Below are 455338 nucleotides of genomic sequence, written 5' to 3' on the forward strand. Positions count from 1 at the left end.
TCTAACTGTGAGCCCCTGAAACATTAAAAATTTACAAAGTTATAAAGTTCCAATGCATTATGCCATGGAGTGAGCATTCATGCTCTAAAATGAAGAGATGGGGTATAACAGGGAGAGTTAGGCAAAACAAGAGCAAAAGCCAGCAGGGAAAACACCAAGTTCTGCATCTAGCATCCTGGATTTATGCTAAAATCATCTGAGTTCTAAAGGGTTGGGTGGCTTTTCCCCTCAACCCTGTCATCTACAGCCTCCCTCTCAGACAAACTCAACTCTGTGCTTACAGCTTTCCTGGACAGGTGACTCATGATTCTGTACTGTTCTGGCACTCTGTTGCAACTCTATCATTCTGGTAACTCTGTTGCAACCTCATCTTGTCTTTTCCAGCTTTACCCCAGTGGGTCTCAGGGAGTCCTTTTAGGGGTCAGACACTGACAGACTGCGGATACTCGGATACTCGCAGGAACTGTGGAGGAAGCATCCACTCCCCCCCAATCATGTGTCATTCATGCCAGAAAAACCAGTACCAAAGTTCTCTTTCTAGCTTGGGACCGAACCTAGCCCCTTGAACTACTGCCGTAGGGGTCTCTGTATGCCTCGTTGGCTGGCTCTTCAAGGTTGCCTTTCCTAGGCGGTTGGTTTTGAGCTGGGCACACTTACACCTGCATTCTCAGTTCAGGCTCTGTTGTTTTCGATAAAATGAATTCTCACAAGGTGAAGGGGTTTCTTACAGGAGCAGAATGACCCACCAAACTCTGCTCACAGACTTCTAGAGTTTTTCTTACCCAAAGTTCCACATTCCTCCAATTCCTTCAGCGAGTCAGTTCCAAACGCCTAAGAACCACAGGGTCAAGTCCATCCCAGCACTGGGCCCATTTCTTGCTTCCAAATGTCTGCATTAGTTACTTTTCTTGTTGCAAAACGCTTCACAAGAAGCCTAAGAGCAGAAGGGTTTATTTTGGCTTAGTTCAAGGGTATACAGTCCCTCAAGGAGGGTATGGCAGCAAGAGCAGGGAGCCGCTGGTCACACTATCTCCACCATCAGGCAACAGAAAGACCAGGAGATGGGTTTAGGCTAAAAAACCTTACCACCCACTTCCAGTGACCCGTGTCCTCCAGTCCCTACTAAGGTCTATGGCTTTCTCAGACAGTGCCACCAGCTCCAGACCAAGTGTTCAAACACATCTGCCTGTGGGAGACATTTCACATTCAGACCACACAGATAGCTTGATAGCATTCCGCCACCTTTCCAGCCCTTCTTTTTCTATTTCAATTGCTTATTTGGGAATCTGACATCATGCAGCCAGATCATGCTCACCTCCCAGTCTTCCCATGTCTGCCCCACCTCCCCTCTGACCTCCTCCCCCAACAACAACAACAACAAATGAAGTCCAGTTTGCATTATCCATATACTCAATGGAGCATGGTCAAATTTCCGGTGGCTAATCCCACATGGGAGGATGAGTCTTTCTCTGTCTTCATCCATGCCAGAAGCCATCAGCTGAAAAAAGCTGTGAGGAGGCTGGGAAGGAGCGGACTGCATCCGTGGACTTGAATGTGTTTTCAGGAAGCAGCCTAGACCAGTGACATCCACATGTGCTTAGGCAGCAACACGGACCACAGACAGCAACCTGGCCCCTGGCTGTATCAGGACCAGCGACCCACTCCTGGCTCTCAGAGGCTGCACAGATCATGGGCCTCAACATGACCTCAGGTGGTGACACATGCCACTTACATCAGCATGGCCCCAAGGCAGCAAAGCCCAAGGCCATCACTAAGGTATCGGTCATCGACTGCATACCTCCACATGGATCTCAGGCTTCATCGGGGCCTGGAGCAGCAGCATGGACCACAGACACCAACATGGCCCCCAGTGGTATGGAGAACCATGGTGATCCTCCAAGGAGGTCCAGTCCAGAAAGCGAACCTTTCCTTATCTGGGCCTTCACTGTTGCCCAGAGCCAGGAGAAACCCTCAGCAGGGCAGAAGGTTCATAGGCTGAGTTCATTTGCATAAGCTCCAGGCTGTGCTGCACACCAACCTGCCAACCCTACCCGGCCACCACAGCCCTCGCTCTCACCTGTCACCGCCCTCACAGCTCCAGTTCTGCCTCTCTCCACAGCGCATGCCCCGCTCTATTTTTCTATCTTTCCCACCTCTCCATCACCATATTTCCTCATCATGGTGGTGCACACAACCCCCGCACCATGAGTCAGGGTTTGGTATTACTCCTCCCTAGATTACCTAACAAGATGACAGAAACACTGGACAGGCCTCACACAGGAAAGACACCGTGTCTGCCAGTACCCTAGTCAGAGATTTCCTAGACTTCCTAGTGTCCAGAACTGTGAAAAGGAATTAATATTTATGAAATACTAAATCCTCAGTATAGTCTCTCTCTCTCTCTCTCTCTCTCTCTCTCTCTCTCATTTTCCCTCTTTTCTTTCCTCACTCCCCTAGGGATCAGACTCTGAGCCTCACACTGTAGTATCTGTATCATACACAGACTGAAGTAGTCAACTTTTTTGCCCCCCGCCCCATCTTCACCATTTTCAGGTATATAATTTAACTTTGTTGTTACATAATCTGTTGATCTCCAGAACCTTTTCATCCTATAAAACTGAAACTCTTTGTACTGCCTGATTTTGTGTGTCACAAAATCACAAGCTAGTATCATCAGAGAGGAAGGAGCTACAGTTGAGAAAATGCCTCCATGAGATCCAGCTGTGAGAAAATGCCTCCATGAGATCCAGCTGTAAGGCATTTTCTCAATTAGTGATCAAGAGAGACAAGCTCATTGTGGGTGGAGCCATCCCTGAGCGGGTGGTCCCGGGTTCTATAAAAAAGCAGGCTGAGCAAGCCATGAGGGGCAAGTCAGTAAGCAGCGCTCCTCCGTGGCCTCTGCATCAGCTCCTGCCTCCAGGTTCCTGCTCTGCTTGAGTTCCTGTCCTGACTTCAAATGATGATGAACAATGATAAAGAAATGTAAGCTGAATAAATCCTTTCCTCCCCAACTTGCTTTTTGGTCATGGTGTTTTGTTGAAGCAATAGAAACCCTAACGAAGACACTCTATGGCCATGTAAATAGTCCCATTTCGTGCCTAACAGTTAGTTATTCCGTCAGTTTGACTATTTTGTATGTGTTATGAATCAGGCCCCTTCACTATCTATGTTGAAGCCCTAATCGCTAGAGCTTCAGAATGGGACTGTGTTTGGAGAAAGGGCTTTAAGAGATAAGGTTCTTTTTCGTTTGTTTGTTTTGCTGTTTGTTTTAAAGATGCTATCTCATGTATCCTAGGCTGGCACCCAACTTGTGGTAGAGCTTCGGGAAACCTGGGACTTCTGAATCTCTTGTCTCTGTCTCCTGAGTGCTGACATTTTGGGCAGACACTGTCACACTTTGCTTATTCAGTGCTAGACACGGAGCATAGGGCGCCACGCAGGCTAGGCAAACACCAGCAATGGGGCTTGTTAGTTTCCAAGCCCACGCTCTAGCCCGCTCCTGGGTTGCCTAGCACCCCGACGTCATCGCCTGCCACCGCCAGGTGTGTGGCAGGCTGGCTTCAGCTGCGCACCAGCTATAAAGGACTGACTGGTCACTGCATGCTCTCTCTGCCTCAGTTTCTCTCCCCTTCCCTGTGTCTGGGGTGGCCCCCTCCTCCCATATCTCTTCTCTCTCCACTTCCATACAATAAATCAATAAATCTCTTCATACCAGATCTGTTGTGTGTGGGCAGTTTAAAATAAATTATTACAGGGCTACTATGGTGTGACACCATTCTTAGGGAGATGTGAACACACATCCCTAAAAAAAAAAAAAAAATGTTTTATTCCCCTTAGATCATCCCGTGTCTTGAGGAGCTTCCTTCCAAGATGGAATGTTTTATTTCTGAGGAAACTGCCACACAAGAGCCACACCTATTAGTTATATCTTCATATAGCCAGGACAACTATAAAAGTCATACAAGGTGAGCTACAATCCAAGCTGACTGGGATCCTTAAACAATGAAGAAGCTTGAACATGGTAAAGAAACCAGGATGTGCATGTAGCAGAAAGATCATGGGAGGGTACAGTGAGGGTAGAGAGGTAGCCATCTTTATAAGCCAAGGAAAAAGGTTTTGAAGAAACCAAACCAATCAACATCTTGATTTAACTTTTTTTTTTAAGGGATTTAAACCATCTATTTGGTATTTTGCTAAGGTAGCTCTCTGAATGAAAACAAGTGAGCCTATTTTTTTCTTTGTTAACTGGATTATCTTTCTTAATATTATATCCTACGTAATCACCTATGTTGAGGCATGTGATGGGGTTCCTTTTGTTTTGAAGGCTGAGTGTTATCTCACTGACATGCTTTTATCATACTTCATAATCATCCATTCATGGGACAATCGGGATTATTTGTAGCTCTTCGCTTTTGTGAGTAATTGTATTATGAGCATGATTGTGGAAATAATTGAGATTCTCCTTTCAGCAGTAGATAGGATGGTAGCTTTATGTTTAATTCTTTAATTAATTAATTTTGCACTTGGGCATTTTGTCTATACCACATGGGTGACAGATACCAAGACTACAGCTATGATTGTGAGCCACCATGTGGATGCTGGGAATTGAACCCAGGTCCTAGGAAGAGTAGACAGTACTCTTAACCCCACTGAACCATCACTCTCCAGTACCAATATGTTTAGTTTTGTGAGGAACTACCAAACTGTTTTCTATAACAAATACACAATTTATGATCAAGAGTGAAAAATAATTCTAATTTTTCCTATCTCACCAACATTTGTTTTGTTCTGTTTGTCCATCTTAATGTGGTTTTCAACTGCATTTCTCTAGTAATCATATGATGTTTGAAACTAAATAAGGGGAGGGGGTGGTACACGCCTATAATCCCAGCACACAAGGAAGCAGAGGCAGGCAGAACTCTGTGAGTTCAAGGCCAGCCTGGTCTACAAAGCAAATCCAGGATAGCCAAGGCTAAAAAGAAGTTAGGGCTGAAGATCAGTGGGTAAAGTGTTTGCTGTGACAGCATTATGTTGTTTCAGATACACATAGTGGAAGGAAATACATAGCAGAAATGACTAAAATTGGGAATGTATATGGCAAGTAGATGAAATGAAGAAAAATGAGACAATCATATTAACATTTTTCTATTCATTGTATTAATATGCATCAATTTAAAGTTACACTAAATAGCTTAAGAACATGATTAGGGAAGACATATATAACAACGCTCACATTTGCTAAAATGCTCAAAATGTGTACCGCTTTTCTCCCACAGCAGTGAGTCAACACTCCCAAACAAAAACTGGATTTCCTGAAAAACAGGTTAAGTCAATTCACAGGGGGAATGCTTGTCAGCATGCCAAAGGCCAGCACTTGCATGAAAGCAAAATCTATATATACCTTTCTTTCGGCTTCCAGAAACAAGCTTATACACAAAAATGTCACTTCTACCTTAAGTACGAAAATGAACTGTGTGCTTTTATTCTTTGATCACAGGGAGAAGAAAAAACAAAACAAAACTTCAGAAAACTTTCTTGATGTGCTTGCTCATCCGGTATAATACTGATTTATATACAGATCCTCTAGTCACCGCTGAGCTAATAATTTACTATGGGAAATGTTGCTAACCAGAGTCACCCCCGTCCTTCAATTGTTGCTTTGGAATTGAGATTAACTTTCACCGCTTTCTTGGTTCATCTTGGGGCTGTTCATCCAAACTTCTCAGTAAGAGCAACGGGTTCATTTCTGAGAAGAGACTTATAAGAAAAACAAAAGCAGATGCGGAGGTTTATGTGAAGAGACACTGTAAAGAAAGCGGGCGGGGGAGGTGGAGCAGCAATCTCCCAGGGGAAGGTATGGAAGCAGAAATGCAGGACATTTCCACACAAAACCTTGCAAGAGAAAATGCACAATCAGAACACAACCGGCAAAGGTTCGTTTACGGTGTCTGAGCAATGAAACTCATCTCGGGAAGTCTACGCTTGGAGAAAAAGAAAAGGCTGCAAGCCCTCTCGCTTTCAGCAGAGGCCCCGCAAAGATGGCGGTGGGCAGAAGCCCCTTCTCCTCCCGCAACCAAGGGCTCTGGCGGCACATTTCCCACAAGCCCCTCCGCGCGGCCCGGCTGGCCCAGCCCGGGCAGCCACTGCGCACGCGCGGGCCGACGTCACGCGCGCTCCCAAGCCCCGGCGGAGCTGGCAGGCGGTCTCCGCAGCTTCCGCCGCAGCGTCGCTCCGGGGCTCGGCGGGCGGGGTCGCGCTGCCTCCGCCGCGGTGGGGCCGCCGGGGGTCACGGAGCCGAGCAGGGGGCGCGCGGCGGCGCGGCCATGGCACTGCGCCGGGCCTGGTGACAGCGGGGCGGCGAGCGGCCCGGGCCCTGAGCGCGTCTCCCGCGGGGGGCCTCGCCCTCCTGCTCGCGGGGCCGGGGCTCCTGCTGCCTTTGCTGGCGCTGCTGCTGGCGGCGGTGGCCAGGATCATGTCTGGTCGCCGCTGCGCCGGCGGGGGCGCGGCCTGCGCGAGCGCGGTGCCCGAGGCCGTGGAGCCGTCCGCCCGCGAGCTGTTCGAGGCTTGCCGCAACGGGGACGTGGAGCGAGTCAAGAGGCTGGTGACGCCCGAGAAGGTGAACAGCCGCGACACGGCGGGCAGGAAGTCCACGCCGCTGCACTTCGCCGCAGGTAACCGGCGTCGCCTCCCGCACATGCCCCGCCTGCGGGCTCGGGCTTGCAGGCCCTGAGCCACGCAGCGCTGCCCTGCCTCCGACCTCTCCCCTCCCCGGGACTCTCACCCTGGCTCTCCTTCCTCGGGGCTTGTGATCGGGGTGGGGTGAGCGTGCTCTCGGGAAGTTGTTTTTGTGGTGTGGGGTTTTTTGTGTGTGTGTGCGCGCGGTTGATGGGTTGGGGGGGGGGAAGAGCTTTGTTTTGTTTTACTGTATCAACAATACCTGCGCCGACTTCCGGTCTTGCTACCCTGAAGGGCCTCTGCACACAAGAAAGGCTTAGTAGAACTTGTGATTTGAAAGAGTAATTGTCTCAAAAAATTGGCCCTTCTTTGCAAGTTTCGTCCTAACTCTTACCAATCCCTTCAGTTCTAGCGGCCGTCGTAAACTGTGAAAATGCAATTTAGGAGTTGTTTTATTGGCTATTGGCTCATTAGAGTTAATTGGTTTGGGTTTCTGGAGAGACTAAAACCGGAAATAGCTTTGGGAGACCTGAGATCTACTTAGGCTGAGTGTGGGTGGCCTCTGCCACACACATGCACAAGTTGGGGTGGAAAGTAACGTGAGAGGCAAGATGGGACAAGCACTTGAGCTTGGATCTGGGATTTTGGAACTCGTTTTGAGTCATCCTGAGATGTATTTAGATGTTTTAAAATTAATTTTTTTTAACTACTGGGTTCTCTTTATGATACCAGAGTGCTAAAGTTTGTTGAGGTATTTAAAGTAGCCAGGGATGGGGATCAGCTTATTGACATAAACCTTTTATATTTCTCATGTTAAGGACAGTTTGTAACTTTTTAACCTCATGAGCCTCAGGTTATCTAAAAAGGTCCTTGTAGCTTGGTGATATTTGATAAAGTGCATATCGGGATTGTTAGAAGTTACTTATAAAAAGAAACGGTTTAAGCTTCTCTTGTTTCTTTGGGACAGGAGTAGTGGAAATATGAGCATGAAAAGATTTCCTTGTTCTAGATGCCGCTTTTACAGTTCTACCAATTGTATGTAGGTCTGTTTGCTCTTCCTGTCCCCATTTTAAAATGTACAGGTTGTCATGAACCGTGAGTCCTTAATTGATTGCCCCTTTGGGATCCTTTCTAAGAGGGAAATGTGTGGGGAAATCACAGTTGGGAGAACTAGAAATGGCCTGTGGGCACTGGGAAGAAAGGTGAAAGCACAGAAGCCGAATCTCTGTTAGCGGTGTTGCCTTTCTTCAGCTAATTTGAATTGTTCTGCTTGACCATTTAGCCAACCTATTTGGCAAATGGTCCCAACCAACTGCTACATAATCCAAAGGGGTAACGTTACTTAGATTATGTTCACTTGATAAAAATAGCTAAGGACGATCGTCGTTGCCACCTTTCAAGAATTTGATGTATTAGTGAGTTCATGTCTGAAAATAGTCTTTAGAGGTATGGGTTTATGGTCTGACCTTGTTGCCCCTACGCCATCCCACCCTTGGCTCTGCCCTGTCATGCCTGTCCTCCACTCCAAGGGATGGAATCTAAGACCTTGCACATGCTGGACAGGTGTTCACCCCCAAATGGGTAGATTATACCGTGCCCTGTCTCAACATATCAAAGCATGTTTTACATGTATCTTACATTGTTTGTCCAGCTTGCAATGGGAATTTAAATATCATAGGGACCAACTCACCACTCATAATTCACCTATATTGTCAGTTATAGGTTTTAAAATTAAGATATAGTCTGGCAGTGGTGGTGAACCCCTTTAATCCCAACACTTGGGAGGCAGAAGCAGGCTGATCTCTGAATTCAAGGCCAGCCTGGTCTACAAAGTGAGTCCAGGACAGCCAGAGGTCTGTTACACATAGAAACCCTATCGAAAAAGACTTAAAAAAAAAAAAAAAAAAGATGGAAAGGCATAGATGAAGATGCCTGACCTGCCACCTGCACACACACCTTATACACAGAATAATAAAAATCACTAAATATTTGATTGGTATTTGATTAGTTTTTAAAGTCCTACATTTAAATGTATTTATTTATATGAGAATTCTATCTGCATGCACACCTGCATGCCAGGAGAGGGCATCAGATCACATTATAGATGGCTGTGAGCCACCATGTCATTGCTGGGAATTGAACTCAGGACTTCTGGAAGAACAGACAGTGCTCTTAACCACTGAGCCATATCTCCAGCCCTTAAGTCCTGCATTTAAATCCTGCACAAAAAATAAGGAGCTTTTTAAATGATGGCTTGGTAAATGTTTAAGTCCGAGTTATTAGATTAATGAAGCTCTGATTAAGTAAGTATGCCCACCAGCATTTTCTTTGTGGTAGAGTTACCGTTTGTGTTTATGTAAGCATATTGTTGGATGCTCAGTCTGTAGGTGGTGGCGCTTGGTAATTGCCTGACAAAGCAGTTCCTGTGTTTGTATTTTATAGGGCTAGAGAAGCAACCTTAGTATTTTTTTTTTTTTTTAGAAAAAAAAATTAAAATAACCGATTAAAGTTTAGGAGTTTAATTGAGGAGGGAAGGCATGCTTTGTCAGTAGGAATGAGGTGCGTGAATGCTACAGAAAATGGAAAAGGGCTTTGTCTTTCTGCCCTTGTCGAAAGAAGGAAGGAAGGAAACCCCCCCCAAGAAACAAACCCTTAATTCAGTTAATCAGTTGTTAGCCCTTATGCGAATTAAGCTTCATTAGTGAGTAAGATAATTACATAAACAGGTACTTCTGTTAGCTGTTTTTTATTGTTGAACTAGATTATATACTTTTAGATAAATATGATTTTTAAGAAGTCATTTCTAAGGAAATAATTACACAGAAATTATTTCCTTTTCCATCTATTCTTTCCCTGCCCCCAACTACACAGATACAGGATATGAGCTGATTCCTTTTTTTTTTTTCCATCAAGCTGTTTTCGTGAAAGTTCGCCTTTATGTTGCCATCTTTATTAATGCTTGTTACTAAAGAAGAAAGAGCGATCCTTCTTCTAAAAGTGGATATTTAAATATTTTTACAATGAAGAGTGATACTTGACTATTTTTTCTTTATTCTGATTCTTTCTCTTTTACTTTCCAGTTTAGGAAGCCTTTTCTGGAAGCATTTCTTCCCTGTGGGCAATGAGTGAATGGGAGAGGGGCAACAGCAGAAGACAGTATCCATAGTACAGAAAGTGGTGAAAGAGGGGCAGGCCCGATAGCAGTAAATTTACTGTCTCCTTGAAATTTTCCTCCTTGGCTTCTCAGGACTATTCCTAGTTTTCACTGTTAACTTTCTTTCTCATGCGATGGTATATTAATTAAACAAACATCAACAAACTATTAAACACTTTATCCTCTGAAGGACTCCAGGAAAAAAAAAATTATGAACTAAGACATTCACAGCTCTTGTCCTGTATGGAATTAGCATCCAGGAGCTGGATTTGGTAGTACATGTTGGTAATCTCAGCCCTTGGGGGCTTGGGTAGGAGGAGCTTGAATTTAAAGCTAGCCAGACATTGAGACATTGTAGAGACAGAAAAATGAGTGATGCAGACTAGGAAATTAATAGACTGTATATTCATTTACAAATTTTAGTAAGTGCCAAAACTGCTGTGGACAGCAAAGACGATCCCTGCTCTCATGGAGCCTTTCATCCTGGCAAAGAAAAGGAGACAACAACATAGTGTTAGGTGAGCAGAGCAGAGGCTGATTAGAGGTGCCTTGTTTGGGTGGTGACTTTTAAATAGACAACAATAAATGAGGGGTGTACATTCAAAATGAGTATTCTGAGTGGAAAGGCAGCGCTTAGCAAATCCCTGATATGCGTGACAAATTCAAAGGAAGCTGGATTACAATTAGGAGAGGAAGAGGGTGTGAAATAGTGCCAAAGGCCAGTTCATCCAGGACTCTAACTCACTGTGAGGTATTTGAGTGTTAGTCTGCGTGTCCATGGGAAGCAAGTGAATTATTTTAAGTAGTAATGTATGATGGAGTTACCTTTTGTGTTTTGGTTTTGTTTGCTTTTGTGGGTGATGGTGTTTGTGGTGTGGGGTTTTTGTTGTTGCTTGCAGAATCTCACTAAGCACAGGCTACCTTCTGCCTTGACTTCCAAAGTCTGAAGACTGTTGATATGCGACACGCACTGAGAGCCGGGGCTCTCGATTCTCTGAAGTGGAAGAATCCTGATATCTTTGTTCATCACTATGTCTCCAGTGTTCTGGTTTGCTTCCCATTGCTGTGATGAAACATGACCAAAAGCAACTTGGGGAAGAAAGGATTCATTTGGCTTGCACTTCCACATCCCTGTCACTCGGGAAGTGAGGTGAGGGCAGGGACTGAGGCGGAATCTGTGGAGGACCGCTGTTCCTAGTTTGCTCTACACAGTTCCCTTAGCTAGCTTTCTTACACCACCAGAACCAGCTACCCAGAAATGGCACTACCCAAAAGAGCTGGGCCCTTCCACATCAATCAAGAAAATGCTCTTACAGCACTCAGGAGGCAGAGGCAGGTGGATCTCTGAGTTTGAGGCCAGCCTGGTCTAGAGTTAGTTCCAGGACAGCCAGGGCTACACTGAGAAACCCTGTCAGGAGGGGTTGGGGTGGTAGGAGGAGAAAAGAAGATGGTGATTATCATCATCATCATCATCTACACGCTCTACAGACCAATCTGATGGAGACATTTTCCCAGTCGGTTCCCAGGAGACTCCTTGTCAAGTTGACGAAAGAAAAACCTACCAGCATACTAAGTGCCCTTCACACTTTGTTGACATTTGCTGAATTATTATATAATAGTATTAGAAAATTGACAGAAGAAAAATTACAAAAGAATAGCTCTGTGTGTGCTGCCACATGTGGCCTAGGATGTTTGTTCTTTAAAGATTGTTGGAAGTTGAAATGAGTAACCATTTCCAAAAAAGAAACTGTTGAGGGCTGGAGGTTGGGATGGTTGGATTAGGCAGAGTCAGTAAAGTGTAGAAAAGCTGAGAACATGTTGAGTTCAAGATAGGTGTGTCTTTAAGGATCAAGTTGAAACAATCTAGAATTTAGGGGACAAGTGTAGACTTGAAATTTCGATTTGAGGGCTCTATATAATATCATGGATAGATTGAATCATCAGAAACAGGGACAGAAACTTGAGTCTTACAGATTCCCAGCATTTAGATATTGAGAGAGAACAAACCCCTGGGAAATAAAGATCTGTCCAAAAAAAATGACTCTTTGCCTAAGTGTGTGTCTGTGCAATAGGTACACTGCAGAGGGTGTCACATTGCTTGCCACTGAAGTTACAGGTGTTTGTAAGCCACCAACCGTGTGGGGTCTGGGAATTGAACCCAGGTCCTCTGGAAGAGCAGCCAATGCTCCTAACTGCTGAGCCCTCTCTCTAGCTCCCAGAACTTCAGTTGTTTTTTTTTGTTGTTGTTGTTTGATTTTTGTTTCTTTGTGTGTTTTTGTTTCTTTGATTGGTTGGTTTTGGCTTTGGTTTTTTTGTTTTGTTCTGGAACCATCTCTGTAGACCAGGCTGACCTCAAACTCAGAAGTCTGAGTTGAACTTCAACTCTTATCTGTGTCACACCTCTAGCTTTCACACATCTTAGCTGATGGACCCCTGTTACTCAGGCCAAACCTCAAGTCAAACCCCATGACTCCTCACTCAGAGCTACTGAGGTTTGCTCTTTCTCACCACTTTGCCATTTTCACCCCACATCTAACCCATTAGGAAGCTGTGCTGCCACTCTCTACCTCACCATATAATACAAGCCCTCATAATCTCTCATCCACTCTACCTACGTAGCCCCCAACACAGCTGCCAGTATGTCATATCGTGTAACCTAACAGCTCAAAACCCTGTAGTGACTCCCATTTTACACAGTATTTAAAAACAACACCAACAACAAAAAGCCAAACTTGTGTGGTCTTCAAGTCTTCACCCTGCTCTGTAGACCAGGCTGGCCTCAAACTCAGAGATCTGCCTGCCTCTGTCTCCTGCATGCTAGGCTATGCCACCATCACTCTGCCATTCACTTGGTGTTTTTATCTGTCCTTCCTGCTGCCTTTCCTCCAATTATATTACTCCTTTCTCACTGCTGCACTCACTGTTAACCACTAAGTATGAGTGTTTGTCAACATCTTAGTGACAGCTACAGAAACCATCATACTTAACTTCACAGTCTTCTTCCACAGGCATACTTTAAGTACTACCCATCCATTCATTTTTTCATTACCCCTTACCATACTTATTTTATATGTTTATTGTGTTTCCCCCATACCTAAAAAAAAAAAAAAAGTTCCTCAAAAGCAGAAGGCAGTGAGCCAGAGAGATGGTTTTGCAGAGGCCCGATGAGGTGGCTCACAGCCATGTCTAGTTGTAGGGAATCCAATATGCTCTTCTAGTTTCCAGGGGCTGCTGTGTGCACATGGTGTGCATTCATACATACTCAGGCACACACGTACACAGAAAGTGTTTTTTTAAGCAGAAATTTAGTTTATTTTAAATTGGTTTATTTTATACACCAGAAAAGTATCTGGCACATAGTTGATATTTTCTTACAATTACTTAAATGAATGCGTGGGATAGGAAGACCAGGATCATGACTTCTTGAACTCTTTGGAGAAAGTATCACAGGAGAAAGGAGTAGTGAGCTGTTGAATACTGCTGGCATGCCTAGCCACATAAGATGAATGTGGTCATTGTAAGTAACTTTTCCAAGGCAGCTATTAGAAAGAGGCAGAAGATGGCCAAATTTGAGAGAAGACAGGGATGTAAACCTAACAGAGTGGGTTGTGCAGGAGCAGAGATGAGGGTGTAAGTTCAGGAAGAAGACTGAGTGGAAGAAATGGGTGTGTTGGTAAGCTCTAAGCAGCTGCCCAGTACAGAGGTTAGAGATTGGTGGAGAAAGTGAGGAAGGCCTTAGGTACAGTTCCCACAGTATAACAAAATATCAGTTCTCCAGTTACTTTCATGCCTGGCTTTATGGCCAGTACTCCAAAATAACTGTCTCCAGCTTGGGCCAGTTTCCTGAGGTTAGGATCCACAGAACCTACCACTTACTGGGCATTTGTCCCATGCGCACTTCTAACTCAGCATTTCCAGAACCAAATCTTACCTACTGCTTCAGTTGGGCTTTTATTACTGAGATAAAATACCATGACCAAAAGCAACTTGGGGAGGAAGGGCTTTATTTTTTTTATACTTCCACATCACAGTTCATTACTGAAGGAAGTCAGGACAGAAATTCAAATAGGGCAGGAGCCTAGAGGCAAAGGCTCCATAAAAGAGAGTGTGCTTACTGGCTTCATAGCTTGCTTTGTTAGTGCGGCCAGGACCAGGAGCTCAGGGGTATGGCACTACCTACAGTGGGCTGGGCACTCCCTCGTAAATCACTGAGAAAATGCCCTGCAGCCAGATCTTACAGTTTCTCAATTGAAGTTTCCTTCTTTTAGATGATTTTAGCTTGTGTCAAGTTAATAACAAAAAACCTAGCTAGCACACCAATAAATACTGTGTCTCAGATGAAAATCTCTTTATCATAATAGCCGCTGGATTCTATCGATTTTTCTTTTCTTTCTTTAGTTATTTATAGTGCAATAGTAAAAGGATTGAGAAATGACTGGTGTGTGCATTCAGAGAGGCAGAGGCAGGCAGATTGCTGTGAGCTCGAGTCCTGTCAGGTCTACAAAGCAAGTCCAGGACAGCCAAGGCCGCACAGAGAAATCCTGTCTCAAACCAAAACGACGACAAAAAATTGAGAGATTACCGAACTGTCCAGATCAGAATATGAGTAGTTAAGTTATGATATTCCAGTAAAGAAAGTTTACTAATAGAAGGTAATTTCTAAGATATTAATAGGCTTTTAAATAAAAGAAAAAAGGAATATGCAAATAGTAGCTTTTAAAACTATTGGTGGGATATGTAATTGGAAATATGTGCAAAAAGGAATATGTGGAAGTCTGGGGATAGGAATGGAAGGAAAGTCTCACAGTATTGTGAAAGCAACCGAGCTGTGGGTGCTCAGCATATGTCGTGTGGATTGGGACAGTAGCTATGTTGTTCTTGACTTGCCTATCTTCTGTCTCTGTAGTCCTTCCATTTATCTACATAGCACCAAAGTGATCTTCCTAAACAAACTTTCAGGGCTATTGATGTGCTGTAGTAGTGTTCAAACGTTCTCAGGTGGCTTAAAAATACAATAATAATTTCTTTTGAGTCTCTGTAAAAAGAGAAGATGGGGGCTGCTCTGAGTGCCAGCTATGTGTCAGCATTGGGCATTTGACAGTAACCATGGCATAGACTTATTGGAGTCACAGATAAGATTTCATTGAAATCTGCTGCCTGGAAAATACAAGCCTGTAGGACAGAGTCCAAACCCTGCCTTGTCAATCGTGTAGGTCTTTCCAGACTGCCCTCTAATACTTAGGTGGTGTGTATTCTGGGTGTTGTGAAGGATTTGCTTTTTCATTTCTAAACACAGATACTTTTGGTTTCTTTTTGCACTACAGTTTTTGAGCAAGAGGAGAATCTAGCTACAAAGAAAAGGCTAAGACTTTGGCTTAGTTGGGAGAGTGTTTAGCATTCAGGAAGCTCCTGGTTTGATTCCCAGCACTACACAAACAGGGCATGGTGGTTGTGCTAGGGAGAAGGAAGTTTAAGGTCATGCTTGGTTACATAGCACATTCAAGGGTAGCCTGAGCTATAAAAACCAAAGGAGTTGGGGAGCCTAGGGAGATAGCTCAGTGGTAGAAATACTTGCTATGTAAACATGAGGAGCCAGCACTCATGTTTATAAAGTAAAGCAAACATGCACAATTGTGCTTGCCCTGAGAACCTCAGTGCTGCAGGAAAGCAGAGGAGGATCTGGGACTGGCTGGTCACTAGCTTAGTGCCAGGGCCAGGGCCAGGGCCAGGTCCTGCCTCATGGAAATAAGGAGAGAAGTGCTAGAGTAGGAGATTCAGTGACTTGAACCCCAAGAATGGCACTTGTGCTCTCTCACGCGAGTGTGAGTATACTTATACATACACACAAAAACTACCCCCCCATAAACATCTCACCAACTCAGCACTATTGTCTCTTTCATTTGCAGTCAGTTTCCTATCAACCTGGAGAGACCGTGCCATTATTTTATCTATATCCATCTTAAAAGTATTACATTCAGAATTAATGATTCTAAGAATATGGAAAAATTTCAGAAGACTGAGGAGATGAGGGTGTTCTTCCTGTCTCAACACACACATCGTATACACTTCCTCACCTGCCTTAGCATATGCCCTAAATCCTTTCATTTCATAATTAATTTGTAAAGGTGTTGAGTATTAATAGTATAAGAATAAGAGACAGTACTTCATGGTACTAACTCTGTAAACCAGTATAATTGTGACCAGACCTTTTGCTGCATTTGATTGAGGATGCTTGAGCAGACTGGTACCTATCTAAAGAAGGACCCCCTACCTAGAAAGAAATTTGTGTTTCACAGATAGCAAAATAAAGACATACATTTCACCTCTGTCTCACCATGTAGACAAGTACAAGCTGTAAACTGGTTTTGCTTTGTTGTTACCTCATGATCCCTCACTGGAGCAGAAAGGGGTTCTACAAGGCTTAAGTTTGTCAGTATTTATTAGGGACTCATTTACATACTTAAGTTACATACATGAAGTGTCTGAAAACGTGTGCAGAACTTGGTATTTACAGTTAGAAATGTCATTATGTAGTTGGAATCATTTGGGGTTTGAGCTTTTGGCTCCTTTGGAATCTTCTCTGAAGTTAGTAGCAGCAGCAACTAAGGACCCTACCACTAAGATGTTGTGGGCTAGTTAGCGGAGAGAAACCTTTAGTTTAAACATTGAGGTTAGTTGTATATATGTCAGGTCACCTTTTCAACAGCTCTTGAATTGTTAAACTTGTTATTTTCCTTAGTAAATTTAAATGTGGGCATTTTTTTTCTTCTAGGTTTTGGACGGAAGGATGTAGTTGAGTATCTGCTTCAGAATGGTGCAAATGTGCAAGCGCGTGATGATGGGGGTCTTATTCCTCTTCATAATGCATGCTCTTTTGGTCACGCTGAAGTAGTCAATCTTCTTTTGCAACATGGTGCAGACCCAAATGCTCGTGATAATTGGAATTATACTCCTCTCCATGAAGCTGCAATTAAAGGAAAAATTGATGTTTGCATTGGTAAGCTTGTGTTTCTTTTTCTCAGGATTTTCTAGAAATAGTAACTATTCTGAATGTTGATTAAGTTGTTAGAATCATCTTTCTACCAGGCTGAAATTACATTTAAATTTGTTCATGATTTACTCTAACTTTTTTTTCCTCTAGCCCTCAGTCTAACCATTCTTTATTGAATATATGTTCTTTAAAATCTTAAAATTCTTTGGGAAATAGAAAAAAAATTTTCTAGAAGCTTGTGTTCTCTTAAAAGCTGAGATGCATAAAGAGTAAAATAAAGACAGCTGGGCATGAGGCACACGCCTTTAGTCTGAGCACTCAGGAAGAAGCAGAGGCATGTGGATCTGCCCGGGCTACACAGAGAAACCCTGTCTCCAAAAATCAAAGCAGAATAAAAGAACCAAATAAAGACATGTCAGAAATGAACATTTAGTGTTGGAGGTTAATGGCTAAGGCATTAGTTAGTATGTTGGTTGGTTGGTTGGTTTTTTTTTTTTTTTTTTGTGTGTGTGTGTGTGTGTGTGTGTGTGTGTTTTCACTTTGCTACCAAGTAGAATCATTTGGCAAGACTGAACTCCAATTGAGGATTGCCTCCATTAGATTGGCCTGTAGACATGTTCTTAATTGTTGATTGAGGTGAGCCTGGGCTTTGTAAGAAAAGTAGCTAAGCTAGACAATAAGCAAGAGTTCCTCTGTTATCTCTGCTTCAGTTCCTGCCTCAGCTTTTCTTGATGATAGAGTGTAACCTGTAAGCCAGATAATTCCTTTCCTCTCCAAGTTTCTTTTGATCACGGTTTTATCCCAGTAACAAAACCCTAACTAGAACATTTAGCCAGATTCAGGTCTCCAGGCTCAGCTTTCTGGCATCTTTTTACTGGAGAAAGGTTAGGAAAACTCAAAGGAACTTTATGAAGAGCTCCAGTTATGGTTTGAAGGTCTTGTTACTATTTAGGCACTGTACAGTAGGTTGCCCATTGACCTTGCCATTCTGCCTCTACCTCCCAAAGGAGCTGAAATTACAAGGCCTGAATGACCAGGTCCAACTGAGAGTAATATTGATAATGGATTAGGTCGGATAGGTAGGTCAGGAAGTCTGTTAAGAAGATAGAAAATAACCTGGTAAGACAACCCAGGAAAGAAGCATTTAGTGGAAAACTGACAGTCACTTAGAATACTTAGACCTAACGAACGAGTCAAACGTGATTTGCTCCACAAGTCAGTCACTAGAAGAGAATTATTATGTAAGAAAGTGGTTGGAGCATTCTTATTTACTTGGTGGTTACTTTTCCTGAGCCCCGCACAGTTGGGTTTTGAGGGCATACCTTAGCATTATTGTATTTTCATGATGCAAAACAGGAACACTTGAAGTCCATCCTAGCTGGAAAGCCATGTTTGAGCACTATGAACAACCTGGTGGATCTATATGGAACTTAAATTAGCATTCCTGTACCCAAGTCCCCATTCATTACATCAGAGTCACCGGCTTTGGTCTAAGGAGATGGCAGGCAGAGATGGCCAACTGGGTTACTTAATTTCCTCTCTGCCCAGTTCAGCTTTGTTTGGTGTCACTTTAGGCTGTTACTGTCCAATGCATAGTCTGTTCTTTCAACTACATCACTGGTACTTCAGTCTCAGACTTAGAAATATTTAGTTTTAATTTTGCAATATATAGTTTCCAAATACAGTTTATAGAGTCCAGTACAATAGCTGAGTACTTACAGTGTAGCTAGTTCAAATTGAGGCCTGCTATAAGAAGAAAATACACACCTTTTTCAAAGTCTTAGTATAAAAATATGTCAAATGTTTAGATTTTATGCTGATTATAATGAAGATACTGAAGATTTTGGATATATTGTGTTAAGTATGGTAAAACTAAATTTTTCAGTGTAGCTTCTAGAAAATTTAAAGTTATGTGTTGATATTTCTGTTGAACAGCAGAGTTATAGAGCAGCAAGAAGTAGAAACTAACCTTATTAAAGAGCAGGAGTGAGAGTGGAAGGGTGGGGTGGGTAACAGTTCAGTGGTAGAGTGTCCCAGGAGTCAGTCACCACTCTACACAAGTAAGTACATGGTCCTACATACTAACAGGAATGGAGGGATTCCTCATAGATTTGCCTGTTTTCCCCCCACTCCTTATTTATGGATGGAAGACATGGTTTATCTTTATATACAGGTAACAGTGGAGTGCACTAGCATGAGGCTCTTTTATGTGCCTTCATTGTAATGAGATGGTTTAGCTTAAAATTTGTTAACCTTAGAGTGTTTGTAGCCAGTCATGAAGTAGGAAGATGGTAACTCATAGTGTTAGGGAATCAATTGGAAGAATAACACAGCCATTCCATTTTCTTTCTTTGAAAAAACAAACACGGAAATAAGAAAAACTTGGGATTCTCTATGTAGCCTGGGCTGCTCTGGAACTCACTGTGTAGACCAGGCTGGCTTCCACCTCCTTCTGCCTCTTTAGTGTTGCTATTAAAGGTGTGTGCCACCATACCCAGCAAACTTTTTTTTCTTCTTCCTCTGTGTGTACTCACATAGGTTTGTATGTGAGTATTCACATAGGTTTTAAATCCCACAGCTCTCTGCCTGGTCTGCGCTCAGTGTTAGGGATTTCATGATAGAAGTGTCTTTCTAGAATAGACAGGGCTCCTTTACAATTAGAAAAACTTTCAAGACGGCGTTCCCTTTTTCCCCTGCATACTTCTTATCCTTCACCACCTATCACCAGCAATACAAATAGTCAAGAAAAGCCTTATACATGCTTTTACTGCATTAAATAATTGTTAATATGAAAATAAAAATTTAATTAAAAAAGCAAAGTAGGAAAAGCATTGGGAAGAACAAACAGAAAATGTATTCTTTGTCTTGATTAGGTTGCATTAAATGATTTTGATGCATTGAGTATTTTCTATTTTCTTAGATGTAATCCTTTACCATATTAAGATACAGAAAGTCTTTAAATAACTTTGAAAATTCTGTACTGGAACTTTTATTATTATTGTGTGTGCCTACATGATGTGGAGGGCATGTATGCTGGGACACGTATGGAGGTCAAACAACCCTGTGGACTTGGTTCCCTTCCACCTTTAGATGGATTCTAGGGATTGAACTTGGATTGTGAGGTTTGCATAACAAATGCCTTTACCCACTGAGACATCCTACTGGTTCTTGTACCAGAACTATTAAGAAGCTGATTTATCAACGTGGATTGCCATGATTGCCATTTTGAAAGGTAGTGCTGTTGTGTTTTGCAGTGCTTTTACAGCATGGAGCTGAGCCAACCATTCGAAATACAGATGGAAGGACGGCATTGGATTTAGCAGACCCATCTGCCAAAGCTGTTCTGACTGGTAAGCTCTGTGTGTTCTTTGGTTATTCCAGGAAGAAAACCTAGATGGGCTAGGTAAATGGACTGCCTCTTACAGTTAGTGACCTCAAGTAGAATTTGTAAACATTGTCAGTTCACTTACTATTTTGCTGTCTCTCAACAGTTGAATTTGAGTCTTGTCTAAAAAAGATAAAAATTTTTTTCTTCCTTTCAGATTTTTGTTTAAATTTGTCATTGTTTTGGCAGCAAGGTGTGATAATCATATGTTGCTTCAGGTATTCAGGATACTTACTAAAAATATCCCTAAGTTTTTCAGACAATTAATATATATTCTTCTATATACTGTTATATTTTTAGTGTCATGATTTTATTGGAATCCTTTCAAAAAGCACCAATTTTCTTCTGATCATTTCAAATCAAGATTTGAGATACATTTCAGTACCATGAGTTTGACTGTGATATCGATAATTTATTTCCTTGGAATCTGTTGACATGGGTACAGCCCTAGTTTAAGCTAGCAGGCTAGGTTTGAATTGCCCTACTTTGTGTGTTTTGCATTTACCCAACATGCTATCAGATTGTTTTTATAAATATTCATTTAATTTGTGTATATATGTGGGGGGCGGGAACATACATGTGCCTGTGTGTATGCAGTACCGGAGGAGATGAGAATGGGTATCGGAGCCTGGGACTATAGTTCTCTAACAGCTGTGAGCCTGAGAAATCAAACTTGAGTCCTCCACTAGAGCAGAAGGCATTCTTAACCACTGAGCCATCCCTCCAGTCATACTTCCTGGATTCTTATCTGTTGTATACCTGTTAGAATTACGTTTGATCTAAAAGGCCAAAACCTGAGGGGTTCTACTGTGAGTGTTTGTGCTTAGACTTTGTGCTGTTTCTTCTGGCACTGCTAAGAAAATTTAGACTAGGCCCTATTCTGAGATGTGAGTTGTCATTGTAACTATCAGTTCTGTGTTTGTTTCCTCCTTTACTAGTCTATGATCCTGTGTCTTCAGCAATCAGTATAAATTCTGTGTAGTCTTCAATCTGGATATTCTTTGAGCAAATCTTTACATTTATAGTTTTGTTTGTATTCGTTTGTAAATATAAAAACTATTCTCATTGAGTATTATATAATTAATCTTTTAATATTAAACAAAAATCCTAATATAAATCTAGATTTGTAAATGTTAGTGATTATGTTCAATTAGGGATGCTGTAGAAGCTTTTATCAGTTTTACAATGTTGCTGTGTGAGGTTTTTATGTGTATGTGGTGGTGGTTTGTTGGTTGGTTTGGACTGGGTTTTTCACTGGTGCTGGGAATTGAACTCAGACCCTTAAGTGTGCCAGGCAAGTGCTCTGGCATTCTGCTGTCGAGTTATATTTCCCCATTTGGGCTTTGAATAAAGTGGTGGGCTGCATTCCCTCCCCTGCTCCCTTACATTTATAAAGTGCTTATTTTAGGAGAAAAGCAAAGTCTACTGGTAGTTTAACTCAATGTCAGCTTTTTTAATACTTCCTTTTAGACCTTGCTTTATCTGTGCACATTGTTTTTATAGTTGTTGTGGTCATAAAACTTTCCTGAATTTTTTTTTTTTTTTTAATTTCTGATCTTCCTTTTCTCCTCCAATTCACAGGTGACTATAAGAAAGATGAACTCTTGGAAAGTGCCAGGTATGCACTATTGTTACATATATGCGCCATGAAAACTTCACATGAGGGGATGGAGAGATGGCTCAGTGATTAGGAGCACTGATGTTTTTGCAAAGGATCCAAGTTCAATTCCTAGCACCCACATCAGAGAGTTTAAACTATCCCTAACTTCAGCTCCAGCAACATCTGATGACTGATCTCCATGACACACACCGACTTAGAATAAAAAGAGATTTAAAAAGAAAGCTGATTTTACTATTGGAGGCCCACACTTGTAATCTCCACACATGGGAGGCAGAATCAGTCAGCCTGCTATGAGTTCAGGGTAGCTTGGGCCACGTAGAGAGTTTGAGAGTTCCAGGGCAGTATATGCTACAGAATGTAACAGCCCCTCATCTTTAAAAATTTTAATATATCGTGAGCATACTTTAAGAGAAGATTTTGTTTTACTGGTCACAATACAAAGTGTAAACTACTGATACATTTTTTTAAATGTGTTTCTAGGAGTGGCAATGAGGAAAAAATGATGGCGCTGCTTACACCATTGAATGTCAACTGCCATGCAAGTGATGGCAGAAAGGTATTACTTTTGTGATTGATTTTTTTGTCACCTGATAATGAGAATATATATTTAAGTTAAAACTTTTGAAGACAGTTCTGCTGTTTTCTTCTTAACGAGTAATTAAGAGTGGTAAACTTAATAAAACGTCATTGATAATATTTTTGTATGCAGTCATGAACTTTAAACTTTTGTGCTATGCTTTCTATATATTAATTTTATAAAACCAAATTGATTGTTTATTAGCAATGAAGTCATAGTTAGATTTTCTTGTTTTATATTTGGGTTTTACCTTATCAGACATTTTATACAGCCCTTATGTGAATTTCATCAGTGTATTTGGTTACTGTTTCAGTCAACTCCATTGCATTTGGCGGCAGGATACAACAGAGTGAAAATTGTACAGCTGTTACTGCAACATGGAGCTGATGTCCATGCTAAAGATAAAGGGTAAGCTTTGAACAAAAGTGAGGCCACCTTGCTAGGGTCCTTGCAGCACACTATCTTTATAAAGTATTTTTCTGTTGCTGATTAAACAAGTTGTTCTTGTTTATTGAGCTTTTGTAAGATGCAGATTGTGGCTGAGGGCCATAGGGAATTATAAAGCAGTTAGCCTATCACTCATACTGTACAATTCATAGCTCGTGAAGGATGCCTGATAAAGTTGAGTGATAAGTAGAGATTGATGTATGTATGGAGTTATTGGAAAATCCTTTTGAAGGATAGGCTTGACTCGTATCTTCAGGCAGTGTTGACTTGAAGAAAGCAGAGTTCAGGCCAGGTTGTGATATCCCATGTCTATAATCCTATAACTTTGAACTCAGGAGTTCAAGGCCATCTTCAACTATGTAGCAATTCTGGGCTATACTATATGGAACCTAGACTTAAAAATAAACAGAAAGCTGAGTTTAGGAAACATTGTTCTATAGCAGAATGGAGATGATACATTTAAGTGTAGTATCTAAGCCAACTTTATTGACATGGGCTTCAAGTCCTGGCTCCCTGAGAGGACAAGAGAGGAAGATAACAAGTTGAGGCCAGCCCAGGCAACTTAGTAAGTTATTCATATCCCTTTCTCCCTCTTGTGAAAGGAGGGGAAAGTAGCTCAGTGGTAGGACAGTTGCCTATCGTACACAAAGGCCTGAGTTCAGTCACCAGTAATACACACATACAAGCCAAATTAAATTGGATAAAGCAGATGATTCACATGGGACAAATATCAGAATTGGAGAAACAGTTAAAACAACAGCAAAACCACAACTTTTAGAAGTTTTGATGTATGAACATAAAGTCAACCTTATTCTGCAGTCTTAAGCATTTTATGATCTGAAATGAGAAATAGCTGTTTTATACTCAGAGGAGCTTAAGGAGAGGTGCATTCTGGGATAATACATGTTAGATGAATTGGGGCAGAATGAGACTATGGCAGGAAGATCTAAGAGTGAGCCCCATGAGATCTGTAACAGGCTTACAGGAGAAGTAAAGGAAGGGATAGGCGACACTACAGTGAAGAGGAGGAATAGTGAGAATCTGTGTGTGGATCACAAGAGAGGAGTAGAAAGAAAGCTTTTATGTCCTGAAACTAAGTCAGTTAGACCCACAGTACACAAATTGAAATATAGGAAGGGAAATGGTTTGGCAAAAAACCATTTGTGCTGACTTTGAGAGCTCTTGGTTTTATGAGAGTATGTGGAAATTCAAACAGAAGTATTTAGTGAGTAGCAGTGAAATTGGTCTCCAGTCAAGGAATGAGCTGTGTATTACCAGAGACTGCTCTGGCAGTTAATGCTGATCCCCAGGGACAGAAAGAGGCTTAAAGGTGGAAGCCAGAAAGGTTCTACTATTTAGGAGTTCCATTACATTACAAAAGAATTGGACCTCAGTTTTTACTGGGGACTATAGTATTTACCTTACACAATTTTAACAGATGTTTCAAGAGAGACCTAGCTTGTATTTAGAATACTAGGCAGGCCAATGGAAGGAAGGAAATTATACCTGGGAGCAGTACACAAGGAATTGAAGGCCAGAGAAGAGCTCAGATCCTTGTGTGTGTTGTGTTAACTTAGAACCAGCACACACTTTTGATCCCGTCACTGGGGAAGCGGAAGCAGATGGATGTCTTTGAGTTCAATACCACCCTGGTCTACATAGTTTCAGGCCAGCCAAGGCTGCCCACTGAGAAACCATCTAAGGAAAAAATAAAAGTTAGAACCATTTCTTCAGAGCAAGAAAGAAAATGCTATTAAATAGGAGTACCTATAAGGAATTTGCCTTTATAAAAGTCTGCCTAGAGCTTAGAGAATAAATTGGTTTAGAGGTACAGAGTTTAGAAATACGTAAGCACAAACAAGTAACCAGTAGTAGTAGTCGGGGGAAAAGGAGTATAAATTTGAAAGAAACTCGGGAATTACAATTTGTAGATTGCCTTAGATTTAGGGACTCTGTAATAACAAACTTTTTTTTGTCACTCTCATCGTAGTGATCTGGTACCATTACACAATGCCTGTTCTTATGGTCATTATGAAGTAACTGAACTTCTGGTCAAGGTTAGTTCTTTTATGCCTTACTATTTTCTGTAATTACCCAAAATTATCTGAAATGCATAGTGTGTCTATGGGTACTTGGTAGAGAGTGGGAATAATTATAATAATTACATGCAGATTATTAATAAGCTAGCATTTGACTTCATATTTTTGAAATAACATGCAATGTAAAGTAGTAGCACTAAAGAGAGCATACTAAAGGTGTTACCTAAGATTGGTGGTGCATGCTTTTAACCCCAGAACTCAGGAGGCAGAGGCAGGTGGATCTCTGAGCTTGGAGCCAAGCCTGATCTACAGAGTGAGTTCCAGGACAGCCAGGACTACACAGAGAAACTCTTGTCTCAATAAACCAAAAACTAAAAAAAAAAGGGGGGGGTGTTATCTATGGTGAGGGATCAAGGACTTATCAGATCCTAGACGAAGGTCCTGGGCAAGCACCAGCTTGACAACCTTTGCTAAAGTTTTTGGCTAAAAGACATTCATTGTGACCAAAATATTCAGTATACCTAGGAACAAAGGGTACCAAATCACATCCCTAAGTTAAATAATGAAGCATGACACCAGCAAACACAGAAATAGCAAGGAGGGCTTGCAAGATCTCTCAGTGGTCAAAGCCCCTTGCTTCCAAGCTTGATGACCTCAGTTCAGTCTCTAGGGTCTACATGGTAGGAGAAAACCAACTCCTAGTTGTCTTCTGACTTCTACATGTGTACTGTGACACATGCATGTGGTATGCACACAACAAATAATTGTTAAAAATTTTTAAAGAATAAGGTTGTCAACTGCCTTTAATCCCAGCACTCCTGAGGCAGAGAGGCAGGTGGATCTTTAAGTTTGAAACCAGCCTGGTTTGTATCTAAGCCAGCTAGGTATACATAAGTGGGATCTTGTATCAAAGTATCACAAATAAACGAATAATTTTTTTTTTATTTTGAAGAATAGCAAATCAGTTTCTCACCTTTCATCTTCATAGCCTTTAAGTGCAAGAAAGCAAGTAGTCTAATCTGAGAAAGGAGAAAATTCTGTCAGATTGATAATTAAACAGCTCTTTTGAGCATTGACTACTTTTTCTTTGCTTGGGAGAAAATGTCAGAAAGTCTAATGGACTGCCAGAATGTTCTGTCTTTAACTTTATTGTGATCCAGATTTTAATGCTGGCTTGATACAGAATTAGAGGAAATGAAGCCAATTGGTTCTCTGTTTTTAACTCTTTTGTTTGTTTTCTTTATTCGTGTAGAGGGAATGGTTAAGTGGATAATAATATAATGGATAGTGAAAGTATAAAGTCCTGTGTGAAGCTCAATGGCTTCAGAATGGTCACTTTACCTGTATAGTTCATCACAACTATACAGTATTAAGGCTTTGGGTCTACCTAAAATCATTGAGTAATGTTTTTATTTGTGATTTATTTACAGTGTAGTCGACCATAAAAACTTAGAATATATTAAAAAATTGGCAGGTTGACAAAAACCTCTTAAGAATAAATGTGAGCAAGCTTCATTTGAAGCCAGTATGATCAGATATAATAAGCAAAGAGACCTAAGTTCTTTTTACAAAAGTAGTGCAAAAGATATGATGTCTACTTTATGTTTTTAAAAATTCTAGAGTTTAGGGGCTGGAGAGATGGTTGGGGTTAAGAGTGTACACAGCCTTGCAGAAGACCACATTGGACGCCACCAACAGCCTTTTAACTCTAGCTCCAGGAGATCTGATTACCTCTTCTCGCCTTGAGGCACCTTGCACTCACACCCATACCCACACATAGGCATATGCAGATAAATGTAATTACAATAGATTTTTTTTAATTTAACACCCCCTCCAAAAAAAACCAGAGCTTTTAATTTGCCAAGTATAATGTGTGATGTTAACTGTTTAAAAGCTCTCTTAATTCTGTGCTAATGGAAGTATAGTATCAACGAGTCAAACCACGTTTAGGAATCTTGTTTCAGGCTCCTCCTCCCTGCTGTCTTACCCTTGTCAATCTCTCTCCTAGCTGGCTAAGTAAATTACAGTGTAATGAAAAGCTCCTAAGCAGTTTAAACTAGTGATACAGCATGAGTCTTGAGGACATTAATAAGCTATATGTGGACAGTGTACTCTGTAATTTTTATAAAATCCATGAACACATAAATGAGGCAGTAAAAGAATGGGACAAAAAATGCCAATGAAAGAAACATAGGAAACACTCTGTGGTAAGAGAGTCTTGTTTCTTGTGTGATAGAATGGGTTTATATCTGCCAGTATTCATTAAGCTACACTTAGTAAGAGTTGTGTTTCTCTGTATATAAATTACACCTCCAAAAGGGAAGAGAGATTTTGAAAACCTTGTTTCCAGTTTGCATGTTGAACTACACAACATTAAATAAGTTTAAATTCTTTTAAGAACTGAACACTAACTATATACCTTCTCTTCCCCAGCATGGCGCTTGCGTAAATGCAATGGACTTGTGGCAATTTACTCCTCTTCATGAGGCAGCTTCTAAGAATAGAGTTGAAGTGTGTTCTCTTCTCCTAAGTTATGGGGCAGACCCAACACTGCTAAATTGTCACAATAAAAGTGCTATAGACTTGGCTCCCACACCACAATTGAAGGAAAGACTATCGTGTAAGTATAAAAGTGATGTTCCAGATGAGTGTATTGTTGAAATCCTTTAATCCCAGCACTTAGGAGGCAGATGCAGATGAAGCTCTTGACTTCAAGGGCAACCTGGGCTATATAGTAAGATCTTGTCTCAAAAATAAACCAGATTAATGTTCAAGATGACTTCAATGAACTGATGTTTTTTTTTTTATTTTTGCCTTTCTGATTTTACTTTTGGGAATGTTTAAATAGTAAAATATTTTCTTTATGGATGAGAATCTTTTTAGCATAGTTAATAATTTAGATACTGTGTGAAAATATATTTGGGCTGGTTTTTCAGTTTAAGAACTATAGATAATAGTCCTTAGTTTGTACTCATTTTTGGAACTTCCTAGTTAATGTTAAATGAATTTGTTTGTTATCTTGTAAATATGGTCTCTGACTTGTGGCATATAATACTGTTTACTACTTTGACAAAATTCTATGGTTTTCTGTGTAGCTAAAGTAAATATAGTAAGAAATAAGCACTTGATTCAGATACAGTATTATTACATGTGAATGAACCAAACTTACACTATTCTAGAACAGTAAATGGTAATGAGTAATTTCACAAGTCTGATAAGTAAAAGAGAAACATTGAGGAAATGCTTTCTTTAATTTTGTTCATCCCAAGAATCCCTTGACAAGCCAGTGTGTTTGATCTGCAGTTATCTGATAAGTATGAACAGGACTGTCTTCTGCTGCTGTATACTAGCATGGGATTATGGTCACCCTTTGCACAGTCTCAGAACACTCTGGGACTAGATTGTAATAGTGTAGCTGTCTCTAATCCAGGTAGAAAATATGGACAGTGAATCTGCTATGGCCAAAATTTATGCTTATACTTGAGAATGAATTAAACCATAACTAAAGGGAGCTAGATGCCATTGTGTCTGTTATTAATTATTATTATCAGCAACAATATTTTGAGACTCTAGAGCCTTAATCTGACTATTTGGAGATTATTTTGAAAATAATTACAAGAAAAATAATAGTGTTGTGCAGGCAAGCCTCATTACTATGACAGTTTTCATGTAGATGTAAATGCTTCTTTGTTCAGATGAATTTAAAGGCCACTCACTGCTGCAAGCTGCGCGGGAAGCTGATGTCACTAGAATCAAAAAGCATCTTTCTCTGGAAATGGTGAATTTCAAACATCCTCAAACACATGAAACAGCACTGGTAACGTTTCAAACTTAAGCTTTTAAAATACAATAATCAAAAACTAATCATAATGTCTGGTTTTAGTGATGGCATTGTTTCTAAAGCACTTGTTTGTTTGTTGATATTTTCTGTTTTGAATCTCTGAGTCTAGTATCTTGCGATATCAGCCAGATTGGCCTCAGGTGTGTGCTCAAATGTTGAAATAGGCATTTGCTACCATGCTGAATTAAAGTCAGTTACCCATCTATATATATATATAAAATTTTAATACTGTAGAAAAATAGACAACCTCACCTCCCAAAACATAATACTAGTAGAACCCATCTGGAGAACAATTTTTCCTTTGTTCTTGCATGCTTTATGTAACTTTTTATTATGGGTGTAACGTACAATTAATCATTTGTGGTTTTCCATAAGCTTGAAGAAAATATCTTAAGAGTTACTTCCATTAACAAACTGAACATGATAGTGTACACCTATAATCCCAGGATCAGGAGGCTAAGGTAGGAGGGCCACATGTTTGAGGCTAGCCTGAACCACACCAGCAGGACTATCTCAAAAAAATCAAGTGGAGGCAGGGCATGGGGAGGAGATTTCTGTGAAACTGGACTAAAGCAGTTGTGAGCAGTGAAGTCCAAAGCCAGTAGAGGTCAGTGGTGACATGCGGAAGCATGGCCAGCACTCCCTTAAAAGTAGAAATTCCTAAAGGAAATAGTAAATTCTTAATAAACCTCGGATGTTCCTTACATAGAAGGAAGTAAGCAAAGTAGGTTGTCGGATAGATATCTTTTTTCTTCCTTATGCCTTAATATAAACAGAAATTTGCCACTTTGTTTAAATACAACTTAAAAGAAAATAAAGCTCTAGACTAATAAAAATTGTTTTGGGGCACGATGGCATACGCCTTTAATCCCAGCATTCAGGAGGCAGAGGCAGGGAGATCTCTGTGAGTTTGAGGCCAGCCTGGTCTACAGAGTGAGTCCAGGACAGCCAGGGCTACACAGAGAAACCCTTTCTCAAAAAGCCAAAAAAACAAACAAACCAAAAACTGTTAAGTCAAAAATTAAAACCGTAGTGACATTAAAACTGATAGGGGGAAGCTTGGAAAGACAAACATCTTAGAAAATTCTATCGTGTGAAAATCATTTAATACATTTGTACTCACTTATCTGAGGATGGTCTCTTGCAACTCCCCACTCACTGCACAAAAATCACAGGTAGTACTGCACCCTACTTATGGTTTCTTCTACCCCATACCTGTGATAGTTTAATTTATACTTTACTCACAGGGAGATTAACCACCTTACCGCTAACGCCTGGTAAACCGCAGCACGCACTGTCTCTTCTACTCTTAGTCAAAACTTTCCAGCTAACTAAAAAGCGCTTTGTAGCTTCTTGGCGTCTCATTGTTGCCACCACACTACCCCGCACTTTAGAGCCATTGAGTAGAATAGCCATTTCTTGTACACTTAAGTTGACCCGGTAACACAGCTGGAAAGTTACTGAGGCGTCGGCAGCATATGCAGCCTGCATGCTCTGACAGAGATGCAGCTCCCATCTCACTGCAGCAGCACAGGGTTTCTTTACCCTTCTCAGAGCCATGTATAATATCAGATCATAGTTGGTCTCAGGTAATGAAAGCAAGACAGCACAGATGAAAAAATGTGCTATATACTGTTCTTCTCCAAGTACCCTGCTCTAAGCGTGATGTCTTTAACCTTAAAACTTGCTAGGACATAAGCATTCACGGGTGGTTATTGTGCAGGGTAGTTTCTTGGTTTCCAGAGATTGCAGGCCCTTCCCTAGGATGTAGAGAAGAGTGAGGCTCTAATTCATGATGGATGTAATAAAAATTTCTTGGAAATTAACTATGGTTATTTGTACTCAGAATAAATGTTCTAGGGTTATTTATTTCCCTTAGAATGTCAAAAGAATTATGTGTACCAGTTAGACTTGATTTTATTGAGGGTAAAGGAATGATTTTGGTGACCACAGCAATATCAAAAAAATGAATCAGGAACACAATTGTGAGGAACTGACAAAATTTATGACTAGTAACAGGAGAACAGATTTCATGATAACTGTATATTTTGATATGTAGAGCATCTTTGCTTTAAAGTTTTAACCAGAATTTTTAGCTCACAATTTTCAGATTTTGGTTTTAACAAATACACACATTGATTTGGTCAATTATCAGTAAGATATTGAATATCTGTTATACTCGAGTATTATCCTGGATGTTGAGATTGTAAAGGTTTGTGTTGTATTTGAGATTGTAAAGATAATGTATTTATAAAAGGCGAATCCCTACTTCCTGTCTCTTTCCCTCTTTGATACTCAGAACAGCTGTAGCCACAAACAATACAGGTTGTGCAAAACAGATAATTGAAGGTCCTTCTGCTATAGCAACTAGTTGAGGAAGATCCTCAACTTAGCAGCCATCCCATCGGTGCTGTTAAACCAGCAGAATTAAGAACAGAACAGATGGGTACGCTTTCTTCATGTAACAGTGCAAACTCAGGGCTGAGGGTAAATAACCCAGTTGTAGAGCGCTTGTCTACCATCTGTGAAGTGATAGATTTGATCTTTAGCACAGGGAAAAGAGACGCCAGCATTTGAATTTTTTTTTTAACCTTCTAAATGTAACATTTTTCATCCTATCAGTAGTGGCTTTTTCAAAAATACAGGACAAAGTTTAACCATGATGTTTAGTAACTTATTATTAATTTGTGGGATTTGCCTGCCATGTCAGAATTTTCTCTCCAATAGAAGATCTTTCAAGAGCAAATTCAGGTAAAATAAAACAAAGAAGTTATATTGCGTTTATTATCCTTGATTGGAAACACAAGTGTTCTTAAGTAAAAATGGTTCTGTATGGTCCTTGATTAATGCTGCAATTTAAATTATTTAGCATTGTGCTGCTGCATCTCCATATCCCAAAAGAAAGCAAATATGTGAACTGCTGCTAAGAAAGGGAGCGAACACCAACGAAAAGACTAAAGAGTGAGTATGCTTCTAATTAGTAGATGTTAATGACATTTTTTTTTGTATGGAAAATATACTTATTGTGGGGCTGGCTTTTTCTCTTTAAGATTCCTGACTCCTCTGCACGTGGCTTCTGAGAAAGCTCACAATGATGTTGTTGAAGTCGTGGTGAAGCATGAAGCAAAGGTATACACCGTTTCTGGTAATCTTTGGTAACCCAGTGAGTCACTTTTTGTATAATGGATGTCTAGCTCATTAAACTATTCACTCTATCAAAAAGGTTTGTTTCTGTTCAAAACAGTCCCAGGCTGTTTGAAAGTACTTACCACACTGTTTTGAGGGCCTGAGTTCAGATCGCCAGAACCCAAGAAGCAGGGGTAGTAGTGCTCCTGTGGCAGAGATGAAAAAAGCTAAATGCTTGCAGGCCAGCCAGCCTGAAGCTGTCTCAAACAAGGTAGAGGGTGAGGAGCCACAGCCAGGCTGTACTCTTGATCTTCACACGCACGCACACACACACTTCCCAAATCTAGTTTTTTGTTTTTGTTAGGAAATTTATGCATTTATTCATGCATACATTTCTGTTATGTTCTTCCTTCTCCATTTCACTTCTAATCCACTGACCAAAGTTATCTTTGACTTTTCTTAACAGTACACACTCAGGCACCTTTTACCTCAGCAGGAGACCAATATAACTCTAATTTTCTTTTCTGACCCACATCTGAAATTCCTTGGTTAATATAACTCCTCTTACTTAGCAGTATAGAGTTTGTACTTAGACCATTTCTCTAACACAAAGAACTTGATTAGAAGCAAAGAAATAATTGGACTAAAGGCAACATATATATCCTTGTGGATAAACTGACATTGTTCAGTTGCCATTTGAATGCAGAGCATTTTACCCCTTGAACTTCCATCAAAGCTGTAAATCATTTTCTTACTGAGTAATTAGTACTGAAGCCCAGGAAAAGGCTTAGTGTGTGAAGCGTGTGCCATTGGAGCCTAACCACCTGAATTGGATCTCGAATCCATGTGGAAAGCCAGGTGTGGTGGTACACACCTGTTCTCTCTGTTCCTTCTGATACATGGGAAACACAGGAAAATTGGCCGGTTCACCCGCCAGCTAACAGTATCAGAAACTGAAGTCGTGCCTCAGTACAGTGGAAGGTGAGAGGGAACTGAGACCCAAAATATGTCCTCTGTCTCACACATGCTCCCACCCACCCACCCGTACACTCACACACAGATACCAAATTTAAAATCTTTTCATTTAAAAAATACTGAATAGAAGGTGTACATAGCAGAAATGATAGTTAATGGTTTCCAAGTTTTTTAAAAGATTTATATGAACATATAAGTACTCTATTTGCATGTATGCCTGCATGACAGAAGAGGGCATCAGTTCCTATTATAGGTGGTTGTGAGCCACCATGTGGTTGCTGGGAATTGAACTCAGGACCTCTGGAAGAGTAGCCAGTGCTCTTAACTGCTGAATGATCTCTAGCCTTTAGTTTCCAGTTTTTAATCCAAAGATCTTTGCCTTCCTCAAAGAAAAATTTTACTGAAAATTCAATATATGTACAGAAATGGAGCTGCTGTGAGTGAAAGGAAAAGAAAGAACAGAGGCCCTGAGTGGCCCTGAGACCTTATCCTCACTGGGTTCTGAAGGTCAGTTTTCTTACTTGTCTTTCTTTGGATTTCTACACTCAAGGGATCACTTAAAATTTTCAGTTTCTTTTTCTGTTGCCTTTAATGTCCTAATCTTTGACTTTGGGAAGTTCTTGATAATGTAAACTGTGATTTTTCCTACTGTAAATTACTGAATAAAATAAAGTTCATTTCTGCTTGACTGCTTGGCATCCTCATTTGTCTCTGCTCTGTGCCTTCCTGTTGATTGCTTTTTTTTTTTCCTACATATGGCACATTACTTTTGAAGAGTATACAGACACACATTGAATTTGAGCTGTGAAACTTAGTGAGATAGTTGTGATTAGAGACCACTCATTGACTTTTATCCAGAATTGGGGGTTTCAAAAAACCCCTATCATAGTCTGAAGACTGAGATAGGCCTAGGCAAACCAGCAAAGTTGTTCACCCTAATATATGTTACTCACTCAATGCTTTCACTGGATGTTTTTCAAAAAAATATGTTTGGGTATGTGAGTAAAAATTGTCCTAAACAAGTTTTTTTTGGGGGGTTACTTTTATTTTTTATGTGCATTGGTAGGGGGGTGTTAGATTTGCTAAAACTGGAGTTACAGACAATTGTAAGCTGCCATGTGGGTGCTGGGAATCGAACCTGTGTCCTCTGGAAAAGCAGCCAGTGCTCTTAACCACTGAGCCGTCTCTTCAGCCATCCCCCCTCCCTTTTTTTAAAGCCCTCAGCATTTTAAATAGGTTTTCAGTTCTGTAATCATGGACACTCATTCTAGTTCTGTGCTCATTGAGATCTTGCTATATCCATCTTTAAATATTCTGATTTTGACTATTAATTGGCCAGTGTCTCAAAAGACATTGGTGTACCTAGGCTTGGTTATTTATTGAAGAATTACTTTCATAGTAAGGCAGAATGGAAATGAGATGGTCTCAGAGGTGATCTTAGTTTCTTGTGAAGAGTTTTAAAGACAGAACCAAATTGAAAAAATTTTACAAAAAAGTTAAGTACCCACTACGTGGATGTGATCACTAGCTATGCTATGTTACATATCCATCAACATGTCTACATTAGCAGATTACTGTGTACACACTAAATACTCTGTGTACATACATCAGCTAGACCTGGATGTTTCTATACAGTTTTTCTTTAGGTACAAAAATTTATATGGGGTGAAATGTGCAAATCTTCATTGTATATTTGCTGAATTCTAACATACTTATCTGTGCAGCCAGACATATTAAGGAACTTGGGCTAAGACAGACATGGGTGGTGGATAGCTGAACGGTAGGTAGACTGTCTCAATGTAGAAGGTCCTGAATTCAATCCGTAACAGTGCGTCATCTCAGGCCATCTCTATACCTAACAATAACAGCCATTTTGAGGTTTATCTGTCATAAACTTGAGTCTTTAGGGTAAGGTTTTTCCATTTAATATAATGTTTTGGAGAGTGATCAACATGTCAATAGTGCCATTGTATTGCTGGTGAGTGTTCCGTTGTCGACATACAGTATGCTGGTCACATTATATTCTACATGGTACATGGTGTAGAAGATCAATTAAATAGGAATGGGTATTTAACCCGAACTCACCTCTAGTCTTGTTTGTCCTTGACTGTTGTGTATCTTGGAGTCAATCATAAGAATTCAGTACCCATAAAATTTCATAGATGCAAGCTTTTTTGGTCAATGTCTAGGTCTAATAGGATGAACTTAAAATAAATGCTGTAATGCTAAATATAGCTTAAATGTTTAACTTACTATACTTAGCAGCCCACATCTAAAGTTGGATTTTCATTCTGACTTTTATCAGTCTTCATGGACTGGTGAATTTGTACTCTAGTTCTGAAGAAAAAATGCCTGCTTTGGCACTGGACGGTTGATTTCTTTAAAAAATAATAATAGAGGCTTTCAGTAGTGAGAAGTACATAACTGGATGATTTTAGGTGATGAACCAATGCTAATTCAGTGTTCTGTGCGTTGTTAAGGTTAATGCTTTGGACAGTCTTGGACAGACGTCACTACACAGAGCTGCACACTGTGGTCATCTACAGACCTGCCGCCTGCTGCTGAGCTATGGGTGCGATCCGAACATCATATCCCTCCAGGGTTTCACCGCTTTGCAGATGGGGAATGAAAATGTACAGCAGCTGCTTCAAGGTATTCGGTGCTTCTGTGGCATTCTGTTTTAAAGATTAACCTTTAGGATTTTTCACATAATCAGGTGTGGTATGTAGGAGTTGGTAATAAATAGAAGATTTTTGAGAAATGCTGACTTACTTAACTTATTCTTAGCTCATTATATTTGATACTTAAATGCCATTAAATTATAATTATAACTTGTTCAGTAGCATATTCTGTCTGGTTTCTCTGAGGAAATTCGGGGCACTCAAGTTTTAAAGTTTATGAAGCTGATTTGCCAGGCATGGTGGTCACATCTTTAATTCCAGTCCTTGGGTCACAGAGACTGGCACATCTCTTGAAGTCCAAGACAGATAGGGATACATAGACCCTGTCTTTGTTCTTCCTTTTCCTTTTTTAAGTTTTAAGAAGCTGGACATTGAGACACTGTCAATGCCAACATTGGAGAAGCTGAGCACAAGGGTCATAAGTTCAGTGCTCCCTTGACTATATAATGAGATACCCCAAACCAAAGGTGGGGATGCTTTAAAAGCTCTTATTAATCAAGTAAAATATAGTAATTGCTGTTTTTTAGAGCAAGGAAAACATTAAAAGATAGGGGTTTAGCAATCCTGGTGATACTTCCCTAAACACGGGCTGCTTCATTCTTTGTAGAGCTTGGGTGTGAGCTTCTTCTGGTACCAAGCTACAGTGTCAGTCTGTCCATCTTGTCCCTGGCTTTGTTACTCTGTTGCAGGAGATTTGCCCCGGTATTTTTCCACATCAGTTTTAGTTTGGCTCTTTTTTGATATGCTACTCTTCATGTCTATCCTAAGATAAATATATATCTTTTCTTTTAGTTATTTCAGGGTTTAATTTTTAAAACTTAAATCTTGATTTGGAACTTCCTTTGTTGTACATACTTTTCAGAAATTTTAATTGAGTTGTGAGACACAATTTTAAACTGAAAATGACTAGCTACTTTCTAATCCAACTTCACTCTTTAAAACTGAAAAAACTTGAGTCTTAGGATATTAAAGTGATTTGTGCTAGTTCAGATAACAAGGGCAGAACCATGTTTAGATTTCTGTCAGCGCTCACCTATGGCTTGGTTATAAAGCAGGCAGGCTTTCACTTTGGTTATGTTTCTTTACACTGCTTAAATGGCATTTTATTGTTAGCACACGTATATATTTTGCTCAGTATATAATCTCAAAAGTTTTAGTAGCCTTAGTATTTTTCCCTTTGATGATACTGTATAAACTAGCAAATTCAGAAACTGCGTTTTTAAGAGGTGACCATTGAAGCAGTGGCACATACCTGTACTCCCAGCACTTTGGGAGGCAGATCTACAAGATGAGTCCAGGACAGCCAAGGCTGCACAGAGAAATCCTGTCTTCGAAAACAACAAAAACTTTATAAAGTTTGATCTTATTTTCTACATGGAAATTAACCATTCTTCTGCCCCTCTCAGAGGGCATCTCACTAGGTCACTCAGAAGCAGACAGACAGTTGCTGGAGGCTGCAAAGGCTGGTGATGTAGAAACTGTAAAGGTAAGATACAATAAGTTTTGTTAATCTTTGGTTTATATTTTGGCATTGTTTAATAAATCAGTACTGTTATGGCAAAGAGCCTTATTAAAAGGATAAAAATACCAATTCCTCTGCAGTAAGAAACACTGAGAAATGTTCTTCATGTAGTATCAAATGCAATTGTCTTAAAGAACTCACTTGTCCCTATAATAGAAGAATGAGGGGCTAAAGAAATGGTTCAGAGGGCTGGAGAGATGGCTCATAGGTTAAGAGCACTGACTGCTCCTCCAAAGGTCCTGAGTTCAATTTACAGCAACCACATGGTGGCTCCCAACCATCTATAGTGAGCTCTGGTGCCCTCTTCTGACATGTAGACAGAGCACTGTATATATAATAAATAAATAAAACTTAAAGAAATGGTTCAGAAATTAAAAGCACTTACAGCTCTTGCAGAGGCCCTATGTCAAGTTCCCAGCATGTTGGCTTACAACTACCCATAACTCTGGTTCCAGGGATACAACGCCCTCCCTCTTCTGACATCCATGGGCACCAGGCATGTATGTGGAGCACAGACATACATGCAGGCAAAATATTCATGCACATAAAATAATCTTTTTTTTTCAATTAAATTTTTAAGGAGAAATGTGTATTCCGCATAATAGTGCACACCTATTATCCAAACATTAGGGAGGTAGAGACAGGAGGTTTAAGGGTTAAAAGACAGCCTGAGCTACTTAGGAAGACTGTCTAAAAGCAATACCAATTAAAAGAGGAAGTTTTGTGTGATGTTTTGCAGTCTTGTTACTGTTTATATTTGATACACAAAAGGAACCCAGTGTCCCTTCTGAGTACAGGTTTCTTCTGGTCATTCCTTTACCCCCTTCTGCCTGCGAAGCCACTGTCTGTGCTGTGTGCGCACAGTGTCGCCACTGCTTGGACCCATTCAGTCGTGCTCAGGTGGCTGACAGTCTCTTCTCCCACAGAGCACCGATTTCCTACCTGCCCCATCCCAGCAGCAGTCTCCCTGAGTCACCTTCCTTCAAATTCTGTTTTCACTGGTGCTATACACACTTTGATGTCTTAGCTGTCTTTACTGTGGGTTCCTATTATATACAGAAATGTCTGTCTAGATAAATAACCCAAAAGCCTGATGTTTTTAAAAGACCAGGACTTAAAATTCAAGTAATATAAACCAGAATTTAATTCATTTGTTTTGTGTTTGGGGTTTTTGTGGTTTTGTTTTGTTTTATTTTTTAGAGTCCGGGTTTCTCTGTATAGCCTTGGCTTTCCTGAACTTGCTTTGTAGACCTGGCTGGCCTCAAACTCACAGAGATCCATCTGCCTCTTTATCTCTGAGTGTTGGGATTACAGGTGTGTGCCATTGCACCCGCCTTGTAAATGATCCTTTAATGCTGCAGTAATGTTATTTCAGTTTTCAAAACTAACCAGGGAGAAAAGCCTTCCCCCCGCTCCTCAAAGACTTTTCAACTAAGAAGTTTCACATTCCCTAATTTGTGGTAGAAGCAGCTGTTTGAAATAATGCTGTTGAATGTCTGTGTAGTAGATTTTCTATAAATTTATATAGATTTTCTTAAAAAATATATACGAGCTAGACATGGTGGTACATTCCTTTAATCCCAGCACCCAGGATGCAGAGAAAGCTAAATCCAGCCTGGTTCATATAGTGAGTTCAAGGACTGTCAGGGTTACGCAGTCAGACTCTGTCTCAAAAATAGTAAAAGAAGACTTACAAAGGTTGGTCTCGTTCTAGAGCTCTTGAGAGTTTCTACATTGACCTTTTAAATGGGCTCAGTGTTGGGAGGATCATGGCATGCTTTCTCTCCTTCCAGCTTTCCAGGGGGTCTAGTGATCACACTCTGTTTCCAGACTTACACCTGTGCCGGCAGAGGCATCTTGCCAGCCCTGAATTTATTTACTTTTTGGAATTTCTTTTAAGAGTGCACATGATCCTCTTTCTGTGCTATGCCAGTGCAAATAATATAAACATCAGATGTAACAAGGGTTTCTGATTTGTTTTTCATGAGTCAAGTGATTTGTGTTTTATTAACTTTAAGACTTGTTTGTTCTTTTGTTTTTTGTTTGTTGTTATTTTTTGTTTTGTTTTGTTTTTGAGACAGGGTGTCTCTGGGTAGCCTTGGCTGTCCTAGACTCACTTTTGTAAACCAGGCTGGCCTCAAACTCAGAGCAATCCGCCTGCCTCTGCCTCCCTGACTGCTGGGATTACAGGCGTGAGCCACAGAGCTCAGCTTTAAAGACATTCATTTTAAACTAGATGATTTTATGTGTGTGTGAGTAAGGAGAGTGATGAGTTTTATATGTTCATTTACTTTCAGAACAAAGTGTTTAATAAACATAAGACTAAACATTACCAGAAATGGTGTCATACTCTTGCGATCCTAGCACTTGGGGGGCTGAGGGAGAGATCATTAGTTTGAGACCAGCTTGTGTTACCACCTTTTTTTGTTGTTGTTGGTAGTTTTGGTTTTAGTTTAGGATTTGTTGTTGTTGTTGTATTTTTTAAAGTATAAACTTGGTTTTCAGAGGAATAGAAGGAGTCTAGAGGATGACATGAATTTAAAATACTAATTGGATTTAGAAAACAAAATTATGCTGTTGGATTAAATAAGACATCCATTTCTCTCTGTGATAAGCATTAGACTAGCTTCCTTGCCCTCTGACTCTAAAATCGCTTGGAAATTTATCTCCATGAGCTTTCTATCTTTGCACATGTGACTCGGTATGAATTCTTAGGACAGAGCGTTCTCTATACTGCCCAGTGAATATTTGCATTTTTACTTGTATTTGTTTACTATTGGTCTAACAGGTCATACCATTTTCTGGATACCTGTAATACCTCATAAAACAACTGGAAGGATTTATTTGGGCTTAAAGTCCAGTGTGGCAATAGTAGCTTGAGGTAGCTTCTTCCATTGCATCTGCAATCAAAAAGCAGAGATCAATGAATGAGGATTTTAGCTCATCCCCCCCCACCCTTTTATTCAGCCCAGGATGCCAGCCCATGGAATTGTATCATCCGCAGATAACATGGGTCTTAACTTAGTTAACATAATCTAATGGTTCCTGGAAGGCATGCCCAGAGGCTAACCTAATTCATAAAATCCTTTGGAGTCATGCCAGAGGTTTGTCTCCTAGGTGATTCTAAGGCATGCAACCTGACTGTATTAACTGTCATAATACCTAATATCAGAATGAACAAAAACATTAAAAAGATATTAAAATGATCTTTGGTGACTACCACATGTGCCAACAGCTGGTTGGTTCACATTCATTCCTAGATTGTTTTTCAGACCCCACTGAAACATGGCTCTGCAACTGGAACCTCATCCATCAATTCTAACAACTGTGTTTCATGAGCTTTACCAGTTCAGTGGCTTCCTTTGAGATAAACCCACTGATGAGGCGTACTAAACTTATTTCTGATGATGGTGGTGGTGATTAATGCTGATATTTTTTTGACTCTTTTATTCCCCCATATTCTCTGCATAATCCTCAAGAATATTTGGGGTGTAGCTTTTGAGCTAGACTTACTCATCTGAACCAAAGAGCACAGGAAAATAGTTCTAGTGATCATATTTTTAGTTCTTCAAGGATCATGTATCACCAGCAACATTTGCTTAGTTCATTATATATAGAGCAGTTTAAGTTATTGTCTTAAATGTGATTCCTTGGCCACTGGATAGCCTAGAAACTTGGTAAGAGTGCAAATTTACAAATCCAGACACTGACTTACAAAATTTGAAAATAAGACCAGTATATATCAATATTAAGAATCACTGGTGTGCAGCATTACTTCTCAAACTTGGAATATGCTTGTAAATAGAGGCCTTATTAAAATGTAGACTCACTGTGTGTTATTTGTTGTTCATTGGAAAGTCTTACCATGGAGTCCAGGCAGGCTCTGAACTCATAACCCTTCTGCTTTCATCTTCCAATGCTGCCATAACTGCCATATACTATCATGCTGGCTTAAAATGCAGATTCTGATTGTAGGTACCAGATTTGGGACTCTGCATTTTTCTCTAAGTGCTGCTGTGATCTAGTATGCGTTTACTACTAAGAGTTATAGAAGTTAGGTTACAATATGTAAATAGTAATTTTTATTGTATTTCTTGTGCAGCCTTTGCCTGCATATATATCTGTGTGCCGTGTATGTTCACATATATGGTGCCTGTGGAGGCCAGAAGTGAGGGTCAGATCCCCTGGGACTAGATTTACAGATGGTTGTGAGCCACCATGTGGGGCCTGGGCATTGGGCCTGGCTCTGGAAGGCAGCCAGTGCTCTTAACCATGGAGCAATCGCTCCAACCTGTAAACAGTAAATTTTACTACCTTTCAGAAAAGTAAAATATGTAATCATAGATGAGAGGACCAGAAGAGTTGGTAAATGAAAAGCTGAAATAAGAAGTGTCTGAGCTGGGTGTGGTGGCACACGCCTTTAATCCCAGCACTCAGGAGGCAGAGGCAGGTGGATCTTTGTGAGTTCACGGCCAGACTGGTCTACAAAGTGAGTCCAGGACAGCTAAGGCTATACAGAGAAACCGTGTCTTGGGGGAAAAATAGTCTCTGAAATATTTATTTAATGAAATAAGAAAATAAGGCAAACATTTGAAATATCTGTTGTGTTAAAACAAGGCAAGAAAATATGTAGCATCATGTGTGTGCTGTGTTCAATCTACAGAAACTCTGTACTGTTCAGAGTGTCAACTGTAGAGACATTGAAGGACGCCAGTCAACTCCCCTCCATTTTGCAGCTGGGTACAACAGAGTGTCTGTGGTGGAGTATCTGCTGCAGCACGGAGCTGATGTGCACGCTAAAGATAAAGGGTAAGATAACTGCCATGTCTCTACCGTATCTTTACACGACCTTTTTGGAAACTACAAGACTTACACGCTAAGTTGTAAAAATACTTCTATTTATATATTTATTTATTTACATAGTTCGATTGTTTACATTGGTTCATTGATAGCTTATTAACCTTAGTTAATAGTTTATGCTGAGCATGGTGGTGTGCACCTGGACACCAAGCCTTAGGAGCTTTGAGACTAATATGGGCTATAGTATTCAACCATTTCTTTTTTCTTTCTTTTTTTAATGTACATTGATGTTTTGTCTGCATGTGTAAGGGGATCAGGTCCCCTGGAACAGGAGTTATAGGAGTTACAGACAGATGTGAGCTGCTCTGTGGGTGCTGGGAATTGAACCCAGGTCCTTTGGAAAAGCAGACAGTGCTCTTAACCACCGAGCTAACTCTCCAGCTCATGACCATTTCTTTTACAAAGAAAGAAAAAAAAAAAAAAACTAGCAGCCAGACACAGTGGTACATGCCTGTAATCCTAGCACTCAGGGAGGCAAAGGTAGTTGGATCCCTATGAGTTCAAGGCCAGCCTAGTCAGCCTGGTCTACAAAGCTAGTCCAGGACAGCTAAGGCTGCACAAAGAAACCATGTATCAAAAAATGAAAAATTTTAAAAATAAATGTAAATGGCTCCATTTACACTTAATGCTTTGTCATTCGATTGCCAAGGAAATTTTATTTTTGTGATTTTGATACTGATTAATAAGGTTTTCGGTGTTCATTGAGGATATGCTAAAAATATTTTTATCTTGAAATTATTTTTGTTAAAAATACATGATACTAGATGTTTGTTAAGTCTATATGTAAATGTTTATCATATTCTCGTAAATATTCTTAAATTCTTCCCCTCAGAAGGTCTTCCTGATTTCCCTAGATTTGAGTTCTACAGAGTATGACCAGTATACTCCTGTAGGCAGTTGAAGAAATGTCTATGGTTGGTTATAAATAATTGCTGAGATTATGCCCCTTGTTTAACTTTTCAGAGGCCTTGTTCCTTTGCACAATGCATGTTCTTATGGACACTATGAAGTTGCAGAGCTTCTTGTCAAGCATGGAGCAGTGGTTAATGTAGCTGACTTGTGGAAGTTCACACCTTTACATGAAGCTGCAGCAAAAGGAAAATATGAAATTTGCAAACTTCTGCTCCAGGTATGCTTAAGTACTTGATATAGCGGGGATCACTAAGTACTCAGATTGTCCTTCCCATAATGCTGATTCAGAATTTACACCAGTGAAAGCACAGACGCACAGTTATCTAGTACTAAAACTAGATTTCAAAGGAAAATGATATGAACATTTGTGTCTACATGTATATATACCAGCATAGGGATTTTATTTCTATAGCCACTCATCACGTGATGGTTCTGGTTGCCATCCGACTTTCCTGTTTGGTAATCTAACCTCAAATTACTCCTGTGGTTTATAAGCCCCGTTTGTTTAATAGTCTATAAATTGATGGTGCTGTTCTAGCATAGATACAGATACTTTACTGTAAAATATTACAGCCTAGATTCATACATACAGTGTTTATATAAAGGAAAAGTGTAGCTAGGTATGGTAGTGCATGCCTTAAACCCCAGCACTGGGAGGCACAGGCAGGTGGATCTTTATAAGCTCAAGTCCAGCCTGGTCAACAGAGTTGTTTCCAGGTGGCTAACCAAGGCTGCACAGTTGAGAGCCAATTTTTTAAAAAAGGAAAAAATTCAGTCAACAGTGGGCTCCATATTTGGCAGTGGTCTATAAGACTATAATGTAAGAACTGCAGATGTAGCTGAATTAGTAGAGTGCCTATCTAGCAGCACAAGGCCCTGGGACTTATTCCCACATAAACCTGGCATAGTGGTACATACCTATATTCTCATTGTGTGCGAGATAGAGACAGGAAGGTGATTGGGTCAAGGTCATCTTCAACTATAGAGCAAATTTCAAATCAACCTGGGCTACATGAGACTGTCTAAAATGATAAAACTAAACTTAAAATTACATAGCCAAAAACTTTTACTCTAAGTTTTCTGTTCTTACATACATACTTACTAATGTGTTACAGTTGCCTATGGTATGTAAGCATTAATAACAATAACAATCAGGTTAGATTTAGTATTAAATGATTTCCTTTACTCTGGTTATTTTTCTCAATGACAACACACACTAAGCCACTTCCTACTATCATCCCCCCCTTTTTTTTTCTCATGAATAGCATGGTGCAGACCCTACAAAGAAAAACAGAGATGGTAATACTCCTCTGGATCTCGTCAAAGATGGAGATACAGATATCCAAGATCTACTTAGAGGTGATGCAGCTCTCCTAGATGCTGCCAAGAAGGGTTGTTTAGCCAGAGTGAAGAAATTGTCTTCCCCTGATAATGTAAATTGCCGTGATACCCAAGGTCGCCATTCTACACCTTTACATTTGGCAGGTAAACGAGTGAAACTAGATGTAGGCAGGTGACATCTAAAATTATTTTTGTTATTGATTTATTTTTGGTGGGGTCCAGTCATGGGAGGTCAGAGAACAGCTTCTCGAGTCTGTTCTTTGCATTGTGGGTTCCAGCCGTCAAACTCAGGTTGGCAGCCTTGGCAGCAAGTACAATGACAGGCTGAGCCATCCTACCAGGCCTAAGATTCATCTTTACTCTTGAATAAAATACTTCTAAGTAAATTTGGAAGATGCAAGTCAGATTATCTGTTAACCCTGTCACTCTGACCTAGTATGTGTGTTTATGTATTAAGTGGTTAGCTGAATTTCACTTCCTTTAGTACTGATTACATTCAATAAGAATAGTTGTTAGGCGTGGTAGCGCGTGCCTTTAATTCCAATATTTGGAAGGCAGAAGCAGGTAGATCTCTGAAGCAGGGGCCAGCTTATATATATATATATATATATATATATATATATATATATATATATATATATATATAGTGAGTTCCTGGAGAACCAGAGCTACATAGTGAGAGACAAGCTCAAAAAAAATTTTTTTTCAGGTAACAGTTGAAATTGGCTCTGCCAATCACTGAGCTTTGAAATGCGTTCTTTGAGATCACTACATAGATTCATATTTGAAGAGAGTTATGAAAAACTTGCCTGCATAAGCCACCCTTCTTGATAGGAAGCTAAAATTTTCATTTTCTCTAGTGATAACTAAGTATAAGCAAAAATCAGGCAGACTTAAAAGACCTGCAGAGTTTCATAGACCTCTTGCCAATCGTGGTTTCCTAAATGTGTTTGTTCAGTGTGTGTACATGTTTGGGTCCTTATGCCATAGCATGTGTGTGGAAGTCAGAATAACTCTCCAGAATCAGTTATCCTTCTAGGGATCAAACTTACATCAGCTTTTCACCAAGCCATGTCATAGCCTCAACTTTTCAGTGTTTTTGTGATCTATTAATGTGATTTGCCTGCATCCATGTCTGTGTACCACCGGTGAGGTCAAAATAGGGCATTGGATCTATTAGAACTACTCTTGAGTTGTGAACTACTCTGTGAGTTCTGGGAACTAAACTCAGATCCTCTGCAAGAATAACTGCTCTTAACTGCTGAACCATCTCTCTAGCCCCTCATTTAGAACATTTGACATCACTATTTTAAGTCCACATTTTCTTTGTAAGTTGCAAACACATTGTGTACACAAAATGTGTCTGCTCACTTCTGACAAGGAAGAAATGTATTCATAAACTGTTTGCCATGCAAGTATGAAAACTTGTAAGAATGAGAACTTGAGTTCACATTCCTAGCAGCGGGGTGGGCGGGGAATTGCATCCCTAGAGCTCGGTGGCCAAACTCAGTGAGAGGCCACCTCATTGCGAGGTCAATCTCGAATGACCAGGTCCGGGAATCTTTAAGATGCCTCGGGTAAAGGCACTTAGCCACAGAATTCAGCATCCGGGACCCACATCGTAAAAGGAGAGTCAATCCCACAAGCTATTTTCTGACCACAAGCATGCACAGATACTAAATAAGTAATGATACAAAATTTTTAAAAATGGAAAGCAGCTGGGCGGCCTGATGGCACAAGCCTTTAATCCCAGCACTTGGGAGGCAGAGGCAGGCGGATCTGTAGAATTCCGGAATAGCCAGAGCTACACTGAGAAGCCCTGTCTCAAAACAAAACAACAACAACAAAAGAGAAGAGCAATAGGAGAAAAAAAACACTGTCTTCACCTCTGACTTTCACAGTCACCCACATGTATACACATCCTGCACCTTGTAACAGTTTAGATCCTTTATATCCTTCAAAGGGATGATGTGCATTAAGATTAACATGATAAAACTTTTAAAACCATTATCATTTCAATATTGAAAAAATTTACAAACTTACTTTCTGTCTGTGATTATGTGTCTAGAGATATTTTGCCATAAGAGAGTTTACTGATCTGGCTGACAAGGTAATAGATTGAGTCATGCTTCCAGAGCAGTAAGCTTATTCTTTGGTGTTAGCAATACTAAGCTTACTCTACTGACCTGCAGAGATCGCTCCTAAGCTCTGTCTTCAGACTGAAGCATGATTCTACAACTGCCTGAGAATGGGTGCTTTGTGTTTGCAACTAGATGATTGGTGCCTGTGTTTTCGTCTTTGGTGTCATACACCTATCTTTAGGGTGTTACATGTGACAACCAAGAAGACAAGGCCTTTGGTAGGGAAATTTTAAATAGAAAGATACACGAAATCTTCTATAAATATATAGCTATATGGTTAAGATGTGATTTTTCTAATGTGTAAGTGAAAGTAATGTTGCTTTCTTCCTGAATTAGCTGGGTACAATAATTTGGAAGTTGCAGAGTATTTGTTACAACATGGAGCTGATGTGAATGCCCAGGACAAAGGAGGACTCATCCCTTTACATAATGCAGCGTCATATGGGGTAAGTTCTGTGCTGTATTGAAAACCTGTGTGATTTTCAAAGTGGATGTCAGGGTCACAGCTCAGCTTCTTGTTTCACAAAGAATTGAGTAAGACATTAAATAACAGAAGTTTTAGTTGTTAATCTGTTATAAACATGCTGTATGATGTGACAACATATTTCTGACATTTGTTTTAGTATCCTTGGCACCTGTCTCTTATTTTGATGAAATACTGAAAGAGTGTATGTGTGTGTGTGTAAAAAATCAGTAAGTTTCATAGGAATCTTTAGAGATTCAAATATATTACCAATTTCCAACAACCCTAAAGATTCTGGTCAACATTGGCCATTGTCAGTGGTATAGTTTGAATAACTGAGGAATGCTGCCAGTTTGTAAATTATATTCACCAGTTATAATTCAAAAATTAGTTGGAAATCATTGAGTTGTATTAGTTTAGTTTATGGAAGTCTGAACTGTAATTTTTAAGCAACTACCCATAAGTTACAGTGCTAGGAAGAAAGAACTTTCCTTTTCATTTCCAATATAAGGGGATAGGTATAGAGCCAGGTTTGGTTTTGTGTTTTGTTTTGTTTGAGACACGGTCTCTTTATGTAGCCCTGGCTGTTCTGGAACTCAGTATAGACCAGTCTACCTTTGAACTCTTATTTTCTGAGTGTATGCTCAGCTCAGAACATTTCTTTTTTGTTTTTCTTTTGTTTTTGTTTGGTTGGTTTGGTTTGCTTTCTGGTTTTTCAAGACAGGGTTTCTCTGTGTAGCCTTGGCTGTCCTGGACTCACTTTGTAGACCTGGTTGGCCTTGACCTCACAGAAATCCATTTGCCTCTGCCTCCCCAAGTCCTGGGATTACAGGCATGTACCACCGCACTGGGCCAGAACCAGTTTCTTAAGTTCCGTAAAGTATTTCCAACTGTAACAGGAATATTTTCTTTTACAGCATGTAGACGTAGCAGCTTTACTGATAAAGTACAATGCGTGTGTCAATGCCACGGACAAGTGGGCTTTCACACCGTTACATGAAGCAGCCCAAAAGGGACGGACACAGCTTTGTGCTTTATTGTTGGCCCATGGAGCTGATCCTACTCTTAAAAATCAAGAAGGACAAACACCTTTAGATTTAGTTTCAGTAAGTGATGAGCTCTTTGAAAACTCAGAAAGTACACATGACATGTATAAAATGTCTGCATAGTGAGTATGGTTTTAGCCTAGATTTAAATTTAGGAATCCTTTTGTGTTATACTAAGTATATAATAGAGATATTATTCAGTTATTGTATACTAAGGACTTTGGATATGGGGAAAAGAACAGTGGTTGGGAAGCAAAACAGGCCCAGGCCCTCTGTGAATGCTGTTACAATGCATGATCCTAGGCTGAAGGTCTTACCCACTTTCCCCAGTTAAGTGCATCCCCAGTTAAGTGCATCCGATGCTTTCAAGGTGTAGTTGCAAAGCTGCTATTAGCAGAGACTCTGTTGTTCCTCACTGCTTCTTCCCACTGTTGTTCTTACCCTAGAAGAGCTGTCTGTGAGAGCCTGCTAGTACAGCTCAGCTGGTAAAGGCATTTGCTGTCAAGCCTAACAGCCTGACTTTAATCCCAGGACCTACCTGAGAGAAAAGAGAACTGCCTCCTACAAGTTGTCTTCTGACTTCCACTTGTGCATCTTGGCACAAACGCACCTGTGCACATACATGCACACAAAATGAATAAAGTTAATACTTAAAATATTTTTTAAGTTTGTGTAGTAAGTTGTAGGTTTTTCTTTCTTAGTCTATGACTGCTCCTTTGTAGTTCCCAAATCTGGATCAGTCACTGGAACAGGGGTACTCCCTTGCCTCTGCCACTGAGGTCGTTGACCTGAACAGTAATGTAGAAGGAAGGAAGGAAAATTTAGTCCTTCCTGGATCTTTGAGACAGTATCTTACTATGCAGTTCTGGGTCACCAGGAACTTGCTGTTTATCAGGCTGGCCTGGAATTTCACACCCACCTTTTTTTCCCCTAAGATTTGTTTATTTTTATGTGTATGTATGTATGTTTGTATGCATTTATGTACACCACTTTCGTGCTGGTGCTAGCAGAGGCCAGAGAGTATCAGATCCTCTGGAACTGGAGTCAGGAGATTATAAGCCATTTGATGTGGTTCCTGGAAACTGAATCTGAGTCCTCTGTAAGAAAAGCAGGTGTTCTTAACTTCTGAGCCATCTCCAGCCCCTAGCTTCTATCTTTTGCTGAGTGTGCTGAGATTACAGGCATGTGCCACACACCCTGCAAGAGACATTTTGAGATGAGAAAGATAGTGTCATCTATGGAGAAAATTTGCATTATCTCAGCCCATTGACCAAGTAACTGATTTAGTTGGGCTACATTCCGATTTAAAGAGTTGTTCCCTGGCAGGCTCACTACCAAACCGTATTTGCATGAAAGCTTCTTAGAATTGTCTCTTTGGTTCCAAGCTGATTTTTGAAGAATTTAGAGTTCATTTCTCCCAAATGTTGATGCACCAGCTCAGCACAGGGCCTGAGGATACCGACCACTGAGTAAAGCATTTGTTACACAAGTGCAAGGCCCTGAGTTTGAATTCACAGAACCTGCATAAATTCTGGATACATAGTATGAGCATGTGTGGGAGAAAGGAGGCAGAGATAGGAGTCCCCTGGAATCCCCGGGGCCAGGTAGCCTGGCGTCACAGTGATGATCAGACCATCTCTGACAAGGTCAGAAGTGAGGACCAACACTTAAGCTTCCTCTAATCGCCACATGCACTGATTTGTACGCTCATAAAAACATACAAAATAAAATTTAAAGATGTTTGAGAGAGTGAAAGCATATGTGAGACAGGCCTGACTACTGCTCCAGGTCCACCACTAAGTAAAGGGGCAATCTCTAGTTGCCTAGTTTAAAGCTTAGAAGAAGTGTTAACTATAAGCGATAAAATATAACTGGTTAATAGAGACTCAAGCATTGTAATAATACCTAAAGCCTTTAGATAGTTTTAGGTACCCGATCATACTTAATAAATGGTCTTTTTTATAGATAAGTAAATACTGTTTTCAAACTGTAAGGGTCAAAAGATGAACAAATTGAGGAGGAAGAGAAAGCTAAGGGTGTAGACACTAAATGACTTACCCAGAAAGCATCCCTGTTTATGATTACTTAGCTTCTTTTTTGTATGTTACTTTGTAATTGATTATTGGGGAGAGGAGGCTGGAATGTGCTTCAGTACACCGTAGAAGTCAAAGGGTAACTTGTGGGAGTCTGTTCTCATTAGACCATGTGGGAACCAGGATCAAACTCAGGTCATCAGACTTAGTAGCAGCCACCTTTCCACTGAGCCATCTCCCTAGCCCATTAGTTAATTATTTCAGTGTTATAAATGATTGCATGTCATTAGTGAAATGGATATAATACTGAATTTATTCAGTATTTCTCATCCTGGCAATTTGATTAAAATTGTCTTTTATAAAAACAAACAAAAAAACAGGATTTTTTTTTTGGTTTTGAATAATCACTGTTTTCTAAAAAAAAAATGGAAACAGTTTTGTTTGCTAAAGGTCTGTATAAGGTTAAATTGTTAATGTCAGAGTTCATTGTAATAGGGTTGAAAGCTCTTTACAGATTAGTTCTGTAATTAAGTTCAGCCCTTTCAGCTTTGTGATCTCAAATTAGCATTTTTTTTTCATTACACTTTGCAACGTTAGCAGGTTTGTTTGTTTGTTTGTTTGTTTAATTAAATGTGATCTGGAAAGGGTGTTCTGAATTGTTTTCTATTTAGTGACAATTTAGCTGACAGCATGTTTACTTCACTCTTAAATTTTCTAGTATTTCTCAGTGTCCTATGATAACAACTGATATGAATTTGCTAGGTTTTGTCTTGTTTTTATTGCATTTTATCAGGCATAGAAGAACTGTAAACCTTGTTTATGACAGATTCCATCTCCTTGAAATGTATCCTAGGCAGATGATGTCAGCGCTCTCTTGACAGCAGCCATGCCCCCCTCTGCTCTCCCCTCGTGCTATAAACCTCAAGTGCTCAACGGCGTGAGGAGCCCTGGAGCCACTGCAGATGCTCTGGCTTCAGGGCCGCCCAGTCCATCCAGTCTTTCTGCAGCCAGCAGTCTGGACAACTTGTCTGGGAGTTTTTCTGAACTGTCTTCAGTAGTTAGTTCAAGTACAACAGAAGGTGCTGCCAGTTTGGAAAGAAAAGAGGGTGAGAAATTTTGTGAAAATAACCATAACTCATATTGTAACTTCATGTTTTTCTTTTTTTTTTTTTTTTCTTTTTTTCTTTTTTTTTTTTAAACAGGGCTTCTCTGTGTAGCCCTGGCTGACCTGGAACTCTGGAGATCAGGCTCTGGAGACCAGGCTGGCTTTAAACTCACAAAGAAATCTTAATTCTTTATATGAAATAAATTAATATAGCCTAAGAGTATTCACCTTTTATTTTCTTCTATTATTAATGTAAATAGGATTTCTATGGTAATTCCTTACAATTCAAAAATTGAGTGTGGTACTACTGACCTATTTATTTACTTATTTATTGCTTACTATTGTGTGTGTGTGCAAACTTGTGTTATGGATTATGTGTAGAGATCAGAGAACATCTTTGTAAAGTAGGTTCTTTGGTTGGGGGGGTTGTTTTGTTTTCTGAGACAGGGTTTCTCTTGTGTAACCCTAACTATCCTGAACTTGCTCTGTTCTTCCCCTTCTGTGGGTTCCAGGAATTAAACTCAGGTAGCCAGGTTTGCAGAGCAAGTGCCTCACCCACTAAGCCATCTCAACAGCCCTGCTCCATTCCTTGGATGTCAGCCTTTACTGTCAAATTCCTTACTCTGTACATAGCATTGTGAAACTTTTTTTCATAAATTTTGTTGTAAAATAACCTGAAAGAAGACTGATTTTAAAGATGGGGCTAAAAGTAAAATCTAAAATGAAAATAAGATGAGAAATGTTTAAATATAAGAAAACCCCCTGGTTAACTGTTTGAGCTGAGCTTGATGGCACACATCCAGGTCAGCCTGGTCTGCATATCCATAGTGGATACAGTGGAGCCCTGCCTCAAAAAAAGAAAAAAAAAGTTTATGGGATTTTTGTTAGTTTTTAATATTGTATAAGTAGCCACTATATTAGTATTTTTGATTCATCAATACTTTTTTATGTATATAGCATCACAGAGCTTTTATATTTACAGTGTTGTACATGATTCTGATTTGAGATTTTGTTCTGGACTTTTTCTTCACAGACTCAGGAGTAGATTTCAGTATATCTCAGTTCATAAGGAATCTTGGCCTTGAGCACTTAATGGATATATTTGAGCGAGAACAGGTGAGCAGATGAATTCTGCTATTTGGTTTAGTATTTCATAGATATTCAAGAAAGTCTCAAACATGCTTCTAAGTGACTTAGACCTTGTAAACTGCTTTTGTAGCATGTCTGTTGTGTTTAGTGCTGGGCGCTGAACCCTGGGCCTCCTGCATGCTAAGTGTATTGTGTTGTGTTCTGTCTGCTGCAGCTCTGAGAGTGTTAAGAGACTGGAAATCAGTCACTTCCTGATTTGGGTTGGCTTTGGAGACTAAACTTAGTTCATTGTATCTAAAATTTGTATGTCGTAATAGAACATCCTCCTGGATAACATGGTTACCTGTTTCAATCCCTGAATTAAGTTATCTTTGAACTGTTTCTTCAGTTCTAAGACATTTCAGTCATTATCCACTCTGACATTCTGCTGCATACTGTGGACAGGATGGCGGCTGTGCCAGTCATGCATTTAAGCTTTCCCAGGTAGCTCCAGTTTGAAGTATTCCATCAGAGTACATTTACTTATTCCTTTTTAAATTTAATTAATTTGCATAAATGTTTTGTCTGCATGATACACACCATATGCACACCTGGTACCCACGGAGGTCAAAAGAGGATGTCAGATCCCCCAGAATTGGAGTTGTGAGTGGTTAAAAGCCACCGAACCCCAGTCCTCTGAGAGAGCAACAAGTACTCTTAACCAGTGAACTCTCTCTCCAGCCCTTACATATATTTTGTTGAGGTTGTTGTCGTGGTTGTTCAGAGGATATAATTATGGTAGATTTAACCTGCAGTAACGGGCAATCTAATTATGGAGGTGGAACAGGAACATGAGGAGTTATAGTATGACAAAGACTTTAGTAAGCTTAAAGAAGGAAAGCATTACTATTAACTGGACTGTGGGGTGGGTTTCTAGAAGTTGTGTAAATGAAACAGGAATAATGATTTCAAGCTCATGAAACTGAAATAGTTTAACTTAGGTAATGAACAGTGATGCAGAGATACCACTTAGCATAGGCCACATCCTAGAGGAACCATGCAAGGCCTGTGTAAAGAGTCAGATACAGAGTGATGATGGGAAAGTACAATAGAAGATGAAATTTGAAAGGACACTTATGACTCAACATATTTTGCTCCAACTTTTTTAGTTTAATAAATGATTATTTTCTATCAAGGCCACTTAAAATAATATGAAGTGGGGCTAGCGATGTGTCCCAGGATTTGATTCCCCTCATCAACCTGGTGACTGACAACTGTCTGTAACTCCTTTGGGGAGGAGGGACATGAGAGGGGAAGTTGTTGTGTTGTCCTCTTGTGCCTGCCAGGGGCAATGGATGTACAAACAGACAAAACATTTATACACATAAAATATATCTTAATAAAAAATACTATGAAACAAACATGAATATTATGAGAATATCTATATGAATGTCCACCAAATGAGTAAACATTCTGAACAGTTTCCTTCTCTTTTATAAGATCACCTTGGATGTACTAGTTGAGATGGGGCACAAGGAGCTGAAGGAGATCGGAATCAATGCTTATGGACATCGACACAAGCTAATTAAAGGGGTGGAAAGACTTATCTCTGGACAACAAGGTATTTCATTTTAATAACGTTGACAGTTTAACTATTCATATAAAGATAGTTCTCGGTGTGATACTTTAGCAGTCTATGAGAGGTTTTTTTGTTGTTGTTGTTGTTGTTCTGTTTTGTTTTAAATAGGAAGGGCGCTAAAAGGGGTTTGAATAGAAAAAGGCCTAATACTTAAAACTGCCTGACTAATGTTAATTATATGACCCAAAATAAAATGTCTCGGCCCAGGCAGAAATTTTAGGATTATTTTAGCTCCTGGAAAATGGGAAGATATAATTAATGAAGTTACTCTAGCTCTGAAGTACTGTGATTTTTAAAAGATCTGGAACATGGATGTCGCTTTCTCATATTCACATGCTTGATAATAATTGGGTATTAGACAGTCCATAAGATAATGTAGTAATGTTTTCCATAGCTAAATTCATAACAGCATGGGTGAAAGTCTTAGAAAAGAGTAAGGGAAATGTAAATTACATTCACTTAACAGATGTTAACACTTGTGTGTACCAGAAATAGGTAAAATTGTGAACTATTTTGAGTCAAAACCACAACCACATTTTACCTTTTTCATTAAACTAGAATAGTGATTTACCCTGCTGCTCACACTCCACTAATAGGAATGTAAACTAGTGCACTCACTATGGATATCAGTAAAACTATGGTTCAGCATGAACACCCATGGGTATATATTTAAAGGAACGCAAATCAATATATAACAGATAGTTGCATATCCATATTTATAGCTACTTTATTCACAAGAACTAGGAAATTGAGCCAGTTTAGATGTCCATCAGCAGGTAAATGGATAAAGAAAATGTGGTGTATATATATATATATATATATATATATATATATATATATATATATATACACACAGTGGAATTCTAGTCAGCTGTGGTCAACGACATTTGCAGAAATCTAGCTTGCACTGAAGGTCATTATATTAAGTAAAAATAAGCCAGATTGAGATAAATCTCATTTGTTTTCTTTCATGTGGAACAGAGATTTAAATTTGTGCATGTGTGGCATGGAAATAGAAAGGGAGGGTTGAGAACAGGGAGGAACGAGAAGATAGTGGAATGTGTGTTGTTAAACAGAAAGGGAGCCAATAGGCGGTGGCACATACCTTTAATGCCAACACTTGGGAGCCAGAGGAAAGTGGATCTCTGAGTTCCAGAACAGCCAGGACTACACAGAGAAACCCTGTCTTTAAAAAACAAAAACAAACACAAAAAAGAAAATGAGGGGAGGTTTGCAAACAAAACAGAAAGGGAGACTAGGAACAGGAAAGACCAGTAAGAGGGGATGACAGGGAAGAGGGTAAGGTGAGGAAAGTCAGGATAGAATATAATAATGCATGTTTATGAAGGGCTGGAATGGAACCTACCACTCAGTTTGTTTTGTTAGCCAGTCAAAACAGGAATAGATGTTTTAAACATCTTAAAATAGGAGGTATGCAACTGAGTTTTTGTTTTGTTTTGTTTTAACTATTCATAAAATGAAAAGAGCTTTCAGGATGGGGAGGAATGTGCACTGGCCAAGATGAGAGTCAATATTTTTTACTTTGAGTGTATGCTGGAGCACCACCTGCATTCAGTACTGGAGGAAGCCAGAAGAGGGTATCAAGTACTCTGAAACAACCGGTATACATATAGCCATTGCCATGTGGGTTCTGGGAACCAAGTCCTGGGAGAGTGACTGATGCTCCTAAATACCAACCTATCTTTCTGGCACCTGGGTCTACTTCTTGAGAAGGAAAATAAAGAGAGACCACTTAATGTTGAATTGATTAAAGCTAAGAAATCCTTTAAGCTGATAGAAAGTAAGGCTCAGTATTGAAATACATCATTCTAGGCTATGCCTGGTGTGCCTAGTATAATGACAAATTTTTTAAGTGTGAAATACAAGAAAAACCCACAACTACCTGGAGTATCATTAGTATAGGATAGGTATTCTAATACCTATATTGGCTGGACATGGGGACTCGTCTGTTTAGTGCCATCACTTAGAGGAGACAAGAGGATCTCTGCATATCAGGCCAACCTCATCTACATTGCAAGCTCCAGAACTGCCAGGACCACAAAGAGAGACCCCTGTCTGTTGATGTACATTAGGGATGTTGGGTTCCTTGGGGTGAAGCCAGCTGCCTCTTTGGAGCACCCCGGCCCCTCTCTGGGTATCTCCAGAGTCCCCAGAATTAAACTTATCTGCAGCTGGCAGAAGTCACGCCCCAGGTAGAACACATAATCACCTGCTGTGAAGCAGCCTCTTATCCCACACCTAGGATTAAAACAAAAATATATTCACATAACATAACTGGGTTTTTAAAGAAACCAAAACTTACTACACCTGTCTCAAACAAAAAAGAGTAAATAAGACCTGTCATCACAACTCCTAGAATAATATCTTTCCTGTGTAATTAACATCATGACGGGATGCCAGGCATGGGAATTCCACACACTTGGGAAGCAGAGGCAGGCATATCTCTGAGTTCGAGGCCATCCTGGTCTACACAAGTCCAGGACAGCCAGGGCTTGATACACAGAGAAACCCTGTCTCAAAAAGCAATAAATAAATAAACATATAAATAAATAGAAAATCATGACAGGATATACAGTTTTAGGAAAGAGCTGAAAAAAACTAAAAACAGCAGTGTTTGTTCAAATAGATGCATCCTAATTGTTAGAGTACATTCAATCAGAATCAATGATTTATCTACTTTCCAGGTAGCTGAAGAGATTGGTCCCCAGGCTTCTTAGGCCCTGTAGTTGCATAGTCCCTGACATGTCCAGCTCATGTGCGGTGCAAGCATTCTTTTCTGCATGGAGAAGAGACATGGTCTTAGCACAGTAGCTATGTCTGGTCTAATACCAGAATCTCTGCTCTGCATAAAGTTGCCATCCTTTGGTATTCATTCAAAGGCGAGCTTCTCTGTTTACATCTGATTTGCAAAACTGAGTCAGATCTTTGACAGTCTCGGGGGTGGCCTACTAGCTTTTCCTGACCCTTCAGAACAGATTACAAATTGCTACATGAAGCATTTGTCAGTCTTTTTGGAGGAAGGAGTGCTTCTTGAGTTCAGGGAGGTTTGATTGGTTGACTTTCATGGGGATGTTGGTTTTGTTTTGTGTTATTTTGTTTTCTGATGCAGAGTTTCACTAGGCTGGCCCCAAACTCAAGAAATTCTCTTACCTTACCTTCCTGCATGCTGGGACAACAAATGTGTACTACTGTGCCTAGCTATCACAGTGTTCTGTCAAATAGTCTCCCTATGGGCCTCATACTTCCTACAGACATAATCAAGTCTCTGCAGTTTGCCTTAGTGATGGTCCTGTTTCTCAGGCCACATCTCAAGCTCTAATCTCCAAAGGTGCTTTTTGCCCTAGCCCTAGCGTAATGAATTCACCTCTCTTTACAAGAGAAAACAATAGAGAGATGAAAGCTGTACTACAAATATGACAAATAAATTAGAAGTTTTTTTTTTTTTTTGAAACTCCGTTAACTTTTTTTTATATAATTAATACATAAAAACATGTTTTCTGGGCTGGAGAGATGGCTCAGTGGTTAAAAGCACTGACTGTTGTTCCAAAGGACCTGAGTTCAATTCCCAGCAACCACATGGCAGCTCACAATTGCAGGAGATCTGAAACCCTCCCAATGACACACTTGAAGGCAGACCAATATAATAAAATAATTAAAAAAAAAAAATGCTTCCTGACTACTGACATTTAAAAAGCATGCCAGAGGGTCTGTCTGGAGCAAGGACTCAGCATTTGGTTAAACACACTGGCTGCCCATCCAGAGGACCTGTGTTCATTTGGCATATTGGCTTACAACTGTATACTTCCAATAGACCCAATAATGTCTTCCTCTGCGTACTTCATGTATGACGTGGTACACAGATATACATGAAGGCAAAACACTCATACTTTACTAAAAGGCTGAGTAGTTAGTAAAGAAAGTAATTTGAAGAAAAAAGTATGCTTATAAACGTAACAACCACGGGGAGTGGAGGGGCTTTCATAAATAGTCCCTAAAACCACTCTAACCTGTCAGGTTAAAAATTAGTACTTAAGAGGCTACTTGGCTTAGCAGATAAGAGTGAGTACTGCATTTGCAGAAGATCTGGGTTTGCTTACAACTCTCTGTAATTCCAATTCCAAGGTGTCATCTTATGGCCTGTGCAGGCATTCATACTGTGCACATACATACATGCAGACAGGCAGACATATAAAATAAAATGAATCTTAAAAAAATAGTGGGCAGAGATAGAGCTGCCTAAATGGCTTAGTGTTGCCCAGTTATGAGAACCTGAGTCAGATCTCAGAACCCACAGAACAACAAGCTGGGCAATCACCTCTTACTCCGCTCCAAGGAACCTGCTGCTGCCTTCTGGCCTCTGTGTACACAGGCAGGTGCATGCACGCGCGCGCGCGCACACACACACACACACACACACACACACACACAGTCAGACACACACACACCAGTATTCCGAATATAATGTGATATCATGGTAAGTACTATATAACCCTGGGGAAGTTGGGCAAAATGTGTAACTGAATTGTTTGCACTTTTGCATTCCTATAAATCTAAATTACTATGAAATTAAGATTTGGGGGAATTGGTAGTGTCAAATAAATCGTGATTGGGGTTGGTGCTGTTTTATTGGCAATTTTTTTACTTTTAAATTTTGTTTCATAGGTCTTAATCCGTATTTAACTCTAAACAGCTCTGGCAGTGGAACAATTCTCATAGATCTGTCTCCTGATGATAAAGAATTTCAGTCTGTGGAGGAGGAGGTAGGTTCATCACCCTTAGGTAAATGGCTCAGATGGTTCTAACCATTCATGTTGTTGATTCAGATGTTATTCCTAGAAATTTCCATATCTATCTGGACATGCACTTTGGTTTTTTAGAATGTCCCTCTTTTCACACCAGGAAAATTTCAAGATTTTACAGTACATTTCTTAATTAACCTTAGTTTCAGTTACTTGTTCTACCTCAGTTAATGCTGAACCAGAATTCTGTTGGGGAAAATGTTGCTGTCATTTGAAAATAATGGTAGCGTTCACTCCTTTTATGAAGACAGTCACATAGCGAGGAATTGCAGACAGGACTCAACATGTAGATAGTATATTGAGTATGGAAAATTTCTATTCTTTTTTTCCAAAGAATTCTTTAGTCCCCAAAATCTCTTTGAAGAGCACTCCCCGCCTACCCCCCGCCCCACTGCCACCATCCCTTTTTTGGTTTTATTGAAACAAGGTCTTACAGTTATGACTGTCCTAGAACTTGCTCTGTATACTAGGCTGGCCATGAACTCAGACATCTCCCTACCTCTGACTCCACAGTGCAGGGATTAAAGGTGTACACCCAGCTGAAGGCCTCTTGACACTGTATCTGTGCCTTGTCTTTTTGAATTAAGCACAGATAGAACATTGAGATTTAGTTCTTAAGTTCATGCACCTAAGGAAATGCATGTTGTGCTTTATTAAGCTAATACGAGCACAAATAAATCATTTTTTGCTTTCATGTTTTTACATATATTGCATTGTTTTTTCTTAGTTTACATTATGTAACTTTTCACCTATAAATAAGTTTGTAGGGTGCTTAATAGTCATATCTAGATAGAACTCATGGTAATGCCAGCACTGTGGAGGCAGAGGCAGGTGTATCTCTTGAGTTCAGGACAGCCTGGTCTACAGAGCAAGTTCTTGGACAGCCAGGGCTACACAAAGAAACCCTGTCCCTAAAGAAGAAAAAAAGACAATACACATGAGTTCAAAGAATTTATGTCCTATCAATAAATATATTAAAACCTAATCTTGAATCTCAGAAGTAGGATCAAAACCATGTCCGCAAGTCAGAAAAGACAAAACTAATGTATATGTTTCAAATTATCTTTTATCAGATGCAAAGTACTGTCCGAGAACACAGAGATGGAGGTCACGCAGGTGGCATCTTCAACAGATACAATATTCTCAAGGTAACAAGTGAAAATAAGTTTTCATAAGACTAATACTTTCTACAACCTAAAGCCTTAAGTAACTTTGTTAAGAACTTAATGATCAGGGGCCAGAGAGATGGCTCAGAGGTTAAGCGCACTGGCTGCTCTCCCAGTGGTCCTGAGTTCAATTCCCAGCAACCACATGATGGCTTAAAACCATCTATAATGAGGTCTAGTGCCCTCTTCTGATGTGAAGGCGTACATGCAGATATTATATACATAATAAATAAATTAATTAATTAAAAAAAAACTTAATGATCTCTCCAGCTCTCTGACATGGCTTCAGGGACTGTTACAGGATAGGGAAGACTGTTCTCCAAAACTTTAATTCTCAAAAGCTCTGTTCTTTTTTTGTTTTTTTGTTTTCTGTCTCTCTTTGAACAAGGGCTCACTATCTACCTAGGCTAGTCTGAAATTTGAGTCTTTTGCCTCAAAAGATTTCCTTAGAACTGGTACTGGGATCAGACCTCTGTATGGGTCACCATGCTCATCTCTTTTTACAGTTCGTTTATTTTTAGGTTCAACATGTTGCCACATGCCTTCTCATGTCTCTTAGTTCAAGGCCTGCCTGGTCTATAGAGCAAGCTCCAGGACAGGCAGGGAAACAGAGAAACTGTCTGGAAAATAAGGAATAAGTAAATAAATAACTTGTCAAACAGTATTAATATACCATGAAGTGCAGGCCACCTTTAGGGTAGTAAACACTAAAGCTTACTGACTGTGGTGTACTACAGTCAGATCACTTAGGCAAGGGGATCACTTCAGCATGAAACCAGGAGAGGCTGATTTCCAAATTCCTACGTTCAGTTGAAAAGGGTGCTATATCCTCCTCCTTAAAGGTATTTCAATACAATATTTAATTATTTTTAGGCCTAAATTGGCTTTGTGTGTGTGTGTGTGTGTGTGTGTGTGTGTGTGTGTGTGCATATACATAAATAAAGATCAGTTTGCCAGGTATGGTTCTTGATACATGTTTTATATATTGTTTGTTTGTTTGTTTGTTTTGAATCAATACTAAAACTGCAACTCTCACATGTGCTCTTGGGGATGACCAAAGGGCTGTAGCACTTCGTACTGGAAATGTCTTTTTTGACAGTAGAGATACTCCAAATGAGGCTAGCTTTCATCTTTAAATCTTCTCCAGACAAAAGTAGGAACTGGAGGGGAAAGGGGAAAGAAGGTGGGAGAGAATGTGTGGGGGTGGCTATTTCAAATCACGTTTATGGTATTTTGAATTGGATAAAGTCAGGAGAGCAGGGTGCTGTGCTCTTTTTCATACTTTTCTACAAAGTCCAGCATATCAGAGGTTATTTCAGTAATGGCTTAGTGATGGTTTTGTTTAATTGATACTTCCTATTTTAAGTAATTTTAAAATAGAACTATTTCATGCAACTTTCAAGTATTCTTGGCCTCTTTCTGGCCATGTGTAGTCTTTTTCTCTTTGGGAAAAAAAAATTGTTTCATGTGTGTAAACTGATACAGACACAAACTGTACACAACCACTTACATGTGCAGTTCTGAAGACAGCTTATGGGAATCGGTGCTCTTTTCGTGTGGTATTTTTGTTAAAATAAAAAATATCATTTAATTTTTCTGATTCTTACAGATTCAGAAGGTTTGTAACAAGAAATTGTGGGAAAGATATACACATCGGAGAAAAGAAGTTTCTGAGGAAAACCACAACCATGCAAATGAAAGGATGTTGTTTCACGGTAAGTTTCTCACCCTATCCTCTCTGTAAGATTGTAGCGTACGGGGGCTGGAGCGATGACTCGGTGGTTAGGAGCACTGTCTGCTCTTCCGAATAGACCCTGGTTCAATTCCCAACACTCCCATGGCAGTTCACAACTGTCTGTAATGCCAATTCTAAGGGATCTGACACCTTCACACTGATGCACATAAAATAAAATTTAAGTTATTTGATTAAAAAAAAAAAAGATTGAAGCTTACAAGCCGGGTGCAGTGTCACACATGCCTGTAATCCAAGCACTCTGGGAGGTAGAGGCAGGAGGATCTCTGCCTCTTTGAGGCCAAAGTAAGTCCAGGACTACACAGAAAAACCCTGTCTTAAAAAACAAAAAGCCAAAACAACAACAACAAAAGATGGTATTTACATCTTTTTAATAAGATACTGTTTCTGTAACTTTTGAATTTGTGTTCATATTTTCAGGGGTATGTGTGTGTTTTAGCAAGTATTTTTATAAGTTAAGAGTACCTCATTGGGGTCTAGCAAGGTGGCTCAGTAGTTTTGCAAGTCTTGCCACAAAAGCCTAATGGCCTGAGTCCAGTCTGCAAAATCTGTGATGAAGGAGAGAAGCAAGTTCTGAAATGTGTCTGTTGGCACACTTATGCAGACCCACACAATACTCCCGACCCTGGTTCTTGGGTTCAGTACAGTTTTGACTGAGCTTCTCATAGCAACAAGGGGAGGAGTGGTATTTGCCTGTGGAATCTTCTTTATCAGGTAATGGAAGAGAAGTGGAAGAACAGAAGGAGAGCTACAAGGGAAGGAATAGGAGCATGACAGGCCATTTGGGTACTTCAACTATCTAGAAAAAAAATGCACAGAGAACCAACATGGTTGCAAGACCTGATGGCAGTTAGCCTTGCTGTGTGAAATGAACTGTGACTCTCTCAGTCCTAGATTTGTATGTGTTTGACTCTGGAACATAATAACTTTTGCATTGGTGTTTCAAATAATCTTCTTTTTCTGGTTGAACTGCCCTTTGCCATCTAAACCATCACCCTATTGGAATCATTAATCAACATTAGGGATTCTTAACTCTAAAAATTGGAAGCCAGGCTCTGTAGAGATGACTTAGCAGTAAAGAGCACATACTGCAGTTACAGAGGACTGTAGTTAGGTTTTTGTCACCCACACTGTGTGTTTCAAACCACCTCTAACTCCAACTTCAGAGAATACAATACCTCTGGCCTCTGCAGACCAGCTGCACTGTGTGCACATACCCACACTGACATACAGACTTACACATCATTAAACATAAGATTTTTTTTTTTTTAAAGTGGAAGCCAAGCAATGGTGTCACACATGATCCCAGTACTCAGGAGTCAAAGGCTGGCAGATCTCTGAGTTTGAGGCCAGCCTGGTCTACAGAGTGAGTTCCAGGACAACCAGGGCTACATAGAGGAGACCCTCTTTCAGAAAGCAGGAAGAACAACAAGAACAAAAAGGCAAGCCAGCTGGCAGTTTATTCAGGCAGTGGTTCATGCTCAAGAATTTAACATCAGGGGCCAAGTCTGATGATGAGCTCCTTTAACCCCAGCACTTGGAGCTAGAGGCAGGTGAATCTTTGTGAGTTTGAGGCCTGTCTGGTCTGCATAGTGAGTTCCAGGACAGTCAGGGCTATGCCCTGTCTCAAAAAGAGTTTCACATCCAGGGCAGGGCTTGTGGCTCAGTGCGTTACTAGCATGCACAAAGCTCTGGGTTTGATCTTAGTTCCTTAGAAAAATTAAGTTCTCAGAAGCCTTTGTTTTGTTTTTTAAATTGCTATTGCCCATCTGTTTATATTTTAGGGTCTCCTTTTGTGAATGCAATTATCCATAAGGGCTTTGATGAAAGGCATGCATACATAGGTGGCATGTTTGGAGCTGGAATTTATTTTGCTGAAAACTCTTCCAAAAGCAATCAATATGTGTATGGAATTGGAGGCGGCACTGGATGTCCAGTTCACAAAGACAGGTCTTGTTACATTTGCCACAGGTGAGAGATTGTTTCTTATTACTTGGTAATAATTAGATCAGAACTAATTACATATTTGAGAAACATGGAGGGCAGGGCATACCTGCCATGTAGAGGCATCCAGATTAAACTTTGTCTCCTCACAAGTTCCAGTAATAACTAATGTTTGCCAAAGGATCTGAATGGGCCGGCATGATTCTAAGCAGTTAATACTTGGTACTCCATAAACAGTGCTGAGGAGAGCCACCAAGACAGTGCACACCTACTGCCCAGCTATGTTGACAGATAAGGTGGGAAGAGCAGAGGTCAAGGCTACCTCAGCAACATAGCTAAGCCCTATCCCAGGGAGGAAAAAACAGCCAGACATGGTGGGGCATGCTGGTAATCCCAGCACTCTTCCCCTCTGTGTCTCTCCCTCCCTCCTTCTCCCTCTTTCCTTCTGTCTTGTCTCTGTGTCTCAGTTTCTATCTCTTGTGCACGCATGTGCTGTGCGAGTGCGTGCATGAGTGTGCGCTCGCGTGCGAGTGTTGAAACAAGTGTTACTCTATCCCAGGCTGTCCTGGAACTTGTATAGCACAGGCTGATCTCAGACCCAAAGCCGTTCTGCCTCAGGCTTCTGAGTGCTGTCTCAAGGCCAGCTTGTTTTATTCTCACTGCCGTTATTTTCTCCCTAAGCTTTTTAGGCTTAAGAATTATATTAGGAAGTCCCTTCTGGGTGTGAATTCCCACCATTTCTGTTTTGGGTCACAAGTCTGTACTATTTAGGAAGCTACAGGATTTCAGATTATGTAAATTGAATACTTGTTTTATTTGTCTTCTGTGGTTGAGATTATTAGCAATAAGCAATGTTCTCATAGTTTCCCTAAGCTGTTGTTGGAATATGATACTTGTTAGTTGTCCATAAATATGTTATTAACATAAGAATTTGCTGTTCTGGGTTTATGTGTCCAATCTGTTTTCAGGGTGAAATTTTCCTTTTCATGTTTTAGGCAGCTGCTCTTTTGCCGAGTGACCTTAGGAAAGTCTTTCCTGCAGTTCAGTGCAATGAAAATGGCTCATTCTCCTCCCGGCCATCACTCAGTCACTGGCCGGCCCAGTGTAAATGGCCTCGCATTAGCTGAATATGTTATTTACAGAGGAGAACAGGTAATTCACTTCTATTTGTCTTCGGCAGTGCGTGGCTCTTACATGGATAGGGCATGTAGCCTTAACTGAATTTGGGTGGCAGGGGATAACCTCAGGCTTAAAATTTTACAAATAAAATCTTTGTCGTAAGATTTTCAAAATCAGAAAAGAGCCATTGATATATCTAACCTGTTCAGAGTGTGTCAATCAGTACTGAATCTTTTTCTCTTCCTTTTTTTTTTCTGTAAAATATACCAATGTTTTGTGATTCTTTTCTGCTGTCACTGACAAAGACTTAATGAAAGCCCGTTAGAGAAGGGTGGCAGAATTCTCTCAGTTAATGACAACAGACAGACACATACTTAATTCTCACCCTATACCTGCCTGCTGATGAGAATCTAAAGAATTGGAGTCAAGATGGGAACATTTAGAGAAATATCCCCAGGTGGTTCTGGTCTGCAGGACTTCTCTAGGATAAGAATGCTTCTGCAAGGATATCTTACTACGAAGTAAAACACACTTACCAACATTTGAACTATTTTTTTTTTCCAGGCTTATCCTGAATATTTAATTACTTATCAGATTGTAAGGCCTGAAGGTATGGTTGATGGCTGAAACCAGTTCCACCAAACCTAGCGTCCAGAAGCAGCTGATGGCCTCTTAAGGTTCATCCTTGGCTGGAAAATTCATCCTGACTACAGGCCTATGGCAAAAACGATAAAAATGTGAAAGAAGCTTAACATTCTGACTTGATAAAGCTTTAATAAATGTACAGCGTTTCTAAGTATTTCCTGTTTTTCAGCACTTTAACAGATGCCATTCCAGGTTCAACTGGGTTTGTCTGTACTAAATTATAAACAGTTAACTTGAATCTTTTATACGTTGTGTATTGATTCTAAAATGGTGATGCCCTCGACAGAACTCACTTTACTAATCAGTACTGTGTTCTTTAAAACACAGCATTTACACTGAATACACTTTCATTTGTAAAATGTAAATAAGAGCTTTTGTACTAGCCCGATATTTATTTACATTGCTTTGTACTATAAACTGTTCTAGAGCTGCAGCGGTTTACAGAGTATTTTCATATGTGTTGCTCATCTGTGTTTCATCTGTCGTCGCCTGAGTGATTGCTACATTTGATTCCAGAGGCTGCTTGGTTCCTAAGGGAGACTTAGTGGGGAAACATTGACTTATCAAATTTAATTTGCTAATGGAAGCATTTCTCTCTCAACAGAAATCTTTCTCATTTAAGAATTTTATGAATACTCTGGGCAATTAATTGGGGCTGTCTTTGTGTCTACAAGGCACATGTTCCAGAGAGCTCTGGTGTGAAATGATAGGGTCTGGTGGCTAAGGAAACTTCAATGGCCTTAAACTCTGGGTCTTGTTCCAGAGAGGTCTCTGATGTTCCAAACATCAGAGCAGAGCTCCCTCCACATTGTCAAGACGCTAAGCCCTTCTGAACACTTAGTGCTTAGATCGTGGAATATAGTGAAGTTAAGTTTCAGACATGGGAAAGGCAATCATGGGTAATTTCCCAGTCAGTCCTAATTGCCTCTATCTAAAATGGAGGACTAGCAAGTGGGAGGGGCAAGGTTTTGTTTCGTTTCATTTCGTTTGATTTTTAGGTTTTTCTTCATCTTATGGCTGTATTTATAGCCAGTCCATTCATCATGAGTAAACACAACCCAGAACCATAAATGTGAGTGTATCCATCTGTGGGTAGTCTCTGGTTTGGGCAAGCCCAGTGCTTCCTACTCCTGTCAAGGCATTCTGCCCAATTGGAAATACACTATCATGGGCTTATGTTCAGTATGGCAGCTATGGAAGAAATTACTCTCCATGGAAGGCCACTTCTGACTATTCTCTAATGTATAAGCTAATGACTATTCTCTAATGTAAGCCTTACACCCAGCATCATGCATAGAGGCCTGCTTTACTGCTTGGCAGGATACTCAGAAATCGAAAGATTTTTTTACCCACCTAAGTCTTTGTAAATGGGCATGTCTGCATTACTCTCTTTACCAACTTACCTTTGTTTTACATTTTATTTGGTCTCTTAATTACCTGGTTCTTTGTATAAACTTATACAAATAGTTGCTTGAAAGTCAAGTTTATTGTCCTATGGGTTAAGAGAAATGTATTTCTGGAGTTGTTCCTATGCTGTAAATTGTGGTCAAGGTTTAAGAGGTCAAGTCCTGACCTGGAAATGCTTTTATACAGCTCTCTGTTGATTACAGATATGATCCTAAAATCATTTCTTGGAACATAAAAGTGATATGCCAAATTTTATATAAAATTTTCAGGTTCTCTAAGCTTCTGGGTTTTATAGATAAAAGATAGTGAAATGAATTAATGGGGTTTATATTTACATGCTTCTCAAAGTTTGGTCCATATTACTCTGTCTGTGGATCTGGAATTGTTTTCATGTAAAAATCATGGTCTGTTTATAAGCTGTGTTACCTCCTCCAACCCATTGCTTACTTGTGTTTCCACTGTGGTTGATGCGCTAGCATGGCAGTGTTTATTGGGAGCTGGGAGTTTGGGGGTGTGGGTTAGTGCTTTGCATGAAATATCTTACTTTATAATGATGAAATTGCTTTTTCTTTTGCCTTGTGATTTTTTTTGAAGTGAAATTTAATTTGTGTGTGTGTGTAGTGCTCTTCTGCTCATCTGAGTGTCTTACTTGTATCACATTCCATGCCCTCACTTAATTCCTAATAAATTGTTTACTTGTTTTCTGGGTAGCATGGTAATTATTGGAGTAGCATAAATGTGTTGAATGGCCCTTGAAAAATTAATTGAGGTTACAGTAAGTTGTAATTGCAAGAAAACAATGTAGTTTTGAGTCTAATAGTGACAGGGTGCAGCGTAAGTGTAAAGTGCTGAGTGTTGTGGCCACACCTCCTCAGGTGCTGTATGGTGAAGGTCAGATGTGTTTGGACGTGCACATCATCCGGTATGACTTTGGTAGTCTTTAAAATCCATTCATAGAAACCAACTGCTTAACTTATAAAGAGAAATATATTTTTTTTTCTATGTCATGAAAACATTCTTGATAAATTTCCAAATCCCAGTTAGTCATATTTTTTCTCTAAAAGGAAAAAAGTAGTGTATTTTATATTTCCATATGCTAATAATAACCTGTATGTAATCAGTCCTCCATGATTCATAAGAAGAGATTGATGGTACAAGTATCCCTGAGTCTCACTTTGAAGTCTATATATAAGCTGTTTTACCTTCTTGCTTCATTTAAGGTGATATTGAAGTGTCTGCTTGCTGTTTCCTGAGCATGCATGCCCACGTATGATGTGATCCAGTTGTTTGCAGGTTGAGGCAAGAAAACGTGCAAATAAATTTCCCAAAGCTGTTAACAGTTAATTCTCTTGACTGTGCCTTTACCTCCTGTCTTAGGGTTTCATTGCTGTGAAGAGACACCATACCATAGCAAATCTTATAAAGAAAAGCATTTAATTGGGGCTGGCTTACAATTTCAGAGGTTTAGTCTGTTATGGCAGGAAGCGCGGTAGCATGCAGGCAGACATGCTGCTGGAGGGGCCAAGCTGTCCCACTCTGCATGACTTGAGCATGTAAGACCTCAAAGCCCACCTCCACAGTGACACTCTTCTCCAACAAGACCACTCCTCCTAATGGTGCCAACACCCTAGGGCCAAGAATTTGGACACATGAGTCTGTGGGGCCATACCTATCCAAACCACCACGCTTTCTACCAGAAGACCACAGTGCTAGACAGTAGGCAGTAGCCCCGCTGTCACCAAAACTGTTAGCATGAGAGCACTGCCTTTCATGCAAGTCCCCACGGACACCCTGTGTTTCTGGGCTATGGGTTGTGGCCTGAAGTAGTTGCACCTTTTATTCTATATCCTCTCCACTTGCTTAGGCACTCTTAGTTGCCATTCCCATAGCACAGATACGCAGGAAGCCCCCAGAAATGTGCCAGCATACCATAGAGCAAAAGTGTGGTCTGCTTAATAAATTATATTTTTAAAAAAGTGTGGTCTACTGATGGGTTTTAATTTTCTTTTATAAAGTTACTGATCTGCAACAGACCCGAAATTGTAATTTGAGCCAGGTATGATAGTGTACACCTTTAATCCCAGCACTCGGGAGGCAGAGGCAGGTGTAGCTCCATGAGTTCAAAGCCAGTTCTAGGACAGCCAGGGCTTTTATACAGAGAAGCCCTGTTTTAAAGGAGAGAGAGAATTTGAAAGGTTTAAGAACCAGCATCTGGATGAGAGAGTAAAAGCTGATCCCTAGGACCCACATGGTAGAAGGAGAAAACTGACTATGGTTTGTCATCTTTGATGTATACATGCACCCATCTACATAAACATGTTCACAAAAAATGCAATGATTTTGTTTGTTTGGATTTTTGGAAACAAGGCTTCATAGCTCAGGCTGCTCTCAAACTCAATTCTATCTCAGCCTCCTTGATGCTAGGATTACAGGCCTGTGCCAAGCAAGTGGTACATAGGCATAAATGCAGGAAACACAACCAAACAATAATAAAGCTCCGAGAAATTAAAAGGCAACTCAGAAAAGTACAAGTCTACCACTTCAACCTTCCATTGCCCCCAGAACAAAGAGGAGAACACAGCCACAAATGAGGTAAGAGTGTGTGGCACCCGGTTGTAATGGTGGTTGGCGTTTCTCACCTCGAGAACCCAAGGTTAGCAGGGCTTAAGCTCAGTGTGGAGGGACTTAGAATGAATGACGAGCTTTTTGAAAGAAATCTGTTGATACTGACATGTACTATAACCAGGAATTATACAGATGGGGCTTGGCTTCTTCTGGGAACTGATCTAATTTGGGAATCAGAAAAAAAGTAGGGAGACAAACCTGTCCCATACAAGCCCTGGTCATGCGATAGTATGTTTCATTACACATTACTTAACACCACAAGCTTGGTAAATGGTTGCTGGGGATTTGAACTCAAGTTCTCATGTTTGTGCAGCAAGCATCCACTGAGCCATCTCCCCAGCCTATTCATTCCTTCTAAAGTCTGTTCACCATTGTATGGAGGGAGCAATTGCTAGAAACGCTGCAACAGTAACAACATAGCAAGACTACAACTATAGCTTTCTAAGAAGCTGACTACCAAAACAGTAATGTCAAGAGGCCAAGAATAGAGACTGTGGAGCGCTCAGGGATCATCACAGAAAGGGCGGCAGGGGGAGATTTGAAAGAGCCCGAGATAGGTCTGCAACAAAGCTGTTTGCTGGGTGTGATGGTTGCATAACTAAGATCAAGCCAACAGAAATCCAGGCATGGATGGAGGAGGACCTTATAAAGTCCTTCCCCTGTCTGCAGAGTTCTTTGGCAAATAGCTGCTGGAAAAGAGGAGTCACTTTTTTCAAGAATACCCAAGCCCCAGTAGATGATCCCACACCTATTCTCTAAATGGACTCTGGCTATTTGTACACAAAATTGGGACTGGAGAGTGGAAATAGGGAGATCGATGCAGGAGGAAAAAAATAGTGGTGGGATGAATTGGATCCAAACGTGCGTGTAAAAATATTAATTTTTAAAACAATACCAATCGGGGCTGGTGAGTTGGCTCAGGGATTAAGAGCACTGGCTGCTCTTCCAGAGGTCATGAGTTCAATTCCCAGGAACCACATAGTGGCTCACAACCATATAATGAGATATGGTGGCCTCTTCTGGCGTGCAGATATACATGCAGACAGAACATTGTATACATAATGAATAAATAAATCTTTAAAAAAACAATACCAATCAGATGTTCTCAAATTGACCATCAGTTGTATCAATACTGTATTACACCGATTCCCTATATACTGAGCCAGATAATCTCATTGTCAGAGATTAAATCCATCTTCAGGTGAGGACAGAAGAGCTGAGCTACGGAGTTAAACTCCAGGCTCCTGCTAAGTAGGAGCCCTTTCTGACCTCCCCCAACCCCAAACTCCTTACTCTTTTCAGACGTAAATGTGCTATGTTCCCCGCATCTAGGAGAAAGCCACTGTCATGTACCCACTGAGACCCAGAGTGAGTAGTTACCTCTGGTTCTTGCCATCTCAGCTGTGGCCCTAAAGGAAACCCCATTTCCCTTATTGGCCAGTTCACAGATTTACCAGAAGAGCGCTCTTGAGGCAGAAACCCACTTCAGCTTACCTGAGAAATCTGTGCCTAGGTCAGAAGAGGGCATCAAATTCCCCTAGGCCTGGAGTTAAGGGTGCTTTTTGAGCTACCATGTGGGTGCTGGGAATTGAACCCAGGTCCTCTGGAAGAGCTGCCAGTGCTCCTTACTGCTGAGCTTACTTACTGTCACTTTTACCACCACCACACACCTGTATTTTTAACTGACAGGGTGAAGCCAAAATGGAAAGGCTGATAGTGATTCCTAGTGACAGTTTTAACACCCCATCTTTGTTCACAGTGCTCTCTGTTCATGAACAAGGAGAATGTTTCTATTCTGACCACTGGACAAAAGACTGAATCTGGGCACAAGTGACCTGGCTGCAGGTTAAGAGATTTTCATATAAAAAGGCTAGCATGTTCCAATGGAAGTGAATATAGTCTATTATTTATAAACAGAGATTAAACAAACTAATCCAATAGGAGTCTGTGCTGTCGACTGGGAGTAAGATGGACCCATCTGCGTGCGAAGAATTGTGAATGAGCCAGGATCCATGGCAAGAGGGGCACAGGTCCGCATAATCGGACATTCACATTTCCCGCTGCTGTGCTCTATTGTGTCCAAATGTGAGAAGCTGCTCTCCAGTCCTCCCGTACAAAGCTCTTTATTGGACTTTACTGAGGCATGATCCCAGCCGCTTTACTCCAACTGCCAGCCTCTGAAGGGGTTTGGCTTGATGGTGTCTGGCAGCTTTGCCCCCAAGGAGATTTATGATCTGTGAAAGATAGTCAAATTAACACCCGGAGCATTCCTGGTAGGATTAGAGGCCTACATTTGCATGCTGCTCTGTCATGCTACACCGTCTTTTCCCAGACTTGCTGGGTAGGATTTGGGGAGGTAATTAGAAGGAGGTGGCCACACACCCCTCTTCTAGCTGGCCAGGCAAAGAGTCACTATGCATTTCCAGAGACAATATTTGGGATTTAACACTTTCTGATTGCTGCACCTCCCAAACAGACTGAAAATGAAGTAGCAAACATTGAAAGAGGACACCTGACCCCAAGGGGAGAGAGGACCAGCCCTTCTCTGTGGAACTGGTGAATCCCTCCAGCTATCAGGAGGAGTATGGAGGCTGCGAAGACAAAGGCTTAAGTCATATAAATAAATTACTGATGTAACAGCAAAGTGTATTCACTGCAGAAGAAGGGACATAGTGGGAAAGTACCACAGAGTTTAAAAAACAAAGTCACTGTCAATTCCATCCTGTGAAAATAACCTATATTTAACTGGCTGTGTATTTGTAAGCTGTTTCCTATGCACTGGCCAGGTAGTTTAGCTTTTCTTCTGTGTTGTTTGGGGTTTGCGTGCTGAGGGTCAAAAATGACACGTGTACTCTACCACAGCCTGTGTCCCCCCCTGATGTTCCTGTTTTCACAAGGCCAAATCATACTGTTCACCCTAAATCTTTTACTACATCACCTGCATTTTCTCATGTTACTATCATTGGGTTATTTATCTTCTTTTGCATGTGTGTGTACAGTGTGTGTGTGTGCCAGGACATAAACGATGACAGCATTTGTGGCAGTCTAAAGACCATCTCAGACTCCATTTCTCACGTTCCTCATTAGAGATAGGATGGTCTCTCAGGGTTTTCTGCTTCATAAACCAGACCAACTGGCCCTTCAGCTCCCAGTGGTTCTACTATCCTCACCTCACACTTTGCCTCCAGGTTTGACATGGGTTCTAGGAATTCAAACTCAGATCCTTGTATGTATGTAGAAAATGAGCCATCTTCCCAGCCCATTAACTGTGTTTTGTGTTGTGAGAAGAACCACTAACCATATGCCATGACAGTGCTCGAATGCAGATAGAGCACTCATATACATAAACAAAATCTTTAAAACAAGAGAGAATCTATTCATGATCAAATGTGTATGAGCTTTTTTCCTCTTCTTTTAAAACAGAGTAATCTGCAAGACATAAGTTTCCTCTCAATAATACATCTCCAACACATACCTATTCTACATAAGTATAATGTTAACTCAATCAAAAGGAGAATTCAGTTTGGGGGATGTAAGAACTAGAACCCAGAGCCTTGTGTATGCCACACAAGTACTCTATCATCAAGCTACATGCCCAGTTCTGAGGGAAATTTTTCTAAGCATATTCCAGTGTGGCTCAGTTACTGTCACTTTAAAATAATTTTCTTTTTTCTCTCATCTGGCTAGAAAGCAACATAGCTAAGCACTGAGATTCTCATGCGGCTCTTGTGACCTGCTTAAACTATGGCCTCTCAGTTGAGACCTATTTTAGTTCTTAGCACAACTGTAGCTCTTCTGTTAACACCTGCTGCCAACTTCAGCATGTCAGAAATCATTTGCCTCCAAGTCTGTTTTGAATACAAGGTGAAATCAAGTTCAAGTTCTCAGGCCCTTCCTGCCTGAGACCAGGATACAATTCAATAGTTCAATACCTGCTGCTTAGAATAAAACAACAGACGATAAATGCATGTTCTGCTTGAATTAAAGATAAATGTATGAGCTGGGTGTGGTGGTGCATGCCTGTAATCCTAGCACTAAGGGAGGCAGAGGCAGGGGGATCTCTGTGAGTTCAAGGCCGGCCTGATCTACAAAGTGAGTCCAGGACAGCCAAGGCTACACAGAGAAACCCTGTCAAGAAAAACAACAACAACAAAAAGTATGTTTTGTTAGAATTAAGACCTGATATCCTGCTATGTTCCCTACTTCCAGAAAGCTGGAAAGCCCCCAAAAGCTTCCCTACCCTAGATCCCAGCCAATGAGCTCAAAATGCTTTGTCTAGCTACTTACACTTGTTCCTATAAATTGGAACAAAATCAGTTATGTTCAGCTAGTCAAAATGATGTATTGCTGTCTCCCCTCGCTTCCTACACCTGGTTACCTGGTCGTTATCTGGTTAAGGTTTTCATATTAAAAAAAAAACAAAACAAAAAACAAAAACCAACCTGCCTTAGTCATAGTCTGACTCCTGAGCCCAGATCACACCCCTGACCTGTCAATTCTTGTTCAGCATTCAATAACTTCCATCAATCTGAGTATGGTATTGGAGTGTTGGGTGTTCAGCTATTCCTGAACCCATAACACAACTACAGGCCAAGGGTTAAAATGACTTTTTTTTTAATATGTATTTATTTATTTATTATTTATCATTATACAATGTTCTGTCTGCATGTGCACCTGCATGCCAGAAGAGGGCATCAGATCTCATTGTAGATGGTTGTGAGCCACCATGTGGCTGCTGGGAATTGAACTCAGGAGGACCTCTGGAAGAGCAGCCACTGCCTTTAACCTCTGAGCCATCTCCCCAGCCCCCTTAAAAGGACTTCTTGGGGTCACATCTATTTCTGAGATTCAATTGGAACCAGTTGATTATATGCAGTGCTATCTCTGGATCATGACACACAGGAGGAAGAGGTTTCAGGGAGGTCAGAAATTGGAGCATCAAGCATGCTCTGTGGTCCCTGGCAAAGTCCCCACCGCCACGCGCGCGCACACACACGCGCACACACACACACACACACACACACACACACACGTTCATGTGTCCTGGTATGCAGGCATGTGTGTGGATGTTCTCCTATCTCTCTCCACCTAATTTTTTGAGCCAGTTCTTCACTGAACCTGGGGCCCACAGATTCACTGGCCGGGAAGCTCCAGAATCTATCTGTCTCCACCACCCAGCACTGAGGCTGCAGACCCAAGCTGCTCAGAACTTTTATGCCCCTTTTTATGGGGTCTGGTGGTCTGAGCTTAGGTCCTGGTGCTTGACTAGCAAGCACTTGACCCGCTGAGCTATCTTCCCAGAATGGAAATCATCGCTTCCTCTTCTTTGTCTTGGCAACTGCTCCCACCACACCACATCCCTACTCCCCAGCCCTCTTTTTGAGACAAGGTGTTGCTGCTAGCTTTGGCTGGCTTGGAACTTACTATGTAGACCAAGCTCTGTGTTCACTAATACTCAGTCTCACAGAGGAGCACCTGCCTCTGCCACCAGAGTATCACCAGGCCCCACATTCCCCAATTTTTATTGTACATTGGAATTACCCTTAGATAGACAGATAGATAGATAGATGGACGGATAGATAGATACCAGACTCTCAGTGTTCTGTTTTCAGTGTGGTGTGACCAGTGCTGTGAGTTTTAAGAGATCACCAAGTTAGGAGACCACTGGCCTAACTTCTATATTTTCTTTGTTTGTTTGTTTACTTGTTTGTTTGTTTGTTTGTTTTTAGAAACAGGGTTTCTCTGTGCATCCTTGGCTGTCCTGGACTTGCTTTGTAGACCAGGCTGGTCTTGAACTCATAGGGATCTACCTGCCCCTGCCTCCTTGAGTGCTGGGATTAGAGGCGAGCACCACTGTGCCTGGCCCATACTTTCTTTTACTTTTCTAGATTTATTTGTATGTACTAGTGCCTGTCTGGTGCTCTTGGGGGCCAGAAAAGGCTGCTGGGTCTCCTGGAACTGGAGTGACAGGTGCTTGTAAACCCTGGCTGGTATGGTAAGGCTTGTTTCCAACCAGGGTCCTCTGCAGGAGCAGCAAGCGCTCTTAACTGCTGAGCCGCCTCTCCAGCCCCCTCCCCTCCACTTGGACCATTTTCAGACAGATATATCAATATTAAGATATATCGATAGCTGGCTTTGAACTCAAGAAATCTGCTTGCCTGCCCAATCAATTTCTCTCCTTTCCTCTTCTTTTAAATAATATTTTTAAAGATTTGTTTTTTTGTATGGGTATGAGTGTTGGCCTATATGTGTATATGCGTAACATACATGCCCGGTGCCCTGGAAGACCAAAATCGGGCATGGGATCCCCTGGGAACTGGAGTTACGGAGGGTTTTGAGCCAACATATTTGTGCTACAAACCAAACCTCTGTCCTCTGCACAAGCAACAAATTCTCTTTGAGCCATCTCTCCAGCCCCTACGCAGCCCCATAAGCTTTCATGGGGAACTTTTTAGGGGTGAAATTTCCCCCTTCCACCAGTTCCCCCTAACCAAGGTTTTGACTCCTTCAGGTTTTCTCCTTCAGCGCCTTGAATTCATCCTTTGCTAATATTGGTAATAAAGGTATTCCTCAGGGGTACTAGAACAGGATCGTGTCCCTAGTCACCCTTAAATCATTACAGGCTCCCTAAGTATTACTAATTGAAATTATCAATTTCGCTTGTGTTTGGCCCGTTTCATTCTACTCTGGTTAAATAAATGAACTAGATCGCACTTCCTCGGTTGAGGTCAGATGGCATTTCTCTTTAGGATCACATGCTACAGGGTCTATGGCCTCCTGGTGGGTTAATTCTGGAGCGCTAAAAAGGAAACAAAACAAAGCGAAAAAAGGAAGCATTGCCCTATTTTGTTTTTGTCAAATATCTTAGGGGATGTTGCCAGCTCAGGCTTAGTAATAAAAGATCCTAGAGCGGGTTTCTTACAGAGCAGGCTCGGTGATTCGACCTTGGTTCTGGATTGTTATTTTCATTTAGGCTGTCATTTAGCTTAAAGCTGATTTTCTCATATACGTTTATATTTTGCAAAACGTGCTTTCTAAAATTAAGCCACGGTGAAACCTCTTTGCCCCGCTAACGTGGACTTGATGCAAAGACACACAATCTTCTGCTGCTGAGCCACGTTTTATTTGTCCAAAATGCAGACAAAGAGACATTCGCAAACACCAGCGGAGTTACACTTCGGAAGCTGTTGGCCTGCAGTACCGCGGTAACTGGCCCCGATCCTGGCCCCACATTTCTAATTGCAGCGACTCCCGCAGACTTCCTAATGTCCCGGCTTTGTGAGCCCACAGGGTCGCCTGAATGGAGGCGAAGGTAACGTGACCGTGCGGCGCCGGGGCGGCTAGGGAGGGTCGCCGGCTCGGCCAGTGGGAGGGTGGGACGTGCAGAGGCGAAGTCACCCCACCGGCATCAGACCACCCTCCCCTTTGAGCGACGGAATGTGGGCGGGGAGGCCCCTCGCACCCGGGTTAACCCTATGCTCTCCGGGGCACGGATGTTGGGGGGGCGAAGTTGCGGGGGGAGGCTCCCCAGACCACCTGGCGTGCTCTGCAGAGACAGGGCAGGTTCGCCCTCCCTGGTTCGTGCGCAGGACTCGCTGTTGGTGTATCTGTTTCTAGAACCTCACTGTCTGGTCACTCACCGTAGTTCCGTTTGCCAAAACCACGACTTCTCACCGCAATTCAAATAACCTAGGGTACACTTACGGGAAATCGAGGAGCTGGGCTTCTCTCGCTGGAAGAGAGAAGCCCAACAAGGCGCCTACACCTGATTTGAGATCTCAACACCAGAGAGGCAGAAGCAGAAGGATTGTGGCGCTAACAAAATCCCTGGGAACTGATGGGAATCCCGAAGCCTTTGAGAGACAGTCAGAGGACAGTTTCTTAGCGAAGTAAAACAGTAGATCGCCTGGGGGGGGGGGGGTAACAAGCTACCGACCTGTGCTAACGGGTCGTCAGCCAGCCTCCGGCCTCCGGCCAGATCAGCTCTGCAACGTTAAAAGGCCCTTAGTTCAAGTGCCAGCGCTGCTGTGTCTGGAGGAATCACTGAACCTGATTCCTCACCCAGGAAATCCATCCCAAACCATCTTCAACCTGTAATCTTAGCACCTGGTAGGTGGAGGTAGGAGGAATAGGAGTTAAAGGCCGGCCTCAGCTACAAAGTGAGTTTGAGGCCATCTGGGGCTACATGATACTTTGTCTCATATATATATATATATATATTCTGCTCTTGAGGATGAAGCCGCTGGTGGACTCTCCCTTGCTGCCTTGGATGCTTTGAGGAAAAGGATTTTGGCTGCCCTGATGCCAGCAGTAGCCTCCTTGAAAACCCTCCGGACACCTGAAAACAATGCAAAAGACTGCAGCTGTTTGTTTGCTTGCTTTGGTTTTGGTTTTTTGAGACAGGGTTTCTCTGTCCTGTCCTGGACTCACTTTGTTGACCAAGCTGGCCTCAAGCTCACAGGGCCCCTCCCTGAGTGCTGGGATTGCAGCTTATTAAGACAGGTCCGTCTGGAAGTTTGGAACAGTTAAAGACTGAACTGCTTGCTATCAAAAGCTTCGATGAGGCGCTCAACAGATGGAGAAGCTTAGCCCGTAACAGCTGCTCTTGCAGAGAACCCGGCATCCACAGCATCCACACCTGCATCTCCACAAAGCAATAACTCTAGTCTAGGGGACCAACAACTTGTTCTGGCCTTCATGGGCACCGTGGGCACGGAATGCATGTGCTCAAATCCACACTCAGACACAGACATAAACAAATAAATAAAATAAATATAAAGCTCCGGGCCGGAGAGATGGCTCAGAGGTTAAGAACACTGGCTGTTCTTCCAAAGGTTCTGAGTTCAATTCCCAGAAACCATATGGCAGCTCACAGCCATCTGTAGTGAGATCTGGTGCCCTCTTCTGGCATGCAGGTGCACGTGTAGGCAGAACATTGTATAAATAATAAATAAATAATTTCTTTAAAAAAAAATAAATCTCAAGGGTTGGAGAGCTGGCTCAGCCAGTTAAGAGCCATTTGACTGATGCTAAGACTGAAAGCTGTGATTGCCTTCCTCCCTTCCTGTCCCGGCTCCTTTTGGCGCTGCAAATGTGGCTGTGATTGGTTCAAAATAAACAAATAATGGTAACTGGCCCAAACTGTGAGTTGTCCAAACACCCTTCTTGGGCTAAGCTGCCCAGAGGGCTGGGAGACACCCTTGCGCCACCTCCCTGGCGCTGAGATGTCAGGCCCACTCTTCTTCCCCGCTCAAGACGCCTCAGAGGCAGTTCTTGCCCTGGGTTCCCAAAGAACCCAGCTTTCTTCTAGCGCCAGTTTCCTAGCCAGGCTTCCTAAGGCCAACTGCTAGACGGAGACCCTGGAGGCCTCGGGCCAGCGCGCTCGGAGGGTCTGTGGGACTCGGTTCCCTCCTTCCATACCGTGGCTTGCACAGGTGAAGCTCAGGTTGTCGGGACTTTACGGCAAGCGGTCTGACCTTCTCAGCCATCTTGCCTACCCTTAGGTTGCGGACTAACTGGGCTTTCTAGAAGCATTAAAAGTCCTCTAAAGCGGGGCGCGGGGCGGTGGTTGTGTGGGCCTTTAATCCCAGCACTCAGCAGACAGAGGCAAGCGGAATCTCTGAGTTCCAGACCATCCAGGACTACGCAGAGAAACCCCAAACCCCGTCTTGAAAACAAAACAAAACGGCTTTCCCAAGGTGCTGGTTGCATGTCCACATACGCGCTTGAACTAGAAGATTCCCTAGAAGGAGTGGATTAAAGAGAGGACGGTTCGAAGCATCCTCTCCAGATACTAATGCTGCGGGCCATTTTTCAGGATGTTTCAGGGCCTCAATCTTGTTTTGTCCCCTCACCTCCCACCTGAGTTTCTAATTAAGAGCATTCAGAGGTTTGAGTGGTAGTAGGAAGAGATTAAGTTAGAGGCGAGGAGAGGAAGTAGGCGCCTCTGCGTTCCTGGTGTTTCTCCCCGCGGCGCTGCCTGGAAACGCTTCCACGGGAGCATCAGTAGGCATTAACTTTGACATCTCAACCTCCTGGGATCTCCCACGGGCCGTTTTCCCTTCACCTCGCTCCCCACATCTTACAATAGATGAGCAAGGGCCCTGTTCCAGTTTTGACTCGGAGAAGAATCATCCTCATTGTAATCATTGTGCCCGAGAACCAAAGAACATATGGATCAAAGCTTTAGGGCCTTCAGCCCCACCACCATCACATGACCACCCAACTCAAAGGCCGCTACTGTCAGCTGAAGCACCAGTCGGGTCCCGAGCTTCTGGGCTTTTTAAAGGGGTCCGCATGGTTACCTAGAAACAGCCCCGGCACGGCCGCATCCGCATTGTTTGGGGCTATACTGCCAGCATTCCTTCCGAGAGGCAGTATTTAGCCACTTCAAGCTGCACCCCTTTGTGACAGCATCTCTCCGAAACACAGAAGCCTTCGTCCGTCCCTCCTGCTCACTTGCTGCATTTCAGTTTCCCCCTCCAACCTAAGAATCAGCTTGCCTAGTCGGAGCTGCAAATCCTTCTGGTGTTTAAGTGGGATCACATTTAAGTCCATGTATTAACCAGGGTGAAACGATTTAAATGTTACTGTATCTTGTGTAAGAACAGTAATCTATGTTTCCATCTGATCATTTTCTATCCCCAGAGTATCTCTTTGTTTTTCCTATAGTTCCTGTTCTATTCACTCTCCTTTGACCTTGTGTTGCTGTTATTAACAGCCGTTTCCACTGCGTTTCTTAATTTCTTGCTGCCTCTATAGGATGACCACCTCTCTCTCTCTCTCTCTCTCTCTCTCTCTCTCTCTCTCTCTCTCTCTCTCTCCTTCTCCTTCTTTCTTTCCCCTCTACAGTGCTGGGATGAAACACAAGGTACTGTGCATGCAAAGCACTCATTTTGCCTCAGCACTGATGATTTTAATATGACTGAAGTAGGTGTCTTGGTTTGAAAAGGGGGCGGGGGAAGGAGGAGGAATTCGGGATGCTTTTACGGCTGCTTTTCTATTTTGAAAAGGAGAGAATTTTGAATGTGATGAGCCAGAGGTCACAGGGGGGACACAACTCAGAGGAACTTCATCAAAGCCTTGTGGCTTTAAGCTCTGGTCAGGAACTAAGGAAACCGTTCTTTGAAGTTATAAGAAAGCTGTGGAGCTGGGAGGTCAGCTGTGTTCCCTAGACTCTAAGACGGCTGATGAGCTCTCCCCTCCTCTCAAGAGTCCATGTTGAAGACTTCCCAATCTGCCAACCCCCTAACCCCTCCAGCCCTCCCGGCCCCCTCCCCCAACACCCCTGAGCTTTTACATCAGGGAGATGAGCGCTGTCCAGCTCTTTATCACCGCGGAATTCGATCTACAACGCATCCTCTTCCCCCGCCCCTTCTTTTCAGTTTGTGCCTGACTTTTGCACATATCAAGCGTACACTCTACTACTGAGCCACACCCCAACCCTCACTTATTTATTGATTTTTATTTTTTGCTGTTCCAAACTGAGCTAAAAAGCTGCTTCTGATTCTCTTTTTTATTTTTATTTATTTTTTATTATTATTTTGGTTTCTTGAGACAGGGTTTCTCTATGTACCCTTGGCTGTCCTGGACTCACTTCTTAGACCAGTCTGGTCTCAAACACAGATATCTGCCTGCCTCTGCCTCCCTGAGTGCTGGATCACAGGCGTGTGCCACCGAGCCTGGCCGGTGATTATGTTGTATAATTACTTTTTCAGAGTGAGATCTCTTTTTTGATGTCTACACTGGCATACAAAGGAAAATAGGCTTTAACAGCAGCCTTACTACACACTTGCAGCGAGTCAGGCAGTGTGCTCTATGCAAGCACCCCTTCAAGCCTCGCCACAGTCCTGTGGTCAAAGTTCTATTAGGACCATCCCCATTTTACAAACGGGAAAACTGAGGCTCAGAAAGCGAAAGGGAATCATTCACGGTTACACAGCTGCAAGACCCCAATCCGAACCCACGTATGCTAGTTTCTATTGCACACACTGCTATTTAAATTTTCCTGTGATACTTTATGACACCGAGAGGGAAGAATGCCAAAATCCTCTCTCAGTGATTCTGAAACAGCCTTTCTTACATTTCTTTGTATGGCAGCCACGGGAACTAGGCACTTTAATTGGACACTGTGGTAACTGGGTAAGGTAACTGGGTGTGATAACTAGCTGTATCTCCCCAGCAGCATCTTCAGAACACACCACAATTCCCATAAGACCAGACTTTGCTTGGGCCACTACTCGTGACTGTACCCTCAGAGAAGCTAGAACGGGCCATTCCTATCCTCTAATGAACAATGTCTGTGCTAGGACTGCCTGAGGCATGGCTGGGGTTTTCTCCAAGCTGCAATGCTGAGGCCCTTCCTCACCCTTTTGTCTCCCCCTGTTGTCTTTACTGCACAGCTCTGCATGGTTAAGGTTCGGTTTCTAGTGCATCCTTGACTAGATTCTGTCTCGGGAAAAATAAATCCAAGGAAGCAGCACATTCTTTAAGCAAAGCGAAGTGGAGCTTTTACACATCACTGGTAAAAGGTTAGTCACTGATCACACCTGTGTACAAGGGAGACTGGAAAATGTCCCCTGGCTTGGGGGTACTCACTGAAGACAAAAGGGAGACCGGATTTGGGTGAATGACTCACACTTTATCGCAATGAACAATAGAGAAATCGGAGGTATATTTTCCTCCCCCTCCTCTTCCCCACCCATCTTGCACAAACAAAACAGGCTCTCCATCCTTGAGACAAAGCCTACCCAACTCAAAACAGTTCCTATCACAGCTCAGAAGTTGAGCTCTTTTTTTCTTATTTTATTTTGGTTTTGTTCAGGCAAGGTTTCATTATGTAGCTCTGACTGTCCTGGACTTCACTACATAGACCAGGCTGGCCTTGAACTCACAGAGACCCACCTACCTCTGCCTCCTGAGTGCTGAGAGGCGTGCTTCCAACTACTCCATAGGTTGACTTCTGATCCTGAAGTTGCAGACTACACTGGGTAAAGCCTGACACTATCTGGTTTCTCTTCTACCTCTGCCACTATCTTTACTAGTAGATGCACCTAATATTCTCTATATCCATGTACTTCTTCAGCTACAAACACAACTTTTATTGTTTTAGGTTCAATTTCATATGGTTCAATATTTTTGTTGTTGTTGTTGTTGTTGTTTTTCAAGACAGAGTTTCTCTGTGTGGCCTTGGCTGTCCTGGACTCACCTTGTAGACCAGGCTGGCCTTAAATGCACAGAGATTCTCCTGCCTCTGCCTCCCTGAGCGCTGGGATTACAGGCTTGCGGCGCCATGCCCAGCTCAATTTTTTTTTTAATTTCCTTTAGGATCCACAGACTGTTTTGGAAGCACATGTTTTGCTTTTTAAAATATTTGAAAATTTTCTTACTGTAGTTGACTCCTAGCTTGTTTCTTTTCTCATCAGAGAACATATTTTGCATTAGTTAAGCTGTTTAAAATGGGTTGCAATTCGTCATGTTCAGAACATGGTCTGTATCAACGACTGTGCTAGGTTGACTGAAAAAGATATGTAGTCTGTTGGTACTAGTTCCACATATGTGTCAATCAAGCCTGTTTATGATAGTGTTGTTCAAGTCTTTTATATCTTTACTGACTTTTCCCTGCCTCTTTTTGGAGGGACAGGGATGTTCCATTTCGGGGGGAAGGGGGGAGGCAGAGGTGCTCACTATATAGCACGGCCTGGCACCATACTTATAATTCTCCTGCCTCCACATCCTAAGTGCCAGGATTACAGGCTTATGCAGCCAAGCCTGGCTTCTGATTTTGTCCTCTTCTACCTTCTTCTCTTCTATGACTGACTTTTTAAATTTTATGTGCATTGGTGTTTTGCCTGCATGTATGTCTGTGTGAGGATGTGCAATGTCTTGGAACTGGAGTTAGAAATGGGGTGAGCTGCCATGTGGGTACTGGAAATTGAACCGCGGCTTGGAAGAGCAGCCAGTGCTCTTAACTCTGAGCACTGATTTTGTCTTCTTGTTTGATTGCCCAGAGGGATATACTGGAGTCCTCAGATATAACTGCAGTTTTATATGTTTGCCCTTATAATTTTAATTAATTTATTTTTGTGTGCGCATGTTTGTGTGTGTTCTTATGCTCACATGGGGGCAGTCAGAGAACAACTTCAGGAAGTTTATTTTCTTCCTTCACCATGTGGGTCCCAGGGATTGAACTCAGATCTTTAGGCTTGGAGACAAGTGCCTTTATTCATCTGGCTGGCCTCCTCCTCCTGGTTCCTACTTTTTGTATGTTGTAGCTGTTGTTATATACATTCACATTTAGGATTATTCTTTTACCAATTTGTGAATGAACTCTTTTTTTATTTTTCAAGAGAAGGTCTTTCTAGGTAGCTCTGGCTATCCTGGAACTCTCTGTGTAAACCAGACTAGCCTCAAACTCAGAGATCTGTCTGCCTCTGCGTCCCGAGTGCTGGGATTAAAGGCGTGTGCCACCACTGCCAGGTGTGAATTAACTCTTATCATTATATAATGTTTTTCTTTGTCCCATTTCTTTGTTTTAGAGTTTGTTGGTATGTAATGTATCACTTGTTGATAGGCAGAATAATGGCCCTCCAAAGATGTCATTGTCACAATGCCCAGAACTTGAATGTTAGACTGAAATGGGGGGATTAAAATTATTAAACAACTTACCTTGAATGGTCTCAATGGAACTATAAAGTTATTACTATTTATTTCTCTACTTTGTTTTTTTGAGACAGGGTCTCTTCCTGTAGATTTGTTGGGCTTGGGGCTCATTTGTAGACCATGCTGACCTTGAACTCATAGAGATCTGCCTGCCTTCCTCCCAAGTGTTAAAGATGTACACACTATGCCATGCCTAGTCTTTTGTTGTTGTTGTTTGTTTTAATGTAAAAGAGAGGCAGGTAAGAAAGTGAAATTCAGAAAAAAAATATGTAAAGAAGGAATCAGCGGATGAAATGATTGACAGCTTCAAAGATGGAAGAAGGCGGCTGGCCGAGGACTGTGGGCAGCTTCTGACAGCTGGAAAGGGCAATGAAACAATTCCTCTGCCCCCCAAAGCTTCCATTGTTTATTTCCTTTGCAGTCGGGGGCTGAATGCCCATCTATGGTGACCTTTTCAGGGACTGTTTAGCCTTGAACTTTGTGCTGAATATGAAAATGGAAAGTTTAACCCAGAGTTTTCTTTCAGTCAATAGAAATGTAAGAAATTAAAACACATCTTTCGGGTGATAATTATGCTTAAGCAATGAGATATAGTAGAAAGTTAGCATCTTATGAACCTAATAATACTCTCAGACAAATTTGCATTCTGGGTTAAGAATGTAGGGCAGATTGTCAGCATACCAAGACTAGCCATTTCCCACACCTGCCAAGCAAAGTTATAAACTCAACTGGCATCTTAAGGCAGATATCTATATCTATATCTATACAGATCTATATAGATATAGATATGCCTATATATACACACACACATACATATTTTGAAACAGTTTCACCATGTAGCCTTGGCTGGCCTAGAACTCACTATATAAGCCTATATAAACCATATTAGCCTTGAACTCATAGAGCTCTCTCTGCCTGCCTCTGCCTCCTGAGTGCCAAATAACTTTGAAAACCCAACCAGAACCAGATGGTTTTATGTCTATGGAAACTTTTCTTTCTCCCACAGACAGAGCTCCCAGCGCTTTTCTCTTTGATGCCTTCTAACCTCAGCACTGACAGTAAACACTAACACACCCTGGCAACTCTCCCTCCACTCTGGTTGGTGCCGCTGGGGGAAAACATTCATGTTTCCCAGGAGCAGCCTCCCTGCATTATAGAGACTCTCATTCAGTCCTCTTCCAGCTGAGGTTCATCTTTGTAGCATGCTCTTCCACACCTTTCGAGACGTCCTAGACACAGAGGCTCTCTCTCTTTCCCTGACCCTTTCAGTTGTCTTTCTCTGACTCGTGAAGCCCACCGTCTTTCTTGGGTTATATCACATACTCCTTATGTCATGCTTGTTGATATTCGTGTTATTCTCTCCATGGAGAACTACATGTCTGACTCTAGAAGATGATGGATGTGCTTTAAAAACCCTGGACCTAACCCAATCCAATCCCCATGCAGACCCGGAGACACTGGGACTTAGCCAATGTTATTCAAAAAGCAGAGGGAAGGATCTGATCCCTTCCCTTCCATGGCAAGCAGCTGGCTGCCCTCCCTCTCCTTTGTTCCTGAGACAGAGTCCTGGCACAGCTCTTCTCAGGGACCAGGGGTCGTGTTTGTCTGTGTGCTTGGACACACAGAGTGTGGCCTTTCCTTCTTTCTTAGAAAGAAGCTTGTCAGACCATCAGCGGGCATTCCAGGACTGTCAATCCTCCTTTCCAGGGAGCTGAAAGTATGACTCTAGCCACGGTTCTAGACAGCACAGATTTGTTCTCATGGCTTCTTTTTGAAGATATGTGCTTTTTGCTTGTCTTTAGAGAACTTGTGTGTTGGGCCATACTTTTGGAGAATAGTCTCCAGATTCCTTGAGTTTCCTTTCCTTGGCCGTGATAAACTTTATCTAAGGGTCAGTGGTACTCAACATGTGACAACAAAAATCTGCCCCCAAATTAGCCTACTTATGTTCAATCTGGATGTTTTGACAATTGTGTGAGTACAAAAAAAAATACAAAAAACAAAATAGTTTCTATTCCCTAAAGGCAGAGCAAAAAGAATAAGTCAGAAATTTGTTGCACTTATTAATGTTTTTAAAGGAAAAGACTGTAAAAATAGGTCAACTGGAAGGCATTACACCGAGGAGTGGGCTTCCATTGGCATTGAGCTCAGGCTGGTAATGTGAATTAATGGGAGGTAGCTGGGCATGGTGAGGCCTTCCTTCAACCCCAGCTATATGGGAGCTGAGCCAGGAAGACTGCAGGGGTTCATGTCATGGCCTGCCCGGACTGCAGAGCATGACCATCTGAATCTAAAATTTAAAAACAAGTTTAGGGGATTGGCAAGATGCCTCAACTGGAGTAGGAACTTTCTGTCAAGGCTGACAGCCTGAGTTCAATCCCAGGACCCATATGGTGGAAGATGAGAACCAACTCTGGTTGGTTCTGACCTCTGTCCTCTGACCCCACATATGCATATCCACATAAAAATACACATATGCACATACACACACACACACACACAAAATAAAACCCCAAAAGCCCAGCTTGGAATGTAGCTCAGTAGTTAGGCACTTGCTTAGCATGTGCAAGGCCCTGGGCTCAATCCCTGATGCCACACACAAATACAGTTGATTGATGCACTGGAACACTCAGCCAGCTGTTGCTGTGTGGGAAGACAGGCCCAGAGTTGGCAGATCTTCTGATTTTGTTTCAAGAAAACCAGAACTTTGGGGTCTTATATGAAATTATTTCACCTTAAAATGCTAACAGCTAATAGGTGGAAAGGAGGAAGGAAAAGGAGAAGGAAATGGGGTGGGGAAGAAAGGAATAGGGATGAGAGAGAGAGAGAGAGAGAGAGAGAGAGAGAGAGATCTCCAAGGAGAACAATACGCAGCCCAGCAGCTGCCTGTTAGTGACTCTTGCTTTATACAAAGTTTTCGGTTTCATCATGGTCTTGAGAAAAGAACAGTCTCAAACACACATACGCAGAAACAGACAGACAGACCAACAAACACACACACAACACACATACAGAAAGAGAGAAACATAACATGCAGAGATGGGAAGCTTAAATAAAGCTGTACTTAGATAAATGACAAGCAGAATTTCCATCGCTTTACAATTCTTTAAATCCAACCAGTTTTTTTTATTAGATGATCATTAGATCATATTATAAATGAACACATTTTAAATTTAATTACACAAGAGATAAGGGCCCAAACCACTCTGATATATGTTTACATTTCAGCTGGTTTTTAGAGACTTGAGGGGTTTTGTTTGTATTTGAAGATCTAGAGAGCACTGAACTTTTAAAATTCCCTTCTGATTTTAGGTAGTTAATGAACTTTCAGGACAATAGGTCCAAATTTCAGTTAAAAAGTAGTAAAGGAACTGAAAAACAATTGTCCTGATAATTCAATCTTGGCTTTTTTTTTTTTTTAACATATAAAGCTTCAATCTACACAGAAAGTGTGATGCCAAGTCACACGCAGAGTTCATAACCATCCAAAAAAGTTGCGTGTTAAGTGTGGGGGAGGGGCGGTGAAAACTAGTCATCTTGTCCGCTGAATAGTCTTTGAAGAATTCAAGCTGGCTCAGGCTCCTGCTCACAGTTACATTTTAATAAAAATGTGTTAATATACATTGTATCCCACTTCCTAGGAGAGATTGGCGCTTCTTCCATCACTACATTCCCGCTAGTCTCAGCTTCTTTCCCTAGTTTACAGTTTTTGCATATTTAATATAAACCTATCCTGCTCTTAAGTCAGAACTGAGATGCTTCAAAAAATAAAAAACAACAACAACAACAAAAAACCCTCCTCTGCTGCTTCCAAGTCTCCCTACCCTGACCCTAGCCCCATTTTGGAATCCGGACTGCAGCCCTATTCCCCATCCCGGTTCCCTAGGTCTAAGATGCCCTGAGCCTCCCGCCCGGCTGCTGCCCTCTGCCCCGCGGCGCTTGCCCCTGGTGCCCCCAGCCAGGCCCGCAGCCTCAGCCATTCCAGAAATTGACAAAGAAGTTGCAGAGGGAGTGCCACTTCTCTGCGCAGTACGTCTCGGTGAGCTCGGCATTCCGGTCCAGCCCGTCGGGTTGGAGTCCGGCCACGGACGGAGGCTCGGGGACCGGGCCGGAGGCCGCCTTCCTCCCGCCGGCGTGGGTCTTCGCCTGCGCGCTCGGGGACCGGCCCCGGGCCCGCGGCCTGGGCCGGGGATGCTGGGCCGGACGCGCAGACAGGCTGGGGCGGACGGAGGGCTGCGGCTCGGCGCCAGCCTCCTGGCGGGCGCACAGGCGCGGCGGCAGCGGCGCGGGGTCCTGGCAGGGTCGCGGGCGCCGGCGCAGCGCGCCCAGCAGCCGCCTCCAGTAGTGCGCGCGCCGGGCACCGCGGGCGGCGCAGCGCTCGGGGTGGCCGCGGAAGGCGCACTGCAGGCGCGCCCCGCCCGGGGCCTGGCAGCGCAGGGTCAGCACTCCGCCCGGCGGCGTCCCCGGGGCGGGCTCCGCCAGCCGCCAGTTGCACGCGTGCTGCTCCGGGCTCACGAAGCGACCCGAGGAGCCGCCGGTGGGGCCCGAGGCCGGGGCCGCCTCCCTGCCAGCCGCCCCCTGGCCCCTCCCGGCGGCCGAGAGAAGGCAGCCTCCCAGCAGCAAGAGCAGCGGCAGCGGCGAGAGCGACGCCCGAGGCCCCGGAGGACTCATGTCCGCGGTGGCCGTCCCCCTCTTCTGGGGTCGCTGGGGCTTCAGCTCAGGCGGCGCGCGCGGTGAGGAGCATCCTCGGATCTGCGAACGAAGGCTACGGATGAGTCTCTCTCCCTGGGGACAGGACCCTGTCAAGTCCCCTGATCTAGTTTACCAGTTGTGAGGAGCCCCTCTAAAGAGCTCGTAGGGTAAGAAATCAGTTTGGAAACGTCCACTAAGACAGCAAAATTACGTTTAATAATTACCCCGCCCCGGCACCCTTTACCGAACTGTCTAAAACATTATTATTATTTCAGATTAATCTTCGGATACATGCACTTTTAGCTTACCGAGTTCTGGAAGAGGTGGAGAGGCCCTATTAGAGGAGAGCGAATGCCTGCATACGGGATTAGTCTGTTTTAAATGGTTCTCCGTGAATGAACCTGTTCTCAATGGGACAGAAGGGGCCTCCCCCTCCGTGCCCCTCCCAGACCTCTCTCACGCTGAATTTCCCACACTGATACACACAGAAGATACACCCGCGTGTAGACCCACGCACCGCAGAAGCGTGATAGAAGCAGCAAATGCTGCATTTTGCTTCCACCACTGAATGTTAACAAAACTTCCTTTTCTTTGAAACTTTTCCACAGTTATCTGGAGAATAAAAGTTAAACAGGAAGATCTAAGTTTGTAAGAGTTAAAAAAGATAAAATGAAACAGCAGTGTTCAGAACCAGATACATTTGACTATTTGCACCATTTCCTTTTTCTTTTTGCATTGCATGTATTTATTCCATGTATGTGTGTGTATGTGAGAGAAAGAGAGAGAGGCCTTCGAGAGTCAGTTCTCCCTCCACAAGGGAATCCCGGAGCCTTTGCCTACCGAGTCATCTTGAAGGCCTCACTATTTTTAGTCTTTCTATTTTTTTCATATCACTCAGTTTTATGTTTTCATCCGTACACCCAAGGGTTTTTAATCTTGTTTTTTAACTATTTGGGGTATGATAAATTAGTTCCAAATGTCTTCCAAAACTTAAAGGTTCTAAAAGTAACTGTTTGCTTTGTAGTTGGAAAGTAATACAAATTCAAATGGTGTAATATTTTATTAACCTGTTCTTGTATACTTCTGTAGGGGAGGGATAGACTTTAGGTCTAGCTAATTTTGGTGTGTGTGTGTGTGTGTGTGTGTGTTTAATTTGCAAGACTTTCATGATAAAGTTTATAAGATTAAAAAGAATTTTACATTTACTTATTTATTTATTATTGACTTGGTGTGAGTGCAGGCAAATGCTGCAACGCACTTGTGGGGGTGGGAAACAAGTCTCAGGAGACTACTCTCTCTTCCCACCACGTGGGTCTCAGGAGTTGAAGGATCATACCCAGCCAATTAGGCTGAGCAGCAAGTACCTTTACTTGCTGATCCTTCTTATAAGACGCCCACACACATACTTTTTGAAACAGGGGCACATGAACCTTGAGGTCACTGTGTATCTGACTGTGACTTTGTATTTTAAGAGAGTCATTTTTTAAGCTTTGGGATTTTATATTCATTCCCTCTCTAGGCCCATAGTATATGTGGGTTTTTTGTTGTTGTTGTTGTTGTTTTTGCTTTAAGAGTTCATTGTCAAGGTTGCTGGTGAGATCCAGGATCCATGTAAGGGTAGAAATGAGGACTAATGTCCCAAAGTTGTCCTGCAATCTCCACTCAGGCACAGAGGCATATGCCCCTCCCATACACACAGCAATAATAGAACACAGAAGTTTTGCTTTTTTTTTTTGTTGTTGTTGTTGTTAAAGCACTTATTTCTCCAGGGGGTGTTGCTCACTGTTAGGGGACTGTTCAAGTGTTCAAGGCCTTCATTTCACTCCTCAGCACTGAATTTCCTAATCCAATGTTGGTTTAATTATAAAAAATGTTAATTATAAAATAATAATAATAATAATAATGTTCTTTTTGAGGCAGGGACTGTCCTGGAACTCACTTTGTAGACCAAACTGGCCTTAAACTCACAGAGATCCACCTGCTTCTGCCTCGGAGTGGAGTGCTGGGATTAAAGATGTGCGCCACCGTGTCTGGCTGTACCAGTTTAATTTTTAATAAAAACAAATTGGTATCAATGGCATTAAGAAACACCAACAATCAGCACTCGGGGAGGCAGAGGCATGTGGATAGCTGTTCATTCAAGGCCAACCTGGTCTACAAAGGGAGTCCAGGACAGCCAAGGCTACACAGAGAAACCCTGTCTCAAAGAACCAAAAAAAAAAAAAAAAAAAAAAAGAAAGAAAGAAAAGACTAACAATAAAACAGGAACACTAACAAAAGTTTTGAAATTATCAGCAGATAATTGATACATTTCGCGGATGGAAACCCTTTCTAAATTTCTTTCTCAGAAAAATATTCTCACAAGTACCAAAGGTAGTCACAGACTCACCCCCCTTCTCCCATTGCTCTGGTATCACCAGTGGCTGAATGGCATTGGAATAGATTTTTTTCAGCTAAAGAGTGACATCTTGTGGCATCATCATCCAGTTACATTAACATTATCTAAACTCATACTGGGAGAGCTCTGCTCCAGGAAGAAAAAGGAAGGACACAGGGATGGCTACAAATGTCAGAAAGGGCAAAATAAGGATTGCAGAAGGTGGGACAGAGCCTTTTGAGTGCATCTCAAGAAGTGCCTTTCAGTCCAGCAGAACCCTCTAACTCGATACAGTCCCTCCCAATATCTGATGGCAAGAGTGGAGATGTCGGGCCACCTGCTCCTTAGCCTTGGGTGACCAAAGGGAGGGGCATCCACGCCCCTCACTAAGGTCAAGCACCTCACTCTTAACTACACACATATACATACACCAGCCCCCGCCCTCCACTCTCCCTCCCATCACAGATCCCAAAGCACTATCTCCTGGCAACTTGGCAAGCAGCTACACATTTCCATGGCGAGGGCTTTGTAAGGGAGCAGCTCCCAGGTACTGAGGAGCCTTACTGCACAGGACCCATTGGTTTCAAGAACTTCAGGAGGTACCTGTGGCTCCTGGGACTGAAGGGAGCAAATTACTTCCCAGGAGAGTCGAAGATGAGCTTGAGCCTTAGCCCAGGAGCCCACCTGTGACCCTCCCTTGGTGGTATGCTGAACTGCATGGTCCCCCACCTGGAACATTAACCACTGGAAGGGAAATGTGAACCTGAAGGTAACCTGATGCCGAGAACAACAAATGAGAGGCCTTTAGAACAGGAAAAAAGGAAAAACACCATTTTATCCACCTAGAAGTGAGAAATCCACATGGGTGCAGTGGATTGTCACCATCACATCCATCTCTAGAACTGCCTTCACTTGTCCAGATAAAAGTTTGTCTCTGTGGGGCTGAGGAGATCATTGCCTCAGAGGCTAAGAGCTCTTAGTGCTCTTCCACAGCTCTGCTCCCTGCACCCACATCAGGTACTTTAACAACAACCTGTAACTCCATTTTATGGGATGCAGCCCCCTCTTCCTTCGCTGCATCCATATACACAGCACACAGAAACACAGACACTAAATAAAAACAAGCAGTAAAAGCTTGTCTCCATCAAACTGTAACTCACCATTCTTCCTTTCCCCATCCCTGACAATTAGGATTCTATTTTCTGTCTCTATGAATGTATCCATCTGATACAAAGTAAAATCATGTAGTATTTATCTGTTTAGGACAACTTTATTTCATTTAAAATGATACCCTCCAGATCCAGTTATAATGTAGCACATCTCTGGATTTCTTTTGTTTTCAAGGTTAAATAATAAGTCATTGTAGTTATATACCACATTTTGGTTATTCATTCATCCATCGGTGAATATTTGAGCGCTTATAGCTTGCAGCCATTATCCATAATGCTTCATTGAATATTGGCATGCAAACATCTCATTAAGTTCCTGCTTCTTTGGGGTTCGTGGACTGTGCCTCCACGGGAATTGGCATGGGACTATGTCCAAATAGAGCATGTTCAAATCCCAGAAATCCCAAATATGAGATGTAAAATGTCATCCTGAGAACGGAAGGTGTGGGACAAAGCTCTCTCGTGTTTCTGTGCCTGACTCAGGAGCACGTAACACAACCCCCAGGTGTCTACAGGTGGTCAGTCACATGAGCTTGTTCCCTGGTCTCCTTCCCCGTGCCCGTATCCGAGGTCCCAGCCAATGAGATGCATTCGTCATCAAAGCCCCTCCCCTCTGTCCACCGTTTTAAGTCCCTGTTTCACATGAAATACAGTGGCGAGCACCATCTACTCCTCCAAAGGATGTTTGAGATTGGCTGTTTATTCTGAGCTGTATCACTGGGGAAAGAAGGGCTCCTCTTCTCCCCGAATAGCCCATCTCTGGACCACATTCGTCCAAGTCAGGCCAGGCCCTCGTTGACACCTGACTTTGTCTCAGAGCCGGAGTTCCCACTGCCACCTGAGCTGGTGTGGGCAGCCTGGCGGAGAAAGGAGCACTTCCGGCCCTGCGGCTCCCAGGCCTCCTGAAAGGCATGCAGCCACACTTTTAATTATAAAGTTTTATTTATAATTTTTTGAAGAACAGCCACGCTGCTTTTCATAGTGAATGCACTACATCCCCATCAGCAGTGCAAGTCTGTCTGGATTTCTCTGCAGCTTTTGCCACACTTTGTTTCATATCTAATTTTATGAATTAGCATTTCACCGTGGTTTTGATTTGCATTTCCTTTGCTTATATTTTATTTATTTTTTTGGTGTTTAATAGTTGGAGGTCTTTTTATACCCTGTGTATTAACATTTTATAAGATATGCGATTTGGAAATATTCTCTTCCATTCTGTGGATTGTCTTTTCATTGTTAGTAATGTTCTGAGATTCAGAAAAGTGTTTTTTTTTTTTTTAACTTTGATGGGGTTCAAAGCAAACACTATTTCCAAACATTATGATAGAAGAAAAAAAAAGTATATCTCTTAACGTTTTGTTTTTAATATGTTTTAAAGATATATTTATTTATTATTTATACAGATATCTGCCTGCACACCAGATCTCACGATAGATGGTTGTGAGCCACCATGTGGTTGCTGGGAATTGAACTTGGGACCTTTGGAAGAACAGTGGGTGCTCTTAACCTCTGAGCCATCGCTCCAGCCCATCTTTAATATTTCATGTGAGTGAGCATTGTGCCTGCGTGTATTTATATGCACGCTGTGGGTGTGGTGCCCTTGGAAGCCAGAAGAGGGCATGAGAGCCCCTGGAGCTGGGGTTACAGGTAGCTGTGAGCTGCTCAATGTGGATTTTGGAAACTGAACCCTGATCCTCAGTAAGAACAGGAAGTGCTCTTAACCACTGGGTCATCTTTCCAGCCCCTAATTTGCTTAAAAAAAAAAAAAAAGTATTCATTTCTATTTTATGTGTTTGCGCTGGCTAGTTTTTGCTTTTTTTTTTTTTTTTTTTTGAGATATGGTTTCACTGTGTAGCTTTGGCCAGCCTGGATTCAGGCCTGGGTTCAAGCCACCTCCCTCATGACATGGCCCTGACAAGGCCATCTGAGATCCTACCCCAGCATGGGAAATCCAGACCAGCTTCTGCCTTAAAGCTGGAAAACACATCGGCCTCTCCCTACCTGCTGAAAGGAGAAAAAGAACAGCAGGAAGCAATTGAACATATTGATGAAGTATAAAATGAAGCCAGTGATGAAATTTTGAAAGCAGAACAAAAATATAACAAACTCTACCAACATTTTTTTTTCAGAAGAGGTCAAAATTGATCTCCCAAGTCCCAAATTTTTGGTTAACAACATCTGTCAGCAATCCACAAATGTCCGAACTGCTTGTGGAGGGGGATGAAGAGGCACTGTCTACATTATTTGATCAGAAGTGAAGTGGCAGAACTTGAAGGCATTAAATCAGGTTACAGAATAGATTTTTACTTTGATGAAAATATGTACTTTGAAAATAAAGTTCTCAGCTGGAGAGATGGCTCAGAGGTTAAGAGCACTGGCTGCACTTCCAGAGGTCCCGAGTTCAATTCCTGGCAACCACACGGTGGCTCACAATATCTACAATGAGATCTAATGCCCTCTTCCCATGTGCAAGTGTACATGCAGACAGAACATTGTATACATAACAAATAAATCTTAAAAAAGAAAAGAAAGTTCTCTCCAAAGAATTTCATCTGAATGAGAGTAGTGACCCATCTTCACAGTCCATGGACATCAAAAGGATTTGACAAAACGCTCAAATCAAATGATGAATTAGGCCAGCAGGAAGCGGCAGCCTGAAGAGCCAGAGGGCTTCTTCACCTGGTTCATTGACCATTCTGATGCAGGTGCAGATGAGTTAGGAGAGGTCATCAAAGATGCTACTTGATCAAATACCTGGCAGCACTTTTTCTTCCTGATATGATGAAGGAGAGGTAGATGATGATGATGAAGAGGAAGGGTTGGAAGATATTGATGATGAAGAAGGGGATGAAGATGAAGGTGAAGATGATGATGAGAGGAGTAAGGAGAGGAGGATGAAGGTGAGGATGACTAGTACAGAAGACTGATGGATTCCAACCTTTAAAATGTGTTTGTTTTGTTTTGTTTTTTTAATTTTTTAACTTTCTCAAGTTCCTGGAAGCAAGTTGCAGTCATTTCTCCTACTCCCCTCTCCTGCTCACTTTAAATGTTGAAGTGTACAAATTTCTTTGTTACAATAAACCAATGTTTTGTTTTGTTTTTTAAAAAAAGAGCTGGGTGTGGTGGTGCATGCTGTTGATCTTAGCTCTTGGGAGGCAGAGGCAGGCAGATCTTCATGAGTTTGAGGCCAGCCTGTTCTACAAAGTGAGACCAAGACAGCCAGGGCTATTATACAAAGAAACCTTGTCTCAAATAAACAAACCACAAACAAAGACAAAACAAAACAAAACAAAAAAAATGAATACACAGTGCACAAAAACATCCTTCAACACAAGATGATAGGTGTGGACTGATATCCATGGTTTTTCTCAGACCTATACACACACACACACACACACACACACACACACACACACACACACACACTGATTTTTAAAAAAAGAATGAATAAATAAATAGCTTATAAAGTTATACTCTGGATACTTTCATATTTATAAAAACAACAAAAATGTTATACCTCTACTCAAACTTGATAAGTTATTTTTAGGATGGAACAGAGGCAGGTGGAAAGGATTATATAACTTTGACTATACTCTTGTAGAAATTTTTCTAAAGCAAATATAGTAAAAGTATTATTTTGATTTTTCTTCTTTACTCAACTTACTAATTTATCCATAGATACTGCTTATTCACATTACTCCTTTGGGATTCTATTATAAAATTAGAGGTAGATATTAAGATTGATACAAAAGTATGGATAGATATTCAGAGCATTTTCAGGTTTTCTATGTAATAATAGTGTTCCAGTTAATACTTTTTTTTTTTTTTTGGATTAGGGTTTCACTCTGTAGATGTGGCTGGCTGGCCTGGAACTCAATTTGTAGACTATCTGGCCTGGACCTCATGAATCCTTCTGCTTCTTGAGTACTGGAATTAAAGAATTACAACACCAAGCCCTGCCCTTTTAAATGTTTTTTAAAATACATTTGTTTGTGTGTGTGTGTGTGTGTGTGAGTGACATAGCACATGAACAGAGGTCAGAGGACAACTTGTAGGAGTTGGTGTTCTCCTTCCACTATGTGGGTCTCAGGGAGAATTCGGGTCAGGCCTAGTGGCAAGTGCCTTTACTCACTGAGCCAACTTTCCAGTCCTCAGTTAACACCCTTTTAGGGATAATCCAGTCCAAGAATTTGCTTCTACAACCATTATTTTTAAACTGAGGATATCTATGGGTCCTCGAAAAATGTATAGGTTTAGTAGTGCCATGCAGGTGACATATTTTTTGGGGGGAAGTTCTTGTAACTATACCTCCCTTCCAACCCTTATTCCTTCCCAACACTTGGTAGGAGAAAAAGAAGGTGAGGGGGGAAAGTAGTCTTTAAACTACTTCCTGCTGATTAGGGTCCTCATCATTCCTTGGGGCAAATTCAATCTTTGTCACCAGGCTATCCAAGAGTCCAGCAAACCAGCAATAACAAATGAAACAGCAAACACAACAGCAGCAGCAGTAGCAGGGGTGCTGGTGGCAGGGAGTGGTAGGAGCAGCAGCAGAGAGAGCATCAGCCACCACAGGCCCTCTTCAGTGCTCTCCCATTTATGCCCCTGCAAGAGTTCCCAGATTTAATCTACCTGCAGCTGCTACAAATCATGCCCCCGCCTGAGCACATGACACATTATAGTTAGTGGCTGTGGACAATCTAAAGCAGCCCCATATCCTACACCTGGGATTAAAACAAGAACATAGTCACAGAACATAACTGGGTTTTTTTAAGAAGGCAAAATTCTCATTACACCATGCTTTTAAAAGTTAGTGTACCATAGAATTAGAATAGAAGCTGTTGGGATGTGACATCATAAAAGCTATATGCACTAGATTACTTTTCTTTTATTTATTTATTTATTTATTTATTTATTATGTATATAGTGTTCTTCCTGCAGGCCAGAAGAAGGAACCAGATCTCATTACAGATGGTTGTGAGCCACCATGTGGGTGCTGGGAATTGAACTCAGGACCTCTGGAGGAGCAGTCAGTGCTCTTAACCTCTGAGCCATCTCTCCAGCCCACTAGATTACTTTTCAACCCCCAAATTTGTACTTAGACAACCACACTGCCAAAAATTGTGAACTAGTGTTAGTTTTCCCCATTTCATGGTTGAGGAATTAAAAATACAGAAATGTAGTAACCAGCTCAAGGTCATGTTGCTAGTAAAAGAATGGAAGTTTAGCTCAGTGCCACACATGTGCCTAGCACGAGCCAGGCCCTGGATTCTATCACCAACACTGCCATGAACACCAAAGGTCAAGGTGTTGATAGGTTTGAGTGCTTACTTTGGCAGTCATCTGGTTAAATGTTGTGCATTTTCATTTAGCCTCCACCAACTCTATGAGAACCAGTATTTTCTCCACTCCCCAGGTGTATATATGAAGCTTAGTGAGATTATTAAACTTCTTTGGATACATAGCTGTTAAGTGTAATGAGAAAGGACTTAAAAATAAGTCAGTCCAGCCCATGCTTTTAACATCAGCAAAAGGGAGGCATAGACAGGTGGGTCTCTGAGTTCGAGGCGAGCCTGGTCTACAGAGGGAGTTCCAGGACAGCCAGGGCTTCACAGAGTATCTCTGTCTTGAATAAACCCAAACCAAACCCAAACAACAAAGTCAGCCCAACATGAATATACCTGACCATTTGATGATTACATTATCCCACGCTGAAGGGGCTGAAGACTCAGTAGTTAGGAGAACATTACTCTCTGGAGTACCTGAGGTAAAGGCTCATAACCATCTATAACTTCAGGTCCAGGAGGGTCAGATCCTCTGGCCTCTCAGGGCACATGCCACACACACATAATTAAAAAAATAATTAAAAAAAACATTGATTAACTTTGCCTGCATGTATCCATGTGCACCACATGTATGTTTGATGCCCACAGACGTCAGAAGGCATCATATCCTCTGCATTTGTAATTACAGACGGTTGTGAACCTAAGTCCTCTCAACAAACGGAAGATACACAGCATTACTGTCTTAGAGAATTACTTTTACATCTTACTCTCCTCACTTACAAACATTATAATTTATGTTACAGGCTAAGGGTAACTCAGGGATAACACCGGCCAAGCATGTATGAGGTCCTGAGCTCTAGCCCCAACACCATCAGATAACAGTGGAAGACCATCACATTACTTGACAGCTTTGCCTTAAAAGTGTGAGAGGTGTGAGTCACCTGCGCAGCACTTCAGCCGACACTCGCTTTATTTCCTCCTATACCCGTCTACTTTACAGTCCATCAGTTCTCGTGAACTCTTCCAGATACATGACCTCATTTTATTCTCACAGCCCTCTACAGAGCTTCTCATCTCTCAGGTGACAAACAAGGATTGAGACATAACTTCTGTAAAGGGAATGAGAAGCTGATGGGCATGTTTTATAAGCGGAAGAGTGACATGACATTTACCCTTTGAAGATTAATCTTTCAGTGGCCTATAAACTGGGCTTGTTGAAACTGGAGAAATACCAGTTTGACTACTGGCATAAAAATAAATTCTACGGCGGTAAGAGACCACAGTAGCTAATAAAGGTGTTTAGCAGTGGAAGAACGGAAGGAGGAAAAAAGGGGAAGGAAGGTATGTCTAAAAATAAAAAAATAAAAAAAAAACATGCGCAGTCCCTTCAGCATTTATGCATTGCTTCTGGTAAACAATGGTATAAAATTGAGCTTCCCCGTCTTCTTCCTTCCCGAACCACTGCAAATTTTCGGCCTGGAAATGCTAGGTAGCCCAGACTGACCTCCAATTTCACAATCTGCTGCCTCAGCCTCCCAGGTGCTACGATTATAGGCGTGCACAACCCCACCCAGGGCAGCGCAGGTTTTCCTTGACTGCAACCCGCCCACAGTATCGCGACCTGGGCCTGAGCCGCCAGTTTCTCCAGCGTTTGTATGTTTGGAAAGCAGCTTGGGGGGGGTCCTCGGGTCAGGATGGAAAGCACTCAGGAAGCGAGGTTTTGAACTTTCAGAAGGTTAGCTAGGTAGTCTCCGTCCTTCTCGGGTAAACAGAGACCTCTCTTCATAGCGCTCCCTAATCTTAAGGCTAGGAGCCCTCTCGAGTCCTCTCTAGAGCTGCACCGACAGGCAGCTGAGGCGCGGCCGGACGCCGGCAGCCCGGGTGCGCGCAGCCCCACGTGCCGGTGACGTCACTTCCGGCGTGCCCACGCTAAGGCCGGCGTGCCGACGTCTGCGTCAGCAGAGAGCGGGGCTGGGGGCACGGGGTTTGAAGTGGTGCGGGTCAGAGCGGCGCCGCCTCCGCCGGTGTGTGGTACCCCGTCCGCGGCGGAGACGAGCTCGGCCGGGCGGCCCATGCCGGAAGGCCCGTGAGGGCCGCTCCACGCCGCGCCGCCTGCCGCCCTGCGTCCGACGGCCTGGGCCTGCGCCGCTCTCCTCGGGAAAGGAGCGCCGGAGCGGCGCGGCGTGTAGCTCCCCGGGAGTTCCGAACTGCCGGCGCTGGCCATGGCGGTCTCCAGGTGGGTGTCGCCGCCGGCCAGCTAACGGGGAGCGCGCGCGGCCAGGGCTGTCGGCGGCTCCCCGGCGGCGCCTCGGTGCGGGGCTGAGCGCCGCTCCTCGCCAGGGCTTCCGACGTCGCCCCTCGCCTCGGGGGCGCTTTGGGTTCGGCTCGCTCGGAGGAATGGGCTCCAGCAGGGCTTTTTCCTCCTTAAATGTGACTCCTCGGCGCGGTCGAGCTGGCTCCCCCCCCCCCCCCTTCTTCACCACGTTGCTTTTCTCTGGTTTCTCTTCCCTCTTTGGATTCTAGGCGAGTCTCTTTTCTTTCTTAGTATCAAAGTCTGATCCCTAACCACCATTTCACGGCAAAACTTGGTAGTAGGTGTCGAAGGAGGCGGGGGTTGAAATACTGTTATCTAAGAGACCATCTGGTTATGCTAAATTTAAAAAATTTACAGCGTAAGGGGTGTTACAGCCTTTCTCACTTTTTTTTTCCTTAAGGTGTAATTCTTCCTTTTGTGCAGCGGTGAGCATTCTGTCATCAGCGTGTAGTCTTAAACAGACGATTATTTTAGCATCTTTTCCCAAGCGATAAGTTTTGCCCACTGTGGAACAGGCTGAGAAAATTACAGAAAAAATTTACAAGCATTGAACTGTATAATTTCTGTGATAGCACAGGTTGGAAAACTTGAAAATGATTTTGGTGTCCCGATGACATTTAAGTAGGGAATAGTCTCTCAGTGTTTAGAAAGTTACCAGGTTCTATAGGGGTGATGAGGTCACGTAATGAAAATTGAGTCCTTTCGCAATATGGACTGAAGGAGATAAATGATGAAAATAAACAGCTTTCACTCATTTTCCGCAATGAGTTGAGCACATTCCTTTAAGTACAGTATGTGCTGAACTTTTCTCTTAGAAGGGAAGAGGAACCTAACCCATTCCTCACAGACTCCCTAGGTAACTGATGAAATAGTGTGTGGTGAAGCCCATGGGAGTTCAGTGAAGGAGGTTGCTAGGTACCAGTAGTACGTGACACCTAGTTTTTATTTCATAAGCAGACTCATCCACTCAGTGGGAGAAAGATTTTTATTTCAGGCGTCTATAAAACTGCTTGAAGAGCATACAAGTGGCGCTTCTTATCGCTGAGAGTGCAGATAGCGTTATCTTACAATCTGTCTTCTATGTAAATGTGTAAGTATATACACAGGGAATATGTTGATACATGAGCAACAGAAGACTTAGCAGCCTTTTTTTTTCTTTTCTTTTTTGAGACATGGGTCTCATGTAGCTCAGGCTAGCCTTGAACTCAGAAGGAACTCGGATTCTGGGATTAGAGGTGTCGTGGCACCTTGCTTTATTAGACCTTTCTAGTTTAAGGGAATTGGTACTTCCTTTCTTCTTTGCTTAACTCTAATCTTTTGACCCAAGTTTAGGACACCTGAATTCTGAAAGACTGAGTGGGCTTTAAAGACTTCTTGTCTGCAATATTTGGTTTCATAGAGTAGTGCTTTTTGTTGTTCCTGTTCTTTTTTTTTTTTCTTGTTCACTGCAAAAATTAAAGTCAGCCACATTCTATAAAAGCTTCTTCTTCTGTGCTTGGCTTAGTTTGTCTGGGGGGAGGTATTACACTTTTAAAAATACTTGTGAATTTAATTTGAAAACAAACTTTGTAGTTTCAGGTATGACTTCATGCACTGATATATATGCCTGCTAAATAAGCTTCATTTTTTTTTCTTGTTGGTATTGTGGAAATGGGGATTCATTTAAGTACTTTTCTTTTTAGATTTATTTATTTATTATTTATACATGTACACCTGCACACCAGAAGAGGATATCATATCTCATTATAGGTGGTTGTGAGCCACCATGTGGCTACTGGGAGTTGAACTCAGGACCTCTGAAAGAGCAGCTGGTGCTCTTAACCTCTGAGCCATCTCTCCAGCCCCATTTAAGTCCTCTTATGTAAAACTGGCAAAATATAGTTTGAGAATTAGAAATTATATGCCAGAATCAAATAAAAAATATTTTTGCACCGTTTGTCAATGTGTATAACTGTAGAAAAATCTTCTATTTTTAAGGTCTCTGCTCTCCCCCTTCTACATATAACCAGAGATAGTTTTCTCCATGTAGCCCTGGCTGGCCTAGAACTTTGTAGACTAGGCTGGCCTCGAACCCAGGGATCTCTCTGCTTCTCTCTCTCAAGTGCTGGGCTTAAAAGCATGGGCCACCATTGTCCGGCATTTTTTCAAATCTTATAAACGTTGGTATTATTGTTCCTTCCTCTGTCAGGAGGAATAAATGTAGAATAATCTTTGACTTTTCTGTCTTTTTCATTCCCTCTATCCAGCCAGTCACAAGTCCAATCCTGCCCCACCTTTCTAAGCTTCCTGCAGCCAGTCTTTTTGATTTTTTATAATTGCCACAGTCATATTCCATCATCCAGCCCAAGACTTCTGCACCCCACCTCCCCACACATACACTTTTTTCAGAAGAAAAAGGGGTTTTGTTTTGCTCATTGAGGGTAGAGTTGGTCATGGTGGGAAGCGTGAGACTTGCTACAGTTGAATCGACAGGGAGGAAGCGGAGAAATGCTCTCTTGAAAAACTGTCTGAGTGTGCTTATGGAGGTTGGAGGACAACTTTTGGGAGTCAGTTTTCTCCTTTCTAACTTGAGTTCCAGGGGTAGAACTCAGGTTTACAGGCCTACATGTCAGATGTCTCCGCTTGTAGCAGCAGGTGAAGCAGCAGGATGATCTGGCCAGCTTACAACAGCCTTTTTCTGTGAACTTGTTCCCCCTGGAGTCTCACTCACTCAATTTATTCAGCACTTCAGATGTGTTATTTGCAAATATGCAAATTTTAATTAGGTTATTGTTTTGCTTAAAACTTGCTAGCGTTGTGTTGCCGTGGGATAAAGTCTAAATCCCCAAACTTTTTGTAAATCGCTTGGTTCTTGCTTCATCTTGCATCAAGTTCTCCATACTTATATCCTCCCTCACTTCTGTCTTTCTTCCCCAGAATGTTTTTACCTCCCATTCTTTTATATCTATAACACTTATCTTCACATCTCATCTTTTTCATTACAATCTTAGTTGTGCCTAAGTGCCTAAGTGCCTACATATCACTTTGTTCAGGAAGCCTTCTTCCCGAGTTTTACTTCACTTGTACTATTTGCCATGGTGTGTTTATCACATTTAGTAGATGGCTGCCTAATTGTTCTCTCTTGCTGGATTAATAATTTCTATGTGGGACAGAAATGTGTCTTATGATCTTTCTGTCTTGAGCAGAATGTCTAGTTCTTAAGGGCCATTTAATTGCACTTTATTTTTTATTTTATTTTTTAATTTTGGAGACAGGGGTCTCAGTGTAGTGCCCAAAGCAATTCTTACTTCATTTTCCCATACCTGAGACCATAGGAATGTGTCTCTCAGTGTTTCCTAGTTTACCCATAGGTTTTGGTGGTTTGGTCATACTGGGGATTGAACTCAGGGACTTGTGAATGCCAGGAAAATACTTTACCACTGAACTGCAACTCTAACTTTGGTTTTGTGAGGTAGACTCTGGATATGTACCCGAAGCTGGCCCGCAACTAGCTACCTCTGCTAGGTTTATAGGTACACCACCAACAGGCCTGGCACCTGGCTATGCTTTTTGGGAAGAACATTTATTTTAGCTTTGCATATTGTATATTTATAAGTATATTGTATGTACTTATAAAAAAGTATAATGCTTGTACTTTTTAAATATTTATTTTTATTAGTTTTAATTATGTATATGTATGGCCTTGTATGCGAGGTGTGTGCATGTGAGTTCAGGTTACCTTGGAGGCCAGAGACACAGTTTATTGTGAGTGGACTGATGTGGGTGCTGGAACTTGAACTTGGGTCCTCTGGAAAAACAGGGAAGAGTCTAAACTGCAGAGCCATCTTCAGACTAGGATCATACTTTTAAAAAAAACCCAATAGAATAGTTTTGCATGTTTTTAGTAAATCCTGTTATAACATGACTTTTTGTGATGTAAACTGTATACACTATAACCCTGCATTTTGTATGATCAAAAGTTTTGATTCTGCTTACATTTTTATAAGGATTGGCTTTACTGTACTTTGAATGTGGCAAATTATGAAGTGCACAGTGAACTTTTGATTTGTGGATGAGGATGTAAATCTTGCTTAAATAGCTGAGTCTTTAAGACTGCAAACACAGGCAGCATTTGAAATTATCTGAAATTCAGTGAAATATTATTGGAAGATATGTCTTCTTGAGGTGCTTGAGATATAATATGTATGTTAGAGTTAAAACAATTTGTTTAACTGCTGTTAAAAATGTGGATGCTGTCCCAGCTCTTGGGAGGAAGAGGCAGGCAAATCTCTGTGAGTACGAGGCCAGCTGGTCTGCAGAATTCTAGGACAGCAGGGGGAGGCTACACAAAAATCCTGTCTCAAAAAACGAACAAACAAACAAACAAAAAAGTGGATGCTGGACAGTCAAAACTTTCCACCTCTCCCCACACAGCAAGTTAGTACTTGTTTATAGCTTGTTGTGTTGTGTGCAGACAGTTTAAGTAATACTGCTAAATCTTTGAATTCTATCTTCTTGCTTTGTCACATGCTCTTCTGTTACCTTTTTTTTTTTTTAACTTAGTGGAAGTTAGACAACAGATAAGGCAAGTTTAGAGGACTTGTTACAGCTAATTGACTGGTAGTGAATCTATAACTGTTAGTTAAGGGTTCTAAGCTTATTGTAGATTTTCCTTTTTTTTTTTTGAGATTGGGTCTTGCTTATGTAGTTCAGGCCAAACTCCAATTGGTGGTCCTCTTCCCGACTGCTGGGCTTGTAGGCATGTACCTCCATGCCCTACTTAATGTAGATTAGAAAAAAAAAATTGTATGTGTGTGACACATATTTGCAATTTGAGGGAGTCAGTTCTCCTTCACCATGTGAGTTTTGGGGACACAGGTTATCAGGCAGTAAGTGCCTTTACTAGCTATCTTGCCAGTCTTGATATAGAATTTTTAAAAAGGATTGTTTTTGGTATGCTTACCTGTTTATGCCGTAATTGATCAGAGTTGCTGGTTGAACAGTAATATTTTCCTAATAGCCAGCATAAGTCTTTTCTAGGTTATGTCTGTTCAAGAACATAATTTATATTATTTTCTTTGAATTATGTATAAAAGTATTTTTATAACTCTGAGGATTTATTTTAGAAGCTGCATTCCCCCCACTACCCCAAATGTGAAGTTAAAAGTGATATAGCTTCAAAAGAGTCTGGGAGGAAAAAGGAAACATTGTTTCTTTAACAAATTGTCACATAGGAACAAAACTTTTGCTCAGTCTTGTTAATTCTCACTACATTGCTGATACTTTAGAGAAACATTGTTTTAACAGGCCTATTGTATAAAATAAGAGGAAGTGGTACCTCTCCCCACCCCCCATGTTCTGATGCCTTGAAGCCTCTTGGATCTGCTTTCTCAGTGCTGAGTTTACATGCTGACAAAAGGAAGTTCCTTGGTGTGGGAGAGTACTAAGGACGGGAAATAATTACTTATATGGGTCAATACAAGTATGCTGTACCTGCTTCTCCTCTCTTACTATTAATTTTATTCATTATAAGACTGACAGGAAGTATTACTGTAAATAATATTTTATCAAATATTTCATTGTGTAGAAAAATCAGAGACAATCAGGAAAAAGTAGAGGAGGCATTATAGAAGATTTCCCACTTCACTTTGGTAAATTTCAACCTGTTGATTTGGTTTTACTTCTCAAAGTATATTTATAGGTTTGCTTCATTGCACTGGATATTAAATCCAGGGCCTTACACATGATGGGCAAGCAACCTACCACTGACCTACGTTCCTAGCCATGTTTTTATTTTTAGTTGTGACACCAAAACAAAATGTACCACTTTAACCACTTAAAAAGGTACAATTTCATAATTTGAGATTATATGTATTTATGCCAAAGAAATCTAGCTTACTATTTTTTAAGATAAAGTCATGAAAGAGACTCTAACTTGTTGGATGGGGGTAGAGTGTAGAAGAATGGACTGTGCAGTAGCTTAGCTTGATTATGCCTTTTCACTATCACTCCTTAGCAGTATTTATTGAATACTTCTATGTTCTAGGTACTAGAATTATAACAGAACGAAAGCATTCTCACCTGAGCTTGCACCTGACTTTGTGGTTTCACATCTTCCTGTTGATTATGAGTGTTCTATGTGGCATCTTAAGTTAGTCTACTTTCTGTTTAGAAGCATCAACATGGTTTCATATTACTTTGCACAGGCAATCTCTACAGTTTACTGCACTATCTACATGTGAAAAAACAACAAAAAGGGCAAACTTGACTTTTTAAAAGAGATTTATTTTACTAGTTAGTGTGCATGTGTCTGCCTGTGTCTTTGACTCTGTCTCTGTCCTCACAGTGGCTGTGGAGGGTAGATAGATGGTGGCATCACATCCTGGGAACTGGACCAGGTGGTTGTGAGCTGCCCGCTGTGTGGGAGCAGTTACATGGGTTTTGGAACCAAACCCAGGTCTTCTGCAAGAGCAGCCAGTGATCTTAACTGCTGAGCCATCTCTCCAGCACCATAGCTGGATCATTGCATTTTACAATTATTTATTTTATGGCCCTTTGTATCTTGGGCTGGTCTGTAGTGCTGCTAGTACTAGTCAGTCTTAACTGAGATCACAGCTTTTATAAACTCACACTACTTTTGTGAGCTGTTTTGTCAGGTTTCAAAACTAGTTTTTCAGAGATTAAATTCTGAGAATTCCTGGGAGACTATTTTTTTCTTTTGCGGGCAGGCATAGAGTAAAACTGCACCTTTTCTTTTCTTTTCTATTTACTGAAGTTGTAATCTGGGGCATCTCATAGTTCAAAAAGTACAAGACTTAACAGTTATTCTATTGCAAACATGTGGCAAGGAGAGGTTACGTTACAGTTATCTACAAAATTTCCACAAACATCTATACCTCTTTCTATATCCTTTTAAGGCAATTATTCAGGGCAACTGTCTGAAATCAGGTGAAATAAAAATTAATCATGTAATTTTATATTACTTCTCTGAATTGAAAACAGGCTGGGTTTCTTAGATTCAAAACCAGTGAATATTGTCAAATATAATTACATTATCTTAAAAATTTTTGCTTGGTTGGTTTTGATTTTTCGAGACAGGGTTTCTCTGTGTATCCTTGGCTGTCCTGAAACTCTGTAGACCAGGCTGGCCTCAAACTCCCGAGATCCACCTGCCTCTGCCTCCCAAGTGCTGGGATTACTGTCATGTACCACTACTACCCAGCAAAAAGATTTAAAAAAGATTTGTTTTATCTGTATATGTGTATGCCTGAGTGTATGTATTATTCTCATGTATGCCGAGATCATGGAGGCCAGAAGAGGGTTTCAGATCCTCTGGGACTGGAGTTATGTATAGGTAGTTAGTTGTGAGCGACTTAATGTGGGTGTTGAGAACTGAACGTAGGATCTCTCTGCAGAGCCACAAGTGCTCTTAAGCGCTGAGCCATTTCTAGCCTGAAAGTTTTATTTAAAGTACTCTACGGTCTCTGATACCTTTCCATTCAACTTGGCATTTGTTATTTTTGTTTCTTCTATCTGTATATCCTTCCAAGAATGAAATTTATTATTATTATTATTATTATTATTATTATTATTATTAGTATTATTTTAAAGATAGGGTCTCACTATGTAGCTCTGGCTGGCCTAGAACTCACTTTATAGATAAGGAAGGTCTCAAACTCTCAGAAATCTGACTGCTCTGCCAACCTTTTGAGTGCTGGGACTAAAGGTGTGTGGTAATCAAGCATGGCAGGTACCTGTGATCCTAGTACTCTGGAGGCTGAGACAGGATGATCTCAAGTACTAAGCTTCAGAAACGAACACTGGGGTTAGAGAGATGCCCAGGACTTAAAGCATTCGTGGCTCTTACAGAGGACCTGGGTTGGCTTCCTAATACACATATGGTGGCTGTCAACCATCTGTAAACTCCAGTTCCAGAGGAACCAACATCCTTTTATTGCCTCCACTGGCACGAGACATATATGCAGGCAAAACATCCATACATATAAAATAATAATATAACAACCATCCCCCCAAATATTTAGAGAGGAAAGAAGGGAGAAGGGAAGAAAGTACTATGTTCTAAATCCTCTTGCCCTTTTTAAATTAGTTTTCTCTTGACATCTAACCCCCCTCATCAAGGGTTGTGTCTACAATCTAACATAATACCCAGTTTATCTCAGGTGTTGTGCCCCCCCCGTCCCGCCCCGTTCAAACTGTATCACTGTGTCCTGGCCCTGATGAGAGCCCTACTTGTCTCATAGCTAGCTACCCTAGGTTAACAGGTCAGACTGCCCTCTTGTCAGATCCTTGTTTGCTCATCTCTTTATTTTTCCTTTTCTATGGTCTCTAATTTGCTCTGTCAAATGAGGAATGGAGAACTCCAAAGAGTGCTTTAATCAAGAGGACTAGAGAAACATTTTGTGTTTATTCCTCTACTCAAGGAGGCAAGTTTGATTACTGTTACAGTGGAAGAAGTAAGAAACAAGCCAGAACTGGAGGAGAAAGTGAGCTGATTTTTTTTGGCTTTCAGGGAAGTTGGCTGATAGGTATGCAGAGGTATGACTCTGGGATAAAGTCTCTGCTGAAAAGAGGAGCAGGAGGAATTTTGTGGGATAGATAGAATCAGTGTTGGTGTAGAGAGGTATCAGAGATGTGTGGGCAGGAATGTTGTGATCAGAGGACAATCCCTCAGGTTAGTATTTTCCTCTGCCTTTTTTGAGGGCAGGGTCTCTTGTCATCACCTTGAGCCCTGTAAGCTAGGCTAATTGACCTTTGATCTCCCTGGGATATGTTCTGCTTCCTGGGATATGTAGTTATGGTGTTTTATGACAGTAATAGGAATAAAACAACTAAGACAAGAGCTTACTGGTGAACCAAGACAATATCTTGATTATGTAGCATAGGTTGGCTTTGAACTCAAGGTTATAGTCATGTATCCCCAAGCCCAGTTTATGAGACATGGAGACTGTGGTTGTAGCTCAGTTGGTAGAGTGCTTAAATGCATAACCATTCCGAATTCAATACCTCATCTCTCCACCTCTTAAACTAGGCATGGTTGCATGCATCTGTAATCCCAACCTTTGGGAGGTGAAGGTAGAAAGATCAGGATTTCATGGCCAGCTTCAGCTGCATCAAGAATTCAAGGCCAGTCTAGGCTGTATGAGGACTCTATCTATAAAATAAACTAGATAAAAATTAAGTTAATTTAAAAGACTTTTTATTTGATTGGTTTTGTTTTTCTTTTTTTAATTATTTGTTTATTATGTATACAGTGTTCTGCCCGCATGTGTGCCTGTGCACCATTAGAAGACACCAGATCTCATTATTGATGGTTGTGAGCCACCATGTGGTTGCTGGGAATTGAACTCAGGACCTTTGGTAGAACAGCCAGTGTTCTTAACCTCTGAGACATCTCTCCAGCCCTTGTTTTTGTTTTTCAATACAGGTTTTCTCTATGTAGCCTTGGCTATCTTAGACTCACTTTGTAGACCAGGCTGGTCTTGAACTCACAGCAATCTGCCTGCCTCTGCTTTCCTGAGTGCTGGTATTAAAGTTGTGTGTGCCACCATGGCCAGCTAAAAAGACGTTCTAAAGGGAAAAATTATATAACAATATTCTAGAAAACCAAAAGACTCATGTTGGGTTATACTTCTGTTTTGTGTTACCATATGATTGATAAGGATGAGTCACTGAAAGTTTTAGAATAACCTAGTAATTTGATCAAAGTATACTTTAAGGAAGTTAATCTGGCAACTGGATCACATTCATTATGAATTATATGTACATAAAGGCAGATGAACATGTCAGATAAGCTGATTTAGGGGACTGTTTATACTGGGTATAAACAAACAATAGAATACAGTTTTCTAAAATTGGTGAGATGAGCAGCCAAAGAAAGTGTGGTATGAAGGAGGTGAAATAAAGAAGTATTTGGAGGCAGCTGGAGAGATGGCCTAGGGCCTAAGAGCACTGGCTGATCTTCCAGAGGTCTTGAGTTCAATTCTCAGCAGCCACATGGTGGTTTACAACCATCTATAGTGAGATCTGGTGCCCTCTTCTGGTCTGCAGACATACATGCAGACAGAAAACTGTAAAGAGTAAATAATACAACAAAAGTACTTGGAAACTAGCAAGGTAATCAAAAGGTGAGAAGGAAAGGGTTTAAGAATGAATCCTTGCTGGTATCAGATGTCACAGAAGAGTAAAGAAAATTTGAATTCATAAGAATGCTAGTGGATTTGGAGCTTACTAGTTTATTGGTGACCTTCAACTGTGATATTTCAGTCATAGAAAAATAAATTGGATTTTCCAAGATTAAATTGCATGGAATCAGAAAAAAAGTGGTGTGTATATGTGTATACACGTGTGTGGCGACCTAATAACAATCTTTGGTGACATTTCTAAAATAATATCCATTGTTTTTGGACAATGAGTCTATCACTGGCCTGAAACTCACTGATTACACTAGGTTGCCTGGTCATTCAACTTCAGGATCCACCTGTCTCTGCCTTCCCAGCACTAGGATTACAAGTGTGCACCACAGTGCTTGCCTTTTAGAATGTGGGCTCAAGGGTTTGAGCTCAGTCCTTGGGCAAGCACTTCAATGACTAAGTTGTCTTACCAGCCCCAGGAATATGTATTTGATATTTAAGCACTTGTTCAAGATGTTTGTCACTAAAGGAACACATTGAAAACAGAGATCAAGAGGTCTCTGCTTAGTGGAAGGAGGAGAGAGTGGATCAATGACACAGGTATTATGAACAGATAATAGGGAAAGAATAATTGAGGTTAGAAGAATAATGGTATGAAGACAGACTTATAAATAGGTTAGTAGTAGACTTAGAGTGTATTTCGCTGTGTATAGATTTACAGATAGGTTGGTACTGGGCCTTCTTTGGAGTGCTAGTTGTGCAGCTGTGCTTTGGGTCATTAAAAAAAATCACAGAAAATAAGTGTTAGGGTAGAGAGTAGTTGATTTTTAACAATCTGGCATCAGATAAATTACATATTAGTGGTCAAAATAAGCTATAAAAACTTGTAAGAATGTCAAACCATCAAGTGTATACACTACTTCTATACTCCCAAATAAGAGGAGCCTAAGCTAAGTGAAGTTTTTATTTGGTTTTTTGCTTTTTGAAGATTTTATTACTTACTATAAAATAAGTATGAGTGTTCTATTTGCTTGTACACATGTATGCCAGAAGAAGGCATCAGATTTCAGTATAGATGATTGTGAGCTATCCTGTGGTTGCTGGGAATTGAACTGAGGACCTCTGGAGGAGCAGACAGTGCTCTTATCTGCTGAGCCAGCTCTTCAGCCCCACTAAATGAAGTTTTAAGTGAACCTGCCGAGTCTTCCAACAAATGATCGAGTAGGGCTTTGAAAAGTCTCTTAACCTCAGTCTACTTTTTTTTGGGGGGGGCGGGGAGGTCAATAGTTGAGTCCTCAGTTAGTGTGAATTGTACACACTTTAAGTGAGCATCCATGATACTATGAAGATACAGATACAAAAATATATGCCTCTGTTGCATAGATTTGATCTTCAACTTTTTACGTGAGTGTGGCATAAGAAGTTGTGTATGTTTGTATATTTATGCTTGGAGAAGCTATAGGAGAATGTCTTGTATCCCATTCAGTAACTCACCACCTCGAGACAGGATCTCTCACTAGGTCACCAGTTAGCAAGCCTCAGCAACACACTTGTCTCTGACTCCTGTAGTACTGGGGTGACAGGGAACATACATGACCATGCTTAGCTTTTTAAAAATATGGGTGTTTGGGATTCAAACTCGGCCTCATGCTTGTTCCGCAAGTGTTCTTTTCCAATGTGCTATCTCCCCAGCTCCTTCAACCATTTCTTTATGATAAAACTTACTTAGGCATTTGATTTTAGTATGTTTGTTTTTGTTTTTTTTGAAATAGAGTTTCTCTGTGTAGCCCTGGCTGGCCTGGAACCCACAGAGATCCCCCTGCCTCTGCCTCCCAAATGCTGGGATTAAAGGTGTGCACCACCGATGCCTGGCTTCGGTATTTAATTTTTGCCGACTCTGCCTTCCATAAAATTTAAGATTTAAAATGCATATCTAGGCCAAGTGAGGTTGCAGTTTGTTAAATAAAGACTCTTAAGTAGGAGGTTATATTTAGTTGGATTTAACAGAGAGACTTTAAAAAAAGATATTTGTCATGGTGCATATTCTTGCATGCCTAAAATTTCTTTTTAAAAACATTTATTTCAGGAGGCAGGGCTTGCATGTGCCATGGCATGTATGTGGAAGTCAGAGGACAATCTGTGGGTTCTTTTCTTCAACTCTGTGGCTTCTGGAGATGGAGCCCAGATTATCAGGCTGGGTGGTTTTGTTTTGTTTTTTTTTACCTGCTCAGTAAGCCATCTTGCTGGTTTCCTAAAATTTCCTTAAAAAATTTTTTTTTTCATAATTGAGCCTGAAGCATTCTGAACAGCAACATGCAGGTGTTTGTTGTCCTCTCCAAGAATATTTGTTGGGAAGAATCACAGAGGGTACTCATGAACTTTGACATATGAGCCTCATGAAAACAAGTCAGAAGGGCTTGTTCTCAGCAGACCTGAGAATCACATATAAAATGGATGAAGGGAATCAGTTTATAGTAAAAGGATTTTAATGACCTCACCTTAGAACTTTTAAGAATACCAGTGGTCCTAAGCAGTTTTCCTTTATTTTTTTTTTTTCTCTCATAATCCTAATCTTTCCACCAATCCTTTAGCAAAAACCAGTGAATGAAAGGTGTGCCAGTCAGTGTTTATAATTGTTCCCGGTATCTGAGAGACCCCTTACAAAAAGGAAGCTATTTCGGTTTACTGTTTCAGAGGTTGCAGTCCATGGCTGGCTAGCTTCATTGTGTGGACATATGGGGAGGCAGAATAGCCTGAGTGAAAGGCATGGTGCTGCAGAACCGCTTGCCCCAGACAAGGAAAGAGAACAGAGACAGAGACATCTTTTGAATACATATCCTTAGTGAACTACTTCCCTCAGCTAGGCCCTCCTGAAGTTTCTACCTCCCACCATATGCTGGGGGTCCAGCCTTCAGCACATTAGCCTCTGGAGGACATTTTTTATTCAACAGAGGAGACAGGCAAATGTTGAGATATCCATGAATGAGCAAGAAGTACAGTCTACATATGCAGTATATGGGGTAAATTAATTTTTGCATTTCTTTCAGAAGTTAACTGTATTGTATTATTCTTTTTTATTTGTCTTTAGCTTTAATTGCCTAAAGCAATTTTCTTGAGCTATATCTTTATAACTCTTAACTGTAAAATGTAAATAATCTCAGTGTTTTGTTCTAAAACAGTTGAACATTTCAATACTATTAATATTGACAGAAAAAGATGTATTTTAGTGATATTTCTAAACATAATGATTCTGTGCTTACTATGACTCATTTTTTTTTTAAATACCATGTTTCTTCTGTTTGCCTCTTTTCCTCACTATGTAGTCCTTGTTGGGTTTGAACTTAGAGATTCATCAGCCCCTGTTTCACTTCTGAATATTGGCGTTAAAGGCATGGGGCCACCATGCCTCGCCTGTTTGCATCTTAGTGTGAAAGACTTTCATCTATTTTAATTTGTTCTCTAATAAATAGTTTTTCTTTCTCCTTTTTCTCTTCTTTCTCTTCCTTTTTCTTAAATAAAAGGCTTTCAAAACAAACTTTTTTAGTTCTTTGAGAGATGAAAAGAATTCCAGAAGTATTATAAACCTTTTAGTTTGTTGATGCTTAAAGCTTATGGCTAGATTTGGGATTATATTTGTTCTCATAGATAAAATATAAAATTATATCCATTTGTTCTCCTTTCATGTCAGATGGGCAGTTCTTAGAACCTTGCCCATTTTCCTGTCCGTTTTGTTTAATGTTTCCCGTATATCCCAAATAAGAAGCCTCCTTCTATAAACATGACACTCACTTTCCTTCATCAGGTTAGTGTTGTGGCAAAAGGGTAGCCCTGTGTGATACGTGGGTAGGCTGTGCAATTGTGACTTTGTCCACCCTCACTCCTTACTCTAGGCATAATCTATTGTGTTTTATCCCACACCTTTTTTAGAAGCAGAAGAGCTAGGGTTTTGGTTTGTGTCATGAGTTAAAAGCTTAGGAACATAAATTGCCGTGTTTATCACCTCTGTGCAATGACTCTTACCTTCCAACTGTCTTCTAAGCGTTAGTTCTCTATTCCTACTACTATCTTATTTTTTTTAAAGATTTATTTATTTATTATTTATATAGTATTTTGTGTGTATGTGTGCCTGCAAGTCAGCAGAGGGCACCAGATCTCATTATAGATGGTTATGAGCTGCCATGTGGTTGCTGGGGATTGAACTCAGGACCTTTGGAAGAACAGCCAGTGCTCTTAACTTCTTCAGCTTCCTCCTCCCTCATTTATTTATTTACCTATTTATTTATTTATTTATTTATGTTTTTTGAGGCAGGGTTTCTCTGTGTAGCCCTGGCTGTGAGTGCTGGGATTACAGTCATGTGTCGCCATGCATGGCTCCTACTATCATTTTGTGCTCTCCTAGCTGTACTTTCTCTGCCACTAGTAAGCTCACCATCCTTTCTGTGTTTCTTCAACTGCCCTTTCTCATTTCTTTCAGTGATACCTTTTTCTTTTTAGGGATGGAGAGTTGTGACAAACTCTCAGTATGTAGTGCAAGCTGGTCTTGAATTCAGTTGTAGCTCAGGCTGCTCTAATTCCATTTTCCTAAGTACTAGAGTTACAAGCATGTACCACACGGCCCTGCTTGATATTTTCATTTCTAAGATTCAAATTTTCATAATTCTTTCAATACCCATGATGTTTTGTTTAAGTATCACACACCAAGCATGTTCTGTTTCTATGTATGTTTTGCTTCTGTATCATGACAACTACCATCTGTTGGGATTGTGGTTTAATTCTCTACAAGGCTTCCCATTTCTGCCAGATCAGTCTTCACTTGGTGCTCTATACTCTTCTGCTTGTTTCCTTTGCCCTTTCTTTCTTTTTGTTTAGCTGAGGCTGGCTTTGAACCTACAGTTATCGTATTTCAGCCTTCTGAGTACTCAGATAATACCACTATGCCCTGCTAGTCCCATCATTTTCTTGACCCAAGATTTTGTTGCACTATACACATTATTTCTATAGGTATATTTCCTTTCTTTTTCTTTTTTTCCCTTCCTCCCTCCCTTCCTTCTCACCTCCTTCCCTCCCTCCCTTCCTCCCTCCCTCCCTTCCTCCCTTCCTTTTTTCATCCCCTTCCCCTCTCTCTTTCTTATTTAGACAAGTTCTCTATGCAATGCTGGTTAGTTGGGAAGGCTTTATGTAGATGAGGCTGACCTCAAACACACAGCTTGTCTCTGCTTCTCTCCCAAGGGAGGAGTTGTACCTGGCTCACATTTGTTTTCTGAGTTTTCTCTGAATTATAACCAAGCCATGTTATTCACTTTGCAAGTTACAATTTTTCTTTATTCCTAATTCTTAAATTTCACTCACTCACTCACTCACTCACCCACCCACTCATTTATTTATTTATTTATTTATCATTCATTCATTCATTCACTCATTTTGAGACAAAGACTCAAAAATGAATTTGATCCCAGGCTGAACTGGAACTCACTGTACAGCCTAGATTGACCTTGAGTTTATAAGAGTCCTGCCTCAGCCTCTGTGCTGCTGGGATTATGGGTATGAGGCGCTACCCCAGGTTACTGCTGGCTCCTGTCCCTTCTTCTGGACAGGAAAAATAGGCATCTGTTATAGCCATAGCACAGATCTTTTTAAAGAAATTTTTTCTTTTTTGTTTTTAAATTTTGAGACAAGGTTTTGCATAGCCCAGGTTGCCCTTGAATTTGCTCTTCTATCTGCTTCTCAGGGGCTGGGATTACAGGCATATGCCACCATACCTGGCTCCCAGTATAGAGCTTTGTTCCCAGGTTGAACACATTTTCTGCCTCAAGCTTGTGAGGAAACACATTCAGTTACCTGTTGTATATTGCTGTTACAGACTTGATCGGCTTTTTATCTTACTGGACACTGGCACTACTGCAGTTACAAGAAAAGCTGCTGCACAGCAACTTGGAGAGGTGGTGAAGCTTCATCCTCACGAACTAAACAACTTGTTATCTAAGGTAAGAATTCAGGATTTCCTAATGGTACAAGTGCAAACAGGAAAGGTAAAAATCACTCACGTCACCTTGTGCTTTGTAAATCCCATTAAATATCTTTAGTTCTCCAAATAATTTTTCAAAGCTGCTATTTGTTTGAAAGATATAAAGTATTTAAATCAGTTTTAACTCTTTAAGGGAGCTGTCAATTTTGAACCTTTTACTTGTGTGACATATTTGAATCTGACCCAATTTGTTAATGAACTAAGTTGTTAATCTGGTTTGTTAGTGGTGTAACTTGTTCTTAATGGCTAATAATTATACATGATAGTTGGTAGTTTTCAGATGGATGAGTGCTCATGAGCAGTGCTTGAATATAGAAGATACTAGTTGAGCTATTTGGAATGGAAAATTTTCTGCTTTGGTAGGTCAGGGTTTCTGCAATTCTAGTATGTGTTTTTCCTAAGTAATGCTGTATTTTTGCTTAACTCTGGGTATGTTGAGTTGCACCTATATATTAATATTTGAAAAATTTCTTGTGTTAAATTCCTTGCATGCAGAATAAAGCAATAATATTTTGGATGGTGGAAACAGGGAAGTGGCAGGAGTTGGAAGATAAGGCGAGGGCATGTGATGTCCCAGACACTGGAAGCCTTAAGTAGTCTAGTCTAACCCTCTCTTCATTATCATTTGTCTTTCTCTAAGGCATAGCGGTCAGTGTTATAAATCTCTTTCAACACATACAAATAACGTATTGTGTGATTGATACCATGAGGGTTAATAGTATGCTTAGAGGACTTTTCTAAGCAAGATAGAGATTGAAAAGACTAATTTGGTCTAGAGGCCCAACATTCTCAGAATGGAAAAGGGTGCAGGGTACACTCATCTGTAAGGTGAGTAGAATGCAGAACTGAAAACTGAGAAAAGGTTTTTAGCATTCCAAGGGAGGGGGAGCATTATTATTATTATTTTCTTTCCCCTTTTGGGTCTTTTCAGGCAGGATTTCTCTATATAACAGCCCTTGCTGTCCTATAACTTGCTTTGTAGATCAGGCTGGCCTTGAACTCAAGAGATCTACCTGCCTCTGCCTCCCAGACACTGGGTTTAAAGGTGTGTGCCACCACTGCTTGGCCAGGAGTTCTATTAATTCTGACTTCAACACATTGACTGCTATCAGATTGTTCTAAAATATTTGTCTTAAGCACCTTTTTATCTTCTTTTTTCAACTCTTAGTATTTTTCTTTTTTATATTTTTCTTTTGTTTTTAAAACAAGTTATTGGTGTGGCCATAGAGATGGCTTAGAGTTTTGAGTTCTTGCTGCTGTTGCAGAAAACTGGGGTTTGGTTTCCATGCACGCTTATGGTGGCTCACAAGCTCTGTAACTTCACTTATGGGAGATCTGTCTTCTGGTCTCTAAAAGTACCAGGCACACATGTGGGTGCCCGTACATACATACACACATACCTACATATATGCATACATAATGCAGTCAGGCAAATACTTAATGCATAAAATAAAAGTAAACACTCCCACCCAAGTTATAATCATTAGATACATGTTTCTGTATATTTAGTGTATCCACTGTTATGCGCAACAGGTTTCATAGCAGTCTGTCTGTCTGTCTATCTATCTATCTATCTATCTATCCGTCTATCATTTACCTACCTATGTGTCTATTTATGTATCCTTTTTTTAAAAAATTTTTATTTATTTATTTATTACATCTATAGTGTTCTGCCTGCACTAGATCTCATTATAGGTGGTTGTGAGCCACCATGTGGTTGCTGGGAATTGAACTCAGGACCTTTGGAAGAATAGCCAGTACTCTTCTGAGCCATCTCTCTACCCTCCCACCCTCCCCCCCTTTTTTTTAAGACAGGTGTTCTCTGTGTAGCTCTGGCTGTCCTGGAACTCATTCTGTAGACCATGCTGATTTCCAACTCAGAGATCTTCCTACCTCAGCCTCCCTAGTGCTGGAATTAAAAACTTGTGTCGCCACCACCAGGCACAACAATCTAATTTTAAAATGATTTTATTACAATAGAAAGATGCCTTATCCCTTTAGCACATACTCCTTATTTAATCACATATTCACCTCTAGGAAACCATTAAACTAAATTTGTCTGTTTGACTATTTTGTGCAAAACTAATTGTGCAGTGTGTGATCTCTTATGATATGTTTCATAAAATATGTTCACATTGTATTAGTTCATTCCTTTCTACTGCAAAATGATATTTATCTGTGGATATGGATAGGACTTACACAGTGTACTACCTTTCATTTGTTCATCAGCTGATAGACAGTTATGTTGTGGAAAAATACTGCCATAAAATTTTATGTAATTTTTTTTTAATTGTATGGAGCTATGTTTCTTGGTTCTTCCTTTCTTTTTTCTTTTTTCTTTTTTTTTTTTTTGTTTTGTTTTGTTTTAGTTTGGTTTTTTGAGACAGTTTCTCTGTGTAGCCCTGGCTGTCCTAGAATTCACTCTGAATGTCATGCTGGCCTTGAAGTCAGAAATCCACCTGCCTCTGCCTCCCAAGTGCTGGGATTAAAGGTATGCATCACTACGCCTGGTTATTCTGTTTCTTTTTTCTTTTTTTTTTTTAAGTTTATTATTTTTATATGTGTGAGCGTGTTGCTTGCATATATGTTGTGTATACAGGTACTCATGGAGCCCAGAAGAGAGTTATGGATCCCCTGGAACTGGAGTTAAGGCAGTTGTGGGCCACCTGATGTGCTAGGAACCATGCTGAGGTCCTCTGCCGAAGCAGCATGTGCCCTTAACCACTAATCATTTTTGCCCACCTTTTTCCCTTTTAAAATTATCAAATACTTTTATTAGTTTTTTTAAGAGTAAAAGATGTCCCATAGTAAAAAGACAAGTATAAAAGTGATAAAAATAGCAAATTGACAGAGGATTAATTCCATATTATACAAAGTGTTGAGTGAGGTACGAAAAGAAGTAATCCTGTGGGGAACAATAGTTATGAACGAGTAACTTATTTATGTGGAAAAATACTGCCATAAAATTTTTGTACTTTTTTTTTATTGTATGGAGATGTGTTTCTTCATCCTTTCTTCCTTCTTTCCTTCCTTCCTTTATTTATTTGCTTTAGTTTGTTTTTTTGAGGCAGAGTAACTTATTAAAAAAAGAACTGGTCAGAATGGCACACACCTTTAATCCCAGCACTCAGAAGGCAAAGTTAGATGGATTTCTGTGAATTAAGGGGCAGCAGGTCTACATAATGAGTTCCATTCAGGCCAGTCAGGGCTTCATAGTGAAACACTGTCTTTAACAAACAAGCCTAACAACAAAATCAAAACTATATGTAGGTGTGGCATAATTTGAAACAATACCAAACCTCTTTGGTAAGTAAAGAAATATAGCTGAAAACTATAGTAAATATTTTATATTTATCAAAAAATGAAAAATATCAAAATGTGTGCTAGGTTTCATTAGCTTGACACAAACCAGAGAAGGGGGAACCTGGGAAGAGGGAACCTCAGTTGAAGAATTGCATGTGTCAGATTGGCCTGTGGGCATGTCTGTGAGACACTTCTTGATTGCTGATGGATGTGGGAGGGCCTGACTTCCTTCCTGCCATGTGCACACTGTGTGTGTGTAGTTTATATATATATATATAGGTTATGTTTCTCAGCATTACTTGTTGACATCATTGAGATGTCCTGACATTCTAAAGAAAATCAGATTTTATTATGTATTTATTTATTTACTTATTTATTCTAACTGGCTTATATGTCATTTTGCCATTATCACACTGCCCTGATTATTACTGTTTGCAGTACATTTTGAAGTAAATAGAAGTGTGAGTTACCAACTTCTATTGTTCCTTTATGTGTTTTTTGAAGGGATTCTGGGTCCCTTGCATTTCTCTGTGAGTTAAATGGTTAGCTAGTTTATTTTTGCCAAAAAGTAAGCCAAGATTTTGATAGTAATTTATGTTGACTATATATAGATAAAGTTATAGGTTATTGCTACCTTAACACTAATTCATCAATAGGTGAGGTCTATGTATTTGCATCTATAATTTTTCTCAGTGGTACCTTTCAATGTTTCATAGCTTTTAACTTTCATTAAAATTTTGTTCACAAGAATTGGCAGGTTGTGGTCACGCATGCTTTTAATCCCAGCACTCAGGAGTCAGAGGCAGGCAGGTCTCTGTAAGTTTAAGCCAGTCTGGTCTACAGAACAAGTTCCAGGACAGTTAAGGCTACACAGAGAAACCCTGTCTCGAAAAACAAAACAAAACAAAATTGTTCACAAGTATTTTTTTCTCTTTTCTGATGCTATTGCAGATGGGATTGTCTTCTTAATTCATTTGAGAATATTTACTATGTAGAAGTACTTTTAAAATATATTAATCTGTTTTAGAGCCTAACTGGATTTACTTATTCTGATAGTGTTTTTTAAACTTTTATAGATTTTGGTTTGTATGTGTGTGTGTGTTTTGTTTTTGTTTTTTGTTTTTGAACACATGACCTTGCCTAGCCTGAAATTCATTGAGCACACTGGTCTCAAATTGAGAGAAATCAGCTTACTTCTGCCTCCTTGGTGCTAGAAAAAAAGGAATGCACCACCACACTGGCTTTTCTTATTTTATTTTATTTTATTTTATTTTGTGTGTGTGTGTGTGTGTGTGTGTGTGTGTGTGTGTGTGTGTGAGAGAGAGAGACAGTCTTACTTTTTAGCCTGGGCTGGTCTGGAACTATGTAGCCCAAGGCATGGGGCAGGAATAGCTAAATAGTGAGAATAAGTAAGATATGTACTTGTCCGTGTGCGTGTGCATGCATGTGCGTGTGTGTACACATGCATATGAGTGCACACATGTACGCAAGGGGAGGTTGATTAAGGTGGAAGAAGGGAGTTGGGGGGGGGAAGGGCATTAGGGTGGCATGCTATGTGCCCCCGAGGTCAGCCACGTCTTTTGTTCGTCAGGAGCCATAATCCATGTTGGGATTTTTTTGAGACAGATTCTCATAGGCTTGGAGATCATTGGTTCGGGACACCTAGGTTAGCTGGCCAAGTAAGCCCCGGGAATCTGCTTCGCTCTGTCTCCCAATGCTGGGATTACAAATGCTGGCCACCATTCCTGGTTTAATACTTGGGTTCTAGAGATTATTGAATTTAGGTCTTGCCTGACTAGCTGCTTACTTACTAAAGAAGCTATTTTGGCAGCCCAAATTTCCTTTTCAGTGTGTTAAATAGTGATATTTTAAAAATGCCTTTAAACATTTTATTGTTTTCTCTTTCCCTCTTTTAAGATGGTAGTGAGGGCAAGAGAAATGGCTTAGCTGGTAAAGGAACATGCTGCCAAACCTTGTAATCTGAGTGCAATTCATGGAACCCAGATGGTGGAAGGAGAGAACCAATTTCTGTACGTTGTCCTCTGACCTCTACATAATGCTCACACACACAATAAACATTAAAAAACAAAAAGAAAGATAGTACTATTTTCTGTGAATAACCAAATTTTATGAGTTTAATAATTTTAAAATGTTTTATATGTATTTGAAAGATCTGGGATTATAAATTAATAACAAATTAATGTTTTTTATGGTTACCTGGAGCAAACCTTTGTTTTGATATGTAATTATTTTATTTTATAATTTTAAGGTATTAATATATTTAAGGAGTGCAAATTGGGATACCCGGATTGCAGCAGGACAAGCTGTTGAAGCTATAGTGAAAAACGTGCCTGAGTGGAACCCAGTGCCGAGAGCCAAATCAGGTGCCTTTACTGTGGAAAAGTAGTTTGAAATAAAATATTACTGTATATTTAACTACAGCATGAAGTGTGTGGTCTAATAATTTCAATTTTGATTTAAAGGCTTAATTTTCATGTTCAGCTTTGCTAGGAAAAAATATTTAATGTTTTTTGCCACCAAACTTAAAAAGAAACTGCTGGGTAAACAATGTTTTCATATGTATTTCTAAAATTACTTAACATTGTAATGTACTAAATTTATTACTTAAAGAAAATATTTCTGAACAATTCATTTTTCACTGTTTGGAAGCTCATATAGTGTGGCTTGTATAGTGTAATTTATGTGTGGATAATCGGCAAGCTAATTCTTTAGTCCTGTTCTCCCTCAGTGTAGGGGTTTTGTTTTCTTGTTGTTTTGTTTTTGTGGTATTGAGGATTGAACCCAGGGCCTTGTGGATAATAGGCAAGTATTCTATTACTGAGCTGTACTGCCAACCCAAATTAATGTTTTTGTTGTTCTCTTTGGATGTTGTGTAGAAGTAAAAGATTGTACTTATTTTATGATTGCCCATACTGGTATTTTAAAGCAAACCATATGCCTTTGAGAAAGCTATAAGACATACGTTTTAATTAAATGAACTTTTATTATATATTATTTTATCTAAATTTTGTGTTTTAGAATCTGGCAACACAGAATCAGTTATGTAGTAGTATGAATTATATCAAAGGACAGAATTACAAATTTAGTTTTCAGGCATTAATTGAGGTGGTTTTTTCCTAAACTTTTAAAAAAAATTCTGTAATTGTACAGTATTTCATAAGATATAATAAACGTTCCCTAAGGGAGAATTCAGTAAGGAGCAACGAGATTCATTTTTAGCCTTTTAGCATAAATCTTATCTTTCTTAAAAGTTTTTGCTTTTGAGTTTTTTTGTTAATTTGCCTTTTATCAAATGTAAACCCAGAACCTTATTTCCAGTTCATTTTCCCCATTATCTTGGTGGATAGACACAGTGCAACTCATTTTATTGAACTAGTTAGATTAGCATTAATTTATAGTGGGACTGCTTGTTATTTCTAGAGAACGCTCATGAGGTTTTTGTTTATATTTGTTTTTAAGTTAACAGGGTTAGGGTTTACAGTGAATGACTGCATATGCCAGATTAACTGTTGTGTTAGTAAGCAGCTATTGTTTAACATTGTAGCTGACCTTTTTGGGGGAAGAATGTAGAACATTTTGAAGATGTTCTTGAGTTTCAAATGGATGTTTAATTTCAATAGCTTGTCATGAGGTTACAATTAAAGTATGGGAAGCAAATCCTATTGAATGAGTGGTTGTTTTTATCCTGGCTATTCCTTGGACATAGGAAGAGACAATGTTCTTTACCTGTTTATGAATGCATTTTGTGCATGTTTGTCTTCTGATTTTTTTTTAAACTTTATTTTGTGTACCTTAGTGTGAAGGTGTCAGATCCCTTGGGATAGGCATTACAGACAGTTGTGAGCTGCTATATGGGTGCTGGGATGGAAGAGCAGACAGTGCTCTTAACCACTGAGCCATTTCACCAGCCCCATGTCTTCTGATTTAGTGGTACACTAAACTCATGCTCTAACTCCAGAGGTCTTTCATTTCTTCATAAAACATGTTTTCATGTATATATATACCCACTTACCATTCTGATGGTTTGTAGAAGGGGAGTCATCAAGTTAATAGCTGATTTACAGATAACTAAGGACTATTTGTAGATAAATCACACTAGCTTTTCTATTTCTTTGATTTTCTTAAATATCAGCTAATACTGTAAGTAATGATACGCAGTGTTCTTTCATTTTTTGACTAAGATCTAATAATATTTTTAAACTTCATCTAGAACCCACAGAGAGTTCTATGGAAGATTCATCTACTACAGATCGATTAAATTTTGACAGATTCGATATATGCAGATTGTTACAGCATGGGGCATCCCTTTTGGGGTCTGCTGGTGCCGAATTTGAAGTCCAGGATGAAAAATCAGGTTAGTAGTAGTCCTGCCTGGTTTGAAATTTTGTTTTAGAACTAATTTATAATTTGATGTGCTGTTTAACGTATAAGGAATCATAAAATGTAAATTGACTGAAGTTTTACATTTGGGAAGTTAGGGGTAGACAAAGTAGCCAGCCATGCTTGTTCTGAAGCTGCAGTAATGCGAACCCGCACATGTTGTGCCTTGTGTTTTTATAGTTCTGGGATTTGAAGGTTATTGTGTTGTTGTCTTGTGCTTTGGGTAGTGTTGGAATGTGTGCCTATGTAAATAATGTGTCCCAAGTAAATAACTGAAGTTAAAATTAAACTGTAGCCTGGTAACTGATTCATTAATTCTCTTTAAGTGTACAGAATACAAAATAATTAAATTAGATACAAAAGTAATTAAATGCCTTGAGTGCATTGGCTCATACCTTAGAGTGCCAGCTTCTCCAGAGGCTGAAACATGATCTTTTGAGTCCAGGAATCTGAGATTAGGCTGTGCAACATAGAGAGACCTGCCTCAAACAAGCCAAAAACCAGAAAGGGTAATTACAGGAAAAGGTTTTTCATATTCAAGATTGTGGTCTTGAATAGAAAAAATTCTGATGGATTTAATGGATTTCTGTTATATAAGTAGTTGTCTCTCTTTTTTTTAAAGATATATTTATTTATTATTTATACAATGTTCTGCCTGCATGTGTGCCTGTACGCCAGAAGAGAGCACCAGATCTCGTAGATGGTTGTGAGCCATCATGTGGGTACTGGGAATTGAACTCGGGACCTCTGGAAGAGCAGCCAGTGCCTTAACTTCTGAGCCAACCCTCCAGCCCAATAGTTGTCTCTTAATTTAAGAAAAGGCGGGGGTCACGGGCTGGAGAGATGGCTCAGCAGTTAAGAACATTGATTGTTCCTCCAGAGAGTCCAGGTTCAATTCCCAGCACCCACAGGGCAATTCACAACTGTCTGTAACTCTAGTTCCAGTGGATCGAACATCCTCATGCAAATATATATGCAGGCGAAACAGCAATGCACATGAAATAAAAATAAATTATTTAAAACAAAGTGGGGGCAGAGCTGGGTAGTGGTGGCACATGCCCGTAATCCCAGCAGAGACAGAGACAGGCAGATCTCTGTGAGCTCAAGCAAGGTCAGCCTGGTCTACATAGCAAGTTCCAGGACATCAAGGGCTACACAGAGAAACCCTGTCTCAAAAAACAAACAAAAAGGGGTGGGGGCCCAGGGGACAGGGCAGGGTGTGTGTCATACACTTTAACCCCAGCAGAGCCAGTAGGAGCTCTGCGTTCCCTGCCAGGCTAGTCTACAGAGTTAGTTTTAGGCCAGACAAAGCTACAACAAATTTTAAGTGATAGATGATAACAATATAATTTTGATTATGGCCTGTGAAATTTGATTTTTCTTCTATTTATTTACTGTGTGTGTAGGGTCAGGGGCATGTGTATCATGGTGTATATGTAGAGGTCAGAGGAATTATTCAGTTCTTTCTTTTCATTGGGTGGATTCTAGGTATCGAATTCAAGTTACAAAGCTTGGTGGCAAGCACCTTTATCGACTTGCTTAGTTCATCAGCCTTCTGCTTTCATTTCTTTGAAGTGAGTTCCTGATCAAGTGGTAGCTCCAACTTTTCTTTATTGGCTGCATCATTTCATATTCCCACCAACAGTGAACAGGGATTGCAATTTTTTCATGCTGTAGCCAGAACTTTTTGACATGCTAGAGACTGACCTTAAGGCATCATTCGTGCTACAAGATATACCAGTGAATTACAGTCAACCTCTTTTCTTTTCCCACTTTTGTATAGGAGTTTGTGTGTCGGTGTATGTGCATATGTGTTTATGTAAGGGCCGGAAGTCAACCTCGTGTTCATGTTGATTTCAGAGACAAGCTTTCAGTGTTTCCTGGAACTCGCTGATTTGGCTGGGCTTCAGAGAATCTTCCATGTCCACCTCCCCTCCACTGAGGTTACAGATGTGTGTTTTCAGGCCAGGGCTCTGAAGGCTTGAAATCAGGTGCTGCCCCTGCAGACCCCATTTTCAGTTTTTTGGTAGTGGTTACCTTGAGGATATGAGACAGTCATATTTTCTGGATAAATGATATTCCATCATATGGACAGCATGTTTTGTTTATCTTTTCCTCTTTCAGGTTGTTTCCACTTTCTGGCTATTAAGAATAAGTTTCTGTCAGGACTAGTGAGATGGCTTACTGGTTAAAGTGTGTTGCTCTTGCAAAGGACCCATGCTTGGTTCTGAGCCTGGATGTCAGGTGATAAACCCACCTGTAACTCCAGCTCAGGGGGAGCCAGTGCCTCTGCCCCGTGCATAGATCTCCTCCCCATGTATAATTAAAAATAAAAATAAATGTTAAAAGGAACAAGTTACTCTAAATTATTCATTCATAAGTTTTTTGTATGAACATGTTTTCATTTTTCCTTGGAGTAGAATGCTGGGTCATACAGTAACCATGTTTTACTATTGAGAAACTACCAGTTTTGTTTTTTGTTTCTGTTTTTGTTTTTTTGTTGTTGTGTGTTTTATTTTGTTTTGTCTTTTGGTTTAGCTTTTCAACGTAGGGTTTCTCTGTGTAGCGCTGGCTGTCTTAGAACTCCCTTTGTAAACTAGACTGGCCTCACACTCACAGAGATCCACCTGCCTCTGTCTCTGTCGCTGGGACTAAGAGCATGCATGCTGGCTGAAACTGATTTTTACAAAGTGGGTTCACTATTTTATATTCCACCAACATTGTATGAGAATTTGAATTTCTCCACAGCCTTGCCAAAACTTTATTATCTAACTCCTGATGTTAGCCATACTTGCTAATATGAGCGCTATCTCTGTGGTTTTGATTTGTACTTTCCAGCTGACTACTAATATTGAATGTTTTTCCTTTCATGCGTTTGTTGTCCATTTTTATCTCTTTATAGAAATGCCTGTTGAGAGACTTTGCTCATTTTGTCTTTTATTATGACTTGGAAACAATCTTTATATATTCTATATATAACTGCCTTATGAGATAGATATATTACTAGCATCTTGTTTATTCTGTGGGTTGTTTTTTCCTTGGCAATATTTTTCTTTTTCTTTACTTTTTTCTTTTTTTAATGATGGAGCTGGGGATTAGACCCAAGGCCTTGCAATGTATTTTGCTAATATTCTATCACTGAGTTATAATTCTTGTTTTCATTTTCTTGATGATGATCTTTGAAACATAAAGTATAATCTTGATAGGTCCAATTTATGTTTTTTGTGTGTGTATGTGCCATATGTAAGAAACTCTAAGTCAGTATCATTTACCAATATGCATTGTTCTAGTTTTTTTTTTTTTTTAACTAGCTATTACTATATGCAAGATCGATTAATATTTTGGATTGATCTTTTGGATCTGGAGTTACAGGTGATTGTGAATGATGAGTGCTGAGAACTCTGGAAGAGCAGCAAGTATTTTTCACCTCTGAGCTATCTCTTTAGTTCCACTATTGGCTTTGTTTAAACTATATTTTATTTATTCATCTGTGTATGTTTGTGTGTGGGTGTGCAAGTGCCAAGGTATATTTGTGGAGGTCAGAGGACAGCTTGCAAGAATTAGTTCTCTTCTTCTACCATATGGTGCCAGGGACCAAATTCAGCTCATCAGGCTTGTAACAACTCCTTTTTCCACAAAGCTATCTAGGTGTCACTGTTTTATTTCATCTATCTATCTATCTATCTATCTATCTATCTATCTATCTATCTATCTATCTATTTTTTGAGACAAGGTCTCACTATGTAAAGGAAGATGACATAAACCCATAGAGATCTACTCGCCTCTGCCTCCCAGTGCTGTTCTTTTTTTTTTTTTTTTTAAGTTTTTAGTTTTTTGAGACAGGGTTTCTCTTTGTAGCCTTGGCTGTCCTAGAATCACTTTGCTTTGTAGACAAAGCTGGCCTCGAACTCCCAGAGATCTTCCTGCCTTTGTCTCCCTGAGTGTTGGGGTTACATGGTGCCTGACTTCAGTGCTGTTTTTTGTTTTGTTTTAATAAATAACACACACGTACAAATCCCACATACATGTACATATTTTGTTTATTTGTTTATTATGTATACAGTGTTCTGGCTGCATGTATGCCTGCAGACCAGAAGAGGGCACCAGATCTCATTATAGCTGATTGTGAGCCGTCATATAGTTGCTGGGAATTGAACTCAGGACCTCTCGAAGAAGAGCTGGTTCTCTTAACTTCTGAGCCATCTCTCCAGCCCCTTCCAGTGCTGTTTTTAAGAAAGTATTTTTATATAGCGCTTAAAAAATTGCTTGGCTATTTTAAAGTCAAATTTTAGTTTTTAAAAATCTTATTTATCAGAGTCATGGTGGCACATGCCTTTAATTCCAGTACTCGGGAGGCAGGGGCAAGTGAGTCTCTGTGAGTTCGAGGCCAGCTGCTCTGCAGAGCAAGTTCCAGGACAGCCAGGGCTGCAGAGAGAAACCCTATCTCAAAAAACAAAATTTACTTATTTAGAGACAAGATCTCAGTATGTAGCCCTAGCTGGCCTGGAACTGGAAGATATACTTCCCTCCTGGACTCTGGGTATGCTGCCACACCTTATTCATTAATTTAAAAAATTATTTCATTTTATAGGTGTTTTGTCTGTACAGTACATGTGTGGCTGGTGCCTGAGTAGATCAGAAGAGGGCACCAGATTCCCTAGAACTGGATTTACAACTAACTACGAACTGCTAGTAGGTGCTAACAGTCACATGTGGATCCCCTGGAAGAATAGCCAGTGCATTTAACCTCAAAGCCGTTTCTTCAGCCCCCTAAGTGTTTGTTTAATTGTTTGTTTGTTTGTTTGTTTTTAAATGACATCTTTGGTATAGTTGTGTTTTACTGATTTTCATTGAAGGATTAGGTATTTTGCTTTTGAGACATTTAAAAACTTACTTTAATTTCCTTATCTTTGTTTGGTTGCACCAAAAAGAGTGCTTTTGGAATAAGCATTTATTTGTTGATCCTTTTCTGTCAAACAGAATCTAGATTTTGGTGTTATAGCCTGCCAAGATCCTTCAGAGAAGGTACAAGGTATAGCTATAAAGACTGATTTCCTTAGAAATGAATCGTATTATTTTATATATACTTGATAACTGAAATTAGGGCAACAGTAGAATCTCAGGGAAAATTTTAAAATGTTTTATTGATTAGAACTCTTCCTTCCTTCCTTCCTTCCTTCCTCTTCCTTCCTTCCTTCCTTCCCTTCTTTCTTTCTTTCTTTCTTTCTTTTCTTTCTTTCTTTTTTCTTTTCCTTCTCTTCTCTTCTCTTCTCTTCTCTTCTCTTCTCTTCTCTTCTCTTCTCTTCTCTTCTCTTCTCTTCTCTTCTCTTCTCTTCTCTTTTCTTTCTCTCTCTTCTGTGTAGCCTTGGCTGTCCTGGACTTTGTAGACTAGGCTAGCCTCAAAATTCACAGAGATCTACCTGCCTCTGCATAGCTCAGGTGTGTGCCACCAGGCGTGGCTAGACATAGTTTTCTAATGACTACAGGAAACAAAGTTTTTGGGCTGTTCATATTACCAGGTATGGTTTGTTAATAGTGCAGAAGAGGTCTTGGTCTTTACCCGCTTCTTTTTATCCTTTTCCTTTTCCTCTCCCTTCCACTTCCCCCTCTTCTATCTCAACTCCTCTTTCATCATCATCATCACAAGGTCTCACTTTATTTCGTGATTCTCCTGTGTCAGCCTCCCAGGTGTCTAGGATTACACTATACCTGACAAAAGGTGTTTTAACACCACCATTATTATTGTTATAATTATTATCTGCCTACTTACCTGTTTCCCTGTTTCTATGTTTCTTTTTGTCTGTCCTCCCTTTCCTCCCCCCCTCACTCTCTCTGACTGTGTCTCACTAGTCAGCCCTAGTAGACCTAGTTGGACTGCTTCTGCTTCCTGAGTGCCACTTTGCCTGTCTCTAGTTTTGAAACAAGGTTTCAATATGTAGCACTGGCTGTCCTAGAACTTAGGATGTAGACAAGGGTGGCCTCTAACTCACAGAGACCCTACTGCCTCTGTTTCTCGAGTACTAGGATTGAAGGGATGTGCCACCACTGCCTGGCTCTAGTTTTGTTATTTTGAGACAGTCTTAATATTATGCCAGCGTAGTCTTGAACTGCACTATGTAGCCTAGACCTCTCTCTACTGAGTGCCTTCTGAGTGCTACAGTTACAGGAATGTGGTACCACTTGGAATTATCCAAGCAAATGTTTGGCAATATGTACTTTTTAGTATTTTTTTATTATTGTGGTGGGAGTCTTATCTGTACATAGTAAAAACCTTTTTAAATTTGTTTTTGTTTTTTGAGACAGGCTTTCTCTTTGTAGCTCCGGCTGTTCTGGAACTCTGTAAACCAGGCTGGCCTCTGCCTCCCTGAGTGCTAGGATTAAAGGCAGGCACCACTACTACTCGGCTAGTAAAAACTTTAACTGATTTCGAGGGATTATTATTATTATTATTATTATTATTATTATTATTATTTTCTTTTTATAGGTGAAGTGGATCCTAAAGAGAGGATAGCACGACAACGGAAATTACTACAGAAGAAACTTGGACTTAATATGGGAGAAGCAATTGGAATGAGTACTGAAGAACTCTTCAACGATGAAGATTTGGATTATAACCCAACTTCAGCAGCCCTTGTAAACAAACAATCTGTAGGTAAAACATTGGGTTGTTTGATTGCACGTAGCAGCACAAAGGGTTTGCTTCATTTTGTTATCCAGTTGCACCAAGAAAAATGCTGTGCTTAATTCTACTCATTACTGTTCAGTGCCACTTTAATTCAGTATCTTAAGCTGAGAATCTGGCATATTCTACAGACAGAAGTCCAGCCTTTCTCTTACATGTCAGACTGTTGGATAAATATTATGCTAGACTTTGCAGATGCCTCTAGTATTAAAAGATCCTTGTTGTCCAGGCAAGTGGCATACAACTGTAATCCTAGCACTCTGGGAGGCAGAGGTAAGCGGATCTCTGTGAGTCCTAGTCTAGCCTGGTGTACAGAGCGAGTAAAGGATAGCTTGAAAACCAACCAAACAACAAAAAAAGTTCCTAGTTGCTTAAATAGAGGATAAAAGTAATTTTTGGGGAGCTTGAAAAAAGGACTATCATAGATAAGATGATAGAAATGTTTAGAACAATGATTCGTATTTCAAAAAATAAAGAGGAAAGTGGGATATTTTTCAAAAAGGAAAATAAGATATAAGAATAAAAATGTAATAACATGATGAACAAACAAATCAAGCATGGTATAAGCATCAATAGATGGCTATAAGCTACAGTGCCAGTTCTGGGAACCAAATTTAAATCCTCTGGAAGAATACCAAACACTTTGTCTGCTGAGCCATCATCTCTCCAGTCCTTCAAAGCAGTATCTTACCAATAATTTAGGGACGCAAATTTTTCTATTCTTATAGACAATCTGTTAAGAGTTACTTGTGTATCTTTCCTGAAATTTCTGCATGGGTGCTGGGCCTTCAAATGCAGGCCTTCATGCTTGCTCAGCAAGTACTTTATTAGTTGACTCATCTCCCCCTGAAATTTCTGTATACCAAGTATTGTGTGTACATTTAAGCCATCTTGACCTTTCCTCACATAATATAGTTTAGTATAACAGTATATGTAGACTAAACACATTTTTGTATGCAGTGTAGGTATACGTTTGTGTGGGTATGTGTGCAAGTGCTTCCAAGTGTATTTGCTTATCACACAGTTTTTATAGTGTCTCCAATGAACAGGAAAAGATCAAAACAAGCAGGAGGTAGTTAGGAGTGAAGGATCATGTGGCTAAGATGATGATGGAGTGCTGGACCAGTCAGTCATTTAAGGCTATAATTCTTCCTTCCTTTCTTTCTTCTTTTTTTTTTCAGCACATGATCAGCATTAGTTTCTTTTATTAAGAATTTTGTTTTTATAACTATGATATTGTGATTATTTTGAGATCTCAACACTTCAGATACCCTACTGTTGTTATGACTACTTATTTATACAACACCTGTAGTACAGAAAAGTTATAAGACTTGGGAATCAGACAATTAAAAGATTTTCTTTTAAAATTTTAATTGATTTAATTATTGATTTTTTTTTTTTTTTTTTTGAGATCCTTGAACTCACAGATATCCTTCTGCCTCTGCAGGGATTCAAGGCATACCATTTTGTTTTAGAGACAAGGTCTTCCTAGATAGCCCTGGCTGTCTCATCCTCCTCCTGCCTTCCAAGTGTTGGGATTTTAAGTGTTCCAGCACTTATGCCTTGCATTGTTTTACTCAGGACAGAGTGTTTACTGTTACTGGGGAATAAGATTGTTTCTCCAGAAAAATACTACAGATATATATATATGTGTGTATATATATATATATATATATATATATATATATATATATATACTTTTTTTTTTTTTTGGTCTTTATTTTTTGTTTTTTGAGACAGGGTTTCATTGTGGAGAGCTAGCTATCCTGGAACTCACTCTGTAGGCCTGGCTGGCCTTGAACTTACAGATATCTACCTGCTTCTGCCTCCGGGGTTCTGGGATTAAAGGTGTGTGCCACTGCTGCCTGGCTTTGTTTTTATTTATTTATTTTTTCCTTAGTGATTTTCAGCCTCACACGAAGACTAAAGACCTACAAGGGCAGAGCATTCACTCACAAAACGTAAATCCCTTTACTATGGAATGTTCAGGATGGCTGAATACACCTGGAAGCTCTCATGCACATGTCCACACAAACACAAATATACACTACACACATCAATGTGTTTTATTACTTACTGAGCAAGTAAAATCATGATACATAATAGTGTAATATTATCAAAAAGATTGTTTAATATCTCTATTAAAATTTATACACTTTTCTTTCCTAAGATTGAAACTATCAGTATTTATTTTTATTTCTGACAATTTAAACTCGTTTTATTCTTTTAGACTCTCCAGGCAGCTGAGCTGATTGATTCAGAATTCCGAGCAGGAATGAGTAATAGACAGAAGAACAAAGCTAAAAGAATGGCCAAGTTATTTGCAAAACAGAGATCTAGGGATGCAGTGGAAACGAATGAGAAGAGGTAGTAATCTTTGTGCTTATTCACGTGAAACCCTGTGTGGGCATGGTGTACTGGTGAACTTTTGGTGATTTTTGTTCAGCTGAGTAGTGCTGCTTGGATTATTTTACTCAGGACAGAGTATTTACTGGTACTGGGGAATGAGATTGTTTTGCTAGACAAATCTATAGGAGTAGATTTAGTTTTGTTTTGTTTTTATTTTTATTATTTTTTCCTTAGTGATTTTCAGCCTCGCATGAAGACTGAAGACCTGCAAGGGGAAAGCATTCCAATCATGGAACGTAAACACCTTCACTGTGGAATGTTTAGGGTGGCTGAAGTGCATCAGATGAGAACAGTAGAGAATGAATTCAGAGAGGTCCTCTAAGGGACACCAGTCAAGGGGATGCACTTCTTAAGTGAAAAGTGCTGCCAGGGTATTATCCCTTGTTCTTTAGCTAAGGGCAGTGCTAAATAGTGGACAGTGATCCAGACTTGCTGGTTTAATATTTCTGTAGAAAACAATTCTGAAGTAAGAGGCATTGTCTTCAGATTCATACTGAATTAATAAAAGTGTTATTTGACTTCAAAGTTAGCTAGTTCAAAACATCTTTCAGATCTCTGTAGTGTGTGTTAAATTGTAGATTCTTGAGCACCTCTTCTGTTAAATTAGACTCTAATGGTATTCAAGACTGTTTAAGTGATGAATTAATAAATATTGCAAAGTCTGTAAAATTAGGTCTTTGTTGTAAACGATAGTTCTGTGCTTTATGTTCAGATAAGGCTAAAAAGTGTTTTGCAGTGCATAAGAGTTAAAGTGTGAGTTCCAGGACAACCAGGACAAACACAGAGAAACTCTGTCTCAAATCTCCTTTCCCTTTCCCACCCCCCCCCAAAAAAAAAAGCTAAAACATAAGCTGGTGTGGTAGTGGTGGCAATGGTACAAGCCATTGGAAGGTAGAGACAGGCGATCTCTGAATTCGAGGCCAACCTGGCCTTACAGAGTGAGTTCCAGAACAACCAGGGCTATACAAAGGAACCCTGTCTTGAAAAACAAAACAGAGATGTAAAGCAAAAATAGTTAAATAAAATCTATTTGACAGGAATATTTGCTTCAGGTTATTTATTTTTATTTTTTTTATTTTTTCTTTATTAATTACACTTTATTTGCTTTGTATCCCCCCTGTGGTTCCCTTCCTTCTCCCATCCCAATCCCTCCCTTCCTCCACCCTCTGCATGCATGCCCCTCCCCAAGTACACTGATAGGGGAGGTCTTCTTTTACTTCCTTCTGATCCTAGTCAATTAGGTCTCATCAGGAGTGGCTGCATTGTCTTCTTCTATGGCCTGGTAATGCTGCTTCCCCCTCAGGGGGAGGTAATTAAAGAGCAGGCCAAACAGTTCATGTCAGGGACAGTCCCTGTTCCTATTACAATGGAACCCACTTGGATACTGAACTGCCATGGGCTACATCTGTGCAGGGGTCTTAGGTTATCTCCATGCATAGTCCTTGGTTGGAATAGCAGTCTCAGGAAAGACCCCTGTGCTCAGATTTTTTGGTTCTGTTGCTCTCCTTGTGGAGTTCCTGTCCTCTCCAGATCTTACTGTTTCCCACCAAAAGGTTGCCCATAAGTCTCAGCATCTACACTGATAGTCTGCAGGGCAGAGCTTTTCAGAGGTCCTCTGTGTCAGGTTCCTGACTGTTCCCTCTTTTCTTCTTCTTCTGATATCCAGTCTATCAGGTTATTTTTTTAAGTGTAAAACCTATATTGAATTTTTTAATTTTTAAAGTCTTTATTGGCTTTTTGTTATTTTGTCTTTTTTCCCAGAGCTGAGGACTGAACCCAGGGTCTTGCCCTTGCTAGGCAAGTGTTCTACCACTTAGCTAAATCCCCAATCCTCTTTACTGGATTTTTAAGGTGAACAACTTGTTAAGTCTACAGTCAGAATGTTACTGGTCCCAAACTAGAGATATTCAGCTTGTAGTAATCTAATAAAAGTTCTGTGCATGCCTTTAATCCCGGCTCTTGGGAGGTGGAGGCAGGAGGCCTCTGGTGGTCACACCTTCAGTCCCAACATTGGGAGGCAGAGGCAGGCAGATCTCTGAGTTTGAGACTAGCTTGGTCTACAGAGCTAGTTTCAGAACTCTCAGGGCTAAGCAGAGAAACCCTGTCGGGAAAAACAAACAAATGAACATGTAGAGAGAGGGAGAGATTCAGAGTAATTAAGACTATACTTTAAACTGCATTACTTTTTCATTTCTTGGTTTCTTGAGACAGCTTTTCTCTGTGCAACCCTGGCAGATAATGGATTTTCTGACACTCCTTGTAGAACATCTGTATTCTCCTTCATTTATTTTTAAATTGGTAACTTTTTTTTTTAGCAATGACAGCACTGATGGAGAGCCAGAAGAAAAGCGACGGAAAGTAGCAAATGTTGTTATTAATCAGACTGCAAATGATTCCAAAGTCTTGATTGATAATGTTCCAGAGAGTTCTTCCTTAATTGAAGAGGTATATTGAAATTGTTTATAGCTTTTAAAAAATATGTATGTATGTATTTTTTTTCGAGACAGGGTTTCTCTGTGTGGCCTTGGTATCCTGGACTCAATTTGTAGACCAGGGTGGCCTTAAGCTCACTGAGATCCACCTGCTTCTGCTTCCCTCAGCTGGGATCACAGGCGAGCGCGCCATTGTGCCTGGCTGCCTGGCTGATTGACCTTTTTTTTTTTTTATTTATTTTTTTTAGCGTTACTGTTTTTTTAAGTGTATGGGTGTTTTGTTGCAGGTATGTCTGTGCACCACTTGCATGGCTGGTGTCCATGGGGGCCAGAAGAGGGTGTTAGACCCCTGGAACTGGAGTTATAGACAGTTGTGAGCTGTCATGTGGGTGCTGGGAATTGAATCTGGGTTTTCTGGAAAAACAACCAGTGTCCTTAATCACTGAGATGGTCCTTAACCATCTCTCCAAGCCCTGTTTATAAGCTTCTTAAATGTATACCTCGAGAATATTGTATAATTTGTCAACTAAGAGAAATTTTATTAGTAAACATCTTATACTTCTTTAGTAAAATATTTATTTAAAAAATTTAAAGCCATGTTACTATTGCTAAGCCTACACCTAAACACGGCTCTTTGAATTTCTTAAGTTGTTAAATTGTTAAATCCAAAGCTTTGATCTAGTAGTAATTATATTTTTTTTTTATTTAGACAAATGAATGGCCTTTGGAAAGCTTTTGTGAAGAACTTTGCAATGACCTTTTTAATCCCTCATGGGAGGTAAGGCATCTTCTTCTTGGCTAATAGTACACTTGTTGGATTCCTACTTTTCACTCAGGTGTCTTGGGACTTGGGGCATATTGTATATTTTTATTTCTCTCTCTGTCTCTGTCTCTATCTCTCTCTTATGGGGCAGGCAGTTGAGACAAGGTTTCAGTATGTAACTTCCTGTTCTTAAACCTTCTGGGTCCTGGGATTAAAAGTGTATGCCTCCCCACTAGGTTTGACTTTTAAGTATAAATTTTAGATTTTTAAGAAACCTTTCTCATCCTTTAAATTATTTTTTGAAACAAATTGTTCATTTTGTTTTATTCTTTTGGCTACCATAAAGACTTGTATTTTTCTCATAGACAGTTAAAATATTGTTGGTTTTCATTGAAAATGGACAGCTTTTGGGGAGTAAAATGGCAGTCTTATTGTAGTCCATGCTTGTCTTGAACTTGTGGTATTCCTGCCTCAGTTTCCCGAGTTCTGGGATTAAAAGTGCTTACTACTATATCATGCCTAGAAGTGGGCTGTTTTGATTTACCAAGAAAGTAATTTCAGGGCCTAGGTGTATATTCTAGTAGTGTAGAAGTATGTGTTTATCATACACAAGGCCCTGTGCTCAAAAGTCAAGATCACCAAAAAGCCAACCAACCAACCAAAAAACCCACAAAAAACACAAGGTGGTATGGCTGTGGACAGGGCAATAGTTTCCAACCAGTTTCAGAAGTAATTTAGCCTCCAAAGTATTTCTTCAAAGACATTTCAAACATGTCCCAGGATGTAGAAAAGATGAAGAAGAGCCTCTAGTCAGATTATTTATCAGACCTTTAGTTGGCCTTTGAATTAAACAAACAAACAAAACAAATCTGCTTTGAGGCCATGGGGTCATTGGTGTAGCACTTGCTTAGCATGTGTGAGACTCTGCCTGGGTATGATCCTTAGAAGGGAAAGAAAGAGAGAGGAAAAGGAAGGAAAAAAAAAGATAATGCTACGAGTACCTTTTAACATTAGGTAAATCTTAGCTCAGATATCATTTTAAATGAATGAGTATAGTGTCAATGGCTTTGTTCTGCTTTCAGTTAACATCTCTGAGAATGGTGATTTATCTACAGGATAAAGCATTAGCCATTAGACATCTTGTATGATTTCTTTTGGCACTTGACCACTTTCGGATTTTTTAAATGCATGTACTTCTAAAATACTGGCATTTGGGCTATCCAGGACAATATTTGGAAATTTCTTTCCCTTGCTGTTTAGTCCTAAATCTAGATAGAGACTGAGGATGGAGGTGAGAGCCAGCTAGAGTTACAGGATGTAAATAGCTGGAGAATAACGATTTTCTTGCTTAGCTTTGAAAACCTTCCACATAACTAAAACAGTTGTGAAATTAATATATGTAATTTGCCTTAGTTGAAAAACACAATCCTATAAGGTACCATTTATTTTACTTTCTTTGTATCCCAGTACAAAGAAAGCATGTTATTTAAAAACTTGATTATAATCGAGGTGTGGTGGTATGCACCTTTAATCCCAGCACTTGGGAAGCAGAGGTAGGCCCTTCTTTCTGAGTTCTTGGCCAGCCTTATATACATAGCAGCTTTCATTTCAGAGAAATCAGGGTTACAAAGTAAAGCCTTGCCTTGAAAAAAAGAAGACATGATTATGTTTTAATAGATGTTTCTGTAACATCAGTGTTGACTGGAAAACATATTCATATTAAAGAAGAGTTGAACTTGGCATCTTTAAACATTTGACATCTGACATTTGCTTCTTGTGTTTTCTTAGGTTCGACATGGGGCAGGTACTGGACTTAGAGAAATTCTTAAAGCTCATGGGAAAAGTGGTGGTAAAATGGGAGACAGCACTTTGGAAGAGGTAAGTGTATTAAAACTATGATTTAGTTTTAGTACTTGGTCTCTTTTTCTAATTTAGGGAGAAATAACAAGTTATCTAACATAAACTAAGAATGCAAGGTGAGTAAGAGGAAGAACTTTGAAAAGGTAGGAAAAAAGGATGCAGGTTTATTGTTGTGCAATGAGGTTGGGACAGAGATATCAGAAACACTAGAAAAGTCGCCGAAAGAAGATCGTTTGAGCAGGGTATGAGAGTATAGTAAGGTGAATAAAGTGGTCTCTGAGCAGCGTTAGTGTAGCAACAAGCCCTGGAAATAGCATAGCCAGCAGAGGACCTGATGGAGAGTAACCTTAAGTCATTCTCTTTCTTTTGTTTTCTTGGAGGTGGGGGATGTTTTCAAACAGTCCCACTATGGCTGGCTTGGGATTCTCTGTGTACCTTTCTAGCCTTGAACTCACGGAGATCTCTGCCTGCCTCTGCCTCCTGAGTGCCCAGCCAGTGGTAGTTTTCTTTTTTAAAGAGTACAAGAACATAAAAGGAACCATGAGTATAAGAATTTTGATGTAATGTCTCTGAATATAATCATCAAGGAGGACATGGTTATGCTTAAGATGGTAAATGGAACTCTTATGCAATTTGATAACTATTGATTTTGCTAAGATAGTCCCAATATTATATCTTTTTCTTTTTGGATTTAACACTTCGACTCTCCCCAGTAGAGAGTTGATTTTTACCTATTATCAAAAGTGATTCTGTTTTCATAGATGATCCAGCAGCATCAAGAGTGGTTGGAAGACTTAGTCATTAGACTTCTTTGTGTTTTTGCGTTGGACAGATTTGGAGACTTTGTTTCTGATGAAGTAAGTATCACGTGAGTGAAGCTTTGCCCACACTGTAAATTCTGCATCAGTAAATTTTCTGTATATGTAACTCCTTTCTGTTTTGTAGGTTGTAGCACCAGTTCGTGAAACTTGTGCTCAAACATTAGGTGTGGTTTTAAAGCACATGAATGAAACAGGAGTTCATAAGACAGTAGATGTGCTGCTGAAATTACTGACCCAAGAACAGTGGGAAGTTAGACATGGTGGTCTTCTGGGAATAAAATATGCTTTGGCAGTTCGTCAGGTAAATAACTGAGTTTTGAAAGTGCATGTGAGGGAATTTTTTTTCTTAGATGTTTTGTTTGTTGTGATGGGTGTGCATGATTGCTTTTTTGTTCCTTTGTTTTCTGATCTCACTGTGTATCTCCAGCTAGCCTGGAGCTCACTATACAGACCAGGCGGGCCTCAGAACTGCAGAGATTGTTCTGCCTCTGCCTCTTTGGTTCTACAGTTACAGTCATCATGCCAGACTCAGGATGTCCTTGAGAATGTGTCACAAAAGTAGGTGATGATCATAAGAATTTACAGAGAAATCAAAAGATGATTAGTTACATTGTTTGTTGCAACTCGTTCAATGAATTTCATAGTTTTTTTAATTGCTTAAACTTATTTAAATATTGAATACTTGGTCTCTGAGGTCTCTGAGACTCATGTTATATAGGATATACATATATAGAAGAAATAGATAGGAAACCCACCCAAGCAAGTGCAACAGAGCAAGCAGTCTACACAATCATGTACTTTTTTACATTATTCACCAATATTTTTCTTCCTTTTTTTATCTTTTATAAGAAGGTTTAGAAAAACAAAATACAGGCAGCCTTAACATTTTCATACAGGGAAACAAGTTCTAAAGACTTAGAAGCTTTGTTTAATGTTATAAAACTATGCTCAGTACTAGAAGTCAGAATTATATGACATATCTTTTTTTTTTTAATGGAGTGCTTTATAATTCAGTGTTCCATTGACAGGCTTCATCCTAATAAAAACACATGCATATTATACACTATCTACTGATGAGCATTAATGTTCTCTTTGTAGCTTACTGAAAGTTTTGATAGAGTCTAGCATGTTGTGGCTAGAAATTGGGTTCCTAGGTTGACTCACAAAAAAAAGCCTTTTTAATTTATGACCCATACATTTTTTACAAAGTTGAGTGCTAAAATGATAAAAGCAAGCAAGGCATGGTGGCCAGGCCTGTAATTGTAGTGCTGGAGTCAAACCTGTGTGATCCAAAGTCCTTATCCCAGTATATTGCTGGCAGATATAAAAGGATCAGAAGTTCAAGGTAATCCTTAGCTAGATAAAATGTAGCATGGGATATATATTTGGGATATCTTACCTTTAAAAAAAAGAAAAGAAAGGAAAAAAAAAACATAAGATAAATAAGGAACTAGAGAGAAACAAGGATTGAGCCTTTTTTTTTTTTTTTTTTTTTTTTTTTTTTAACCACTGTGCAATTTCCTGAATATTTTCTAGCCTGGCTAATATTGGCAGGATCTTAAGAGATTGTCGTACTTAGTGCTTTGGATTAGCTTTTCAACTCTGTTCTCTTACTTACTAATCCAAGAATGGAACCTCCCTTCCTATTCCTGAAAAGCCTTTTGAAGTTACTTCTAAGGTTGTTTTTTCTTTTGTTGTTTTAAGCTGCCAGCAAGAAAATATTACCTTGTGATTTTTGTTCATAGACCCAAGCTTTCTACTACTTTGTTTACTCTTTCTGCTTTGTTCTTGCTTTTCCTGGCCTTTTAGTCCCTACAACCTTTTTTGTATAGTAGCTTCTAGAAAAAGCAAAGTAGAAAATACCTTAACTTATTTCATAATAGGACTAATTTTTAAGATCTTTGTCTTTTTTAAATTAATTTATTTAACATCCCAATTATAGCTCCCTCCCTCGTCTCCTCTGGGTCCCACCCTCCCTTCCTTCTCCCCCCCTCTCCCTATCCCCTGGTTCTTAGAAAGAGGGAGCCCTCTTCCCTTACTGAAAACTTTTTTATTTTTGAGATTATAATTATAGCATTTCTTCATTTCTTCCTTCTTTTTTCTCCTCTCTAAGACCTCCCATTTACCCCTCCGTGCTGTCTTTCAAATTCATGGCTTTTTTTTTTCCCATTGTTACCGTTTGCCTGTATGCTTGTGTGTGTGTGCGCGCACGCGAACACACGTGTGTATTCCTAAATATAATCTGCTCAGTCAATATAATGTTACTTGTTTATATGTTTTCAGGGCTGACTATTTGATACTGGATAACAAAGTGATGTGTTCTCACCTGAAAAAGACTATTTCTCCTACAAGACCAAAAAAAAAAAAAAAGGCTTGAGAGGCACTTGTTTCTTTTTTTTTGTCTTATAACTTTTAAATTAATTTTTGGTTAATGTACAAATAATTGGGTCTCATTTTGATATTTTCTTTTTTTAAATTTTGGTTTTTCAAGTCAGGGTTTCTCAGTGTAGCATGCTTTGTAGACCAGGCTGGCCTTGAACTCACAGAGATCCTCCTGCCTCTGCCTCCCCAAGTATGGGGATTACAGGTGTGTGCCACTATGCCTGGCTTACATTTTGACATTTTCTTATGTATTGTTTTCTTTAAAAGTTTATTGTAGTGTATAACAGGCTCCAGATAACACTTTATTCTGGCTATAGGTAGCAAAAGGCATTATGACAGGCAATCAGATGTTTAAATAGGAATGGAAGTGGGTCATCATTATCACAAGTACAAGAAACAGCTTGCTTTTTGCCAGATTTATAATTCTACTTCTGGCCAAGGGGACCTTCTCCATGGCTTTGGCTTTTATTTTAGCTCCATGATATTCTTCTGCTACTCTTTTTATTTCTTACTAAATAAATATCTCCCTCATCCACATCCTTGGCTTGCTTCTTGGGCTGTTTCAGGGGCTTCTTTTTGACACTTTTGTGGTCTGTTTTTCTGCAAATGTCACATTTTCCTTTATGGCTGAAGGTTTTTTTTTTTTTTTATTCGTACCACTTCTTCATTTATTCATGGGTTGATGAGCATATAGGCTGGATCTATATTTTAGCTACTCTGAATAGTGTATCAGTGATTAGATGTGAAAGCATCTGGTATGTTGAATTACCACAGAGGTATTAGAGTCACTCTTTACTTAATGCTATGGCAGGGTTTTTTAGTTTCTTACCAGAAGCTCACCTCTTTGACTAGACTGTCTAGCTAGCAAGCTCTTACAAGCCCTCTGTCTCTATGCAATAATGCTGGCATTATAGGCACACACAGCTATGCCTGACTGCAGAGCAAACTGTTTTACTACACAGTGTCACAAGACCAATTCTTAATGAGATTCTTAGTATATGATCATAGGAGTAGCAACAGAGAAGCTGGCCTTGGTGGGAAGATGAAAAGAGATCAGATTGGAATAATGAGAAATAGAAGGATGTAGCTTTTCTTTGTCATTTCTTTTATATCCACTGGTCAGTGATATTGCCAGATGTTGTCAGTGGTATTAAATAAAAAATGTAAGCTGAGAGTCTTGCTAGGGACATATATATATTTGTGTTCACATACAGCATTTATAGTCTTATTATGAACTGTTCTGATATTTAAGTTTCATCCAGTAATATTTAGAATCTTTCTCAAGTGGAATTAGTTATGCTTCTGCTAATTTATCTATTCTGTTAGTGAGTTTTTTCCAAATATATAAATATTGGAATGGAGTTCAAAGTTAATAGAGATGTTTGAGCACAGAAATTATACCATAGAAAATTAGCCTGTTTTGATGTTTTGTTTTACAGGATGTAATTAACACTTTATTGCCTAAAGTTTTAACCCGAATAATTGAAGGACTCCAGGACCTTGATGATGATGTCAGGGCTGTTGCTGCAGCATCCTTAGTGCCTGTTGTAGAAAGCCTTGTCTACCTTCAGACACAAAAGGTATACTGAAAGTTTTTCAGCATTTTCTTCCTATAGAGCATGTTCACATTTGGGTATGGAATAGTAAGAAAAAGATTTGAGTTCTTTTTATTTTATCTCCTACACCTTTTGTGGAAAATTTCTTGTCTCTAACATCCCTCTGATGCATGGAAGTTTGATTATATGTTTTTTGGGAGCAGTGAATTGTGTATTGTCTAATTTCCTTTATGTTCTTAATACACAGAGAATTTCTTTGAAAAGGAAACAGCTATTTGTCTCTAAATTTTTCCCTTATGTTTAGAGATGTGAAGTCTTATTTTGATGTTGTTTTTTGTCATTTTAACCTGATCTCATTTGAAAGAGACTATTAAATTTTAGCTACAGTTTTTATTTTATCAATTCCAAAATATGAAGTTAAAAATGTAGTCAGCATTATTTTATGAGCACAAAAACTAAACTTGTGTGTTCACGATTGTTAAAATTTCCTGAAATTATTTTTCCCAGTAAAAATCTGGCTAGGCAGGAAGTGACAAATGTAGAGCCGAATGGCACTAAAAAGAAGGTAGAGAATTGTTAATGGTAAATAGTGTCTTTTTCTTAACATTACTTAAAACTGATATTGTCCAAATTTATTGGAATTAGATATGCTATTGACTCGTATTGACCCTTGGGATATAATTTGGCAGGATTTATGGATTTGTATGTGAAATCAGTAACTTTTCTTAAAAACTGATTTTACAGGTACCCTCCATTATAAATACCTTATGGGATTCTCTTCTGGAATTAGATGATCTAACAGCTTCAACAAATAGTATTATGACTCTTCTTTCATCCATGTTAACTTACCCTCAGGTCCAGCAATGCAGGTAACTATTTGTTATTAGTGGGATAGAATAATAAGCCTTTTGTATCTTTCTAGATGATTAAACTTAGACTGTTCTATCACCTTTAAGAACAGTGCTGTAAGTTGAAGACACTTTTTCTTAGGAAGTTTTTTCCTTCTTTATTCTAGCTGCTAGGACATAGTAGCTCTAGGGGTTAGAGAGATGGCTCATGGTTAAAAGCACTTGTTGTGCTTGCAAAGGTCCCACATGGCTGCTTGATGTCTTGTGTTTTCCTGGAGCCTCTCATAATTTAAAAAAAGACAGAAAGAAAAGGAAGGAAGGAAGGAAGAAAGAAAGAAAAAAAATAGAACATTTTATAGTTGATTATCTTGTGGATCTAAAATAGATACTTTAAAATATCCATTTTAAAACCAGTCATTTTATATTATCTATAGTGCTGGCCCCAGATTATAGATTTTTTTAAATTTAATGTCAGTTTTCCAAGATTTTCCTTTTCTGTCAACTTTTTCTTGGTATTGTTTATTTCTTCAGTTTTTGTCCTTAATTTCAGTAATTACTAGTCAGGAAGATAACAAGTAATCATGAACTATAAAACTCAAAGACAGGGCTCAGGTGAAGCAAGAAACAGCAAACATTTGAACTGCTATGACTTTTCAGTTCTGACATTGGCCATGAGAGTCAGAAGTTTCCCATCTGTGTGACATGCCAGAATGCTATACTTTTTCTAGTAACAGTATCCACAGAGATGCAGAGGGAATGTCTCACAGCTTTTTAAATGAGTGAGGAAATGATGGTTCTTAGCCTAGGGAAGTTATTCAGTGATTGTTCATATGATTATGATTTTAAAGTAACTTCTGGCTGTATTAATGAGTATTTTATTGAAATTGAAACATGTATGATAAGCATGTTGTTCATATATTACCAACTAGTAGTATATAGTGCAGAATTGAGGCTAGTAGAACAGCATGCAAGTAGGAATAGCAGGTGAGTGCCCATAGAAGTAATAAATAGAAGACAGCAACTGAAGTTAAGTGTCAGTGCGTACATCAGGCTTCCTGCTTCTTACTAATACAATACAAAGGGATTAAGCGAGTCTAAGTAAAAACTCCCAAAACTGTAAAGTCTTAGAGGTTTTACATTACCTCAAACAAGAGGTTTTGGTTGTGAGCCAGTCTTAGATGAAACTGTTCCTTCCACTCTGTTACTATAACCAGAATGCTTTTAGTATACATTACATGGAGTAATGTGCTCCAGTAAAACTTCCATTAAAAAGTAAAGGGAAGTCCATAGATGTATTTAGCCTGTGGACCTTAGTAGGTGGAATCAAGAAAACTAAATAATACAGGGCTGGAGAGATCTCAGCAGCTAAGAGCAGTGGTCGTTCTTCCAGAGGATCCAGGCTCAACTCTTGGCAACCACATGATGAAATGACAGCTCCAGGGCATTCAGCGCACTGCATGCATGTTCTGCACAGATACACATGCAGGCAGAACACCCAAACACAGAAAATAGTGAAATACTTAAACAAAAATACATAATATAAGAAAATTATACAATGCAATAAAATTTCTGATAATCCAATGTGAAACTGTAGTTTTCCATCCTGTTTGTTTCACAAGTACCTCATTAGAAACATTTTTTATATGTGCGGTAATTGGCAGATACTTTCCAGCTTGTGCAAGAGAAAATGCAGCATGTCATGTGGCACATGAACAGTTTGATTATTAACAAGTCTTTGTTAGAATGCCTGTATGTGTTCTGAATCTCTTATGTCTGCATGTGCATGTACTTATATTGGAACTTTTAAAATGAACTTACAAAAATAAATAAATGGAACAGGTAATGTTTGTACATACTTACTAGTAATGAAAATAGCTGTGACAGCAGTTCCCTGGAGAGGGGAAGGTTGGTGGTGTTAACAAGGCTTAGTCCTTTTTTTTTGTTTCTGCTTTTTTTCTATTAAGGGATATATCAGATGCCATTTAAGAATGACTTCCTCACTTGAAGTATTTTTTAAAAATGACTTCTGAATATGGCAGAAATGCTGTGATTCAAGTTAACCTAGATTTGGCTTTGCTTACTTTAAAATTTTATCTGAGAAGGAAGAAATGTGAGTCTAGGAAGACTAGTAAATGCTAAGACAAATTTCAAAACTATTATTATCTCTGTTTCTTGTTACTTGAGATGGCCTGAAAGATGAATACAAATTATGATTAGCTACCCGTTGAGGTTAGCCCTTGTGATGGAAAACAGTTCTATGGATCTGATTGTGTAGCTAGGATACATTTCCCATTTTCCGGGGAAGAAAAGTGCAGGTATCTTGGAAAGTTCTAACTTGATGAAGGTAATTATGGCATTAGTACCATAGAAAAACCTAGTATTAAATCTCTACCCTTTATTGGCTGCATTTTCTGTCTTTTGGTATTACAATATAATTTTTGAATGAGTGTTAAGTGAATGCTCATGAAAATTGGATCATCTTTTATTTATTAAAAAGGCATGTCAGCATCAGTAGGCCCACACAACATTGATATTAGATAAAGCACCTAAGAGATTTCAATTGATAATGAATGAGATTAATTTGTCTCTTCTTTATTAGTATTCAGCAGTCACTCACAGTTTTAGTCCCACGTGTCTGGCCATTTTTGCATCACACTATATCCTCAGTTCGAAGAGCAGCGTTGGAAACTCTCTTTACATTATTATCAACACAGGACCAGGTAAGAACTGATGATTATAAATAGTAACCTCAAAATTTGTTTTGCTGATGGGTGATTGGCCAGGTTATAAAGGCTGCAGTTGAAGCACCGAAGTAAAACACCTTAAAGACTGATGACTGAATTCCCAATCTTGTCTTAAAAATTACTGTCAGTGCCAGGCTGTGGTGGTGCAACCTTTAATCCTAACATCCTAAACAAAACAAAACAAAACAAAACAAAACAAAAAATTACTTCAGGTCATAGTAGCATGTGATTGGTGAGCCTATGAGTCCTGCTTACTTTCCTATTTTTGAAATAATTCTGGAGACTGAAGAAAAAAAAAAATACAAGTTAAGGCGTTAAGAGTTTAAGCCAGAGCTGGAGAGATGGCTCGGAGGTTAAGGTCACTGGCTGCTCTTCTAAAGGTCCTGAGTTCAATTCCCAGCAACCACATGGTTGGTCACAACCATCTATGAGAACTGGTGCCTTCTTCTAGTGTGCAGGTTTACATGCAGACAGAACATTGTATACATAATAAATAAATATTTTTAAAAAAAAGTTTGAGCCAGTCACTTATTTTGAATTTGTTTTGTTTTTTTGAGACAGGGTTTCTCTTGTGTAGCTATGGCTGTTCTGGACTTGCTTTGTAGACCATGTTTGCCTTGAACTCACAGAGATCCGCCTGCTTCTGTCTCCCTGAGTGCTAGGATTACAGGTGTGTGCCACCTGTGCCCGGCTGTTTAAATTTTTGTTTTATTTTGTTTTACTGTGTGGCCTTGGCTGGCCCGGAGCTCCCTATATAAACTAGGCTGGCCTCCAACTTGCCTGCCTCCTGAGTACTGGAATTGAAATTTGGGACAATCACTTTTTTAGAGGTATTTTTTGGTCTTTTTTTTTTTTTTTTTGTCATTAGATTAGTTTTTATTGTTTCATATGTATGAGTGATATGTCTGTATACCTCATTGCATCCCTGGTGCCCTGGGAGGTGGGAGCCTCCATGTGATTGCTAGGAATCACACCTAACTCCTTTGTAACAAGTGTTCTTAACCACTGGGCCAACTCTCTAGCCCTCCTTTTTAGAATTACTAATAACGTTATTTTAGTAGGTTTCATAGCTAAAATCTTGTGTGGAAAAGGGTATCTAGTGTTATAAATGTTAACAAAGGCAGGGTTTCACCAGCTTTCCTAATTTCACCTTTTATAATGAACTTTCAATATCTCTGACACATCTGATTTCTTTTTCTCAGCTGTCAAAATACATTCTTAAATATTCTTGACAAAGTATTTTTTTCAGGTGCTTTTATACCAGAGGACTTAGGAAACCAGAAAAATCACTTAGGACCCTGATGAATGAAATGTGAAAATGCAGATGACAAATGTAGAAAGAAAGTAGTTTGGAGCTGTGCTGTCCTATAGGACAGATGAGTAGGCATGTTTTAAGTGCACAAACTGGTCTTGGTTTTAGTTTATTCATAACACATTGTGCAAGAAACAAAAAAGAAAAATTAGGGAAATTAAGATTTTCCAACCTTCTTTAAAGAATAGTTATTTTAAGACAGTAGATACTTGCATGGATAAATGTTTCTTCTGTTAGCTAAGCATTCATTTCTGTCTGAAACAGGAATATTTCATAATATTTGCTTTAATTTGCAGCATGATATTGTGCTGTATTTGGTAAATAAACATTTATAAATTTTATCTTGCATTATTTTGGTAATTTTATCTAATTAGAATATTTTCTGCAGAAACACTTTCAGGTCTGTTTTAAAATTCTATGTTGATTGGTTATGGACTGACAAGGGAACTGGCATGGATTGTTCCTAATTGATTTTTGCTTTAGTGATTTTTGCCTAAATGTTTCTGATGTGAATCAGCCCAGCCAGTGTTCCTAACCTCTGAGCCATCACTCCAGCCCCTGTTTCCCTCCAACCCCCTGCATTTTTTTTTTTTAATTTTTTTATTTTTTTAAGACAGGGGCTTTCTACACAGCCCTGGCTGTCCTAGAACTCAAAATATAGACCAGACTGGCCTCAAACTCACAGAGATCTGTGTGCTTCTGTCTCAGGAGTGCTGAGATTAGAGGCAAGCACCACCATGTCTAGCTTTTTAGAACAGTTTTGAGAAGTGCTGTGTTCTCATATACCTTAATCTCATACTATAGACAAGCATCCCCCACTGTGAACACCGTGTATGAAAAAAATATGAAAAAAAATAAGGCACTCTCTGTTATTAGTGGATTTGTATCAACTGAAGTTTATAGTTTGCACTAGGGTTACCCTTGGTGTTATACAGTTTAATTAAATTCTTAAAACTCTTTATACAGTTTGATAAAACTCTTATGTCATGTATGCATAGTTATGTAGAATAGTCTTACTGCTCTAGGCATCCTCTATGCTCTACCCATGAATTCATTCCTCCCCTGGCTGATTGAATATTTACAATGTGTACTCATAAACATGTGTAGCCTAAGACAGCTATATTATTTAGATCTGATTTTACTTGTTACAAATACAGGGCAAACATCTTCTAGAGATGGATTTTGGTGTCTACAAGTAACTGTTCAGATTGCCAGTGAGAGTAAGGGAAAAAGTCAGGGAGACCACTCTGGTACCTCACATTGATGAGTATGTAGAATTTAGACTTTGATCTTTTAGCATAGCAGCAGTGATTGGAGCATTTCTCAGTTTTTGAACAAAGCAGCGATGTTTGATGATGTAACTAAGACACTGCTACTTACAGCTTGGTTCTTACTTTCAACTTATTTGATGAAAATTTGATGGTCAGAGGAGGCTTCCCCTCCCCCCCTCCTCCCTGTGATTACAGGATTGTGTAATTTTCAAGCATTTGCAATAATGACTTCGGTACTTGTAGTCTGTAAATCTTATCAAAATTTATCACCAGTTGAATCTTTAAAGCTATATAACCTTTTAATGATGGTGTTTGTGTTACTTGACTTTTAGTTCATGTAAGCAAATGCCTAAACTACATGTCATAACTTTGATTCTCTTTTTGTTTTCAGAACTCTTCATCTTGGCTTATACCTATCCTGTCTGATATGCTGAGACACATTTTTCAGTTCTGTGTTTTAGAAAGCAGCCAGGAAATCCTGGATCTTATTCACAAGGTACATGATGACTCTTATCTGTATTTCTCTTCCTAATAAATTTATAGATATAATTAAAAATAATTTCTATTGGTGAGATTTTAATGAATTAAGCTATCTAAAGTATTCTACAAGATGATCCAGAAAAGTAGGCTTCTTATGGATTATAATAATAAAGTCAGGTTGGTCATGTTTCATTGTTTATTCCTCTTTTTATATGTCTTAAATAAGCTAATGTTCTACTTTTTTAATGATTTTTAATTTTAGTAATATTTGTGTGTGTGTGAGAGAGAGAGAGAGAGAGAGAGTGTGTGTGTTCCTGTGGAGGTGAGAGGTATTCTGTTTTTTTGGGAACTTTGTCAGAGTCTTTTGGGATTGGCCTCAAACTTCCTGTCCTCTTGCTTTTATCTCTCAATCTTGGGCTTACAGATAAATATGAGCATTGGCATGTTTAATTTATAAACATACTTATGCATTATAAACTAATATCAAACTAATAATATGATCATAAAACATTAAATATTTTCTTGGTTTTTGTTTGTTGAATAGGTCTATCGGTATCTCTCAGGCCAGCCCTGAACCCTTGATCCTTCTACTTCAATCACATGACTGCTTTATAGATATGTACCATCATGCCCAACTCCCTTATTCCATTTTTGCTTTTTTTTTTTTTTTGTTAAACAGGGTTTCTCTGTATAACAGCTCTGGCTGTCCTGGAACTCACTTTGTAGACCAGGCTGGCATCAAACTCACAGAGATCTACATGCCTCTGCCTCCTGAGGGTTGAGATTTAAAGGCCTGCACCATCACGCCTGGCTCCTATATTCTTTTCTAAAAACCTTATTTTATTGGGCTGGAGATTGGCTCAGTGTTTAAGAGCACTTGTTGCTCTTTTAGAAGACCTGGATTTTGTTCCCAGCACTCAATGGCAGCTCATAATTGCCTGTAATTCCAGTTCTAGGGAATATGATACTTTCTTCTGATCTACATGGGTACCAGGCATACATGTGGTACATATACATCCATGTGGCAAAACACACACATAAAAAATAAATTTAATTTAAAAAATCCACAACTTATATTTTGTGGGCGTGTGGGTTTGCGTGGTATGTGTAGGGTAGGGGACAGCTTTTTAGGAGTCAGTTCTCTCCTTCTACAATATGGGTTCAGATAGTCAGGTGTGGCAGCAACTGCCTTTACTCATGGAGCCCTCTTTGTGGCCCCCATGTTGTTCTTCTGTCCTTTTTTTTTTTTTTTCTTTATCATTAGGTCCCCATATTCTTAAAAACAACAAAATCAAAAACTTTCCTTTGCATTGTTTCATATATATAAAACCAATCAACAAAACTGGTACAAAGTGAACCTTTGTTGACTTTTTAGATGAATCTCTTTGCTTTATCTTACTCCCTCCAGTTTATTTTTCCTAAAAGTATGTTTTACACTTTGTTAGCACTTAATAAAAAAAAAAATGTGTTTATTCTTCTGTTCACTCTGTAGGTCTGGATGGAATTGTTGAGCAAGGCTTCAGTTCAGTATGTGGTAGCAGCTGCTTGTCCATGGATGAGTGCTTGGCTTTGCTTAATGATGCAGCCTTCTCATTTACCTTTTGATTTAAATATGTTGCTAGAAGTAAAAGCTAGAGCCAAGGTAAGCGTAGAGAAACATAAGGTATTTTTATGTTCAGCTCATTATTACTAAGAGTAATTGTTTAAGAAACTTTTATTCAGCCAGGAGCGTTGGCTCGTGCCTGTGATCCCAGCACTGTGAGTTCCAGGCAAGCCTGGTCTACAAAGCAAGTCCAGGATAGCCAAGACTACACTGGAAAAAAAAAAAAAAAGAAAAGAAACTTGTATTTATTGCTTTATTCTAGGAGTACCTTCATTAACATTAGTTAGGAGAATTTTTTTCTGGATAGTAATTATTATCCATTAAAATTTTAGGAAAAAAAACTGTATTTTATTGGAGTTGCCACAGTATTTTTGTTGTTTTCTATTAAACTGTATTGATTAATCTTTAATTATTGACTTTCTTCCGTTTTTTTTTGTTTTTTTTTTTTTTTCTTTAGGAAAAAACAGGTGGTAAGGTACGGCAAGGCCAAATCCAGAATAAGGAAGTGTTTCAGGAGTATATTGCGGGTACAGACACCATCATGGAAGATCCAGCTACCAGGGATTTTGTAGTTATGAGGGCCAGGATGATGGCAGCTAAGTGAGTATTCTCCAAGTGCCAAGTATCTTAGATTGAAAATTCTGGCTAATGGCTATAAAATTTAACGAAGATTTTTTTTTCCATAAGTCTGTCAGGTATTCTTCCTTTGTACTAACTTAGTTAAAATTAAAGCAAGTAAATACTTTTAGGTTTTTGAAGTTTTAAAAATAGAAATTTGAAGCTGGGCGTGGGAGCACACACCTTTAATCTCAGTACTCCGGAGGCAGAGGCTGGTGGATCTCTGAGTTTGAGGCCAGCCTGGTCTACAAAGTGAGTTCCAGGACAGCCAAGGCTACACAGAGAAACCCTGTCTCAAAGCACCACCACCACAACAACAAAAATTTGAATTTTGGGTTAGAGGTGGAACTCAGTTAGTAGAATGTTTGTCTAGCATACCCAGGTCTCTTGATTTGATCGCAGACACCACATAAGCAATGTGGTGGTGCACATGTGTAGCATCATTTGAGAAGTGGAGGCAGGGAGATCAGGAGTGCAGAGTCCTCCTCAGCTGCATAAAAAGTTGAGGGCCAACCTGGGATATATTCGACTGTGCATCAAAACCAGAAACAAGCCACCTCATGTCTGTTCGTGAAAATAGGATAGAAGATAACTTCTGGTTTTTATGAGGAAATTTATAGGCTGAGTAGAATTTTGCCTCAAGTAATTTCTACAGTATGGGCCTTTTCCTCTCTTTTAGGTTGTTAGGAGCAGTTTGTTGCTCTATTTGTGATCCAGGTGTAAATATGGTAAACCAAGAAATTAAACCAGCAGAATCCCTTGGCCAGTTACTACTCTTCCACTTGAACTCCAAATCTGCTTTACAGAGACTTAGTGCTGCATTAGTAATCTGTGAATGGGCTGCTTTACAAAAGGTAAGGTGTCTTCCTAAAGTAATAAAGGCCAATTTAGGACTATTTATAACGTACAACATAAAAGTAAAAACAATTTCTCTATAAAATATTTCATATAATATTGATCATAATTTGTTTTCCATTTACTTTTGACTTGGTTTTTTTTTTTAAGTACCCTATTCATATCTGAGACTACTAAGCTGTGTTCGTATTTGGTATTTGTCCTTCCCCTACAATCTGTGTAAGGTGTGTATGTACAGAAAGAAGCAGGCCAGAACCTGACTGTGTATATCCAGTTGGTCATTACCCTGAGGTAGCACATCTTTAGTGCTTTGTGGGTTTTTTTTGGTTTGTTTGTTTGGTTGGTTGGTTTTGTTTTTTGAGACAGTTTCTCTATGTAGCTTTGGGTATCCTGGAACTTGATCTGTAGACTAGGCTGGCTGGCCTTGAACTCAGAGACCCTGAGTGCTAGGATTAAAGGCGTGTGCCACCACTGCCAGGCTTATGCTTTGTGTTTTGGAGCTCCATTTATATGGATAGTAACAAGGGTAGAAATTCTGATCGCAAGAAAAAGGAATCTCCACATTTAAATTCAGATCTTTCCAAATGAACCAAATTTCCTTCTAGCCTCTTAAAGCTTCTGTTAGATGTACGATTTTGTATAAGACTTATTTCTGTAAATCAAAGAAACTTCCTGCTGGTTTTGTTTATTCCATTGACTGGAATTCTGGAAATTTAACTGTCTGCACTTGCTGTGAGAGTTGCTTGCTACTGCCTCTTAGCAGTTTGTCAAAGTGATGTCTAAAAGTAATTGAACCATGCTTTATTGCAATTGAGACCTGCTTTGCCTCTAGAAAGAAGCAAAGCTTAATCTGTTTTGTTGTCAGGACTCCATGTGCTGGAGAGGCAGTGATGATGTGTTTTTGTGCCTCTCAGACTCAGCAGCAAGTGTTGACAGTTCGGTTTCTGGACCCTCACAGAGCTTCTCTGGATTTACTCTGTGAAGCCCAGGCTGATCACCCAGATCCCACAGAACCCCTCATGGCTCACCACTGAGGCCATTCCCCCTGTTGTTGGGGCAGGCAACAACCAGAGTGGGAAGGGTTAGTTAAATTTGGGGGCAGGTAAGTAGCTTTTAAATTATATCCATTTTTACAATACAGCATGTGAAGCTGTGGTTGAACAGTTAAAGATCTCTAATAACAAGTTTTGAACAATATTTTTTAGTGCATGCCAGATATTTTCTGACTGATTTTTATAGTAATGTACTTTTAAATGTCTGCTGTATTTATTTATTTACATATACATATTTTGAATAAATTCAGAGCATACTAAGATTAGGTTAAGAAGTAAATGGAATTATAGTGGTTAGATGTGCATGTTTTGTAGTCATTCATTAAAATCTCAGAGTAGTTTCAATGTAATACTTTTTCTTTGAATAACTAACTATTCTGGAAGATAACAGACTAGATTCAAAATCAATGACAATGTAACATTTGGTTGTCAGAAGTGAAGGCTCATATATCTCTACCATTATGTTTGTCTATTTTCCCTAAATCCTGTTATCTGTTGTATTTTAGGAGTGTAAAGCTGTTACCCTAGCTGTGCAGCCACGTTTACTTGATATCCTTTCAGAACATTTGTATTATGATGAAATTGCTGTTCCATTCACACGAATGCAGAATGAATGTAAACAGTTTATATCATCATTAGCTGATGCACATATTGAAGTTGGTAATAGAGTGAACAACAATGTTTTAACAATAGATCAAGCTAATGACCTGGTGAGTAAAGAAGTAACTTTCTTAATTTCAGAGCATGAAATAAAGACTAGAAATTGATCATGTGTCCCTAGAGAAGTATACTAATATGTTGGATGTGTGGCATGCACCCTGCAGTCCTTGTTGTTTAGAATGGTGTTTTCATTGTACTGAATATCTTGAAATTAGAGGGTGGAGAACTGGTTAACACATCTTACAGGAAAACTTGAAGCTTTGTCACTTCTCAGTTTATCATAAGATTGTAGAAGATGGGAAAAACTGCATTTACCGTTTTCTTCTTGGAGTAAGATGACAGTATTTAAACATACAGAAGCAAAAGTGTTAGAAGAAAACTGCTCATGTTCTCAGCATTTAGGATAGAAAAAGTAAAAGAATTACATAAAACACTCATACCCAATGGTTAGATTTTGTAGTTAACATTTTACCACATTCATTTTATCACATATATTTAAAAATATTTACTTTCCAGCTACCAATTCATCTGATGTTTTCATACATGTCTAAGTAAATTTAGATATTTTACATCTTAGATGAAGGCACAAATTTATAATGGGCACATTTATGGATTTTTCACAGATAAGTATATAAATAAATATATAAGCCAGAGAAACCCAAATTCAATTAAGATAGAGAACACAGTCCTGTTACTATTTTCTATCCTTTCTTCTTGCTCTCAAGTAACAGTTACTCTGAGCCTTCTCTTATTAATTTATTTGCCCACTCTAGAATTGTGTATAAATGATACCATACACTGTGCTCTTTGACATAAGGATTTTGGGGCATGAAATTTTTAATTCATTGTGTTATGTATGCATATTAATTATTTTGCATCCCTGATTTGATTCACATTGCCTAGGGTAACCATAGCTAGTGCCTCTTGATAAACACATGCCCTGTTAATAGCTGTTGTGAACAGATATGCTATAAATATTTTTTTAAATTACCATTATATAAATATTTGATATAGTTACATTTTTTTTAGATAAATACAGTAGACCAAATATAGATAAATATTGCCAAACCATAAGAGATGATGTCTTACTTAAACAAACAAAAGCCTACTTAGTGATATAGCTTAATGATAGAGTGCTTTTATAGTTTATATGAGATTATGAGTTCAATTCCTAGCACTTGAATAAACAAAGAGATAGATAAATTCTTAAGATGAGACTTTTCCCAGAGTGGTTATATCATTTCCCTCCACCCTGGTGGTACACATAGTGGTAATTGTTCTATATTATCAGTGTTTGACATGCTCAGCCTATTATTAATTTCTTCAGTGGTTGTGTGATTGTGTCATCATTAAGGTTTTAGTTTATATATTTCCTTTATTATAAGGATTATACTGAACATGTTTTTATTTTGTTGGTCATTTCATGCTTCTATTTTTGAAAATTCCTTGAGTCTTTTGCTCACTTTAATTAGGTTGTCAGTTTGCTGTTGGGTTATAAGAGTACTTTATGTATCCTGGTCACCAAGCCTGTGCCAGGTGCATACTTTCTGACTATTCTCATGTAGCTTGGGGCTCACCTTAATTTTCTCATTGCTGTTTTTGAATTTTCTTAAATTGTGTGTGTGTGCACGCACCTGTGTATGCACATGTATGCTCATGTGCACATACACATGGTTGCCACTATGTGCCTTAGTTTGCATGTGGAAGCCAGAGGAAACTTTTGGCAGTTGGTTCTCTCCTTCTACTGTTACATGGCTTCCAGGGATCATACTCAGGCTTATGTGGAAGTGCTCTTACCCACTGGCTGTATCCCTGGCCCTTTGGATGATCAGATATTTTAAATTTTGGAATATGTTATTTACTGGTTAATGCTTTTATGGTTTTTTTGTTCTTGCAATCTAAGAAAATCCTAGCTTTAAGGATTAAAAACATTTGCATGTTTTGTCTGAATAAGTTTTCTACTTATGTTTAGATTTATCACCTATCTTCTTTTTCTCCCTTCAGTGCTGAATTTAAATCCAAGACACCTTACTTCCCAGTGAAATCTTTATTCTGTTTCTCTGGTTTTATTAGCCTGAGGGAAGGGCAATGTTTTGTTTTTTTTTTTAATTTTAATATGCCTTAAACTCTGGGGCAGAAACTAACCCCTAAGCTGTCTTTACCTCCCAGCCCACATTCCATGCCATTTGCATTAATTATTCCAATCTGGGCTACTTCTTATTCACAATTCCCATAAACACTTGTACTTGCTTTTCATCTGTGCTCCTCTCCATCACCAATCCTCAGAGTAAACTCCTCCTCCCAATCATGTGGTTCTTTTTTATACAAATCCACAGCAGTCTCCGCTCCTCCCTCTCCTGTCTTTCTACTCCTCTCCCTCCAGTAATTCTCTATCCATTGTTCTGCCCACCTCACTTCTGCCCAACCCAGGTATGCACACAAGTTTATTTAGCCAGTCGGATTATTTGGAGGCATGGTTAACACAGCATCGCTTTGGTGTATAAGGGTCTGCTCGTAGAACAGTAAGAATCTTGGAGGGGACCAAGAGTACCACACCATGCTGTAACAATGAATAAAAACAAACCCTAAAAAATAAAAAAAGAACAAAGGCTGTACATCACTGGTCATTTAATCCCACAGAATCTTCTCTCAAGCAAGTAAACCTTGTCATAGCTATTAATCCTAAACTTGAGATTCCTCCCCCTCCCTTTTAAATTACATCCTTACAAAACATTAGGCTGTGAATTACATATAAAACCTTTGTAACTCAAGCAATTTTGGTAGAACAAATTATTTTTTAAAATTTTAAGAAAAATTTGTTTTGCAATTTTTAAAATTTTTCATATGAGTTCGCTAGCAACAAGGGGAGCATGGGTAGTATCTGACATGGACTCGGTTGCCTTCTTTTGGATCACTCTTCCCTACCTGGGCTGCCTTATTAATGGAAGAGGATGTACTAAGTCCTGATGCAACTCAGTGGACCAGGGTGGGTTTGTAAATAGGGGCGGTTCCCCCTTTTCTGAGGAGAAGGGCTGGGGTGGGAGGATAATGGGCTGGGAGGAGAGGAGGGAGGGATCTATGATCAGTATCTAAAATGGAAGGGCAATTTTAAAAGGAACCTTGGGTAGGAGCCACCACGCTATGTGCCTTTTGTTGAATTCTTGTTTCCTTCTTGCTTCACAAATATAAGTATTTTATAGAGATCAACATTTTTATCCTTACCTTTTGCCATTTTTATGATTTTAGTCTTTATCCTTGCACAGTACTGTTTGCCTAAAACCTTTGTTGTTGTTGTTAAACCTTATTTTAGTATTTTATGTGTATGGTGTTTTGCATGCATGTATGTCTGTGCACCTAGTGTGTGCTTGAGGAGGTCAGAGGAGGCGACATATCCCCTGGGACTGGTGTTACAGATAGATGTGAGCCGTCATGTGGGTGCTGGGAATTGAGCCTGGTTCTTCTGCAAGAGCAACAGGTGCTCTTAACCCCTAAGCCAACTCTATAGTCCCTAATCTGTTATGTATAGGTATTTCTATTTTGATTATTTCATTGCCATTTTTAGGTTAATTGACCTGAGATTTTTAATAGAAAAATATCCCCTTTATACTTGGAGAGCTTGTCAGCATTTTCTTTCAAAAAGACTCATTTATCTTTTTTGTTTTTGTTTTTTTTATTTTTATTATTATACCCCAATCAAAGTCTTTGGTATTCTGCCTAAGTCCTGATTCTTCTCTAAGTCTCCAGGTATTTTCTGGCCCATTTTATCCTGTATACTGTGCTAGGCTAATAAGAGTTCTTTGTGCTACTCTGTTATATCCCTCCCCTGCTTAAAAACATTATTTCTATCCAGGTGGCAGCAGTAACTCATGCCTTTAATTCTAGCATTTTATGAGTTTGAGGTCAGCTTGGTTACAGAGTGAGTTCCAGGACAGCCAGGGCTACACAGAGAAACCCTGTCTCAAAAAACAAAAACGTTTCAAGCCAGGAGTGTTGGTATGCATCTTTAATCCCAGAATTTGGGAGACTGGAGCAGAAGGATCTCAAGTTCAAGGCCAGCCTGGGCTGTGTAATGAGGCTGCAAATAAATGAACATGCGTTGTTCATTTAGAGTTGTTTTTTTTTTCTTAATTTCATCACCTTGTTTAAATTCCTTGTTTCTCCAAGTTCCTCTACCTCCCAAGTTAACTTGCTTCTTGTAGTTCTTATGTCGATGCTTAAGCTCCTGTTTGCTTTGCTAGGAGTTCCCTGCTCAAACTCCCCTATGGTCATTCAGAGTTCTTTTCTTGACCCTTCTTTTATACCTTTGTGCTCAGCTATGATGAACCCTTTCAGTTTCTTTGAAAAATACCCTGCTTTCTACCTCCTCCTCCTCATTTATCTTGAAGCAAAGATATACCAATAATAACTCATAAACCATGCCTTTAAAACAAGGCAGTGCACTATGTGCCTGTGGTCCCAGCTACTTGGGAGGCTGAGTCAGGGAGAACCCCTAAGCCTAGGAGTTTGTGGCCTTCTGGGACAATACAGTAAGACTGTGTCCTTCAAAAAGAACAATGCTAGGCATTGTCGCACACACCTTTAACTCAGCACTTGGCAGGAAAAGGCAAGTGGATCTCTGTGAGTTAAAGGTTGGTCTACAGCCTGGTCTACATATCAAGTTCCAGGACCTCTGGAGCTCCATAGTTAGACCCAAATTCAAACAAACAACTTAAACTTCCAGTGCTGTGTCTTCCACCATGAAGAGTAAAGCAGTTCTATGGCCACAAGCTCTTGTCTTTATCTTAGTGTTAGGTTGACTCAGTTCCTTAATTATTTGTCTTCACTTTGGGGTGGGGAGTATTAAGACATTAAGTGTTACTCATCTGTTAGTTAGTCAGTATTGGTTAAGTGACAGTTTTGGAGTTATTTGGACAATTTGGAGTTATTTGAAAGCTTTTCCTCAGTTGTCAATAGTAATGAAGGCTGACATGGCATAATTCTATTAGGATAGTGTTTTCACATTTTTAAATGTAACAATGTCATATAAGTCTTGGGCATAGCTCCAAGTGGACAAGACAAAGTGGAAAGTGTGAGTTAGATACAGGTGATTTTTGTTCTTTCATGATGAGCAAATTGGCATGGTCAGTTAAATTAATCAGCTGATGAATGGATATAGTATAAAAAGGTTATATTCAAAAATTAAATAGTTTGACAGAAAGTATCATTACATGCTGCAACATAGATGAACCCAAAAGACCATTGTCCTGTATGATAAAGCCAGCAAAAGACTTATTGAGATTTCATTCATATGAAATAGCCAAAATAAACCCATTTGTAGCTGGGTGTGATGGCATGTGCCTTTAATCCTAGCACTTGGGCGGCAGAGACAGGCAGATATCTGTAAGATTGAGGCCAGCCTAGTCTACAGAGTGAGGACAGCAGTCAGGACATAGAGAAACCCTGTCTCAAAAAACAAAACAAAACAAAAAAACCCAAAACAACAACAAAACCATATTTGTATAGGAAGGAATAGGTTCAGAATAGGACTGGGGAAATGAGGAGTGATTGCTAATGGATATGAGTTTTCTTTTGGGATTGATAAAAATGTTCTCATTGCGGAGAACCATAATTCTTAGTGTACTAAAAACCACTCAATTATGTACTTCAAAGGAGTTAATGTATGGTAGGAATTTTATCTTAATAAAGTTAAAATAATGAAGAACAGCCTTTTAATGAGGGTTGTATAGTACTCTGTACAGCAGTATTGGGGACTTAGAGAGTGGCTACTGCATCTGTTTGTGAGTGTGTGTGTGTGTGTGTTCATCCTGTTTTTTTTTTTGTTTTGTTTTGTTTCTGGAGTAGAGAAGTAGTTTGTGAATTTTGGTATTTCTCAAATTAGCAGTTTGTATTTGTAGCTTTCAAGTTTTACCAGTTAGGTAAGATTTGGTACATTTGAATAATTTTATTTCTCTTAAGAGAATGTATCTTAAAGTATATAATGCTTCTTTTTAGATCTTAAAGTATATAAGACAGACTAAGCGCCACTTTTAGTTGGGCTATTTTAGACATTTATTTAGCTTACTAAATAGTAATACTTGGGAAAAAAACTATATTTGATACTATGGGACTTTTGCAAGTGAAACAGAAAACTGCCATTTAGAAGTTTAGATTATCTGGGGTTGTTGTAATTAATTATTTTTCATTTCTTCTTTTTTTTTTTTACTAGGTAACTACTGTTTTTAATGAAGTCACATCAACTTTTGATTTAAATCCTCAAGTGTTACAGCAGTTAGATAGTAAACGACATCAGGTCCAAATGGCAGTTGCAGAGACGAACCAGGAGTGGCAAGTGTTGCAGCTGAGAGTGCATACTTTCGCTGCATGTGCAGTTGTAAGCTTGCAGCAGCTTCCAGAAAAATTAAATCCTGTCATAAAGCCACTAATGGAAACAATTAAAAAAGAAGAGAACACACTAGTACAGAACTATGCTGCTCAGTACATAGCTAAGCTTCTTCAGCAGTGTACAACAAGGACACCATGTCCCAATTCAAAAGTTATTAAAAACCTCTGTAGCTCTCTCTGTGTGGATCCGTACCTCACTCCCTGTGTAACATGTCCAGTACCACCACAAAGTGGCCAGGAAAACTCTAAAGGTATATATCTAAACCATTATCTGCATAGAGAAGGAATTGATCATTTATGTTTGTTTTCATTGGATTATAGGGATAATTTAAGCACAAATCCAGTTTCTTTTAGAGCCACTCCCTCCATTTCTATTCTCCATAAAACAAAGCTTGGTTATAACAAAAATGTTGTATCAGTTTGTGTTTTTGCCAGTCAGTCAGCACTGTTGTGTGGAAATGAGCCATCCATTATCAGAAGTGATGTAAGTTGGCTGACGTCAGTGTTGGGCCTTCTTTAACCTTGAAAGTCATTGTGTGGCTTATAACTGGGCTAGAAAAGTAGGTGTATCAAATGTTAATAATTTGGTTTCTTAATTTAGGGATATGTTATGATATGAGTAAAGTCTGTTTGATAAATAATGCCAAATAAACAAGTTTTCTATTTTTTAAAAAATATTTATTTATATATTATTTATACAGTTTTCTGCCTGGATGCCAGAAGAAGGCACCAGATCTCACTATAGATGATTATGAGCCACCATGTGGTTACTGAGAATTGAACTCAGGACCTTTGGAAGAATAGCTAGTGCTCTTATGGACCTTGGGGCCTTCTCTGTAACACAAAGTTTTCTATTTTTATAGAAAATAATTCTTTCATTAAGATAATCTCAGAGATAATAATAATACTGGTATAGGCTGTATCCTATATGATTTTTTTTTAATCAAGATTTGGGAAAGCCTAAATTATTTGAAATGTAATAGACTTACAGCTTTCAAAAACAAATGAGAAGGAAGAAAATTTCATGTTTATTAATATTAACTTAAAAAATGTAGTAGGATCACCATCTTTCTGTGTGAAGAGAAAGTACTTTGCAGTGGTCAGTGTTTTTCTAAATTCATGGTGATTATGAACATTTAGAGAAAACATGAAATATTTTTTTTAATGTTTCTAATTCCTAGGACTATCATTGCATGTGCTATTTTATTGTTTTTTATTCTGCAACTTCCATTGTGTTTAATATAAATCTTAATTCAAGTAGACAGTTTTGGTACCATTTCATTGTCTAACCACAACAAAAATATCCTCTATAAAAATTGAGGTCTTCCTGAGTTTAAAATTACATTATGTTTCTTTAGAAGCAGAAAACATTTGCTCACCTATATTCTGATTAAATGGCTTTTTTTCTTATTAGGTTCCAACTCAGAAAAAGATGGAATGCACCATACTGTCACCAAGCACAGAGGTATCATTACACTCTATAGGCATCAGAAAGCAGCTTTTGCTATCACAAGCAGGCGAGGTCCTATCCCCAAAGCAATCAAAGCTCAAATCGCAGATCTACCTGCAGGAAGTAGTGGGAATATCCTGGTTGAACTTGATGAGGTAAATAGTTCCCCCTTCCCCCATCTGTGAATGCTTTTACTCCTAAATATTTGGTTTCTAGATTAGAAACTAAGTTGTCATTAGGTTTCAGAATTTTATTTTTCTATTTACAAGTAAAAGGACTGGTACTAATGAGTTTTTAAAGTATTTTAGGAACATAACCTAAATAATTTTTAAATTTCTCTTATAATTTGTATGACTTTATCTTGCTAGGTAGCAACTACTTTTGATTGTGATTGCATAAGCTATTCAATAAATGTAAACTGACTCACTCTCAAAGCATTGACTACAAAGGTCATTAAACAGCATTATTTAGGTCATGTTCCTAAAATACTAAGTAATGATTAGTTGTTCTTTTTCCCAGTTTCTTTTATTTTTTAAATTTTATTTTTTATATTAATTATAGTTTATTCACCTTGTTTCCCAGCTGTAGCCCCCTCCCTTATTCCTTCCTAAACCCTCCGTCATCTCCTCCCATGCCCCTCTCCAAGTCCACTGATAGGGTTGGTCCTCGTCCCCTTCCATCTGACCCTAACTTATCAGGTCTCATCAGGACTGCCTGCATTGTCTTCCTCTGTGGCCTGGTAAGGCTGCTGATTAATTGTTCATTATCCTATCAATGTCAAGAATTCCTGGTGATATTCTGAGAACCATTGTACAAGCATCCAAATATTAACACTTAACCTTTAGTCAACCATTATATTATATGATCTTAAATGTATTTTACCAGGATAAGGCTCTAAATACAGTTTTCCATATGAGCAGCCCATCACTTCACTGTTAATTCCCTTCTTCTCTGACTTATAATGACATACCAGTATAATGACATCTGCTATAAAGATGCTTTCTATTTGTAATGATATGTATGAATTTTCCATTGTTTTGTTAAAAACTACTTTAAAATGTCCAGTGGGAGTGTGTGTATTTGAGCTAGAGTCTCATGTATCCCAGGCTGACTTAAAGCATAGTGGTGTACCCCGGAGTGACCTTGAAATGCTAACCCTCCTTCACCCCCCTCCCAAGAGCCCACTCTACCTGGTGTGTTTCAGTACTGGGGATAAAGTTCAGGGCCTTGTGCATGCTGGATAAACACTTTGCTAGCTGAGCAACACCTCTGGCTCATAACCAGTGTTTCAGAAAGTGCTTTAGGCTGGGTGGTGGTCCACACCTGTAATGCTACTACTTGGGAGGCTGAGTTAGAGGACTACAAGGCTAGACTGGGAGTGAGGAAGGAGGGAATCAAGTGAATGCACAAGAGTCAGATAGTATTGCAGGAACAGGAATGCAGGCAAATGCTTTGTACTGAGTCATAGCCATAGCCCTTAAGTAGCATATTAATAATGGGATGACTATTTTTTTGATTGTAAGACATGGAACTTGGACTCTAGAGTAAACTATTAGTGCTAAAAAGATGTGTTTTGCAAAATGTGGGCTGTGGTTAAGTTTCTCATTAAAACCAGCATCCTAACTCTCTGTTTCCTTTGAAACATTTTATTTGTAAATATATTTCCATATTTATCTCTCTCCATAATTTTCATGAAAAAATTTGCCATGATTTGATACTTACAGCTCTATAATTTATACTGCTACTCCCTCCCCCCTTTGGTGTGGTCCAGGCCAGCCTCAAATAAACTCTTTGTCATAGGTTTCCCTCAGCCTCCTCACTTCATCATCATTCTCTATACAGTTTTTCTACTTTAATTTAAAACATGTGGTAGTCTTTGAGAGAAAACAATTTTATAACTTAATTACTGATAAATAAAAAAGTACCACTCGGGATTAGCAAGAACACAGTCTCACCATTTCTCTGCAGTTATTTTTAAATAAGAATAGATGTTTTCATCTCTGGGATTGCTGTTTCTTTGGGGCGGGGAACATTTAAAAAACAACACTGATAACTGTCTTTAGAAATAGCATGTGTCCTTCTATTTCTTATTTTATTCGAATTTTAGACTAAAAAAAAAAATCTAGTTAGGAGTTTTAGGCCTGTGTGGAATTGATTTTTGGAAAATGTTCGCAGTGGTCATAAATCAGTAATGTTTCATTGATTAACAGAAACACTGTCAATTTTTAAAATCCTTCTGATTAAAATTGTAATACATAGTGGATATTTTTATGTTGTTGTTTTTTTTTTTTTCCTTTCAATTAACATTGGATTTTAGGGTCAGAAGCCTTATCTGGTACAGCGGAGAGGAGCTGAATTTGCATTAACAACTATAGTGAAACATTTTGGTGCTGAAATGGCAGTCAAGTTGCCACATCTTTGGGATGCTATGGTTGGCCCATTGAAGACTATGATTGACCTAAATAATTTTGGTATGTATTTATTTAAATCAAGTGCAGGTTTTTTAGTATGTATTAGATACCCTTTTAAAACTGCATTTAATTTCTGTTTATCCTGGATACCAGCAGGTAAGTTTTGAAATGGAAGCTGATACTTTTCATGTTATTTTGTATACATTCTCCCTTTTCTCTTATATATTTAAAAATAGATTTTGAAATGCATTATTGTTTTAAATCTTTTTAGTTGTTTTAAGTGCATTATTTGAGCTCATAAAGTAATACCACTTTTAATACAGAAAGCTTTGTTTGTACTTGTATATTAGTTGAGGGAGGGTATTAATAATTTTTGTGGTCTCTAGGCTCTAAAAATTATTTACAAATGATATGACTTTTATTTGACTAGATGGAAAGTCCCTTCTGGAAAGAGGGGATGGTCCTGCTCAAGAATTGGTGAATTCTCTGCAAGTTTTTGAAGTAGCAGCAGCTTCCATGGATTCTGCACTTCATCCCTTGGTAATTAATATGTGTGGTGCTTCTTCAGATAAAAGTATTAAAATTATTTAACAAGACAATTTATTTTAAGACATAATTTTTATCCTTACTAATGGCATTCTAGAAAATATGCTCTAGCTCTTCCTTATGGGACTTGTGAAAGGGGTGCAGGAATGATAGAACACAACTTGGAAACTTGGGAGCATTGTGGAAAGGGTTCTGAAGGAAGGAGGAGGATTCAAAAGAAAAGTATACGCTGTTTAGACCAATCATAGGCAGAGCTCCACGCAAGGAAGAGCTCAGGCAGCGGGACATGTTTCAGGACAAGCAGAGGTGAAGAAGATCACTTGCTAAGATGGAGCTGGTCGTGGCCAGGGGACACTAGTGTGTAGTTTTGGTTTTGGTTTGGCTTTATACAGAGGAAAGAAGAAAATAGAAAATTATTTGGTTTTAATATCTACGTTAGGGAAGCTCTTTGCCATTTATGGTATTGTAAACAGTTTTAGCTTTAGTTTGTTGAAACTATGTAACATTTTGAATAAGATTCATAAAAGTGAATTTAGGAGATAGTAGGAATAAAACTATGTCCTTTTACTTGTTAAGAATTTCTGATAAGCCATGGTGGCCTGTATCTATTTCCCAGTTTCTTGGAATATTAGATAGAAAGATTGCTTGTGTGTAGAAGTTTGAGACCAGCAAGTCCTCTTCTCAAAGAAAGCTCTCCCCATCTTCTTTCTTATTATTAGTAAAGTAAGAACTTCATCTTTATCTTCTTGTACTCAGCTGAAATGTGAGGCCGGCCTCACTGTTGAACAAGTATTTGACTGTCACTGGTAGCCTTAATGTTCTATGCAGTGGACAGTTACAGTGAAATGTTGTTGCAGCCAGAATGCTGTGAGAAGCCAGGACTTGAAAATATCTGCCAAAGTATGTTACCTAGAACAAAGTCAGGATCACTGAACTCTGATAAATTTTGTAATTACTTTTTTTTTAAACTATTTTATAGCTGGTACAGCATTTGCCTCATCTTTATATGTGCCTTCAGTACCCCAGCACTGCAGTGAGGCACATGGCAGCTCGTTGCATGGGTGTCATGAGTAAAATAGCTACCATGGAAACAATGAATATCTTTTTGGAGAAGGTACTTCCATGGCTGGGAGCAATTGATGACAGTGTCAAACAAGAAGGTGCAATTGAAGCACTTGCCTGTATCCTTTATTTTCCCAAACTTGAGAATTGTATTCATTTTATTTAAGAATATCTTAAAGTTTACTCATTTTAAAATGTACATAAATCTGCTTTATTCCAAAGTGACAACTTTTAATATTTTAAGTATTTTACATTTCACTATGAATTCATTATGGTTATAGTTTATTAAACTTTCATATAAGAAATTTAAAGAATTGCTTAAAACAGGTGACTTTTTAATAAGCAGAGTGCTTTTATGTAATTTTAAACTAGTAACTGATCTGTTTGTCTTATATTTAATGTTTCATCAGTTTTAATTAAGTACTAGATAGGTCATTTTTACCTTAAATGTTTGTTTCCAAACTTTGTTCATTTTTTTTTTCCAGGGGAAAATTATTGAAATACATAAGATAATTAACTCTGTCTTTTCTTTTGAAGGACAATGACAGCCATTGTTTAATTCGGAGTGTGTGACAGTGGATTAGATCAGATAGTAAAAACCTGGTTTAGAATTTTCACAGCCACAGGATTAGATTCGGTATATCCAGGTGGTGATATTTATGTTCCTGGTGTGATACTGAATTGTCCAGGGAATCCGACTTCCTTTTCTGACCTCCTCAGGTACCAGGAATGCAAATGGTACATAGTCAAACATGCAAACAAAACACCCAAACACACATATTTTTTAATAATTAAACATGCACACAGAGAGATGATAGGTAGGTAGATAGATAGATAGATAGATAGATAGATAGGTAGGTAGATAGATAGATAGATAGATAGATTATTTTTATGTGTGTGGGTGCTTTGTCTGCAGGTTTGTCTGTGCACCATGTGCATGCTTGATACATTCAGAGAGGAGAAGAGGCCATCAGCTCCCCTGGGACTGGAGTTACAGATGGTTGTGAGCTACTATATGGGCTCTGAGTATCTGAGTATCAAACCCAGATTCCTGGGAAGAACATCCAGTGTTCTTAACTACTGAGTCATCTCTCCAGCCCCAGCTTTGTTTGTTTGGTTTTGGTTTTTTGAGCCAGGGTTTCTCTCTAGTCCTGGAACTCACTCTGTAGACCAGGCTGGTCTTGAATTCAGAGATCTGCCTCCCTCTGCCTCGTGAGTGCTGAGATTAAATGTGCCACCACTGCTTAGCTTTCAATTTTATATTTTTAATTATGATAGTTACCTAATTTTTAGAAATAGTACCAACATGCAAATATACTTATAATTGCTAAATATCCTTATAATTGCTAATTGAGCCTGGCAGGATGGTGTACTTCTGTAGTCCTAGCACTCAAGAGGTAGAGGGGGAAACAGTTCAAGACCATTCTAGGCTTACATGATAATCTGTCTCAGAAAATAACAGAAAGCAAAGTGATCAGGATATGTTACATACATGAATGAAAATGTCAAAGCACAATTTTTTTTAATGTGGAAGTTACAGTCTTGGTTTACAAGTATCTGAAGACATCTGCCTGGGAACTATTTGGAAATTTCCTTGATGGCTTACTCAGGTGTTATGGAACAGTTGGATGTTGGTATTGTTCCATATATCGTCCTTTTGGTTGTTCCTGTGTTAGGAAGAATGAGTGACCAGACAGACAGTGTGAGATTTATGGCTACACAGTGCTTTGCAACACTAATTAGACTGATGCCACTTGAGGTAAGTTGAAGAGATTTTGATTCATGAAGTTAGTGTTTTCGATAACTTCATAATTTTTAAACATTTATTTTGAGTCTGTGTGACGGGGGTGTATGTGCCTGTGATGGAGGGCAGAGGATTGAACTTAGGTTCATCTCTATTATAAGGCCTCAGGCTAATGCACTGTAATGTATACCTTTCTCCAAACAAACAATCAAACATAAACAACCCTGCTTTGTTAATGTATTTTTTTTATATCTCCATGGGCAAAATTTGTTTTAAAAAGAATAATAATTGTATGATATTCAAAGTTATCAACTTTTTTGTATTCAACTTTTTTATTTTACTGAGAAGTGAATATAGAACCTTATACATGGTAGGTAAGTGTTTTACCAATTACCTACACATCCTACCTCAGAAATATTTATCTCAAGAGTATGATTGCCTGAGGAGATGACTCGGTGGTTAATAGTGCTTGCTGAGGAGCCGAGTTTGAATTTGTAGCACCCACATAAAACCAAGATGTAGCCACACATACCTGTCACTCTGTCACTAAGTGGCAGGGACAGGGGGATCATTGGGCTTGCTGGCTACCACCCTGGTTCTGGGTTTGGTTGGGAGATTGGAGGGATGATTCAGGAGAGTGACAGAGTAGGATATCTGATATTGTTCATTAACCTTTTTGCATGAGCACACACACACATGCAATCTGTCAAACTAGTGTTGAATCATGAGGTTGGATACAGTCAGGGTGTCTCTGTGAACATCACAGTATGTCAAAGATTTTGATGGAATACTAACGTGTTTAAATTATTCAAGGGAATAAAAAAGATTAGCTTAGCAAACAGTTAACAGTCTCATAAGTGCTTTCCCCTGTTAAAGTAACTTTTACTCACCTGAGCTTCATAGTCATGGAAGCTTCTAGCTTCTGTACAATCTTAACCTTGGCCTAGAATGTTTTCAGCCTCTGAGATTTACTGCTGAGTAAACTTGCCCTTTCTAGCTCTTTCTGAACCCTGGCTGAACTCTTTCTGAATTCAGCTGTTCTAGCTCAGACTTCTCTCCAAGCTGACTGATTCAATCTGGCTTCTCTCAGTTTCTCACGGAATAGCTCTGCTTGGCCTCAGATGAACTCTACCAATCTGTTCTAATCTTGTGGCTCATTCTCATTCTCTGGCTCGTTCTGTCTTCAACAGTGTCTAGCTTGTTCCATCTCTGCAACCTGTCTCTGTAATACTGTCCTGGTAATACCACCTCCCTCCCTCCCTCCCTCCCTCCACCCCGCTCCTAAGTCCTCTTTTTCCTGTCTCTTCTGGTGAATATTTCTGTCAAACCTTTCTCTGATTCCTCACTTTGTTTGCCCCTCAATTAGACATCACTTTCAAACATGAGTGCTTCCTTCTACAAACTAATTTTACCTTCATTGTGTGGGACTAAAGGTGTGTGCTAAGGGTCTGTCTGTATTCCAGCCAGAGTAGCGATGTTGCTGGATTAAAATCCCTCTATACCATACCCCACTCCCAACGTGTTATATTTTGAAAAGGAACAGAAGTGCTTTGTATATATTTCACATTTTTGTCTCATGCTCAAGGATGAGATTTAGTAGCTCTTCCCATTTTCACCAGTCCAGCAAGGACTTTCCATTTATAACTGGTGAGTTATAAATGATACTAATTATAATTTACATTTGGTGCGCTTGATTAGACTTTCTCAGGCTCAAGCAGTTTTGCCAGTAAACTGTACAGGTTTTAACAAAATGAAAAAAAGAGTACAATTCCTTTGATATAAAATAGGTTTAGGGGATTTATTGGGACTTTTATTTTTAAAGATATAATTATTTTATGGGTGTGAGTGCTCTCTCTTCACGTACATCTACATGCCAGAAGCGGGCATCAGATCCCAGTATAAATGGATTGTGAGCCACTGTGTGGTTGCTGTGATGAACTCAGGGCCTCTGAAAGAGCACAGTGCTCTTAACCGCTGAGCCATCTCTCCAGCCTTATTGGAACTTTTATATACCACATTTTGATATTCAATATCTGAAGATATCAGAACACTATGAAACTGATGGTTTTCAATAACATGGACTGTAAATTAGACTATATATCTTTTTTTCTTTAGTAGCACTTGTTGCAAAATAAAGTGCTTTGTTTTTTAAAATACCTCCAGTATGTTTTCTTTGCATAATTTTTCAAGCAGTTTTAACATCTTTTAAAGATCTTTAGATTTATTTACCATAAAGTCTTTATACTGTTTTTCATTACTTTTTTCTATGTGTATGTCTTGGTAAAGTTGAAATTATTTTGGTAACCTTTTAGGATGGAAAATGGTAGTAAATAGCATGGACTATCTAGTGAGATCGAGGTAATTTAGACAACTTAGTGAGACCATGTCTTTCTTTTCCCCTTCCTTCACACAAAGAACAAGCATCAGTTAATTCTTCTTTTTGAGCCAGGCAGCTCAGGCTGACCTCAAATTGTGTGTGTAGCTGAGCATGAACTTGAATTCTGCCTCTCACCCCTGAATGCTGTGATTATACAGGTGTAGGTTTATGCAGTGTTGACGTTGAGCCCAGGGCTTTTGGATGCTGGTAAAGCACTCGGCAATGAACTTTGTACTACTCTCCAGCCTAATTTTAATACATTTAAAAAATCATTTTAGGCAGGTATTCCAGACCCTCCAAACATGTCAGAAGAATTAATCCAGTTGAAAGCAAAAGAGCGACACTTTTTAGAGCAATTATTAGATGGGAAGAAGTTAGAAAATTACAAGATCCCAGTACCAATCAATGCTGAACTAAGAAAGTATCAGCAGGTAAGTTTATCCTTCATTTTCTAAATATGAAGTCACTTTTTTATTTGATGTAGTAAAGTTTTAGGTTTATGTCCTATATTAATTTCTCTTTTGCTCTATAAAGACAGGTTCATTGAAATATGTTTTACAAGAAAAAGATTCTTATTATCTGTTCACACTTGTAATTTTCCTTTCTCTATCCAACCTTCTAGGATGGTGTGAACTGGTTAGCCTTTCTCAATAAGTATAAGCTTCATGGAATTCTGTGTGATGACATGGGTTTAGGAAAAACATTACAGTCCATCTGCATTCTAGCAGGAGACCATTGTCAGAGGTAATTTAAAACATTGTTTAAAAATAAAAATTCTAAATTGTGGTCAATGTAAACAGATTGTTTAATTACTTTTTCTTTTGTAAAGGGCCCAGGAATATGCAAGATCAAAATTGGCAGAATGTATGCCACTTCCTTCCTTGGTGGTTTGTCCACCAACATTAACAGGTCATTGGGTAGATGAAGTAGGTAAATTTTGCTCCAGAGAATATCTCAATCCATTGCATTATACTGGCCCTCCCACTGAAAGGATAAGGTAAGAGCTGTACAACAAAAAATTTTGTATTTTAAGTATTTTGGAAGCACAAAGTTATTAAAAGTGAACTATAGTTAGTGCTGTAATTATGATGATAGAAACCCAGCGTAAGAAAGGTGGTAAGAAGGTATTAGTGAACCCCATCAGAGTAAAGGACTTGAACCATTGTGACTCTTAAGTATTGTGGATCAGAAACAAGCAGCAGCCATGTCCACTCTGTGTGCCCTTTTGAGGACCTTGTGCCTGCAGCACATCTTTGTTCTTTATTCCATTCTGTACATATTTCTCTGTTTCCTTTACTTCTGCCTCATTTTCTTCCTTTGCTTTCTTCTTACTTACTTGGTTCATAGTGGCTGTTCTAAATACAGCATTGTCATGCAAATTGTGTACTCACCATCACCCTCTCAAATAGTGGTCAAAACACCTTTGGGGGTTGCCTATCAGATACCCTGCATATCAGAGATTTACATTAGAATTCACAACAGTAGCAAAATTACAGTTACGAAGTAGGAGTAGAAAAAAAATTATGGTTGGGGATCAGCGCAACATGGTTAAGAACCACTACTCTAAGAGTCTACTGATTGGGGTTGAATGTGAAGCATAGGTCCTGGGTTCAAGATCGCCTAAGTTTGTTAAATGGGCAGAGTAAGGATTTGAGTGTAAGCAGTTCATATGTTTGCTTGAGCAGCTTTTATAGTGTCTCTTAGTGTTCATGCATTTTTAAGTGATAGGAATTTAACTCAAGTTAGCTTAAGTAAACAGGAAATAGTTAATATACTTGAATTTCAAAGCTGGATTGTTGCTTTAGGAACAACTAGAGTACTCGTGTTCTTCTTTACCAAAGTAGTTTGTTGAATTGATCTTTACTTGACTCTGAGCTACAGTTGATGGGTAAAATGTGCTGGGCAGTCCCAGGCCCACATTCTCCTCGCTCCACTACAATAGTAAGTAGGTCTTCTCTTTCATCAGAGATCTCAGTCCTGGACATGATAGACTAGCTGTGAATCATGTTCAGAAGATAAAATCTTGTGAATAGTTCAACCTGATTCTGATGTTTCATCTCTTTATTCATTATGGTAATGAATAAGCCCCACTTAGCCTGAGTGGTAAAGGAATGAGTGTGTCCCGAAAGAAGAGATTCTCATGAAGTGTTTGCCGAATTTTAAGTCAGGTGCTCATCTATTTTTCTTAGCCACGTAGCCGGTCTGCATCATAAAGAATGTGGTCTGTTTGGTAGCACCCGTGTATACAGAGTAAACACGAGTGCTCAGTAGGCAGATTGAAACACTTTACACCTTACTAGTAGCTGTAGTTCTACTATTAAAACTGTATCAAGATGAGTGTCAGTGATGTACAGTTCAGCCTTTAATCCCAGCACTCCAGAGGCACACCCAGATGGATCTCTGAGTTTGAGGCTAGCCTGGTCTATAGAGTGAGTTCCAGGACCGCCAAAGCTACACAGAGAAACCCTGTCTCAAAACAAACAAACAAAAAAAAAAAAGCAAAATGAAATTGTATTAAGAAATTAATAATTCCTGTTTTCTAATTTTTTTAAAGGTTACAGCATCAAGTAAAAAGGCATAATCTGATAGTAGCTTCATATGATGTTGTGAGGAATGACATTGACTTTTTTAGGTAAGAATTCAAATATTCTTTAGAAAAATGTAGTATTGATAGGCGAGATGGAAGATAGGATAAGGTGGGTGCTGAGTTTGAACAGCGTACTCGCTGTGCGCGTGTGAGATGTCTGCCAGGCCGCCACTTTGTCCAGGGAGTGCGCGCTGGTCTAAGTTTTAAAACTTAGTTGGGAGAAAGCATAAGAGAGGTCTTTAGATTGCTGGACTACAATGTTTTCTCCAGGTGTGGCTATATATAAGTATACCTTATAAAATTTTATGTATCTATTACATAAACTCTATTACACTAGAGTTGTAAGTTTTCTGTATATATTATTTATTTCCATGAAATATTTCTAGCAAAAAAGAAAATTTGATACTGAAATTGAGAACACTTAATTTTTTGCTGCTAAGATTGTTCCTATAATGTCTGATATACAGAAAAAGATGGTACCAATTTTTATTTTTTCCTTAGAAATATTAAGTTCAACTACTGTATTCTTGATGAAGGCCATGTCATAAAAAATGGAAAAACTAAATTGTCAAAAGCAGTAAAACAACTGACTGCTAACTATAGGATTATTCTTTCTGGAACACCAATCCAGGTAATTATTTACTGTTCTTCCTATTTAAAAATAAAAATAATAACTTTGTCAGGTGGTGTGGCATTTAGCAGTAAGTTTAGGAGTCTTTTAGTTTATAAAGATGACAAAAAAAATTTCTAGTTTCTAAATTGCTTTTATAAAAAGGTTTTTTTGGTATATGGTAGTAGCTGAACAGGTTTGGTTTGGTGTTTGTTTTGTTTTTGTAGTGAGACAGGGTCTCACTGTATAGCCCTGGCTGGCCTGGGATCCACTTAGACCAGTGTAATCTCAAATTCATTGTAATTCCCTCCTTCTGTTTTCCCAATGCTGGGATTACTAGAACTAGCTCTGTAGACCAGGCTGGCCTCAAACAGAGATCCACCTTCCTCTGCCTCCCAAATGCTCCCAAATGGGATTAAAGGTGTACACCACCACTGCCTGGCCATAATTAACCTTTTAAAAAATTTAGGTTTATATATTTTTTTAATTTTATGTGTATGAGTGTTTTGCCTGTGTACTGTGTGTTTAAGATCACAGAGACCAGGGGAGGGAGCTACAACTGGGATACCAAGTAAATATATTGTAACTAATATTAAAAAAAATAAAAAATTAATTAAAAAAATCACGGAGACTAGAGACCATGGTACTGGATTTACAGATTAGTGTAAGCCACCATGTAGATGTTGGGAACTGAATCTGGGTCCTCTGTGAGAGCAGCCAGTGTTCCTTACTGATGAGCTGCCTGGCAAGGTAGACCATCTCCCCTGTCATTATACAGCTTAGGCTAGCCCAGAACTCATTGTAGTTCAAGCTGGCCTTGCACTCAGAGACCTGCTTGTTTCTTAAACAGGTCAAGTTTTATTAAAGGCCATATTTAAATTCTGATTTTAGACTATTTTGACTAATTAGCCTAATTTTAGACTTGTTTGAGGTATGAAACAGATTTGATCCTACACTGAACATTCTACTTCTATCACGATACCTAACAATCTGATTTAGCAGTGAAAATCTAGAGTCAACTTAGAAATGAATCATCACACAGTAAAAGTGTGAAAAAAATCCAGCAAATGTTAATATTCAGCTTGGGTAGCCATCTTAATAAGAATAGTACCATGATCATTTTCCAGTTAGTGCAACCATATTCTCTAGCTCTAAAATAGATGTTTTTGTTTTGTTTTTAAGGCAGGATCTCACTGTGAGTATGGCAGGTCTCATCTATTTTCATCTATCTCAGCTTCCCGAGTGCTGGAATACAGATGTGTGTCACCATGTACAGCAATGCTTTTTTTTTTTGTTGTTGTTGTTTTTGTTTTGACAGGCTCTCTCTATAGACCTGCTATCATGAAACTCCCTGTGTAGACTAGGCTGGCCTAGACCTCACAGAGATCTGCTTACCTCTGCCTCAGGAATGCTAAGATCAGAGGATTGCACCACTGTGCAATGACTACTTATTCTAAGGAGGTGGTTCTCAACCTTTGGGTTGCAACCGCTTGGCAATTACATACATATCAGATATTTACACTATGATTCATAACAGTCGCAAAATTATAGTTCTGAAAAAACAATGAAATAATTTTATGGTTGGGAGTCACCATAACATGAGGAACTGTATTAACGGAAGCAGTGTTAGGAAGGTTGAGACCAGTGTTCTGAGGGTTACAATATGGCTAGTTAAGTAAGCACTGCATATTTTAATAAGCATCAGAGACAAGCTTTCCTTTTACACATTTTTCTAAATTTACTAGGAAGGGGGTTGTAGGTTTTTTTGTTTGTTTTTGTTGTTTGTGTGCGTGTTGCATTATTTTGTTGTTAGATATCAAACCCAGGGCCTCAAAGATTTGAGGCAAGTGTTAACTCTGAATTAAACCCCTAGACCAATGTTGTTTTTGCATGTGTGTGTTTTAAGGTCCATTAAAAGGTGTGAGGGGGAGACTTTTAGATTTTATTATTTTTATTAATTTCTTTTTGGATTTTGAGACAGGGTTCTCTGTGTAGTCCTGGAATTCATTGTTAACTATGTTGACTTTGAATTTACAGAGATCAGCCAGCCTTTGCCTCCCAAGTGCTGGGATTAAAGGAGTGTGCTACAGTGCCCATATGTTAAATAGGTTACTACTTGTACTTGGTTGAGACATCAGAGGTTTGAGGTTTTGTCTAATTAAAAGGTCATCTCTTTCCTTTCCCCTACTTTAATGGTTTAGTATTGGAGCTGTTGGTGGGTTTCTGTTCTTCAGAGCTTTAGTAGGGTTAGAAGGTTGTCCTTGTTAGAGAGCAGCTGTGTGTGTGCTGAGCTAGAGCCTGGGCTGACAAGGAGGTTTCTGAAGAGGAAAAAAGGTGGGGAGGCACATTAGGATCCAAGTGTACTAGGAAATGATATTTCCAAAATGAGGAAAATATAATTGGTATTCCTTTTTATGTTCAGAACAATGTTTTGGAGTTGTGGTCATTATTTGATTTCTTGATGCCTGGATTTTTGGGTACCGAACGCCAGTTTGCTGCTCGATATGGCAAGCCTATATTAGCGAGTAGAGATGCACGAAGCTCCAGTCGAGAACAAGAAGCAGGTAAGAAAGAGTTACAGTAAGTCCATGGTCATGAGTCTGACTTATCTCAAACATTTAATGCTGTGTCCGCACTGTTGACAGGTGTTCTTGCGATGGATGCCCTGCACCGCCAAGTCCTGCCATTCCTCCTGAGAAGAATGAAAGAAGATGTTCTGCAGGATCTTCCACCTAAAATCATTCAAGATTATTACTGTGCTCTGAGCCCTCTCCAGGTTAGGAATGTGCTCACTGCAATATTTGTAGGACGGCCTTTAGTTTTATCAGATGCCCAGAGATAATTATATTCTACAGTTCATTTGGTGACTTCCTGGCCAAATTTCCTTAAATCTTGTTGTTAATAGTAAAGTGTGAACATGAACCACATCTCACTCTAGTGAAGGAATCTGGAGGATTTCCCTCCAAAGGGACAGCATATTTTATTTTCTCTAAGGATAATGATCTATATTCTATAGATTAAAAGAGAGACCAGTGCTCTTCACCCCTCCAAATGTAAGGAAATAATCCTTTGGAATCTGGTCCCAAACCAGCAGGTAACACCCCATTACCCCAATTAAGATATTTCACTTACAGAAAGCACTGTGACTTCTCTTTGGCACATCCAAACCTGCAGCCTCACTGCTCTTATACTTTGGGCTGTTAAGAGTAAATAAGCTTACTTGAACATGGGTTTTACAGAACTGTGACAGTTGATCCCTATTGAAACTGGGACTACATGACTGGATAGGCACCATATGAAACATGGGTGTGCTTACAAAAGGGTGATTTATGTCCCTGGCAGAAGGTTATAGGATGGCATAGGATTTTACCACACAGAGTGTTGCTTGATTTTGTGATGTACGTTGTTTAGTTTTGGAATTTTTATTTAGTATTTTCAAACCAGTTGTAACTGAAACTGCACGAAGTAAAAATAAGCAGAGGGTAGCATCATAAAAAATCTTTATTAGGGTCAAAATTTATCTGTGGGTGCTGTTGCGTCATCTTGTGACATTATGGTTATTATATAGTGCCTTGTTTTGCAAATACAGCAAAACTCAGGAAAGGAAAGTAACTTGCCTACCCACACTATTAGAGTTAAGTGTAAAATCTTAATCATTGGGATGTTACTTTCTTGAAATATTAGTTGTTTTCTATCCATGCTCCAAATAAATCTTGCCCATTTCTTACTTTATACACTATGGCTATTAGAAGAGAGTTTATTATGCATCTTCCCTTGTACTGTCCTCATAGAAACCATTTCTGTCAGACTTTTCTGCTTAAATGGTTAGTTTATATTCTCTTATAGTATTGATTGGCTTGGTAAGGTCAGATGAATCAAACACTCATACACTCATCCAAGATCTTACCTTTTCCTCCTCTGGTACATAATAGCGTATTGCCCATTAGCCAGTAGTGATCTGTTCACCTTGGTTTGTGGGCAGGACATTGTTCTGGAGGCTAAGAGCTCTGATTCTTCTGTACCTTATATCTGCTCTGCAGAGTGAGTTCCAGGACAGCCAGAGCTACACAGAGAGACCCTGTCTCAGAAAAGAGAAAGAGAGATGGGGGAGGGAGGAAAGGAAAAGAAGAAAGAAAAGGGAAAATAATTATTTCTTGAATGGAATGTCTAAAGAATAATGAGATACTTTTTGCCCTTTGGGAAAAAATTGGGGGTAATACTCTGGTGATAGTACTATAGTATAGGCAGAAAAGCACACGTGAAAAGTCTGGAGGAAGAGAACTCCAGAGTGAAGCGACAGTTTTGCTTTGTTTAGCATTCATGGATTTCTGTTTTGTAAGTTTTATATTCTTCCTTGATAGATTTTATTCCTTTGGCCTTATGTTAGTACCATGTAGTGCTTTAAACTAGCAGTAACATCTTTTAAAATCTGATCTCAGTATGTACTAATGGATCTGATTCCTTTTTATTGGTAATATATTTTCCTAAATGGTGGAAAAATTTAGTGTGTGTGTATGTAATATTTTGTGTGTGTTTAATACTTTGCAGCTGAACTTAACACATTAATTTTTAAATTTTTTTCTGTAAGTTCCTTTATTTTTAAAGGAATTTACACACAGATGGAGTGAATTTCTAATATCAATAATGCAGTGTTGATGTCATAATGTCATAATTAGCTTTCATTTATGAAGGCTGGTTTAATTTACTGTTCTTGGCATATATATATATATATATATATATATATGAAAAAAAAAATTAGATTATAAATTTATATTAACTGTTTCCCTGGGCATAATTTCACAGGTTCAGCTTTATGAAGATTTTGCCAAGTCTCGTGCCAAGGGTGATGTTGATGAGACTGTGTCTTCAGCTGCACTTTCAGAAGAAACTGAAAAACCAAAACTTAAAGCTACAGGTCATGTATTCCAGGTAGAGCCTATAGACTACTTTTAAAAATTAAAGAATGTTCTTTATGGGGGCAGTTTTCATATAGAACACTAAACATGTGTATTTCTTTTTTTTTTTTCCTTCAGCATTGTATATAACATGAACATTGTCAAAGTACCTATTTAATATTTCCTGGTTTAGTGTGTTGAGAGACAGACAGTCTTATATAGCTCAGGCTAGCTGTATGCTCACGTGGCTAAAGGTATATGAGCTGCAGCTCTTGATTTTCCCTCTTTGGTTTTAGTTTGTTTGTTTGTTTGTTTGTTTCTGTTATTGTTTTTGGAGTGGGGATTCAAGATAGAGTTTCACTGTGTAGCCCTGGCTATCCTGGAACTTGTTTTGTAGACCAGGCTGGGCTTGAACTCAGAGATCCACCTACCTCTGCCTCCCAAGTGCTGAGATTAAAGGTGTGCACCACCACCATCTGGCTCTTTATTTCAATCTTTTTGTCCCCAGAGTGCTGGGATTATAGGTATGTGTTGCCATACACCCAGCTAATATTAATGAGAAAGTTCTTTTAATATTTAATTTATAGAATGTAACACACATTTCTATTGCATGAAAAGAGGCCTTTAGAGTGAAGTGAAGGGTCTTATTCTTCCATTCAGAAAGTAATGAAGGATGTGCCTTATTATATACATTGCAGTGTGGGGGCCCATTTGTATGTGGAAGTCTGAAGCTGACATTAGCCTCTTCTTTTCTTTTCTTTTTTTGTTGTTTTCTGTTTCTCAAGGGTTTTTCTGTGTGGTCCTGGCTATTCTGGATCTCACTCTGCAGACCAAGCTGGCCTCAAACTCAGAGATCCTCCTGCCTCTGCCTCCCAAGTTCTGGGATTAAAGGCCTGCACCACCACTACCCAGCTAGGCATCTTTCTAGATCGTTCCCCACTTTTTATGATGAAGGAAAATCTCTTGCTGAGCCTCAAAGCTTGTTGTTTAGGCAGATTGGGGATCCCTGTGTCTTTCTACTATGCACTGGAATTACAGGCAGTCTACCAGGCCCACTTGGATTTTTTATTTGTTGTTGTTTGTTTGTTTGTTTGTTTGTTTGTTTTTTAGCGTGGGTTTTTAGTGATATGAACTCTGATCCTCATGCTTGTGGTGGCAAATGGTTTATAGGCTGAGCCATCTTGTCTTCACTAGCACTGAACTGGTTCTTGAAGACTGAGTAGGTATTTTCTAGAGAAATGAAATAGTGAGGGAAGGATACAAAATTACAAACACTTGCAGTATGAAAATGCATTTATATAAGTTTTTTTCTCCCTTTAAAGGCATTACAATATTTACGTAAACTGTGCAACCATCCAGCATTGGTCTTAACCCCTCAGCATCCAGAATTTAAGAGTACTACTGAAAAACTGGCACTTCAGAATTCTTCTCTTCATGATATTCAACATGCCCCTAAACTCTCAGCCTTGAAACAAGTATGTATGTCTTTCAATGATAAAATAGCATATTCCTAATACATAATATTAGAAAAATTTGCTATTTCCAAAGATTATTGATATATTTACCATTTACTGTATTTTTAAATTTGGCTTGTTGAATTTTTTATACAGCTTTAAAAAAAAGACATGGTTAACTAGTTTTAACCATGCAGTTCTGACATTGCGTTCACAACATTGTATACAGCAGTCACTACCATCTAATCCCTGAGAACCCTAACTCAGAACCACTGCCTGTCGAGCAGTCGCTCGCCATCTTCCCTTTACAATCCTTAACCTGTTCTCTATGACTTATTCCTTTATGTTTTTGACTGGAGTTTGTTGGTTTTGGTTTTTTGAGACAGGTTCTTACTTTGAAGTCCTGGCTAGCATGGAATTTTCTGTTTAGTTCAGGCTGGCCTTAAGCTCACAGATCTGCCTGCTTCTCTGAGTAGTGAGATTAAAGGCATGTGCTACTATACACGATCCATTATTAAAATATATCTTTGTTTTAAGTATCTTTTCATTTAAAAAAGTTGCTTTGTAGATTTTCTACTATCTGGAATTAACTTTACTAAAGGCCTAGGGGGTCTCAGAGAACTAAGGGAAGGTGAAGTAGGCTGAATGGTAAGTTTTAGCCCCCAAGGGCTAATGATTTAGGTTACATATAAATTTAACCTTCTCTTTCCATAGACATGTTTGAAATAGCTAGTATCTGTGGTAGCAAGTACTTGTGTCTACTTCTGTTGAATGGATGTGTAATACTTTCTTCCCCAAGTTGCTGTTGGACTGTGGTTTGGGAAATGGCAGCTCTTCGGAGAGTGGCACAGAGTCTGTTGTGGCCCAGCACAGAATACTGATCTTCTGTCAGCTGAAAAGCATGCTTGATATAGTAGAACATGATCTGCTCAAACCTCACCTGCCCTCTGTCACTTATTTGAGACTAGATGGCAGCATACCTCCTGGACAGAGGCATTCCATTGTTTCCCGGTAAGTGGCTCCCTAAACTCTGCTGTTATGTCAAGTTACAATGTATCTGTTACTAGTTAACTTACACAGGCGTTTGCCCCTAGAAATGTTTTCATTTGGGTATCTGTCACTGTGTTAGTGGGTAATCCAGTCCAAGTAAATATTTTCTTTAATACAGAACTGCAGAAATACTGTGATGAAACTAGTGACTACATCAGGAAAGTACTCTGAAGAGATAACGGAAGCCTTAGATAGCTGCTTTCTTCCTCACTGTTTTTAGGGTTCAGGGAGGAAGCAAGCAAATAGGTAGCTTTGTCCTAGCTACAGTTTCTCTGTTGAAAACATGTGGGAAGCAGAATTTGTGTTCTGCAAACTGCCTGAATTAGGTTGATAGAGTCAGCATTCTGAGAAAGCATATTTCCAGGTTCAGTCTCAAACCTCAAATGTTCTTCTAACATAGTTGAGGCAGGGCCTTGTTAAACTCAGAGCTCACCAGAAAGGCTAGTCTTGATAGCCAGATTACTCCAGGGGTTTTCGTTTCTATGCACAGGTTCTGAACACCAGTACTCTGTGTAAATGTCTTACCCTGAACTGTTTCCCCAGCCTCATGTTATTTGTCTTAATGGCTGTTTTTAGACTCTGTATAGGCTTAATTTTTATTTTTCCTGTGATAGCTAGTCATGTTAAATGTCTCTGTTTTGCTTTGTTCCGTATATTAAATAACCCTTTCTAGTGTATCTTTCAGGAACTGTCTGTTCATTTTCTCATTTATTGGTTGGGTTGATTTCTTGATTGTATAGTCTACATATTAATCCTCTGTAAGGTTAGCAAAGATTTATTTTTCCCCATTCTATAAGTTGTCTCATTTGATTGTGTTTCTTTGATGTACAGGTTTTTAGTTACATGTGATCCTATTTGTCAGTTCTTAGCATTATTTCCTGAGTGATTGGAATCCTTTTTAGGATGTCCTTGACTGTGTCTATATCCTAAATTAGTTTCCCTATTTTTGCCTCTTACAGCCAGGACATTTCAGTTCTTTTTTAAAGTCTTTAGAATTGGTTTTTGTACAGGGTGACAGGATCTAGTTGTGGAGACCCCGCTTTCACAGTACTATCAGTTGAAAAGGGGCTCTCTATAATCCAGTGTATGTTTTGAGCATTTTGTTGAAATTCAGGTTGCTCTAGCTACATGAGTATGTATTTAGAATCTTTGCTTTGTTGCATTATTATCAGTGGCTATGCCCTTGCCATATTCTATTTCCTGTGGCTTAGAGATATAACTGAAATCAGCTATCAGGTGACACCTCTACTCATTCTTTTTGCTTATAGTATTAGATGGCATTGGCTTACTTTACTTAATAGGCTCTTCTTTACTTAATAGGAATAGAATTTTTTTCTATTTTTTTGTGAAGAGCCATTGAAATCATTTTGTTTTGTTGTTTGAGACAGGGCTTAATTACACAGCTTTGGCTAGTCTGGAACTCACTCTGTAGACCATGCTTGGCTGAGGGCTGGGATTAAAGTCATGTGCTAATCATGCACAGTTTGTTGAACTATTTTATTAATTTTTTGAGAATTTCATATATTGTATTTCCCATATTTGCCCTCCGTCATTTCTCCCAGATGTGCCCTCCCACTCCATTCACACCCTACTTCGTTCATGTACTTTTGACCCTCCTGAGTCCTGTGTGCCTGTGTAGAGTCGTTGGCTAGGTGAAGTTTGTACTGAAGCTGTCGATTGCTGCTGGTGGAACAGCCCTTTTCACAATATTCTAAATTTGGGCATAGAGGTTTTTTCATCTTCAAGTGTCTTTTTCAGTTTCTTTTTTCAGCATTCAAATCTTCCGTTAGCTGGGCATGGTTCCACCTGTCTTTAATCTCAGCACCTGGGAGGTAGAATAAACACACACACACACACACACACACACGAGTTCAAGGACAGCCTGGTCTACATACCAAGATCCAGGACAGCCAGTGCTACACAGAGAGACACTATCTCTATAAACAACAAATAATTTTCTTTGTAGAGTTCTTTCATATCCTAGGTTTCTTCCAATTTTTTTTTCTTTTCTTTTTCAATATGTTATTACTATATAGGAAAGCTACTGATTTTGAGTGTGGAGTTTGAATTTCTACTTTGCTTCAAAGTTTGTGAGAGCAGCAGGGCATGGTGGCACACACCTTTAATCCCAGCACTTGGGAGACAAAGGCAGGCAGATATCTGAGTTCAAGGTCAACCTGGTCTACAGAGTGAGCTCCAGGACAGCCAAGGCTACACATAGAGAAACCCTCATCTTAAAACAAACAAACAAACAAAACCCAAGGAAATAGCAAAACTGTCATATGCCTATGCTGAGTATCGCCCACCAACCCAGCCTGGTCTTGAAAAACAAAGCAAAATTTGTGAGATTTTAGTTTCCTGATGGAATCTCTGTGTGTGTGCACACTCCCACTCTCGAACTTCTCTTCTTTGGAAGACAGTCTCTCTGTGAACCTAGAGCTCACTGTTGGAGCACTCACCTATCTTTGATGCAGAGGGTTTGAATTCAGGTCCACAGCAACCTTTTTAACCAGTAAGCCCTTCCAGACCAAGCCCAAGATATAATTTAATTATCTGCCAAAAACCAAACAAAAGCTTCAACTTCCTTTCCTATTTTCATCCCTTCTATTTTCTTCTCTGGTTTTACTGCTCTCTGAGCACAGTATTGAGTACAATGAAGAATTTGGACACCCAGGGTTAGAAAAAATGGTCTCAATTTTCTCCTGTTTTGTATGTCTGTCACACAACAACCTTTATTATGTTGAGATATGTTCCCTTTATTCTTAGTTTCTTCTGAGTTTTAGTATGAAGGAATTCAGGATTTTTGTCAAGCCCCTCTTCATCTGTTGAAGTAATTATGTGATTTCTATCCTTGAGCCAATTTGTGAATTACAGCTACTGTATTGCATGTTAAGCCAACCCCTGGAATAAAGCCAACTTGACTACCATCTTTTTGACATGTTATTTAATTTGATTTGCAAGTATTTTATTGAGAATTTTTACATTTTATGTTTATCATGGAGATAGTAATTTTCTTTTTGTTAACTTTTGATATCACAATAACACTAACTTCATAAGAGTTAGTAGCATGTCTTTGCTTTCTGTTATGAATTAGCTTGATGAGTGCTGGTGTTGATTCTCATTTGAATGTTTAATGGAGTTCAGCAGTGAATCTATCTGGACCTGGGCTCCTTTAATTGAGATATGTTTTATGCTTGCTATATATTTATATTCCTTATATCCACTTAGTTGTGTTTCAGTAGATTGCCTAGAAACTTCCGTTTCTTTTAATTTCTCAATTACAGTTGTTTTTAAGGTATATCCTAATATGAGTTTTGTTGGTATTTATTCTATTTTTAGGTCTGATTTTGTTAATTTGACGTCTTTTCCTTTCTGTTGGTTAGTTTGGCTGTTTGTTGATCTTGTGTACCTTTTCTGAAAACCATCTTTTTTCACTGGTTTTGTTTTTTGTTTTAAATTTTTTTTTCCATTTCATTTCTTATATTATCTTTGTTTCTTTTTCTATGTACTTAGGCTATGAGAGCACATATGTGTGTGTGTTGAGTGTGTGTGTCACTCTGGAGGTCAGAGAACAACTTGTGGAGTCAGTCCTCTCCTGCCATGCACTCGTTCTCTGGATTTTTATGTGTGCATGTGTAGCTGTAAACTTAGAACTGCTTTCATTGTGTTTCAGAGGTCTTGGTGAGTTTTGAGTCCAGACATTTACATTTTCCTCTTATTTCTTATTTAATAGTGTGTGTTTTTCTCCTGGATCACCTGTCTATTAAGGTCCTGGTTATTGTGTTGGGCTGGTCTTTATCTTCACTCAGTAGAGCTGCTTGATGACACGAGCTGACCTGCACCAGGTGCTGCTTCCTGCAGTTTTGGTGCTGTCCTCTCCTGGTCAGTATTTCAAATGCAGCCTGAATCTGGGTGTTCATTTCTTCCCTCGATTTGGGGAGTTTTCCACTATGATTTTACTGCGAATATTATCCTGATGCTGTAGTAAGTCTGGGTTTTCAGTGCTATCCCACACAACTCATGTTCTGTCCACACTTCCTAATTATCTTGGTCAGTGTCTGAATGAATGCTGTTTTTTTTTTCTCTTTGTCCTTGATATTCTGACTTCAACTTCCTCCATTCTGTGATGCTTTTTTACTGAGTTTTTTTCATTTGACTTAGCCTTTCATTTCCGAATTTTTCAATTTGGGGCTTATGATATGGTTCAGCTGGTAAAGGCACTTGCTACGCAAACCTGGTGACCTAATTTTAATCCTTGGAACCCACTTTTTCAGTATTTATTTCTTTATTGGATTTCTGCTTCATATCCTATATTGGTATCCTCATTTCAACTGTTTACTTTTAAATATATTTTGGAGTTCATTTGTATCCCCCCTTTAATTTGATTGAACATTATTTAATTTTTCCCCTTGAGTCTTTTAGATTTCATCTTACTTACTCTTTTTGGTATCCACTTTTGAGGAATTGCTACTTCTCACTTGGTTCATACTGCTTTGAGTTTTTTTCATGATTCTTTTGTCAGGATTTGCACATCAAGGTTCCCCTTCCACCCTCAACCTCCATTGGTTCAATTTTTTTTTTCCTTTTTCTTTTCCTTTTTCCCCTCTTTAAAATTTTTTCCCTAGTGTGGTTTTTTTCTGCTCAAGTGTTTTTAGTGCTTAGGTAGGACTAACTTGTAATAGGGCTGAGATGTCATTCCTTCCCCCAGTGAACTAGAAACTCAGCCAGGTTGCTAAATCCTGAGCCCAATGCTTAGGGCTTTGGGTATGATCACCAGTACCACTCCAAGAGTAGAATATTAACTGCAGAGTAAGCACAGCTACCAGCACATCATTTAAAAACAGTCCTCTTAACTTCATTATTGGGGCATAAAGAACAGCAGTAGTGCAGTGATATGTAGTTACTAACACTAGAAAGGGAAGTAGGCTAATCATAGGGGTTAGTATTGATGAGTGGGGGTGGGCAGGGAAAGGGAGATAGAAGGGGTTTGGGATATTAGTATACACAGAGAACATGGATTAATAAAGTAAACAGAGGAGAGGGTGGCCCGGTGGTAAAGAGCACTTACTGTTCTTTTAGAGGACCAGCTTCTATTCCCAGTACTCACATGGTGGCTCAGCTGCCTGTCACTGCAGTTCCAGGGGGAATCCAACACCCTCTTCTAACTTCCTGGTATACTAGCCATAGTTGCAGGCAAAACACCTACACATTTAAAAAAGAAGACTAATAGAGAATAAGAGGGGGTATAAGGAAGGAATAAAAGAGAATAAGTTGTAAGGAAAATAGTATACACAATAGAGTGTCTGAAGAAGCATTCAGTACGAACATAAAACCTAATTGAGCAATGCAAAATAAACATTTTGAGAAAACAAGAACATTTAGAGATATTTATACAAAAGTAAAGTTTTTGGGGATTTTGTTGTTGTTGGTTTGTTTTGTTCTTAATCAGTTTGTTTTAAAGGCTAAGTAAAATAGATTGTAAGGTATGTAGCAAATCAAATTAGGCGTGTCTGAAATTTCTGCACTTGGGAAGTGAGTCAAGAGTTGAAGGCAGTCCTTCAGGGCAGCCTGGGATACATGAGAGCCAAAGGGAGTGCAGAGAGCAGGAGGATCTATTAGTCAACATTTCTTCTTGGTGGAAGGGTTTTTATGATGATGGGTGAGGTGTAGTTTGTGGCTCCATTTTAAGCCAGATTGTGTGTATAAGTGTCCTTTGAGTGTTCAGAACAAGTGGCCATTTAGGTTACATTCTGCTTAATGGCCAGTTGCTGTCAGCCCTTTCTTGGTCTTTTCCCAGCCCTCAGCATGGCCCCGCTGTGTTCCATATGTTCTGGTGATAAGTCCAAGGTACACAAAGTGCCATGACTGTGCTATTTATTTACCATTTTGGCAAGAGTCCTGGCTGCCTCCGTCAGCATCTGCTTCTACAGTTTCAGATTTGGCCAGGTCTCTACTTACCAGGTCATCTGACAGTGTCTGCCTCATTTCCTGCAAAGGCACTGTTCAAGTGGAGGCCCAGAGACTCTCAGTCTCAGCTTCTTCTGGCTGTCCTTGCAGTTGCAGGGTAAGAGAATGGAGTGAGTACCCCCAGAGAGGTCCTGCTCAGCTCAGCCCAGGGGCAGGGCTCAAGGTTGCTCGAGGGTGATCCTCTGCAAAGGTCTCACCTGGCTTATTCCCTGTGTTTTCAGTTACACATTTTGTAGGAGTGGATTATTACTTGTTATCATTTTTTTACAGTGGGTTACACTGAAAGAGCTTCTAATCTGCCATCTTGCCCAGAAATGTGGCTGATACTTTTAATTTTAGTAATAATTGTCCTTTTTCTTAGAGACTGCTTGATGTTCCTCTGCGTATTGTAAGACTAATAAATGCAGCTCTCCTGAATGTTTACCGCTACCTTTCCTGGGCGATGTAACGCACCCGACCTATCTGTCTCTACACTTCATAGCTTCATAGTTGGGTTTTTAGTTATAACATCTATATTTTATGACTTACCCTGTAACTGATATAAGATGTAACTTGTTTGGCCTTACTTTTGTTTATGAAACTTCTTATAATTTCCAGATTGATTTCTACTATGGATTTGCATGCATGCATACATATATGTATATATAAATTGTGTTATATTAAGATATGTAATAACAGTTGATGTTGGAGAAGTCAGGACAGCAGAGCTTGAGGCGGCTGCTCACATTGCAGCTGCTGTCAGGAAGCAGAGAATGAGGACTGCAGGCTCATCTGTTTGATTTCCCCTTTCATTTAGTCCAGAAACTCTCACTATGGGGCATACCACCCATGCTTAGAAATCTAGAAATCCCCTCACAGACAAAGCTAGTGACTTATTTCCTGGTGATTCCAGATCTTATCAAGCTGACAGTAGAGTTTAACCATCACAGTATGTTTATATTTAAAGGATATTCTCCTCTTGGTGGATAACAAGTATCTCTCCCATGACTGTGCTGGCAAGTTTCTATCAGCTTGACAGAAGCTAGAGTTGTTTGGAAGAAGGAATCTCAGTTGAAAAACTGCCCCCACCAGATTGGGCTCTGAGCAAGCTTGTGGTTCACCCCTTAATTGACTGAAGTGGGAGTGGCCAGCTCACTGTGGGCAGTTTGACTCCTGGACTGGTACCAGGTCCTGGTTGCCATAAGAAAACAGGACTGATGAAGCCAGGAGGAGCGAGCCCCATGGCCTCACTGCCCCATGGCCTCTCCTTCAGCTCTTGCCTGGAGTTACTGCCCTCACTTCCTTGGATGATGAACTGTGATCTAAGAGTTAGAAGCTGGAATAAAACCCTTTTCTCCCCAAGTTGCTTTTTTTTTTTGATCATGGTGTTTTATCATAGCAGGAGAAATTCTAAGGCAGTAGGTTTTTTAAAAGTGTTTTAATTTTATTAAAGGATCCTGAGTAAGACATGTACTGACTGTTTTTGTTATCTGTGTTTGTAGGTTTAACAATGACCCATCCATTGACGTTCTTTTACTCACAACTCATGTTGGCGGCCTAGGGCTTAACTTGACTGGTGCTGACACTGTGGTGTTTGTGGAGCATGACTGGAACCCTATGCGAGATCTACAGGCCATGGACCGGGCCCATCGTATTGGGCAGGTAAGTCATCTAACAGTCCACAATACTCCATAAAAGCTGGGGAGACTGGGTTCTGATTCCTGTGTTGATGTTAAGTGCTCTGATTGTAGACTGTCATTCCCATCTGTGTGATCATTTCCACCACCACTTTCTAGCATGATTAAGAAAACGTGGTCACTGTCCACCCTGATGTTCTGTGATCCCTGAAAACGTTTTTAGGTTTGGGGACCAGACAAGACTCCAGCCGTAGCTCAAGTAATAAAAAGGGCTGGCTCGACAAACCCAACTCGGGTTTCATTATAGTTCAGTTGTTTTTCTTATTTAGAAACGTGTGGTTAATGTCTACCGGTTGATAACCAGAGGAACGCTAGAAGAGAAGATAATGGGCTTGCAGAAATTCAAGATGAACATAGCAAATACTGTTATTAGCCAAGAGAATTCTAGTTTACAGAGCATGGGGACCGATCAGCTGCTTGACCTGTTTACTCTGGATAAGGTAAAGAGCTTACTTATCTTTAACTAGTCTTGGTGGTTGTCTGTGTGAGCTACGAGGGCCCAGGCACTCTGCAGTTTCCCAGGCTGCTGTGGCCCAGTCTTCTGGGCTTAGTAAGTAAGAAGCATTAAGAATAGTAAATGTGTTCACTTCACTTTTTGTAAAAGATTGGATTTTGAATTGCGTGTGTTTGTGCATGTGGGTGCAGGGCTCGTGGAGGCCTTGGATCCTTTGGAACTGAAGTTATAAGGTGGTGGTGAGCTGCTTATTGTGGGTGCTTGAGCCATCCCTTCAGCCTCCAACACATCATATTTTAAAATACTACATTTATTTCAGTGTGTGTGTGTGGAGGTTGTTGCACATACATAGCACACTTGGGTCAGAGAACAACTTCCTTCTCCCACCATCCGGCTTCTGGGGCCTGACTCACTGTCAGGCTTGGTGGCAAATGCCTTCACCTCCTGAGCCAGCTGGTGAGCCAGTTGACAGCTTTAGTTCACACAAATTCTTCCCAACCAGATGTGTGAAGTCCTGGTTTTTGTATTGTCACCAATGTCTTGCCTCAAGGCATTGTGTTTTCCTGCTTAAGGGATCTTATAATCTCTGGAATCTGTGGAACTCATTGGTGGTCATTTCTGGTCCAACCTCCTAATAATTGGCAACCTTAGCCAAATTAACTTTTGAGCATATACACCTATTTTATTACACGGTATTAAAATAAAATGAAATTACACACACACACAATGATACAGGCACTTGGAGCAGATAGCTAGTAAGCCTTATTATTCTGGGGGATAAAACTACTAATATATTAGATAACTTATCAGTCATCAAAAATGGTCCAGACCAGAGCATGGTGGCTGAGGCCTGAAATCCCAGGACTCTGGAAGCTGAGGCGGAGAGTTAGGGCCAGCCTGGGCCAAATAACAAGACGCTTCCACTCTCCCTCTTGTCTGTTCTCGCCCTTGTTCTTAAACTTGCAGTGTAACTGAAGATGGCCTTGAGCTCCTGATCCTCCCGAGTGCTGTGTTAAAGGCATGTTCCACGGTGCCTGCTTTTGTGCTGCGCTGGGCTCCCAAAAACACACCTTGGTGTAAAGAGCACCAAGTACCTGAGCTCCCTAGCCTCTCAGGATTTTCCAGTGTTGGAGATTGAACTCGGGCACTGGTGCACAGTAGGCAAGCGTTCTGCCCTTGAGCTGCAGCCTTTGACCGTTGATATTTCTGAAGTTAAACTGGGCAGGGTGGCGTACACTTTTAATTCCAGCACTTGGGGGGCAGAGGCAGGCAGATCTCTGAGATCTGTAGACCAGCGTGGGCTACATGATGAGTTCCTGGACAGCTAGGGCTACAGAATGAGACCCTGTCTCAAATAAACAAAACAAAAAACTCACTTTATCTGCCAATGTTTCATTAGGATGGCAAAGCAGAAAAGGCTGACAGTTCTACTTCCGGAAAAGCAAGCATGAAATCAGTTCTTGAAAGCCTGAGTGACCTCTGGGATGCCGAGCAGTATGATTCTGAGTACAACCTGGAGACCTTCATGCGTTCTCTTGAGTGACAGCTGCACGCTGGGACACAACTGCTGCTAGTTCAGTTACATTCTGCTGATGTTCAGCAAATTCCTAAGTCTATGGTGAACTTTAACTGAATGTATAAATAGTTCTGAAGAATATTCAGCATAGTGCTGGCTCTTGTTTCACTGGGGAACAAGTTATTTTCAAATATTTGCACTGTATTAAATTTAAATGTTAATGTGAAAGGTTTAAATTTTACATGCTGAATAGCTGCAGACGGAGGAAGCAGCCAGGTTTCCATGTGCTCCCAGGAGGCGCATGTGCAGGGACAGCCTCCTCAGCAGTCCCTCTGCCCGAGGTGAGACCCCCAGTGCTGTGGGGTGTGTACGCGTGTGTTCTTTAAAATAGGACTTGCTTTTCTAACTGATTACTAATAGGGCTTCTTTTGTATAAAAGCCTTAAATGAGCCATACTTTTCAGAATTTCAGAATGACTTTATTAGTAGTCAGCCTCAGAACATGAAAATGGTAAGCAATGAATTGAGCTAGGCCCCGTGGCAACCTTTGTATATTTAGTGCGGATACATAGTGTTTTTTTTCAAATCTTTAACATCATTTTGTTCACTTTTAAAGTATAACAACTATTCTAAATGTAGGTACTGGTATATTTAAGGCTACAATGACATCCTATTAGAGGGTGAGTTTTTGTTTAATTTATCTAATGGCTAGGATACAGCCAGATTCAAAGAACATACTTGTACTCAGTAGGTTTCAATCATAGTTACTATGTATATAATATATTATATCCATATCCATGTATATAATATATATATAGTAACTATGAACACACAGTTTTCCAGACATAGATTTTACACTGCTTAAAATTCCAGGCTCTGTGGTGAAAGCTGTTCACTGTAGTAGAGCATGGCTGACACGCAGGGAGGAACTGCATACACAAGCATACAAAGATACATGTATCTATATGCACAATGTGTCCATCCTACACCCACAAATATGTCTGGTTTTGGCACTAAAATCATGTAGTTACACCAGACAGCAATAATAATTGAGCGTGGAGCTAACGAGCTAGTGTTAAAACAGCTCAATGGTGAGGGTGGGTAATAGATATGCATGTATGTGTATGTATATAATTTTATAATTACATAAATTAATACATGCCTGTGTATACACACATGTAGAATATATTTGTATATATGTGTACAGGTAATAAGCATCCCTAAGGTTCGTGTCTGGTCCTACACCTAGGCATCAACTTAAAAACCATCAGACCTCAATTGTACAATAACAAGGGTTTAAAAATAATTAAAAGTTCTACAGCACTTAGATACGAAGTTTTGTCACACTTGAGTAGCTTTGACAACCATGCTGTAATACTGAACCTAGCATTCCACAAGAGAATAAATATCAAATTGTAAAGTCTGTGCAATTGTGTGTTGTTTACAGTGAAGACTAAACAACCAGCCCAGATACATGGGTTTTTGAAAAGCCACACTTTTCCTATAGAAGGTTTATATTCAAATACAGAAGACCAAAAGGAAAACTAACAATTTCATGTGGAATATACAGTGTTTCTTACAGTGTTTTTTATAAACTATTTATTTGCTATTCTATATCTTCTAAAAACAGGGAGCAGTTTTATCATTGAAGAAATAGTAAGAAGACAGAAGAATTCATATCATATATTAATTTTGTATTAATTTTGTTTTTAATCCTTATTTGAAAAGTCAGAACTGGGAGCCAGATAGCTAGGTGATTTAAACTTTACAGGTTTAATGAGAAAGTACATATGTCTCCTGGCAAACTAGTTCTCAGAGTGAGAAAGTTATCCTGTCCTTTCCATGAGGAACAGTGACACTTTTAAAACCTTTTGTTGTAAGATGTAAAGCCACACGTTCTAGTTTCTCAACAAAGGAAAACGCAGAACTTGGCACCGTGCCCTTCTGCCGGCGGAGATCACTGAGCTTCGGCAGGGACCTGGGAAAGCACTTACCGGCTCGTGGGTGTACTGACACAGCAGTTATGTTCTAAGTGTGTGGGCTTGGGAGCCGAGACAAGCACGGTAGGGTGTTGGTGCCGAACTGGACTGTGGGTTCATGGAATCCATTGTACTACTGTTGCTGAAATTTTCAAATGGTTAAAAATAATTACATTTAGGGTTGTTTCTTATAGCAAAGGCTTAAGATTCAAGATTCTTAATTGTCTAACATTTATACATACATAAATCCTAGTCTTTGAGCAGAGCTGGTTACTTGATGGTAACTGGGGTCAGAGGCTGCTCCTCTATTGCCACAGAACAGTTTGTAGTGGCAGTGTAGGCCCGCTCCCCTTGAATATACCTGATCTCAGAACCAAGCTATGTTAGCCACGTTAGTCTTTACCGAGGGTATGATGGCAAGTGTCAGAATTGAAACTGTAAGAACATAATAGACTCAGGCTTGGTGGCACATGCCTCTAATCCCAGCACTGGGGAGGCAGAGGCAGGCAGATCTCTGAGTTCGAGGCCAGCCTGGTCTACAGAGTAAGTTCCAGAACAACCAAGGCTACGCAGAGAAAGCCTGTCTCAAACAGAACAAATCCAATGACATAGAAATTTCAGGAGAGAACAACTGTCGTATGCCTGTGCTGAGTATTGTCCGCCAGTCCAGCCTTGTATCTTCTTCAGACCTCAACTTCCCAAGACACGCTGGTACTGGTGGAACTAAGTGACATTTATTCAGGGATGTCTGTTATCAATGAAAATTCAGTGTGAATCAGTAAAATAAAAACTTGAGTTTTGCTACCAATCAGTTGAGAATGTTTGCTTGTCATACTGAGCACTGCCAACAGCCTAAAAAGAGACACAGCCTCTAAAGAGTGAGAAACCATTTTCTGGGCTGGAGACGTGGCTCAGAGGGTGAAGGTGCTTGCCACGAAGCCTGACAGCAGGAGCCCATCCCTGCAGTCCTTCAGCAAGTACAGTCTAGCTACTAACAGTGGCTTCACTTCAGCCTGTCATGCAGCCAGCACTGGCTCTCACTATCCTGCCTCTTGTGGCCTTGTAGCTGATCCCGCTGCTGGCCAGATCTCCCAATCCCCTGTCACATTCACGGCAGAACTCTTTCTGTCAGGGCTCTAAATGTCATGGCTCTTGCCGACCTCTGACTGCATCTCAGTCAACGAAGTGTTTCACCTCATCATAAAACCAGGTGGTTTATGATCTTCCAGTGCTGGGTGAACAAGGTCAGGTGAGAATTGAGAAGACAATTTTGGTGTCCTTGGGAAATATAAGAATGTTTGTTTTAAATCCAGGTGTAATATGGGACTGCAGCAGCTGGCTATAATTTCCCTCATGCTCTAGCAGAGGCATGATTTTGCCAGGTGCAGACAGTTTCTGATGTTTGGAATTCTGGGAACTTTTCAGATGGTACATAAATGCTAGGGCTCCAGTTGGGGGAGGAGTGTTGGTTGCTGTTAGTGGTGGTTTGTTAAGCAGTCATAGCCAAAGAAGAAACTACATATCCTGAAAGTGAGGATCAAACTTGCCACACACAAGGAGCTCAATGCCACTAATAAGCAAAATAAGATGACAGTGCCCCCTTCAAACCCCTAACTTCATTCAGGGGATCTTTTTTTTTTCCCCTTTTTCTCTCATATCTATTGATATAGGGGGTTGAAAGGGAAGAAAAAGAGTGGAGAAGGATGGAAGAAAGAAGACCCCACCAAGTAGCAAATGTCGGTTTTAGGAAACAGCTGTCATGTATTAAGTTTCAGATGTCTGATCAAAGACATCAGGAAAAGTGTTGAGTAGACAAGACCGAAATTCAATTTGGAAGATGGTATTTTAAGGTAAGGAGCTGTAAGATCACCTTCAGAGATGTTGCCGTGCAGCGCCACTGATTAGGGAAAAACTAATAGCCAATAAGTCATTTATGGATCTCAACAGTGAATGTCAAAAGACCTGAAGACCCAGCCTGCCAGGTGAAGCTAGAACATGCTTGTAAGGTGTGCAAAGAGTTCGGTGCATGGCTCTGATTTAAAATTAAGGCAGCAGTCAAAATGTACATTCATGTCCCCTTTGATGCCATGTACCATTCCAACAGGAGAAGCATCGACATGAGGAAGGAGAAAAGCCTAAAAACTATTCCTTGCAAAAAGGGGAAGATACTTTAGTAGTAAATGATTTGGTTAATGAGAAGTCACAGACCAACATTTCACATCAGGCTTGGACAAAACCACAACAAATTCAAGGAGTTTCATATCAGCAGACCAGAAGAAAACCTGGAGTAGCATGGAGATCATGTTTCACTTGGCATGCCAATCTGGATATGCCCAACAATTCCAGCATACATTCCTTGGATGCTGCTGTGGGAAGTTGGCCCAGACTTACCATATGCTGAAGCAAAATGCAATCCCTTGAAGATTTCAGGAGACTGAAGCTACACATGTCCACTTCTTTACCAAACCAATATCCTTGTGTTTTTAGCCATCACAGTAGAAGAATCTAAAAGACAAACATGGGGTTAGGGATAAGGCTTAGTGGCTAAGAGCACTGGCTGCGCTTCCCGAGGGTTCAGATTCATGGCCTGCCATCCATATGGTGGCTCCCAACCATCTTGAATTCCAGTCCCAGGGGAGTCAGCAGCCACTTCCGGTTTCCCTAAACATCAACCATATGCATCGTACACAGACACACATGTACACAAACACCCACATGTAAATAATTTTAAGAAGCCTATCAGGAATGGTCACGCATACCTGTAATCCCAGCACTTAAGAAGTAGAAACAGAAGAATTAAAGACTTTAAGGCCAGCTTTTGGCACTGCAGAAAGTTTGGGGCTATCCTAGGCTGCATAAGATCCGTCCTCAGAAACCAACAAAAGGCCTTGTACAAGGTCATATTCTGTATATATCTTTCAGAGTCTACAAAAGCACTCTGACTAGGCAGCTTGGGTGTTTGACGGGAGGTGTTTCTGAATGCTGGCAGTATGAATATTTTTTTTTTAATATTCCAAATGTAACAGCACCAGAATCCATGAGACAGGCACACATTTCACAAAGCATGTGAAAATGTATGTTGAGTGAGCCTTACAGGACAACAAAAAATGGCCTTGAGAAATGGAGATACACCACATTCCTGGAGTAGATAGATAGCCTGGAGCTGGGGATCTAGAGCTTTCCAAGCTTGCTCAAAACCCTGACTTTAGGCTCCAGTGCTAGAAAACTCTAGTTAGGATTCAAAAAGTAGAGAGTCAGATCAATTCCACTCAAAATCTCAGGAAGTTTTTGAAGAGCTGATTCTAGAATTGAGCAGGTAGAGAGACTTGAAGGGCTTTTCAGAACCTGGAGGAAGACTGTTGCAGACTGCAGGCAGAGATCAAAATGAACACCAGGAACGGGGCTGCTAGAGAGTTGCATGCCTAGGTCATGAAACTCACTGTAGGGCTCAGCAGCCCGGAGTGGAGAACCAGCATAAAAACAGGAGGGTGAGACAGTGGCTGCTTACTGCTTGGTTTTCCTTTAATCGAGTCTCCAAAAACTGGGTCCATATGCTTAAAAAATACCTATAGATATATAATTCACACACACCTACATATGAATGTATGACGCTGTGCAAAATTTAGCTCAATTGTGAACATATATTTTAAACAACAACAACAAAAAAAAACAAAACAGAGCATGGGGTCTGGGGATGTAGCTCAGGTGGCAAATGTGTACCTAGCATGCAGGAAGCCCTGGATTCCCACCCCCGGCATGGTGGCAAACACCTGTAATCCCAGCACTCAGTGGGTAGAAGCAGGGGGATCAATTTCAAGAGCATCCTTGGGTACCTAGTGAGTTGGAAGCCAGCCCGGACTGCACGGGACACTGACTCCAGAAAAGGAAAAGAAAAAAGTGACCCTGGGCTGAAGAAAGTTTTCTTAGATATCACACCTGTGACAGACACACTTCCACACCCTTCTCCATATCCTTTACCTGCATCCATCCTAGCTTTGTTTGTTTTTGTTAATGATCAACACTGTCATCAAAGCAACTTACAGGTTACAGCTTATCATCAAGGGTGGCCAAGGCAGGAGCTTGAGCTAGAAACTGCAGTAGATAGATACATTCTCCCCCACCACCAACTAGCTTGCTCTCAGGATCACACACACACACTCACACGCAGAGCTACTCACTTCCCTCCCTCCTACACTTCCTCCCTCTCTTACTGGCAGGCTCACATTCAGCTGGTTTTACAGCCCAGGCTCACCTGCGTAGGGATGTCGCCGCCCACGGCGGGCCCACCTACTTCAATTCCCCAGCAAGAAAACGCCGAATAGACACACACAGGCTGGTCTGATGGAGGCTGGACTTCAAGTGAGGTTCCCTCTTCCCCAGATACGTCACGCTGCGATTAGCCAACACAGCTTCCTTGGCAATATTCTTTATTCATCCGTAAAGGTGCTTCCCAGAAAGTGGGCTGTGAACCCCAGATTAAAGCTGGTCAGCCGGAAGCTGAGACTAGCAGTTGGCGTCTGAAGTTGGAGTGATGGAGCAGCCTTGGAGCTGGGCTATCTTCAGGCAGGCAGCGGCAGACCTGAACGGAGGGAGAGGGCGTCCAGCTGGATCCACTAGAGATTAGGTCGCCACACAGCTGATGTCAGGAGTGGAGGGTGGGGCACGAGCCTGGGGTTGTTGCATCTTCAAAGCCAGCCTGAGCTACACGCCAGTACCAGGCCAGCCAGGGTCAAGACCCTGTCCTAAGCAGAAACAAAGAACACTCAAAAGGCAAATGAGTGTGCCAACAGATGTTCTTCAAATTTGAAAAGCTACTAAACAAATTTTGAACGGTAAAGATCTAATATGAGAAATACTGCGAAGGATCTAGAACCAGACTGCAGCGTGTGTGTGTGTGTGTGTGCGCGCGCGCGCGCGTGTGCGTGCGTGTAGTAAGAGACACTCGGTTTTGAAAACAGTTGGGCAGTTTCTTACAAAACTACCCATTACGCTGAGGACGTGGGTTGGTGGTGGAGCATGCGCTTGGCTTGCGAAGGTCGTGAGTTCAGTCCCAGCTCCTTCAAGTTGAAGATAACTGAGTCAGCAGCTGCGCAGAGCGGCCTTTTCGGGGCTGCCTGCTACCTCAGCTTTGAGGCTGAGGCTGAGGCTGAGGCCGCGGTGCCCGACCCGAGCATCAGGCAAGCACCCGCGCTGCCTACCAAGGCGCTTCCGTGCCCAGCTCCGGCGTAGCCAGGCAGCGGCTGCCCGAGGCTGCGGCTCCACGCGGGTTAACGGCGCTCGTCTCGGCTGATCTCTCTGTTCCTACAGCTTTTTCATCTTTTTAGTTGGTAGAGCTGCAACCACCAACTCACAGGAAAAGTCACGCACAAAACCCAACCCCCGGCAGCCCTGGCTCCCAGGCTCCCCATCTCCAACCACTGGGGCTGAAACGGGGGAGGGCGTTACCGGAGACCCCTGCGGAGGGCTGGAGAGACGCTCACCGGCCACAGACGCTCCGGAAAGCGGGGACGCTGGCCGCACCCCGCCAGCGCGTCCTTCGCCACCAGGATTCGAGCCACACACACGAGCGGGCCCCGGAGTCTAAAGCCACCTTCGCTCACCTCCTCCCGCCTCCCGTCACAGGGCCGGACTTCAGGACCGTTCCTGAAAGGCCCGGCGCGGGGCCAGGGCAGACGGGCGCCCTTTAGAGGGGCTCAAGGTGTTCCGTCACGTGTTCACAAGGCAGGCTTCAAAGGGGTCCGCTTTGGAGTGGTGCGTCGGGCCCCACGGCTGCGGGCGGCGCCGCCACCGCCTCTCGGGGAGGCCTGGGGTCCCTACGGGCCGGGCACGCCCAGCGCGCCTACCTGCGGGGCTGCGGCCTGGCGTCCCGAACGCGCAACCCGGGGCAGGTGAAGGAGGGGGCGGGGACACCACGGCCCCGCCTCCCGGGACGCCCTCCTCCCCCACCCCGCCCGTCCTCCCGGGACGCCCTCCTCCCCGCCCTCCCCCTTTCTGCACCCCTTCCTCCGGTCCCCTTCCCTTCCCTTCCCGTCCCGCTCCACGGGCCGCGCAGGGGAAGGGCACGGGGAAGCGGGTGTCACCCCGGCTGGGCTCGTACACGCGTCGTGCGTGACCCCAAGCCTTTGTCCCGGAACCAGCGGCGCCCAGTCCCACCCGGACTGAGCCGTCCTGGGCAGCCTTCCCCATCCTTTTCCTTTAAGGACTCAGGGAAAGGGTGCGGCACTGCCAGAATCCACGCGGCTTTTCCAAAGCACTATTTTTCTGAAAAAATTCATTAGGAGACTTTGGTGTCATTGTGAAAAATAAGACGACAGACAATACTCACGTTTTCACAACAGTCCTGGTTAAGTAATTTGGTCTCATGTGGCAAGGTATTGGCAATTAAAATCCAAGGCATTGGTGGAGGGGGTGAGGGGGCTAGCTCAGGACAGAGTCCTGGTTTAGCTTGCCTGAGGCCCAGGGAGTCATCAACAGCACACACACACCCCCCACACACCCCCCACACAAGTCCCAAGGCCCCACCTGTACCACCTGAGCCCACAAATACTTTCCTGTTTCAAATTTACTTGTGCATTTGAAAGTGTTGTGTCTGAGAAAGAGTAAATTTAGATAAAAACTGTTTGAAGACCTGGGGTTTTTGGTTGGTTTGCTTGTAATTAAATTTTTATTTTTTATATATTAGTTTATTGATTTTGTATCCCAGCTGTAGCCCCCTCCCTCATTCCCTTCCCACCCCATCCTCCCTCCCTCATCTCCTCCCACGCCCCTCTCCAAGTCCACTGATAGGAGAGGTCCTCCTCCCCTGTTGGTTTTGTTTTAAACTAATAGAGCAGATCAGAATTCCCCCTGATGGGAAGCGAACACACGGAGATTTCCCTCAGCAAAAGATGACACGTGTCGGTGCTTCATACAACTAGATTTAATAAGTTGTTATTACAGAAAAAAAGTCCAAACTACAAAGTGTAAGCAGTTAAGCGATAGCTGCATGAGCTCCACGGTCAGTCACAGTAGCGAATCCATACAAGCAGTATTAGTCCAAGCCCCAGGGCGGAAGCCGAGGAAGGGTTACCAGCAAAACAATCCAAGAGGACAGTAGGAAAAGATACAGTACAGTTAAAATTAGTTTTTAGTTGAAAAACGAATACAGAGATCTGAGCTGTGAACACTCTAAAAGTCACGTCCATCGTTTCCACAGCAAAAATACAAATACATAATGCTTTATACCCCAACAGTACTGTGTCCAGAAGCAGAAAGTCCCCTGTGGTAGCACCCCAGCTCTCAGGGTCCCAGTGAACTCCTGTAATCATACAAAGTCAACGTTCCTGGACTCTTGACCCATTTTGGGGTATAAAGTCAACAGCATCAATTATAAAATACTCTTTTGGGATGGAACACTATGGCCGCTGAGTTTGACAAGTTTGGTTATCATAAAAGAAAAAAGGAACTGTTAGCAGACACAGTATACGAACTAGTGAGAGAGGAGTGGTCCATACAAATGAGCCAGTTTTAACAAAAAGACACTTTTTTTTTTCACTAATCTGTGACTAATCTTTCATTCAAACCTTGCAAGCTGAGATGTCACAATACTCAAATATGTGGGTAGGAGCTTTACCCAGTTAAATGCCACTTTGTTGCTAATATAATAGATAAAACGAAAACTAGCAGTTATTTGCTAATTGCATAAATGCAGTACACTGCATTAGCCCATGCCTCACTAACAAGCAATAAAACACAAGATATAGGCAGAGATCTACGCATAATCTATACCACTAAACAATAAGTTCCCAATTTCTTCTGTTCCTAATCATTTATTTGTAGTTAATGTAAAATTCCAACCAATAGGACCCGATTTGAGTTAAAATTTTACATCACAACTTGATCTAATCTATATATTATTTACAAAACTGAATACAGAGAGCGAACCCAAGAGCCGACTCTGGACACAGGCTCGTCCCAGTCACGCGTTAACCTCCTCCCCGCTCGGACGGCGGGGAAGAGGCCGCCAACAACCAGTGGCAACGCACCGTCTACCTAGAGCGAGTCCCTGGATGTTCTGTTTACACAACACCAGCTCTGCGTGGAGAGGTCCGGGGGCTGCAGACGCCTTTCAACAGCTGCTTTCACAGTGCACGCCAGGGTGGGGGTCAGGGGGGAGGGAGCGTGGGGGGGGAGACCGGAAGCAGCAGCAGGAAGGCAGATCATGCAGAGTGGCCCAGTGTCACCCCAAGAAAAGGCAAACAAGGGGCGCCAGAACAGAGAGCAGACTGGGAGAAAGGTGCATCCGACACATACACAGTGGTGACATTCTGTGTGCTCCCCCAGGGCCGCCAGGGCCCCCGTGTCAGGTGAGGCACTCAAGTCACGCAACATACAAGGTGTCTTCTCACACATCACCACTGTGCATGCGAGTCCAAGTTTGGGAGGAAAGGCACCAGCTCACACACGGACAGCAGTTGGTGGTGGATTCACACACACACACACACACACACACACGCACACGCACACGCACACGCGCGCACACACACACACACACACACACACACGCTCGACGTTTTAGGGAAAGCACTGGACACTGCTGGCCGAGCTAGGCTTCACACCCAACGTTGTTTCAGGAGGGTGACTTCATTATCGGGCCACAGATTTGACTGCATCTGGTGTTGTATAAACCCACTGTGACATCCTCAGAGACCTGTACTGTGACATCCCTAGTCTCACACTAAACACTGTAATAAAGGAAAAGGCTTGTCAGGATCTCGCGCGTTCTGCTCACTCTGTCACTTTATTACCCAGTTGTCCGTTACAGTCCCGTTTACAGAACCAACCGTTTCCATCCTTGTCACTACTGTAAACCACATCAGCAAGTTAATACATAAAGCTTTGCAGTTCAAAAAACTAGACACTTTAGTAACAATATTACAAAGGTTTTAGCTTCAAAAATAACTGAAAATGAAAAAAATAAACTTTTAAAGAATTAGCATCATAAAATTAATTTATTCCAAGTAAAAATACAAAATAATATTATGACGTTGACCAGATATGAAAGTCCCTCCCAGAAACAACTCTAGTAATGATTGAGAAAGCACTCCTTAAAGAAAATACGAAATAAAATGAAAAATATGTAAATATGTTTAATTTTTTCTTAGCAAAAAATCTTTCTAAAAATAACAATGAAAATTTGTCTCAGTACAAAGGCTACGTTACTATTGAAAAAATACCAGCATGAGGAAAAGGTACATATTTGACAGTAGAAAATGAGCTCTGTGAGTCACAATGTCGAAAGTCTGCAATGAAAATAAATCTGCAATAAAGATTTAGGCCTTTTTTCTTTTCTTTTTTCTATTTTTATACAAACAGTACAAACAGTATTGCACGTAACGACAAAGAGGCGAGGTTAGTTACAGCTTCGGAGCCCGCTAGTTCAAGTGTCCCTCGGAGAGGCCACAGCAGGCCCTGTGCTACCCGGGGCTTCCCAGTCAAGTTGCAGGGCAGAACACCTCTGTGTTTTAAAAAATAAGTTTTTTGAAGGACCCTCTCTTTTAATATAACATTAAGAACTTGGGGGGGGCACGTTTATTTACAAAACAAAAGGGAACATGTTATAATTTAACAAACTAAAAAAGTTCTCTTTAAAAAAATACAAACAGAAGAACTCTTTCACAATCCTGGTCAGTCGCACAATCAACACTTGATTATAAATATACAAATTAAGGGAAAGTAGTCTCCATCGCCTAGCCACAGCCTCAGCACCAGGTGACGCCTCTCAGCCTGGCCTCTGCGGCCCCCACGGCCTTCGCAGTTAGCTTTACGCTGCGCGTCCTCCAGCTTCTCTAGGGCTCAGGGTTACTTTAGTACATGAAAGAGGGGTGCTTCTTCCAAACATTTGCATCTTTCACATAATTAGGTAGATTTCTGTAGGTTAGATATGATCTTTAATATTATAGTTATAAAGCTCTAACTTCATTTTCAAAAAACACAAATAAGCATGAAAAAAATAAAGTTACCCATCTGTTAAATCATTTTCTTGCAGAATTAAATTAATATATATTTTCTGAATAAACTTACTTAGAAAATATCATTTTCTTTCCTATATTTCAAAATTGAGGTATTGCAAAAGATCATGTCAGTCAGAAAGCATGCCTTTTTCCTTAAAAACAAACGAACGAAAATCATCAGCCAACTTTTGAAAACGTTCTAGAATATAAAAAGTAGTAGTGCGTAACAAAATTTCCCATACAGATGAAAAAAAAAAAAAAACCACAAACATAGAAAAAACCAAACCAAACCAAATAAAACCAAACCACATCTGGGCTGCAAAAAAGCAATTATTTCCAAAAGGCCCAGAGAAAACCCCAAAGGGGGGAGGGTTCTAATAGGCATCTTTTAATTCAGTAAAAAACTATTTTGTTTCTTCTTTTTTGAAAACAAACTGTAGCTGGAGAGCCAGTATTCACAACTAAACACTGGAGAGAAAACAAAACAAAACAGAAACAAAAACAAAGAACAAACTACAACAAAAACAAGCAACACGAACTTTGAGACAGTACAAGGACGTCACAGCGCAAAAACACAGTGACTTAAATCTACTCTGCAGAGCCACATCCAGGCAGACTGTCCCCAGAAGTCAAAACAAAGGAAGAAGGTTTAAAAAGCTTTACAGAGTCTTGCAATCACCGTGCGTGTTTCTGTTACTCTCTGTGGTCCAGGGGTGATGCTAAAGGAGCGCGAGCAGGCTTCCTTCTATTCAAGCTTCACAGGGAAATCCAGGGACTAGTAGCTACTGTCTCACACAGAAGGCCCAGGCCATCTCGCTTGGGACAGATTTCTTTAGCATCACCCTGATGTGGCTTTCTTAAAGATGTACCTCTGTCAATCTCATGACTTATTTCTAGATAGTGTGTATGTTCTTAGTGTTTGTAAGCTAAGATGAGCTCTTTGGCTTTCTGGACAAGGTCTGAAGCTACGTGCAGTGGTGCAAGCACTAGGAGGTCCTAACTCAGAGCTCATGTGTTACTTAATAATATACCAGTTATGAATGCTCAAGTTCAGTAATGTCTGACACAGAGGCTTTAAACAGTTATGTTTGATCACAGTTAGACATAATCACTTTACTATAGAAAATAAATTGCACAGTATATAACAGAGCACCGCAAGTACTTCATCTATCACCCACAGGTTTGCTGGAAGAGTGTCCTACACCTAGGTTTTCTACTGGTTGTAGTAATGGTTGTCCCGTTATGGGCTCTTCCGGCCCATAAGCGTTCCATCCACTGAGGCATGCCTTCCTCCCACACATTACCAATTCTTTGAATGAAAAAGAAATCTTTTAAAACATGAGTATTTTATAGCTTATATAGATTCTTAATTTGTGCATTGTGGGAAGGTTTTATACTAGACATTGGATATAAAACTTATTGCATGCAGCAACCGCATTAAGTAAACATGCAGTCAGGATTGGCGGCCTCTGCTGGCTCTCTCTGCTCTCTTACGAGCTCCCTCCGGCAGCTGGCTCTATCCCTAAACCACGGAAGTGTGTTGTTGGGTTCTTGTTTATGTTTTTAATTGATACCTTAGCCTGAATAGAGTATTATGGTATCAACAATACCATTTTAATAGCAGCAAAAGCTATTGCAGCATAAATTTACATAACACTAAAAATCTAACCCAAATCCTCAGCAAAACAAAAGTCAAACATGAAGGAGAAACTAAAGATCCGGCTTGTGAGGTATCCGTACACGTCAAAGTACAAAGCGACTACAGGCTTATTAGTTAAGGGCTGTCCTTGAGCTACGTGGCCCCACTACTGATCGCTGATTGTAAAGTGTTTGCTATATCGGCCTCTACTTACACACGTGGCCTTTGGTAAGTCTTGTCCTAGGGGCGACTCTCTAAGTCTTTGAAAATAAGCGCGTGCTCCAGTTCAAGACCAATCAGAGCGACAACAACACAACATCAAACACAGAGTCACAGCCGTCAACCTGACGGCTGCTGATGAGAATGGCAGTCTACGTACTGTGGAGGTGACAGGTCAGGTGTAAGAAATCAAGGTACCAAGCAGACAAGGTGTGAGTCAAAGTGCAAATGGGTACCGTTACACACTCTGCGATTCTGCATTATACTGGACGCTGAGTTCAGTAATATGACTGTAAATGATAATAATAATAATAATAAAAAGACCCATTTCTTCTTTAAAAATCGAGAACGAATGCACAGATTTCCAGAACACCATGAGCCCTGAGGCAGTGCCCTCTCTTCCTCCTTGTGATCTACTCCAGTACTTGTAGCCGGGTCGCCCGGGGCTCAGCTCCAGCGGAATGGGACGTGCCGAGGGCGGTCGCCTCCCTCCTTCACCAGTGGTTTGTGGAACTCACGGCCGGCTCGGGAGTGGATGCTGGCCCAGCAGTATTCACAGTAGTACTGCAGACAGGTGACGTTGGCACAGAAGAATGGGGCAAACTTCCCACCGCAGCGCGTGCCCTGGCACTCGTCACACATCTGATCATCCAGCACATATGGTTTCACTTCCACCTGGAGCCGGAGAGGAGAGACAGGAAACAGGGGTCAGCGGGGCTTTGGTAGTCTCAAGTCTGCTAGACTGAAGCTGTGTGGTGTCCCGCCAGCTCTTAACCTCTGTGTGCTCTACTGGATATCTGACAAAAGGAGTCCATGAGGCTATCTCTGAGCTTGTCGGGCAGGACAGAGAGGTCACATGAGCTGACTCTCATGGATGGACAGAATCTTAGGACAAGACAAACAACATTCCAGGGAGAGGAATGCTTCAGACAAAGGCCACCAACTTGGAAAGGCACACATGTGCGTGACATTTTGCTAGAACCAAGCCTGCCGGGAAGATGTTAGGCTGAGGGAGGCTTGGGGCTTCTGTTGTGGTGACATGGCTTTTGAAACTGTCCCAGTGCTATCCTGGACCCCAAGGCCTGCAGGGAGACAGGCTGAGGCTTCACTGTAGAAGGAGGCTTCTTCCTCATTGGACAGGCTTTACCATCTTCCTCTTGCCATCACTAGAAGCTGTAACAGAGATGTTTTATCACAAGTCCTTTAGGGAGCATTTAACCAAACAAAGCCAAGCTACATGACATGAAAGCCTTTCAAGAAGAAGAAAGTACCTGCTTGTCTGTCCCTCTTTCCCACAGCATAGAAGAAAGACTGAATTATGAATTTCTTTGTCTTGAACATCAGGAATTAGCACAGTCCAATCAAGTCCCTCCTATAGCTGTGCCAGAGCCCCAGCGGAAGAGTGATCCTGGCTGGACTGTGCTCTTGCAAGGTGGGTCAACTAACTGACCCCAGAAGCCTCTGGAAGGGCATAAGGCGAGGGACTCACCAGGGGTGGATGGTGGGAAGCAGGTAGGCGGAAGCATGGGGGCTGGATGTGCCTGCTGCTCACCTCAGCTATGGTCTAACCTCTTGCTGTGAGCTCCTGTCTACACATCTACCTTCTGGCCAGACATTTCCACTTGGAGAGCCCTCGTGAGACGGTCTGCATGCTTAATCACTCAAGGGGAAACGTTTCTACTGCCCCCCCCCCGCCGAGGATCTGGAAAAAATCCCTTATATTCATCTCTGTATCATTAGCTACCACAGTTCTGGAGTCAAGTCTGCCTGGGCTCAAAGTTCAACCTTAGGTTGAACCTCAGGCCACATCAGAAACCTGTCCCCCTCACCTGCACACTGGGAAAAACAAAGAAACAAACAAGTTTCTACTTTATACACCCCCTATAGAGTCAGTGAGGTCACCACCTGGGCACAGCTGCAGTTCCTATGGCTCCTTGAGGCCTCACACCCTGTGCTTGGATGTGCTCAGCATCAGCGTCCCCAATGCTGCCACCATGCCCTCTGTCTTCCCTGCTTTAGTTAGCCTACATATATGTGTCATCTCAGTAGTCCATCACAAAGGTTTTCTCCTTGGTCAAAAGGCTCTGTACCGCCCACAGGGCTGAGTCCAGCTGCCGCAGCAAAACAACCGATTCCTGTTTCCAGTGGCCCAACCTGAGCCGGTCTGTGGTTGGATGGGACTCCCTTCCCTGTGAATGCTAGTGAGGTGCAGTCCACCGCAGGCGAGGATCGTAGGATCACATCTGTGCCGGGATCCAGTGCTTACAGACCAAACACTTTACTTCCGGAACTGTTTTGGAAGGATTGGGAAATGTGTCCTTGTGAGGAGGTATGCTGTTGTTAGAGTAGGTGTGTCACTGCAATGGGCTTTGAGGTTTTAAAAGCCGTGACAGGCCCAGTGTCTCTCTTTACCTGCTGTCTGCAGACCATGTGGAAATCTCTCAGTTCCAGCTCCAGCTCTAGGGCCATGACTGTGTACTTCCTGCCATGATGGTCACAGACTGGCCCTCTAACCTGTCAGCAAGCCCCCAGCTAAACGTTCTCTTTTATAAGAGTTGACTTGGTCACGGTGTCTTCTCACAGCAATAGGACAGCAACTAAGACAGTTTTGGTTTGTTTGAGGCAGGGTCTTAACTATGTATGTAGCTGGCCGAGAACTTGCCATGTCAACTAGGTTGACCTCAAATCCACAGCCTCAGAGTTCTGGGATTAAAGGTGTGAGCCACCCTGTCTGGCCAAATTAACGATTTTAAAGAGAGCGATTCAGTGCTTCTCAATACGCTGACACTGTGTGCAGACACTAGCGAGGGTTACAAATGCTTCTGGCACTCAGCTGGAAATCCTGTGCCCACTAATGACTTACCTCTCCACCCCCACCACTCTAGGTACCTTCTCTACATGCTGATTTCTTCTGGCTATCCCACAGAAATGAGTTCCGTCCTCTGAGACCTGTTCCATCTGGCTTTATGCTGTCTGAGGTTCACCCATGCTGCATGCACGGGCTCCGGGCTCCATTCCCAGCACCAGCTCATCCCAACCGCAGCATGTGGGAACACTTCTCTCTCTATGGCTCAGAGGAATTCCACTGCACATTTCATCCAACTTCCACATCTTGATCACTCTTCTGTGGTGACACTGGGTTGTTCCCACCTCTAGCCTGCTCTGATGGGCACTGCCTGGAATGTGCCTGCACGGACATTTGAGAGCAGCTGGTTTCCAGTTGTTTGGGATAGATGCTTAGGGAAGAACTTAGGTGGCCAGACAGCATTTGATTTTAACTTTAAAAAGTTTTATATGTGTTATTTATAATGTCTATGTATGTGCATATGCGTGTGCAAATACGTATGTGGAGGCCTCTCGGTAAAGCTGGAAAATAGCAAGTCTCAGCAATCCTTCTGTCTCAGCCTTCCTTGGAGTTGGAATCACCAGCATTTGTGGGGAAGCATGTTACACAGGTGCTGGGATTGGAACCCTGGTCGTCATGCCTGTGGAGCAAGTGCCCTGAGCTTCTGAGCCATCTCTCCGGATGTTCACTGTTCTAGTTCCCGAGGAACTGCCAAGTTCTTTTCCACAGCAGCTATAAACCATTTTACATTCCAACCCACAAAGTAGCAGGGTGTCCAACTGTACAGATGTGTACAGATGTGCCAATACTTACTTTCCGTTTGTGGGTTAGCACCGTCCTGGTGGGAAAGACATGGCCTCCCCATGGCTACGATGGATATTTAGCTAACAACCAAGGACACTTGGTTTCTTTTTCATCTGCTCATTGCCCTTTTCTCTTTTAAAGATAGACTGCCAGTGTATGGCTTTGAACTCATGGTCCAGCCGTCTCAGCGTTCTTGGGGCTGTGGGAGCCAGGCAAGAACCACTTCCCCAGTGTGGCTCTGTGTGTGTCCTCCATGGAGAAAGGCCCATTCAGATCTGTTGGTTTTAAGTGGATTGCCTTTTTGCTGCTGACTGGAGGCAGCCTCCATGGTCTAGAATGGGCAATATCTTTTCCACCCTGTAAGCTGCAATTTCACTTTTTGGACAATGTCCTTTGATACAGAAAAGCAGGTCACCTGCATGCAGCACATGTGGAAGCTCTGTGGTTACAGGCATGTGGGTGCATGCCTGGCACACACAATAGTTACTTTTTCCTTTTTAAATTAACCTTTGTTTTACATGCACTGGTGTTTTGCCTGCATGTATATCTATATTAGAGTGTCAGACCTTGGAGTTACAGACAGTTATAAGCTGGCACACATGCACACACATGCACACACCCACGCATGCACCCATGCACGCATGAACCGTCTGTCCCCTCACAAGCAGGCAGCATGAAGGCCTTGTCGGGTCAGCAGCACAGCACAACGCCGTCTTACTTTCTGTCACCCTCCATACTGCTATCGCTTCTAACACACTCTAGCTGCCCTTCTAAGGCTGTGAATCCTCATCATTTTTATTTTTACTTAACTACAGCCATCAGTAGGAGTGTAAAGAAAGCACCTGCTTTTGGACCCCAGGAGGCCTTTCCTGAAGATGTCTCCCAGGCTTCCTCCAGATGTGTGAGCGGGGCTGACTTCAGTTCTCTGAGAGCGCCTGTATGTAAGGCTGGGGGACAGAGGCTTGCTCAAAGATATGCCAAGGAGACACCTTCCATGAAGGACACCGATCTTTACATTGTCCCATGCCATACAGGAGGGTGATTATTTTGTACAAAGTCGATTTGCCCATGTGACTAGTGTTTATAGGCTCACTGATGCATGGCTAATTACCAGCCAACATCACTAAATAATGGAGGGTAAGACACAGCTCTTCCCTAAAATAATGTTGCTCTACAAAGTTTCTGAGGATAGACCAGTGGCTCAGTCAATAAAATGAAAGCCACAGGCATGCAGGCCTGAGTGTAGTCCCAGCACCCACATAAAAGCCAGGCACCAGTCATTTTAACATGGCAGACAGGCCAGGAGGCTCTGTGGGGCTTGCTGCTTGTTAGTCTGGTAATAAGGTAGAGGTTTAATGAGACACTCTGCCTCAAAAAATAAAGTAGACAGTAAGCAACATCCCAACATCAACCTCTGGCCTCCACACACACACACACACACACACACACACACACACACACACACACACATTGTACACTCAAACAAATTAGAAGCCAGGCGCAGTGGCACATGCCTGTAATTCCAGCACTCAGGGAGGCAGAGGCAGGTGGATTCTGTGAGTTTGAGCCTAGCATGGCCTATAAAGCAAGTCCAGGACAGCCAAGGATACACAGAGAAACCCTAACTTGAAAAAAAAAGGTAAATTGAGGCAGGCAGTGATGGCACACACCTTTAGTCCCAGCACTCATGAAGTACAGGCAGGCAGATCTCTGAGCTCAAGGCCAGCCTGGTCTACAGAGTGAGTTCTAGGACAGCCAGGGCTACACAGAGAAACCATGTCTTGAAAAGCCATAAATTAGACAGACAGACAGATAGGTAGATAGGTAGATGGTAGATAGGTAGATAGAGAGAGAGAGCAAGCATAGTAGGAACCATATTACAGGTCTATACTACCACAAAAGTCCTAGGCAGAACCAACCACACAAACAAGTTGACCCTCTGCTTCCAGGAGACTCAAAAGCACAGGACAGGAGAATACCAGAAGAAATATTTAGACCCATGGGGTGACCAGGCCCAAGGACACCAAAGGTGCCTGTGGTACAGTGTCACCTCCTACAGGTAAGGAGAACTGAAGCAGAGTCTTGGGTAGGAGGAGACTGCAGGTAGCTAATTAAGAATTATACAGACCAAAAGAAAAAAAAAAAAGAAAGAAAGAAAGTCAGACATCAACAAAATGATCTCAATGCTTGCTTTGTCTCTGATGATTGAAATACTGAGCAACCAAGTTAAGTAGAAAGCTTAACACTTAGAGGCAGAGAAAAGACGTGAGGGAAGAGCATGAGCAGGTGCAGAATTCTCTCTTCTGGATCAGAAGGTGGTAGTGATGAGATGAGGCACTGGCCAAGGTCTGCTGCAGTGTGGCTTCTGTTCTAAAAGCTGTTTTGAGGGCAGCCACAGACTGCGTGCCCTTGACGAGAGCTACCACTCAGATAAACCAATCAGATATCTAGCTATCCTAGGACAGGTCAGGAATGCTTCCAAGTGGCTGGATGGAAGCCAGTGAAAAGCAAATTGCAGACTGTGGAGTGCACATGAACAAGCTGGAAAAAGAGGCCAAATGAAGGGATGTAACAAAACAGAAATGAATATAAGGCTCATCTCTGCTCACAATCATGTTGGCATGAACCAGAAATAGGAGGTAGCCAGCAAAAGGAGAAACCTAATGATGAGATTTGTCAAAGTTCTTAAGAAGGAAAGTGGGCCGGGGCGGGGGTGGCTCAGTTGGCAAAGGGCTTACTGCACAAGCAAGAGGACTTGAGTTCTGATGCCCAACACTCACATAAAAGCCAGGCATGACTGTGTGTCTGTAAGCCCAATGTCAGTAGATGAATGCAGGTGGGTGGAGGCAGGGCTCCCCGGCCAACCACTCTAGCAGAAACAGTGAGCTGTGGGTTCAATGAAGAACCTTGTCTCAAATGACAAAAACAAAAACAAACAACAACAAAAACATGGTAGAGAATGGAGGAAGACACTGAAAGAGACTTCTGTCCTAATATGGGCATACACATGGGAGCGTAGCACAGAGATGGGGAGTGGAGAGGAGGAAAGCAATGATATGGAAATGATGGTGTGAAAGGACATAGAAAACTATTCAGAGCCTTCCTCATGTACGAGAGGAGAGAGACAAAGCAGTTGTGTGCTAAAAAGAAACATCACATAGAAGGGTATACAACCCGGTGCATGTGAGGATTCAGAGTGGGTGCAAGGCAGGCTGGAGTCAACTCAAACACAGCTCTAAAAACAGTGGGTCCTTTACTTTCACCTGGCCTCAAGGGTAGGGCACTCATAATCACATGTGGGGGCAAACTACCGCAAGCTAAAGTTAGGGGTGTTCTTTGTCAATTAGGGGCTCACAGATCAGGGAAAGAAATGAGCCGGGGTAGTGTGGTCATTTTCTCACTTCAGACACACAATTTCTCTTCATTTGAACCAAATGAAGAGAAAACTGGCTACACTCTTGGTTGGAACCATCAGCTATTTCCATTCTGGGAATCCTACTTTGGAAAGGACATTGTCAGAGGGACCAGACTCACTGGGAGATCCTAAATGATGCTACCAAAGGGATGACAGTTCTGGACAGATATCTATAGAATGGCTTTAGATGGCCACAGCACTTCCAGGGTTGAAAGCACAAACTCTTTTTTTTTTTTTTTTTTTTTTTTTTCAATGCAGTTTATTCAGGAACATTGAACAATCCTCGGACCCCGGGGAAAGCCAGCCCACAGCTTAAATAGCCTCTGGGTAGCCAACCCAGGCGTGCCACGGGGGCAATGCAGATAGGTCCACATACATAGAAGCAAGCCAGATCCTCGGCCTTAGCCAAATGTGGAGTTGTTCGTGACAGAGAGCACTCACCATCGGGAAGGTGGAAGGCGGAAACCAGCTCCATCTTTAAGGCATAGCATTCCGCAGCTCTCTACAGTTCCCCCTTTTTGTTTTAGACGCATCAGGCAAGAGTAGAGGTCTGATCTCTGATATTAGAAATAAATTGGGACTTTGTACAGATGTTCATTTAGGTGTCATCCACCCAAAGAGCATCAGACCCGTCCGATACCTTTTTCTCAGAGGCGGGACCTGGGGCATCAACCCGCATGCAATCAGACATGCTCTTCTCTGGGTCCAAAGCTGCTGACCCTGAGTGCAGAAAAGCACAAACTCTTAGAGGCAGGCCAGATCTCTGTGAGTTTGAAGCTGGCCTGGCCATCTAACATTGTACTGTGAGGCTCTGTCTCAAAAAACAACAAGCAAACAAACAAAAAACCATAAACTCCAGGTTGAGATCCACCAAAAGATACTGTGAATGCAAGCTTGACACATCATGAGTTTGTTTCAGAAATAGTCTCTCCTATAGTTGCAGGACTGAATTACAGCAGTTAAAAAGGCATAACCAATTTAAATGTTTTTAACTTGGAAAGGTTCAGAACACATGTGGAAGTTATCAATGACAGAGACACAGACATAAACAAGCTTTACTATCTAAAGGCAAACACAATAGAGCTGTCTAGACATAAGCTAACCAGAGCTCACAGCCATAGTAAACACATAGACATCACTTCATAGTCAAGATGTTAGGAGGACTGTGGGTATGTGATGCAATCAAGAAGAGGATTTAAAAAATGAGGTGTTAGACTATGTTTCCTGGCTGACAGGAAGAAATTATAAGTTTACCTGGGGCTGGACATGGCTCTATAGTAAGAGCACCTGCTGCTCTTGCAGAGGCTCTGAATTCAGTTCCCAGCACTGCATAAGATGGCTCCCAATTAGCCAGGCACAATGGCCCATGCCCATAATCCCAGAACTCAAAGGCAAAGGCAGGCGAATCTCTGTTTGAGGCCAGCCTGGTCTACAAAATGAGTCCAGGACAGCCAAAGATACACAGAGAAACCCTGTCTCAGAAATAAATGAATGAATGAATGAATAAATGAATGAATAAGTAAATAAGTAAGTAAGTAAATAAATTAAGATGGCTCCCAATTACCTCTAACTTCACATCCAGGGGATCTGCCTTTCTCTTCTGGTCTCAGTGGTCACTACTGTGCATATACCCCCACACAGACATACAGTCATACATATAATTTAAAGTAAAATGGAAGAAGTTCCTGAGGTGTGAGAAAATCTGAACAAACTTATCATCTCAGAGAACCAATTCTGACTGTGGTCACAAATAGTACAGCTGTGACTTCAATGCTCTGACAGGATCCACTTAGAATCCAGGTGCAGGTCATAGTTTGAACTCACACCTGTTTTTGCCAAGCCTTTGAAAGGTCATCTTCATCAAAGCCACAAATGGAATTTCCAAAGTGGAGACTGGTGAGCATGAATAGGAATGCATCGGATTCTTAAAATATGCTATGTAGGGGCTGGAGAGATGGCAGTGGTTAAGAGCACTGGCTGCTCTCCCTGAGGTCCTCAGTTCAATTCCCAACAACCACATGGTGGCTCACAGCCATCTACAGTAATGGAATCTCGGGTCCTCTTTCTGGTTTGCAGGTGACATACAAGCAGAACATGCATACATAAGTAAATCTAAAATATATATGTAAGTGCAAAAAACCCCCACTATGTGAGGGCTAGGAAAAAGAGCAGTGTTTATACCTGAAGCTTAATATAATTGAAAAGTGTTCGACAGGTAAAAATTAGGTATAATGGTCCCTGTTTCCAGATGGGCCTTAATGTGATTGGAGTGTTCCATGAAAGAAAGGGGCCTGGATCACTTGGTAGGCCATTTCCTATCATCTACACCAACACGTCTGCTTGGAAAAACCATTAATAGTTGTGCCCAAAGCCTTTAATATATGCACTAAAAATTTTCTTGGCTTGAATCAGAGACTATATCCAGACCTAAAAACCATAGCAACCTCATTAATACTCCCAGCAGTTACTGTGTCCACCCAGTGATAATGCAGGCTCCCCACCAGTAGACTGGCCAGGAACAGCTAAATATAATGCTTAGTTTCAGCTGCCTGTGAACTGAAATCCCACAGCTTAGAAAGCAGATGGCAGATGCCTAGGAAATGAAAAGAGTGATGTGCAAATAGATTTTTGCTAGCAACAAAAATCACCCACAACCTTCCAGATATAGCAAATTCACAATTATTAATTTTAGAGATGCCCCTGGGGAAGAAAAAAAAATCTACAAGGGGAATGGTTTAGATTTTATTTTCTTTTCCTTTATAAAGGATAATACTTACCATTTTTACATTCTGAGGTACTAGGAGGCGAAAGATTTAAAATAATCCTGATGTCATCTCGATAGTTCAAAATGCATGATTACGCAGCATGGACCTTTGCCAATACCTCCACTGTTTTATTGAGTGTGGATATCTGTGAGGTCTCTGGCCTTAAGATCAGCCCTTTAAAAATATCACATTTAAAAAATTCATTTGTGTAAGTGTGCCGTGGCAGGCTCATGGAGGTCAGAGAACACTTGGTGGTAGTTGACTGTCTCCACCGACCATGTGGGTTCCAGGGAGGAAACACAGGTAATCAGGCATAGTAGTAACAGTGTTTCATGAAAGACAGAAAGGCCAGCCAGCAGAGTCCCCCATGGCACACTGGTGCGCCCTCCAGTCTGGCTTCTTTATGCTGCTTGGGAATTGAGATGTAAACATAAATCAACCCTCAACCAAGGACTGGGAACAAAAATTGCACCATGTGGAGAATGAAGACCAAGACATTTGGTCAAAATCCTTTGGTTAGTGATTGTCACACTGTCGTTCTGTCAAGGCATTGAGGCACAGAGCACTCTGGCTGAGTCAACTCAGGCCTGTGTCCTTTACCAAGGGGGTTATACTAGTTCTTCCATGTAAGAATAAGCCCTCACCAAGAGACTGCTAGCTGGCTGATACCTCCTACCCCTAAGTTTGGAGGCCCCAAGCACTGCACTAAAGTAAATAGCTAGGAAGATGACGGGTCTTTTTCTCACTAGTCATCCCATGAGCCACATTTCCACTCCATATAAACCGGAATGAGTTTGTTTCACCCTGCATCTCAGTGTGCTGCTCTCGGACCTGTGATGCTTCTGCCACAGCTCTGGAGGGCCTGGAGTTATAGGGCCTGCACTACTGTTCACAGGAAGAAGAGCATGTTAACCATGCTAAAACAGCATAGTCACACTAAAAGTGACCATAAGCCCTCACACCCGGAAAGACAGATGAGGAGAGGCCGGAGTTCACAACCAGCAAAGAGAACCTTGACAGAAAGGTCCCATGCCATTCTAGAATCTCAATAGATTACACAAACAAGTTCCCTTTCAAAAGAAGAGTTTCTAATTAAAGGCTTTGAGAGCCTCAGTGTTTCAAAAGAAGCCCAGGATAAGTTCCTCAGTCTGGGGTGCCGATTCCTACCCAAAGGGCCCAATTAGACAAAGCAATAGTTATAGCCAGGAAGCTTTCAAAACAAATTAGCTCAGAAGGGGCAAATCATAGCAGTGAGATACAGGCTGGGTTACAGGAGCCCAGACTACAGATCACACAGAGATAATCGGAAACAAGTCACCTAAGCCCTCAGACATCCAGCCACTGAATCATTTTGTATATTCCGTCTGTGACTGGCCGGGGACAAGGTGTAATATCAACACTTCACTTAGTATGGCTGCTGTCATTTTACTCTCCCAGGAGTTGAAGATACAATGCCTTTTAATTCTCAGTAAATTCAGGGTCAGTGTATTTCCAGTAAAGAGAGAGAAGTAGGGCTGGAGAAATGGCTCAGTGGTCAAGAGCACTGCCTGCTCTTCCAAAGGACCTGGGTTCAATTCCCAGCACCCACATGGCAGCTCACAACTGTCCATAACTCCAATTCCAAGTGTCCAACACTCTCACACCAATGTACATAAAGTAAAATTAAATAAAGTATAGAAAAGAGAGAGAAGTAAAAAAGATTAAAGACATGAACTACTTAAGGTGCTTGCAAAAGAAAGGGGCTTAGCTATTACAGTGTTCTTTAGACTGAAGTATACTTGGTTAATTAAGACTCAGTCTCTCTAGCCTCCAATATTAAGCTAAAATAGTACAGGAAATATTATTTATCAATGGGGTTGGAGATGTAGCTCAGTTGGCATATGAGCAGCATGCAAAGAGTTCTGGGTTTGAGCCCCACCACACAAACCAAGTATGGTAGCACAGGCCTGTACCCCCAACGCTAAGGAGCTGGAGGCAGGAAGAATCAGAAGTTGAAGATCAGTCTTGGCTACCAGTCAAGTGTGAGGCTAGCCTGGGGTATATGAGATCTTCCCAGTCCCCAAAAGAATACAGACAGAGGGACTTACTGGGATGAAGGAGGAGGTGAGAAGGGGACGAGAGAGGCTCACAATGGGCAAATCAACAAAATCCATTACATACATGTGGGCTAGAGAGATGGCTCAGTGGTTAACAATGTGTGCTGTGCATCTAGAAGACCCATGTTTGATGCCCAGTACCCACGTAGGACGGCTCATGTTATATACATGTATGAAATATCAAGGAATAAATTAATTAAAAATAATATGGAGCCATTTTAGATGCCTTAAAAAAAAAAACAAAAGCACTGGATAATCTCAAGTAGCCAGAGAAAAGAGGTAAGTTTTGGTGTTAGAGGTGTAGCTCAGTGGTACTACTCCTGTCTGGCATGCAAGAGACTGTTTGATCAATAATACCACAAACAAGTAACAAATGCTAAAGGATTATCAACTACACCTTCAACGCCCTGTCATCATCACAGACCTGCCTACAAAACTCTTGCCTTACCCAAACCATTTGTAGCTGAAAAGGCAGGTGAAACTTTCTTTGGAAAAAAGGATTGAGAAAGGGAAAATAATCAGCCGTGTATTAAACTGTGTACCTCTTTCATGTAATTTGAACAAGGAAGGAAAAAAGTTGAAGACACAGTATTTTTCCCAGAGCATTATTCTCCATACATAATATAACTTGGAAGAGTCCCATGACAAAAAAAATTGTGGATATGTGTGAAAATGTCACAATGAAATCATTATATAAATTAAAATTTTAATTTATAATGGGGAAGTTATTTGTGAGAAACTCGCCTCTATCTTAGACCTTTACAATGAAGGTTACCATGTACAAGATTCTAGTATGTCCTAGATAAACTATATACTAATTTTCTTGTTTGTTTGTTTTTTGAGACAGGGTTTCTCTGTATAGCCTTGGTTGTCCTGGACTCACTTTGTAGACCAGGCTGGCCTTAAATTCACAGAAATCTACCTGCCTCTGCCTCTGTGAGTGCTGGGATTACAGGTGTGCACCACTGAGCCTGGCTATACCTAACTAATTTAAGCAAGCTTTTTCGAATGTTTTTGATGCATAGGAAGATATTAAAACATAAGATAGATTTTTTAAAAATTCCTAGAGACTCATGTTTCATGGCACACACTTTAGGAAATGGTAGATCAGGGGAAGTAATCATAGTGACATGCCTTCACAGACCTGCCTTCCCAGAGTCCTCCTCCTGCTTAAAACTAAAAATCAACAAATTTACTCCTTGTCTGAAATACATGATTCCCTTCATTATCCAAAATTCTAATTTAATGAACAACTCCTAGGAGATCTCAGATATCAGAGACACAGAAATCAGTGTGTTAGCAGTGAAATACTAACACTGCTTTGCAGTTTTCAAAAGTGCTCTCTCTCTCTCTCACACACACACACACACACACACTCATAGGGGCAGGGGACACCATTGTTCTTTTAAAATATATAGTAAGGGCTGGGGAGATGGCTCAGTGGATAAATTGCTTGTTCAACAAGTGAGGCCTGGATTTGGGATCTCACAAAGCCACACAAAAGCTGGGCAGACTGGCAACTGCCTGTAATTCCAGCGCTTGGGAGGCAGAGACAAGGCATCCTTGGAACAAGCTGGCTAGGTAGACTAGCTGGGACTGGTGAGTTCCAGGTTTACTAAGAAACACTGGCACAATAAATCAGGTGAAGAATGACTGAAGAACATGACCCGATGCCAACTGGGTGCCGCCACACACATGGACATACATACACACATGGAAACACGTATACATGCCACATCCCCATTTGCATACCAAAAAAAGGTCTGTTAGAAGTAAAGCCCGTATGTTGGCTGATTCTAATCTACATCCTTTTCACTGGTAAAGAAGCTTTTATGATTGAAATGGCAGAGCCTGTCCAGTGCCCACTGACAACACTGTTCAAGTCTCCTAAGCCCAGCTCAGAGGCTCCAGGAGACAACATGGCCACGTTGTGCTAACCAACTGCCAGGTGGGCTCAGGTTCTGATAAACAGATTGCTCAGATCAATCCAGTCACAGATTTTTGCTAGACTGAGTGCAATTTAACTGACTTTTATAAACTTTATACTGTTTTATGCTTTTCATATAAAGCAGACAACTAAGTAAGAAAACACCATGTAAAATGAGTGCCTATTTTTGGTGGAGTCTCTCATGTGTAAGTGACCCAGATGTGAGCTATACAGAAGACTAGATTTCAGGGTTTTCACAGCCTGTAAGCATTTATTCGACATCACTTGTAATAACATCATTAAAACAGGCAAAATAAATGTAGAGGCCACCTTTTGCTCTTATTATACTTAAGTATTTTAGACCATTTCAGGGTTTTTTTTCCCACAAAAATACCACTAAAAAGAATGTAAGCAAAATTTAATGCTAATTTCCATTACAGTTAAGGTTCAAAATCTTCTCATTAACCTGAGAAAAGTTACTGACTAGAAAAGCACTGCTTTCTTATCAAGATAGAAAAAGAGAACCCTCCAGTCCATTAAATGGAAAATAAAAGGGGACTTTTAAGTCCCTACCTGTGTGTCTTGGCTAACGTCCAAACAGTGTTGGCAGACTGATGCCTTGGTTAAGTGTTTTTAGTGCTATCTGCAACTAAGCATTTCCCTTACACTAAGAGACCGCATAGGTATGTGAAAAGATGGAGGAGGGCATAATTAGCTGTGGACTTATGGTTAGACACAGTTTAAACAGGCCAGGTTCATCAGTAATACAAATAACATCTGTGTTGCCTAGGAAGCGCCAGAACCACCTATTCATCTGCCTTTTCTTGAGCTCTGGAACATACTAGCCACTTAGGCTGTGTTCTTGTCACCACAGAACCCTCTAACCTTCCTCAAGGCCACACCACAAGGGAGGAAAAGTCAGTCCTCAAGCTAGTACTTTTAAATATTAGAGCAATGATTAGAGAGCAGAGACATTGCTGGGCATAGCTGATCCCCAATTATACTCAAGGGTCAGAGTTCAAGGCCAGCCTGGAACATACAGTAAGAGCTTGTCTGCAAGAGACATAAAAATCAAAATAACTGTAAAAAGCATAGGAAACCTTCAGACTTACTTTGTTAATGTTCTGGTACATCCAGAAACATACTGGAGCTATCACAGCAACTCTTCGTGCTCCCTTTTCCATACAATAGATGTTCTTTAAAAGTTATTAAACTACTGAAGCAAGTAAAAATCATTTGCTGTTTTTCTTTCTTTCTTTCTTTCCTCTCTCTCTCTCTCTCTCTCTCTCTCTCTCTCTCTCTCTCTTTGAGGACAGGGTTTCTGTGTGTAGTCTGACTATCCTGGAAACCGCTATGTAAACCAGGCTGGCGTCAAACTCAGAGATTTGCCCATCTCTGCCTCCCAAATGCTGGGATTAATGGTGTGTGCCACCACCCAGCTTTCTTTTTATTTTTTGGAGCAGTGTCTCATGCCACTCAAGTGGGCCTCAAACTCACTGCATGTCCCAGGCTGGTCTTGAATGTATAACTTCCTGCATGAGCCTCGCCAGGACAGCAGTTCTCAGCCTGTGGGCTGTGACCCTTTTGGCAAATCTCCATCTCCAAAAATATTTACGTTACAATTCAGAACAGTAGCACAATTACAGCTATGAAGTAGCAATGAAAATAATTCTGTAGTTGGGAGTCGCCATAACAAGAAGAACTATATTAAAGGGTCGCAGCACTAGAAAGGTTGAGAACCATGGTGCTAAACAAAAACAAAACTTAAAAAGGGACCTATGACTTTTTGTTTGGTTGGGTTTTTCATTGTTTTGGTTTTTCGAGACAGGGTCTCTCTGTGTAGCTCTGGCTGTTCTGTAACTTGTCTGGCCTTGAACTCAGAGATCCGCCTTCGTCTGAGTGCTGGGACTGAAAGTGTGCACCACCACCTGGCAGGACCTATGATGTTTAAAGTTAGGTTTGAACCTTTAAGATTTCATGGACAAAGTGAAGAATCTTTGGGTTCTGAGGGGCGAGGGCAAGTGGTAGAATCCCCATCCCTAGAACTGCACGAAAGGAACAAACAGAACATGAGGCCCAAGACAAGCAGCATGACTGAGGGGCCTCCAAAGCTGAGGCAGCCCTGCCTGACTTGATAGGTACCTTAGGAACTCTAACATCTAGTAGTTCCTGTTGTAAACTAAAGGATACTGGACCACGTCAGGCCTACGTTTAAGTCCAGGTTTAATATGCTATTAAATGTCCAAGAACACTTTCTGATACTCTAAGTATCAAAATCTAATTTTTTTTCTTACTCAAGTGAGTATCTTAACTAAGTAGAAAAGAGAAGCTGAGAAAAGCATGTGTGGTGGTCAGGCAGATTTGCCGAAGGTTGGAAGAGAGGGATTTCCCATTTGGACTACCTCTCAGTCAGAATTCAACAGATCCCTCATTGATAAATATTAAACTGTCATAATCTGAGTATACAATAGCTACTCTGGTTTCCTGACAGCCACTGCCCTCGTACAGTCTGTGGTAGAGTAAATGGACTGTAAATATTACCGGTTGCATTACCCTGGTACTCAGTGTCACAAAGGTGGGTGACATGATGATCTGTGGGGGAATCTACAACTCCAATGAATAAATGATTCCAAAATTTACACAGTAATGGTGAGGTCTGAAGGACAGGTACTAGCTGGGTAATTATAGATTTGTCCCTGAGAAATGGAGAACAAGGTCAGTTACAGCTGGCTCAGGATAAGAAAGGCTCAGGAAAAGGAAAGCAAGCATGTGTGTGAAGGGTCATTAGGAATGTTTAAGGGTTTTCATTTGTTTGTTCTAACCTCTATCCAAAAGGCAGTAGAAAGCAACCAATGGTTTAGGTAGGGTATTGCTTTACTTTATGAGCATATGAGAATATTCCAATTGCTTTAAATGGACCAGAAGAGGTGGAACATGACTATAATCCCAGCACCCAGTAGGCTGAGGCTGAAGGTTGTAATTTTATGGTCACCCTGAGAGGTCCTATCTCAAAACAAAATAAAAACTAAAAACAGAAGAGTGATTTAGAGATAGCCTACGGGGAAGTAGCACTAGTTGCCCATCTAATTCGCCACCCTAGTTTACTCTACACATAACCCTGCTTGTCCTGTACATGCGTGTCAGAGTCGAGACCAAGAAATGGATCTGTAAGGTCTACCAGCTGCTGCCCATTAGTTCCATTAGTTCCTCTTAGTGCTTTGCAGCTAGCCATGCCACGGCAGTAAGCACTGCTTTAAGGATGCAGCAACTCCTCCAACAAAGGGAGCCCGGGACACAGCCACAGCAGGGTTCTGAAGTGCCTGGCCTACTCTGCCCCTGATGCTGAAGAGCACAGGTTAACCAAGCCGGGTCCTCTCCCTATGAGCCAAGTAACTACAGAGGAGACAGGAAGTGTGCACCTGTTCCCAGTGTAGCTGATACATAGATGACCCTCTTATTGCACACACGAGGTTTAATGTGGAAATGCCTCTGTGGTCTACAACAGATCTTTGTGACATGTCAACTGTATTCTTTAAATGGGGTAATTATAGGTATGAATATCATTTATGACATGTATGAATGTCATAAAACAGATCAATAAAGCTGTTGCGAACCACCTGTCCTCAAAGATAAGATTAATGAATGTGTGAAAGGAAACGGAAGTGTGAAAGCTACAGGATTGACTGTTTCAGTGAATGTTGAATACTGACATGTCAATAATTTTCTTAAGGGGGCTAGAATAATCTACAAAGGTCATATTTCTCCATAAATTACTCCTTCTAAAAATCTTTTTATTTTTACTTTTATTTTTTAAGACAGGATTTCTCTTGGTAGCCTTGGCTGTCCTGGACTTGCTTTGTAGATCAGGCTGGCTTCGAAATCACAGAGGTCCGCCTGCCTCTGCCCTTGTGAGTGCTGAGATTTCAGGCATGTGCCACTGCAAAGAAGAGGGATCTTGGGTTTGAACCCTGGACCTCCAAAATTAAGGTACGGTGCCTTGTTAACTGGGCCATCTGAGGTCTCTCTATCTAAAATCTTTTTTTATTCATCTTTCTTTCTTCTTCTTCTATTATTATTATTATTACTATTATTATGTCCTGGTTGTAGTCCCCTCCCCTCATTTCCTCCCCCCAGTCCCATACTCCCTCCCTCTTCTCCCCCTATGTGCCTCCCCTAGACCTCCCCTACTATCTGACCCTAACCTATCAGGTCTCATCAGGACTGTCTGGATCCTCTTTCTCTGTGGCCTAGTAACGCTATCTCACCAGAGGAACATGATCAAAGAGCACGTAATTGGGTTCATGCCAGAGACTGTCCCTGCTCTTCTTACTAGGGAACCCCCATGGAGACTGATCTGCCCATGGGCTACATCTGAGCAGGGGGTCTAGGTCCTCTCCATGCATGGTCCTTGGTTGATGCATCAGTCTCTGCTGGGCCCCCTGGGCCCAGATATTTTGGCTCTGTTGATCTTCTTGTGGAATTCCTGTGCCCTCCAGGTCTTTCTATCTCTTCCTTCTTTCATAAGATTCCCTGCACTCTGCCCAAAGTTTGGCTTTGTGTCCATCTAAAATTTTAATCTTAGCCAACAATAACAGTAAACAGATTATCAAGCAATGTCTTTGCTGAAAATTTCAGTGGACAGACTGTGTCAATTTCTTCTTATGCATCTGCACTGATGAGAGCATATGTGGCCCACAGACTTCCAAGGTTCCAGACTTGGTGAACTGTGGGAATGGGACCTGATGGCCAAGCACAGCTGCTTTGCAGCTAACCTCCATCAGTCTTTTCACGAAGTAAGTGCTGCAAGGGATAAGGGCTGCCACAGAAAGCAAGTGGTCTTAATGTGCTACAGTTCTACTAAATCTACATTTATACCTTTACAGACAGCAAAGGAACTGATGATGGCTGATGCTATTTAAAACAGTCAGGGCTTAAAGGCAACTCCAGACTCATAGAAGAAGAAAGGGAAGAGCAGCACCTTAAAATATGCAATAGCAACACAAATGGATTCTGGGTACTAGTGGCCCATGACTTTTAGCCCAAGTTTCAGAAGCTTTACTAGGATAGATTATTGCTAGAACCCTGTAAGAGCTATTCAGGAAAGATGTGCCTACAACAGTCTCTGTAAGGTACTGTTTAGGGAAATACAAATGTGCTTTTTTTATGGTAAAAGCTCTCTAGAAAGCTCAAATTTAAATTTTAGTGGAAAGATGAGTAGAAATAAAAGTATGAATGAGCCTAAAACACATCTATGAAGGATGCAGCTAACAGACTCGAAATGCCAGAAACAAGCATTATGTGGCTATGCTCAATGCAAGGTCAAGAAGGGCCATAGTGAAGAGGGAGGGATTGTAATGTTTATAGGTCAGCAGTGGGAAGAAAAGCCCAACTCCGGATAGAAGTAGTCTTCCACTCCACCCAGTGAAGCAAATGGTCAGGGCAAATAAAGATGAGGATGAGTAGGGCTCCAAGAGAAGGAAGTGCCATTCAGTGATCGCCAAGGCTTCCACTTGGATGACTATTAGAAAATAAACACCCTCTTCTCTTCTCATTTATCATCCTCAGAGGGGAACAAAAAAAGCTACTTTCATACTGATGAGAATCTAATGTTCTCTGGGTAAAGTTTGTTGCCTAGGTTTACCAGTGATGGGTAGCATTACAGTCTGAGTGTAAATGTATCAGATATCCAAATGAACAAAATAAGCAGGCAGGTCCCTGAGCAGCAGCAGCAGCAGCAGCAGTAGCAGCAGCAGTGAAGAGGACCTTTCAAAAAGCACTTGTTTACTGAACACCTCGGACTGAACCAGGTAATAGGTACACACTGGGGATGAGTCTGAGAGACACTGAGCCTCTCTCTGTGGAGCTTAGTCTTCTGTGAGAATTACTGTTTGAAAAGAGGAAGCTTGGGTACTTGAAAAACCAGGAAAGTTGAATCTTTGTCATTTTTCTGAGTTTCTATTAACTCAAGAGTGTTTCAAGAAAAACTGAAAAATTTTTTTTCTGAAAAAAAAAATTTAATTAACAAACAAGGCACTACCACTTATTCTCAAGGAATCCACAGAATATTTACTTTAATTTGGTCAGATATATGTGCTAAGAAGACACCATCTTGCTGAATATAAAAAATCTATCACCAACTGAAATTTTCACCCCTATGACACTGTTGCAACAGATACGCATACTTGTCTCATAGGGCCTGGAGAAATCAAGCTGGTACTCCTCTGGAAGCCTCATCCCTACTTGCTGGTTCTCAGAATTTTGGAAGGGTCTGTGCCTACTACAGGACGAGAAAAGTATTCAGCAGTTTTACCCGGCTGTGAACCCTGCAGGCAACAGTAACAACGGGCTGGTAAGATATGCCCGCTGGTGCCACAGTGGCATGACTGTTGTGAGAGTGAACAGGTAGTTTCTGGTTGAGTTCCGTGAAATGGAACTCTTAACTGCTACCATTAACTGTTTCAAAAACCCGTGGCCGACCAGGTCACAGGCACTAAAGGTGAACATGATGTGGCCATTCTGCTAAGGAGACACAGCAGTAGCTTGCCCTTAAATTCTTATCTATACCCACTGAAAAGTGCATCTGTCAGTCCTCATCAGAGAAGCTTCTTTTGCAGTATATGGCAATTTATACAGAGACCCATGACTGGTCAGCATGCAGAGAATAAGAGACGGGGTAGTGCTCAGCTCTAAATGGGTCATTTGCATCATACCCCAAGCCCCCAAAGCTCAGGGATCACAGATGAGGGGCAGAAAGATAGTGCCAGAGGTAGTGGACATCTGCAGTGACACAGTTTTTAATGGGCGTGACAGGGCCATCCCACACAAACTCATAGCAGCTGTGAGTACATGCACAAGAGCCAGAGGAGATCAAGCCAACCAAAACCCCAACATGGAAGGGGAGGAGTGCATGAAGACCCACCCCTGGCAGAGGAACTATTGGCAACTGCTGGCTGCTGGGGAGGGAGAGTCAGTGCTCTTCAGGGATTTGGTCCCTGGAAGGCTATCCGTGCTCTACACCCACACACATAGGCAGCACTAAGTGAGCTCATTGGGTTTAAAGACAGCACATGGAGTCGGGAGGAAAAAGTCTGGAAGGGAGCAGGGGAGAAATTGGAGGGACAGGAGTGGAAGGAGGCTCTGATGAAAATACAATATAATGCATGTAGGTTAAAATGTATTAAGTAACATTATAGCTGTAACATTTAAAATAAAAATTCATATAAAATGATTTTATTCAGCTGTTTTCTCTTAAAAGTCTTTTTAAAAGGCACTGGTACAGCTTAACTCTTTTTCTTTTCTTTTCTTTTTGGTTTCTTGAGACAAGGATTCTCTGTATAGCCTTGGCTGTCCTAGACTCACTTTGTAGACTAGGCTAGCCTTGAACTCACAGCAATTCGTTTGCCTCTGCCTCCTGAGTGCTGGGATTCAAAGCATGTGACATCATGTCCAGCTGCTTAAAACTCTTAACCGCTAATATCATTATCCTGAAGATGAACAGAATCATGGAGCATAAACTACCTAAAAATCTCAGAAATTATTCAAAATTACAAGTTCTTTGGTAAAAATGAAAACGTAAAAAACTACTACCACATATTCTCAATGAGCCACAGAATACTTAATTCTAAGCACTGGCTTTTGTAATTTGATCAGAGCACGTGTTAACAAAACATAATCCTGCTGAATATGAAAAGTGCGTCATCAACGAAAATTTCCACTAAGATGCTAAGAACATTGTCTGCTACACAAAGTCAAGCAAAGAAGACTGCAGAGGGTGTGTAAAGCTCCATAAGCGGAGACCACTTCCTTCATTCCGGTCCAGTCAGCACCTCAAGGCTCTCCTCTATCTCGAAGCAAGAATAACCACTGTACAATTGCACAGCGAAAAGTCAAGATGTGGTGTTCTCCTTGGTGTGTTTTAATCTAGGTCCCAGATTTACTCCTTCCATTCTCACCCTTCCCAACAGTGGAGCGCTGTCCTCAAAGCCTACAGAGCACACCAACTCCCTCAACCTCCCCCCATGTCCTCTCTTTAGATCAAAGGAAGTTCACTCAATGCCCTGAGCAGAAGCAGGTGACATAAAGAGCAAAATGGCCAGTAAAATGACATGCATGTGTGTATATAGACATGTGTTTCCTGAGTAGTAAGATTATGTGAAGCTGGAGAGGAGACTAAAGGGAACAGTATTTAGTTCCCATGAGTGCCATTAAGTGTGATGTTACAATTAAAAAAACATGTAGATTCAAATTTTTGTGTATATTTCTATGTATACATGTCAATTCAGGTTTATTTCAAGGGCATTGCCTGGGTCAAACAGGTGACTGGACCTCAATCTTTGTTAAGGCATTGCTACTGCTTTGGTATACCAAATTCTGCAGATTTATTTTCATCACCTGGGAAGAAAAAGAAGCAAGGCAGGAGAGGAGGTTCATCCATACCTTAAACACTAAGGATCTTCTCTTCTTCAGGCAACCTCCATGGACTCACAGCCTAATGCCATGCGAGGTACAGCTGCTCTCTTATGATCACAAATACTGTCCTGCCCAGGATGGCACCGAACAAACTTCATTTCTTCCCCATAGCTATTCCATCTTGAGTGGTTGCTTACCCGTTTGTCAATGTCGTTGTGTTGAAGCTGCACAAAACGTGCACTGATGGCTGCAATGTAACTCTGCTGATTGGAGAATGCAACACGCCCAGCACCTTTGGGGTACTTCAGCTCTGGGTCTGTATCAATGCCAGCATAGCAAACACCACCATACAAACGGTCCATTATCATTGCCAGTTCAACTGCAAGAAAACAAACATGTCTATGTGTCACTATTTGGAGCTACTCATGCAGGAAGGGGCTCATGCAGTCTAACTATGAAAGAGGAAGCCCAGGTGAAGAACATCCACATACGCCTCACAACTTCAGAACAAGAGCCACTTGCTCACTGGCTATTTTAAAATAAAATATAAAACAATAAAAATAAACACAGGGGGTAATGCAGTCATAACTAAAGCAACAGTATAAAAGGAACACTGTATTGGTAATCTGTCTTACTGTCAAACAAACTGCTTAGTCTCCTGGCCTGGGCCTGAGCAGGCCTGGTGGACTGATATTATGGAGAAGTGTCTGCTTATAGAGCCTGAGACTGAACGCAGCTTCTATTGCCTCACTGCTTCCTTGGAGCTGCAGAATCGAGTCCTTATTTTACCCAGCGACAATGTGTTTACAGATGTAAATTCAGCAATGACAAAAATGATAATGAACAGTAGGTTCCATCCCAACTGAGAAACCTTCACAGCAATGAATAACTAGGAAGCTGTTTCCAAGCTGTAGAAACACGCACCCTGCATCTTGTTAGAGTCTAAGCTAATGGTCCAGTCTGCAGCCTTGCCATGATTCTTGCCTTGATTTTGGTATATTTACAAAATGCTTATAAAGAGGTTTTTGGGAATTGGCCCATCCCAAAGGGTCTGATATTTAAAAATTATGCCCACTGTCACTCAGGGTACCCCCGAGAGACATGTGTCACTTACCTGTGCTGCCAACTGCCTGAAGATAACTGTTTACTTGAAAGCACCATCTCCGCCTATGGCCATTCCTTTCAGGCCACAGCCTAAATCCAAAGACAGGCATACCCCTCGGAAGTTACCTAAACACCTATTTTCCTTCAAAACCTACATATGGCATTTAAAAAGGAGAAAACAGGGAAAACAGACAATGACCAGAGCCAATGCTGCAAACACTGCATCCTTCTGGTGGGGACAGGCAAAGGGCCTACAGGTCTCAGTGATATGTTAGGACCCCCTGAGTTCTACACAGAGATGTAAAGCCAACTCATTCTGGCATAATGAAATTGCAAAGACAGTAAGAACAACTGTCACCGTGTCAGAAAAGCTATCTTTACACTTCAAAATTCCTTTTTTTTTTTTACTAGGCTGCCATTCAAAAAAAAAAAAAATAGGGAGAATGACCTATAATTCAGTAGTAAGTTTCAAGTGAGAACATAAACTAGCACTAACTAGCTCAAGAGTAGGTGGTATGGAAGACCAAGCAGCAGAAGGCCAACCCAATCATCCAGTATGGTCAGAGTTACTGAGCCCCAACATCCGGGAACACAGCTTGCTAAAGCTAAGTGGACTGTGCTGCAGCTCAGGCAGTATACCTCCAATACTGTTCACCGGCACCTGTACCCTGAATATCAGTGGTCCGTGGTTGCTCACACTTCACCCCTGATGGCCTAACCTTTCCTCATGGGGTCAATACTATTCTCAACAGAAAGCAGGAAACTGAAGGGAGGATGTGAATATCATTCATGAATTTTTCTTAGTTAACTAAGTAATCTGAAGGCCCAGGAAATTAGATACTAATTTTCCAAAGATCAGGTTTTCTCTGGAATGGAAAAGAGAGAAAACACTCCAGTGGCCAGGAAAAGAATGCTCACAAGGAATCAAATAGCACTGTCTTCCCTGATAAGGTCTCAAGTGGGTATCTGAATTTGAAAAGAAGCAAGTAGCTGGAAACTGGACACTCTGGTTAAACAGGAGTTAGAATGTTACCACACACTTTTCTATACCACAGCAACCTCCAAGAAAGTTTTAGGGATCCTAATTCCTGAAGGCTCTTTCCATTCGCATAGACATTCCATTACTTTGTGAATCTCTTGGCTCAAAATCATCTTCATGTGCCAAAGACTAGATCATGCTGATGTTATTGACAGTTAACCAGAAGAAGCAGAAACTCTCACACAATTATGCTTTCACAAAAATTATAGAAAAATAGTTTCCCTTCATGAGCTAGCTATAGAGTCAGTTTTGGTGTGCATGTTCATGAGTATAGGGAGAGCACATATATGTACATGTGTGTGAAGAGGACAGAGGTTACCCTTGGGTATCATTCCTCAGTAGCTGTCCACCATGGTTTTGACACAGTAGCTTCTCAATGGGTCCTAAAGCTTGTGTGTTAGGCTAGGCTGCCTGGCCACTGAGCCCCAAAGATCCTCCTGCCTCTGCCTCCTCAGCACTGAGATTGTAAGCATACACTACTATGCCTGGCTATCACTGGCTCATATGGGTTCTGGGGATCAAAATCTTGCTTGTTGGGGGTTGGTCTGATGCTTGTCTCTTGATGCTAATTACTGGCCCTCAAGATCTGGTTACTGCCCTACCTTGTTGTATAAACCTGCCTAAAACATTCCTGATTGGTTGATTAAAAGGCCTAAAACCTGGGCAGGGCAGAATGAGGTAGTGTGGCTAAGGTTCCTGGGCTTTGGGTTCAGGAGAATCACGGGAAACAGACAGATGGGAAGAGAGGAGGAAGAAGGATGACATGATGGGTTATTGTGGAGAAGGAACCATGAAGAAGGACTCCAATAATGGTGTAGAAAGGCCATTCAAGCAAGTATTTATAAGATTGTGGATGGAAGGTAGCCCAGACAGAAATGGATAAGGCAAATGGCATTGGATGGGAGAGATGGATGGCGAGGTTATTGAGATAGCTTAGCTGAAATATCTGCTCAGCCCAAGGTAAACAAGGCAATTATAAATTCTAACAGGTGTCTGTGTCTTATTAATTGTGATAGCAGGTTAAATAATACTGCCGTAATAATCATAGGGCAAATAATAATAACATTATTTATTCCAACATCAATTATACTGCCAATAACATTTGTTTATAGAATGAGCTTTTCCCTAGTTCTACAGTATTTTCCTTGTCATCAAAAAGTCTCCAGATATTCGAGCAATAATGTTTTACTCAAGTGAAAGGCAATTTGCTAAAATATTAGGAAAAACCAAAGTGGCCAAAAAAAGAGTTTTTTGTGTTTTCAAGAAAACTGACAAATTTTCATCTTTCTAATTCATACGAGTTTTTTTTTTGGGGGGGGACAACAAAAATTGTTTTTGTTGTTCTCATGTAGCCCAGGCTGGCTTCAAACTCTCTGTGCAGCTAAGGGTAGCCTTGAGTCCTTATCCTCATCCTCCTGCCTCTACCTCTTAAGCACTAGCATTAAAGCATGTGCCACCACACCTAGTTTTCTTCAGTGGCAATGAGGACTGAACTCAGGGCCTCATGCATGCTAGGCAAGCACTTTAGGAACCGAGCCATACCCACAGCCTCCCGCATCTATATTTTAACTACAGTAAGTCTATATTATGATCACCTTTGAAGAAAAAAGAAAAAGTAGCTGAAAAACTGTTTATAGTTGCCTCAACCTGTAAGTCTTCCTGTGGTACTTCCTGAACTTATACTTAGAAACTAGAGTGATGTCCTTTAAATATCAGCCAGGGTTTCTAATACTAAAAAAAGTAATAAGTAATTCCTTTTCAATAATTTTAATGCTATAAAGACATCAGAAAAGGAAACTTAATCCATCCATTCTGAATGGGTGACTAACAGAAGCAGAGTAAATCTCTCTCAAATCCTATAAATCTCCACTCTGAGTTTTTTCTATTTTTAGTATTTATTTTTATTTGTGTGTGTTCAGGTATGCTCAGGAAAGTGTTGGCCTCTTGGATCTGAAGTTCATAAGCATCTGAACCACCCAATGTGGGTGCTGGAACTCGAACCCTGATCCTCATGATTGAGCAGTAAGTGCTCTTCACTGTTAAACTATCTCTTCAGCTTCAAGTTTTTCATTTTTTAAAATAGAGGATATAAGTTTACTGGCAAATGTTACAATGTACAGCTACTTTAGAGACCAGGTTTAGAAGCTTTTCTAGAATGAATATAATTAGTTAATGCAGGAAAGTCCTGTATCGGCCTCCTTCTGATGGGAGGAAAGCAAGGATGAAAAGACAGGCTGCTATTTTGACTTTCTAGAAGCGAGAGAGAAAATCAAGACAACCATTAATAAACATAGACAACTAGATCTTCATGGACTAATCTATCTCTGCACAAATGAACCATAACCTTGCTGCGAAATCTGAGTCCTCAGTCAAGAGTGTGTCCTATTGACTAAGCCTAGGACAGTGAATCCTCAATCTAAACCTCTTTCAGTAGAGAGAATGGATAGGGTAACTCCCTGGAGCATACTAAGAAACATTAACCCTAGAAGATGAGGGCTCAAGAACTGGGCGTACAGATGAAGGAGTGTGGAGTCCACATGGAGTTCATACTGGCAACAGTGAAGAGGCGACCACCTCCATGTTCTTGGGGTCTGCCTAATCCCCACAACAGTGAGAAACTGGCAGGATTCACAGATATGTGCAAGGGAATACTGTAGTTCATATGCTATTAGCTTCCAGAGTGGCAGCAAGACTGCTGGGTGCTGTTCCCACGCCGAGCTTCGTTGCACCACAGACCAGAGAAGCAAGCCGGAACAAAGCAGCTGTGGGGGCAGATGGTATCCTCATGAATTCTGCCTTGTGGTGACTACACTTCTGAAGCTCAGTCTGAACCTGTTATGGTTCCCTAGACCTGCTCCTTATTATTTAGAGAAAAGAAAAAAAAAAAAAACTTTAGTTTACCAGAGAGGAAATCTTGATGATTCTTCCCATTCTACTCTACCTCAGGATTCTGTTCCTCTTGTTTAGCTACTTTTCAAAGCCAGCCTGAAGGCAATGAATGTCGAAGACTGAAGCACTGAGAACCAAGGAGGGTGACAGAGGAATAAGGATTTGTGAGAGAAAGAAATATCACCACATTCATCTTTATAGATTCTAAACTGTGAATCCAGAAGTCCAATTTTTCTCTTTGGAAATAAACACAAAACAGACAGGAAAGAGGCATGAAGCACCTCAGGATGACAAAGCAGTCTTGGCTTTTGAAAGAAAAGAAGATGAAACTTTTAGGCTTTCCACAGCTGTTAAGCTGGTTCACAAGGGCTCAAGAGGAAGCATGCTCACACACTTCCACTCTGTATCAGATGAGGCTGTGAACACTTTAAAATGGATGTCATGAAGCACTAAGTCAGAAAAGGAACATTTGCTAAATTTATTAAAGGCATTAAGTTAAGCTAGTACCAAGTTGCTGCTTTAACTAGACAACATCCCAGATCTTCACCAGACAAAACAGCTTCCATCAGCACAAAGAGCCTAAAGCTGAACCACAGAGACTAGAAGGACTTGCTGCCTTCATTTATTGCCACTGTATCTGAATTCTGCCTCTGTTTCTAAAACCCAAAGACTACTGCACACAGCCTCACAAGGTTATTGGCTATACTAAGCCAGCTCTAAGCACACTGCTGAGAACACAGCGGCACTTGGCTGTTTCATTTTTTGTTTCCTCACTGTTCGTAAATCTTTGCTTTATATTAAGCTGGCTTTGTTTCTGCACTATAAGCATCAATTCATCCCAGTCTAACTTTGGCCTTATGCTGGCTCAGTCTGTCATGGATATGGCAATGTTTGACAGCAACTGTGGGAAAAGGTTTGTTTGGGAGGACGGGGAGGAACATATACTAGCATTAAATTCCCTAGTCCTAAAAGCATGTCAAACCTGGAATTTATTTGGGTCACTTCAGACTTGGGACTGGGTGAGAAAGTGTCTACTGCTGAGAAATTTGACACACAGTAATTTTGGCCATCTACTACCTCAAAGAACAGAAAAGGATATATTTACAACACCATTTCACACTCATAAATCAGAATGTAATCCCCAGTTCATGTAAACTACCAGAATGTTTGTATAAAAAAAAAGTCTGAAATAAATGATCCTGACAAATACTGAAATATATATTCTTTCCATATTACATATGCCACTCAGAAGCCTTTACCTCTCAGGGCTGGAACTGTAGTCCAGTGGTAAAGAACTTGCCTAGCATCATGGAGCCATGGATTCAATTATTTACACCATAATGAGTTTTTACCTGGACATAAAAGCCATTACAGAGCAATGGGGTTGGGAAAAGGCAGAGAAGGAAACTCCAGGATCTGCCATGGACTGTTAACAGGGCGAAAAAGAAAGGAGAGAAAAGAATTATCAGAGCAATAGTTAAGAAGACCAAAGACCCAATAGCAGAGAAGCAATGGTGGGCTCCAAGAGCTCAAGACAGCAGACTCTTAGACGAAACTGCCTGCAGGGGCAAGTAAGGACAAGCATCAGAAGGAAGTCATCAGGTGAAGAACACAGTTCTAAGGCTTATTACGTTAGTTAGAAGAAATTCCAAAGTGTAGCCACTTAGGCGGTCCACAAATCAGACACCTAAATGAAGAGGATGGGGTGAAAGAAAAACATGCAAATGAAGTATCACTGAGGACAAGAGATCACTTGGGACAAGGCGTTTCAATCTCCACTTGGTGCCTTCATAGCCCCAAGCCTGACACTGACTTACTGTCAGAGTGAAGGGGTGTACATCTTGGAGAAGGCCTAATGTCATAGAGATATGTCATAGGGCTTTTCCTATATGAACGGACATTCAGGAAAATATGTTGGTCCTATCATTTGGTCAAAGGTCAGCATGCTGCTGTCTCTGTAACCAGCAGAAAAGCAGACAAACTGTCTAGTTCTTTTGTTGAGTCTCTAAAGAATGTGCAGCCTTTAGCCACATGGGGGCAGGGTGAGCCTTCTTACAGCTCCCTCCTACCCCACCCCCTACCCATTTTGTTTTTCCCTAAAAGGGAATGGGTTAAAAGTAGAAAGACATCCAAACCTAAGAAACACCAGATTTGGGGAAAATTGTTCTTAACTTGTTGCTGTTATTCATAGGAACAATAGAAAGGGATAAGATACGACAGCAATGTGCACTATTCAACCTTGGCCCACAATTGAGGGATGAAAAAACTCATCCAGATATAATTTTCATTGGATTTCCTCATTCTTAGGTTAATTTCTCCAGGCCTGTGATTTCCCCTACCAACCTGAATTTTAAAAAGGAAGGTTTGATCTGAGTATGGTGCTTCGTGTCTGGCAGGAGGTTTATGAGTTTGATGACCTACAGTCACCATAATGAGACCCTGTCTCAAAAAATAAAAACAAAAAGCTTTGTCAAAGAGTAAGACTACCTACTTCAATGGATACCCTAAGCCTGGTCAGGGCTTCTTGTTTCTTTAGAGGCATTTCTATTAGGATGGATAAGGGCTACATTTAGAATGACTATTACTGATCATAGTCCCTGTGTTACAATGTCAAAAGTAAAGCAAACAAAAATCTCAAAATATCTAAAGGACAATCTCTGGCCAAGGGTCAAGTGAAATTTATCCCAATACCCAAAGCCTTAGCTATTGAGTGAGGACCAGGGAAGAATATGCCCTGAAATTTCTTTTTATAAAGAAAGCAAGTCTTAGGCTGGAGAGATGGCTCAGTAGTTAAGAGCATTTATTGCTTTTACAGAGGAGCCAGGTTTGCCTTCCCAGCACCTAGATCAAATGGCTCACAATCACCTGTAATTCCAGTTCTGCAAATCCAAAGCCCTCTGGCTTCCACAGGTACTTACATACATGTGTTGCACATAAACTCCTGCAGTCATGCATTAATAAAAAGCCCTTTAAAATTGTCCTATAATATTTCTAGATCATTCAGAATGTTAAGAATCGAACTCAGTCTTCAACTGTCAATACAACTCTTGTGTTCTGTTCTGAAAGCTTTGGTTTTGTAAGTAAAATGCCCTGTTTAACACGATAATGGGATATTCACTCAGTTCAGCATGGCATACCCTGGCTTATTTATTAAATAGTGGACTTCCTGGCCACCAGCTACCCTCTAGAAGTGCTGGCAAGTGGGCTGGAAGTAACACTTCCAGTGGACCAAGTGGATAGGTCTTTACTATATATCTACCAAAACAAACCAATTGTAAGATAAAAATAGCTAACTTCAAAAAGGAAAAAAGGGGCTGGACAGATGGCTCAGTGGTTAGGAGCATTGGTTGCTCTTTCAGAGGTCTTGAGTTCAGTTCCCAGCAATCACATGGTGGCTCACAACCATCTATAATGTGATCTGATGTGCTCTTCTGGCATACAGGTGTGCATTCAGATAGAGCACTCTTACACATAAAAATAAAAAAAACTTTTTTTTTAAAGACTTGAGTATTTGGGTCAGGCATGGTGGCACAGGCATGCTCCCATAGGCGCAGCACTCTGGGAGGCAAAAGCAGGTGAATTTCTGCGAATTCAAGGCCAGCCTGGTCTACAGAGCAAGTTTCAGGATAGCCAGGGCTATGAAACCCTATCTCTAAAAAAAAAAAAAAAAAAGAAAAAGAGAGAGAGAGAGAGAGAAAGAAAAGAGGAAATTCAAGATTTATTAGGTGTATTCTCTAGGCAAAGAACACAAATCTTATTTCTGATTTAGAGAACTGAATATAATTCTTTTAAAATACTTATTTTCATTTTTGGCATTTTGAGACAGGATCTTACATAACGTACGCTTGCCTGAGCTCACTACGCAGCTAAGGACAACACTGAACTCCTGGTCCTCCCACCTTCCAGGACTTGCAGCACCTTGCCTGTGCTGAGCACTTGGTACAGACAGTGTATAAACTGCAGCTCCTGTGACGTGAGAACATAGACCTGATGACTTAAAATCCAGCTGTATTATTTCATGCTTATGGGACTTTTTTTTTTTTCCTAGATAGGGTCTTACTGTGTCGTTCTGCCTGACCAGGAACTCACTATGTAGACAAGCTGGCCTGGAACTCAAGAGATCCAGCTTCCTATGCCTAGGATTATAGGTGTGAGCCACTATATCCAGTTTTAGGACTTTTAAATAGTCTCATATAGGAGAAGTGGAGAAGGACAAAGATTAGAACAACTTCCATTACATTGTAGCCATTTGCAATGTACAGCAGTGACTATCCAACTGTGAAGTCCATGTGCAGTGAAAGGTATCAGTGAGGACTCTCCTTTCCAGCCTAGCACAACGACAGAGGCTGTGAGTGTTCTACAGAACCCCCACTCTCATCACCTGTTCCTAAAAACACTCATCTAATGTAGAACCAAGAGGCTGCACCTTTTCTAGTCTCGAGTTGTTCCCAATGACATGGCCCTTCTAGCCTTTACTGAGTGATGTAGGCTAAGGAAGAGAACTCTCACTGTTTTGCTTTCTTTCTTCTGACAGTTTTTCATTAGAAGAAAAAGTGGACCCAGAAACCTCTGACTTTTAGAAATAGTATAAAATTTCCATAATCACAACATTTTTAAAGATCTTCAAAATAGAATTATGATTATATCCCATTTGTTTTTGGAGACAGGGGCTCACTAAGTAGGTTAGCCCAAAATTCAAAATTGCCCTGATTCAACCTCTCAGTGCTAGAGTTACAGGTGTGAGCTATCAAATTTAGGAAGATATCTTTGTAAAGTTCCAAAGTTTGTTTGTTTTGTTTTTAATGTGTAGACTGGAGTTAGAATTCAAATAATGTTAGGAATCCTTGAGAATTCAGGCTGGTCTTGTATTCACTCAGTAAGTACTCAGGCAAGATTCAGACTTAACAGCATCTTGTGCCAGCCTCCAGCATGCTTGGCTTACAGGTGTGTGTCACATGGCTCCTGGCTTGTCTCTGTCTTAACTACTGAAACATCAGTTCAATACCACTTCAAGTCTCTGGTTCATTACAATCCAGCTTACCCTTGGCAACATAACTGTTTTATCCTTGGCAACAAATTAAAACAACAACAAACAACAACAACAACACCAGAGGTTGGGCTAGGTGTCCAGGCCTGAAATCTCAGCTACTTGGAAGGTGGAGGCAGGAGGATCCCAAGGCCTGCATGGTCTACACACTGAGGTCCAGGCCAGCCCAGCAACTGTGTGAGACTATGTCAGAATAAATGCAGAAGGTGGGCTGAGGATGAGTGCTTATCTAGAGTATGTGAGGTCCTGGGTTCAACTGCCAGTACCACAGCAAAAACCCACTGCAAAATGGGAGCTTCTATAAACTCATAATGAAGGAATGGTTCAGCATATAATTCACTTTTGGAAATTGTAAGAATTAGATCCTGCCTTGCTGATGGAGGCTCAGGGGTGCAGCTTGATTCCCAGGTACAACCCCCAGCCGTGGCTCAGCTTTTCATTGACTGGGCACCCAGACATGCTGGGCAGACTTCTGACAGGGTGACGGGCATCTGTAACAACACTAACTGGCACGATCATGCACACTGCCAAATATTATTTAAAGTGTGTGGGTAAAAAGGAAAGAACTAAATAAAGCTCATCCTTTCCACAAAATGGTTTAATCAAATTGACTAATCACAAGAATATATAGCATTTTGGGGAAAATTCTTAATCGTAAGAATGTCAGCTCAGTGAAAATGACATGACAGGCTTCCTTTTAGAGGTTGTGAACAGCTGACTGGAAACCCAGACAGAGCTAACGCATTGGGGATTTTGTTGTCATTGCTTTTGTTGTTGTGGTGTTACTATTTCCACTCACCAGCTCGAAGGGGTCGTGGAACTCCCCCAACAAAGATAGTTTTTCTGGGGTCCAAAGGCTGAGAACCATCCATTACAAAGTCACTGTCACTTAGGTTCCATGGTCGAATTTGCACCTGAAAAAAAGTCGTTTACTTGGTCCTTACTTCATTTCTATCAACCCCAAATGAGAATAAGATGACTCAAGACAAACCCACTGTTTGTGCATTTTATAACATCCAAGTCCCAAACAAAATGGAGTTACTTAATACGATCTGCATGAAGTGCCTTTCAGTCCTGGGGAAGCCAGTCAACACTCTAGACACTTATCATGAGCCCTGCACAAACCACCTGTGTCATTAAAGGCAATCTTCAGCACACTCTGGGGTTTCAGTACAGTTCATTTGAACATATCACAGACTGTTGAAAACCTGCACAGTACACCATTCAGTTTTTCTATAATGAATCCATCTAGAGGGAACAGAAATATTAGGAAGATTTTCTAAGGATTACCTATTTGCCTGGATTTTTAATTCTCACCACCACCCCAAGTTAAAATATTTACCTTTCACATGACATAACACAACACAGATTAACACTCAAGTCAGCCAACAATTTCAGAGATATCAAATACTGACACTTAGAGAACAGCGTCTAATTTAATTATTAAACTGATTTTTTTACACAAGGTTGATTAAATAAAGTCAAATTTAATGTATGTGTGTGAATGTGTGTGTGTGTGTGTGTGTGAGAGAGAGAGAGAGAGACATAGAGGGAGTGAGAGAGAAAGACAGATACATGAAGAGAGAGATAGAGATGGGAGGGGCAGAGGGAAGAGAGCTGTTGCTTGTTGTAGGAGTGTCTTCTCTCTCTCTTTCTTTTACTATGCCAGTTCTAGGGCTTGAACTAAGTAAGGTCAGTGGGTGTGGTGGCAATCACCATCTCAGCAGCCCATAAAAGTTTAAAGAATATAAAAAGAAACCATTAGAACTTATTTCCTTTTCTACATTTCTTAAAAATTTTCTCCTAGAGTATATATGTTCATATGTGTGATGTATGCATATATATGCATATGGATGCATGCCAAATGAGTGTAGAGGTCAGAGAACAATTTTTTGGAGTTAGTTCTCTCCTTCCACCTTTATGTGGGTTCTGAGAATACAACTCAGGTCATTAGGCCTACATTCTTCATTCTCAGGCAGCCACCGTCTTTACCTACTAGCCACCTCACTGCCTGCCCACATTATTTCTTTTTATTTGGATTCTTAACTTTCTGCCCATAGTTTATACTATTTTATCATACATTAAGAAATGAATTATCTTATGAGCTTACCCTTAAGACAAATTCCTTTTAATCACAATGGGATCACAAAGAACAGCTGAAACTAAAGCAAAAGCAAGGCGCCCTCTCTACCCTGACAGGCAATGGTGACAATGTCTCCATGGCAAGCCGGTGGTCACCGGGGAGCAGCGGGAAAAGTCACTTGGTGCCTGCCTTGAAGGAACAAATGTCTGTCCTCTGTCCATCCCAGGTTAAGACAGGGCACAAAACAGGTGCATTTTCACATTTTTGAACTCATGGAAATCATTTCTGGTCTCTGTGGCTTGGCTCAGCATGCCTGACACCCCCACATTGCCAATTCTGCTTTTGTCTGCCTCCAGGTCCGCTAAAACTGGTGCTGCCCCTTGGAAAAAAAATACACACAGTCCAAATCGCTACTAAGTTTACCCCAGCCTAAGGTTTTTTTGTTTTGTTTTGCCTTTTATACTGTTCCTCTCACTAGAAAGCAAGAAGCCACAACAATTTCAAGTCTTCCTTAGGCTCTGAAAACGTGGACCTGTTAGCCATTCTGTTAGCACTCCAGATCCACCTTTACTACACACAAAAGAAAGCCCTGTGTCATTCCTATAAGATATGGTCAGCTTGGCTAAATGACTGCTTCCTTCAGATTTCCCACAAAGGTAGATTCATACCTTCATGAGGGCACACCACTAATTTTTAATTATAAACACAATGATTTCAGAATATTGGAGGAATAAAGATTGTAGGGTTACCAATTAAGGAAAAGGATGCACCTTCAGCACAGAACCCCTTTTCTAGCCTGATTTCTAACAAAGCTGCTAGGGCAGCTTAAGGACTCACGTGCTGTTAGCTGACTTCGGTCAAGGTCACTAACCCCCCAATCCTCTCTGTGATTCTGCTGCAGTTTTAATGTATTGTTAGGCTGGTCTCAAGCACTCCTGGGCTCAAACAGTCCTCCAGCCTCAACCTCCCACCTAGCCAAGACTATAGTTGTGCACTCTTGCATCCAATGGTAACACACCACTTAATAATTTCCACATCTGGTTTCATTTCATAAAAATTACAGGGAACATATTGCAGCTTTATAATAGCTGTATACTATGGCTGTTCAAAGGAACACTGCAGAAGAGCTGGAACCTTCCTGATAAGACAGCTCTCATCATCGATGGCCTTCCTTCCCCCACTACTTACTCCACCCCCTACTTCATCATCTCTCACACAACCCCATTTCTCCGCTCTATTCTTGGCATTACAGCTTAGGTGAAAACACAGGAAGAAGGCTTAGGACATGGTGCTGATCAACCCTATTCATGAAACCTACACTTCCCAGCTGCTGTCAGAAAAACAGCTGTTCAGAGTGGGCGCCTCTGCAGAACTAAAATGTTGACACAGACCAGCAGCAGCTCACTCTCAGCTCAGCGGTGTGATATGGCGGTGGACTAAGACCCTCCCTCTCACAATGGCTGCTCTCTCTGAAACCCCCCCCCACACACACAGGCCCAGGCTTCCCGGCAAGTGGCAATGCTTCAAGAAGCACTTACGAGAGAAAAATACAAAACTTGTTTTCCTTTAGTTTCTCTTTTGAATTATGCATTCCTATGAAGGCTCCCCCGAGGACCATGAAATCTATGTTTGGCTGAACTATGTGTCGTCTAAATTCTTATCTTCTGAATCATTAACCTGTTTTACACAAAGCTTGCTGGTATAAGCGTTTATTTATGCCACAGAGTAACTTTGAAGGAATGCAACACATTAATAAAACCCATAGTTGGTGGTGAAAGCATAAATTCTCCCTTCTGAGGTCTCTGTATCTTCTACAGAATGCAGGTACTCAGGGTCGCTATGTCAGACAACTGCTATTGAGAAAAGCTGTAGATTATCTTTTCCTTGGAGTTTCAGGGCTTTAATTGATGTACTTAATGAAATACTCCAAGGAAGACTACAGGCAAGAAATCTATTCAACATTGCATAAACATAGCATATCCAAAAGAATTTCTATGCATTTTTAAAATATAACATCTACTAATATTCACATACTGCCCTACATTAAGCAGTGTGAGTGACCAACTGGCCATAATATGGCACAAACTTTTTATAGCCTAGACCTTTTTCTTATTTCTGTTATTGCTTTGAAAGCTTACTTCTACAGAAATTAACTTTAAATAGTTAAGAGTAAACTTAATATTAGTAAATTAGTTAATATATTCAAATATTAGATAGCTGTTTAAAGAATTCAAAGTTCTCAGATTAAACTTCATTAAATATATGATACCAAATCAATTTAGTTATTTTTACTATCAATAAAGAATAAAATACTAAATATGGATCTAAATTAAAAACTAAAATTCATTTACTTAAAACTAAAGGTGATTAATAGAAATAAGATCAGGCCAAATACTGAGGAAAATGCTAAGAACTGTAACATGGATTACGTTTTTAGACTGAAGGCATATGATAAAAGTTACTAGCTAAAAAGACTTCAATAAAAATTAACAAAAACTCCCAAATTAAAATGTAAATGCATTTTGTTCTATCTTTAATTACAGACTAAACAAAACACAATAGCCTTGCTTACTGGCACACATTAATCCTAGCACTTTGGGAGGCAGAGGCAGAGGCAGGCAGAGCTCTGATGTTCGAGACCAGCCTGGTCTACGCAGAATTCCAGGCTAGCTAGGGTTAGCCAATGTAGCTCATGCCTTAGTTGTACATAAAGGAATTAATGCTCAACTAAAAGGAAGCTTGATGGTGTTCAATCAGAGGATTGACCTCTTGCAGGAGCAAATTGATACCCTATGGCAAATCGCTCAACCTGGCTGTCAATGAAAGTATGCTGGACTTTGTGTCACTAGCATACAACATGAGAATTTTTCCTGTGTTGCAAATCTGTCTAAACAATTGTCGAGCTATATTTTAGGTAATTGGACTGGAGAATTCAATACTACGATGGAGCAGCTGAGAGTGGCCATTGTCACAGTAAATTCTACCAGAGTGGACGCAGGACTAGCCACAGGATTATCAACATGGATTGCTGCAGCCATGAATCATCTGAAGGAATGGGCGGGCATGGGAGTGTTAGCAGGCCTTCTGGTGTTGGTCTCCTTGGTTTGCCTGTGGTATATATGCAAGATTAGAGTCTCACAACAGTGTGATGCAGCCATGATCATTCAGGCCTTTACAGCCATTGAAGCAGGACATTCTCCCCAAGCATGGTTGGATACCATAAAAAGCTAAAATGATACGCTCAGGATGCAAGGCTAAGCACTGCACTCAGGGTCAGCCGCTTTGGACCCAGAGAAGAGCATGTCTGATTGCATGCGGGTTGATGCCCCAGGTCCCACCTCTGAGAAAAAGGTATCGGACGGGTCTGATGCTCTTTGGGTGGATGACACCTAAATGAACATCTGTACAAAGTCCCAATTTATTTCTAATATCAGAGATCAGACCTCTACTCTTGCCTGATGCGTCTAAAACAAAAAGGGGGAACTGTAGAGAGCTGCGGAATGCTATGCCTTAAAGATGGAGCTGGTTTCCGCCTTCCACCTTCCCGATGGTGAGTGCTCTCTGTCACGAACAACTCCACATTTGGCTAAGGCCGAGGATCTGGCTTGCTTCCATGTATGTGGACCTATCTGCATTGCCCCCGTGGCATGCCTGGATTGGCTACCCAGAGGCTATTTAAGCTGTGGGCTGGCTTTCCCCGGGGTCCGAGGATTGTTCAATGTTCCTGAATAAACTGCATTGAAAAAAAAAAAAGAAAAAAAAAGAAAAAAGAAAGAAAGACACAGACTCAAGGGTTTCAAGTTTTTTGTTTTGTTATTTTTTAAACATTATTTAGTCTTTCTACAATTCTAGAATTCTGTTTATGTCCAAATTAGCTTTTGATATTCATAGATTAATACTTTTGAGGGTACCCACTTGGAACACCTTTCCCTGTATTTCATCCTCCTGGTTATCACTGTAGGTTACAAATGTCCACCACACAAACAACCTACTGCAAGGTACCTTGTTCCATCTGTTCATCCCAAAGCAACTCTAAAAGTCAATGCTGCAATCTGATGGTCAGCCCAGGTACCTGAAGAAATACTTCCCCTTCAGCCAGAACTGGCTAGTAGTTCTCTTTCCTATAGAGCCTACTCAGAGCTGAAACTAACCCCCTTTCTGATTTTCTGTTTCTTCTTTTCCACACCCTTCAAATTCCTACTGAGACTCTTTGAGAAAGGACTGCTTTTCTCCCCCTAATCCTACAATCCTTTTATTTTACATGAAACAGAAAAAGAATAGTGCAGAACCGTCCAGAATGCTCTCTACAGCAAGTGGCAGCATCCCAACTCATCCTCACAGCCAGGATGAGTCAGCTAAACCCACGTCCCCTGACATATAGCTGCAACGGGTCAGTTGCAGTGATGGATTCCGACCCATGTCAGCTGTCAGCAATTCTATTTTAAGCACCAGAGCCCTCACCAAATCACTAAGGTGTGCCAGCAGACACAGAAAGAGCCAGCAGAGGCAAAAAGAGTTGATAGTTTGTAAGGTATCTTTGCCTCTTCCATGGTTAAAGGGCTTGTTGTATTATTATTTAAAACACTGAAATTAACAGCCACAATGGCAATATTTGTGGATTGAACTTTTCAAGGCACATGCATATTTGATATTTCATCTTGAGTAAATTTTCATTCCATAGACACCAATAAACACCAATAATTCTCAAGTGCTCCTCTCTACCAATGGAGAGGAATAAAGACAACCCAGTGCTTCCCAGAAGTACGGAGAACCTGATCGATGGTCAGTCCTTGTCTTTGTTAAGAGTTCTGTATAACAGCTGTAACCCAGCTGTTCTCAACCTGTGGGTCACAACTCCTTTGAGGGTCAACCAACCCTTTCTTTGCTTGCCTAGACCACTGGAAAACACAGATATTTACATTACGATTCATTAACAGTAGCAAAATTACAGTTATGGAGTAACAACAAAAAAAATTTTATGGTTGGGAATTACCACACCAGGAGGAGCTATAATAAGGGGTCACAGCATTTGGAAGGTTGAGAACCACTGGGCTAAGAGAAGAGAAGGCCCCAGGGAACTTTGTCGAAAGAGCCAAAATTCTTTCTAGACAGATAGCCAAATTTAACACTGGGAAATTCTCTTCTGTGCTCCCATGACACTCCAGGTGTCCTACACAGCTTAGACCAGGCACAAAAGGTAAGCTCTGCAACCTGCACTAAGCTGCGGTGCCTGAGCCACGCAAGGCTCCACAGCTCTTCAAAGGCCTCCGGCTATTAAGGAACCGTGGCATTTTGTGTACCCTTTCATGGGGACGCTTAGAGAATGAATAAACTGTATTAGACAAATGGCTATGTAATGTATTCCTTTGTACTACTCTTGAGTATATAAAGCCATTAATTAAATAGTCAGAAGTCAGAAGATACAAGCGAACATTCTCCTGTAAAGAAAGGCTTTCCTGACTGAGCCATAACATCTGCATGTTCTTCTCCATCCATGACTCTCAACCTCGAATATTCCCTATGACACCTCTCTCAGAGTACCTGTGGCCCCTTAGTTCACTTAGCAGACACACACCTATTTCCTTCCACTAGAGCCAGGGTCCTGTGAGGCTGAGCGCATACATATGGGTCCCAACTGCCCAGTAAAGTATCCAGCCCTAATGAACGCTATATGTAGATTTGATGGGTAATGGGTGCTCTTTCCTCTGCCCTCCTCTTTGAGACAGTATCATTGTGTAGTCCACTCTGCTCTCAAACTCAAGATCCCCTTGGTCCAGCCTTCCAAGTGCCAGGATTACAGGCAGGTGCCACCCCACACAGCCTGGCTGCTGCCTTCCACAGCTCCCAGAACATGCTTCTCATTCAACTTCCAAAGGCATGGGGATACACCGTGTTGGTGACCAGTGGATACTCTAGGGCTTGGACTTACTCTGTGCCCATTTACGATGTTACTAGGTCACAGATTAACCATGTAATCAGACTCACCTTGGGCTCATCATCACTAGATGTTGCTCAGATAGCATAACAGTTGATCGGCTTTTGAAACTACGAGCACTTATACACACCTAAATGAATTTACTTTTCATTTCTTTTCTTTTCCCAGGATAGCACAAACTTTATTATGAATTTGTTTTTGGATTAAGATGCTGAAACCCTCTTTAAAATTATCTATCTATCTGTCTGTCTATCTATCTATCTATCTATCTATCTATTCATTCATTCCTTTATTTCACGTGTGTGAGTATTTTTGTACATGTATGTATGTGCACTATGTACACATGGGATGCTGCAGAGGACAGAAGAAGGTATTGGATACCTTGGCACTGGAGTTGCATATGGATGGTTGAGATGTCATGTGAATGCAGGGAACTGGACCCTGGGTTCTCTGCACGAGCAGCTAGTCCTCTTCACTGCTGAGGCATCCTAGATGTATGTTCTACAGCCACACTTAACCCTACTACAGCCATATGCTATAAAAATTACCTAAATCTGAGGGACAAATAATCTAAGGACCACAAAAATAAAATCATTTCAAGACTGAAATCCAGGCTTATCTGACACCACATTAAGTATGCTGCAAACCTTGAGGTTCACTGTGCTCTAGGCCACTGCCAGGAACCACAGCTTCCTGGTGGGCTGAAAATACATTTCTATCTTCTTTCCAAACTCAATTCTGCCTATCCTCTACATTAGAAATGACCGATAGTGGCTGAGGGCTCAGTGGCTCAGTAGTTAAGTACTTGCCTAGAATGACCGTCCCAGCTCCATCACACACACACACACACACACACACACACACACACGATTTAGCAATGATTTTGGTCCAATGTCTTCATACAGGTGTATTTTCAGCTCCATGGTACTAAGAAGGGATTGTTGTTTATAGTATATTGATTAATAGAATTCTTTAAAGACTCACACATAAACATTCAGGTTGGGGGTCTGGAAGAATGGCTCAGTGCTTAAGAGCATTTGCTGCTTTGGCAGATAACCCGAGTTTGGTTCCCAACACCCACGTCAGACAGTTAACAACTGCCAATAGCACCAGGGAATATGCTATCGTCTTCTGACCTCAACGGGGCACTATACTTATATACATAAACTTACTCAAAGATAGTACACATACACATAATTAAAAGTAAAACAAAACAAAACCCATTCAGGTTACTGAGTTTCCTTGGGAGAAAGCCTATTCCTTGAGAGTGCTTCAGATAAATTTCACAGGGATCTATACAAGTGTCATGTCCAATGCAGGCCAATAAAATGCAGAATTAAACAATATTATACAAATTTATATATTGTAAGATGCTGTTACAGCCTGAATAAATCAATGTTTCTCAAATATTTTTGGAATAGGAAATTTTTAATTAAAGGAGAAAATTCTTATAAATGTACAAGATAAGTGATACTCATTGCTATTAGGGGTCTTTGTACACGAGACTTTCAAGACAGCTGTCAACTGGACATGTGTTCTTTAGAATGCAATCCCTAAGGAAAGCACTGGTTGTCTTGTTCACTGGCTGCTGTGTGGCAGCCTGGCTACACAGAAGTGCCATTTTATCTTCCTGGGACAGGCATAGAACATCCACAGGCTCTAGCTCTAAGAAGCTCTGGACCATCTCACAAGTTTAGAGACTAAAAGCAAAATAGGAGGCAATGTTCTCTTATTACAGACACAGAATTCCTTCTTTGGAGAAACTCTTGGAATAGTGGCCCAAATCATGATCAAGATTAAGAATTCAAGGAACACTTCTTCCTGATGGAACTGTCCTATCAGGCCACAGGGGAGGAAGAACTCAACCCTCATGTGAATAATGAGCTGGGGTGTCTGGGTAGAGGGACTCCCCTAAGGGGAGACAGGGATGCAGGAGGGAGGGTGAGACTAGGAGGAGAGGAGGGAGGGGCCTATGACCTAGATGTAAATAAATTAATTAATAAAAGAAAGAATTCAAGGAACAAATAACAAAATCAAGGTAAAAAATGTTAATGACTTCCTAGGTAGGGCATGACAACATGACTTAGCCATGGATTCTAAGATGGCTCTACATACCCAGATTTAACTGAGCCACGCCAAGATTAAAGTTAGGGCTTAGTAGGCAGTACAGGGAGAATGACATGGTCTTAGAAGATATGCCATGAGCAGAAAGATGAGGCAGTCAATCCAAGTGCCCTATAACACTTTACTCATTTTCCTTAGTTTAATTTTTGGGAAGTTTTTGCTTGTTCACTTCTTTGTTTTGATAATGGCTATACTAGGTGTAATTTGTTATACACAGTAAAATAATCAATGAAAGGTTCGCGATATACATAGCATTTGAGAAAGGATTTGAAGTAAAAGTAGGAATTTGACTTTGAGACAGAGCAAAAATATTTCAGTTTTAAAAGGCTTGCTGTACAATCAAGAGGGCTGGAGTTCAGATCCCTAGAACCCAGGTTGGCATGTCAGTTTGCCTACAATTCCAGCCTCAGAAATCAGAGACAGAGGACCCCTAAGTAAGCTGGCTAACAAGACTAGCCTTGTTGTTGAGCACTGCAGTTCACTGATAAACCCTGCTTCAAAGAATAAGTTGGAGAGTGATGAAGAAAGATTTTCAGTATTGATCTTATACTGCCTTATGTATGCACCTAGAAACACATATATCAAACCATACTACATACATTCATGCACTCCGCACAGACACATGGGAGAAAAGGGAAAGTAAATAAATAAATATGAAGGTAAGAAAAGCAAAAAGAGATAAGGTTGGGGGGAAAATTGAAGCTAGACTGGGAAGCTCTTAACTCCTAGGCAAAAAAATCTGGACTGTTTCTGTAACTAAGGAAGAATGACTAAAAGTGGTAGAATTCCACTGATGGGCATGTAAGTAGGTCAAGAGACTGCAATGATAGACTAGACAGAATGAAGAACTGAAACAATGGACCAGTAAGATGACTCAGCAGGTAGATACTGAGCCACCAACCCTGACAGTCTGAGTTCCACTCCCAGGACTGACATGGTGAAAGAAGAGAGCCAACTCCACAGAGCTGTCCTCTGACCTTCACACATGCCCCCACATATACATGCTCATAGAAAATTGCTTGACTAAAAACTATTTTTAAAAGAGAACTGAAACAGTAAGCAGCATCTAATTCCAGCTCTCTGTGTCTCTATCATTCTTTTCATTGATTTTTTTTTCCATTTTTAAGTGGATGACCATGTTACCAAAAACTAACTTACAGAAACACACATCAGCTTGGTAATACAGTTTAAATTCCTTTCAAGGTGTCTCCTGTCCCATAACTCTAGCCAGTCTATTCTAGAAGCAAGACTCATGGTCAGGCATCGTGGTGCATGTCTTTAGCTTCAGTACGTGGGACGCAGAGGCAGGCAGATCTCTGAGCTTGGGGTCAGGTTGATCTACAAATCAACTTTAGGTCAGCCAGAGTTCCATGGTAAGACCCTGGTGTCCAGTCTCAAAACAAAACAAAGCAACATTTATTACCATTTCCTTTGCCTTCTTGTCACCATCTGTCTTTGTGGGGCTCATCCAGGTTGTCTGCTCTATAGTTTGCTGTTTTGAACCTTCAGGTTCAGTCTGTTTGTATTCTGTCACCTTCTTGGGAGGGGCCACGGTTGACAGCATCCACCTGTCTCACGGGGAGCACACAGACAGCACTGTCATCTGGAGTGCCTCGGCTGATGAATGGTGGAGCTCCTCTTTCCGCAGGAAGGAAAGGAGTCACAGACCTGAAGCTACCACACTCCTGCTCTTGCCAATCTTCCCTTCCTTCCATTGGGACTAAAGAGTCAAAATAATCAGGCAACACACACAGTTCTTTCTGCCACCTTTCAGGCCCAAAGCTATTCACACAACAAAGCTATTCACAAATTTCTTTCCATGCAGAAAGAAATTACTGAACAAAAAACCACCTATGTAATATACCCTAAAACTCATCGGTTTGGGATTCCCTTGAGTTAAAAAGCAAGCATGATCCTAGACAACACAGTTTAGAGCAGATTTCACTATCAGGTTCTGTGTTAGGAAAACAAACTGAATAACCTGATTCACTTAACCAGAAGAGGGGTTTGATTTGGGGAAAAACAGGCCAAAGGGTAGAAAAATCTTCAAGGTAACTTTGGAACCTGATATATTTCCATATTTTTTTATTCTGATAGAGTAAAAAAGAACTAAATATCACAGTCAGGGCATAGGATCCTGAAGGGTGAAAGCTAGTCAGCCTAAGACATGGAACAAAGAGGAGCCACAGCTGAGAAAGCCTGGTGAGTGGGCTCCTAAGACTGAGCTTGCCTACATCCAAGGTCTTATTGACTCCGGAAGGCCAGCTCTGGCTGTCACTTTTTCTGGCACATCCACATGAGCTGGGATGCGTATGGGCCAGTAGACAAGTATGACTAAATAAATTTGGGAGTAGCGGAGGGAAAGCTAATGCTAAGAAAGAGGCTGCAAAACTGGAGACAAAGGCTCTGAAACCTAACATGAAATGTGCTTCATTCAAAGTATCCTGTATGTCTGCAACAAAGAAACATGTTTTTGATAGTCACCATCAGAATTTATCACTCTGCAGTAGAACAATGCCTCTAGCTCAGAAAAGGCAAACTGCGATCAGGTAGAAATATGGAGTAACAATGGAAGCTAGTTTCCCACAAACATTTCCAGTAGGGAAGATTACAATGGTTATTTAAAGACCTTAAAGTCCAGAGTAATGCATTTTGTCTAGAGTGCAAACACTAAAAAGCCATGCGCTTATTATCATCTCCATACCACGTACACTTGCAACCAGCAGTTCGCTCCCCTTTCGGGAGACATTTGTCCAGGCGAGGGTTGCCCTACCATAAGACACCTTCTCCTCCCCTTCTTTATAGAGCCTGAGCTCATCTCATGTCCTCATTGTAATTCTACAGGCTGTTCTCTACTGTGGACACAATTACATCATCATGTCCCTCACCCCTTTGCCTGTTTACATATAAGACGTCTCTCTAGTCCTCTTTGACAGTGCATGGCCAGTTCTGCTATAACCCTTCCTAGTTCACTCTCAATGCCTCTTACTAAACGCCAGGGGCAAGGCACCCTGCGGACTGACTGTGAAGACATCTCCCGGCCAAATTTGGTAGAACTTTCTAATCTCACACAACTCCAAAGGAATTTAAGAGATTTTAGCTTTAATTGTTATTCAGATGTTGCATTTCATGCACCTTGTGACACCATGCACACAACTTTTAAATAAAGTTCAAAGTTATCAAAGACTCCCCACTCTTTTCCCCTCTGTTTCCCTACTTGTACAATAATGACAGTACTCAACATTGTCATTATTGTTATGAAATTTTGGTAATGGACCAAGAACTCAGCAACTACAGTGATCCTTTCATAACAGCTAAACATTCTTATTTTTTTTTGTACTAACCTTTCTGCCACGACACAATAATCCCATTTGGTAGTAATTCCCTCTTCTACTTACATGCTAATTCCCCTCTTTATAGATGGCTAAGTCCCAGTGACATCTTTTACAACTTGGAAACCCTGTTCTTCACAGCAGGTGTGGCCGCACTGCTGAGCTCTACCTGTCCTGTCCTGAACTACAGCACTACCCAGGACTAACAACACCTGGGAGTTACATCTGCACAGGTACCCGCTCTCAACTGAGTGCATCTACTTTCATTTTTCTCTCAAAAACTTAAGGAAGAACGACCATTCTTCCCTTTTTCTAGTTGAGAAATCCACTATTCACCAAGGCCAGGATGGCTTATTTGGAACCAGGCATCTATTTAAATATTAAATAATAAAGTCAACACTCAAGCTCAGAACTTCTACTTCAAACCCAAGTCTTCACAGACACGTTACTCAGCCAACCAAGGGAGGCCCAGCATGAAGGTCTCTAGTGGCTGCTCTAGGCTCTTGCCCATGCCACATCACTATATTTATTGTTTCACACCCCAAGGCCTTTGCATACAGACACATCCCATCCTGACCATACCAATTCCCCATGGATCCTTACTATTGCCAAATTAACCAAATTCTTTTCTTCTGCTTTGAAAATGGTCTTGCCCCCTCTCTACTCACCTACTGCAGCTCAGAAGTCACAGGCTCTTAGCCACAAGCTCTGTTTGAGCACACATTTGTTTACAGTTTCAGTTCCATAATCTCTGTCTTGCCCTTCTCCTGCTCTGCTGAAATCCTCCATTTAGTGTGACCTGCTGGCCCAGCCCCACAAGGTAGCTGTGGACACAACCCAGCAGAAGCCTAACATTTACGGACACATAAACATTACCAACTATAATCTTTTTTTAATGTTTTTTTTCCCCAAAGATTTATTTATTTATTATTCATACAGTATTCTGCCTTCATTTGCAGGCAAGAAGAGGATACCAGATCTCATTATAGATGGTTATGAGCCACCATGTGGTTGCTGGGAATTGAACTCAGGAACTTTGGAAGAACAGCCAGTGCTCTTAACCTCTAAGCCATCTCTCCAGCCTACCAATTATAATCTTAAAAAATAAATTTCCATTGCCCTTGATGCAAAATAATGACAGAAAAGAGCTGTCAGAACCACTAAGAGCACTGTTCACCTCAATTCAGTTTCTAAATAGGAGTTAGCTTACCAAGCTGTAAGTGGATGTCAAGGATGCATTTATATACCTGTGGTCCCAAAGGTGTAACATGAAATTTGCATACTATTTAGTTAACTTCTCATCACCAGTAGCAGTCTTAGCTCAACACAGCAAGGTCAACCCAAGTAAAAGACTCCTAATTACAGCGTTTCCATGATAAGTACAAGAAACAGCTAGCCAACTGCGTATGTGTTCTAGGAAGGCAGTAGCTGCCTACATGTCACTTACCGGCTTATCCTTGATGGTGGGGCTGGACACACACAGGTACAGTTTCCCGTCCTCCTCTAGGCAGGCATCTATCAAAGCTTGCACTGAGCTCTCCTCCTGGAACAGCAGGAAGGCATACCCTTAGGGAGAAGAAAACAAAAAGATGGAAGAATCAGTACTTCAGCCTCAAAGCAGTAGTGAAACTATTATCTATAGCAGGTATAGGGGCTCATACCTGTAATCCAGTGCTAGGAAGGCTAAGGCAGGAGGCTTGTCATGTGTGCTAACCTGAGCTACAGATTAAGAAACCCACTGCTTCATTGTTAATACATTTTTACCAATCCCTGGATATTCATGTGGGACAAAGACTTGAGACTCTGTTGCGCTAGGCACTGTTTAGTGCATACAGACAACTAACTGTCTTGCTTGATTAAATCACACGCTACTATGATAGTGGGGTGCTCTAGCATCACTTTGTTTAATTTTCATAACTACTCAAGGGCGCATGTTCAGACAGCTCTGTGGGATTTCCACAAAACAGGTCTCTCGTCATCACTAATGAAGACAGGTAGACCCTGAATGGCACAAGCTACAAACAGCAGCCATGAAATAAGCATCATTTCTACCCAGCAAGCAAGAACCTTGATTTGTGCATAGCAAGGATGGGCTCTGAAAATACTATGCTAAGTGAAAGGAGCCAGACACAAAATACTATGTCCAGAAGATGTAAATCAAGACAAAACACAGATTAATGGCTACCATAACTAGAGGGCAGGGGGAACATGCAGTTTCATTTTGAGATAAAGACTTTCTAAAATTGAACCTGGTGACTGCTGCTTGTACAAGTCTGTGAACATATGGAAAACTACTGAATAACACACATTAAATTGATGAACTGTGGACCATGTGAATTACACCTCCCCAACGCGGCTTTTTAAACAGCCTAACGTACTGGTATGCATTTGCATGTTACTGCTGTTTCGGCAAGGAATATTCTCCTGGCAGACTTTACAATCTACAAATGTCAATATTTTTTTTCTCTTTTGAAGATTTTTCAAATTCATTCTTTGTAAACTCCATACATGTGTTTAAATTGTATCCACTTCCCACTCCTCCCTCCAACTCCTTCTGGACCCTTCCCAACAAGTCCCCCACCCAGCTTATATCCCCTTCTCCTCCTCCTTCTTGTCCTCCTCCTCCTCTTTTGAACAACCCACTGAGTCCAATTAAGCCTGCCCTCATGTGTACAGGTGTGAGGCCACCCAGGGAAGCACCAACAAATGACCAATGGCTACACTCCCAAATTGAAAAGAATTCCCCATGACCAGCAGCCACTGACTGCTAATAGCTCCTCCGTTGGGGGTGGAAATTTGTGCGACCCTCCCACATCTGGCATTTTGATTGGCTTGGTCCTATGCAGGTAACCAAAGCTGTGGTGAGTTCATGAGTACAGTGACCGTGTCAAATCCCAAAGACATCTCCTCTCCATCCTCTGGCGTTTATATTCTTTTAGCCTGGTCTTCTTAGATGGTTGTTTTTTTCAACCCTGGGTGGGGTAGGAGGGGATTTTGATAGAGATGACAGGGAGTACTTATAGCTGCTTATTATCATCTTCACCTTGATCAGCAAACACCAATATTAACTGAAGGGTTTCCATGGACACAGCCAGAGTTGTTTTTTTTTTTTAAATATATATATATTAAAAAATATGTAATATATATATATAAGTATATATGAGTCTTACCATGTAATAGCTGTGTGGTAGGTACCACACAGTTAATAATGAGTGTTTACAATGCACCAAGCACTGGCATAAAGATCCTGTGCTTAAGCCCTCATTCCATCTTCTGTGAAGTACTATTTCCAACTGTTTCATAGTTCATGGAGTTGTATGTCATGGTTAAGTGGCTGGTTTGGGGTCCTAAGTAGTGGAACCATGAAATTTAATAGAAGTCTCTCCAGGTCTGTTTTCTGTAAATTGAATGCATTTGTCCTTTTATCCTATAGTACTATTAACTTGTGAGATAATACATGTAAAGATGCTTTATAAATGGTTTATCAGGCAAGTGTTGGCTTTCTATTTCATACATCTTTATTAGTTTGAATTATGTATGGGTGTGTGTGTCTGCGTGAGTGGGTGCACATGAGTGCAGGTGCCTGAGCAAGCCAGGGGTGCTGGATTCCCTGAAGTGATAGTTACAGATGGATGTGAGCCTCCTAAGGTAGTTTCTAGGAATTGAACTTGGGTCCTCTAGAAGAACAGCAAGCACTCTTTAACCAGTGAACCATCTCTCCAGGTCCTATTTCTAATTATGATGTGTGTAAAGTTAAAGTTGAGCTGTTGTATATGACCTCATAAAAATTAACTTTCTACTTTGTACTTACAAAGTATTTGATGAATAAATGGAAGTAATCTAGATATGGAAGAAAGCCTTAATTAAAATTATTCGATAGGCTGAATATTACCAAACAGTAAAGTGACTAGATACCTGCTTTCAAATATCATTAGCCATTTCCATCAAGAGAATTGACAGATGTAGTTTTATTATATGCCCTTTAATAAAAGCCAATTATGCCAATAAGGTGTTCCTGTAATCATAAGTTTAATGGCAGGTTCTAGTAGTTTGAAAGACATACATTTATATATATATATATATATTTTTTTTTTTTTTGTTTGGGCCCAAACTTCTCTCTCTGTTACTGAGCCAGTAACAGACACAAGTTCATAAAATGCTTCCGGTTTCAGAAATGGCAACTGAGGGATGTATGTGTGCGTATGTGTGTGTGAGGGGGGACTCTAAAACATTGTGAACAATGGGAAGCCTCAACTCAGCGCCAGTCTGAAGGATGAGAGGTGGGCTCTGGAGAAACTTGTGGCCACTACTTTGATCATGACTCTGGGCTACAGAACAGTTAGAATGAAATGCCTCACTTTCTACTGGTTCAAAACAAGTTAGCAGTGTTAGAGCAGGAAGGGATTTTCAGTTAAGCATGACCTGGCAGTGCAATTCTCTTAAGGAGTGGGGACAGGAAGGTATAAGGGCACAATTTTATTTGGCTAGGTTTTTGAAGGGCCAACTTAATAAAAAGGACTTTTTCTTTTAATGCCTGAGAGCATACTAAGAATTACCTCTAAAATGTTCTTGGTTCCTTTTCAAACACAAAGCTTCCTGAGGTCTTAAATATATTTCATATTTTAATTTGCAGTATTTGATCCCCCATATAAATAGCAATTATCACCAAGCTTACTACCTCAACTACTAGGCCTTGGGTGTTCAAAATACACTAGGAACTGGCTAAGAAGCATATCTATTGGCTCATCTCATCCTCACAGGCTCCATGGGGTAAATTTGGTTGTCATTATCACATCTCATAGAGGAGGTATTCACAGGAATTCTCAGATTCAAAGCTAGGGGCTGAATTTGGAGTTAAAACCTTAAGCCAGGTCTGGAGTTCTCACCGTTATCCATTATCAATTGTATCCCATCTAAAAATAACAATAAAATTAATTTTAATATCACCAAGGACACGTCTCTTTTTTTATGTGAGTACGACTTTTCGATGGTTCTTGGCAATGAGTTCTTGAGTTCTAGCACCTAGGAATATTGATTGAGATAAACAACCCAGTCCAAGAATTCTAGTGTTCACTCTCTCCCACAGTCAGAACAGGTTGTTCTAAGGCTGGCAGCTGCTATAAAAGCTACAAACAACTACTTACTACTTGTTCACAGACAATACTTCAAGGATATGGAAGGGAAATTATTTCATCTCTTCTTCAAAGAATTGATTTACATGGTGCTTGAGCACAACACACAGAAAAATAACATAAATGTGTTAAGTCTGTAAGAAATGTAAAGCTAAAAGATGCTGTCTCTGGATATGTACTGAGTCTGCACAAAGGCTGGATTTGTTTCCCTCTAATTTAATGCCTGTTATGAAAAACAGAACTCAAGCTCTGCTGTGGCTTTCTAGTCCATGAGGAATCAGTGCTGCCCCTTAGAATAGGCTTCTACCCATCTATGCACTTGTTTTTGTGGATTTCTGTCCAGATGTCACATACAAAGGCTATGACAACATTCAATGGTCATCCCTGTTCTGCCATTAGTAGATCTGGAAATGGCCATATTCTTCTGGGTCTCTTTCTCCAGTTCAGGATGGCAGCCTCTCTGGCCTTGAACTCTTACAGTAGTAAGTAATGTTCTGCAGGCAGTATGTAATGTTCAGTCCCAGCTGAGAGTGTTTCTTTGGCCTGCTTCAGACTCCAGGTCTTTCACTGGGAGTAGCAGACAGCCTACACAAACTGGTAGATACGCTAAGCAACTAAGTGGCCATGACTGCCAGGCCTTGGAGGCCCAGGAAAACTTCTTAAATGCAAGCAGTGGTTGATTATGTCAGCTGACCTGCTGCCTGTAACCTGCACCTGCCTTTAAAATGTTATTGGTGGTTAACATGTTTCAAGTAATACTCACAAATGAGAAGAAAATCCCACTGTATGGGGACATGTCCTGGTTGGTATTCATAAAACGGTGACCAACCACCATATGGACTTCTGATCAAGTCAGAACAGCCCCGGAAAGATAGGCCTAAGCCTTGGATAGGTAGAGAACTCCCGCCTCACAAAAGATAAACTCTCCAACCACCGGTACCCTTCCTAGAGATATCTGAAGGCACCTCCAGCCTAAGCTGCCCGAGTTCAGTTTTGTTTTGTTTTGTTTTATTTTTTAATGACACAGCAGTCTGTTTCAAACCTTCTCTCTGACCTTGAATTTCAGGTCAGAGGACTTACCTGGTTTGCCTCAGGAGGTTTGTCTTTGGATTCATTTCAAGAGAACCAAAAATATCTAGGAGCAAAGCATGACAGTAGGCTCTACAAGGATGAATAAGAGCAAGGAAGGCCCCTGCTCTGGAAAAACTAAGATTTATATCCTTTGTATATAAGGATGTAAAGAAGCTCCTATCATCATGGAAAGTGTGGTGCTGTGGGCATGCCCTACAGAATACTAGTAAGAAACACTGCAGCAGATTTGCCCAATCTAGAGAATAATAGAGCAGAAGCCAGATCTAGCTGGAGAGGACTATTTTTTTTTTGTCCCCAAGAAGCAAGGCATTCCAAGTTCAGGAAAGAAAGCAGGCCATGGCATGGACAGGCCAAGTTCAGACTCGTATAAAGTAGCAGCTGAGTTATGAGTAGAACATGAGGTTGGAGTGAATGAATCATCCCACCAATTCCCTGCCTGCTGCCTAGATCACTGAAGAACTAGAGCTGTTATTTATTTTCCTGTTGGGACTAGAAAACCTGAACCTAAAATGGTTTGAACTCTTACGTGCCCTGGGCACAGGAACTTATCCATTAAGATACAAAGAGGTCACAGGGGCAAGCAGAGAGCTCTCACCTAGAGACAGTATTTTAGGGGATGGAGAGATGGCTCAGCAGTTAGGAGCACTTGCTCTTCCAGAGGACCTGGAGTTATGTTCCCAGCATGCAGGGTGGCTCACAGTCGCCTGGAACTCCAGCTCCAGGGGGGTCTGTGACCTCCATAGGCACACACTTGTGACACACACACATAAAAATTGAAGAAAAAATACATTAAGTCCTTAAAAAAAAAAAAAAAGAAAACTCCATTAAAAATCTGAAGAATCAGGCTTGAGATATGGCTCAGAGGTTAAGAGCACTGGCTGCTCTTCCAGAGGTCCTGAGTTCAATTCCCAGCAACCACATGGTGGCTCATAACCATCTATAATGTGATATGATGCCCCTTCTGGCCTGCAGGTGTACATGCAGATAGCTCACTCATGTACATAAATAAATCTTTTTTAAAACTCTGAAGAATCAGTTTTTAAAAAATATTTCTTTAAAAATTGAACTTCACAGAGAAAAGAAAGATTATTTTCAGTATGCAAGAGATGACAGAGAAATCAGAAACTCGCTCTGTAGGCAGGTGAACACACTGAAAGGATCCAAGGGAAGAAAGCAGCCCATGTTCAAACGCAGAGGGGCCTCCGCAAATGTCCTTGCTCACGCCCCTGGATTCCTAAACATGCCCCTTGGAGTCAAAGCCAGATTTCTTCGACTATATTTACCACCTAGCATTGAGACACACATTGGCTCTAGCCCATTTTCTGCTTCTTACTACACTAACAACTGCTTCTCTGCGGGATGGCTGTGGGCACCCAGCTGTAGGGTAGGAGTTGTTGGGAATGAACAAGAGAACAAGTTAGCTGAGAAGAAGCACCCAAAACGAAGACTAGCAAGGGACTTCCTGCAGTCTGAGACAATGAGCTGGGGAGTTAGGCTTTAAAAGGTCTGTTTACACAATCACACATTCTCTGTATAAAGAGGGCCTTGGCAAGTCTGCCAATCTGTCCGCTTTAAGTCATGTCAGTTCTAATAAGCACCTGACCAGGGAGAACTGAGACCAGACTGGGAGTGTGGAAGGAACTGACCAAACCAGTTAGGTGATTTTATTATTACTACCCACTACATTTTCATGGAGGGCATACTATCCAACACCTACTAATCCTAAAACATGTAATCTGAAAAACCTAACCAGGTACTAACTCAGATGAGTACACTGAGGTTCAGAGATTAAATTACTCAATGCTAAATGTCATGGAGCTAGTAACTACTGGAGCCTATTCCTGAGTCCAGATGCCTGATATCTGTTCCCCAACTTGCTGCTTTTCCCTCATCCTCAGACAACTGGTCATCTGTTTTTCCAGCAGATATGTTCCTCAGTTGTCTTCAGGCCTAAGCTCTAACACTCTAATTCTCTTCTCTTCTGGACTTTAATGTTCTCAAGTTAGTTACTGATTTTCTCTCTATGACAATCTCCCCTCTTTAAGACAATGGGCACCTACTCTATATAGAAGACAACCCAAGTTCACTGTCAGTGTTCAATAATTTCAACAGTTCCTCATAGCTGTTTCCTCCCCTCCTCCTTGTCCTCCTCCTCGTCCTCCTCTTCTCCCCACCTCTGTGTGGGTATGAGTGAGTGCAGGCCCACATGCTTGTGTATATGAAAGTGCATGTGTTTGTGTGTGTGTATGCGTGTATGTGCCAGAGGTCAACTTTGGGTGGCCTCTTCCTGGCCTAAAGCTTGATGGTTGGGCTAAGTGGGCTGTCCACCAACCCCTAGGGATCCTCTTGTCTCCACCTTTCCCATGCTGGGATAACAGGCAAATACCACCACACCTAACCTTTTCATGTAGTTTCTGTGGACAGATATCAGGTCCTCATGCTTGCAAGACAAACACTTTAGTGACTGATCCATCTCCCTAGCCCCAGTTTCCCATCTCCACTCCTTTTACTTAATATACTCTTTCTTGATCACACTTTCAGCCTTGATCTTATCTAAACCTTGTCAGCAAGTTCAGACCAAAGCAAAAACATCCTCTCTCCTTCACCTGCCAAATTTGCGTTTCACTTGAGTTTCTGAAGTGAGCTCTCTTCCAAACAAAGTCCTTATGAGGAGTACTTACAACTTCTCTGGATTAAGCAAGCACCTGCCCTTTCCTAGCACCTCTGCCTGGGCACAGCATGTACCACTGTGACCTTGTACATGCTGTCTCTTACTTCTGTAGTTGTTCAAGCTTTGCCTTGTGGCTTAGATGATCCAAATGCTGTTTTCCTTCCTGTACAGTTCCCTAAACTATAAATGGTTCACAAAAATCAAATTCACAGTTTGACTTTCGTACAATGCTGAGAAGACAGGTGTTTAATAAAATAGCCTAAGTGGAAATGTACTATGGTTTCAAAAGCAAAAATAGAAGTTGTTCCATCTGTCTAAACAGGACAAGACAAAACCCTACACCTCATTCCAGTACAGTGCAATTTCCATGTTTTCATAAGAAAACTACCCCCTGGAATGAAAACTGCAAGTATATAAAATATATGAATATATTAAAACATTGACAATTCACCAGAATGTTAGCACTGTCAGCCAAGATCTACATTTATGAAAGGAAAATAAAAGAATATTACTCAAAGTATTTATTATAGAGCGTGGAAGATTAAATACATGCTAACATCACTAGGCTTTTCAACTGATCAGTTTGTATAACCCAGAAGGTAGAAAAACTTGGAACTGGAGACTAGAACAATACTGACTTATTTCCATTCAAATTATCTACAAGAGAAAAAAATGACATTTGCAAACCTATTTTTCCAAAGTCAGATTTTAGACAAATGAAAGGAAAAATAGGTGCTACAGTCCAGCCCACTACAGCTACTCAAAGATCTATGTCTGTCCCTTTTTTATCCCTTAAACAGTATTGCTTTAGCTGGCTGGCTCAAAGTGGATCTGAATCCACGTGGCCTGCCTTATGCCAGGTTCACAGATCATGCTGCTATTACATAAACCATCACAACTGCATGGCTTAGTCACAAGGTCAGCAGGCAAGCCAGCTTGGATAGCACAGAGAACTTCAGGGCTGCAGCTGAAACAGCCACTGAGAAGCACATGCTTTTGGTGCTCAAGAGACGGCTCTGAGCTAAAGGGCACTGGCTGCTCTTTACGAAGGACCTGGGTTTGATCCTAAGCACCTACACAGCAGCTGACCTCCTGGGGCACCAGGAACACACATGATGCATGTACACACATGCACAGAAACAGATGTAGGCAAAATATCCACACACATATACACAATAGAATAAAATATATGTTAAAAAAAGTTGCAATGGTTTTCTGAAAGTGGAAGGGAGTCCATACCTGGGTCACCCTATAGTACGCTGTGTGCCTGTGTCTACTCCTATGCACCTGGCTGTGCTCATGGAGTGTGCTCCAGATTGTCAACGCCAGCATCAGCTGCCCACGTAAGCTGTGAGATACAGCTTCTTCCATTACTGGCATCTTCTGGAGGGTCTCAGAGCACACAGATATCTCCTGCCCAATATCTAAGGCTAGCTCTTGTCCTTGTGTTTGCCCAGAAGCCTGTGCCAACCATGTTAGTACAGCTGCTCTCCATGGCTAGATCTTCTGCATGGCTCCACAGGCTCCATTCCTCCTCCCAAGAGGCAAGGTTATAGCACAACCTGGAGGAGCTACTTCCTGAAGAACCAGGATAAAGTCCAGGCTAGACAGACTCTTTTATAGGCAGCAACTCTGGAAAGAGACACTCTCTAGGAGATACTGAGAGAGATTATACTAAATATCTATCAATATGTTTGCTGGGCCAAGGTCTCTTTCTAAATTGAACATTCACAGCCCTGTGCTCAAGGAAGCAAAGTCAAGATATTCCTTTATTAAGTGGTCAAGAAACCCAGGGCTCTACCCTTGCGGATAACTTACGTTATAGCTAAGTCTTAAAACACCTACTGGACTAATCAGATTTGCTCTCTGGGACTCAACTAAAAACATGAAGACACTTGAGCTGACTCATGGTAGAAGTCATGCAATGGAGAATTAGCTCCCAGTGTACACATCTCAGCTGCCTGCCACCCCTACTACAGCCTCCATGACATCTGCTCATATCAAAGCTCCCATAGCCACACCCGTGAACTGAGGCAGTGCCACAGTATCTGTGATCTATCCAGTCAACGAATTCAACCACAAGGCAGCTAGCTCATCCAGGCACATAACTGGTGAGGTACCAGCAAGGAGGCAGATGCTTAAATTTAGGCTATATGTAAAAGAAACTCAAACCTACTTCAAGTTTAAGAAGCTCTTGGAAATACTCTAGCTTACATGAGAACAACAGAGTACAAGGTTCAGAAAAAGACAAGGATGACTTTGGTCTTGAAGTAGCTATGAAAATATACAGTGAGTCATATGAATTCTAGCCTTAGCAATAACATAAGCCAGGTGTGGTGGTGCATGCCTATAATCCCATGGAGGCAGAGGCAGGTGATTCTCTGTGAGAAAGCGAGTCCAGGACAGCCAAGGCTACACAGAGAAACCCTGTCTCAATAAGGAAGAAAAAAAAAAAGTAAAGTAAAAATACAATTTATCAGATGATATAGCCTAGGTATGCCTTTCCTTCTAAGCAAAAATGAATGAAAATATTACTTCCTTTATTTACCAGGCAAAATAATATCAGCTATTGATCTTCCAGGTTCAAGTCAGTCTAACAGAAATTGTGCAGACTAATGAAAAGACATCTCTCCTTCTGTCTCAGCCTTAAATAAAGGTTGGGTTAAAGTAAGAGGATATTTAAGCAACTTTCAGTTCTTGAACATGATGAACTTCTAACTCTCTGAGCAAGTAATGAGACTGTACATTACTTTCAAAGCTGTAGTTCATTCATTTAAAAAATATTCAAGGGAAATTGTGCCAGGTATAGGAGGTGCTTGGTACAGACAGCAAACTAAGCAGGAGAATCACTCTGCTTTTACAGTCTAGTTTAGAAAAAAGAGGATAGGTACTTTTAAAAAAGTAAATTCAGGTAAGAAAGAAATCTGAGGGGAAGGAGAGCAGAGGGCTGAGGGGCAGCTACTTTAGATACAGAAGTTAGAAAGACTGCTGTTAAGGTGGCATCAGAGCAGAGACCAAAGGAAAGAAACGGGCATCCCTACTCAGAAATCTAGGGGAAGAGTTTCAGACCAAAAAAAGTACAATTGCTCAAAGAGGACTGTCCTGGTCAAGAGACACCAGGGTTGGCCATAGTGGCGTGTACCTGCGATCCAAGTACTGAATACTGTCAGGACTTCAAGGTCACCCTAAGCTTCCTCACAAGATTCTACTAAGACAGGCAGTGACGGTAGAAGGCAGCCAAGACTCAGCCAGTCGGGCCCCAGAGAAAAAAGACTGCACTGTTTCAGGCACATGATTCATACCAGTGTGGCCCTGGCTTCTCCAGAGGTCCATTATTTGCCAAACAAGGAAGCAAAAAGGTGAGTTCACAGCTGCAATGTGCCATTTTTCTGACTTGGAACTAAAGAGAAAACTGTGCAGATGTCCAAATTAGCATAAACTTCACAAAGAGATTGCTTTAGGAAGCCATGTGACATCAAATCCGGAATCATTAAGATTTTCATCTGTAGTTAAGTAGCTTCTAATTTAGCCTAAAGAAAACAACTTGAAAGAAAAGGATACAGTCAAGAATACATGAACATAAGTATTATTACTAATGGTCTAACTTGCAAGCAAGCAAATAAATTAGGATATTGAATAGGTGAGGCAGCCATTTAAAGTCATTAAATGCTTGCAGGGAGAGGAGACTGAAAGGTGAACACAAGACTGCATCTCAGCTGTTATATCCCCAGCCCTGTATGCAGATACGCAAATGTGACTAAAGCCCACAAGAAAACAAAAACATGCTGATGATTACTTCTGCTGGAGAGGCACCATCATTCTTATTGCTCACGAAGTAACAGTTGCTCAATGAAAGCCAGATTGTTTTGTTCTGGTTCATCTGCTCCATCACACTTACGGGGTATTTATGATGCCAGGTATTTGACAAGAAGGCCGTAGCCATTTCAATTTCATGATCTTATTAGTAACTGTTACTATAAGCTTTACTTATTTTTTTTTCATTTTCTTTTCCCTTCTCAAAAAGATGACTCAAGATACATGCACCTCCAACTCCTGACTCTGCTCCCAACAGCCTGACTATAAACCAAGAGATTCTTGGGAATCTCTTCTCAGATCAGACCTGAGAGCAGACAAAAGTCTACATCAAGTCATCACCACACCAACCTGGTTCCCTCTGATCAACAATGCCAATCAGTCTACCATTTAGTGGAAGGAATTTCAACACGTCCTGCCGTTGAACCTACTGCCACCATGACCCGCTCCATCACCAGAACCAGTGTTCTCTTCTTTCTCCCCCTTCCCCACCCTGTTCTTGTAATATCTCACTGCTAGTATCCAAGGTCTTCATAGCTTCTCTATAAAACTAACCTCCTCTGCTCAAACAAGTCTTTAGTGATAGCTGGGCACTGTGCAAAAGATTCTATGTGCAATTTGTTGTTTAAGCATAAGAAACCACATGAAGGCATAATCATTATCCCCATTTTTTATGACATTTAGGAAGATTAATGATTGACTGTCTATCAAGTGTGAAACAGGAATTCTATGCAGGTGATTTGTCGATAGTTCATATTTGAGATCACCAGTTGCTCAGCTCAAATATGGTTACAGCGCTGACTTCATTCAACCTTAAAGGCTATCCTGAACACGTCCACTTCTGTGATGTCCTTATTTCTAAATGAGACTAATACAATGCAATTAAGAACTTTGGACTCACAGCCAGGTATGCTGACACATAATCAAAAGCACCTACAGAGTTCAAGGTACACATGGAGGCCAGAATGGGCTACCATGTCTCAAACATTTCCCCTCCCCCACATGGAGGGTGGTGCTGGAGATGTCACTTCTCTAGTAGAGTCTCTTCTAGCTTGCATGAAGCCTAAATTACATTCCCAGATCATACACTTGCAATCCCTAGCATTGGGAAAGAGCAGGAGGACCAGAAGTTCAAGGTTAGCTACATAACAAACTTTAAGTCTAATCTAAGTGACATCAGATCCTGTCTGGTGGAGAGTAGAGAGAAGCCTTTGAATTCAAAGATCAGGCTGTTTTAGTTCAAATCCCAAGCCTACCTGTAGCCTTTGACAAATTACTCTCTTCTGAACTTATTTCTGCTTCTGTAAATATGGGAATAATATGGTGCTGTGCTGGTTTGAATGACAATGGCCCCTACAAGCTCATAGTTTAAATTCTTGATACCCAGTTAATAGAACTGTCTGGACAGGATTAGAAGGTATGGCCCTAGGAAAGTAGGTGTGGCCTTGTAGGTGTGTCACTGGGAGTGACTTTGAGGTTTTGAAAGCCTACAACAGGCCCAGCCTCTTTTTGCCTGCTGTGTTCAGATCACATGTAAGCTCTCAGATATTACTCTACTGCTAGGCCTGTCTGCCTGCCTCCACACTCCTGCTGTGTCGATCATGGACTAACCCTCCGAAACTGTAAGCAAGCCCCCAATTAAATGCTTTCTTGTATAAGCTGGCCATGGTGTTTCCTCACAGTAAGATAGGTGCCTACTTAACTGGGATGATTAAATGATATTAAGAATAAAAACTAGTGATGCATTGCCTGGCTCACAGTAAATATCAGCCAACCTAAATACCATGATCACACTGTCCCCTTGCATTTTCTGCCTACTCCAGGTCAGGTTTTACACAGCCCACAGCAATCTCTTCTTCTCGATGCCTAAAATGATTTTGCTCCCTTGATTTAGATATAAATTGGCCTATAGTTTAAAAGTATCATCCTTCTTAATGCCATTCAGGAACTTAAATAAGCACAAGAATTTACTCTTTTGAATCCTCATTACAACACTATGAAATAGTTATGATGCTATGCTTTCTTTGTAGGTGATAAAACTAAGGCACAGAAAGGTTAAATAACCTACCTAAGGTCATACAACACATGAAAGCCGAGAAAGTCTGGCGCCAGAAGTTATACTTTATCATTCAAGGTTTCATATTTGTATTTTTAAATACCTCTAAGAAAGTAGAGCCTTTTGAAATCAAGAATGTTGTCTTCTCTAGAGTCCCAAAAAACCAAACATAGACTCTTCCAGAGACTCCTGTACACAAACATCTGATACACTGTATTCCATCTGTACCCTAACCCAAACCTGCTGGAATCTATTCTGCTCCCTTCCCCTTCCTTTTCTCTCCTCTCCTCCCCCTTTCCCTTCTCCTTTCTCTTTTGTATACTGGGGACAGAACTAGGGCCCACACATACTAGGCAGGTGCTGAACCTCTCAGTTACATCCCCAGCCCCTTTCATGTATCTTATTCTGAGACAGAATTTTCTTATTCTGAGACTTGAATTTTCAATCCTCTACACCGAGGCTCCTTGGTAGCTATGATTACAGACCTGTGTCACCAGGCCTGGCTCACCAGTTAGTTCCAGGCCAGCCAAGGCTACACAGAGTCTGTCTCAAAAATCCAAAACCAACCAACCAAAAACACATAAAGAAAAGTACTGGTACTTTTACTGGCATGGCAAAAAACATTAAACATAACTAAAAAGTAAATTATAAATTGGTGGAGATGTTTCAAACATAGCTCAAAGTACTTAAAAGAACAAAAATATAGGCTTAGCTGATACAGTGCTTGCCAGAATCCATGAACCCTGGGCTTGACATCATAAGACTAAGTTCAGTGGGTCATGTCTGCAGTTGAAGGTCATCCCCAGATACATAGTAAGCTCAAGTCCAACCTGGCTACTTCAGACTACCTAAAAAAATAAAAATCATTCATAGACAAGAAGTTTTTACAAGAAAACCAATATCTAGGAGGTATCAGAGAAAGTGTACATTTAACAAAATAAGAAAACCAATGTGTAGTAAAAAAAAGTTTAAAGTAACCATAAAATTGCAAAAATTTAAAAGGAATAATTTCCCTAGACTCTCAGCAAGATTAAGTTAGAATAAAAAAATCCACCCCAGGCAGTAATGACAAAAATGTAAGTCAGGGGGCTGGAGGGATGGCTCAGTGGTTAAGAGCACTGGCTGTTTTTCTAAGGTCCTGAGTTCAATTCCCAGCAACCACATGGTGGCTCACAGCCATCTATAAGATCTAATGCCATCTAATACCATATAAATAATAAACAAATAAGTCTTAAAAAAATTGCTCAATGTACAGAAGGCCCTGGGTTCAAACCCCAGCACCTTTCCCCATGCAAAGAAAACTTAGAAAGGAAAAAAAGGATAAAAAAGATGGAAACACGAGAATACTCACTGAAGCATAATTTATGAGAGAAAACAATTTTAATATTAACAGACTTGATAAATAAGCTATGCTCATTAAGAATAATGTAGGTCTGTTGAAAAAAGATGCTAATATTGTTAAGGGAGAAATATATACAGTAAAACAGCATTCAAAATATAGTAATGCACATCTGTAAAATTTAAAATTCATGCAAATTTACATATCAAAAGGAGGATATTTAGCAAAATATATATGATTATATCTTACAGATCTACACTTGAGATGAATATTTGAACATGACCATATATATAATTATTTTTTTTTTATTTTTCCAATGACCATTTGAGAATTTTATGCAAGAATGTGACTGTTTTTTTTACTATTACTCTTAGAAATACCTTTCATGTGTGTCATTTTGTAAAAGGTGTGGCATGTGATACAATGTGATACAATATGATAAACACATTCACTCACTGATAAAATGTTACATCCTAAGGATGTACCACCACAGCTGACCTAAAACATCTTTACATACACAACTTTAAGTAGTGTAGTCCATGTGTCACGAGATAGGGAACACATTCTTCCACTGAGATAATCAGTGTAATGATTTTTTTATCTTTTTTGATGAACATAAGCTTAATTTCAAAGTGTAAAAAGCCAGATGTGGTGTGCGGGCCTATAATTCCTATAATTCTAGCCCTTGAGAGGCTGAGAGAAAAATATGCTGAGTGTACGGCCAGCCTGGAATACAAAGTGATGTAGGTCCTGTCTTTAAAAAAACAAAAAATAAGGGCTGAAGAGATGGCTCAGAGGTTAAGAACACTTGCTGTCCTTCCAAAGGTCCTGAGTTCAATCCCCAGAAACAACATGGTGGCTTATAACCATCTGTAGTAAGATCTGGTGTGCAGGCAGAATGTTGTACAAACAAGAAATAAAATCTTTAAAAAAACAAAACCTGGAACAAATTAACAAAAGATATTAAAAGCAACAAGCAACCCTATAGTGCCTAACTTCTTTTTGTGGATTACAGCGTGAGGAGAAGGATACATGAGAGAAACAAACAAACACATTGATGAGCTGGGCATAAGAGGGAGCCAGGAAGTGACCTTCCCCAGTTTAAGCTCGAGTCGATGCCTGCACAGAACACAGGAAAGACAAGGGTACTGATGGCATCTTCTTGTGACAATTAATTTTACACAATAAATATGTCATAAATCATTTTCCAAGATGAATGCTACCCTGAAACACGGGCTGCAGAAGATAACAGAGGAAAGAGAAACTCATTCTCCCTAATCCAAAGTACTTTATGAATCTAAGAACATACCCAAATGAACATCAGCACAGAAGTTCCCTGGATTGTGCAGAAAAAGACGACAAACTGAGCAAGAAGGCAATATATTTTATCCATTCCGAGCTTAGTGGGAGAGTCTCCCACAGGTTAAGAGGAGCAGGATCTTGTAAAAGATCTTTGGCTAGTTAAGTTCTCCACCTCCCACAGGCCAAGGCACTTACCATTGAGCTGTGGATAACCGACAGACCACACAAAGTCATTCTTTAGCTACTAGCTTTCCCAAGTTCTGGGATTAAAAGATTTATTTAAAAATGAAAAACCCACAAAGATACAGGGATACAAATAAAAACCAAATTTTAAATGTTTCCACTGCTGACATCCCTCGAAACCCTAGGACTCCCCTCCCGCATGAAATAATGAACTTAGCAAAAAGCTCTTCTATAACAGACTTACAAAATCTCACTGTTAGTAAAATCAGGGTTATCGAACACTGCACTGCTGGGGGAGGTGACTCCAAGTGAAACTCACACGCAATGATGATCAGTGTTATTGTACTTAGAGAAAGAGAGCCAACAGCTATTTCAAGACTGTAGGACTGTCTTAGATGGTGCGCCAGGCAGCCTGGCCTCGGACATTACCTTTAGGAGGGAAGTACGACTTGCTTTCTGCTTTGTGAGGCCAGTCTACCACGAGAGGTCCAAACCTGCGAAAGCTGGCCGTGATCTCATCTATAAAACAAAGAAGAAATTTAGTAAAAGGAGGAAAAACTGTAATCATAAGAAACATAAAATATTATCTTTTTCATTAAAAAATGTTTTGAGGCACTTCCCCCCTCTTTTGCATTTATTTTCTTTTGAGAGCTTTCCCAACGTATCTCTACAGAAGTAAAATCAGCAGAGTAAAACACCATTGCTAGGGAGTGCATTTGTGTATTAGCTTCTAACCATGAAAAGTACATTTCTAACTAATTTCTTTCCTTTTACTGCCAATAAACTTAATAAGAAATTTGGAAGAAAAATCTAATTTTGGTTAAGGTGATCTTTATGTCAAACAAAACAGGAGATGAGATTTCCAAAACTGAGAATGTTTCTCTATTTTTAGAAAAAAGTTAAAGCCTTTGGGATGTAAAGTAAATAAACTGAAATAAAAAAAAAGTTAAAGATGCAGAAGAGGTTTCAAATATAATTCCATAGACAAAAGAGATGGCTCAGTGGATAAAGGGCTTTCCATGAAGCCTAACAACTTGAGTTCAATCCCTGGGGCTCATACAGTAAAGAGACTCTTACAAATTGTCTCTGACCTCTACTTACTGTGGCATGCATAGCGCCCCCAAATAAATAAATGCAAATTAAAAAGCACATATATATAATCTAATTTGTTTAGAATTCACTTCTATGGGATCTCTAGGATTATTTTAGACACAAATGATTCTATTGATAAGGAACAAAGACAGTAGATGGCTCCATTTGGTGATGTGAAAGAGTTAAGTCAATTGTCTCTCTCTGTCTCCATAATACCCTCTTTATCGATGGTTATGAGCCATCATGTGGTTGCTGGGAATTGAACTCAGGACCTCTGAAAGAACAACCAGTGCTCTTAACCTCTAAGCCGTCTCTCCAGCCCATAATACTGTCTTTTACTGAGATATACACAAAGGCTACAGCTCAGTTACTCTATCTCCTTCTGACTAGAAGGAAAAGACTGTGGCCTTTAGAAGATTGTGTAGGTTGTCATTCCCTCAGCCATTAAGAAATTTATCATATATAAAAAAATAAAAATTAATGAAAAAAAGAAATATATCATAAAGAAGATCTGACAGCTAATATTAACACAGATGAGGACAGTTAGAGGGAAATGAGGCTCTGACTACCTACAACCTTAATGTACTAATTCTAAAAATATTTTTAGCAATGCCCCATCCCCCACAAAGAAAAGGCTAGAGAAACCATGACCTATTTATTGTATTAGTATCCGAGCTGCACTGACCAAGCGAGTCAGTGGTAGGAAGGTTTCTGCAGCACATTCAAAGCCTGTGAAAACTACAGCAGCTTCTTTCTTAAAGTTAGCTTTGTCACAGGTTCATCTACACTTCCAACATGTGTTTACTGATGCTGGCTTGGAGGAGAGTCAGAGTCTGACGACACCATACACAGAAGCTCAGCTCTTGTGAGGCTGTTAATGAGTGTGCATGGTACCTTCATCGATGTCAGGAGGAAGGCCTCCAACAAACACCTTCCTAGAGTAGCGTTCTACTCGTTCCCCATTTTGACATCGAGTGGGAGAACTTAAGCCAGATGACAAGGCCTGATCACCATGGCTGTCATCCAAGAAGGCGTCTTCAAAGGGAAAGAGAGAAGACCGACCTGAAACAAAGCAGCAGTTTCTATAGTCAGCACGGTTTTCTGAGAGAATAATGCTATAATAGAAGTTCATTGTGCCGAGCAAAGCATACAAAACACAACATATCTCGAGGCTTGGCTTTTCCAATAGAAAACTTAACTGAAGATCACCAAGTACAGCCACGTTTACACACAACACTGAAATGACTGAAATAATACCTACGGACAAAATGTCAAAACTGCTTGTTTCCCTTGATAAAAAAAAGGTCACTGTATCATACTCATACAATCCCATCACAGCTACTAGGTATATGCCCTCTGATGAAGAGGCATTCCCATGAGGCCTCCCTTCTGGCTGACGAGCTGCTGGCAGGTGACAGCTGTATGGGGAGGAAGAATTATTTTTCTTTGGGGGATATGTCCACTGGTAGGCGAAGGGACCCGCACCCAAATGAATGTGGGTGGCACTAGTTGGTCTCTTGAGTTACTAGGGAATAAAGCCTATATAAAGTTGTGAGGGGTGTGCGTTGAGAGGCCCGGAGGAGTAGAGGGAGGGATACGATCAAAATAATTTTATACATATATGAAATTCTCTTTTATCATGCTATTAAAGTATATACCCATAAGTTATTTTTTCTTTTCTTCAATCATTTTTGAAAGTACATAGGACAAGCAATATACACACTGCTTCACAGATCTTGATCTGCTGTTGGTGGTGACTCAGGGATTTGGTTGTAAAGGGCGGCCCTGATGACAGAAGCTAATTCTATTTCTTCTAACAGCCAATGACAGTTTTCCTAGTATGCAAAGGTACTCCAGTTTGAAAATAAGCACATGCATAAGCACACTGGGCAGGGTATGTAAATGAAAACAGTAAATCAAGATGTAGTTATATAGTGTGAGTGTGGCTTTGACATATTAACACAACTACTCTAGCCTGTATTTTAAATTGCTCACCAAAAAAAAAAAAAAGCTGAGCATGCTGACATATGGATTTTATCACAGCACTGAGGAAGTCAGAAGCAGGAAGATCTCTGTGAGCTCAAGGCCAGCCTGGTCTACCGGAGCCAGGGCAATAAGTCTCTCAGAAAAACAAACAAACAAGCAAGCAAGCAAACATACAAACAAACCAATAGCAACGACAAAATCCCTATAGAATTATTTTCTTTTTTGGTTTTTTGAGACAAAGTTTTTCTGTGTAGCCCTGGCTATCCTAGAACTCAATATGTAGACCACACTGGCTTCAAATTCAAAGATCTGACTGCTTCTGCCTTCCAAATGCTTGATTAAAGGTGTGAGCCACCATGATTAGCAATTATTTTCAATTTGGCATTTCAAAATAAAGTCCAAACTAAAAAATAATTTTTCTTGTTTCGAGTCTGTGAGTTTCTGGTAAAACTTGCCACTAGTTTCCACTGTCTTGGCACTCCAGTTTGAGAGAAAGGTGGGAAGGAGGCAGGGGAAGAGAGAATAGATAAGGAAGAGGAGAGGGAAGGAGGAGGGAAGAGAGCAGAAGAAAAGGAGGGAGGAAAAGTAAGGAGAAGAAACAGCAGCGGGAAGAAGAAAGGAGGAAAGAAAAGTCCTCTTTAAGATAAACCCACACGCTTTACAGAAACAAGCACACAAAAGTACTATCCAATTGTCTTCATTTCCCTAAAACCCAGGTTCTATGCCATAACAGCCAACAGTCAAAAAAAATGTAAACAGCTTTAGTGAAATGGTGATCACGTGTTATACTAGGAGCAACTCATCGGTATGAGAGGGGCTTTTGAAGCCTGGAGGTAATAAAAGGACTGAGGCGGGGACAGTGAAACAGCAGAGTTTTCACTCATTCTTCCCAGCGTGGCCACGAAGACACAGATGTCTCTCTGTGCCCCCTCTCTCTCCACCCTGGTTGGAACAAACAATAGACAGTAAACTCTCATCCCTTGATGTTTGCTTTGATCACTGGGAGTAAAAGAAACAGATCTGCAGCAACTACAGGCAAAACGAGCTCCCCACAGACATGTTATGACAGCAGCCACGTAACTTGCATGCAGTCCACACTCTAAGCCAGTATCGGACTCATGATCAAGTCGACATTTACCATAGAACGTGTATTCCCACCTAATTCCAACACAATAAATGTGACATGTGCAAAAGACAAAAGAGACAGAAATGAACTGAAAAGGGAGGAAAGCTGCATGTGTCATGCTCTGCCCTACCCTCATGAGAAAGCAAAATGCTGTTCTGCAATAAAGAAACACTAACTCCCAGCATCATCCATAACTAAGATAACAGAAGCCTTTAGCATACAACACTCAGTGGGAAATAATGGAGGAAATATTTATCCCATTTCTAAAAGCACAGAAGTACTTCTGACAGAGGAATCCCTATCAATGAGGACAGGCAAGTACACTGTGACTATGACACAGTCAGTAATGAGAGAAGCCGAGGGATACAGTGGATCCCTCCTGTGGTTGGCAAGAGGGCAATTTTCAGCAGAATTTTGTGGAGTGGGAGTTTGAGGGAAATAACCCAAAACCTTCACATAAACTCCTGATCTTCCACTTAAATCTGCTCCTCTCCAGTTTTCCTTAAATGTTAATACACAGGCCATCTGGAAGATGGCTCAGTGGGTAAAATTCATGCCACACAAATATGGTAATCAAGGTCAGAGCTCCAGCACCCTTCTAAAGGCCTGGTGGACACAATGGACACCTGCAATCCTCGCACTTAGGAGGCAGAGACCGAGGACCCCTAGAGCAAGCTGGTCAGCCAGACTAGCATAATCAGGAGGCTCTGGGCTCAAGTGAGAGGTCCTACCTAAATATGGAAAGTTCAAGGTGAAGAATAACCACGGAAGAAGTTAACAACAACCTCTGACTTCTGTAAATCTGCACACTTGTACACACACAACCACACACATATGGGCATACACACCACACATTACATACACAAGCAAAAAACAAAGGCCTTTTATATATACCCAATTCAATCCAGAAATTTAGTATTTAGCCTTCATATTCAGTCTCTACCCCAACCCCATCTCCCCCATCTCTTCAAATCAACTTCTCACTAAATTCTATCAATTCAAGCTTCAAAATACAATTTTACTGGAAATCCTGTCCACCACTGCTCCTAACACCTTAATCTAAACTACCATCTCACTGCTTGACTTACAGTGTGAGTAGCCATATAAATGCTTTTCTCACTGATTTCTGCCTAGAATTTAACAGTGCTCGAGAGAGAGAGAAAGCTAAAGTAGTGATTTTCCAACATTAATCTGAATATGTAACCACACCCTACATTCCTGACTTCAAAGCTCTCAATGACCTTCCATTGCCTTCTGGATAAAGTATAAAAACATCACTGTGAACTACAAAGTCTCTGCTCGTTTCTTCCCTAAAACCACTCCTTGCTTAATAACCTCTCTAATCACAGAGTTCCTTTGGGTTTCCTGATTATTCCTCCTTGCCACAGGTGCTAAGGACATAAGTGTCCCTGTAACCTATAAGCATTCCTTTCTCCAATCATAGTTAATTCTTTTCTTAAAATTTAGATTTATTTACTTGTATGAGTGTTTTACCTGCACGCGCACTCATATGTGTGTGTGTATGTGTGTGTGTGTGTGTGTGTGTGTGTGTACCATATGTGTGTCTTGGTGCCCACAGAGGCCAGAATATTGCATCAGATCCCTTGAAACTACAGTTACAGATGGTTTGGAGCCACCATGGGGTGCTGGGAACCAACCCAGGTCCTCTGCAAAGCAGCCAGTGCTTTTAACTGCTGAGGCATTCTCCTACTCCTTATTGATCATTAATTCTTGATGTCTCAGCTGCAAAGCCATTTTCTTGTATGGAAACTGCACTGAATCTTTAGATCGGGCACCCTCCTCTCCTATGCTTCTCCCTCCAAACACTTTCTTTCCCCAGTTAAAACCATGGCATTTCTTGGGTTTTATTGAATATATGTTTCCCCATTCTATTACACTGTAATTTCCATTAGGATAGAAACCAAATTAATCTTCACCATTGCATCTTCAAGAGGGACCTAAAACATGTTAAATAAGAGGCAACACCTAAGGAAACAAAACAAAACAAAATGTACAAAGCTCTCCATAGTGGTTTACCCAGTCATCCTAGCACTTGATGAGGAAGAAGGATCATGGGTTCAAGGCTAGCCTGTTTTACATTAGTAAATTCCAGGCCAGCCTGGACTATAGCATGAGACTCTATCTCAAAAACAAAAGAAAATAGTATGTACAAAGACATGCTTGCCTCTGAGCATAGTCACTGAGCTTAAGACAGCTGTCTGAGAACAAGAGAAATGTGACCATCCCCTGGGAAGGTGGAGCCTTAATTATCATTGCTTTCACCTGTGAAAGAATTATCCTCTGTACTGTGCATTATAGAAATTGATTCTCCCCTTCCCAAATGTAATACTTAAAGACAGGGTCTCATACACTCCAGGCTGGCCTCAAACTCTATGTAACTGGGAATGACCTTAAACTCTCTCCCCAACCCCCCTCCCAAGACAGCGTTTCTCTGTTAGCCTGGCTGTCCTGACCTTCAACTCTTAAAAGTTTATTTCTAATATGTATAGGTGTTTTGCCTGCATGTATTCCTGTACACCACATGAGTACCGGATACTCTGAGGGGCCAGAAAAGGGTTTCCAGTCTCCTGGAACTCGAGTTCTAGATGGTTGTGAGTACCCTGCAGATAATGGGAATCTAACCAGGGTCCTCTGGAAGAGTAGTTAGTGTTCTTAACCCTCGAGCCATCTCTTTAGCCTTGACCTTCTGCTCCTCCTGTCCTCACCTCTCAAGTGCTAGAATGCACCTACCATACTTGGTTTGGTTTTCTGTTGTTGTTGTTCATTTGTTTGTTTGTTTGTTTGTAGTCTTGGGGACTGTACCCAGATCTCCGCGTATGCCAGGCAAGCACTCTACTAACTAAGCCACATCCTTTCAAAACCAGCTTTTTATACACGTCTTGGAAACCATTACACTCTCATAAACTCCATTTTTTTTTTTATTTAAAAAATTATTTACTTATGCTGTCTTGCCAGAAATCACTTCTTTAAGTGACCTCTGACTCTACAAGCAAATTGAACCCAGGGAGTAGGGAATGACTTGAGATTTTGAAGAAATCAGTGACTATCCAGACGGGCAATGAGGAAGTCTTCAGCCAGAGCAGTGAAGAAGTGGCAGATATCCGAGCTATTCTTGAACAAATAAAACCTTATTTCTCATGATCAACATAACCACAGCTTCCCCAGAGGAAAATAAAAGCAAGAGTTGTAAAACTCTGGACAATTTTCAAAATCGGTCATGGGGAGTTAAGACACTTCCTAAGGCTTTAAAACCAAGCCTCTGTTTATTAGTAGTATTTAGAGTGCTATAGCCTTAAAAATGAAGGCAGACATGGGAACGAAACTTCAAATAGTGAACAAATAAATGATGTTTCTCTAACGGCAAATCTTAACGAAGAATATGGGTTCCAGAATCCAATCCCCCAATCCACTAATCTGAATTATGGAAGTCAGGCCTCAAAATCTGCACCCCCTCCCAGTGATTCCTTTGCTAAAGTTTAAGAGCCACTGAAAACATATTATTTGTGTGCAGCAGATGGCCACTGAAAGGGATCTGTATGAAGTATATAAACTTTAGAAACATCCATGTTAAGGAAAGCACATCCTCATGATTGGAATATAAAAATCTATAGTCAGCTTTACTGTAACAAGACTGCCTGAAGCCTGATAGGTGGAAAAACAAGATATAGGAAGCACCTGAAAGACAACTTGTGGGTTTGGGGGAGGGTTAAAGGTATGGTTCAGTGGCAGAGAACTTGCTTAGTAAGCATAAGGTCTCAGGTTCAAGATCCAGCAGGAAAAGTAGATTGACAGCTTGGTTTATATAGAGAGCTCCAGGACAGCCAGAATTACACAGACCTGCCTCAAAAAAAAAAAAAAAAAAAAAAAAAAAAGGAAAAGAAAAAAGAAGGCAGGAAGGAAGGAACACTTCTGTGGGCTACAGTGGTCCCACACTCTGACAGACATCTATTTCCCTCTGCTCTAGTCATAAGCTCCTGAAAAACTGTTTACTTAGTTACTTTATTTTTTTATTTTCATTTTTAACTGTTTTATTTTATTATTATTATTATTATTCTTTGGCTGCATCATATATTTCTTATTTTTTTTTTTCATTTTTTTTATTAGTTAGTTTATTCACTTTGTATCCCACCTGTAGCCTCCTCTCCCATCCCCTCCTCCCTATTCTCCTATGCCCCTCCTCCAGTCCAATGTTAGGGGAGGTCCTCCTCCCCTTCCATCTGACCATAGTCTATCAGGTCTCATCAGGACTGGCTTCTTGGTCTTCCTCTGTAGACTGGTAAGGCTGCTGCCCCCTCAGGGGGAGGTGATCAAAGAGCCAGCCACTGAGTCCATGTCAGAGACAGCCCCTGTTCCCATTAAGAGCACCCACTTGGAGACTGAGCTGCCATGGTCTACATCTGTGCAGGGGGTTCTAGGTTATCTCCATGCATGGTCCCTGGATGGGGTATCAGTCTCAGAAAAGACTCTTGTGTCTAAATTTTTTGGTTCTATTGCTCCCCTTGTGGAGCTCCTGTTCCCTCCAGGTCTTTCTATCTCCCCCTTCTTTCATAAGATTCCCTGCGCTCTACCCAAAGTTTGGCTGTAAATCTCAGCATATGTTTTGATACCCTGCTGGGTAGAGTCTTTCAGAGGCCCTCTGTAAAAGGCTCCTGTCCTGTTCTCTGTTTTCTCCCTCTTCCAATGTCCATCTCGTTCATTTGCCTTTCTAAATAAAGATTGAGCATCTTACTCAGGGTCCTCTTTCTTAATTAGCTTCCTTAGGTATACAAATTTTAGTATGATTATCCTATATTAGATGTCTAATATCCACTTATAAGTGAGTATATACCATGTGTGTCTCTCTGCTTCTGGGATACCTCACTCAGGATGATCTTTTCTAGATCCCACCATTTGCCTGCAAATTTCATGATTTCCTTGTTTTTAATTGCTGAGTAGTATTCCACTGTGTAAATGTACCACAATTTCTGTATCCATTCCTCAGCTGAGGGACATATGGGCTGTTTCCAGATTCTGGCTATTACAAATCAAACGGCAGAGAAACACTTAAAGAAATGTTCAACATTCTTAATCACCAGGGAAATTCAAATCAAAACGACCCTGAGATTTCACCTTATACCCATCAGAATGGCCAAGATCAAAAACTCAAGTGACAACACATGCTGGAGAAGATGTGGAGAAAGAGGAACCCTCCTCCACTGCTGGTGGGAATGTAAACTTATACAACCACTTTGGAAATCAATCTGGCGTTTTCTCAGACAAATAGGAATAGCGCTTCCTCAAGACCCAGCTATAATACTCCTAGGCATGTATCCAAAAGATACATGTCAACAAGGACATTTGCTTAACCATGTTCGTAGCAGCTTTATTTGTAATAGCTAAAAGCTGGAAACAACTTAGTTACTTTATAATGTATATGTCTAGGGTCTCTCTGTATTTGTTGTGGTGTGGCTCAGCCCTAGCACATACCTTTAATCCAAAAGCTTTCTGTACACAGGATTAAATGAAGTTGAACCTAGGTCAAAAGGTAGAGCAAGTAACCAGCTGACAGGGATTAAACAGAAAGGAGGAACTTTGAGTTAATGGGTACTTAAGACTGCGTGGAGAAGAAAGGGCTTTTGGCTTTTTCCTTCTGGGAAAAATTAATTCTTCGTGTGGAAGAATGCAATTTTTATCTGTACTCCAGATTGTCTGCTCATGAAAAGGGAATTCAAGTGTGTCACCTGGGCTGTTAGTTAAGTCTCATGGTAGCAGCTGGGAAATGTGGCCCAGATGGAAACATTTCTTGGCCTGCAAAAAAATAGGTTTGGCATTTACCTGAGTCTCAAGAAGAGGAGGTTTATGATAAGGAGAATGCCAAAACATTGTTCCTTGGGTAGACTTAGACACGTGTGTGCAGGTGCCTATGGATCCCAGAAGAGGAAGCTAGATTCCCCTGAAGCTGAAGTCACATGCTGGTGTGGGTGCTGAGAACAGAGCTTCAGGCCTTTGGCTATTAACAGCTATTCTGTCCATGAATTTAGTGCTTTGTTATTGCGCGGTTGACAGATAAGCCAGCAATGCTTTCACACTGTAGACTCTCACCAGGGTAAGTTGGTGCATTAGTATTCTGAACCCTTATGAAGCTATTATCCATGCAGTCATTTGGTTGGCATACATCCACACTTAAAACAAATTGTCCCTGATACTGTTTGGCACATGCATGAAATCCCAGCATGGGAGGCTGAGTAGAAGAACCTCATGTCTGAGGCCACTCTGGCCCTCAGAATATACCCCAGCCTACCAGGACAGCAACATCCTTTCTTAAATGCAAACAACAGTGACTGGACTGGGGATGAGCTAAATGAGAATCCTGTTAAAAACAAAAACAAAAACAAAAAACCCCAAACAAACAAACAAACAAACATTCCTAGGGAAACTGCTACAGTTTTGGTTCCTGGACATGTTATTAGTAATCGAAATCTTAAGAAGCTACACACGAGCTATTCTACAGTCCTGCCTCTCTACCTAGCACACCTCTGAAAGAACACCAAAATGCTTTAAACAGTCCACATTATGTACTAAAAGAATTGTACTCCTAGGTGAAGATAATATAAATCTGAATCAGAACCTCAAGATACTTCCACAGAAAATATGTATACGATACTGCAGCAGAAGGAAAATGAAAGGCTTCTCAACAGCTCTAACTTGGCCACTTGGCTTTCTGCCATATGCTCTGCTTCTGGGATATATTCAGTTACTGTCCAGAACGTAGTGTCTGATCCATGAGTGAATAAATAATGTAGGAAAGTGGCAATGACCTGAAACTAAAAGCCCTGCAGAAGCAAATACCAGGTGACCTGCAAAGTACTATTAGGCAAGAGAAAGCTTCTTCAAGACCTTCCTCGTCAGAAAGCTACTCCCTGCAGCAAATGATAGGGAAGCCAAAGCCAGTGGCCACACTGCACTTCTAAATATGTTCAAGCCAGTTTCTGCTGAAGCCCCTACTATGACCCCAGCTGCTCCAGGGCACCTCCATTCACAGATCCTTTTAGCTCAGTCTTGCAAGCAGCTCAGAAATCAGCTTAGGAATTTAATAAAAATGGATGATGAGAAATGGCTACCTATAAATAAATAGATAGATGGATGAATGAACGTCTCCATGGAAACTGAACTAGTTTCCAGCTTAATCTTAATCTCCACTTTCAACTTTGGAGAGGACAGATCGCCTATCTGGTCTTACTTCATAATGTAAGGACTGATGCAGGCGAAAGGCGTCTACATCTCCAGAGTCCAGACTCTCTTACTGGACACATTTCATTTGTTGGTTTGCTTGGCTTTGTTTTCCCACAGGCCTCACTCTATAGCCCACAGTGGCCTCAAACTCTCGCTCCCCCTGTCCTAGGATCCCCAGTGCTGGGATAACAGGTACATGCCACTACGCCCTGACCAGAAATCTTACGTAACAAAAACAGATTCTACTTTACATTAAAAAGTGGTATAGGCTCAGCCAGGACTATATAGTAAGGTCCTGCCTCAAAAAAAAAAAAATAATAATAACTTGCATGTAAGCTTATGATGACTAAGAAAAGAATCCATTAAGCTATTCCATATTTTTATGCTTGAAAATTTTCATAATTAAAAAAATTAAAAGCCATGCATGATGGTATATGCCAAAAATTCTAACACTCTAGGTAAGATACTGGAGAATCCTAAATTCAAGGCCAGCTAGAACAGGTAGTGAGATCCTTTTTCAACAAACAAAAAAGCCCCAGATGGCTTCTCATCCTTTGTGCTTCACTTTATCACCCTGACCTCTCCCTCACTGAGATAGGTAACCTCCTGCACTTTCCTTCCTAGTACTTACAGACAAATGGAGAGGAGAGAGAGTGGGACAGATAAAGTTTCATGAAGCCCAGGCTGGCCTGGAGTTCACTATATAGCCAAGGCTGTTCTTGAAATCTTAATTCTTTGGCCTCTACCTGACAAGTTCTAGAGTTACAAGCCTACAGCACTGTGATTGGGCATTTTTAAGAAATTGTTTTGCTTTCATTGTGTTTTGTGGCTCACATGTGGAAGTCAGGAGACAATTCAGCGTCGTAGCTAGTTCTCGTTCTCCATCTTTATGTGGAGTCTGGGAATTGTACTTATACAGCAAGTGTCTTTACCCACTGAGCCACCTCACCACTCCCTGCCTTTAATCAAATGGATAAAATTATTTGTCTCATTTATTTATTGTCTCTGTCTGATCTAGAGAAGACTCGAAGCAAAGTGAGAGACCACGTTTGGAGTCTCGCATCGGCCAGGCGTGCGAACACTTAATGAACAGGATGGGTGGGAGGCCCAGAACTCCCTTAGTATTCTTTCTGCTGCTTCTTCCCACAACAATTTTTCACAAAAGTGAAAAATGGGTCATCTGATTCCTCTCCCTCTCCTTTGTGCTCATATTTTCCCATTACTACACTGACCAATAACATTTGGGATAGTATAGTCATAAACATGAAATTAGTCAACCCATGTCTATGCTTCACTCTGGAACCATGTAGCTGTGTCTTTAAATAAACAAGCTCATGGAACCCAATTTGCATTAGCATGAAGCCAGACTTGTACCATAGAATCACCAGCACAGCAGCAAGCCCCTCAGAGGTAGCCTGCCACAGAAAGATGACCGCAACTCAAGAACCCATGTTTGTTTTATTGAACTTTAGAACTTAATTAATTAGGCCATCAATTAAGAGTATATACATGTTTATGGCCTAAATATTTACAACAGTAATTCCATTTACTCTTTGTATTTACTCATTTACACTGTTCAATAGGAACTTTTTCTTGCTGTTGATTTTTCTTGCTGTTCTGTAACTAAGAAATTCTGTTAAACATTAAGAACACTGGTGCAGAGCTGGAGGTACAGCTCAGTGGTAGAACACATGCTGAGCATGCATAAGGACGTAGGTCAGTCAAACACAGCAACATACACACACACACACACACACACGCGCGCGCGCGCGCGCCACTGGCACAGCTGATTTCTTTTCTTGTAGACAAATAATGTCTTCATGAGCCCACCAAATTTATGCTAATGTGAAGCTTAAAATTACAATATCTATTAAATGTGTAAGCAGCAAGTATGGTGGCAGCTGCCTGCAAGCTCAGCTCTGGGAAGACTGAAGGCAGAGCCCTGTCAAACGTGGGAGGAGCCTCTTGGACTGCACAGTGCACACCAGCCTACAGGGCTACAAGGCAGACTTTGTTAAAAAAGGAGGGAAGAAGAAAGGAAGGAAGAGAGAAGAGTGCAAGCAAAGATCTTATGTGGTATTACTTAGCAGGCTAGCTCTCAACAGGATGCAGCCCACATTAAGCTTGTTAGAAGGAAAATATCCCTGAAAGATAAACTTAAGATTTTTTGATGTAACAGACAACCATTGTTTGCAGTAACCAAATAAAAATGGGTATTAATAGAAAAAACTGACTCTTATTTTCCAGTCTTATTCTTTCACGTTTAATTCTCCACCCTACCATTGTTCCCAGGGCTGGGTGTTAAAGCCAGGATCTCATACATGACAGTAAGCTCTGCAAATAAGCTGAAGCTCCACCTAATCTTTCCCTTCTACTCCGGCTCCATTACTAGACTGCTTGGCCTTCAAAGAGCCTAGCTCCAACACTACCATCCAAACCTTTGATTAATATCCAAGTTCTTTCCTGCTCTCATTACTTGAATCATGAAACTCTTTCAAAAGCCTGGCATATTTGTGCCCAGAGGCTCACTTTCTGATTCAAAAGCCATTCATCAAGACCGCATGGACCACTGCATCGCCAGCTTTTCCTCAAGCTGGCTCCACACAACTGAGGGACATGACAGGCTCACCTCCTCACTCTCTTCTTAGCTGAATTACACACTAGAGACTCAGTTTCCAGCTCTACTTCCATTATTCCAAGAGGACCTGAAATTCTCCCTATTCTAGATTTACTAGAAGTTTCCACTGGTATAAGATATTCACAAAACTCAAATCTTTCACACATACTTCCATTACTTCCTATTCTTAAAAGAATTTACCAACATGTATATATAACACAGAATATGAGTTATAGTAAAGTTCTCTTCTTTTTTACTGTGTTTAAAATTTTCATTCATTACTATGGACAGGATGCATGTGGGTGGGGGAGCATGCAGAGAGGACAACTTGGTGAGTCAGTTCTCTCCATCCACCTTTGTGGGTTCTAGGGAGCAAACTCTTATCTCCAAGTTTATATGGCACGTTCTTTGCCTGCTGAGCCATCCCACCTGCCCCTCAAGTTCTAGTCGGTAATTATAAGCACATTGAAGTGATTAATATAGCAGTGCGTTTACTTTTTAGATTTTTTTTTTTGAGCAGGCTAGATATTAGCTCAATCCTCCCAACATGAGTAAACCGCAATGAAGAAGCCTGTCACTTCATCAGAATTACATTATATAGGCTGCAGGAAGAGAATCAGCTAGGAGAACACCTGCTCCATCCCATCTAGCTACATCACTGCATTTAAAGAAAGTGATCTCCCCCTTCTCTCTTACAGTGGAAGACTAAATAAAAAGCATGGAGCAAACATTTTCACCTGCTACCTGTTTCTCCTACCCCACACCCTCATTCCCTACTTCTCTATGGTTAGCACTCTGGAGACTTAAGACAGTGGGAATCAAAATGCAGGCAACACTTAGCACAGCATCTGATACAAAGAAGATTAAGGCATTCAAAATTATTAAAGTCAAAGCTTTCTCTTTTTTTCCTAATTTTTTTATCTACTGTCATTCATTCATTCATTCATTCAGGCCTAATCTTACCATGTAGATTAGACTGGCCTTGAACTAGATCCGCCTGCCTCTGCCTCCCAAGCGCTGGGATTAAAGGCACGTGCCACTAAGCCTAGATTTTTTGGATCTCAAGAAAGGGTCTTGCTGTGGAACTCTGGCTAGCCTGGTACTGGTTATGTACCTCAGTCTAGTCTCAAACATGAGGCAATCCTCCTGCCTCATCCTTCCAAGCATTAGAATTACAGGCTTGTGCCACCATGTCTAGCAAGTAATTTTCAATATTTTATTTTATTCCATTTTTAGAGATAGGAGCTCATGGTACTACTTATGCTGGCCCCAAACTCCTAATTCAGGTGATCCTCAGCCTTCAAAGTGGCCAGGATTATAGGCAGGTACCATTATTTCCAGCTAATAATTGAAAAATATAAAGCCAAATTCTTCTGCATAGATGAGTGCTATTTCAAAGTAATCCTAGTCAATAAGCATTTAATTTGACAATTCACAGAGCATACTGTTCGGCACAAGTCACACTGTCCTCAAATAGCTTATCTTCAACTGAAGAATCAGGGTACAAAGAAAAGACAGGAAGAATACAAGATGTTAAGTAGAGGAAAAGACTGTGTATAAGGCCACTGAGCAGGGCTTCTTAAAAGGATACAGCTTGGCAGGGCTGGAAAGATGGCTCAGCAATTAAGAGCACTTGCTGCTCTTGCTGAAGACATGGGTTCAGTTTCCAGGGGCTCACAACCATCTCTAACTCCAGTTCCAAGAGGACAGATGTTTGTTTTTTGTCTCTGCTGACACCAGGCTGATACAGGGTATACACATGCACACACGTGCGCACACACACACAGAGAGACAAAGACCTATGCACATAAGTTCTAAAAATGAGGTAATGAAAAAAAGAAAGGAAAAGGCTTGAATTTGGTTCACACTAGTGAATTAAGACTTAGAAGAAAGGATGAGTGGTCAGTACGTGACAATGAGCAGCGGACAGCAGAGCACACAGATTGGTTAGAGAAAGAGGAGTGAGAAGAGACGCTGCTGCTGGTAAGATAGGGAGTACTAGATCACAGGAACCCTCAATGGGGATGGAGAGTGTCAGGCAGAGTGGTGTTTCCCAAACATGGGGCAGCAAAAATGAGAGCAGCTGAGATTGAGGGAGCCTAAGAAACTAGAGGCAAGTCTGGGCAAGTGGGCTCCCGTCTACTGTCCAGGAGGTCTGCCTCAATTGAAAATGCTATATTCCCCGCTCCTCACTGCATTTTCTACCAACATGAAACATGTATGGTACAAAACGGTGTTAACAGGTATTTCTAGGATTTCGGTTTTTGAAATTAAAAATAAGGAAGGCAAGGGCTGGAGAGATGGCTCAGTGGTTAAGAGCACTGTCTGCTCTTCCAAATGGACCTGGGTTCAATTCCCAGCACCCACATGGCAGCTCACAACTGTCTGTAACACCAATTCCAAGGGATCTGGCACCTTCACACTAACACACATAAAGCAAAAGTTAAATAAATTTTTAAAAAGTGCTGGAGAATGGCTCAGAGGTTAAGAGAGCTCGCTGTTCTTCCAAAGGAAGGCAGAGACAGAAATGTCACTTAGTGATAGGTCACTTGCCTGATGTATATATGAGGCATTAGCTTTGAGTTCCAACATCAAAATAAAAAAATGGGAATGACCAAAAAGTCATGGTATTTATTTCTATGGACTGAAAGCAATCAAGTTGCTCTGGTCTCCACTGCACGTGCTGGGACTGCTGGGGTGCACCACCACATCCCCTTTCATTCTGTACGGGGAACAGAACCCAGAGCTTCACGCAGGCTAGGCGAGCATTCTACCAACTGAGCTACTGCCCCAGTCCAGCACTGTGGTTTTCTTATCTGAAGGTGCTGATGTCTGCATGTAGGAGTTCTTTTTTATATTATGTGTAAAATGTGCCTAAGATAAAAAAAAAAAAAACTACATTGAATGTACTATGAAATTATCAATATTTCAATTGAAAAATATTTTTTATATCTAGGTAATTTTCTTCACTGTATATTGGTAACGTGGTGACCAGGTTTCAAGTTCCTAAGCAAACGAGGACAGAACTCATGACATGTGAGTATGAAGCCATCTCAGTGAAAATGGCTATGAGCACATTTCTCCTTCTATGGCTTACAGTAAAATTTATGGTTTAACTTGTTAGGAAGGAAGAGCTATAAATTAGGTAGAAATTTTCAAAACTCTGCATCTATTTCATGTGACTAATGCCACAAAACCCCGGGTAAGTCACATTGCTATTTCAATGCTGTTTTTGTAAATTTTAAACATTTTGTGTTTTGAAAGGTATGATCTTAATCTTAGTTGGGTTAGAGTCCTATAATTAAACTATTACTTATTCCTGCATAATATTTATATTTTAACCTCTATTTCTGGTTTGTTGACAATAAAACAATTTTGAGGAAGATGTACTTTACTGTATAAAGAATACAGAGCATTTACTGAATAGAGTCCAATCAGTCAAACTGTCCTATTGTTATACCCTTACGGCAGATGTTGGGAGCGGAGAAACTTAATCAGTGTACTCAGCTAATAAGGTGGAAAATCTACAATGACATAAAGATAGGAGATGTGATTAAAGTTTCTTTACTTTTATGATTAAGGTACACATAAAATATATCTATCCACTATCATCATATTATTTTAAATATGATCATGTTCAAATATGATCACAGGCAAGTGATCATGCCTGGGATCAGGCACATGATCTTGGCTGAGGAAGTTTTTCACAAAAGAAGCAATTATCTATCATTTGTAAATTTTCTGGTTCTAAAGAAAAGCAGTTATGTTCTATAGATAAAACTTATACAAATAAAAGTTATTTTATACTAAAAAACAAACACAGAAATATACTTCCCCAAAGTAAAAGTGATTATAATTAACATTCCATCATACATACATTAAATTTAGCCAATATTCATTTATTCAATAAATATTTACTATGTAATAAATAATAAAATGTTATCAATCTACTATCATTATTTTCTCTTTACGACAAGCAAAGGCAGAGGTATGCTGACAAAAGGTAAACATTAGCAAATATGAAAGAGAGACAGAATCTGATTCGGGTTCTAGCTTTAGCCTGAAGTCACACAGCAAGACAGAGTCACCCTCCTCGCTTTTGCAATGAGCAGAGGTCAGACCTCACATTTGTGGAATGCTTAACAGGCATGTGCACCTTTTCTTAAAACTAGAATTTCTGAGATTGTGACGTTGGCCACGATTGGTTCTATTACCTCGTAATTTGCAGATGAGGAAACCAGATCTGAGTCAAGTGACCCCAACCCAGGTCTTTGCCCTGTGCCCCACCCTTCCCATCTTCTAGGCTTCCTCTTGCTATTTCTTCAAACCATTTGTAGACATACTCAAGGGGTTACAGCATTACACAAATGAAAGTTATATTAATTAGTTTAGGTTTTACAGGGACTAAAGTAAATTTTGTGGTACCTTTTTAACACACACACACACACACACACAAACACACACAAATTATACCTTGGAAGGGGCCTTAAAATGTAAGCTTCTCCTATCCTTAGGAGAAACTTGTCTTTGGATACAACAAAAAACCCCCACTCATCAACAACTTTATAAGATCAAAAATTCCCCCAAAACTTATCCTCCACCCTCTTAATCATATGAAAAGAACATAGAAATACAGGGCAAAAAAATACATACACTTGGCCTTTATTTCCTCGTGTTCATTCACAAAAATCCAAACAACAAAACTTCCAGATAAAGTTGTCTTTGCGGTATCTTTATTATGATTTAAAAAATAAATTACCAATAAGCAAAAAATAAATATAATAAAATAATTACTTTTCTAAAATAATTAAGCTAGAACATCAGCCCATACATTAATTACTGTCATACACACAGACATAAACACATACAGACTCATACTTACTCACAGTTTGGCAAGCAAAAGATCTCATTAAAAAAAAAAAATTACCTCGTCTCCGCCCATAGCTCCTGGCTGCATGTAAACACAGAAGAAAACCATGGGTATTTGTATCAAAATGGTAAATTTAGAAATTAAAAAAAAAAAAAAAGATGTTCACACAATGTTTTCTAAATATTCTTGAAATTGTAAGTCTGGAGAAACTGTTCAACTTGACTGTTAACACACCGGATTGGGGAGGGAACCTTCAACTCAGCTGGCTGGGCAGCAGCACAGAGTGTGCTGAGCTCCCTGAGACTGGTAAGGATTATATTGGCTATGTTGGGGCAGGCCTGTCCTCTATGTTGGACACAGATAAGATCTCCTTAAAAATAACTTGTAAATCTTCATTTGAACCTTATGTTGCTATCAGACATCACTCAGGAAAAATATTATTCTAAATAACCAAAAGTTGTGATATATGGTGGGCATTTCAAACTTCTTACTACACACACACACAGACATGCTTCACAAATGACCTGAAAATGTATAAAAATTCTTTTTCTTTAAAGAATCCATTTCTGTGAATTTTTTGTGTATATTTACATGTGGACGCACATGTGTGCAAGTGTGTGTGTACATACATACGGAGTCCTGAAGCTCATATTATGTGTCTTCCTTAACTGCTCACTTTATTTACTGAGGCAAGGTCTCTTGTTGAACCAACAGTGTGCTGAGTCTGACTAGTCTAGCTGGCCAGCTTGCCCCAAGGAGCCTGTCTACCTCCTGCGTGCTCTGACTACAGGCGTGCATACTTGGCTTCTAAGCAAGCAGCCAGACTCCTGTCCTCTCACGCTTTGACAAGTGCTTGAATCTACTGAGCCATCTCCCCGCCTAGCTTCTGTAAAATTCCTAGCAAACTTTCTCTTCCTCTCTCCATTTGTTTTCCACATCATATCATAGGTCATATCATAGAAGGGAGAAATGCTACGTTTTACATCTATAAAATGAAAAGCAGAGTTAGAGTTAGATCCAGGCTCTGGATTTGCTCACGAGGGTCCATAATAACAGAGCTCTGAAGGTTGCTCTTCACAACGCAGCTACTGTTTAACGCAGCTGGACTGTGGTTTCACTTATCACTAGTTATCTACAGTGATTTCAGAATGGAAATATTTCAAAATTTGGAACCTCCAGTTCTATAAAAATAAATGAGAACTTAAACTGCATTTAATATATTTTTGAAGCATAAAATGCCACAAAATTCACTTACACTGAAAAAGGATCATCATATGGAGTAATAAATAAGAAAAGAAAATACATTCCTTGAAGCCTCCAGACTTTTCAACATCACTGAAGCCACTCACTAGTATCATTGCTTTCCACTTTTTTTTTTTTTTTCCTAAGACAGGGTTTCTCTGTGTAGCCCTGGCTGTCCTGGAATTTACTCTGTAGACCAGGCTGGCCTCGAACTCAGAGATCTGCCTGCCTCTGCCTCCCAAATGCTGGGATTAAAGGCGTGTGCCACCACCACTTTTCTAACTCACTATCACCTCCACCTTTGTCCTCTTTACTTTCCCTCTACTGAAAGATGAGAAAGAGTTGCCCAGTTCGGGTCCTAACCCCTCCCTCCCTCATTTCCCCAACCCTACCTACAACCTGCAATGAACAAATCTCATCTGAATTTACACAGCTATTACTGTTCCCATCATTCCACACGGGATGAATTCCAAAGAGCATATAAAAGGACTTACTCTTCGATTTGGAACCAAATCAAGTGTCACGAGTCATAGTTGGCTTCCTAGTAGGACCCCAAAAGAGCTTGCTTAACCCACAATAACATGGGCAAATCAGTACTGATGGGTTAACATTTTGAACAAAGTGAAATAAATTTGACATCCTATCCTTGTTCCTTCTTCTCATTCTCAGTGATGTCATGTTGTCTGGCACAGCACTACACAAGCTCTACTCAGAGAGAAAATGGAAGTACTCTGTAGTTCAAGATTACTCAGTGTTCTCCCTAACAACATGTCCCGCCACCATTATCTCTGATTTTGGGACAGATGCACCATTAAAAAAAAATCTGATTAGAAAGACTACAAAAACCAATGACTACTGGCTCTTAGCACTTCATGGACAGAATAAATGAGAATGCTGCTCACTCAGATCTGTAGCAGCCAAACATCTGGGTACACAAAGTGAATAGATCCAGACAGGCTTTGGGGGATAGGATGAACGCTTTGAATTGAGAGAGGGGAAGAGGTGCAAAAGACCTCTATTGAAACTTCCATTAAAGCTTTCTTTTAAAGTTCACCCTAGTCTTCTCATTTTCCATTTGTAAACAAAACTGTAAATGGGTTCCTAATGGCAGGACAGCATACAGAATAGACAAGCAATTTAAGAAGCAATCTGGCACACTTAAACTCACTGAGGGTTCCACCTTGGTCCAAAACAACATTTTCTCTGTGATCCCTATGGTATTTTTATTATAGCAGCTACAAATGAATGCTCACTGTATGTTTCACACCCATTAATATGATTTAATGTAACATCCAAATTTATGGCTTGTTTTTCTTGGTTGTTTTTTTTGCTTTGTTTTTGTTTTTGAGACAGTATATAGCTCTGCTGGCCTGGCACTCACAGAGATCTGCCTGCCTCTGCTTCAGAGGTACCTCTGAGGATTAAAGATATGTGCCATCATGTCTGACACAACAGGCACAGCTTTGTGGTGTGTGTGTGTGTGTGTGTGTGTGTGTGTGTGTGTGTAACTCTACTACAGACTTCTCCAACACAAATGTTGTAGCTGACACTGTTATGGTGTAACGTCAAAAGTCTGGGTTTGGGAGGATGGCTCAGTTGGTCGAGGGCTTGCTACACAAGCATGAAGCCCTGAGTTTGAGTTCATAGCATCCACCTAAAAAGCTAGACATGACCACACATGCTATAATCAAATCACTGGGGAGGCCAACAAGCCTAGCCAGATTGGTGAGACACCCTGTCAGAAAAACTAAGAGTATGAGAGAGCAACACATCTGATGTCAACCTCTGGCTGCCATACACATTCACAGACACATGAACACTTGCACAGGCACATACACAAGACTGGACATCAAGCTGGCACCGAACAAGCCAAGCCTCTTAGAGTATACAGTCAAGGGAGAGATAGGGCATGACATGCTTTGATAGTCTGTAGAACACAGGCCAATGCTGATGGTAATTTAAAATTTGATAACTGCTTCTGAGAGGACTATTTGTGAACAGTCCTTTCCATTACAGAAAGGTAATGAACACTGAAGAACTTGGAAATAAAAGGAAGTGCTTTCCTCTAGAAATATATAGAACTTTAAGGAAGATTGTTGAATATAAAAACTTTAAATGAGGGAAGGGAGAAATGATGTAATTATATTATAATGTATAAAGTAAAGGAAAAGAATGGAAAAACAAAAACTTGGTATCAGAAAGCATAAAACGACCTACGTAGAACAACAAAAAGGACCAGGGAGACACTGTATATAGACACTTCTGTAGGAACATGGGCTAATATATTCCCTCCTTTCTTCATTTACTTTGGCAACCACTAAACTATTGTTTACAGCAATAAACACTGTACCACTTTAGAAAAAGAAGAAGAAAAAAAAGGCTTGTAGTGCAAGCCATTAATCACAACTCTCAGAAGGCAGAGGTAGGTAGCTAGAGCTCCGGGATTTCAAGGCCAACCTGCTTGATATGGGGAATTTCAAGACAACCTGGGCTACAAGTAAGTCCCGGTCGCAAAACACAAAACAAACAAACAGGTGTGTGTGTAGGGGGTGGCTGTAATCACAAATTCAAAGCTATCCTGGTTTACACAGCAGATTCCAGGTCAGCCGGGGCTGCCGCCACCTCTCATGCTGGGATTGCAGGTGTGCACAGCCACACAGGCACGACTAACCTTTGGCTGTATTAATACATCTATGACTGTATTAATACAGTAAGGTGAAATATTTTTCTGATTACTCCAAGAACTAAATTTTTAAAGTAGTGCTGAGTATTAGAATACCCATAACTTGGTGCATGCCAAGAAGACACCGAACTATACCCCTATCCCTGTGTGAGGTCATATTTGTGTGGTGCATGTGATTTTGTGTGGGGCCAGAAGATACCGTGGGTGTCATTGCTCAAGTATTGTCCATTGGCCTAGAACTTGTCAACTGGCTGGCCAGAGATCCATGTGAATTCACTTGCCTCAGCCTCCCCATAGCCAGCACACAAACTCTACGACCATACCCTGATTATTTACATGGGTTCTGGGGATCAAACATAGGCCGTGTCTGGCAGGACAAGCACTTTACCAGTAAACCAGCCCTGAATCTTTTTAAAATTTTTATTATTTTTGGCTTGTATGTACAGAAACGGGCTTCCCTCTGACATTTTCAAGCATGTATGCATAATACCTTGTTTGGTTTGCCACACTGGCCTCCTCACAAACACTGTTGCCTTCTGTTTTCACAACACCATCATTCCATTATTTTCTCCTGTTCCTCCCTCCTCCTTTCCAGAGACACATTCTTTTCCTCTTATAGTGCCCGTTCTTCCTCTTTGGTAGGGGTGATGTGTGTGTGTTCGTGCATGTGTGTATATTCCGCATGAGAGGAAACATGGTATTTGTCTTTCTAAGCCTGGCTTATTTTATTTAACATAATGGTCTCCAGATCCGTTCATTTTCCTGTGTGTCATTTCATTTGTCTTCATAGGTGAAGTTTCATTTTGTATATGTACCACATCTTTAAAATGTGACTATATAGCCCTGGTGGTCCTACAGCACTCTATTATAAGAGGCTGGCCTCAAACTCAAGAGAGTCTGCCTGTCTCTGCATTGCTGGGAGTAAGGACTTGTGCTATAACGCCTGCATACCACATTTTCTTACCTACTGTCGGACACTTAGGCTGGCAGTAATAAACATGGATACAGAACAGTGTCTGTGGAACGCTGACTTAAGACTCCTTTGAATATGTCTATGTATATCCAGGTGTGTTACTGCTAGGTAATTGCTAGATAATATATACGGAAGTTTTAGGTTTTTAGAAACCTCCATATTGATACACAAATTTACATTCCCACCAGCAATGTACAAGGGTTTTCCTCACTCCTTTGCATATGTCCTTTATTTGAGGCAGACTGACCTCAAACTCAAGGTGAGCCTACGTCCTCTGTGCCTCTAAAGTGGCATAGTTACAAGTGTGAGTCACACAGCAGGCTACTGTCATTTGTTTTCTTGATGACAGCCATTTTGACTGGGGCGAGATAAAAATCAAGGCAGCTATAGCTTACATTTGTCTTATGACTCAGGATGTTGAACACTTTTCTGGGTATTTATGGGTCAATTGCATGTCTTCCTTTAAGGTGAGGTGTGTCCATTCAATTCATTACCTCCTTAATTACTTGAATGAATTTGTTAATTTTGTACAAATTCTAGACATTAGTCTCCTGCTGGATGAACAGCTGACAAACATGTTTTTCCTATTCTACAGGTTGTCTCTTCACTCCGTTGATGGTCTCCTCGGCTTTATAAAAACGTCCTAATTTCATACAATCCCACCTGTTAACTCTTGGGATTATTTCCTATGTGGCAGGAGTCCTTTGCCGAAAGTCTGTGCCCATACACTCCTCTGTTTTCCTAAGCAGTTTGAGAATGGCAGACCTTAAGGTCATTGATCCACTTGAACATTATGCTTTTTTGTTTTTTGGTAGAGTGAAAGATAAGGGTCAAGTTACATCCTTTTACATATGGATGCCCAGTTTCCCAAGCAACATGTTGTGAAGAGCTGCCTTTTTATATGTATATTCTTGACATCTTTACCAAAGATTAGGTGGTTGTACTATGTGGTTTGTTTGGTTTGAGACCGAGATGTCATGTAGCTCAACTCATGTTAAACTCCCAATCCTTGTGCCTCCACCTACAAAGTATTGGGGTGACAGGATGACACCATTATGCCTGGCTTCCTACTTGTTCCCGAGTTCAAGCCAAGTTTATATAGCAGTGATCCATGCTATCTTCAAACGCATGACAGGGTCTTACTAAGTAGTAGTCCAGGCTGCCCTCGAACTCACAGCAATCCTTTTGTTGTAACTTTGAGTTCTAAGACTAAAGCTCCACATCGCGCTTGACCGGAGTCTGGGGCTCTGTTCTATCTACACATTGTTTTTGAGCCAGGACCATGCAGTTTTTCTTAGTATAGCTCTCTAATATGGTTCTAGATGGAGTATTGTGGTACTTACAGCATTGCTCTTTCTGTTTATAATTGGTTTGTCTTTTGTGCTCAGAGGAATTTCAGGATTTTTTTTTTCTCGTTCTGGGAAGAATGCCATTGGAATTCCTATGATTTCACTGAGTTTGTAGATCATGTTTGGTAAGACAGTTATTTTCACAACATTACGTCTGCTAATCCATGAACACAAAGGAGCTTTCTATCTTCAACTACTTCCTTCAGTGAATTTGACATTATTCTGGAGCAATGGGTGCCACAGTGCACAGGAGGCAGTGGGAGGACAGAGATGTGGATTTGTTCTTTCCTTATGTATTTCCATGTATCCTGGGGATCGACTGAGGTCACTAGGATTGTATAACAGGAGCCTTTCTCCACAGAGTGATCTCACTAGCCTCAGTTTCTTCCATGTTTTAAAGTTGTCATTATAGAAATCTTTGGTTAGGTTTATTCTAGTGTTTTAGGTTTTTTGTTTTTGTTGTTGTTTATTAAACAGTCTCACTGTGAAGCCCTTAAACTTACTATCTAGAGTAGACTGGCCTGGCCCTCAAGAAATCCTCCTGTTTCTCCTTCCCGAGTGCTGGGGTTAAAGGTGTGTTTCACCAGGCCCTGCTCTACATCTTGATTTTATCCTGCTACTTTTCTTACTATGTTTACCAGCTTTGAGTTTCCTGAAGAGTTTTCAGAATCTTTGAAATTATTATTTTTATTATGTTGAGACAGGGTTCTCTGTGTTTCCTTGGCTGTCCTGGAACTCACTCTGTAGACCAGACTGGCCTGGAACTTAAGAAATCCACCTACCTTTGACTCCTAAGTACCGGGATAAAAATATTTACCACCTATGCTTAATTCCTGAAATTTAATCCCTAACTATCAAAAATTATGTATGTATTTAATACATGTATGTTGAGTGTTTTGCCTACATGTATGTATGTACACTACATTAGCATTTGGAGTTCTTGCATTAATTTTGTAGCCTTACTAATAAATATATTTGTCACGTTTTATTTTATGCTGTTTAACATACATACCAAAGTTACCATAAGGCAAATTTCTACTTGACCATTTTCCTTCTAATCTATCTCAAACAAACATACAAAAAGCAAAACTCCCTTGCTTACTGGGTATGACAAAAGAAGCCTGTGATCCCAGCATCTGGAAGGTGATGGCAAGAGGATGAAGGTTTCAAGGTTATCTTTAGCCACTCAGCAATTTCCAGAACCAGCCTAGATATCTCAAAAAACAAACCAACCCTTAGAAACAATTATTTTTTTAATTTTGAAACAGGGCCTCAAGTAGCCATGGCTGGATTCAAAGTCACTATGCGATGGAGGAACCTAGAACTTCCAATCCTATAGGCACTCACACCCAGGGCATCCCATATGCTAGGCATCCAGTATGCATTCACTGTACCAACAGATCTACATCCTCAGACCAGCAAACGCTGTGTCTTCAGTGGGCAAGTGAATTTTTAAAGGATTTATTATTGTTGTTAGCTGTGGGCATATGTGTATGCACATGTGTTTGGGTGCCCTCAAATGTTGGAGGCCTCAGATCCTCCTGGAGCTAGAGTTACAGGCAATTGTGAGCCATCTAACATGGTAGGGGCTGGGAATAAAACGTGGGCCTCTGAAAGTAAGAGCAATATGTGTTCTTAACGGCTGAGCCATCTCTCTCCAGCTTGCAACAATTTGTTTTTGAGACAAGGTCACACTGTGTTGTCCTTACTGTCCTGGAACTCGTTATGTAGACCAGGCTGGCTTCTAACTCAGAGCTCGCCCTACTTCTGTCTCCAGAGAGATGGGATTAAAAGTATGTACCAACACACCTGGCTCACACATTTTTTAAAAATCATTTGGGTAGGCAACACACTAAGTTACAATCAATGGACTGGGAATGTAGCTAGTGGTAGAGTACTTGACTAGCATGCATGATGCCTGTGTTCAGTCTTTGCTCTTGTGCACGCACTCAGACAGTTGGCGTTTGGCCCAGTGTAGTTGCACATACTTTTGCCTCACCACTAGGCTGAGGCGGGAGAATCAAGAGTTGCAAACCAGGATGCCAAGACCTTGTCTCAAAGAAACAAAAACAAAAGCCAGAGCATCTGTTTTCAATAAGCCATCTTCTCCAGACCACTATGTCAAAACTCTCATGAAATCTCTTCAAACTTGATAAATCTTCAATTTCTGATTATTTGGGACAGTCAGTACTTGCTAATTCTATAATTCTGAACCCCAATACAATGTAGAGAATTATAAAACAAAGAGTAAACCAACACATGGATACTGACATGTTCAGGATTCAACAGCAGCAATGCTGGGCCCTTTGGTCAGTGTTCCATATCCCCTGCCTACTAATGGGGCTTCGCCCAAATAAAAACAAGGGCTCCTTCAGAGAAGAAAGTTACCAAAAATAACATATTTGGGAGTTTGGGAACAATTCCAGCCACAAAAAAAGCTCATTTCTCCCATATCTGACCTGGCTCCTAGCCTGAATAAAAGCTACTTTCCACCTGGCTGAAACATACCCAGTATGGAGAAATGTCAATATTAAAATTACATCCCACAAATGGATAAAGTCATGCAGCATTTGTCTTTCTATGACTTATTTCACCTAACATGTTTTTAAGGTTCATCTATGATGTTGCTAATGATGAGATTTCATTTAATTAGAGTGTGTGTGTGTGTGTGTGTGTGTGTGTGTAGGTGCACACATGCACCCCAGTGTATTTGTGTGTAGCTCATAGGACAACCTGAGGAACTGGTTCACTTTTCACCACGCAGATCCAGGGACTGAACTCAGATTGCCAGGTTTCATGTGTGTGTTCACATTCATGTGTTCAGGTGCACATGCATGTGTGTGCACATGTATTTGGAGAACAGAGGACAACCTTAGATGTCGTTTCTCCTCTGGTACCATCCACAGTTTCTTGTCTTTTCTCTCACTGGCCTGGGGCTCACCAATTAGGCTAGGCTAACTAGCCAGCAAACTCCAAGGTTCCAACTGTCGCCACTTTCCTAGTGCTAGGATTCAGCGCATGCTATCATACTTGGCTTCTTGTGTGGGTGGTGGAGACTGAACTCCTTATGCCTGTGTGGCAAGAGATTTACCAACTGAGCCATCTCCCCAGCCCCTGGTATCTCTGTATCCCCTCGCCCAGCCCCTGGCATCTATGCTCCCTTCCCACCAGTACAGGATGACTTTATACTTGTTCTGTAGCTCAGGCTGGCTTGAATTTATGATCCTCCTTCCTCAGTCTCTTGAATTTCTGGGATTACAGCCCTGTGCCATCAACCCTAGCAATAATCAGATTTTCAAACACTTTCATCACAAAAAAATGATAAATGTGAAATAATGAATATGATAATTACCATGAATTTTTACACTATACAATGCATACCAGTATTGAAGCACCACAAAACATCACATCACATGTAAATGTTCATTATACATATTATATCCATGAAAAAAATTACACATTTTTTTGTAGTCATCGATGTAAGCACAAAGGTTTAATTTCTTTATGTAATGTATATGGATGGACACACTTTTCTCTTCAGCAACACTGGGAATCCAACCAGAGCTTTGCTCATGACTGGCTACTGCTTTATCACTGAGCTTCAGTTACAGCCTTAAAACATTTTGTGTTTTCTTTACTGAGTTATAATTGGCATAGTGAGAGTTCTTCTTTGAAATGTTTACAGACTAAGCTCTGAGTTGTTGTGTTTTTTTTTAAGTTAATTACACATGTGGTGAATGCTGCAAACAGGAAGTCCAGGCTATACTGCTTACATAAGTGTACAAAGCAAACAGGAAGTTCACAGGGAACAGTCAGGTCCCTGAACTAGTTGGTTCCTGTGTCTCTACTGTGAGGAAGAAAATCAACTGCTGTTACTGGAGGGATTTCATACACACAAGCAATCTCTTCCAAAACCCATTAAAATCACAGATGATTTCAAACTTAACTTATTTATAATGTTCAATATCAAGCTATGTAGATCAGGCTGGCCATTCTAGTTTTTTTTTTTTTAAAGAAAGAATAATAGTCATATAGTAATAAAAGAAAAGGTATTTTTTACAAAGATACTGAATTTGTATGCTTTTGCTAAAATGCTTAAAAGTGCATGCTTGCGTACATACGTGTGTGTGTGTGTGTGTGTGTCTTAATTATTTAAAGCAAAAAGAAACACCTTCAAGGAAGCTCTGTTCCTGGTTCCACCTTGTCATCTTGGTCAAGTCCCACACAGCTTCTTGAATGACAGTTTATGTACCTGTGAAGACTTACCCATAGGTACTATCCTGTTACATTCCTTTAAGGGAAACACACACCCATGCCTTCAATCTCTCCTCTTAACCCTTGTGCTTGATCCCATATTAAAACATCTTTATTAGATCCCAACTTGGTAGCACAAACAAACAAACAAAAAACAAATCAGGCCTTTTAACAGTGTTTCTCTTAGAGCATCTATCCAAACCTATTTCAAATATATGTTAAACATCATATATTTCCCTAATTACTATTTGACCATCCACTGATGACAATGTGTTCACATCACACCGGTATCTTAATTCCTAATTCTGCTCAGATTTAGGAAGAACAGCAATTAGAGATCTTGCCTACCAAATTTTCAAAATCTCAAAGACAGTTACTTTGGTTTTTAAGTCCCAGAAAAATTCTTTCACTATCATATTACCTTCTGAAATTATTTTCTGCTGGATGTGGTGGTTCATGCCTTTAATACTAATATTCAGGAAGAAGAGGCAGGTGGATTTCTGTGAATTCCCAGGCTAACTGGGGCTACATAGCAAAACTGTGTCTCAAAATAAACAAATAAATACAATATGAAATTATTTTCTTTGCTCGTCCATAATTACAATCTCACCACTCTGGAGGTGGAAGCAGTAGAATTATCAAGTTTAAGGCCAGCCTTGGCTATCTAGCAAACTCAAGGCCAGAATAAGCTATACGAACCCATCTCAAAAAACAACACAGGGTTGGAGACATGGCTCACTCCCTAAAAAAGCAAGCCATACAAGCACGAGGCCCATGTAGAAGTCAAGCAGAGCAGCATATGTCTATAAGCTTATCACTTTGGTACAGGGAGTGGGGCGTAGGAAGAGGGAAGAGACAGAAGGACCACTGATGCTTACTGGCCAGCCAGTCTAGAGGAACTGGTGAACTTCATGTTCTGTGAAAAACGCTATCTCAAAAAATGTGAGGAGACTGATAAAGATACAAATACAAATACAAATACAAATATATACAATCCCACAAACATACAAAAATATTTTCTTAGAATCAGGTATTGTCACCCAAGCCTGTAATTCTACCACTTTGGAAGCTGAGACAGTGGAATTGCCTAAAGTCTGAGGCCAGCCTAGGCTACACAGTAAGTTCCAGAGCAGGCCAGCCAAAGCTATAGAGCGAGACCCCATCTCATCAAAACAAAACAAAACAAATATGTTTTACTCATCAGTTACAGTAAGCAAAAATAACAACAATGTGCTCTTTGATTTTTGAAAAATTCCACTAGGAATTCTAGCAAAGCTGGCTTTCTTCCTCTTCTGGCACACACACATCATGTGCTCAGCTCCCTCTCTGCCACTTCCCCTCAGCTGAGCCTCCCCAAGGAGCTCATACTCATTAAAGCATGAAAAGGAGGGAGAGGAGGAGACTAACAGCCACATCAGAGTCTGCCCAACACAACACTCATACCAATTCCCTTCCCTCTTTTAACTCAACAAATGCCCCATCCGCTCTCAGTTCTAACACAAATACAGAAAGGCATCCCAAAATATGTCAAGACATCAGTTAAGAAGGGACAGGTAGAGGACAGCTGTGGCTAATATCCCCAGTGCCCAGTGCACAGGCCACACAGATGTTCTGTGGTCAATGATTGGCTTGGGGACTTCTCAGGCAGCTCAGTGTCTTTAAGTTGTTGTGTTGCTGTTGTTTTGTCTTTCACTGCAGTCCCTGGTGATGACACCCAGGACCTCAGGCTCCTTACGCACCACCCTTGCAGCTCCCTATTCCCTTTATAAGATGTGAACAGTTTAAGGGTTCAGACTGTCCAGGTTTCCCCCCAGGACTCTTCAATTTCTAACTGCCTTGGGCATTCTGATGAGGAAAATTGTGGGTAGAGGATCATTTTTCTCTGTCAGATAGACGTGGCACTTCAGATTTCCTACTTAACTCTATCTTCAAACACTCATGACAGCTTGGAAGATATCATGATGAAATGACATGAAATGAACTTTTAAATGCCAGGCATACTAGCACATTCCTATATTCCCAGCCCTCCAGAGGCTGAGGTAGCAAGACTGACTGCTGGAAGCCAGCCTATCTCAAAAACCCTATCTCAACAAACAAACAAACAAACAAACAATAGAACCTCAGGCTTGGTGGCTCAAAAACAGGAGGACTGGGCAAATTCAAGGCCAGCCTGAGTACAAAGTAAGATCATGTCTCAAAAATAAAAATAATCACTATAACATAAGCTCTTATTTTGGAACTTAACACACAAATCAAGGGAGATCTTTAACTGGCATCTATAAAACTGACGAAAAAACCAAGGGCTGGGGGCAGCTTTATCTATATACAAGTCAGCCACTGTGCTGTGTAACTGCCATCTTCATGATCATTATCTACACTTTAGGAGTTGAGACTGAGGCCTTAAGGTTATGGAGCTTGTCAGAGGTGACATCAGATGGACCTGACCTCGGACGTGGCCACCCACAACTGTTGGATGCTGCACAGGCAGGCTTCGTGTGCTTTCAGATGCTCAGCAGAGAGCTGCTGGAAGCAAACAACTCTACCCGCTTAAGACACATTCTTGTTTGTGTACTCATCAGGCACTTGCCAGTTTCCCACAGCCTATTTTCAACTGGGAAAGGGATTAAAGTCAAAAGGAATAAGCTGTACACCCTTGGAAATGACACTCTTTTAGCTAATACTGAGCATCCGGGCTTTAAACTAGTTGACTTGGACTGGTTATAGAGGCAATTGTCTGAGAATCAACATGACAGAAGAAAAATTACCAAGTCAGACATAATGCCATGGAAGATTACAACTGCTAAAGCAACTGCATACCCCTGATGCAGAAAAGCAAAACCAAAAGCGACTATTAAGTGACAACCTGCCTGATACAAGTACTACTACATAGGTAGCCAGAAGCACTCTCAGGGGCCTCCTTCCTTTTCTGGCAGGGAAAAAGATGAATTATGCAAACTTCTAGTTTGGGAGTAAGAATAAAGAAGATGGTTCAATGGATAGTTATTACAACAGCAAGAAAAGTGGTGTATGCCATTAGTCCCAGTACTCAGAAGCAGAAACAGGTGGATTTCTGTGAATACAAGGCCATCTTGGTCTACACAGCATGTCCAGAACAGCCAGGGCTACACAGAGAAATCCTGTCTCAAAAACAAAACAAACAAAAAACAACAGCAAGAAAAAAATATTACCTATTCTAAAGGAAAGAATATATTGTTTCAAATTTCTATTTGACTGTATTTTGGAAATATTGGATAAGCAGCAGGTCTTACTAATGAATGATAGTTCCTTCTGCCATCTTTTTATATTCTACAACATTGAAGGAATTAACTTCCTTTTTTAGCTGTGTCCAGGATCCAGCCCAAACACAGGTCTTGTAATTATTACTAGATTTGTACTCTTAAATTTTTACTTATTTTAGGCTGGAGAGGTGGCTCAGTGGGTAAAAGCACTAGCTGCTCTCAAAGAAGTCCTGAGTTCAATTCCTAGCACCCACATGGAAGCTCTCAACCATCTATAACTATAGTCTCATGAGATAAGATGGCCTCTTCTGGTGTTCAGATAGATGTACATACAGATAAAATGTCCAATAGATAAAAGGAAAAAAAAATCTTTAACATTTTACTTCATTTATTTTATATATATATGTGTGTGTGTGTGTGTGTCTGTATGAGTGTAGGTCATATGTGTGCAGTATCCTCAAAGGCCAGAAGACAGCACTGAACCCCCGGCGCTGGAGTTGACCAGCACAGGTGCTGGAAAGGAGACTCAGGACTCACTGCTTTCTCGCTGCTCACCACTCGCTAGTCCCTAGTTACTGTCCTTATTGAGGAAAAATCAGGGCCTAGGGATAAGTCCAGAGAGCAAAGCGCTTGCCTTGTGAGCATGATAACTTGTGCAGGGTGGAAGGTGAGCTGGTATAATGCACACTTATAATCCCAGTGATGACGAGGCAGATACGGTAGCTTCCTGGGGCTCACTGGTCCATCAACCAGCCTCATATAGTCAGCAAGCTCCAGGCTAGTAAGAAAATCTCCAAAAATGGTGGATACGAAAGGTTGACTTCTGGCTTCTACATGCATGTTCATTCACACACATACACATACAAACCTCCACACATAAATATGTGCATGTGTGTGCGCATGCTTACACACACCCAAATACTCTGGCAAATGTTCCCATAAGCTAAGTGCTTACAGACTACTGCTAATTCCTCCTTGCTTTCCACACCTGCTGTCCCATCCTTCTCTCCTAAGTTTATCTCCTGCTTTCTTTCCGGATGGTTCCAGCAGTGGTGATTCTCAGGATTTAATGTAACTGGGAGCTGGGCAATGGCATTGCACGTCTTTGTTCACAGCACTGAGGAGGGTAAGGCAAGCAGATCTCTGAGTTCCAGCCCAGCCTAGTCTACAGAGTAAGTTCTAAGAAAACCCAGCATACACAAAGAAATCCTGTCTCAAAAATAAACAAAAAAAAAAAAAAACAAAATCAACTGGAAAACATGCACTAAGAACAGCAAAAAAACAGGAACTGGCCCACAAGCATTCTCACTGTCAGGAGAGGCTGCTTACCAAGGCACCTCCCTTGCCCATTCAGTCAGGAAGGCTGAAAATGTAGTTTTATCTCCAGAGGAAATCCAAGTTTGCGTGAGCCAAGGAGTGCAAGAAGGACACAATGAATGGTGGCTTTGGGCAGAATTTAAAAACAGATTGTTCATAAGAAAGGAGGAACTACGGTTAGATATTTCCTCCTCCTCACATTTCAACAGTCTCATCGTACAGCCCAGGCCAATCTGCAACTTAGAATTTTCCTGCCTCAGTCTTCCAAGTGCAGGGATTACAGGTATGTCACTCAACAAATACTTTTCCTATGTGGTTTTTTTTTTTAAGATTTATTTATACATATGGGTGTTCTATCTGTATATATGACAGAAGAGGACATCAGATCCCATTGTAGATGGTCATGAGCCACCATGCGGGTGCTGGGAATTGAACTCAGGACCGCTGGAAGAACAGCCAGTGCTCTTAGCCACTGAGCCATCTCTCCAGCCCCCTTCCTATGTTTTTTAACACCCCCCCCTTTGTTTTTGTTTTTGTTTTTGTGTGTGTGTTGTTGTTTGTTTGTTTTAAGACAGGGTTTCTCTGTGTCTGGCTGTCCTGGACCTTGCTCTGTAGACTAAGCTGGCCTCAAACTCAAAGAGATCTGCCTGCCTCTGCCTCCCAAGTGCTGGAATATAAGGTGTGCCACTACCACCTAACGCCTTTTCTTTTTAAAAATATAATTCAACTTATATTTAGTCCCTTTCAATTATCAAAAATTGTGAATTGATAAACTTTTAGTGATTTTTGTTTTGTTTTATTTGTTTTGAGACAGGGTCTCTCCAGGTAGCCCTAGCAATCCTGGAACTCAGTGTGTAGAGCAGGCAGACCTTGAACTCAGAGAGTTCCATCTGCCCCTGTCTCCCAAGCGCTACGATCAAAGCCGTGCACCATCATAAATTTTAGTGATCTTTAATTTTATCTCAACTATTCCTAAGGGAAAGGAAAACCTGATCTTCATAGGACAAGAAGTTTGGAATGACAAATGATAGGGGAAAACAGAAGAAGACAAAAAATATCTATGTGTTGTTATCCATGGGGCACCAATCTGCAATGTCAGCCCTCGGAGGCTGGAGCAGCAGTGTTTTAAGTTGGGGCTAGTGAGTCTGAGGCTAGCCCGAGCTGGTCAGACTCTCAAAGAAACCAAGTTTGGGTTTATCTGAAGGGTGGAGGTGGGAAGGGAAGAGAGTATGGAGCTGTGTATGTGGTACATGGGGGAAATCCCAGCATTTTGGAGGTGTAGATGGGAGAATCTCAACTTCCAAGACAACGTGGTCTCTAAATAAATAAATATCATACACACAAACATGTCTATACATGTTACATACATGTTACTAGATGAGCTGGGCTCAACAACACATATGAGATGAAAAACATTGCAACTGCCAAAGTAATACAAAATATCAAACTCTGGCTGTTTTTCAATGGTTTATTTTGAGGAACCAACTGAATTGGTTAACCTTGGAGAATACCCAGAGAAGCATGAGAAGACTGATATACCCTTGTCTGCCATTCCATTCCAACTGTCTATACAGCTCATCAACCTGTGACATGGATATTGGCAAAATGACCTCCTGTCCTCCACACCTATGCCGTGGCACACGGACACTCCCCCGCCTTCATACACATTCTTCACACTCAATAAAAAACTGTTTTGAGTATTACCTAATCAGCGTCCTTTTTCTAAGAGATGGAACTAAATATGCTAAAAAAGAGGTTTAAGCAAGCCACATGTATAGAGTATAAATAGCATAAATGAGATCTGTTATTTTATAAACCAAAGATAATTAAAACCTTTTGACTTTTAGTTTCATTTTCTACACAGAAATTAGCAAATTGTATCCTCTCCCTCTTGCAGTGGACAATTCCCATCATTGCATCATGTCAAATTAGGTCGTTTCTCAGATACACAGCAACTGCTGCAGGCAGACAATGCTGCCACACTATTCCTTCACAGTCAACTCCCACCATCTAGTGAAGTCTCCTCATAGTTACTAATGAGGCTCAGGAAAGCATGTTATCAAGTCTCCCTCACACAGACACAAGGCGGTGTAATATCAGCGTAAGCTGTCCTTCTTTCAGAGATTAGGAAATGAGAGGTGCACACTGTGGGATCTGCACTGTCCTCACGGCTCTACAAACAGCAAGCATTACAGCACGAGTCGGGGCTTGCATCACCATGTAGTTGTAGTGATTCCCACATGCTTAGGGTGTGTGTCAGGTCCAAGGAAATGTGTGGTATTTTAGGTGTGTATTTAACTGTGTATATATTTTAGAGGATCTAAAATCTGCCTTAAGAAATTCTAATGGCATTTCAAAATACTTCCTCAGGAAGGGGACAACATGCATAGCCCTACATTTACTCAGTATGTGCCCCGTGTGGACCAGGACCTGGCCTGCACATCTGAGAGCATGCGCATCACTCACTTGACAGAGGAGGGAACTCCCTTCTGAGAGTCAACAGCTCGCCCAGGCCTCCTGACAACAAACAATGCTGTGGAGGTTCTTTTGCAAAGTTTTTGGTCTCTAGTTGCTGGAGAGGCAAGCTGGCACTGGCCAGGAACTTCTTCCAGTGCTTTCGTTTTTGGAGACAAGGTTTGGAGATCACACTGTTCTCTGCTCTAAGTTATGCCATACTGTGAAACAAGTTTTCAGGCTATGCCTTGCTCTGGGTAATTCCCATTTTACAAGCAGCACTGGGCTCCATTTTGAGTGCTAACACAAAAGCAGGGCTATTCTGTACCTTTCTATACACACAGATAGGATAACTGTCCAGTTCATCCATGAGGCACAGACTGATAACTTACTCCCCACAAACAAAAAAGGTGCTGCCTAAAAACTGATAAAGATTGGGAACATATGAGCATACAGATATATTAAAATTGGATCAGAGAAACCAGGCCAAAAGCTTATGAACATATCAGAATAAAGAGCAAAACTCCCTCACCTAGATTCCATTAAGACGAGGACAACAACCGACAGTGTGATGGCAATGGCCCCACTGGCCCGTCATCTGACCACCCCAACCAGCTGTGCATCAAGGGACCTACAGGCTGAGAGCTCCTGCTGTCCCTGGGGCTTCATTTCAGCTCTATTCCCAATGGTGGTGTAGCACACTATACCTGCAGGCCTTTCGTCGTCTGTCTTTTGGCCCCTATCCTATACCTCACTTCTAGGACCTCTATGGTCTTATGGCTCGACTTTGCAGTCCTGCTCAATGCACAAGTCCTGCTTGTGGCTTGGCTCTGTGTGCCTCTAGCAGTTCTCCAACGAGTCCCTAAAGGACTGTTTCTGTCTGCGTCAGCTCTCTGCCTCTGCCTCCAGTGAGGATTACTAACTCCTGGACTCTGCTGTAGCCTCTTTAACCCTTTTCTAACCTACAAATATGCATGCTTACGGGAACATTTGCTGTGTTGTGTGCCATGTGATGTAAACATTCAGGCATAGTGCTCTCAGAGCACCGTCTCAAGCAGCCTAAGATGGACTCAGGCTCTCTACATAGTGAGTATAATCTTTTGCCTAGCTCCCAAGTGCCAGGATTACAGGTGTGTCAACACCCCTGACTTGCCAAAGCATTGAGCAACACAGCAACGTTCTGGGGTAGTATTTTTTTGTGTGACAAAACCACTTTGACCAGCAAAACTGCTGAAATCTTTAATATACAAATTTTAGCAAAATTCCTAAACATCCACCTTGAAACACCTATGGGTTTTTGCCATAATGAGAAAATTATGAGTTATGTATAAATTATCTAATTTATTCACTCACATTTTCTGCCCTACTCTCTCTTTCCTATACCTCCTTCTTTCATTATTTCACCTAGTGGTAAAGGGCAGGAGCTGGCAAACATTTCCCATTACTAATATAAAATTTTGTTTACAAATACAGGCAGTAGATGAGATTTAGTTCACGGGATTGCTTTCTGCCAATGCTGGTTCAGAGCAGCAAGTTTTCAAGCTTTTGCTTATTCAGAATCACCTACTTGACAGCTAATGCAAACAAATTTCTGGAATCCATCCTTAAAGTTTCTCATTTAGTAGGTCTGTAGGAGACCCTGAGATTTTGTGGTTTTAGTAAATTCCCAAGTAATGCTGATACCGCTGGTGCAGAAATCCTACTCCGAGAACCACTTGTACAGAACAGTGGTCTATACGCTACTTAGTGGATGAAACACTGAAAACCTAACGAAGCAGAAACTGCATGTTGTAAACCTGACTGATACTTTGTAAAAGTATTAGTATTTAATATGAGTATTTAATATGAAGACTTACTATTAAGAGCCATAATGTTATCTGTTCCTGGATGGTGAAAATTTATTCCCATGCGTCCTGGAAAACAAAGCAATTTAATCGTAAGCACCAAGAAAACATTGTTCGATATAATTATTTCAAATACACTGTAAAATATAAACATTACAAAATACCACAGATTAATCTATAGCAATGCTACAAGGCCAAAACATTTACAACTTTTAAATCAATTCATAAAACACAGACATGAAAAGTCTTAAAACAAAGCCAAAGTTTCAACACAAAATACAACCAAACAAAAAGAAGCTTCCATTATAGTCTGAAATTTGTACATCTCCCATATTAAAATTTAATCAAGTCAATTTCTTGGATGAGCATTTTATTTAAACAATATTTATTCATGTCCTTCAAACTAAACTACGGCATCTAAAGGAGAAATTTATAGAAGTATATAAACATGAAGTTTAGAGGGAATAAAAAGATACAATTTTATAATGGCTCAAAAAGTGCAACATAATTACCAGAGTAGCAAAATGAAGAAAGATGGCAAAGTTTATGTAAATGAGTAGGGAGTGAGGCTGACATCAACAGCCAAAGTCCTCACCCTGCCCTAGCACTGCTTTCTTCCAGCGGTTTGTCTGTCTGTGTGGTGCATGCTTGTTTCCTTTTATGACTGTCTCTAGCTGATTTAGAGCTCACCACGTACACCAGACTGGCCTCTAACTCACAGAGATCTGCCTGTCTTTGCCTCCTGCCAGCCCTGGGATTAAAAGCATGCATCCCCATGCCTGGATCCACCACTAACCACTCTTGTGAAAAATGTGACTTTCCAGATTTTCATCTTTATAAATAATATAGGAACTGAAACTTCTGTCCACATTGGTTGGCTTTTGTATATCTCTGAGGTTAAGAATAATTTTTACATTTTTAATGGGCTAGAACACCAAACAAAAACAACGAGGCAACAGAGGCTTGTGTCCTGTACACCCTATAATATTTATTCTGTATTCCTTCCAAAAGTTTGAACCCCTGATCTTCAAGATAATAAATGGAATCAGATGTTTCAACTTATGGCCCACTGGGATAAAGAGCAAAAGATGTAGGGGGTGAACAGAGTGAAGCTCAGAAGCACAGAGGGAAAGATTCAGGAGTAACAAATAAAAGATGCAGGCATTTGCTGCTTTTTCATTATTAGATAAAAAAATGGATTTATCAAAAATAAAAATTAAACCCAGAGAGTCTTGTATAGAAGGCAAATGTACTATGCAAGATTTTGTGACCCACTCCTTCAACAAAACAGTTATCAAAATTCGATGTGGTGGCTCACCCCTGTAATCCAACAACTTGGGTGATAAGAGGAATGTTGGGAATTCAAGACCAGTGTATAGTTACAGAGTGTTCCAAACAAGCCAAACACCCAAAAAGATATTGAAACAATAGCTAGGGTGTAATATCTACATATTTGACTTGGTAAATACATATATAGTTACTTTGTTTTAGTATAGTTAGTTTTCATGTATAGTTACTTTGAAAATCATCATGAAATTCATAGAAAAATGTTAATTTTAGATAAGTATTTTACCACTGAGATATCCCTACAGCCCTAAAAAAATGTTCATTTTCTTTTATAACCACTGCTTAAAGATTTTCAATCATATTTGGGGAAGAATAGTATAGAGAAAGCTGGAGATAAACGTTTCTGATTTTTTTTTTAACAACCAATACAATTCTTTATGTAATGATAAAGGAGCCAGCTTTTATTTGGTAATAAACTCTATTCCTGGGAACTGGAGGTAAACATCATTGTCAAGCTCAATACCAGGGGAAAACAAAATGATAAAAATCAAAGTCCTCATTCAACTTCACCACTTTTACTGATGTATTGGTGTGTGTGTGTGTGTGTGTGTGTGTGTGTGTGTCTAAAAGAATGGAAAAATCAAAGAAATTGTCAAATAATAAAGGAAACATTCTAAAATACACGATTTCTATAGAAAAACTATTTTCATATTAATTACAAACTAGTTAATAGTAGTTTAAAAGTATGTTGGAAAACACATTTAATATAACAATATTTGTAGCTGTCCCGCATGCCTTACTCTGATTTTTTAATTCCTAGGTCATTTTAGAGTCTCTGAAAGTCATAGTCTTATTCATAGGCAATGCTGTCTCCTACCACCACCCTGACCAAAACCTACTTCATAAAAACCTGTTATAAGAATAGCCTTGACTCAATAAGAGAATTTACATTCTGGCTGGCTGAGTTGATGTTCTTTACACCGAAAGCTAGCATCCATGAACACTGAGAGTGACGTCCTCTAATTCAGTTTCACCCTATCTACGGTATTAACTACAACAGCAAGTTGCTGAACAGTCCACATTAAATCTCATCAAGACTTCAAACTCGGGCTGGAGAGATGGCTCAGAGCACTGGTTGCCCTCCAGAAGTCCAAAGCTCAATTCCCAGCGACCACATGGTGGCTCCCAACCATGTATAGTGAGACCTGGTACCCTTTACTGGCATGCAGACAGAACACTGTATATATTTAAAAAAATAAAATAAAATAAAACCTTCAAACTCACTGTCTATTAGAACGTAAGGAAAACAGAGCATCGTTTTAGTTGGATGATGGCACACACTCATAACCCCAGCACACAGGAGGTGAAAGAATCACAAGTTCAAGGTCTACCTGTGCTGCACAGTGAAACCATCTCAGAAAATAAGCAAACAAAAACAAACAACATGGAAAAGTCAGAGCTAGTGGTGCACAGGTAAAATCTGTGAATTCTAGGACAGACAGGTCTCCACAGTGAGACCTTGTTTAAACAAAACATGAAAAGCAGGACCTCTTCAATCTTTAACCAGTGAATATTCAGAGGACAGAATGGTCCTTAAAAGGCACTGATGGTCCTTTATATGACTACAATAAAAATGGGTTGCCAAGTAAAACTCAAATTTAGTCAATCTTTGTTCAATTTCAATTCCTGTAAAATAGAGAATTTCACACTTTACTTACACAGCATCAAATAACTTTTCTATGTTCTCTGGAATATTGCCCTCAAAACTTGAGCACAGCTACACACCCCTTTGGGCTCTTTCTTGAGGAGCTAGAACATTTCACCTTGACATGACAATTATCCTCACTGGCTACTTGTAACCCAGGTTTTTAAGAAGCAGAACAGAGGCTCGGACAATGTCTTGCAGGTGGAAGGCATCACTTTTTGCAAAAAAAGCCCAGCAGTTTTTACCTTACTTGGTCTTCTCCCTAATTTTTTCAATGGATTTTGATAAAATGTAACATGAATCTTGTAAAGAGCTCTGTGTCAAAGCTAGGTCCCTAAAATCAGTAATCTAAATATAATCTAGGTTTCCCTTGAAGTATAATGGTTCTTTGGTAAACTTACGTATGACTTTTTAGTTTCTTTATCTCTTCAAAAAAATAGTGTTTAGAATATAAAGTGCAATCTATTTTCATTGAATAAAAATTAGAAATTTTTATTATTAAATTATGGAAAAATAAGATCAGTAAAGACAAACAAATCAGCTTTAATTCATATCTTTTAGTATGGAGAACATGCATGAAGCTCTCTTTCCTAAGATTGTAATCATTTAATAGTCTTTTCTTAGTGCAATATGCATCTAAACTTTAGCACTTATTAAAGGATTTTGGAAGAGAGAGAAAATGTGTAATGGGTAGAAAAAAACAAAACAAAACCCTGATGCTAAATTCAGACAAGGCTGTTTCTTTTTGCTTCCTTTTGTCCAACAAATGCTGCTGTTGGACCAGCTGTGAAAACAGACCTGGGTGTGTGGCATCTGGTGATTTTGTTGCTGCAGCCTGGGGCTGCCAGTGTGACACTCTGTCACCTGTCCATGAGTCTGCTATTTTTAAAGTGTTCTTGTCAGCTAGCTATCTTTCCAGTACAGTGTGAGGTATAAGGTTTCAAAAGCGGGAGGCCATCCTTAGTCTTACAAAGTTAAATGACGCTGTAGAAATTTGAGACAGTCCACTTTTCCCGGTTCATAGGACAGACAGGAGTTAGGAGGGAGTGGGGACAGAGGGTAGAGACTGGAGTTACATTTGTTTATTTAAGACGGGAAAAAAAATCACATCTTCATAAACTCCACGCGTTATTTTAAAATTACCTTATTTCAGGGCCAACTAAACCCATACTTTTATGTCTCCAAAATAAAAGCTGAAAATTTTATTGATTCATAATTACTACTATGAAAGCTATTTCTTCAGCACACATCTTTCTCTAATTACCCACTTTACTCTTAAAAAAAAAAGTCAAGTACTTAAACAGTTTCAGGGAGAACATTAGTGCTTCAAGAAAATATACTACTAAATTTTACCTATTTTCTCTATAAAGTTAAAAGATACACTCCCAGAGAAAAAGTACCCTTAAGGTATAAAAATATAATATGTAAAAAAAAAAAAAAAAACACCAAAAACAAACAAACAAACAAATCAGTAAAGTTGGGTGTGGTCTCAAAAGCTGAGGCAGCAGAATCTGAGTTTAAGGCAAGTTGGCTCCACAGCAAGACCTTTCCTCAAAACAACCTCTGCACAGATATAGCCCATGGCAGCTCAGTCTCTAAGTGGGTTCCCTAGGAAGGGGAACAGGGACTGTCCCTGACATGAACTCAGTGGCTGGCTCTTTGATCACTTCCCCCTGAGGGGAGAGCAGCCTTGCCAGGCCACAGAGGAAGACAGAGTGGCCAGTCCTGATGAGACCTGATAGGCTAGGGTCAGATGGAAGGGGAGGAGGACCTCTCCTATCAGTGGACTGGGGGGTGGGGGAGCATGGGAGGAGAAGAGGGAGGGAGGGTAGGATTGAGAGGGGACAAGGGAGGGGGCTACAGCTGGGATACAAAGTGAATAAATTGTAATAAATTAAAAATAAATTAAAGGGGCTGCAGAGATAGCTCAGTGGTTAAGAGCACTGTCTGCTCTTTCAAAGGACCTGGGGACAATTCCCAGCACCTACATGGCAGCTCACAACTGTCTGTACCACCATTTCCAAGGGATCTGACACCTTCACACATAAAATAAGATTAAATAGTTACTAAAAATAAATTTTAAAAAACTAACATAAAAAAACAACAGAAAAGGGATGAAGGGGACATTGAGGCTGTGAGATTGCTCAGCAAGTAATGCAGCACTAAGCCCAATGACCTGAATTTGATCCCTGAGCCATGGTAGAAAAAGAGAACAGATTCTTACAAGTTGTGTTGTGAACGCTGCAAAGACACATAAACATTTTTTAAAAACAAAATTTCTTTTTAAGGCAATAGCAAAATCTGGTACTATAATACAGTACTATAGATCTGTTCCGAATAACCAAAAACAGAACCGTGAGTACAGAACTGAAGTCAATGGACAATTTGGGGCAAGGTTTTGGTTTCGTTTTGCTTTTTCTGCTGGGAGGTGCAGGCTGTACAGTGAGCTCCAGTCATATCCTTCCTAGTAACTGGGGCTGCAGACCTGGGTTGCCTTCACAGCACCACTCTCGTAATTCTTAAATGCTTTGTACTTGCTTCCTTAGTTTGGGCCGTAGCTCAGCTGAATTAGAATTTCAGAAGTTAGCATGCAGGATTCACCTTCCTTTCATAACTGTTGGAGGATGCAATGCTATATTTTAAATCAGGCAAGGAAATGTACACCTTCAGTTGCAGCCACAGAGGAAGCTGAGACAAGGAGGCCCTCAAACGTACAGGGGTTCAAGGCTGGTCCAGGTGATCAAGTAAGTCTCAAACAGAAGAGGTTGTAAATATATGGACAAGACCAGTCACTTCTGACTCAAAAGCTATGCCCTAGATTTTGTAGGGTCTTTCTTTCTTTCTTTTTTTTTTTTTTTTTTTTTGTCTTTCTTCATTTTAGGTGTTGGGAATCAAAGTGAGGTTGGAGATGCTTGGCAAACTTTGCTACCAGTGCAGCTCAGAGTCAGCTAACTTTATAAAGACAAACTGGCACAGGTCAAAAAAAGTGGACACTGAAATAAAACCAAGCAATGATTCAAGCTTCAAAATAAACAGCATATTTTATTCTGGAGGCTCAAGTAGGAAAAAAAAAAAGTAATGAACATTAATTTCTTTTCTAAAACAAGGGAATCTAAAAATTCCCAAAGGAAACCAATTTTGTGTTGCTCTCTGTCATGTTACATTTAAACATGATGAATAAAGAAAAGTGTTTTCATAACAGCAAAGGGTGGTGTTCATATCTTCCAAGTTTCTGTCAATTTAAATATGCTAAAGCACTATTACCAGAAGATGAGCTATTTTTTCCTCAGACTTTTTCAGTATACCTTTGAAAAGCACACCCTTCAATCTGAGTTCTCAACCAACACCTGCTCTTTTCATATTTCAAATCTCAGTTCCATGAATGACAAAGAAAGAGAAAATTTAAATATGTAGAAACAGTTCATGAGGCATTATTCCTGTCAGCAGACTAGAACCCTGATGCAAGCAAGAGGTTCGTGGGATGAAGGAAGCCCGTTCCTTCCTGTTGTTGTGAAGCTGCTGGCTATATGGTGCTTCCCTAGCCAGAGGAATGGGTCTTGATTTCCAGCAATCAGCTCCTCTGCCCAAAGCCTATAGTTACTATTTCCTTACTTATTCAAGTAGGAAAGGTGACTGATCAGTCAAGCCTAATGACCACAGGTTTTCAAGTCAGGAGACAGTCTCAAACAAAGAGTTACAGTGATGAATCTTTTTCCCCTTTTTTCCTCTTATTTCTAACACTAAAAATCCTCTTTTCTTGCATAGTAAGGAGAAAGGTCGTATTTGAACAAAGATCAGTTCCTTCCACCACTCCTACCTCTGCTAATCCAAAGATTTCAGTACTTAGAAACAAAGTAACAGTATTCACACCTGGTTTTCATCTCCAAACCCTCAAGTGTCATGAATATGAGGCATGTATCAAACAAAAAGGACATACAAGGGGTAAGACCCAAAGACCTTATTCTGTCACTGTTACAGCTAGACTGAATTAGTCAGTCCTTTTTCCTGCAGGCTGTGTGCTGGGATTCAAACCACGTACTTCATGCACACAAAGCTCTACCACCCATCTATATGCACTTGCATCTCACAGAAGGTATTCCTCTGTGGTACACATCAAGACTGGCCCAGCATGAGTGCAACCACAACAGAAAAACTGTGAGGTATAATTTCCTGAAAGAAAGGTCTTTTTTCCTAAACCTCCTGTTCTCTAACACTAGTCCTTAAAAGAATGCTTGAAAGCAGGGCAGTGGTGGTGCACACTTTTAATCCCAGACAGAGACAGGCAGAGTCTGAGGCTAGCTTGGTCTACAGAGCGAGTTTCAGGAAAGACAGGGCTATACAGAAAAACCTTGCCTCAAAACAAAGCTTGAAAAAATGATTTTCACAAAATCTTTTTTAAATGATTCTGGTATCTTCTATGAGACTATCACTGTGGATATACTCTATGTCCACTTTAAGTATCTCATGAAGTAATTTATGTCATATTTAAATGCTTGGTACCTAATGAATGGAACTACTTTGGAAAAGATCAGGAGGTGTCCTTGTTGGAGAAGATGTGTCACTAAGGCTGGGCTTTGAGGTTTCAAAAGCCCACACCAGGCTCAGTATTCCCCCAGTCCTTCTTCCCCTTTCTCTCTTCTCCCCACCCCCACCTAAAATATGAGCTGTAAATGCTCATCTACTGCTCCAGTTCCATGCTCACAGCCATGATGGCCATCAACTTCCCCTCAGAAGCTGTAAGCAAGCCCCCAATTAAATACTTTCTTTCATAAGTTGCCTTGGTCATGGTGTTTCTTCATAGCAATAGAACAGAACTAAGCCAACTATGTTATTCAGATGTACAGTTTTAGAAAGTCAAGTAATGCTTATTTTTCTTTCTCCTACACACAGCTTTTGAAAATGATGGCTTATCTTTCAAGTAATCACTAACTTATTTATGGAAAATAAAAACAACTGCGGCAATTTGCAGCCAGTATTTAGCTGTAGTCTGATCAAGATATCAATCTGTACTGATACTGCTTAACTCATTACAGAGGTCAAGCCCTGAGCATTCCATGCTCATCTCCATAGGAAATCACATGTAATATCTGTGCCAGGGATTTCATCTACCCACCTATTTTACAAGGTGCTTTAATTATGAGGCTTTAAAGAGGTTACTGTACCCAGCTCAATAAATAACTAGGGCTAGATAAAGGACTTAAATCCAGTTTGGACTGAGTACAAAGTTTAAAAGGCCGTGCTTTGAAATTTCATCTGTTATATAGAAATGCAGAACATCTGGGATGCTCTTAATAAAAACTACTAAATACCTTTGCTATTTCTAGGAACTGAGCCTAGAGTGGACTTTTTACCTCTCTTTTCTGCCCCACTATCTACTATTTGAATATTTTTTTATATATAGCTAAGCAGGAATGTAGGGATTTTCCCTAAAGAAGAAAAAAATAAAACTGAGTTCTAAAAAAAATAACATCAGTGCAAACAAACACCCCAAGTCCAACTCTGTACTTGAGTTTTGAGACCTCCCTTCTCCCCATCCACACCCCCTCTCCCACAAACAGTGTTCCCACATTTAAGAGGGATATGATCAAGACTGAGGATCTAAGGACACTCAGGCAAAGCATTTCCCAGAAGCCACACAGTAGGTGCCCAGTGCTTCATCTGTCTATGAATGTGCCTCAAGCAAAAGCTGTAAGAAGGACCTCATACAGGAATTACCTAGGATAAAGAAAAACTGGAGAGTCTAAATTTAAGTTCTATCAATAAATGAATAAATTATAAAGATCAGAGAGTTTATTATTATGAATTTTTAATATTATGAGCATTTATTATTATGAAAAACAGAAATAGAAAAAAAAACCCTAAAGGCTACACCATCACAATGTTTCTCATGCTTTTAGTTACTTGTGTGTATATGCATGTTTATGTGTGCAGATACTTATGTGTGCACATACATGTGAGGGTTCATGCATGTGGAGATCCAACAGAGGACAACATCAGGTGTCCTTCTTCAGGTACCATCCCTATGGTTTTGGTGACGTTTGGGGTTTTTGCTCATTTGTTTTTGAGATAGGGTCTCTCATGACCTGGAACTCGCAAGCAGGTTAATCCCAAGGGCCAGTGAGCCCCAGGGATCTGCCCCTCTCCCCAGCATTGGGACTGTGAGCACAGGCTAGCATGTCCAGATCTTTCTCCTGCTTCTGGAGACAGGGCTCAGTTCATCATGCTGCAAGACAAGTACTCACAAGCTGTCTCTCCAGTTTTACTTTTCTATTTTGTTTATTTACTAGCTACCTTTTATTATGACAATTTTCTTTCTCTTTAAAGCTAAAAGAAGCTTCAATGTTTTCTTTTCTCCTCTTCCTTCTTTGTTTTTGTTGTTGTTCTTTGTGGGATTTTTAAGACAAGTCTCACTAGTTACCTTGGTTTTTTTTTTTATTTTTGTCTTTTTTTTTCTCTCTCTTTTTTCTTTTTTCCAGAGCTGACGACCAAACCCAGGGCCTTGCGCTTGCTAGGCAAACGCTCTACCACTGAGCTAAACCCCCAACCCCTACAAGTCTCACTATCCAGGTCTGGGTGGCCTGGAACTTGTTATGTATAAGCCCAGGCTGGCCTTGAGCTTGTTATCATCCTCCTGCCTCTGCTTCCAAAATGCTGAGATTATGGTGTGCACCACTATGCCCTGTGTCAAAATATTTTCCTTAAGGTGCAAGTGATGTCATTGACCTCAGGGAAGTAGTCTGTTTATAGAAAACCATGCAGTAGAAGCTGAAACCATATTCAACTATAAAAAAGTGCATACTAAAAGGCTCATTAGGCCATAATATGTATATGGTGAAGCAGGCTTGTACCTCATATTGGCTAGTAAAGAAAAATCTGCAGAGATAGTGGGGCCATGACAAATGAATGAAAAATGTATTTACATTACTATGAGGTTACTCCCTTTCACTAGGCCATGCCAAACTTAATGTGGCACAAATAGCTCTGCTTTACCAACATATAAAAAAATTCTAAAAAATTAATGCAGCAACTATAATCTAAATTTTTTTCCTAATTTTTCACTGGAAGAATACAATGGTATATCCCTACAATCCTAGCACTCACAAGGATAAAACAGGGGGACTGCCCTAAGTTCCAAGGTCAGCCTGAGACATAAAATGTGTTCCAGAACAATCTGAACTACACAGTTGGACCCTATCTCAAAAAGAAGAAAAGAAAAGCAGAGACGATAGAACCAGAATACGGAAGGTACACGTGAAACAGGAATCAAATGTTAGGGCAATCAGGGGAGGCTCCCATGGTAGAGGAATGACAGGCGTGCCCTTAAGAATCCAATATTATTATTTGTATGTCATTCACACCTCTGAGTATAGCATGCTTCAAATTATCATGGACCTACTTTAACTGAAGAAAGATGTGGTAAGTGATTAAATATAATAGCAAATATTTTTTCTTTTCTTCTTTTGCTAAAGGCCTTCAAAATCTACCTTTTCTCAAGACTCTTTGATTTTCTCATTACCTACTATTACACTTCTGTTCACTGGGAAATAAGAAAAGCAGCAGAAAATAATGAGCATGACAAGAAAATGATGGAAAGAATTTCTGGTGAGGAAATGAGTGTCAAAGGTTCAGTTGGTCACATCCTAAATAAGGGCCAAACAACTTTCAGGGAGGGGAAAATTCTCACAATTCCAGAAGATGAGGAGTACACATAAGATGGGCATCCCTGTGGCAAACTATTCAGTTTTTAATTAAAGTCCTGAGACTCAAAATGGAGTGGATATTTCCATACCAGCAACTTGCATTACAGTTTTTAAAATATTGTAGGCTTGCTAAAATATTGTTGAATAATTTATAAAAAGAACCATCTGTAATTATGAGTTTACATCAACTCTAAAATTAGAAAGTTGATCTTGGAATGTTCTACCTTATATTGTACTAAAAACATGTAGACACTTTAAGGCATCTTCCTTGAACTTTAGCCCACACTATGCAAGGGGCCACTGGTTGCACATAGACTATGATGTGATGTTCCTATACTAGGAAAAGGTTAGACCTTAACACAATGGAACCGGATCTTGTGAAGCTTCTGAAGAACTTTTGGAGACTGATTTACTAAGCGTCATCCTTTCTTCAGTTACACCTGGACTTAAATGAATTCTACAGATTCAGCTAACGATTCCAAATGTACAAAGCCCAGAAAATTTGGCTTCTGGTTTCATGCTATAACCATGACCTCAGCTACCCAACACAGACTTCTTATAGATAAACAAATTACAATGCCAACTATGATTATTCTAGGTAGCTGAACCCAGGTTAAAAAAGAAAATCAACTTTAAATACATTCCACAATGCTTTACAAAAGCAAAACAACAAACAAACAAACAAACAAAAAACAAATAAAAACAACAAAAATTAAAAGTATTAAAAAGCTGATTTTTGCTTAAAACACCAAGCAAGAATGGACATATGAATATTCCTAACCTGCAAAATGATTCCTCCACATTATATCAGCGAAACTCATTGGTGGGCCACTGGGAGGGTAGTGTTTACCTTTCAGAGGCTCATGATCAGTCCTTATCATATCCATTAAGGAGTTCTCCAAGGAGTGCAAGTTAAAAGTGTCATAGGGCCTACTCCGGTCCTAAAAACAAAAACACAGAACAAGACGATACATAAAATTACTTCATAAATTAACATGATATTTGTTCTGCTTCCTGCTGTAGACTGGCAAATTGAATGAAAGTTACAGACAAGTCTAAAAACACATTCACTCTTTATTAAGAATAATGTCTTAGTGCCAATACGTTCAAAAGAAGGATTTTTAATTAAAGTGCATTCTTTTCCTAATAATCTATAATATAAATGTCCCATTCCTTCAGATTGACTTTCTCTCAAATGAAATGGGTCAAAGGTAGCTTTGCCTTCTACCATCTACTCCATGTTTTCCAATGAACACAGGAATATTTCCTAGAGACCACAAATGAGAACTTAGTGTAAAACCAGAATCACTTTTCTGAAAAAACGAAAAGGTGATTGACTGAAAAGAGGCAACAGGACCAGAGTTTGTGTCTAAGTAGCAAGCTCCAGCCCTGTCTGAGCTACAGACAAAGGCATAGTCTCAAAATACTAACAGCAAAATCATGACAATGGTTTCAATGTAATTACCAAAAAGTACTATAATATTTACCACCGGTAATTCCACACATGGGTAGTTTTATTTAAGAAGAAAAATAAGCTTAAGACAACTGGAAGTAGATAACAAACCCCTAAAAGTTGTCCTCTGACCTCCTCATGCATTCTATGGCATGCATTTGTGCATGCTGCACACACTCACACTCACACACACACACATACACACACTCATAAATAAAGAAATACAAAAAATCCTAAAATTTTAAAGCAAGAAATAAAAATTCACGGTGAAGAAGAGGTTAAGTGACAACAGTAAGAACACTCTGTTTAGGCGGCTTGACAGAGCGTGGTGGGACTTGCCTGTTACTCCAGCAGTAAGGAGACTACTGCTGGAAGCTAGCCTGGGTTATAAAACAAGACCCTGAGCCTCCTCCATTTCCCCCAAAAGAAAAGGTTATCTGATGACATTCAAGGTTCTTTCTGGCCAAGACACTCTGGGAGTTCGTTTGTTTGTTGTTTTTCAATCCTTATTGCAATCTTTCAAAGTAGGTAAAAACATACCTATTGTACACACAAGGAAAGTGAGTTTAACAAAGATTAGAACTCAAATCTAAACTCAAAACCAATATCCTAACGAGTAAAAAATTCTGTTCAAAGAATTGACCCAGTCCACATAAGATGACTTCTATGGAAGCATAAAATCGCAGGCAATTACTGATGAAAGGCCCTCGCTGGTGGTAGTAGTGAGTTCCTGTCTAGAGAGGACTGAGGAGATTAGATTAGGTGGCTATCTAGCAGGAAAATGTTTTCAGGGGAGTGTTTGATGTATCTAAGTTCAAATGAACCTCAAACCAGTCAAACTGTCAAAATCACATGTAGTTCTGGTTAAAATACAAGTCCCTGGGCTGGGGAGATAGATCAGTTGGCAAACTGCTTGCCTTGCACGCAGGAGGACTTAAGCTCTCCTTAAAGATGCAGGTTGTGGTGACATGTGCTAGGGAAACAGAGACAGGAGGATCCCTAGGGCTCACTGGCCAGCCAGGCCGTCCTGTTCAGATTGTGGTAGGTCAGTGAGAAACGCTACCTCAAAAGAACAGTGGATGGCTCCCAGGAACCAACACCCAAAGTTAAACTCTAAGTTCTAGTGTGCTCTCTTTTTCTGCCTCTCCTTCTCTCTCTGTCCCTGTCCTTCTCCCTCTCTGTCTCTCTCCTGGACTCCAGCTCAAACATACTTAGTAATATTTTCTAAGAAAAGCCAGCAAAATGGTCAGCAGGTAAAAGTGCTTGCTGCTGAGCCCAAGACTTTGGAGATAATAGAGATAGTAAAGTATGTGTCCCACAAACTGGGGAACTTTAGTTTGGATCCATCACTCATATAGAAAACTCAACACGGTGTATCTATAATCCCAGCACTGAGCAGACTGACACAGGCAGATGGGACTTTAGCAGGTCCATCGTAGTTAATCTACCACTTCAGGTTCATCTGAGAATTTGTCTCAGAAAATAATGTGGAGACTGATGGACAAAGACAGCTGACACCAAGCTCTGACCTCTACAAGCATACACATGTGCATACACACACAAGAATGCATAACAGACCCGGATGGTGTGTACCACAACAGTGGAAAGAACACAAAATGTCTTCTGTGTGTCATGTCCCAGGACTAAACATAGATTTAACATGTAAAAGTTCATGGATACTAACCTAACAGGGCTTATTAATGCTCAACAGATGAAAGCGCGACATGTACAGAGAGTAACAGAATTTGCACATGCTTCTTAACTGAACAAAACTGTGATCTATTGAGACTAATTTTTAATACAATGAATTCTATTCATGCCTCATCACTTTATATTTGGGGCACTGCCTTCATCTTTTTGGTTTCACTCTACAGCAATGTTGTGAGGAGGTCTCTGCTTCCTATGGTCTTTAGCCCAGAAGCAGTCTCAGTTCTTATGTTCTCTAAGAGAAGAACTCAGGCAGGACACAGGAGTCTACCTCACAGTCAGCAAGAGTTTAACCAGAGCCAGTAAGAAGCAAGAATTCGCTCCAGGAAGAATAGGCCAAGCAAGCAGTCACACTGACCCGGCAGGCTCGAGCCAAAGCTTCTCTTTTCCCTGTTGTTTCTCCCCATACGCCTCCCTCGAGAGAAGGAACCCTTCTAGAAAAAAAGGTATGCTTTCCTCAGAAGCCCATTTTACCCAGAATTCAGTGAGTTATAAGTGGATGTATAAGCACACTTAATCTTGAAAAGTTTACTAGGGGAAAGGGCAACAACACTCTCCATGTGCTGCTCCACTGGACAGGGGGTCTTGAGGCCATTTCAAGCTGATCTAGCTGGCAGGGATCACTATCACCTACTGCCCCCTGCACATCTGTTTCTGTAGCTAACCAGTGCCATTATCTTCACATCCTGTTTCAGAGCCTTGAGCTGCTCCACCCGTCTTTGGGGCCTGTTGGTCACTCCCTTCAGTTTATTTGTAGTAAACAATCCTGAAATAACTGATTAACCAAGGAAGGCAGTCAGAAATAACAGGAAAAAAAAAAAAAAACTAAAAACTTTGCAATAATGTTCAATAGAAATTATGCATACAGAAAAATAATCTACAATTCATAGATCACAGATATAAATGGTAACATCGACAAGAGTCCAGGCCAGATTAAGCCACAAGTGTGAGACCCTGTCAAAAAAAGGGGGAAGATGCGGCAGTAAAATGGTTCATCAGGTATTACTACCTGTGTGGTAACTCTGAAGTCCTCAGTTCAATCCTGGGACCTCTAGTGAGAACTAAAAACTGTCTTCTGACGCCTACGTGTGCATTGTGGCGCGTGTGCACCCACACAACCTCTAAACCAATCAAGTAAGCAAATAGCAACCCACTCATAGAGTTTTTTCCTCTAAGTTTTGCTTCCCCAAAGAAGAAAGAAGAAAAACAGTTTTCTGTTTGCCTTTAGCAAGCAGCAAGCAGATCCCCAGAAGAATGAGAACACCTCTCAGCAACACGGTTCATTGCTGGGGTTCTCTACGAATGAACGAAGACAATGAGCCGCTTGCATGTGGCAGTAGTTCACCTCCCTCCTGCAGGAGTCCCGATCTCTTTCCTCTGCCTGACTTCACACTAATAAATTTATCAGGTATATAAAATTACCTCCTTACTCAAGGAAGGAAGAAGGAAGGCACAGGTGAGGTGCATCTGTAGAGCAGCCTTCTTGGGAGGCTGAGGCAGCAGGAGAGAGGGTGTGAGGGCAGCCTGGCTGTATAAAGAGACTTCTGCCTGAAGAAACTAAGTCTCTCAGAAGAAGGTATGTTTTGTCTCCCTTAAGCAAGTAAGTCCTGGACAGAGTCAGTAGTGACAAGTTGCAGTGGTGGTAACACGTCCAAATTCAATCAAATCCATGTGACCTCCTCTTAGTCCCTCTCTTTTTAAAACACCTCCCCACCCTCTTTAACCCAGACACAACCCACAGAGACCCTTCCACCCCTGCCATACAAGCAACCTGATTCACTTGCCCTTGGTCAATGACCCTCATTCAAATGACAACTAATTAACTGCAAGAAGAGGCTTGATTATTTCCTGGCCCATCCATGGCTCTGCCTCTCAGTCCTACCTCATTTACTCCCTGCTTTTCTGGATTTTTCATACTTGGGTATTTCCTTCCCTAGAAACACAAAAAAGAAGGCTGTAAGAGCCAACAGTATCTGGGAACAAAGTGATGAAAAATAACCATGGCAGGTCAACAAGGTGGCCCAGTGGAGCTTTCAGCTAAGCCTGATGACCTGAGTTTGATCCCTGAGACACACACATGGTGAAAGGAGAGAAATAACTCCTTCAAGTTCTCTGAACTCCACAGGCAGGCAGGAAGGCTAGTGGTGTGCTCTCGCTCTCTCCTCTCTCTCTCTCTCTCTCTCTCTCAAACACACGCACACTAACTAACTAAAAATAAAATAATAACATAACCATGGTACCATGTTATATGCTAGATACTGAACTGGGTTCTTCAGTTCTCTGCCATCCCCAGGATAGGTATTACCTACCTCACAGATAGAAAGAAGTGGATGGAGCTTACGTAACTGTCAGGCTTATGTAAAAGTCAGGCTGCAAACATACCAGTCATATATATAATTGCAAGGATTTTTTTTTTCCCATTTAGCAGGCTGCCTCCTTGCTTGACTGATGAAATCCTTTGCATATAGAAGCCTTTTAGTTTCATGAGGCCCACTTATTAATTGTTCATCTTAATGTCTATATAATTGCGGTCATCTTCAGAAAATCTTTTTCTGTGCCAATGAGCTCAAGCCTATTCCCTACTCTCTCGTCTATCAGGTTTTGGGTATTTGGTCTTAGATTGACATCCTTGATCCACTTGGAGTTGTGTTTTGTGTATGATCATAGACATGAATCTATTTTCATTTTTCTACATGCAGCTATCCAGTTTAACCAGTACTATTTGTTGAAGATGTTGTATTTTCTTCAGTGTACATTTTGGGATTCTTTGTCCAAAAGCAGGTGTGCATACGTTAGACTTATGTCTGAGTTTTTAATTCTATTTCATTGATCAAAGTTATCTGTTTTTACGACAATACCATACTATTTTTTAATTTGTTTGTTTTGAGACAGAGGCCTTCCTTGAAGTTAGGATATTTGACTTCTGTTCATTCTTTGCCTTTACCTCAATCTGTCAGGTTGACTGCTAGTCTTAGGACCACTCTGAGTTTCAGGGTTCAAACTCAGACTGGTGCCTGATCAGCATGGCAGGTAGGGTATAGCCGAAGTTCCAATTAGAAATCTGGTTTCAGAAACTCTGAGCAGTCCCAGCTTGACATGGTGGGAGAGGTAGGTAACTCAGGGTAAGATCAGGGGTCTTTGAAGTAGGGATTGGGGTCTAGCTCCACATGGCCCCAGGCCCAGGGCCTAATGGTTGGTAGACTGGCTGGAAGTCAGGGGAGGCATGGAAGCTGGCTGTGAGAATTCAGCCTGGAGTTCTCAGTCTTGTCTTTCAAGACTAGGGCTGACAGGTAAGCCAGGGTGGCCTCACTTGGATTTACCTTAGCCTCACCAGGGCTAGGATAACACCTGGTGTACAACACCTGGCTTGGCCTAACTTTTTTAAAGTGGATATTCACTGTATGGTTTAATTGGTGAATTATTCTTCTCAAGCATATACACAGAGCACTACAAAAATACCAAAGTCTCCAGTCATACCTTCTCTTTCAGATAGCTATAAATATTTGGCATATATTTTTCCAAATGTTTAAAAACACAAAATTGGCTCTTCCAAATAGTCATGGATTTAGTGTCTGTAAGCTCGAAAGCAGAGTATAAATGCTTGAACAAAGGACAGCTGGACTGTAACACAGACAGACTTTTTAACTTCCTGATTTTTCAACAATATAACAGCTATTACACAATGGGTACTGTATGTAATCCAAAGCTGATTCAAAGTTTCATGGCTGGGGTGACTAAGCAGGTAGAAGCACCTGATAACCTGAGTCTGACTCCCGAACTCACATGGTCAAGAAGGAACCAACTCCCACAAGTTATTCTCTGACTTCAATGAACAGCACCCCCAACATCTAGTAAGAAAGATTTTTTTAAATTACAGTTTCAGTAGGATATGTATAGGCTCTATACTGATGCACCAGTTTATAAATATAAATTTGATTACCTGCACAAAGGGCCCTGAAACAGACCTACCAGACACTAAGAATTGTATTTATATCATGTTCTACATTACTTTTCTCTAAACATGAAAATGTACAAATCATGTAGTTTGCTTTCTTTGGCCAATACTGTACTTCTGAGACAGCTCCCTTTCTAAAAAAATTATTATTTTATTAATTACAGTTCATTCACTTTTTATGCCAGCTATAGCCCCTTCCCTCCCTCATCTCTTCCCATGCCCATCCCCCAGTCCACTATAGGGGAGGTCCTCCTCCCCTTCCCTCTGACCCTAGCATACTGGGTCTCATCAGGACTGGCTATGTGGTCTTCCTCTGTGGCCTGGTAAGGCTGTTCCCCCCTCAGGGGGATGTGATCAAAGAGCCAGCCACTGGGTTTATGTCAGAGACAATCCCTGTTCCCATTACTAGAGCACCCACTTGGAAACTGAGCTGCCATGGGCTACATCTGTGCAGAGGTTCTAGATTATCTCCATGAATGGTCCTTGGTTGGAGTATCAGTCTCAGAAAAGACCCCTGGGCCCAGAATTTTTTTTTTTTTTTTGTTCTGTTGCTCCCCTTGTGAAGTTCCTGTTCCCTCCAGGTCTTTCTATCTACCCCTTCTTTCATAAGATTCCCTGCACTCTGCCCAAAGTTTGGCTATGAGTCCCAGCATCTGCTTTGATACCCTGCTAAGAAGAGTCTTTCAGAGGCCTTCTATGGTAGGTTCCTGTCCTGTTCCCTATTTTTTCCCTCTTCCGATGTCCATCCAGTTTGCCTTTCTGAGTGAGGACTGATCATCTTACCTAGGGTCCTCCTCACTGCTTAGCTTCTTTAGGTGTAAAGATTTTAGTATGTTTATCCTATATTATATGGCTAATTTCCACTTGTAAGTGAGTATATACCATGTGTGTCTTTCTGCTTCTGGGATACCTTACTCATGATGATCTTTTCTAGTTTTCTGAAAATTTCATGATTTCCTTGTTTTTAATAGCTGAGTAGTATTCTACTGTGTAAATGTACCACAATTTCCGTATCCATTCCTCAGTTGAGCGGCATCTGGGTTGTTTCCAGATTCTAGCTATTATGAATAAAGCTGCTACAAACATGGTTGAACAAATGTCCTTGTTGTATACTTGAGTATCTTTTGGACATATGCCTAGGAATGGTATAGCTGGATCTTGAGGTAGCACTATTCCTAATTGTCTGAGAAAGCGCCAGATTGATTTCCAAAGTGGTTGTACAAGTTTACATTCCCACCAGCAATGGAGGAGGGTTCCCCTTTCTCCACATCCTCTCCAGCATGTACTGTCACTTGAGTTTTTTATCTTGGCCATTATGATAGGTGTAAGGTGAAATATCAGGGTCATTTTGATTTGAATTTCCCTGATGATTAAAGGATGTTGAACATTTCTTTAAGTGTTTCTCTGCCATTTGATATTCCTCTATTTGAGAAATCTCTGTGTAGCTCTGTACCCCATTTTTTAATTGGATTACTTGATTTGTTGCTTTTTAACTTCATGAGTTCTTTATATATTCTGGATATTAGCCCTCTGTCAGATATAGGGTTGGTGAAGATCCTTTCCTAGTCTGTAGACTGTCGTTTTGTTCTGATGACAGTGTCCTTTGCTTTACAGAAGCTTTTCAGTTTCATGAGGTCCTATTTATTGATTGTTGATCTTAGAGCCTGTTTTGTTTGTGTTCTGTTCAGAAAGTTATCTCCTGTACCAATGAGGTGAAGGCTCTTCCTTACTTTTTCTAATAGATTTAGTGTGTCTGGTTTCATGTTGAGGTCTTTGATCCACTTGGACTTTAGTTTTGTGCAGGGTGATAAGTATTGACCTATTTACATTTTCCTACATGTAGATATCCAGTTAGACCTGCTCCATTTGTTGAAGATGCACCTTTTTTTTTTTTTCCATTGTATGGTTTTGGCTTCTTTGTCAAAAAACCAAGTATCTGTAGGTGTGTGGGTTTATTTCTAGGTCTTCTATTCGATTCCATTGATCCATCATTCTGTTTCTAAGCCAGTACCATGCAGTTTTTATGACTATTGCTCTGTAGTACAGCTTCAGATCAGAGATGGAGATACCTCCAGATGATTTGTTGTTGTACAGGATTGTTTTAGCAATTCTGGGTTGTCGTTTTTTGTTGTTTGTTTGTTTTTTTGGTTTTTTTTTTCCATATGAAATTGAGACTTGTTCTTTCAAGGTCTGTAAACACTGTGTTGGTACTTTAATAGTAATTGCATTGAATCTGTAGATTGCTTTTGGCAGGATGGCCATTCTCATTATGTTAAATCCTACGGATCCATGTGCATGGGAGATCTTTCCACATTCTGATATCTTTTTCAATTTCTTTCTTCAGAGACTTGAAGTTTTTTTTTTTTTCAAATAGGTCTTTCACTTTCTTAGTTAGAGTCACATCAAGGTACTTTATGTTGTTAGTGGCTCCTGTAAAGGGTATAGTTTCCCTAATTTCTTTCTCAGCCCTTTTGTCTTTTGTATACAGGAGGGCTACTGATTTTTTTTTTTCTTTTGAGTTAAATTTTGTGTCCAGCCACTTTGCTGAAGGTGTTTATCAGCTGAAGGAATTCTCTGGTTGAATTTCTGGGGTCACTCATGTATAGCATCATATCATCTGCGAATAGTGATACTTTGACTTCTTTCTTTCCGATTTGTATCCCTTGACCTCCTTTAGTTGTCTTATTGCTCTAGCTAGGACTTCAAGTACTATGTTGAAGAGATATGGAGAGAGTGAGCAACCTTGTCTTGTCCCTGATTTCAGTGCGAATCATTTAAGTTTCTCTCCATTTGGTTTGACGTTGGCTGTAGGCTTGCTGTATATTGCTTTTACAATGTTTAGGTATGTGCATTGTATTCCTGATCTCTCAAAGACTTTAAAACATGAATGGGTGTCGGATTCTGTCAAATGCTTTTTTGGCATCTAAGGAGATGATCATGTGGTTTTTCTCCTTCAGTTTGTTTATGTGGTGGATACATTGATGGATTTCTGAATATTGAACCACCCTGTACGCCTGGGATGAAGCCTACTTGGTCATGGTGGGTGATACCTTTTATGTGTTCTTGAATTTGGTTTGCAAGCATTTTATTGAGTATTTTTGCATCAATGTTCACAAAAGAGAGAGGTTCTCTTTTTTTTTGGGTCTTTGTATTGTTTAGGTATCAAGGTGACTGTGGCTTCACAGAATGAGTTTGGTGATGTTCCTTCTGTTTCTATTTTGTGGAATAGTTTGAAGAGAAATGGAGTTAGCTCTTCTTTGAAGGTCTGGTAGAATTCTGTGCTGAAACCATCTGGTCCTGGGCTTTTTTTTTTTTTTTTTTTTTTTTTTTGGAAGGAAGACTTTTGATAACTGCTTCTATTTCCTTGGAGGATATAGGACTATTTAATCTACTTACCTAACCTTCATTTAATTTTGGTAAATGGAATATATCAAGAAAATTGTCCATTTCACTTAGATTTTCAAATGTTGTGGCATATAGGCTTTTGTAGTAAGACCTAATGATTGCTTGGATTTCCTCAGTGTTGAGACAGCTCCCTTTTAATAGGTTATATATAGTGTCGTCTTTCCTCTCCTCTATTCAGTAATAAATACATCTTTCCCACAAAGTAATCAAGTCATCATTTCAGTGTACAATCTATAAAATCATTTCTGATTAGAGGGTTTCATTCTTGTCCCTAATTTTCCCAACATTTCCATTTGGTCCTTTAACTTCATTACTTCTCTGCTTGCTCTACTTTGGCACAACTGTCCCTCAACCCATGGCTTCTATTAATAACATCACAAATACTAAAACAAGGATTTATGAACCTTCCCAGCCCTATTTAAAAAACCAAAGAGGCAATAAATACATAAGAGCCCAGCATAAAGTGACTTCAAGAATAGATGTAATTAAGAATACTACAAGGAACAGATCAGACATGCAGTGCTCGCTATTAAATAGGACCAGCAAACAATTACATAAGGAGTAACATAAAATTTCTATGGACTGCAAAATAGAAGTGTAGGAATTTATACTTCTAAACCAACTACTGCTATCATATGTCATAACCTGTCAGAAAAACAGGCTTCAGAAATGACAAGCAGTTTACTGAAATGACAAGCAGCCTGGTACACACATTACCCTCACAGTGAAACCTCTTACAAATAAAGAGAAGCCTATCTAACCTTGAAGGGAAAGAGGAAAAACTTTACCCAATACAGAATATGGAGTCCCTCAGTTAATAACCTATTTTAACCATCTCCAATGAGACTGTTATGTCTATATCTAGAAAATGTGAACCCATACCTCCCCCATAACTCACTGGCAAACAAATGTTCTATCTACCCTGCTATCTCTATAAATGACATTTTTCTTCATTTTCTGGCATGGTGGGGTTGGAGAATGGAGGGAGTCTAGCTGTGAATTTGGATTTCCTTTATGTTTGTTTAGGTTTTTGTTTTGTTTTGTTTTGTTTTCTGAAACAGGTTTCTCTGTGTAGCTCTGACTGGAACACTCTCTGTAGACCAGGCTAGCCTTCAACTCAGAGATCTGCCTGCCTCAAAGGCAGGTGCCAACATACCTAACTTGAAAATCCTTTATAACTGTTTTAAGGGGGGGGGGGCGGTTCAGTACAACAATTTTCAACAATTCTTAATATAGCCTTGAATAAGATTAAGGCCTACACAGAAAATATTAGTTCCCATCTTTTTCTTCTTGAAGATGACTAATTCCAAATACCTTAACCTTTTTACCACACTGTATTTTCTTGCAGTGCATACAAAAAACCAAGAGAAGTAAAGTTCTGAAATGTTTAAAGAAAATTTAGAAGGCTGGAGTTGTAAATCAGAGTACTTGCATAGCATGCACAACGCCGCAGGCTTGATCCCCAGCGCTGCATAAAGGGAATCTTTGTACTTGCCCATAATTGCAGTACTTGGGAAGGAGACACAGAATCAGAAATTTAAGGTCACCCTCAGCTATATACAGAGTTGCAGGCCAGCCCAGGCATAAGATCTTGTTTCAAAACCAACCAACAAACAAAGAAGCCAAGCAGTGATAACATATGCCTTTCATTCCAGCATTTGGGAGGCAGAGGTAGGTGGATCTTTCTGAGTCTGAGGCCAGCCTGGTCTACAAAGTTCTACACAGAGAAAGCCTGCCATGGAAAAAGCAAAACAACCCCCCCCAAAACAAACAAAGAAAATGGAAGATAGCAGCCATTCCTGGTTTGAGCCTGCTCAGTTACAGCAACAGGACTCAACTGAAGCACATTGCTGTCTAGTCTCTTCCTGCTTTGTCCAGTCATAATTTTTCTTCACAATGATCTTGTCATTGGGCAGCTAAAAGGCTCTGTACATCAAGCTATAGGAAACTGGCTCTTTGAATCCCTTATTCATCAGAAACGCTTTACATATTGAGGTCAGATTCTGTAGGGAAAGTTCTAAAGGAGTCAAATGTACAAACAACTGTTATTGCTGACTGTGGTAAATAGTTCATACTGAAGCAGTGCATGAACACTTTTGTCAAATGATTACAAGATCATGGAAATATGGTTTAATGATGCATACTATTTTGCATGCGAGAGGCCCTTGGTTTAATTTTCAATACTACAAAACAGACTGAAGGGACAGGGGAATCAAGAGAAGAAGAAAAAGAGAAAAGAAAAGTATAAAGCCAGCCACAGTGACAAATGCTTGTAATCTCAGCACTTGAGAGGCTAAGACTGGAGGGTCAACACAAGTTCCATGGCAACCAAGACTATAGAGACAGCCTGCAGGAAAAGCGGAAAGTGTGACTACATTTGGCAGTGTACTGAGTTAAAGGCAGAGATCAAACCTAAGGAGGGTGAAGAAAGAGCCAGCAATGACTACAATATAGAACAGACACTAAGGGCTACAAAACACTCAATCTGTCTCCTTTCCTGGTTTATTTCCTGTATGTGATGTTTGATAGTGATTAGCTGATGACACTCCAAATAATTAGTTGTTAACCAGGAGACTGTTATCCCGAGAAGCTCCTTAATAATGTAAGGGGAAGCTTGGTCCTTACTATCAAAACCTATCTTACGATGACATTATGCAGCAGTACATGCAGCTCTTTATATTCTTCCTTTTTCCTGATTAGGAATGTCAACCCTTCTATAACATGGAAAAGATCCAGGCACAGCTACACATTTGTTCCCTGCTCCAATCCACCTCAATATTCTGACTATAAAGAATTAATACACAGCCTGTTAAAATTGAGGTTTTTTTTCTGATACACTTTCCTTAGGTTGCTCCTGCAGTCTTCACTCCTGAGTAGCAGCGGCACTGGCCCCTCTTCTGCCCTCCCCCACACTCTGTCTCTTTAGATAGGATCTCACTATGCAGTGCTGGCTGGCCTAGACTCACAGAGGTCCTCCTTCCTCAGCTTCCACACCTGGCATAGCTTCTGCTTTCCTTACATACTTGCCACCCTCAATAAACATTAAATCCCATGGAAGTGAAAATGTATTGTACTTCCTCCTTGGGATCCTAGCAGGGCATAGCACATAGTAAATATTTGATGATTGCTTGCTGTGTCTAACTTTTCATTCTGATCATTTTATTTTGCAAGATTTTTTCACTTAAAGAGGCACATGCTTACTAGAAGAGCTAAAAAAGGGGGAACCCTTCAAAAACCTTAACATTTTCAAATGCTGGTTGATGTGCAGAAGAGCCAGACTCTTATTTTAAAGACTGCTGCTGGGATGCAAAGTGGCATTTTGGAGCAGCAGTCTGACAATTTCTTCCAAAGACAAACATACATTTAGCATTACAACCCCACAGTCCACTCCTAGCTGCCCAAGATAAATCATAACACATGCCAACATAAAAACTTGAACATGAGTACTTATAACAATGTTATGAAGCTTTTCAAGAAGCTTTTTTACCTGGGAAATAGAGGCAGAGGGATCAGGTCAGTCTAAATTACACAGTCTGAGGCCAGCCTGGGCAACTAAAGATCCTGTTCCCCCAAACCAAAGCAAACAACAATAAAATAGTTCTAAGCCATTCTAAGGCTTTAGCAGTAACTATGACACTAAGACACCACCTATAATGTTAGGAATGGGTCACCAGATTTAACTTTTTTGACCTATGATTCTAAAAAGATAAAGCCTTGATGATTAGTTGCTCCATTCAAGAACCACTAAAGGATCTGAGAAACAAACCTAAACTTCCAAAGTCAATATCCACTGCCAGATAAAAGTCATCCATCTTACAGGTGTCACAGTTTTTTGAGGGTGCAGGATGTCTTCATGCTCCTTCAGAAACCCACATACAGAACCATAGAGCTACAAGCAGCATCTTCTCGTGTCTTCTATTGCTTCTGATTTTTTTTTAAGATTTATTTTATTATTTATACAATATTCTGCCTGCAAGCCAGAAGAGGGCACCAGATTTCATTACAGATGGTTGTGAGCCACCATGGCTGGGAATTGAACTCAAGACCTTTGGGAGAACAGCCAGTGCTCTTAACCTCTGGGTCATCTCTCCAGTCTGCTTATGATTTCCTTAATTTAAAAATGTATGTTTTGTTGTGAAATAATGTATCCTTCAGTGACTTCCCTCACCCCATTTATGATCAGAGAGTGTTTTGGTATGCTCCACCAACTTACTAGAAGAATCATGAGAACATAAATGATACAGTAAGTCTACCATCTTCCTGTTCACTTCAATTATTCTCTGACCCAAGGGCAAGGTGAGGAATGTACAGCAGAATTCGCAGATTCACCAGAATCTGACAGGGGCCGCGACGTGAACGCTTCTGCTGTGGCCCCCTGTTATCCTCTTGATCTTGGATTTAATATTTGTGTTGCTGCTTTGAGGCAAACAGATGATAGAAGGCAAAAGTCTAACTGGCAGTTTTCTAGGGTTTTCTCAGAGACATAGATAATAGTCTGCCCAATGTATAGACTGACATCTCTGAAATACAACTCTTCACTGTCACTTCCTAGCCACCACTGGAAAACTACTTATTATTCAATTTCCAAAGCCCTCTTTCCTAGATGAAGAAAACAGGAAAAAAAAAAAAAAAAAAAAACAGACTCAAACAAAAAAACTTTACATCTTAAATTTACTCTACATTCTGATTACAAATAAAACAAGGACCTGTGCAATGGCTCACTAGAGACTCATGCCTCTGAAGCCTGACTGCCTGTGTTCCACCTCTTAGGATGGACCTCCTGAAGTCGCCCTGTCTTCCACACACATGCCAGCCACACAGGCTGACAGAACTAAATCACAGCTACCATGCAATGGACAGTGCCATCCGTACTACATGGCTCACTTAATTGCATTATCTCAGTATTTTACAACTGTCCTATGAAGCTGATGCTGAAATTTCCCTTTTGTTTACAACTAAAGATGCTGACATTAAATTCTGTCCTCAATACAAATCAGGCATTCTTGAAGATGGTTTAGCTATACACAGACTGTTTCAGAAAAAAATTATAGTACTCCATTCTATTTAAATGTTATCACATTTAATACACATGGTAAAGTCTAAATGCAAATCAACTACATTAACTAAAATATCTGGTTTTTGGAAGGTTACTAAATTTACTTAAAAGTTGCACCACTCTAATGCATAAAGATGATAAAATAAAATTAAGAAAGATTCTGAGGAAGATGCTTAATCCTCATTCAAAAGGACAAGTGTGATAGACATTGGAAGCAGGAGAAGACAGGGAACAGAACAGGAGCCTACCACAGTCAGCCTCTGAAAGACTCTACGGATCGAGGTATCAAAGCAGAGCAGAGTGCAGGGAATCTTATGAAAGAAGAGGGAGATTGAAAGACCTGGAGGGGACAGGAGCTCCAAAAGGAGACCAACAGAGCCAATAAAACTGAGCCCTGGGGGCCCTGCAGAGATAGGTACCCCAACCAAAGACAATGCAGGAGAGGACCTAAAACCCTGGCTCAGATGTAGCCCATAGATTCAGTCTCCAAGTGGGTTCCCTAATAAGGGGAGCAGGTGCTTTCTCTGGCATGAACTCAGTGACAGGCTCCCTGATCACCTCCCCCTGGAGGTGCTGCCTTGCCAGGCCACGGAGGAAATGTAACCAACCGGTCCTGATGAGCCCTGATAGGCTAGGGTCAAATAGAAGGGGAAGAGGACCTCCCCATCCGTGGACTGGGGAGGGGCATAGAGGGAGAAGAGGGAATGAGGGTGGGGTTGGGAGGAGACGAGGAAGGACACAGCCAGGATACAAATTAAATAAATTGTTAGTAAATGATAATAATAAAAAAATTTTAAAAAAGAAAGATTCTGTTAGAATTTCTAGAATTTCCACATGACAGAATTAATTCATTTGTATGAAAACAATCTCTCCTAGGCCATTTTGGCCTCTTCTTGCTTGTAACCAGAGAACGACCTTGAACTTCTGGACCTCCAGTCTCTATCTCCAAAAAGCCTGGATTACAAGCATTTGCTACCACACCCTGTTTACAAAATATTTTTCAAAAGAAGAAATTTCTTTATTTACTTTTGGATCTTAGTGCTAACAAATTTTGCCAAAGGTTCTGAAACTCTTCTGAGATTCGTGCCTCATTTGTTTCACATGTGTTTATTGAAAATCTTAATGAGCAGAGCATTAACGATGAAAACAAGCACAAGTCTAACTACAAGAAGCCCTAGCCAACCATAGTTAACAGATAACAATTATATAATGAGATAATTCAGTGACAGCTGTGTGCTTGGGAATCATGGGAGCAAACCCAGGAGAGGCCAGAGGCAAGGAGATTGCTCAGCTTCCTCAAGAAATAAGAAAAGGACAAAGAGTCTTTAAAGGACATGTAGGCTGAAGGTTGAAAATAGGTAAGGTTTGCTTCTATGTGATATACACTGGCCAAATCCTTGAAAATCATTAAGGATATAGTTCAGTGAATCCTCCAGGATTCACTTGGAAGTCAAGTATATCAGCTATCCTACCTATCAGATATTTACTTTACAAATCATAACAGTAGCAAAATTACAATTATGAAATAGGAATGAAATTTTTTTTGGTTGGGGGTGTCACCACAACATGAGAAATTGTTTTAAAGAGTCACAGCATCAGGGAGGTTAAGAACCACTGACATAGAGGATCTGAAAACAGTGGGCTGAAGAAGGAAAAAAAAAACAAATTTTCTCATCTCAAGCAAACAACAAAAGGCCTACTGGAAAAATTCAGTATTAGCAGAACAAATCAATGTTGGCTATGTGCCTAGTACTATTTGCACTTTACATATCAACTGATGAATGGATAATGAAAATGTGCTACATTTATGCAACAGAATATTATTCAGCTGTTAAGAAAAACAAAATTTGCAGGTAAGTGGGAGGATCTAGGAAAAAACCCATCCTGAAGGAGTTAACCCAGACCCAAAGAGACACATAGTTATGTTTTCTCTTTTACATGGTTTTTAGTTTTTAAGCCTTCAATATTGGTATAACAATCTGTCTCCAGAGTTAGAAGGACGATGAGAAGGGAGAAGCTCTCCCTGGGAAGAGAAACTAGACTACATTCTTAGGGAGAGACACGGGGGGGAGACTAGTGGAAGGATTAAGTGGGGAAGGGGATAAAGAGAGGGACAAGAAGGGAGTATGTGGAAGGACAAGTAACACTAAGGGACATTTGAGGAGCCATGTGGAAACCTATAAATGTAGAAGTTTCCCAAAATATAATGTCTATAAAAGGACTCTACATGGAGTCACCAAATAATAGGGGAGACAGTCCCTCCAGTGAAACAGTGAAACCTCCAGTGCCAGGAATGGGTTACATCTTGTTGAGCAATTGGCCAAAGGGACCCCACTTATACTCGTAAACATCATAGGCTATTACCAAGGCTATCGGTTGCTTTCTACAAATGTATGGAAGGTTCTATTGCTGAAGACAACAGTTAAATATCTTATCAAAGACGAGAACTCAGGCTGGTGCCTAACTAAAGGCTTCACCCTACCGATCAGCATTCATGGTACTCTGTATGCTACCAGAGGAAAATGGTAACCATCAACCCATCTACAAATCCTGTGGCTTACAATGGTGATGTACCTGGAGATGTGCTCATTCAGTAGTAGCACAAACACTGTGAGAGTAAGCAACCACTTGAATTTAAGGTCCACCGTATGATATGGAATCCATACCTGACACTGCTAGGGTGACTAAGAACCTGAGATCAGATAGGCCATGCACCTAGGAGAAACCCAAATACTATTGTTCTACTACAGGAACATAACAATAATAGGATTCCTAAAGACATTCTGCTATGCTCATATATCAGTGCCTTGCTCAGTCATCATTACAGAAGCTTTTAGTAGGCAGAAAAGACAAAATAACAGGCTTTCCAACCGCAACAGCTACCTTTAAAGTATGCATAAGAGGGCTCATGTAATTATTTCTGCAAAAAAGGTTTAGAATGTAGCCTTCTCCACATTGCTGCCCTAAATAAAACCAAATAAATCATTAAAATGAAAAGAATAACACTATCTACTGATACACAGCTAGTAATCTGTGTGCTGACATAGTAATGTCTCAAGTCAAGTATTTGGTGAGTATGGACTCTGAAAGAATGAGTAGAAAGTATAATCGCTCCATTTTACCCCATCTCCAAAGGGCTTATTTTTTTTATTAGTTTATTTTTTTATTAGTTTATTTTTTTTTTTACAGAGGCAATGTAAGTGGAAAGAAAATTTATAGAGAATAGAATAAGAAAAGTAAACATAGAAGGTCAAGAATACAAAGCCACCCTCTAAAAAGCATGATAATAAGAATAAAAAACTCAAATGTTGGGGCTGGAGAGATGGCTCAGTGATTAAGAGTACTAACTGCTCTTCCAGGAGACCTGGGTTCAATTCCCAGCACCCACATGGCTGCTCAGAACTGTAACTCCAAGAGCCGACACCCTCACACAGGTATACATGTAGGTTAAGCACCAATGCACATAAAATTTAAAAATGAATAAATTATTTTTTCCTATATATATTTATTCAATACTTGTTTTTAACCACTGCATATCTGATTATCTTTTTTTAATTAATTACAGTTTATTCACTTCGTATCCCAGCTGTAGTCCCCTCCTCATCCCCTTCCAATCCCATCTGAATTAAAAAAAATTCAAATGCCTAGAATTATCTTTTGTTGTAATAAATGAGAATACATAAAATGCCTCTGTTGACAACAAAACAAACAAGAAAAACAAACAAACAAAAACCCCATCAGACAAACATAATAAAAGACATGTCTGACAGTACAGCCTATGATCCTAACACATGGAAGACCTAGTCAAGAGAACAGTGAATTTAAAGCCAGAAAACAACCTGTCTTGGAAACAAAAAGCCAGGCAGCAATGCAATATATGCATTCAGTCATTTCGGGACTTTTGGGGAGTGGTACTTTTTAGAGGGGAGGTTGAAATCTTGGGTCTCCTGACAGCCAAGCAAGAGCTCTATTACTGAGCCATAGCTCCAGCTCTAAATATATTTTTGTCTATAGCATCGTCCAGAAAATCTTTCTAATTATGACCTAATTTCAAACTCTATTTTGAAAGGAGGTGGATGCATGTGCCGCCGTTTGCGTGTGTGGAGGTTAGAGGACAATCTACGGGAGTCAGTTCTATCCCTCATGGTACCATGTAAGTGCTTATCATACAGGCCTGTCAGGCTTGGTGGCAAGCACATTTACCTGCTGAGTATCTTGCCAGCCGTGTGTGTGTGTGTGTGTGTGTGTGTGTGTGTGTGTGTGTGTGTGTATTACTAGGGACTAAACGTAGGACATTGTGAATGTGAGCCAAATGTTCTAGCATCAAGTTTTTATTGTATACACAAAATAACCTTTAGCTTTAAACAATTTAGCCTGAGAATTTAGTTCAGTGGTGTAACAAAGCAACAATGCCTTAAATTCAATCCTTACTACTGTAAATAGGAAATTCAATGAAAAAGTCTACCTACTAGAAGCAAACACCTAGGCTGGTAGACAGTCTATCAATGGATACAAGAGAACTATTAGCACTGCTTGCAAATACTAAACTCTATATACAGTGTTCATTAACAAAAGTGCAAATCATATACTTATCCAAAGAAGCCAGGAATGAAATAGAAACCCCAAGTTACAAAACTATATTTTGACTTCTAAAGTTGACAAACTAACAGACCATGATGTGAAACACACATTGAGCTCACACAGCTCTAAACAACAGTTCACTCAAATCTACATGTTCTATACAAAAGTACACTCTCTCAGCTGGGCAAGGTGGCTGTATCTTTAATCCCGGTGGTTAAGGAGCAGAAGGTAGATCTCTGGGTTTGAGGCCAGCAGGCCTACATAGTGAGACTATGTCTCAAAATAATATTTTTGTCTGGTTTTTGTATGTTTGATTGTTTAAAACAATGTCTCTCTATATAGCCCTGGCTGTCCTGGAACTCTCTATGTAGACCAGACTGGCCTCAAAGTCACAGAGATCTGCCTGCCTCTGTTTCCCAAGTGCTGGGATTAAAGACATAACGCCACTACACCCAGCCTAAAATAAATAATCACCATACCCAACCTAAAACTAAATGATATTTAAAGGATGTATGTATTCTCACTGGCAAGTATGGTAGTCACTACCTGAACATGGATGCAGAGCGCCTGCAACACTTAGCAGATAAATTAACTGAGATGTGTTATGGGCATAAAATGTACACTGGATTTCAAAGACTTAGTATAAAATACATAAAATATCTTGTTAGTTTATATGGTCAACATATGTTAAAATAAGTTTACTGTTTATAAAAATTATCTTTAGTAACAGTTAAGTAAAATATATTATTAAAAACTACATCTGGGCTACAGAGTAATACCCTGTCTTAAAACAAAATTACTTTCACCTTTTTCATTTCTTTTTTGTCTACTTTTTTTTTTTTTTTTTAAGGCAGCGTCTTATTAGGGTCTTAGCTCTGCCTACCGGGCACTTGCAATGTGACCCATAGCTGGCCAAACTTACGGCAGTCCTCCTGCCTCTGACTCAGGCATGTATTACTACACCCAGGTTCTTTTTTACCTTTTACTGTTGCCCAGGCTAGACTCTTATTTAGGTGCTCCAACCCAGGTGTGAGGACACACAGGCTGTATTTCAGCACTCAGGAAGCTGAGGCAGGAAGACTGACTACAGTGTGAGATTAGCCTATATTACATAGCAAGACTCTTGTCTCAAAACTAAAGAACATCCTTGGCTATCTAGGCTCAATCAATCCTCCTGCCTCAGTCTCCTAGTAACCTTAGCTACAGGCATGCTCCACTATACCACCTCTTTAATTTTAAATGTGCTACTAGAATTTTTTGAAGTTATCTATAAGGCTATGGTTTATTTCTTTGGGCAGTGTTACTTCAGACAAATACATTTAATAGTAACTCTAATTAATATCCTGTATTCCTAAGTTAAGGCCACTAATTATTCTAGCAACCAGGCCAATTTACAAACATAACCAACATTGGCCCAAATTTTGCTTACTGATAACTGTTGCACTAAAACTGTTCTATGCCCCCAAACTTTTCTTAAATATATTAACATTCCCACCTCCCAGGTGAAAGTGCTCACTCCACAAAATTAGAAAACTCCTTCCTGGTCTTTACACGGAGCTTTGACTAAAGTCAATGAATTGTGCTTTTCTTTTCTTTTTCTTTTTTTTATGTTGCATTTAAAAAGCATTAAGTTGGGTGGTGTATGCCTTTAATCCCAGCACTCAGGAGGCAAAAGTAGGTAGATCTCTGAGCTACACAAAGAAACTCTATCTCTAAGAACGAAACAAAACAAAAACAAAGTATTAAGAGCTTAATAAACAAAAACAATGAACTTCAGTTAACTATGTAATTTAAACAAAGTTATTCTGTCCAGTGATTTACATTATCTAAATAAAAATACATAACTTTTTGTGATCTACCTTATTTCAAAAGAACAAATCATATGGGTACTGAGATTCCTGGTATGACAGAGAACAAGAACGCAAGACTAATTCAAAGCGAGATACAGAGTCAACTTCATTGAAACTTGAGTCTCATGAACAGCCTAGAAACATTGTACAAATTTTCAGACTCTATAAATTATTATTTTTATGGTTTGATAGCTGATACATAAATAGTTCAAAGCAGAGACAACTAGGGTTTCATATCAAACATTAAACAAACATGGACATCTCCACTACATTTTCCTGCAGCCTCAGGACTCAGTGGGCACCATTTTAAAGTCAAGCAGCTGGAGTAAATCTACAGCTAAATTAGCCAAGCCCCAGCCTCCCAGGGCAGAAAGAGTCATACCCTGCCATTTGACTCTAACCAATAGTCACATATAAAATCCACACTTACAGAGATAAGGGCCATATTTATGAAAAGCTGTTAAGTTTGAATATGAAATGCTCTCTACAGACTCATGTATTAAAGCTATGGCCCACAGCTGGCGACATTACTCTTTGGAGGTTCCAGAAACTTTAGGGCTAAGGCCTCCTTGGAGAAAGTAGGCCCCTGGAAGCAGGTTCTTTTCTTGCCCTGAGCCTTTCCTATCTTCCTCTGTTTCCCTGACACAACAAGGTAAGTGATTTTATTCTCCATGCATTCTTGCCACCATGACTTCTGCCTGCCTACAGGCCCACAGCAAGTCAATCATGGGCTGAAACCATGAACCTCTTTCCTTCTTCTAAGTTGTTTTCACATATTTGTTGTGACAAATATCACACCAATAAATCATCAATCACACAATCACACACACACACACAGACACACACAGAGACACACACAAAATGAAACATCTATACCAATGACTTGTTTTCAACCATTGAACACACATTACTCTCACGCAACACAAATACTTTTACTTACTCCAAAATGGTTATCCATCTCTAGATATACCCAGAAATGCCCATACTGAAAATGAGTCCTCACTGAGGTAGTATTAAGAAATGGAGCAACTTCAGAAATGATAAGTGGACTAGTGACAGGGCAAGGACCTGGGTAGGACTTTTTCCCTTCTGTCCCTTTTACATAAGAAGACATAACATCATTCTCTTGTGAGAACACAAGCAGCAAGAAACCTACATCGAAGCATAGCAGCCCTCACCAGACATCAAACTAACCACCCTTATTAACTATGATGAAATACATGTGTGTTCACACACATTAACCAGTCTAGGGTACTTCATTACTGTACCACAAATGGACTGATAGCACTAAAACTTACTGTAACCATTTAATTTCCACATAGGTTAGCTTTTTACAATAACTATTTCTGTGAGAAGTCATCAAACTAGATCATTGATAATATATACAAGGCAAATTATGCTGAACATGCTATATTTCTTCCTTTGATGAGTTAGAACAAACACAAGTGTCTTAGGGGCATCATGAATATTATGATCACACCACAGGAGATTAAAAGCTGGGTTTTGAACTTGCTTATAACATGCTGTGAAAGAAATTTCTTAATATAAATGCTTGATGTAAGCTTGTTTGCCTATAGCTTGCTTGAAGAAAAAAAAAGAAAAGAAAGAAATATAAAATGAGCAATTGCTTAGCATCCTAGCCTGTATAAAATGGCTGACTGTTTGAATATTTAATTATTGTAACAAAAGCTGAAGCATCCTTTTACGTGGCTTTGTCCTCTTTGCTGAATCTTCTTTACTGTCTTTCTCTGTCCTCTGACCTCTACATATTCAATGCATTCTCTATTATTTATGGCCCTGTAACAGAACGTGTCACTGCAACCCCTTGTCTGCTTCACCCCATTACACTCCACAACGAGAAGGAATGTATTCACTCTAAAGAGATTGTTCTCCCTTTCCTCCTCATACCAGGCCTTCAGTTTTTTTCTGTTTCACATTTAATAAAATCTCAGCTTAAATTAGAATATCAAATATCTCATTATATTTTTAAAAGAAAATCTTGTGTTATACCTGCATGACTCATCTGTCTTAAAAATAGCTACTCTGGAATAGAATTTTATGTTCTGCACTGCTCCAGAGCTGATGGGTGAAGCCAAATGCTCTACACTGGCAAATGGTTAGAAAGAAGCAGAAAGCTCTAAAACATTAATTTTATTATCTTCTGGTCACTCACTCATCAACCAATATCCACATCAAGCCCCAGCCTTTTGCCATACTAAACCTAAATGCCTTTGAAAGCATTTAAAGTCATCTAAGGTTTAACTTTATCATTTAAAGTAGTAGCAAAGTCCAATTTATTCTGTTTAAAACCAAAGCAAAGTTTAATTTAATAAATACTTCAATATACTAGTTTTCATCAGCACTGCTGAATAGTTCAAAATATTCAGGTTATATTTTGCAGTGTTGATAGCCAATAATTTTGATAAAGTCATGACCTAAATTTAAATAAAAATGTTTTTAAAATCAGGTCTGGTGGAACAGAACTCTAATTCTAGCACCTGGGAGGCAAAAGTGGGAGGATCAGGACTCATTCTTAGTTACATAGTGACTTTGAGGCCAGCCTTGGCTATGTAAGACTCTATGAATAAAAAGAATGAATAACTTCAGTGTTATTTCTTTTCATTCCCTGGTCAAATTCTCTCTTGAGCGAGCAATGCAGTGCCTGATAAAGCATTACCTGGAACTGTTTATCAAAATTCACCAAGCTGGACACAGTAGTGCACACTTGCATCCCCAGTACTGGAAATAGAGGTAGAAGGATCAGAAATTCAGTCATACTTAGTTACACAGTGAGTTTGAGGCACCCTGTGCTACATGAGACTCTCTCATTCATAAGTAAACACATAGAAAGAAAACTAGGCCATGTATGAATACAGCAAAACTAAAGTCCTAAAATTTAATTACAATTTATTAATAATGCTCAGACTAGCCAACAATACTCATGGAACTCCCAGTGAGTTTATTCAATTTTAGCAGGCCAGGTTTCATTTCTTTTATTCTTAATGATCTTCCCATATGATTGATTGGTAAGGAATTACTTATAGTTCTTTGCAATGCCAGGCTACAAACTACAAACAAGATGACTAATTAGCTAACAAGCTCTAAATTATCAGGGTATTAAAATATATAGATATATAAAAAAAAAAACAAAAAAAATATATAGATATAAATATAGATATAGATATATCAGGCTTAAAAAAAAAAGATGTTCTTGACTTAGAATGCTAGCTATTTCCTCTTTTAGATGCAATGTCTGAATCAGTACCCCATAAAGTAATCTGTACTTGTAAGGTTTCCCTTCTAATGTATTAGGAGCTATACAAAAGCATGAGCAGATCAGATGGCAAATCACCTTTTAAAAGATTCCAATTGTGACAGCCTTCAATTTTGAAATTCCTCTACTCTACAATCCAAATGGTTTATAAGACATAAAGATTCTCATCTGCCACTGTTAAGCACTTTCACCTCTGGATTATTTTCCCAACTCCTTAAACCCAACAGCCATTGTAGTTGCCTCCTTTTCTTTTATTCTCTATGTCTAAGTGGATCTCCTAGTTATTTCTTGAGGCAAACCCTTCCTTTCAACCAATTGATTTTTCACCTTTCTAGTTCCTGACAAACTGTTTCCCAGAGTAATCGTTCTGAAAAAAAGTGTGATCATGCCAGTCATCAACTCAGAAGCCTTACCGTAGGTATGCTTCTCAGCTGAAGATTCCCACCATGTGGGGTGCTGGAGAGATGGTTCAGAGGTTAAGAGCACTGGCTGTTCTTCCAGAGGTTCTGAGTTCAATTCCCAGCAACCACACAGGTGGCTCACAACCATCTGTAAGATAATCTGATTCCCTCTTCTAGTGTGCATGAAAACAGAGCACTTGTTTACATTAAATAAATCTGTAAAACAATAAAAATTTTAAAAAAGAATCTTTCTGTGTGGGCTGGTGAGATGGCTCAGCAGAAAAAAGAGCTTACCTGATGACGTGAATCAATCTTCATAACCCACACAGAGAGGACTGTGCAAGGAGAGAACTGATTCCACAAGGCTGTCCTCTGGGTTCCACTCATGTGCCATAATGCACATGAACACACAAATAATAAATAATTTTTACAGTCTTTCTTCAATGTGAATTTGTGATGCAGCTTACTGATAGAGAACATACTTAGCATGTGTGAGCCTCTGGTTTGATCCCAGCACCACAAACACTGACAGCAAGATGGCGACAATGTCCTTTGAGCTGGCTCTCCCTGTTTCTCCGGCCTCACCTCTCATTTGCCTCACTTCTTTCCCCAAACTTCTGCTCTACTCAGGACACCATGCTATTTTTGTTCATGCACCTGTTCCTCCACTGCTTAACAAAGAATCTTTGGTGCCATCTCCAAACCATTCTCTTGTCTACCTGTGGAACCCTGCCCATTCAGTTCTAAATAAAGCATTAAGATGACTGAAGTCATTTATGACACACTGTTTAGTCATTAAAAACTAAAGTTTGTAAAAAGCAAGTCCCAGCACTACAATAAAATAAAATAAAATACACTTGGAAATAATATAAATCCTCTAAACATAAAGACATTTTGGTAACTGAAACTGACTCCTGTATGAAACAGTATGCAGTCATCAAAATCTTTATAAATTTAATGACATAAAATGCTAAAAATGAGTTGAATGATGTGCACAAATTATTTCTATTATGTCAAACATTGTACAAATACATTAAAAAGAAAATTGAAGCCAGGCTTAGTTGCATGTATCTTTAGTTCCAACACCCAGAAAGCTGAATTTATAGTGAGTCCTGTCTCAAAAAATAAAAAATAAAAAAACCAAAATACAAAACCCAAAGGAAAGACGGACGTATGATGAATGGACAGACAGATGGCTATGTGCATGGTTGGATGGATGGATGGACAGGCAGAAAGGTGGGCTGGCAGACAGAAAAATGGACAGGTGTGTAAGTGGGCGGATGGATGGATGGATGAATAACTGGGCCAGCAAAAGAGCCCAGCATGTAAAGATGCTTGCTCTACAATTATAGCAAAGAGCTAGACATGTAGGTGAAAAGAAAGAACTGATTCCACAAAGTTGTCCTTTAACAATAAAATTTATAATTGCTGGAAAACACAGAACACTAGGAACATTTCTGTTTGGGTAATAGAATTAAGAACAGTAAGTTTCTTCCTCAAGTTTTAAAATTGAAAACATAAATTAGTTTCAAAAATGACTTTTAAAAATTGAAAATACTTTAAGCTATGAAGATTTCCTAAAAGTTTTCCAAACCCTCCCACAAATTTAATCACCTTTTACTTTGATTCATATATATACTGTTTGTGGGCATATCATACTCTATTTTAGACCTCATCATCTTCTATTTTAACACATGTCTGCGAGCTGAATAAGACCAGAACATGGTTCAGATTCATTCCTAGTAGCTTAGCCCTGATAAGCTAGGAAGTGTTTATAAAAGTTAAAGTATTCTTACATTGCTAAATATATGTAAACTTACCAATAAATATCTATAAATGTGAAAAATGACATATGCAGAAAATACTACCAGATTCCTGTCACAGCCTATGAGAACAGGGCAGTAAGAAGGTCCTCACTTTGTGTGCTGCAGTCTCTAATGAGGCAGAGCCCTCAAGAGAATAAAATGAGACAAAACTTCTCACTTCAGAGGGGTCAGTGCTATAAACAATGTGGGCTAGGGGAACGAACTGGAGAAAGTCTAGAGAAAGAGACATGGGACAAGACCAGGGGCAAACAGCTGAGGATGAACAACCAGCACCAGCACTACAACAACAAAAATAAGAGTAACAAGAACTGAGTCTCTGTTCCTACTGCTACCTTGCAAACTAAGTAACTTTCTCCGAGTCTTAGTGAGGATCATTATCAACAATTTGCAAGAATGTGTAAGGATTAAATAAGACAATGTATAGAGTGAGTCCAGTGCTTGGCCTTCTGGTCTACTGAGTCTGTGTTAGCTGTTTCTGTCTAGAGAAGAACACCAGAGTGATATAAGACCCAAAGACAGAATACATGGATGATAATTTTCAGCAAACATGCCAAAAAGAAGTCAATGTAAATTTTGCAGTTAACAAAAATGCCATGAAAGCTCTCTTTAACCATTTTATCTGACTCTACTAGGCAAACACAAAAACAGATTTATAATAAATGATAAAATTACCTCAGCTTTCCCTCACAACTTCACAAACCTTACCAGTCCTTTCTTTAGTCCTCTGTGTACCTAGGTTACAGCTCTCTGTTAAAGAAAGAAAAACATTTCCACCAGACTGTAAGAGAGAGGCACTTTGGGCACTACACATTTCATCTCTTAACTGATGATCTGAAACCTAAGATCTACGACTCCTGGAGTGCAAACAGGAGCTCAGACTGTCAGGGCACTAAGCTGTTTCTTCTAAAATACTCACTTCCTTCATCAGTCTTCAGGCCCTATTATACCTGTAAGATTTAAAGTCTCCCCTTCCTGCACTCCAGAACACAGAGTACACCCACCATCAAAGATGCAGAGAGAACCTACTGATGTCTTGATCAAACTTTCTATCCCAAGTACTATCAAAAATAGATATCTATTGTTTTTAAACTTGTTTTAAACATATTCTAAATCTTTTGCTCTTTATATCTTTGCTCCCCAGTCTCACATGCTGAAATGGCTGTCTAGTGGAAAGGCCTTATCACCTGCTTTTTGTTGAACAGAGTTTTCTCCTTAGGATTTTTTATCAATTCTATTAATTACTATTGTGTTGGTGTGCATGACGAGATCTGGGGGCCAGCACTTGCCATGGCCCACATGTGAAGTCAGAGAACAACTCTATGGAGCTGATTCTCCTTCCACCTTTATGTGGGTTCTGAGGATCGAACTCGGGTCATCAAGCTTTCATGGTGAGCTCCTTCACCCACTAAGTCATCTCACCAGCCCTCTAAGTATCTCTCAGTGTTATTATAAGGGTTATCTTGACACTAACTCAGTTCTATTATTAATAATGTGACTTGGGAAGTCAAGAATGAATCAGATCACTATGACAGAATAATTAACTCCAAAAGAATGAAGTCATTGGGCTGGACAAGGTATACACGTCTTTAATCCCAGCACTCAGAAGGCAGAAGCATGTAGCTATGAGTTCAAGGCTGGTCTATACTAAATAGTGAGATCCTATCTCAAAAAAAAAAAATCACCTGATTAACAATTAAGAAAAAAGGGAACATTTCAGCTAAGTGTAGTAGTGCCTGCCTGCAAATCACAGCAGGATCTAATGTAGGAGGAGCACCTTGTCCAACCTGAACTACACAGCAAGATCTTATTTCAAAGGAGCAACAAAAGAGCTGGACATGATGGCAATCTCAGGGCAAGGTAGAAAGAACACCATCTGAAAATCCTTTTTATGTCAAAGTAAAAATCCTGCTCACAAAACTTGGGGTATAGCTCAAGGAGAGTATGTATGCACCATGCACCAGGCCCTGGGTTTAACCCTGGAAGGGAAGAAAGTCCACAGCTTTCTTCTGAGCACATCAAATTTACAATTACACCCTCATCCCAGAAACCAAGTGTACATAGTCTAAAAACAATACCATTTTATATTTTTACAAATCTCAAGTATTCTTTGACTCTATACACATTTACCTGTGTTTTCATATTCTATGGGTGCCTTGCAGAGAAACACTAGAATAGAGAATGTCTATTCTGTTAGACGAGAATGTTGAATACATACATAAGAAAGACAAAACTGACCAACTTAGGTTTGCGTTTTCATCTGTTTGGTGAAGACAGACTGTTAGGCATCTCTAGGAACTGGCTAACCTTATAGCACTATCCATTTAGCAAACTACATATTGAGTACTAAAAAAATGGAGTTTACTTCTTTGCTCTGTACTTGTCCTTGCCCTTTAAATGAGTTTGAATGCTTGAAGAATAAAGCTACTTGGCTGTACAATAATAAATAGCCTTACACATATAGAACAACCATGTTTCCTCCCCTTTGTGTATATTCATTCTATGATCATTTCAAATAATATAAAAAGCTCATTTGTGGTTTTTTCTTCATTCTTCTTCTTTATCTACCCACAGAGAGATATGTCACAAGACATACTATTTCTGAGAATTATGTAATAGTGCTTCTGGGAAAGAAAAACAGGCTTTATTCCAAGGTGCTGAGTTCCTGTAGTATCTTAGTTCACTGGTACTTTCCTATTTCAACTATTAGAGTAATTTCACACGAGGAAGTTTATCCAGAACATATAAAGAGCACTAAAAAAGCTGAGTGTAGTAGTATATGCCTGCAATCTCAGTATTCAAGAAACTAGGGCAGAAGGAGAACAAAGCCAAACAAGTTCAAAGCCAATTTGTGCTACACAGTTTCAGTCAGCCAGGGCTATACATGAAACCATCTCAAACACATACACACACACACACACACACACACACACACACAGACAGAGACAGAGAAACAGAGAGAGGGAGAGAGAGAGAGTAACAGGTGAATAGGTCATTTGAACTCCCACTGAACAACCTAAAACTGTCAACACCACTTGTGGAAAATTTACAAGTCTCCCTACAACTACAAGCACAGTGCCTCCCCAAGTATACCCCCTTGATTTATGACTACAGTACCTAAATTCTCAGGTTGTCCACCTTGTCAAGAGTCAAACTACCGGCTCTATCCTGAATTATATCCCTGACAACCACACTGGGCCCTCCCCATCAGAAAGATTGACAAAGCCTCCTGGAAAGTGTTAATAAGAACTTCCAGTTGGAGCCTTGGTAGCTCCAAAAAATATGAAAGCCAACACTTGTAGCAGGCAGGAAACTGAGTATAAGTATTTCCCTCAGGACCAATAAAAATGTTCATAGCAAAGGAAAACTCTTACATGCCCATTGGTGAGTTAATGTTAAATAAAAGCAGTACTCACACATCTCACTCCTGTGGACTTGAGTCTACACTTCCCAGAGCCTTTAGAAGCATGACTAATTTCCAAAACACACATGCACTGGATTGGTTAAAATACAGTTAAAAAGTATTGGAAAGCTCCTATATACCTACACACTTGCACACACACAAGCAAGGTAGATCAAGCTGGGGGCTGAGAGACTGCAAGGTGCTAAGTTACACAATGAGCTCCAGGTCAGCCCAACCTCTGGCATGAGGTTTTTCTGTAAAACAAACAAACAGTGACCACAATACACAAAGAAGCTGCTGAAGCCATCTTTCTAGTTCCTCTCTAATTACAGATATCAGAGTATTGCTCTGGACTATGGACTAGCAACAACCTTTCCCCTATTAAGCTTGAGTTTTGACTACAATTTCAGAGGTCCAAGAGCTAAAACATTACTCCTACACTAGCTAATAGTATCTGATGTTAATAACACTGTCACACTCACATTCTCCCATAAAGCAAACCAGAAGGTGGTCTCTCTTCACTTTTACAGAGATAAAGGAAAGGAATCACTTGATGAGTGACTTGTCCCTCATCACCAATGACAATGTCAAGGTTCAATCAGTATCTTCCTCATTCCAAACTGCCAAAGGAAAAGACTACAAAGTATAAAACAACATCAGTGTCAAAGGCCACATAGTTTAAAATTTGTATTTAAGAGATATTAACATATTAACTCACTGTAAAATTGTAGAGTTTATACAAAGTTAACCACTTTTCAACATGCAATTTTGGAGTATACAATTTAAATTCTGAAAGTTTGAAAGTTTCAGTGGCATAGAAAATCTAGTATTTCCTAGCCTAACCCCTCCTTTTGGAAAATGATGAGGTGTTTTTTTTTTGTTTTTTTTTTTTTTTTTTTTTGGTGTGTGTGTGTGTGTGCAGCTGTGTAAGGATAAGCCTGCACAGATATGGCAGAATTTTTTAATCTGACTGTTTTTCTTTTCTTTTTAGTTTTTCCAGACGGGGTTTCTCTGTGTAGCCCCATCTGTCCTGGAACTCATTCTGTAGAGCAGGCTGGCCTTAAACTCAGAGATCTGCCTGCTACTGCCTCCCGAGTGCTAGGACTAAAACTTTTAGTCTTTTAAGTAAGGATATAAAATACACATGCACTGGACTAGGGATGGAAGCACAGTTGAAAAGTATTGAAAAGCTCATATACACTTACAAACTTACACACACACACAGAAGCATGGTAGATCAAGCCCCTGGCTTGATACACACATACATACAGTTTGAAGTCAGCCTGGGCTCAATGAGACTGTATCACTTGTCTCAACAACAAAGAAATCAACGAGAGGAGAACTTTACTTTTAAATATCATTCATTCTATCCATATTTTAAAGACTCATGTACTGTGTATGTATTTATTTTAGCTTTGACACTGAACTTGGGTACTCATGTCTGAGTAGCAAGCACTGTACCGACTAAGTCATCTTCTCCAAGCGCTATAAATAATAGACAATAGAATCTAGAATACAGATAATGAGCAATTGCTGTCGACTACGTAATGATGGGTTCTAAGACAGTCTAAAGTTGGTTAGATCTTCTGTAGTTTTGCTTTAAAGCAGTAGTTAAGAATAACAAGTAGAAAACCAGGCTCAAGCTGAGTGTGGTGGTGCAGGCCTTTAATCCCAGCACTCAGGGAGACAGAGGAAGGCAGACCTCTGTGAGTTTGAAGCCAGCCTGATCTACAATGGGAGTCCAGGACACCAAGGTTACAAAGAGAAACCCAGTCTCAAAAAAAACAAAAGAAAAAGAAAGAAGAAAACCAGGCTCAGTGGTGCACACTTAAAATCTTACCATTGGGGTGACAGAGGCAGGAGGATCAGAAATTCTAGGTCATCCTCAGCTACATACAGTTTGAAGTCAGCCTGGGCTCAGTGAGACTGTATCACTTGTCTCAACAAGAAATCAACAAGAGAACTTCACTTTTAAATACCATTCAATCTACCCTTATTTCAAGACAAATATAAATTAGACAATCATACTGCTTCCTGAAAAGCAATTTTAGTTAATTTGGGGGATAGTGGAAGCTTTTTGTTTTGCTTTAGTTTTTGAGTCTTTTTAATTCTGTATATATTTGGGTCTGTGTGTGGGTTTGTGTAGGTAAGTGCTAGTGTCAGCAGGGGGAAAGGTGTCTGATCCCCTGGAGCTGGAGCAGGAGGAAGTGAGGCGCCATTTGACGTGGGTGCTGGGAACCTAACTCTGGTCCCCAGCAAGAGCCAGCTCTCAACCCCATTTGTTTTGTTGTTAAGAGAGAATTAAAAAAACAAACAAAATAAAAAAACAGATGTTCACTATATAAAAATCTGAGTTAGCATATTTATTCTTAAACTTTTTTGAGGGGAAGAATACTGGTAAAACATACATACAGGCATGCACATTTCTATAAAGATACAGCCCCTATCCTTTCAAAATCATTTTTATTCCCCCAACTCATGTAAGGAATTTCTTCCTGTTAACACTGACTAGACACAAACCAGAAAAGCTACAACTTTCTATAATTACATCTAAGTTGGAATGAGGTAAGAAAGAAATTAAGGTGTAAGATGGGAGATAATTTAAAATTTTTCCAAAAATATATAATTAATAGGGAAAGCACTGGTGACCCCTACTTAAGTGGTCACATGTGCATCGCCACTGCAGTTTTCTTCTAAGGAGTCTGCAGCTGAGGGAGGTACTGTAGTTGCTGTCCCCCACCGTCCTCTGACAGTGTACTAATAAACTATTCTCTTTTTTTAGACAGTGTCTCTTTACATAGGCCCGGCCGAGCTCACAGAGGCTCTACCTTCCTGGGGAAGGTATGTGTCACCATGCTCTCAATAAAGTATTCTTTTAAAAAATTGTATGTGCCTTTAATCCCAGTACTCTGGAGACAGAAGCAGGCAAATCTCTGAGTTCAAAGCCAGCATGATCTACATAGAGTCAAGACTCTGTCTCAGAAAAAAATAAATGAATTTATACTATATAATACAACTATAATTATACTTTTTCAAAAATGTCAAATATTTGATTTCTGATGCAACTTCGACTAAACCATTTACCTTAAAAATAAAAATATATATTTTATTATTATATAAAGTGATCACAAAATTAATTTTTTTTCAATCTCCAGGGATCCTCATGAGATAAAGTTTGAATTCAGTCTAGGCATCTAGGCACCCTCATTGCACTTGACTGATGTGGAGAGGCACTATAAAGAGTAAGAGCAACCTTAACTGAAGGCAGAGTGACTGGATTTTCTATTGCTTTGTTTTGAGATAACATAATGTACTGGAATCCTGGACCTCACTGTGGAGACCAGGCTGGCCTCAAACTCACAGACTCAACCTATCTACCTGCCTCTGTGAGTGCTGGGATTAAAGGTGCGTACCCTACTGGGCAGCATGGCTGCTTTCAAATCCCAAGTTAGCAAATTACTAACTATAAGATCTTGAGCAAACAATGCAAATGTACTGGCCCTGAATTTTCCAGTCAGCAAAAGGAGAACAATAGTTTTCCACCTCAAGGGAGTTTCAGTGAGAAGCTACAGGTGAAATGATTAACACAGAACCTGGCCCAGAGCAGAGGTAAATACTGTTATCAATTGTACTACCAAGACCAGAGGTTTTTCTATCACATAGAAAAAAGAACGCATGGTATCATATGTCAGGTTGGGATATTCAGATTGTATAGTGTGCACTCATCCTAGTATGACAACACAATCCTAAGCAAACAGAAGCAAAAAGAATAACTAATGCCACAGGCAAGTTTGGAGCTATTTAACAGATGGCACTAAATGAACACACTGGCCATACATATTGTGATATGTTCACTCAGAGACTCTGGTCATCATTACAATAACAATTACTGTAACCCAACTCAAAGTAAATTATTATCATTTCCATTTTATAGATGAAGAAATGTTCACATACTTTACTCCAGACTGTGAAGCAGAGTTGAATCCAAACCCTACTTTTGATATAAACTACCCACCTAAACTTGGGCAAGTCACATAGGAATCTGATTTCCTACTCTGTAAAGTGAACAGTGTGATCAGAGATTAAGTGACTTCCAAGTCTCTTCTAAGCTTTCTTGAACAACAATATTGCTTGACTCTAAATTACCACGCAGACAGAATACCTCTGTTCTGTCCCTGTCATGGGCACAGGCTCTCCTGTCTCATAACACGGAGCGGCACATGTGCGTAGTTCACTCACTGGAAGGTCCCACTGTTCTTGAGCTCTGCTGACAAGACACATCATCAAGACGCACCAACCTTTACTGCGAATCTCAGTAAAGACAGGACTGGTTGTACTTGCCCATAACCCCAGGCAGAAGTAGGACAACCTTAAACCTCAGCACTGTTTAGATGCACACACATGAAAGTCTGCCCATAAAGAGCTAAGAAATAAAATAAGTTTTTTAAACATATTTGGCAGGTGGCTAGGAAAGTAGCTCACTGGTTAAGAGTACTAGCTGCTCTTCCAAAGAACTTGAGTTCAATTCCCAGCATCCACATGATGGTTCACAACCATCTGTTACTCCTACTCCAGTTCTGCAGGATCCAATGTCCTCTTCTAGCTTCTAAGGGCATGGAGGTGGTGCACAGACACACAAGCTAAACATATACACATAAAATGAGAATTAACAAACAAAACAAAAAGCATACTTGGCATAGTTGTTGAAACATACCAAGTCTGGCAAACTTATAAGCCAAAGCACAACCAAGTTACTTTTCTGGTTCTAGTTTATCTCTGTTTCAGACAAGATCATTCTCTATAGCCCAGGATGGCCTCAAACTCATGTTAAGCCTCCTGCCTCAGTCTCCTGGGTCCTAAAATCACAGGAATGAGCTATGACTCATGAATCTAATTTTTTTTTTAAACAGGGTTTTGCCAGGCTATGTTGGGGACTTTAATCCCAGTACTTGGGAGGCAGAGGCAGGTGCACCTCTCAGTTAGAGGTCGGCCTGGTCTACAAAGCTAGTTCCAGGACAGCCACAGCTACACAGAGAAACCCTGTCTTGAAAAAATAAAGGAAAAAAAGAAAACTTTTGTCAGGCATAGTGGCACATGCCCTTAATCCCAGCACTTGGAAGACAAGAGACAGAGGCAGGTACATCTCTGTGATTTCAAAGCCAGCCTAGTCTATGCAGTGAGTTCAATGACAGCCAGGAATATCTATGTATAGAGACCATGTCTCAAAACAAAGCAAACAACAATTAAAAAACCAAATAAACAGATTTTTACAATATTTTCCTGCCTCAACCTCTATTGACTGAATATAGATGTGTACCACTCAGTCCAACTACTCTCAATACAATGTTACTTCAAAACGGAAGGTCCAGCTGGAGAGGTGGGGCAGGTAAGAATACTTAACTACTCTTCTAGAACCCAGGTTCAATTCCCAGCACCCATATCTGAAGGTTACTGAACATAATTCTAGCTTTAAGGAATCAGATGCCCTCTTCTGGTCTAGGTGAGTGTATGTGGCATACACTCACACAGACACACACATATAAAAAATTTAAAAATCTTTTTAAAAAGACCCTAAAGGACCATTTTAAATAAGAAGTAGAAACGAAACACAAAGTATATATAGCTTTTCTTGAGGGCAAAAAAGTGTTTAATTTTAACCAAATGACTTGAGATTTTTGCTCACTTAATAGTACTACCATCTATCTATTAAAAAAAAAGTGCAAAGCTCACTTGTGTTCTGCTCTTAGTAGCATCACTGGAAAATGGTCTGTTGAGAAACACTGGCAATCTTCACACTACTACCACTCAATATCAGGGGTGGGGGGGTTAGTTTACAAACATATGCAGAGGCCAGGGGTCAATGTCTGATGTCTTCCTCCATGGATCTCCCTCTGACTGAGCCTGTAGTCCCCTGGCCAGTAAGCCTTCATGTACCAAGTACTAGGATTGTAAGCATGGGCCACAACATACGTTTTTCATGCAGATGCTTCAGACCAAAATTCAAGTTCACACGCTTTCATGGCAAGCCCTTTACCACTGGAGCCAGGTCTCAGGCACTTCCATGAAAATTTTGGATGATATTTCTTTCTATCCCTCCCCCACCCTGCCCTGGTCTTTTCTTTCTTTATTTTTTTCTTTTGTTTTTTGTTTTTTCAGACAGGGTTTCTCTGTGTAGCTCTGGCTGTCCTGGACTCACCCTATTGATGATACTAGCCTCAAACTCAGTGGTCCACCTGCCTCTGCCTTCCAAGTGCTGGGATTAAAGATGTGCAACAGATAAGCCCAGTGCCCTATTAAAGATCTAATAGATAAAAATTGATCATATTCAATAGCCAGATGTGACATCCCATAACTGTAATCCCATGTGCTTGGGAAGCAGAGGTGAGGACTATTTGAGCCAGGAGTTCAACAATTGCCTGAGCAATGAAGAAAGACCTCTTATCTCAAACAAAAAAGAAAAAATATATATATATATATACAGTTAAATAAATTCTTGAGAATTCAATACAAGAATTTAGATAGAAGGCAAGATGGTTCTGGGGGTAAAAGCTCGTGCCTTCAAAACCTGTCAGAGTCTCAGGACCCACACAAAGGTAAAGGAGAGGATGGACTCCACAATGTTTTCCTCTGACCTCCAAACATACACAAGGCATGCAAGCTTGCCTGCCCATGCAAACACACATACCAATTCTTTTAAACATTAAAAAGAAATTTGGATTCTCTTCTCTGAGCAGGTCTGGATAGAAAGCCTCAGAATTAAAAGAGAGACTCAAGGAGAGATGGCCCCTCCTTCCAAGTACCAACTGCAGCAGTACCTGTCCTGCTCACTGCTCTCCACCTATAGAAATAACCCATTTATGAAAATAAACTTCAAAATGGAAAGAAACAAGACATGAGAGTGGTAGCAGGAGCCTGTAACCCTAGCACCTGGGAGGCAGAGGCAAAAGGATCATGAGTTCAAGGTCATCTTCAGCAAACAGCATATTCGGTGGCAAGATAAGCTACAAGAGACCCTGTCTCAAAAACTAAAATTGTGCCTTAAGATTAAAATAGTCCAGTCCTGGAGGGCCCTTTCGAAAGCATGTGAGAGCCTTGCTCACTGAAGCCTTTCCTTAGGACTAAGAGTGTGCTCAGCATGAGCAGGAACTGGGCACCAGCCTGAGCACCACCCAGAAAAAGCCCCAAAACCAAAACAACAAAAACTCTCCTAAACACAATTTACAGGTTTCATGAACCTCCTGGAACTGTCAAGAACAAAATCTTGCTATAGCCTTAAGACATGCTTTCAATAATCCCATTTCCTTCGACATGATAGGACCCACCCCCCAAACATCTGAAAGGTAAAGGCCAGCAAATTAAAGGCTCCACCTGTACCAGATTCTACCTCTGTCAAGCTGCCAATCTATCATCTATCAGAAGGGGTCAAAGGATGCCTTTTCTTTCCTTTTTGATACAAGGTCCTGTAAGTAACCTGGGCTGAGCTGGAACTCACAATACTAAAGGCCAGCCTTGGTGCTCAACTACAAGCTTTCACCACCACGCCCAGCTTTTCTCTCATAAGGGAGCCGAGAAGCATATGGACAAATCAGTTCACAGGTGCAGGGTAAGTGCCTGTCAGAAAGCAAAGGCTCCCAATGAACGCATACTCAGCACCCCTTTCTGATCCCAGATGCCCAGGACTCTACCCCACTGCTGTGGCTACAGACTATTGAGAAAGCAGCTGAAACACGGGCACTTTCTCCATTCAGTCTCTCGTCGGGGGCACTTCCTGGATTTTTCATTGGCATTTAATACCAAGACACAAGACTCATTTTTCATTAAAGTTGCAAGACTTTCACTTTGCCCAGTTTCATATGGTGTAATTGATCCGCATTGTCTTCGTAAATAACCCAACTGGTGAAGGACACTGCAGCTTTAAATATTTCAGTGCTAGCTAGCAAATAGACTCCATTGCAATATGGCTCTGAAGGTCGTGTCCTATTGTCTCTCTCCTCTAGGAAAAATCTAAATCCTTCTTTTAAGTAACATGGCAATAGTTCCCCCTAGAATTTCCACCCGTTCCACTTTAGCCCCTTATAGTCCAGAGTGTTTATTGGAATCTCACACTCATAATTTTACTGGCAGGGGCGATATGCTGATGATTAGTGATCGAAGGACCTTAGTGAGACATAAACACATGCGCTCACATTAGTTTGGTTGGGCATATGCAACTATTTGAAATAGCAGCACTCAAAGGCTGTTAACAGCTTTGAGAGTAAAGCCAGGGTGGTTTGGGCGTGGACGGCTTTCGGGCGGCACCTTGAGCCTAGGATTGCGTAACCTGAAAGCGTGTAGCTACTTAAAAAGATAGGAATCTCAGCCTTCTCCTCCAGGGACTACTGCCGCACCTGGCTATACACTTGCGGCTTCATTTGTCAAAGGCCAAAATAAAAAGTGCAAGCACAGTGAGGGAGGAAATGTACAGGAAGAAAGAAAGGCCCATTTCTCCCTGAAAGCAGTCACAACGTTCCCCCAACTTCACCCCCATCCCCACCCATACTGAGTGGAATAGTCCCAGTGAACCAGAGGATTTGAGGGGTGCTGTAATTTGTTGCCCCTTCTAAATAACAGTGGGTGGACCGATTAAAAACAACAACAACAACAAAAAACAAACAAACAAAAAAAAAAACACAGAAACAAAACAAAACCGGGAAGAGGGGAGAAAGAGGCAGGAGGAAGGAGTGTGCAAGAACACAGAGACATTACCTGAAAGGGCAACAGATTGTTACCATTATCGGTCCGGAAGGCGTTATCCTCCATCCAGGACTTGGAGGTGAGCGGGGCCGCACGAGGGAACTTGGGTGGCGCGATCACATTGCTGGAGAAGGGCTTTTTGAGCGGCGAGATGGGGTTAAGCGGGGAGGGTACCCCCACACCCACTCCCACGCCCACGCCGACAGCACGGCGAGGGTCCCGGCCCGCCTGCAGGCCACCCCATGGGTTGGACGGGGCACTCCAGGCGGCGTTCACGCTTTGGTGCGTGTTCCAACTGGACGAGGCGGAGGAGGCGGCAGCCGCGGCAGCCGCGGCCGCAGCGGCCGAGGACGAGGACGGCTTGCTGGTCATGATGGGCTGGTGGCCGTAGGCGGCGGCGCTCCTCTGCGCGTAGGGCGCCTGGCTGGGGCTGGCGGGCGAACGGCGCTGCTGCGAGGGCTGCGCCTGCGGGGGCTGCGCGGGCTGCGGCGGCTGCGGCGCGGGCGGCGGCGGCTGCTGGTGGTGCTGGGTCTGCGCCAGGCCGATCTGCGGCGAGAAGGTGCCTCCGAAGACCGGGTTGACGTGGTGCGGGAAGTTTTGGAAGAGCATGGTCCCGTTGACTGGGGTGATCCCCTGGAAGAAGCTGTCCTCCACCGCGTTCGTCGTGCCCGTGGACCAGGTGCTGCCGAAGGACGGCGACAGCGACGCTCCGGGCGCCGCGGGCTCCTGCGGCGGCGGCGGCTGCTGAGGGGGCTGATGGAAACTCAAGCCCGGCAGGAGCGGTGACTCCATCTGCATCTTGTCGGGACCGTTGGGGGCTGGCGGGGCCGAGGCGGGGCTGAGGGCCGGCACTGCGCTACTGTCTTCGGGCTTGGGGGTCTCTGAGGAGAGGGGCGTGGACGGGGCTTCGGCTGCGCCGGGCTCGGGCTGGAGCTGTTGCTGCTGCTGCTGCTGCTGCTGCTGCTGCTGCTGCTGCTGCTGCTGCCGCTGCTGCTGCTGCTGCTGAGACTGGGGCTGGGTTTTGCTTTTGTCCATCAGTAAATCATCCTGCATGGTTTGCGCAGCTGAAACGGGAAGAAAGAGAGATGCGTTATTGTCAGTGTGATCATGAATGCCCCTCACTGAAGCGGGCGGGTGTTTTACTTGTGAAAATCCAGTGCCACCGCCACTAGCCAATTGCAATGCAAATCCATAATCTCGCCTTTAGAAGAGCAGGTCGGGCTGGGGGGTGGGGAGGAGGCTCGAGCGAGATCTCTAAAAATACTGTGAGAGCGTCTTCACCCTTTCTGACGTCTCGGTCCCTCTTCTGTGTTAGTGAGAGATGTGCTTATAAGACAGAAAGACAGCAATTTCGCCACGTCTCTTTCCCCTTCACCGGAACTCAGAGCGCTCACCCTGCAATGAGAAACTGATTCTGGTTCCTGTTTTTTCCCAAGCACCACCCTCCCCCAGTTATTTGCATACGTCAATAAATAGTGCTGCGTCCTTCAGCAAGGTTAAAGACTCTGTACACGACCCTCTCCGTCCCCTTCCCCAGCTGGAGCACTTAAAAAAAATTTTTTTTTAAGCCGACTTAGCCCTCTTGATTAGCAAGCTGCCCTCTTGCCTCGGATGGCCGTTTCATTTGGCTGCAGCGATCCACGAGAGAGAAAATCTTTGGCATTTGTTGGAAGAACTCGGCTGCACAATCATTCCCTGGCCTCTCGGTAGCGGCAGCTACTCCATTTTGTTAGGAGACGTTTTAATAGAAAAGAAAACCCAGTTTTTAAAAAGATGAAAATCGCCAGGCGTGGTGGCGCATGCTTAAAATCCTAGTACTCTGGAGGTACAGGCAGGAGGATCAAAAATTCAAGGTCAGCCTTGACTACTTAACCAGTTCGAGTCCCGCCTGCTATATGAGAAACCAAAAAAAAAAAAAAAAAAGAAGTGAAAACCTACTGAAACGTTTAGAAGTGTTTGCTTCTTATTACTCTAAGGAGTATGGGCTTTCTGCTTATTCTCCAATTTTCTCGTCTCCAAGTCTGCCGCCCAAGAGATTTCCTGGCTTCTTGGCGTTTCAGGTCTCAACGGGAGCCTGAGAAATTCTCTGCAGAGTGGAGAAATGCTTCTGGTTGGATTTGAGGTCAGAGGGAGGGAGGTGGGAAGGGAGGAAGGGAGGGAGTCTGTGAGATGGAGTGGGGGCGGGACTTTAAAAATGCATCTGAAATTTAAGTAGACAGTCAAGATAATTCTGGGGTTGCCAGATTTTCATTTTTGAATCCTCCTGCTGCTGCCTCTGTCACAAGACTGGCAAATTTAGAATGCATTCTTTTATCACTAGTATTAGCAGTGCAAGACTATGGTTTGACGACCCTGAATTACCATATGCTAGCAACTGTTAAAAATAGAGGAGTACAAAGTCCCCAATTCTCATGCATTGTAATTATAGTACAGTACCCTCACTGCTTCATTTATCCATATAAGGAGTGTATGGTATTTTCCACTTCACATAGAAGGACTATATTCACCTCTGTCATACAACCTGTTTTCTTACTCAAGGATGAAAACAGTAATCACTCAAAACCAAGAGATTTCCATGTGTGTACTTATCACTGAATTAACTTGTCTCAGAACATGTTAATTGCTTTAAATATCAGAATATTACAGGGCTGAGACCTTGCAAACAAATATTTTGAAATGTCAAAGGAGCTATGATCAAACATAATTATTTTTAGATGATGATTCAGTACAATTGCAATAAAGTTATTAATATATTTAATATAGTTAATTAATTCATATAACTGGAGAAGCATCTTTCTTGGGACATTTGTAGAAGGGCATTCAGGTACACACAACAGTTCTGCCTGTGGACTATTCAAAATAACAACTCTTAAAATGGAGGTGGTATCACTCTAAACTTGCACAAAGGATGTAAGACAAGAACTTGAATTAACAGTTGTTTTACTAAAACTATCATTAAAATGCCATTTTAATACCATTTTTCATTTCATATATTAAGAACATGTGGGCTTAGGAAAACACTACACTTCTCCCAATCACCTTATTTTCCTTTCTATTCCTTTTTTCCCTGCCTCTTCCCCTCCCCTAAAATAACCCAGCCCAGTATAATGAAACATGCACCAGGGATTGCCGGCTACTATTAGTAAAGCTGGCTTTAGATTGCTCTCATGCTCCTCAGTTCCCTGTCAAACAATGATTAGGTTCAGCACAGAGAGGAGAGTGGACCTTGGATTCAGACAGCACAAAGTTCCATCACTGCCAAAGAAGGTGGTCACAGACATTTTCATCCTTCCTTCTCACTGGGCTGCAGTAGACCATTAGACTTCTGGAATTTGAGCACTTCGGGGAACTAAAATTTTCTTTACAATAGCTTTATCATCATCATGGCTGAAATATGAACTGGATTATAATCTTAGTATCACCCAGCTTTTCTTATTGCTTATATTTAACACTTTTGTTAATGCCTTTAGTTAAACTGCATGCTCTAGATGGGAAAAATGCTGGACTTTACCCACACCACCACCACCCCAAGCCAAAAAGTAACCTAGACTCAGAATATTTTATAATGGCTGTAGTTACTATTAATACTGTCATTCAATTCTCACAATGCTATAACAAAACACTCCCTTCTTTTCATAATGATCTTTAAAAATAATACAAATTTCACTTTCTGTATAAATTTACTTGGTCAAGGTCAAGACCCACCTTTTAATAAATAAGATCTTTTAAACAAAAGGTAAGTCCGTGACTAATATAAAATTTACAAAGTCAATATGCAGTATCCTTAAATAACCGCTTCTATAATTTGATTTGGAGGGGTTTTTTTGCTTATATATAGCCAAGTCTGAGAAATAGATGCCTGTTTCCCCTCCCCCACCAGACACAATAGATCGGCTTTTACATGCAATAACCCAATTTCAAGTAATAAAGTCATAGCAGCAGTTACCTTTAAGTGTCCAGTTTTTAAGGATCGATAAAATTGAAAAACTGAATAGTATTTATTTCTTCTTTCGGGTTTATTATGTGACCGCTCTGGAAAAGCACTTTGACAACTGTAAGAAGAGTGGGCATGCGCACACAGAGGACTGTGGGGGCTGAAGTCCTTCACAAGGTACTCAGCCCGGCTTCAGCACATTCAGCCAGGAAAGGAGGAAGCCTCGTAAATACAGATTCCAAGGGGGAGAGGTTGTGCCCGGATTATATTATAGCCTCCAAACCAATCTAAATCAGGAGTTGTTGAAATAAAAGAAGGAAAAATAAACTGGATTGTCAACTTGATTTAGGAAGCAAGGCTAAACGAGAAAGTAGATTGTAGGACTCAGAATAAATAGACCCAGCAGAGCTACCTTAAATGGTATTATGATGGTAATGGCTGGGTAGACAGCAATAGGAACCCCACTAGAGAGAAAGAGATTAGGGTTGGAAGAGAAAGAATAGATGCAGAACTCCTGGGAAATGATAAACATTAAGGCTCTCACCCACAGTTTGCTTTGTTCTGTTTGTGACACGGGAGACAAGGCTAACCTGGATCCTCGGCCTCACCCTCCCAAGAGCTGGGATTATAGATATGAACTACCACACCTGCCTAAAGAAAACGTTTTTAATGCTAAACTTACCTTAATACTAAATGTGCTACTGACCCTGAAGTGTAAAAATAGATTTTAATCACAAATGTTTGCCATCTTATCTATCAGAACTGACTGACTGAGATGGGATCTCCCTATGTACCCCCTTGGACTGGCTTGGAACTGGCTATGTACATCAAGCAGGCTTCAAAATTGCACCAATCCTCCTGCCTTTGCTTCCCCAGTGCTGGAATTAGAGGTTTGTGCCACCACACCCAATTCAGGATTTCTTTGTATTTGAATTTTTACTGGATGAGCAAAGCCCATATTCATAATACCAGCACTGGTAAGACTGAGGCAATAGAATGTCCATGAGTTCTCAGACAGTCAGGACTATACACAAACTGTAAAAGGGCTGGGGAGACAGCTTACTTGAAAAAGTCCTTGCCCCCAAACAACAACAACAACAAACCCTAAGCACGTCATGATCTCACCCTTATAAACCCAAAGCTGGAGAGGTGGGAACAAGTGGGTCTCTAGGGCTCTGTATAAGTCCAGTCCAAGTTGAGAGATACTGAGAGAGAGAGAGATCTATGGCCATATCACTTGACCTCAACCTATCTCTTCCAATCTAAGCACGGCCTACTTAGTATTTGGATGGGATGCTGCCTGAGTTAACCAGCTACTGCAAGCTCTTAGCCTCCCCATCCTTCCATTTGGCTACAACCTAGGGCCACTCCACCATGCCCCCCCACCTCCACCCCAGAAAATAAAATGGCAGACTGCTCCTGAGGAAAGACACCTGAGGCTGACCTCTGACATCCACTAGCACTTACACACACAGGCACAACTCCCACATACATAAACACACATATATATTCCATGCAAAAAAATTCTACCTCTATGCTCAGTCAACTCACCTTATTTTACCTTATAAGATGAAAGTCTACCTTGCATTATTGATATAGTAATGAAATAAAATTTAACTCTTTCACTGCAAAATAATATTTGAAATGATACTGATTAGTATATTACTTAAAACCTTAAGAGTGTAACTTCATTGGACAATGACTTCTTTGTATAAGATTTAAAAAAATATATATGCAGTTTCTAGTTAGGGGGAATTGTATTGGGGAGATATTTGGTTGGTTTTGAAACAGGAGATCATTTAGCCCAGTCTGGCCTTGAACTTGCTATGCAGCTGAAGATGCTCTTGAACTTCTGATCCATCTGTCTCTACCTCGCAAAGTAGTGGGATTATAGGTGCTACCACACATAGCCTTTAATTTCTTTTTATTATTAAAATTGGTATATGATTCTCCCTATTTTAACCTAATGATTTCATGGCCAACTCTTGCAACATATTAACATCAACTGTCATTATGTATAGCTTCTGAAAGCAATAGATCAAAAGCTAAGTTTGCTCACATAGGCAGAAGATAATATTTCTGTGGGTTCTGTACCATTCACCCATGGGGTTCAGAGTAAATGTCAGCTAATGACTGTGCTGATTGACCTTAGAATTGAAAATGCTAAGCATCATTTACAACTGTCATAATTTTCTATTTCCCTTCAGGTTTATAGTTAGCAGGAAAGTATTACCAGAAACTATAGCAATTGCATCTTTTAGTAGCCTTTGTTTCTAGGCTTTTGGTTTGTTTGTTTGGTTTTTTGTTGTTGTTGTTTGTTTCCTATCCCTCCTTTCTGTTGTTTTTGGGGTTTTGTTGTTGTTTTAGTGAGTTTCTTGGTATTGTTTTGTTTGAGACAGGGTCTAACTATATAGCCCTGGCTGGCCTAGAATTTGCTATGACCAAACTGGCTTCAAGCTCAGAGACATCCACCTGCCTCTGTCTCTCAAGTGCTGAGATCAAAGGTGTGGGCATCATGCCCAGACTGTCTTTGTTTGGTGACAAGGTCTGGACTGGCCTGCAACTTGCCTTGAACAGGCTGACTTTGAATTTCAGGTCCTCCTTCCCTTTCCTCTCCCTCGCATGCTGGGATTGCAGGAGTGTACCACCACTAGTGTACCATCTAGTTTCACAGTGCCGGGATGAACCCAGGGGTTCGTGAATGCTATGCAAGTACTCTATTCACTAAACTGTATCTTCAAGCTCTGTATCCAGTTGTTTAAGGATATTAAGTAATAAAGGAAAAAGCCCAACCCTAATAATTTAGGTAGTTAGGTGAAGTGGTATATTTCTGTAATCCCAACACTTTAGAGGCTAAGACAGCAGGAGTTACACTAGCGCCAGCCTCGACTATAAAGAGAGACCTTGTTGCCTAGCTCCAACCCCCCAAAAATTGTATTTTTTTTAAATTATGCAGGTGCATGTTTGAAATGGTTTGCTTGAACATTTATTAATCCAACTCACCCCCAAGTGCAGATCTACTGGTAATTCACAAGCTAGAAAAAGATAAACTTTGGTAAATGATAATGAATACTAACCATACTTACTGTACTTAAAAGTAAGTAACTAATCTCTGCCCTTCTTTCCTAAATGATCACTCAGACCTAAAAACAAACAAACAAACAAACAAACACCTCAAACAAGAATACCAAAGAATACATACCAAGCAAACTCAGGAAGGCCTGACTCAGCACAGGCAATGGCTCTCTACTGAAATATTGGTTTGGTGTATGTGTTATTCATGTCTGCATGTGTAAGTACACATGCAAAAGCCAAAGGCTGACACTGGTTTTGTTTGTTTTATTGTTCTCACTTTTTATTGAGGCAGAGTCTCTAGCCTCATAATTGAACCTAAGATGGCTGATTCTGCTGGTTCAACAAGCCTGCTTGCTCTAAGACCCCACTTTGGTCTCCTAAACTCTAGGATCATAGGCAGGCTGCCATACCATCCCATCATTTACCTGGCTGCTGAGGATACAGACTCAGTTCCTCATACTTGCATAACATGTGCTTTTCCCACCGAGCCACCTTCCTAGAACCTCATTTTTTTATTCCACCTCTCACTTCCGTGTTTCAAGACAGGGTTTCTCTGTGTAGCCTTGGCTGTCCTGGAGCTTGCTCTATAGATCAGGCTAGCCTCAAACTCATAGAAATCTGCCTGCCTTTGCTTCCCAAGTGCTAGGATTAAAGGTGTGTGCCACCGCCTGGCAATCAGATCCTGTTATAGACAGTTGTGATCCACCATGTGGTTGCTGGGAATTGAACTCAGGACCTCTGGAAGAATAGACAGTGCTCTTAACTACTGAGCCATCTCTCCAGCCCCTCATTTTGTATTTAACCAAAACTGTCAAATACGTTTTTTGAGACAGAATCTTTGTAACCCAAACTGGCCTTGAACCTCTGCTTCCTGGACATGAAACAACACACCTTTCTGGTCACATATACCTTTTGGGGCTGCTTTTCTCCTCCTGACTAGGATGTCTATGACACTGCTTATAAACACAAACAGTCTGTAGGTTTTCCATACATACAGCTTTTTGTTTGTTTGTTTGTTTAGATACGTTCTCACTATGTTGTTCAGGTTAGTCTCAAACTTATGAGCTCAAGTAATCCTCGGACCTTGGCTTCTCAAGTATCTAGAACAGTATTGGCAAATACTCATGAACACAGCTGTCTTCTGAGCACTGATGACAGATATGCACCACCATTCCTAGCTCCATGAATGGCTAGATTTACAGACAAAGGATATCTTTTTATTATTTAAAACAGCCAAGATTCTAGTATAAATTATACTTCATTTAGAAGGACAATTACACTAGGCATCTGCCACAGGCACAAGTCTATAATCCTCAACACCTGGGAGGTAGAAGCAAGAGGATTAGAGGTTCAAGGTCATCCTGGACAGTTTGGGACTCACGAGACCCTGTCTCAAAAAACATCAAAAGAAAACTAAATAACAACAAAAAATATGGCAAAAATGTGGAAGGAGACTCAAGAAAGAAAGTGGCCAGAGAGGAGAAGAGAAGAAAGGGTAATAAGCAGGGTATATATAGTCAAGTACATGGTGTGTGTATATTAAAATGGCACAATAAAGCTCACTGTTTTGTTCGTACAAGGAAGATATACTATTTTAAAGCATTATAGATGTTTAGAAACATATCCAGAATTGAGAGTGTATTTCACTGGTGCAATGTTTGCCTAGAATGTGCAAGGTCCTGGCATGCATCCCCAGTATTGAAGGAAACAAAAGAAAGAAAATAAAACTAGAAGAATATCTTCACAGCATTACGGTAAACAACAATTTATTTGTTTGGGCACTGAGATTGAATCCATGGCTCACACACATTGAGCACATGTTCTAACTAGTGAGCTATACCTCCACCCCACCCCACCCCGCAATTCCTTATAACAAATCACAAAAACAATGACCAGGAATGAAAATAACAAACTGTACTAATTAAGAATATGTCTAGCCAGGGTGGTAGTGCATGCCTTTAATCCTAGAACTTGGGAGGCAGAAGCAGGGAGATCTCTGTGTTGGAGGCCAGCCTACAGAGGGAATTCCAGGACAGGCAGTGTTTACACAGAGAAACCCTGTCTGGAAATAATACATATATTGTGTGTGTGTGTGTGTGTGTGTGTGTGTGTGTGTGTGTGTGTGTGTGCGTGCGTGTGTGCTTACAATCCCAGCATTTGGGAGGCAGAAACAGAAAGAATGGATGGTGAAGGACCCTCAGAGAAGTTGTTAGTTAAACAGGAGTTGTAGAATTCAGCAATAGCATTTGATCTGGAAATGGACCCTCTGTTGATATAACAATGCCTAGGAAGGCATGTCGAATCAAGGAAACCTGGCAGTACTGTTCAAAGTAGGTGACATGATATCCAATTTTCTAAATCTTCAGGAAGACATCAGTATTACCTCTCCTCTCAGTGAGGCATCTTTTCATATCCATTTTGTGCACTTTTATTCTTTTGCTATTGAAGTCTCTTATCCTTTTCTCTTTCAGGAGTCTACCCTTATTGATTTGTAAGAATCCTCTATATATTCTCATTATAAGCCTTTGACTGAAATATAGAGATAGATAGTGTATATATTCTTCCATTTTGTGAGTTTCACTCTAACACTAAAAAGTAAACAGATTTCTGTTTGGTTTGGTTTGGGTGTGGCATGTGTGTGTTTTTGAGGAAAGGCCTACCTGAAACTTGGTATGTCACCGAGCTGGTTGACATATCCTGTTTAATGGCACTGCTCTCAGTCCTATCACTCAATGTCAAGAATCTAGATGGGATTCTGCCCTTCCTCTTCTCCCTAACTGAGGGAGTCTAACTGGTCACTAAAACTTGTTCATCTTGCCTCCTCAATTTCTCCTTGAATGCCTTCCTCTTCATTTTCATCCAGCATAACCCAGTCCCTTAACTACCTACTGTAATTGTATATACACACACGTCCCTCATACAGTACCCTTCCATGTTATACTGCAATATTATACTGTAATATAACATGTCACTCATACAGTGGTTTCCATACTAAATCATGAGCCATTTTTTAAATATGGGTTTTCCATGGTATGGCCTTCATGAAACTCTGACCTTCGCTGAAAGAATAAGCTATAAAATTCTTCTACTTTTCTGCCCAGCCATGTCAACCTTGGCAGTTCTATCACCATATCCCTGCCTTTATCCTGGAATACCTTTCTAGCTCTGGATAATTTGCTTCTGTTCACTTTGGCTCTCTGAAGCTTTTGCTGACTATGTGGACAGAATTGACTTATTCCCTGAAACACAGATATACTTTGAGGACAGTATTCTTCATGCTTTGCTTACATATCTGTTCTTGGTAAATTAGCCACTGTAACCTAGGCACTGTGGAGATGCTAGACAAGAGTTTACTGACCAATCAAAGAACAGGGTATGTTTTGCCTCATAAAGGCTAAGAGAATTTTTAAGTTAATTAATTATCTATTATATGAAGAAAAATTCTTACAATATGTATTTCAAAACTGCTATGTTTAATGAACACAGCATAATGTTTAGTATAGTTAATCAACCCTTTCTCCTGTTGTAGGATATTTGTTTCTATGTTGGTTTTTTAATTAATTATTTTTTTTAATTTATTACAGTTTATTCACTTTGTATCCCAGCTGTAGCCCTCTCCCTCATCCCCTCCCTTGTTTCTATGTTTTACTATTTCCAAATCAGCTGTTTCTTTGAACCATATTTCTAAAGAAGAAATTACTCATTTAAGAAGCAGAAAAGTAAGATTTAGACATGTGCTTACAATGAACCAGGTGTGGTGGCACATATCTGTAGTCCCAGCACTCAGGGAGGCAGAGGCAGGGGATCTCTGTGAGTTCAATTCCAGCCTGGTCTACAAACTGAGTCTAGTACAGCCAAGGCTACACAGAGAAACCTTGTCTCGAAAAACAAACAAACAAAAAAAGATAGGTGCAAACAAATCCCTTAAGAAAGGTTGCATCACTTCATACTTCTACAAGAAAAGAACCTATGAAACATGAAATGAGCTAGCATGAGAGCACATGCCTATATTTCCAACACTTGAGAGGTGAGGCAGAAGGACCAGAAGTTCAAAAGACTGCGTCAGCTACACAGTGAGTTTGAGGCCTCCGGACCTACATAAGACCCAATCTCGAAGATTAATAAATGAATGCAAAGTATAATCACACACATGTATATATGAAAATTCCATAATAAAACCTATTACTTTGTTTGCTAACTTAAGAATAAAAATAAATGAAATGAAACACAAAGATGGTGGATGAATATATATAGAACAAAGAATAACACAGTCCTTGACCTGATATTAACCAAACAATGTAGGTGGTGTTCTTCTGACATGGCAAATATGTGTGTATACACACCCATGCACATGTGTGTAACACATGTGTATCTATACATATAGATGTATATGTATGTATATATATACATATATATGTGTATATTTTTAAAGCTTCTTACTATGTTGCCCTGCCTAGCCTAGAATTCACTACTTTAGACCAGGCTGGTCTTGAATTCACAAAGATCCACCTGGTTCTTCCACCCCAGAGCTGGGATTCAGTTGTACACTAACATAACGTATTTGCTAGTTTTGTGTGCCAACTTGACACAAGCTAGAGTCATCAGAGGAGCCTCAGTTGAGGAAATGCCTCCATGAGATCCATGAGCTGCAAGGCACTTTCTCAATTAGTGATCAATGGGGGAGGGCCCAGCCTGTGGTGGGTGGTGCCATCCCTGGGTGGGTGGTCTTGGGTTCTATAAAAAGACAGGCTGAGCAAGCCATGAGAAGCAAGCCAGTAAGCAGCACTCTGCATCAGCTCCTGTCTCCACGTTCCAGCCCTGCTTCAGTTTCTGTCTTGCCTTTCTCCAGTGATGGACTATGATCTGGAAGTGTAAGCCAAATAAACCTTTTCTTCCCCAAATTGCTTTCTGATCATAATGCTTTATTGCAGCAACAGAAACACTGAGACACCAGGTCATATGCTCTTTCTTTAATTTTTCTATTATTATTTTAGTACTTTATGTGCATAGGTGTTTTGCCTGTATGTATGTATGTATGTATGTATGTATGTATGTCTTTGCACCCTCAGAGGCCAGAAGAGGGCATCAGGCCCCCTTGAACTGCATCACACACAGTTGCAGTGGCAGACTGTTGTGAACCACTCTGTGAGTTCTAGGACTAAAAGCCAGGTCCTCCTGAAGAGCAGCCAGAGCTTTTAACTGCTAAGGAACCTCTCCCCCAGTCCCATCTCCCGCTGTGTGTGTGTGTGTGTGTGTGTGTGTGTGTGTGTGTGTGTGTGTGTCAGAGAGAGAAAGTGTTTTCACACGTGAATGCAGCTGTAAGAATGTCATGCTGTGTGGAGGTTAAAGGCCAACCCAGGTCCTTATTTCTGACCTTGTTTGAGAAAAGATCTCTCTGTGTTTGCCACTGTCTATACTAGACTAGCTTCCACAAGCTTCTGGGGACACTGGTTCTGCCTCTTAGTGTCACTGGGATTACAGGTGCAAATCACTGTTCACAGACAAACATAACCAGGCTTTCATGTGAGTTCTGGAGATTTGAACTCAAAGCTCTGACACTTGAACAGCAAGTACTTCACCCATTGAACTGTCTATCCGGCTCTTATCTTTTTTTAAAAAAAAAAAAAACAAAAACAAAAAACTATGCCTTCTGGAGCTTTGGTCAAGGGCTTTATGCATGCTAGGTAAATGTTCTACCCCTGCTAGTCCCTTTTTATTCTTTTTGAGTTTCAAAGAAAAATTCAAGGTATTAGATGTTTTTACAGATGCAGCTTACTCCTTAAAATTTTGGGAGGAGGATAAGGGAACAGTTTAACGGTAGAGCGCTTCCCTGTCTTGCTTAGGTCCTGACTTTGATTTCCAGCACCATTTTTTTTTTTAATTGTGGAGCCAGGAAGGTGGCTTAACAGATAAAGGCCACTTAATTACCTAGCCAAGATGACCTAAGGTCAATCCCTGGAATCCACTTGATGGAGGGAAAGAACCAACTTCCAGAAGTTGTCCTCTGATCTACACACACACACACACATACACACAAACACAAATAAATGTGAAAAATAAAATATATAAAAGTATGAACTTGGAGTTTGAGAGATGGCTCAGAGGTTAAGAGCACTGGCTGCTCTTCCAGAGGTCATGAGTTCAATTCCCAGCAACCACATGGTGGCTCACAACCATCTATAGTGAGATCTGGTGCCCTCTTCTGGCATATAGGTGTACATGCAAACACAACATTGTATACATAATAAATAATAAATCTTAATAAATAAATAAAAGTATGAACTTACATTAGTAGCTAAGTTTTCACTCATAAAAAATTGTTATGTGATATTTTTTTAGATTTTACCTAATGCAAGTTGAACTTCCCTCACCATAATGTTCTTTTTCTTTTTTCTTTGTTTTTGTTTTTCCTTTCATTTGTTTTGTTTGCTTGAGACAAGCTTCACACAACCCAGGGTGGCCTCAAACTCCCTAAGTTTTTGAATTCCTAATCTTCCTGCTTCTATCTCTAACGTGCTTGGTTTACTTTTTTTTTTTTTTTTTTTTTAATGTGTACAAGAATTTCCCTGAAGACAGACATGTTTTCCACCGAATACCTGGTACCTGAGGACACCAGAATAGGGCAATGGATCTCCTGGAACTGGAGTTACAGAACTAAACCCTGATCCTCTGCAATAAAAGCAAGTGCCCTTAACTTTCTCTCCAGCTTGTTTTGTTTTTATCTTACGCTCTCATCACAGTAACTCTATTACAAGAACTTTCTGGAGACTATAAAAACTTCAGAATTATTTTAGAAAACATAATTAAGGCCTGTAATCCCAGCACTTGGGAGGCCGAGGCAGGAGGATTGCTAGTTATAGGCTCAGTATAGAGTGTAACACTGTCTCAAAAACCAGATAAATAGGCTGGAGAAATAGCCCAGAGGCTGAGTACATGTAGCTCTTCAGGAGGACCTGTGTTCAGGTTCTTGCCACAGCAGGAAGCTCCAACTCCAGCTCCAGGGGATCTGACACCCCTTTCTGGCCTTTGCAGGCACCACATCCACACACACATGTGATATACACTCACATACAGGTTACATTTTTTATAAAAACAGACAAACATCCAGGCATAGTGGCACAAACCTGAAATGTCAACAACCAGGAGGTAGAAGCAGAAGGATCAGAAGATCAAGATCATTCTGAGCTACACAGTAAGCTGCAAGCCAGCCTAGGCTACTAAAGACTCTGTTTCAAAACACAAAGCTGGCCCAGCACGGTGGCACATGCTTATAATCCAGCACTCAGAAGGCAAATGCAGGAGGATTGAAGTAAATTCTACCCAGGTCATGAATTTAATTATTCTGAAGGCTGTGTATAGAGCTCTGTAAAGAAGTGCCTGTCTAACAAGGCCCCATGTTCAATGCCTAGCACTGAAATAAAAACTATTGTGTGGTAAGAGGGCAACGTGAAGGAGTTTGTTCTCTTTTGTAAGGACCAAACTCAGGTTCAATAGGCTTTGTGACAAACATCTTAACCTACTGAGCCATCTTGATAGACTTGCCCACCACATTTTTGAGACAGCCTCCCTACATAGTAGCCACTGGCTGGATCAGAATTCACTAGCTATAGCATGCTAGGGTCTAACTTGTAGCACTCTTCCTGTCTCTGTTTTCCAGTACAGGCATTCACTACTAAGCAGAGCCAAGACTATGTATTCCTTCACAAGACTTCAGAGAAATAAATTCTACACAGTTCTTAATCCTACCACTTCTAATTATTCTAGGGGCTGGGTCTACAGCTCAGTAATGCGATGTTTGCCTATGTTCAATCCATAGCTCTAGAAAAAAAAAAAGTGTTTTGTTTTTGTTTCTCTTAGCAGCCTTTGGTTGTCCTGGAACTAACTCTGTTTGAGACTGGGCTGCCCTCAAACTCAGAGATCCACTTGCCTTTGCTTCCCTTGCGCTGGGTGCATGGGCTACCACCACCTTGCTAAAACACTTAATAGTTTCAACATTTCATTTGAAATGCTGTTCAAAGTTGCTTCACAACTTTATTCACCTGTAATCTCAAAACTCAGGGGGCTAAGCCAGAAAGATCTTGAATTTAGGATAGCCTGAGCTATATAGTAAGATCTTCTAAAACAAACAAGAGTTGGGGAAGCAGCTCAAGGGCAGAGAGTCTGTCTAGCATGAGGTCCACCACCAGCACAGGAAAAAAGTCATGAAATTGACACCAAGAGGGGCCCTCAAGGAACAGGCTTTAGACGGATTATATTAGCTTTCACAACTTCAGCTCCATTCCAAACACTCAAGCTGTGACTTTAAGGATTTCCTCTATCTACATTTTCTACTTACATGGAAAAGTTTTGCCGTATCATTCGCTGATGTCTACAGGGCACGGTCAAACACTTACCCTAGGATTTAGGACTCTATCTAGTCCCAACCTATGTTTTCAGTTAGCATCATCCCTACCCCTCTCCAAGCAAGCTAGTCTACTGAGAACCATGAACCTCTCTGAGGTGTGTGCCACAGGAACAGTTTGAGCTTCAAAGGTGTGGGAAAAAGGCAAATGGTGGTTTTACAACTTCTCTTTCTACCATTGAAGCAAAGTGGTATGAAAACCAGACAAAAGCTTTAACCAGATTCTACTCACGGGCAGGAATGTCCCTCTCTGAGGTGTCCTTAAAAAAAAAAAAAAAAAAGTATGACCATCTTCCAGAAGATGACTCATCAAAGCCCAGCACAGTCAGTGGCGTATCCTGATAATTCCAGCACTAGAGGTGGAGGCAGGAGGCTCCAAAGTTCAAGGTCATCTTCAGTTCTATAGTGAGCTCAAGGCCAACCTGGACCATATGAGACCCTGTCTAAAAGCAAAAAGACAACTTATTTGTCCTAATAGGTTAAGAGAAAAGGCTAGTCCAGAGGCAATGAAGCCAGCTTTTCTTTGCTACCATTAGCAGCCAGCAATTAGCATGTTCTACACAATCCAGTGGAGTCACCACGAGGACAAGGCTGCTGTGTCTGTCCAGGTAGCCCTTGGATCCTCTCATTTGACGCCATGTCTGTATAGAATCTGTGCCATTCTCACATGGGGAACTGGACTTTACTTAATTTCTTCACTTTCACAATTTGACTTGATCCTAATAGTTTATACAGCAAATAGACTGTACAGAGCCCTCCCTTCCCCATCACAGGTTGTGTAATACACCCTCAGCACCAGAAAGTGAGCAGTAGGGATTGAAATCCAGCCCCTGCTCTTCTAACCAAGGACATGAACCTTATTGTAGAGCTGCATCCTGAAGAGGCCATCGACAAACAGGATATATGAATACATGAGAATCCCCAACATGGGCAAGTCAGGCTTAAGCTCAGAAATGTTATAAAACAGCTCTTACACAGTACATCTGGGACTGGGCTTTATACAGTGACATATATATCACTATAGCTCACGGATAGTGTTTCCCTAGCATGTTGAGAAGCCCTGGGTTTGATCTCCAGCATGTAGAAGGGGATAAATCCAAGAAGAGATAATTCAACTCTCTTAATTCACCTGAGTTTTATTTGTTTTTGAGACAGGCTCTCAATATATAGACCCCACTAGCCTTGAATAACTCATAGAGCTCTGCCTACTTCAGCCTCCTGAATTAACTGGTAGAGCTCTGCCCGCCTCAGCTCCTGAATTCTGGCCTACAAGTGTGTACCACCTATCAGTTTGTTTTGTTTTATTACTTACACTCTAACTCATTCAGTTAAATTTAATTAGGTCCTCTTTGTCTTCTGGTTTTTGTTTGTTTGTTTGTTTGTTTTTCTCAGTAAACCATCGTTTTCTTCTATTACTGAAGACTGGCTTCCTTAGGGTCTTACTAAAATCCAGAGATATTTTTCACATTTTCTTGTTGTTTGAAAGTACCTAAATGACCCAAACTGGCTTCAAATTCACAAGCCTCCTGCCTCGGCCTCCTGAGTGCTAGGATTGCAGGCATGTGCCACCATACCTGACTCTATGACTAATGTTTTCTTGGGGAATCTGAGAAACAAATATGTGTGGCAACTGTCTCTGCTACCACTTCTCAAAAAAACAGACTACCCAACAAAATGCTAGACATAAAATGACATCTTCATAGTAGTAGGGGATCAGCTTAATATTGTTCACAGGTGACAGGTGAAAAGGGCATGAGATTATCAAATTTAACTGTCATCAGGCGTAGTGGCACATGACTGGAATACCAGTTCTTCCCAGGAGGCTGATACAAAAGGATCAGGAATTCAAGGCCAGCCTTGGCTTCCTAGTAAGTTTGAGACAAGTCTGAGCTAAATGAGACCCTGTCTCAAAAATAAATACATTATACCTACATATGATTATCTAAGTATAGTTATTCCTACTACCACTTACCTGGTCCTAAGTAATAGGAGTAACAAGTGAATTTGGGCCACAGGCAGCCCACTGCCACCTTACAGATAACTCAATACCCTAGCCTCCCAAAGATGACAAAATATATCTAGGAGCAGTGGTGGACTCTGTACTCCCAAGTACTAAAGGATTAATACAGGAAGATTACTTGAGCCCAGGAATTTGAGGCCAGCTCAGGTTGGCCTTGAGCTTACTCTGTGTACCAAGTGGGCCTTGAACTTGTGGTACTCTTGCCTCAATTTCCCAAATGGCTTCCACAACCAGACTATGCAAACAGGCCAGCCACAGATTATAACTTTGGGAAGCAAAGGAGCCCCGACTTATACATAGACAATATGCCTATAAGACCCCTGTTCCTAGTTCCTTAATTAGCTTCCTCTAGAATAAAATGGGAACAATTTTAACAGTTGCTTTATCTAAATATCCAAAATTATGCAAGTGTGTATGAAAGCATTTTTAACAAACTAAAACAGTTAAAGGTCAATATTTGCAATTTAAAGTTAATACTGGGAGGCAGTTGACCTAGCTAGAAACTCTGTCCTGAGACAGATTCTTTGTCCTTTGTCTCCTTCCTACCCAAACACTAATACTAGGAGTCACACAAGTCAGCTCACTAATAGAGAAATAGGGTCACACTAGCCAAATTACCTTTTTTTTTTTTTTGACATTATGTTGGCTTGGCTGAACTTAAATCACAGAGCTCCACCTGCCTCTGCCTCTGAGTTCTGGAATTAAAGACATGTGCCCCACATCCAGCTCCAGAGACTTCTTACATTACTTCTTCTTACAGGCTGTATTTACTGATCTAGAAGACCACACCACCAAAGGATGCAGATAATTTTAACAGTTTCTTTTTCTTTTTTTTTTTTTTTTCATTTGATTTAAACTTTTGTGTATTGAGAATGTTTATAAAAAGCTAACATTTGAACTACATAGGAATTTCTTATGCCTTAAGGCAGTGGTCCTCAACCTATGGGCCTCAACTCCTTTGGCAAACCTCTGTCTCCCAAAAATATTTATGTTATAATTCGTAACAGTAGCAAAATTACAGTTATAAAGTAAGCACTGAAAATAATTTTATGGTTGGGGTCACCACAACATGAGGACCTGTATTAAAGGGTTGAAGCATTAGGAAGGTTGATACCCACTGCCTTAGGGAGTTAGTCTTCACATAACTCTAAATAATAAAAGCTATGATTCTTTTGCTTACATTTTTCGTACGTTTATTGTATGTGTGTCTGTGGGGGGGGGGCAGAGACGGAAAGAGGGAAATTGGGAGAGAGATTGAGTCCTGGGGACTGAACTCAGATCATTAAGTTTAACGGCAAGTAACTTTAACCTCTGAGCTATCTCCCCACCCCCTGCCTTATATTTGTTTTATTTTAAGTAAAGTCAGACTTAGGAATGATAGAAGCTGAAGAGATGGCTCAACAGTTAAGATCACTTCTGCTCATCATGATAACCAGAATTCTCTTTGTAGCACCATATAAGAAGCAGGGCATGGTGGGGCACATGGGAATTGTGGCCCCACTGCTGGGGAAGCACATGGGAGGATTCCTGGGGCCTCCTGGCCTAGCCTGGTGAATCCCATGGCCTGATGAGGAATCCTATCTCACAACCTCCAAGAACTCCAGCACCTGCCCAAAAATGTACATATGCTGCCACACACACACACACACACACACACACACACAAATGAACTATTAAATAAATAAATAAAATCAAGAGGGCCTGGGGATATAGCCCAGTAATATAGCACTTTCCTAGCATATACTAAAGTCAACTGTATTTTACATCTATTTATTGAGACATTTTGAAAAGGTATCTTTTGGTTTGATTTGGTTTGGTTTTTTTGAGACTGGGGTCTCATGTAGCCCAGGTTAACCTCAAACTCACTATATAATTAAGACAGTCCTTGAATCCCTGTCCCTCCTCCTTCTACTGTCCCAGTGCTTGGCAGCAGCAAGTGCCCTTAACCTCTGAACCGTCTTGCCAGCCTACCCCCTTCATTTTTGAACCCTTCTCTTTCCTATGCATCTGTGGTCTTAAACTCGCTATATAATTTAAGCTGTCCTTTTCATCGTCCTCTTTAGGTTTGGGTATTACAGATGTTTGTCAAACACAACCAACTAAAACAACTTCCCTTTGTGTCTGGATATTCCACGCTTAGGTACTGGAAACACTGGATATTTCCGGCTGCAGTTAGGATTCAACATTTCTTCCAAAGGGCTTTGTTGCCTTTATTGGAAACAGCACCAACCATATCTCTACTGTTCTGAGGTGCGCTGTCTAAAGCACTCAGAGCAGACAGAGACAGAAAATAACCAGGGGCCTATTAAGCTCTTACCACACTCCACAGCTTCTCTAGCCTGAATCACCAAAGTGTTCAAAAACAAACAACCCCAAAGGCTTATGAACCACATGCTCAGGTTTAGTCACGGTTATTGACTGGCCAATTTTCTGTGTTAGTTACTTCTGCATCATTGTGACCAAAATAACCTAGCAGAAACCACTTCAGGGAGGAAAGGTTTATTTTGGCTCATGTTTTCATCAGTTTTAGTCAATCATGACAGGGATGGAATGGCAGAGCTCACAGCAAGCATGCGGCAAAAATACCTCACATAGTAGTGAACAGGAAGCAGAGATCGCAGCCAGAACTAGGGCAGGAATCATCGCCATTAGACCATTTGCCCCTGGTGACTTCCACCAGGCAGGATCCATCCCATAAAAGCTTGATAGCTTCAAAATAACACTGAGAGTCCATTTTAAAGAAACTTTCATGGAGACTGAGAAGGTCTAATCGGTAATGCTGGAGTAGATATTCTGTAGACAGCTGTTAGGACTTTTGGGTTAATTATGCCACTTCACACTGATATTTCGGGGAGAGGGAGGTGTTTTGAGTTTTGTTTTTTGTTTGGTTTGGTTTGGTTTGGTTTGGTTGGTTGGTTGGTTGGGTTGGGTTGGTCTGGAAGACATGTCCATTGGGGAAAATAGAACATTCAAATCACCTACAATTACAGTATTGGAGATTAATCTGCGACTTAACCTCTAGTAATGTTGGTTTTATGGAATTGGGTGCTCCCAAGTTTGTATGTTCATATGTAATGTGTATATGTCTGGAGTAATAATCTCCTCCTAATGGATTTTTTTTAAGATTTATTTATTATGTATACAATTGTGTTTGCATGTACACCTGCATGCCAGAAGAGAACACCAGATTTCATTTCAGATCGTTTGTGAGCGACCATGTGGTTGCTGGGAATTGAATTCAGACCTCTGGAAGAGCAGCTAGTGCTCTTAACCTCTGAGCCATCTCTCCAGCCCCTCCTAGTGGATTTTTAACAATGGGAAGAAACATATACTATATTCCATGAGACATTCTTGTACAAGGAGCAGAGTAAGAAGAACCATATGCCCTTTGTCAGTTACTGACAGGATAAGCATACACTGACTTTCCTAGTAGGATTTTATTTGTGCTGTTGCACCGGCATACTAAACGACATGCTTATTCACTCTCAAAGCTATTCACACTGAAGATCAAATGACAAGGTTACTATGTATCTAACCTTAAAAATCTATTAAGGATTTTAGAAGCCTGGTCTCCTCAATTACAGATCTGAGGGCAAAACTATGAGTAGAATAGACACTAAGTTTCTAAAACATTCTATGTGTGTAAGGAATTGTTATCATTACTATTAGGGAAATGTTTAATCAATAACGTATCAACTATCAAAGTACTCTTTAAAAGAGAGAGATGGCTCAGCAGTGAGGAGCACTGGCTGCTCTTGCAGAGGACCCAGGTTTGATTCCCAGCACCCACATGGTGGCTCATAATCATCCATACATAAGACCAGTTCCAGGGGATCCAATGCCCTCATCTGACCTCCACGAGCACTAGACACACATGTGGTCTACATATCTACATACATGCAAACAAAATAAAATAAATATTTTTTAAAAATAAAGTACCGCAAAGACTAGGTGTGGTGACCCATAGCTGAATACTTGATCCCTTTGCCTCTGCCTTTACCTCCCAAGTGCTAGGATTATGGGCAAGGATCACCACATCTAGACTCTCTCTCAGGTATTCCTCATAGTCACAAAAATATCTGACTAAAATATCTCCTTTCTAGCATAAGAGCTGTTAATTCTGACTAAGTCCATTTTGTTCTTACTTCTGTCACTTGTGGGGCTGTTATCTGTCATATGTAAACAACAACAACAACAACAACAAAAACCACACACACACAGTCTAATCCGAGGTCCTGGGCATTTATGATTATGCTTTCTTCAAAGAATTTTATATTTTAGCTCTTACATTTTGTTTTGATGAATTTTTAGTTAATTTTTGTTTGAGGTGTGAGGTAAGAGTCACACCATTAACATTCATGTATCTGTATAGCAGGGATGGAAATACATACACTCCCCCTCTTAGATTATTTTGTTGCCCTTGTTGAAAATAAACTCACCATCAGGAATGTCAGGACTCATTTCCAGACTTCCTGGTCCACTAATCTAAACATCTACCTTTATGAAAATACTATTCTATCTTGATTATGATAGTATTTTAGTGAACCTTAAAATTAGAAAATGAGTACCAATAAGAAGCCTCATCAGGTAAAGGCAATCCCTGCCAAGTTTAACAACCTGAGTTTAGGCTCTCAGGTTGGGGAGGAAAGTATTTGCTTCACTTTACATATTATAATTCATCATCAAAGGATGTCAAGACACAATCATCAAAAGAGAGAATCAACTCCTAAAAGTTATCCTTTAATCTCCATACAGATGTCATGGCACTGTACCAGACACAGACACACACACACTTACACACACACACACATACACACACACACACAGTCATAGTCTTTGATGAACTCTTTCCAATTACTGGCTCTTTAATTTCTTAATTTTCAGATATTATTCACTTCTTTTGTTAAGCTGATTCCTCTGTGTTTTCTTTCCATCTTCTCGTCTTCAGCGCATACGCATCTGACATGTAAGCACATGAGTGTGGGTGCATGAATGCCAATGTGCACATATGGAGGTCAGAGGGCAACTTTCAAGAGCTGGTTCTTTTCTTGTACCCTGGGATCCCGCAACTGGACCCAAGCATTGTGTATCTCATGTAGCTTTGAACATGAGAACAACCTATCCTTGAACAACTATGTAGTAAGTTCAACCTAGCCTTGACCTTACTACATGGCTAAGGCTACCTTTTAACTTCTGATCCTCCTTGCCTCAACTTCCCAGTGCTAAGGATTACTAGTATCCATCACCACACCTAGATTTATGTGGTGCTCGAGTTTAAATCTAGGCCATTGTGCCTGGTAGGCAAGTACTTTACCAACTGCTCTATATTCCTAGTCCTATTTTATTCCTCTTGATGTTTTTTTTTAAGTGAAACTACTTTTTCTTACTTTTATTCCTAAATTGGGCACTGCTAATCTACAGAAATACAACAGATCTTCCATACTGATCTTATAGCCTATAATCTTGCATTTTGGTTCAAATACTTGTTTTGTTAAGATTCCTTGAAACTTTTTTCATTAAAATTTTCATAGTATTTTGTTTTGTTCTGTTTTGTGAGAGGGTCACACTATATAGACCAGGCCAGCCTTGGACCCACAGAAACACCTGCCTGTGGTCCTGTGTACCAGCCACCATTCAGGACTCATTAAAGATGTTTTAATACAGACACAAAGGCTAAGAGAAAGGTTCTCTGAAAGAAAGATGTACCCCATAGAACGGGCATGTACGTCTCCTAACAGAAGACAGTAAAAAGTAAGACATACTCAAAGATGGACTTTTCTAAGCATAAGATCATTTCATCAGCAAATAAGATAGTTTTTCTTCTTCCCCATCTGGATGCTGTAGTAGTCTACTTGTCTGTTACTGAGATAAAATACTGACCAAAGGCAACTTGGGGAAGGAAGGGTTTCTATGACTTACATGTCCCAACCAGTCATCATTAAGGAAGTCAGGATGAGACCTCAGACAAGAGGAGAAGCCAGCTAGAACCATGGAGGAGAGTTGCTTACTAGCTTGCTTTGCTCTGAAACTTCACAAACTAGGCCCTCATCATCTGCACCTCTCTCAACATTCCTCTCTTCCAAGCTCCTATAACAGCTTAGTAAGTTCTGAGAATTCAATGGCCTTTTCTGGCCCAAACTTTCAAATGCTCCCACAATCTTCCCCGAAAAAATAAAAACAAAAAACAGACAGGTTTGTCTCAGCAACAGCCCCGTCTAGCACCAATTTCTGTCCTAGTTTGCTTCTGTAGCTGTGATTAAACACAATGACCAAAAGCAAATTGGGGAGGAAAGTATTTGCTTCACTTTACATATTATAATTCATCATCAAAGGATGTCAAGGCATGAATTCAAGTAAAAACCCAGGAACTGAAGCAGAGGCCATGGAAAAATGCTGCTTACTGGCATTCTCTCTACAGCACGCTCAGCTTGCTTCCTTATACAACCCAGGCTCTCCTGTCCAGGGAAGCACCACCTACAGTGGGATGTGAGCCCTGCCACACCAATTGGCAATTGAGAAAATGCCCACAGAACAGTTTCCTCTGTTGAGGATTTCTCTTCCGAGGTGACTTCATTTGTGTCAAGTTGACAAAAACTAACCAACACAGATGTCTTTTGTTTCTTTTCTTTCTTAATTGACCTGATTAAGGAGCCTTTAGGACATTGTCGAAAAAAGGTTTCAAGAGCATACATTGTTTTATCTCTGAGCAAAAAATTTAATTTTTCACCATGTGGCATGAGGTTGGCTTTGTGTTTTTCATAGATGTACCTGGCAGGTACAGAAGAACCGTTCAAGGTGAAGGTGGTGGCACATGCCTTTAGTCACAACTCTCAGGAGGCAGAGGCAAGCAGATCTCTAAGTTGGAGACTAGCCTGGTCTACAGAGTGAGTTCCAAAAACCCTGTCTCAAAAAGAAAGAAAGGAAGGAAGAAAGGAAAGGGGAAGGGAACGGGAAAGAGTAAGGGTAAGGGAAAGGGAAAGGGAAAGGAAAGGAAGAAAAGGAAAAGGAAAAAAAGGGAAAGAAAAAAACTCTTCAAGGCTGGAGAGATGACTCTGCAGTTAGGAGCATGTACCTCTCATGCAGAGAAGCCAATTGGGTTCCTGGTATCCACTTAGTGGCTAAGAACCACATGTAACTCCAGAATTTGGTGCCCTCTTATGGCCTACTCAAGCACTACACACATAGTGCACAGACATACTTGCAAGTGAAACTCCTTTACACATAAAATGAATGGGGGAGGGAGGAAGGAAAAAAAGAAGTAAGAAAGGAAGGGAGGAAAAGACAGAGGAGAGACAGACAAGCTCTCTTATTCAAGTCCTGTTTACTCCCTCTCAACAGCAAATTGGGACTGAAAATATCAAATTAGTAAATATGACTTTAGTTTCCACAGTATTCATTTAAAAAATTATGTATTTGCACATGTGGAGATCAGAAGAAAACTTGCAGGAGTCAGTTCTTTCCTTCCACAATGTGAGCTCTGGGAACGAAACTCAGGTTGTTAGGCTTGGTGGCAAGAGCATTTACTCACAGAGCCATCTTGCCAGCCCACATATAATGATTAATACTTGCTTTAAAAACATTTCCAAAATGTTGCCTGAGTTTTCTAACTTTTCAGCAAATGATTTCCAAATTTGAGTAATTCTGGGAGCATGTGGCTGTAGACTGTGTTCTTATCAACTCAATCTTCTTTCTTTAATAGTCTATCTTTACTTCTCCATGGCACCTCCTGTTTCAGGTTCACTGACATCTTTAACCTCTGTAAACAGGGCCACTCTGAGGGCAAAGATTAACAGACGGCTGTGGAAATAGCAAGCCCTGAAAGTCAAGTTCAGGAGCCAAACAGCTGCTAGTCAATTCAGAGACAAGAACTTCCCAGGAGAGGAAACACACACACACACACACACACACACACACACACACACACAAAAAAAAATTTATAGAGTAGAAGAATGCCTAGGTGCTGCTGAGAAGGGAGCTCAGTGGTTCAAGTGCTAGGCTCAGTGCCCAGGATCAAAACAAAGAAAACAAAAAACAACAAAACTCCTGGATCCTATGAGTTCTAACGATTTCAGATGAATGAAAACAAAACAAAACCCACTTTAGTCCATATGATATATAGGCTAATTAAAAATAATAAACATCTTTTCATTTGCTCATTATCATTAGAGAAATGTCTGCTGAGATCTTTGTCCATTTTCAATTTGGGCTGTGTTTGTTATTGATTTGTTTTTTGTTTTTTGTTTTTAAACAGTGTTGATATGAAGCACAGGCTGATCTAGAACTAGCAATCGTCCTGCCTCAGCCTCCTGAGTGCCAGAATTCCAAGGCCTGGCCCAGCACTTCTGGCTGGCCTCAAAACCCCTGTGTTCATTCAAGCACTCTTCTTGCAACTATCCCCCTTGCCACTAGGACAAGGTGGACTAAGTGGATACCACTGCACCTGGCTATCATGCTGTAGATGGAGGAGAATAGACATATACAGAGAATACAGATATGAATACTCAAATTAAAGACTAGCAAAATGACTTTTTTTTAATTGCTTAAATCTGAGAAGTAAAAGACACTATTTGGTTCTAATGTTTAATGCATGCACACTGTGGTAAATATATGACCATTAATGCTGTTTGGGTACAATGATTTGAATGATGATAATGTGCAAAGAATTTTCATCTCCAGTTGCTTATGCCATTGGTAGAAGTGCTAATGCAGTGGAAAATGCAAACTATGTTTTTCTATTATTATAAAAATAGTTTTCACATGTTTGCTAGGAAAGGTCTGGGGGAACGCTAGGGTCTTACAAGACCACATTTTGAGTGGTTCTGTGAAATACATGGCTGTTTGAAAAGGAAAATTATCTTCCACATACATTTTCCAATAAAACTGACACTCTGGTCTATAATCCAAGCAAAAATGAGACTGAGACAAGAAGATCACTCAGAGTTCCAGACCACCCTGGGCTACAAAGTAAAACTTGTCTAAAAAGTCAAAAGGGCTGAAAGGGAGGTCCCCCACACCTTTAATCCCGGTACTCAGGAGGCAGAGGCCAGCAGATACTGAGTTTGAGGGCAGCCTGATCTATAGATGAGTTCCAGGATAGCTAAGGCTACACAGAGAAACCCTGTCTTGGAACACACACACACCACCACCACCACCACCACCAACAACAAATCAAAATTGCTAAATAAAATGGATATTTCAGGGCTAAGCTACAGAAGGGAAAATACACTGTTTTTTTTTCCCCCTTCTCTGTAATGGCTAGTTTTATGTCAACTTGACACAAGCTAGACTCATCAGAGCAGAGGGAGTCTCCATTGAGAAAATGCCTCCATAAAATCCAGCTGTAAGGCACTTTAATTAGCGATTGATGGGGAGGGCCCAGCCCATTGCACGTGCTGCTATCCCTGGCCTGATGATCCTGGGTTCTATAAGAAAGCAGGCTTGCAAGCCATAAGGAGCAAGCCAGTAAGCAGCACCCTTCCATGGCCTCTGTATCAGCTCCTGCCTCCAGGTTCCTGCCCTTACTGATTTAGATGATAATTATTATACAGACCTGTGAGCAAAGTAAACCTTTTCTTTCCCAAGTTGTTTTGGTCATTATGTTTCATCACAGAAATAGTAACCCTAGCTAAAACACTTCTTTCTTTCCTCTTTTTTTTCTTTTTTTTCTTTCTTTCTTTTTGTATTAAAGGCATACACATCATTTCTGACTCAAAGATAATTTTTTAGAAATGTATTCCAACATTTGAAAAAAGTACAAATTTGTCAGTGATGATACATTTGCAAACTATTTACCTTCTGTAACTACCCCATTAGAATGATAGGATTCTATTTTTCAGGATACAAATGCAAATAAATAGTTTCTGCTGTGAGTGGCCAATGAAGCCTCTATCTAGAATTAGAAAAACAAAAGCAATTAAAGTAATCCTATGGATGTTAGGCTTAAACTTGCTGGGGACTATAGATCTCATATATGTCCTTAGCCTAAGAATCTTCTAGAACTAGTAATGAGGAGCAAGTCAGGCATGATGGCACATACTTATCATCTCAACTTAATAGAAGCAGGGGAAAGTATCATAGTTTTGAGGTCAGCCTGGACTACAAAGCAAGATCTTATTAGAAAGAAAAAGAGTAGCCAGGTGTGATGGAAAATGTCTTTAATCCAGCACTCAGAAGATAGAGGTAGGTGGATCTTTGTGAGTTCAAAGCTAGCCTGGTATACATAGTGAGTTCCAGGACAGCCAGAGCTACATAGTGAAACCCTGTCTCAAACAAACAAACAAACAAATAAACAAACAAACAAAGAGGAGGAGAAAAAGGAGGAGGAAAAAAGAAAAGAAGAAAAGAAAGAAAAGAAAAAGGGGTGAGTTTAGGAAACAGCAAGTCTGGCAAGGTAGCCCTTTCAGTTGAGGCAAGAGGCTCAAGATCAGCTTGTCCTTCACAAGGAGAACCTGTATAAACAGAGACAGCATTTGGGAGGTGGTGGCGCACTCCTTTGATCCCAGCACTTAGGAGGCAAAGGCAGGCAAACATCTGAGTTAGAGGCCAGCCTAGTATATAGAGTGAGCTCCAGAACAGCCAGGAAACCCTGTCTTAAAAAAAACAAAAACCTTGTCTTAAAAAAACAAACAAACAAATGTTGGAGGATGTTTTGTACACTGTGTATTCAAATGCTGACTTCTGTTAGTTATTTTTATAAAATTGTGTTTGTTTCTCAGCTTCTCGCTTAACCCAGCTAACAGAAATCAGCATTTGAATTAAACAATAACCTTATGCCTATAGATTTCTGAACCCAGAGATCTGGTTGCAGTCTAAATGTTGGCCTTGTCATTATTACTGAAGTATTTCCTGTCTCAATGTTGTGTAACACTTGTTCTCCATCATTTCTGATTGGTTAATAAAGAGCTGAATAGCCTATAGCTGGGCTGAAGAGTTAAGGTAGGACTTCTGATCCCAGTGAGGGGGTCTCAAGTGGAGAGAGGGGGAGGGGGTTCATCATGAGGACATGGACGAACAAGGAGGTCCCAGAGTGAGACTAAGATGGCAAGTAATGGGTCATGTGGCTGTGAAGTAGTCAGGCCAGCATAGACGGGTTAGAATAGCTTAATGTCTGCCCAGCTACAGTGCTTGAAGCTTAACTAATAAATATAATAGGTCTCCATGTCATTATTTGGGAGCTAAGGCAGGTATTAGAAAAGTCCTTACTTTAATTTTACAAACAAAAAATAGAGACATCAGACCAAGAGAGCCAGTTAGGTACCACTAAATGACACACTGATCAAAATTCCCAGAACAAACCTGTAACTATAAACTAACCTCATTTCCTACACAATGGGTCTCTTTCTCATGTCAGGCCTACCCAATCCATGTGAGTTTTCGTCTCTCCTAAGGGCAAAATTGCTAACATGGGCTATGGAGCTCTTCATTACCGGTCACTTGAACTTTGGGGATCAAAGTCATTACTCTTTGAGAGTAATATTTCTCTTTGTTTCAATGTCTTTTATTGATCAAAGCCTTTCCTCAAGGGGCATTTACACATGCTGTTCTTCAGCCTAAATACTCTTTCCTTTCTTTTCTAGTTAATGATTGCTCTTCTTCAATCCTTAGTGTTCTAGACAGTTCCTCAGAAAAGCTTACTCTGGCCTCCCTGTCAAACCCTTAATTATAATCCCTTGTAAGTGCACAATTCCAAGTTAATGTTTATTATGTTTATTACAATTCTCCCACCAATCAGTAGATTTCACAAAGACAGACTTGGTTTTACTTCTCATTGTATTCCCATTGCTGAATTAATTCACAGCCTTTTCATTATTTCATACATCATCAAACAAACCTATTTTTTCCAGTTATGTAACAGAGACCTACAATTTGAGTTTCAGAGGTTAACTCCTCTCTGTACATCTTTTCATCCAAATCCAGACACAAAATTCTCTCTGCTTCTTCATTTACAGAAGGTAGTGCCAGATCCCATTTCAAGACATTCTCTTTAACATGGTAACTCACATGGGTCTTCTACAAACTTGTAAGTTACTTTGTATTTCTGTGCTATTCAAGTGACTTTTCCATACATTATCATTGTATGTTTCATGCATGAGTACCTTTTCATTTGCTAAGCACAAACATTTTCTGGGCTCCTAAAGAGTAATTATAGTTTAATTTGCTATTATAGTGCCTATTTACATTATGAATTCTCTGGGCATAACTGCTGAAGGAATTAACAAAGAACTTTTCATAGCCTGGAATGAGGGCTCAGCCCACAGGTTATCACCAACGTTGGCAATTCACAGTTCTTTGGAGGGTGCCTTAAGATGTTCGACTATTTCTCTGAAAAACCATTATTATCCCTTTTGGCAGACATTTCAAAACAAGTGTGATAGAAGAAAATTAAATCATTATTTTATATTTCTAGATATATTTAAAATAGTTCATAACCAATTATTTTTTAATCTATTATAGAATATTAGCATATTCTATAACTCTTTTTTTTAAAGATTTATTTATTTATTAGTTATACAGTACTCTGTACTGCATGTATACATACATGCCAGTAGAAGGAACTAGCTCTCATCACAGATGGCTGTGAGCCACCATATGGTTGCTGGGAATTGAACTCAGGACCTCTGGAAGAGCAGACAGTGCTCTTAGCCGCTGAGCCATCTCTCCAGCCCCATTCTATAACTCTTAAGGATAATCAACATTGTCAATTCTTATTCTTGTTCCCTGAGGCTAGGAAAATCTTGTTTACATTTTCAGTAAATTAATTTCTATTAAAACTACAGCAACAGGGCAAAAAAACAATGTCTACAGTCATGCTGGTTACTCCCTTGGCTGACTACCATTTACCACAAATTTAATTCTGTATGAAATACATGAACGTTGTTTTTGGTGGTAGGCCAGCATACGTATGACAGTACTTGTGGTGGTCAGAGGACAACATTGAAGGAGCTCTTTCCGTCCACCATGTGGGTCCCAGGAATCCAACTCAGGTGGTCAGGCGTGTACTCAGACAAGTTTTTAACCACTTTTGGAGAAAGGTTCTCACACCAGCCAGGCCTTAAACTTCTCTATGTGGCAGACGATGATCCTGAACTTCTGACCCTCCTGTCTCTATCTAGTGAGAAGAGTCTTGGGATGACAATGTGCACAATCTGTCTGCTTTTAACGCTAAGGACCAAACCTTTTGTATTCATGTTGCCAAGAAGGCTTTGAACTCATGACAACTCTCCTGCTTCAGCCTTGCAAGTACTGAGATCACAGGATTGTGATACTATGCCTACCTCAAGTTTCTAAGGAACTAGAACCTTTTTTTTTTTCTCAAAATCAAAGAGTAGGGCTCTTCGGTGGTTACATGCACATACTGCTCTTGAAGAGGAGCCAAATTTGGTTCCCAGTATCCACATAAGGTAGCTCACAGCTGCCTGTAACACCAACCACAAGGTCTACCACCGTGTTCTGACCTCCAGAGACACCTGAACTCACAGGTACATACCTACACACAGATACACGTACATAAACATAATTAAAAATAAAAAGGAAGGAACTGGAGAGATGGCTCAGTGGTTAAGAGCACTGGTTGCTATTCCAGAGGTCCTGAGTCAACCACATGGTGGCTTCCAACCATCTGTAATGAAATCTGAGTCCCTCTTCTGGTATAATTGCAAACAGAGCACTCACATACATAGAATAAATAAATCATTAAATAAATGTCTTTTTTTTAAATCTCACTTAAAAACAAAACCAAAAAGTAAATTGTAATTCAAATTATCTTCAGTCTTACTGAAAAATACAGAGGAATAGAAAGCAAAATTGACAGAAATATTGAAATTCAGGCTATATATGTCACCTATTTCTTTTTTATTGTTGGTTTGGTTTGGTTTGGTTTTTGATTTTTGGTTTTTTTGAGACAGAATTTCTCTGTGTAGCCTTGGTTGTCCTGGACTCACTCTGTACACCAGGCTGGCCTCAAACTCACAGAAATCTGCCTGCCTCTGCCTCCCTGAGTGATGGGATTACAGGCATGAGCGACAGAAGCCAGCTAATGTTGACACCCATTTCAAATGCAAGAATTTATTTTATAAATTCTACTAATCATGATTCCGACTTTTACTGAAACAAAAATTCAGTTTTTACATTTTTAATTTTTTAGTTAGTTTTATCTATTGCTTCCTTTTATATTTTGGGATTGAGTTTTTGTTTGTTTCTTAGTTTTGAGACACATTTTCACTCTGTAGCTCAGATGGCCTCTAACTAAATATGTAATCCTGGTTGGCTACTCACAGCAATCCTCCTGCCTCAGCTTCCTGAGTACTGTGATTACAGGTATGAGATACAACATCCAGCTTTACATATTATTCTACAAATGACGTCTTATATTTTTTCTTTTAAAAACATTTATTGGGGGAGGGGTTGCATATGTTCCACAGTAATATAGAAGTCAGGGGAGAATTTGAAGCCATCTGTTTTCTGCTTCCACCATGCAGTGTGGGGGAGGGAGATTAAACAGGCTTGGTGACATGTGATATTATCTACTGAGTTCCTGTCTTTCAGCTTATACAGGTGTCATTCTCTCTCTTTTTCTCCAGGGCCTTGGGAATGTAAACAAGTACCTTACTATTGGTGTATACCCACAGTCCCCAAAATAGAATTTATTCTCTACGAAGAGGGTTTTTTTTTTAAAGAACAGAAAATGACATTTTGTAAAATTACAAATCAAAATTTTTAAATAATAAGGCTAATGTAAATGGAACTTGTTATCAATAGAGCTATATCAAACTTTAGGGTAGGATATATACTCAAATTAGGGTAAAATACATATTTTCAAGTAGGGTATGATGGATCTGCACTTGGTTGTCTCTGGACTGCCACCAGTTAAAGGACATCACGAGCTCTATAGACCAGCCTAGACTACAGAGGGAGACCTAATCTTGGAGGCTGGTGGCAGGCATGGTGGGCCATACCCATGCCCAATATTCAGGAAGTAAGTCAAGAGGGTTTTAGCAAGGTGGAAACCAACTAGGCCATCCAGTGAGTTACATGCCAGTCATGACTACATAGCAAGATTCTGTCTTAAAAGGAGTAGGGGAGTGTTAACAAACCAGCAGAAGCTGGAGAGATGGCTCAGCTGTTAAAAGGGCTAACTGTTCTTCTAGAGGACCCTGGTTTGATTCCCATCCCCCACATGGCAGCTCACAACTTCTCTGTGACTCCAGTCTCAAGAAATCTGAAGCACTTTTTCTGGCTTCTGTGGGCATTTACATGCATGTAGTACACAGATATACATGCAAGCAAAACACTCATACACATAAAGATAAATCTTTTTTTTTTTTTTAACTAAAAGAAGAGGAGGAGGAGAAGGAGGAGGAGGAAAAGCAACAAGAGAAAATTTGGTCAGACTAAGCTGGTGACCTGTAAGATGCAGGAAAATGAGGATCCAGAATACCTTCTGCTTATGCTCAAGGCCAGACTTCAATATATAAGCTCTTCAAACAAACATACAAAACAACAGCAACAAATAAAATGCTAAGAAGAAATGGAATTCTCTTTAGTATAAATCACAAAGCTAAATGGATTTTGTGTTAGTCTATATCCAACATGGTTAACTGCTCAAAAGAGAAACACACAATGGAGAAAGGCTTTTACATAGCACACAAGACAAAAAGTAAGTTAAATACTAGATACCCTCTTTAAACTGCTTATTTTCCTTCCAAAAGTAGGCCTATTTCTCTGACCATGAGAAGGGATATTAATTATAGTATCCTAAAGTATTTCATAAAACCATGTTCCTAGGGGTTCTATATGTAAAGAACTTCTTATCCAAGCTTGACAACCCTGAGTTCCTGCCCCTAGTAACCACATAAAAGCCAAGTGTGCCTGTTGCATCTGCAAACCTACACCAGGGGTACAAGAATAGGTGGATCTCTAGAGCTCACTGGCCAGCTGGTTCAGGCAACGAAAAACCTTTGGCTTCTTCAAACAATAAGGTGAAAAACAATAGAGGAATCCACCCAAAGTTGACCTTAGACTTCTGCACACATACATGTATCCACCCAAAAATTATAAAAATAGCCTTTTGTGTTGGTAGAAGCCTTTAATCCCAGGAGACACAGGCAGGCAAATTACTGTGAGTTCAAGGCCAGCCTACAAAGTGAACTCCAAGACTGCATGGTGAGACCATGTCTCAAAAATAAAATAAAAATAAATAAAAATAAAAATGCACACTTCAGAAGTTAGAGGCCAAATAACCTTATGTATTTTATTTATCCTGACCATGTAAAATATATTTAGAGAGCAAAACTAGATTTACACAGATAAGAGCTAATTGTAAAAAAAATCTACATTAAACAAGAATTTTGAAAATATGTTGGATCTAGGTGTGGTGAGCCAAGCCTTTCTAATGCCAGATTCAGGGAGCTCTAGACTGGAGGATCTCAAAGTTGAGTCATCTTTGTCCTGCAGATATATAGTCCTTGCCAAAGAAAAGCTATAACAAACAAAGGTGGGTTTGATGGTTACTGTTTTGAGATAGGGTCTCTCTCTGTTCCGGGCTGATTTTGAACTTGTGAAGAACCTCCCAGATCTGCCTGGCATGCCCATGCAGCTTTTTGTTTGTTCTTTTGAGACAGACTCACTAGCAGTAGAAAATGACGTCCTCCTGCCCCCACCTCTCCAGTTCTGGGACGACAGGACTGTAGTCCTATCATGCTGGCTTTTTCTTCTTCTTTCTTTCTTTTTTTTTTTTTTTTAAGACTGTAGTCCAAGCTGCTCTGGAATCTGCTCTGGAATTTATTATACAGACCAGGCGGTTTCGAACTCCAGGTAATCCTTCCGTCTCAGTTTCCCAAGTCTTGAGACTGCAGGCCTGAGAAACCATTCCAGGCTCAAAAATTCCCCATTTCCATTTAAAGAAACGGCAAACATTTTTGTAGCAAAACGCAAGCATAAGCAATGGAAAACTACCAAACATCCCACCAATCGCAGCACTAAACAACGCCACAGGTCGTCCAAATTACGCATTTGTTTAAGTCAACAACAGCTCTTGCCTCCCTCCAAAGCCAACCCTCCAGCGTCAGAGAGGACAGTGGGGTGATTTGTGACTTCTCCCTTTCTGATCCCTCGCCCCGGATCCACCTGCTTAGAAGTGTCAAGGAGACTAGAAATGGTTAACGGCGACCAGCTGCAGACAGAAACAAACATCCCTGACAACCCGCAGCTGAGCAAGCAAGGGCTGTTTATTCACCAGCGCGGTCCCTTTGGAGGCTGCGGGCAAGCCCTCCAAAGGCTGGGCGACAGCACGTCCGAGAAGGTTCCGGGACGGAGTGGTCCTCCGGTCCCACCCTCCCGTCCACACACACACACACACACACACACACACACACACACACACACACACACAGGCACCGGTGCGAACAGCCGGGTCCCCCACCCGCCCCTCCGGAGCAGCCCCGCACTAAGCCACCCGGCCCCTCCCCGAAGATGGGCTCTGACGCGGCCGAGGCTGACCCGAGCACCCGGCCTCCCGCCGCCGCGGCCCGGCGTGCTGGACCCGGCCCAGAAACCGGCCCTCCACGCCGCCTCCCCTCACCTGGCTCTGTCCCACCTGAGCGCGAGAGCTGAGGAGGCAAGACGCGGAGAGGGGGCGCTGACCTGGTTGCTACTGACAGCGGAGCGCCACATGCTGCCGCTTCCCGGACGGCGGCCCGAAGGACATTTTTTTTTCCCCCTGGAGGAAGGAAACCGGAGGGCGCCGGCCCGGCGGCAGCTGGCGCGGCGGCGGGGGTCCCGGCGGGCTGTGCAGCCTCTAGCGGGGACGGTCCGAGGACTACATCTCCCAGGCTGCTCCGAGCCGCCCCTGCGTCGTGACCCCGGCGCGCACGGAGGCGGTGACTCTTACCTCACAGAGGTAGCTCCTCCGCCGGCAGCAGCTCGGCGCCCCGGCGGTCCATGGACCGGAACCCTGGGCGGACCGGCAGGAACCCGGGCCGTGACCGCCGCCCCCCGGCCCCAGGCTCCTCCTCCTCGCTCCCCGCCGCCCTCTGCGGACGCCCGCCGGCCGTGCACCGCCGCCGCGGGCCTCTCGGAGCCGCGCCGGGAGGCTGTGTGGCGGGGCCGCGGCCGCCGCGGGACTGAGGCCTACTCCGCCGCCTCTCAGTGCTATTGTCCCGGGGCCTGGCCCTGAGCGGGGCTGCGGGCGAGGGCCGAGCTCGCCGGCTCCGCGGAAGATGCCGGACCAAGCCCTTCAACAGATGCTGGACAGGTACGAGCAGCCGGGAACCGCTGGCCTTGGTCCTGGGCCTGCCCATGCTGCCCTCGAGGCCCCGGGAGCGCGGATCCTGGCATCCGCCGAGAGTTCCACCGCCCGGGTCCGGGAGAGGGGTTCTGGGTTTGGAGGTGGCGCTGGAGGGAAGAGCGGGCCAACTTAGTTAAAGGGGTGAGGTCTGCTTGGGCCGAAAGCCTGGTTTTTGAGGTGAAGAGGCGCTGTTGTTAACCCGTAGAATTAGTTTCTTTTTCTCCCCTCCTCCCCGGTCTGTGTTGTAAAGGGTTTGGCAGCGGTGCCACTGGGAAGAACCCGATTATCTTTCTGGAGAATGATCCCTTGCACTTCCACAATGCAAGGGTAGGCATTCTCAAAGAGAAAATAAAGCGCCTGGGTTTCGTTTCTCCGTCCAACCCCCATCCCCACCCCCAAACTGTAAGGTCAGAATATCCACTAGGGAACCTTAACGGTCGGTCACACTAGAGTAGAGGTTATGGAAAACAGCCACATGCATGCATCATTGAACACGTAGCACACTTGATGATCCCTGAGTTCCCAAAAACATTTTGGCTTGTACCGGGACCCGTTGCCCATTCCTGGGGGGCTCCAGCCAGTAAAACTCTTTGAAAAGTCTACGGCATCGCCCTCTGCTGTTTAAATTCTAGCCAGTGAAGCTTTGGAGATTAAATTAAATCAACCTCTTCTCCCGGGCAGCTTCGTGCTGTTCTGACAAATTCATGATGTTTGTGGTTGCTTGAGCTCTAAATAGGCTAACTGTCCTCCCTGTTCAGTAGGTGATACTCTAAGTATCAGAGTTAAGATCCAGTTTTGTAAGTTGTTAAATGAACAACAATCTCCTGATTGAGGTTATAGGCAGTAACTGCTGGGAAGGGGTTGGGGAGGCGTACAAAGATTCATCAGGGAAGGTAAGAAGTGACTGCTCATATTTTATCCTAAATCCTAGGACGGGACTTGGTACCTAGCAGGTATTGTGTTAGACTATTGAACTTGTCAGTTTCTCAGTTGTCTAGGAGTCTAGTACTTGTCGGGTTTTCTTTTCGTTATAATTTATCATACTTGACTAAATGTGACATCCTGAGTGTGCCCAGAGAGAGTGCTGCCTGCCAGATCGTTTCTGATTAAATGAAGACTCCATTCTGGTATTACATAGTTAATTATTTGCAGACATTCCACTTTCACTTTTATGTGGTGACTTTTAGAAAATCCTTTGTGTCTAGGTGTTGTCTTGGCATTTCATGTAATCCATAAAAGCCAGTGAGTGCTAATGAAGCATTTACAGAAACTTGGGAATTCTGGCTGTCCTTTACAGAAATGTATATAAATGTACATACAGAAGTGACAACACTTTAGTTCCAGCAGAGTATCAAGGCCTGTCCTAGGATTTAGGATTAAATATGAGGAGTAACTTCTTGGCTTCCCTGATGGATCTTTGTATCCCGTTCACACACACACACACACACACACACACACACATTCACACACTCCACCCCCGCAGTCAGTGGCTATAACCTCAATCAAGAGAAGGCCCTTCAGCCCTTCATTTAACAACACGAACAATTTTTTTCATTATAATGTATAACTTAATGTGGTTGTTCTCCACTTCCATTACTCCAGCTCATCCCGTCCACTATTGAACATTTTCTCCCCAAGTCCCCTCTCTCTCTGTGTGTGTGTGTGTGTGTATGTGTGTGTATTCCACTGAATTTAATTAGGATTGCTTGCATAAGCATGGTTCCTGGTTATTTACTGGAGCATGGACAAGTTATCAGTTGCCACAACACTAAATGTACTCCTTCCTCCTTCAGTAGCCGTTGAGTTATTGTCCCTGGTTCCAGGGGTGGGCATGGAGCTTCAAGTCTCTCCTCCATCCCTAATGCAATGTTGACAGGCCCATCTTGTGTAGGTCTTTTTCAGGTAACCATAGCTACTGTAGGTTCCTGAGTACAAGGCAAGAAGACCAAATTTCATAGCACTACTCATCTCCCAATTCTTACATTCTTTCTGCCTTTTTCTTTTTAAGAAAGCTTTAAATTTTTCATTATAAAATACTGAGGAAAAACAAACCTATGCTTATATATAATTTATGAGGAAGATGACTGTACAACTATTCCTGCCTCCACCATACTCGGTTATGCAGTGCTGGGAATTGAACCCAGGGCTTCATGCATGCTAGGTAGACACAGTCTGAACCACTTTCCCATCCCTTACTTTACACTGATAACTATTCTGATATATGTAACCTTATTTCGATACTATGTGTTCTGTTCTCAGAGAACTTAAGAGAACATAGGAAGTTGTAGATATTATGCCTACATTTGTTGCCAATATATACAATATGACAAATAGACATCTGTTGTGTTAAATGTATATTTATTCTAACAACATCTCAGCTACCCTATTTGATAATATACTTAGCAATTGCAATTTTATGCAGAAATGTTAGTCATCCTATGAATAGCCACACTAACCTGAACATATATTTTTTGTGAGTGTGAATATATTTTAATTGAATTGTACCTGTAAACTGGTTAAAGTGGTGAGTTTTATGATACTTTTACCATGGCAACTTTTTTTAATGAAGCAGAGTTGAAGATTTTATAAAGATATTTTAATATTGGCTTCAACATGAGGATTAAGAGCAGAGAGAGGTTTTCAAGGAAAGAAAACCATGTTTGAGAGTCTAAATGTGGGTTTCTCAGAGTCCCAGAGAGAATAATTCATATCCAATTATAAGTAAGAGCTTCTAAAAGGGAAAGTTGCCCATTGTTTGTTTGTTTGTTTTTAATTTTCATATGTAGAGGTCAGCTCCCTTCTTTAGAAATATGTGTCCCAGATACCAAAGTCAGGTGGTCAGGCTTTGCAAGCAGGTTCTTTTACCCACTGAAATATCTTGCCAGGTTTTCCCCTGTTTTAATTGAAAGTTTTTATTTGAAGTGTATATTGAGGTCCATGTTGTTCTACAAGAGCTGGGAACACATCCATTTGTAGTTCCTGACTATACAGACAGCCTTTCCCACTGTGCATGTTAAGCCAGTCGTTCTGATAGAAACCAATTATCTAACTACTTAAAAACACAGTAAGTAGCAAGCTTTAATTAGAAGTTGTTCCCACTTACACAAACTTTAGTTGAGGGAAGCAGGTTCTCTGTGAGTTAAATCAGTATCACAATTTGTGTAAAGGGCTGGGGATGTGGTCCAATTGGTAGAGTGTTTGCCAAATATGCACAAAGCCCAAATTCATCCATCATGTGTGATGGAGGCACATGCTTCAGAAGTTCACTTATCCTCAGTTGCACAGGGTATTTGAGCTAACCTAGACTACATGAACCCTTGTCTGGAAAATAAAAGTAATAAACAAAAAAGGAGTTGGGAATTCAGTATAATTATATAAGAAAAATTAGACTTAATGAAGTGCCCTTAAAAGTGTTTAGTACCAGGCTTAGTTTAGATTAAAGGCTTGATGATATATTCTTTCTTGAGATAGATATTCACCTATCTCTGAGGAGGTGAGGTAAGTCCACATAAGGAGACCCTTTAGAAAAAAAAAAGTGTTTAGTGAGGGTAGTTTTCGAGACTGGGTCCTGCTGTACTGCTCAGGGTAGCCTCCAACTTCTTGGGCTTGTCTCAACTTCCCAAGTAGCTGAACTGCACACTTGTACCACTGTGTCCAACCAGAAAAAAAAAGTGCTTAAAGTAGCTACTGGATAGAATTATTTTAGTTAGACTAGCCATTTGACAATGTGAAGCTTTGTGTTGGGTTTTACACTTTCATTATTGAATACTTTGTATACACTTATCTATCACCAAAAACTGGGGGGGGGGGGGATCCAGAACTAGAAAAAAAGTGTCCATTACTTTTATTCAGTCCTTCCTCATCCCCTAATATTTACCCATTCTTGTTCTCCTCTGTATTTTACACTGTACCCACTGTACATATGTACAGGTATATGGTTTGGGGTAAAGAAATCAGCGAACTGGGCACTCAGGCCCTTGAGGTCCTTTTTGACTGGATGCTGAGACTTTAGTTTATGTGATTTCTCTTTCTTTTTTTGTTCGGTAGTGTTCCCTTCTCCAAAGTTTTACTTTCTTTGGTTTCAGTCAACAGCCTATATTGTAGACCACAACCCAACTATGAGGGTCCTTTAAAAGTTCATCTGGCTTGCTTCCATGTATGTGGACCTATCTGCATTGCCCTAAAGTGGGCTGGCTTTCCCCAGGGTCAGATGATTGTTCAAGGTTCCTGAATAAACTGCATTGAAAAAAAAAAGTTCATCAGAACAGACTTTGGGCCTATTTATTTTTATTGTATGAATTCTACCTGTAAGTTCTTTATAATATAGTTGTAAAAATAGAGTTTTTGTTTGTTTGTTTTATGACAGTGTTTCTCTGTGTAGCCCTGGCAATCCTGGAACTTGCTCTTGTAGACCAGGCTGGCCTCAAACTCAGAGAGGTCTGCTTGTCTCTGCCTCCTGAGTCTGGAATTAAACGCATGTGCTACCACTGCCTGGCAAAATAGAATTATTTTAATATAAACATAATAGGCTTAAAAACTTCTATATTTGATTTAATTAAATAATTTATATTATATATAATATTTAAGTAAATAGTTACAATATGTAATATTATATTAATGTTATAATTATAATATGTATATACTTATATAATATAATTTTTAAAATGTGTTTATATTTAAATAAATAATCTATATTGTATTTAATCCAGAAAAAGAGAAATTTTCACAGAAAACTGCCTGTGATAGTGGAAACATGTAGATCCAAATTTATCATATTGCCATCCTAAAATCTTTATTTCTCTGTCCTTTGTGCTTCATACTGTCTTCCAGTGCTGGGTATTGAACCCAGGGCCCTGTGAATTTGCCATGTGAATAATTTACAACCATCGACTCTCAGTCTACGAGGTGGGGTTGCTGTGTAGTTCAGGCTTTCCTGAATTCAGAATTCTTCCTTTGCCTCCTAAGGGGTGGCTTTATAGGTAGGAGTAAGCCACTACACTCAACTGTACTTGAAGTTGTTACTGTTGAGTTAGGGGACGATGGTATATGCCTGTAATCCTTGCACTTGGGATGTTTGAGCAGGAGAATTAAGAATTCAAGTCCAGCTTAGGCCATAGGAGGCACTGTCAAAAAAAATAAATAAAAATAAAAAAATAAAAATAAAAAGCATGAGACAGAAAAAGAAATTTTGTAATATTCTTTTCTTTCTATAACCATACCTTACCATTAAGAGAAATGGGTGGGCTTTTAAAAGTTGCCTTGTTTCTCCTCAGTTGAAAATTGAATGATCTTGGGGCTGGAGAGATGACCCAGTGGTTAAGAGCACTGACTTCTTTCCCAGAGGATCCTGGTTCAGTTCCCAGCACCCATATGGCAGCTCACAACTGTCTATAACTCCAGATACATGTACATGCTTCAGAGACATATATGTAGGCAAAACAAACATACACATAAAATATACACAATAAATAGTAAATAAATAGCTAGATAAATAAATAAATGAGGGAGCAAAGGGAAATTGTATGGTATGGGAATATGGCTCAGAACTTTCTGCCTAGTGTATTTGTGTCCTTGGCTTGAGAGGGGAGGGAACTGTATATGAAATCACTAATACTTTGTTTTTCTAAGTTCAAGAGGACTTAGAAAATAAAAGATACTTGAAAACTGTTAATGTACTCTAGTTCACTAGTTAGGAAGAATTAATCTTGCCCCCCCCCCAAAAAAAAAAAAAGGTAGGTAAAAGCAAAGTTCAGAAAAACTCCATTGGGAATAAATCTGTTGTTTGGGCTCTCTATTCTTTTACTAAAAGACAGGAGTTCTGCAATACTACATAATAGTTCCATTCCATTTGCTAAGAGCTGGAACCCTAAAAACAAATATTTCTCTCTTAATTTACAGAAGTTGCTGGGTGTGTTTTGCCACCGACGAAGATGATAGAACAGCTGAATGGGTGAGACCATGCAGGTGCAGAGGATCTACGAAATGGGTTCACCAGGCTTGTCTGCAACGCTGGGTAGATGAAAAGCAAAGAGGAAACAGCACAGCCAGAGTGGCATGTCCTCAATGCAATGCTGAATACTTAATAGTGTTTCCAAAGTTGGGTAAGGACTGCTTTAAGAACAACACAGACATGTTTACTGTTAATATTTATATATAACAACATAATATAATCATATACATAGATATATGATTGTAAGGGTTTTTGTTGTTGTTTTGTTTTTTTTTTTAGGAGAAGAGGTGAGAACTTGAGACTAGGTCTCACTCTGTATTTCAGACTAGCCTGAAACTCATGACAATCCTCCTGTCTCACCATCTCCAATTGTTGCCATTATAGCTATGAGCCACAACAACCAGCTCTGATTTGTTGGTTGATAAGTTGATTGATTTTTATGTGTATGAGTGTTTTGCCTGCGTGTATGTGCTGTGTGCATGCCTCGTCCCCAGGGAGGTCAAAAGAGGGCATTGGATTTCCTGAAACTGGAGTTTGAGGGTTGTAAGCTGTCGTGTGAGTGCTAGGAACTGATCCCAGTTACTCTGCAAGAGCCATCAATGTTCTTTAATCTCCAGCCCCTCCAATTTATTTTTAAATTATTTGGTATCTTTGCTTTTTTGTGAATTTCTATATTTTCCCTACCTAAATGTCAAACATGTATTTTGCTAACAGTTTATAATCCCCTTAACAAGTCTAAAGGCTTGGCCTGTTTGTCAGTATATTAACTTTTTATTTGAGAATAAAGACTTGCATACCTAACTGTGGATATAACTAAACAAAAGAGCTGTAATACAGAGCTGACTTAAAGATACAGCTTAGTCAGGAAAGTGTTTGTCTGGCAAGCAGGGGACCTGAGTTCTGGTCTCAAAACATATAACCCCAGAACTGGAGAGGCAGAAACAGGATAATCCCTGGGCACAGTGCACCTAGTCTGTGTTAACTGATCAGGTCAATGAGAGACCCTGTCTCAAATGAGGTGGATGGAGTTTCTGAGGGTTATACCTGAGATTGCATACACATTAAAACAGGAGTGGCAGGTAGACTTACAAAGCATCCTTCTTTAGAGACAGGTGGTTTAAGAGAAAGAGCAGTGATAAGTATTCTAATATTCCTTAATTCTTTTATTAAGAAACAACAGTAGAAAAATTAAAGTTATGCTTTGGTTTTTGGCAGTGCCTGAACTCCAGGTCTTTCCCATGCTAGACAAGTGCTATCCCACTAAGCCAATAAAGTTAAGTTCATTTTGAGAATCTACTTTATATAGCCAGGCATGGTGGCACTTGCCTTTAATCCCAGAACTCAGGAGGCAGGATTTTTGTGAGTTCAAAGCCAGCCTAGTCTACAGAGTCCAGTACAGAGAAACTCTGTCTCACAAAACAAAGAGAGAGAGAAAGAGAGAGTCCACTTTATATTATCTTTCAGGAAATATGCCTCTTTTTCTGGGAATAGCTGGACATGAAAATAATAAGACGTCTTTGAGAATAGGACTAACCTGGAAAAAAAATTATCACCCTGTTTGTTTATAGCTATATGTTTCTGAGCTGGGGTCATTCTTGTTTGAAATGTATGCCTTGCTGTTCTTAAAAATAAGTTTTTAATGATTTATTTATTTTTATTTCATGTGAATTGGAGTTTTGCCTGTATGAGGGTTTGGGTCCCCTGGAACAGGAGTTACAGACAGTTGTGAACTGCCACGTGGGTGCTGAAAATTGAACTCTGGTCCTCTGAATGAGCAGCCAGTGCTCTTAACCACTGAGCCATCTCTTCAGCCCAAAAAACATTTTTAATATTACTTACCTATAACTAGGAGGTATGGGGCAATCAAAAGGAAAGAGATTTTGGAGAAGAGTAGGTGCCATGGAAAAAAATAGAAATTATTAGATTCATTATTTTTGATAGCTGTAATACATATTATAGAAATGTAAATAGTGACATGCTTTTCTAATAAAAGATGAGGTGGACATAGAAAATGTCTGCTTGTTTTCATGAGTAAGAGGAAATAACAGCTTTCATGAAAAGCAAATAGCATAGTGAAGAAAGTAGTATTTGTAGACATTTTGGATTTGTGGACCACATAAGGAATGTTCGTACACATCAGTGATTTTAGTAAACATTTTTTTAAATGAGCTGGCTGCTACATTTTTATAATGCCAGCATTTGGGAGAGGACACCAGAGGATTTAGGGTTCAAAGCCACCTTATGCTACATGTTCAAGGCTGGCCTAAGGGCTGGAGAAATGGCCCAGTGGTTAAAAGTACTGGCTGCTTTTCCAGAGGAGCTGGGTTCCCACATGGCAGTTCACAACTGTCTGTAAACCTGTTCTGACACCCTCACATAGACATACATGCAGGCAAAGCACCAAGGCACATAAAATTAATTAATTAATTAAAAAAAAAGAGACTGTCACAAAGGAAAAAAATAACCTAAGGTGCTTTCATTATAAGTGCAAAACAACATTTTAGAACACTGTAAACATCAAGAGGCAAGCAGAATGGGTGTCTGCACTCAAGGCCAGCCTAGTTTACATAGTAAATTCCAGGACAGCCACGGCTTAAAATACGTGGGTGGAGAGATGGCTCAGTGGTCAGGTGTGCTGACTGCTCTTGACTGTGGAAAACCTATATTGGACAATTTACAGCCACTTCTAACTTGAGCTCCAGAGGATTTGATACCCTCTTCTGACCTCCTCAGTCACCCACACTCATTGCACAAACACACATAAATAAAAAAAATTTTAAATCATTCAGCTTTAGCCTTTGGGTGGAAGTACAAAATTTACAGGTGTGTGGCACAACACCCAGCTCAACCTGAATCTGAATTACTGCTGTAGCAAAATTACATTTGCAGTGTCTTGAGACAAAGCTGAGTAGCCTAATATATATACCTGATAGTTTCTGATATGTCTTGAGACATATTGAGTAGTCTGATATATGTACCTAATAGTTTCTGTTTGCTTTTGTTACTTAAATTTGGAATGCAAAAAAAATGAATTTACCCAGAAACGGGATAGTTTCTATCTTTATAAAAATCCCTATTATAGCCAGGCGCCATGGTAAACACCTGTAATCCCAGCACTCAGGAAGGCAGAGGAGGTGGATCTCTGAGTTGGAGGCCAGACTGGTCAACAAAAGCAAGTCCAGAAAAGCCAAGGCTACATAGGGAAACCCTGTCTCAGAAAACAAACAAACAAAAAGATGGTTAAAAAAACTATTATATATGAGAATTCATAATAAACTTCCTTTTAATTATAGGCTTCTCTAGTACCCTTTAAATTATTAGATTTCTAAAAATTTTTCTTTATTCAAAGCTTCAGTTGTCATCCATTGTGTAAATATAATATTGTTGAAAGAGTATGTGGTCAGGCCCACCAAGCCATTGAAAATTCAGATATGTGAATTGTGGAACTCAGGGTGTAGCTTAGTGGCGAAACATTCAGCATGCATGAAGTCCTAGGTTTAATCACTGATCAGTGCCAAAAAACTAATAAGACCTTTCTAAAATTTTGAAACCTTTATGCCCTTAGTTAATTTGTATTAAGCATTTATTCATACTTTTTTCTTCCTATTAGGACAGATGTTTTCAAGGCTTGGGATTTTGTTTCTCCCCACACTCCATAGTTCTTTGTGTTGTAATCTGGTGCTGTTTTCCTAACATTATGATCCTCAGTCATGAAGCAACTGCACTAAGTTTCCTGATTGGCACACTGTGTTGGGGATTATTATTCAGAGGGTTTCAATGATTGTTTTTTTTTAAACTACTTGGATGATCTTTAGCTCATAAAAGTATCTCCTGGCTAGCACTTTATCATAATGGTGTGTTTAATACTAAGTATTTATTTTTCCAAATATTAAAACTAGCCTTAGACCAATCTGTCTGAAAGAAATGACAGATTTGGGCTAAGTAAAATTAAGATAAAAGCCAATTCAAGAATTTTGTTAGGAAAAATCTAGAATTAAGTAACTTGGTCTGTTCCTTAATTTTACCAGGCTTGTATTTTACATATAACCCAAGGGACAGACAAAGTTTCCAAAAGAAAGTATAAAGGTTTCTTGATTCATCAAGAAAATTTAGCATATTCTGGTATGACTTTTTGCAGTCTTAGAAAAACAATCCAGACATCTAGGCTGTCATCTATGATCTAATTGTGGACTGCCTTTTAGGAATTATATTTTCATCTAAATACGTATGACTTTTATATGAATTATATCCCTTCAGTACACTACCTGGTAGTTTCAGTTACAATGCATACCTCAAGAGAGAATTCAGTTAAATACTTGAGAATCATAAGAATTTGGGATACATCAATAAATAAAATTCGATCTTTTCCTCCTTTGAGCCTGTGTTTCAATACAGGAATAAGCAGATCTCTTCTGTAAATACCTATATAAAGAAATACGTTTTAGACTTTGCATCTGACCATTTTTCAATAAAAGTTTAGTCACAAAAATAGGTGATTAGGGCCTGGAGAGATGGCTCAGAGGTTAAGAGCACCATCTGCTCTTCCAAAGGTCCTGAGTTCAATTCCCAGCAACCACATGATGGCTCACAACCATCTATGAAATCTAGTGCCCTTTTCTGAGGTGCAGGTGTACATGCAGGTAGAACACTGTATACATAATAAATAAATAAATCTTTAAAAAAATAGGTGATTAGATTTGACCATGGGGCTGTGGTTCTCCAACCATTTGTTCTAGTAAATGGAAATAGATTTAATAAATAAAGTATGTTCCATGATGAAAATGCTTTAGGAAAAAAATACAGCAAAGTAGGTAGGAAGTATGATGTGGTAGGAATTGGCAAAGGGAACTTAATTGAAGTAAAGAAGGAATCAGCAAAGGAAACTGAAAAGTGAATGATATGTTCTGGAAATGCAACAACCAGCCATATGTTGGGAAGAAGATATGTAGCTGATAGGATAAATAAACGGTACCAAATTTAGATATGTGGAGGTTGTCAGTGATACCCTGGAACAACTTGGATAGAATGGGTTCCTGAAAAAATAAAAATAAAAAATGAGACAAGTATTTTGGTTATTTTATTCAGAGGAAGAAAGACAATGGAGTAGTAGGACAGGAAGGATCAAAAGATTTAGGAGGTTGGTGTACATCTTTAGCTCTAGCACTGGAGAGGAGAGGCAGACAAACCTTGTGAGTTTAAGGCCAACCCAGTCTACAAAGTGAGTTCCAGGCCAGCCTGGACTACACAGATCCTATCTCTAAATAATGACTTGGTGTTTGGTGAAAAGATTCAAGAGATAAGGACAATTGCCCCAATCCTGCCTATCTGAATTCAGTCCATGGACCCACATGATAGAATGAGAACTGACTCCTCAAGGTGTCCTGCCTTCTTCAAAGTGCCTAACCACACTTCACACATATGCAATTTGTAATAAAATTTTTAGGATAAATGAAATAATATATTCATCTGATAAAAGTAAGCCATCAACAAAGTGAATAAACTTAATAAAACAATAAAAAAATTTTTTAAAAGAAATAAGCCATCAAGTAAGGAAAGTGATAGCAGAGAATGGGAAAAAAACTGCTATAACCTTGAGTTAGGAGGTGAGGTGTGGTTTATAAGTCAGTGATTGATTTTTCAGTGTGTGCAGTATTGATAGAATGTGCAGAGGAAGGACTTTGTAGATCATGTGGCTTTAGCTTTCTGATTACAGGTTTATCAGCAATGAAATTCAAATGCAGAGGGGTTTTGTTTTGGTTTTTTGGTTTTTTTATTTTTTATTTTGGTTTTTCAAGACAAGGTTTCTCTGTGTAGCCCTGGCTGTCCTTGACTTGCTCTGTGAGCCAAGCTGGCCTCGAACTCACATAAATTAAAAGGCATGTGCTACCACGCCAGCAAATGCAGAACTTTAATTATGTACTCATGGTTTCTAGCTTCCAGTGCTGCTATAGTCTTAAGTGGTTCACTAGATGAATTTTATTGTGCCTACTGAGGAAGTGATAAGCCTAGCTGTCTTAAGTACACTGTATATTTTAATAGTTAAATCCTATCCTATTTGATATTAGCTGACACATATAATGCCTGTAGCATGGCACTTGATATCCTGTAAGACACTGAAATGCTGTTAGAGGCTATAAAGTTAGTAAGCACTAAATTAGGCTTATTTTGTCTCTTTGGCCTCCAAAGAGATCTTACTGTTTTCATTGTTATTTGAAGTGATAGTTTATCAATGCTAAGTAGCTACAGTGAAACGGTAAAGCCTTCCACATCTCTCCTGATACCCTTTGCTGCACAGTGTCATCTCTCTGTTTACAGCTCTAGAAGTCAGCGGGAAGTTTTGATCAGGGGCTTTTTAAGATGCATTTTTTCATTGTATGTTTAATTATTCTGTCATCAAATTACTATGTTAATTTCTTTGTACAATAATAGTAACTGCTTTTGTGTATAGCATTCTTTAGATTGTAGGTCTCAAGAAAGCAAATGATAGAGCTCATATATTTCTAAGAAAATATCTAAAATAACAGTTTTTATATAGAGGTAATCAATTAGGTTGCTTAGCTAACAAGTTACATGTAACTTTGGTTAATCGGAGATGATTCTTTGGTTTTGTTTTGAACAAGTCTAAGACCCTTCTACTTCTTTGGAAAATTCTAAAGCTAAATTAAATTGGATTTAATGGCAAGTAAAATAACTCCAAAAATACTAAGCTTATAATTGATACTGGGCACATGTAGCTGTTGGACTACCATAAGCATTGGCATCATAATCATTTTAAAAGCTTGTTAAAAATAATTTTCAACTAAATAGAGTATATTTAAAATAAACTAAAATAAATTGACTTGTTTAGCTATAAGAAAATAGTTATTGGGCTAAAGAGATGACTCACTGTTTAACAGCAAGTGCTGTTCTTGCAGAGGACTTGGGTTCAATTCCCAGCACCTAAATGGAGGCTCACAACCATATGTAATTCCAGTTTCAGAGGACCTAACACCCTCTGGCCTCTGCAGATACCAGGCACACATGTGGTGCACAGGAATGCACACAGACAAAAAAGGAGGAGAAAGAAAAAAGGAGAAAAAAGGAATAAAAGAAAATAGCATGAGTGTCTTTATACACTATGCCAAGACAAAATGAGTAAAGTCAGAAATGTTATTTTTAACCAGGTACTACAAGAAGACTTAATGGTTCCAAGCAACTAGTTTGGGGGGGGGGGGAACCTAAAATAATCCTTTCACTTTACATTAGCCAATGTGATTAAAAGATAGAACTGAGCTGAGAGTAGTGGCAAACACCTTTAATCCCAGTACTCTGAAGAGACAGAGGCAGGAAGATCTCTGTGAGTTTGAGGCCAGCTTGGTCTTCAGAGTGAGTTCCAGGACAATGGAGGCTATACAGAGAAACCCTGACTCAGAGAGAGAGAGAGAGAGAGAGAGAGAGAGAGGTGAGAGAACTGTTTCCTCCAACAGAAGCAACTATAGTTAAAGCTCTAATTATAAGGTCAGTAATAAAGACAAGTTTGAAAAGGCTGATTACTAGAATTCATTCATGCAAATGATCAAGTAATTCTAAACTCTTCAAAGCTGAATTCCCATCAAACTTATAACAGCTGGCGGCTGGAGAGATGGCTCAGTAGTTAAGAGCATGATATTGTTTGCTCTTCTAGAAAACCCTAGTTCAATTCCTAGCACCCACATCAAGTGGCTCACAGCCCCATATAACTCCAGCTTCCATGGGATCTGACACAGTCATCCACACATATGTGGCAGATTCTCTCTTTCTCTCTCTCTCTCTCTCTCTCTCACACACACACACACACATATTTTATGGTTATTTTTATAGAACTGTTTCTTAACCCGGCTATCACACAAATAATTGAAAATTTATTATATAATTTAAACAACCTTCACAGCATATCAACTGAACAGTTATTACTCTATTCTTAACCCTCAAAACTAATCTGGATTTCTCCAGAGTAAATCCCTAAGATTGCTTGCACTTTATTGCTTTCCTGTTCCTGCTCCTCTCTTCTGAAGCCTCCTGGACCTTTGCTGGTGGCTCAATCCTCTACTTCCTCTTCTAACTCCTCCTCTCCTGGCTGGCAGGAAGTCCATCCCTAGTCTCTCCCCTGTTCAGCAATTGGCTATAAGCTGCTTCGTTGGAATATCAGGGGACATTGGGGAGCAGTGTTTATACAACATCGAGATGGGAAATTTTCAGAGTAAGGATTGCAACCAGATATGGGGGGTACAGAAATCAGCATTTGAATTATACAATAACCTTATACCTACACACACACCTATGATTAAAAAGTTCTTAAAAACTCCAAAAAAATACCAGTTTAACCATTTTTAGAACATCAACCTTCATACAAATGTTTTAACTATAGGAAATATTGAAGTTATTTTAAAACCCCACCTTGTGTTGAAACTTTTCTCTCTTCATATTGTAGGTCCAGTCGTTTATGTCTTGGATCTTGCAGATAGACTGATCTCAAAAGCTTGCCCTTTTGCTGCAGCAGGAATAATGGTTGGATCTATCTATTGGACAGCTGTGACTTACGGAGCAGTGACAGTGATGCAGGTTCACCATTCTACTCTATTCAGTGATACTACTTTGATGTGAAGGTCTATTAAGTATTTGCTAGGAGTTTTAAAATATGTTGTTTTAAATAAGTAATGATATATCATGATTAATGAATAAGAAGTTATATAAAAGTAGACTAGAGCAGACAAGATGGCTTATAGTAGGGATGCTACAAAGCCTAATGACCCAAGTTCAGTCCCCAGCACTCACTTGATAGAAAGGGAGAGAGCTGACTCCCAAAAGAAGTTTTTCTCTGAACTCTACACATGCGCTGTAGCATGGCCCCCACCCCTGATACACAGGAAATAAAGTGTTGTGCGGAGTGCTCTAGTGAAAAGTTTTCCTCCTGTTCTTCATTTGCCCTCCCACATCATTCCTTAGGTAGCTACTATAGCTAATTTCATACTGCAGTTTCTTCTGCAACAAATCTTGGTCTTCTCACATAGCTATAGAAATCTACATAGCATTCTGTGCATAAATTTACAGCAGTTTATTAACCATTCTGTTTTTACTTTTAGATAGGTGTCAGTATTTGGCTTCAAACTGTATTGTGTACAGTACACATTATTGTGTAATAATGTACACAATATTAAAGGTGTACATAAATGAAATACTAGAGAACAGTTATATAATTATGTATATAAATATGAATCAAATGCAAAACTCCATGAAATTTTTTAACTTAGTAAAGGGAATTTATAGTTGCTGTTATAAGAAAGTCTTGATCTGGTACTTGAAAGTTTAAATAATTTGGATTCATAGAGTGGAAGTATTACTATCATATAAACAAGGAAATACAAGTTATAAATATGTACTGTGTATTAACTGTTTAGAAATCACCTTTGCATGTACTGCTTTACTTCAAACATTTATTCTAGGATTGAATGACTATCTGGACCATTAGATAGGTACTGTGTGACTTAATATTAGGAGGCCATCTTTTACCTACCTAAACATGTGTATATGGATATGTAAGCATGGTAAAAAAAAAAAATCCTGTAAATGTAGCTTGAAAATCAAAAGCAAGACAGATATAGACATATACATATATATATGATATATATATCTTTCTGTGATATATATGTATATATGATGTATACATATATATATCACTGCTGTTGCTTTACATTGCTCTGAATATTCATTATCCAACATTGTATAACACCTTTATTTTTATTTATTTATTTATTTTCATCTCTAGCAGCATCTTTAGAGGCAGTTTTCTGAATATATTTGGTAGGGAGAATGCCCCAATAAATCAGTAGTATTTAAGATTGTTTTTTTTCTTTTTTTTTTTTCTTTTATGTGTGTGGGGGGGGCAGACTTGTTTATATCAAGTCCACAATCAACATTAGCAACACATGGACAAGGCTTGCCTCCAATTTGATTTGTAGCTCAGGGTTGACCTTGAATTTCTGAAAGTGGTAGGAGTGTATAGCCTTATGCCACTGTGGTAATTAATATTGATTGTGGACCTGACAGGAACTAGTCACTAAAAATACAAACCTCTGGGCATTTCTGGGAGGAATTATCTACATTAGGTTAACTGAGGTGGAAACATACACCCTCAGTATGGGCAACATGAGGGTGGGGTTCTGGACTGTGTAAAAAGGAGAAAATGAGCTTAATACTACTCAGTTTCTCTGCATCCTGCCTGTGGGCCGAATTGCACCCAGCTGCCTCAGACTTCTGTCAGCACGGCTTTCCCGCGATGCTGAGCTGTGTTCTCAACTTGTGAGCTTCAGAAACCCTAAGTTGCTTTTGTTGGTATTTCGTCACAACTCAAAATAGCTATACCGTACCCAGTTTATATGGTGCACCAGCTGAGCTACATACATAACCTTCCCTGGGATTTTCCATCTCCAGGGCCTTAACGTTTATTCTTTTCAGTTTGCTCTGTGATAACTCTGGAGTTCATACAAATCACCAGCCAGATCACTGTTCCTTTCCAATTAATTCTCATTACTTCTCCATGTCTACAGTCTTTAGTTATGGAATTTAATGAGATTCTTCACTTGCTTTTGTGTGTGTTTATTTGTTGTTGTTTGGAGACAGTCTCATATGTAGTCATAGCTGACCTTGAACTCATAGAGATCTACATGCCATTGCCTCCCCAGTGCTGGGTTTGGTAAGGGGCATTGTTGTTTGTGTTTTGAGTCAGGGTCTCTACTATGTAGTCCCGTCCGTTCTGAAACTTGCTATGTAGACCGCACTGGCCTTGAACTCAGAGATCCACCTGCCTTTGCCACCTTCAAATCAGATCAAATGCTGTTATTGAAAGAGTGTGCCACCACACCCACCTGGCCTTTTTATTTTTTAAAGAAGGTTTGTTTTTGTTTTTGTCTTTTTAACTCCTTAGGCTCCTACCGTAGCCTCCGAAGTACTAAGGTTACAGCTTTGTGGCACCACTTGGCAAAATTTTAATTAAAAAAAAGTGTACAAAGTAACAGGTTTCATTATGGCATTTTCATGAATATATCATATTTCTTCTTTGTCAGCCCACTTTCCCACTACCTTTCCCCTCCTCTCTTGCTCATCTTGCTGAATCTCCTCTTTCCTCCAAGGAGGCCTCTCCTGATTTCTTGTCACATGGATGTTCTGTTGATAACCCCCCCACCCTCTACTCTCTTATAAGACCTTCTCATAGTTCCCTTTTTAAGTTCATAACAAAAACACATGCTGTACACACAAATTTAAATCTAGATTCTGCATGGAATAGAAAACATGTGGTTTTGTTTTATATGTCTGGTTTATTTTGCTTAATATAACAGTTGCCAGTTTTGTTCATTTTTTTGTAAATGTCATTTTGTTCGTGTGTGTGGCTGAATAAGATTCCACTATTTATGTGCGCTACATTTACTTTATACTTTGGGTGTATAACCGGGAGTAGTGGGGTTGGATTAGGTGGTTCTGGACTTTTAGGTGTTTGGGGGATTTTCACACTGACTTCTACAGTGGCTGCACTAGTTTATACTCTCACTAGCTAAGTTTGAGGGTTCCTGAAGTTAGTCATTCTGACTGGGATGGGATGAAATCTCAGGAGTTTTAATTTGTGTTTCCCTAATGTCTAATGAACACCTTTCAATATTAATATGTATTGGCCATTTGTATTTCTTCCTTTGAGAACTACGTTCACTTGATTTAGGGATTAGAGAAACTCCATTCACAATAGTTTAAAAAGATAGAGTTTAAAAATAAACCTAACTTTGCAACATTAAAGGAGATATTAAGGGCGAGAGTCTAAATGGCTCAGTGGTTAATATGCTGCTTTTTTTCAACGGACCTGGGTTAAATTGCCAGCACCCGCTTGGTATCTCACAACTGTCTGTGACTCTAGTTTCAGGGAATCCAACACCCTCTTCTGCAGGCACGTTACACACATAGTGCACAGACACATGTTCAGGCAAATACCCAGAGCTCCCGACAAACTGATAAAGAGGAATGGAAGCAAACGAAGATGTCCCACCGTACATGCTGGTGTGTGCCTCTTTTTTATTTTATTTTTTAAGAAAAATGCTTTACAGTCTTTCTTTATTTCTATATATTACATCACAGATTCATAGAGAATTAACTCCAGCACCTTAGACTCCTTTCCATTAGTTCTCAGAAAGTGTGATTCCCTGGGTGGAGAGGTTGATGCTTGAGCTGAACCCAGGTGCCCCTCTCTCCTGGTTGTTTTCCCTCACCTGTTTTAGGAAGCTGTTTCAGCTCTTGGAGTACTTAATGTGCTCAGTGTACACATTCTGTTAGCAAGAACCTTGCCCTTAACTTGCTTGTTTACAGGTATGCCCACAGCATGCAAGTGTAAACTTCCAGTTTTGCCATGGTAACACTTAATGGGGACTTCTCATTAATGAACAGAGCCTGTTCCCTTTATGTCTGCAGTATCACCCTTCTTGTAGATTAGAATGTTAATGTGGCCAGAAAAACAACTCCATGTTTCCTAAATGGTCTAGAGAACATACAACAGGTGCCTTTCTCTTTCCCTTTGTGTTTCATTTTAGCCAATTTCTGGAAAATGCTTGCCATGCTGAAAAGCAGCATGTGCCTTTAATTCTAGCACTTGGGAGGCAAAAGCAGGTGGGTCTCTTTGAGTGTGTGGCCATCTTGATCTACATAGTGGGTTCCATACCAGCCAGAACTACACAATGAGATCCGGCTCAAAAAATTAAATGACAACAAAACTGAGATGTCCCTTCACAAATACTGAGATGTAATCAATGCATTTAGCCATTTGTGTAAAGTTATTTATTCCAACATAAAATGAAATAACTTGGAAACTTTTCCATCACCTCCCTTGGATACATGGTGATTTTGTTTTTCATTTTTATTTTTATTTTATTTTATTTGGGACAGAGTCTCACTGTGTAATCCTGGCTGTCAGAGCTATAATCCAGGCTGGTCTCACAGTCACAAAAATCTACCTGCCTCAATGTTCTGAGTACTGGGGAAAAAAAGGCATGCACTATGGATGATCCTCCTTTTCTTTTCCTTTTTAAAAATTTATTTATTTATGTTTGATCTCTTATGTGTGGCTGTGTGTGTGTTTGTGCACATGCATGTGTGTGTGTGTGTGTGTGCCTATGAGGGTTTATATGCACCACTTATGTATAGTACCCACAGAAACCAGAACAGCTCATCAGATCCCTGGGAACCAGGGATGGTTATGAGTTGCCATATGGGTTCTAGGGACTTGAACCTGGGTCCATTATGAGAGCAGCTAGTGTTCTTAACTACTGAGCCATCTCCTCAGCCCCCAATATTATTTTGTTATAAACAAATCAAGGCTAATAGCTTTCAGGCTTTTAGTAAACCTTTGTTTCTATGTTTTGAAATTAAGTGTTTCTTACAAAATGAGCTGAATATACAGTACTTAAATGTATGCCACTGCTTTAGATAAGGAAATAACTAGCAAATGCTGTCTGCTTCACAGGTCGTAGGCCACAAAGAAGGGCTGGATGTTATGGAGCGAGCTGACCCTTTATTTCTTTTGATTGGACTTCCTACTATTCCTGTCATGCTGATATTAGGCAAAATGATTCGCTGGGAGGACTATGTGCTTAGACTATGGCGCAAATACTCAAATAAACTACAAATTTTAAACAGTATCTTTCCAGGTAAGGTCCTGAATTGTGGCTCTATAAAATGCATGTTGAATTGACATTTAGAAAAACCATCACGATTTAACTTTAAAAAAATTAATTTAAAGCTTTTTTATTTTATTATTTTATTTATTTTTGCTATTCCTAAGATTTAGTTCTAATGTGGTACTTTTCCCTACCTCTAGGGATTGGTTGTCCTGTTCCTCGAATTCCAGCCGAAGCTAATCCTTTAGCAGATCATGTCTCTGCTACTCGAATTTTGTGTGGAGCCCTTGTCTTTCCTACTATTGCGACAATAGTTGGTAAACTGATGTTCAGTAGTGTTAACTCAAATTTACAAAGGACAATCTTGGTAAGATGGATTTAATATTACTTGTTTCAAGTGATATACAGGCGAGAGTGAACTGTATTTATCTTTAAAGGGAGAGAGATGTTCTATAGGAGCTCTGTGTAGTTCCCCTGCCTTGTCCCCACTGTCATCTTAGCTTGAGGAACATAAAAAAATAAAAAAGAAAATTTTAAAAAGGAGGTCCTACTGCTGCCAATCTAGCTTTTTGGACCCTTTCTGTAGGTACCGTCTCTTCTGGAATATGCTCTGGGTTCAATCCCCAGTACCAGCATCATAAATAAACAAATAAGATGAAACTGGCTCATGCTGTTTCCTGTCATTCTGCTTGCCCTTCCTGATCACAGTCCACATAGTGCCCTGGCATTCTTTCTATCAGGATGTAGACCTGCGTGGGAAGAAGGCTACTGAAGAGTGATAAAGGGAAAGGAGGCTCTTCCTCTGCTACTTGAAGTGTCTACTACTTTCCCAATCTCAGCCCCTCATAGAAGAGAATGTTTCACTTGCAGTTATCAGGATTTATTTGGTGTCAAAGCCAAATAAATGTGATCGATGTAAAGTTCTTTTTCTTGTTTCTCTAAGCCTGCATTATAAAAAAATTAATTTCCCTTTTTATTTTAGGGTGGAATTGCTTTTGTTGCCATAAAAGGAGCATTTAAGGTTTACTTCAAACAGCAGCAATATTTACGTCAGGCACACCGCAAAATCCTAAATTATCCAGAGCAAGAAGAAGCATAAAACTGACTTCTGGTTGTTCTGAGGCCTCTCATCCTGATGAGTCTGTTGTGTTCTGATTCCATCATTAATGCACTAGTGGAGACTTGTGATAAGCTACTGCTCCTATATTTTTAAGAAATATAATAAAGCACGCAAGGCAGGGGAAATCCTCTCAGTAATCACGGAACCTAAGGATACGATTCAACTTTGTAATTTGTATGTACTACTTTTACGGCAGTCGGCTAAACCATTATCTTAGCATGGTAAACCTGGGTTTGTTCATATTTTTCCAGACAAAAATGTAAAGATAAAAGTGTACAAATATTAAAAGTGGACATGCTGTTTTATTCTGATGCCTCTTTTGTATATACTCATGTTCAGTGTTTTCTTAGAAACCGCAACTTGATGAAGGTACTGTGAGGACTTTTCTCACTGGCATGATTTGATTACATGCTAAACAGGGGCCTATGTTAATATGAGAAAATGTAAATTAGTTCTGAATAAATAACAAACCAAAAAAATGTATGTCAGCATTGAAATGGTTATCTGAACAAAAGAGATTTTGTTGCCTTTTCCTTAACCCATGTGACATATCTGATATGTAGGTCAGTTTCCAGGGCTTCCAGATCAGTTTTTCACTATTAAACTTTATTTATGCAATATTGACATCTCATACATAGTTCATAGTATAATTTTGACTCAAGTATTCTTCGTCGTGTGTGTGTGTGTGTGTGTGTGTGTGTGTGTGTGTGTGTCTGGGGGGGTGTTTAGAAAGAAAAGGTAGGAGGGAGGGAAGGAGAGGCTAGGGATACGAGAGAGCCCTTTTATCACTTAATGTTTTTAAATTTGTATTTCTAGAAATTAGAGCTGCCAGTTAGTAGTTTAAGCAGAGAACAACTTGCAAAAAAAATCATACAATTAACTGTTTGTCACTGATTCAATTATTCAGATATTTGTTAATTGCTTCCTGTTTACCCAGCCACTGTGCAAGGTGCTCTGGGATATCGTGGTGAACAAGACAAGCTTGGTCCCATCTGTTAGAGATTCTGCAGTCTAATCCTAATAGATAGAACAAGCAGTGAGTGAGCCACAGTGAAGTCTTGAGCAAATTGTGACTATCAGTGAGGTAATTATGAAAACAAGTCTTTAATGAGTATTGATCAAGGTCATTGGTTTTGGTTGTATCTGTTTATAGGCTAGCCAATACTAATGTTTTTAGGGTGTTTTCTTTTTGAGTCAGGGTTTAAAGCATAGACTAACCTCAAACTTCCTATGTATCTGAAGATAACCTTGAACGCTTGATCCTCCCAGTTAGATGAGCAATGCCACACCTGCTTTTTTTAACTTGATGCTGGGGATTGAATCCAGGGCCTTATGCATGCTGGGTATAACTACCAGTTGAACTACATTACCAGCCCTCCTTTTAGATTTTAATTGTTTGTCATATTAAGGCAGCTATCTCCTTAATAGTCATTGATTAACTAGTTTTATATTCATTTTCAAAAGCAATTATTTAGGTCATGTTTAATAGTGGCCCTTTTAATGTTCAGCAATCTAAATGTTCTCAGTTATTTTGATTGATTATAATGAAAATTTTAAAGTTCAAAAAATAATACTGTTCACAGTATATGATGCATGATAATAAATGCCCCCCCCCCTTACTGAGAAGTGGCTACTTCTCTTTAGGAGTATAGCAAATATAGATTGTGCTATGTTAGATTATAAATAGTACGTATTACTTTTACTAAAGACTGGTATCTTTGTCTAGGTTGAATATCTCAGTTTTGAGTTTTATAGTGTCTGTGGGAATGATGTTGAACATCCAGAGTTATAAGGGTATAAGGGATAATTTGGCTGAGAATTAACATTGCTGTTGTTCTGAAGAGAAAAAAATAGGAACTGTTTATATATAAAAATAACTTAGATATATAGCTGTAATTATGAAATATATTGACTTCTATGATTTTCAGAGTGAATAGATATATCTGATATTTCCTGGATAGTTTTGTTAAATTGAGCAGCTTTTCACAGTTACACGAGTGCTCAGTTCCCTAAGTACTACTTTAATGTCCAAGAATGGGAGTAGCTTCTTGGGTTCATTGGCATCAAGGCCCATGAAGGCCAAGGAAATTATTCTTATCCCTTGGGGACAGGAGGTGGAAGGTTATAGAGCTATAGGGAGGGACCAACAAGTGCCTGCAGACCAGAGTGAACACTAGCCCTGCATTTGAATAATCTTAAATCTAAAGAGCCTTAGCCCAAGGAAATACTGAATGCCCGTCCTCCTGGAAAGGTGGCCACCCTACCACAGAGCAACAAAGCATGAGCAGACAGAGCTGGAGAGATTGTGTTGAGAACCCAGTTCAAGTCTAATAACTGTAGTGTGTGACCTGGGCTGCTCAGCCACCCTCATTTTCATTTCTAAACTGCAAGTAACACTTGGACAATTTCTAGGATTAGCTGAGAAAGGACAGAGGTACTTTAAGGCCTCAGTAGCCCCTAAAGAGTAGTAATCTGCACTCTACGACAGGACAGTAATAAGGAAAAAAGGGCAGTAGAGGGCAAACAGAATAGGCTTTGGCGATATGTGAGTATACTATTCTCCGATTTATTTCATGTTGTTTTTTTTTTTTATAGAGATGTCATTGTTTTAAACCTTTTTAAGTAAAATTCAGTGATTAGTAACATTTTCTAGAAGTTTACTCCAAGTGGCTGAAAATGTTCATTACATACTTATTATACATACTTATTAAATTTAGTGACTTTACTAGTCACTACCTTGCTAATTCTGCTGTATTTTTTTTAATATCTTGTTTTTAATATAGAAAAGTCAATACTGGCTGGATTTGGTTGAATAAAGAATTTTTATGCTCTCCAAGTGTACTTGTCTGTTGAACCAATCCTAAATTAATTCTGTACCTATGTAACTTTTTGAAGTCATAGTTACCAAGGTTCTTGTGAGAGTTATTATAAAATTAATCTAAAGTTTGGTTATTTTTAAGCTTTAAATATTTATTCTTAATTACATGTATCTGTGTATGGTGGACACACTGAGTGCAAATGCCCATAGGGTCCAGAAGAGGGCGACACTCCCTGGAGCTGGAGTAGAAGTGCCTACAAGCCACTAGATGTGGGTGCTGAGACCCAAACCTGAGTCCCGAAAAAGCAGTAAGCACTCTTAACTCCTGAACTACCTCAAGTCCCCTTTAAATTTTTTATGATATTTTTATGCATCTTATGTGTGTGTTCATGTGCTATGGCTTGTATGGAGGTCAGAGGACAACTTTTGAGAGTCATTTCTTTTCTTCCACCATGTGGGTCTGGGGGGTTGCACTCAGGTCATCATGTGGGAAAGCTGTCTTAACAGCCCTGGAGTTTTAAACTATAGCTTGCTTGCCGAATTATTGTGCTGAAATAATTCAGTCCTGGCTATGTATAAACCAGGTATGGTAACTTAAGATGCCTGGACTCCCAGCACTCAGAGACAGGAGGGTGGGTTCAAGGTCATCCTTGGCTATATAGCCAGTTTGTGGCCAATTTGAGCTATGTAAGACCTAGCTCAAAAAAAAAAAAAATTACAATTAAGCTTACCTAATTTCAAAATATATTCTAATGATGTATCCTTTCCTGCTATCCGTAGAACCCCTGGGAGTGTTCAAGCTCAGGAAGCTTTCAAGCATTTGTGGTTAAGATAACTATCAAAAGCAGCAGATATTTGCTGACCACAGGCATGCCCCAGATACTGTAAAATGGTAAATGGAATAAAATGCCAGATAAGCCTGCTTTGAGTTATTCTTTTTTCTCTTTCATGTTTTATTCACTATTTAATTCTAGCACTAGAATTTCTGCTTCTAGAAGGGCTATATAAACATCTTGTGTAACTGAGAAAAAAAGCATTCCTTTCATGATCTAAGTATTCCTCAGCGCTAATGTGTGAGTGTGCGTGTGTGTCTGCATGTGTAGGGGGTGTGCTTTCATGTGGACGCCAGAGGTCAACATCGGGTGTCTTCCTCAATTACTTTTCCACTGTAATGTTTTGAATCCCTCACTAGGCTGGCTGGCCAGAAAGCCACATATTGTGCCTGGCTTTTTGCATGGGTGCACAGGGTATGAACTTGGCTTACTCATGCTTTCACAGCAAGCACTTTGCCACCTCCAACTTGTTCCCAGGCTGGACAACCTTACTTCATTTTGTCCTGGTTTCTTTCCGTTCAGCTGTTTTTTCTTGGGAAGGGAATGTGGGTGCTAGGAACCAAAAACAGGGCCTTTCCAAAAAAAAGCAAGTGTTGTGCCATTGAGCAGGGGGTTTGTTGTTTCTTAGAGACAGGGTCTCACTTTATAGCCTACACTGACTTCCAGCTCTATCCTGCTTCAACTTCTTGAGTGCTGCAGTCAGGCTCCAGAACAAAGAAAGAGGCATTTGCTTGTTAGTTTGGAGATATGATCTCACTATGTAGCCTTGACTGACCTGAAGTTCACTGTGTAGATGAGGCTGATCTTAAACTCAGATATCTGTCTGCCTCCACCTCCTGGAGTCCTGGGACTAAACATGTGGCCTACCATACCCACCTAATTTTAAATTCCTTTTATGGTGGTTTTGCCTTCTTCGTATATGTGTGTATGTGCACTGCATCCTTGCCTGGTGCCCGCAAAGCCCAGAAGAGAACATCAGATAGCATGGACCTGGAGTTACCAACAGTGTGAGCCTCCCTGTGGGTGCTGGGAGTACAATACCGGCCTCTGGAAGAGCAGCCAGTTCTCTTAACCACAGAGCCATCTCTACAACCCTGAAGCAGTTTGTTTGTTTGTTTGTTTGTTTTTTAATGATGTAAAACCACTTCATATCACATAATTCTGAAAGGCACAGCATTAATCAGCATGCCTATTAATGAGCCTTGTCCTGTTTCCTTCAAAATGCTGATGAGAGCAAACCTGTCCACTAGCTTCCTCAGGACACCTTGAATGAATATTCTCTAGGTGGAAAGTGAATGAAGCACTGTCAGCCATTCAGGAATAAAATTGATCAGTGGGATCTGTTTGGTAGCTCACAGACTGTTAGGATTTGGGGCATGCTGTTGTGATTAGGCTGTGTGCTCAGCCAGTCACTGTCTCCCGGGAGAGATTTAGATACAGGCAGAAGGCGTGCGGCTGTGCCATGTTCATTTCATTAAGCTACTTTACATACATGACAGGAAATCTGCAAGTCTAGATTTCCAGAAGCCCACACTATGGATCTTCAATGTGACCTCTTCCAAATGGCACAAATAAAGCATTTCAAAAAACATTACATTTCTAGCTATACTTTTTAAATGTTACCTTTATGTATATGTGCCTGCTGTCTGTATGTTCACCATATTCCTGCAGATGTCCATGGAAGCCAGAAAAGCTCGTTGGAGCCTCGATTTATGGGAGGAAAATGGTACTGAAACACACAAATAAATGTTTAGTTTGCTCATAAGAATAACCGGGGCAGGTGAGATGGCTCGACAATTAAATACTAACTGGCTGCTGTTCCAGAGGACACAGGTTTGATTTACAGCATCCATATGTGGATCATACCTCCAGTTCTAGAAGATCTGACACCCTCTTCTAACCTCCATGGGCACCTAGGGCCAAATGTGGTACAAGATAAACACAGTATTTTTAAGAGCCAAACTAAAGCCATGCTGACATACTTTATAACCTATCAGGATGCCAGATACAACCTTTGATAGAGAAGCACATCTTGTGTGCCCAGTGCTATTCAGAATCCTCGAACCTGCAGAAACCCAGGCTGAGTTGCCTAGAAGTGAAGGCCAACCAGGAGCTTAAGGTAAACTTCCTCTCCTGCTCAGCTCTAACACGGGTCTCACACTTTCCCCTCATCTCCAGTCTCCAGCTTTTCTGTTTATTTTTCTTAAGACAGAGTCACACTATGTAGACCTGACTCACAGAGACCCCTCTGCTCCTGCCTCCAGAGTGCTGGATGAGTGCAATTTTATGAGGTTTATATTTATTTTGTTGTTTTTGTTACTTGAGGCAGGGTCTTTTCTCATAGCACAAAAAAGTATCTCAACCAAACCAATTCAAAGGGAAGACTTTTATTTTGGTTCACTGTTTGAGGGCATACACTCCTTCCCGGACTAGAACACAGTGTCTGTGGTCAGTCAGTCTTTAGCTGGAGGAGAAGTGGGGGGAGGAAGTGGCTCCTCACAGCTTTGAACTGTGAAGCAGAGAGAAGACTGAAAGCAGGGCCCTGGGAGCATGGAGAGGACTAGAGGAATGGACCCGCAAGAGCCCTCAAAGGCTGGCTCCCAGTGGCCTACATCTGCCAGCTAGGCTACATGTCTCAAAGGTTCCAAAACCTCCAAAAATAGTGGCACTCCAGCTGGTGATCAGGGTTCAAACACATGAACCTGTGGGAGATGGTGCAGCTTCAAACCATAACAGTGTGCTTATTGTGAGATTCCCAGCATCCTACCCTGCCCTGATGAGAACTATAGTTATCACTGCAACTTAAAGAGATATTCTGAAGCCTGCGTCCATCTTTGTCAAAGCTCTACCATTAGATGCTCCTCAAGAACAAAGAGTACACGAGTCTTCATGACAGAAGAGGGACAGTTTCAACTGCTTTTTGCTGTCCTCTCCTTCCACTTTACGGTCTGAGGATTGAACTGTCTGTCTGGCTTGTGCAGAAAGGCTTTTATCCACTGAGCCATTCCACCAGTGCATATTCCTGATTTTAAACTGATGGGTTTGTTTGTTTGTTTTTCATTTTGTTTTGTTTTTCTAAGACAGAGTCTCAGGTTGCTCCAGCTGGCCTTCAGCTAAAGCTCAATGTTAGCCAAATCTAATCTTGAACTCCTGACCCTTCTGTTTCTACTTCCCAAAGGGTAGATTATAAGCATTACTATGATCTTTTTTTCTTTTTTTGCATTGATTGATTAATTGTGTATGTGTGTATGAGAGAGAGAGATAATGTGAAGGTCAGAGGACAATCTGTGGGGATCAGTTCTTTACCTCTACCAAGTGGGTCCCAAGGATTAAATGAAGGTCATCAGGCTTAGTAGTAAGAGGCCTTTATCTGCTGAGCCATCTCACTGGGCCAGATGTCATTCCCTTTTGAGTTATACTCAGTAAATACAAATCTTTAGAAGTTAGTAACTCAATGGACTTTTAAATACTTGCCCATTCTATATACAGCTACAACCTACTCCACATTGAACATCTCCCTAGAAAAGGTTCCACTAAGCAAGATGACATCAGACTAACCCAGCACTTCTGAAGTTGAGGCAGAATGGTTTCTGTGCATTCCAGGTCAGCCTGGGCTACATAGCAAGTTCAAGAACTACATAACAAATTCAAGGCCAACCAAGGAATGTAACTTGTGGTAGAATGTCTAGCCATTGTAATGACCTCAACTTCAACATTGAGCATCATTAAAAAAAAAAAAATCCCCCACTTCTCCCTTCTCCCTCCAGCCAGTACATCTATTTAGTCTTATAAACTTTAGCCACTCTAGTGATGGGTAGCATCCCATTATGTCAATGTAACTTTTTTTAACTTTTAAAATTGTGTGTGTGTGTGTGAGAGAGAGAGAGAGAGAGAGAGAGAGAGAGAGAGAGAGAGAGAGAATATGCATGTGAGTGAAGGTGCCTGCGGAGTCCAGAAGAGGGTTCTGGGGCATGTGGAGCTGGAGTTACAGGCAGTTGGGATCTGTCCAATGTGGGTGTTGGGAACTGAACTTGGGGCCTCTTCAAGAGCAGCACAGATTCTTAACCATTGAGCCATCGGGGCTAAAAATGGTCAAATATAATTCACTGAAAAATACAGTACATGGCTGCTCCCGTGTAAGCAAAAACTTCAGTCACCTTGTTTCTAACACATACCTCTGTGATTGCCTATATTCAGAACAGATCACCTACATGAAACGAAAGTAGCATGGAATAATCTGGGTGCAAGGCACCATTGCATTCTGAGGCTTACGGGGAGGACAGTGGTGCAGTAGACTCAGAAGTCTCTCCACTTAACTTCCACATAGAGAGACGAGATGGACACTTTGGAAACAGAGACAGAAGAGAGATCTTTCTTCAGGGCTTCTCTATGTAACCCTAGCTGCCCTGGAACTCACTCTGTAAACCAGGCTGTCTTGAACTCAGAGATCTGCCTGCTTCTGTTTCCCAAAAGCTGGGAATAAAGGAGTGCACCACCACACCTGGCAAGATAAAAGATTCTAAGAGGAAAATCATGGGTCAGTGAGATGGATTCCGTGGGTAAGGGCACTTGCTGCCAAGCGTGAAGACCTAAGTTCCATCCCTGGAACCCACATGATGGGAGAAGAGAGCAGACTCCTGCAAGTTTCACCTGACCTACACACAAACTCAGAAAACAAAAAACAACTGTGTCACATGGGTGCCCCCCCCCAAATAAGTACATGAATACAGAAAAATAATGAAACAACTTCAAATGATGTGGACTCCCCAACTTAGAGCCCAATCACTTAAAATAACTAAAACTCCCATTTAGACTCTAATTCTAACCAAATAGTTAATTTCTTCCATAACAAATGTCAGCTAGCTCCTGAAGTTGCTCCTTGATCTTTTTGGTATGTGTAAGAGCTTATATGTGTATGGTATATGCACATCTACATACCATACAGGCACAGTGTGTGCAGAGGCTGGAGGAGGACATTAGGTGTCCTGCTCTACCCCTCTCCACCTTATTCTCTTGAGGCAGAGTCTCTCTGAACCTGCAGTTAGACTGCTGGTCCGTGCCCCCATTAGTGCTTGGGTTACAGACCACACTTGACCACTTAGCTTCTTAACTCTGCTGACCACACCCCATTTTTCCAAGAATTTTTGGGACCTTTAATTCAGGTTCTCCTGCTTAAGGAGTAAGAACTTTTAGTTCCTGGGCTATCTCACCAGCCCTTCCCCAACACTTGCCTTTAATAGAGACATTGAGACTATTTGCTGACCCAGACTACTGTCCCCAGCAAAGCTACCTGTTACAACCAAAGGAAAGATAAACACTTTCCATTATGAACACTAATTAAAGACTTGATCACCACCTAAGAAAATCCTTGGAGGAATTCTTCAGACTGAAGAGAAAAATTAATCCATGAGGCTGCAGGGGAAAAAATAAACCATACTAGGATAATAGCTAAACAAGAGAGAAAGTGGGCAAAAACAAACCCTGCAAAATTAAAAAGTTTTAAAAACTTGGAGGAGTCACCATACACTTTTTAAGAAAAACTCTAAATATTAATGATATCAATTCTCCCAGTGAAAAGACAGAAGAATAGATTAGATTTAAAAATAAATAATAAAGGCACCATCTGTTTGCTGCCTCTAACAAGTGTACCTTATCACAAAAGACAGACATCTGTAGGATGAAAGACTAGAAAATGTATTCCAAGCAACAGGACCTAGTTAGCAAGCAGGTGTTGCTGTTCTGATATCTGTCGAAACAGACCTCAATCCAGAGCCAGTGAGAAGAGAGAAGGGCCAAATGAACTAGTCACCACAAGGATGTCACAACTCTAAACAGGTAGACTCCAAATAGGTGCACTCGCTTTCATGAAACAAGTACTACTAGGTAATGCCAGCACACTATAGTCAAACTTACTACTTTGTCAGACAATTTAAAAAATATGTTTTCCCCAGCATAATTTTATTATTCGTGAATTCCATACAATGCACTCCAGTCACACTTGCTTCCCGTTCCTCCCAGATCCAGCCTTCCATGTTTGTGCTCTCCCCCAGCTCCCGCCCGAAAGAAAAATATACCAGTCCAATTTCTGTTACCCACATATATTCTCATCGGAGCATGGTCAAACTCACAGTGGCCAGCCCCTTAAAGAGAGCAGTCCTTCCCCATTCCCACCCCCAGCCAGAAGCCATCAACTGTGAGGAGCTTTTACTTCAGCATCTTTATCTCAGCTTTTAAGGACTCTTCTATAGCTTCCTGTCTGAACTGGGTTTTTGGTGGTGGGGGGGGTCACAAAAGTCTTCAATGTCTCTCATTCTCAGATACACATCTGCTGCAGTCACAATACCAAAAAACATGGAACCCTTCATGAATTCGCTCGCCATCCTTGTGCAGGGGCCATGCTAATCTTCTCTGTATTGTTCCAGTTTTAGCGTATGTGCTGCTGAAGGACCAACAGACATTTAAAAGCAGTTTGAATGGAAAAAGATGGACAATGACATTCCTTGAAGGCATGGGCTATGCAACAGATTTCTCAGGAATACTTTCTTCCATGGCTTGGTGTGCTGGCTAGTTTTATGTCAACTTAATGCAAGTTAGAGCTACTTGGGAAGGGAGAACTAAAGTGCCCCCACCAGGTTAGCCTTTGGGGAAGCCTATGGGGTGTTTTCTTAATTGATGATTGATGTGGGAGAGCCTATGGGTGGTGCCACTCCTGGGCTGGTGGTCCTTGTTACTTCTAAAAAAGCAGGCTGAGAAAGCCATGAGAAGACAAGCCAATAAATACTCTTTCATGGGCTCTGCATAAGTCCCTGCCATCTGGTTTCTGCCCTGCTGGAGTTCCTGTTCCAACTTTTTTGGATAATGGACTACAAGTTATATAACATAAAACAAACCCTTTCCCCAACAATTTTTTTTTTGGTCACATTTTATGACAGCAGTAGGAACCTGAAGATGTTTGAGAAACTGAGGCACCATGTCATTTAGACTTTCTGGTTTGCTTCATCAGAAACCAAGACAGGTTGGTTGAAATGGAGTGAATGTTTAGGCAAGGATGCTGAGAGCTGGTATGGCAGCCTCCTGAACTGGCCGGAGAATCTGGCTGGCTGGAGAACCAGGAAGAATCAGGAGGTGGAGATGAGAAGCCAGCCTAGGGTTGGGTGGTGGTGGTGGTGGTGGTGCATGCCTTTAATCCCAACACTTGAGAGGCAAAGCCAATGGATCTCTGCAAGATAGAAACCAGCCTGGTCTACAGAGTGAGATCCAGGACGGCCAAGGCTACACAGAGAAAACACTGTCTCAAAAAAATAAAAACAAACAAACTGGTCTAGGAGCAGACAGGTCTTGACAGCCTCTGCCTTGCCAGAGTTTTCAATACACTATCCAAATTCCAGTTATAGGAGGAAAAAATGCAATTGCCAAACACCTGAGGAAGAAAACTCAGCCTGGCAACCCTGGACATGTTAGAGTTGCTGAACCTTGGGCCCCATTCTGGGCTTACTGAGTTGAGAACTGTGCACATTATCAGTTCAAAACATGTGAGCTCATGCCCCTGGTCATCTTCCCAGAACATGTGGAGGAGCTGATGACATGATAAGCATAGAGGAAGAATATGGGCTCGGAGAGCTCAGAACAGCAGCCTCTGAGCACTGGCTGGCACAGGCCGGTCTTTGCCAGGCTCCCTCTCATATTCACACTCATGCTGCAGACAGACGATTCCTGCAGGCCCTGGGACAGCCCCACCCCACCCCCAGGCAATCTGAATTTTTTTCAAAGGCTGCCAACTTCTAGACATCCTGAGAGAAGCTTTGCTGTCAAACACTTGATCCCTTTTAACTGCTGAGGGTTAGAAACCTCATTTTTCTTCTTTTCTTATGTAACTTGTTGGACAATGGTGGCACATTAAGCCAGCAGCTGCTTCTTGTCCTTTTCTCAGTGTGCCTCTCTCACAGGAACAAGCTGTAGATTTCTTGCTGTATTAAGGGGATGATAAAGATGAAAGTTCTGTCTTGAATCCAGGTGCCAGGGACAAAGAAAGAACCTGGCTTTGGCAGTGTAATGGCTCTGAAATAGAAAAGGGGGACACACAGATGTAGCCCATGGCAGTTCAGTCTCCAAGTGGGTTGCCTAGGGAGCAGGGGCTGTCTCTGACGTGAACTCAGTGGTGGGCTCTTTGATCACCTCCCCCTGGGGTTGCAGCCTTGCCAGGCCACAGAGGAAGATGATGCAGCCAGTCCTGTTGAGACCTGATAAGTTAGGCCTCCTCTATCAGTGGACTAGGGGAGGGGCTTAGGGTGAGAAGAAGGAGGGGTGGGGCTGGGAGGAGACAAGGGAGGGGGCTGCAGCCAGGATACAAAGTGAATCAATTGTAATAAATAATAAATTTTAAAAAAAGAAAAGGGAGTCACAAACTCAGGAGAGGCCAAGAATGGCAAATCCTCTTTTGTCACCTGGCCTACCTTGACCAGGGCCTTAAAGGCCAACTGTGGAAATTCCATGATTCTCCTGGAAGTCCTCCACTGATACCCAGAGAGGCTCTGTTGAGAGGTGAGGCTGGTGGGTTGCTATCCTTGGTCCTGAACCATCGCTGTTAGTTCGGGCAGCAGTTGACTTTGTCACTGGAAATAGTAAGCAGCAGAGAGGCATAGTAACTTGTTGAAAAGCCTGGCCCCCAGACAGTCTGCCTCAGGGGGCCACTGAATTCCTTCATATGCAAGAGCCCAGGCCTAAAGGTTTGGCTCAGTTGATAAAATGCTCCCTGGGCAAGCAGAAGAACCTAAGTTTGGATCCGAAGAAACCACGTGAAAAATCAAGGTGTGGTGGTAAAGCCTCGTGATCCTAGCACTGTACAAGTGGAGACAGAGAATCCCTAGAAATCAATGGACAGACTGATTTCTGGCCAAATCTGTGAGCTTCAGTTTCACCGAGAGATGCTGTCTCAAAAAAGAAAGTGGAGAGAAATAGAAGACATGAGACATCAACCTCTAGCCTCCAGATACATGGTACATACATGGGAAAATGCACCACAAACACAAACACATACACACACAAGAATCCATTAATCATACTAAAAAAAAAAAAAATTAAAAAGTGGGTCAGTGGTGACACACGCCTTTAATCCCAGCACTTGGGAGGCAGGGGCAGGAAGATTTTTGAGTTCAAGGCCAGCCTGATCTACAGAGTGAGTTCCAGGACAACCAGGGCTACACAGAGAAATCCTGTCTCTGAAAACTAATAATAATAATAATAATAATTTATTAATTAACCTGAAAAACAAAAAGGCAGAGCCCAGAGGCATGTCGCCACCAGCTCGTGTCTCCCAGCCATCACTCCGCAAAGGCATGCTTTCTGCTTGTAGCTCCCTGTAGTGGACAGCTGCTGCTCATTGATTTGTTTCTTGCTCCTCTTAGCATTCATTCTGTGATCTTCTAAAATGTTCCTTGGTCCTTAGCAAAGTCACCTCTTTCCACCCTTAAATTAAGACAAGAAGTTATCAGGGAAAAATATATATATATTCTAGGCAACTAAGGAGGTGTACACCTATAATCCAAGATCTAGGTCAGCTGAGGCAGGGAGATCTCAAGTTCAAGGCCAGCCTGGGCTACATAGTAAGGTCCATCTCAAAGCAATAATAATATAAAGTAATTCTAATTTGGAGGTTATTTTCAAACGATTTGTTGCCAATGATAAACTTGTAACCAGCCTTGGCTTAGAACCCACGTCACTGAAGGCAAATAGCAATTTGACTGGGCCTAGGGAGCCAAGCATGACCAGGGTCAGAATCGCATGCAGCAGTGCTCAAGATTGTCACCTAGCTGCCCCAAGACTTTCTGCATTTTGTCTTCCATCTTGTGAAAATGCTGCTACTGTTGCTCTGCTCCCAACCACTTTAATTTCTGCAACGTGGTTGGTCTTACTGAAGCTTTGTTTCAGCTGTTTGGGGTCGGTGATCCTTGAGGAGCTGAGGTAGTGACATTCCTACATCCACACACTGAACTCAAGGCCAGCTTCCCCCTGTGGCTGAGGGGTGCACATGAACAGTACCCACATTCCCGGGAGCATTGGAGCCACACAGCAGCAGTGAAGGGTCAGTCTCTTAGGACTGAAGGGAGCAGCTCCCGCAGTGTAACCCCAGACAGAAGGTACCTCTGGGAGTAGAGAATCATAACACAAACAGCGGCAGCCCTGTCCGTTTGCTTTTGAGAGAGCTCCTCAATGAGGTGGAGGAAAAGTCACGGGTGGGCATTGAATCGGGTCAATAGCAGCATTAAGGGGAGAAGCATATGGCAGAGGTTTTCAGAGCAGAATTGATTAGGTGGAAAGGTGGGGCCCATGTGAGAGACCACCGGGAGATCTGGAAAGCCAGTGGGAAATGTGAGAGGAAGCTATTTTTAAAGATGTGAGACTGACTTGCAGAGTAATTGGTGGAAAGCGGCCGTTGGTGGAAAGTGCTGTACACCTGTGGTCCCAGCACCCTGACACTGCAAAGTCATTGTATGTTTGAGGCCAGCCTGGGCTACATAGCAAATGCCAGGCATGCCAGAGCTCCCAAGACACAAACAAATCGCCCATGAAACAAACAAATGAAGAAAAAGATAAAGAAAGAACAGGCCACAACCAAGTGCCTCGCTCACTCTACCTGCAATGGCTCAGCTCCCTGTTACACCAGCACCCAGGCTAGCAGGCACCAACTGGCTCAACACTCTGATACTCCATAAACAAAAAGCTTTGGAGATTCTAGCCAGCAGGATATTTACATGGACTTAAAGTACCTTTTACAAGATACTTCCGGTCGTCAAAGGAGCCAGGTACAGCAGCGTGGCTCATGTCTGCAGTCTCACGAGTTGAAAGCCTGAGGCAGGGTACCACAAGTTACAGGTTAGTCTAGCCTATAAGGTAAGCGGCAATCTAGCCTGAGATCCAGTGAAACCTTGTTTCAAAAACAAAACAAAAAACTGCAAAGAGGAAAAGAGTATCTTTACAGTGGAAATCTGCCGGAAGCCACCTCAGTAAGTAAACAAAGTTAACATCCATCAGTCTTGTGGTGTCAATGCCATACACCCCCTGAGATGACACAGTGAGGCACGGCATCATGTCTGTGGCATTTTTGTTTGCTTGTTTGTTTTTGTTTTTGTTTTTGTTTTTCAAGACAGGGTTTCTCTGTGTATTCTTGGCTGTCCAGGACTTGCTTTGTAAACTAGGCTGGCCTCGAGTTCACAGCAATCCGCCTGCCTCTGCCTCCCAGAGTGCTGGGGTTACAGGTCTGTGACATGGCACGTGGCTGTCTGTGGCATTTTAAAAAAGATTTTTGTGTATCTGTATGTCTGTGTGAGGGTGGGGGTGGGGTTGTATTTGTGTGTTCAAGGAGGCCGGAAGAGGCTCCTGGGAGTGGAGGAACTGTCGGGAGCTGTGAGGTGTGGGTGCTGAGAACCAAATTCAGGTTCTCTGAAAGAGCAGCTGGCACTTTTAATCACCGCGCCACCTCTCCAGCCCCCTGTGGCTTTTTTGTAAAGGCACAACCTGAATTTAACCATGAGGAAACATCACACAGAACCAACTGAGAGACACTTTGTAAATTATGGGACAGTGCTCACTAGAAGTGTAAAGGTCATAAAGATCAAGGGGGGGAGGACTCAAAGAACTCTCCTAGACCAGAGACTGTTAAGGGGACATAAAAACTAAATGTGCTATATGATGCTGGATTTGACCCTCAAAAAACCTCAGCTTTAGTGAGATAATCTGAAGCCTTTGAACAAGATCAACAGATTACTTAGTAGCATCACGGCAGCACTAACTTCCTGTTTGGAGGGTTCTGCGGCTGCCATGTTAACGTGGTGGGAGGCTGTGGAAAGGGCACATAGGAATTGCTGGCCCTCTTTGTGCAGGGTGATTTTTAAGCCTGATATCATTTCAAAATTCAAACTTGCCAAGCTTAAACATAAAAAAAAAAAAGATATAATGCTGGGCAGTGGCGGCACACACCTTTAATCCTTGCACTTGGGAGGCAGGCAGGAGGATCCTTGGGTTCGAAGCCAGCATGGTCTACATAGCGAGTTCTAAGATAGCAGGGCTACACAGAGAAACCCTATCTTGAAACAAACCAAAACAAAACAGCAACAATAACAAAACATCTCTAAAATAACACCATACAGCATTTAAATAAGACAATGAAAAAGTTACATGTAGTCTTGTGTTTACCGTTTGTGTAAGGTGGTGCACATTCAAACTGTGGGCTAGAATTCACACAGGAACATTATGAAGACTCTCGAGGAACTGACGTCACTGCTTGAATAAGGCGTTGAAAACCTGACAGTTGGGACATTTATACTTCTCCATTTTCCTTTCTGTGTGTGTGATACTTGAGATGTTTGTTTAAGGGTTTTGTTTGGTTTTTGGTTTTGTTTTGTTTTTTTGAGACAGAGACTTACTAGGTTGGCCTGGGACTCATAGAGATCTGCCTGCCTCTGCCTCCCGAGGGCTGAGAATTACAGGCGTAAAACTAACTGCCCTGCCAGGCTTGTTTAGGGCATTTTTTCAGTAACGTGCATGTATCTCTAAAACACTACCTAACAGCTAGGCAGCCTGGTGCACATCAAGAGGCTTAGACAGGAGCAAATAGAGTTGGAGGTCCACCTGGGCCACATAGTGAGACCTTGTCTCAAAAAAAAAAAAAAAAAAAAAACCAAATAGTTGAGATGGGGGTGGTAGTGCATGCCTGTGGTCCCAGCACTTGGAGATGGAGGCAGAATATAGCCAGTTGGAGGTCAGCTGCTCTACATAGCAAATTCCAGGCAGGACTACACAGCAAGAAAAACAAAACAAAGCATAACAGAACCAACCAACCAACCCCCCTGTAAAGAAAGAAGCACACACACACACCCTCAAATTTATTAGCTGTTCAAATCTGTCTTTTAAAATCCAGATCCATTTCACCAAAGCTCTCTAGAAACAGAGGGGTCTTTTCCTGGCCACCCTCTCCTCAACTTCAGAAAACAAACTACTGGGATTAGATTTCTTTCCTAAGACTTTGGCACAAAAGCCAAAAGCAATGGCTGATGATTAATTTGATTCTTTTAAGAAAATTATTGTACGCATAGGAATGTTTTGACTGTGTGTATGTCTATGAGCTCTGTGTACAGTACCTGTGGAGGCCAGAAGGGGGAGTCACAGCCTCTGGAATTGGAGTTACAGATGGCGTGAGCCTCTATGTGGGTGCTAGGACTGAACCTGGGCCCTCCGGAAGAGCAAACAGTGTCCTTAACTACTGAACCATCTCTTCAGTTCCTAATTCAGTTCTTTAAGTCACTGATTTCTACCCAAGATCCACAAATGCTTGGAAAACACAAATGAGAAGAGTGTTTGTTTCTCAAGACACTTTATCTCGCTGTGTAGCCTGGCTGGCATGGAACTCACCATGTAGACCAGGCTGCCCTCAAACTCAGACATCCCCCTGCCTCTGCCTCCCAAGTGCTGGGATTAAAGGCGTGCATCACCCCACCTGGCTACCTTGTTAATTCTTAGCCTACCCCATTCCCCTCTCTCAACAGGATCTTACTCTGTAGCCCAGGATGGCCTGGAACTTTCTATATGCTCCAGGGTGGCCTTAAATTCCTGGCAACCCTCTTGCTTCAGGCTGTGAGTGCTGGGATTACGTGACCCCGTGACCTACAGGTTTGCTCTCTTGGTAAGTCCCAGAGTTCTTAGAAGTGACCGCGCTACCTTCCTTTCTTGGTATTTGGGTAGAACATTTCCTTAACTTTGTCCCCATCCCTGATCCTCCAGCTCCTGCTCAGTTGAGTCCACCGGTGATGTTTTCCATTGTTGATTTTATCTGATTCTTGACTTTCCTCTTCTCTTTTTCAAAGTCTTGCTTTCTTGCTGAATTTCTCTTCCATGTTGTGAATATATATATATATATATATATATATATATATATATATACCTGTAGCCAGCATCATACTAAATTTGGAAAACAGAAAAAAAATGTTTAAAATTTTAAGACCATGCTCTCCACCATGTGGTTGAATATGTTTAAAGAAAAGACACTTGAAGAAAAGGCATTTAAAGAAAGGACAGGTTGGGAAGAGAGTAGAAGAAGCACACTCTTCAAATGGAGCTTAATTCTTGCTCAGGCCAGTGACGTCTGAGGATACGTCAGTCATTGTATGCTGCTCACCACTGATTAACTAGCAGCTGAGGAGCTAGGTACACTTACTCAACCTTCACCTCCTCAGCTGCCAGGACAGTGCCCAGACTTTCCAATGGATAAAAGACTGAGGTGACTCAGGATGAGGAGCACAATCTCACCAAACAGCTTGTCTGAAATATACTTTCCATATCCCGCAGAGCTGGTGTCTTCATACATACATACATACACATACATGTGAGGTGCGTGTATATGTGTATATGTTATATGGATGTGTGTTGCATGTTTTGGGGTTTGTTTTGTTTTTTGAGACAGGGTCTCTCTGTGTAGCCCTGGCTGGAGCTTGCTCTGTAGACTAGGCTGGTCTTGAACTCACAGAGATCTGCCTGCCAGATCAAAGGTGTGAGCTGTGTGTATGTGTGTAAGTTCAGGTGTGAACGTAATAAGCATAATTAGGTGGAGGTCAGAGGTCAGCAGGGGTGGGGGGATGTCAGTCCTCACCTGCCACCTTGCTGAGGCAGAGTTCTCTTTGTTGTTGGCTGCTGCTGCTGCTGCTGCTACATACAGCAGGCTAATTAGCCCCAGGAGCTCCTGTCTCTGCCTACCATCTCCCTGTAAGAGGGCTAAGGTCCTCATAGAACACAGATAACTCAAAAGCAGCTCCATCACCAAAAAGCCTCATCCCAGCCTGGGTGATAACCTACACAGCCTCTAAACCAGGGTCTCACCTTCAATAGCCTAGAACCTCCCAAGCCCAGAGCAGCTGGGAGACATGTTTTGAGAGGAGAGTATTGCTATGTAGCCTAGGCTGGCCTGGAACTGGCAACAATCCTCCTGTCTCAGTCTCTGGAGTGCTAGGGTTATCTTAATGTTTAGCCTGATTCCTAAGGAACACGTTTGTGTCTTAGCTTAGTGGTTAGCCATTGATTTGGGCAGGACTTGTATTCAAACATAACTTTCACCAACTGCTGCCTGAATAGGGTAGACACAGTTCTCACTCAAAATTCAGGCAGCCTTGGCTTTTCCATTCTTCCGAGCCAGCATTTCATTTCCTATTCAGCCAGAAACACATGCAAAGATATTGCAGGACTTTCCGGACCCGCCAGCGGATGAAAGAAGACATAGAGACTTGTGATTATTTATAAAAGCTTAGGAACTACAGCTGGGCAGATTCTCAGCTTTTCTAACCCAACAAATTCCCTCCATGTGGCCTGTTACCTCTCACTCTATCCTGGCACCTATTCTTTCCCTTGTCTCGCTGGGGAATCATCTCCCACTCCACCGCCCATTCCTTTCCCAGAGAACCGCTCTCAGCCCGGAAGTCCCGCCTTCTCCTAGGTCTTCTCTCCTAGGTATTTGCTAGGGCATGGTCTGATATTTTGTATTTTTTAATTGCTTGCCCCCGCCCCCCTCCGCCAGATTCTTATTGTTTTACGAGTAGACTATCATGTACCCCAAGTATTACTATGTAACCTCGCCTCCCTGTTTGACCAATAAAATGCCTACCCCTGGGCAGGGCAGAAGGAAAGGATTGAGCAAAGGTTCTCGGGCTTTGGGGACAGAAGGATCACGGGGAGAGACAGATGAGAGGAGGGAAGAAGGCTGATCAGCGTGGATGGAGGAAGGCAGTACAGACGAAGAGTATTAGCAAGTATTTTGAAATTAAGAACGGGAAGTAGCCTAGATAGAAATTATTAAAGCAGGCTGCCTGGGATGGGGGCTTGGGAGGTACTATCTGCCTTGCCCTAGGTGAAATAAGGCGATTCTAAAATCCATCAGTTGTTTGCGTCTTTCATTGATTATAATAGCAGGTTAGAGAATACCTCCGAAATAATTACGTGGCTAAAAATAAGCATTGCTAGGTTATACTTTTAAATTATCTACGACAGTATTGGCCGTCAGATCTCTATTAAGCCAATCAAAGGGTGAGAGAGGAGGAGTGTTTACAAAATATGAGGCAGGTGATGATCCATAAGAATAATAGTACCAAAATCCAGACAGTGCTCAGCTATCTGGCTGGTACAGAATTAACAACTGATTAATACAAAGACAACCTTTACCCCAACAAAAATTACCTAGGCCTCCTAGTCAGCCACTGCCACTGTCTTGTTATTTAGTTTCCGGATGAGTAGCCCCCTTCTCGTTGGAGTCAACGAAGCCGTAAATTTCTTCCTTCATTTTCTGCTTAGTTTGCCGCTTTCACAGTCTGTGTTAACAAGCCCACTGTCCATTCCAAATCACATGCTCCCTCTTGCTGCCAAGCTGGCTTTCTTGTCTTGTCCCAGTAGAAGGATGAGGACTTCTACTGAGTCAGATTAAGTAAAGTAGAACAGAACGGTGCTCAGCCGAAGACTGCAAGGTCATGCTGGGCTCACCCAAGTTGTCAGCCCTTCCCTTTGAATAAACCAGATTTATTTGGTGATTTACCTCTGGTTCATCTTCAGAGCCCAGAAATGGTTGTTTTTGATATTCTAAATAAATCGGAGCTTTAAAACTGAGTGGAGAAGGCTGGCTCAGTAAGAGCATTTGCTGCGTATTCATGAGGACCAGAGTCAGAACCCCAGCACTCAAGGTAGAGAGCTCACAGATGCCCATAACTTCAGCTCTCAGGAATGTGTTTCCTCCTGACCTACAAGAATGCCTGTACATTCGTGTGTGCATACACTCATGCAAACACACACACTCACACATACACACGCACACTCGAAATAAAATTAAGACTAAGTGAGGGATTCTGGTCTCCTGTATAAGGAGTTTGAAAATCTCCAATCCATCGTAACCACACGGAAAAGCTGACCAAACCAGACTATCAAAGGTCTTGGTGATGAACTCGGATAGTCCCAGTAAGTACTTGGAAGTGATGGCTGAAGGACAGGGAGTTCAAGGTCATCCTGGGCTACATAGCATATGTGGCCTTTCGTAGGCCAGAGTATGAGCCACTGTGCCCAGACCTGGAGACACTGGTACAGAAAAGTAACGGAGCTTCAGGAACCAGTGCCAAGTCACCTCTGTCCTCTAACCTTGCCCAAATTCATCTTGTGGTTGTCATTTTTTGAGATGGGGCCTCTCTCCATAGCCCTGGCTGTACTGGAACTCACCATGGAGACCAGGCTGGCCCTGAACTCAGAGATCTGCCTGTCTTTGTCTCCCAAGTGCTCCCTAGTGCTCCTTAGTGCTGGGTTCAAAGGTGTGCACCACCTCCCCAAACTCTCAATGTGCTGGGCATTTGAGGTGGGTGCACTTGAGGGAGACAGAGCTGGCTTTGCTGTTCTGCTCTCTGCCAAGACACAGGAGCACAGAGGCCAGCTGCAAAGAGGAAGTGGGTCCTCTTCAAACACTGGATCTCTGAATCCAGATCTTGAACTTGCTCATTTTCAAAGCTGAGAAATAAGTGTTTGCCAGTTAATGCACCAAGTCTGTGATAATTTTGTTACCACAAATTCAATAGACCAAAATGTACAGAGGGGCAGGTCTGGGTCTGTGAGAAAAATCCCACAACACAATTATTTCTCTTTCTGTTATCTAAGAAGATTGACCTTTTAAAGTTAATTTATTTTTATTTTATGTACATTGGTGTTTGACTGGATATATGTTTATGTGAGGGTATCAGATCCCCTGGAACAGGAGTTACAGACAGTTGTGAGCTGCTGTGTGGGTGCTGGGAATTGAACCCAGCTCATCCGGAAGAGCAGTCAGTGCTCTTAACCACTGAGCCATCTCTCCAGCCCAAATAAAGATCCTTGAGTTTTTGTTTTTTGGTTTTTCAAGACAGGGTTTCTCTGTGTAGTCTTGACTGTCCTGGACTCACTTTGTAGACCAGGCTGGCCTCGAACTCACAGTGATTTGCCGCCTTCTGCCTCCCAAGTGCTGGGATTAAAGATGTGCACTACCATGCCCAGCTAAGATTGACTTATTAATCATCATACACACACACACACACACACACACACACACACACACTCACACACTCACAGCCGTCTGAGGGGCTTAGAAGCTTTGCATTCCATAGAAATTAATTTATTTTTTCCAAAAAAAAAAAAAAAGCTTAAAGATGACAGAAAAGAATGAAATCTCATATTTAATTCCATGTTCCAATTTGCAATTCATAATATTATTCCATTAGGGGCCATTATTCAAAATGTCTCCAGTCTAAGAATGAATTATTACTTAACTACTTGCTCAAGCTGTACTTCAGAAGGGCTCATTCATAATATATCACAATATTCGCAGGCCAAGAATATGGGTCATCATGGTATTTCTTGGTCCTGCTTTTTTGCTGTAACTCTCACAGCCAGTGTGCCAACAGTTGGCACTAAAGGTTCCTAGTGAGAGAGGACCATGGGCCTAGCCCAGGCACATTTATAGTGTTGGGACATAGAGATAGTTCCTCACAAGCCTTTGATTCCCAGATGAAGAAGTGGAGGTATAAAGATCAAAGACGCATTTGCAGCCAGATATGGTGGCACATGCCTTTAATTCCAGCACCTGGGAGACAGAGGCAGCTTCGTCTCTGTGAGCGTGAAGCCAGCCTGGTCCACAATGGTGAGACCCTGCTTCAAATGAAACAAAACAAAGCTACAAAGTTCACCTTGTGTTTAGAAGTCATCCCTCCTGCCCCCACCGTCAGCTGAAGTCGTGATCCTGGGAGGGGAGAAAGGGAAGTTGAAGTGGTGTATAATCGCCCCCCATCACTCCGACAGGAATCATGTAGCCAGATCCTCCTCCTCCTACTGACACAGGAATTGCGAGTCTTCTCTCCACCAAGCCATTAGAAACGTAGAGGAAAACAATCCGGCAAAACTTTCTTTTCCTGTCAGGCTGAATGCTGCAGGATATTTAATCACTATGTGAACCCCAAGATTGTGAACTGGAAAACCTGTTTCTTGTTGTTGTGTAAACACGTAGTTGTGGTGTGGCTCAGCCCTAGCATGCACTTTTAACACAAGAGTTTTCTGTAAACAGGATTAAATGAAGTTAGCTCTGGGTCAAGAGGCAGAGCAAGCAACCAGTTGACAGGGACTAAACTTAGGTAAACACAGGAAGAAGGGACATTGAGTTAAAGGGTGTTTAAGACAGCATGGAGGAGGGCTTTTTCCTTCTGGGGTGTGAGCTAAGAAGGAAGATCAGCTGGGTGCTTTTTCTGCCTCTCTGAGCCAGCAGGTTTTCAGCTCAGCCTCTGGATCCCTGAGTCTTTGTTGGTAAAATGGAATAATTGGGATTTTATTTCTTTATAACAACAGTTGAGTGTGGGCACACTCATGGAGACATGGAAATCAGTGCCTCTCTATCTCTCCTCCCAGTTCTCTGGAAATGACTACTCTGTCTCTCTGCCTGTTGCTGGATATGAGGTGCTGTAAAGTGTGTTTCTCAGGTGGGTTCCAGTTTTACTTTAGTGGCTGTGTCCAATCATTTCTAACTTAGGGGGTGGACATCATTGCCTCACCACCATGTTGAAGTTACCAATAAGCCCCAACTGCATGTATTCCTGGGCACTGTGACATTGGAACTCTGCCTGATAGCCCACAGGCAGATAGAAAATCCAGTGGGAAACAGTAGCCTCATTGGCAATCTCTACACTGACAGTTTCTCAACACCATCCTGCCCACAGCAGCTGACCTGCAGTGTATCTAACAAATTTGATTTCTCCCTTTTTCCGTCTTGAATTCTTTCATTGCTTGCATTACCAGCCTGTCACCGTGGTTCCTGATAACCCCTTGGTCGAAAATGACTCAGTGATCGTATGCTCCCTTATCTTCTGTGTTGGTATAATGCTCCTGTGGAATGTATACAATTTACCCTTGTTCATTCAAATGCTGATTTCTCTACCCCACTATCTGGTTTCAATCCAGACATCGCATTGTGATATTTCTTCTAAGCATCACCTGTCTCAAGTTTATGTAGACATGCCACCATTTGTTCTCTGTAATTTCAATAAAACAACCAGCCTATGCCGCGCAATGGAGAGAATAGGGTGGGACATCCTGGTGTGGCAGACAAAATGGAGTTGGTAGCCAAAATGGAGTGCATATTGCTGTTTGGTGCTGAGTCTAAGCAGTGGAGTTTTGCATTCTGGCCTTGGCAGACATGGGTCTAATCTAAAGCTCAGTTTCTCAGAGAATGACCTTGGCAATCCTTGCAGGGGGGATCTCTGAGAACTAGATAATAAACTCTGTACAACCATGGGAACCAGATAGCAAATTCTGTATAACCTTGAGTGAATTCTCAGAACGCTTTGCCAAGTGAAGCTGCTACCGTGAGAAACTGCTTGTAAATTTCTGCTTTATAAGTGTAGCTTTTCCCATTATTAAACGGCACCTTGATCAGAGTCTTGACTTGGTGTCCTCCTTTGTGTCGCCCTGCTCTTTTAACCCCAGCCCTCACTCAGGTTGTATTCAAGCGGTCCAGAGGGGAGGAGAAGGAAGTGAGTGGGAGGAGTCAGAGAGCAGAGGTCAGGAGGAGAGGACTTGGAACCACCAGGAAAGATGAACCAGACCTAAGACATGATTAAAAACAAGTATAATGTGGGAATTCTGAATGGGAGGAAACTATGCAGGCTTGGAGGTTTAGGATGGAGTAACTGTTGCCCAGCATTGTGCTCTAGGTTAATTAAATAAATCCTAGTCTCTGTGTGGTGATTTGGGTATATACCTGGTTTAGGCAGGTATATACTTTTAAACCACTGTTTAAAAGACAAATCAACAATAAATATTAATATTCAACAACACTTCTGTTCTAACCCCTTTATAATATTTGGGGCATTTATAGCTACAACTTAGCATGCAAAAGACTAGCTCAGGGTGTCCATTCATGTCAGAAACCATCTGCAGCATTCACTGGCTGCTGGCATCAGCCCTTGCCAGCTATGTGGGACTTCTTCCTTATGGAATCTGCCCCAGAGCATCTAAAACCTCTGTCCTGGTAAAGACGAAACAGCTTTGTTTGTTTATGGCTTTGTTGTTCTTCACCTTGGGAAGGCATAGGCTCATCACCCCTGGTGACTGTCGCTCAGGTTTTTCATTACCATCTGTGATGGCGAAATAGTCTTGGGCATTGGAACGCTTGGTCTCCAACTAATGGTGCTGCTGGCGAAGACTGGGCGGTGTGGCCTTGCTGGAGGCAGGGCGTCGCTGGAGGCAGACTTTGGGAGTTTAAATTGTGTCCCATTCTGAATTCACTCTCTCCCTGCTCTCAGCTGCTGCTCCAGCCACCATGCCTCCCTGCTGCCATGGTGAAGCTTTTTTTTTTTCCTTTGGTTTTTCAAGACAGGGTTTCTCTGTGTAGCTTTGGCTGTCCTGGAAGTCAGGCTATAGACCAGGCTGGCCTCCAATTGGAGAGATCCGCCTGCCTCTGCCTCCTGAGTGCTGGGATTAAAGGGATGAGCCACCACTGCCTGGCAGTGATGGCTTCTTGGTCCCTCTGGAACCATAACCCCCCCTTTCTTGTATAAATTGCCCTGGTCGCGGTGTTTTAGAAAAGCAGCAATAGAAAAGTGCTCTGCACTGTATCCATTTCTCACACTTAACGGTGGGTGCTCGTGTGTGCACATGCACCATGGCAAGTATGTGGCGCCGAAAAGACGGGTTTCAGTAAATTGGTTTTCTTCTGGCTCTTTTAAGGGTGCTCAGGATTTAGCTTAGGTCATCAAGCTTGTGTGGCAAGTCCTTTAGCAGCTAAGTCATCTTACTGGTCACTGACCTTATCTTTTGAGGGAGGGTCTTTTGCTGAACCTGGAGCTCCTGGATTCTGGCAGACTGGCTGGCCAGCAAGCTCCACCCTACCCCCACCCCCCATCTCTCTGACTCGCACGCGTGCGTGCGCACACACACACACAGACACCAGCAGCACACCAATCCTCCTGTCTCCACCTCCCAGCACTAAGATTCCAGCTGCGCGCCACCACACCCAGCTTCTCACGTCCTGATGGGATTCAAACTCAGGTTCTCATGATTGCACACCAAGCACATTACTCCCTAAGCTGTCTCCCTCCCTCCCCGTTTCTCTCTTCTCAACCATTTAGAAATTCTCATCCTGCGGGGATGGGTCCCTTTTCAAACTCCTTTGCCAATCTCCACCAACGCTCGCTGTTTCGGTAGGACTTTCCCTTCCGGGAATGGCTGCGAGGTCAGTGGTTTGTGGCTCTGAAGAGCCCAGGCTTGTCTACCACTCCCCCATCTTTGTTTAGTCGGTACAAGTAGCAGGGGCTGGCACTTTGCTTTCTGTCTGTGTTTACGGACTGAATGGGGCCTTGGGAAATTTAGAAATTACCGACAGCCTTCAGGAATAAAGATTTGTCTTTCCCTTTTCTCTCCTCGAATGCACAGATGTGGGGAGTCTGGAGCTTTTCTGGAACAGGGGATTGAATTCAGGGCCCTGTATTCACTAGGCAAGTGCTCTACCTCGCAGTCACACCCCAGTGCCGGGGGCATTCTGATGAATTTTGCTTGTCTACACTACCTAGAGATAGCCAGGTTTAGAAGTAGAGTCTTCCAGACTGCTAAGTCTACCTATTGTTTATAAGGAGGTTAAGGGAAAATGATCATATGAAACTATGTAACGTTAGGGAGTGTAGACTCATGACGGCTCTCACTTTGTAAAAGCTGGCTTTGTTTCTGCAGTACTGAGCACTGAACTCAGGGCCTCGAAGCCAGCACTCCACCACTGAGCTGTATCTTCAGTTCTGGATTGTCCTCACTTCTGACCCAATTACAAATTTAAAGGGGTTCCCAAAAAACCTCAGGGGTCCATAATTCATTGTAAAAAAATAAAACCGCAGTGTTCTTTGAGAGCTGTTATGTGCAATAATAACCTTTTACTTTTTATTTTTGGGCAAGTATACAGATAAAAGTCAGCCAAAGCAAGAGCCACAAGATTGATTGCAGGAGGGTCCAGATGTGGGGCTTCTGTCGAGCTCAGAAGGCCGTGCCCTTGCAACACAGATGGCAACTTTGTATGTGAGGTGTTGCCAGCTAGAGAATGGTACTCCGGCATCAGCCTTCGGAGTTTTTGTTTGTTTGTTTGGTTGGTTGGTTGGTTAGATTTTTGTTGTTTCTTTTGTTTTTTGAGGTTTAAGACTTTAGGATTTGAATGATAAACTCAGTCCATGTGGTTAGATTCAGTCTCCAGCCCCTACCCCTTCTCATGAAAGTTGACTGATGTCACCTGGCCTAGGAGCCTACCGTGATTCACCGTCGGCGTAAACACCAGGGTGGAGGGAATAAATAACAAAGCCATTAAGGCTGGATGAGGTACGGCACACGTATAATCCCAGCGTTTGAGGGAGGAAGAGGCAGGAAGATTGGGAATTTAAGGACAGTTTGGTCTTTGTAGTGAGTTTTTAAAGCTGCCCATGGGTATGTGATAAGGAAGGAGGAGGAGGATCACCATTATCAAAAAAGGAAAGAAGATCCAAGGCCTAAATTCTTTATTCCATGCCATTTATCTGCAAGACAGCTAAATGAAAACAGCAGCTATCCTGAGTGGAGGAGGAAGTAAAGCCTGATGTTCTCATTCTTACTGTAACCATGCGAGGCTGAATATTTCTTAGTACAAACTTACTGTTTGTTTTAGGAACTGGTGTGGGACACAGTTACATATACCAACAATTTATCAGGGCAGAAAAGGCAGAAGGATCAAGACGTCAGGGCCAGCCTGTGCTACATACATGAAACCCTGTCTCAAAATAAAGTGACAAAATCAGGCACGGTGACTCATGCCCGTAATCCTAGCTCTCAGGAGGCCGTAGGAGGATTACGTAAGGCTAAGGCCAGCCTTAGTTACAGAGTAAGATCCTGTCTCCAAAAAAATCTTTTTTAATTGAAAAAAGAAGCGGTAACGGACAGGGATAGTGCATAGCTATTCTAGGAGTCTTTTGTAAGGCCATATGGGCAGGTCTGGAAGCCAAGACTTGTAAGAGTTGGGGGGAGAACTGTGTGGGTACCTGAGAAGGCCCCTCCCTGGCAGTAACGGGAGCCAGTAGAGGATGGGGAAGGTGCCAAGCCACAGGAAGTCCACTGTGGGAAAGGGGTGACCGAGGGGTGAACCAGCACATAGCAAGAGTTAACAGCAGAGGAGAGATTAATGCAGAGAAGAGAGGAAATGTATGCAGGGCCATATCCAGTGAAGAAGTCACAGCCAACAGAGGCAGCTAAAATGTCGACCGGGGAAAATGGCAGAGGCCTCAGGCACCAAACCAGTCCCTCACCCCCGTCGCCTGACAAGCTCACAAACAAGGTTAGCAACCACGTTCACATTCACACAGCACCTTGCTCTCCTGTGGCCTGCGTGTGCTTAGAGCTCCTCTGACATTTTTCATTTTGTTTGGTGGAGGCAGGGTTTCATACAGACCAGGATGAGCCTCCAACTTGATATGCAGCAGAGGATGACCTTGAACTCCCGATCTCCCTTTGAGATTATAGGCGTGTGCCGTCCTGCCCGGCCTGACTCATGCAGTGTCAGCCTGTAAAACTGTGTAGTATTCTGTGAAGCTAGGAGAGGGGGCACGAAAAGCCCACATCTACGCTGAAGATCCTCGGGGCTGGTTGACTGATTTAGAGCCTCGTGACTGGGGGAAGGTCAATGTGGAAGATCCAGAGCCAGACTATCTCTGGCCTCTCTTTAGTTTCCTCAGCAGCCAGGCTTTGGCACCTGTGCCATGTCCTTGCGACTATCAGGTAAAACCTTTGGACTGTGTGACCTGAGCATACCACTGGTGCCACCAGTCCCAAGGCCAAAAGGGTCACGATAGCATCTGAAGCCTAGAGGGCAGGTCACCCTGCCTTTCTGCGACCCGTCTACCCGATCTTCCCACCCATATATTTGAAAAAAATGCCGTGTGCTTTGTAACTTTACTTCTGTGACTTTAAAAGTTAACAAAACCATTTTTGTGCTGGAGCGTGGAGTTTTAAGCAACCTGGATCCTTCTTCCTGAGATGTAGTCACTCATGTCTGGCTCAGAATAAGCTATCCCTCGTTCCATTTAGGATGAGAGTTATGTTTTGTGTTGACAGCACTATAAAATACCGTAAAAACCTAATTACAAGAGAAAAACCACCTAGATAATTATACCAAAGCATTCCCACTAACTTTTAAATTATTTCAGCAGTGTGACTTTGGGGGCCACACATGTCGTATATCTAATGACATGTGTGCTACTTTCCTTTTCGAAAGTTTCTCTTTCCCTCTCTCTTAATGACCATAGTGACATCTATATTTAAAAACCTTTTCTTAATAAGTTTCAGCTTCCTTTCATATTGACCAATCCTGAAATTCTTTTCTGGGGCGAGTCAACAATCTGGCTTTATCTCACAGGAATGGTGGGCTCCGCTGCTGGGGGCGCTGAGGTAGGAGAGTTGCAAAATCAAGGCCTGCCTGGGCTATGAAGAATCCTCGTAGAGTATGTATGGCTATACACACTAACCCGTCCCTGGCTCGTCTGGAAACACCTCTTCAAGCTGCCGGCGGCCACAGGGTGCTGTGTCTCCTGCTCATGACTCAACACATGAAAAGGATAGAGCAGACATGAAAAGCGAAAGCCATCCGACTGAGAAATGAGTGCCAGATATAAGCTGGTGCTTCTCAAAGAGAGAACGGCTGGGAAGCCCTGAAAAGCTGTTCTTCACGATCATTAAGCACAAGAGAGAGGCAAGCCGCATGTCTCAGCACTGCCGCCGCACTACAGAAAGGCAGAGGCCTTAAACTCGGACCACACTAAACATTCAGAGCAGACCCAGGATACAGACAGCCATGTCAATTGGCACAGACCGCTTCTCCACCTGTACTGAAATTAAAATTATCTCATACCTGACATACCAGCAATTTCTCTCCTAAATTTTCGTATTCAACAGGCTGCCTTTATATGTTTGCCCTGCCCCCCCACCTAGAGCCCCAAATTTGAGTAAGAATGTTCAAAGCCACCTTTAACATTCACAGGCTGAGAATGACTCGAACTGCCAATAAACAGACTTCCAGTCACAATCGGCATTTAGAATAATAAACAAGGCACAGACCTCACAAAAGATTGAACAACTGAAAGATACAAATTATTCAATTTGCGATTCTACCTGCCTAATGATAAAAAAAAAAAAAAAAAGCTAAAACCAATTCTGCGAGAAGAGAGGACCCTCTGCAGAAAAAGTGACTGGGAAAAGGGGATCTTGGGACCGTAGTGTCACACTTGACCCAGATGCTGTTAAGTAGGTGAGTCCAGCTTGTGAATAGACTCCAAACTACGTGCTGACCGTTGGCACTTGTCTGCACCAGTATTAAAGTTCAAGGAAAATGATTGTGAAAGTATCGAAGGGCTCTGCCAATGAGTCATCACTTTGGATGCCCTAGCACACCCTGAGTGAGAGACACGTGGAACAAAACACATTGTTGAGTCAAAAAAAAAAAAAAAAAAAAAAGCGATGCGTTTTCTCCATTCGCGGATGCCATTTCTACTGACTGTTGTTTCTTTTTTTAGACACAGGGTGTTACTCAGCTCCTGATTGGCTACAGCCTCTTCTCCTTTGCATCCTAGATGCTGAGACGGACCCAGGAGGTCCTGAAGTTCTCCAGAGGAAAGAAAGTACTCCAAAGAAACCGCGCAGACTGCAACCACCCCCTCAGAGCTAGCGGGACTTACTAGGTCAGCTGGTCACAGCGCCGGTTAAACCCCGGCCATCACTCTGAAAGCCGTGTTTAGAGTTTTAAGTGCAGCTGCTCGGAAGCTCTCTCTGTGAGAGCCAAGCACCGTGCCCCACCTTTGCAAACTAGAAACGAGAAGGCCACTGGAGAATCTTAGAGGTTGTCATTTCTAATAAGGTAAGTACTGGTCATCAGAACCCACATAAAAACAGAAGTTCTTCGGGACCCTGGATAGTTTTCTTAAAAGAAAAGGGACATTTGGAAACTCTGTTATTAATTAACCCTAGCTTTGCCTGTAGGGTCACTTTTTTTCCTGAGGCCTTACATGAAGCCCAAGTCTGGCCGGGTCTAGTTTATTGGTCCTCTTAGCTCTTCCTAGGTTTATTCTTTTATGCTTTAAACTTGTCCTTTTAGTAAATTTTTCCCTTTGAAAATTATTTTTAATTAATCGTTATTATTATTTTGTCCAGCATTGTGTTTTGTTCCCACCATGAAGATAAATTCGTCGGGTGAACTTGGGCCCCTCTCCTGAGGAGACTTGAAACAAGTGCACACTTTTCTCGGATGGGAGCGGACCCCTGGGGTGCCTTGACTCTGAGGCCCAGTAGAAAGGAGGCCCACCAGACAAGCTGCGCATCCCCTCAGCCATCTCTGCCGGACAGAGACCCACACAAGCAGCTATGCTTTTTGAAGACCCTCAGCAAAGATAACCCAGCTGGGGTGAAGCCCTCGCTGCCAAGCACGCCTCTCCCATCCAGAGAGCACCCTGTGAGGTAAGGGCGCAGGAAGACTCAGATAATCCCAACAGAGTGGAATATTTCGAGTGACAAGCCACTGGAAAGACAGCCCTGTTAAGAAACCTGCTAGTGGAAGAGAGGTATGCGTGCGGATGCCTGGTGCCTCGTGGCAGTGGGAGAGAAAACAGAGGCCTGAAGCAAATTCCAACAATGGCGTCTAGCGTGCGCGCCGGGGTCAGAAGTGCGTTGTCCTTTCAGACTTAAAAGCAAACAATCTGTCAGGCGCTGACGTGAACATCAAGATTGCAAACGGCGGCTTCACCAGGAAATTCATCTTTTACAACAAGACGGATACTTTCTGGGACGGCCTGGCATCCCCCTAAAGTAGACGCACAGCGCCTGGGGGCTGCCGTGCATTGGTTCCTTTTGACCTACAGAGACTCAGGGAACTACCAGAGAGGTGCTGAGCAGCAGATCTGGCACTCACCCTTTGTGGCTATGGTGAGAAGAATACTTTCAAAGACCAACTCATTCATTCTCAGTCCCAGTGAGAGATGCGCTTTGGAGAACACTGTGATGGACCCATTAATAAATGTGGGTCATCAAGGTGAGGAACTTAAGCAGTATATGGGGGGTGGGTGTCACATCCTGTCTTCAAGGTTACAGACAGGACTTCTGAATGGCAGGAAATTCAACCAGACAATGGCCTCCTATGTCTTCTCCGGAGCTCTCTTTAACTCTGAGCTGGACAGCTACCCTGGTACTTGAAGGGGCAGCCTTCAGATAATCTGACCAACAACAGCACACCTCCCCAATCCCGGAAGGTCCAACTTAAGGCCGTCTGCGAACCTTAAGGGGTAATGGTTGCAGCCGCCTGCCAACTTTCGTTGCTTCTCTTAGGATCCTCAGAGGAGCAATATAGGCCCCGAGGGCAAGGAGACAGAGCAAAGGATGGCAGCACGGCTCTGTGCCTGCCACCTCCAGCTCAGCCTGACAGAGACAAGACTCTTCTCCCCTCTGCTACCAACAACTCCCAACATCTCCTCTGAAAAAGGCGGCCCTCCCACCAAAGAGCCAGCCTTGACTGAAAACGTTAGTGCAGGACAGTAGAGCCTGGGCTGCTTCCCGGAGCGTAGCTGTGAGATCTCCTTGCCCTGCCACAGCTACAGCTTTCCCTGTGGTCTCTCCCTCCACCCAAATGACAGCACAAGTGACAGAGCTCCAGATAAACCAGTTCCCCGAGGTATGTCCGAAAGGAAATCCATCCCCATTGGGCAGCGTGGACCTGTGCTGGCTTGAGATTCTGCCAAAGGACCTGGCTACAGCCTCATCGTCTAAGAACTTGTCAAGACCACCAGGAACCCAGAGCTTAGCTTCGTTAACAGGGACAGAGTCAACTGTATGGGAAGGACTCCCCGGTTCAAGGGTTCCAGAAGAAATCTGAATGACCTTGAAGGCAAAAAAGAAGAGAAGATGCTCACTCCGTGAGAAGTCAGGTGCTCTCTGCATTTTGGGGACAGAGGCCACGGGGCTCCAGAATCCAGGTGGGACCAGGCTGGCACCAGCAGCTGCCTGGTGCTGGGAGCACTTTGCACTGCAGGCCCCAAGTGGCCTCACCCAGGGATCTCTGGAATCCTTCAGTCCGAATCTCCATGGCCCTGAGGCGTCCCCTGGCCTTTCTGCCCTGCCGCACTGGAGCCTTCGCTCACCCGCTGGGCTCAGTTTTCCATTGGTTGACAGGCCCCTGTGAGAAAGAGGAGAGATGCTGTAAAATAACCCAGCAGGAGATGCAAGACGGGGTTCAGGTCTTGATCCGGCCAGGAGCCATAGGACCACTAGCCTGGCAGGGACTGAGTTGGGCATGGGAGCAGGAGGATCTGAGAGAGGGCACTTCTGGGTGCTATGAGCAACTGAAGAAGGCTGAACCTTTCCAGTGTGCTCTTTTGGGAGTGGAGATAGCATCCGTCTCCCACAGGCCAGGGTTTCTGAGCTTTCTGTATTCTGGGAGAGCCAGCATCAAAGCACTGGCCTGGCCACTCGTTGCTTTTCCATGCTGGCTACCATTAGCCTGACACCAGCAAGCTCACAGGATGTCCTGTTCCCCCCAGCCCCTGCCCCCATCTCTGTGTTCGTCTGTCTTTTCTTCTTGACAAGGGGCAAGAGAATCATGACATTAAGGCCAGTCTTTATGGCTACATACTGAAGAGTCATGGGCCAGCCTGGGCTACACAGCAAGCCCTTGTTTCAGAAATAAACAAATGAAACCAAAGGCTGAGTATTAGGAGGTCTGAGGAAAAGGCTCTGCACTATAAAGCGCTTGTTTCATTAGTATGAGGACCCGAGTTTGGAGCCCTAACACCCATGTGAAAAGTCAGGTGCAGCCAAGTGTATTGTAATCCCAGCACTGGGGAGGTTGAGGCAGGGGGCTTCCAGCCTAGCCAGACTGCAAGCTCCAGTGAGATGGCCCAACCTTCAGAGTTAAGGTGGGTTTCTCTGTGTACCCCTGGCCATCCTGGAAATTGCTCTGTAGATCAGGCTGGCCTTGAACTGACAGAGATCTGCCTGCCTTTGCCTTCTGAGTGCCGGGATCAAAGGCGTGCGCTGCTGCTGCCTGGCCTTTTGTTAACTGTATTGGTTTGGGCTAGAAATAGAAGCCATATGAGAGAAGCACATGGAACAAAGGCCTTGCAGATTTATTTTCATAAATAACTTCATTTGTGAGTGCTCCAATAAATTATACTTTTTTTTCATGCTTGTTAGTGTTCAAGGTTTGGTATATCCCTCCTAATATAAGACATAAATATATTTAACAAAAACATGAGAGAGAGAGAAAGATAGATCCTACTCTATTTGACACAGATTTAATGCCATTTTGTGAAAGATTAGGCTTTATGGCTTTACCTATTTGTAAAATGTGAGAGAGGGGCTGAATTTGTGATGAACACAGTAACTAAGGATCACCTGAGCACATGAGCCCAGGGCCTATGCCTGCTCATCTTCAGCTCACAGCAACAAAACTGAATGTTGGCGCCAGGGCACCAGGACAGCGGGTTAGACAGGAATGAAATGTGCAAAGTGCAAAAGAGGTTTGAGATGCTTCCCGTCAAGTCATCAAAGAACGAATTTGCACACTCACCAGCTAAACCCTCACTAACAGTAAAGAGATTAATTTTGAAGGTCAGACTCAGAACGAATAGACCCTACAAGGAGAAATAGCAGCACAATTTTGAAGCAAGAACCTGAGAAAACCCAAATGAGTGGGCAGGCCTGGTACCTCACCCTGTAATCCTACCAATGGGGAAGCTGAGGCAGGAGGATCAACTTGAATTCAAGACCGGTCTGGACTTCACAGCAACATACTGCAGAAAAGGGCTGGAGACAGGACTCAGGCGTAAGGGAGGGTTTTGCTTTTTCAGACCGGAGTTTGAGTCCCAGCACCCACACTGAGAAGCTCTTAGCTGCCTCCAACTACAGTTGGCCGCTCCAGGGAATCTTAACACACTCTTCCAGCCTCCAAGGCTGCTGCTCGTGCATGCTTGTGCAGGTCTCTCACGTACAATATGCACTCAAACACACACTCACTCATACACACACACTAATAAAATACATTTATGAGCACTCCGGGAGGCAGAGGTAGGCTGATCTCTGTGAGTTGGAGGCCAGCCTGATCTACAAAGTGAGTCCAGCACAGCCAAGGCTACACAGAGAAAGCCTGTCTTGGGGGTGAAAAAAATAAGGCTGGAGACATGGCTCAGAGGTTAAGAGCACTGACTGCTCTTCCAAGGGTCCTGAGTTCAATTCCCAGCAACCACATAGTGGTTAACAACCATCTCTAATGAGATCTGGTGCCCCCTCCTGGTGTGAAAGGCACACATGCAGACAGAATATTGTAAACTTAATAAATCAAATCTTATATGTATAAAATATATTATGAAATGGAAAGAGAGATTACCTCAGAAATATGCCCAGGCAACTTGTTCCCCTCTGAGTTCTTAAAAAGTCAGGCCTGGTAGCACACGCTTGTAACCCTAGTACTGGAAAGGCAGAGACAGGACAATCAGTCACCAAGGGTCTGGTGACCAACCAGCCTATCCTTATTGGTGAGCTCCAGGTCCCAGTGGGACAGGAGACCCTGTCTCAAGGACAAGATAGACAACTCCTGAGACAACACCGGAGGATACCCTCTACCCGCCATGCACATGCACATGCATGAACACGCACACACTAACACACACACACACACACACACACACACACACAAGTCCTGGAGCGAAGAAGTCAGGAGAAGAACAAGGGACTCACTGCAAATGTGGTTCACAGTGGTTCAGGTCCACTCACTGCACGGGCAGATCATTGGAGGCTTACTCTCCCGAGTGGCGGTTCAGCAAAGCTCTGGACTTGGGGGGGGGGGTGGTCCTCAGTCACCCTGAAGGCGGCGAAAATAAGGGGCATCAGTGAGTGCCGAGGTGGGAGGAGCCAGCCACCCTGACCCCCGCTGTCTACTTGGCATCCTGGATGGTAGCAGTTAATTTCTTTCTGATTTCTGGTACAAGTTGAAATTGCAATTCCTTTCTGGGTGGCGGTTTGGTAACGTATCAGAATCCTTAGCCGTGGTGGTTGGGGCGCGAGGACCCCGGCTTGGGAGGCCTGCCCCGGGCTCCTGTGATCTCCGCGCCAGTTCAGGGGGTGGGGAGGGGGGGCGGGCTCAGGGCGGCCGACCCAGAGTTTGCCAGTGTAGGAGCTGTTGGCTCACTCAGTGTTTGTGCAAAGCACAAATCTATTGAAAAGACCGCCCCAAGAGGCAAAAGAGGTATTAGACGCTGTAGCTATAGCCAAAGTGCAAGCGGTATTCTCTCATGAAGAGTTTAGAGGGACAGCAAATGACGGTTTCGCTCCGTTCGTGACTAAACTGTAAAGGAGGGCAAAAGTGATGGAGGCTGTTGTTTCCAACTGGGCGTGTGACTCCGCAGCTAGTTCCCGGCTGCTGTTCTGTGAATCCACCAGCTCTTGTCTGTGAAGCAGCCCCGGAGGCTGCAGAGGCCTCTGCCTCCCAGAGGATGGGAGACTTCAGGGTGGGAAGGGAGCAAGCTCCCAGCTTCCATGTGCAGAGCCAAGCCAGCTGGTGCAAGGGAAGGATGGGGACAAAGAGGAGCGTGACACAAAACAATTGTAGACTATTATCCAGAAAGACCTAACAGTCATTAATACGATCGAGCTGAACAGCAGGGAGTCAAAAAACCTGAGAGAATAGAAAATCCACTTAACGAAAACGCAAAAAGGATAAATCCGTTAGAGCTGGCTACTCCAGTGAGTGACTGGGAACACTGACATTGATTGACCGATTAGACAGAAAACGTACAAGAGGGTGTGACTTAGCCAGGGCCATTAGTCACCCGCCTTCTGTATGGGTGACCATCATTCTCAGACTTCGATAAGACATTCACTAGAATGTCCCGTTCTAGACTAAAAACTACACTTGAGCAAGCTTAAAGACAAAAGTCCTACGAAACAGGGCCTCAGCGCCCGGCCTGTGGCACGTACTCTTACCTGAGCACTCAGGATGGTGAACTGGAAGCCAGAAGAGGCTGTTACCAATACCCCCATCTGAAAGCGAACGGACACACTCTCTCAGACTTCGATGAGATTAAACCAGGAATGACAGAAGCATAGCTGGGAAACCTCCAAATGTTTGGCAATCGCGAAGCCATACTTCTAAGATGGTAGCACATGCGTTTAGTGCCAGCTACTTGCAAGCAGACGCAGGAGGAAGTTTTGAGGCCACAAAGTCCAAGATCATCCTAGGCTCATCCTCTCAAAAGTGCAAAACACAAAGAAACAACAATAACTAAAACAAGCAAGCAAACAAACAAACAAAACAACAACAAAACCCCAATGTATTTCCAAGAAGCACGTGGGTTAAAGAACTCTCAAGGAAAAAAAATGTATTTATTTATTTTTGGTTTCTTTTTTTTCTTTGTTTTTATAAATTTATTGTTTATTAATTACAGTTAATTCACTTTTGTATCCCAGCTGTAGCCCCCTCCCACATCCCCTCCCAATCCTACCCTCCCTCTTCTCCTCCTATGCCCCTCCCCCAGTCCACTAATAGGAAAGGCCCTCTCCCCCTTCTGTCTGACCCTAGCCTATCAGGTCTCATCAGGACTGGCTGCATTGTCTTCCTCTGGCCTGGTAAGGCTTTACCCCCCCCCCCAGGGGGAGGTGATCAAAGGGCAGGCCACTGAGTTCATGTCAGAGACAGTTCCTGTTCCCATTACTAGGGAACCCACTTGGAGACTGAGCTGCCACATGCTACATCTGTGCAGGGCTTCTAGGTTATCTCCATGAATGGTCCTTGGTTGGAGTATTCTTTTTGGTTTTTTGAGACATGGTTTCTTTGTGTAGCCATGGCTGTCCTAGAACTGGCTCTGTAGGATCAGGTTGGCCTCAAACTCATAGAGATCTGCCTGCCCCTGCCTCCCAAGTGTTAGAATTAAAGGCTTGTACCACCACCAACAGCTGAATGTTTTAAACTGAAGAAAAAAAATACAGTTTATTGCTCTTTTTAGTGATGGAGACCTCTAAGATCTGAGACAGCATGGACTTCTCTACCCTTTCCCCAAGCCTCAGAATAAGGTGTCTTAACAACTACAGCTGATTAAAATTTGTGTGATACAACAAAAACAAGAGTTAGAGGGGCATCTACAGCAATGAGGCTCACATGTGAGAAAACAGGCCTGGCCAGACAGGTGCCTGTAGTTCTAGCATGCACTTAGGGAGGGGGAAGGGGAGGAGGAGTGTGAGGAAGAGGGATGGGGGGGAGTTCAGCTACTGGAGTCCTGACTTAGCCCAGAGCTACCAGGGGTTCTGTCTACAAACAACAACAACAACAACAAAACCAACCAACCCAAAGCAAGCAAAAAGAAAAAAATAAATAAGGCAAAACTCGACGCTGAAAACGGAAATTTGGGTTTTTGGAAAAGACGAAAGCAACACTTCCTGCTGGCTAGCCAGGAAAACAAGAAAAGATGCCAGCTGCTGATGCCAGAAATGGGAGATAGTTCACCGGCTGCGAATGGCACAGGAATGTTTTTTTTGTGTGTGTGCTGTGCGTGTGAGGCGGTGGCAGCACATGTGTGCCAGGGCCTGTGTGTGGAGTAATATGGAGGAGTTGACTCTTCCCTTCTACCATGTGTGTCCTAGGCATCAAACTCAGGTCACCAGGCCCTATGAGAGAGGAGTACTACAAACAATTCTTTCTTTTATTATTTAAATTTTTTAAAAATTTATTATTTATTACAATTAATTCACTTGGTATCCCAGCTGCACCCCTCTCTCTTAGGCCCTACCAATCCCACTCTCCCTCCCTCTTCTCCTCTTATGCCCCTCCCTTTGTCTGATAGGGGAGGTTCCCCTCCCCTTCCCTCTGACCCTAGCCTATCAGATCTCATCAGGACTGGCTGCACTGTCTTCTTCTGTGACCTGGTAAGGCTGCATCCTCCATGGGGAGGTGATCAGAGAACCTGCCACTGAGTTCATGCCACAGACAACCCCTGCTCCCCTTACTAGGGAACCCACATGGAAACTGAGTTTATGGGCTACATCTGAGCAGGGGTTTTAGGTCCTCTCCATGCATTGTCTTTGGTTGGGGTATCAGTCTCTGCAGGGCCCCCAGGGCCCAGTGTTTTTGGCTGTTTTTTCTCTCCTTTTGGAGCTCCTATACCCTCCAGGTTCTTTTATCTCCCCCTTCTTTCATAAAATTCCCTGCACTCTGCCCAAAGTTTGGCTATGAGTCTCAGCCTCTGCTTCGATACCTCAATCAGTAGAGTCTTTCAGAGGCCTTCTGAGGTAGGCTCTTGTCCTATTCACTGCCTTCTGCTTTTGGTGTCTATTATTGCATTTGTCCTTCTGAATGGAGAGTGAGCATCTTCCCTAGGGTCTTCCTTGTTGTTTAGCTTCTTTAGAACTATAGATTTTAGTATGTTTATCCAATATTATATGTCTAATAACCATTTATGAGTGAGTATATATCATGTATGTCTGTCTGCTTCTGGGATACTTCACTCGAGATGATCTTTTCTAGTTGCACAAAACTAAAGCCCAAGTGGATCAAAGACCTCAACATAAAACCAGACACACTAAACCTGTTAGAAGAAAAAGTGGGAAAGAGCCTTGACCTCATTGGCACAGGAGACAACTTTCTGAGCAGAACACCAACAACACAGGCTCTAAAAGCAACCATCAATAAATGGGACCTCATGAAACTGAAAACCTTCTGTAAAGCAAAGGACACTGTCATCAGAACAAAATGACAACCTACAGATTGGGAAAGGATCTTCACCAACCCTATATCTAACAGAAGGCTCATAGCCAGAATATATAAAGAACTTAAGAAGTTAAACACTAATAAACCAAGTAATTTAATTAAAATATGGAGTACAGAGATAAACAGAGAATTCTCAATAGAGGAATATCAATTGTCAGAGAAACACTTAAAGAAATGTTCAGAGTCCTTAGTAATCAGGGAGATGCAAATCAAAACGACCCTGAGATTTCACCTTGCACCCATCAGAATGGCTAAGATCAAAAACTCAAGTGACAACACATGCTAGAGAGGATGTGGAGAAAGGGGAACCCTCCTCCACTGCTGGTGGGAATGCAAACTTGTATAACTACTTTGGAAATCAGTCTGGCTCTTTCTCAGACAATTAGGAATAGTGCTACCTCAAGATCCAGCTATACCACTCCTAGGCATCTACCCAAAATATGCTTAACTATACAACAAGGACATTTGCTCAACCATGTTTGTAGTAGCTCTATTTGTAATAGCCAGAATCTGGAAACAGCCCATATGTCCCTCAGCTGAGGAATGGATACGGAAATTGTGGTACATTTACACAGTGGAATACTACTCAGCAATTAAAAACAAGGAAATGATGAAATTTGCAGGCAAATGGTGGAAACTAGAAAAAACAGTTCTACTTTCAACCTCAGCTTAGAAGAAATGGGTCTTGGCCAGGTATGGTTCCCCACATCTGTCATTCCAACACTCAAGAGAGTGGGGAAGAATTACTTTGAGTTCAAAGCCAACCTGGGATACATAATGAGTCCAAGGCCAGCCTAGGCTATAGAGTAGGGCTCTATCACAGACAAAGAATAAAAGGAGAGAATGAAGGGAGCAGCTAGTTCCCTAAGAGATACCATCTACCAAACCTCATTGAAAGACAAATCAATGGGAGGTCACATGCCTGTTTTGAAGATTGCACAACCAATAGCCTTCCAAAACTGAAAGCATTGAGCCAGGGTGGTTTTATGGGTGAAGTCTATCAAACAGCCAAGGGAGAAATAACTCCACTTTTCTTCTTAGAAGCTGAAGGAATGTGCTTAATCTGTGTGCCTGGTATCGCTAGTGAAATCTGCGGTTTAGGATGTTTGTGTTAATAGTATTGCAGAGTTCATAGGATGTAATGGATCTTCCTTTTTGGCTAGAATTAGATCTTTAAAAGTGGGTTGGGGGTGTGGCTGAATTGGTAGAGTGCTTGCCTATCATGCACGAAGCCATGGCTCAGTCCCCAGTACTGCATAAGGCAGACAAGATAGCTCATACCTGAAATCCCACCAGGAAGGCCAGAAGTTCAAGGTCACTCTTGGCTACAAAGTGAGTTCTAGCTCAACTGCCCTGCATGAGACCCTGCCTCAAAAAGGGATTTCACACTGCCATGGACATCATTATGGAGGTTTTTCAAAAAACTAAAATTAGAACTAGCATATGGCCTGGCTATAGATATCATTTCTGGGCATATACCCAAAAGAGACTATATTCTACTGCAGAGATAATTGGACACTCACGTTCATTGCTGCTCTAGTCACAATAGCAAGTAATGGGATCAGCCTGATGCCCATCAACAGACTAGTGGGTAATGCAAATCTGATATGTATACACAGGACAATTTTATTCAACTATAAAGAAAATGAAGATACAAATTTTAGGGAAATAGATGGAACTGGAAAATATATATTTTGTATTTGTTTACTTGTTTTGGGAGGTGTACATGTGCAGGATTTTGATTACATTATAAACCCTGGGATTGTGAACTGGAAAAACCTGTTTTTTGTTGTGCTATGGCTCAGACTTAGCACACACCTTTAACCCAAGAGCTTTCTGTAACCAAGAGCTAAATAAAGTCAATCATAGGTCAAGAGGTGGAGGGAGCAACTAGTTGACAGGGAGTAAATGTAAGAAAACACAGGAAGGAGGGACATTTAGTTGAAGACTATTGAAGGCATCAAGGAGAAAAGGAAAGGGCTTTTTTCTTCTGGGATGTTGGCTGAGTATGAAGGTCTGCTGGGTGCTTTCCTGCCTCTCTGAGCTAGCAGGCTTTTACCCTAGTATCTGGCTCCTGAATCTTTATTGTTAAAATCGAACATTGGGGATTTTGTTTAAAGCATTTTCGTGATGCATACTGGCAACCTTTTGTAAAGTTAACTTTTATTGACTGATTCAGTTGTCTTGGAGGTTTGCTGCCTCTCTATGCTAACACAGGCCTAGTCCTGGAAGCTGCTAGCCTCCGTACACTCTTACCTAGGCCTAGAAAGTTTTCAGCCTCTAAGACTTACTGCTGAATAAGCTCACCCTTTCTAACTCTTTCTGAACTCTGCCTGGCTGGTTCATCTCTGCTGTTCTGGCTCAAACTCCTCTCTAAGCTGACAGATTCATTCTGGCTTCTCTCTTGGCCTCCGACTGAATTGTTCTGCTTGGCCTCAAACTAACTCTAGCAATCTGTTCTAATCTTCCGGCTTCTTCTCATTCTCTGGCTCTTTCTGTTTTCACCTGTGTCTAGCTTGTTCTCTCTTCAACTTGTCTCTGTAAAACTATCCCGGTAAAAACTGCCTTTGAATTCCACAAACTGAACTGTCACAAACTCAACTCCCTTGCCCTGCCTCTCAACTTCCTGACTCAAGCAAACCACCTGAACAGCACTGACTAGAACTCAGTGATTTGCTGCCTCTGTCTCCTGGGATTAAAGGTATGTCTGTATTCCAGCTGGATCACACAGACCTAGAAGGTCTTTGCATGTGATCTCTTGCCAGAGCAGCCATGTTCTGAATTAAAAATCCTCTTCAGATGTTTGAAGACAACTTTTGGGAATCAGTTCTCTCCTTCCACCATACAGGTCTTGGAGATCAAGCTTGTGGGCATCAAACTTGGTGGTTGAGCTTGTCAGCAAAGTGTTTTTACCCTCTGAGCCATCACACTGGCCTGAAAATATATTAAGAGAAGCAACCCAGGCTCAGACAAATACTGCATGTCTCTTTCATACGTATAACCTAACTTCTAATTTGTGTTTGTGAGTGAGTGAGTGTGAGGGAAAACCAGAAAGAGGCCCATGAGAAAAAAAGGCTTTAAAGGAGGGAATGAAGAATGTAAGGGAACGCATGTGATATGAAAGTAAAAGTGGGGATACTGGGAGAGGAAGGATAGAAGGAGGAAAATGCTGTACTAGAGGCCAGCTGACTACTGTAGCTGGTGGAAAGCAAGTGCTTACCATGTGAGTCCTTAACAAGGACTCACAAGGACTCATTAGCCAAGCACCGAATGAGTAAATAATAAAGGGAGCATGAGGATGGCAATGGAGAACTCTCGAGCTCTCCATTCAGCTCAGTTTTCCTGTAAACCTAAAACTGTCCTTTCCAAATGTAATTTATTCATTTAAAAAAAAACATTGGGCTGGGGCTGGAGAGACGGCTCAACCGTTAAGAGCACTCATTGCTCTTGCAGGGTTTCCAGCACCCATACCGAGCCCCACAACCACGTGATTCCAGTTCCAGGGATCGGCCGCCACGACCTGCGTGTGGTGCACGTATGTCCATGCAGGCAAACACTCATACAC

General features: G+C 40.9%; 5 protein-coding genes, 2 long non-coding RNA genes, 1 other non-coding gene and 1 pseudogene across 22 annotated transcripts; 5 read left to right on the forward strand and 4 right to left on the reverse strand.

Annotated features, from left to right (window-relative positions):
- The first annotated feature begins 6183 nt into the window (after nt 1-6183).
- Tnks2 (tankyrase 2) lies at nt 6184-67197 on the forward strand. Of its 3 annotated transcripts, XM_021631274.2 has the most exons (27): nt 6184-6671; nt 16602-16826; nt 20075-20170; nt 21787-21823; nt 22307-22382; nt 22717-22811; nt 24841-24907; nt 27323-27509; nt 28585-28706; nt 31600-31691; nt 31781-31859; nt 35312-35483; nt 36919-36998; nt 41698-41843; nt 42858-43023; nt 44072-44291; nt 46625-46734; nt 47669-47857; nt 50684-50936; nt 51969-52051; nt 53504-53624; nt 58326-58423; nt 59536-59610; nt 61238-61343; nt 63166-63352; nt 64321-64477; nt 65009-67197. In XM_021631274.2, the coding sequence occupies exons 1-27, from the start codon at nt 6473-6475 to the stop codon at nt 65069-65071; spliced, it is 3501 nt and encodes a 1166-aa protein (XP_021486949.1). In that variant the 5' UTR covers nt 6184-6472; the 3' UTR covers nt 65072-67197. The 3 variants fall into 3 exon arrangements, with proteins under 3 accessions (XP_021486949.1, XP_021486951.1, XP_021486950.1); XM_021631276.2 differs by lacking the exon at nt 47669-47857; XM_021631275.2 differs by lacking the exons at nt 31600-31691; nt 31781-31859.
- A 19680-nt stretch (nt 67198-86877) lies between these two features.
- On the reverse strand, nt 86878-88959 carry Fgfbp3 (fibroblast growth factor binding protein 3). The gene is made up of 2 exons (XM_021631287.2): nt 88783-88959; nt 86878-88534 (listed from the first exon to the last, which is right to left on the reverse strand). The coding sequence occupies exon 2, from the start codon at nt 88451-88453 to the stop codon at nt 87755-87757; it is 699 nt and encodes a 232-aa protein (XP_021486962.1). The 5' UTR covers nt 88454-88534; nt 88783-88959; the 3' UTR covers nt 86878-87754.
- A 4966-nt stretch (nt 88960-93925) lies between these two features.
- Nucleotides 93926-94949, forward strand: LOC110545268 (protein SET-like; annotated as a pseudogene).
- Nucleotides 94950-99244: 4295 nt separating this feature from the next.
- Btaf1 (B-TFIID TATA-box binding protein associated factor 1) lies at nt 99245-191422 on the forward strand. Its single transcript, XM_021631277.2, has 38 exons — nt 99245-99538; nt 115607-115730; nt 121344-121458; nt 123306-123449; nt 129960-130123; nt 132388-132524; nt 134882-135011; nt 135708-135776; nt 137550-137639; nt 138383-138478; nt 138567-138743; nt 142264-142404; nt 143125-143249; nt 145828-145948; nt 148947-149051; nt 150528-150677; nt 151096-151238; nt 151936-152110; nt 153670-153873; nt 160029-160455; nt 161619-161809; nt 163972-164125; nt 164496-164605; nt 165591-165792; nt 167284-167432; nt 170073-170225; nt 170417-170538; nt 170624-170791; nt 172349-172426; nt 172883-173012; nt 175414-175555; nt 175637-175767; nt 177795-177920; nt 179209-179361; nt 180140-180351; nt 187839-187998; nt 188303-188473; nt 189887-191422. The coding sequence occupies exons 1-38, from the start codon at nt 99525-99527 to the stop codon at nt 190028-190030; spliced, it is 5547 nt and encodes a 1848-aa protein (XP_021486952.1). The 5' UTR covers nt 99245-99524; the 3' UTR covers nt 190031-191422.
- A 75-nt stretch (nt 191423-191497) lies between these two features.
- Nucleotides 191498-197936, reverse strand: LOC110545278 (uncharacterized). The gene is made up of 3 exons (XR_002476245.2): nt 196234-197936; nt 194373-194486; nt 191498-192123 (listed from the first exon to the last, which is right to left on the reverse strand). It is a non-coding gene; the product is annotated as an uncharacterized LOC110545278 (long non-coding RNA).
- Nucleotides 197937-199465: 1529 nt separating this feature from the next.
- On the reverse strand, nt 199466-391297 carry Cpeb3 (cytoplasmic polyadenylation element binding protein 3). Of its 11 annotated transcripts, XM_060388711.1 has the most exons (12): nt 357784-357942; nt 357127-357240; nt 355858-356909; nt 316986-317145; nt 305525-305581; nt 286215-286238; nt 269220-269387; nt 267663-267752; nt 251093-251211; nt 236971-237085; nt 226290-226471; nt 199466-204506 (listed from the first exon to the last, which is right to left on the reverse strand). In XM_060388711.1, the coding sequence occupies exons 3-12, from the start codon at nt 356896-356898 to the stop codon at nt 204279-204281; spliced, it is 2184 nt and encodes a 727-aa protein (XP_060244694.1). In that variant the 5' UTR covers nt 356899-356909; nt 357127-357240; nt 357784-357942; the 3' UTR covers nt 199466-204278. The 11 variants fall into 11 exon arrangements, with proteins under 11 accessions (XP_060244694.1, XP_060244724.1, XP_060244703.1 ...); XM_060388741.1 differs by lacking the exons at nt 357127-357240; nt 357784-357942 and adding an exon at nt 391163-391297; XM_060388720.1 differs by lacking the exons at nt 357127-357240; nt 357784-357942 and adding an exon at nt 390916-391052.
- LOC132655764 (uncharacterized) lies at nt 357846-369899 on the forward strand. Its single transcript, XR_009593585.1, has 3 exons — nt 357846-357967; nt 360540-360669; nt 369414-369899. It is a non-coding gene; the product is annotated as an uncharacterized LOC132655764 (long non-coding RNA).
- Marchf5 (membrane associated ring-CH-type finger 5) lies at nt 391188-412918 on the forward strand. Of its 3 annotated transcripts, XM_021631278.2 has the most exons (6): nt 391188-391525; nt 397457-397659; nt 405958-406088; nt 411025-411208; nt 411379-411545; nt 412161-412918. In XM_021631278.2, exons 1-6 carry the CDS (start codon nt 391491-391493, stop codon nt 412275-412277), a joined length of 837 nt encoding a protein of 278 aa, XP_021486953.1. In that variant the 5' UTR covers nt 391188-391490; the 3' UTR covers nt 412278-412918. The 3 variants fall into 3 exon arrangements, with proteins under 3 accessions (XP_021486953.1, XP_060244770.1, XP_060244763.1); XM_060388780.1 differs by lacking the exons at nt 391188-391525; nt 397457-397659 and adding an exon at nt 409429-409568; XM_060388787.1 differs by lacking the exons at nt 391188-391525; nt 405958-406088 and having other exon boundaries at nt 397522-397659.
- Nucleotides 412919-422294: 9376 nt separating this feature from the next.
- Nucleotides 422295-422397, reverse strand: LOC132652075 (U6 spliceosomal RNA). The gene has a single exon (XR_009589567.1). It is a non-coding gene; the product is annotated as a U6 spliceosomal RNA (small nuclear RNA).
- Between the last annotated feature and the right edge of the window lie 32941 nt (nt 422398-455338).

This window comes from Meriones unguiculatus, chromosome 1 (genome assembly GCF_030254825.1).
Source record: "Meriones unguiculatus strain TT.TT164.6M chromosome 1, Bangor_MerUng_6.1, whole genome shotgun sequence".
NCBI classification, from domain to species: domain Eukaryota; kingdom Metazoa; phylum Chordata; class Mammalia; order Rodentia; family Muridae; genus Meriones; species Meriones unguiculatus.

Bases quoted from the DNA above. Each gene is read 5' to 3' on its own strand.
- Tnks2 (XM_021631274.2), top strand. From the start codon at position 6,473: ATGTCTGGTCGCCGCTGCGCCGGCGGGGGCGCGGCCTGCGCGAGCGCG. The intron at 22,812-24,840 runs GTAAGCTTTGAA...CTCTCATCGTAG, and splicing joins GTCCATGCTAAAGATAAAGG to TGATCTGGTACCATTACACA. The intron at 43,024-44,071 runs GTATGCTTAAGT...TCTCATGAATAG, and splicing joins TTTGCAAACTTCTGCTCCAG to CATGGTGCAGACCCTACAAA.
- Btaf1 (XM_021631277.2), top strand. The intron at 153,874-160,028 runs GTGAGTAAAGAA...TTTTTTTACTAG, and splicing joins TAGATCAAGCTAATGACCTG to GTAACTACTGTTTTTAATGA. The intron at 177,921-179,208 runs GTAGAGCCTATA...CTCCCTTTAAAG, and splicing joins CTACAGGTCATGTATTCCAG to GCATTACAATATTTACGTAA.
- Marchf5 (XM_021631278.2), top strand. From the start codon at position 391,491: ATGCCGGACCAAGCCCTTCAACAGATGCTGGACAG. The intron at 411,209-411,378 runs GTAAGGTCCTGA...CCCTACCTCTAG, and splicing joins TTTAAACAGTATCTTTCCAG to GGATTGGTTGTCCTGTTCCT. The intron at 411,546-412,160 runs GTAAGATGGATT...TTTTTATTTTAG, and splicing joins ATTTACAAAGGACAATCTTG to GGTGGAATTGCTTTTGTTGC.
- Fgfbp3 (XM_021631287.2), bottom strand. From the start codon at position 88,453: ATGAGTCCTCCGGGGCCTCGGGCGTCGCTCTCGCCGCTGCCGCTGCTC.
- Cpeb3 (XM_060388741.1), bottom strand. From the start codon at position 356,898: ATGCAGGATGATTTACTGATGGACAAAAGCAAAACCCAGCCCCAGTCT. The intron at 286,239-305,524 runs GTAAGTCTTCAT...GTTTACATGCAG, and splicing joins TAACATTATGGCTCTTAATA to CCAGGAGCTATGGGCGGAGA. The intron at 204,507-226,289 runs GTAAGCAACCAC...CTCCGGCTCCAG, and splicing joins ACAACGACATTGACAAACGG to GTGGAAGTGAAACCATATGT.